This window comes from Hyperolius riggenbachi, chromosome 7 (assembly GCF_040937935.1).
Source record: "Hyperolius riggenbachi isolate aHypRig1 chromosome 7, aHypRig1.pri, whole genome shotgun sequence".
Lineage (NCBI taxonomy): Eukaryota > Metazoa > Chordata > Amphibia > Anura > Hyperoliidae > Hyperolius > Hyperolius riggenbachi.
Genome location: NC_090652.1, coordinates 98,880,702 through 99,457,417, shown reverse-complemented (window position 1 = coordinate 99,457,417; position 576,716 = coordinate 98,880,702). Strand labels below are relative to the sequence as shown.

General features: G+C 44.3%; 5 protein-coding genes across 13 annotated transcripts; 3 read left to right on the top strand and 2 right to left on the bottom strand.

The window, feature by feature from the left end:
* Positions 1-95,666: 95,666 nt before the first annotated feature.
* SCNN1B (sodium channel epithelial 1 subunit beta) lies at positions 95,667-222,608 on the top strand. The gene is made up of 14 exons (XM_068244448.1): positions 95,667-95,883; positions 105,156-105,229; positions 161,178-161,497; positions 163,683-163,986; positions 174,428-174,618; positions 180,467-180,573; positions 192,223-192,386; positions 194,329-194,439; positions 203,448-203,565; positions 206,071-206,146; positions 207,412-207,469; positions 208,768-208,829; positions 218,941-219,016; positions 219,488-222,608. The coding sequence occupies exons 2-14, from the start codon at positions 105,191-105,193 to the stop codon at positions 219,836-219,838; spliced, it is 1,977 nt and encodes a 658-aa protein (XP_068100549.1). The 5' UTR covers positions 95,667-95,883; positions 105,156-105,190; the 3' UTR covers positions 219,839-222,608.
* Positions 222,609-230,723: 8,115 nt separating this feature from the next.
* On the bottom strand, positions 230,724-319,474 carry COG7 (component of oligomeric golgi complex 7). 2 transcript variants are annotated; one of them, XM_068244445.1, is made up of 18 exons: positions 319,221-319,472; positions 309,910-310,092; positions 309,678-309,826; positions 306,367-306,483; positions 301,014-301,182; positions 299,114-299,196; positions 284,288-284,410; positions 271,866-272,064; positions 262,607-262,734; positions 261,084-261,238; positions 259,241-259,357; positions 254,247-254,312; positions 250,106-250,289; positions 245,942-246,082; positions 242,580-242,663; positions 238,604-238,718; positions 234,919-235,062; positions 230,724-232,761 (listed from the first exon to the last, which is right to left on the bottom strand). In XM_068244445.1, the coding sequence occupies exons 2-18, from the start codon at positions 310,073-310,075 to the stop codon at positions 232,595-232,597; spliced, it is 2,307 nt and encodes a 768-aa protein (XP_068100546.1). In that variant the 5' UTR covers positions 310,076-310,092; positions 319,221-319,472; the 3' UTR covers positions 230,724-232,594. The 2 variants fall into 2 exon arrangements, with proteins under 2 accessions (XP_068100546.1, XP_068100547.1); XM_068244446.1 differs by lacking the exons at positions 242,580-242,663; positions 245,942-246,082 and having other exon boundaries at positions 319,221-319,474.
* On the top strand, positions 319,330-390,067 carry TELO2 (telomere maintenance 2). 6 transcript variants are annotated; one of them, XM_068244442.1, is made up of 22 exons: positions 319,552-319,616; positions 320,489-320,707; positions 321,417-321,764; positions 325,214-325,494; positions 326,955-327,023; positions 329,242-329,389; positions 336,620-336,722; positions 336,830-336,898; positions 338,253-338,394; positions 338,477-338,613; positions 341,621-341,712; positions 341,812-341,889; positions 348,983-349,071; positions 349,166-349,254; positions 350,164-350,280; positions 350,419-350,490; positions 351,397-351,579; positions 361,546-361,637; positions 374,693-374,792; positions 383,822-383,886; positions 386,867-386,982; positions 389,807-390,067. In XM_068244442.1, exons 3-22 carry the CDS (start codon positions 321,436-321,438, stop codon positions 389,911-389,913), a joined length of 2,478 nt encoding a protein of 825 aa, XP_068100543.1. In that variant the 5' UTR covers positions 319,552-319,616; positions 320,489-320,707; positions 321,417-321,435; the 3' UTR covers positions 389,914-390,067. The 6 variants fall into 6 exon arrangements, with proteins under 6 accessions (XP_068100544.1, XP_068100540.1, XP_068100545.1 ...); XM_068244439.1 differs by lacking the exon at positions 320,489-320,707 and having other exon boundaries at positions 319,333-319,620; XM_068244440.1 differs by lacking the exon at positions 320,489-320,707 and having other exon boundaries at positions 319,530-319,616.
* Positions 390,068-494,903: 104,836 nt separating this feature from the next.
* Positions 494,904-536,062, bottom strand: EARS2 (glutamyl-tRNA synthetase 2, mitochondrial). Of its 3 annotated transcripts, none has more exons than XM_068244436.1 (9): positions 535,950-536,062; positions 527,573-527,728; positions 524,036-524,225; positions 522,656-523,128; positions 519,842-519,950; positions 516,855-516,993; positions 512,525-512,655; positions 501,575-501,710; positions 494,904-495,626 (listed from the first exon to the last, which is right to left on the bottom strand). In XM_068244436.1, exons 2-9 carry the CDS (start codon positions 527,586-527,588, stop codon positions 495,543-495,545), a joined length of 1,278 nt encoding a protein of 425 aa, XP_068100537.1. In that variant the 5' UTR covers positions 527,589-527,728; positions 535,950-536,062; the 3' UTR covers positions 494,904-495,542. The 3 variants fall into 3 exon arrangements, with proteins under 3 accessions (XP_068100537.1, XP_068100536.1, XP_068100535.1); XM_068244435.1 differs by lacking the exon at positions 535,950-536,062 and adding an exon at positions 533,729-533,828; XM_068244434.1 differs by lacking the exon at positions 535,950-536,062 and adding an exon at positions 531,250-531,701.
* On the top strand, positions 536,057-575,489 carry UBFD1 (ubiquitin family domain containing 1). The gene is made up of 7 exons (XM_068244438.1): positions 536,057-536,181; positions 540,608-540,859; positions 554,846-555,054; positions 558,228-558,293; positions 561,583-561,688; positions 569,830-569,912; positions 574,662-575,489. Exons 1-7 carry the CDS (start codon positions 536,166-536,168, stop codon positions 574,770-574,772), a joined length of 843 nt encoding a protein of 280 aa, XP_068100539.1. The 5' UTR covers positions 536,057-536,165; the 3' UTR covers positions 574,773-575,489.
* The last annotated feature ends 1,227 nt before the right edge of the window (positions 575,490-576,716 follow it).

Genomic DNA, 576,716 nt, shown 5'->3' with positions numbered 1-576,716 from the left:
AGTGCACGCACACGCAGGAGCTAGTAGCCTATGAACAGTGACAGTGAGTGTCCTAGTACAGTTACAGTATATAACTATTCAGAAGGAAATAGAGTGTGTGTACACTACAGTTCACAGACAGTGAGTGCACGCACACGCAGGAGCTAGTAGCCTATGAACAGTGTCAGTGAGTGAGTGTCCTAGTACAGTTACAGTATATAACTATTCAGAAGGAAATAGAGTGTGTGTACAGTACACAGACAGTGAGTGCACGCACACGCAGGAGCTAGTAGCCTATGAACAGTGACAGTGAGTGTCCTAGTACAGTTACAGTATATAACTATTCAGAAGGAAATAGAGTGTGTGTACAGTACACAGACAGTGAGTGCACGCACACGCAGGAGCTAGTAGCCTATGAACAGTGACAGTGAGTGTCCTAGTACAGTTACCGTATATAACTATTCAGAAGGAAATAGAGTGTGTGTACACTACAGTTCACAGACAGTGAGTGCACGCACACGCAGGAGCTAGTAGCCTATGAACAGTGTCAGTGAGTGAGTGTCCTAGTACAGTTACAGTATATAACTATTCAGAAGGAAATAGAGTGTGTGTACAGTACACAGACAGTGAGTGCACGCACACGCAGGAGCTAGTAGCCTATGAACAGTGACAGTGAGTGTCCTAGTACAGTTACAGTATATAACTATTCAGAAGGAAATAGAGTGTGTGTACAGTACACAGACAGTGAGTGCACGCACACGCAGGAGCTAGTAGCCTATGAACAGTGACAGTGAGTGTCCTAGTACAGTTACCGTATATAACTATTCAGAAGGAAATAGAATGTGTGTACACTACAGTTCACAGACAGTGAGTGCACGCACACGCAGGAGCTAGTAGCCTATGAACAGTGTCAGTGAGTGAGTGTCCTAGTACAGTTACAGTATATAACTATTCAGAAGGAAATAGAGTGTGTGTACACTACACAGACAGTGAGTGCACGCACACGCAGGAGCTAGTAGCCTATGAACAGTGACAGTGAGTGTCCTAGTACAGTTACAGTATATAACTATTCAGAAGGAAATAGAGTGTGTGTACAGTACACAGACAGTGAGTGCACGCACACGCAGGAGCTAGTAGCCTATGAACAGTGTCAGTGAGTGAGTGTCCTAGTACAGTTACAGTATATAACTATTCAGAAGGAAATAGAGTGTGTGTACAGTACACAGACAGTGAGTGCACGCACACGCAGGAGCTAGTAGCCTATGAACAGTGACAGTGAGTGTCCTAGTACAGTTACAGTATATAACTATTCAGAAGGAAATAGAGTGTGTGTACACTACAGTTCACAGACAGTGAGTGCACGCACACGCAGGAGCTAGTAGCCTGTGAACAGTGTCAGTGAGTGAGTGTCCTAGTACAGTTACAGTATATAACTATTCAGAAGGAAATAGAGTGTGTGTACACTACAGTACACAGACAGTGAGTGCACGCACACGCAGGAGCTAGTAGCCTATGAACAGTGAAAGTGAGTGTCCTAGTACAGTTACAGTATATAACTATTCAGAAGGAAATAGAGTGTGTGTACACTACAGTACACAGACAGTGAGTGCACGCACATGCAGGAGCTAGTAGCCTATGAACAGTGACAGTCAGTGAGTGTCCTAGTACAGTTACAGTATATAACTATTCAGAAGGAAATAGAGTGTGTGTACAGTACACAGACAGTGAGTGCACGCACACGCAGGAGCTAGTAGCCTATGAACAGTGACTGAGTGAGTGTCCTAGTACAGTTACAGTATATAACTACAATACAAAATACAATCAATGAGTACTAAAGGACAGCAGAAATACTGGTATAGATGAGAAATAAACAGAGGACAGGAGAGAACAGCTGCCCACACAGGCAAGGCCCTGAGGCCTAAAGCTGTAAGCCTGCAGCAGCTGTCTGAGTCTCTCTCTATGTAACACAAAAGCTACTAACTAAAATACAATGTCTATCTAACTAACAACAATATAGGTGTATATAGGAGGTGTATGTGAGCAAAAACGCTAGGTAAATGACCACAATAAAGCTCTTGCTAAGCCAACGCACAAAGGAGCAGATCTCTCTCTGTGCAAAGTCGGGCAAGGACGGAGAAACGGAACATGGCGGCTGCTATTTATAGGGTAGGGGCTGGCCAGGGTCCCCCTCAGTGATTGGCTGCCGTCAGAGGGCCTGGGAGCCCTCTGATTGGCTCTAAGGACATCAATCTGGGCTATGACGCTATTCGAGCTTGGTATTCGAGCTCGAATAGCGCTGTTAGCTCGAATAGCGCGAATAGTGAATGGGCTATTCGAGTTCACTCGAATAGCCCATTCGAATAGCTCCAGCTATTCGGAGCTCGAATACCGAGCTCGAATAACTGAAAAAGAGCTCGAATATTCGAGCTACTCGAATATTCGAGCTCTGCTGAGCACCACTGGTTACAAAGATACACAACAAGACAGGTTTCAGAAATAAAATGGGGATAAACGTTACCAGCATATAGATCTGAGCGTTGTTTGCGAGGAGAACGCAGTTCTGGTCAGGAACCAGGATAGTCCTAGCGTGTTACTATCTCCAAAGAACTACAACTCTAAGTCTTCCTAGCTGAGGTTTTATAGCCAGATTTGTGGCCTGGGGCCACGCAAATGTCCAGATCCACCAATAATCCAATTTCCTCAGGTGTGACTGGCTTGCTGGCTATGCAACTTCAAAGCTTTCCTGTCCCACCTTGATCTTTTGCAGAGATTTCCCATCTCCCCATAGATCTAATTTCCACGGTTAAAATTTGATTTACACACATCAAAAGCCTTTTTGAGTAAGGCTTCCAACGTCTTCAACATTCCAGCCAGCTGTCATATGTAAATTCCTAGTTTCTGTGCATCAAGGCACACTGCAGCCACTCCAGGTGACAATAGTACACATCTGAGACAGTATTTCATAGCAGATCAAACATAAAGACTTGACTGCTATTGGCATAATAAGCCATTTCCTGGCCAGAGGCTAGCAAGCCAAGTTAGCAGTTCCTGCTCTCCTATCCAGACCAAAGGGTAGCCGATCACCTGTATAGGCTTCAAAGTGGTTGGGCAACTGTCTGATTAAGTGTTTCCTAATTAGAAGCAGACAATGGTAGCGTTTCCTGCTGGCCACTGAATGCAGAGTTAATTTATATTTACATAAGGAACTCCATGAAGCCAGACTGGCATACATACACCTCTGAAAGATACACAGCAGATAGAAAAGTAAAAAAATATGGCCTCCACGAGATACAGCATGGCTGCTATGTTCTGCATATTACCATACATATCATCATCACCACATATATCCTCACACCCAGTCTTTCTCAGTGTACAGTTATCATGTCTGACTCATCTCCAGGACAGGTAATGACTTTTCATCTTTTCTTTGTCTCACTTTCAGCGCTGTCTGCCATGGGCATTGTACTTGGTTTACTGTTGTAATTTTTTCTAGAGGTCGTTCATCTAATCACTTTGCTCTGTCATCTAGCGCCGGTACAATACTTGATAATCTGTTATATTGTTTTCAGCACTGCATTATTTAGCAGTGGGACCATTTATATAGTCCGAGGTGACTTGCTTATCTGCTCACCTATGTACCCTTTTTACTGTCCACATACAGATGTATGTAGTGATGGTTTTACATCAGTGAGATTTATGATACAGTTGTCAGAACCCCCTGAGTGTCTTTTGTTCATTGTTAAGTGTTTTTATTGTTTGTTCTGGTGTATCAATAAAGATTTTTGTATTCAGCTTTATCTGGCTTCATATGGAATACTTATTATAGTCCTTAGGCAGATGCTTTCTTAAACCATGGATACACAATATCAAATGTAAGTGTATGCAGGGCCGGATTTAGGGCACCACAGGATCAAGGGCGGGTGGGCAGCAAGCTATACTAGGGGGAAGGGAAGGGTAATTTGGCTACCTATACTGGAGGGAGCGGGGTTATCGGGCTATATGGAAGGATCATTTTGTTTCCTATACTAGAGGGAAGAGGGGAGGGGTCATCAGGATACCTATACTAGAGGGAAAGGGGAGGGGTCATCAGGATACCTATTCTAGAGGGAAGGGGAGGGGTCATCTTCTGGATACCTATACTAGAGGGAAGGGGGAGGGGTCATCAGGCTATCTAAGCTGGAGGAGTGGGTGGGTTATCTGGCTACCTATACTGGAGGGAAGGGTCAACGGGCTACCAATACTGGAGGGATGGGAAAGGGTCATCTGGCTACCATTACTGAAAGGAGGTCATCTGGCTTCCTATACTGTAAGGGGGCGGCTGCTGATAGTGGCCTTGGGCGGTAAAGAGTACAAATCCGGCCCTGAGTGTATGTTACTATAAAAAATGTTTATAACACAATCACATGTATGAAAAGGCATTTCAATTCAATTCTGCAGAAAAAGTCTCTGAGAAGGTATCGGAGATGGAGCATTGAGTCATATTCCATGTAAAAGACAGTAAAGAGGGAGGAGGTAGGTATCAAATATTGCTTTTATTACTGACTAGCGGAAGACCCAGCATTGTACGGGTATGTATTTAGCTGTTGTTGGCTCTGCCCACTTTTTCTAACCTTAAAGTGAACCTCCAGACTGAAAATCTACTCAGCAGCACTGAAAAGGCTTGGTGTTTCTTTAACAGGTCACAGTATCAGAACTTTGTTTTTCATACCCAAGCCTAATTTTTAGCTGATCAGAAGCTAAGCTCCGCCCCATCAAAGAAAACTGCCTGGGTATTTTTCCCCTGATGCTGTGCAAAGCATGATGGGTTTTCTGATGTTCTCGTTGCTTAGCAACTGGAAGGGGTGATCAGGACACAGGACAGTTGGAACTGTGTCTCATGCTCCTTGTCACCTCTTTTCAACCAAAAAGATGTCTTCCCACATGAAATCAAAAACATATGCCTGTTCTTTTAAAACAGGGTGAGTAAGAGATTATATTACCTATCTATTTTAGTTAACATAACTAATGTAACTTAATGACAGTATGTTTGTTTAGGCTGAAGTTCCTCTTTAACACACAAACATTCAATGACCAAGTTTGTGAGCTTGTGGGTTCCTCTGCATCAATAATTTCAATTTTCCCATGGAAATAAAACTAATCTGATTGGCTGTTTGTGGCTGCACCCCTTTTATGAATTTTAACCCCAGTCATCTAATGACTGACTGTAGCAGGTTTGAGGCCTCTGCCATAAACAGTGTAAGAATAGCAACAATTTAAATATTCCCCTTGAAAATCAATAGGTGAATTTTGATTGACTGTTGTTGGCTCCACACACTTTCCTGAATATTAATGCCAGTCACCCAATGATCAACTGCTAAGTTTGTGAACAGTGTAAGAATGGCTGCAGTTTTATATGTTCCCTGTGAAATGTGTTTTTGGCTCCACTCTCTTTTTGTTACTTTGACACACAGTCCCTCAATGACCAAGTTTGTGAGCTTTTGGGTTCCTAGCATCAAAAATGTGTGCTTGGAAGCAGTTTATCCAGCAAAGAAATCTGATTGGCTGTTTGTGGCTCCGCTCCTTTTGTGTATTTGACCTTCAGTGATCCAGTGATCGATTGTACCAAGTCTAAAGCAGCCCATACACTCAGCCGATTTTCTGGCCGACCGATCGATCCCGATCGATCGATCGATCAATCGATTGCAAATCGGTTGGCCAATCGACCGATCGACGGCCGATTTCGATCGATTTCGATGGATTTCCATCGAACTTGCAGGGTGGAAAATTTAGGTCGATCTGATGAGATTGCTTATCAGTTTGCATTGGCCTTAATGGAAATCTGATGGCAAAAAAATGCCATCAGATCGAATTTCAATAGATTTCAAACTGAAATCTATTGGAATTCTATCCTGGTAAAAAATGTTCTAAAAACGCATCAGATAGATCATCAGATGCATTTCGTATCTATCTGCTGCCAATCTGACGAGTGTATGGGCACCTTAAGGCCTCTGCCATTAACAGCGTAAGAATGGCAGCAGTTTAAATTATTCCACTTGAAAATCAATGGGAGAATTTTGATTGGCTGTTTTAGGCTCCACCCACTTTCCTGAATATTAATTCCAGTCACCCAATGACCAAGTGTGGTAAGTTTGAAAACCCTGCCATTAACAGTCTAAGAATGGCTGCAGTTCGCATTGTGGTCTCTGGAGGAGCGTCCAGAGACCACACACAGAGAGTACGGGTTCACTACATTCAACAGGCCACGTTTGGGCTCATAAAAGTTAACAGTGTTCAGCGTGGGCTCACAATAGTCAGCTATGGTCTCTGGAGGAGCGCGTCCCAGTGCTGGCTCATGACAATCAGCAGGACTCGGAGAGGGCTCATAATGGTCAGCAGGGATCAGCACTGCTGTGGATCTGTGTATGGTCTCTGGAGGAACGCGTCCCAGGGTTGGCTGACAGCAATCAGCATAACTCAACACAGGCTTACAATGGTCAGCAGGGATCAGCGCGGGCTTAAAATAGATTGCATGACCCCGACATCTGCTGGCGATAGTGCATGCACAAAGCTGGCTGGCTGTTAGTAGCGGACAGCGGCACTCCTGCTGGTCATAGAAAGCTGTTGGGCTTGGAGGCAGATAATGGTTAAAATGGGCTTTATTTCGCAAATCGCATTTCATGTGGGACTCTCCCTGTTTCCTCGGACAATGGTTTATTAACAATTCTTTTGAAATCCATTGTGTGCTAATCACACATTTAAAAGTCTCCCCCCCCCCCCTCAAAATCATTGGTGGGTGGAATAGCTGGTCTCTGGCTTCCAATGTAAATGAGTTCCCGTTCCAAATGTTCTGATTGGTTTACAGGACAACTGTGCTTATATGATGGCAATAGATAAATTAGATATATTTTAAATTTTCCACTATTGAATACATCAGTCCTCTATGCTCTTTTTTGTCTACAGTGTGGTCAGCCCTGCATCCAGCAGAGCAGGATACAATTGATATATAAATAGAGAAATAGAAGTAATATAAGATATGACAATAAATTATATAATAGGAGTAATAAGAATATAAAAAAACTATTTGTACAATGACTTTGGCACTTCGGCAATTACTGTGGCAGCCGTTATTGAATGTGCTGAAATGTTCTGAGACATTATGGTTCGCCTCACCCTTTTTGATACTGATCTATGTTTATTTATTGTCTTTGGGAATGTTTATGTGGTTCGGCCCACATATTGTAGCCCATAGGGAAAATAGACAACCTAGTTGCTCTTACAGTTAGTGCAGTTAGTGTTTGAGATTATTGGCCATTTTTTCCATGTTGTATTTGATTGAAATTCAACGTTTGATGTTAGCGTGGTTTCTTTTCTGAAGATAATTGGTGGTTGTGTTGGCAGGACCTCTGTAAGGAGTGGGTCATTCAGTAGAAGGGGCCAATGTGGTGTTGTTGTTTTTTATCTCTCCACAATCCTTATGCTGTCCTGAAGAATGTATGAAGAAATGTGGAAATTTGTTGGAATGTTATTGAACTTTCTGTTCTTTTTGCTCTTCTATTTTTTGGATTTTCATCTCTTTTAATTTTCATTTCAGCTTTGGAACCTGGTGTTCTTGCTCCTCACCAGCTGGCTGTTTGATTTTAGGCACAAGGCATTTTTGGGGCGGGGGTGATCTTTTCGACATTCCTATATGCATCCTATGTCAGTTTGTTTGGATAATTCTTCTGTTTGAATCTAGTTTCAATTATTTTAGACTGATTAATGAACTCTTTCTTGTCAGAACAGTTTTTCCAGATGTATTTAAATTGACAGAATGGCACATTTTTGAGCCGGGGTGGATGATGTTGACTTCTAAAATCTAGATAGGTATTTAAGTCTGTTTGCTTAAAGTACGTCTTTGTTTGGACAAACAAACTAATGGAGGAAGCATACGGTATAGGAAGGTGGAAAATCTAACTCTAAAAAAATGCCTTGTACCAAAAATCCAACAGCCAGCTGGTGAAGAGTAAAAATAAAAATAAAAAATAATTAAAAAAAGAAAATAGACAAAATTAACAAAAACTATAAAATCCAAAAATAGAACAAAAATTAAAAACAAAAATAAAACAAAAACATTCAAACAAATTTCCACATTTCATCATTGATTTCTCAAGACAATCTAAGGAGTGAGGAAAAGAGATTTTGAAAAAAAACATTGGCCCATCCTACTCAATGACCCTCAAAGTGGTCCGGCCATTACAACCATCAATTATCTTCAGAAAAGGTAAATCAATCCAGAACATTATAGCTCCAAGTAGACTAAAGGCAAACACCACTAATAAAATTATCTATCCCAAAAAGATAAGTAAGTGTGGGTATTCTCCATGCAGATCAAAACGACGCCTTTGCTGTACCATTCTCACATCAAGAATTTAATTTCAATCAAATACAACACAGAAAAAATAACCATTGATCTCAAACACTGACTGCAAGAGCAACTAAGTTATCTTTTTCCCCTGCGGACTACAATATGTCGGCCGAACCACACAAACATTCCGGCAGAGAATAAATAAACATAGATTCAATATCAAAAAGGGTGTGGCCAACCATAATGTGTTGGAACATTTCAACACATTCAATAACCGTTGCCACCTTTTAAGTGCCAAAATCACTAAACAAATAGTTTTTTCTATTCTTATTACTCCTATCATAACAATTTATTGTCTTATCTTATTATTTTTACCCCTCTATTTATATATGAATTTTATCCTGCTGTTCTTGATGAAGAACTGACTGTACCGAATATAGACAAAAAAATGCATTGTAAGGAATCGCTCCTCTTGGCTGTACTATGGTCTGAGTCGGCGACAGAGGTAGAGTCAACTGACACTCAGGCAAGGGGTTTATGTAATAAATAATATATGTGGATGCTGACCCTGCCTGGAATTGAACCCTGGTCTCTCACATCAGAGGCAGTGCGCTTGACCACTGTGCTATGGCTAAGTGTGTCAGGAAGTTTTGCTGGTCAGTACTGGTTGGGTCAGCTGACCTGTAGTGGTCATCAGTGTGAGCTGATCTCGCTGTCAGCTGATTGATGTCTGCGTGCGTGTGATTGGCTGTTGTGTGCATGTGGCTGGCCACTGATTGGTTGCATGTAGTATTTAAACCTGCTGAAAGCTTTCTGTCATTGCCTGTGATAGCTTCTAGCTCTTGTTTGCTGGTTACTCTGTTTACTTGCTCTTGTTATTGGATTATCTGGATTTTGACCTCTGCTTGTTTACTGGATTGCCCTTGTCTGCTGCCTGAACCAACCAATTGCCTGGATTACTGCTGCCTGCCCTGATCTTGGCCTGTTGAGATACAAAAGTGACATGAATGTCTAATTGATTGATTGATTGATAAGAGTTTACTGTTCACAGTATATATGTTAGTTTCTTTTAGTATTGGATGCTCTATGATAGCTCATTACAACACTGGCAGTTATAATTCAAAATAACACATTTGTTCTTTCTCATCAAAAACTGGCTATGAGATATTTCTAACCATAACACTCTCATGGAAGATTGATCATGAGTGTTGCTATCTAACCATAACATTCTCATGGAAGATTGACCATGAGAATTTTGCTATCTACAACACTAGTCAAAATATGAGATGATGTGCAAGTTCTCACATAAGCAAAAATAGTCAGACGTGTTCTGTAACGCTTATAAAGCCTGTTGTGATCACGCAGTCATGTGTCTTGTCTGCACAGGCGCACTGATACAAGCACATGGTGATGACGCACCCTTATCTGCACAGGTGCATGGATGAAACATGCTCTACACCTGCGCAGACATTGAATTCTGTCTATATAAAGGAGGGAAAAATACTTTCGAGTTGAGACTCTTGAAGAACAAGCAGACATGCCGTCCGTTTGTGTTGCTAGCCAGGTATTTTCCCCTCCGAGGTCGCTGAGGTCCCCCGATCTTCTCTGGGTGATGTTACAATACTTGGTAAGAATATTGGTACTCACTAATTACTCAAATACAATTTAACTATGATTCTGCAAGCCTAGATGATTATTATAACAGGATTGTAGCTCAATAAATATTATTATTGAACCTTTCCTCATGTTTTGCTGCAATTCATTTTACCCACAACGGTGGTGGAGGCAAAACACCTGTCTGACCATGCATCTGTATTGACATTCAGCACCTTGATCACCTCAGCTCTATAGATTTCAGGTGACTATTACAAGTACAGGTAGTCCTCGGTTAACGAACGAGATAGGGACTGTCATTGTGATGATCCGCTCAGCTGGCTGCACAGGCAGACAGCTGTTTGTCCATTCCTCTAGTCTGTGGGCTGCAGGTCTCTGGAACAGAGACCTGTCTTTCCATTGCAAGTTTCTGGTCTGTTCTCTTGCTGGGGAATTTGCATACATTCGTTATGCAAATCCCCTACCTGCCTTCTTTGATGACTGGCACTATAAGAGCTTTATGTTTTCCAGAAGGCTTTGCTGGTCATTTCCTTTCCATGGTCTGTTCCTGATGGACACTGCTGGAGTGTCAGCCATTGCTATCTAGTATAGTTAATTCCTGGGGGTTGCTTTAGGCTCCCCTTCTAGCCCAGTCAGGTTGTATTATCTGTATTGCCTGTTCTGTCTTGTCTTGCCTGTTGCCATTGTCCTGCCCCAAAGGTGGTCGACAGGAAATGGTTCTGATCTCTGTTCTTGGAGTATAGCTGGTGCAGCGGTTGCTACCAGCTATCTCTTCTGTTCTGTCTCCTGGGATCGCGCTAGCTACTTTTCGCTAGCGCTGGGGATCCTTCTGTTCTGTCTTCTGGGATCGCGCTAGCTACTTTTCGCTAGCGCTGGGGATCCTTCTGTTCTGCTACTCTGTACCTGGATCGCGCTAGCCACTTTTCGCTAGTGCTGTGGATCCTATCTCTCGCTTGTCCCTGTTTTCGTGTGTCTGTCTTGTCTGCTACGCTTGCTGGAGGCTCAGTGAGGTAACCGTTAAGCAAGCGCTCGCGTCCTCTGTTTCATGTCTGTCTGTCGATGGTTAGTTAGGCGTGCTTGTCTCTATTGTGCTTATCACGTGGAGACCGCGCATAACCGCGTGCACTGTTGCGAATGAGTGCGGTGTTCGCGGTTAGCTAGCGTTTGTTATTTTCCGTATCTCCTTATTGTATTATTTGCTGTGCCTTTGCTACCCTCGTATTCTATTCTGATCTGCCTTGTGTCACGTCTGGCGATCGCACCTCTCGCGATCGCGTTCCTATTTCATATCTGCTGTTGTGTGTGTGCGCGGTCGCGGGGTGGCGACTGGATTGGCACACACACATACAACCTGTCCCTTTGCTCAATCTCATTCGCAATCGCCTCACTTGCGATTGCGTTCTGCGCTTCGTACAATTCCTGTCTGGCACTTGTGGAGGTACAGAGGATTGGTTCCTCTGCACTCCCCAGCGCCATCTGCCGACAGGAATTTCCCTCTACAGGTGCATAGCACCTTTTGCTGGGTGCCTGCAAATATACGCTTGTGGAGGATTTCCGCCGTGTCAGCGCACGCGTTGTGCGCTGATCACGGAGAAAGTTCCACAATCGTTACAGTCATCTCGTTCTTAACCTGAATCTGTCCTTAAGTCGAGACAGCATCGGATTGCGGCATTTTAAATGTTTTTAAGTACTTTTACATTGATCTAAAGACGCCATGTGTGTGTGGGGAGGTGAGCAGATACATACCACACACCTCCCGTGCCCTGGCGTCACCCTCCGCCTCTGAAAAACACCTCTGTATCATTACACAGATCTGCACACTCTGACCCGGATACTGTACATGCTTCGCATGCGCAGTATGCCAGGTCGCGTTCTGGCATGCGTCAGAGGGCGCCAATCTGTGTAATGATACGGAGGTGTTTTTTAGAGGCCGAGGGTGACACCAGGGTGCAGGATGTGTGCGGTATGTAGCTGCTCACCTCCCCACACACATATGGCGTCTTTAGATCAATGTAAAAGTACTTAAAAACATTTAAATCACGGCAATCCGGCGCTCGCGGTGACGTCATCGACGAGGCGGAGCTATCGGTGGGCCGTTCGTATCGGCGGGGTGTTCGTAAAGCGGGCGTACGTAACCCGAGGACGACCTGTATACTGTATTGCATCCATTGCTGCCTTGGTGTCTTGCGATTTGGCCAGGTTATATGTGACATCTACCTGCAGGGGTTTAGCTTTTTGTTAGGTAGGAGCTTTGTGCAGGTGTTAGGGCTGGATTAGATGCCAGTCATATGGGCATACGATCTGACCTATAGCTATTACCTGGCAAGCCTGACATGCAATTTTGATTAATAATTATGAAATCTGATATATTTAAACTATGTTGCTGTATTGAGTATCCTCTGTACTAATTTGCAGGCACAGACTGTCAGTCTGGTGAAGTTTGACTTTGGGCTCACGAAACGCATTGCCTTGTGCTATTAAACTGTTTGCCTGTACCATAGTGGTGCCGTTATTGAGGTAAGCCACTTTTAACCTCCTTAGTGGTTATCATCAGTCCAGCTCGGGTTGGAAAAAAACAAGCTAGGAGAGGTTATGCCGAGCTGAACTTGTGGTAGCCGCCAGGAGGTCCATGCAGAGCAATGCGCACAGCACAGCTTCTTCCTCTCCTCCAAAGCTCTGCTTCCCCCTGGTGAGGTCGCTGACTCTGGAGGACGGAGGGAGAACTGCAGAGCTGGATCCCAGGGAAGTTAGTGAGTGCTGGGGATGTTGCTGATCCCTCTGTGGTGTGATTTTATTTTTTTCAGGTTTTACAGTCTAACATGCTAAAAATTTGCACCGCTTTTAGCACTTTTTATACCCTAAAATCCGGAAAGAATCAGACCCCCAGGAGGGTTAAAGTTTTAAATATTTTATCTTTTTGGGTAGCCTCTTATACCTTGTTTTCCTCCAGAGACCACACACAAATCCACAGCAGTGCTGATAGCTGCTACCCTTTGTGAACCCCGGCTGAGTCCTGCTAAACATTGTGAACCCCAGCTGAGTCCTGCTGATTGCCATGAGCCCGTGCTGGAATGCACTCCCCCAGAGACCACATACAGATCCACAGCAGTGCTGATCCCTACTGACCACTGGGTTGCTAAGGCTGCAAAGAAAAGCAAGTGAAGCTCATTGTCTAATTTGTAATTTTAATGGATGGCTGCAGATTAAAACGAGGTGATCATTTTTTATTAAAGAGAAACTATTAGATATAATATGCTGCCCCCCCCCTCGACACCCCCCCTCAAAAAAACAACAACACATATGTAAGTAGATAAATACTTGCTCTACTTACATCAGAGATGTATTGTAGTGCCCACGTTTTTTAGTTCTGAAATTTTTATATATAGTGTCAAAAATTCTGTTGCTGGCAGGGACCATCTTGTGTTATATAGTGCCGACATCTTACGCAGCTCTGTGCAGAGTATATTGTCTTGTCACTAAATGTCCCTTGGAGGAGCTCACAATCTAATCCCTACCATAGTCATATGTCTATGTATGTATCATGTAGTGTATGTATGGGATGCAACCACAGGCGTCCCAGCCACCAGGCAAGGACAGGTGGTGGCCTGGAGCCCCGGGTGGGGGAGGGGCGCCGCCGCGGGGGGAAGTGCCCACCAAATTGTGCGTCCCCTGTGGTGAACTAGCCGTGGACGCCGCGCCAGTTTATCCCCGCAGCCTGCAGCTTCGCCTGCATAATCTTCCGGCAGGCAGAGCAGGGCTACGGCAAGATGGCATCCGAAGCCCTGTACTGGAGACACATTACGATTATTTCCTGGTGAACGCTGGCCACATTACGATTATTTCCTGGTGAACGCTGGCAACATTACGATTATTTCCTGGGGAACGCTGGCAACATTACGATTATTTCCTGGGGAACGCTGGCCACATTACGATTATTTCCTGGTGAACGCTGGCAACATTACGATTATTTCCTGGTGAACGCTGGCAACATTACGATTATTTCCTGGGGAACGCTGGCAACATTACGATTATTTCCTGGGGAACGCTGGCCACTTTATGATTATTTCCTGGGGAACGCTGGCCACATTATGATTATTTCCTGGGGAACGCTGGCCACTTTACGATTATTTCCTGGGGAACGCTGGCCACTTTACGATTATTTCCTGGGGAACGCTGGCCACTTTACGATTATTTCCTGGGGAACGCTGGCCACTTTAGGATTATTTCCTGGGGAACGCTGGCCACTTTACGATTATTTCCTGGGGAACGCTGGCCACTTTACGATTATTTCCTGGGGAACGCTGGCCACATTATGATTATTTCCTGGGGAACGCTGGCCACATTATGATTATTTCCTGGGGAACGCTGCCGCATTATGATTATTTCCTGGTGAACGCTGGCCACATTACGATTATTTGATGATGAAATCATTGCTGCGTTACGGTTATTTTATGGTAAAAGATTGCCGCATTACAATTATTTTAAGTGAATCATTGCTGCGTTATGATTATTTTCTGGTGAAAGATTGCCGCATTACTTTTATCTCATGGTGAAACATTGCTGCGTTACGATTATTTTCATCAGGGGGGCACTACACGGGGGGAGGTGGGGCACCACAGGTTTTCTCGCCTGGAGTGACAAAATGTCTAGAGAAGCCCCTAGATGCAACATACTGTGGCTGGCACTGTACTGCTTCTGTCTTCACCTCTCCTACCTGAGATAGGCTGGCTCAGTGGCACAAGCAGAAGCAGAGTACCCCTTCGGGCTCATTTGCATCACTCCCAGCGGGGGGCGGGGCTTGCAATCATATTCATTATACGGAATAGGATCTCAGGCTGAAGTGCCCCGAAATGCAGCAAACCATGCGTGGCGATTCAGCAGTGAATTGCCGCACATGAATGGAAACGGCAAAAAGTAGTCTATGTACTGTCTGCTGTCCCTGCGATCGCGTTTACATAAGGGCGCATGAAAACTCGCTATATGGAACTGAGCCCTTAGGCCACCCTATTAGGCTCCTCCCATCCACAGATGACACAATCCCTTAGCAGTCTTTGCAAAGACCTAAAACTGCAATGGCAGTTTTCCAGAAAGGGGGCGTCAACAAAACCTGGCTCGAGAGGTCAGTTTTTAGACATATTTTCAAGTCACTCTGTTATAACTTCTGCTGCCTGAGCTGATAGTGTTTTATTTTTTTAAACAATGTAGGGTAGGAGGCACCGGGATGGTCCAAATAATAAGGCGTGTGCCAATATAAATGTTTTATACTAACGACTCTATGGTAGTAATAAGTCAGTCTCACCTTAAATGAGTAGTCCTTTGATTAGAATACAAGAAAAACCTTTATTGTGCACTTTATAATGACAACGCGTTTTGCGGCATGAGCCTCTTCCTCAGGTTGAGTTATGTGAGAGACAAGTATGGCACTCTCAGGCAACTGTCTATCTTTCTATTGTTTTTTTTTTACACTGGAGGTTCAATTTAACAAAACTGGAATTTTCTATTATACTGTGTGAACTTTGAATAACACACACTTCTAGAACACAATCATGCTGTAAATTGAAAAGACCATGAATGCCGCTGTACAGGATTGTTTAACCACTTAACGACCGCCCCCAGCCGATGGGCGGCGGCAAAGTCCGGGCCCAAACGACCGCAATACGCCCATCGGCGGGGGCGGCTGCGGGAGTGGCTATGCGGCGATCGCGTCATTTGTGACGCGATCAGCCGCCGGGGACTGGCTCCGCCCACCGCTCGCTGTAACCCGCCGGCCGTTCGGAAGCGCCGGCGGGTTACTAGCTGCCCGATCGCCGCACGGAAAGTGTATAATAGGCTTTGTAATGTATACAAAGCCTATTATACTGGCTGCCTCCTGCCCTGGTGGTCCCAGTGTCCGAGGGACCACCAGGGCAGGCTGCAGCCACCCTAGTCTGCACCCAAGCATACTGATTCCCCCCCCCTGCCCCCTGATCGCCCACAGCACCCCTCAGACCCCCCCCCTGCCCACCCCCCAGACCACTGTTTGCACCCAATCACCCCCCTAATCACCCATCAATCACTCCCTGTCACTATCTGTCAACGCTATTTTTTTTTTAGTCCCTAATCTGCCCCCTACTCCCTCCTGATCACCCCCCCACCTCTCAGATTCTCCCCAGACCCCCCCCCCCCGTGTACTGTATGCATCTATCCCCCCTGATCACCTGTCAATCACCTGTCAATCACCTGTCAATCACCCGTCAATCACCCGTCAATCACCCCCTGTCACTGCCACCCATCAATCAGCCCCTAACCTGCCCCTTGCGGGCAATCTGATCACCCACCCACACCAATAGATCGCCCGCAGATCCGACATCAGATCACCTCCCAAATGCAGTGTTTACATCTCTTCTCTCCTCTAAACACCCACTAATTACCCATCAATCACCCATCAATCACCCCCTATCACCACCTGTCACTGTTACCCATCAGATTAGACCCTAATCTGCCCCTTGCGGGCACCCAATCACCCGCCCACACGCTCAGATTGCCCTTAGACCCCCCCTTATCAATTCGCCAGTGCAATATTTACATCTGTTATTCCCTGTAATAACCCACTGATCACCTGTCAATCACCCATCAATCACCCCCTGTCACTGCCACCCATCAATCACCCCCTGTCACTGCCACCCATCAATCAGCCCCTAACCTGCCCCTTGCGGGCAATCTGATCACCCACCCACACCAATAGATCGCCCGCAGATCCGACATCAGATCACCTCCCAAATGCAGTGTTTACATCTCTTCTCTCCTCTAAACACCCACTAATTACCCATCAATCACCCATCAATCACCCCCTATCACCACCTGTCACTGTTACCCATCAGATTAGACCCTAATCTGCCCCTAGGGCACCCAATCACCCGCCCACACCTCAGAACGCCCTCAGACCCCAGCCCTGATCACCTCGCCAGTGCATTGCTTGCATCTATTTCCCCCCTCTAATCACACCTTGAGACACCCATCAATCACCTCCTGTCACCCCCTAGCACACCTACCCATCAGATCAGGCCCTAATTTGCCCCGTGTGGGCTCCTGATCACTCGGCCAAACCCTCAGATTCCCCTCAGACCCCCTTCCGATCACCTCCCCAGTGCATTGATTGCATCTATTTTCCCCTCTAACCGCCCCCTGAGACACCCATCAATCACCTCCTGTCACCCCCCTAGCACTCCTATCCATCAGAACAGGCCCAATACATCCTGTCATCTAAGAGGCCACCCTGCTTATGACCGGTTCCACAAAATTTGCCCCCTCATAGACCACCTGTCATCAAAATTTGCAGATGCTTATACCCCTGAACAGTCATTTTGAGGCATTTGTTTTCTAGACTACTCCTCGCGGTTTAGGGCCCCTAAAATGCCAGGGCAGTATAGGAACCCCACAAGTGACCCCATTTTAGAAAGAAGACACCCCAAGGTATTCTGTTAGGTGTATGATGAGTTCATAGAAGATTTTATTTTTTGTCAAAAGTTAGCGGAAATTGGATTTTTATTGTTTTTTTCACAAAGTGTCATTTTTCACTAACTTGTGACAAAAAATAAAATCTTCTACGAACTCACCATACCCCTAACGGAATACCTTGGGGTGTCTTCTTTCTAAAATGGGGTCACTTGTGGGGTTCCTATACTGCCCTGGCATTTTAGGGGCCCTAAACCGTGAGAAGTAGTCTAGAAAACAAATGCCTCAAAATGACCTGTGAATAGGACGTTGGGCCCCTTAGCGCACCTAGGCTGCAAAAAAGTGTCACACATGTGGTATCGCCGTACTCAGAAGAAGTAGTATAATGTGTTTTGGGGTGTATTTTTATACATACCCATGCTGGGTGGGAGAAATCTCTCTGTAAATGGACAATTGTGTGTAAAAAAAATCAAATAATTGTCATTTACAGAGATATTTCTCCCACCCAGCATGGGTATGTGTAAAAATACACCCCAAAACACATTATAATACTTCTCCCGAGTACGGCGATACCACATGTGTGGCACTTTTTTGCACCCTAACTGCGCTAAGGGGCCCAAAGTCCAATGAGTACCTTTAGGATTTCACAGGTCATTTTGCGACATTTGGTTTCAAGACTACTCCTCACGGTTTAGGGCCCCTAAAATGCCAGGGCAGTATAGGAATCCCACAAATGACCCCATTTTAGAAAGAAGACACCCCAAGGTATTCCGTTAGGAGTACGGTGAGTTCATAGAAGATTTTATTTTTTGTCACAAGTTAGCGGAAAATGACACTTTGTGAAAAAAAAAATTAAAATCAATTTCTGCTAACTTGTGACAAAAAAAAAAAATCTTCTATGAACTCACCATACTCCTAACGGAATACCTTGGGGTGTCTTCTTTCTAAAATGGGGTAATTTGTGGGGTTCCTATACTGTCCTGGCATTTTAGGGGCCCTAAACCGTGAGGAGTAGTCTTGAAACCAAATTTCTCAAAATGACCTGTGAAATCCTAAAGGTACTCATTGGACTTTGGGCCCCTTAGCGCAGTTAGGGTGCAAAAAAGTGCCACACATGTGGTATCGCCGTACTCAGGAGAAGTAGTATAATGTGTTTTGGGGTGTATTTTTCCACATACCCATGCTGAGTGGGAGAAATATCTCTATAAATAGACAATTGTGTGTAAAAAAAAATAAAAAATTGTCATTTACGGAGATATTTCTCCCACCCAGCATGGGTATGTGTAAAAATACACCCCAAAACACATTATACTACTTCTCCTGAGTACGGCAATACCACATGTGTGGCACTTTTTTGAAGCCTAACTGCGCTAAGGGGCCCAAAGTCCAATGAGCATCTTTAGGCTTTACAGGGGTGCTTACAATTAGGCACCCCCCAAAATGCCAGGACAGTGAACACACCCCACAAATGACCCCATTTTGGAAAGTAGACACTTCAAGGTATTCAGAGAGGAGCATAGTGAGTCCGTGGCAGATTTCATTTTTTTTTGTCGCAAGTTAGAAGAAATGGAAACTTTTTTTTTTTTCTTTTTTGTCAGAAAGTGTCATTTTCCGCTAACTTGTGACAAAAAATAAAATCTTCTATGAACGCACCATGCCTCTCACTGAATACTTTGGGATGTCTTCTTTCCAAAATGGGGTCATTTGGGGGGTATTTGTACTTTCCTGGAATTTTAGCCCCTCATGAAACCTGACAGGTGCGCAGAAAAGTCAGAGATGCTTGAAAATGGGAAAATTCACTTTTGGCACCATAGTTTGTAAACGCTATAACTTTTACCCAATCCAATAAATATACACTGAATGGTTTTTTTTTTATCAAAGACATGTAGCAGAATAACTTTCGCGCTCAAATGTATAGGAAATTTTACTTTATTTGAAAAATGTCAGCACAGAAAGTTAAAAAAAATCATTTTTTGCCAAAATTCATGTCTTTTTTGCTGAATATAATAAAAAGTAAAAATCGCAGGAGCAATCAAATAGCACCAAAAGAAAGCTGTATTAGTGACAAGAAAAGGAGGTAAAATTTATTTAGGTGGTAGGTTGTATGAGCGAGCAATAAACCGTGAAAGCTGCAGTGGTCTGAATGGAGAAAAAGGCTCTGGTCCTTAAGGGGCGAAAAGACTGTGGTCCTGAAGTGGTTAAGGACAAAAGAAAGAAACCAATTTTGAGTAATAAACCAAGGTTTATTTATAGAAACGGCACTACAATAAGATACAGTTGTTCATAGCTGTGTCTTGTAATGTGAAGGGCTTTGTTAGGTGCAGACGCCGTATAGCCAGGTTGTAGAAACTCAAATTATCCTGGAGAGATTATCCCCAATTTTTACGTCGTGTGTGACTAAGCAACAGTTAATTACACGTAGCACAATGAATGCGGTATACTGCCAGGAATGTGACTCCTCAATTTATGGTCACAACAACAACACACAAAAAAACTCAATAAAAGGCAACAGGAAAATATCAAAATATTCAAAACTAACCCTCAGGCCCCTTTCACACTGGCGCGTTATGTTAACCTGTTTTGCCGCAGGGTAACGCTATGCCAATGAAAGTCTATCGGGCATTTCATACCTGGCGCGATGTGATGCTATCTGCCGGAAATTGCGAATTTGACACACGGGCAACAGCGCGTTGTTGAGCAACATGCTTGGCGACGTGCGGTGACTGGATATCATGTATGTCTATGGCAAAACAGGTTGTTGTTTTTTTTTCCATTAGTGTTGCGGCGCACATGCGTGGAAGCGTATTTTTTCAATACACTTCTGCGCAATTTAAAAATTCGTCCACAGGAAGTGAGCGCTAGAGAGCCTCATTTCCTGCTTGGCCTGCAGCCAGGAGGAAGATTACCGCGCATTGCCGTGGTAATTCCCAGAGGCTGTTTTTAGCATTGCAGTGCTATGTGATCGTTGCACCGCAATGCTGCTACAATGCAAGTTTCCAGTGTGAAATCAGCCTCAAGGTGCAGAGTATTACAGCAGCTTAAAGTGTAGATCCACTTCACTGAAACTGATATAGAGTATTAGGGTTAGTCACTGTAAAATGACTAAAATTGCCTTTTAATTTCAAATAGCACGCTGCCATGAATTTCACAACTTTACAGCAAGTTACACCTTCATTAAAACCACCACAATATGGCAGACCTTCACATTCTCATCTTCTGGCAGACAGTAGGTAATTAGCTGTACAACGCAGGAAGCCTTTCTTAATTCACTGCACACCTGAGACTAATCAGGTGATCACAGAAAATTTGACCTTCCCATATACTGTAGTATTTTCTCTAAGGACTCATGTTTTACCATTGTATGTGTTGCGTTTTAAAGAGACACTGAAGCAGAAAAAAAATTATGATATAATGATTTGTATGTGCAGTGCAGCTAAGAAATAAAAATTAGGAGCAGAGACATAGGTCTAACATTTGTTTCCAGTACAGGAAGAGTTAAGCTACACATGGGGGACCGTTGTAGCTTGTCGCTGGCACACCGGGCACGTGTGCACGACAGATCGGCGACAGCTCGTCGCCAGGTCCCTCTGTGCAGCAGCCGTACACACGGCGCACAGAGGGACACAGATGCGGCGGAAGCTGTCGCCGAAGGTTCCTCCACCCCCGCCGTGCTCCGGCTATGGGTTGCTGTCGCTAGTCCGCATACACACGCGGTATGCGTGGCGGACTAGCGACAGTTGCGACGAAGTTTGCGGCAACAGCTGTTGACGGCGATTGGCTGTGCAAATCGCCTGGCGACAGCTTTTACTAGCGACGGTTCGTGGCGCATTACTAGCGACGGTTCGTGGCGCATGCGTTGTACACACGGGGGACCTGTCGCCGCAACACGCGCGTGCCACGTGGTTGCGGCAACAGTTGTAACCCGTGTGTATGTACCTTTAACTCCAGTTGTTATCTATGCAAATTGCCAATGAGTTCTACAACTTTGAAAATTGTGGAGAGCTCTGACTTCTGATTAGGTTATCTCAGCTGTATTGAGTATTTCTTTTGCAGATAATAGTTCAGGACAGGTCAAAAGTTCACTGCCTGTTCTATAAAAACATTTAGAATGCTGAATAATGTGTAAATTGCACATATTAGAGAATGATGCAATGTTATAAAAAAAAGCTGTGTAACTGAAAATAAAAATATGAGAATATTTTTTTTTTGCTACCAATGTTCTAGTAATTATCCATACTACACAACCAATTCATGCGGGTCAGTGAAAAACAGCGCCAGGCAACGCTGTTAAAAAATGGCGCCCCATAGAGAAACACTATTGAACGATATTTATCGTTTTATTATGTTAAAAAATGGTGCCGACCTTGTGAACGTAATTTATCGTTTTAAAACCTACTTTTTTTTGTTCCCTGCCTGAACGATATTTATAGTTTTAAGCTCTGCTTTGCTGCCGTATGTAAAATGTCTGGCCGCCGACTTTAACGTTTAGTAGCAAAGCTCCCTTAAAAGCTAGAAACACCAAATTTGCAGGTTAAGAAGAAAATTAGGAACAAGAGGAAAACATTTTTTTTCAAAAAGACCTTATAGTTTTTGAGAAAATCGATTTTAAAGTTCTCTTTCTCACCGTGGGAAAATTAAACGCCCGCCGACTTTAGAGGTTAATAGCAAAGCCCCCTTAAATGCCAGAAATACCAAATTTGCAGGGAATGTTAAGAACAGTGGAAACAAGAGGACATTTTTTTTTCAAAAAGACCTTATACTTTTTGAGTACCATATATACTCGCAAGCAAGCTGACCCGCATGTAAGCCGACCCCCCAACTTTTACCTGAAAAACCAGGAAAAAATGATTGACCCCCATATAAGTCGGGGGTAGGAAATGCTGGCCACGTGATCCCCCCAGTGTGTCCCAGTATAGCTAGTATAGTGCCCAGTATAGCTAGTATAGTGCCCAGTATAGCTAGTAAAGTGCCCAGTATGGGTAGGCAGTCCCCCAGTATAGCTAGTAAAGTGCCCAGAATAGCTAGTATAGTGTCCCAGTATAGCTAGTATAGTGTCCAGCATGGGTAGGTAGCGACCCAATATAGCTAGTATAGTGCCCAGTATAGCTAGCAAAGTGCCCAGTATGGGTAGGTAGTCCCCCAGTATAGCTAGTAAAGTGCCCAGTATGGGTAGGTAGTCCCCCAGTATAGCTAGTAAAGTGCCCAGTATAGCTAGTATAGTGTCCCAGTATAGCTAGTATAGTGTCCCAGTATAGCTAGTATAGTGCCCAGTATGGCTAGGATAGTGCCCAGTATGGCTAGGATAGTGCCCAGTATGGCTAGGATAGTGCCCAGTATGGCTAGCATAGTGCCCGGTATGGCTAGCATAGTGCCCAGTATGGCTAGCATAGTGCCCAGTATGGCTAGCATAGTGCCCCAGTATGGCTAGTATAGTGCCCCAGTATAGCTAGCATAGTGCCCCAGTATAGCTAGAATAGTACCCAGTATGGCTAGCATAGTGCCCAGTATGGCTAGCATAGTGCCCAAGTATGGCTAGCATAGTGCCCAGTATAGCTAGTATAGTGCCCCAGTATAGCTAGCATAGTGCCCAGTATGGTAGTTAGTGCCCCTCCCCGCTCCCCCCACGGCCGCCGCTGCTATTACCTTAGGTGGCGCCGCTTCCTCTATCCCCGACCTGCTCCGGTAACTAATTCACAGCAGCGCGCCCCTCGGCGGCTGCTGTGATGACGGAGGAAACCATAGAGAGCGGCTTCCTGTAGGCTTCCTGTAGCGGCGATGCCGTTACTATGGGAACCGCTCTCTATGGTTTCCTCCGTCATCACAGCCGAGGCGCGCACTGCTGTGAATTAGTTACCGGAGCAGGACGGGGATAGAGGAAGCGGCGCCGCCTAAGGTAATAGCAGCGGCGGCCGCGGGGGGAGCGGGGGGGGGCACCACCTACCCATACTACCACATGACTCGCAAGCAGGCCGACCCCCCAACTTTTGGGCCACTTTTGGGGGGGGGGTGAAAAATTTGGCTTGCTTGCGAGTATATACGGTAAATTAATTTTAAAGTTTCAAAGCAAAAAAGATACATTTAAATCCATAAATGACACTTAGCTATCTTTTTTTGCTTTGAAACTTTAAAATCGATTTTCTCAAAAACTATAAGGTCTTGTTGAAAAAAAAAAATTCGTCTTGTTCCCACTGTTTTTCTTAACATTCCCTGCAAACTTGGTGTTTCTAGCTTTTAACCTCCCTTTTTTTTTCCAAATTGAAAAAATCCTTTTTTTTTTAAATTTTTTTTTTTTGTTTCATGTAAAGCTACCAGAGTGGTAGCTAAATGAAACACCACTAGAGGGCACATGTGGCCCTCTAGTCCGATCGTCGCCGGCATCTATAGCAAACAGGGGAACGCGTATATAACGCGTTCCCCTGTTTGGCTTCTCCTGTCGCCATGGCGACGATCGGGATGACGTCATGGACGTCAGCCGACGTCCTGACGTCAGGCACACCCGATCCAGCCCATAGCGCTGCCCAGAACTCATTGATCCGGGCAGCGCAGGGCTCTGGCGGGGGGGAGGGCCCTCTTCAGCCGCTGCGTGCGGCCGATCGCCGCAGAGCGGCGGCGATCAAGCTGTGCGCGCGGCTAGCAAAGTGCTGGCTGCGCGCACAGCACTTTACAGCATGTAAATCGCCCCACCAGGGGCTGAGATCTCCCCCTGCGCGGCATAGCCTGAGCTCAGCTCGGGCTTACCGCCAGGGAGGTTTTTAAGAGGGCTTTGCTAGTAAACGTTAAAGTCGCCGTGCAGAAATTTTCCAAACGGCAGCAAAGCAGAGCTTAAAATGAAAAATAACGTTCAGGCAGAACAAAAAAAAAAGCAGGTTTTAAAACGATAAATTACGTTCAAAAGGTCTGCGCCGTTAAAACCAGGGCTGTGGAGTCGGAGTGGTGGAGTCAAAGTCGGGGTAATTATGGGTGCCTGGAGTCGGAGTCGCGTAAAAATGCACCGACTCTGACTCCTAATGAATTTGTAACTGTAATTAAAATAGAAAATATGATAAAATGTTCTATTTCTCAGATTATAGTCATTAAAAATAATGTATACGGTATATACAGTATATATACAGTAATAGCTGTGCTTAGTCCACAAAAACGAAATAAACCAATCAAAATTAGTAACTTGTGCTGCTTCAATAAAGCAGTCCCCGTATTTTTAAGGCCAATTACACATATTTCATTGTGACTGTATATATGATGTGTACACAGGAATCTCTTATATATACTAAATAACATCTATGCTGTAAGAATAAAGCCTGATGTGTAGCTGTGTCACTAATAGAGATGGTCAATGAGATGGAAATAATTCTGCATTGATGCTGATTTATGCAAATGTATGCACTCCCTTTGCTCATGAAATCAAATAATTTGATATGTTGTTAAAATTTGGTTTGGTGACTACAAATTAAAGGGTACCTAAGACGGATGAAAAGTAAAGTTTTATACATACCTGGGGCTTCCTCCAGCCCCCTTCAGGCCAATCAGTCCCTCGCTGTCCTCCACCACCTGGATCTTCTGCTATGAGTCCTGGTAATTCAGTCAGTCAGCGCAGTCCAGCCACGTGCCGCTCCCACAGCCAGGTACATTCTTCACCTGCGCAATAGTGCTGCACAGGTGTAGTATGCTCCTGGCGGCGGAGTGTGTGCATGCGCACTACGCCCGACTGGCTCAAGTACCTGGACTCATAGCAGAAGATCCAGGTGGTGGAGGAGGACAACGAGGGACTGATTATCCTGAAGGAGGCTGGAGGAAGCCCCAGGTATGTATAAAACTTTAATTTCATCTGTCTCAGGTTTACTTTGTTACACAGTAGTACTATACTCTACATATACACTCTCCACAGAGCTGCAGGGAATCCACTGAGAATGTTGTGCACATTGAACACAGAGGTGTTGTCTGTCACCCACAAACCTTGTTCAGATTGTGCATGAAGAATGTGTAAAAGAGGAAGAATCTCCTCATTCCCCTGCAGAGTACCTGCACATCATTCTTACATGCACCCACACTTACATTGCCTAGGGCCTGATAGATGTTCTTTGTTCCAGTCTGTACCTTTTACAAGTACTCTTACCGAGGACTAGTTTTAGTCTAAAGGGAATAAATATAGTAGTCTACATATCCTTCTCACTTAAGTTGTCTTGTAAAATTCCTAAGCGTTAGCAGTTAGAGACGAATTTCACGTTACATACTTTTAATCAACAAAATTGTAATATGCAAATTAGAAGAGTCAGAGTCGAGGAGTCGGAGTCGGTGGAATCCTAAACTGAGGAGTCGGAGTTGGTGGATTTTTGGACCGACTCCACAGCCCTGATAAATATCGTTTGAAACAAATATCGGGCAGAAGGGGGCGCCATTATTTAACCGGCGCCATTTTTTACTGGACGCCAATTCATGATATCATACTTTTTTTTTTCACTTCAGTGTCTCTTTAAGCCCATAGTATAATAAAAAAAATGCCTTTAAGTGCATATGGGATAACATGTTTCACCATCATCTTCCTGCTGGAGGTAATAGCAGAACTAGGCACAAAAACAATAACATGTTTAAAGGACACCTGAAGTCAGAGGGATATGGAGGCTGCTATATTTATTTCCTCTTAAACAATGCAAATTGCCTGGTTTTTAGTGCCTTCTACTAATTTGTTTATCTACCTTGTCTTTCTTACTTTCTTGATTTGGACTCATACCCAACTAATGATGTCCTGTTCCTAATCCCTCTGCAAGTTACCTAAATGTTGGGGACAGCTACTGTATGTGACACGGGAGTTCCAGAGCTAGGCACATAAACCACAAAGCAGAGACAAACAAGAAGAGGTGCTTTCTGGATTGAGAAGGGATGTATTGTTGAGGGATTATCATTACAGATGTTGTTGTGTCCAGTACGTTGTGCTCCTGGAATGCAATAATAGTGGTATGAAAGACAAGGTATAGGAATCAAGAAATAATGATGCATCCTCTATAATAAAACCCCTGTGTCCATGCCTCCTGTCCCTGTATAGCGTTGTCCATGCTTTTGCCCACTCCGCATGTGCGCAGCACGGACCCAGAGACAGGAGGCCGGGGACAGGGCCAGGGAGTCCAGCGGCGGCGGGTGAGCGGGCGTGCACGTGTCCGGTGGCGGGCACACAGAACACAGACCTAGAGCCCGTTTTTAAATGGGCTTAGGTCTACTAGTAGTTAATAAAGACACAATGGCCTCAATTCACTAAGCTTATCTCCTGTCTTTAATAACTCTACTAGAGTTGTTACCATGGTGATAAGGCATGTAGTATTCAGGAAACATTTTACCTCAGGCAAACCTAAAGTTAACTCTTCTGTCTTTAAGTTAACTCTCCAATCCTTAAAATAACTCCAGAGTTAAAGACAGGCTGTTAATTAACTACGTGTGAAAATAACTACAGAGGAGGGAAATTAAATACAGAGGAGGTAAATTAACTACAGAGGAGGTAACGTAAGGAATGAAGAGATAAGATAACTCTTTCACTGTGTGAGGTAAGTTTTCTCTTGCCTTATTATCTCCAGCATGATCTTAGTGAATTGAGACCATTATGTCTTTTCTCATCATTACAGACCAGGCTCAGCATTCTCAGGTGAGTGATACAGGAAAGACCAACAACACACAAACCCAGGAAAGCAACATGGATGCCACTGCTCCCCTTTCCACTGAGTTGACAATTCTTTGACAATTCTTTAACTAGTGTGCATTGTACAAGTAACACAACTGGACAATCAAGGAGTAAAAACTACGTTATCAATCCTACACTACCTATATAGGAGATCCAGGGCTGCCATGTCTTCATAACAGCTTCCATAACATCATTAACCACATAAACGTCCAGTGTATTTGTGGAGAGTGCACCCCCAGTTTGTTACTAAATGAGGCATATGTGGTATGATTTTAACCCTGACCAGTTGTAGACTACATTATGGAATGGTAATATGTGTACAGTAGCATACAGAATGGATAATACATATCCAGAAATGTATTGGCATTGAGATTTTTTAAAAAATCACTGTTAGAAGCAAACACTATATAATTTTTCAAACAGTAACAGGGAACAGTATCTGTTGCTATATCTGGTAAATATTTCTGTATGGTTTGGTAGGATCATATTTAGTAATAAAGATTAATCAACAGGGTGGTTAATCAGTAACATGGCGCAGTTTCTTCTCCATGCTTATGTTTATTGTGGATTGAGCAATGATTTGCGGTAACGTAGGTGGTAACGGTGTATGCTAGTTGGATGCAATCAGGTGGCGGGTAACACGGAGTATCTGAGTAATTTCCAGTCTGTGAGGAGCTGGAATGTTGTCTAGTCCAACACGTAATATAGCAAGTTGATGGATTAGCTGGAAAGGCATTATGGTGGATGTTAAAGCTTGGACACACTTCACTTAAAAAATTTGTACAGAATAACTCAATCCAACATTAAAAAAAAGTCATTTTCAAAAAGTATGATCAAATTTGGGAACGTTTTAGCAAAACTACAAGAAACATATGTGGTAACCTAGAAAGTTTTAGAGTTAAGGCCCATGACTTATGTATTCTTTTTAGTCACAAACTGTATCAAATGCAATTACATTTTTGCATATTCTGTACCAAAATAAAAGACTTGTAAAATAAAAACAGACAGAATATGAAGGAAACAACATATATTATTACCTTGGCAGCTTTTTAAATATGTATGCCATGAGGGTTTATTACTATTATTTTTGCGAATAAGGTTTTATAGTCATTAATACTGTGCAATAAGAAAGCAAAAAACGAAAAACAGAAAAAAGACACCTTTATTTCCAAATACAATATTGGCCTCAATTCACTAAGCTTATCTCCTGTCTTTAATAACGTTTCTAGAGTGGTCACCATGGTGATGAGGCATGTCGTATTCAGGAAACATTTTACCTCAGGCAAACTTAAAGTTAACTCTTCTGTCTTTAAGTTAAATCTTCAATCCTTAAAATAACTCCAGAGTTAAAGACAGGCTGTTTATTAACTGCATGTGAAAATAACTACAGAGGAGGTAATTTAACCACTTAAGCCCACAGGGTTGAATTTTTTTTGCATCTGAGCAACTTTCACCTCCCATTCATTTGCTAATAACTTTATCACTACTCGGCACAATGAATGGATCTATATCTTGTTTTTTTCGCCACCAATTAGGCTTTCTTTGGGTGGTACATTTTGCTGAGAATTAATTTATTGTAAATCCATTTTAACAGGAATATTAAGAAAGAAATGGAAACAAATCATTATTCCTCAGCTTTTGGCCATTATAGTTTGAAATTAATACATGCTACCATAATTAAAACCTATGTACTTTATTTACCAATTTGTCCCGCTTATTACACCATTTAAATTATGTCCATATCACAATGTATGGCGCCGATATTCAATTTGGAAATAAAGGTGCATTTTTTCAATTTGCGTCCATCACTATTTAGAAGCCCATAATTTAATAAATCATATTGATATACTCCTTTGACATGCATATTTAAAAAGTTTAGACCCTTAGTTAACTATTTATGTTTTTTTTTTATTGTAATTTTTTTTATTTTTGTATTTAAACTTGTATGTGGGTATTTTTTGGTGTGGTAGGTAAACAGGGTTTTTTTAATGTATTAAAATTTATTTATTTAACACAAAGTGTGTTTTTGGTGTAATTTGCTATTTGGCCACAAGATGGCCACAGTCCAAAAAGTCCTGGGAGCGATCGATCTCGCTCCCAGGCAGAAGAAAGGAGACCAGAGCTCAGAAAAGCCGCAGCGTCTGAAGAGACGCTGTCGGCTTTTCTCCAGGGGGGTCTGATCAGCGAAAGGGATTGCTAATCCCTTTGACTGATCGGTGGGCTAACGGCCAGCAGCGGGGGCGCGCACGGGGGGGCCCGCAGGAGCGCGCGCGACCCGCAGGAGTGCACGCAGCCTAACTGGACGAAAATTTTCGTCCAGTTAGGCTGAAGTGGTTAAGGAATGAAGTAATAAGATAACTTACTCACTGTGTGTAGGTAATTTTCACTTGCCTTATTATCTCCAGCATGATCTTAGTGAATTGAGGCCATTGTCGCCAAATTGAGAAATACTGCTTTTTACCCCCCCCCCCCCCCTTCTTTTGCCTTTAAAATGCATTGAAAATAAGGTAATTTCTTAAAGGAGTTTTCAGTCTAAATTAAAAAAAAAAAGTGCTACTTACCCAGGGCTTCCTCCAGCCCCAAGCTCCCAGCATGTCCCTCGCTGCAGCTCTGCAGTAAGTAGCACTTAATTTTGTTATTTTAGCCTGATAACTCCTTTAACAAAATTATCACACACTAAAAGCCTAATTTGTAGTGGAAAAAAAAACAATACACAGGTCATTTACGTGTGATTAGTAGTAATAAAGTTATTGGCGACTGAATGGGAGCAGCACTGATATGTGAAAATTCGTTTGGTCCTGAAGTGGTAAATATCACCAACAGTTTCTCAGATATAAGATCGTCATTTATTGTGCTCTTGGTCATGTCAATAGGTTGTTGCCATTGCCTGGCAATGTGTAGCCTAGCAGCCTTGGAAATATGTTGGGTCAACTTATGTAGGGGAAATTTCCAACTCCCAGGCTTGTGACCCAGTAGTAGCATCAGGGGGTCTGGGGAGATAGTTCTCACAATGGCAGAGCTGATCAAGGCAGTGACCTCAACATGCCAATAATAAACCAAGCACTTGTAAATCTCTTACGTAGCACAATCTGCAAAAATAAATGTATTTGTGATCCAAACAGCAAAAGTTACTGAATTCGATACCTTCAACTGCAAATGTCAGCGAAGTTTGGAAATTTGTGTCTTTTTTGTTAGGCTTAGTGGTATCTTCTGTCATTTTCTCTGCAAACGTTTCCTTTTCAACAGCAGCACCTAATAATTTGTAACATTATTATACAAATCCCATTTGTATTAAAGCATATACATCAACAGTTCCTATATATTTTTCAATGGTTTTGGGAAATATACAGTATGTGTGACATTTTTCTGTATAGATATTGCTTAAAAATGTCATGATATCGATAAGTTTTCTTTACAGGTCATCATATATGTAAATTGTAGTCTGTCAATAGCATTAATGAGGCAAAAAAATAAGTCATGTATTATACAAAGCCTTTATTACAGCAAAGCCTTGAAATTGAGAAGCTTTTCAAAGTGCAATTTCTCACACACTGCACATGTCCACAAGCACACACATAAGGCCAATTTAGGAAAACCTAAACCAAAACTAAACTTATGAGATAATTAATTTATGTGTAGCAGCAATAGTATATAGAACCTCCCTGTAGTCTCATCTTCCTATTTTCAATTTTAAGTGATTAAATTTGAATTTCTGAAGTCTGCATATCAGCGATGCTAGCATGACATTCAATCTGGGTTATTTAACTGCAAACATAATCAAGGAACATTTAAGCTGGACCTGAACTCTTGCATAGGACACAAAGAAAACAGAGAGAAATGCACCCTCTGTGTTTTTAGAGAGAAGAGCCTGTCTAATTCTAAATCTGTAAGTAATCACAAGTGTAATTTAATCTCTCAGCTGTGTCAGCACAGTAACTCGGCGGTCTCAGCAGACACAGCTAATATGTAAACACAGGATGGTAACCCTTTGTCTACTTCCATGAAAGCAAGAAGTGGACATACTGCAGATTTATTGCAGGAGTTATGTAAGCTGTAGAAACAAATATTTTTTTTTAGGTTATTATGCTGTTTCTTATTTTTTTAGAGCAGAGTGGAGGTACTTTATTAGAGTCCCCTTTAAACCTTTCAGTTCTCTGTTGTTTTCAGGAGTGTTTACTTACTTACCACTTACCGTGGCTGCACTTAACTTGCTGTTCAACTGCCCGATTTGCATACACATTACACTACTCTGTTAACTCTTTAAGTGCAAAAAATAAAAATGGACACAGGTAGATTCTAAGTGGGCATAGTACTATATATACCCGTGTTCATCTCATATCACGTCAGTTCGAATACGCTTTTATATGGTATAAATGGGAAATATTTCTTTCAGCAATAAAACAAACAAAATAAATGCATGTACTTTAATGACAAGATTGATTATAACTGAAAGAAAAATGACACACAACAAAATGTATATTTTTAATTTTTAAAGGCCAAAATCAATTGATACTGTATACTTGACTGTTAGTTTTAAGTGTAGGACTTGTGTTTTTATTTTGTGATGAAAAATAACGGTGTAAACCTACAAATCAGCATTTATATTTTGGTCAGTGCTGGAAGCTGGAGATCCCTGTAATGCGATGTGGTTTGCTCAGGTGATTGCCATCATGCAGTGGTACAAAGGGTCATATGCATGACACTTTTTCTGCTGAGTTTTCTCCAAGAAGATCATTTTTCATCTTTTTAGCGCTCTGCAATGGAAAAAGTACCAAAAAGTTTATGAAAAAGTGCAGTCAAAATTATTTTGAGTATGTGTTTGCTTGCTGGTGGTTTAAAGAGGAGCTGTCATCCATACTGTCTCAGAAACACACACACACACACACACACACACTCTACACACACACACACACACACACACACACACACACACACACACACACACACACACACACACGTAGGTAAATACTTGCTCTACTTGCATAACATATATATGTCCACGTTCTTAGCATTTCCCATTTTAAGTGTGGCTGTTTTGAAGCCAATCCTGATGTAATTTCCTCCCTTACTCTCCTCTGCCTGATTTGCCCGCCCTTTACTATAGAAAGTGCATTGTCTCAGCATGATATATTGGCCAATCAGAGAGGAACAGAGGTGTGGGAGGAGAAAACCTATTACTTGTTTACTAGATAAAAATAAAGAATTGATTTTTTTTTTTATGCCTGACAGTTGCACTTTAAAGGGCATTTTATTTACAAGTTGTGAAAATATCACCTAGGAGAAATCTCAGGTGAAAAAGGGAATTGCATATGGGCCCAAGTCTCTTATTACACTTAGTTTATCAGAAGTTTAGCAAACTTTTATAGTCACATGCAGTACTTGTATTGTGTGCAAACTGCTGAAACACCATCTTCCGCTGAGTTATGCACCGTCACAAGGTATTAGTAGTCCCTTAAAACCACATTAGCTCTTTGAACAATTTTACTGAATATAGGGTGTGTTCAAATACTGGACGAGTGATTTATTTTCCTTTGAGTAGTAAAATAAAAACACGGAAAAAGTGACAACAGGAAGGAGTGATAAAGCGTGAAGGTTCTTATGATATTTTCAATAGATATGAAGTCTTGTCTGAGGTTTCCTCACTTTCAGCGGCCATTGTTTAGCTGGTTTTTTTTTCTTTTTACAAATATCAAAGTAACATGATGATGTTCAGGTTTTCGAAGAAGCATCATTGTTACGTGATTGCCTCTTTTTCCGCAGCAGGCAATGTTGCTTCTGACCTACATTATATGAACAGCCTGTCGTAAGTGGGCCAATTGACTGAAGACTTAACTAATGTTCAAAAAATACTCAAGGCACGTTTGATACCTGGGCAATCAAAAACAGTATGTAAATAGACACTGAGTAAAAAGTAAAAAAAAGGAAAAAGACAGGAGACAACAGAAGACAAATATGGTGTAGTATATTAATAGCTGAACAGTGGAGGGTAGAAATATATGAGTGCTACACTCACAAAGATAAGTTGCTAACTAGGCAACCACCCCAGCTGACCTTAAAGAGAACCCGAGGTGGGATTTACTTATGCTAGTGGGGCACAGAGGCTGGTTGTGCACACTAACACCAGCCTCTGTTGCCCCCAGGGACGGATCTAGGGGGGGGGCGAGCGGGTCTCTTGCCCCAGGCGCAGTTTGTTGAATTCTTAAAAAGGCGCCAAAACTGGATAGGGAAAGGCAGTTTAGGCGCCAAAACCTGACCTTTAGGCACCAAAACCTGACCTTTAGGCGCCAAAACTGGATGAGGAATGGCAGTTTAGGCGCCAAAACATGACCTTGCCCCAGGCACAATTTGGTCTAGATCCGTCCCTGGTTGCCCCATGGTGTGCCTCCAAGACCCCCCTGCGCGCCGCTATACCCCCCGCAGTGCTGGCGACACGCAGCGTGTCGCCAGCACAATGTTTACCTCTCGCCTGTCTGTTAGCGCCGCTCCCCCGCCTCCTCTGTATCGGCGCTACCCGCCCGTGTCCCTTCCCTCCCGCTGATTGGAGGGAAGTGACGCGGGCGGTGTCGCCAGCACTGCGGGGGGTATAACGGGGCGCAGGGGGGTCTTGGAGGCACACCATGGGGCAACAGAGGCTGGTGTTAGTGTGCACAACCAGCCTCTGTGCCCCACTAGCATAAGTAAATCCTACCTCGGGTTCTCTTTAATGTTCAGTGCCAGTCGCAGCTCACAACGAAAGAAGAGCATTATGTGTTTATGACATAAAATTCAGACCCCTCCCCCTCCCCTTCCCTAGTGAGGTCTTTGGTGCCAAAACCTGGAAGAAAGATGCAGGAAGTAAAATGCAATTAATGTCCCTCAAAATACTATCACACATCGCCAACCCTAAATAGTTTGCATGTGCTAACCACTTAGCACGTGCAAAGCATGTTAGCACATGCAAAGTGGCTTTTCACTGGCGTGCTAACACTTAGCACCCTTTTCTGAATCAAGCCCAAGATCTACTTACCTGGGGCTTCTCCCAGCCCCTGACAACCGATCTGTCCCTCACCGCAGCTCCAGAGCCCCTACTGCATCTAACAAGCATGCGCAGGCACAGAACGCTCCGTCCGCGGGAGCACGACCGCTGTGGATCGGCATCTGCAAAGGAGAAAACCTCGAAACATCGGAGCTGTGGCGAGGGACAGATCGACTGCCAGGAGCTGGAGAAAGCCCTAGGTAAGTAGATCTTGTTTTTTCCTTTTTCCTCGGACCTGTCCTTTAAAGGGACTCCGAGCAGTGCGGAAACTATGGAGAGATGCATATCATTTTAAAGCTCTCTTTCTCCTCTTTCCAATAATATATAAACCACCGCCCTACGCCTTTTAGTTTTCACGATTTTCGCGACTGAAATTGCTGCGGCCGCGATTTTAATCGCAAAAATAGAGAAAACTAAAAGGCGTAGGGCGGCGATTTAGGGGTCGCCAGAAAGAGGAGAAAGAGAGCTTTAAAATGATATCCATCTTTCCATAGTTACTTGTATTACACAGGACGACACTTTCCCCAGTGTCAGCAGCTCCATTCAGCAGAATGGAGCTGCTGACTTTAGGAAAAAGTCGCCCTGTGTAATACAATGTAACTATGGAAAGATGGATATCATTTTAAAGCTCTCTTTCTCCTCTTTCTGACGACCCCTAAATCGTCGCCATACGCCTTTTAGTTTTCTCTATTTTCGCCATTGAAATCGTGGTCGCGGCAATTTCAATCGCAAAAATCGTGAAAACTAAAAGGTGTAGGGTGGTGGTTTATATATCATTGGAAAGAGGAGAAAGAGAGCCTTAAAATGACATGCATCTTTCCATAGTTTCCGCACTGCTCGGAGTCCCTTTAAAGCAGTGGCAAAGTAGATTATCTTGGACAGTGTAACCTATACAGTAGGTTATGTATAGAGAGTGTTTGACTCCTTAAAGTGAGCCAAAGATGAAATTAATCTGATGAGATAAACAATTGTAACTGTCCTCCTGCTCCTAAAAATTTAATTTTAGATATCCTAGGGTTTTATTTTATGTTTCAACATTTACAAAGTAGATTTATTGTTTTATTGTCTCTGCTCTATGGTAGTCTATTAAGGGTCCCAGAGCTAAAATACATGAAATATTGACCTTTTTTATCTAATTTTGCTAATTTAAGGTGCTGCTTTTTTTTGATGGGTCCATTTATAGTATGCATACATTTGTATCAATTCAGATTTATTACAGTAGCATCTGTTTGACCTTTTTTAGTTTTTACCTTTAAAAGTAAATTGTCAAAGTAAACCAGAGCTAAGCGTGATATGGAGGCCAACACATATTCATTTCCATTTAAACAATAACAGTTGCCTGGCAGTCCTATTCATATTCTGGCATCAGCAGTGTCTGATTCACAACCCTGAAACAAGCATGTGGCTAAATCAGTCAGACTTCAGTCAACGCACCTGATCTACATGCTTGTTCAGGGTCTATGACTAAGAGTATAAGGGACACGAGATGGGGGGGGGGAGAAACTATATATCTGACACACATTGGCTGGTGCAAACTGACGGGGTCATTACCATAATAACACATATAACCCCATTATTCCCCCTATCATTTCTAATTATTCCATGCTGAAAGTCAACTTGAATTTTTGGATTTTAGCATCCTGACTATCTATAGTTGCTGACCTCCTCCCTGACTTTTGATAGCTGACAGCTGGAGTGCATCATCGCTCCCCATCACTAGCGTAACAATAGGGGATGCGACCCCTGACGTCGCGGTAGGGCCCGCTCGGGGACTTTTTGGGGGCAGGAGGGGTCGCAGCATAAGAGGAGAGCTGTGGCCGCAGATCGGTGGGGAGCGCTTCCCTCCTGCAATCCATCATTGGTGGCGCTTGTGGCAGCCGCGGCGGCGGCGGCAGGCAAGCTGAGCACGTACCTCCTTCTGGCCGGAGGTCTCCGATCTATGTGTCGAATTGCAGCCCCCGAGCCCCGCTAGTTCCCAAGGTAGGTTTGCTGCAATCAGTCTTGGGAACCAGCAGGGCTCGGTGGCTGCAATTCGGCACAGAGCTAGATCTGGGGGTCACCTCCCTCCCCTGAAAATTTCGGGAGTGTAAGTGGGGTGAAAGCGGAGATAATGGATTTAATGGGACACAGGCTCCTACTGCACATGCGGGGCTGCACTATCTGCTTGGCTGCCCATTCTGACACCACACCGGCCAGAAGGAGGTATGTGCTCAACTTGCCTGCCGCCACCGCCGCGGCTGCCACGAGCACCACCGAATTTACCCCCTCCCCACCGATCTGCGGCCACAGCTCTCCTCTTATGCTGCGACCCCTCCTGCCCCCAAAAAGTCCCTGAGCGAGCTCGGGGGGGGGGGGGGGGGGGGGGAAGGGTGTCTGGGGGACCGGAATTTTTTTTTGCAGGGGGGCCCGGGGCTTTCTAGGTACGCCCCTGCTCCCCATGTTTGCCACTTTATTGAGAAGAAAAAAGAAAGGACAAACAATGTCTAAGATACTCAGAATAGCCTGGACTGAAGTAAATGGGAATTTGAGTTGTCTTTGTACCTGGAGTTCACTGTGAAGCACAACAAAAGCTGCTGATATCTAAGAAACATGCTCAGTGATGGTACATTCTGTTTCCGAGCTTACAATATACTATAGTAGTTTCAGGTGTCATTATTTCTAACAAAAGATATTTCAGTAACTTTCCAGTAGGATGATGGAAAATCCACTACTTCACATATCCGGATCAAGCATGTGTGTTAGCCAGGATGGTTTGTAGGTTAAATTGCTCCCAGGGCGATGGTGTAAAAATTGTGCCCCCCCCCCCCCATGGCCTGTGGACTCACAAACCCATACTACACCCCCAGTATAGGTAGTCACGTTTGGGTGCAGCCAGTTTAGGTAGCCAGGCATAGGTGTCCCCAGTATAGGTAGCCAGCTGTAGGTGCCTCCAGTATAGATAGATAGCTATAGGTGCTCCTAGTATAGGTTAGATAGGTATAGGTGCCGCCAGTATAGGTTAGCTAGGTATAGGTGCCATGAGTATAGGTTAGCTAGGTATAAGTGCCTTCAGTATAGGGAGCTAGGTATAGGTGCAGCCAGTATAGGTTAGCTAGGCAGGGGCGTCGCTAGGGCCTTTGATCCAGGGCACCGGCCTGGAACCTGTTGCCATGGTGCCCCGGATCTATTGAGCGGCAGGAGGGGGCACTGGGCGGAGTGGTGGGGGGGAGCGGGCAGTTAAAAATTCACCTATCTTCAAATCTCCGCAGGCACAGCTTCCATGTGCTTCCGACTTCCTCCCTGCGGCGTCTGTCGCCTTGGTTACAGCGCCCCTGTGATGACGTGATGACATGTGATGACCAATGCGACATTAAATTCGCACCCCATGCGACCTTTTAGGCGCATTGGGTGCGCCATTTCCGGCGCACCGCGATGTGACGTTTCACGCGCACCACCCTGTGCGCGCGCAAAGTTTTGCGGGCGGGACTTTGCGTGCGATCAGATTTGCAAAACGGTGCTAACTCAGTTAGCACCCTAGTTATCACGCCCAATGTCTTTTAGGCTTGCTAACTGGGTTAGCACCGCTTTGTGAATCAAGCCCTAAGTGTGAACTAGCCCATTGATTAACATGAGTTCTCAGTTTTTCTGTGCAGAAAACACAAACGAAAACAGTCAAGTGTGTTCCCTGCCTCAAGAATAAACTAAGAGGAACTGTAGCAAAAAGGGGTAAAAAAAACAATACATTGCAAAGTGAGAAGTTAAAAATTAGATAAGAGATCAAGAAATGATTGCTATTCTGTGAGAGATCGCGGAAAAGCCGCCGCATGTGCTACTGAGGAGGCGGCTGACTCCGCGTCCAGTGCGGCGGTTTGCACGTGGAAGCGTGTGTCTGGTAGCGGGGCAGAACGCGGAAAAGCCGCCGCATGCAACAACAGTAAGGCGGCTGGTTCCGCGTCCAGCGCAGCGGTTTGCATGCGGCAGCGTGTGTCTGGTGTGGCTGAGTCTGTTAGTGCACAGATGCTTAGAAATACACGCGCGCGCGCTCAGAGGCAGAATTCTTATACTAAGCAGGAAGAGTCAGCTGACCACGCCGATCAGCTGACTCCAGAGCAGGATACTATTGGTTGAGCAATTAGGGGTGGTGCTGGAGAGCACTACTCCATATATAGTTCCTGCTGGTCACTTGCAAATTGTCTGCCGTTGCGATCACTACGTGGAAGCACTCAGACCTAGTCAGATCCTCAGTGTGTTTGAACCAGGTGGACCTGGGAATTCACACTTAGCCAGATTATTTGAATTGTTATTCTGTTTATGCTTAAGCTGGTCCCAGGGTGTAGAGACCAAGGATCTCACACCCAGCTTAGGGAACTGTGTTATCATCTGTGTTATACCTCAAGCTAGTTCCAGGGTGTAGAGACCAAGGACCTCACACCCAGCTTAGGGAACTGTGTTATCATCTGTGTTATACTTCAAGCTAGTTCCAGGGTGTAGAGACCAAGGACCTCACACCCAGCTTAGGGAACCGTACTACCATCTGTGTTATATTTCAGACTAGTTCCAGGGTGCTGAGACCACGGACCTCGCACTCAATCTAGGGAACTGTATTATCATCTGTGTATACTTCAGACTCGTTCCGGGGTGCTGAGACCAAGGACCTCACACCCAGAATAGGCATTGTTGATATATGTTATGACTTATAGCTTTTCTGACTACTCCTCTGTCTTCTGATTCGGTACCTCGCATATCTGATATTCCGTTGCCAGACCCTGCTTGCATTGGATACCGAATCAGCCTTCTGTCTTTGTGCCTTATCTGTCAGTGTGTTGCCGACCAGGCGAGGCCGACCTTGAGAGCTATCTCTCCTGTTAAGAGATAGTCTCCAGACCAGATAGTGACATCCACCGTCAGGTGTCACTCACTCTCTGGCCTTCCCTATCTTCAGCCTGACTCCTCCCCTTGAGGAGTCTCAGGCTGCTGGAAGGTTCCTGTGCTCTCAGAGCAGTGTCTCTTTACTGTCAATTATCACCTGCTCAGCAGGTGCGTTTACTCAAAGTACTACTGTTACACCAAACACTCACATACTTATAGGTGTCCAGAGGTTAGCAATATATCTGTATCGGTGTTTCTGCAGATCATCAATAATCAGGTATATATCTGCATTCTTGGTGATACTGCAGATCACCAATAATCAGATTCTCTCTGCGTGCTGACACCAATCGTTATAGAACGGCAGACCAAACCCAAATGGATTCCCCCCCGCAGCCGTCTCGATGTACTCACCACTATGGTGGAGAATTACAACCCAGTACTGGACAGTCACCAGACTCAACTCAACGCTTTGTCTGGGACTGTACAAGTTTATCAGACGGCTGTGGATACCGTGCGATCTCCTCTTAGCACAGACATTCGCATGCCTGTACCTGAAACTTTTTCTGGCCACAGATCTGACTTCTGGAATTTTAGAAACAGAGTGTTATCATACTTTGAGTTAAGACCTAATTCCTCAGGAACCATGGCCCAGAGAGTAACCTTCATTAAGACTCTATTGTCAGGGGATTCCCAGACTTGGGAGTATAACCTTCCCATGGGGGATAAGGCCCTAACCTCGGTAGAGGAATTTTTTAAAGCAATGGCTATAATTTACGATGACCCGGATATTGCCTCGACCGCTGAACGGAAACTCAAGTTATTGAGGCAAGGCAAAGGTCCAGTAGAAAACTATGCTGCGGAGTTTAGAAAGTGGGCAGTGTCAGCTCGATGGGACTCATTTGCTCTATTAGACTGTTTCTTATCAGGGTTGTCAGACGCAGTTTCTGATCTAATGTTGGGTCATCCTGAGCCCAAATCCATCGATGAGGCCATTTCATCGGCCATCAGAATTGATCATCGTTTACGATATCAAAGACAGACCCGGGGTAGGAACAATGTGAGGTACTTGTCCTACGCAGCGTCTCCTTCTGCTCCATCTCCACCTGATTCACCCCCACCGGAACCAATGCAGATTGGTCGGTCGAGATTATCTCAGGTGGAACGGAGACGCAGGGAAACAGAGCAGCTCTGTCTTTACTGTGCAGAAGGGGGTCATAAGGTACAGAATTGTCCCAAGAAGTCGGGAAACGCTGCCGCCTAGATGTAGTCGGAGGTAATACCCTAGGCATGCAGTTGTTACCTCTCAATGACAAACGTTTTCTTCTCCCTTGCACTATATCTTGGCAAGATAAGACAGAGACTACTGAGGCCTTCATTGATTCAGGCTCAGCAGCTAATTTTATGGATTATGAATTTGCTAAGAAATTGGGGATCCCGATCTCCCCACTAAAACAACAGATTCGGGTCACTGCAGTGGATGATTCCCCTCTGCAGAGTAATCACCCTCTTTCCCAGACCCCAGATTTGGGGGTCACTATTGGGGTCTTGCATAAAGAAAGTTTATCATTTTTTGTGTTACGAATGGCAACCTCCACGATCATCTTTGGCATGCCATGGTTACAAATTCACTCGCCTCAGATCAATTGGGCCACGGGTCAGCTAACAAGCTGGTCTGCCCACAGCTTTCATCATTGTCTTGCGAAAGTAACCTTTGGTAAAACCAAGATTTACATGGAGGGATTGCCAGATCAATATTCAGAATTTGCAGACGTGTTCTGTCCCAAGTCAGCAGATAAACTTCCTCCACACCGTCCCTTTGATTGCCCCATTGATCTGGTTGTATGCCCCCTAGAGGTCATCTCTATAATTTATCTGGGCCAGAGAAATTGGCCATGCAGGAATACATCCGAGAAAACGTAGCTAAAGGTTTTATTCGCCCTTCTCGATCTCCGGCCGGGGCAGGGTTCTTTTTTGTGAAAAAGGATGGTGGCCTACGCCCTTGCATTGACTATCGGGGCTTAAATAAAATTACAGTAAAGAATCGCTATCCTTTGCCGTTAATAGACGATTTGTTTACTCAAGTCACCAATGCTAAGTTTTTTCGAAATTGGATTTGAGGGGTGCTTACAACCTTGTGCGGATCAGGGACGATGATGAATGGAAGACGGCCTTTAATACACCTGACGGGCATTACGAGTACCTAGTGATGCCCTTCAGGTTGTGTAATACCCCGGCCGTCTTTCAAGAACTGATCAATGAGGTCTTTAGAGAGGTATTGGGCAAATTTGTCTTGGTATACTTAGACGACATACTAATTTTCTCGTCCAACCTATCAGAGCACAGAGACCATGTTAAGTTTGTGTTACGGAAGTTGAGGCAAAACATGCTGTACGCTAAGCTGGAGAAATGCATATTTGAAGTGACCTCTGTCGCCTTTCTGGGGTACATCATTTCAACCTCTGGCCTCTCTATGGACCATGGGAAAGTTTCAGCTGTATTAGAGTGGCCTCAACCTGTGGGATTGAAGGCTCTCCAGAGGTTCCTGGGGTTCGCTAACTACTACAGAAGGTTCATAAAGGGGTACTCTACGGTGATCTCACCTCTCACCAGTCTCACAAAGAAAGGGGCAGATGCTCACCACTGGTCCCCTGAGGCCCATGCTGCTTTCTCCACGCTAAAGAAATTGTTCTGTACTGCACCCATTTTGAGACATATTGACACCACCTTCCCCTTTATCGTGGAGGTAGATGCCTCAGAGGTAGGGGTAGGGGCTGTGCTGTCTCAGCGTTCTGGGTTGCAGGGAAAGTTACACCCCTGTGCCTATTTTTCACATAGGTTTTCGCCCGCAGAGAAAAACTACGATATAGGCAATAGGGAACTTCTAGCCATTAAGTTGGCCTTTGAGGAATGGCGACATTGGCTAGAGGGTGCAGAACATACCATTACTGTCTATACTGACCACAAGAATTTGGAGTACATTGAGGGCGCTAAGAGACTTAGCCCCCGACAGGCTCGGTGGTCATTGTTCTTCTCGAGATTCAGATTTGTAATCACGTATACCCCTGGTAGTAAAAACATCAAAGCTGATGCTTTGTCCAGATGTTTTGAGCCCGAAACAGCACAGCCCTCAGACCCAGAAACCATTCTGCCGCAGAAAGTGGTTCTGGCCGCCACTGAGACCTGGAGGGACTGGACTAAGACGTTGAGTCCGTTCCAACAGGATGTACCTGAGGGAAAGCCTGAAGGGGTCATGTTTGTACCACTGCCTTTTCGTCCACAGATACTGCAGTTGTTTCATTCTCACAAGAATGCTGGGCATCCTGGAGCCACCAGAACTCAGGACCTCGTAGCGAGATGTGCCCGGTGGCCTTCATTGGCAACTGACTGCAAAGAGTATGTAACAGAATGTGCAGTGTGTGCGAGAAGCAAACCCTCCCGTCAGGCACCTGTTGGGACCTTGCAACCACTGCCAGTCCCGAGGGAACCATGGACCCATCTGTCCATGGATTTTGTGGGCGAACTCCCCAGGTCTGAGGGCATGACGGTCATTTGGGTGGTAGTCGATCGTTTCAGCAAGATGGTCCATTTTGTCCCCCTGAAAGGACTCCCCTCGGCCCAGGAGTTGGCCGATCTCTTCATCCAACATATTTTCCGGCTGCATGGTATTCCGGAAAATATAGTGTCAGATCGGGGAGTCCAATTTGTTTCAAAGTTTTGGAGGGCATTCTACCATCAGTTAGACATGGAGTTATCTTTTTCATCAGGCTACCACCCACAGGCCAATGGCCAGACCGAGAGAACCAATCAGTCTCTGGAACAGTTTCTGAGATGTTATGTGGCAGATGTTCAAACTGACTGGGTCAAATTCCTGCCATTTGCAGAATTTGCACACAACAACTTGAAGAGCTCCTCCTCAGGTTTTTCTCCATTACAGGTAGTAACTGGGAGATCACCTAAGTTCACCCCATTGCCAGTGGCTGCCACCCCGTTTCCAGCCCTGGAGGATTGGCAGAGGTCCTTAAAGCAGACGTGGGGAATGGTAGAAAGAAACTTGAGGAGGGCTTTTCAGAGTCAGAAGAAACAGGCTGATAAAAGACGTTCCATAGAGTGGGAATTCCTTCCAGGTGACTTGGTCTGGGTGTCCACACGACATTTGTCCCTGAAGCAACTGTCTCCCAAGTTAGGTCCCAGATTTGTGGGTCCGTTTCCTGTGATCAGGAAGATCAATAATGTCACTTATGCCATTGATCTCCCCACCAGCATGCGAGGTGTGAGATCATTCCATGTGTCCTTGCTCAAGCCGGCAGTGCACGTGGATTCCGAACCTGAATATGAGATTGAGAAGATTCTTGACTCCCGACTTGTGCAAAACTCCGTGCAGTATTTAGTGCATTGGAAAGGGTATGGCATTGAGGAGAGAGCTTGGTTGCCAGAATGTCGCATGCACGCAGAGGACTTGAAAAGGGAGTTTCATAACTTGCATCCTGAGAAGCCGGGCAGGAGATGTCCGGAGTCCACTCCTCGGGTGGGGGGGGGGGGGTACTGTGAAAGATCTCGGAAAAGCCGCCGCATGTGCTACTGAGGAGGCGGCTGACTTCCGCGGTTTGCACGCGGATGTGTGTGTCTGGTAGCAGGGCAGAACGCGGAAAAGCCGTCGCATGCAACAACAGTAAGGCGGCTGGTTCCACGTCCAGCGCGGCGGTTTGCACGCGGCAGCGTGTGTCTGGTGTGGCTGAGTCTGTTAGTGCACATAGGCTTAGAAATACACGCGCGCACGCTGAGAGGCAGAATTCTTATACTAGGCAGGAAGAGTCAGCTGACCACGCCGATCAGCTGACTCCAGAGCAGGATACTATTGGTTGAGCAATTAGGGGTGGTGCTGGAGAGCACTACTCCATATATAGTTCCTGCTGGTCACTTGCAAGTTGTCTGCCGTTGCGATCACTACGTGAAAGCACTCAGACCTAGTCAGATCCTGACAGAACTGTGTTTTCATTTCTGTATACTTCAGACTAGTTCCAGGGTGCTGAGACCACAGACCTCGCACCCAGTCTAGGAAACTGTATTATCATCTGTGTATACTTCAGACTAGTTCCGGGTGCTGAGACCAAGGACCTCGCACCCAGAATAGGCATTGTTGACATATGTTATGACTTATAGCTTTTCTGACTACTCCTCTGTCTTCTGATTCGGTACCTCGCATTTCTGATATTCCGTTGCCAGACCCTGCTTGCCTTGGATACCGAATCAGCCTTCTGTCTTTGTACCTTATCTGTCAGTGTGTTGCCGACCAGGCGAGGCCGACCTTGAGAGCTATCTTTCCTGTTAAGAGATAGTCTCCAGACCAGATAGTGAAATCCACCGTCAGGTGTCACTCACTCTCTGGCCTTCCCTATCTTCAGCCTGACTCCTCCCCTTGAGGAGTCTCAGGCTGCTGGAAGGGTCCCGCGCTCTCAGAGCAGTGTCTCTCTACTGTCAATTATCACCTGCTCAGCAGGTGCGTTACTCAAAGTACTACTGTTACACCAAACACTCACATACTTATAGGTGTCCAGAGGTTAGCAATACAGTTGTATTATCGGTGATTCTGCAGATCATCAATAATCAGGTATATATCTGCATTCTTGGTGATACTGTAGATCACCAATAATCAGATTCTCTCTGCGTGCTGACACCAATCTTTACATATTCGTCATGTAATTTGTTAATGTTGTTTGATCTACAACCAGCCTGCATGTCATCATCTTTGCTACTGGCAGACATGAAAAAACTAGACAGCACCAACTGTCATTATTTATAACCACACCCACATCGTGATAGGCTAAAAGATTGTTTTGTTTTGTTTTTTTTAATATAGATGTACATATGCACAGAGGGGGATACTGCTTGCTTGGCAATTGAAAACAGCTGTTATTTCCCACGATGCAACAAGGATCAGGAAACTGTCGGTGACCTATGTCCTGACATCACACTGTGGGAGGGGTCTCACCACAATATCAGCCATACAGACCCCCCTGATGATCTATTCGATCAACGTAACATGAAGATTTCTTATGGGGAAGGGGGTATCAGCTACTAGTTAGGATGAAGTTCAATCCTTGGTTACAGTTCCTCTTTAACATTTTGAAAGCTTGCAATAAACCATGTACAGTTACTCGTTAAAGGTATTACCGGAATCTACATTTGTTGGTTTGATGTCAACATATTTGCTCCATGACCGACAACGGATCGTACTTTAATCACTTGAACAGAGCAACTAGAATGAGGTTTAATAATACACATTTATACAATATTACTTTCTGGAAATAAAGTCATGAGAATGACAGGATCACAGTAATTGTGGGCTTTTAGAAATGGAGTGCTTTCTTAAACAAACATTTCAGTTTACTACAACCCCAGAGAGCAATATATGAGATTGCCAAAATTACAACCTTGCCTTTCATGGTTCATTAAATGTAATGACAAGTAGCCATGACTAAATGTGGACAATGGATATAACCAGAATCCATGTCAGCAGCTATGGGAAAAATATGTCATCACCTAGGCACCTTCAGCTGTGGTGGGACTGTCCTCAGTAGTATAAAATCTAAATTTAAATGTTGTGCATTGTCAAACAATGTTGCCCAAATGAGACCCAGTATTACACAGTACATCTCCTCATGCTGCAATATTCACTTGTAAGTGATTCCCTTCAAATGTAGAGTATGGATCTTCTATACCAGGGGTGTCAAACTCAAATACAAAGTGGACCAAAATTGGAGACCAAGTCACGGGCCAACCTCAATGTCTACTGGCCACCTTCCTCCCTTATAAAGTTCCCTGGTGTCTAATGGCCCCCTTCAACTCCTATACAGTTTACTGGTGTCTAGTGTTCCTCCTCCATCCCCTAAACAGTTCCCCGGTGTCTAGTGGTCCTCCCTCCCCTAAACAGTTCCCTGGTGTTCTGGTGCCCCCCACCTTCCCCTATACAGTTCACTAGTATTAAGTGCTTTCCCCCTACCTCCCACAAATAGCTTCCCTGGTGATCTAGGGCTTCACCTCCAATATAGCTTCCCTGGTGGTCTAAAATGGGCCAAACATAATGCAAAGTGGGGAAATCACTTAAGGGCCAAATTTAATAGCTCAGAGGGTCAGATTTGGCCCACGGGTGAGAGTTTGACATGTATGTTCTATACAGTCTCATTCATGCAGCATATGACTTTATTGAAGATAAGGGTAGTTTAACCAATTCACAGTATTTTAGGACATGGAGGATTCTCTTCATAATATTTGCAAGTTGAAGGTACATCCCCTTTTCTGTCTGAACCATATTTATTATATTTTCACATGAGGTTCAGTATAACCATTCCCATCTTAGTACTTTCTTTTTACCCTTCTAAAACCCCACCAATGCTGACAAAAAGGTTGTCTATTTAGTTGATGCTTGACACCCTAGGAAAAAAACACAGAGGCAACCGGAGCACAAATAGCGTAGCATGTTATGGTTAGAAAGGGATAAATGTAAATGACAAAACAGGGGTGGACTGACAACTCATGGGGCCCCCGAGCAATAGGAGATTATGGGGCCCCCATACCAGTGTTTCCCACCTTTCACGTTATATTTTTACAGACTAAGATATAATCATTTATTGACAACAGTAAATATGTTATATTGAGATATTGTACACTGACAAAAATCCCGCCGAAAAACGAGTGTGGTCACGCAACAGAATGTGGGCGTGGTCATGGGTGGGGCAAAATATACATGACCTTAGCAGTGGTGTAAAAGGTCTGCCGGGGAAGTCTGAACTCTGCCATAGTGTTTCCCCCCAAAATACATGTAATCTGACAGCATTTCACCAAAAATCCATGCAATTTGGCAGAGGTTCCTCCAAAATACAGATAATATGGCAGTCGTTCCCCCAAAATAGACGTTATCTGGCAGCAGCGGTTCCCCCAAATACACATAATTTGGCAGCCGATCACCAAAAATACATGTAGCAGCAGTGGTTCCCCCAAAATACACAGAATCTGGAAGCAGCAGTTCCCCCATTATACACAATCTGGCAGCGGTTCCCCAAAAATACACATAATCTGGCAGCTGTTTCTCAAAATACACTTAATCTGGCAGCAGCAGTTCCCCAAAAATAGTTAATCTGGCAGCAGTTCCCCCCAAATAGGTGCCCCCAGTATAGGTAACCAGGTCAAAAGGTATCCCCAGTGGAAGTATCCAGGTCTATAGGTTTTCCCAGTGCAGGTATCCAGGTCTATAGGTGTCCCCAGTATAAGTAGCCTAATCTACAGGTGTCCCCAGAATAGATAACCAGGTCTATAGATGTCCCCATTTAAGATAGCCAGGTCTATAGATGTCCCCAGTTAAGATAGCCAGGTCTATAGGTGTCTCCTGTATAGATAGCCAGGTCTTTAGGTGTCCACAGTATATGTAGCCAGGTGTATAGGTGTCCCCAGTATATCCAGGTCTATAGGTGCCCCCAGTATATGCAGCCAGGTGTATAGGTGCCCCCAGTATATGCAGCCAGGTGTATAGGTGCCCCCAGTATATGCAGTCAGATGTATAGGTCTCCCCAGTATAGCCAGGTGTATAGGTCTCCCCAGTATATGCAGCCAGGTGTATAGGTGTCCCCAGTATAGCCAGGTTTATAGGTGCCCCCAGTATATGTAGCTAGGTCTATAAGTGCCCCCAGTATATGTAGTCAGGTGTATAAGTGCCCCCAGTATATGCAGCCAGGTGTATAGGTCTCCCCAGTATATGCAGCCAGGTGTATAGGTCTCCCCAGTATAGCCAGGTCTGTAAGTGCCCCCAGTATATGCAGCCAGGTGTATAGGTGTCCCCAGTATATGCAGCCAGGTGTATAGGTCTCCCCAGTATAGCCAGGTCTGTAAGTGCCCCCAGTATATGTAGCCAGGTGTATAGGTCTCCCCAGTATAGCCAGGTGTATAGGTCTCCCCAGTATATGCAGCCAGGTGTATAGGTGTCCCCAGTATAGCCAGGTTTATAGGTGCCCCCAGTATATGTAGCTAGGTCTATAAGTGCCCCCAGTATATGTAGTCAGGTGTATAAGTGCCCCCAGTATATGCAGCCAGGTGTATAGGTCTCCCCAGTATATGCAGCCAGGTGTATAGGTCTCCCCAGTATAGCCAGGTCTATAGGTGCCCCCAGTATATGTAGCTAGGTCTATAAGTGCCCCCAGTATATGTAGTCAGGTGTATAAGTGCCCCCAGTATATGCAGCCAGGTGTATAGGTCTCCCCAGTATATGCAGCCAGGTGTATAGGTCTCCCCAGTATAGCCAGGTCTATAGGTGCCCCCAGTATATGTAGCTAGGTCTATAAGTGCCCCCAGTATATGTAGTCAGGTGTATAGGTGCCCCCAGTATATGCAGCCAGATGTATAGGTCTCCCCAGTATATGCAGCCAGGTGTATAGGTCTCCCCAGTATATGCAGCCAGGTGTATAGGTCTCCCCAGTATAGCCAGGTCTATAGGTGCCCCCAGTATATGTAGCTAGGTCTATAAGTGCCCCCAGTATATGTAGTCAGGTGTATAGGTGCCCCCAGTATATGCAGCCAGATGTATAGGTCTCCCCAGTATATGCAGCCAGGTGTATAGGTCTCCCCAGTATAGCCAGGTCTGTAAGTGCCCCCAGTATATGCAGCCAGGCTTGTAGGTGTCTCCAGGAGGGGAGACAGCCAGTGAAGGAGGGCGATGGGCATAGCAGCGGAGAAGGGGGGACGTTCCCCCCCCCCTTCTCTCACCTTGGGGCCCCCCTTCCTGGCTCTCCCCTCCGTAATCTGTAATGTGTCGGACTCGGACAGCTGGAAGCGGCTGACAGCGGGCGGAGACTTACCGCTGTTCAGCCACCGGAGGCATCGCTGATCTGTGTGCAGCTAGTCTGGGCTTCTCAAGCCCACACTAGCTGCACACAGATCAGCGATCCCTCCGGTGGCTGAACAGCGTCTCCGGCCGCTGTCAGCCGCTTCCAGCTGTCCGAGTCCGACACCTTACAGATTACGGAGGGGAGAGCCAAGAAGGGGGGCCCCAAGGTGAGAGAAGGGGGGGGGGAACTTCCCCCCTTCTCCGCTGCTATGCCCATTGCCCTCCTTCACTGGCTGTCTCCCCTCCTACTCAGGGTTCTCTGGCGGCTGGCGGGCCCCCCCCTGACCACGGGCCCTCGGTCCGTGCCCGAGTGCCCTAATGGTTAGTCCGCCCCTGTGACAAAATAACTACTCACAAAGGTGGGTTGCAACAGGGGCAACCAACCACTTGAAGCAGGTGGGGACAATTAACCCAACTCCTTTCGGGGTGTCCAGCCTGGACTGGAGGTGGTCGCTCTCTCTGGTAAAAACACTGGCTTTCACAATGGTGCCCGCCATGTGAGGCGAAGGAGGACCCCTCCAACCTTAAAGAGAATCTGTACTGTCCGATTTGTACAATAAAAAACATACCAATCGAGACACTGATCTCCCGGATCCCTCTTTGCTGTTTTAGGCAGTATTTACAAATGAAAAACATGACCGCTAACCAGGAAGTGATGTGTGTGTGCATATATATATATATATATATATATATATATATATATATATATATATATGTATATATATATACACACACACACACACACACATATATATATATATATATATATATATATATATATATATATATATATATATATATATATATATATATATCATGATACAGTAGACTACAAGTTTTTATTACATAGTGAATTATCTGCACTCCAGTCTGGGGTTCCCACAGTTGCTCAGCATGTGACAGGCAGCTCCCTCCCCCTCAGCTTCACAAACTGCATTACATCACAGTAATAAACATAGCACAACACAGGAGTGAGCCTAGAGGGGGTGTGCATAATTTGTATTCATTACAACAGAGGCAGCCCATTCCTCCCTGGGTCAACAAAGCTTGACAAAGAAAAGAAGATTAAATACTATACAAGAATTTGAAAGGGGAAGTTTTAATACAGGCATCAGTGTACCCAGCTTGTTGTTTTGTAATGCACAATAAAGTATATATTTTGATAACCAATTGAAGACGCGGGTGATATATTTGAAAATTGCATAAATGAGAGGTTACTCACCCAGCTCTTGGCATTCCACTGACGAGATCTTCCTTCAGTCAGGGGCACCCTTAGCTACTCAATACTGAGGTTCCTCTGGCTACCTTTTTTTTTTTCATATAATTTATTAAGGAAAAATGAACATTCTAATCTTATATTCCAACAACAATATACAATGCTCCAATCCTTCTTTTTCAATTTATGTAAAACAAAACAACCATCCCCCTCCTCCCCTATCTCCCAAATCCACAGACAGAATCTTCATCATATCAATATCTCATTATAACATAAATTCGAAAACTCCATAAAATTCATACATTTCATAAATGTAATTCCTTCCTATAATTCCCTCTTATGTTTTCCAGAGAGCTCCTCCTCCTACATCCTCTGGCTACCTAATGCTAGGGGATACCTGTAGTTACCTATGTCAGCCAAGGGAAGTAAGGGAGAAGTGACAGCTGGGCCAGCCAGCACATTTACGGTGCAGTTTGGCGGGGCTTTGTAGGTTCATGGAGGGAGAAGTCTAGGGTGCCAGGCACATCTGTGCCTATAGGCTCCTGAGATGTAAATCTGGGCCTGCCCTCAGCCACTCCATTCCTCCTCAGGACAGCAGTACCACCTCCTCCCTTCTGCTGTGCAAGTCAAATGAAACCCTGCTGCTCTCCTGCCTCCCCCCTCCTCAGTCACTGTCAGACTTCCCACACAGCACAGCAAACTGCTTTTCCCCAATGATGCTCTCCTGCCTCCCCCTCCTCATTCACTGTCAGACTCCTCACACAGCACAACAAGCTGATTTTCCCCAATGATGACCTCTTCACCTCGTTCGCTCGGTTCTCACTTCTCCTACTCTGACTGCATGCTGTTAGTGTAAACCAAGCTTTCTCAACCAGAGTTCCCTGGAACCCCAGGGTTCCTTGAGCACTCTGCAGGGGTTCCTTGGCATCTTCCCCTATCGTGGGGGAAGTATAATAGAGCACACTATAATAGGTGGTACTGTAACAAGAAACACTAAATTGGGGGCTCAGGAGACAGTATAATGAGTGGCAGTGTAATAGGGAGTAGTGAAATAAACAGCTACACATACTTTTAAAGACCCTGCCACCTGCAAAATAAATGCAGGGGTTCCTCGAGATCCAAAAGTTGTTTGCAGGGTTCCTCCAGGGTAAAAATGTTGAGAAAGGCTGGTGTAAACACACAGTACAAGACGCCCCTGTAATCTCTGTGCTCTGTGCCTGTACCACGTGATTCGGTACACGTTGTCACAACATGCACCAGTGTCATAGGTAACAGTCCCTCACAGTGATGCCAGATGCTGAAGGAGGCCAGGAGTTACACCGGCGGATAGGTGAGCCTTTAACACTGCACACAGGCACAGGGAACACATATATACACTTAGGGGGACACCAGTCGGGGGTCCGTCAGGTCCATTGGTCATCGTGATATCAAACGCAATTACTGCTGCACACCCAACTGAGCTCTTGAGACTGAGATTTTTTTATGCAATTTCTGATTGATCCATTCAACCAGTTTTGCCCAGAAATCAATCGGGAGATAGATCGGGCAGCAATTTTGCTGCACCGATTGTGTTCTGATTTGATAAAATGATCTAATCGTAAAAGTCAATCAGCCAACAATATCGAGTAATGTCTGGGCACCCTTACTGTGCGTACACACATTAAATTTTGATTGACCAAGGTCTGGCCAATTTTGCCACCTACATGTAGTATGAGACAGTACCTAAACATTATTTTTATAGTCATGGCCGGATTTTAGGCAAGGCCCCAAAGGCAATGGCCTAGGGCACCAGGAAAGCAAGCAACGGGCTGTGGGCAACAGGGTGGCAATAGCAATTAGCCTGCTGTACATTCATCCTGCTACACAGAGTTTGCACATAGTGGTGGATCTGGCACTCGGAGGATGAAAGGTCAGCAGTCGGGCACTTACAGTGATCTCTGAGCTGCCTTACCAAATGTGCCGCCTACCAAGGAGCTCACAATCTAATCTCTGCCACCATGTCACTAACTGTCCTCAGAGGAGCCTACAATCTAACCCCTGCCGTATTGGGGGGAGAAGTTCCGGATTCTGTTGGTCTTGGGGCAGCTGGTGATAGTGGGCCTTGGGCGGTAAAAAGTACAAATCCAGCCCACTCTTCTTTACAGAAACTCTCTAAATCCTTATGCTAAAACTAAAAATTAAAAATCAAAATAAACATACACACGTCATACTTCCCTCCTGTGTAGTCTACTCCTCAATCTCTTTCTCTTCTCCTGCATCCTATTAATCTTGTCAGAACTTCAAGGAATCATTGTAAGAAGAAAACTGTGAACTTCCGAGAGGAACTGACGATGAGGTACATATGAAATATTCATTTGCAGGTTCTTCATGTGTTTATTTAAAAAAAAAATACTCCGTTCAGGTTCCCTTTAAAGTAAACTTGAACTGAAAATAAGAAGTCAAAATAAATCTTCCTGTTTGTCCACTATGATCAATGAAATTCTCTGTCCTCCATGGCCATTACCATACCATACTATACCATACAACACCTTCCTGGTCAGCACACTGTTAAACTGTAATATTAGCCACTTCAGTGATAGGGAAACATGGACATTACCTTGCTTATCAGTTGTCCATTCAGTTAAAACTGACATCAATTGATATTTAACTGACAGCAACTGATAATTTCAGTTCTGACAAAATATTGTCAATTAGATGTACAGAGGCGCCAAAAGGATAAAATATGCTAAAATGTTTAAAATATTCGGGTGGCGGCGGTGGACCGGCCACTCAGAAATAGACTTGATGCTGTCGCTTAAGATAAAGACAATTTATTCACATACTCCATGAACAGAACCGCAACGCGTTTCACGGGTATATTCCCGCTTCCTCAGGCAATAAACAGATAGGAGTACACAGTACAGTCTCAAGGTCACGAATAGCGCCTCTGTAACAGAGGCGCTATTCATGACCTTGAGACTGTACTGTGCACTCCTATCTGTTTATTGCCTGAGGAAGCGGGAATATACCCGTGAAAAGCGTTGCGGTTCTGTTCATGGAGTATGTGAATAAATTGTCTTTATCTTAAGCGACAGCATCGAGTCTATTTCTGAGTGGCCGGTCCACCGCCGCCACCCGAATATTTTAAACATTTTAGCATATTTTATCCTTTTGACGCCTCTGTACATCTACTTGTCAAGATATCCACCCTTGGTGGTTGGAAGGGTGACAAACCCTCCTTTCCTTCTTCAGAGAGCGACATCTTAATCCTGAGTGGGGACAGGTCTAATCTCCCCACCTGCCTATATAGTGGTTGCCTAAACGGTAACCCATGTTTGTAAGTATAATACTTACTCCACACTAATTCTCCCTGATCCATTACATACTACACTATATTGGGCTGGGCTCTCGGTTTCTCTGTTTTAAAATATTGTCAATGGAAGGGATCGTTCTAAGAAGAAAATGGTGAGCTTCTGGGAGGAACTGACGCCAAGATAAGTATGTAATATTCATTTGCAGGTAGAACATGTGTTTCTTTTAAAGAGACACTAAAGCGAAAAAAACTATAATATGGGCTTGATTCACAAAACGGTGTTAACTGTTAGCACACGGTACTCCCGCGAAAAACCTGTTGTCGCGCGGAAAATTTTGCATTCGTGCATTAATGCAAATTTTTAGCGCATTAACGGTTGCATTCGCATGAAAACACGAATTTATCGCACGAACCTGACCGGTAGCGCGCGGCCGTTAAAATTCGCATTAACGCGCGAATGCAAACTTTTGCACACGATAACCATTATTATGCGAAATTTTGCGTGAAGCACGTTTCACAGCGTGCTAACAGCACCGTTTTGTTAATCAAGCCCAATGATTTTTATGTGTAGTGCAGCTAAGAAATTAAACATTAGGAGCTGAGGCATAAGTCTAATATTGTTACCAGTTCAGGAAGAGTTAAGAAACTCCAATTGTTATCTATGCAAAAAAGCCATTGAGCACCACGATTTTCAAAGTCGCAAAGAGCTCTGTCTTCTGAAGCTTATTATCTCAAGTGTCTCTAACTGTAGTTTTTTTATTCTTCAGAGAACAGTTCAAAAGTTCACTGGCCTGCTCTGTAAAATCATTTAGAATGCTGAGGAGTGTGTAAACTGCAAATATTAGATAATGATGCAATGTTATAAAAAAACTATATAACTGAAAATAAATATATGAGAATATTTTCTTTGCTACTAATGTTCTAGTAATTATCCGTACTACACAACCAATTCATTATATCATATATTTTTTTCGTTTCAGTGTCTCTTCAAATAATTTTAAGGATTTTTGACTGTCACTTGGCAACTTCAATCTCCAGCACTCTCCCTAGATTGTTTCTTTGTAAGGTGATAAACTTGAAAATATAGCAAGAGATCGCATCATTATTTCTTATACTGTATATATAAATATCTGTGTGAGGTTTGCGTTTGTTAAGTGATGAACAGCTTACAGCCACCTTGTAAACTGTGGGTAGTTTGAGAAGGTTTCCATCTTAAAAAAAAACATGGGTTTATGATGATCATTAAAAATATTGGAAATGGTGAATAAATGTGTTTACTCTGTTTCACAAATATTTTTCTAGACAAAACTGTTTCCATGGAAACTGTGAAGAGGGAAAGAGAAGTGGCCTCTTACCAAGAGGTATAGGAGGAAGTTCTATAGGGGCATTTATTATGGTCTCATGTTTCCAAGCAAGAGCTCTTAGCATGTTATGTAACACACATTTTATTATGAGTGAGATGACAGTCTTAATTCACCTGAAGAAACAGCAGCGATTGGCTGATGAAGAAGAATGAACTATGTGAGCATGTTAACACAAGGTATGGGGAAGTCATTGAGAATGAACATACAATGCAAAAGTGTATGAGTATACATCAGACTAAAATTATACTCTAAGGCCTGGGACCCACAGGAGCAGAGCAGGATCATCCACCAGGCAACCTAGGCAGGTGCCTGGGGCCCAGTGGGTGTCAAGGGGCCCACCGCGTACGTTAAAAAGGGCGTCAGGAAAAAAGGGAGCAGGGTTTTAAACGATAAGCATGAATAACGTTTAAAAAAAATTGTGCTATATTTCGTTTCAAAATAATGTTTTATAAAGTTATAAATCATTAAATAATGTGTATGAAATCGGCAATTGTAAAAACTTTAATCTTCCCTGTTTAAAAAGGAAAATGTATAATAACGTTTTATAAAACATTAATAAGAATCTTACTAAAATTATACCTAACCCTACTCTCACACAGAACCCTCCCTGTACCTACCCCTAACCCCTAGACACCCTGGTGGTGCCTAAACCTAAGACCCCCCTGGTGGTGCCTAAACCTAAGACCCCCCTGGTGGTGCCTAAACCTAAGACCCCCCTGGTGGTGCCTAAACCTAAGACCCCCCTGTGATAAGCATTAATAATGTTTTAAAGAAATATTGTGCTGTTTTTCGTTTAAAAATGATGTTTTCAAAAATATTGTACAATTATAAATCATTAAATAATGTGTAATCATGAGAAGCAGTTATAAAACATTAAAAGTCTCCGGGCGCCGCTTGTAAAACGTTATTTTTCTCCGGCGTCCTTTTTTCCTGTTAGGGGCCCATTAAACGATATTTATTATGGGAGTGAATGGTGGCGCCCTTTTTGTCCACCTGCCTCATGCGCCCAAATTTCCTGCCTCCGGGCCCACCAGCCACCTTGTCGGACCTCTCTCTACTTCAGCTTACCAAAAAGACCACAAGGGGGCCCCAAATCTGCTACCTTATCTGGGGCCCCATTACATTTGAATCCATCTCTGCACCAGAGTTTTCATAAATCACAGTGATTTCCAAAAGCTCAAAGTGCTGCATTATCAGTGCAATTTCCCAGAATGATTGCGATTTTGCTGGTAACTGCTGGCTATGGATCACTCGTGGGCAAATTACTATATTGCTGCAGTACCCATGGTTATGATTTGAGGAAATCGCAGTGGAACTACCTGCATTGGCTAACATTAGCCTAGCGGTTTTTGATTCACTGGTGATAGAGCTGCAAGTGGGTCCCAGGCCTAAGACAGTTCAATAAAGGCAGAAACACCCAGTCCCATGCACGTCTCCAGGACTTCTCAAGAGCTGCTCCAAAACTATGGAACTCCCTACCTCCACCCATTAGAGCAGCCCCCCCTTCAACATCTCCAAGAAGGCCCTCAAAACTCACCTTTTCGTGCGCCACGTCAAAAAATGGGCATGGCCATGACCAGATGAGGGCGGAGCTATCTGCACCTGCCATATTTATTTCCTTTTAAACAATATTAGTTGCCTGGCAGCCCTGCTGAACTATTTGGCTGCAGTAGTAAACTGAATTACACCAGAAACAAGCATGCAGCTAATCTTGTCAGTTCTGACAATATTGTCAGAAACCCCTGACCTGCTGCATGCTTGTTCAGGGTCTATGGTTGAAAGAATTAGAGGCAGAGGACCAGCACGGCAGCCAGGCAACTGGTATTGCTTAAAAAGAGATAAATATGGCAGCCTCAATATTATTCTCACCTCGGGTTCCCTTTAAAAGTGCAACGCAAAGACAGTGGGCCCAAGTTTTGGTGACCCTTTCCCCAGAAAATTCACATAATTGTTCAGGTTTTCTCAAGAAAATACACGTAATGTGAGCAGATTTGCCCAGAAAATACGTTCAAGCATGTCGGCAGATTTGACCAAAAAACACGTTCAATCATGTGGCAGATTTGACCAGAAAATACGTTGAATTATGTCGGCAGATTTGACCAGAAAATACAAGCAATCATGTGGCAGACTTGACCAGAAAATACGTGCAATCATGTGGCAGATTTGACAAGAAAACACTTAAATCATGTCGGCAGATTTGACCAGAAAATACGTGCAATCATGTGGCAGATTTGACCAGAAAATATGTACAATCATGTGACAGACTTGACCAGAAAATATGTTCAATCACGTCGCAGATTTGACCAGAAAACACAATCATGTAGCAGACTTTACCAGAAAATACGTTCAATCATGTGGCAGACTTGCCCAGAAAACACTTCAATCATGTGGCAGACTTTATTTTTTTAACGAATACGTTTTATTGATTATTTTTCTTATCATAATAACAACAACATATAGCATATACTTACAATAACATTAAGACATAGATACATCCTCTGAAGATCCCTCGACATCCCACCCCACCCATTCTCAGCCCCCAAATCGCCCCCCCCCCCACCCCCCAGTCTTGCTTGCAAAGCCAAATACCACCAAACATTTCTAATGTAAAACACACTAATTCTGTGAATCATAATCAATACCTTGTTCCTTAAAGAGGAACTCCAGTGAAAATAATTTAATAAAAAAAGTGCTTCATTTTTACAATAATTATGTATAAATGATTTAGTCAGTGTTTGCTCATTGTAAAATCTTTCCTCTCCCAGATTCACATTCTGACATGTATTACATGGTGACATTGTTACTGTGGGCAAGTTATGTAGCTGTTTCTAGCTGCTCTGGCTGTTACAGACAGCTTTAAACAGCCATTTCCTGTCTGTGAACATTGTTACATTGTGGCAGTTTGCCCAGAGTACCGCGGTATTCAGAGCCTCTTGTGGGAGGGGTTTCAGCACAAAATTAGTCACACAGCGCCCCCTGATGGTCTGTTTGTGAAAATCATTCTATTTCTCATGTAAAAGGGGGTATCAGCTACTGATTGGGATAAAGTTCAATTCTTGGTTGGAGTTTCTCTTTAAGGTGTTCTATCCAGGGGATCCAAATACTCTCGAATTTAAGAGGACAATTTCTCTGAATGTACGTTACTCTATAGAATGGTAAAGCAGCATTTATCATTGTTATCCATTCTGCTATTGTTGGAGGACCCTGTCGGATCCAGTGAGTTATAATAGTTTTTCTGGCATAATAGCATAGGAGATCCCAAAGTATCAGCAATCTTCTATTAGGAGCTATATCACCTGCAACCCCCAATAGATGTGTTTTAGGATTAAGGCTAATTGGTCTTTCGAAGATTTTTTGGAGGAAAGTATTAATTTGATTCCAGTAGGTCTGTATATGAGGGCACGAGCAGACCATGTGGATGAAGTTTGCATAACCTTGGTCACATCTAGGGCACCTGTCAGATCTTCCTGGATACATTCGCGCCAAGCGGATAGGAGTAAAGTATATTCTATAAACAAATTTAAATTGAATGAGCCTGTCTTTTGTGGATATAAGATAGGACCCGGTATCTTCCAACATATCCCTCCACTCCGACTCCAAATCAGGTACATCATTTTGCCACTCTTGAAGTGCTTTAGTTACTCTGGGAGTAGAAGTGTCAATTATGGTGGAGTATATTACCGAGAGGGGAGACTCCAAATGTTTTTGCAGTAGGAGAGCTTCCAATGGGTCTGAATTTAGTACAATACTTCTAGGGAACTGTGCACTGGCTGCATGTCTTACCTGAATATATCTAAAAAACATCTTATTAGTTAGGGAAAATTCTTGTTTTAGAATATCAAAAGAGGACAGTTGCCCTTCTGTGAGGATATGTTTGAGCCATTTGATTCCAAATTTGGACCATTGAATAGGGTCAGGTATATATTGAAAATGAGTCAGATGAGGGTTACACCAGAGGGGAGTGAAGGGTGAATAGACATCGGGTTGCCCATATCTTTTCCTAGCAGTGTCCCAAACTTTGATGGTGAGAGTCATAGGGGTAGGTAGCTCAGCAAATGCTTTAGCCCCTCTAAATGGTAAAAGGGAAAGTCCCTCCGGTGATCCCACCACTGCCGCCTCTAGAATAGAAGCTGTGTTCCTGTGGTCTTGAACAAACCACCACCTGATAGTTACAAGTGTAGATGCCCAAAAATATAGTTTAAAATTAGGAAGGGCTATACCTCCAAGAGAGGTGGGAAGCTGCAAGGTGGTAAGAGAGATTCGCGGTATACCCCCTGCCTAAAGGAAGTTTATTAATATTTTGTCTATTTTTTTAAAAACTGAGTTAGAGATCCACACCGGGGTTTGTCGGAAGACATATGTGAAGCGTGGTAAGTATAACATCTTGATAAGATTAGATCTTTCCATTACAGTCAGTGGTAATTTAGCCCAAATATGGCAATGTTTGTCGAAAGAGTCAATAATTGGGTTAAGGTTAATTCTAAGATAGTCCTTTAGCGGGTATTTAATATGTATACCAAGATATTTAAATGTGGAAACCCACTGTAGGGGAGTAGTTGCAGCATTTTTCCGAGCATCTGGGTCTATTGGAAATAATGAGAACTTTCCACAGTTTATTTTCAGACCAGAATATTTACCAAATTTGTCTATAACAGCCAGGAGAGTTATCAGAGAATTGTTAGCATCCCCAAGAAAAAGGAGGAGGTCGTCTGCATACAGTGCAATTTTTTTCAGTCAGCTTACCAATCCGTAGCCCTTGAATATCCTCTGTTGCTCGTATTATAGATGCAAGTGGCTCAATGGCCAGTGCAAATAGAAAGGGGGATAGAGGGCAGCCTTGCCTTGTGCCCCTACTTAGGTTAAAAGATTGTGACATTATTCCATTGGTGTGAACTCTCGCTCTGGGAGTGGCGTATAGTAGCTGAACCCAATCATGTGGCAGACTTGCCCAGAAAACACTTCAATCATGTGGCAGACTTGCACAGAAAACACTTCAATCATGTGGCAGACTTGCCCAGAAAATACACCTGTTAATAAATTGAAAAAAAAAAATTTACTCACCTGAAGAAGATCTCCTGTCCCGGCCTCCGTCTGGCACGCAGCTCCCACTAACCTTTTTTTCTAAAATAGGTCCCTATATGTCCCTTAATTTTTTTTTTACCAGCTACTGTGTGTCTTTGCTGAACTGTGCTACAGAAACTTCCCATTTCAGATAAGATAAGGACACTGACCAGAAAGTAATTAAAACCCACATACCCCCCCCCCCTCCTTTTGAAGAGATTACACTGTAATTTTAACATCTGGAGTGGCAGCTGATCACTGAACAAGTTCATGTTGCGGCTCCTGGCCTTCCTCAGAGACTTTTTTGATTCATGAGCGATAAGTACAGTATATAGGATTTTATTGATAAATAATAGAGGCTATGTCAAGGTGTTTTGTAGTGAAATCCTCCATAAGTCCTTAGGAGATCACACTATTTTCAGGTGTATTCAAACATATTAATAACTCACAATCTGTTATTGTAATAAGTAGTTTTGATGGTTTAATCTCTGAGCAATCTAAATATGTGATGATTAGAATTCTCTGAGTGGCTTGGGCCCAGCTATGATGGGAAGAATAATTATCTATATTGGATGTGACGCGATTGAGATATCAAAGCTATAGATAAATTATATATGTGATATTGATAAGACTGATTGAAAGAAATCTTCTATTATTTAGGTTAGGGTAACAAGGCTGGAGTGGAAATTCTATAGACAATAGGTCTGTTCTCAAGAAGTCTTTGCTTTGAGAAGATTGGTCAAACAGATGTTTCTCATTAAGCCACTAGTCCAAAGCAGTACAATGAAGCTGTTAGAATACTGGTTTAAGCCAGAATGGAACGTGCTTTTCTCTGGGATAAATGAACAGTTAACTGAAATAGCTAGGTATGGAAGTCAGCAAATAGAAACCATAGCATTATTTAATTAGACCAATCCAGAGATAGGATCGTAATGCATTATGGGAGCCTCCTATTTCATTATGTAAGGAGTTTTAGGCAGGAATGAGCCATTCTTGTCCCTCCACTTACTCACATACACACATGCATACAGACATATCAATAGACATGCAGACATACAAACCAATACAATAAGTTCTTATTAATATACTTGCAGATTACTCAGCAATCAATTTGTTCATCTTTTGTAATCATTTATAATGTAACTAAGATTTGTACCTTTATTGATTTATTTTTGAATATTCATGGAAGATCAATAATGTTAAATAAACAACCACAAAAAAAAAACAAGGATTTACTCTGGTCTCTGAAAGACTTTGTGTTCAAGTTACAAATCCCGCATTTTAACATTTAACATTGGTGAGCCAGCCACTCGCAAAATAAGATTTACAAAGAACACAGCTAAATCGCAAATTCGTTTCAAAATCGGGGAACGAGCAAGAAAAGGAAGCGGAGCTGTCTTCTTGTGAAACTCTATTGCGTTGAATCTGAAGCAAGGGATGAGACCAGACCAGAGAGGAGATGATGGTCCTCCATAAGATGTGGGTGATACCAGAAGTCTGTCTGCATAAGGTGACTATGTTTTATTCCCTGTTGAATTAGCTAAAAGTTTTAAAAGTCAGATGAGTGCCCAAAGTTGTTAAAGAAATCAAGATTATTTGTTAGTTAATAAGGGAAATAGTTTTTAAAAAGTTCGCTAAAATGAATAGCAGGCAAAAGGAATGTTCTTCTCATTCCTATGTAAAATGCCTTATTGGTAGCAGACAGGATGCAGACTTCATTAATGGTGTTGTTTATTTAAAGATGCAGATATTCTTGATTACAAAGCTGCAAGCTAAACTTGGGAAAAAATGGTTTAAATTGAAGCTTTTGATAGTGTAATTGGATCATAGAAGCAAAACTTACCATAATGGCTTCTATAAGTAAAGTAAGGGTTTTTTGTATTTATGCTAATTGGCCACTTGTGTAAAAGAAAATGTATAGACCATGAATAAGTGACAGTTTATATAAAAAGGAAATATATCTGTAATAATGGTTTATTAGAAGCGCAGTAATCCTGAAAGCCAGGGAAAAATAAAACGTTTCTGGTTACCAAAATGACATGCATCAGCAGCAGCAGTAGCAACATGTATCATATGACAGCTAGTCTAGTAGGAGTGTAAAATCATTGCAGATGTCACATAAAAGTATTTGTATTGCAAGCTATATATGTTATGAAAGTTTCATTCAAATTTCAGAGTTGTTGTTCTAGTTTTCCATTTGAGTTGTGATAAAGAGTATAAAATATAGTCATTAATATAATAATTGATATTAAAAAAATATTAATTAATTAAAATGAGCTTGTTATAATGTTGCATAGGAGAATGAATCACCATAGTTTAATGATAGACATATTTGTTTCTGTATTAGTGGATTGATGAGGATATTGTGATAAGGGTCAGCATTCATAAGTAAGATGTGATTGCTTGGGTCCATAGATGACAGATATATATTTCGACAATCGATTTACACAAAAGTTGGTAAAATAAGTTTTTTTTAAGTTATAGGTTTAATCAGGAGGATATTCTTAGTGAGTTTATGGTGAAATAAAGAGATTTGGTTTAATTTTGATTAAATAAAGCTGAATTGTTGCAAATAACGATTGCATCAATTACATAAGAATTTGATCTGTAAGGTATAAATAAATTTGGTAGCTCATGACTATAGTTATTACATTTAGATGGTTTTGATACTTTACAATATATTTTAAAAGACAATATGTGTGTTCAGTCTAATGTGAGTGATGATTGGAAATATGATCAGAATATATGTGCTGAATGCTCAGTCCCATAAGTGATTGGTCATGAATAAGTATATCTTTATACTTATATATGCATTATTTTTGTAAAGATCGATTTTTCTTTACCGGAAGAGAAATGGAAATTTATAAAAATATAATTGAAGAATGGTGACAAATGTTTTCATATCTTTTCCGGTCAGAGGTGTGAAATCAGATGTACCAGTTCAAATTGTTGGTATACAAGGGACTTGGTGTTGGTGTATCAAATATCTGAAATAAAATTGTATACTTTGGTCATTGCTGTAGATTATTAATACAGTAATGTATGCACTGATATTTTAGACTGTACACAATATATTCAAATTCAAGGAAATTTAAAAATTAAACGTTTAAAGGACAACAGGTTAAAGCAGAACTCTGATAAAAGTTATTGGTTGTGAATTCTATATGTGTTTATGTAATAATATTTTTTTTATTTCCCTTTTATGATTTGGTGTACACATGTATTCTATCTCCTTAATTATTAAATTTTGTTTCCTGAGAAGTATGTGAAGAGAATCAGAGATGGTGGTGATTTCCTTCCTTTCTGTAAATTGATGAAAATTGAGGTACAATATTGATTGGGATATTGGATTTAAAAAGTAATTCGAGTATCAGTTATTTATAGGAAAGTGGATTTCATGTTTCCTTGAGTTTATTTTGGATACTAGCAATTGGTTACATCAGTTGCAATGTATTTTAGTAAGATGAGGTCATTTTAAATAAAAATTAAAGAAAAGTTTTCAAGTTAAGTTTTAGTGACATAGAAATGTTTTAGCAGAAGCGGTTTAGGAGGTGCCTTCGTCTGTCTCTATGAGAAACAGTGGCATCTATGTTAAGCGAGAGTAGGGTTAATTAAGAACAGCTGGAGTCCTGTAATCTGAAGCCATTTGCTGTCATTCAAACTGCATGAGTAAAGATACGTCAGAAGTTTTTATAAATAATGCATTGATCATTTTTAAGAAATTTAAAGGTATCATTTAGTTACTTGCAACTTGCACACACCCACACGGCAGGTAGACTAATAATGACATATACACATGAGATTAGCATGTTATGTAAACGCACACACACACATATTAACATGCTATTACACATTTACATAAGAGAATATAACTTTGATGTCCTCACAATAAGTTGTGTAGGAAGATGACGTTGTAGGTTTTTTTTTATTGTTGAGCTTTATTTTAGGTTTGTCTAAGGTTATGAAACTTATGTTTATTAGATAAACGAGATTTATTAAAGTTCATGGTTTGTGTCCTCATCAAAGGATTGCAATTTAGACAATGTCATATGAGTTTGTTTGTTCAAAGGGGGAACAAAAGTTTAAAGTTATTTTCTTGAAATAAGATCATTGATACCATATTTTTTAATTGTAGACGTATTTCTAAAGATTGATTGACGGAAAAAGGTCACATGCAGAGTTGGCGAAGATTACCAGGCTTTCACATGCTAATGAGCCTATTGGGACGAGATTCCATGCTTCCATTGATAAAGGGATGAAAGGAAGTTTACAGCCTAAAGACTTTGAAGAGCTTTTTTCCTCCTTCCTTTTTCATGAACTGAACTGAAAATCTAACTTCTTTACACACATAATTTAACACACATGAAAAAGACATTGACATTTTTGTTTTGATGTCTTAATGTTCAATTTATGTTTTGTTTGTTTGTTGGGTTATATGTGATGTTTTCATAAAGTAATGAAAAAGTTTAGGGAAAAATATTGATAAGAAAAGGTTCTCTTAGGAAAGTTTTTTTAATCCAATCACCTATAGATCCAATCATTTTTTGTAAAAATTAAGGTAAATTTTTGATTAATGTTTGGAAATTGATATTTTTGATAGAAAGGGGTTTCCATAATATATCTGGTATGCAAAGTTATTTTGAGAGTTTGATCAAAATATTAGAAAAGGAATTTTAGATGGTGCAAAAATCATTGATTATAATTAATGGGTTATATTAAGAAACTTGAAATCTGATTTAAGGATTATAAGGTTTTGTCAGAAAGCATAAGGCTAATTAGATAGCATAATAATATGTAAATCAGATGATGTTAAGGTATTATTATATACAGTGCATCAGTATCATGTCCTTAAATGATACATTTTTTGATTTAATATTTTTAATTTTTATTAATAATGGAAACCATATTTGATTAGGATATGTTTGAAAATTCAAACTGCATATATTTTATAGATATTTCCAAACAGTAATACAAACTTTTTAAGGAGGTATGACATAATTGAAGAATACAGGTATACATTAATTTATATTGATTTGGGATGGATAAGTGATATGAATTCCACCAAGATGAATGAATAATATTTTAATGATATTAGTAGTTGTAAGGCTATACATTTGATTATTATGTAACATTATTAGGTAATCCAGTTAATTATATACATTATTATGATTGTTTTATAAAAAAAAGGGTTTTATGATCATTTTAAAATGGAAGAAAAAGTAATGAAATTCAAAGTTTAGATTTGTCATCATGCTTGCATGTTTAGTTTAAGGGTGTTAGTTTAATTTTAAGAAGAATCTACCATTTTTGTCAAAGGTAAAATTTCCTATACAACAAAATGTGAAAGGGTTAACACACACTGTTTCAATTACACATGAGAGTACAAAAGAAGTTACTGTTAAAGTTAAGTCCAGCAAAGCAGAGGTTAAGAGGTTTTTTTTTTTTCCTTCTCAGAGTTCATTCACAGGGGATGTAAGAAGAGCATATACATGCAATTAGTTTAAATAAAAGTTATTAATTTGTCTAAAAATTTAGAGGTAGCAAAATTTGAAGGTAATTATTAATGAAAGATGAAAGAATATGACTGTTATATTTTAACAAAAATTTTGATAATGATTAAAATATACTAAATGTATTTATAGAAGTGAAAGTAATTTTAATATAAGATTTTACTTCTATAAAGGGGGAAATGTAATAAGTAGTTTTGATGGTTTAATCTCTGAGCAATCTAAATATGTGATGATTAGAATTCTCTGAGTGGCTTGGGCCCAGCTATGATGGGAAGAATAATTATCTATATTGGATGTGACGCGATTGAGATATCAAAGCTATAGATAAATTATATATGTGATATTGATAAGACTGATTGAAAGAAATCTTCTATTATTTAGGTTAGGGTAACAAGGCTGGAGTGGAAATTCTATAGACAATAGGTCTGTTCTCAAGAAGTCTTTGCTTTGAGAAGCAATGGTATGTATAGGATAACCATCCCCCCATAGTGGAATAAGAAGATTGGTCAAACAGATGTTTCTCATTAAGCCACTAGTCCAAAGCAGTACAATGAAGCTGTTAGAATACTGGTTTAAGCCAGAATGGAACGTGCTTTTCTCTGGGATAAATGAACAGTTAACTGAAATAGCTAGGTATGGAAGTCAGCAAATAGAAACCATAGCATTATTTAATTAGACCAATCCAGAGATAGGATCGTAATGCATTATGGGAGCCTCCTATTTCATTATGTAAGGAGTTTTAGGCGGGAATGAGCCATTCTTGTCCCTCCACTTACTCACATACACACATGCATACAGACATATCAATAGACATGCAGACATACAAACCAATACAATAAGTTTTTATTAATATACTTGCAGATTACTCAGCAATCAATTTGTTCATCTTTTGTAATCATTTATAATGTAACTAAGATTTGTACCTTTATTGATTTATTTTTGAATATTCATGGAAGATCAATAATGTTAAATAAACAACCACAAAAAAAAAAATAAGGATTTACTCTGGTCTCTGAAAGACTTTGTGTTCAAGTTACAAATCCCGCATTTTAACATTTAACAGTTATCAACTAGTTAGTTAACTTACAAAGAATTGCATACTAAAGCCAAGTAATTTAATAAATCTATATATATAAAATCGGATGTATGTATGTGTGTATGTGTGTATGTATGTGCCACGACCACGCGAAAACGCCTTGACCGATTTGAACGAAACTTGGTGTACAGATCCCTTACTACCTGGGATGATATGTTCTGGGGGTCTCGTGTCCCTCCTACACACCTGGGCGGAGCTACAAACAGCAAATCAGATTCCACCCATTCATGTCAATGGAAAAAATGTAAAAGGCTGCCATTCTCACAGTAATCAAACGAGTCCCCACACTTGGCACAGTTGGTCACTTGGTGACCGAGGTTACTAATCCAGGAAAAGTGGGCGGAGCATAAAACAGCCAATCAAATTTCAGCCATTCATTTTAAATGGGAAAATGTAAACTACAGCCATTCTTACACTGTTAATGGCAGGGTTTTCAAACTTGGCACACTCGGTCACTGGGTAAATGAAATTAAGATTCAGAAAAGTGGGTGGAGTCTTCAACAGCCAATCAAAATTCACCTATTGATTTTCAAGGGGAATATTGAAACTGCTGCCATTCTTAACTGTTAATGGCAGAGGCTTCAAACTTGCTACAGTCAGCCATAGGGTGACTGAGGTTCAAATTCACAAAAGGGGTGGAGCCACAAACAGCCATTCAGATTTCCTTGCTGGATAAACAGCTTCGATTCACACAATTTTGATGCCAGGAACCTGAAAGCTCACAAACTTGGTCATTGGGTGACTGTTCGTCAAGGTTACTAAAAGTGGGCGGAGCCAAAACCAAATTTCACTGGTCAAATATAAACTGCAGCCATTCTTACACTGTTAATGGCAGGGTTCTTAAACTATGCACAGTTGGTCACTGGGTGACTGGGATTAATATTCAGAAAGGGGGTGGAGCCACAAACAACCAATCAAATTTGCTTAATTTCAATGGAAATATACAAATTATCGATACCAAGGACCTCAAAGCTCATAAACTTAATAATTGAGTGAATGTATGTCAAGGTTAGAAAAAGTGGGCGGCGCCAAAAACTACATTTTTTACAAAGGAAAGTATACGCTGCAACCATTCTTAGACTGTTAATGGCAGGGTTCCCAAACTTGACACAGTTGGCCACTGGGTGACTGGGATTCATATTTAGAAAGTGGGAGGAGCCTACATCAGCCAATCAAAATGCACCTATTGATTTTTCAAAGGGAATATTTACATTGCTACCATTCTTACACTGTTAATGCCAGAGGCCTCAAACCTGATAAAGTCAGTCATTGGGTGACTGGGGCCCAAATTCACTAAAGGGGTGGAGCCACAAACAGCCAATCAGATTTGTTAGATTGATTTCAGCCATTCTGTCATTGGCAGGGTTCTCAAACTTGACACAGTCGGTCACTGGATGATTGGGATTAATATTCAGGAAACTGGGTGGAGCCTACAACAGCCAATCAAAATTCACCTATTGATTTTCAAGGGGAATATTTACATTGCTGCCGTTCTTACACTCTTAATGGCAGATGCCTCAATTCTGGTACAGTCAGCCACTGGGAGACTGGGAGTTACATTCTGTAAAGGGGGCGGGCCACAAACAACCAATCAGATTTGTTTAATTTCAATGGAAAAATGCAACTTATTGATGCCAACGACCCCAAAGCTCATAAACTTGGTCATTGAGTGACTGTATGTCAAGGTTACAAACAGTGGGCGGAGCCAAAAACAACTAACTTGTTTACATGGGAAAATATAAACTGCAGCCATTCTTACACTGTTAATGACAGGGTTCTCAAACTTGACACAGCTGGTCACTGGGTGACTGCCTGGGATTAATATTCATAAAAGCAGGCGGAGCATACAACAGCCAATCAAAATTCACCTACTGATTTTCAAGGCGAATATTGAAACTGCTGCCATTCTTACACTGTTAATGGCAGAGGCCTCAAACCTGGTACAGTCAGTCAATAAGTGACTGAGGTTCAAATTCACGAAATGGGCGGAAACACAAACAGCCAATAAGATTTCTTTGCTGAATAAACTGCTTCCATTCACACAATTTTGATGCCAGGAACCCGAAAGCTTACGAACTTGGCCATTGAGTGGCTGTGTGTTAAAGTTACAAAAACTGAGTGGAATCAAAAACAGATTTCCCTGGGAAAATGTAAACGACAGCCCTTCTTCATTGTTAATGGCAGGGTTCTCAAACTTTGCACAGTTGGTCACTGGGTGACTGGGATTAATATTCAGAAAAGTGGGTGGAGCCAAAAAAAGCCAATCAAAATTTGCCTGTTGATTTTCAAGAGGAATATTTAATTTGCTGCCATTCTTGCACTGTTAATGGCACAAGCCTCGAACTTGGTACAGTTGGTTATTGGGTCACTGGGGTTCAAATGCAGAAAATGTGGCAGAGCCACAAACAGCCAATCAGATTTGTTTTGTTTTTTACTGGAAAAATACAAATTATTGATGTCAGGAACCGCAAAGCTCACAGACTTGGTCATTGAGTTACTGTGTGTCCAGGTTACAAAAAGTGGGCGGAAGCAAAAACAAATTTCACTGTGAAAATATAAACTGCAAGCCTTCTTACGCTGTTAATGGTAGGGTTCTCAAACTTTGTCCAGATGGTCACTGGGTGACTGAGATTAATATTCAGGGAAGTGGGTGGAGCCTATATTTAAATTGCTGCCATTTTTACACTGTTAATAGCAGATGCCTCAAACCTGCTACAGTTGGTCATTGGGTGACTGGGGTTCAAATGCTGGAGAGGGGTGGAGTCAAAAACAGTGAATCTGATTTTATTAATTTCTATGAGTATATACAAATTATTGATGCCAAAATCTCCAAAGCTCACAAACTTGGTCATTGAGTAATTGTGTGTTAGGGTTAGAAAAAGTGGGCAGAGCCAACACCAGCCAAATACATACCCGGGCAACGCCGGGTCATCAGCTATTTAGGTATATAAACATCACATCATGCTGTGAAAGTATTAGTGCAACAGGATTATAAAGGAGATCTTTTTCTAATGGATTTCTTTAACGAGAACTGATTACAAAAATACCCAACATTATAACATAAATAAGTATATTAGGTACAGACCAGCCTGCACTGCCCAAATGCCAGTATTGCCACTTAAAGGGGTTCTTTGGAGGGGGTTAAAAAGACAAAATCTGACACTTACCTGGGGCTTCTATGAGCCCCCTGCAGCTGTCATGTCCTGCGCTGTCCTCCTCCTCCGATCCTCCATTCCCCGCTGCCAGTCCCGGTCTAATCTAGCGTCTACCTAGACTGCGACTGCGCGCATGCTCGCTCCTGCGCGCTTTACTGGGAGCAGTACAAGAAAACTTCGTACTGCGCCAGCGCAGTAAGCTCCCGATGATAATGATAATATTCATCACTATTTAGACGAATATTAGACCGGGCCCGGCGGCGGGGAACCAAGGATCGTAGGAGGACGGCGCGGGACATTACAGCTGCAGGGGGCCCCAGGTAAGTGTCGGATTTTGTCTTTTGAGCCCCTCCACAGAACCCCTTTAAGGTGCATACACACATATAATTTTGATTGGCTAAACATTGGCCAATTTTACCACTTCCATGTAGTATGAGGGTCAACAGATTTTGAATACTTTGTTTCAATAATTTTAATAAATGCTCTGTGTATTTCAGAAAAACAAACATGAATCATTGGTATACACATATTCAGCATGAATACTTTGAACAGATTGTGTAGATAAGATTTCATACTACATGGAAGCAGTAACATTGACCAATCAAAATTGGATGTATATCAGGCTTGATGGTACATACACACATCCACTCTTGATTGGCTAATGATTGGCCAATTTTACCACTTCCATTTAGTAATAGGGTCAAAAGATATGAAATACTATGAGCAGATTGTGTAGGTAAACCCTCATACTACATGGAGGTGGGAAAATTGGTCAGTGATTGACCAGTCATAGCTGAAAGTGTCTGCCAGGCTTTAGACGCTAGACGCTAGTTTTTATCTAGTTTATTTGGTGATTATTGTTTTGCTGTTCCATCTTATAATAATTTTGATTTGAGTTTTTAAATCAAATTACAGTTAAAAATGCCAATATAACATAACTGAAACTATAAAAAAAAGGCTGATGCTTTCTGATCTTTCCACCGATCGCCATGCAAGTACTAATTTTCATTATGAAAAACAACTTATAGTCTTCCGACCACCAGAGGACCTTCTTCTATTCTCCTGAACATAATGTTTCTCACTTTATAGAATCCTAGGTGGTTTACCAAGAAGAGTTCCCTCTGCTGGCTGGAAGATCACAGGGGGAGATTTATCAACGCATTACCGACAGTTTTTCTTTTTAATCTGTTGTAACCAGCAGGGAGAACAGTTCTGCATGCTAATAAGAACCTTCTTAAATCCTAGTAATAGTGGCAGTTTAGCATGAATTTCTAGAGCTGCACTACAGTTCAAAGAAGTGCAAATCCATCCCTAAACTGGCGCAGATTAAGAAGTGCTTGAAAGCAGTTCTACAGATGTAGAAATGCTGGCTAGACATGATTGCTGAGTGCAGGCTATACATGATTTGTGATGTGCTCCTCCCACCTGCTGAATTCCTCTTCAGAGCCTGCTGCTATCAATACAGCGGGTATGTTGGTTACCTCAGCAACAGCAATTCCCTCACACACTGCACTGTCTGAGAGACCTTCCTAACTCATCCTATTAAACAACAGTTTTAGAAGGAATCTGCACTATCTAATGATTTCTTAAGATGCCTGAGACAGTTCTGCATGGATTTCTAAAAACCTACTAATATTTTGTCTCAGACACTCTTGATAAATCTGGCCTACATGCTACGGCCAGAAAGTATCACAATTAGTGAGTACTGCCACTGGCCTTTTCATTCAGGAACACGGGAGTAGGGCAAGTGTTTGTAAAAATACTCTTGTTCTTTAAACTGAATAGCAGGCTTGTTATTTAGATTGTTGTGTACTATGTGTCTTTATAAGAACAACGTAAACTAAATGTACTAATCATCAGGTTGAAGCTGTATTCCAACCATCTATCTGGACTAATCTGCATCAATAGCCTACAATTACAGAGTAATACTCATAGACTGCTAGTGAAATTAGGTCACAAGATTCAAATACAGTACATAAACTTTCAACACAGCAAATGGGCTGAAACCCAGGCAGAGAATTGCACCTTAGAAGAGACCACCTGTAGCCTACTGGTGTCACCTTCACCAAGCACTTGTATAAAATAAATTGCTAAATGTAAACCTGTCCAATTAAAAAAAAATAGTGTTATTTGCATTTAATATGCTGGCACATTTTGGGGGTATTTGACAACACTAAGGGCTCTTTCACATCTGAGATGGCGTTAGTGAAGTGGTGAAGGGCCAATGCATACGTTTTGATGTATGTATTTTCGTGCATTTTTCGTGCGTTTTTGTGCGTTGCGTCTTACCGCAATGAGTATGCGTTTTCAATCCGTTACAGCACATAGGAAAATACAGGTGAAGTTATCATTTTTTTTATTTTTAACTGTAACTGTGTGCATTGAAACTTTTTAAAAATGCGTGCTCTTCTTGCAGCTTGTGTTTTGCAGTGGAACACATAACGCAAGCGTCGGATGATTAAAAGCTCCAGGGAGCGTCGAAACGCAGTGCACAAAAACACAGCGTTAGATGCGAAAGGTAAAATGACTATGGACTTTCATTTTACCTAGGGAAACACATTCTATCGTCGTTGCTTCAAAATGTGACACGGCTGTCCCCCTGGGAGGCAGGAGAGCGATCGGATGAAATAAATATTTGTAAAAAAATAAATAGCCCACCAACATAGAGGTCTGTTGGTGGGCAGAAAGGGCGAGGGGCAAATCACTTGTGTGCTGAGTTGTACGGCCCTGCAGCGAAGCCTTAAAGCGGCAGTGGCCTAAATAGTAAAAAGTAACCTGGTCACTAGCACCTGGGCCGTCATTTAACGCCTAAATAGTAAAAAATAACCTGGTCACTAGCACCTGGGCCGTCATTTAACGCCTTTTGAACTCCAGTGTGAACCAGTCCTTATGTGCATTCAGTCAGGTGAGAATTTAGCCAACATTTTTGTTCAATGGTTAGTATCCCTCTCTTTACAGAAGAACTAAAGTTTCCCAACAAGTTTGATCCACTGTTACAATCTGTCATCTGCTGTGAAAGCACACACATACATATTTTTCTTGCTGTTTAAAAACTTTATTTCAATGTAACATATGTGGCTAGGGGTGGGTTTATTTCCTTGTTTGCTGTTTTGGAAAGGCAGCGCTACACAGTGACAGGACTGAGGAAGGGGAAGACCCCGAATCATGTTGTGTATGTGGATAACATCATAAATACATTTTTTATTGTGATTTTATCCATTTAATTGATTTTATTCTAATAAAACGATGATATTACTTTTGGCATCACAGAGAAATAGTAAAGATGGAAACTAGCAAAAATATTTTTTTCTTTTTTCATATCATATTTGTCTTAAATCTGACAGAATAGGTAGGCAAAAGAAATCATTTCTTATTGGAGCATTTATTTTAATTGTTTCAGTTAATATGGAGTTACATCCCAAGTCATAGTGATCATCATTGTTTAACCACTTCAGGATAACTTACGCATAAGTACGCCCCTGAATCCTGAAGCGGTTTCCATGGAAATGGCCGTTCGTATGAGCAGCCGTTCCATGTCAGTTCACGGAGGGTGTCTCCGTGAACACCCTGCAAGCCTCCGATTGCAGCTCGCAGGGTAAATGTAAACACGCGGGGAACATCTTCCCCGCTGTTTACATACATACGGCGCTGCTGCGTAAAGGAGATCGGCGATCTCTGATTGGCCGGGGATCACCGGCATCTGATAGGCTGAAGCCTATCTGAGGCGGCGCAGGACGGATTTCCGTCCTGCGCAGCCCATAATGAAGAGGGGAGGGAGGTAAGGAGGCAGAGGGAGGAATAGCGCTGCGGAGGGGGGCTTTGAGGAGCCACCCCCTCCCCCCCCTCTAGGCACAGCAGCGCGGCGGCGATCAGACCCCCCCAGCAGGACATCCCCCTAGTGGGGAAAAAAGGGGGGGAAGTCTGATCGCCCTGCCTGCTATCTGATCTGTGCTGCGGGCTGAAGAGCCCCCGCAGCACAGATCATCCAAACCACCCGAAACCCGGAAGTGGTTAATATTATAGTGGTTGTGTTATACACTGTACAGTGCCTTTCTCCATTTGTGTATGTATTTTTGTATTTATGTATTTTTTGTGCACTATTAATGAACCGGAGGCCTCTTTTCACCCAGAGGGATATATGATCACTTCTCTCATCAAGGCCCCTCACTTCCTCCATTCCTGCAAGCCAGCCAGACTGGTTCTTCTACAGCTACAAGGTGACAGGAGCCATCGCTGAGTCACCTTCACATGTTCTAGTACATCAGCAGAGGTGAGAGTATTTTGCTCAGAGGGTTACACTGTGCATGCATGGAATGTGTCCTGCTATCAGTCACACAAGTCAATGACAAATAAAAGTCACAAAAGTCAAAAAGCAAGCAACAGGTGAATACAAAAATATCTCATGCAAGTCAAGACAAACAATTTATAATTGGCTCTTTCTAAGGAAATTGTGCGGGTACACTTACTCATCTCATGCTGATCTCTGATTAGTGATCCGCCTCAAAAGTAGTGATTACTGGTCTGCTATGACCCAGGTGAAGTTTCTAAACTTTTGCAACCTAATAGCAGACCTTTGAAAATAAATGTAAGTGTGGTTTGCAAAATAACTTGGATTTGCCAGTACTCTTCAGTGTCCTTGAGCAAGGCTTCCCAACCCTTCAGTGCATGTTTTGTGGCAGTCCAGAGAAGTAGATAATCAGCTCTACTGAGGCTCCAGTTACCTAACCTGTGAATGTTTGTCGGTTTTCTGCAAAACATGTACTGTTGGTGGTGCTTGAGGACAGGCTTGGGAAGCCCTGTTCTCCAGTCTTGCAGTACTATCATAAATCAGATCCAAACAATCTATGTGTAGGCAGAAACAGAAACTGTGATTTAATGTGAATTTGACACATCTTCATAGTAGCCACAAGCAGCAGGTAGGCAACCTTTATGTAGGAAGTGCCTGCCGAGCTGAAAATTGACCCCACTCCAATAAGTGGTTTAGCCAATCCTGGGACTTCCATGCTGGACCAATGCAAGTTAAGGATCATAACTTGGAATCTATGGTTGTTATGGAATAAGGCCTGGGACCCACTACAAAGCGCAAAGCGCTATTGCACTCGCTAGTGATTTGTGGTAGCACTTTGTAAGCGATTTTGGAAGCAATTTCCCTGCTCCTATACAATACCTTAGACAGGAAACGCTCCCAAAATGCTGCACGTCCTGCCATTGCGATTTCCCTAATCGAAATCGCTCCAGTGGGATCTGCTCCATCTAATTACATTGGCAAAGCGTTTTTGGATATCTCCAGCAATTGAAAGTTATCCCAAAATGCTGCCAAAAAGGCTCTAGTGGATCCCAGCCCTTAGGGGGATTGGACTCTCTCAGGGGAGACATGCGCTGTCTGCAGTCCCAACCACCGCTCCTTCTTCAGTGGCAGTCGTGTACAAGGGACCTACCATGTACGTCACGAAAGTTGCCCAGTCCTTACCACGGCGGCTGCCACTGCTGGGACCTGCTATATTGCATCAAAGCTCCTACGCCATCCACTGCCGCTGTGACCAACTGTTTACATACAGGATTATCCAATATCATCCAGCACTGATTAGTCTTCTCTTGGACGCCTGGACCCATATGCAATTCACTTTTTCTCCTGAGTTTTCTCCTAGGTGTTATTTTCACAACTTGTTATAAAATGTTTTGTAAGCCACCAGCAAGCAAGAAAATACTCAAAATAAATTTGACAGTACTTTTTCACCAACCCCTGGGAACTTTTTCAATTGTAAAATGGTAAAAATTTAGTTTAAAGAGAAGATGAAAATTATCTCCTTGGAGATATCTGAGGTGAAAAAATGAATTGCATATGGTCCCTGGTGTCTACAACTGTCTTTACAGTTCCCATGGCATGGGTGAGACTGTTCTAGGGTCACATGTTCTGTGACCCATCTGTTGCTACAGATTCGGCTATATGTGTGCCCGCTACCCGCTACAGACTCTTGCCATATATGTGCTTGAAACCTGTTTTTCTCTGGTCCCTTTCCTTGGCTTTGGCTAACTACAGAATTATGCATTACAACATATAATGTTATGAGAGTTAATCATGCATATTCTTTCTGGTACGTATGTCCTGCTATCAATTTGAATGATGTTGGAAGAGTATTCCCTGCTCCTATGCAATACCTCCCAAAATGCTGTATGTCCTGTGATTGCGTTTTCCCTAATTGCAATCGCTCAAGTGGGATCTGCTCCATCCACTTACATTGGCAAAGCATTTTGGGAAATCACTAGTGATTGAAAGAGATCCCAAAATACTGCCAACAATGATCTAGTGAGTCCCAGCCCTTAGCTCCTACTCTTCCCAGCAGTGTGGGCTATGTCCTTCGATGACCTTCTGAAAGAGTCACCTGCTTTTGGATCAGTTGGTGCCACGTGTGAGGTACCAGTCATTGCAGCCTTTAGTGGACTGCTTCTGTTTTTTCAGCACTCTGCAGTTGAAAAAACACCAAAAAGTAGGTGAAAGGGTGATGTCAAACGTATTCAGAATATTTTCTTGCTTGCTGGTGACTTAAAGGGCTGTTTATTGATGAGATGTGAAAACATCCCCTAGGAAAAAACTTAGGAGGAAAGGTGAACTGGATCTGGGGACAATGTTGGTAATAATAATGCCATCCTTATGGTTATAACACTGCACCCCACCTCCATTTTCTATTATGCAAGAAAAGAACTGCACTGGATTACCAGAGAACACCCAAGGCAATATGGATAGCTGCCATTATTTAGAAGACAACTCCTCCCAAGAGAAATATTTCAACCATTATCTAAAATCCATTGGAGATTCCTTACTGGTGAACTGTTCTATGCAATCCCATGCAATCAGGAACATTGGCATTTAGTGGAGCCAATGTTTAATAAAACATGCTCTCCAACTATATTATTACAAGAGTACATATTGTACAGATCATACTATACTTACACTCCTGATTACCTACAGTATATCACTAGGTCATACAGTGTATGTGTTGAGTATGCTGGGGATGCTGTAGTATAGCATCTGAATATACTTACAGTGACCAGATTTTTCTGGGCTCAACCTGGGACGGGGACGGGGGGTTCTGCGCCGCACCGAAAAATGGGTGTGGCCAAGACATTGTACGGGTGGAGCTAACATAGTGATGTAACAGCGAGGCATAAGAAAGCAGCGTTTCCGCCATAATGTGGTGAAATGAGGATTCGCATCATGGGTGTGCAGAAACTGTGTGATGCTATTTATTAGTATACCATAACCCCAAAGCAGCAAATATAGCCAACAATGCAGCAACAGTTATCCCAGACACCAGAAAATAAATGCAATGTGGGCAGCATTTCACCAGAAAATAAACGCAATGTTGGCAACATTTCAGCAGAAAATAAACGCAATGTGGGCAACATTTCAGCAGAAAATAAACGCAATGTGGGCAGCATGTCAGCAGGAAATAACACAATGTGGGCAACATTTCAGCAGAAAATAAACGCAACGTGGGCAACATTTCAGCAGAAAATAAACGCAATGTGGGCAACATTTCAGCAGAAAATAAACGCAAAGTGGGCAACATTTCAGCAGAAAATAAACGCAACATGGGCGACATTTCAGCAGAAAATAAACGCAATGTGGGCAACATTTCAGCAGAAAATAAATGCAACGTGAGCAACATTTCAGCAGAAAATAAACGCAACGTGGGCAACATTTTAGCAGAAAATAAACGCAAAGTGGGCAACATTTCAGCAGAAAATAAACACAACATGGGCGACATTTCAGCAGAAAATAAACGCAATGTGGGCAACATTTCAGCAGAAAATAGATGCAATGTGGGCAATATTTCAGCAGGAAATAATAGTACAGTAGTGGGCAACATTTCAGCAGAAAATAAACGCAATGTGGGCAGCATTTCACCTGCAAACAAAAGAATTTACTCACCTGACAGAAGTCCCCTCACCGGCCGGCCTCTGGTGTGCAGCTCCCCGGACGATCTTGCTCCTGCATATCTCCCGCGCTGAATGGAATAGCAGGGCTATGGGAACATGGCGCCCAAAGCCATGTACTGGAGACACAAATAGTCTCCAGTACAGGGCTTCGGACGCCATCTTACCGTAGCCCTGCTCTGCCTGCCGGAAGACTATGCAGGCTGGAGCGGGGCTGCGGGCTATGAACTGGCACAGCGTCTATTAGATGCCGCGGCCAGTTAAATGCAATCGGACGGTGGCCAGAGTCCCGAGGCCCGGACGTCCCGCGGCTAAAAGTGGGACATTTTCCGGGACGTGGCACAGCCTGGGACAGGGGACCCCGAATTCGGGACGTGTCTCGGCTAAAGCGGGACGTCTGGTCAACGTAATATACTGTATATAATACTGCAATGCATTACAGGGAACCAGTAGGGGGAAAAAGCACCTAATTTGGGTACTTACCTATCCAGAGGCTTCCCCTGTCCTGATCTTCCTTGCCGTTCCTTTGCTTTTCCCTCTGAAAATTCGCTTGTAGACCCTTGTCGATGGCTTGTGCATGTGCAGTAGCTCAGACTTGCGCAAAAGGTGGATCACTACATCCAGGAACTACAAACGCACCTTGAACCCAAACAGAAGCTCTGCATATACACCAAAAGCATGGCTGTTAAGTGGGAGCAGCTGACCAAAAACGAATTACATTAGTACATAGCAAGGAAATGAGCAGCGCTACTTAAAAACAGACTAGTGCCTACCTGCAAAAGAGTGCAAGCCCCACTTGTGGGATCGAATACACACCGAGCTTGGTGTGTATTCGACCCCACAAGTGGGGCTTGCACTCTTTTGCAGGTATGCACTAGTCTGTTTTTAAGTAGCGCTGCTCATTTCCTTGCTAAGTAGCTCAGACTTGCTCGGGTGTTGTCGTGTTTATCGGGTTCGTGCTACTGTGCATGCAAAAGCTGTTTGTGCTTGCGCAGTAGCATGGACCCAATCTAGCTTACCTTTTTTAGTTGAAGCCTGATCGGGTCCTTGCTACTGCGCAGATGCAGTGCGGCCACGGATCTATGTTTGTGTACGGCTTGGTGGAGGAAGACTGGGGAAGCCTATTAAAAATCCAGGGGCTTCCCTCTTCTGACGTAAGTATCTGTTGTTTCCCTCTCCGAACCTCACAGATATGATTTAAAGCATTATGATGACGTCATTATGAGAGGAACCATGGTGACCAGACACTAAGCGGCAGAGGAGAGCAGTGAGATCATGGACATGTGAGTTTCCACTACTTTCTGCAACTCGGAGCAGAAGGGAGAACATCCCTGCAGCCAGGCACAACACAGGCAGCCCAAAAAGGGCCTGCAACAGGTGAGGCTCCAAGCCGTTGCATGGGCTGCTTGTACCCTAACAGCGGTCCTGACCAAGGTAAAAGATGTATGGAGTCTGCCATATTTATTTCCTTTTAAACTATGTGCATTACCTGACTGCCGTGTAGCCCTGCTGATCCTCTCCCTCTAATACCTTTAGCCATAGACCCCGAACAAGCATGCAGATCATATGTTTCTGACTCAAGTCTGACTGTATTAGCTGCATGTTTGTTTCAGGTGTGTGATTCAGACACTACTGACCAGAAAGATGAACCGGACTGCCAGGCAACTGGTATTGTTTAAAAGATATATATATGGCCTTCATATGTCTCTCCCCTTGGGATCCTTTGAAATGAACATCGATTGATACAGTCATTGTTTTGTGGTGGATTTTAATATAATAATGTATATTAAATATATGGATTTTTTTTTCTCTTTCTGAAGACTGATTGCCCTTATTTCATCTTTCACACATAAAAACAGAACCCCACTGCTTAAAACCAATGCAGACATATTCTGCTGAGACCACTTTGCACATGTAGTCCCGTGTAGACACCTGGGAGATTCCACACTTCATGCTTAGCTTGCATGTTGAGGAACAAAAGTTTATCTTCAAATCTCTCTCTTGAACTTGTCCAACAAAGTAACTAATCAGCGCCTCTCCCATGCCAGAAATGTACGCAAGACTCACATCTGCCACAAGCCGGTTTGAAGTGGATATGTAGGCATCTCGTACATTTATGTTTAGTCACTACTCCCATAACAAACACATTTAAATACATGGCACAATGTTCTTCAGACAGACACAAACATTTTGTTAGCTGATAAGAGGCAGCACATGCAGTCCTTCGCACCACCCGCCTATGTCACTGTGTACATGTCAGGCAGTGCACTTGGATGGCTATCCTATCATTTCGCATGCTGACAGCTTCAATGCCAAAGCGTGACAACTATTTTGATAGGACACGCCTTGCAGGATTTTTGTGTCTTGGAAAAGGGTCAGCTAGCCTTTGGATCCTGTAGAGGTTCACACGTTCTCCTGGCCCCCACCCAGGGATGAAACTACAGGGTAGCAGCCCCTGCCCAGAGCTGTAAGGGAGCCCCCAACCACTACTTCACTCCCTCTGATGAAGGGGTCCATGCTTCGGATCAGGTGTTTTTGTGGCTACTCTTGTTAAACGGGTTTGAAGATAATGCTGTCCACACTTGTTTTATGGCCATTGCAAGATTGGTCCCAAGCCTGTGAGGCTCACAAGGGGTTAGAAAGGCAAAGGGTCAGGTGTGAACACTGGGGGTATCCATCCCAGCTTTGCTGGGGGGCCCCATGAGTTGTAGTTACACCACTGCCTCAACTGTTGCCATGCATGGACCCTCGGAACATATCCGACAGCAACAAGTACGTCGATGCCTGCACAGTAATCCGAAGCCAATCGCCCATGAGTGGCTCCGTACTACTACTAAGAATTTACGTAGGTTGATATTATTAAACCCCAGCTTTGGGGAAATGTTTACAAGGCCTGTGTTGTCACTCAGTAGCAGAGGTCAGTTTCTAAACTGCTTGATTAGCTAGTGACATCAATCACTTATTGCAGGTTCGGAGCTTCTTCAATTGCTAGAGCTGGAGGCTGTGAACTCAGCTAAGGTTTGTGCACGCTATGCAAGACTGGTGGCTCTGCATTTCACGTGAGGCACCTGCATCGACCTTCGCTTCAGCATTGAGCCTATTCAGTAATACTGAACGGGGCAGTGTGAAGCATTGCTGCAGAAAGCATATGTGGATATGTATTGTGTACTGTATCTACTTCAGCGCATCGTGTTGGAGGGTATGGGTCAGCAATGACTGGTGTACTTCACAGCCATTATGTAAAACAATGGAGTTTTCTGTCAAGACTTGGAAATCCTTCATATGTCGAAAAGTGGCAATTTATACATTTAGCCGAGCAATGTAAAAATAAAAAATCTACTTACCTGGGGCTTTCACCAGCCCCCTGCATCCCTCCTGTGCCCTTGCCGCAGCTTCAGTGGCTCCCGGTCCCCTCTGGTGGAGATGCCGGGTCGACTTCTCCTGCGCTCCAGCATGCGGCTCACCGGTCGCGCTGACCTCATCCGGACTGTACAGCGCAGGCACAGAACTACTGCGCCTGCGCAGTACAGTCCACATGATGTCAGTGCGACTCTGAGAGCCTCTTGCGCAGTTGCAGCGGACATGCTGCACTGGAGGGGACCCTGGGCCACCAGCGGTGAGCGGAGCTGCGGTGAGGGCACAGGATGGCTGACAGGGGCTGGAGGAAGCCCGAGGTAAGTGGATTTTTTTATTTTAATCAAGCTCGGATGTGTCCTTAAAATATCTACAGAAAACGTAGGAATGATTTAAAAAAAAAAAACAGCTCGCTGTGCCTAAAATTTTGTTTAGGAACTTTTGGAGTGGCATCTGTTAGTTGTTTTCTATTTTTTTTTTAGTATTGTTCTTTTGTTTTTTTCTTACTTCAGTGTTGGTATTTTGTAAATTAAAATAATAAGTGTTGAACTCACTAGTATTATAAATGCGAAAGTTTGGATGTCTGGATGCTTGTTACTCAATCACACAACAATTGCTGAACGGATTTGAATGAAATTTGGCACACACAGTACATTCCATGGAATAACATAGACAACATGGAGACAAATACAAATTTCACGGGGAAAATGTAAACTGCAGCCATTCTTACACTGTTTATGGTAGAGTTGTCAAACTTTGCACAGTTGGTCACTGGGTGACTGGGATTAATATTCAGAAAACTGGGTGGAGCCTACAAAAGCCAATAAAAATTCACCTATTGATTTTTAAAGGAAATATTTAATTGCTGCCATTCTTGCACTGTTAATGGCAGAAGCCTCAAAACTGGTACAGTTGGCCATTGGGTGACTGGGGTTTAAATTCAGAAAAGGGGGTGGGGTCACAAACAGCCAATCAGATTTGTTTCATTTCAATGCAAATTATTGATGCCAAAGACCACAAAGCTCACAAACTAGGTCATTGAGTGATTGGGTAATGGTGTGTTAGGGTTATAAAAAGTGAGCGGAGTCAACACCAGCCAAATACATTCCCGGGCAACGCCGAGCCATCAGCTAGTTATTATATAATTAAAAGAACAGATGGCTATAATTGTTCCATATGTAATGAGAACTTGTGTAATATTTATTCCCTAGCTTCAAGCACAAGCAGTGGCGTAGCTAAGGAGCTGTGGGCCCCGATGCAAGTTTTACAATGGGCCCCCCAAGTACTCCATACATAACAATTGATACGGCGCACCAAAACTTGCCAATGGCAACTACAGTGTCAGAGTTGCAAGAAGGTGATGGGGAACAGTTTGTTAATGATTACCACTATTCAAAGTATCTATAGAAGTGATTATTATGAGCACAGGACCAATAGAGAGCTAAAACTGTAGTTGAGGGAGGGCCCTTCGGGGCCCCTCTGGCACAAGGGCCCCGATGCGGTCACTACCTCTGCAACCCCTATTGCTACGCCCCTGAGCACAAGCCTAAGAAGAGAGGAAATATTAAAAGCAGAGAAAATAAGTTTTTTTAAGTTTAATTGACCTTCATATCCTACTCACTATATCACAATATGAAGCCTTACATCTGCTTATCACTGCATAAGGCCACAAAACACAGTGGCTCTGCGCTGCGCGTCACTCCCAGCGGAGGGTGGGGCTTGAAACCCCATTCATTATACTGAATGGGATCGCAAGCTGAAGCACCCCGAAATGCAGCAAACCATGCGCCGCGCATGAATGGAAAAGGCAGATCTTGCAGACAGTGCAGTATTCTGTCCCTGCGATCGCATTTCCATAAGCGAGCATGAAAGTGGCTATATGAAAACGAGCCCTGAAGAGGCAAGGTTATGGATCCTATTGAGCCTTCCCTGTCCCCCACCAACTGGTCGAATACACCTCTGTGACCCCTAGGATGGTTCCAGAAGCACTCGTGTCACCGAGTGCTCCCGAAGACAGGCTGCTCCGTACTGCAGATGCAGGAGTGCACGCATGCGCAGTACGGACCCGCCTTTCTTCAGGAGCACTCAGGGACACAAGTGCTTCTGAAGCCTTCTAAGAGCTCCCAAAGGCAGCATAAAGGCAGCATAAATTCACCAGGGGACAGCAGGGGAACAAGAACATCGAGAGGGGACAGGGAAAGCTCAATAGGACCCAGAGCCTTCCATCTCCATAGGTAAGTATCTGACTTTTTTTTTTTCCCTCACTTCCAGTCTCCTTTTAATAAAAAATCCTCAAAGGACCTAACCTCTTCCACAGGAGAGAAAGAAAACAGAGAAACCCACCCGGTTTATATTTAGAAATAACAGTCTGTTTAATTCTCCCTTATCTGCTAGTAATAAATCACTGTCATTTGACCTGTCAGATCTGTGCTGTGTTGTGCCATTCAGACAGGCTATATGTAAACACAGGAGGCAGGGGCGTAGCAATAGGGGGTGCAGAGGTAGTGACCGCATCGGGGCCCTTGTGCCAGAGGGGCCCCGAAGGGCCCTCCTTTAACTACAGTATTAGCTCTCTATTGGTCCTGTGCTCATAATAATCCCTTCTATAGATGCTTTGAATAGTGGGAATCATTAACAAACTGTCTCCCATCCCCTCCTTGCACCTCTGACACTGTAGTTGCCATTGGCAGGTTTTGGTGCGCAGTATCAATTGTTATGTATAGAGTGCATGGGGGGGCCCCATTGTAAAACTTGCATCGGGGCCCACAGCTTCTTCGCTATGCCACTGGAGGTTGCAGAGGTTGCGACCCTGGGGGCCCACCCTCAACCACAGTATTAGCTCTTTATTGGTCCTGTGCGTGTAATGATCAATTCTATAGATACTTTGAATGATAATAATCATTAACAGCTGTTCCCGATCCCCTTCTTGCACCTCTGACACTGTGTTTGTTCTTGATTGGTTTTGGTGTGTTTTATTAATTGTTATGTAGTGCTTTGGGGCCCCAATGTAAAACTTGCACTGGGGCCCACCGCTTCTTCGCTACGCCACTCTCAGGAGATTAACCCTGTATGTGCTTCCACGAAACCAGGAAGTAACTACACTGCAGCATCTCTAAGGAGCTCACTAGTCTCTAAGCAGTACAGGGCCGGATTTACAGCTCAGGAGCCTATAGGCACATAAGCTCTGGCGCCCTAAACTCCGCCCCTTAACACAGACCACACCCTCTAATGTCACGCCCCCTTTTCTTATGTAATAAAACCACACAATGTAATGTAGATATCCAGATAGGTAGGTGGGAGAGCCCAGTAGGTAGGTATAGAGGGCACAGAAAGAAGTCAGTGGGGGTAGGTAGGTGGGAAAATACAGTAGATAGGTATAGACAGCAGAGAGAACTCAGTGGGGATAGTTAGGTGCAGGGGCGTAACTAGAAATCACTGGGCTCCCCTGTGAAAATGTGGATGTCCTCCCCCCCAATAGGTGCCAAATAATCGTAATGGGGCAGCATTTCACTATAAAATAATTGTAATGGGGCAGCTTTTCACAATAAAATAATCATAATGCCGCAAGGTTTCACCGTAAAATAATCAATCATAATGTGTACAGAATGTCACCATAATCGTAATGCCGAAATGTTTCACCAGAAAATAATAATGTGTGCAGAATGTCACCATAAAATAATCGTAATGCCCAGAAAATAATTGCAATGAGGGCAGCATTTCACCAGAAAATAATCACAATGTGGGCAGCATTTCACCAGAAAATAATCGCAAGGGCTACAGGAAGCTGGCACCCTAAGCCCAGTACTGGAGACACAAATAGTCTTCAGTGCAGGGCTTCGGACGCCATCTTCCCGTAGCCCTGCTCTGCTTCCTGGAAGAGTCCCGCAGGCTGAGGCGAGCTGCGGGTAGCTGGGAGAAAACTGGTGCAGCGTCTAATAGACACCATGGCCAGTTCAACACTTTAGGGGTCCCTCAAACTGGCGGCAGTGCTTCCCCTGCAAATAGCGCTTTTGCTGCTGGTAAAGAGAGCACATGCAGAGACCAGTCAGTGGAAGGGTTAAAGCGGACCTGAACACAGAACTTCCGCTCTGCTCTAAAAGATACACAACAGCATCAGGGCTGTGAAGTTGGAGTCAGAGTCGAGGAGTCGGAGCAATTTTGGGTACCTGAAGTCAGAGGTTGTATAAACTGAGGAGTCGGAAGATTTTTGTACTAAATCCACAGTCCTGAATAGCATAATAACCTTTAAAGATCTGTTACAGCTGATACAAATCCTGCAATAAATCTGCATTGTGTCTACTTCCTTCTTTCATGGAAGCAGACATAGGCTTAACATCCTGTGCTTTCAAATGAGCTTAAAGGAGTCATCAAACAGATAATGCTACCCCCAGTACTACTTACCCAGGGCTTCCTCCAGCCCCTCACAGCTGCTATGTCCGTTGCCGCAGCTCCGCACTTTGCCGCTGGCTCCCGGTCCCTGACGGTGCCTTGCTAGTGTCCTCTACTGTGCCACTGTCAATCACCTCCACATGGTCCGGAGCATACTGTGCAGGAGCAAAACTACTGAGCCTGCGCGGTACACCCGGCACCACGTGGAGGTGAATGTCAGCGGCGCTCGCACAGGTGAGGTCTGGGAGCGGGGGCCAGCGACGGAGAGTGGAGCTGCAGCGAGGGACATAGCGGCTGTGAGGGGCTGGAGGAAGCCCTGGGTAAGTAATACTGGTGGTAGCATTATCTGTTTGACTTCTTTAAGTACAGTGGCAGTCAGGTGACCGGGGAAAAATAACAATTGTGATTAGACACAGATTTGCGGGAATTGGACTAAACTCTCTAATACATACGGTGCACTTCTACTTGTTTTCCTTCTGTCGTGTGCACGAATTCAGATACAGGCAGGCAGTCAGAGGGGGCGGAGCCTCAGGGGGCGGAGCCGCAGAAACTTCAAGTCCCTCTTCTCCCAAGTATGCCGCGCGGCTCCGGACAGCGGCTGAGGGGAACTTGGGGGTAGAAGAAGGCCATGCAGAGGAGAGCAAATGGGATCCGGAGGAGGGGCGGCCGCCCAAGTCTCCCCCTCGGCGGCCGGTAAGCGGGAACGATGCTCTCTCCTCCATGCGTTCCAGGCAGCTAACGTCACTCCTGAGCAGCGCCCCCTGCGTCCTCTCCATGGTTACACACAGCGTGACATGGAGAGGATGCAGGGGGCGCTGCTGAGGAGTGACATCAGCGCAGGGTCTGGAACGCAGGACATCATTTAAATGCGCCGTTCACCGAAGGATGGAGCCGCTGCCTGCTGCGCTGCCATATTTTTTTTTAACAACTACAGGGAGGGAGAAAGAGGCATAGTGGGTGGTGATCCGCCCGCCCCTCACAAACGGCTCCGCCCCTAGGCACGTGCCTACAGTGCCTAGTGGTAAATCCGGCCCTGAAGCAGTAACACATAATTTTTTTTCTGTAAATGTTATAATGCTGTTGCTTGTCTTTCAGGCCCCATTCACAACTGAAAACGAAAAAACGTTTCGCATTTTTGTGCGCTGTTTTTTTCCCCTCCCGGCGCTCCACTGCGCGCTGCGTTTTTCTAAGCAAGTCAGGAAGTGAATTCTTTGACTCGGAAAAGAATAAATGCAATGTATTTAATCTTAAAAACGATCACACAATCGATGTACAAAGCTATTTTGTTAGTGTTAATGCTCTTCCTATACCTTCCATTATACGAAAAACGCCCCAAAAATGGTACAGGCACCGCTTCCTGAATGCACAGTGGACGAAATGTGCTAATATTAGCCTTCTCATAGAAATTCATTGCACAAGCGTTTTGTGGGCGATTTTGAAAATCGCCTGCGCTTGAAAAAAGGCGGAAAACGTCCCTAGTGTGAATGGGCCGTCAGAGCAGAGAGGAAGTCCTGGGTTTACGTCCGCTTTAACTATTCATTAAACAAAGGTAGCGTTGAGATTTATATTGCAGTATTTGAAACAGACTTTTTCTTGTTGGTTGAGCTCTGTTTCTATAAAGCTACGTACACACATACGACAACAATCGTTCGTTGTGAACGACAAACGATCTTTTAATTGACGAAAGAATGACCTAGCCAAGGCTGGCCTTAGGTTTCAAAGCGCCCTGAGTGAAATCTGATTTTTGTGCCCTCCTTATCCTCTTCCCATGTGCACACACACGCACGCACGTATATACACACAGGCCCATATGCAATTCCCCTTTTCTCCTGAGATCTCCTAGAACAGTGGTTCCCAACCTTTTTGATGTCCACTCGTGACACATGCTAAATTTTCAGTTCTCCGTGATACATCACGTATGTATAATAGAAAAAATACTATTAATAACCACAAATGGATGGAAAGAGTGCATGTCTTGCCTTCTAGGAATGACCATTTCTTAACGATGTACTCTTTTTGCTAACTATCGTCGTTTAAAAAAATCCGCCAGGACAGATCTTTCGTTTTTAACGATCTAGCTCGTCCATCATTTGACTTAATAATTGTTGGCTGTTTTTTTTTAAATGATCATCGTTTGAAATGATTTGTGTATGCACCTTTAGTGTGAGATGTTCAAATAGTCATTTTTAGAGGGCATGTCTTTCCTCTAATGGTTGTGTTGGCATTCATTCCTGAGTTCTTTCAGGGCCTATTTTCACTAGCCGCAAATTGAGGCCATTTTCCACACGCTATTTTAGATGCGGAATTGCAGCCTATTGAAATCAATATGCTGGCGCTGCATCCAAATTGCGTGCGGAGAAAATTTAAAGAGACTCTGTAACAAAAATGTCATAATTTTTTCTACCATCCTACAAGTTCCTAAACCTATTGTAATGTGCTCTAGCTCAGGGGTCCCCAACCTTTTCCGGCTCGGGGACCGCTTTCTGACCAAATTTTTCTCTGGGGACCGGGGGGGGGTTGGGGGGGAGGGGTCGTCGGCGATGCGCGACCTAGTGGACAGTGTCATATGCAGTGGGTTGGGGGGGGGGGTTGTTGCCCCAGTATAGGGAGATAGGGAGTTTAGTTGCCCCAGTATGGCTAGTATAGTTGCCCCAGTATAGCCAGTATAGTGCCCCAGTATAGCCAGTATAGTGCCCCAGTATAGCCAGTATAGTGCCCCAGTATAGCCAGTATAGTGCCCCAGTATAGCCAGTATAGTGCTCCAGTATAGCCAGTATAGTGCTCCAGTATAGCCAGTATAGTGCCCCGTGTAGCCAGTATAGTGCCCCAGTATAGCTAGTATAGTGCCCCAGTATAGCTAGTATAGTGCCCCAGTATAGCCAGTATAGTGCTCCAGTATAGCCAGTATAGTGCCCCGTGTAGCCAGTATAGTGCCCCAGTATAGCTAGTATAGTGCCCCAGTATAGCTAGTATAGTGCCCAGTATAGTTAGTATAGTGCCCAGTACAGCCAGTATGGTGCCCCAGTATAGCTAGTATAGTGCCCAGTTCAGCCAGTATAGCTAGTATAGTGCCCAGTACAGCCAGTATAGTGCCCCAGTATAGCTAGTATAGTGCCCAGTACAGCGAGTATGGTGCCCAGTATAGTGCCCCAGTACAGCCAGTATAGTGCCCAGTACAGCCCATATAGTGCCCCAGTATAGCTAGTACAGTGCCCAGTACAGCCAGTATAGTGCCCCAGTATAGCTAGTACAGTGCCCAGTACAGCCAGTATAGTGCCCCAGTATAGCTAGTACAGTGCCCAGTACAGCCAGTATAGTGCCCCAGTATAGCTAGTATAGTGCCCAGTGCAGCCAGTATAGTGCCCCAGTATAGCTAGTATTTTGCCCCAGTATAGCGCCCCAGTATGGCTAGTATAGTTCCCCAGTATGGCGCCCCAGTATAGCTAGGTGAGTGCCCAGTGTAGCGCCCTAGTATGGGTGGGTGTGTAGGTAGTGCCCCTCTCCCCAAACGGCCGCGCGCCTGTTACCTTATGAGCGGCGGCCGCTTCCTTCCTTATAGTCCCCCAGGTGCCGCTCTCCTCTTATCGGCAGCATCTTACAGCAGCGCGTATTGCGACTGCTGTAAGGAGGGAAGGAAGCGCGTCAGCGGTTCCCATGGTAACGGCGATGCATATCGCCGCTACAGGAAGCCGCTGATGCGCTTCCTTTCCTTCCTTACAGCAGTCGCAATACGCGCTGCTGTAAGATGCTGCCGATAAGAGGAGAGCGGCGCCTGGGGGACTATAAGGAAGGAAGCGGCCGCCGCTCATAAGGTAACAGGAGCGGTGGCCGCGGGGGAAGGGGCGAGAGGCCAGACACGCCGCGGCCCGATAGGAGACTGCCAACGGACCGGCAGTGGGTCGCAGCCCGGTGGTTGGGGACCCCTGCTCTAGCTTACTGCAGCACTTTCTACTATCACCATCTCTGTAATAAATCAATGTATCTTTCCCCTGTCGGACTTGTCGCCCTGTGTCTGGAAGGCTGCCAACTCTTCCGTGCTGATCTGTTATGCACACCCCCCTCCAGGCCCCTCTATGCACACTCCGGTGTGTGTGTGTTATTTACATAAGCCAGCAGCCTCTCTGCTCTCTTATCAGTGAGATAAGAGAGCTGGATAAAAATCCTCCTCTGTTAAGGGGCCCATACACCTAACGATTTTCCCGCCGATATACTGCCGATTCGATCACAGTGATCGAATCGGCAGTGAAATCGCCGCGCATACCACTGACAGAACGATCGATTTCCATCCGAAATCGATCGTTCCCGTCGATTCCCGACGATCCATCCATGCGGAAGATTTTTCTCGATCGCCGGCGTTTCGGGAGTGCATTGATAGCGGCGTTCGAATGCCCGACGACCGACGCAATACAGCGGGTATACATTACCTGCTCCGCCGGCGCGAATCCCCGCTGTCACTGCTGTCTTCTCCGCTCTGGTCTGGTCTCCGGCATGCTTCACTTCCTGCCCGGCAGGAAGTTTAAACAGTAGAGGGCACTCCTGCATTCCTTTAGATGCACATGCATGCCACTAGAGGGGCATCTCCTGTGTAACACTGTATAGATCTGCACGTCTGAAGGGATACAGAAAAGGCGCTTTTAATGCCTCCTCCTGATTTTGTGTCTTTTTTTAATCTGTGATGTCCTAGCAGCACATCGGATCAAATGGGGTGAGTAGCAGAACTGTGTGGCTCTTTCTATTTGCTGTCTCCTATTCTATGTCCAGTTTACCGACTGCAATTTGCTAGTTACCAGCAGGTCCAGGCTGGTCTAAAGGTGGCCACACGCAATACAATTTTTTACATTTCTTTTTTAATTCAAGGATTACAATCAATTTTTCAGACTGATTGTAACATTTTAAAAATGTAACCAATGTACCACACACATTCCCCAGTTATGAAAAAAATGATTGAAAATGCTGATAAAATTGCTAGGGTGTATATATTAAGAAATTGTCCATCTACCCTTCACCATTCGAAAAAAAAGAACTCTCGTATAAAAAAAATACCTTTAGGTTTTTCAGGACAACCAATCGTTTTTATCAAATTGCCATAAAATTGAATCATTTTATTGAATCGTGTGTGACAATGTGTGTGCATCGTGGTAAGTATATGAGGGAGGAGAATATTATGCTTTCTTTAAGGTTACCCTGAAACGTGTGCTTGATTCCAGCTGTTAATTTACACTGCTGATTTGTGAGTGAACTAAGAAATATGATTGGTTGCTATGGGCAAGAAGCATAAATATGTGGCAGCCATGTGGCCCTTGGCTCTCACTGGAAAATGTGCTCTAGGTTGATTGAAGACCTGTGCTCCCGCATTCTATCACCAATATCACATCCTCCGATTCCTGTTCCCTTTATCACAGATTACCATTCAGTCCTCAGACATTCCTGCATTGGGCAATAAACTGAGCATACTCTAAAATTGTTCAAGTAGTGCATCGTCGACAATACCATCATTACCGCTATCAGTCAAATCGGGCGCATGCGGATCCTGGATAAATCGGGCGGCGCCGAATCGGAAATTCTGGCACACAACAGCGCCCGTCTTTACAGATATTGTGGGCATTTTCTTGACTTTTTTCCGCCAGCGCCAAAGCAGAAATTCGGTTGCAAGGGTTTTTTCTTTATTTTGCCATGTGTGGTGGGGAGTTTTAATGGTTAGGCGTCAGGACCTGTTTTTGTGCAGGGCTGTTAAGTGTTACGAGGGTTACGAGCTGGGTGTCAGGAAGGGTGTTTGTCCGGGGAAGGGGGTGGGTTGGGGTTGGGCAGTTTAAGGGGAGGGGTAGGATTTACCATTATTTTACTATGTAAAATTAACACTGTAAATAGTAGAATATTGGTAAATGTACTGATATTCTTCCTGCACCCGTTTTCCCCTGGCGTCCATAAAGCAACTACACCTTTATACCTGCTAGCACTATTTTCCCCGCCTCCCCCCTCCTTCCCCATTCCCTTTTTTTTATTTGAAGAAAGTAAAATATCTTGGTCACTATAGATAAGTCTAACTTAACCTTGATAGATTTGATGTGAATATTATGTTATGTCACTTTTTATCCTTTTAATTTTAAGTAGTTTATATACATTTGCATTATGACCATGACATAAGCTGATGTAATTTGATCTCTGGTTTCATATTTATAACCATACATAACTGAAGGTAGGAAACTTCTCTGTGCAAGGCTCTGCTCCCTCTAGTGTCCACTTTGTGAATTGTAACTGTTGCATCTATTATCAAAATTTCAATTTCTATCCAGCAATGGTCCATATAAGAGAATTTAGTGGTAAACACAGAAATGAAGAATGGCATGCACAGTTTAGCCATTGTCATTAAATTATGTCTTGGCAACCAACCACACAGTAGTCCTGCCTTTGTTTTTAATGCATAGGATAATTAAAAAAAAGGTATACCTTTTATGTTAAATGTAATGAAGGCACCTGGCTGACTGCATCCTGTAGCTTCTCTTCCAGTTGAGATAACAGTGCAGTTTTTCTAAAGGGAAAGTTGTCCATTATCTTTCCCCATCTCATTATCATCCATATGAAGTAGTCAGAAAGAAGCTGGGAGGAGGCAACAGCCAGTCTCAAATTATCTGCTTTTGCCTACCTCCTGCCTCTGCTGCTAAGAGATTTAACTTTTTGTGGACAACACTGCAGCTACAGCAGAGTCTTATAATAATAAAAATGGGGTGTAGCTGCAGTGCTGGCCACAAAAAGTTAAGCATGGGGAGAAGCCTTACAGTGAGAGCTGATTACTAGATAGGGAACACCCACTCCATGCTTATCGGAAGGGATCTCAATGTCATGTGACTGACTTTTCCAAAAGGAATTTCTCTGGAACAGATGCATAATTGTCTGAGTAATAGCATAAGTCACCTTCATGTTTACTAACAATTAAACATCCAGTAGAGTGGATTAAGGCTTTAAGTGCTTTTACAAATAACTCAGCTATGACATACTGATGCTGGTGCCCTGGGACTTATCACTGGGAGTTTTTGGTATGGGTACCAGTTTAGACATTTGACATCACTGCCAGGTAATGATACTTTCAATATGCAATACAAATAGGTATGCGCTCCTGGAAAAAGTAACAATAAATGATCAATATTGCAATGTCTATGGTGCGCTCTCCTCAACAATCTGGTGAAATTGGTAAGTTCATATGCAACAACTGGAGTAGCGCTCAAAGCCTAATTGTCCTCGTTACCACCAGTGCAAATGATGAAAAGATCGTCCAATATAATCTCTCTGATTCTTCACACTTATTGGTCCAACTTTCCAAGTGGCCAACACAGCATACGCAAGAAAAAAAAGAGAAACAGAATCCAATAGCGTAACTCTGTATGCAAGACCTGAACACCACCACCTTTCCTTGTGCCTCAGTTCTGTTCACTCTTAACACCCAGTGTGAGCCGGACACCCCCACACTGCCCGCACTCACCCAGCTGTCCTCCTGCAATATCCGGAGGTAAGAATAATAGCTTTGTGGGGGTAATGCATCCAGTGGAGATCTCAGACCACAACACTTCCGTCACTACAAAACTAAAACATAGCCTCCATACCGTGAAACCGTATGATTTCAATAAAAGAATGATTAAAATTTACACTCACAATCGAGCCTTTAAAACACTGTTCCCCACCCTTGTCCTCAAGGCCCACCAACACTGCTGGTTTTGTGGAAATCCACAGAGGTAGTTAATCAGCTCTGCTAAGACACTAATTACCTCACCTGTAAATGTTTGTGGTTTTCTGCAAAACATGTACTGTTGGTGGGCCCTGAGGACAGGGTTGGGGAACTCTGCTTTAAAAAGCGCATGTAACAGAGCGTGTCATCCCCCGCTAACCGCTCGTGTCAGTATCGCCTCAAGCTCTTGCAACTCCCACTGCTCCATCTTCCGTCCTCAAGTTGGTTATGTCTGGCGTAAATTTTAATCATTCTTTTATTAAAATTATATGGTTTTACTGTATGGAGGCTATGTTTTGGTGGTAGATGTGTTGGATGATGTAGGTAAGAGAGTAAGGTGACGGAAGGGTAGCAAGGTGATGAAGAACAGAAGTGATGGAGGTAGATGTGTTGGATGGTGTAGATATGAGAGTAAGAAGAAGGATGGGAAGCAAGTTGATGAAAGGAAGTGATGGAGGTAGGTGTGTTTGTCGACGTAGGTAAGAAAGTGAGGTGGCAGGAAAGGAGGAGGTGGGATAATGAGGAAAGGAAGTGATTGAGGTAGGTGTGTTTGTCGACGTAGGTAAGAAAGTGAGGTGGCAGGAAAGGAGGAGGTGGGATAATGAGGAAAGGAAGTGATGGAGGTAGGTGTGTTTGTCGACGTAGGTAAGAAAGTGAGGTGGCAGGAAAGGAGGAGGTGGGATAATGAGGAGAGGAAATGATTGAGGTAGATGTGAGGCAGTAAGAAAGTAAGGAGATGGGGGTAGAAAAAAAACTGAAAGCAGAAAATGAATGAAGAGGTAGATGACAGCAGAAGGAAATACTAGGAATAGGGTCTGCTTCTACTTGCACTTAAAATTGGATCAATTTAATGTGTTGCAGTAAACAGAAAGTCCCTACTTGCAGCATTTTTACAGCAACAGACTGCAAACATTGGAACAGACTCAATGGTAGCCTATGAGAATGGATGCCCATGAGAATGGGCAGTGTCCACTCTCACCAGGCTGGTTGCCACGTGTGAAAGGCAAAAACTCACCTGTCCCACGGATTGGTTCCACCGCTGCTGGCACCCGCCTCTTGGTCCACTGCATGGAGAAAAGCCAATGTACACAGACTGGAGCTGGCAGAAGCATGGGGCTTCTTAGTGGATTACAAAAGACCAATGGGAATCTCCCTAGCAAGACTCTAATTGGTTTATGGTGGACCAATGAAATTCCTCCCTGTTGCAGGGGAGGACTGGTCAATTGCAAATCAATGGGAAGCCCTATGCTTCTACCAGGCTCCGATTTGGGTATACTGGCTGTTCCCTTGCAGTGGACCAAGTAGGGATGCCAACAGTGGTGGCAGACATTGGCAGGTGAAGCAGCAGATGGGTGGTGACGCAAAAAGAGTGGATACGCAACAGCAGGTAATGTGAGCTATTCACTTTTATGGCGCCATTTTGCATTGCATCCACTCCAGTGTGAACCAAGTGTTAGAAATGTAACCCATTTTCTTCCTGGGGAATAAGGAAAACTCGATCAAATAGGAATAAAAACACCAAAAAATTACATTATTTACATTTTTAAAAACAAAGTGAAAGAATTAATAATTCCTTTCAACAATAACCAACACCAAAATGTCAGGAGTTGCAGGAAAAGGAGATCAGGAGATAGAATGAGAAATGTTTTTGGAGGAGGGAAAAAAAGTGGCTGAAAAATAATGAGATCATGAAGGAATGTGAGAAAGGTGAGGGAACAGTTGATGGAAGCAGAGAATATTAGGAGGCAAGGAAATAATGGAGATAAAGATAGAGTAAGCTGAAAGAGAACTGGGAAGATAGACAGAGCAATGACATGTAATAGGGAAAGGGGGGAGGGGGGGCAGGTAAGGTGATGGTGGCAGGACAAGGAAAGCAGAACGCTTTACATTGTGGGAGAGATGAGGTGACTAAAGCAGAGGTAATAAAATGAGAGACGTGATGGAAGTAGGTAGAGGATGGAGATACAAAAGCTGTGGTTGGTGATGGAGATAGGAGAGCGACCTTGGGAATAGGGTGAGAAAGGTGATGGATATTGGGGTGCCGGAGACAAGAATGAGACCATAAAGGTTTGAGAGTAATGGTGGCACTTGAATGAGAGTGAGAGAGTGAGAGAGAGGAAGGAAAAGAGTGCAAGATGGGAAAGAAAAGAGTTAGAGAGAGTACAAGATGAGGAAGAGGGGGGAGGAAAAAAGAATGAAATAGAGCGCAAGATGGCAGAGAGGAGAGAGGAAAAAGAGGAGAGAGAGAACAAAATGGGGAAGGGAAGAGGAAAAGAGAGGAGATAATGGGGAAGGGGAGAGAAAGAGAGAGAGAGAGAGAGAGAGAGAGAGAGAGAGAGAGAGAGAGAGAGAGAGAGAGAGAGAGAGAACAAAAGGGGAAAAAGGAGAGAGAGAGAGAACAAAAGGGGAAAGAAGAGAGAGAAATCAGGATGGGGAAGGGAAGAGGAGAGGGAGAGAGGTAACAATATAGGGAAGGGTGAGAAGAAAAAAAAGGGTAGAGAGAGAGAGGCTAATGGGGAAGGGAGAGGAAAAGAGAGAAGAGAGAATTATGTTTTAGCTGTCCTGTTTCACATGTCCATACAGACACTTGAGTGAGCTAGAGAGAGAGGAAAAGTGGAGTGACATTAGGCAATCAAGCAGCCAGGCTGAGACGGAGCATCAGCACCAGCCTCCATCCCCGGCAGCAAGTCAACTTATCTAAATAGCTGCTGTCTGACTGCTGTATTCATTGTTTACTCGCAGGTCCCTGCAAAGCTGGAGGACTCGGTCCCTGTAGCACCCATCACACAGTGATAGCAGCATCAAATCTCCCGACAGTGAGGAGGCTGTGTGCGGGTAGGAGAGGGGGCGGGGTGGCACATCTCAGCACAGCCAGCTCTGCCAGGACACCTCTGTGACAATCCTGTGCGCTGCAGTGCTGAGCCGCCCAGCCTGTCCTCATCCGGAGTCTGCCGACCTGATGCCAGCCTGAGCTCCTGTGCCAACCGCAAATCCTGCATACAGGGGAGCAGCCCTCATACCAGCCCGTACCCAGGTATGCCAGTCTTCATCTATATGAGCATATACACCATATGATATCCTGCAATTTCCCGATTGGCCGATTCCCTATATTCTCCTTGTGCATTCTTATATTATATGTAAACCTCACCATGGAAGTGTTTATTATGCTTGAAGCGTTGTTTGTTTTTTCGTTCGTTTGTTTCGTTCTTTTTTGTTCTTGTTTGCAGGCTGTTCTTTATTTGGGTATGTATTTGATTAATTTGACACTACACTGTAGTTAAAGTTACACTGTTCGGTGCCAGTTTTTAAAGAATACCCCTAGAAGTTAGAGATCACACAGGTAGTTGCTGAGATCACTGCCACTGGTTGTGTTGTGCGGTGAATCAGTAGTATGTCATTTTTTCCATCTCCTAACTGATGAATACTGAAACAGGTTTGTTATGGGAAAGTGTACATTTTTAATAGATTTTTATTTTTTTATAAATTATCATCAGACATGACACAATTGTTCAGTAATTATTCCTGGCACCTGCTGGGTATGCACTGCCACAGGAGATGGATTACACAGGTGGCAAATCCTATGTCAGTTTCTGTGGTTCCCTCTTAATAAGCTGGTGTACCTGCATACTCTATTACTCTTACTAGGCTTAAAACACAAGTGCTCAGACAGGTCAGGCATTCATGTTTATAGGAGGAACATAAATAAAGAGAATTAGTTGTAATTAAAATGTGCCTGTGAAGGGTTTGACGTAATTGAGTTTATGCTGACCTTTTTTGTATATTATATTGCCCAGAAAACGTGCACTGGGTTACCACACACTGATCTCCCTGAAATACTATCTCCTTGCATTTAGCCAGATTCAATAGCCCATCTCCAGGTATAAATCAAAACAGACTATCATCTGCATGGAGTTTGTATGTTCTCATCATGTTTGGGTGTGTTTCCTCCATGGACTCAGTCGTCCTCCCACATCCCAAAAACATACAGATAACAGTGGCGTAGCTATGGAGCTCGGGGCCCCGGTGCGAGTTTTACATTGGGCCCCCCCAAGCACTCTATACGTAACACTTGATACGGCGCAACAAAACCTGCCAAGGTCATCTACAGTATTAGAGGTGCAAGAAGGGGATGGGGAACTGTGTGTTAATGATTACTAACGTTCAAAGCATCTATAGAAGTGATTATTACCACCACAGGACCAATAAACAGCTTATACTTTGGTTTAGGAAAGGCCCCATGGGGCCCCTCTGCCTCAAGGGCCCCGATGCGGTTGCTACCTCTGCAACCCCTATTGCTACGCCCCTGACAGATAAGTTAATTGGCTTCCCCTAAATTGGCCCTAGTCTATGATACACACACTACACAATATATACATAGACATATGACTATGGCAGGGATTAGATTGTGAGCCCCTCTGATGGACAGTTAAGTGACAAGATACTCTGTACAGCGCTGCAGAAGATGTCGGCACTATATAAATACTAAATAATAATGTAGCTTAGGACTTAGGGTGCTCAAATGTCTTTTTTAGATGAAATTACACTTGCAGTTAAAAAAAACACCTAAAAATGTGTTCATGACACTAGAAGCAGCTGCGTTGGTGGGTAGTAAGGGGGGGCTCTAGAGTCTTAGATTGCATTATCCTAGTGTTTAGCAATAGGCAGCCACAGACTGAATCCCACTGAGAAGACTGCAGCACATATCAATGAAAGTATGTGGTACAAGATGTGGCCAGTCTCCTTAAAGGAACACTACAGTGAAAAAAGTAAGCAGTTAAAATCTGACAGAACTGACAGCTTCTGGACTAGTCCATCTCCTCATGGACAATTTGCAGGGTTTTCTTTATTTTCAAAAGCATTTCTTGAGTGGCAGTTTAACTGCCAAAACAGTAAGATACCAGCCATTCTCCATACTCAGTTGTACACTATTTTATCATCTAGACTTAGCAATTGCCATTCAGGAAATGCTTTTGACAACAAAGAAAATCTGAGGAAATGGACTAGTCCAAAACCTGTCAGTTCTGTCAGATTTTAACCGCTTACCTTTTTCATTGGAGTGTTCCTGTAACTGGGCTTCAAAGGTGTTTTAATTGAGCGTGAGCAAGACAAAGAGCTACACAGATAAAAACAAGCTTTATCAGTGACTGCCTACACAGGGGTAGAGACACATTTGGAGTAGGGTTGGAAGGTGGCCATCCATATAGCACTGCAATCAGCTTTAGCCCTCACTGATTCTACTTCCTGTAAAACTGGAATTTGCATATACAGTGCTGCCCATAATTATTCATACCCCTGGCAAATGTTGACAATAAGTTACTTTTATTCAACCAGCAAGTAATTTTTTGATGGAAATGACATAGGGGTCTCCCAAAAGATAATAAGACGATGTACAAGAGGCATTATTGTGGAAAAAAAAACATTTCTCAGCTTTTATTTACATTTGAACAAAAAGTGTCACAGTCCAAAATTATTCATACCCTTCACAAACTGTCGCAGTCTGTGGGAAAATCCAAATACCATTCCAGATAGTCCGAACTGTTCTAAAGCACCCTAATTACCTTGATTAATTGGGAACAACTGTCTTAATCAACTCAACAGTTGAAAAACAGCAGCTCTCTGCCAGGGCCAGGCCGAGGCATAGGCTGGAGAGGCTCCAGCCTCAGGGCGCAGTGTAGGAGGGGGCGCACAATTCATTCAGCTGCCATTCCTAATTGTGTTTGAAGCAGAAATAAATAAGAAAATGGGATGCATAGCAGTGACTGCAAGCCAGATAACTAGATATTAAGGTGTTGAGGAGGTTGTGGGCCCTGTGGCCCTCTTAGTCTAATAGCAATCAGTGTGTGACAGCTGGGGTGGGAGGGATGGAGGGGCGCACTTTGGTGTCTCAGCCTTGTGTGCTGGAGGACCTTGTCCCGCCTCTGCTCTCTGCAGTTGGTTTGTGGACAATCATGGCAATAACAAAGGAGCTCAGTGAGGACCTGCGGCTGCGCATTGTGACTGCTCACAAGTCAGGAAAGAACTACAAGGCCATTTCTAAATGTTTTCAAGTTCCAGTGGCTACAGTGCAAAGTATTATTAAAAAATACAAGATGTTCCACACTGTGGAAAATCTCGGAGGACGTGGTCAGAAGCCAAAAGTGACACTTGTGCTGGCCAGACGGATAGCCAGAGAGGTGAAAAAGAATCAAGGATCATCATCAACCCCATCCTGGTGAATCTGGGCTCTGCTGGCGACAATGTCTCAAGGCCGGCAATTCAATCAACAGACACTGCACACTGCTGGGTTCCACGGATGCAGACCAAGGAGGATGCCACTTCTCCAGATAAGGCACACAAAAGCTCACTTGGCATTTGCAAATGCTCATCTGGACAAAGAAGAAGACTTCTGGTCTTTTGTGTTATGGCCAGACAAAACAAAAATTGAATTGTTTGGTTACAATGATGTTTCCTTCATTTGGCGTAAAAAAATGAGACACCGTCCCCAATGTCAAACATGGTAGTGGGAGCCTAATGCTTTGGGGGTGTTTTTCAGCCAATGGACCAGGGAACCTAATCACAGTAAACGGCTAGAGAGGGCCCGAAACGGTTCGCCGGCGAATAGTTCCCGGTGAACTTTCAGGGGTTCGCGATCGCGGAGAACCGCAAACTTTTGCGGAAGTTCGGTTCGCCCCCATAATGCACCATTAGGGTCAACTTTGACCCTCTACATCACAGTCAGCAGGCACATTGTAGCCAATCAGTCTACACTCCCTCCTGGAGCCACTCCCCCCCCCCCTTATAAAAGGCAGGCATCGCCAGCCATTTTACTCACTCGTGTGCCTGCAGTAAATAGAGAAGGGACAGCTGCTGCTGCAGACTCTCATAGGGAAAGATTAGTAAGGCTCTTGTAGGCTTGTTAGCTTGCTCCTTGCTGATTCTTATTGCTAAAATAGCATCCCACAACAGCTCTTTTGAGAACTAATCTTGTTCTTGTGATCTATTTTTTTTGTATGTTTCCCACTGACACTTGTGTTGCATAGACAGCCTTGATAATTCATACTGTGTGTGTGCCACTGCCAGGCCCAGCACATTCAGTGATTACCTGTGTGTGTGACAGGTGCACATTGTAATACCCATTACTGCATATACATACCTACCTACCTGTTGTTCACAGTGCACCCACCCACCTACCTACGTGAGTTGAGCACACGCAGTGTCACTGTGCCTGTCCGCTACCTGTCTGTGTGTGACAGGTGCACATTGCAATACCCATTACTGCATATACCTACCTACCTGTTGTTCACAGTGCACCCACCTACCTACGTGAGTTGAGCCTGTCCGCTACCTGTCTGTGTGACAGGTGCACATTGTAATACCCATTACTGCATATACCTACCTACCTGTTGTTCACAGTGCACCCACCTACCTACGTGAGTTGAGCGCACGCAGTGTCACTGTGCCTGTCTGCTACCTGTCTGTGTGTGACAGGTGCACATTGTAATACCCATCACTGCACATACCTACCTACCTGTTGTTCATAGTGCACCCACCTACCTACATGAGTTGAGCGCACGCAGTGTCACTGTGCCTGTCCGGTACCTGTCTGTGTGTGACATGTGCACATTGTAATACCCATCACTGCATATACCTACCTGTTGTGTTCAGTGCACCCACCTACCTACGTGAGTGCACGCAGTGTGATATACTACTCCGTAGATACCTGTTAACTGCACCTGTGTGACTGCACATTGTATTAGTCAAGTCAGTGCATACCTTTCACTTCATCCCCCCCGATATGAACCAAACGGAGAAAACAGGCAGAGGCAGACCCAGCGGAAGGCCACCCGGCAGGTCTGTGCGAGGTCGTGTTGATGTGAATTCGTGCAGCCCTGGCCCAAAGTACAGTGCTCAGAAGAAGGCACGTCCCATCAACTCCCAAGATTGTCAGGACGTGGTTGACTATTTAACACAGAACCACCAGCGCTACTACAATCACCACATCCATCGCATTTGACAGTTCACATGAGTTAATTGGTGGGGAATTAACTGATTCACAGCCATTATTGTTACAACCAGATGAAGGCGCTAAGCAAGTTACACCATCTCATATGTCTGAGTTAGGCGGTGACACTATGGACTTAATGTGTGAGGAGGAGGATGATGAAGTACCTGCTGTTGGTGCAGTTTTGGAGGTGTCTGAGGAAAGCGAAGCTGGGCAGGATGATTATGATGATACGGATCCCACATGGGTTCCTACTAGACAAGATGACCAAGGGGACAGCTCAGAGGGGGAGTCAGAGAGGAGTAGGAGGAGGCGAGTTCATGAAAGAAGCAGGGGGAGCTCATCATCAGAAACAGCTGGTGGCAATGTCCGGCGCCATGAATTGCCAGCTAGTTCGGGCCATCTCTATAAACGGCACCATGAAAAAAGCAATACATGAGGATTCTCAACGACAACATCGGGCAGTCTGCAGAGAAACTTGGCCTTGGGCACCAGTGGACATTTCAGCATGACAATGACCCAAAACACAAAGCAAAAGTGGTGAAGAAATAGTTAGCAGTCAACATTAAAGTTTTGGAGTAGCCCAGCCAGAGTCCTGGCTTGAATCCAATTGAGAATCTGTGGAGGGAGCTAAAGATTGGGGTTATGGCAAGAAGACCTTCCAACATGATAGATTTAGAGCTAATTTCTTTTTATTTTTTTTTATTTTTTTTTCTCTTTTTTTTCTTCAGATTTAGAGCTAATTTCTAAAGATGAATGAGCAAAAATACTTGTGGATACATGCAAAAATCTGGTCTACAATTATAGGAAGCGTTTGATTGCTGTAATGCGTACATCAAAAAAGGGCGTCAGGAAAAAAGGGTGCGGGGTGTAAACTATTAGCGGTAATACCGTTTATAAAAATATTGTGTTGTATTTTGTTTACAAATAATGTTTTACAAATGTGGAAATCATGAAATAATGTGTATGAAATTGCCAATTATGAAAACGTTAATCTTCCCTGTTTCAAAAGTGTAACTTATAATAACGTTTGTTAAAAAAACGATAATTTATGTTTAATCGTTATAATTGTATATTATTGTGAATAACCTTCATTTATCGTTTCTTCTTATCATAAAATCTGAAAATATTGTTTATAAAAATGATATAAATATAACTACGTTCGTAATAAGTGTTGTAAAACATTATTAAGTATTACTAAAATTTTATTAAAACTAAACCTAATCCTGCTCTCACACAGAACCCTCCCTGTACCTATCCCTAACCCTAAGACCCCCATGGTGGTTCCTAACCCTAACCACCCCCCTGGTGGTGCCTAACTGTGAGGAAACACGGAAAAGCCGCCGCGTGTAATAACGGCAGGACGGCTGAGTCCTCGTCCAGCACAGCAGCTGGCATGCGGAGACGTGCGCCTGGCACCACGAGGGAATGCGGAAAAGCCGCCGCTGGTACTGATGGCGAGGTGGCTGTTTCCGCGTCCAACGCGGCGGTTTGTATGCGGCGGCGTGCGGTTGGTGTGGCTGGGGCTGTTGGTTCATATGGATGACATGGAGAGCTACACGCGCGCGGCCCAGATGTCAGGACCTTTATACAAGCAGAGGAAGTGTCAGCTGATCAGGAGGATCAGCTTATTCCTGCTGGACTCATGATTGGCTGAGTGGCTTGGGCGGGGCGGCAGACTCCAGCAGCTATATATACAGCTTGCTTGCCAGTTGCTGGTTGTCTGCCATTGCAAATGCTTTATGTGTTAGCACACAGACCTCAGTCAGATCCAACAGTGTGTTTGAACCAGGAAGGACCTGGGAATTCACACTGAGCTAGAATACTTTCTCATGTTATGCTATAGACTAGTTCCAGGGTGTTGTGACTACGGACCTCACACCCAAGCCTAGGAAACTGTGTCAATGCTATGTTATGCTATAGACTAGTTCCAGGGTGTTGTGACTACGGACCTCACACCCAAGCCTAGGAAACTGTGTCAATGCTATGTTATGCTATAGACTAGTTCCAGGGTGTTGTGACTACGGACCTCACACCCAAGCCTAGGAAACTGTGTCAATGCTATGTTATGCTATAGACTAGTTCCGGGGTGTTGTGACTACGGACCTCACACCCAAGCCTAGGAAACTGTGTCAATGCTATGTTATGCTATAGACTAGTTCCAGGGTGTTGTGACTACGGACCTCACACCCAAGCCTAGGAAACTGTGTCAATGCTATGTTATGCTATAGACTAGTTCCAGGGTGTTGTGACTACGGACCTCACACCCAAGCTTAGGAAACTGTGTCAATGCTATGTTATGCTATAGACTAGTTCCGGGGTGTTGTGACTACGGACCTCACACCCAAGTCTAGGCTACTGTATCATTCTATGTTATGAGATAGACTAGTTCCAGGGTGTTGTGACTACGGACCTCACACCCAAGACTAGCACTGTGTACCTGTATTACCTTTTTCCGCCACTAGGGTGTAGAGAGCTAGGATCTCACATCCAGTAAGGGCAAATCTGTTCATATTAGCAGCAGGGCATCCTGCAACCAAGCCTAGGCCCCTCTCCTAGGGAGCCTTTGGCCTAAGGGATTCACCCACAGTCTGGGGTGAAATCCCTTCTTCTTCTTACCTCCAGTTCCACTGGCGGTTCTCTCTCAAAGTACTACTGTTACACTGTACACTCATATCTCCGGTGTCCAGAGGTTAGACATACCTGGATTATTAGTGATTCTGCAGATCATTCATAATCTGGTGTATATCTGCATTGCTGGTGAATCTGCAGATCACCAATAATCAGATTCTCTCTGCGTGTTGACACCATTCGTTACACTAACCCTAACCACCCCCCTGGTGGTGTATATTGTACTGTAACTATAACTAAACCTACTCTCACACAGAACCCTTCCTGTACCTATCCCTAACCCCTAGACCCTCCTGGTGGTGCCTAACCCTAACCACCCCCCTGGTGGTGCCTAACCCTAACCACCCCCCTGGTGGCGCCTAACCCTAACCACCCCCCTGGTGGTGCCTAACGCTAAGACCCCCCTGGTGGTGCCTAACCCTAACCACCCCCTGGTGGTGCCTAATCCTAACCACTCCCTGGTGGTGCCTAACCCTAACCACCCCCCTTACTGATCGCTTTATTATGTGGATAATAATGTTTTACAAATAGTGACTGTAAAAATTATATTGCAATTTACGTTACGTACTAATCGCTTTATTTTGTGAATAATAATGGTTTACAAACATTAAGGGATAAAATTTTAAATAATTTTATTGTGTGGATAATAATGTTTTACAAATAGTGACTATAAAAAATATATTGCAATTTATGTTAAGTACTGATCAATTTATTTTGTGAATAATAATGTTTTACAAACAGTAAGGGATACAATTTTAAATAATGTTTTAGTTAAATAGTTAATATAAGTATTTTTATAAACATTATTCGTCACGGGCGCATTTTCTAAACTTAAATCATCACAAGCACAGTTATAAAACATTAAAAATCTCCAGGCGCCATTTGTAAAACGTTAATAATCTCTGGCGCCCTTTTTTCCTGTTCGGCGCCCATTAAACAATATTTATTATGGGAGTGAATGGCGGCGCCTTTTTTGTCCACTAGCTGCCGGCGCCCTTTTTTCCTGTTTCTGCTGTAATAGCCAATAAAGGCTTTTCTATTGATTATTGAGAAGATTTTGAATAAATTTGGACTGGATACTTTTTTGCTCAAATGTAAATAAAAGCTTAAAAAATGTTTTTGTTTTTTTCCACAATAATGCCTCTTGTACATTGTCTTATTATCTTGTGGGAGACACCAATGTAATTTCCTGTCAAAAAATTACTTGCTGGTTGAATAAAAGTAACTTTAAGTCAAATTTGCCAGGGGTATGAATAATTATGGGCAGCACTGTAAGTCAAACTTTCTGTTCAGTTCTATTTTTGAAGGTTTCAGCCTTCAGGGTTACTTTTATGCAGGGATTTGCTGAGGGTCTCTGGCACGTCTTCTGTATAATAAGATTCATTGGAGCCCTGTATATGTGTAGCCCCCGCCTCCTTGCAGAAAAGGCCATTTTCTGTGTCTGATGTAGGAAAGGCCATGGCCATTTTCTGCAAGGGGTGGAGCTGTGCATTGGAACCCAGCTGATATGGATATGGATAGTGAATTTTATTAAACAGACAATGTGTTGTGACGTTCTCATTTTTAAGCATTAGCGTACCTCTGTTCTTTTTATATAATATTATTATTTATTGTATTTATAAAGCGCCAACATATTACGCAGCGCTGGAGAATAAATATATAAAATCATATCTTTTCTGCTTTCTATTTTCCAGATTTACCTCTTATCACCCCACCACTGTAGACCACAATGACTATATCCAACACAATATCTCGTGTGACCCAGCAGGTAACTACTTTTGTTCCCCAGTTTTCTGTCATTATAACCTATTAAGATGGTGTCAAACTAAACTGAATGTAAACTTTGAACCGGTCCCAACCATATTCTATCAAATTAAACATTCTTTAGTAGCACTTTGTGCCATCTCGCCTTGCTGACCAGGCTGCAGAAGCTGCCGTGTCTGCATCATGGGGGTGGCCATCTTGCTTTTTGGAAATCTGAGAAATGATTACCTTTCGTGGAGAGCTCATGTTCCTGGGGAAGGTCTGACAACCGCTGCAAACATTAAGCAGTGAACTGTCTCAGTTGCTACACTGTCAGACATTTGCTTATGCTTAAAGCCAGGGCAGGATCATCATTCTGGCAGTGCTGTCCACTTCACAGAGACTCACAGAACAAACTGATCATGAAAGATATACACTTCCCCAGAAAGTAGCATAATCTATGAAAACAAAATAAATGTGTAGATAAGGCCAAATTTATACTTTGTTCGTCCTTTAGCTAACTTTCTCATTGTGGCCCTTCCATGTGCCCTAGCCACCCTTCTATTTCATGTGTATACCCCTCTTCCATGTGCAACATTCAGGTACAGAAGCCCCACTCCTTTGCTCCCCTTTTCAATGTGTTGCTTCCATTTTAGGTTTCTTTTTCTCTTTTGCCAGTGGCATAGCAATAGGGCAGTGATAGGCGAACTTGGCTCTCCAGCTGTTAAGGAACTACAAGTCCCACAATGCATTGCAGGAGTCTGACAGCCACAGTCATGATTCATAAAGGCAATTGCACTGTGGGAGTTTGCCTATCACTGCAATAGGTGATAACCCACCACAGTTGAGAGAGCATCCAAAGTGCAGAGAAGTGGTAGCGGAGCGTCATACTTTACCTTCTTACAGCAGAGCAACATGTCCTCACACTCCTCTCTTCACTGTATCTGCTGTAAAGCCTATCTCCTTGCTGCTCCGGCCTGTGCATGTCATGTGACATGCATCAGGAGTCACAAGGAGGCTGTATGGGAGCTGCAATGAGTAAAAGAGTGGGGGGTAGCAGGGGGAGCGCAGTCAGATGAGTTTTGCGGGGGACCCTGCTTTGTTCAAATTATGCCTCTCTGCCCTATAGTGTTGCCTGAGGGATCAGGTACCGATGCCCACCAGGCCACTTTAATGTTGCGTGTGTACATGCCTTTAAACTGCCTTCCTGCCCAATGCTGATAGAATATTTCATTAAATAACACTATTGGGCAGATCACTCACTTGCAACTTTTAACTATCATGCATTATCAAGATCTCTTCCAATTTCACTGAAATATTAGTGACCTCTAGCCCAGAGACGTTTCATTAAATCAGGTCCAAATACTGTGAAGAAGACACAACATGCCTCGTAGCCACAGATCATGTGATCTATCACCTAGCCTGTGGGTTAGATGACAGGTTTTGGGAGTTTGGGAGCTTGTTTTTTACAGTTTACCGTAAGGAAATGGCACCTTTTACTCATATTTCTTTGAAGTGTGATTAAGGGCAGGTCTACCTTAATTAACTATGTATCCTAAAATACTGTGACATCATCAATTATGACCTTTGTGTGCACAAATGCAAATTTTATACATTGTCTAAACTGGTTTTTCTGACTATAAGTGGCTGTTTCCTCAAAAAGAAGTTGGTAAATGAAAAGTGATGCTACATTCCTACATTTGGCTGCCTGACACCAAGGCTAAATAAATGTATGGCGGATCCAGTGGCGTAGGAATAGTGGGTGCAGAGGTTGTGACCGCATCGGGGCCCTTGGACCATAGGGGCCCTGAGGGGACCTGCCTCAAACGCAGTATTAGCTTGGTAGTAGTGATCAACACACTTTTTCCCATCCCCTGCTTGCACCTCTGACACTGTGGTTTTCCTTGATTGGTTTTGGTGCGCCGTAGCAATTGTTATGTGTAGAGTGCTTGGGGGGGGGGGGGGCAATGTAAAACTTGCATGGGGGCCCACAGCTTCTTAGCCACACTACTTGGTGGATCTTGTCACTCAGCTGTTAAAGTGCACCAGAGCTGAACAATTAAAAAGATTTTATACATACCTGGGGCTTCCTCCAGCCCCATCCGCGCCGATCGCTCCCACGCCGCGTCCTCCGCTGCCCACAGCTTCGGGAACCAGGTCCCCGCACTTCCGTCAGTCGGAGTCTAACGTAAGAGAAGTGTGCTGTTTGCGTATCTCTCCAGCAGCCACTGGAGAGATACGTAGAGGGCGCACTTCTCCTGCGTAGCTGGCCGTGACTGACGTCACTGACGGGACCCGGTTCCCGAAGATGTGGGCAGCGGAGAATTCGGCGTGGGAGCGATTGGAGTGGATGGGGCTGGAGGAAGCCCCAGTTATGTTTAACATATTTTTAAATGTTCAGCGCTAAGTCCCTTTAAAGGGAATCTTAAGTTAAAAAAATTCACTTAATAATGAATTGTATGTGTAGTACAGCTATGAAATAGAACATTAGTAGCACAGTCAGTTACAGTGTTGTTTTCTGAGGCACTATACTTCAAAGAAACAGGACAGGCAGCTTCATATAAAAATTTTACTGCAGGGAAGTTTAAAGGGTCATCAGCTCTGCTCTGTTTCATAGTTTAAAATACAGTGTGGTTTGTACATTGCAAATATGATAGAATGATGCAATGCTACCTGAAAATAAACACGAGACTAATTTCTATGCTACTAATGTTCTGTTAATTATTCGTACTACACATACAATTCATTATATACGTTTTTTTGTCACATTAATCGATTTGTCTGATTATTAGGCTGCCATACCCTGATCCACTGGAATGCTTGCAGTGTGCTTATCAGAAATCTGGGGTCCAATTGATCTAAAGTGTGGTTGAGCATGATGTATTATCTTGACAGATTGCAGCGGGATAAGGGTTTGTATTACACTGAGCAGCAGGAAAACAGCAGATTGGTAGATTTCTGTGTTACTGTATATTTTTTACTGCGTGATTTATCTAAAGAAGCCTACGTGTGAAATGTGATCTATACCTATATTTTGAACTTTGACACATTATTAAGGTAGTACAATTCCTTTTTAAATTACTTTAATCATTGTGAATCTAGGGATGCTATGGTATATTTTATACTTATGCATCTGTGATTTGGCCCCTATTTATACTGCCACTAACCACTCCTGGTTTTTCTCCTACATTTTCTTTGCATTTGTATTTGGGTTTTTTTGTTTTGTTTTTTTTTTTTGGGGGGGGGGGGGGTGTTGAGGTCACATACCTTGATTTGGGCTATTGAGGGTTGTCAATGAATTTAAAAACCTTGAGTTACCAATGCATATTTAGATATGTCAATTATATTTGAAATGGAGTACCAGAAGGCTTGGTTTTGGCACCTATTTCATTTCTGTTATAAATGATGGTGATGTTGAGAAACTATGTCTGCACATATGCAAAGTTTTGTGTACCTGTTACATGTATGCTTTGTATCTTCTCTTTCTTTCTCAATAAAAAATATAAAGTTGAAAAAAAAATTGATGATGATGATAAAGATGATGAATACTATCTGTGTATTTGCAGATGACACAATTCTTTGTCATAAAATACATTCCAGTTGTCTCCAGTTTAAAAGGTGACTAAAGCTATGGACAGGTGTTCACATTCTGTCACCCTTAGCAATCAATAAGCGATCGATAGGGTGAGTGATCATTATACAGACATGCTGCTATGCTGCAGCCAAGCAGCTTCATCTGTGTAGCAGTAAACAGAGGCGCCAGTCAGAGCCGGGACAAGGTCCTCCAGCACCCGAGGCTGAGACACCAAAGTGCGGCCCTCCATCCCTCCCACCCATCACACACACACAGTTATCTGGCTTGCAGTCACTGCCATGTATGCCCTTTTCTTATTTCTCTTTGCTTCAAACACAATAGGGGATTGACAGCTGAGTGAGTTGGGCGCCCCCTCCTACACTGCGCCCTGTGGCTGGAGCTTCTCTCGCCTCTGCCTTGGCCCGGCCCTGGCGGCAGTAGGACAAAAGTTATTAAAAGGTTTCAAAGTAGAGGATGCAGTGGTGGACTTAGCTCCTCCAAGTTGACACAAAAACAGTATTGATAAAATATCAATAAAGCAAATTTTATTTACATCCTCCTGGGTTCGACACATATTTCACAAGCATTACCCTGCTTCGTCAGGCAATAAGGATATAGCAATGTAGGTCTGAGCCAAGCGCCTCTGTCACGGTCCGGCTGCGGTACTAAAAAGTAGGTGATAAAGTACTGTCAGAATTATTCTGAATATTTTATTGCTTGCTGGTGGCTTAAAGGGCATTTTATTGATAATGTGTGAAAATATCAGCTAGGAGAAAACTTGTGAGATTTTTAGTTCTTTTGTTTTCAGTTGTACATTGCTAGAAAGTTATTTTGTAGACAACATGAAAATTGATCTCCTGGGAGAAAGCTAAAGAGAAAAGTTGCTTGAATTTGGGCCATAGACTTACTACTTCATGTGTATTTTTAGATGTTTGCCAGTGCGTGATGCATGCATGGGATTTCTTTACTTTCTCTGAGAATACTGTAGGTGTTTTGTGACTTGTAAGTTTATGGCTTTACAAGAATAAAGAGCTTTTTAGTGCCTTGCTATCTCTGCATCATTACTGCCTGGTAAACGCTCCGCGTATTGTCTAAATGTTTTCACAACATCGCATTTGCTACTGCAGTTTGTGGGAAACGTTCAGTAAAAAAAAAAGAAAACATTTCAGCTTATCTTTGAGTTTTGTCAACAGAGAGTCTCAGATTCTCATTTTTACTGCCACTACCTGGGTAGGTTTTCTCTGTCCCCTATGGCGGTATACTGAGGCTTTTACAGAACGTTGTGAAAAATCTAGAATAAATGGTTTGCACGCAGCAGGGTTCATTGCTTTATGAGTAATGTGGTGTTTACGAGTTCAGGAAACTGTACTATTCTGAGAATGTCTCTGTGTCATCAGGGGTGACCTAAGTGCCCTTCACCTATCAAAGCTGCTAGGTAGGTATAGTGCTTGTATCCAGGTGAGTGAAAACAGGGCTTACCGTACAAATCTGTTCGATGGAAAAGCCACTTCAAATTTAGTCACGTGAAAGGGAAATAAACCCCGTAGAAATTATTTGATTGGTTCAACATTTAGCAATTTAATCATATTTTGTAATCCATTCTTTATTTTTATTTCTTTGTTAACAGGGATATTTTATTACAAGTTTCGAAATATCATTATAAAAGTTCATTTTGTATTTTAAATAATCATCATAGACACATATGTTGCATGTGGAGAAAAAGTACCGGTAAATACACTCCTACATATATTAGTGCAAGTGATCATAAAAAATTCACATAGTATGCTAATATTCAAATACAGTTCAAATACAGTAGAGTTCCAGTTATCGGAAACTAAACTAACCAGCACAAATTGCCGGCAATACTCACTGTGGTGAAGGCCAACTTCTTAGATTGTTTGCGAACTTCTGTTGTGCTTTTCCCTTTAGCAGCCAATTTATTTACAGGCTTGCTAGTGTTCTAGGCCAATTGATTTTAGCACATTTTTGTTTCTTACTTGTTACATTACTTTGTTTCTAATTAGTACTGCTGTAATGTGTATTCATGGCCACTTGTCACTAGGGATAAAGAGTAGAGAAACCGAGAGCCCAATATAGTGTAGTATGTTAAGCATAAATGAAGTAAAGGTTATCGTGAGAAAATTATACTCACAAACATGGGTTACCACACAGGCAACCACTGTATAGGCAGGTGAGGAGATTAGACCTGTCCTCACTCAGGGATAAGAAGTCGCTCTCTGTAGATGCGAAAGGGGGTAGATCACCCCTCCACCAGGGGTGGACACGGTATAGCAGTAGGAGAACAGAGGCGCCAGCAGGATAAAAGTGGATAAAAACTTTAAAATTTGCTGGGAGGAAGTGGTGGACTTACCTCCATAAAGCAGACACGAAAGACTGTCTGAATAGTAGTCACATTTATTAATTAGTACCCCAAAACAGTGCAACGCGTTTCGCAGGCCCAGCCCGCTTCATCAGGCAATAAAAATGGGGACAAGACAGAATTTCAGCAATAGCAGGTGTAGCGCCTCCTAGGAAGCGGGCTGGGCCTGCGAAACGCGTTGCACTGTTTTGGGGTACTAATTAATAAATGTGACTACTATTCAGACAGTCTTTCGTGTCTGCTTTATGGAGGTAAGTCCACCACTTCCTCCCAGCAAATTTTAAAGTTTTTATCCACTTTTATCCTGCTGGCGCCTCTGTTCTCCTACTGCTATAACTTGTCACTAGGGGGCAGTGTGAGACAATAACAGAAGACTTCTGCTTTCAGTTCATTATTTTCTGCTAACAGAGAGAGATCAAAGCATTCCAAGAATTTACAGCACATGAGTTCTGCCAACTGAGCTCAAAAGCATGGCACTTGTCTCAAACGAGATAACTCTATGTAAGCTGATAATGGGTTAAAGACTGGGTTCCAACTGTGTTAAATTGTTCCTTTAATGTTTTAATAAAGGCTGTTTTAAAAAAAAGACTGGGTTCCACAGCTCTCTGCAGGTCAATATACTTTCAATAAAAGAAATACAAAGAGATAGCCATAGCAGCGACAGACGCTGTTTCGGACAAAGTCCTTCCTCAAGCTGTATCAGGCTCTCTCTGAAATACAATCCAATTGCTACTCCTATATATACTAGCTGTCAAAACGACATAACCAATCAGGATGCAGGGTATATGGAGGACCTGATGGGGAACTGCAAGAAAGCCAAGTAAGCTACACCCACTAAGATAAAGAGCCAATCGCTGTAAGACCCAAAAATTCAAATATTCCCTTACGTCCTCCTTCCAACTGACAAAAATGTAGAGGACCTGATGGGGAACTGCAGCTCACTCCCCGTGTGCCATGCCAAAACACTTCCTGGAACGTCATGGTAACATCATGACGTACGCATTGACGCATGCGTAAACGTAAATATACGCGTCAAAAAATCCGCATGATTACATGCGTACAAGTGTCTGCGCATGCGTAAAAATGTCCGCATGAATCCCAAAAGTGGGAAATAGAAAAAATGCAAAAAGGCACAATAAATATGTACACAAATATAGAGCGTACAATATGCAAAGTGATGATGGCATGACAATAGGGGATATCAAAAACATGCTAACCTACATTAGCCAAAGTATGTTCACCCATAAAAAATTAATGGATGAAAAGTGGGCCTATCTGTGAATATCAAAAGTCAAAATACAGGTTCCCCCATATCCTATCTGCATCCCGACCACATAAAAGAGACACACATTACAAATATTAGAGCCATAGATATAAACCAACAACCCCTTACACTAAAAAAGAAAGAGATTGTGGATCACAATATATCACAAGCATGCCACCCCCCAACCTCCACCCATAACCAAGCTAGACCAAGTATCGAAGACAACGGAGTTAGATACAAAAAGAGAGATCATAGTCCCTGTTAAGTCCACTATTACCCAGTGCTCCCAGGCGTTTAATCCAGAAAGCTTCCCTCCTGAGAAGATCCTTCGCTCTATCCCCCTAAAGTCGCTGGGAACCCCATCTATGACTTGAACTCTCAGTTGCGAGACCGTGTGGTGGCATACAGTAAAATGCTGAGAAACAGCTTGTTCCATATTAAGTGTTCTAATAGCAGATTTGTGAGAGGAGATACGTTCGCGCAGCCGTTGTGTGGTTTCACCCACGTACACCAACCCACAAGGGCATCTAAGCAAATATACAACATATGAAGAATCACAGGTGTAGAGGCCCCGTATAGAGAACCTCTCACACCTGGATGGATGCGCGAACGTATCTCCCCTCACAATGTGGCTGCATAAATGGCAGCCTAAACACGGGAAAGTGCCCCTTCTAGAGGTCACCGCAGGGATAACAGGCCTAGATTTAATTGTATCTCTTACTGTAGGGGCCCGCTTAAATGAAAAAAGGGGCGGATAGCGGAACTCCTCAATATGAGGAAAGGATTCTTTCAAGAGGCCCCAATGTTTCCTCACAATAGACCCCAGCTGATTGCTGCAGGTATTGTAACGGGAAACAAAGGGGAGTCTTGGCCCAGAAGAACGTTTCCTACGTGAAGGCAATTCATCTAAGGTATATTCAGGATAACCTCTACGCCTAAACTTATCCCTCATTTCCACAATACGGGTCTCCCTGACGGCAGGATTAGAGACAATCCTCCTGACTCTACCCAACTGGCCACCCGGAATATGTTCACGGGTAGACTTAGGATGAAAGCTGGTAAATTCCAGCGAAGAATTTCGGTCAGTTGGTTTGACAAATAGATCAGTTTGGAATGTCATTCCAGAACGGATTACCATAGTGTCCAAGAAGGCAACACGATCGGGGTGCACATGCGCCGTCAACCGAATACTCGGACAGCTCTCATGAAGATCATTAAGGAAGACCGCCAGGGCCTCCTGGGGCCCCCTCCATACGCAAAATATATCATCGATATATCGTAACCAGCACACAACATGCCTACGATAATATTCATGAGTGTAGACAAATGCCTCCTCAAAGAGGCCCATATAAAGGTTTGCGTAGGAGGGGGCCACATTTGATCCCATGGCGGTCCCTCTGCACTGTTGATAGTATACGCCCTCAAAGACAAAATAGTTTTCCTCCAATATAATCTTAAGTAGAGAAATAGCAAATTTTCTCTGCCCCTCAGAGAGATCCGATTGGGTAAGTAAGAACCAATCCACAGCCTCTACACCCCCATCGTGTGGGATGGAGGTGTAGAGGCTTTCTACATCAAGAGTTACCAAATAAAAATCAGAAGATCCGACATTCAACAACTTCAACTTATCAAGGAACATGGTTGTATCCTTGAGATATGAATCTAATAATACAACAAACGGTTGCAATAACTTGTCCAAAAATTTGGCCAAAGGGACAAAAATTGAACCTACCCCAGCCACAATGGGTCTCCCCGGTGGTTGGAGTAGGTTCTTATGGATTTTCGGTAGCGTATAGAATTGGGGGGTTGCAGGGTGGTCACATAGTAGAAACCTACGCATATCCTCATCTATTATATTACTAGAATAGGCCTGATCTAAGGCAGTCTGTATTCTTCTGCGTATATGGTGAATAGGATCACCAGTTAGTCTCTTATAGACATCAGATTGACTCAATTGAGAGGAAATGTCTTCCTTATAGTAGCTCGTATCTAGGACCACCACTGCTCCCCCCTTATCGGCCGCCCTAATAGTGATGTTAGAATTCGCCTGCAGTCTCTGAAGAGCAATCCTGTCAGATTGATTCATGTTGGACCTATATTGTAAATGTCCACTACGAAAATTGCGCTCCAGAGATTGTATATCTTCCAGAATTCTTGAAGCGAACATGTCAATTGCAGGGTTGCTTGGCGGAGAGAAAGAACTTTTATTTCTCAGGCCAAATTCTCTAGCTGAAAAAGTTCCCTCCTCAGGGGATCGAGGTCTAGACAAAAAGGAATTATTAGCGAAAAAAACTTTAAGTTTGACGTTGCGTAAAAAACGGAAACACTCTTGTTCAATGAGGAAAAAGTCAGGCGGATTGGTTGGACAAAATCCAAGGCCATGGTTCAATACTCGTAACTCCGTGTCATTCAGTTGATAACTGGATATATTTACAACTAACGGAGGGTCTGATTCTTTCGTTCTCTCAAGTTCATCCTGTTGGATGATGGCATGCGTACTCCGTCGTTGTTGTTTCCGCTTGAATCGCTTACCACCACGTCGTTTTTTCGTTGGGAGCCACTAGCAGCGCTATCATCAGACGACATCGGGGCATCAGTAGAATTATCACCTCCACCAGATCTAGGTGCCCGTTTAGATGTATGTCGAGGTTTCTTTGGTTTTGATACAGGAGGCCTTCTGCCCCTACCAAATGAGACTTTTTGCCACGCATACACAAAGCCAGACGTGTAGTCGTTACTGTCTCTCTGGAACTTCTCTCTTTTCTCCACCTCTGCCATCGATTGATAGATCTCTAGTTTCGATTTCAATTGCTCCTGGAAACCGGTAAATTCCTCCACGGACAGCAATGTTTTGAGGTCAGTACACATTTTGGCGATCTTATCATCCAAGGTGGACAACTCACGTTGTATTCTGATAACAAGATGTACCATGGCATCAAATGCCGCCTTGTTCCAGATATGCTCCCACCCGGTACAGAACTCGCCATCTTTTGGAAATAACACTGGAGGCACATTGACCCTCATCTGCCTTGGAATGCGTCCGACGCGGTGGTATTCCGCTAAAGTTTTGGCATGGATGTCATAATCAATGCGTCTGCGATTGAGTTGTTCCAATTCTCTTTTCAGAAAGAGATGGTCTGGTTGTTGTAGAAAGGACACTCCTCCGGCAGCTTCAGACATAACTCGGATAGCTTGGTCATTGGTGTAAGCCAAGGTAATAGCAGCAAGGCTTCCTTCTGTGTCACCCATGGTGCCAACGTCGTGGGCCATAGACATAGAAACTGGATAGACCAGCACCCGAATGGGGACAGACGTGTGCTAGAGTGGAAAGACCCAACAGCCCTCAGAGGGTCAGCAAAGTCCAACACGAGAAGTCCACAGCACCACGTCAGTAATGTATAGCTCTTTTATTAAAAGAAATACAAAGAGATAGCCAAAGCAGCGACAGACGCTGTTTCGGACAAAGTCCTTCCTCAAGCTGTATCAGGCTCTCTCTGAGTGCTGTGGACTTCTCGTGTTGGACTTTGCTGACCCTCTGAGGGCTATTGGGTCTTTCCACTCTAGCACACGTCTGTCCCCATTCGGGTGCTGGTCTATCCAGTTTCTAAATATACTTTCAATGACTGTATTTTAACAAGGAATACAGAGTTCAGTTTGTATTCAGAGTAGGGTATAGTAATGTGTGAGTTGGGCCTATTTTTAACATTGAGTCTCAAGCAACCAGAAAGCAGTGGCTAGATAGTGTAAAGGTTAAGGGCTCTGCCTCTGACACAGGAGACCTGGGTTCAAATCTCGGCTCTGCCTGTTCAGTAAGCCAGCACCTATATCAGTAAGGAGTTTCTTGGGCAAGTCTCCTTAACACTGCTACTGCCTACTGAGTGCGCTCTAGTGGCTGCCTCGCAAGCGCTTTGAGTCCAACAGGAGAAAGGCGCTATACAAATACTGTTATTATTATTATTATTATTATAAAGCACAACTAGCCGGTATCAGCCAATCCTCGTAATAATATTTATATTAATCGATCTATCAATATATAGTATAAAACCTACTTGCACGTTACGTCCCTAGAAATGACAGATGTCCCCCAATGCCTGCCAACTGCTCAACAGCAAAGAACCCACTGCTTGCCGGATAGGTGAACAGCATTTTAGGTTGCGTACACAGAAACAGGTACTGTCGCCTGCATGGATCGGGACCCGATCGCTTGGGTGACAGATTGGAGCCAAGTTCTCTACAAGCGATTTGCTAATAGCCTGCCATTCAGCTGTGGCCCAGGACACACAATATATATGTTCACATTTGTATATGCACACAAAAAAATCAGGTCGGTATTTTACAGTGTGCAGTGCATGTAAGTATGCCGTAACTCCTGATGCTCATTTCATGGCCGACTACTGTTGAGAACCACAAACTCTCCATAGCAGGATGTATCCTGTAAATGCCACTACACATGTGTTCCTGGGTATGAAAGTCAAATCGGACATCAAAATATGACTTTATTACAACGCATTCATTTCCAAACAAGCCAATAGCTATATATTGCTGTAAATTGGGATGGAACACCGCCCTCCCAATGATGCTTAGCCTAGGCTGTTTACCTATGCAACTTTCTCCTCCAAGAGCAATCTGGGAGACCAGGTATTTATTCTGCTGGCTTCAGAGCATTCAGTAAACAATCATTCTGCAGTGATGCACCTGCCACCAGTGATAAAGAAAGAGAGAAGCCGGCACCGTCAAGTATATTTATGCTCTTTAATCGAATAAAAACATGCGTACAGCCAATATGCGACGTTTCAAAGCAGACAGCCTCTTTCTCAAGCTAAGCTGTGCATGACCAAATACATAATAAACAAACAGACTTTTTATACCCACAACATGGACATAAGGCAGCCAATCAGCGTTACTAACGTCAACGTCAGCCAATGAAATCAGGTCCTACCTAGTGGACCTGATAGAAAACCACAGTGCTGCCTACCTGATAGGATCATTTGAAGTGGAGTCCCACCTCCTCCTCATACACGCTTGTCCCAAGTGAGGCAAACGGCTACTCTCTGCTGGGCTGACATGCGGAAGTACGTCTCCGCCAGGCCACGCCCCCGGCGGACCTGAGAGGAGACCCTCCGCACTACGTAAGGGAGAGGGCGGAAACAAGCCGTCCGCTCCCCTTCTGCCCAGCAACAAGTGACGTGAGCAGAGGAATCTCCGCTCATTCGTCACTATAGATGTAAATAGAGAGCCAAAATGTCCACCCCCATCGGGAAAGGAGAGCGTGTGCCTGTTGTCTAGCAGCGGCACCGCTCGTACACAGTGTGTCATTTGTATCATATATATATATATATATATATATATATATATATATATATATATATATATATATATATATATATATATGTATGTTACTACAAAAGCAGAATTTAAAAGAAGTTAGTGCAAAATAGCAGAGACGAATCAAAAAATTACTGTAGAGATGCGATATAATAGCAACCAGTCCATAGCATCAGAAGGATAAGAGAAATAGGAAAAAGGAAAAGGAGAAGTATATAGGATAAAAAGAAAGAAAAAGAGGAGGGGGAAAGAGAAAAACAAAGAAGGGCAGGGAGGGTGGAGAGGGGGCGGCATCTCGAAACGCCCAAGGACCTAACCTATAATAGAAAAATAACATAAAAATAAGATATAATCTATAATCCAAAAGGAGGCTGTACACCATGGAGGAGAGGGAAATCTCTCCTGTGATACATTTAACAGTATTAATTAGGGTGAGGAAAGATTTAACAGTGGGCAAACTTTGACTAAATAACTTATAAAGTAATCTTGTACAAAATAAGTGATTGTATTCAATAGGTTATTCTCAGAATAGTTTCTCTTTAAACAACCCAGCCAGGCATCAATCAGCACAGGCACCATACTGAACGTCCTTTTCTCCTCCGTAAGTATACTCACCATAGTTCATTAGGACATGCCTTGCCTCCTGGTTAGTTATTGGAAAGCGGCATCACATTGGATAGGGTCATCTTTTCAATCTGTTCTCCTGCAAGCAAGAACTTGATTGGCCCTCAGACAGCAACATGGCTCATGCTCCCACTCTCAGTGTGAGAGCTTACATGAGCTGTATTCAAAAGTATGCTTGACAGTTTATAAATAGCTACTTGAGTGAATTATTTGAAGATTTTTCCTACATAGTACACTAAGGTAAACTGGTGATGCTATTGGCTATTTAGTGGTGATGATTTCATAGCAGTGTCATATCTGATAAATAAACCATATTTCTGTGTGAAACATGTCACTTTGCTGTCAGATTCCATAACCGCCCACAAATACAATCAATTACTCTTTCTTCTAACACTGCTCATTTATATAATGAAACCACTCCCTTGGACCAGCCCAAAATCGTTCTTGGAAATCAAGTACTACCGGTTAGCGTGTAATTGTTCCACCTAGGCAAACAGATTTCTCTTCTGTAACAACATTGATAGAAGTATAAAGATTATATGGAGCTTTATTTACAAAGTGTTTCAAGTTCACAGAGGTTTTTTTTGCATTCTACAGAACAGTATTTTACTAATTATGCATAAATATGTTATGTCATATAAAAAATGCCATTTATGCAGAATAACAAAATACTCCCATAGATCTCCAGCAACCTCCTCATATAAATATGCTCATTCACCCTCCCCAGTCAGTCTTAAAGCGGACCTGACCTCTTGCACAGGACAGAAGGAAAACAGAGAAATGCACCCTGTATGTATTTTGAGAGTTTAGCCTGTCTAATGCCTCCTCATTTGTGCCTAATCACAACCTGATTGTGATTGTAATTTGATCGCTCCCCTGTGTCAACTGACTGCCACAGCAGATAAGGCAGATAAGCTCATTTGAAAGTACAGGATGTTAACAATATGTCTGCTTGATGAATCAGAAAGTAGAAACTTTGCAAATTTTAGGATTTGTTTCAGCTGTAACAAAAAAATGTTTTGTTTAACGGTTATTGTGCTGTTGCATATCTTTTACAGCAGAGAGGACACACTGAGTTCAGGTCCATTTTAAACTCAAACTACTAGAGACCTACAGTGGGATGCAAAAGTTTGGGCAACCTTGTTAATCGTCATGATTTTCTTGTATAAATCGTTGGTTGTTACGATAAAAAAATGTCAGTTAAATATATCATATAGGAGACACACACAGTGGTATTTGAGAAGTAAAATGACGTTTATTGGGTTTACAAAAAGTGTGCATTAATTGTTTAAATAAAATTAAGCATGTGTATAAATGTGGGCACTGTTGCTATTCTATTGATTCCAAAACCTTTAGAACTAATTATTGAAACTCAAATTGGCTTGGTAAGTGTAAGGATCTGCTGGGTTGCCCGTGCAGGCAGGCAGCCTTTTGACCACTGTTCAGGTCTGCATTCTGCAGGTCTCTGGAAGAGAGACCTTTTGTCAGTTGTGCAGCTTGCTGCTGAGGAATTTGCATACGTTTGTCATGCAGATTGCCTAACTTGTGACAAAAAATAAAATCTTCTATGAACTCACCGTACTACTAACAGAATACCTTGGGGTGTCTTCTTTCTAAAATGGAGTCATTTGTGGGGTTCCTATACTGTCCTGGCATTTTAGGGGCCCTAAACCGTGAGGAGTAGTCTTGAAACAAAATTTCTCAAAATGACCTGTGAAATCCTAAAGGTACTCATTGGATTTTGGGCCCCTTAGCGCAGTTAGGGTGCAAAAAAGTGCCACACATGTGGTATCTCCGTACTCGGGAGAAGTAGTACAATGTGTTTTGGGGTGTATTTTTACACATACCCATGCTGGGTGGGAGAAATAACTCTGTAAATGGACAATTGTGTGTAAAAAAAATCAAAAGATTGTCATTTACAGAGGTATTTCTCCCACCCAGCATGGGTATGTGTAAAAATACAACCCAAAACACATTATACTACTTCTCCCGAGTACGGCGATACCACATGATTGGCACCTTTTTGCAGCCTAACTGCGCTAAGGGGCCCAAAGTCCAATGAGTACCTTTAGGATTTCACAGGTCATTTTTGTTTCAAGACTACTCCTCGCGGTTTAGGGCCCCTAAAATGCTAGGGCAGTATAGGAACCCCACTAATGACCCCATTTTAGAAAGAAGACACCCCAAGGTATTCCTTTAGGAGTATGGTGAGTTCATAGAAGATTTTATTTTTTTGGCACAAGTTAGCAGAAATTGATTTTAATTGTTTTTTTCACAAAGTGTCATTTTCCGCTAACTTGTGACAAAAAATAAAATCTTCTATGAACTCACCATACTCCTAACGGAATACCTTTGGGTGTCTTCTTTCTAGAATGGGGTCATTTGTGGGGTTCCTATACTGCCCTGGCATTTTAGGGGCCCTAAACCGTGAGGAGTAGTCTTGAAACCAACAATGTCGCAAAATGACCTGTGAAATCCTAAAGGTACTCATTGGACTTTGGGCTCCTTAGCGTACTTAGGGTGTAAAAAAGTGCCACATATGTGGTATCGCCGTACTCAGGAGAAGTAGTTTAATGTGTTTTGGGGTGTATTTTTACACATACCCATGCTGGGTGGGAGAAATATCTCTGTAAATGACAATCTTTTGATTTTTTTACACACAATTGTCCATTTACAGAGAGATTTCTCCCACCCAGCATGGGTATGTGTAAAAATACACCCCAAAACACATTATACTACTTCTCCTGAGTACGGCGATACCACATGTGTGACACTTTTTTGCAGCCTAGGTGCGCTAAGGGGCCCAACGTCCTAATCACAGGTCATTTTGAGGCATTTGTTTTCTAGACTACTCCTCACGGTTTAGGGCCCCTAAAATGCCAGTGCAGTATAGGAACCCCACAAGTGACCCCATTTTAGAAAGAAGACACCCCAAGGTATTCCGTTAGGTGTATGGCGAGATCATAGAAGATTTTATTTTTTGTCACAAGTTAGTGAAAAATGACACTTTGTGAAAAAAAAAAAAAATCAATTTCCGCTAACTTTTGACAAAAAATAAAATCTTCTATGAACTCGTCATACACCTAACAGAATACATTGGGGTGTCTTTTTTCTAAAATGGGGTCAGTTTGTGGGGTTCCTATACCGCCCTGGCATTCTACGGGCCCAAAACCGTGAGTAGTCTGGAAACCAAATGTCTCAAAATGACTGTTCAGGGGTATAAGCATCTGAAAATTTTGATGACAGGTGGTCTATGAGGGGGCAAATTTTGTGGAACCGGTCATAAGCAGCGTGGCCTTTTAGATGACAGGTTGTATTGGGCCTGATCTGATGGATAGGAGTGCTAGGGGGTGACAGGAGGTGATTTATGGGTGTCTCAGGGGGTGGTTAGAGGGGAAAATAGATGCAATCAATGCACTGGGGAGGTGATCGGAAGGGGGTCTGAGGGGGATCTGAGGGTTTGGCCGAGTGATCAGGAGCCCACACGGGGCAAATTAGGGCCTGATCTGATGGGTAGGTGTGCTAGGGGGTGACAGGAGGTGATTGATGGGTGTCTCAAGGTGTGATTAGAGGGGGGAATAGATGCAAGCAATGCACTGGCGAGGTGATCAGGGCTGGGGTCTGAGGGCGTTCTGAGGGTATGGGCGGGTGATTGAGTGCCCCAGGGGCAGATAGGGGTCTAATCTGATGGGTAGCAGTGACAGGTGGTGATTGATGAGTAATTAGTGGGTGTTTGGAGGAGAGAACAGATGTAAACACTGCACTTGGGAGGTGATCTGATGTCGGATCTGCGGGCGATCTATTGGTGTGGGTGGGTGATCAGATTGCCCGCAAGGGGCAGGTTAGGGGCTGATTGATGTGTGGCAGTGACAGGGGGTAATTGATGGGTAATTGACAGGTGATTGATGGGTGATCAGTGGGTTATTACAGGGAAGCACAGATGTAAATATTGCACTGGCGAATTGATAAGGGGGGGTCTGAGGGCAATCTGAGCGTGTAGGCGGGAGATTGGGTGCCCGTAAAGGGGCAGCTTAGGGTCTGATCTGATGGGTAACAGTGACAGGTGGTGATAGGGGGTGATTGATGGGTAATTAGTGGGTGTTTAGAGGAGACAATAGATGTAAACACTGCGCTTGGGTGGTGATCTGATGTCGGATCTGCGGGCGACCTATTGGTGTGGGTGGGTGATCAGATTGCCCGCAAGGGGCAGGTTAGGGGCTGATTGATGGGTGGCAGTGACAGGGGGTGATTGATGGGTGGCAGTGACAGGGGGTGATTGATGGGTGATTGACAGGTGATTGACAGGTGATCAGTGGGTTATTACAGGGAAGCACAGATGTAAATATTGCACTGGCGAATTGATAAGGGGGGGTCTGAGGGCAATCTGAGTGTGTAGGCAGGTGATTGGGTGCCCGCAAGGGGCAGATTAGGGTCTGATCTGATGGGTAACAGTGACAGGTGGTGATAGGGGGTGATTGATGGGTGATTTATGGGTAATTAGTGGGTGTTTAGAGGAGAGAATAGATGTAAACACTGCGCTTGGGTGGTGATCTGATGTCGGATCTGCGGGCCATCTATTGCTGTGGGTGGGTGATCAGATTGCCCGCAAGGGGCAGGTTAGGGGCTGATTGATGGGTGGCAGTGACAGGGGGTGATTGATGGGTGGCAGTGACAGGAGGTGATTGATGGGTGATTGACAGGTGATTGACAGGTGATTGACAGGTGATCAGGGGGGATAAATGCATACAGTACACAGGGGGGGGGGGGTCTGGGGAGAATATGAGGGGTGGGGGGGTGATCAGGAGGGGGCAGGGGGCAGGGGGCAGGGGGGGGGTAAAAAAAATAGCGTTGACAGATAGTGACAGGGAGTGATTGATGGGTGATTAGGGGGGTGATTGGGTGTAAACATGGGTCTGGGAAGTGGGCAAGGGGGGTCCTGAGGGGTGCTGTGGGCGATCTGGGGCGGGGGGGGGGGAAATCAGTGTGCTTGGGTGCAGACTAGGGTGGCTGCAGCCTGCCCTGGTGGTCCCTCGGACACTGGGACCACCAGGGCAGGAGGCAGCCTGTATAATACACTTTGTAAACATTACAAAGTGTATTATACACTTTGTATGCGGCGATCGTCTATTTAACATCCCGCCGGCGCTTCCGTATGGCTGGCGGGATGTTGCGGCGGGTGAGCGGTGAGAGGCAGAGGCGGAGGATCGCATCACGGATGACGCGATCGCTCCGCCCATGCCCCTACAAGGACCGCCGCCATTTGTCTATACGGCGGTCCTTGCGGGGTCCACTTCCCGGCCGCCATTTGTCAATGCGGCGGTCGGGAAGTGGTTAAGGAGGTCAACTGTAAGTTTCCCTCCTCTTTTAATTTTCTCTGAAGAGTAGCAACATGGGGGGTCTCAAAACAACTCTCAAATGACCTGAAGACAAAGATTGTTCCCCATCATGGTTTAGGGGAAGGATACAGAAAGCTGTCTCAGAGATTTCAGCTGTCTGTTTCCACAGTTAGGATCATATTGAGGAAATGGAAAATCACAGACTCACAGTTCAATTTAAGGCTCGAAGTCTCAGACCAAAAAAAATCTTGGATAGACAGAAGCGATGAATGGTGAGAACAGTCAGAGTCAACCCACAGGCCAGCACCAAAGACCTACAACATCATCTTGCTGCAGATGGAGTCACTGTGCATCGTTCAACCACTCGGCGCACTTTACACAAGGAGATGCTATATGCGAGAGTGATGCAGAGGAAGCCTTTTCTCGGCCCACAGCATAAACACAGCCGCTTCAGGTATGCTAGAGCACATTTGGACAAGCCAGCTTCATTCTGGAATAAGGTGCTGTGGACTGATGAAACTAAAATTGAATTATTTGGGCATAACAAGGACATTATGCATGTGTGAGGAAACGCGGAAAGCCGCCGCGTGTGCCAAGAGCTAGGCGGCTGACTCCGCGTCCTACGCATTGGTTTGCACGCGTTTGGGTGTGTGGTGGAACGCGGAAAAGCCGCCGCATGTCCTGACAGCAAAGCGGCTGTTTGCATGCAGCAGCGTGTGCTTGGTGTGGCTGGGTCTGTTAGTGCACTTAGGCAGATGGAGAGCTATGCACGCGCGGGCCTGAATCCAGGACCTTTATACTAGCAGGGGAAGTGTCAGCTGATCAGGAAGGTCAGCTGATTCCTGCAGGACTCATGATTGGCTGAATGGTTCGGGGGGGCGGCAGTGTCCAGCAACTATATATTCTGCTGCTTGGTCAGTTGCTGGTTGCCTGTCGTTGTGATCACAATGTGGGAGCACGCAGACCCTTAGTCAGATCCTTAAGTGTGCCGGGACCAGCTGGAGCTGTAATCCTACACTTAGCTAGATTCTGTTGATAGCTTAAAGTACTAGTTTGATTGTGATTATCTGTTATGACTTTCTGCCTGTCTGACTACTCTCCTGATATCTGATTTTGCACCTTGCCTTTCTGATACTCCGTTGCCAACCTCCGCTAGCCCCTGACTCTGCCTCTGTCTTCTGATCCTGTACTTTGATTGTCTGTGTGTTGCCGACCTGGCCTTCCCGACCCTGAGAACTATCTCTATCACTAGGAGATAGTTCATGCCTTGTATGTGCTGGGCACCTGCTCCACAGGGCCAGCTCTGTATGTGCTGGGCACCTGCTTCACAGGGCCAGCTCTGTATGTGCTGGGCACCTGCTCCACAGGGCCAGCTCTGTATTCGCTGGGCACCTGCTCCCCAGGGCCTTCCCGACCCTGAGAACTATCTCTATCACTAGGAGATAGTTCATGCCTTGTATGTGCTGGGCACCTGCTCCACTGGGCCAGCTCTGTATTTGCTGGGCACCTGCTCCCCAGGGCCAGCTCTGTATTTGCTGGGCACCTGCCCCATAGGGCCAGCTCTGTATTTGTTGGGCACCTGCTCCACAGGGCCAACTCTGTATTTGCTGCCTCAGGGCCCATCCTGTATTCATTGGGAACTCGCTCCTCAGGTTCCCCAAGCTTGTTACTATTCTTCTGTATTCTGATCTTGTACCTTGTCATTCTGATACCCTGTTGCCGAACCTCGGCTCGCTCCTATACTCTGCATCTGATTCCTGATTCTGTACCCCGATATTTCTGATACCCTGTTGCCGAACCCTGCTTGTTTATTAGACTCCGCCTCTGCTTTCTTATCTGTACTGTATCTGTCCGTGTGTTGCGACCTGGCTTGCCCGACTTCGAGAACTGACCTTACTGTTAGAGGCAGTTCCCAGATCTGTTAGTGACACTCTCTCGTAGGTGTCACTCACGTTCTGTCCTTCCTACGCTCCGCCTGACTCCTCCCCCGGGAGAGTCCAGGCCTTCGGAAGGAATCTGTATTGCTGCAGTACTTCATACTGTATGGCACTTGTTTCTGAGGCTTAGTCCTCACGGTATTACTGTTGCACCAAGCACTCACACTACTCAGGTGTTCAGAGGTTAGCGTTATATCGGATTATCGGTGATACTGCAGATCATCAATAATCGGATATATATCTGTATTCCCAGTGATACTGCAGATCACCGAGAATCAGACCCTCTCTGCTACACCGATCGTGACAGAACGACAGGCCTAAAAAAACATGGTGACACTTGATGAACGGATCGATGTGTTAACTGCCACTCTTAAGGAGGTTAAGAAAACGGTTGATACATTGCAGACTCAGGTTAACCAACTGACTGAGTCAATTAAGTGTATTTTAAACTCTGTTGCACCAGTGTCACCCCCCTCTGTAATTCAATCTAGAGTACCCTCACCTGGGAAATTCGTAGGGCACCACTCTAGGTTATCTGAATCAGAGAGGACGCGAAGACGCCTAGAGGGTCTTTGCTTCTATTGCGGACAACATGGCCATTGGGTACGAAATTGCAGGAAAAAGTCAAGAAATTTTTTTGGGGGATGGTGAAAGGCCCGAGTTCTAAGGAGTCTGCTGCGCCATCCCCAGGAAATACGGGATCTGGTGCTAGTTCAAATCCCGGCCTCCAGAAACCCTGTGTTGGTGTAACTGAACTTATGGTGGGAAATCTGTCGCTCAAATATTGCCCCGATTTAGATACCTCCCGTTCGTCTGATAAATCCTTTCCATGTTCACAGTGTAAAGAGGATTTTGTATATTATGCGGATCTCCTCAATCATAGAAAGTCCCACGTACATCCTGCACAACCTATGATTCCTGAGAAATCGCGTTCTGGTGAGAACTCATATAGGGGAAGTATGACCTCACTGGGAGTGGAAAATAGTTTTGAAGAACAGATAGAGAGCTACTATGCGGATAACATTTCCGAACTTTATGAGAGTGATGGCTCTATCTATAGTCATGAATCTGCTGCGCAAGGGTCAAGCTTGCTTATTGCAGCAAATCGAGTTCAGGAGTCTGAAACCGTACAGTCTTCAGCTCCATCATCTGACCAGATTCTAAGTAACCAGAAACCACATTCATGTTCTGAGCAGAAATTAGATCTTGTTAATCATAGTAGGCCCCACTTTAAGGGATACATATATTCATGTTCTAAGTGTGGGGACTCTTTTGTACCTGAGGGACGACCTGTGACTAATGGGAAATCTCACACAGGTGAGAAATTATACGTGTGTCCTGTATGTGAGGAGAAACTTCTCAGTCATGGGAAGTCTCACACCAATGAGAAAACGTATTCATGTTTTGAGTGTGGGGTCCCTTTTGTACCCGAACTACCGCCTGTAGCCCATGGGAGATCTCACACCGGTGAGAAGCTGTACTGGTGTTCTGTATGTGAGGAAGAACTTCTCAGTCATGGGAAGTCTCACACTGATGAGAAATCACATTAATGTTCTGAGTGTGGGAAATGTTTGAAAACATAACATAAATCTTGTCAATCGTAGAAACTCACACTGCGGGAGACAGCTTTATTCGTCTTCTGAGTGTGTAACATGTTTTGTAAATAACACTGAACTTCTCAGTCATTGGAAGTCTCACACCGATGAAAAAACGTATTCATGTTCTGAGTGTGGGAAATGTTTTTCGCCTGATCCACCGGTTGTCACTCATGAGAAATCTCGCACCTGTGAAAGGTTGTATTTATGTTCTGAATGCGAGGAATTTAGTGACTATCACATTTATGCCTTGTTCCAAAATCCTGAATCTGACACAGGACGGTCCTCGACTTTGGTAGCTGACCTCGCTATCATTGTCTCCTGGGGATCTGTCTGGGGCGTGTCCGGAGTCCACGCCTCGGGGGGGTACTGTGAGGAAACGCGGAAAGCCGCCGCGTGTGCCAAGAGCTAGGTGGCTGACTCCGCGTCCTACGCGGCGGTTTGCACGCGCCTGGGTGTGTGGTGGAACGCGGAAAAGCCGCCGCATGTCCTGACAGCAAAGCGGCTGTTTGCATGCAGCAGCGTGTGCTTGGTGTGGCTGGGTCTGTTAGTGCACTTAGGCAGATGGAGAGCTATGCACGCGCGGGCCTGAATCCAGGACCTTTATACTAGCAGGGGAAGTGTCAGCTGATCAGGAAGGTCAGCTGATTCCTGCAAGACTCATGATTGGCTGAATGGTTCGGGCGGGGCGGCAATGTCCAGCAACTATATATTCTGCTGCTTGGTTAGTTGCTGGTTGCCTGTCGTTGCGATCACAATGTGGGAGCACGCAGACCCTTAGTCAGATCCTTAACCACTTGAGGACCTAGGGCTTTCTACCCCTTAAGGACCGGCCACTTTTTTTCCATTCAGACCACTGCAGCTTTCACGGTTTATTGCTCGCTCATACAACCTACCACCTAAATGAATTTTGGCTCCTTTTCTTGTCACTAATAAAGCTTTCTTTTGGTGCTATTTGATTGCTCCTGCGATTTTTACTTTTTATTATATTCATAAAAAAAGACATGAATTTTGGCAAAAAAATGATTTTTTTAACTTTCTGTGCTGACATTTTTCAAATAAAGTAAAATTTCTGTATACATGCAGCGCGAAAAATGTGGACAAACATGTTTTGGATTAAAAAAAACCCATTCAGTGTATATTTATTGGTTTGGGTAAAAGTTATAGCGTTTACAAACTATGGTGCAAAAAGTGAATTTTCCCATTTTCAAGCATCTATGACTTTTCTGACCCCCTGTCATGTTTCATGAGGGGCTAGAATTCCAGGATAGTATAAATACCCCCCAAATGACCCCATTTTGGAAAGAAGACATCCCAAAGTATTCACTGAGAGGCATAATGAGTTCATAGAAGATATTAATTTTTGTCACAAGTAAGCGGAAAATGACACTTTGTGACAAAAAAAAAAGAAAAAAAGAAAAAAGTTTCCATTTCTTCTAACTTGCGACAAAAAAAAAATGAAATCTGCCACGGACTCACCATGCCCCTCTCTGAATACCTTGAAGGGTCTACTTTCCAAAATGGGTCATTTGTGGGGTGTGTTTACTGTCCTGACATTTTGGGCAGTGCTAAATTGTAAGCACCCCTGTAAAGCCTAAAGGTGCTCATTGGACTTTGGACCCCTTAGCGCAGTTAGGCTGCAAAAAAGTGCCACACATGTGGTATTGCCATACTCAGGAGAAGTAGTATAATGTGTTTTGGGGTGTATTTTTACACATACCCATGCTGGGTGGGAGAAATATCTCTGTAAATGACAATTTTTTAATTTTTTTTACACACAATTGTCCATTTACAGAGATCTTTCTCCCACTCAGCATGGGTATGTGTAAAAATACACCCCAAAACACATTATACTACTTCTCCTGAGTACGGCGATACCACATGTGTGGCACTTTTTTGCACCCTAACTGCACTAAAGGGCCCAAAGTCCAATGAGTACCTTTAGGATTTCACAGGTCATTTTGAGAAATTTAGTTTCAAGACTACTCCTCACGGTTTAGGGCCCCTAAAATGCCAGGGCAGTATAGGAACCCCACAAATGACTCCATTTTAGAAAGAAGACACCCAAAGGTATTCCGTTAGGAGTATGGTGAGTTCATAGAAGATTTTATTTTTTGTCACAAGTTAGCAGAAAATGACACTTTTTGAAAAAACACAATTAAAATCAATTTCCGCTAACTTGTGACAAAAAATAAAATCTTCTATGAACTCACTATACTACTAACGGAATATCTTGGGGTGTCTTTTTTCTAAAATGGGGTCATTTGTGGGGTTCCTATACTGCCCTGGCATTTTAGGGGCCCTAAACCGTGAGGAGTAGTCTTGAAACGAAATTTCTCAAAATGAACTGTGAAATCCTAAAGGTACTCATTGGACTTTGGACCCTTTAGCGCAGTTAGGGTGCAAAAAAGTGCCACACATGTGGTATCGCCGTACTCGGGAGAAGTAGTACAATGTGTTTTGGGGTGTATTTTTACACATACCCATGCTGGGTGGGAGAAATACCTCTGTAAATGGACAATTGTGTGTAAAAAAATCAAAAGATTGTCATTTACAGAGGTATTTCTCCCACCCAGCATGGGTATGTGTAAAAATACACCCCAAAACACAGTATACTACTTCTCCCGAGTACGGTGATACCACATGTGTGGCACTTTTTTGCACCCTAACTGCACTAAGGGGCCCAAAGTCCAATGAGTACCTTTAGGATTTCACAGGTCATTTTTGTTTCAAGACTACTCCTCACGGTTTAGGGCCCCTAAAATGCCAGGGCAGTATAGGAACTCCACTAATGACCCCATTTTAGAAAGAAGACACCCCAAGGTATTCCGTTAGTAGTACGGTGAGTTCATAGAAGATTTTATTTTTTGTCACAAGTTAGTGAAAAATGACACTTTGTGAAAAAAAAACAATAAAAATCAATTTCCGCTAACTTTTGACAAAAAATAAAATCTTCTATGAACTCGTCATACACCTAACAGAATACCTTGGGGTGTCTTTTTTTCTAAAATGGGGTCACTTGTGGGGTTCCTATACCGCCCTGGCATTTTACGGGCCCAAAACCGTGAGTAGTCTGGAAACCAAATGTCTCAAAATGACTGTTCAGGGGTATAAGCATCTGCAAATTTTGATGACAGGTGGTCTATGAGGGGGCAAATTTTGTGGAACCGGTCATAAGCAGGGTGGCCTTTTAGATGACAGGTTGTATTGGGCCTGATCTGATGGATAGGAGTGCTAGGGGGGGTGACAGGAGGTGATTGATGGGTGTCTCAGGGGGTGGTTAGAGGGGAAAATAGATGCAATCAATGCACTGGGGAGGTGATCGGAAGGGGGTCTGAGGGGGATCTGAGGGTTTGGCCGAGTGATCAGGAGCCCACACGGGGCAAATTAGGGCCTGATCTGATGGGTAGGTGTGCTAGGGGGTGACAGGAGGTGATTGATGGGTGTCTCAAGGTGTGATTAGAGGGGGCAATAGATGCAAGCAATGCACTGGCGAGGTGATCAGGGCTGGGGTCTGAGGGCATTCTGAGGGTGTGGGCGGGTGATTGAGTGCCCTAGGGGCAGATAGGGGTTTAATCTGATAGGTAGCAGTGACAGGGGGTGATTGATGGGTAATTAGTGGGTGTTTAGGGTAGAGAACAGATGTAAACACTGCATTTGGGAGGTGATCGGACGTCGGATCTGCGGGCGATCTATTGGTGTGGGTGGGTGATCAGATTGCCCGCAAGGGGCAGGTTAGGGGCTGATTGATGGGTGGCAGTGACAGCGGGTGATTGATGGGTGGCAGTGACAGCGGGTGATTGATGGGTGGCAGTGACAGGGGGTGATTGATGGGTGGCAGTGACAGGGGATGATTGATGGGTGATTGATAGGTGATTGACAGGTAATCAGTGGGTTATTACAGGGGAGAACAGATGTAAATATTGCACTGGCGAATTGATAAGGGGGGGTCTGAGGGCAATCTGAGCGTGTAGGCGGGTGATTGGGTGCCCGCAAGGGGCAGATTAGGGTCTGATCTGATGGGTAACAGTGACAGGTGGAGATAGGGGGTGATTGATGGGTAATTAGTGGGTGTTTAGAGGAGAGAATAGATGGAAACACTGCGCTTGGGTGGTGATCTGATGTCGGATCTGCGGGCGATCTATTGGTGTGGGTGGGTGATCAGTTTGCCCGCAAGGGGCAGGTTAGGGGCTGATTGATGGGTGGCAGTGACAGGGGGTGATTGATGGGTGGCAGTGACAGGGGGTGATTGATGGGTGATTGACAGGTGATTGACAGGTGATCAGTGGGTTATTACAGGGAAGGACAGATGTAAATAATGCCCTGGCGAATTGATAAGGGGGGGTCTGAGGGCAATCTGAGCGTGTAGGCGGGTGATTGGGTGCCCGCAAAGGGGCAGATTAGGGTCTGATCTGATGGGTAACAGTGACAGGTGGTGATAGGGGGTGATTGATGGGTAATTAGTGGGTGTTTAGAGGAGAGAATAGATGTAAACGCTGCGCTTGGGTGGTGATCTGATGTCGGATCTGCGGGCGATCTATTGGTGTGGGTTGGTGATCAGATTGCCCGCAAGGGGCAGGTTAGGGGCTGATTGATGGGTGGCAGTGACAGGGGGTGATTGATGGGTGATAGGTGATTGGCAGGTGATTGACAGGTGATCAGTGGGTTATTACAGGGAAGGTCAGATGTAATTAATGCACTGGCGAATTGATAAGGGGGGGGGGGGGTCTGAGGGCAATCTGAGCGTGTGGGCGGGTGATTGGGTGCCCGCAAGGGGCAGATTAGGGTCTGATCTGATAGGTAACAGTGACAGGTGGTGATAGGGGGTGATTGATGGGTGATTGATGGGTAATTAGTGGGTGTTTAGAGAAGATAACAGATGTAAACAATACATTTGGGAGGTAATCTGACGGCGGGTTTGCGGGCGATCTAATGGTGTGGGTGGGTGATCAGATTGCCCGCAAGGGGCAGGTTAGGGGCTGATTGATGGGTGGCAGTGACAGGGGGTGATTGATGGGTGATAGGTGATTGGCAGGTGATTGACAGGTGATCAGTGGGTTATTACAGGGAAGAACAGATGTAATTATCGCACTGGTGAATTGATAAGGGGGGGTCAGAGGGCAATCTGAGCGTGTGGGCGGGTGATTGGGTGCCCGCAAGGGGCAGATTAGGGTCTGATCTGATAGGTAAAAGTGACAGGTGGTGATAGGGGGTGATTGATGGGTGATTGATGGGTAATTAGTGGGTGTTTAGAGGAGAGAATAGATGTAAACAATGGATTTGGGAGGTGATCTGATGTCGGATCTGCGGGCGATCTATTGGTGTGGGGGGGGTGATCAGATTGCCCGCAAGGGGCTGGTTAGGGGCTGATTGATGGGTGGCAGTGACAGGGGGTGATTGATGGGTGAGTGACAGGTGATTGACAGGTGATTGACAGGTGATTGACAGGTGATCAGGGGGGATAGATGCATACAGTACATGGGGGGGATGGTCTGGGGGGGGGGGTCTGGGGAGAATCTGAGGGGTGGGGGGGGTGATCAGGAGGGAGCAGGGGGCAGGGGGGGGGATAAAAAAAAATAGCGTTGACAGATAGTGACAGGGAGTGATTGATGGGTGATTTGGGGGGTGATTGGGTGCAAACAGGGGTCTGGGGGGTGGGCAGGGGGGGTCTGATGGGTGCTGTGGGCGATCTGGGGCAGGGGGGGGGGAAATCAGTGTGCTTGGTGCAGACTAGGGTGGCTGCAGCCTGCCCTGGTGGTCCCTCGGACACTGGGACCACCAGGGCAGGAGGCAGCCTGTATAATACACGTTGTAAACATTACAAAGTGTATTATACACTTTGTATGCGGCAATCGTCGGGTTAACATCCCGCCGGCGCTTCCGTATGGCTGGCGGGATGTTGCGGCGGGTGAGCGGCGCCAGGCGGAGGCGGAGGATCGCGTCACTGATGATGCGATCGCTCCGCCCATGCCCCTACAAGGACCTCCGCCATTTGTCTATACGGCGGTCCTTGCGGGGTGCACTTCCCGGACGCCAATTGTATATACGGCGGTCGGAAAGTGGTTAAGTGTGTCGGGACCAGCTGGAGCTGTAATCCTACACTTAGCTAGATTCTGTTGATAGCTTAAAGTACTAGTTTGATTGTGATTATTTGTTATGACTTTCTGCCTGTCTGACTACTATCCTGATATCTGATTTTGCACCTTGCCTTTCTGATACTCCGTTGCCAACCTCCGCTAGCCCCTGACTCTGCCTCTGTCTTCTGATCCTGTACTTTGTTTGTCTGTGAGTTGCCGACCTGGCCTTCCCGACCCTGAGAACTATCTCTATCGCTAGGAGATAGTTCATGCCTTGTATGTGCTGGGCACCTGCTCCAAAGGGCCAGCTCTGTATGTGCTGGGCACCTGCTTCACAGGGCCAGCTCTGTATGTGCTGGTCACCTGCTCCACAGGGCCAGCTCTGTATTCGCTGGGCACCTGCTCCCCAGGGCCTTCCCGACCCTGAGAACTATCTCTATCACTAGGAGATAGTTCATGCCTTGTATGTGCTGGGCACCTGCTCCACTGGGCCAGCCCAGTATTTGCTGGGCACCTGCTCCCCAGGGCCAGCTCTGTATTTGCTGGGCACCTGCCCCATAGGGCCAGCTCTGTATTTGTTGGGCACCTGCTCCACAGGGCCAGCTCTGTATTTGCTGCCTCAGGGCCCATCCTGTATTCATTGGGAACTCGCTCCTCAGGTTCCCCAAGCTTGTTACTATTCTTCTGTATTCTGATCTTGTACCTTGTCATTCTGATACCCTGTTGCCGAACCTCGGCTCGCTCTTAGACTCTGCATCTGATTCCTGATTCTGTACCCCGATATTTCTGATACCCTGTTGCCGAACCCTGCTTGTTTATTAGACTCCGCCTCTGCTTTCTTATCTGTACTGTATCTGTCCGTGTGTTGCGACCTGGCTTGCCCGACTTCGAGAACTGACCTTACTGTTAGAGGCAGTTCCCAGATCTGTTAGTGACACTCTCTCGTAGGTGTCACTCACGTTCTGTCCTTCCTACGCTCCGCCTGACTCCTCCCCCGGGAGAGTCCAGGCCTTCGGAAGGAATCTGTATTGCTGCAGTACTTCATACTGTATGGCACTTGTTTCTGAGGCTTAGTCCTCACGGTATTACTGTTGCACCAAGCACTCACACTACTCAGGTGTTCAGAGGTTAGCGTTATATCGGATTATCGGTGATACTGCAGATCATCAATAATCGGATATATATCTGTATTCCCAGTGATACTGCAGATCACCGAGAATCAGACCCTCTCTGCTACACCGATCGTGACAGCATGAAGGAAAAATAACACAAAAACACCTGCCACCTACAGTAAAATATGGCGGTGGTTCCATCGTGCTGTGGGGCTGTGTGGCCAGTGCAGGGACTGGGAATCTTGTCAAAGTTGAGGGACGGATGGATTCCACTCAGTATCAGCAGATTCTGAAGACCAATGTCCAGGAATCAGTGACAAAGCTGAAGCTGTGCCGGGGTTGGTTCTTTCAACAAGACAATGACCCTAAACACTGCTCAAAATCCACTAAGGCATTCATGCAGAGGAACAAGTACAACGTTCTGAAATGGCCGTCTCAGTCCCCAGACCTGAATATAATTGAAAATCTGTGGTGTGAGTTAAAGAGAGCTGTCCATGCTCGGAAGCCATCAAACCTGAATGAATTAGAGATTTTTTGTAAAGAGGAATGGTCCAAAATACATTTAACCAGAATCCAGACTCTCATTGGAACCTACAGGAAGCATTTAGAGGCTGTAATTTCTGCAAAAGGAAAATCTACTAAATATTGATTTAATTTCTTTTTTTGTGGTGCCCAAATTTATACACCTGCCTAATTTTGTATTTGCATCCCACTGTATGATAGGTTATCAGTCAGTACGCGAGCATGTCTTCTTCAGCCAATTACTCTCCCTCTTCTTGCCAATGTGACTGACAAGGATGTGTTTCAGACTGACAGGGAGAGTATGGATTAGTGAACTGGTTTAATAGGTACAATATTTATTTCCTTTTAGGCCTCTTTCACACCATGACGTTGCAATTTAGGGGACGATAAGGTCGCATAACGTGCCCCTAACGCAACGCCTGGTGATGTTGAAGGAGGACGCCAGAGTGAGCCGCGTTATGCAGCTCTTGGTGCGCAGTATAGACTGCAGAGACCACGTGATCGGAACACTCCGCATCACGTGGTACCGCCAGCCAATAAGCGGCCGCTCCAGGAAGAAAACACTGCAGTGCAGTGAATATTAATTAGTTATGTGGCTGCCGACAATAGCGGACTCTCCCCTCCTCCTCTCCTGCACAAAAAATATTTAAAAAAAAAACAAATTACTGAGCATGTGCAAACAGTCTAACGTGGCTAAAGCCGCTTAGAATGCACAGCATGCTGCACTTTCCAATAACGTCCAGCGTTACACTGTAACGCAACGTGGGCACTGTGAACAGCCCATTGATTTTTTATTACTGTGAGTTGGGCTGCGTTACAGGCTGCTCTAACGTGCGCTTGTAATGTCCCACTGTGAAAGCAGCCTAAAGCAATACCAGTTACCTGGCTGTCCTGCTGATCCTCTGCCTCTAATCCTTTTAGCCACAGATCCTGAACAAGCATGCACATCAGGTGTTTCTGACATTATTGTCACATCTGACAAGATTAGTTTCATGCTTATTTCTGGTGTGTTTCAAACACTACTGCAGCCAAATAGATCAGCAGGGCTGCTGCTGCTGGTATTGTTTAATAGGAAATAAATATGGCACCCTTCATATTCTTCTCACTTCAATTCTCCTTTAACTGTGTACCTAAATTAACATGTCTGCGTACAAAGCATACATTAACATACAGTAAATGTAAAGTTAGGTACAGTAAGAATACAGTTTAAGTAGGCATAGAGTTCATGGTCGGATTTCAGGCAAGGCCACAAAGGCCATGGCCTAGGGCACCAGGAAAGCAAGGGGAGGGCTGTGGGCAACAGGGTGGCAATAGCAATTAGCCTGCTAAACATTCATCCTGCTACACAGAGTTTGCACATAGCAGTGGGCGGCTACCAACAGCCGGATCTGACACTCGGAGGATGAAAGGGCAGCAATCGGGCACTTACAGTGATCTCTGAGCTGCCTTACCGAATGTGCCACTCACCAAGGAGCTCACAATCTAATCTCTGCCATCATGTCACTAACTGTCCTCAGCCTACAATCTAATCCCTGCCATGTTGGGGGGAGAAGTTTAGGATTCTGTTGGTCTGGGGCAGCTGGTGATAGTGGGCCTTGGGTGGTAAAAAGTACAAATCCGGCCCTGATAGAGTTGACAGAGTAGGTAGACAGTAGTTGAGCAGATAACAATGGTGCAGGATAAGGCACCGCCGTAGGTGGCAATAGTAAAAGACATGATAAGCAGCAATGAGCAATAATTATGCCAGAGGTAGGGTGGGACTAAGAGGGGAAAGGACTGGCTGCAGCTGCCATTCTTTGGCACCACTGGCTGCATTTCTGGCGTTGTCGGCTGTATTTCCGGGGTTGTCAGCTGCTATTTCCTTTTTGGGATCTTTGTGAGACTCAGGAATAACCATTAGTCCATTTGCACATGTTAAAACTTGCAATTTTATTATTTTTGTAAAATGTGGAGAATACACTTTGTCAGTCTGCAGATGCACTTAAGCTGTCAGTAACCTGCCGTGCACTAACAACACGTGCACATCCATCCATTTACGATGTTTGGTTAAACAGCAACAAGCACTGTTGAGAGATGGAAGTAATGTTCACACGTTGTTAATGTCAATGTTGTTAAAGTACGACAGGATACTGACTGACATCTTGCTGTCAGTACGGTAGATTGATACACTGGATTTGTTTTGGAGTCTTCTTTGTCTTTTTAATAATATATTATTTATATATTTAGGGGGTGTTAGCAGTTGAGGGCCCCCCCCCCACCTTTTGGGCTCCCTGCAGTCACAGGGGCTGCTTCCCCCTAGTTACGCCCCTACCTCTTATTATATCTGGAGACTGTAACGATCGGTGTCAGCACACAGAGAGAATCTGATTATTGGTGATCTGCAGTATCACCAAGAATACAGATATATACCCGATTATTGATGATCTGCAGAATCACCAATAATACAAGTATAACTAACCTCTGGACACCTATATAGTGTGAGTGTTTGGTGCAACAGTGATGACTTTGAGTGGGACCACCCGAGGAGCAGGTGGTCCTTGGCAGTATGAGAAATACCTCCCTTGAGAAATACCTCCCTCTGGGAAGTGCGAAGACCTTCCAACACCCTGAGACTTCCAAAGGGGTGGAGCCCCAGGCTGAATAGCAGGAAGGCCTTGTGGCTAAGTGACACTTAGAAGGTGGGCGTCACAAGCAGGACTGGAGACTAATCTCTCAATGGAGAGAGATAGCTCGCAAGGTCGGGCAGGCTAGGTCGGCAACACACGGGAAGATAAGGTACAGAGATAGAAGGCTGGTTCGGTAACCAGGGGCAGGCAGGGCTGGCAACAGGTAATCAGATATGCCTAGGTACCGAATCAGAAAGCAGAAGGATAGTCAGGAAAGCAATAGGTCATAACAGATATCAAACAATGCCTAGTCTTGGGTGTGAGGTTCGTGGTCTCAACACCCTGGAACTAGTCTGAAGTATAACCCAATGGTATCACAGTATCCCTAGTCTTGGGTGTAAGGTCCGTGGTCTCAACACCCTGGAACTAGTCTGAAGTATAACCCAATGGTAACACAGTATCCCTAGTCTCGGGTGTGAGGTCCGTGGTCTCAACACCCTGGAACTAGTCTGAAGTATAACACAATAGTAACACAGAAGTAATCTGGCTCAGTGTGAATTCCCAGGTCCTCCTGGTTCTAACACACTGTGGTGTGCTTTCACGTAAGTGCTCGCAACGGCAGACAACTTGAGACTGACCAGGAATAACTATATATAGAGCAGCGCTCCCCGGCACCACCCATCGCTGATCAACCAATAGTCACTCGTTCTGAGATCAGCTGACCAACCTGGTCAGCTGATCTCTCCTCGTTTGTCATAAAGGTTCTGCCTCTCAGCGCGCGCGCGCGTATTCCTCAATCTGTGTGCACTAACAGACCCAGCCACATCAGATGCACACTGCTGCGTGCAAACCGCCGAGCTGGACGCGGAACTAGCCGCCTCGCTGCCAGTCCGCGCGGCGGCTTTTCCGCAATCTATTACAGAGACATTTACACTTTAGAATGCTTGGTGGAGTTAGAGGGTGAGGTACCAATGGAGTCGAAGGACCTTCCAAAGGTGACAAAAAAACACAACAGGGACACCAGGAGCCCCTGATAGTGTAGCATGTCGAGGGGACACGGACAACGGTATGTGCAGAATACTCACAAGAACAGGTTGCAAGACCGGCAACCACAGTGGAACGGCTGGTGAGGAAAGTCCACCTTACTCGGGTTCTTTAGTCTTCGACAATGTAGGTCGCTCTCCAGGAAAAGAAAAGGGGGTGTAAGGGTTCCAAGGAACCAACATACACGGCCAACACCCCAAGCTGAGGGGGTTGATGTAAGGGAGGGAGAAGGCACCCCAAGATGTGATGTGTGGAATGGATAATGTTAGCTGGATAAAACATAAATAAATAGGCTTACCTTTAAAAAAAAGGGGCGTAGCCCAAATAAATTAATCCGATTTTTATTAGAAAGTAAACACTTGAATGATAACGGATTTCGCGGATCACAGTCCGCTTCCTCATAACAAAAAGTGTCTTAATACTAGCATTTTGCAAGCAGGGAGCACCTCTATGTATTTGGTGGAGTTGGTTGTGTTTGTGGATGTAGACAAATGTACTGCATGGCTCACAGATTGACTGAGACCTGCAGTCTAATTGCACAGAGGACCCCATTCAGCTACATTTTTTGGTTTAAAGTAATTAGAGAGATAAAATATAACATCACAGTTATAATCTACTAACTCATGGAGAAACCGTGAGGAGACACCTTTCATTGGTTTGAGGGAAGAAAGAATGCACCATGACAGCAGGCTTCTTGAGGAACAAAAAGTTTTATTTGTAATTTAGCCAATTAAACAGCTATTCTGATGAGACCAGTAACAACTGACAGAGACTGTGTGCATTGGCTGTACAGAGATACGACAGATTGGATGCGATACCTGATAAACACGATAAACATAGACAGATCTGATTTCATTAAGCAGCTGAAGGAGAAGAGAGAGGTTTAAGGTTGGGCCATGGTTCCATAAGAGCTCTGCTTTCTGCCAAGCAGGTGGTTGGTTGGAGCTACACAAGTTGCCAATTCGCTAAAAGCTCATTGGAAGCAGCATCGCACAACAGTCTACAGAGACTGCTTTGGTCAAAACTGATAAAGCTGACCCAGAGCAGGGCCATTTGTAAAGACCCCACAGCCTCTTAGGCTTGGTTCACATTAGCGTTAAACAGCGGACCGGAAGAGGAATGGATACTGGTATACTGTACAAACGGAATGGATGCGACCAGATCCAATGTTAACCAAAAGAGCTGTTCACAACAGTCCGCTGGGGCCAGAAACCGAAGCTAAAGTCCTGCACTTCCAATAACCGGGGCAATGGAACGTAAAGTTTCTTCACACTCGACCGTTCTAGGGCTAAAACAACTGGGGGTGGGGTTCTGGGGGGATGTGGGGACACTCCACTGGGGGTGGGGGGATGTTGCGATTGGGGATGCTAGACTCCTGAGTGGGTGAGGGAGGGAGGGAGAGAAAGAGGGAGGGTTTCTTACCCAGGCTTCCATCCCTTGCTCTTCACGTTGTGTCATGTGACCACGCTTCCTGGTAGTCACGTGACTCAAGGGGAAGAGACGGAAGCTTGGGTAAGAAACCCTCCCTCTCTCTCTCTCCCTCCCTCCCTCACCCTCACCTGCCCGCTCAGCAGACCGGAGTGGCAACGGAGTGAAAACGGATCCAATTGACCGTGATCAGATCCATTTTCACGGATCTGTTTGCCAGTGTGTCCCAAGCCATCCGGATCTGGTGAAGCTGAGACCGAATCCGCTTTGTTTGGCTCTAAAATACAGTGTGAACCGAGTCTTAATCTGCTCAGGTACAATCTTAGGTCCAGTGCACAAAAAAAATCTTTTGTCCTTAATATTTCATTACTGCTAAGAACGTTGAAGGCAGAATGTACTGTTGCATACTTGCTGTTCTATTCTTGCTGTGCTTTTTCTTTTTTGCACCCCACTGTGATCAGGGGCATAACTACGAACCATCTGGCCCCCCAGCAAAACTATGATGGGGCCACCAATGTTTACCCCCTTTGCTTTGCTTCCCCCTGGTGGCCAATGTTTACCCCCCTTTCCTTTGCTTCCCCCTGGTGGCTTTCACAGGCAGCCTGGGGTTCAACTTGCAAGGGTCATAAAACAAGTGTGGACATCATAATCTACTCACCCATAACAAATGTGGCCACAAAAAAAACAGAGGCCCGAAGGTGTCTCCTCCCCTAATTGTTGCTCCCCGGGGCCTCTGCAGGGTCTTTGGCAGAGTAGTGTCTCACGTGTGCTGGTGGGCAGATGAGATGCTACACCGCTAAAGCGCCCAGTAGGGAGATTTGGCTGCTACAATGGGCCCCTAATGCTGCTTTTTGGTCGGGGTGTCTGTCGGAGGGCCCCTGGGTTAAGTTTGCCCTGGGGCTCCACTGTTACTAGAACCAGCCCTGTGGTGCCCCCTTACAGCTCTGGGCCCCCCTGCGGTCACAGAGACTGCTCCCCTGTAGTTACGCCCCTGGCTGTGATTACATTCTCATTCACCTTTTCTGTGTGCGATTTTAAATTTTGGAAATGTGTGTTTAATGCGTTTTTATAAATTTTGGGAAAATACACTGTAAATGCCTGCAGCTTACAAAAACTACACATGCAGACAGTTCTTTAATGCGAAGCAGTGGTAAAAATAAAAACGCAGAACTATTGCAACATCTTCTGCAGACCATAGAAAGACATTGTAAGTATGGTGCTCTGTGTTTGACGTCACAGGAAAATGTCAGCAATAAGGCCTAGTGTGCTCCCAGCCTTGAAGTAATGCGTCAGCACAGAAGGTTTAGATGACTTGCAATTGCCTTGTACACCCTGAGGCATTGTCATACATAGGACTAAATGCTCAAAGAACGTGAAGTATTTATGCAACAACTTTGCATCAGTTTGGAAAAGCCTTAAAGCAAACCTGTGTCAAATATGATAAAGTGCTAGCTAGGGGTAAGGCATTATAGAGCCATGACAGGTCTCACTTCTACATTTGCCTGTTGGCCTTGTCACTGGGGTGGCCACTAATTCATAGTCATGTATATGGCCATATCCCTGTCCCCTTATATAAAGGTACCAGTGCAGAGGGTGGAGTGATTCTTGGTGGGAAAGAGGGAGTGTGGTTACAGAGGGTGGAGTGATTCTTGGTGGGACAGAGGGAGCGTGGTTACAGAGGGTGGAGTGATTCTTGGTGAGACAGAGGGAGCGTGGTTACAGAGGGTGGAGTGATTCTTGGTGGGACAGAGGGAGTGTGGTTACAGAGGGTGGAGTGATTCTTGGTGAGACAGAGGGAGCGTGGTTACAGAGGGTGGAGTGATTCTTGGTGGGACAGAGGGAGTGTGGTTACAGAGGGTGGAGTGATTCTTGGTGGGACAGAGGGAGTGTGGTTACAGAGGGTGGAGTGATTCTTGGTGGGACAGAGGGAGCATGGTTACAGAGGGTGGAGTGATTTTTGGTGGGACAGAGGAAGCATGATTGCAGAGCGTGGAGTGATTCTTGGTGGGACAGAGGGAGCGTGGTTACAGAGGGTGGAGTGATTCTTGGTGAGACAGAGGGAGCGTGGTTACAGAGGGTTGAGTGATTCTTGGTGGGAAAGAGGGAGTATGGTTACAGTTTCTGTAGCCCAGAAGCAGTAGTACCTGTCCTGTGAGGAGACAGTAGTACATCTGCTCCAAGGCCTCCAAGGCAGAGACAAGAGTATGGTCATCTGTGATGGAGTAGCTCTGACCAGGGCTAGCGCTTCCATAGAGGCAAAGGAGGCAATTGCCCCAGGGCCTGTAGGGGCCCCCAAGGTGAGTGCCCCCTTCCCTCCATGTATGGTGACCCCATACATGCCTGAAGGGAATGAGAAAGAGAAGCACAGTGGTGAGAAGTACAGGGTGTAGAGCTTGGTGCTTCCTCCTGTGTCCTGCCTGGATTAGGTAAGACCCCCAATGTGTGTATACGCTGGATTTGTAAGGGAAAGGAGGAGGGGAATAATGGGGAACCCGACAATGCTCTTGGGGACATATGAAGGACACCTAATGACTTGTGCGGCTGGAAGTGTGGTGGGATGGATCCTGGGAGTCAGCTTGGAGGCCGCGCAGGGGGGGGGGGTGTCAATGCTATGGGGGCCCAAGTTTATTTTGCCTCAGGGCCCAATTGTAGCTAGAACTGGCTCTGGCTATTGTTGGGCTATTATCCATACAGATGCAATGAACTTATTCTACAAAGATAGTTGTGATTCTGTGTAAAATGGAAGGAAGAATAGAATCCGATAAACTTTAGGGACCACTTACTGTAATTTGGAAAGAGAAACGTCGCCCAATTCATGCCTGACATAGGTTTTCAGCTGCTTAAAGGGATACTGTAGGGGGCAGGGCCGGCCCTAGACTTTTTGCCGCCTGAGGCAAATTTAGGAGAAGGAGAAGAATCGCCGTCCACTTACAATACAGTGGGCGGCGATGCAGGAAGTGACGTCAGTGGAGCGCTCGGTGGAACGCGGAAAAGGTGAGTCCTCCCCGCCCGTTGCCTCTTACGATCTGCAAGCGGCTGCTTCCTAATTACAGCCGGAGGGGAGCGCAGATCGGGGGACCCAGGCGAGGGAGGGGGGGCCCGACCCCCCTCCCCACCGCTAGGCCCAATACCCCCGACCTGCCCGCTATCCCTCCGGCTCGGCGGCCGGCCCCCCGGGCGGGTGCTGCCCCTAGAAGTTTGCCACCTGAGGCAAATGTTTCACCCCGCCTCATGAGCCCTGGTAGGGGGGGGGTCGGGGGAAAAGGAGTTGAAGTTACCCGGGGCTTCTAATGGTTCCCCGCAGGCATCCTGTGCCCGTGCAGCCACTCACCGATGCTCCGGCCCGCCTCCGGTTCGCTTCTGGAATTTTAGACTTTAAAGTCTGAAAACCACTGCGCCTGCGTTGCCGTGTCCTCGCTCCCACTGATGTCACCAGGAGTGTATATCTTGTGCCCAGTATGGTCTGGGCCTGCGCAGTACGCTCCTGGTGACATCAGCGGGAGCGAGGACGCGGCAACGCAGGCGCAGTGATTTTCAGACTTTTAAAGTCTGAAATTCCAGAAGTGAACCAGAGGCGGGGCCGGAGCATTGGGGAGTGGCTGCACGGGCACAGGATGTCTGTGGGGGGGCCATTAAAAGCCCCGGGTAACTTCAACTCATTTTCCCCCGACCCCCCTACAGTATCCCTTTAAAGGCAACCTGAAGTTGGAGGAATATGAAGGCTGCCATCTTCATTCCTATATAAACAATACCAGTTGCCTGGCTGTCATACTGAGCTTTAGTCTTTAGTTGGTTCTGAGTCACACACCTGAAACAAGCATGCAGCCAGTGGAGTCAGGCCAGAGCCAAAGCAACTCTCGTGCATGCTCACTCTGGGCCAGAGGAAGAGCATCAGCACAGAAGACAGGCAACTGGCATTGTTTGTTCGAGAATGAAGATGGCCGCCTCCGTACTCCTCTCACCTCAAGTTCCCTTTAAAAGATTTTATCAAATTCATCATTTGATATGTTGTATTTGTACTATCTTCAACTAAATACAGGAAATAAATGATCTGCGAATCAGTGCACTTTTTTAACTTATTACACACTTTTTGGGTAAATGTTCGTAAAAGTCTAAAATCAGGCAGACCAATCGGGCTTTCACAATCTTCATTTTTCCAAACGAATACAGCAGAGGGGGTATTGAGGCTGCATGGAAGGGAGTCTTTTGCGTTAGTAATTCGCTTACAGTCAAACAATAACATTTCATTTAAAGTGGGATAAAACTCTTACAAAACATTCAATAAAAATGTATTTTCCTACTTTTTATTACCCATACAGTTATCATATTTGCTTTTGTGCACAGGTAATATTGTCTGTTTACACATTACAAACAGTACAGTTTATCTGCTCTGAAAGCTGCCATTGCATTTTATTGCATATCTGCTGTATTTACATATTACAATTTAGTGATCACTTCTTAGCTCTTCCTGATTTTCAGCTCAGTACAGCTCTGTTTCGTCAGTTTGCTAATGTTTACTAAAAGTATCTGACAAAGGAAGGTAAAAAAACGATAATGTTATCACCTCTTTGGATGCAGCAAGAAGCTTTCCACTGAAGCAAGGAGTTTTCCCACTGAAGAACAAAGTGCTGGGTTTAACTGTTTGAATGCTGTTCTGCTACAATTTTTTTTGTGGCAGTAGATTTTATGCTGTTAATAATCTTTTTATATCAAAGAGAAAATGCTGAATTTCACACCACTTTAATTTCCCCTTCTCTGAGGTGGCTGTGAAGGGGTTAGAAGGTATGAAGCTGTTGTAAAGCAATTCCAAGCAGGTGCCGCAGGAGAAAGACCTCATGACCTCATGCAGAACACCTCCCTTTCTTTGTAAACTGTGCTCTAAGAGCTGTGTCACAAATAGAGCTGCCATTCATAGGCATTTCTGTAGTCATTAGATCTATCAGGAACATTTACGCAAGTGCTGGCAGGTCACACAATAATTTGCACAGGACAAGCCGTCTCCTCCTGTAAGACTGTGACGCGAAATATCCAGTTCAGCAAGTGTGGTGTGTACTCTCATTTCCATTTCCACGTAATGACCATCATTAAAATGAGTTTTTGAACCATGTGGATTTACTTACAGACACTTTTATTCAGGCCTGAACTCTAAAGCTACGTACAGACACCCAGCTACTGTAACCCACAAGAGTGCTCATTTTAGATGAAGGTTGTAAGAGTGATATCTGTACAGACACACTGTTCTGTGTCAATTGCAGTGCACTAGAGATTCTAATTTACCGCAGCAGACCCAGCAGCAAGTATTTGCTGTCTGACAGTACAGGTGAAAATCCAAAAATTAGAATATTGTGCACAAGTTCATTTATTTCAGAATTTCAACGTAAAAGTTGAGACTAATATGTGAAATAGACTCGTTATATGCAAAGCGAGATATTTCAAGCCTATATTTGTTATAATTTGGATAATTATGGCTTGCAGCTTATGAGAAAATCAAAATCTCAGACAATTGGAATATTGTGAAAAGGTTCAATATTCAAGCTCAAAGTGTCAGACTCTTTCAGCTAATTAATCCAAAACACCTGCAAAGGATTCCTATTTCATATATTAGTAATGGACTTTTGCACAATATTCTAATTTTTCATCTTTACTGACTCTCTTGTTGTTGTAATACGTTTGCTTAAAGTGGACCTGAACTCTTGCACAGGACTTAAGAAAAACATAGAGGAATGCACCCTGTATGTATTTAGAGAGTTTAGCCTGTTTAAAGAGAAACCGAGATGGGGATCTTAGAATGAAATCTATACACAGAGGCTGGATCTGGCTATAGTGCCCAGCCTCTGTTGCTATTTGAATTCCCCCTAAGTCCCCCCTGCGCTCCGTTCTAGCCCATAAATTACAGCCGCGCTGTCGGGCAATGTTTACCAAGCTAATGTCACTCACGTCGCTGCCCCCGCCTCCTGCAGAGCGCCGGTCCCCGCCCGCGTCCCTTCCCTCCAATCAGCGGCGAGGGAAGGGACGCGGGCGGGGACCGGCTCTCTGCAGGAGGCGGGGGAACAGCGTGAGTGACACTAGGGAGGTAAACATAGCCCGTTGTGATACGCTGCGTGTCGCCAGCGCGGCTGTAATTTATGGGGGAGAGCGGAGCGCAGGGGGGACTTAGGGGGGATTCAAATAGCAACAGAGGCTGGGCACTATAGCCAGACCCAGCCTCTGTGTATAGATTTCATTCTAAGATCCCCACCTCGGGTTCTCTTTAATTCCCTCTCATTTGTGTCTAATCACAAGTTGTAATATAATTTCTCCCATGTTTCACATGACTGCGGATGGCAGAGATGGCAGATAAGGCCATTTCACAGCACTGGATGTTAACAATATGTCTGCTTCCATGAAACATGAAGTAGAAACAGTGTAGGTTTAGTTTAGGGTTTGTATCAGGTGTAACAAAAAAAAATGTTTTGTTTAAAGGTTATTATGCTGTAGAGTATCTTTTAGAGCAGAGAGGACATTTTGAGTTCAGGTCCACTTTAAGAAATCTCCAAATGTAAAATCCATATGATTACACCTTGATTGCTGATTGTGAAGGAGGGGGTGTTATTCCACAGACGCACAATTGCCGGTATATATGCACTGTTCCTGTATACTTTTCATTATGTCTGTAAATGGCACTTTCGGGTAATTGGTATAACACATTCCTGTTATTTTACGTCAGATACAAGCAGGACTAGGATGAGACAATAACAGGCGAAGTGTTATGTCCCTAGAAAAACATGTGCTTATGTTGACCTACTCTAGGGGGGAAGGGAAGGGAAAGATACAGGCAGGATATCTTACTTGCAAAAGTTTAAGGTAGGTTCAGTTTAAACTGTGAACAGGGGCATAACTAGAGGGGAGCAGACCATGCAATCTCAGGGGGGCCCAGAGCTGTAAGGGGGCTCCAACTACTAACCTTCCCTTCCTCCGATACAGCAGACTATACATCAGATCAGGTGTTTTTGTGGCTACACTTGTTATGGGTGTGAAGATCATGGCCATTTTGTAATGGGCCAATGGAAACACATAAGGATGCACACCATATACAAGCTATATATCATAGAAAGTTATTGCATGGCACTTAATTGGGTGCTGTGTATTATTATTATTTTTGATTTATATAGTGCCAGGATCTTCCGTGGCGCTGTACAACAGCATAAAAGGTATAACAATACAGAGTATACAATACAACACTTGATACAAGACAAAAGGGTATAACAGCTAATGCAAGTGAACAAATTAACTACTGTTATGATCGCTTCTGCAGCGTTTACTGCTGACTGCAGTGGTATTGCAAACCAAGCAGTTCTAATGTCATTACATGCATTTGCTTGCATAGTTTGGTTTGCACTTAACCACTTGAGGACCTAGGGCTTTCTACCCCTTAAGGACCGGCCACTTTTTTTCCATTCAGACCACTGCAGCTTTCACGGTTTATTGCTCGCTCATACAACCTACCACCTAAATGAATTTTGGCTCCTTTTCTTGTCACTAATAAAGCTTTCTTTTGGTGCTATTTAATTGCTCCTGCGATTTTTACTTTTTATTATATTCAGCAAAAAAGACATGAATTTTGGCAAAAAAATGATTTTTTTAACTTTCTGTGCTGACAGTTTTCAAATAAAGTAAAATTTCTGTATACATGCAGCGCGAAAAATGTGGACAAACATGTTTTTGATAAAAAAAAACCCATTCAGCGTATATTTATTGGTTTGGGTAAAAGTTATAGCGTTTACAAACTATGGTGCAAAAAGTGAATTTTCCCATTTTCAAGCATCTATGACTTTTCTGACCCCCTGTCATGTTTCATGAGGGGCTAGAATTCCAGGATAGTATAAATACCCCCCAAATGACCCCATTTTGGAAAGAAGACATCCCAAAGTATTCACTGAGAGGCATAGTGAGTTCATAGAAGATATTATTTTTTGTCACAAGTAAGCGGAAAATGACACTTTGTGAGGAAAAAAAAAAAAAAAAAAGTTTCCATTTCTTCTAACTTGCACCAAAAAAAAATGAAATCTGCCACAGACTCACCATACCCCTCTCTGAATACCTTGAAGGGTCTACTTTCCAAAATGGGGTCATTTGTGGGGTGTGTTTACTGTCCTGACATTTTGGGGGGTGCTAAATTGTAAGCACCCCTGTAAAGCCTAAAGGTGCTCATTGGACTTTGGACCACTTAGCGCAGTTAGGGCGCAGTTAGGCTGCAAAAAAGTGCCACACATGTGGTATTGCCGTACTCAGGAGAAGTAGTGTAATGTGTTTTGGGGTGTATTTTTACACATACCCATGCTGGGTGGGAGAAATATCTCTGTAAATGACAATTTGTTAATTTTTTTACACACAATTGGTCCATTTACAGAGATATTTCTCCCACTCAGCATGGGTATGTGTAAAAATACACCACAAAACACATTATACTACTTCTCCTGAGTACGGCGATACCACATGTGTGGCACTTTTTTGCACCCTAACTGCGCTAAAGGGCCAAAGTCCAATGAGTACCTTAGGATTTCACAGGTCATTTTGAGAAATTTCGTTCAAGACTACTCCTCACGGTTTAGGCCCCTAAAATGCCAGGGCAGTATAGGAACCCCACAAATGACCCCATTTTAGAAAGAAGACACCCCAAGGTATTCCGTTAGGAGTATGGCGAGTTCATAGAAGATTTTATTTTTTGTCACAAGTTAGCGGAAAATGACACTTTGTGAAAAACACAATTAAAATCAATTTCGCTAACTTTTGACAAAAAATAAAATCTTCTATGAACTCACCATACTCCTAACGGAATACCTTGGGGTGTCTTCTTTCTAAAATGGGTCATTTGTGGGGTTCCTATACTGCCCTGGCATTTTAGGGGCCCTAAACCGTGAGGAGTAGTCTTAAAAACGAAATTTCTCAAAATGACCTGTGAAATCCTAAAGGTACTCATTGGACTTTGGGCCCTTTAGCGCAGTTAGGGTGCAAAAAGTGCCACACATGTGGTATCGCCATACTCGGGAGAAGTAGTACAATGTGTTTTGGGGTGTATTTTTACACATACCCATGCTGGTGGGAGAAATACCTCTGTAAATGGACAATTGTGTGTAAAAAAATCAAAAGATTGTCATTTACAGAGGTATTTCTCCCACCCAGCATGGGTATGTGTAAAAATACACCCAAAACACATTGTACTACTTCTCCCGAGTACGGCGATACCACATGTGTGGCACTTTTTTGCACCCTAACTGCACTAAGGGGCCCAAAGTCCAATGAGTACCTTTAGGATTTCACAGGTCATTTTTGTTTCAAGACTACTCTCACGGTTTAGGGCCCCTAAAATGCCAGGGCAGTATAGGAACCCCACTAATGACCCCATTTTAGAAAGAAGACACCCCAAGGTATTCCGTTAGGAGTATGGTGAGTTCATAGAAGTTTTTATTTTTTGTCACAAGTTAGCGGGAAATTGATTTTAATAGTTTTTTTCACAAGTGTCATTTTCCGCTAACTTGTGACAAAAAATAAAATCTTCTATGAACTCACCATACTCCGTACGGAATACCTTTGGGTGTCTTCTTTCTAGAATGGGGTCATTTGTGGGGTTCCTATACTGCCCTGGCATTTTTAGGGGCCCTAAACCGTGAGGAGTAGTCTTGAAACCAAATGTCGCAAAATGACCTGTGAAATCCTAAAGGTACTCATTGGACTTTGGGCCCCTTAGCGTACTTAGGGTGTAAAAAAGTGCCCACATGTGGTACCGCTGTACTCAGGAGAAGTAGTATAATGCGTTTTGGGGTGTATTTTTACACATACCCATGCTAAGTGGGAGAATTATCTCTGTAAATGACAATTGTTTGATTTTTTTACACACAATTGTCCATATACATAGAAATTTCTCCCACCCAGCATGGGTATTGTTGTAAAAAATACACCCAAAACACATTATACTACTTTTCCTGAGTACGGCGGTACCACATGTGTGACACTTTTTGCAGCCTAGGTGCGCTAAGGGGCCCAACGTCCTATTCACAGGTCATTTTGAAGCATTTGTTTTCTAGACTACTCCTCGCGGTTTAGGGCCCCTAAAATGCCAGGGCAGTATAGGAACCCCACAAGTGACCCCATTTTAGAAAGAGACACCCCAAGGTATTCCGTTAGGTATATGGCGAGTTCATAGAAGATTTTATTTTTTGTCACAAGTTAGTGAAAAATGACACTTTGTGAAAAAAAACAATAAAAATTAATTTCCGCTAACTTTTTTGACAAAAATAAAATCTTCTATAACTCGTCATACACCTAACATAATACCTTGGGGTGTCTTTTTTTTTTCTAAAATGGGGTCACTTGTGGGGTTCCTATACCGCCCTGGCATTTTACAGGCCCAAAAACCGTGAGTAGTCTGGAAACCAAATGTCTCAAAATGACTGTTCAGGGGTATAAGCATCTGCAAATTTTGATGACAGGTGGTCTATGAGGGGCGAATTTTGTGGAACCGGTCATAAGCAGGGGTGGCCTTTTAGATGACAGGTTGTATTGGGCCTGATCTGATGGATAGGAGTGCTAGGGGGGTGACAGGAGGTGATTGATGGGTGTCTCAGGGGGTGGTTAGAGGGAAAATAGATGCAATCCATGCACTGGGGAGGTGATCGGAAGGGGGTCTGAGGGTTTGGCCGAGTGATCAGGAGCCCACACGGGGCAAATTGGGGCCTGATCTGATGGGTAGGTGTGCTAGGGGTGACAGGAGGTGATTGATGGGTGTCTCAAGGTGTGATTAGAGGGGGGGAATAGATGCAAGCAATGCACTGGCGAGGTGATCAGGGCTGGGGTCTGAGGGCATTCTGAGGTGTGGGCGGGTGATTGAGTGCCCTAGGGGCAGATAGGGGTCTAATCTGATAGGTAGCAGTGACAGGGGTGATTGATGGGTAATTAGTGGGTGTTTAGGGTAGAGAATAGATGGAAACACTGCGCTTGGGTGGTGATCTGATGTCGGATCTGCGGGCGATCTATTGGTGTGGGTGGGTAATCAGTTTGCCCGCAAGGGGCAGGTTAGGGGCTGATTGATGGGTGGCAGTGACAGCGGGTGATTGATGGGTGGCAGTGACAGGGGGTGATTGATGGGTGGCAGTGACAGGGGTGATTGATAGGTGATTGACAGGTAATCAGTGGGTTATTACAGGGGAGAACAGATGTAAATATTGCACTGGCGAATTGATAAGGGGGGGTCTGAGGGCAATCTGAGCGTGTAGGCGGGCGATTGGGTGCCCGGCAAGGGCAGATTAGGGTCTGATCTGATAGGTAACAGTGACAGGTGGTGATAGGGAGTGATTGATGGGTGATTGATGGGTAATTAGTGGGTGTTTAGAGGAGAGAATAGATGGAAACACTGCGCTTGGGTGGTGATCTGATGTCGGATCTGCGGGCGATCTATTGGTGTGGGTGGGTGATCAGATTGCCCGCAAGGGGCAGGTTAGGGGCTGATTGATGGGTGGCAGTGACAGGGGGTGACAGGGGGTGATTGATGGGTGATAGGTGATTGGCAGGTGATTGACAGGTGATCAGTGGGTTATTACAGGGAAGGACAGATGTAATTAATGCACTGGCGAATTGATAAGGGGGGGGGGGGGGTCTGAGGGCAATCTGAGCGTGTGGGCGGGTGATTGGGTGCCCGCAAGGGGCAGATTAGGGTCTGATCTGATAGGTAACAGTAACAGGTGGTGATAGGGGGTGATTGATGGGTAATTAGTGGGTGTTTAGAGAAGATAACAGATGTAAACGATACATTTGGGAGGTAATCTGACGGCGGGTTTGCGGGCGATCTAATGGTGTGGGTGGGTGATCAGATTGCCCGCAAGGGGCAGGTTAGGGGCTGATTGATGGGTGGCAGTGACAGGGGGTGACAGGGGGTGATTGATGGGTGATAGGTGATTGGCAGGTGATTGACAGGTGATCAGTGGGTTATTACAGGGAAGGACAGATGTAATTAATGCACTGGCGAATTGATAAGGGGGGGGGGGGTCTGAGGGCAATCTGAGCGTGTGGGCGGGGTGATTGGGTGCCCGCAAGGGGCAGATTAGGGTCTGATCTGATAGGTAACAGTGACAGGTGGTGATAGGGGGTGATTGATGGGTGATTGATGGGTAATTAGTGGGTGTTTAGAGAAGATAACAGATGTAAACGATACATTTGGGAGGTAATCTGACGGCGGGTTTGCGGGCGATCTAATGGTGTGGGTGGGTGATCAGATTGCCCGCAAGGGGCAGGTTAGGGGCTGATTGATGGGTGGCAGTGACAGGGGGTGATTGATGGGTGATAGGTGATTGGCAGGTGATTGACAGGTGATCAGTGGGTTATTACAGGGAAGAACAGATGTAATTAATGCACTGGTGAATTGATAAGGGGGGGTCAGAGGGCAATCTGAGCGTGTGGGCGGGTGATTGGGTGCCCGCAAGGGGCAGATTAGGGTCTGATCTGATAGGTAAAAGTGACAGGTGGTGATAGGGGGTGATTGATGGGTGATTGATGGGTAATTAGTGGGTGTTTAGAGGAGAGAATAGATGTAAACAATGGATTTGGGAGGTGATCTGATGTCGGATCTGTGGGCGATCTATTGGTGTGGGGGGGTGATCAGATTGCCCGCAAGGGGCAGGTTAGGGGCTGATTGATGGGTGGCAGTGACAGGGGGTGATTGACGGGTGATTGATGGGTGATTGACGGGTGATTGACAGGTGATTGACAGGTGATCAGGGGGATAGATGCATACAGTAAACAGGGGGGGGGTGGTCTGGGGGGGGGGTCTGGGGAGAATCTGAGGGGTGGGGGGTGATCAGGAGGGGGCAGGGAGCAGGGGGGGGGATAAAAAAAAAATAGCGTTGACAGATAGTGACAGGGAGTGATTGATGGGTGATTAGGGGGGTGATTGGGTGCAAACAGGGGTCTGGGGGGTGGGCAGGGGGGGGGTCTGATGGGTGCTGTGGGCGATCTGGGGCAGGGGGGGGAGAAATCAGTGTGCTTGGGTGCAGACTAGGGTGGCTGCAGCCTGCCCTGGTGGTCCCTCGGACACTGGGACCACCAGGGCAGGAGGCAGCCTGTATAATACACTTTGTAAACATTACAAAGTGTATTATACACTTTGTATGCGGCGATCGCGGGGTTAACATCCCGCCGGCGCTTCCGTATAGCCGGCGGGATGTTGCGGCGAGCGAGCGGTGACAGGCGCCGGCGGAGGATCGCGTCACGGATGACGCGATCGCTCCGCCCATGCCCTTAAATGGACCGCCGCCTCTGTGGGTGAGGCCGTCCTGAAGGGCTCCACTTCCCCGCCGCCCCTGTGTAGTGGGCGGTCGGGAAGTGGTTAAACTAGTTGCTGATTCCATCTGCAGTCGCTCTGAAGTTAATGACAGTTTAATATGCTTTTGTGTAAACAAACATTGTCTGCTGCAGTGGAGGGGCGGTCCCTTTCCTGCAGGCTGCATATCAATGTCTGCCTTTTTCTGCTATCAGCCTGTGATTAATTACCATTCACTTGTGTGGGAATCTGCAGGTCTGCTCCCATTGGATGACCTCAGTATAAAGAACTGCTTCCTGCAATGCCTCATGGGCTACCATAGTCTCAGATTCTGTCTGTTACTCTGCTTGTGCCCCACCTCGTTCCTGGTCCGTGTGGACTGCGCTGACTCCTGCGAAGGGGTCAGCGAGTCCTCCTAGTTCTGCTCTTGTTCTAGAAGTTGTTACTTGCTTGTCTTGTGTCATATATTGGTTCATCGCCAAAATATACGCATACTTGCGCATTTTGTTATTTTCCTTGTATTCGTGTTACGTTGATACATCAGTGTCGCTGATATATACGTACACGAACTGTTTATATCCTGTGTTCAGTTAGTCAGCCTCCCAGCACGTTTTGGTAGTTTGCGCGTATCGTGAGCACCCGTGCTGAGCTAGTATCCTGCTCCTGGTCCTGTTTGTGGATTGCGTTCATCTCTGCGAGGAGATAACGAATCCTTCTGAATCCTGTTCCTGGTCCTGTTTGTGGATTGCGTTCATCTCTGCGAAGAGATAGCGAATCCTTCTGAGTCCTGTTCCCTGTATTACTCCAGTCTTAGTCAGAGTTCCTGCTTATGTCATATATCGGTTCCTTGCCGATATATACATATGTTAGTCAGACGTTACAAATAGTTTCATTGATAGCTGTAATTGTAATACGCTAGGAAATCATACTTGTTGTATATTTGTCTGTGTTACGTTCATCTATCTTGATCCTGCTATTTCCTGACTATCCTGTCCTGTCTTGGTGAGGCACGCCATTGCTGCAAACGCATTGGCTGCCTCATTCCAGTCTGTTTTATTGTGGATGCTTGCTGTCACTAAGTAGTGGCTAGTTAAGCAAGCGTTCATTCTGTCTACCTGTCCTGATCTCCTCAGTCCTGGTTTATGCGCTCAGCGCTACTTTGCGCTGAGACGTTATTCTGAAAGTGTTGTTTGTGGCTGTTCAGATCTGCACCGGCTCTGTGCACCACAATCTCCTATTGGAGTCAGTCCTCTCCTCCACTAAACTGGGGATATCCTGATTCCTTGTGCTGGTGTGTGTACTTCCTTCACGTCAGCTTATGTGTTGCATGCTGACTGTGGAGATTACACCTCCAAGCTTAACATTATGGTAGCCCCATTACCAATCCCCATTGTGGGGGGGGGGGGGGTTCCCAGCAAAAATGACACTGTTTGTTATGGTTCCTGTTCCTTTAAGAAATTTGAGAAACTTAATTCTGAAACAGAAAATGAGTTTTTTTCTGAATGTACCAGGTTCCTGGCCAATCCCGAGCTCCAGGCTACTCCTGTTTCAACGTGGGCCCCCCAGCTAGTTTATGTTTTATTTAAGGGAAGATTGTTTCAGTGGGCCTACGATGTCTTGGATCATACCAATTTAAAAGAGAGACCACTGGAATTTCTAGCGTTTGTGATCCATAACTGGCTGCGCAAAACCGATTTGCCTAGCCCTTTTGATAAGCTCCTGGCAGCTTGTCAATCAGTTGCTCCTTCTACTGCCTACAAAAATAATCAGCAAGCAGATAATTGTTCTGATAACTTTTCTTCTGCTAAGGCAGCAGGGTCTAAAGCCAAACGTAAACGCTCCAAAAGAAAAGCGTTACAATCAGCGGAGTCGTTGCCCTTGGCGACTGCGCATCAGATCTGTAATGAGACTCCGCCAGTAGCAGATAATGAAATTCAGTCACCATTCAGGGGAGTCAAATGGACCTATGAAACTACTAATGAACTTTCATTGCTAGCCAGGGAAAATAAAAGTTCTTGTTTAAATGAAGTATCTGAATATGATTATGAAGATATATTACAGAGTATTGAACAGATCAATTTATTCGTGCAGCAAGGGAACTTTGCATACACTACAGTTCAACACTTGCTACAGGTATTGGAGATCCTTAGGAATAAGAAATCGGCCAATCACCTGCTAAATAACCCAATGTATGTTTCTGCCACTAACACATTTGCAAACTATGATCAGCCGGAATGCTCAGCTGTTAAATATGCATGGGATCCTCCATTTGAGAAAGGAGAGATGGAAGCCCTGGTCTATGAATGGAAGAAAGATGCAAGTTCATTTTGTCAGTTTTACAGTGCAAAAAGTGAATTAGTATTGAATGCATGCATTAAGTCTGCCTATAACCTAATAAAAACTGGTGTGTGTGGGATGACTTTGTGGCTCCATTGATCGATGTGTGGAAGATGATTTTGGACGATTTTTATGCGATTCAATCAGTTGATACCAGGGAAGACACACTGTCAATTGGAGACTGTCCCACTTCTCCAGTTACTGAGTCCCTGCCATGTCTTGTGAATGTTCCTGTAACTCCACCCTGTACCATGGATAACTCAGTGTTACTTCCCAGTAAAACAGAAGCCACTGATACTTTCTTAACTTTATCCTGCACAAATTTCTCAGCAGAGAATCCAGAGGTCCTGCTGACTTCTGAGTCCAGCCTAGCCAGTACTCATGAGTCTTTGTTCAGTGAAACAGACATTAGAAAATCTTTGCCTGCCTCTGCAAACACTTCTGTAGAATTTACCTGTGTTAATAAAGTTCAACTCCTGTCTGATCCAGCAGATGCCAATAGATGCACTACATTAGTTTCTGAGTCCCAGCAATCCTGTCTAGAAACCTTAGAACCCCAGCATCTGAATTTTCCAATTTTACAATTGAATAGTGCTTCAGATGCACAAACTTTGTGTCTTGATCTTCCTGTCTCTACACCTCGCTCTAGTTTCGTGAATAGCTCAGAGCATCTGCTATGTGAACCTGAAATCGTAGAATTATTACCTTGTTCAGAAAATGTTCCAGTAAATTTGCCCTGTACCATGAATTGTGCAGTAGATCTCTCCAATGAAACTCAGGTCACAGAATCATTATGCGGTCCAGCAGGTGCTTCCATGGTTTTGCCCTGCAATATGGACTGTTCAGTGATCCTGTCCAGTGAAGCTGTGGTCGCAGAGTCTTATGCTTCACCCAGTACTTTGGATACTTCAAACCCTCTAGCAGAGGAGTCTGAGGCACTGCTTACCTCAGTTGGTGTTGCAGTAATATTCACTTGTCTAGCAGCTGTTTTGGAATTACAGTCTGCTCTAATAAAACTTGATGAATTTCTGCCCAGCAAAGCAGAAGCCATTGAAATATTGTCCTCGTCAGCAAGTGTGTTAGATACCTTGCCCTGTACACAGTCTGATTTAACCAATGTTGTTGAGTCCCTCTCCAGTGTTGTAACAGCCGAGGAACTCCAGCCCTGTCCTCTGAATGTTTCAGAAGTCTTGCCCTGTAACATGGATAATTCTGACTCGCTGGAAAAAATAATAGAAATCTCAGAATTTCAGTCCGGGTTAATGAGTGTTTCTGAAACCCAGCCCTGTATCCTGGAAAATTCTGGTTTTCTGCCCGGTGTGGCAGTAGTTCCAGAGTCCCCTTCCTGTCCAGTGAGTTTCTCAGTTTTGCCTAGTTCAGTGGGGATTGCTGCAATATTGACTTGTTTTGCAGCCCTTCATGAGCTCCAATCCAGTGTATTTGATGAGTCTCTGTCTAGTCCAGAAGAAGCTATGGGAACCCTGTCTAGTTCAGTGCATACATCAGAAGATTTGCCCTGTCTTGTAAATGCCCCTGAACATGATTTGTTAATAACCCTGCTGGAATCAGCGACATCTAAGTCTGATCCTGCAGTTTTTAGTGAGAATCCAGTAACTGTGAAGTCTAGTCATGATGAATTTTTTTTGCCCAGTTCTGGTTTCGGTCCTGTCTTGACTGACTTTGAGGTTCGCAGTTCCTTGACATGCCCAGAGGTTTCTCTTGTGCCGGTGTGCCCAGATGTGCTTCGTATGCCAGAGTGCCCAGATGTGTCTGTGTTAGCGTGCTCACGTGCTTCCCTAGTGGAGACATGTTCTGATGTTGCCGGTTGGCCTGCATGCCCGGAGATGGTTCTGGTCCCTAAAAGCCCTGATCTTGATGTTTGTCCTTGTGACCCTGACTCTGGAGTTGCCCTGGGTTCCATAGGGGTTCTTGATAGTTCTCCATGTGAGCCTAAGGGGCGTTCTGACCTGTGGGGATCTCTTTGGAGCTTCCAAGTGTTCTGGGAGATCTCTGAGGAAACTTGTCCTGGTACCTTGGACTGGTTCAACAGTGGGTTTTGTGTTGGTAAGGACAGTTCCGGTGGGCATTGCAAAGGCTTTGGCGTTTTTGGACAGTCCCTGGAAAGCGGTGGGTATCGCTCAGAGAGTTTCTTGGGGTTGTTTTCTGGAAGTCGTGGTTCTGATGGGTATCACACTGAGGCTTGTAGTGCTGACGGGCATGGTTCGGTAGGTTCCAATTGGTCTAGTTTTGGTGAGACTGATTCGGGAATTTGGTTTTGTCGGGCTGATCCGACCTTTATGAATTTTCAGTCAGATCAGTTTGCTGGATTTCCCACTTCTGATTTTTTGGTTTGGGTGGTTCAGGAGAAATATGTCCGTTTTTATAGGCGTCCAGAGGCCGCGTTTAAGGGAGGGGGTACTGTTATGATCGCTTCTGCAGCGTTTACTGCTGACTGCAGTGGTATTGCAAACCAAGCAGTTCTAATGTCATTACATGCATTTGCTTGCATAGTTTGGTTTGCACTTAAACTAGTTGCTGATTCCATCTGCAGTCGCTCTGAAGTTAATGACAGTTTAATATGCTTTTGTGTAAGCAAACATTGTCTGCTGCAATGGAGGGGCAATCCCTTTCCTGCAGGCTGCATATCATTGTCTGCCTTTTCCTGCTATCAGCCTGTGATTAATTACCATTCACTTGTGTGGGAATCTGCAGGTCTGCTCCCATTGGATGACCTCAGTATAAAGAACTGCTTCCTGCAATGCCTCATGGGCTACCATAGTCTCAGATTCTGTCTGTTACTCTGCTCGTGCCCCACCTCATTCCTGGTCCGTGTGGACTGCGCTGACTCCTGCGAAGGGGTCAGCGAGTCCTCCTAGTTCTGCTCTTGTTCTAGAAGTTGTTACTTGCTTGTCTTGTGTCATATATTGGTTCATCGCCAATATATACGCATACTTGCGCATTTTGTTATTTTCCTTGTATTCGTGTTACGTTGATACATCAGTGTCGCTGATATATACGTACACGAACTGTTTATTTCCTGTGTTCAGTTAGTCAGCCTCCCAGCACGTTTTGGTAGTTTGCGCGTATCGTGAGCACCCGTGCTGAGCTAGTATCCTGCTCCTGGTCCTGTTTGTGGATTGCGTTCATCTCTGCGAGGAGATAACGAATCCTTCTGAATCCTGTTCCTGGTCCTGTTTGTGGATTGCGTTCATCTCTGCGAAGAGATAGCGAATCCTTCTGAGTCCTGTTCCCTGTATTACTCCAGTCTTAGTCAGAGTTCCTGCTTATGTCATATATCGGTTCCTTGCCGATATATACATATGTTAGTCAGACGTTACAAATAGTTTCATTGATAGCTGTAATTGTAATACGCTAGGAAATCATACTTGTTGTATATTTGTCTGTGTTACGTTCATCTATCTTGATCCTGCTATTTCCTGACTATCCTGTCCTGTCTTGGTGAGGCACGCCATTGCTGCAAACGCATTGGCTGCCTCATTCCAGTCTGTTTTATTGTGGACGCTTGCTGTCACTAAGTAGTGGCTAGTTAAGCAAGCGTTCATTCTGTCTACCTGTCCTGATCTCCTCAGTCCTGGTTTATGCGCTCAGCGCTACTTTGCGCTGAGACGTTATTACGAAAGTGTTGTTTGTGGCTGTTCGGATCTGCACCGGCTCTGTGCACCACAATCTCCTATTGGAGTCAGTCCTCTCCTCCACTAAACTGGGGATATCCTGATTCCTTGTGCTGGTGTGTGTACCTCCTTCACGTCAGCTTATGTGTTGCATGCTGACTGTGGAGATTACACCTCCAAGCTTAACAACTACATATTTTACAAGAGGTGGGGGGTATGTACACTCATTACACAGCATTGTGAGACAAAGGGGGGGGAGAGCCCTGGCCTTACAGTCTAAACATTTAAGGTATAGGACAGTAGGTAAGGGAAGCTATGTGTGGAGTGGTAGAATGGTGGTTAGTGGGTAGGGTCCTAGGTAGGAGAGTATGCTTGTCTGAAGAGGTGAGTTTTCAGATTGCACCTAAAAATAGTAAGTTTGGGTGAGTGGCGGATGTGTTGAGGGAGAGTGTTCCAGAGGAGGGGAGAGGATCGAGAGAAATCTTGCAAGCGGGAGTGGGAAGATGTGATCAGGGAAGAAGACAGAAGGATATTGTCAGCATAGCGGAGATTGCGTGTAGGATGGTATCTGGAAATAAGTTTATTTAGATAGGAAGGAGCTATGTTGTGGAGAGCTTTGTAGGCGAGAGTAAGAATTTTAAATCGTATCCTTTGTGTAACTGGCAGCCAGTGGAGGCACTGGCAGAGGGGGATGGGGCTGTAGAAGCGGTAGGAGAGGTGTATAAGTCAAAATCTAGAAATATATATATATATAAATATATATATATATATATATATAAAACACGCACACCATGAAAATTCTAATGCAAAGAAAGTGTATTGAAAAAGTTTGAACTGACAAATCGGTCATAGAAGTGCAAATACAGTACATCAGGGAATATATACAATCTATCAGGGAATATATACAATCTATCAGCAACAACTGTGGGTACAACACAAAAATATGCAGTAAATGTACAGCAATGAGCGTTAGGGGTCATGAAATAGAGCCACTGTTGTACCAATGACAAGGAGTGCTGGCAAGTCAAACAGTAACTATACAAGGGATCGCACAACGTCCAGAGCAACAAAATAGAGCAAGAACGAGGCACAAGAACCACTGCATTACCCAGACGCAGCGTTTCGGAATATCATTCCTCAGTGTGGTTTTAAAACTGCAACTGTGACAGTATGATGCAATGTCATAAAAAAAAGTTTTATAACTGAAAATAAAAATATGAGACTCTTTTCTTTGCTACTAATGATCTATTAATTATCCACACATATAATTCATTACATTTATTTATTTATTTTCTTGCTTCGTGTTTGCTTGAAGGACTTATAACACTCCCCCTGTGAAAACTTATCGCTACATATTAATAAGGCAAGCTTCTCTAATGGTTCAATTTCTATCGAACAATCGGTCGAGCGATCAGATAATTCTGATTGGATGTGATCAGATTGGTTGTAAATAACCTCCGTTGATGGGCACATTCGATTATGAATGATTACAGTGGTCCGACTGGATTTTTGTTGAGCCAAAATTTGGATTTTCTTGCCGGTTGTGATAGACAGGAAGCAAAGATTGGTTCTTTGATGGTGTGGTGAAGTATTATATTTCACTTCCGATCACAATTATCTGATTGCTCTAACGATTTTTCGCTAGATATTGGATAGTTATTGGCCACCTTGAATCAAAAACTTAAAATACCTATCGATGTGTGGTGATAAGTTTTCACTTGCCTTATTATCACCAGCATGATCTTAGTGAATTGTAGGCAAAATCTTATTGATGTGACTTTTATAGGATGATGACCTTAGATCAATGTTTCCATTTTAGCTCTTTGTTTTTGTATTCTATACACTGACTTGTACTGATGATAGCATTCTGATGTCTGTCATTCTTGCAGGTGAAGATGAAGAGAATGAAGCGCTATGTTACAAGGGCTATACATCGCATACAAAAGGGCCCTGGCTACACCTACAAGGAGCTACTGGTCTGGTTTTGCAACAATACCAACACTCACGGTCCGAAACGTATTGTATGTGAAGGACCAAAGAAGAGGGTCATGTGGTTTATACTGACCCTTGTGTTTGCAAGCCTGGTATTCTGGCAGTGGGGCGTGGCCATTCAAACCTACCTGTCCTATGGCGTCAGCGTGTCTTTCTCTGTTGGCTTCAATAGGATGGAGTTCCCAGCTGTGACCGTCTGCAATGCCAATCCATTTAAGTAAGTGCCAAAAGGATAGCTTATATACATAAAGTTCCTAATGCACTGTAATTTATTAATGTTGGTTATCAGAGGAAATACGTGCAAGCTCCATAAAGATAATGTCCCTGGTGGAATTTATATCATGGACAGAGCCAGATTTGTATTTTTCATTGAACATGATTTGTATTTCCTGAGCCTAATGCCTGGTACACACCATGCAATTTCCCGTCAGATAGATGGGTTGAATCAATACTTCGATTACTTCTTTACAATTGCATTGGACCTCAAGTAAATAATCAGTTCGACCCACCTATCTGATGGTAAATTGCATGGCGTGTACCAGGTATAAGAAGTAAAGTAGCAGAGCAGCGTCTTTCATCTCCCTCTCTGTTCTCCTGTAATCTGAAACCTGTTACTCAGCTATCAAAAGGCAACAATTATCTGAGAAGAAAAGTGTAATCATATATATATCAGGGGGTTTGGGGTAGGGGGGATGGTTAGGCATGAATAGGGTGTCAGTTAAGGTTAAGCATGTGCACAGGTTCAGTTAGGATTGGACAATGTTGGATAGTCGGCTATGATTAGGCATCGGTAGGTGGCTCAGTTAGGATTAGGCATCGGTAAGGGGGGTCAGTTAGAATTAGGCATCAGTGTGGGGGAGCAGTTAGAATTATGCATTGGTGGGGTGGTCGAGTAGGGTTAGGCTGATGCCTAATGCTGGGTACACACTATGAGATTTTATGGTCGATTTACTGTCAGGTCGATTATTTCCAACATGTCCGATTTGCTTTCCGTTGATTTCCGAGCATTTTCCGATCGATTTCTGTTAACTTAAATAGGAAATCAATCGGAAAATGCTCGGAAATTGATCGAAAAGCAAATCGGACTTGTTGGAAATAATCGATCTGACAGTAAATCGACCATAAAATCTCATAGTGTGTACCCAGGATTAGGGAGGGCTAATAAAAAACTAGGGTAAGGTTTAGCGTTACTTTTTCCAATTATCACCGCCTAAAAGGACAATATCGGTAATTTTATCCATTTTCCATGATTGGCTATTTTTGGCACCCAGATTTCCCCAGCAACCTTTTGCATGTACACCTAGTGTGAACCCAGCCTTAGTAAACTGTGGATGATAGTTTATTTTATGTACACTCTTGTAAGAATATTAGCTGTATGTTTTCTATTGCACAGGCATAGTACTATAAAAACTAAGTAGAAACTATACTTACTATTATCTAATGTCTAAACATAACTCAAAAGGAAGGATTTTATCCATTTTCCATGATTGGCTATTTTTGGCACCCAGATTTCCCCAGCACCCTTTTGCATGTACACCTAGTGTGAACCCAGCCTTAGTAAACTGTGGATGATAGTTTATTTTATGTACACTCTTGTAAGAATATTAGCTGTATGTTTTCTATTGCACAGGCATAGTACTATAAAAACTAAGTAGAAACTATACTTACTATTATCTAATGTCTAAACATAACTCAAAAGGAATCTGAAGTGAAAAAAAACTTCTGATATAATGACTAGTATGTGTAGTACAGCTAAGAAATAGAACATAAGTAACACAGATATGAGTCTGATATTGTTTCCAATACAGGAAGAGTTAAGAAATGGCAGTTGTTATCTATGCAAAAGAGCTTCTCTGAGCTCTCCGACCCAACTTGGGTTATCTACGGTGCTGTTTTCTGAAGCACTTATCTCAACCTGTCTCTCACTGTTTCTTGTTTATGGCTTTACTGCCAGGAAGTTCAAAGGGTCATTAGCTTTGTTCTGTTTCATCATTTAAAATATAACGTGTAATTTGTAAACTGCAAATATGACAGAATGATGCAATGTTATAAAAAAAAAAAAGCTATATAACTGAAAATAAAAGTATGAGACTCTTTTCTTTGCTACTAATGTTCTATTAATTATCTGTACTGCACATATAATTCAATATATCATCATTTTTTTTTCACTTCAGTGTGACTTTAACGTCAGAGATGGTCAATAAACTGTTAATACTGTAATTCCACTTTGTATGTAGATTTTATGCAAATTGTATGGAGCTTGGATTTGACCAATGAAATGCTCTCCCTGGCGATGCTGATAGCATCTCATTGGCCATCAAATGCTGCTTAATGCGAATATTTCCTGAAGATCCTAACCAATCTGTTTACACTGAATATATAACTGTGAATCTCCATTACAGATATTCACTTGTGAAGCCCTACCTGCAAGGTTTGGATGAACTGGTGGAGACAGCGTTAGATCGCATCCAGATCTCAAGCCAACAAGGCTCCAATATCACATCTTTCAACAACACCAATCAGAACATGACCTTTGACCCAAGTCTGTGGAACCACATGCCCCTGGTGGTCATTGATGAGAATGATCCCAATAACCCCATCGTCTACAACATTTTCGACAGCAGCATTGATTACTCAAAGTTCAGTAACGTTACCAAAGGCAACCAGACATTTTATGCTGAGAGATACACAGTAGCCATACAGCTGGTAAGCATGGCCATCCTTTTTCATATACAGTAAAGTCATGTAACTTTTTACTAGTCTTTAGGAATAGACTTGCATTAGGAACAACTGTCACCAAACCCCGGTTGCTCCCTAGACTTGCTCGGCGACTTTTGTCTGTCAGTGTTTTGAGGAGCTTCATTATCTGCTCTTAATGCAAGTGGCTAATTACAATAAATAGGTATCACATGGGACATTGTCCCTTCTCAGCTGGTTTCGGCTTTCTTCACTTGGTGTATGTTGGCTAGAAAGTTACTGGAACATTAATGAGCACATCATGGAGGTAGGAGAGTCTTTCTTTGCAAGCCTGGTCACATTACTATAGTCCTGAAAAGAACAGTGATTTCTTTTCATAAGTCAACTTTTTAAAATATTTCTAGAAGTATTTTTGTTCTGTAAGTAGTTCCTGCAGATGCGTATCTACAGGGGTGCAGGTATTGCAGGTGCCATTGGTACCTCTTACTGTGGATGCTGCTCCATAGCATTCCTGGTGTTCTCCATATAGATTCTAGTTTTTATCTGGGGACATTCTGCTGCATATATATATATATATATATATATATATATATATATATATATATATATATATATATATATGTGTGTATGTATGTATGTATTTTTGGTGGGGAGGGCGAGCTTCCTTATTGTTGTCCCTTTCCATGGGCCAGATTTCAGTGTTAGCCATAGGCGCTGGTTTCCCTGGATATGCCTCTGAGTTTCTGGTCCTTGGTTAACCTCCTGAGCGTTACGCTGCTCAGGAGGTTATGTAACTTTGTGCCCCAGGGTGAATAAATGTGCTGTAATCAGGGCTGTGGAGTTGGAGTTGGAGTCGAGGAGTCGGGGCAATTTTGGGCAGCCGGAGTCGGAGTTGGAGTCGGGAGTTGTTCATTTCATAAACTGAGGAGTTGGAGTCGGAAGATTTTTGTCCCGACTCCACAGCCCTGGCTGTAATAGCTGCAAAACCTTCAGCTAGCACTAGGCTAGCTAGTAAAAGTGTCTGGCACCCCCCAATCCCCCGATTCAGCCAGTTTATACATTACCCATCCTGGCTCCAGCGATTGGCGCAGCCTCCCCGGACAGCTCCGGTCTTTACTATGGGGAAGATCGCACATGATGTCGCTGACATAACATCATACGCAAACCCGATCCTCCCCATAGAGAGACCGGAGCTGTGCGGGAAGGCTGCGCGATCGCTAGATCCAGGCAGGGTAATGTATAAACGGCGGGATCCGGGGGTGTCGGACACATTTACTAGCTAGCCTAGTGCTAGCTAAAGGTTTTGCAGCTATTACTGCAAATGTATTCATCCCGGGGCACTCCTGAGGACAGACAGCGGTATGCCCAACACAGTGTCGGGCATACTGCTAAGGAGGTTAAAGTGGACCCAAATTAAAAATACAAGATTTCAGAAATAAAATCTATTTTCTAAATTATAATAATAAATAGCAGCCTTTTTTCAGCTGCATGATGACAAATATAAAATATTTTATATTTATTGGAGGAACCCCTCCCTTCCTTTCATATTGCCAGGAAAAAACCTGGCAAACTGGTGGAGTAAATGGTGTCTGGCAATGGAGGAATTGCTAATGGTTGCCCCCAGTATAACCCTAGTTATGAAAAGAGAAGGGTGAAAAGCATGCACTGTCAGTGCAGCACTGAAATGCTCATAGGCTTGAAAGAGTGTTTATTTATCTTTGTATGTGTCAGAGTGGTGCAACTAAATATTTTTAATTAAAAAAAATTTTGGTTTGGGTCCGCTTTAAGGCTACCGTTGCATTCTGTGATTATAGCATGTCTTTAGGTTGCATAACATCTCCACCCTCTCTGTTCCCTGCCACACAGATTGGGGTTTTTCCTCATTTTAGTCCTTTTAGTTTGCAGCATCAGTAGCTCTCATCAAAACTGCTTTATTTGGTCAACCTGTTGATACTGCTGTTTTTGAATACATCCTTACCAGGGAGTGCTTTTGTTAAGAATAAAGGAAATACTGAGAATCCCCCCATAAGGAGATGGACTAGTCCAAATCCAGTCAGATTTGTCAGATTTTACTACTTAGTATAAGTGACAGCAACATAGGAAAAAAAAGTTATTTACAGTGCATTTCAGTTTGGGAGAAATATGTCACATATGTGTGTGTTAACATGGATTTTTAAAGTCTACCTAATACTGGGGAGCACCTCTGGCTGCCAACTCCCTGAAAACACTTCCTCCCCTACTTGGCAGAGTAGCGCAGCTGTACCTGCTCTAGTGTTGGGTTGGTTCACTCTGCTGTTCGGAGCCACTCTGCCTATAGTCTACACAACATACATCTGCTACATATGACTCCGGATGCATGTCACATGACATAAATTGGAAGCCACATAGCGTGAAAGGCTGCGTTTTATGTTATATTTTATGTTAATGTTGTGTGCATTTTTACTGCGTTTTTGGTGCGTTTTGCATGCGTTTTAATGCGGTTGCGGTTCACATATACCAAAAGCAAATGCTTTTTGTATGCATTTTCCGTGCACTTTTATATTTCCATTTATGCAAATCATTTAGAAGAATACAGGAATCAAAAATACAGCAAAAAAAATATTTGGGGGAAAAAAATGCATAGAAAACGCATGAAAACCGCATACCATTGCGTTCCCATTGACTTTCATTATGTGCGTTTTGGCAGCATTCCTGCATAATATGCAACAAACCATCGTTTTTAAAAACGCAGCTTTGAAAACGCATAGAAAAAACACATGCGTTTTTATATGCATTTTTTCCTGCAGCCCATAGATTTCCATTAGCGGCAAAAAGGCAGCGTTTTATGCAAGGCTAGCGTTTTTGCTGTATGTGCACCCAGCCTCAAGGTGTGCTGGACAGAGTGGCTGTGGTGAAAAGCAGAGTGGACCAATCTGACATTAGAGCAGGTAAAGCTCTGCTGTGCTATTCTGTCAGTTAAAGCGGAGCTGAACTCAGAATGTCCTCTCTGCTCTAAAAGCTATGCAACAGCATAATAACCTTTACACAAAAACATTTTTTTGTTACACCGGATACAAATCCTGAAATAAATCTGCAGTGTGTCTACTTCCTGATTCATGGAAGCAGACAATTGTTAACTTCCTATACTTTCCAAAGGCTTTATCTGTCATCTCTGCCGTAGGCAGTCATGTGACACAGGGGAGAGATCAGATTACAACTTGTGATTAGACACAAATGAAGGGAATTTCACAACTGAGGGGTTTTACCCCTGAAACACCGGCGCGATTTTTACCTTTCAGCGCTGCTTCCATTCCAGTATTTATGTACTATGATTGGTTATTGGGGACTGGAGTCCCCATAACCAATCATTGTACTGCAGAGCCGGGGTGTGTGTGCGCGCGCGCGGGTCGCGGGGGCACGCGATCGCGCGCTGCACGTTTGTTTATCTTACATTGTTTTGAATGAAGACGGCTTCTGTTTGAAGCCGTCTTCATTCTACTCGCAATTGGCGAGGCTAATTGGATTTAGGAACGCTTGTTCCTAACGTCCAATTAGTCACCTGCTGTGCGGGCTGGCTGGAGTGTGCACGAGAGTTCCCTGCCCACTCCCAGCCAGTAAACAAACAAGTGCGCCTTTCTCCGTCCCTGGGGGTGAAGCGGTGCGCAGAGGGACAGAGAAATTTAGCACTGGGGGGGGGTGAAGTGGTTAAACAGGCTAAAGCACTGGGGGGGGGGGGGGGGGGGTGAAGTGGTTAAACAGGCTAAACTTTCTAAATACATACAGAGTGCATTCCTCTATGTATTTCTTCATTCTTCATCTTTAAGGGGAGTAAGTGTGTGAGAGGAATGTGATTGGAAGGAAAGTTGCTACACTGCTCATACTTGCTATGGAGGAGAAGGATTTATGCAGCCCACAATTGTTTTGGGGGGCAAGAGCAGGGCTGGTACTAGACTTTCTGCTGTCTGATGCAAACTCTGGAGGATGTGCCCCGCCCCAGCAGATGTTACTGCTACTGATCAAGTGCAGTGATTGGCCCAATGATGGTGCTGTGGCTCCACCTGCAAGACCATCAGCACCAGTTAGCAAAAGGAGCAGCGGGCGCGTGTGATTGGCCAGTCTGGTGCCAGCATCCCCATCTGATTGCTTGCGTGCCAAAGCTTCCGTTTTGACTGGCCATGGTGATCTTTCGCCGGTGAAGGGGTTTTACTGTAACATACCTCGGTAAGAGGCATATATTGACAACTCAACTGCTTATGATGACATAGAAAAGGGCGGCAGGTGCCACCAGTCGAATGAGGACGGGGATGTGTGGATTAGGAGGGTAGTGTGTGTGCCAGGAAGGCAGGCAGGAGAGCGGAGAGGAGGCAGGCGCCAGGTGGCTCAAACTGTTTGTCCAAATCCCGCCCTCTAGATTTTGTCGCCTGAATCATGTTATGGGGGGCGGGGCAATAAGGTGGCAGCGTTTATTGTTATGGGGGAGGAGAAGGGTGTCTTGTACTTATGCCCCCATGGTTTGTAGTTCCACCCCCAACAGGTTCTCCTGATAAAGTACTCCAATAAGTAGATAATTCTGCTTTCTTTACATAGAGCCTGTGCCAAGCTACTGAGAGTGACCTCTAATCCCTTAATACCTCTAATATTGACTTTGCTATGTGGTATTACCGTGGTAAGAGTGGTACAAGCTAGACTCTGTAATCTCTGGATACTGTAACATCATGAGATGTAATGCAGGCAGTAGCTGAGGGAGACGTACCTGGTTTAACCCAGCTTGTGTTTTGCTGGCAACCATGAACTAACAAGAGTGTTTTCTCCTAAGACACAGAATGTGGTATTATAAAAACCTCCTTGGCACAGCAGTCTCTGTACATCTGCTGTGTGTCCCTCATTAACAGGAGACTTCACTTAGCTTTAGTTTAGAAACATGAAAGTGAATTGTTTGCAGTAGATGATGCCTTGTATTGGCTAGCTACATACTGTATATTTTCAGAAGCAAGTCTATCTTTGGCTGACATGGTGCCAAATGCTATGGTTGTTGTTTAAAAAGTTATCTCTGTACATCTACAGTAGTCACAAGACTAAAGATTTTACTTAACAGAAAAAAAAAAGTTTTCTTAATGGTACCCTGAACTGAGAAGAATATAGTGGCTGCCATATTTATTTCATTATAAACAATACCAGTTGCCTGGCAGTCCTGCTAACCTTTTATGCATCAGTAGAGTCTGAATCACACACCTGAAACAAGTTATGCAGCTAATCCAGTTAGATTTCAGTAAGAAACATCTGATTTGCATGCTGGTTCACGGTCTATGGCTAAAAGTACAGGAGGATCATTCAACTTTTTAGGCAGGTAATTATATTCAACTCTGACCCGTTTTTTGCTTTCTTCAGCAAAAAACAAAAAAACAGCTGAGTTGGATTTTGTGGGCTAATTTTGCCTCAGACAGCCAATTGCCAGGCAGTGCTGGATTTGTAAATAGGCCACATAGGACTGCGCCTTGGATGCTGGGGAAGCCGGGGCAGCTGCAGTGTGTCCCAGACTAGTATTGCTGACACATCCTGCTCACATGCATGTCACAGAGTTCCACTGACAGAGCAGTGATGTCTTTCCTGTATTTGTAGTATACGGTGTCATCACAGGTCACCGCTTGCCTCTCTAATCACTGCGGGCCACCACTGATCTGAGGTCTGAGTATGGCCAGCCGGGCAGCGCAGCAAGGGGATAGGGACCTTTGTGACACGTAGGAGGGGAGCAGGTGAGTCACTGCTGACTGCTCAGCTCTCCAGACTATGGGGGAGAAGGCCACCTAACTGCTAGCATGCAATCCTCCTACCCTGCCACCGCTTTTGAGGTTGACAATAGCGTGCAGCACCAGAGGCTGAAGCAGGAACTGTCCAAAAGGTTTATAGTGTATATACTCGAGTATAAACCTCATTTCTGGGCTAAAGAGAAAATGGCCCAAAAGTGGGGTTCTCGCTTATACTCGAGTCACAACTCTTTGAGTAACCCCCGACAGTGCCCGCACTATATGCACAGTGGTGCATCATCTGAAGGAAAACACACACATGACATTTCCATGAGAGGTCCCAGCTAACCTCATCTCGAGTTGTAGCCTTGAAAGGCATACAGGGACAGTGTCTACTGAGTGGTGAGAATCCTTGCATTCCTATATCAAGTTTTAGACAGTGCCTGTCGGATACCCCTTTTAAAAATCCGAATTGAATTAGGATCCGGGGATCCAGATATCCGGATCCTAATAGAATATCTGAATCCAAACTTTTTGGTATCCGAGTAAACTTGGATATCCGAACCCATTATCCTGGATATCCGGCCGGATTCGGATATCCGGATAGAAAACCGGAAGTGACCTGAAAATAGCTTAAAGAGACTCTGTAACATTCAAAAGATCCCCTGGGGGGTACTCACCTCGGGTGGGGGAAGCCTCCGGATCCTAATGAGGCTTCCCACGCCGTCCTCTGTCCCACGGGGGTCTCTCCGCAGCCCTCCGAACAGCCGGCGACTGTGCCGACTGTCATTTCAATATTTACCTTTGCTGGCTCCAGCGGGGGCGCTGTGGCGGCTTTCCATTCCGAACTACACGGAAATACCCGATCTCATTCGGGTCCGCTCTACTGCGCAGGCGCAGGAAACTTGCGCCTGCGCAGTAGAGCGGACCCGACGGCGATCGGGTATTTCCGTGTAGTTCGGAGCCGACAGCCGTCAGAGCGCCTGCGCAGGAGCCAGGAAGGTAAATATTGACGTCACTGCTGCCCGGACTCCACGGAGGGCTGCAGCGAGACCCCTGACGGATGGAGGACGGCGTGGGAAGCCTCATTAGGATCCGGAGGCTTCCCCCACCCGAGGTGAGTACCCCCCAGGGGATCTTTTTATGTTACAGTTCCTCTTTAAAATGCTTCCAAAAGTCTCTTCAAATGGCAAAAACCCCTTTCGGAGGTCTCTCTCTCAAAACTTCAAAGTTTGGATAGTGGAAAAAGGTTGGATTATCTGGGTAGTTTGGATATCCGAAATCTTGCTGAGCACCACTGCTTTTAGATACATGAATATGTAGCTCTGCATTCCTTGCTTTATCTTTATGCCAACTTAAACTTTGCAACAAGTTATTTGCATGTCCATCTCCATTGTAGGCCTATGTTATGGCTTATTATTGCAATCTGCTGAATTTATGTTGCTTCTCTAACATATGGTTGTGATCGGCCATGGCTGTGGGTGATGTTGTGGTTGTGACTTTTGCCACCCCGGCTTATACTCTGGTCAAACATATTTTCAAGTTTTTTTAAGGTAAAAGTTGCGTGTGTGTGTGGGGGGGGGGGGGGGGGGGCGGCTTATGCTCAAGTCGTCTTATACTCGAGTATATATGGTAACTACAACAGTGTATTGATCTGAGATGGCACTGCTCACACTATGCCAGTGTGGCAGCATATCTGTGTAGCAGCGATAAGGTGTACCACCCTGGAGGTCCACTGCAGGGTCTGCTTCTATCAGAAGGGGTGTGTGCTAGTCTGTCAGGCTAATTGCAATGCAATTAACTTCTAACTAAATAATGCAGGTCAGATTTTATGCAGTACGGGAACATAAAGGACAAACCCAGAACGGTGAAGACACACATGTGAAGGGGCCGATGCATTCCCATTGAAAAGAATGGGGTCTGTTTTGCTGCATGTCCATTTGTACTCTGCTGTGTACTCTGGGAAGTGGCCTGGTGGTGCAGATAATATATACACACAACCGAATAGGTCCAACCTGACTGTTGTCTTCAGGCTGCACATTGATGCTTGTAAAACCTGCACACTGGGCCAATCACAATGCACTATTCTATAGAGACAGGAAGTGAGATCATAAGGTCTTTTGCTGCAGGAGGTTACTGCTCATCTTTCTCCCCCAAGCGCCACTATCACACTGAGCGCCACCACTTGGTGGCACGTATATCATGTGGGAAGTTTATGGTGGGAGACTGCGGAGGAGACCGGGAGTCGCAGCAGCTGGACAGGTGAGGTTTGCCATGCACAGACCCCAGGTGAGGACACTTACATTTGGGGGGACAGCTGCCGGGGGTCCGTCCCATTAGTCAGTCATTGCAATATTGCTCACCGTTACTGCCATGCACACGGTTGACCAAATCAGACCAAGATCAGACCCAGATTTTCCACCTTGCTCAATTGATACATTCAACCAATTTTCATTGCTACTAATGTTCTATTAATTATCCATACTACACATACAACTCATTTTATGATGTTTTTTTTTTTCACTTCAGTGTCTCTTTAAACCCCGCTTTCACCTTTTGCCAAGTGAGGCCTTAGAAGCAGGTTGCTTGATTACTGGCCACAAGCTCCAGCCTTCCATGTGACCTCTGGCAGGGAGTACCAGTCTCATCACAGCCATGTCATGCTTGTAAAATCCTGTCTGCATAGTTTTAATAGGAGCTGTTAAACAAAGTATTGGAGCATAGAACATATACAACAAGATACAGTGTATCCATTCTCCAGCAATCAAAGCAGGTTCCAACCAGATGCTGCAGTCAGTTACATTTATAGAGAGGCACTTTGTTACAGAAATTGCAGGACATTGTGCCACTTCTTCTGCTGACACACGTCATCTGTATAAATAAGATGTGATTAACTCAATTGTGTAATGAAGCAACATTCATCTGTGTTCACTTAACATTCAGTCATCTTAAAGGGAAATGACACTGGATGTTTATAAGGTGGCAATTGTATATTAAAGAGGAACTGTAGTGAGAATAACATAATGCATATAATTGCTTTTTTGTGTACAATATTTATTTATAAAGTATCTAGTCAGTGTTTGCCAACTGTAAAATCTCTCCTCTCTGTCTGACTTTCTGAAATTGATCACGGGCGGCAGCATCTTTAGTACTGGCAGGTGATCTCTGAGGAATGTTTGTTTGCTGAGAGTTCTAAAGCCAGTACAAAACATACTTTTGAATACAGCTAATTATTCTCCTGTAGCCAGAGCTGGGACAAGGTTCTCCAGCACCCAAGGCTGAGACACCAAAGTGCGACCCCTCCATCCCTCCCACCCCAGCCATCACACTGATTGCTATTAGATTAAGAGGCAGCCCAGGGCCCCCAACACCTTAATCTCTATTTATCTGGCTTGCAGTCTCTGCCATGTATGTATCCCTTTTTTATTATTTCTCTGCTTCAAACACAATAGTGGAATGATAACTGAGTGAATTGTGCGCCTCCTCCTACACTGCGCCCTGAGGCTGGAGCCTCTCTCGCCTCTACCTCGGCCCGGCCCTGCCTGTAGCTAGCATCTACTCCTAGTGAAGCATATTCAGCATAGATCTAGGAAGTGTTTTTTTATGCTGAAACCATGGAAGTCGTCATAAAAGTGGGTATCCTGAATAATTTACTGCATTCTACTATATGTCACTATAGTGCCTCCTGAGATGACTTAAAAGAAGAAATTTATACATACCTTTGTCTTCCCCCCGCTGCCTTCAGGCTGATAGATCCCTCTCCATCCAGGGCCGGAGCTACCATAGGAAAAAAATGGGCAATTGCCCCAGGGCCCCAGAGCCTGTAGGGGCCCACAAGGTGTCCCTCCCCCATCTTAACTGTTGCTCTCTAGGGACTCTGCAGAGTCTGTTAAGTTGGGAGGTGATTGGGGGAGGGTCAGCAGCCAGCTAAGGGGCCCAGGAGGGAAATTTGGCTGCAACAAATGGCCTCTAATGATGCTTTTTGGGTGGGGGTATTTGTTGGGGGTCCCCCAGGCTAATTTTGCACTAGGGCCCAATTGTTACTTGAACCAGCTCGGTCTCCATCCTCCTATGCCACCTGGATCCTCCGCTATGGGTAATTCAGCCAGTCGGGGCGCAGTGCGCATGCGCAGCCAGGCCGTGCGCACCTCCATCGTTTTCCCATCACCTGGAGGCGCAGAACAGAGGGCCACAGAAGTGCGACAGGACTGCGCCGACTAGCACCAACTGACAGAATTACCGGGACCCATAGAGGGGTATATAGGTGGCAGAGGAGGACGGGAGGGACCGATCAGCCTGAAGGGGGCTGCAGGAAGCCCCGGTTATGTATAAATGTCATCTCAGGTTTACGTTAAGCCTTGTACTGTACACATGCTACACATTTCTAGGCAGCCGGGGCTAGCATGTGTAGCCTCGGTGCTTTGGCCAGCAATCAGCCTGGCAGACTGATGCAGCCAAGAACTGGCCGAGGGCATTGTTCTCTGCACTCACCCCCTCTGTGATTCAGCCCTCCATCGGCCCTCCTCCACCCTGCATAGCAGCAGTATGTATTGCTGCCTGGAGACTAGCAACGTGTCTGTTCATGCTCCACCCTGCATGTCCCAATCCCTCTCTGGCTACAGTCCTTCTACGTGTGTACAAGGCTTTAGTAAAACAGCCCCACTGTGACTAGTATTATGTGTAAAACAGAAATATTACATTGTCACCTTGTTCTTTTTCTCCTGCAGTGTACGAACAACGGTACCCAGTGTAACTACCGCAATTTCACCAGTGCTATTGAAGCCATACAAGAATGGTACCTCATGCAGTTTTCTGATATCTTTTCCCAAATACCAAAAGAAACGAGGATGAAACTGGGATTCCAGGCAGAAGAACTGATTCTCACCTGCATGTTTGCTGGACAAACCTGCAGCTACAGGTACAACCGTTAAGTCCGAGGGATCCAAGACACTGCTGTTTTGTTGTTAATAAAGATATTCTGGATTTGTATTGGCATAATGCAGTTGTGTAACTATGTTAAAGGACCCTAAGGGGAGCAGTCATGGTGGGTGGGGCGATTTGCTACTCTTCCTTCCTCTAATACAGATTACTCCCAGAGCAGGTGTTATGACCATATGATTGATGGGTGGGGGAAGGGGTGGTGGGCACACTTGTATGATCCCAGGAGAATACCATGACCATGGGGATCACCATGGGTTGTTGGGGAAAGTGGAATGAACATAAGGAGGTTCCATCAAAGTTTTGCTGCTGGCTCGAATATTTGTAGATACCCCCTTGCCCTCAGTTATGTTTTATATATGGTGGCTGGATAGTGTACTGGTTAATGGCTCTGCCTCTGATGTAGGAGACCTGGGTTCAAATCTTGGCTCTCCCTACTCAGTAAGGCAGCACCTATTCAGTAAGGAGTTATTTGGGCAAGACTCCCTAACACTGATACTGCCTACTGAGTGCTCTCTAGTAGCTGCTTCGCAAGTGCTTTGAGTCTGACAGGAGAAAAGCGCTATATAAAAAAAGGAATTATTATTTAGGGCACTTTTTGATCTCAGCATGGTGCCAGGAGAATTCCAGTATTAAGACCATAGTATTTACCATAGGTAAATGATGTCATCTTCAAGGGTTAGGAAGGTCAGCACTGGTAAGGGCTTGGTCTCGTCCTCCTTATTGGATGTCAGGGACAAGCCAGAATAGGGCAGTTTATAAGTATAGACAATCTAGGCAGCTGTTTAAGGCATTGTCTACTGGGGAGGATACCTCGGAACCATGCAAAGAGCACTGTTATTTAGGGATTTATTACACAAACCTGCTAAAAGGAATGGGGTGGTATTCTGTTATATGTATGATGCAAAAACAAGTTCACAGGGCTGTATCTCCTAGCCAGTCTAGTCATTTCTAAACATCTAAATGGCACTCCTATTAGCATAACACAGGTGGCCTGATTACCATACCAATATTGTGGCATGTAGTATTAGATTCAGATTTTATTGGCCATATAAATTACACGTAATGGGGAGTTTGATTTGGCAGTTTCTCAGATATCAAAGGCAATGTAATAACCAGTCAATGGTTAATAGTATGTTAAGAATTCATTTTACAAGAATACTTCCCTGTGGTGAACTGCTCCAAATACCAGCAGTTGCAGCCTCACTGTTAGTACTGGAAGGATTTCAAGCTGGGCTACCGCCCAGGTGAAGAGACTGTCATTGTGCCTAGATAGGTTTGTTCTATCATGTTAACATGAAATAAGAAGCCAGACAATGCAGAGGGCAGGGTGAGAGGGGTCAGTGGCAAAAATGTAGGCTCTATTTTTCCACCTGTAGCTTTAGAAGTCAGTGGACACACTGCAGATGTATTGCATGATTTGTATCAGTTGTAACAAAGAGAAGTTTTTTTAAAGGTTATTATGCTGTTGCTTATCTTTTAAAGCAGAGAGGGAGTTCAGAGTTCAGGTCCGCATTAAGGAGCACAAGCTGCAGCTTATTATGCTTTGTGCCGATCTTATAATGTGCTGAAGTCTCACCGTATCCTGTGCTGTGCATAATTCAATCCCTCTGTCATGAAAGATGTGAGGACTGACTAAATGAATGCTAATGCTAATAGTACAAAACTGTAGTACTAGCAACTGTGGTAGGTTGATTTTTTTTTTGGAACACCTAAGGTGGTGCGTCCTCAGCTGGGCTTTCTTGATGATGAGGCAGTGTTTATCTCTCATTTTCTTGGGACATTTGCACCCCAAGAATTTGAATTACTCTACCGACTAACGATTGATGCATTGATGATTGATTAGAGGGGTTGGTGGTTGTTTTTCTGAACTAGACTCTCATCTTCACAGTCTTGAGAACATTATGCTCCAAACTACTGCTGTCACACCAAGAGCAGAAATAACCCACCACCCATCTATAAACAGATTTATCCCCCTGCATGTGAGTCTGTTGTAATTTCGATGTGTCGTGAGTGAACTTCAACTTCTCAAAACTGCTGAGATCAGGGAAACTGGTCTGTAGGCAGGGAGGGGGGCAGGAAGCCTCTTCCCTCATGGACCACTCTCTTTCCTTTAAAGGGGCTATCTGCATTTGCTAATAGGGTCACACTGTTATTAATTCGGCCATCATGTCCATGTGGCCTCCTCCTTTCTGCTAAATAGCAACTCCAAAGAACACAACCTCCCCAGCTTGTCCTCCCTCTCAGTGACTACCAGGGGCATACCAATAGCCCCAGTGACTCCTGCTGACTGTTGCAGTGGGGGTGGGGGGGGGACTTCTGTTGGGAGATGCAGACAGTGCATATGTGTCATGCATTACCTGTTTTTAGCAGGACTACACATCCTCCTCCTTCACCTCACTTCAGTTGCTCTGCACAGTCTATCTATCTCCTTTCGGCTCCCGTTCCTGCATGTCATGTGATGTGCATCAGGCGCTGCTGTATGATGCGGCTGAAAAGAGAAGTGGGGAGAACTTGTAGCTCTGATGAAAAAAGGTGATGTACAGTATGAGGCTGCTGTGCTCTGCTGTGTCTTCGGGGGTTGGGGAGTAGGAGGGCTGGTAGTGCGGGGGGGGGGGGAGGGGGGGGCATGCACAACTCTGATCCTCTAGGGAGAGTTTGCTGGGTTCTCAGTATGCCCCTGGAGAGATAGAACTGTGAAGACTACATTCTCAGGAATTTCATCTTATAGGGAGGATGCCATGCAGGAGCGACTGCCAGGTGAGTGACAGTGCAGCTGGACTGTCCATATCAGAGCCCCTCAATCAGAATCAGAATCAGAATCAGAATCCTTTATTTCGCCAAGCATAACAGGGTTATACTCGGAATTGGATTTGGCACGATACATCGCTCAAAAAAAAAAGAAAAGAAAGAAGACATACATAAAGGGTACACAGCATGCAGGAACATCAGCAGAGGAACAACGATAACCATTTACAGTGTTCGTTCAGGACAGATCATCCTGTGGTTCCTGTCCGCCCTCAGGTCCTGTCTTACGTAGAGTTAGTCAGACTTGGGGGACGGACAGATCAGTTCAGCAGTGTCACAGCTCGGATCGTGATCCGTGATGGGGTTGTAGTGCTGATGGGAGTATTTGGAGGGAGTTTAGGAGGCTGACAGCCGAGGGGAAGAATGCATTCATGTGCCTCGCAGTCCTTGTTGAGATGGCCCGAAGCCTCCGGCCCAATGGGAGCAGGTTAAAGTAGCGGTTTCCTGGGTGGGAATGGTCGTTTGCGATCCTCAGTGCCCTAGATTGCAGCCTTGAGTTGTGAAGGTGGGCAAGTGAGGGGAGGGGTCTCCCAATAATCCTCTCCGCCACCCTGATGACCCTCTGCAGTTTGCACTTGTCGTTATCATTGGTGCCGTTATGCCAGACCAGGATGGAGGAGCAGAGAATCGATTCAATGGTGGCGGTGTAGAAGCTTGTTAGGACCTCCTGGGCCATGCCGAATTTCCGCAGTTGGCGTAGGAAGTAGAGCCTCTGCTGGGCTTTCCGCTGGATAGCAGTGATGTTGTCTCTCCAGCTGAGGTCATTGGAGATGGTGGTCCCCAAAAGACGAGCGCATGTTACTCTCGCAACTTCCATGCCGTCGATGAAGATGGGAGGTGGGGTGGAAGCAGCCTTCCTGAAGTCTATGATCAGCTCAACAGTTTTTGTTGTGTTTAGCACTAGACTGTTCATCTTACACCACTGGCAGATTCTCTCCACCTGCTGACAGTACTCCTGGACATTATCCTTGGTGACCAGGCCGACAATGGTGGTGTCATCGGCGAACTTTATGACTTTAACAGAGTCTGCCTCGGATCTGCAGTTGTTCGTGTAGAGGGAGAACAGCAGTGGTGACAGGACACAGCCCTGTGGTGCGCCAGTGTTTGTCGTCACTACCCCTGAGTGGATATTGCCCAACTTGACGACTTGTGTCCTGTTGGTGAGAAAGTCTGTGATCCACAGGCGTAGGCCGGGATGGACACCAAGTGCAGTTAGATCATCCTGGAGGATGCGTGGGCAGATGGTATTAAAAGCCGAGCTAAAGTCCAGGAGTAGTATTCTGGCATACACATCTGTTTTGTCAAGGTGATCATAGATGAGCTCCAGGCATATGTTTATGGCATCGTCCGTGGACCTGTTTGCCCTGTAGGCGAACTGGTAGGGGTCGAGGAGGGGCAGGGTGGAGAGTTTCAGGATGGATAGGACCACACGCTCCAGGGTTTTCATTATGACGGACGTCAGTGCCACAGGTCTGAAGTTGTTAAGGTCGGAAACACCCTGCTTCTTGGGGACCGGTATGATAGTGGACTTTTTGAAGCATGCGGGGACCTTGCCTTCCTTTAGTGACCTAGAAAAGATGGAGGAGAGGACGGGAGCAAGTTGCTGAGAGCAGGTTTTCAGGCAGACAGGGGACACGCCGTCGGGGCCAGAGGCTTTCCTGGTGTTAAGTGATGACAGAAGGCGCAGGACCTCGGTCTCTTCCACCACCAAGGGGGGGAGTTGGTCTGTGGCTTCGTTTGTAGGGCCCGGAGGGGGAGTGGTTGTTGCTAGGTGCTCCCCAGGTGTTGCCTGACCCTCAAACCTGCAGTAGAATTTACTAAGATCCTCCGCTAGTCCAGTGCTGGGTGGTGCCTGTTGGGGGGGAGGCTTGTAGTTTGTGGCAGCCTTTAGCCCTTTCCATACAGCCCGTGGGTCATTTGAGCACAGGTTGTGCCGCAACTTCTCAGCGTACTCCTTTTTGGCGGCTTTCAGTTCTCGCTTAAGGTCGTTCCTCGCCCTCCTGTAATCCTCTTGGTTGCCGGATCTGTGTGCCGCCTCTTTGTGCCTCCGCAGTTGCCGTAGTTTGTTGGAGAACCACGGCTTGTTATTCGGGTAGACCTTGACGGACCTGGATGGTACACAGGAGTCCTCACAGAACCTGATGTATGAGGCAACGTTATCTGCCCAATCGTCCAAGTTTGGCGCTTCCAGGGCCTTCCAGTCTGTGCAGTCAAAACAGGCCTGGAGTCGGAGCTTGGCCTCCCACCTTGGCTGGCCAACAGTCATAAGTGGCCCTTCAGTCCCTGTTAGCAATGATAGGTGTCTTCCAACATCAACCAGCAGTCACAAATGGACCCCAATATACCTGATTGAAGAAGGGAGATGTACTGAATCACCAATGGTGTAACTAAAACACACCATAATAATTTTTGGGTGGTTTTGCAAGGTTATTTATACATGCTTAATGTTTTATATACTTGGATACTGCAGGGAAAACACAGAGAGTCCTTTGTTTGCGGAAGTCAGGGCAGTCCACTTGCTTTCATTGAACCCAGCCAAGACATCACAGTGTTGGAAGACCTCAGAGAGAAGACAACAAAATAAACATTGGCATTTCCACACCGCATTTCGCAGGTCTGGCCCAATTTCTCAGGTATTTTGTCTATTTGGCTTGTCCTTACTATGGTATGAGGAAGTGAGCCATGAAATGCGTTGTTGAAGTGCCAAAAAAAAATTCTTAAAAGGAGATGAATTTGTAAGGTGCTACATTTATATATGTATTATCTTTTATGTGTTATATTTATAAGCACTACCTTTGGGCAGCTCCCAATACACACCTTGAATATTACAATGAATAGAGGAACTAATAGATTTCATTCCACAATAGGATCTAGTCTCTCCCTCCAAAAATGAGTGTTATTCTCCTTAAGATTCATTTATGTAGTGTGTGGTTTTTTTTTACAGATGTTAGACAAAGAAAAAAAGATTGGCTTTAGCAGTTTCTTATAATAATCAACGTGATATAAATATCTCCCTGCAGAAACTTCACCCAGATTTTTCACCAAGACTATGGAAACTGCTATATCTTCAACTGGGGACAAGAAGGTCAGGAGCTGCTGGAGTCTGTGAACCCCGGACCTGATTTTGGTAGGTCTGTGCTGTGATTGTCTGTGTATCAGAAAGTTGAAGGCCACGCTCAAGACTGAAATGAGTTGATAAAGCCACCACTATGTGTGATTCATATTCAGGAAGGAGATAACCTTGCTGTGCTGCTCCACAAGGCCAACCTGTTGAGAACGTCAAGAGCTTCAGAGGTGGCTACAGCCGCTATATTTCACCCAATTATAAGTGAGACATTTCCAAAACATGCAGCCAGAGTAGCCAATGGTTGCTTTAATTTGCAATTTATTTTTTAAACACTTTTATTGGCACAGCTTGCAAATAATCATACAACACACATTGAGGTCGCATTCACAGTGCCATGTTGCGGAGCTGCGTTATAAAGTCTTATAACGCAGCTTACATCACTGCAATGGTAATCCTGTGGGCTATTCACAGTGCGACGTTATCGTCGTGTTGAAAATGTTGCGTTGCGGTAACTCACTGCTTACAGTGTGTTACCTCATTAAAACGCAAAGCCCCACTGTGAATATGCCCTGAATTATATCTATGCTGGGACAACATACAAGGTATAGAAGTGGTGTGAAAGGGGAACTTCAGCCTAAACAAACATATTGTCATTAAGTTACATTAGTTATGTTATTTAAAATAGATGGGTAATATAATATCTTACGCACCCTGTTTTAAAAGAACATGCTTGTGATTTCATGGGGGCAACCATCTTTTTGGTTGAAAGGAGGTGACATGGAGCATGAGACACAGTTCCAACTGTCCTGTGTCCTGGTCAACCGTCGTAGCTGCACGCGCTAGGCTTCAAATCTCAAATTCAAAATGAATAAAAAAAAGTGAACTGAAACAGCAGAATGAGAAAAAACCATCAGAAATCCCATTATGCTTTGCACAGCATCAGGGGAAAAATGCCGGGGCAGTTTTCTTCTGTGCAGCTAAAACTGAGGCTTGGGTAAGAAAAACAGAGTTCTGATGCTGTGAAACTGTTCAAGAAACACAAAGCCTTTTCAGTGCTGCTGAGTAGATTTTTAGTCTGGAGGTTCACTTTAAGTATAATTAGCCAAAGGATGCTAGAATTGTCCGGTTATACCAAAGTCCATAGTAGTAGGTTTCACATATCCCAGTTTTGCAGGCTTATTTGCAATAGATGAAGCTTAAATAAACCTTCAATAATAGAATTTCAACAAGCAATAATAACATTAACTAAACATCTGTTTGTGAAATGAAGACTATACAGTAAAGGTCCATATGACTCAAAGAGAGATAATGATCCATTATGATAATAGCCAAACATTTATTACTGTCCTGAAATCAATATAGGTCGTTATGTAGTAACCGTTTAGGGTGAAGCTACCCACTTACCCCACACCTTGTTGAATTTGCCTGGGCATCCTCTATGCATGTACATCAACTTAATAAATGGAAGCACCTGCATGCATATAGTAGGGATTCCCGCAGTAAAGTACTTTCGAACTTAGAATAATGGTTCTCTTCAACTTGCAGTTTATTTATTTTTGTCTAACTGGATTCCATATCTTCCTTTCCCAGATCTAACCAGTGTTCAAACCCATACTCAGGTTCCACTTTTCACTCCTACTGACTTAGCTGAGAGGAATCTCTGGTGACCCAAATCTATAACTTTGCAGCATGTCAAGCATTGCTCTGCATGCCTACTGGCCTGGGGTTGGTTGGATGAACTTTGCACAAACACCCTATGAATCTAATGCTACTTTTAGATCAGCAAAACCACAAAAAAGCAATAGAGGCAATAGAGCAGAAAGAAGTTACAAGAAGAAGCAGATTGTAATTTTCTTAAAGTGTACCTGAGACAAAGGGACTAAAAGAATTGATACTTACCTGGGGCTTACTCCAGCCCCCTTCATGCCATGGGTTCCCCGGAACGCACCACAGGATTTCGAGGGGGGCGACCTGGCATCAGGGTGGGCAATGGCACGTAAGGGCAATGGAGAACAACTGAGCCAAGTTTGTGGGATAGCTAGTGGATGATCTGAGCAGCACAGGAAGATGGCGAGGGAACCCATGCCCTAAAGGGGGCTGGAGGAAGCCCCAGGTAACTATTAATTATTTTAGTCCTTTTGTCTCAGTTTTCCTTTAAAGCAGACCCAAACTCTTGCACAGCACACAATAAAAAGTCTTTAATCTACATATTGTTGCTGAAGAAATTCACTTCTCTGTGTTCTGTGTTTGTTTAGGCAGAAAAAGGTGTTTAATTAGTTCTCATCAGCAACTGTGAATAGACTGCAGGAGAGATTTTCTGAGGCAGCTCTCCATAGAGTAAACACTTAGGTTAACCCCTTTCAGTGCTTTGAAATCAAGTCAAACTGTTTTTTAAGGCTTTCCATAAACTCCACTTAAGAATTTTCCCTAAAGGTTATCATGCTGAGGCTAATTTTTTAGAGCTGAAAGGAGGTTCTGAGTTAAGTTCTACTTTACTTAGTTTTAATATGATGTTCTTAATGTGTTTAAGTCTGCTAGGGCAAAATATAGGAATATTAAAAGTCAGGATTACATATGAGCATTGATGTAAGTATTTTATGGTAAAGCAGAACTACTTATGCCTATTTTGTAATTCCGGAACATTGTGCACTCCATTCACAAAGATCTACAGTCAAATAATAAAGAGTGGTAAAAAAAAATTGATAGCATATTTAATAGGAATAACTTTGCTGCTGTCACTATTATGAACACAGCGCAGTAATAGAAGTAACAAAGCACGTTTGGTTAATAATAATAATGGTATGTAAACAATGATGACAACATCCCTAGCACTAGGGCTGGTGATAACTATCCTCAGACGTGGGGAGGCAGCGAATCACCAGGGTGTTCCCAGTTCCCAATCAAGAGTTCACCACCTGCGGAAGACTTACTCATAAGTTGTTGATTAGTCCTGAAGATAATGATACGCTGCTTGCTAAGTGTGTGCAGAGCTACAGGTAGAAACTGCAGCTACAGTGACAAGCTAAAGCAATTAATTGGTGCGTGTTTTAATTTCGCTTTTTATTTCAAAGTATCAATTATATTTTTCTTTATTGGAAAATATATTTAAACAAAAAGTTAAGCTGGGCTCACACGGCACTAAAAAAACATTCCCTTTAGCGGAACGAAACAGAACGAATCCCAATCAATACAAACAGATCCTAGGCAAAGAGAAGGATCTATTCACATAAGTCTATTTATTACAGATCCGTTTCGGCAAACAGAACGCAATTATGGGGAGTCATCAATAATTCAGAATCGAACGGATCTGTCTTATGCGCCATGGGTACACCGAGTGATTGGCGGCAGCTGGGTAACAGAACGCACGGAGGAAAAACTAATGCCTAATGTTAAAAAAAGAATCAGTTTGAAACTGAGACCTGATCAGTTTTTGATCCGTGCAGTGTGAACTGAGCCTTAAAGTGTAACTGTCGGGCATACAATCAAAAATCCATTCTTTTTTCTCTATTTCCCCTCAGACTTAACTAATGCAGCCTGATTGGCTGAAGCCTCTTTCCCTCCTATTTTCCCCTCCCACACCTCGGCTTCTCTCTGATTGGCCAATATTTCTCATGCTGAGACAATGCACTTTCTGTAGTGAATGGCAGGCAATGCATACACAATCAGGCAGACAAAAGTAAAGGAGGAAATGACATCAGGATTGGCTTCAAAATAGCCACAGTTAAAATGGGAAATGCTACAAATGATTTTCTCTTTTTTTACTGTAGAAAAATCACTAAAATCAAAACGTGGACAGTGCAATACATTTGTTATGTAAGTAGAGCAAGTATTTATCTACTTATATATGTTTTTTTCTGTGATAGTATGGCTGACAGCTCCTCTTTAAGGTGCATACGCCTATCCATTTTTGATTGGCCAATCAATGACCAATTTTACCATCTCCGTGTAGTATGAGGGACAACAGATTCTGAATACTATGAACAGATTGTGTAGGTAATTTCTCATACTACATGGAAGTGGTCAAATTGGCCAATCAAAATTGCTTGTGTGTTCCAGGCTTCAAAGGTCAAGTGTAACAGGAGGGATATGGAGGCTGCATATTTATTTCCTTTTAAGAAATACCAGTTGCCTGGCTGTCCTGTTGATCCTCTGCCTCTGATACGTTTAGCCATAGACCCTGAACAAGCAAGTAGCAGATCGGGTGTTTCTGACATTACTGTCAGATCTGACTGGATTAGCTGCATGCTTGTTTCTGCTGTGATTTAGATACTACTGCAGCCAAACAGATCAGCAGGACAGCCAGGCAACTGGTATTGTTCGAAAGTAAATAAATAGGCAGCCTCCATATCCCTCTCATTACAGTTGCCCTTTAAGCTTGGCACACACTTTCAATGATGATTGGCCAATTACTGACCCATTTTACAACCTCCATGTAGTATGAGGGTTTACTACACCATCTGCTCATAGTATTCAATATCTATTGACCCTCATACTACATGGAGGTGGTAAAATTGGTCAGTGATTGGCCAATAATCATTGAAAGTGTGTACCAGGCCTTAGTTATTAGTGACTGGTTGAAGTGTTTGGACAGTTTCCATAATGACACGCATTTCTGCTCCGGTAAGTCCGGTTTGTACATTGAAGCAATAACATTTTTTGGTTTTATTCCTTTAGCTGGGAACCTATTGCCACTTTTTAGGATTTACTGTATATATTTGAATATGAGTCTTGAAATGTAGGTCTGACTCAGTAAATCAAAGTATAGGGGTCGACTTATATGTGAGTCATGGGCAACACTGAGCACAGTGAGTAATGTGTGTACTATTAGTGACATTTTCCATTTGCAGCAATTGACACTTTCTTGATAAAGGAAATGCCAAGAAAACACAGGTCTGAAAGTTTTGGCCACAACAATTAACAAGGAAAGGGGCAGGGGGGAAATACTGAGGTGCAGGAGGGGGGAGTGAATAATTGTTGCACTTGGGGGCCTGGCTGCAATACTGTATGCAGTGCAGTCATTAACCCCTCCTGAGCCCCAAGTGCAGCTGTTAATTTTCCCTAATCCCCAAGTGCAGCCATTAACTTTGTTGGGTAGACTTATACTTGAGTCAATAAAAAAATCCCGCTTAAGAGGGTCAAATATTGGGGTCGACTAATACACAAGGTCGACTTGTAGTGGAGTATATACGGTATGTGAAAAAAAAACAGATTGTGTTTTAGGCCTTATGCTGAAAATTCCAACAGGATTACAAACTTTACCTAACTGAAGTATCTCTAGATTTCCCGAGCACAGGGGGAAAATGTGTTACATGTGGTATTTCTAGTTTACACAGTGAAATGTCTTTTTTGTTGCTGCTGCAATTGTGATAAATTACCACTGTGTTTATGTTTTATGTGGGGCACGCCTGCTGGCGACAGGCACGCCAAAGATTTAATAGTTTCTTTTGTTCCAAACATAAGCGGTGATTTACTGGAGGAGAAATGTTTGGAAGAGCAATGATGAGTTTGCTTTAATCATCCTGTCACGTACAGAGAGTCTTCTGTGTGATTTCCTCCTTGCATCTGATAGGCTGCTTGATGTTAAGACATCATTACATTATCTTCTTAAAAAGGATATTCATATGTAATCACTTCCTACTTGGAGGACATAGCCAGGGCACCCAGACCGGTTGGTATATTAGTATTAATTATATAGTGCTGACATCTTCTGCAGCACTTTATAGTATATAGCCTTGTCACCAACTGTCCCTCAGAGGAGCTCACAATCTAGTCAATACCATAGTCATAGGCAGTGGCGTAACTAGAAGTCATGCCCCCAGCCCCCATGTTCCCACCCCTTCCCTTACCTTCCTTCATGGCCTTGAGGACCGTCTCACAAGGGTCATATAACAAGTATGGCCATCATGATCTTCAGACCCATAACAAGTGTAGCCACAAAAACACCTGCTCTGAAGTATAGTTCCCTGTATCAGAGAAAGAGTAGGTTATTAGGTGGGGCCCCCACAGCTCTGGATCCCCTGTGATTACAGGGGCTGCGTCCTATAGTTACGCTCCTGGTCATAAGTCCATTATAGTCTATGGCCAATTTAGGGGAAGTCAATTAACTTATCTGTAGATTTTTGGGAAGTGAGAGGAAACAGGAGTGCCCCGGAGGAAAACCACGCAGACTCGGGAGAACATACAAACTATGTGCAGATAGTGCCCTGGCTGGGATTTAAACAGGGGATTTCAGCTCCTCTGGACTCAATGAATCTTTTCCCTCTCTTCAGCATCCATCTCTCCACTTCATCAGTGGTGCAAAATTATCTGCATAGAGTTCAACTTAACATTGTCAGCTGTAACTAAAGGGGAATCCTGGACAACTGAGTTCGGTTCCTTGTAGCCCAATAACAATAATTATATCATTACAGAAAGGCCCCGGTTGACTATTAAAAAAGTTATGTCTATCACAAGAACAAATGCTCCAAAGCCTCCCACTGCTGTATGTGGGGTTGTATCTTCTGTGGCCTACACAATTCGCCTGTTGACTGCTGTTTAACTGAAATGGAGCTGTTCTCACAGGTGGAAGTCGCGCCACAATCTTTTCACCTACAGTAGCTTCTATTCCCTTTCATTGGTCATTGGTCTTTGTATAGCAGTCACTTCCTGTGGGAAGCCCCCTGGATAAAAAAGGAAAGAATTAGAACTTCAGTGGGTGTTTTTATAGTAGCCTGTTGCCCTTTTGGGTAAAGTTCTTCATGTCATGTCCTGGTAACTGAAAAGCCTTGGCTGTCTCCAAGACAAGGAATCAGGGTCATTTTCTCCAACCCACATAAAGATGTTCTGACTCAAACGTACTCAAAACTAACAGAGAAAAAAAAAACAAAAAAACGTTTCTGACCAATTGGTTGGCTGGATGGTGCACTGGTTAAGGGCTCTGCCTCTGACACTGGAGACCAGGGTTTGAATCTTGGCTCTTCCTGTTCAGTAAAGCAGCACCTATTCAGTAAGGAGTCATTGGGAAAAATTCCCTAACACTAGAAAAAAAGAAGGGTAGTGGAGTTTCTGTTATTAAAGAATTATGGGCAAGCGAGTGAGTAATTAAGCCTATCATCAGCCGAACCGTTCTGACAGTAGTAATAGAGAGCCTTACATTGCAGGCTCTCTATTTTACACTGGAAGTACTGCCTGTGTTGACTTGCTAATACTAGTAAGACAATTATTTGCTTATTAGTTAGCAGGACCAGGGGCGGACTGACAACTCATGGGGCCCCCGGGCAGTAGGAGATTATGGGGCCCCCATACCAGTGTTTCCCACCTTTCACGTTATATTTTTACAGACTAAGATATAATCATTTATTGACAACAGTAAATATGTTATATTGAGATATTGTACACTGACAAAAAATGGGTGTGGTCACGCAACAGAATGTGGGCGTGGTCATGGGCGGGGCAAAATATACATGACCTTAGCAGTGGTGTAAAAGGTCTGCCGGGGAAGTCTGAACTCTGCCATAGTGTTTCCCCCCAAAATACATGTAATCTGACAGCATTTCACCAAAAATCCATGCAATTTGGCAGAGGTTTCTCCAAAATACAGATAATATGGCAGTCGTTCCCCCAAAATAGACGTTATCTGGCAGCAGCGGTTCCCCCAAATACACATAATTTAGCAGCGGATCACCAAAAATACATGTAGCAGCAGTGGTTCCCCCAAAATACACAGAATCTGGAAGCAGCAGTTCCCCCATTATACACAATCTGGCAGCGGTTCACCAAAAATACACATAATCTGGCAGCTGTTTCTCAAAATACACTTAATCTGAGAGCAGCAGTTCCCCAAAAATAGTTAATCTGGCAGCAGTTCCGCCAAAATAGGTGCCCCCAGTATAGGTAACCAGGTCATAAGGTATCCCCAGTGGAAGTATCCAGGTCTATAGGTTTTCCCAGTGCAGGTATCCAGGTCTATAGGTGTCCCCAGTCAGGGGCGGACTGACCATTAGGGCACTCGGGCACGGACCGAGGGCCCGTGGTCAGGGGGGGCCCGCCACCCGCCAGAGAAGCCTGACCAGGAGGGGAGACAGCCAGTGAAGGAGGGCAATGGGCATAGCAGCGGAGAAGGGGGGAAGTTCCCCCCCCCCCTTCTCTCACCTTGGGGCCCCCCTTCCTGGCTGTCCCCTCCGTAATCTGTAATGTGTCGGACAGCTGGAAGCGGCTGACAGCGGGCGGAGACGCTGTTCAGCCACCGGAGGGATCGCTGATCTGTGTGCAGCTAGTGTGGGCTTGAGAAGCCCAGACTAGCTGCACACAGATCAGCGATGCCTCCGGTGGCTGAACAGCGGTAAGTCTCCGCCTGCTGTCAGCCGCTTCCAGCTGTCCGACACATTACAGATTACGGAGGGGACAGCCAGGAAGGGGGGCCCCAAGGTGAGAGAAGGGGGGGAACTTCCCCCCTTCTCCGCTGCTATGCAAATCGCCCTCCTTCACTGGCTGTCTCCCCTCCTGGAGACACCTACAAGCCTGGCTGCTTATACTGGGGGCACTTATAGACCTAGCTACATATACTGATGGCACCTATAGACCTGGCTATACTGGGGAGACCTATACACCTGGCTGCATATACTGGGGGCACTTATACACCTGGCTACATATACTGGGGGCACTTATAGACCTATCTACATATACTGGGGGCACCTATAAACTTGGCTATACTGGTGACACCTATACACCTGGCTGCATATACTGGGGAGACCTATACACCTGGCTACATATACTGGGGGCACTTACAGACCTGGCTATACTGGGGAGACCTATACACCTGGCTGCATATACTGGGGAGACCTATACACCTGGCTATACTGGGGAGACCTATACACCTGGCTATACTGGGGAGACCTATACATCTGACTGCATATACTGGGGGCACCTATAGACCTGGCTATACTGGGGACACCTATACACCTGGCTACATATACTGGGGACACCTAAAGACCTGGCTATCTATACAGGAGACACCTATAGACCTGGCTATCTTAACTGGGGACATCTATAGACCTGGCTATCTTAAATGGGGACATCTATAGACCTGGCTATCTTAAATGGGGACATCTATAGACCTGGTTATCTATTCTGGGGACACCTGTAGATTAGGCTACTTATACTGGGGACACCTATAGACCTGGATACCTGCACTGGGAAAACCTATAGACCTGGATACTTCCACTGGGGATACCTTATGACCTGGTTACCTATACTGGGGGCACCTATTTTGGCGGAACTGCTGCCAGATTAACTATTTTTGGGGAACTGCTGCTCTCAGATTAAGTGTATTTTGAGAAACAGCTGCCAGATTATGTGTATTTTTGGTGAACCGCTGCCAGATTGTGTATAATGGGGGAACTGCTGCTTCCAGATTCTGTGTATTTTGGGGGAACCACTGCTGCTACATGTATTTTTGGTGATCCGCTGCTAAATTATGTGTATTTGGGGGAACCGCTGCTGCCAGATAACGTCTATTTTGGGGGAACGACTGCCATATTATCTGTATTTTGGAGAAACCTCTGCCAAATTGCATGGATTTTTGGTGAAATGCTGTCAGATTACATGTATTTTGGGGGGAAACACTATGGCAGAGTTCAGACTTCCCCGGCAGACCTTTTACACCACTGCTAAGGTCATGTATATTTTGCCCCGCCCATGACCACGCCCACATTCTGTTGCGTGACCACACCCATTTTTTGTCAGTGTACAATATCTCAATATAACATATTTACTGTTGTCAATAAATGATTATATCTTAGTCTGTAAAAATATAACGTGAAAGGTGGGAAACACTGGTATGGGGGCCCCATAATCTCCTACTGCCCGGGGGCCCCATGAGTTGTCAGTCCGCCCCTGTCCCCAGTATAAGTAGCCTAATCTACAGGTGTCCCCAGAATAGATAACCAGGTCTATAGATGTCCCCATTTAAGATAGCCAGGTCTATAGATGTCCCCAGTTAAGATAGCCAGGTCTATAGGTGTCTCCTGTATAGATAGCCAGGTCTTTAGGTGTCCCCAGTATATGTAGCCAGGTGTATAGGTGTCCCCAGTATAGCCAGGTCTTTAGGTGTCCCCAGTATATGTAGCCAGGTGTATAGGTGTCCCCAGTATAGCCAGGTCTATAGGTGCCCCCAGTATATGCAGTCAGATGTATAGGTCTCCCCAGTATAGCCAGGTGTATAGGTCTCCCCAGTATAGCCAGGTGTATAGGTCTCCCCAGTATATGCAGCCAGGTGTATAGGTCTCCCCAGTATAGCCAGGTCTGTAAGTGCCCCCAGTATATGTAGCCAGGTGTATAGGTCTCCCCAGTATATGCAGCCAGGTGTATAGGTGTCACCAGTATAGCCATGTTTATAGGTGCCCCCAGTATATGTAGCTAGGTCTATAAGTGCCCCCAGTATATGTAGCCAGGTGTATAAGTGCCCCCAGTATATGCAGCCAGGTGTATAGGTCTCCCCAGTATATGCAGCCAGGTGTATAGGTCTCCCCAGTATAGCCAGGTCTATAGGTGCCATCAGTATATGTAGCTAGGTCTATAAGTGCCCCCAGTATAAGCAGCCAGGCTTGTAGGTGTCTCCAGGAGGGGAGACAGCCAGTGAAGGAGGGCGATTTGCATAGCAGCGGAGAAGGGGGGAAGTTCCCCCCCTTCTCTCACCTTGGGGCCCCCCTTCCTGGCTGTCCCCTCCGTAATCTGTAATGTGTCGGACAGCTGGAAGCGGCTGACAGCAGGCGGAGACTTACCGCTGTTCAGCCACCGGAGGCATCGCTGATCTGTGTGCAGCTAGTCTGGGCTTCTCAAGCCCACACTAGCTGCACACAGATCAGCGATCCCTCCGGTGGCTGAACAGCGTCTCCGCCCGCTGTCAGCCGCTTCCAGCTGTCCGACACATTACAGATTACGGAGGGGACAGCCAGGAAGGGGGGCCCCAAGGTGAGAGAAGGGGGGGGGGGAACTTCCCCCCTTCTCCGCTGCTATGCCCATTGCCCTCCTTCACTGGCTGTCTCCCCTCCTGGTCAGGCTTCTCTGGCGGGTGGCGGGCCCCCCCTGACCACGGGCCCTCGGTCCGTGCCCGAGTGCCCTAATGGTCAGTCCGCCCCTGAGCAGGACTATACTTTGCAGTTGTGACTATGGCTGGAGAGTGCAATGGTTAAGGGTTCTGCTTCTGACACAGGAGGCCAGGGTTTCAATCTCAGCTCTTCCTGTTCCTCCCTAACACGGTTACTGCCTAAAGAGTGCACCCTAGTGGCTGCTGCTCTGGTGTGTTTGAATGGGACAGAAGAAAAGCACAATATAAATGTTCTGTCCAGGGTCCGCCCGCACTTCCCTCTGGGTATCGCATGGTGGTTTGGGGGCCCCAGCCAGTGAGAGAGACTGGGGCCCCTGGCTGTCGTGCGAACCACTGTTTGTGAATATAAATGTTCTGTGTCTTGTCTGAGTTGTACGCGGTGCTCAAACAACTGTCTTCATTTACCCCATAACCATATGAGTGACCAGCACCAACCTCTGTTAGATTTGACCGACATCATGAGTGGCCAAGTCTTACAGAGTTCAGTTCAGCCACAACCAAGAAAGCTAATTTTTCCCATAGCTAGCAAATGGTCGGAAAATGATGATCTGCTCACTGCAATGTGAGCTTGACTTTCTATGAGTGTTGTGGGGATTTCAGCAAACATCTTCTTTCTCCTCCAGGATTGAAAATGGTCCTGGACATTAACCAAGAGGAGTACATTCCATTCCTCCAGACCACAGCAGGAGGCAGAATCATTCTCCACCAGCAGAAAAGCTTCCCGTTCCTGAAGCACTTGGGGATTTATGCCATGCCCGGCACTGAGACCTCGGTGGCTGTCCTTGTGGTATGTTGCTCAGAAAGAACACATAGAACAATGCTATCTGATGGGATTCTAGCCAGCTCCTGGTTTAGCTGAAACTGGGTGAATCCAAATTGAGACAGCCCATAATTGTTTTTTTTTAAAACATGTTTATAGCTACTATTATAACAATGTTCACTTACTAAAGGTGGATGTTATCTCGTGGATTTATTTCCAAGTTCTAAAGCTCCCTGGCTTTTGATGGTAGGGGGTGATCTTGTGCTTTGTAATCATTTACCAACACGTGAAAGAACCACAATCCACTGTGGCAAGAGCTGCTGCATGGGCCAAGCTTGTGGTTTAAAGTCATCATAAAAGTAACTCGTGAAGAAATAAATTCTGTCTCACTTCTCTTCCTATGGCATGACTTTATAATGATTTGAATGTTTACTTAAAAAATTTAGACAGACCCGAGCAACTGCCAAAACTGGTATCCTGGGCCCGTCTGCGAGACCCTGACAACCACCCCACATTTGATCAATCCAGGTCCAGTGTAGTGTCTGATTGTGCTTCCTTAGAGCTGCCTTCAGCCCAATCTACACTATACGATTCTTTGTGCGATTCAATTACGATTCTATTTACGATCCGATTAAATCCGACATGTCCAATCAGGATTAGATTTGATTCAATTCGATTTGCCATTGTAAAGCAATGGCAAATCGAATTGAATCCCGATCGGACATGGCAGATTTAATCGGATCGTAAATAGAATCGTAATTGAATCGCACATAGAATCGTATTGTGTAGATGGGGCTTTCCAGTCTGAGTAATGCACATTATCAGTGCAAATTTAAACAAATTACATCAAATATCTCTGCAGCCATGCCTCCCACATTGCCCAAATTTTGAAGATATAGATGACCCCTCCAAACTACCGCTGTGCAAAATCTTGCAGAACAGGATCGTACTGCGCATGCAGCGTAAATTTCCAGGCATCACAATCGGACACAGCACCGGCATTTGTCCTATACGGCATCAGTACAACCCTGACATCCCCGATAGGGACCCGGCCTAGTTGGGGGGACACCGACATCCCCATGATCCCTTCCCAGGGCAATCCCCTCCCACCAGCATTTTTCTTGAACCCTCCCCTGGTGCCCCTCATCTTCTCATTCCATAGGAAAAGAAGGACACAGGTCTCTCATAGCTCTTCCTGGTACAGTTCCCACAAGCTACACACCTCATTAAATGTATGTTTATGTTTGTTATACAGTATAACCTGGCTGTCAACATTTCCATTTTCCATACTTCATGCATACATTTACACAAAACCATATACTTTGGGGCCATGACTTGCTTCCATTTACTTGCTATTACACATTGATTGACCGTTAGAATGTGGGAGACTAGCTCCTCCCCAACGTAATGTGGGTGATTAGTGATCGGCTGGACAGATATTTTTGCTTGATTGTTTTGTCACCACACACCTCCTGCCTCCCACCCCCCTTTCCAAAAAACAGTGCATGCTACCCAGGAGTCAGTAGAGTAAGGCTACGTTTCCACTGTAGCATTGTGTTTTCACATCAGCAAAATCGCATGCGATTTTTCTAAAGAATAAAAAAGCATAGTATTTTACATGCATTTTAGGCAAATTTTCGCATGTGCCCTAATTTACATGTTCTGCCTAGTAACAGCATGATAAGTTCCTTTTTCTGGTAAGAATATGAATTTGCATTTGAATGCGATTTTTCCCATTATATACGAAAAAAATCGTATATAGCCTATGAAAATATAGAACAGGCTGTCAGTTTTTTTTCATGCATACATCTTCATGCGGATATTTGCATGAAATTGAAACTAGCCCAAGTGGAAACCTATCCTTATTAGCATATAGTTAGTAAATAATACATTGTACATAGTTGATTCTGTATATTGGAATTTTGTAATGTGTCTATGTGATTGTACAAATCTGTGTTCTTCTTTTCAGGACCAAACAGAACATCTAGAGGCTCCTTATTCTTCATGTACAGTAGATGGCTCTGATATTCCTGTGGAGAATTTATATTATGAAGAGTATAACAGCTCCTATTCAATACAGGTACTGACCAAAGCTAAAATGCTTGTGTATGCTGCTACTTAAAGTGACAGTGAGCACAGAACAAATAACCAGTGAGTTGATTCCTGCAGGCTTATAAAGATAGTAGAATTGTGCTGCTGTCTGTTGTTTTTTAGACTTGTTTTTTGTCTACTGTGTGAAGGGCTGTGAAATCTCCCAAGAGGTCACTTAGCTTCTCCTCAACTTGGCCTTTCAGCTTCCTTTGCTTTTCCCTGTAACCCACCTTTACAACAAGCCCTGCTAACACATAGCTGCTCAGGCCTCACTCACACATTACATTCTGCTGTCTGTAATGTCACAGCCCATATAGACATGAATAATGGTAGTAGGACATTTATTGTTATAAACTATCAAGTAATGTTTATCTTTTGTTAAGCTACTCTGTGACAGTTTTAATGTTTTAGTTCAGTATTACTTCAAAGCACAACTTTTATTTTATTTAATATGGTTGCAATGGGGGCAGGTTAGAGAAGTGGATGCCTGGACATAAATTTGTTTCCCTTGGCAATTTCCTCATCTTCTTCCTCATAATATATTGGCTTCATTACTTCAACAGCCTTCTGTGGGGGTTACTTGTGAACTGACTAGCACCACTCCAGCAGTCCACTCTGAACTCAGCTGACTTATTCACCTATCTGCTGTTCCACTTGATGCCTTTCACATAAAAGTTTACAAATCAAGATTATCACTCTTATGTAAAAAGATTGCTACAGTTCTGTGACTAAACATATTTCCAGATATAATGGTGAAATGCAGCCTCTGCTCTGTTTATGACACTCTCATCTCAACCCTTTTAAGTAAGGTAATTTGTTCTCATTCTTGCCTATAGGACTTTCCACGTGTTTCTCCTCTCCTCTGGAACTCCCTCCCACAATCTGTTTGGCACTCTCCCACCTTTACTTTCTTTAAATGTAACCAAAAACGTACCTCTTCAAGCAAGCATATACATCTAACCTTGGAAAATGTTACACTGGGTCCCCCTTCCCCCTCCACCAACACTGTTGGTATTATATTCACATAATGCCAATTGCCAAACCAGGCTTTCCAGTGTGACAGATATGTAATAAGGAGAGGGAAACAGATTGTTTATAATAACCACTATTCAAAGCACACATATAGGTGCTCAGTGTCCTTATAGAACCAACGAAGAGCTAATCTGGTAGGTTGCAAACTCTGCATCCCCTGCTGCTAGCTTTAGTTATGTTACGTGGAAAATGACGAATAGTTGCAGCGTGCAGAATGAGTGTGCTTTATTCTGCGCTAATCAGATACCAAGAGGAGCACTCAGAACCATACTTCATGCCAAGGTCCAGAATCAACTGAGATTTTGTTTTTTTCCTAATTCCCTTTAATAGCCGACTTTATCATATTATGTAATCAGGCCTCCATTATGGCAGCACTATAGTGTTACAGAAGGAGTACACAGGGGATCGGTGCTCCAGGCTCCTGGCATTCATGGCTGACTGGTGTCCAGCAGAAATCAGAAGCATGAAATAGCGCTAAGCTAAGACGGGAAAGAACATCCTGAGCAGCTGGATAATCTCAGGGCACATCTCCTGCTACTGAACGTTCCTCCTGTGGTATTCCGCTTGTAGCTACACTGCTGATCTCAAAAATAAGAGGCCATACTCAAACAGACAGCGACAGTGTCCAAAACACTCCACTGCTAGAAACAAATAGGGCCTAAAGTGTCACTCCATCCAAAACTGTGATTCACTGGCTAATGTTAGTGAGCTGTGTCAGACACAGCGCCTTGTATGACCCCATCAGCAAGACCTCTCCCAAAGTAAATTGGTTCCTTCTAAGGAGTCTTAAAGCCCATACACACACTAGACTGCTTTCCATGGCCGTCAGGATAGTAAAAGACCCCTCCCACCATGGCAACCGCTACCTCAAACTTCTCTCCTCAGGGTGCCACTACCCATTAAGACCACTAGACACAGAAACTCATCCTTTCTCCAACCTGTTTAAATTCTCAATCTACTGAACTATTGTCACAACCCACATTGCCGCCCGTTACAACACTGACTGTATACGCTGTCTTTGCCCTTTGCATTACCACTATCTCCTTTTGTACCTCAACCGTATGTTTGTACTGCTGAGCTTGTCTGTGCCAAAAATAATTCCATGTACTATCCATTGTACTTGGTGAAATAAACCTGATTCTGAGATGGATGTCTTGAGAACCGTTTCCTCCGGCGATATTGCTGGGCTGAGGCTATACAGTTAGTCAGCAGTGCTAATGGCGCATTCTGTTACAATGGCATACCTCCCAACTTTTTGAGGTAAGAAAGAGGGACACTTAAGCCACACCCCTGCCATACTTCTAACCATGCCTCTGATACGCCCCTAGTCACGCATACCATAAAGATTTCATAAGACAAATGTGTTGTTTTTTTTAACTCAAACCACACTGGTCCTTCCTATCCTTGTTCATTATTCTTCATATTAAGATATGAAAATAACAAATATATCAGAAAGAGGGACAAACGAGCAAGAAAGAGGGACAGAGGAACATGGCTCCTAAAGAGGGACTGTCCCTTCAAAAGAGGGACAGTTGGGAGCTATGCAATGAGTGAAAACATACCTGGCAGAGAGACTGAGATGCCAGTCAGAATAAAAAGCAGATCGATCACCTGATTAATTAGCCACATGCTTCTCCAGGAATTCTCCTAGTACAAGACATTCTAGTAGGAGAATACATCTCTATTAATTGCTATGGAAGGAGGACAGGGTTGGGAACTCAGTTATGTAAATGACAGTAGCATAGCTATCATAACAGAATAAATACATGGAGAGTCAAGATGGAGCATCACCATCATATCAGCCTAAAGGATGGGGACTCAAACTACTCTTGGGGAATCTCAGCATTGGGGTGTCTTCCTGATAACTGCAATATGGCAGTAGGTGATGGTAGAGAATGTTAATGAATCTGCCAAGGACGTGCTCCAGCTGAGAACATGCTACTAGGAGGGAGAAAAAAAGCTGATGGGTAGCATAGGCTTGATGACAGCAGTTGTGTTTTGGGGAACAGTGAAGAAAAGCCTTTAAATATACAGCTAAGAGTACTGTTGTAAATTAGTGTTGTTCACCTTTCAAAAAAAGGTGGCGTTAAGCTGGCATGAGGATTAATGAGTGCATGATTACACCGAAGGGAGTTCCAGAGAAGTGGAGAAGAACCATGAGAAGTCCTAAGCAGAAACTGAGCAATGTAACAGAGGCAACAACGCAGTATAAAATATGTTAAAACCAGGAATAAAAGGAGGCAGTGGTGGACTTACCTCCAACAAGTCAGACTCGACTAGTCTGAAAATGAAACATCTTTTATTTTGAGAAGTCCTGGATGTTGTTTTTATTTTTTACCGTGTGTGGATGATTTATGAGGATAACAGTGAAGTTAATTTGTGTTATGCATTGAGTTATGCACAGAAAGCAATAACCATAGAAGCCTCCCTTACCATGTATGGGTGTTTGAAGTGTAAACAACTTTATTACCCTGCACTTCAAATATATAGAAGCCTCTCTTGTTTTGCAAAACTCTTCTAAAGTGTTGAGTCCCTCTTTGTGCTGTTTATTTGCCAGTCTATCACACAGCATTCTTTATTTCACATACCAACAATCTTGAGTACACCGCTTGCCAAATGCTGATCCAGTCACTCTACAATGTCGAGACGGGCACTCGAGTATGTACAATGGGGAAGAGCCAGGTCATTGAGAAACTGAGGAGCTCTTCATAGCTTTTCTTCTGTTCAGGAGGCTTTAATTAAAATAATGGTACATAGACGCTCTTGTCAAACCACAGGTGATCTGCATAAGAACACGGCGTACAATAATCCCGGAGCAAAACACAACTCAATCCAGTTAAAGCAAACATGAAGCGAAAATAATCTTATAAGATAATGAATTGTATGTGTAGTACGTCTAAGAAATAGAACATTAGTAGGTAAGAAAAGAGTCTTATATTGTTTCCCAGTACAGGAAGAAATACGAAAATTCAGTTGTTATCTATGCAAAAAAGATTCTCTAAGCTCTCCGGCCCAACTTGGTGTCTTGTTTTCTGAAGCATTTATACATCAAAGAAACAGTGAGAGACAGGTTGAGATACGATTTCACTGCAGGAAAGTTCAAAGGGTCATTAGCTATATAACTGTAAATAAAATATGAGACTCTTTCCTTTGCTACTAGTCTTCTATTCCTTAGGCTGATTTCACACTGCAAACTGGCGTTAGAAGTGCGTGGCTGCAGCACCGCATCACACTGCCAAATACAGGCCTTCAGGGAACACTGCATTAGTACATGGTGTTCCCTGTCTGGCATCTGTCCAAACAGGAAGTGATGCTTGCGGTTTACTTCCTGTTTTGGGTATGCGGAAGTGCACAAAAGCGTTTTGAAATACGATTCCGCGCATCTGCGCCGGCGATGTCGCAACGTGATTAAAGAACCCTGTGTCGCAATAGACTAACATGACTTCCAGGCCGACACAGAAGGCCGCAGGTCACCTGCAGGAGCTCAGCAGTAACGTAAGTATGTGCTAGAGGAAAATTGGGCAATGCCGGCTCAGCGTAACGCAACATGGGAAGTATGAACTTCCCCATAGACTTTAATTAGGCTGCAGTAGCAGTGCAGCAATTTGCCGCACTGCCACAGTGTGAAAGGGTCCTTAGCCGTACTGCACATACAATTCATTATATCATGTTTTGGAGTTTTTTATGCTTCATTTTCACTTTAAAGCGGAACTGTAAATTCTCTGAAACCAAACAGTTTCACTTATCTGGGCTATAGCGGGCGGAAACGCGAAGAAAGTGTCGCATTGCACGGGGTGCGCAGGCGCAGTTGCTGCCGACTTGTAAGTCGGCGGTAACTAAAGTAGCTTGCGCTGGAGAACGTAGGCTCGGGCAGGACCGGCGAGGGCACTGGACAGCTGCTGAGGGCTTGGGGAAGCCCCAGGTAAGTGAAACTGTTTGGTTTCAGCGAATTTACAGTTCCACTTTAAATATCTGTGCAAGGCTGGCGAACTGCTATGAGATATCAGTGCCTGAGCCAGAGGGACTCTGTGATCTCTCTGCCATTCCAGACAAATTATAGTGCTGCAAATTCTGGGGTAACCATTAAAAGGACACCGACCATTAATCATGGAAAGAATAGACTGACTATTGTGCTTGCAGATGTGTGTCACCACTATAATTCATCCACTATAATTCATGCCGGCAGAGTCAGTATAATAACTATGCACAATGGTCAGTAAGAAGCTTTTAATCTCTATATATTTATCTCGGGGCATTTAAATAAAGGTTCCAGGGGAAGATCTTTTTATTGACATAAAAAAAAAATGTCTTTTAGTCTAGACAGCACAGCATTGATTACCAGGCAGATCCTTACATCTCAGGCTGGGGGACTGTAGAACCAAGATAATTAAGCAGCTATTCCTAGCCTCTTCATCCTTAGGTTGTCCCAACACAGCCTCTGCTGTAATTGGACAAATGCTGCTCAACTTGAGTCAAATGTTCTTGTCTCTGGAGTCAGACAAATGTGTCGGACCTATAGCTACAAACACACCATAGATTTTCAGCATCCAAGATTATCGTTCATGATCAACTCAGGTGAAAATGTAGCATAATTACAGGCATCACATGTGCCACCTCCATGTTGAACTCGATGGACGTATGTCTTTTTTCAACCCAAATAACTATGTAACTATGTGCAACAGTCCCCTCATCAAAGCATCACTCTCCATGTGCAACAGTCCCCTCATCAAAGGATGACTCTTCATGTGCAACAGTCCTCCCATCAAAGCATCACTCTCCATGTGCAACAGTCCTCCCATCAAAGCATCACTCTCCATGTGCAACAGTCCTTTCATCAAATCATCACTCTCCATGTGCAACAGTCCCCTCATCAAAGCATCACTCTCCATGTGCAACAGTCCCCTCATCAAAGCATCACTCTCCATGTGCAACAGTCCCCTCATCAAAGCATCACTCTCCATGTGCAACAGTCCCCTCATCAAAGCATCACTCTCCATGTGCAACAGTCCCCTCATCAAAGCATCACTCTCCATGTGCAACAGTCCCCTCATCAAAGCATCACTCTCCATGTGCAACAGTCCCCTCATCAAAGCATCGCTCTCTATGTGCAGCAGTCCCCTCATCAAAGCATCACTCTCTATGTGCAACAGTCCCCTCATCAAAGCATCACTCTCCATGTGCAACAGTCCTCTCATCAAAGCATCACTCTCCATGTGCAACAGTCCTCTCATCAAAGCATCACTCTCCATGTGCAACAGTCCTCTCATCAAAGCATCACTCTCCATGTGCAACAGTCCTCTCATCAAAGCATCACTCTCCATGTGCAACAGTCCCCTCATCAAAGCATCACTCTCCATGTGCAACAGTCCCCTCATCAAAGCATCACTCTCTATGTGCAACAGTCCCCTCATCAAAGCATCGCTCTCCATGTGCAACAGTCCTCTCATCAAAGCATCACTCTCCATGTGCAACAGTCCCCTCATCAAAGCATCCCTCTCCATGTGCAACAGTCCCCTCATCAAAGCATCGCTCTCCATGTGCAACAGTCCTCTCATCAAAGCATCACTCTCCATGTGCAACAGTCCCCTCATCAAAGGATCATTCTCCATGTGCAACAGTCCCCTCATCAAAGCATCCCTCTCCATGTGCAACAGTCCCCTCATCAAAGCATCGCTCTCCATGTGCAACAGTCCCCTCATCAAAGCATCACTCTCCATGTGCAACAGTCCCCTCATCAAAGCATCCCTCTCCATGTGCAACAGTCCCCTCATCAAAGCATCACTCTCCATGTGCAACAGTCCCCTCATCAAAGCATCCCTCTCCATATGTAACAGTCCCCTCATCAAAGGATCATTCTCCATGTGCAACAGTCCCCTCATCAAAGCATCCCTCTCCATAGGCAAAAATGGGCGTGATCACAGTTGTAAAAGTGGGCGTGGCTATGATGTGGGCATAGCTAACTGTAATGTAACAGAAACTCAAAAGGGCCCAGAGGTTTTTTTTCAAAACACAGTTATGCAAAGTGACCCTAAAGGCGATTAGACAAAAACTTTTCCCTCCAAAAGCACACATACGGTATAAGGCAGCATTCCCTCCTGCAAAAGAAAATGCACATACCAAAAAAGTGTTTCCCTACTTACTGGAAATGCATAAAACAGAACACCACAGATTTGGATTGCATAAAAACAGAACACCACAGATTTGGATTGCATAGAACGTAACACAACAGATTTGGATTGCATAGAACAGAACACCACAGATTTGGATTGCATAGAACGGAACACCATAGATTTGGATTGCATAGAACGGAACACCATAGATTTGGATTGCATAGAATGGAACACCTTAAATTTGGATTGCATACAACGTAACACCACAGATTTGGAATGCATAAAACTTAACGCCACAAAGTTGGAATGCAGAAACCGTTAACAAAAATACACACACACACAGACACACACACACAGACACAGACACACACACACACACTCAGCAGTGCACTGTCCCATTGCACTTACTTTCTGAAGGATGAGGCACTGGGCTGGAAGCAGGCTGGTAGAGGTTATAGGCTTGTCTCCATGCCCAAAACCTGCTGGCAGGTGGTGGTGGGCCTGCTGGAGTTCCTGGGCCTGGAGGATGGAATCTGGCGGTGGCAGGGTGAATGGCTGCGTAGTACTGCCTCTCTGCAGCACAGCCACTGGCACCTGTGGGTGGTGGGTGACGGCAGGTGAGGCAGGGTGAGGTCTGTGGCAGCTGCAGGTTGGAGCAGGACCTGTTTTTGACCCAACGGCCACCATGTGCCATTGGGTCAGACGTTGTCACGCCGTGCAGAGGGCGGAGCTACTCACGCTCCACGGCTCTAGCCTCCTGCCTTTTCTGCGACACTACAAGCCCCCTGTCAGGTGCTCCGCTTTTTGATTGGGGCAAGGGGCGGAAGCGATCATGCCACAAAGGCTGTCGGAGGCCGGAAGATAATGGCAGCCGCCGTATCGAGCGAACGCCGGCCGCCGTGTTAACTGATATTCGGGGCACTTGTGTTGGGCACCCCAGTAAATATATTAGGGGCACCCTAAGGACACGTTTGGGGCACGGACCCCCCTAAAATAGCGCTAGCGACGCCGCTGCATCAAAGTGCCCTTCTCTATGTGTAATAGTCCTCTCATCAAAGCATCACTTTCGATGGGCAACAGTCCCCTCATCAAAGCATCACTCTCCACGTTTAACAGTCCTCTCATCAAAGCATCTGCATCTCTCTCCATGTGCAACAGTCCCCTCATCAAAGCATCACTCTCCTCATGTAACAGTCCCCTCATCAAAGCATCCCTCTCCATGTGCAACAGTCCCCTCATCAAAGCATCACTCCCCTCATGTAACAGTCCTCTCATCAAAGTGCCACTCTCTATGTGCAACAGTCTCCTTAATCATGTGGAGCTCTCCATCTGCATTAATCAACTCAACCATACAGAGCTTTCCATATGCAACAGTCCAGTCATCCATATGGAGCTCTACATATGCAGTAGTCCCCTCATTCATGTGGAGATCTCCATGCACAACAGTCCCCTTATCCATATAATGTTCTCCATATGCAACAGTTCCCTCATTCGTGTGGAGCTCTCCACACGCAACAGTCCAGTCATCCATGTGGAGCTCTCCATATACAACAGTTCCCTCCTCCATATGGAGCTCTTCATGCGCAACAGTCCCCACCTCCACATGGAACTCTCCTAATTCAGCTGTCCACTCATCCATCTATAGCTATTACTTTGCAACAGTCCTCTCATACACATGCAGCCTTTCTATATAATTTACAACTCCCTTTCTCCTTCTCCTATATACAGTCTTGTTACATTTGCAACATTTATTCTATGCTGTGGCACATCTGGCCTTTACAGAATGCTCTGGTTATCTAATGATTAATGTAATAATGGAGTGATCTTTAAAAAGTATTTTTTGTTTTAATTATAGTCTTGCCTTCGATCTTGTCTCCAAGAAATGATGGTTGAGTACTGCAACTGTGCCCATTATTTGTACCCCTTACCGAATGGTGCCCGCTATTGTAATAACAAGGAGGATCCAGATTGGGGTGAGTTAAAGCACAGCATTACAAATTCTAAGTGCCCTTATCTTGTCAGGTATTAGCCCACAGGTCAGGGCCGGGCCGAGGCATAGGCTGGAGAGGCTCCAGCCTCAGGGCGCAGTGTAGGAGGGGGCGCAGAATTCATTCAGCTGTCATTCCTAATTGTGTTTGAAGCAGAAAGAAATAAGAAAAGGGGATACATGGCAGTGACTGCAAGCCAGATAACTAGATATTAAGGTGTTGGGGAGGTTGTGGGCCCTGTGGCACCTCTTAGTCTAATAGCAATCAGTGTGTGACGGCTGGGGTGGGAGGGATGGAGGGGCGCACTATGGTGTCTCAGCCTTGGGTGCTGGAGGACCTTGTCCCGGCTCTGCCACAGGTCATGTTGTCCTTCAGTTTATTTTACGTCTCATTTATTTGCTTTACATCACTAAGTACTAATCAGTCAAGAACATGATCTCTATGGCAAGTGCCATTATATTTTTCATTGCAACCTGTGCAACTACATGGAGAACCAAAAGTAGCCCCGCACTGGCCATGCTCTGAAAAATATTAAAGTCCTAGGAAGTGTCCTGTAATGAAGGGAGAATTTAGACTGTCAGAAATGTTTAGGGGGATTAGATGAGGACCAATATATCCAGTGGTATAGCATTAGGATTGGTGACCGGCATGCTCAGTGGTATAGCAGTAGGATTGGTGACCGGCATGCTCCGTGGTATAGCAGTAGGATTGGTGACCGGCATGCTCAGTGGTATAGCAGTAGGATTGGTGACCGGCATGCTCAGTGGTATAGCAGTAGGATTGGTGACCGGCATGCTCCGTGGTATAGCAGTAGGATTGGTGACCGGCATGCTCAGTGGTATAGCAGTAGGATTGGTGACCGGCATGCTCAGTGGTATAGCAGTAGGATTGGTGACTGGTATGCAAAGTAGTATATAGGATTGGTGACCGGCATGCTCAGCGGTATAGCAGTAGGATTGGTGACTGGTATGACCAGTGGTATATAGGATTGGTGACCAGTATGCTCAGTGGTATAGCAGTAGGATTGGAGGCAGATGTGCCCAGTGGTATATAGGATTGGTGACCAGTATGCTCAGTGGTATAGCAGAAGGATTGGTGATCGGCATGCTCAGTGGTATAGCAGTAGGATTGGTGACTGGTATGCAAAGTGGTATATAGGATTGGTGACCGGCATGCTCAGCGGTATAGCAGTAGGATTGGTGACTGGTATGACCAGTGGTATTATAGGATTGGTGACCAGTATGCTCAGTGGTATAGCAGTAGGATTGGTGACTGGTATGACCAGTGGTATTATAGGATTGGTGACCAGTATGCTCAGTGGTATAGCAGTAGGATTGGAGACAGATGTGCCCAGTGGTATATAGGAATGGTGACCAGTATGCTCAGTGGTATAGCAGTAGGATTGGTGACTGGTATGACCAGTGGTATATAGGATTGGTGACCAGTATGCTCAGTGGGACAATAGTAGAATTGGTGACTGGTATGCCCAGTGGTATAACAGTAGGATTGGAGACAGATGTGCCCAGTGGTATATAGGATTGGTGACCGGTATGCCCAGTGGTATAGCAGTAGGATTGGAGACAGATGTGCCCAGTGGTATATAGGATTGGTGACCGGTATGCCCAGTGGTATAGCAGTAGGATTGGAGACAGACAGATGTGCCCAGTGGTATATAGGATTGGTGACCGGTATGCCCAGTGGTATAGCAGTAGGATTGGAGACAGATGTGCCCAGTGGTATATAGGAATGGTGACCAGTATGCTCAGTGGTATAGCAGTAGGATTGGTGACTGGTATGACCAGTGGTATATAGGATTGGTGACCAGTATGCTCAGTGGGACAATAGTAGAATTGGTGACTGGTATACCCAGTGGTATAACAGTAGGATTGGAGACAGATGTGCCCAGTGGTATATAGGATTGGTGACCGGTATGCCCAGTGGTATAGCAGTAGGATTGGAGACAGATGTGCCCAGTGGTATATAGGATTGGTGACCGGTATGCCCAGTGGTATAGCAGTAGGATTGGAGACAGATGTGCCCAGTGATATATAGGATTGGTGACCGGTATGCCCAGTGGGATAATAGTAGAATTTGTGACTGGTATGCCCAGTGGTATATCAGCAGGAATAGAGACCAGTATGCGCAGTAGTATAGCGGTAGGTAAGTTGTAAAAGCCCTGGTCCATTTACCACCAGGGACCATCATCACTGCTGGGCACAGCGTTCAGGAGGCTGCTCACTGACCCAGTGTTGGGGAGCAGAGTTTGCAGGCCTGGAGGTTCCTTACAGGCATCCAGGCAGTAGGTGGACAACCATTACAGAGGGCAGTTACCCCAGATGGGGAGGCAGACAGAAAAGAAGATCCTTTCTATACTTTTATCTTCTAGGAGTACCAGTTTAATCAGTTTGTCCCCAAAAATCTGTTGGATTTTGCAATCACACAACAAACAAGATGTCAGAGCAGTAATGCTTTATGTGCTTCTCTTTTCAGTATCCTGCTATTATGAGCTAAGGGACACTCTGATATACAGAGAGAGCTGCATCGGCCTCTGTAAGCAACCCTGCAAGTAAGTGTGTTAAATCTCCTTAACTCAATCTTTATTCTATACACAATCATTGCTCACAATAGATACTAGTTTATAGATAGGTTTAAAGGTATATATCCATACTACAAAGGAATATTTAGTGCTTAGCACTTGCTGCCAATAGATGGATGTCTTGAGCTTGGAGATAAGATAGCTCAGTTTACAGTCAGAGAAGCGGTCGTATCAGTAATTAAAAATTTCTAGAAAGCTGTCACTATGTAACACGTTTTCTCCGTACATCTGAAAAGATGGCAGCTATCACTCTGTAACACCCCTCCTCAAAGTGTATACTTACCTCGGGAGTGGGAAGCCTCTGGTTCCTAATGAGGCTTCCCCATCCTCCCAAGCGCTGTCTCCCCCGAAAAACAGCCAACAAGGATGTCGGTTGTGGGGCCGGCGCTGTAGTGCCTGCAATATTCACCTACTGCAGTTCTGCCTAAGCCCGATTGGAAAGCCGCTACTGTGCCTGCGCAGCACCGGGGTAGGTAAATATTTACCTCACCGGTGTTTGGGGGCTGCCAATGCTGGATCCCAGAGTGTGAAGAGAATGGGGAAGCCTTATTAGTATGCGGAGGCTTCTCCCTTCCGAGGTAAATATCCTCAAGGTAAATAGGAAGGGGGGGGGGGGGGGAGCAGTTGTTACTGATTTGGTACGCACTTTCAAATTTGATTGACTAATGATTGCCCAATTTTCACACTTCCATGTAATGTGAAAGTATAATGCTGAGAATATAGAATGAGATTTTTCAGTCGATTTACTTTCCGAACTTATTTTCTATTGATTTTCTTATCCATTTCCATTCACTTCTATGATAAATTGATCAGAAAAATGATCGAAAATAAGATCGGACTTGTTGGAAATTATCTATCGAGCCATCTATCTGCTGAAAAAACTTATGGTGTATACCCAGCATAAGAGCTTACTTATACAATCTGTTTATAGGATTCGAAGTCTGTCGACCCTCATACTACATGGAGGTGATAGAATTAGTAACTGATTGGCCAATCAAAATTAGACAAGACAAGACAAGACAAATAACATTTATATTGCGCTTTTCTCCTTGCGGACTCAAAGCGCCAGAGCAAAGCAGCAGCCACTAGGGCGCGCTCTATTGGCAGTAGCAGTGTAAGGGAGACTTGCCAAAGGTAGATGTGTGTATGCACTTTTAGAAAAACCAGTAGACAACCAAAGAATGTCTGTTATAACTTTGCAATTCTCTCTCTCTCTCTCTCTCTCTCTCTCGCAGCGACACCAACTACAAGCTCACCATCTCCATGGCTGACTGGCCATCTGCAGCTGCAGAGGTGAGTGGAACTGCTCATAAATGTCACATCTGAAGCTAAAAATCTTTGGTCTGGCATTTTTTCACTAATTCTTTTCTGATATGTCTTCTTTTGTCTGATATTACTCAGGTGAGCATTGCAAATTGTTGAAAGAATGTTTGTAACCACAGGCAACAGCATTTGACACGTGGTGCAGATACTGTCTGGTAAAAACTCTGCATGTCATGTCTAGTGGGTGACTGCCACTCATTCAGATGAACATGCATGAGACAGGTGCCAGTGCTGCATGCCTGCAGCCAGCTGTAACCACTCAGCAAATAAACAGGAGCAGCCAAATGGCACTTAAAGCAAACCTGTGAAGAAAAAAAATAAAGTTTGCCTGCCTAAGTAAAGGGAAGCCTTTGAATGATCCATAAGCTTCTCCAATCCTTCTTCACCCCACCACTGCTTGCCAGGACCTTCTTCTCCGTCTATGTACAAGTATGGCTGCACTGCGCAGGCGCAAATACTGCCTGCGCAGTAACACAAAGCTGCCGGTGCTTAGAGGAAAAAAAAACATACATGGACAGGAGCACGGCCGTGAGAATATTTTTAATAGCACTTGTTGAAAATGGGTCCCAGCGCTGGAACAGCGAGGTCGAGGAAGATGGGGAATATTCAGGCGAACATATTAGTACACTGCCGGTGAGCTGGGTGCAGGGTGAGCCGAATGAGGGCTCACACTGCTGCCACTCAAATCCCTATTAATACCTAGTTAAATACTATTCCCCCTCCAAGTCATAGCAACTCAGAGGGCGGAGTCATTTGGGGTTCGACAATCACCGGAACATTGAATTACCCTTAAGCACAATGCACAGTACAACATTACTGCTATGGCGGCGCCTAGTTTTGGTGCACCCAAACCACCTGCTTTGAGCCTCAGCACTATCCAACGAGTCAGGTAAAAAGGGCGAGGCCATTTGGGTGCCACCAAAGGCTATAATGTAAATTATGGCTATAGCGACATTCAATTACACTAAATTACGATAAAAACAGCGCAATTCGGCCACCAGCCATAGCTGGAAGTCATATTGCAGCTCACCCCACTGTAGGGTACCATGGAGGGGAAATAGTAATTAACACAACCAGTAAATTTGCCACAGCAGGGTGAGCCCTGTTTTTTGGCTTCACCCTGCGCCCAAATTTTCCAGCACCCTTTTTACATGTAAGCTTATCCAGAGGCTTCGTACTGAAATGAAGTCTTTCCATAATGATGCAGGAAGTAGGTTTAAACACCCCATCAGTCATCATTGATGTGTCTTCATTTTCTGTGCTTCTAGGACTGGATATTTCATGTCCTGTCTTATGAAAAAGATGCCAGCCGTGACATCACTGTAAACAGGTAAATTCATTTTTATGATATTTGTGTATAAAATGTACAGTGGGATACGAAAGTTTGGGCAACGTTGTTAATCGTCATGATGTTCCTGTATAAATCATTGGTTGTTACGATAAAAAATGTCAGTTAAGTATATCATATAGGAGACCAGGGCCGTGCAGAGGCTCCCTAAGTGTGTGTGTGTGTGTGTGTGTGTGGGGGGGGAGGGTGCTCAAATTTAAAAAAAGGGCCTGGCAATGCCTTCCTCCGCATGCCACCCCCCCCCCCTTCCTCGTTTCTGGCTAGGGGGGTATTGATTGTCATGCTGCTGAATGCAGATGCTGGGTGCCATGTGGGTTCTGGGTGTGAGTACAGAGTGCCATGTGGGTTCTGGCTATGGTTGGGTATAAAGTGTCATGCGGGTGTTGATTGCAAGAACTTAGTGCCATGTAAGATCTGGGTGCATGTACTGGATGCCATGTGGGTGCTGGGTGCAGGTACCGGGTGTGACATGGGTGCGAATACTTGGCGCCATGCCTGTACTGGGTGCTGGCTATGAGTGGGCTTTGGGCATCACATGGGTTTTGGTTGCAGGTAAGTGGATACTTGGTGCAGATAGTGGGTGCCATGTGGAAGCTGTGTGCAGGTGTGAGTACTGGGTGCAATTTTAGGCCTGGGTGCAGATACTCGGTGTCATGTGAGTGTGAGATCTGGGTGCCAGCTATGAGGGGAAGGGGTGGCAGGGGTGGCTGATGGGAAATGTAGAGGTCACTGTGGGTGCTGCAGGAAGGGGCAGGGCCATGCAGAGGATCCTCAAGGGTGTGGTGCTCAAATTTGAAATCGATAAATCGTGCTAAATTGTGTATGTAATACCCCCTCTCCAGAAAGCATAAGGCAGTCTTACCCCCCTCCCCCCCCCCCCCCCACACACACACACACACACCTTTATAGCAGTATCAGGCAGACTTTGTGTCCCCTTCCAACTCTTTTGGTGCTACCACCCTCAAATCAGCAGTGATAGGTGCTCACTATTCGTGGGTTAGAGTGGGCATAGTGAAGCCCACTGTGGATGCACAGACTCACCTTTCATTACTGGGACCTCTGTCCCTTTTGATCAGCACCCAAGCCAGGCAAAGAAGTGGTTACCAATATGCAGTGGTTGCTAAGCATTAGTAGATGCAAAACTGCAGTAAGTGCCAAGGTACAGTGGGTGCCCAGATGCAGGAGATGGTAAGACGCAAAGGTTCACTTTGTGGTAAGTTGCAGTGGGTGCCGAGATGCCAAAGTAAAAGTCTGTGTCAAGCTGCTTTGGGTACCAAGGTCCTGTTTGTATTGGGTGTTTATTTGCAGGGGGTGCTATGCAGTATTGGGTGCTGAGTGAGTAGCAGAGCGTGATAAACAATAGTGGGTGCCATGTGAGTGCTAATTGGTACAGGGAGCCATGTGAGTGTTGGACATGAGTGAGTAGGGAGTGCCATGTGTGGTCTGGATGTGTGCCATAGGAGAGTACTGTGTCTCATATGGTTTCGGACCAAGGATGGGTACTGGGTGCTATTTGGGTGCTGGCCATGGACAGGTACTAGGTGCATATAATGGTTTTGGAACTTGGTGACGTGTGAGTACTGTGCCATGTGGGTGTTGATTATGGGGGTATGTGGGTCTTAGGTGCAAATACTGAGTGCCAAGTGGGTACTGGGAGCGAGTACATGGTGGCATATGGGTGATGGGTGCTGGCTAGTGGGGTATTTGTTGTTATGTGGGTGCTAAAGGCAGATGCTGGGTGCCATGTGGGTTCTGGGTGCTGGCACAGGGTGTCATGTGGATTCTGGCTGTATGGGTGTGTATCAACCATCATGTAGGTGTTGATTGCAGGTACTTAGTCCCTTTTGAGTTCTGGGTGCAAGTACTGGATGTCATATGTGAGTGCTTGCTGTGGGTGCTGGGCACCAAGTGGAGGCTTAGTGCAACTGGAACTACTGCAGATGAAACATGTGGGTGTTGGGTGCAGGTACTGGGTATCACATAGGTGCAAATACTTGGTGCCATGCCTGCATTGGGTGCTAGCTCTGGGTGGGTGTTGTGTGTCACGTGGGTTCTGAGTGCAGGTACTTCGAGTGCTAGTACTGGTTATGTGAGTGGGTGCCATGTGGAGGCTGTGTGCAGGTGTGAGTAGTGAGTGACATGTCAGAGCTGGGTGCAAGTACTGTGCCATGTAGGTGTAAGTACTGGGTGCCAGCTATAGGGTGAAGGGGTGCAGGTATTGGGTGTCATGTGGCTGTTTGATGCAAGTACTAAGTGCCATATTGAGGCCGGATGTGAGTATTGGGTGCAGGGTGCTTGGTGCAAGTACTGGGTGCTTGCTATAGTGGGGGTTACTGGTTGAGTGTAATGTGGGTGCTGAATACTGGTGGGATGGCTGTTGGTGCAGGGGATGGGAGGTCACTGTGGGTACTGCTATGAAAGGCATAGTTGCTGCTAGGGGAGGTCGAGGTCAGTGTGGTTGATGGGATAAGGGTAGGTCACTGTGGGTGCTGGGGGGAGAAGTAACTGTGGGTGCTGTGGAAAGTAGAGGTCAGTATGGGTGCTGGAGGAAAGGGAGATCACTGTGGGTCTCGGGAGGTAGAGGTCATTGTGGGTGCAGGGGGTGGGAGGTCACTATGGGTGCTGCTATGAATGGCATAGTTGCTGCTAAGGGAGGTAGAGGTCAGTGTGGGTGCTGGGGGTAGGGTAGGCCACTGTGGGTGCTGGGAGAAGTCAGTGTGGTTACTGGAGGAGGGAGTGGATGCTGGGTGTTGGGAGAAGCCACTGTGGGTGCTGGCAATGGGAGAGGTCACTGTAGGTGCTGCTTTTGGGATGGGAGGTCCCTGTGGGTGCTGCAGGGGACAGGAGGGTAGCCACTGGGGGAGAGAAAAATCACTGTGGGTGCTGGGGGAGGGATAGGTCAGTGTGGGTGCTGGGATAGGCAGGATCACTGCTAGAGCTGGGGAGGGAGAGGTCACTGTGGGTGCTAGATGGAGGGAGAGGTCACTGTGGGTGCTGGGGGAGGGAGAGGTCACTGTGGGTCCTAGGTGGAGGGAGAGATCACTGTGGGTGCTAGGTGGAGGGAGAGATCACTGTGGGTGCTGGGGGAGGGAGAGGTCACTGTGGGTGCTGGGGGAGGTCACTGTGGGTGCTGGGGAGGGAGAGGTCACTATGGGTACAAGGTAGAGGGAGACGTCACTGTGGGTGCTAGGTGGAGTGAGAGGTCACTGTGGGTGCTAGATGGAGGGAGAGGTTACTGTGGGTGCTGGGTAAGAGAGAGATCTGGATGGTGGCTGGATGGTGTACTGGTTAAGGGCTCTGCCTCTGACACGGGAGACCAGGGTTCGAATCTTGGCTCTGCCTGTTCAGTAAGCCAGTAATTCAGTAAGGAGTTCATTGGGCAAGACTCCCTAACACTGCTACTGCCTACTGAGTGCGCTCTAGTGGCTGCCTCGCAAGCGCTTTGAGTCCGACAGGAGAAAGGCGCTATACAAATACTGCCATTATTATTATTATTATCACTGTGGGTGCTAGGTGGAGGGAGAGGTCACTGTGGGTGCTAGGTGGAGGGAGAGGTCACTATGGGTCCCAGGTGGAGGGAGAGGTCACTGTGGGTGCTAGGTGGAGGGAGAGGTCACTGTGGGTGCTGGGTAAGTGTAACAATCGGTGTAACACAGAGAGGGTCTGATTACCGGTGAACTGCAGTATCACCGAGAATACAGAATATACCCGATTATCAATGATCTGCAGTATCATCGATAATCAGATATATCTACTAACCTCTGGACACCTGAGATAACGAGTGAGTGTTAAGTGCAACAGCAATACTTTGAGTACTGCACAGAAGTATGTTCCTTCCGATGGCCTAGACTCTCCCGGGGGAGGAGCTAGGCTGAGAGTAGGAAGGACAGAGCGTGAGTGACACCAGAGAGAGGGTGTCACTAACAGGTCTGGGAACTGGGAACTGCCTCTAACAGTAAGGCTAATTCTCGAGGTCGGGCAAGCCAGGTCGTTAACACACAGACAGATAAGGTACAGATTCAGGAGACAGATACGGAATCTAATAAACAGGCAGGGTTTGGCAACGGAGTATCAGAATAGCAAGGTACAGAATCACTTCAAAGATAAAAACAAAAGACCGAGAGCCCAAATGGTGCAGTATATCAAAGAGTAAAAAGCAAAATAAATCAATGTGGATTTATACTCACAAACATAGGTTGCCCCTAGGCAACCACTCCATATGCAGGTGGGGAGAATTAGGACCTGACCCCACTCAGGGTCCAGGTACAGAATCAGGAGGCAGGTACAGAGTCCAGGAACGAGCAGAGTCTGGCAACAGGATATCAGCATTAACAAGGTACAGAATCAGAGTTCAGAGGGATAGTCAGGCAGGCAGAAGGTCATAACAAATAATACAGTTCAATATTCCTGACGCTAAGGTGTGAGTTCCTTGATCGTCAACACCTTTGGAAACGATGCTAGAACACAGATACAGACAAGGTCTGAGTGCTACCACGTAGTGATTGCAACGCCAGACACCAGAGAAATGACCAGCACCCAGTATATATACCACAGCGCTCTCCAGCGCCACCCCTAAGTGCTGGACCAATGGGGAATGGTGAAAATGTCAGCTGACCAGCTTGGTCAGCTGACTCTTCTCTGGCTGTCATATAAGCTCTGCCTCTCAGCGCGCGCGCGCGTCCTTCTGAACCTGTGTGGACTAGCAGTCCCAGCCACACCAGACATGCTTTGCAAAGTATCAGCTGATTCGGGCGCGGGAGCCGCCGCACCGCTTTCCAAGCAAGCGGCGGACTCCCTGTGTCCAAACACCATGTCAGGGGTATCGCTATGCGTACAAACCGCAGCGTCCAACGCGGACTCCACCGCTCTGCCTATGCGGCATGCGGCGGTTTCTTCGCGTTGTGCCACCATGTTGGACGCGGAAACAGCCGCCTCACCCTGAACACTTGCGGCGGCTTTTCCGCGTTTCTTCACAGTAAGAGAGAGGTCACTGTGGGTGCTAGGTGGAGGGAGAGGTCACTGTGGGTACTGGGTAGGGAGAGGTCAGTATGGGTCCTAGGTGGAGGGAGAGGTCACTGTGAGTGCTAGGGGAAGGAGTGGTCACTGGGTACTAGGTGGAGGGAGAGGTCACTATGGGTGCTGTGGGAGGTAGAGGTCAGTATGGGTCCTAGGTGGAGGGAGAGGTCAGTATGCCACACTAGGATTCCTGTCTGGGCCTCTTCACTTGAAAGTGTCCCAGGTGGGGGCGGATCTTCCCGCGGGTGGGCGGGGCTTATCACGGTCGAGGGCGGAGCTTATTTTGCGCGGCGAGAGGGGCCTTTTTTGAGGATTATAAAAAAGGGGGTGCCTGGGCACCCAGAGCATCCCCCTGTGCACATGCCTGTAGGAGACACACACAGTGATATTTGAGAAGTGAAGTTTATTGGATTTACAGAAAGTGTGCAATAATTGTTGAAATAAAATTAGGCAGGTGCATAAATTTGGGCAACACAAAAAGAAATGAAATCCATATTTAGTAGATCCTCCTTTTGCAGAAATTACAGCCTCTAAACACTTCCTGTAGGTTCCAATGAGAGTCTGGATTCTGGTTGAAGGTATTTTGGACCATTCCTCTTTACAAAACGTCTCTAGTTCATTCAGGTTTGATGGCTTCCGAGCGTGGACAGCTCTCTTCATTACTGTAATACCAGGTGGGGAGACAGACCCGAAATTTACATCAAAGAAGCCTATAGGCACAGATGTCCTGGCACCATAGAGTTCACCCTCCATGAACTTACAAACCCCCACCAAACCGCACTACCTGGGTGGCCCAGCTGTCAGTTCTCCCTTACTTCCCTTGCCTGTCACAACTTCAGGTGTCCCATAGCATTAGGTAGTTAGAGGTTCCCAAAGTATTAAGTACAGTAGCTAGTGGTGCCTCCAAGGGAGATCTGAGATAGTGGAATGCTGAGAGCTGTGTGTGTAACCTCTCATTTACGCTCTGCCTGGGACTCTGCATAGGGAAGGAGTGAGGGAAGCAGTAGGTGAGGGGAGTGAGCTGCCTTTACACCATCAGGCACCTGTAGGCACATGCCTACAGTGCCTTATGGTAAATCTGGCCCTGTGGGGAAATTAGACCGGACCGCACTCAAGAATAATAAGTCGCCCTCCGTAGATAAGGAAAAGGGGATGACACACCTCCAGCAAGGGTGGCCTTAGTACAACGTAGTATGGATACAGAGGTGACAAAAGAATAAAAATATCGAAAAACTTTAAAACTTGAGGAGGTAGTGGTGGACATACCTCCTCCAAGCAGACACAAGATATGCCAATGTTGACAATAAAATAAGTTTATTTACATACTTTAGAGGACAATGCAACGCGTTTCGCAAGTGTGACCCCGATTCTTCAGGCAATAGGTTGGAGTAAATATAATGCAGGTCTGTAGCTGAGCATAGCGCTTCTGTCTCTGCAGTAATAGGAATTGGTTCTTATTATAGCTTTCTGTAGTTTACTCAGTATAAAAAAATAGCTGTCTGTCATGCTGACCTTTGGCTTCAGTAGTTTGTCAGTCACAGGCCAGGAACAAGTACCGGTATGCAGTCAATGGATTCAGAACACCTGATCTGCAGTCAGGGGGCAAACACAGAATTTTCAAGGGTGGGGAGGGATTCCTGAAAGGTCTCTCTCAGCCATGCACAATATAATAATATGAGAATAGTCTAATAATAGAGGATGACTATGTTAGGAATTCAATTGTGAGCTCCTGTGAGAATAGTCAGTGACCTGACTATATACTTTGTAAAGCACTGCAGAAGATGTCAGTGCAATATAAATACATAATAATGTGGTAGGACATTAGACTATAGTAGAATTAAATTGTGTGCTCCTCTGAGGACAGTAAGTGATATGACTTAGTACTTTGTAATGTGCTATAGAAGATGATAATGCTATATAAATCGTAGTAATAATAATAATAATATAGTAGGATATTAGACTATGACAGGACATTAGACTATGGTAGGATTAGATTTCGAGCTTCTCTGAAGACAGTAAGGGACATGACTATTTATGTATTCTGTAAAGTACTGCGGAAGATGCCAGTGCTATATAAATACATAATAATATGGTAGAACATTAGACTATAATATAATTAGATGTGTGCTCCTCTGAGGACAGTCAGTGATATGACTATGTACTCTGCAATGTGCTGCAGAAGATGGTAGTGCTATATAAATAATAATGATAATAACAATAATATGGTAGGATTAGATTGTGAGCTCCTCTGAGGACAGTCAGTGATATGACTGTGTACTCTGTAATGTGCTGCAGAAGATGACAGTGCTATATACATAATATGAATATGGTAGGGTATTAGTCATAGTCTAATGCTAGGTACACACTATGAGATTTTCTGGAAGATTTTCTGTCAGATCTATTATTTCCAACATGTCCAATATGATTTCTGATTGAATTCAGAGCATTTTTCAGAATGCTTTCCAATAGAAGTGATCAGATAACAGTCAGAAATCGATCGGAAATCAGATCGGACATGTTGGAAATAATCGATCTGACAGTAAATCTCATAGTGTGTGCCTAGCATTAGACTATGACTATGGTAGGATTAGATTGTTAGTTTGATAAGAGTATGTACTCTGTAATGTGCTGCAGAAGAGGTCAGTACTATAACATGTCAGTATACATAACAGTAGTTCGAATGAGAGATTGTTTTTTTTTCTTTTTTTAAAGTGAACCTAAAGCAAGGCTTCCATGTTTATTTCCTTTTAAGCAATACCAATTGCCTGGTTATGCTGCTGATCTCTTTGGCTGCAATAGTTTCTGAATCACACCTGACACAAACATGCAGCTAAATCTAGTCAGACTTCAGTCAAAGCACCTGATCTGCATGCTTGTTCAGGGTCTATGGCTATAAGTATTAAAGGCAGAGAATCAGCAGAACAGCATTGTTTAAAAGGAAATAAATATGGCAGCCTCTATACCCTTTTCACTTTAGGTTCTCTTTAAGGGAAATAGAAGAGTGGGAGAGAGACAGTCACAGGAGAGATGGAGAAAGAGAGACATAGGATAGTCAAAGAATATAAAGGGGAAGAGACATGAGTGAGTGTTAGTGTCTCTGTGGGGAAGAAGAGAGTGGGAGGAAGAGACGAGAGGGGAAGAATGAGAGACAGAAATGGGGAAGACAGAGAGAGAGACACACACACACAGGACAGACTAGGATAGAGAGGTAGGGCAGAGGGAATGAGAGGCAACACAGAAACAGGTGAGAGATACCTGGAAAATTGCAATATTCTTTTTTGCTGGGCAGGCCCGGCCCTAGACTTTTTGCCACCTGAGGCAAGCTTTGAAGAAATCGCACCCCCCCCCCCCCCAAGCCGTGGGTGTGAGGGGCCGCCCGAGCTGGAGGGGATAGCGGCATGGGAGGGGTTATTGGGCCTAGCGGCGGGGAGCTACGCCTAGCTACGCCGCAGGAAGTGACGTCAGTGGAGCACACGCTGGAACAAGGAAGAGGTGAGTGATCCCCGCCCGCCTGTTGCCTCTTATAGCTGCAGCCAGCGACGTAACTGTTTAAAGCTGGAGGGGAGCGGAGGACGGGGGACCCAGGCGAGGGAGGGGGGGTCCGACCCCCCTCCCCGCCGCTAGGCCCAATACCCCCTTCCTGACCGCTATCCCCTCCAGCTCGGGCGGCCCCCCACACCCACGGACGGGAGGGTGCCGCCCCCCCCAGAAGTGCCGCCTGAGGCAAAAGTTTCACCCCACCTCATGGGCGGGCCGGCCCTGTTGCTGGGCCATACTGAGAAAATACAAGGACATACTGCACCATGGAAGAGTGATGGAGAGGTAAAGGGGATAGAGGATATACAAGGGAGATAGTGTGAGAAATACAGGAGAGCGAGACACACACTTCCATGAGAAATAGAGGTAATTAGAATTAAGAGGGCTATCACATGAGCAGCCTGAGACCAAGAAGTATTCAGCTGGCTTATCCATCCAGACCTCCCTCTGTGCTTCTTCTCCTATGACTACAAAAGTTGGCTGTATTTATCTACATTCACTGGCCTCTGCAGCATATTCAGTTTGGTGTTACAGGAGCCAGTGAATACAGATAATAATGAGGACATCTGACATCTATAATGAAGGGGAAGTGAAACCTTCTGCAAGGTCCTGACTTCCTTCTTCACTAGCTTACAGCAGGGGCACATAGCTGTACTCATACCTAGTTCTGTGCTCTGTCAAATTCCCCAGAGCTGCTCCATGCTCTGTACACACGCTGCTGCTACATCCAATGTCAACTGCACCCAGGAAGGAAAGGGAGGGGGTGGGGGGGCACATAATGCAGGCAGCAGCACAGTGCTGTGAGCTGCAGGATGCCTGTAGACATTCTGGTGTCTCATCTTGCCTATCCCCAGACACTGCATTGGTCCCAGTCTGAGGGGAATTCTGGGAAGAATTCTAGAAAGGAGGAGGCAGGAAGGAAGCAAGATAGGGAGACAGGAAAGGGTGAGGGGGTAGAAAGGGAAGTAAGAAGGTGGGGAGGGAAGTAGGAAGGGGAAGCATGAAGGTATAGAGATAGTATGGAGGTAGGGAGGTGGGAAGGGAAATGGGAAGTAGGACGGTGCATTGGTAGGAACAAAAGAAGGAAGAAAAAGTGCATATATTTCAACAAGCAAAAGATGATTTTTAAAGAAAATTACAGTAAGGATTAATTAGTGCTGTAAAAAAATATAAATATTGCAGAAAAAAATGTAATCACTTTATAAGAGCATATTTATAGTATAAAAATCTTTGCACATGATTATTGACATAATGAAATGCTGAAGTGAAAGCACTTCTTTATATAAAAAAAATAATAATAATTGATGGTAAATTAGCTTGAAATACTGTTTACTGGTGACCACTGCAACCGTCTCCTGTGGCGTACAGTCAGGTGAACAGTAAATAAACATGCAATGCACAGTCACATCTTGTACTGGATATTTCCTACATAGCAGCAGGCTGCTTGAGATCACGGCTTGCAATGTCTTCAATCAGGCCCATAGGTAATTTTGTAAAGTGTGGGCTAATATTTTGTTTATTTCTCCCCTCATGTTTACAGGGATGGCATCATGAGGGTGAATATCTACTTTCAAGAATTTAACTACCGCAGTATCTCGGAGTCTGCAACCACCAATGTGAGTAATCTACGAGGAGAATCCTTTTTTTTTTTTTTGTATTGAACTGATCTAAAAAGTTCCAAACCACATACATTGGGATGTATTTTTACCTCAGAAGGGATGTCCAATTTCCCCTGGGTCCCCCATTCCATGCCAGTGGATTCTCTAACAGGATCTCAGGTTCATGTACAACCACCTGTGAATTGGGCAAGTGCAAGCTCTCTACCACTCATGCCCAAAGACAGCAAGCACTGTACTAAACCATACATGCCAAATTCAGATGCTTGCTATAGAACAACGAGGGCGCTTCTGGTCAAGCAACAAGACAAGAGAAGCTGGACCAAGTGTAAGAGGTATATGTAGGTAAGAATACAAACTTGGTATATGTGGTTTGAAACTTTTCAGATCAGTTCAGGAGTGTCTGTACGTTGGCCAAGGCCAGCTTCCAGCCTGATATAATCACACTCATGTTTGCATCTCTTTCAACAGGTGGTGTGGCTGCTGTCAAACTTGGGGGGTCAGTTTGGATTCTGGATGGGAGGCTCAGTCTTGTGCATTATAGAGTTTGGAGAGATCATTATAGACTGCATCTGGATCACCATCCTCAAAATCCTTGCCTGGAACAAAGAAAGAAGGCAAAAGAAACGAAGACCACAGTTTGATGAACCTCCACCCACAGTGTCCGAGCTGGTGATGCCATACTGCAATCCTGCTTTCACACACGACGATCTGGATCGTGTAAACATGCCCATACCTGGCACTCCACCTCCAAACTATGACTCTTTACGCGTGTCAAACATGGATGCCATTGAAGTCATATCCAGCGAAGATGAATCCTAATATTTATAGGTGATTTGCTGTGTACAGTGAAGGAAAACTGTTCACTTCAGAGCGCAAGAATGTGCAGAGAACTCGGAGGATGGGATTTTTAAAATGTTCACAGCTTCATATTCATTTCACCTGTAGCAAATTTCCCCGTTTTACATTTACTAATCATTCATTTCTTAAGTGCTTACATTGAATCTATCATTTTTAATACGGTATAAGGTATCGAGATAAGCTGTTTGTAGGTCATTATGGTCACAACTATTATCAATTAATAGAACTGTTTACTAACTAAAGGGTGCTTAAAGACCTACATAAAACCCTTTTATCCAACATGTTTCGCTCAATTAACAGACTTCGTCAGGGGCATCGTGTAGGTAGTTTAATGTACTAAATAATTTACAAAAGCATTAAAATGAACAGCAGCCTAACACCAGCCCATGTCTGTAGGTCATTATGGCCAAGGACAATTTCATTATTGATGAGTTAGCTAGCCAAAATGATGATAAAGAGATTATTTCATTTAAAAACAAGAATTAAAATTAAAAAAGTACTAGATGAACTAATACTCAACACACTCACCAGCTGTGGGACGTGTAAGTTTGAAGTATTTCTTCTGTGAACAGTGATCCAATGAGTTTGCTTCTATGAGATTCCTGGCCTCCGTTGTGTCTAAGGGAGACCAGTTTTTGTTTTTGGCCATTCCTAATCACAATGGATGCACACATGTAAAGTTGCAAGAATAATTACTTATATAGAAAAGGGGGTGTTGCACATTCCAGCCAATCAGGTTCTGTGATTTTTATTGGTCTTTTTATAAGCTCCGATTGGTTGCCGAGGCTTATTGAATAGCATCATGGTATGCACTATATTACTGAAGGTGTCCAATTGTGTTTTTGTTAAAAGGTGGTTTCGATGCCACTATAGACTGAGATTACACTGCTATGGTTGTATGACATTTTGAATACAAACCAATGATTTATGTGCTGTCTCTTAATTCTGGGTTTCAAAAAAATACAAAATCTATTATGAGATTTTTACTGGCTACATTAGTACAATATACTCTATTTTCAAATGAAGATGATTGGACATTTTTTTTATTATCATTATTTTGTTATACTTGTCAGAGCAACAGATTTTTTGTAACACTGAGAATGCATGTTAAGGCATAACATCCTTTATCCCATGATCCTCTCTGCTCATTACTGAGATGTGCATCAAGTAATAGACTGCTGCAGCTAATATTAGTTTTATGGGTATAACCAGAACAGCCATTCTCTCCCAGCTCTGGACTGTTGTGTTCTGACAGTGCTTCACCAGGTCAGATATAGCACTTGCTCAGGGTCTGTGAGAGCTAATGGCACCATAAGCTAATTTACTGACTTTTCGGAAACCTGAGATTGATAGGAGTGGGAAATCCTGTCACAGCCAATGATCCCCACCCCCTTCCCTTTTCCCAGTGGAGGGCTGGAATAATTAGAGGATTTACAGGCAAATTCTTATTGCACAGTAATTTGCAAACTCATTTTAAACGGCTAAACTTGGTAACAATGTGTACTTTTTAAAGAAAAAAAAAATCCTGGTACACAACTTGCATTTTGATTGGCCAAATAGTTGTCCCATTTTTCCACCTCTATGTAGTAAGAGAGCCCACAGATTTGGATGACCATGAACAGATTCTGTAGGTACGTTCTCATACTATATGGAGGTGGTGAAATTGGCCACTCAAAACTGAAGGTGTGTACCAGGCTTAAAGTGGACTTGAACTCTCGCATGGGACAGAAGGAAAACATCGAGAAACGCACCCTGCTTGTATTTAGAGTTTAGCCTGTCTAATTCCCCCTCATCTGCAACTAATCACCACTATAATTTGATCTCTCAGCTGTGTCAGCTCAGGAATCTCATCTGCCATGGCAGAGCAGCTAATTTGTAAACACGGGATGTTAACCCTTTGCTTCCATGCAGGAAGCAGGAAGTAGACACTGCAGATTTATTGCAGGATTTGTATTAGCTGTAACCAAGAAATGTTATTCTTTAAAGGTTATTAACCTGTTGCTTATCTTTTAGAGCAAGGAAAGAGTTCTGAGTTCAGGACTGCTTTAAGGATGCGTACACACATCCAATTTTGATTGGCCAATTTTACCACTTCCATGCAGTATGAGAGCTTACCTACACAGACTATAGTATTAAGCTCAATCTACACGATACGATTCGTTGTACGATTCTATTTACGATTCCATTAAATCCGACATGTCCAATCAGGATTCGATTCGATGCAATTAGATTTGACATTGTTTTGCAATTGCAAATCGAACTGAATCAAATCGAATCCCCATCGGACATGTTGGATTTAATCCAATCGTAAATAGAATCGTAATCGAATCGTATCGTGTTGACTGGGCTTAAGAAATCTTTTGGCCCTCTACTACATGGAGGTTGTAAAGTTGGACAAACATTGGCCAACCAAAATTGTATGTGTGTACACACCCTGATATGATATTAAAGTCTATTGCACAATCGGCAAAACAAAGTCTATCGCACAATTAACGAAATTAAGAAAATAAAGATGATCAATGAGATGCCAATTTTCCTGACTTAATATAAATGCGATTGCATTTTGTATGCAGATTGGAATTGGACCAGTGACAATTTACAGCAGGTGAATTTGATATCTGCAATTTCAGTCCCTCTACAAACGGCAACAACATTTTCATCAAGTTAAAAATTCATTGGTCATCTCTGCAACTCAAGGAGTAATAAGTTACTTATGTATATACTTATGTATACTAAATAGAAATAAAAATATATATTTTGTGATGATCTGAAGCCTTGTGCCATGAATCTGTACTGTCACATCTGCTTTGTTTGTTGGTTGTGAATGATTAGGAAATGTAAGTAAATGAGAAGCTCAGTGCGGTGTTAGGGATTAGGTTGGTATCATGTGGCCATTAATGTGGGGATTAGTGTCAAAGCTAATTAGAATAGTTCTGTTGGTCATGGAGGTCTCAGCTCTGAAAACAAACATATAGCTCATTACAGGTGGGGAGGAGTTTCAGTGCCTACAGGATTGCCCTCTAGGGATGGTCAAGGATGCAATAAAGTGCCTGCTGAGGGGGGGACATGAAATTCTTTCAGCAAGGGTTTAAAGTTAGGGAAAATCACCGCTGGCAACAGAATTGTTGTATATGAGAATGCCAACGGCTTTTTAAAGTGATCCCGAGGTGAGAGTTATATTGAGGCTGCCATATTTACTTTTACTATTTTAAGCAATACCAATTGCCTGGCTGTCCTGCTGATCCTCTGCCCCTAAAACCGTCAACCACAGACCCTGAACAAACATGTATGCAGATCAAGCGTTTCTGACAAGATTGTCAAAACTGACAAGATTGTCAAAACTGACAAGATTAGCTGCATGCTTGTTTCTGGTGTACTTCAGACACTAATGCAGCCAAATAGATCAGCAGGGCTGCCAGGCAACTGGTGTGGTTTAAACGGAAACAAATTTAGCAGCCTCCATATCACTATCATTTCGGGTTCACTTTAAAAAGATGTAAAGTAGCAGGTAATATTAGATGTATTTATTCTTTGAAAGCAATCTTTGGGCATCCTCCAACATTTCGCCACTTGTCAAAATTGTCCAACAGAAATGACTGAGATCAGTTTCGTTAGAGGCGGAACTGTCCCGACATGTAAGGGCCACAGGCAGTGGCAGAGAAGGATAACTTACCCATTGCCACCTCTTGCCGCTGCACTGCACACTGCTTTCCAACTTCTCGACACTTCCTCCTTCACAGCTGGAAGTTCTGCTGTAAATGGGGATGTGTTAAGATGGAAAGCAGTGTGTAGCGCAGTATAAGTATTAAACTTAAGCTGAAGAAAGGAAGAGTTAAGAGCAGCAGATGGATTTTGGATTTCCAAGCTTCGTTCTTATAAATACAGTATATTGAGCAATTTATAAATAAAACTAAAGGCTGGTTCACACTAGGGGTGATTGCACTGTGCCAACAATTGGCAAAGCGCTAGTGCAGTATCACTCTATGAGGCGAACATCACAGCAGTGTTTTGATTGTTAGAAAATCAAACTCTTGCTGCATGTACCATTTTTTAGAGCTATTCCACTTAAAGGAATGACAAAAATGCACATTCCTTTAAAAATCGCTAGCGCTAAGTCATTGTGATTTGTAGTGTGAACTAAGCCCAAGTTGTGAAGCATGACAGCTCCTTAGCTTGCAATTAAAGGGTTATTTTACTTTAGTATCAAAAATCTGCAAAATATATCTCACCACTATACATTTTTTTAACCAAATACCATTAAGGTTTCTTTACCACGACCAGTTTAACCGTGCGTTCATTGGCAATTCAGAAGCCGAATGGCAGAGTTTGATAACCCCACATGTCATTGTTTGACACATGGTAGTGTTACTCGAAGGCAAAACAAAAGTCTCATGTTACGTGTGAGGAAGTCAACCCCAGAGCTCAGATGTAACTCCATTGGGGGTGGGGGTGGGGGGGGGGGAAGATTTTCTCTGCCTGGGTTGAGTGAGGAGAACATTGCTGGCAATCCTCCTACTTCCAAAAATGCCGACATGCGTAGGCTGCTGATGTGAGCACTGTCACTCCCATCTCTATAACAGCTGACAACAATGCAAGGCAACTTTCCCCATGAACTATATGGAGAGGTTCAGAAAAGTGGAATACAACTAAGAATTAGAAAGCCTTATAGATTTGCTGGTCTTTTCATGTGCACTTTGGTCATCCTGAAAGTAAAAGTTCATAACCCGGCCCTCTGAGTCAGCAGCAGGCAGACATGTAAAAGGCAGTAACTATAGCTTGGTGTGAATGGATTGTAAAGAGCTTATTCATTCTTCCACCTGTTAGTTTTAATGGAGAGTATGACAAGCTTGTAAAGAGTAGAAAGAATGTATAACTGGGTCTTTATTGCAAAACCTTATGTCACACTGTTTGCTTAGTTAAACCAAGGCTATTGCTTCAGTGATAGTTTATAGTGAACATTTAACCTTCACTCATAAATGCTGAAATTACAAAAAAAATCTGAATGCAGTTAAAGGAAAACTTCAATTTTATCACAACAGCCGTCCTATGGTTTCCAAATGTACTCCACTGTCTGATTCTGGTAACTGACAACAGTTTTATACCATATAATGGACGTATTAAACGGCCATTACAAGCTTCTTGTGACCTGTAGGTAGTGTTGATTATGGAATTCAGGTTTCCTTAATGCAGAAACCCGGATAATGCTGTCCAAAGCACTTCAAGCCCATTACTTGTGGAAAGAGCCACGTAGCCGTGTTCCACGTCACGCTTCATGTGACTCAGATGATTCCTTCTTATGGCTTCCTCCTTCAAAATTTTAAATTTTATACTGGAGAACATGCGAGAGAGCTAATTTCAACGCCGATGATTTGGGCACCACTATAGGCCGCAATGTGAATTACGGCTATGGCGGTGCTCAATTACTGATTTCGGTGCCAAATTAGAGACACACACACACACACACACACACACACACACACACACACACACACACACACACCTATAACTTGGAAGGGGAATAGCATTACCTTTCATCTTTCTGCTTCAGCCTACGCCGAAAATTTGGCTGCGGCGATTTTAAATCTTTACAGAACATGGGCAAAGAAAATCTTCTGTACCCTGAATTTTACTTTCTCAGCGGATGCAAGGAGGACTGCTGGTTACCCTAAAACAGCCTTTCTCAACCTTTTTACCTTGGAGGAACCCTGTAAATAACTTTTGGATCTCAAGGAACCCCTGCAAACATTTTTTTTGGTCTCGAGGAACCCCTGCATTTATTTTTCAGGAGGCATGGTCTTTAAGTAGGTTAGGCTGCTAATTTCACTATCTCCTATTACACTGCCACTCATTATACTGTCTCCTGACCCCCCAATTTAGTGCTTCTTGTTACAGTACCACCTATTACAGTGTGCTCTATTATACTTCCCCCACAATGTGGTAAAATGCCAAGGAACCCCTGCAGAGTCCTCAAGGAACCCTATTCCAGGGAACCCTGGTTGAGAAAGCTTGCCCTAAAATATCAGTCCTGCATCCAGCAGTCATTTTTGCTGTAGAAAAAAAAAGTAACTACTGTAGGCAACAAGCGATTCTACTTTTTTTGTAAATGAGATGTGGGTGGCCCGAACCTCCGATTTTCGGTTCGCGAACTTCGCGCAAGCTTTCGCGAACCGCAATAGACTTCAATGGGGAAGCGAACTTTGAATACTAGAAAAATGTATGCTGGCCACAAAAGTGATGAAAAAGATGTTTCAAGGGGGGCATGGCAGAGTGGGATAGATGCCAAAAGTCCCGGGGGAAAATCTGGATTGGACGCAAAACAGCATTTAAGGGCAGAAATCACATTGAATGCTAAATTGCAGGCCTTTAAAACATCTTGCATGTGTATACATCAATCAGGGAGTGTAATTAGAGTACTGCTTCACACTGACACACCAAACCCACTGTGTAACGCACCGCAAACTGCTGTTTGTGTTGTGACGGCTGTGCTGGACTGGTGCGCACCATTGTGAGAGTGCAGCCCGTGGCGGTTTTCAAGCCCATATGGTCGCTGGGCTGAGGTAGCTGAATGAAAGAACAGTGACCGTCCAGCTGATCAAATTTGGTCTGTCCACAATGCAGCCAGAAGAATTAGGCAGGCATGTACACGCGCCAGAAAAATTAGTATAGCGGATTACTGGCAGTGGTAAATTCAGGAATCCACCTGGAGTCCTGGACCCCGTTGGTGGTGGCGGAGAAGGCAGTCCAGCAGCCTGCGGGCAGAGGTGCTGTGTGGGGAGCGACTTAGTCTTGGGGCAGGCAGTCACACGGCGTGCAGGCAGAGATGCTGTGTGTGGGGACTGACTTAGTCTTGGGGCAGGCAGTAGGCCTCCGGGATCCATGCCTCATTCATTTTGATAAAGGTCAGGTACTGAACTCTTTTGTGACTTAGGCGACTTCTCTTCTCAGTGACAATGCTTCCAGCTGCGCTGAAGGTCCTTTCTGATAGGACGCTTGAGGCAGGGCAAGACAGACGTTGGATGGCAAATTGGGACAGCTCTGGCCACAGGTCAAGCCTGCGCACCCGGTAGTCCAAGGGTTCATCGCTGCTCACAGTGTCTACATCCACACTGAAGGCCAGGTAGGCGGCTACCTGCCGGTCCAGGCGTTGGTGGAGGGTGGATCCGGAGGCACTAAGGCAAGGCGTTGGACTAAAGAATGTCCGCAAGTCCGACATCACCATGAGATCGCTGGAGCGTCCTGTCCTTGCCTGCGTGGACATGGGAAAAGGATTACTGGCAGTGGTACCTTTATTCCGTTGTGCTGTGACATCACCCTTAAACGCACTGTAAAGCATAGTTGCCAGCTTGTTCTGCAAGTACTGCATCATTTCTGCCTTCAGGTGATTTGGTAACATGTCCGCCACTTTGTGCCTATTCCGAGAGTCTAGTAGCGTGGCCACCCAGTAGAGCTCATATCCTTGAGTTTTTTTATACGGGGGTCCCTCAACAGGCTGGACAGCATGAAAGACGCCATCTGCACAAAGTTGGATGAAGACGTGCTATCCATCTCCTCTTGCTCTTCCTCAGTGACGTCAGGTAAGTCCTCCTCCTCCCCCCAGCCACAAACAATACCACGGGAACGTTGAGCAGCACAAGCCCCCTGTGACGCCTGCTGCAGTTATTCTTCTGCCGCTGCCTCCTCCTCCTAAGAAACACCTTCCTTATCATCCGAGTCTGACTCCTCTTCCCCACATGACTCTTCCTCCTCCTCCCCCCTCTGTGCTGCTGCAGGTGTTGAGGAAACATCTGGTTCTGATGAAAATTGCTCCTACAACTGTTCCTCCCATAACTGTTCCTCTTCACGCCCCTCCACAGCTTGCTCCATCACTCTATGCACGGCACGCTCCAGGAAGTAATCGTACGGGATCAAGTCGCTGATGGTGCCTTCACTGCGACTCACCAGGTTGGTCACCTCCTCAAACGGCCGCATGAGCCTGCATGCATTTCGCATGAGTGTCCAGTTGTTGGGGCAGAACATCCCCATCTCCCCAGATTGTTTCCTTCTATTGAAATTGTAGAGGTACTGGGTGACGGCTTTCTCCTGTTCTAGCAGGCGAGAGAACATAAGGAGGGTCGAATTCCAGCGAGTCACGCTATCGCAAATGAGGCGTCTCACCAGCAACTTGTTTCTCCGCTGAATCTCGGCAAAGTGTGCCATGGCTGTATAAGCCCGCCTGAAATGCCCACACAACTTCCTGGCCTGCTTCAGGACGTCCTCTAAGCCTGGGTACTTTGACACAAATCTTTGAATGACTAGATTCAGCACATGTGCCATGCAGGGTACATGTGTCAGCTTTCCCAAACTCAACACTACGCTGCCGATCTACAGCTAGTGCGGGGTCAGCCACTGATCCACCTGTTTGTTAAGAGCAGCCAGGAGAGCTGATCCAGTGTGACTCTCCGCTTTGAGGCAAGACATGTCTAAGATGGCGTGACACCGTCGTACCTGGCCTGCAGCATAGGCCCTGGGGAGCTAGGGCTGTGAAGCTGGAGAGGAGATTGCAGCACCAGTAGAGTTGAACAGCCACTCAGCCAAGGAGGAGGAGGAGGAGGATGATGACAGCAGGAAATAAGATGTAGCAGGAAGCCTGCCTGCAAGCCGTGGAGGTGTCACAAGTTGGTCTGCTGCACAGCCACGTACTCCCTGCTTCCCATCGGTCACCAGGTTGACCCAATGGGCTGTGTAAGTAATGTACCTGCCCTGACCGTGCTTGGCAGACCAGGCATCCGTGGTCAGGTGGACCCTTGACTCAACGCTGTGTGCCAGAGATGACACCACTTGCCTCTCAACTTCACGGTACAGTTTGGGTAGCGCCTTTTTAGAGAAATAATTGCGGCCTGGCATCTTCCACTGCGGTGTCCCAATGGTCACAAATTTACAGAAGGCCTCAGAGTCCACCAGCTGGTATGGTAACAGCTGGCGAGCTAACAGTTCCGCCAAGCCAGCTGTCAGACACTGGGCAAGGGGGTGACCGGCAGAAATTGGCTACTTCAGCTCAAAGATTTCCTTCACAGACACCTGGCTGCTGTGGGCAGAGGAGCAGGAACCACTCAAGGTCAGAGGCGGAGTGGAGGAGGGTGGCTGTGAAGGTGCAAGGGAGAAAGCAGCTGAAGATGATGCACCTGAAGGAGAAAGAGTAGAAGGAGGGTGGATTTTCTTTTGTGTGCTGCTTTTGCTCAGGTGCTCTTCCCATTGCAGTTTGTGCCTTTTCTCCATGTGCCTTCATAAGGCACTTGTCCCTATGTGGGTGAGCCCCCCTGTGGTGATGGCACTATGGTGGCATCAGCAGCTGACGTTGAAGGGCATGTTGGCTGGCTGTACATAGGTGGTAATACATGGCGCCGGACACTGCCACCAACTGTTTCTGATGACGAGCTCCCCCTGCTTCTTTTAGGAACTAGTCTCCTCCTACTCCTCTCTGACTCCCCCTTTGAATTGTCTGTTCATCTCCTCTATTGGGAACATACGTGGGATCCGTATCATCGTCATCATCATAATCTGGTGGCTGCAGAAGATGAGGTGTTCTGTGTTATATAGTCAACCACGTCCTGACAATCTTGGGAGTTGATGGGACGTGCCTTCTTCTGAGCACTGTACTTTGATGCAGGGCCGCACGAAATCAAATCACCACGACCTCGCACAGACCTGCCAGGTGGCCTTCCTCTGGGTCTGCCTGTACCTGTTTTGTCCATATCAGGGGGGGGGGGTGAAGTGAAAGGTATGCCCTGACTTGAGTAATACAATGTGCAGTCACACAGGTGCAGTTAACAGGTATGCACGGAGTGGTATATCACACTGCGTGCACTCACGTAGGTGGGTGGGTGCACTGAAGTGAACAACAGGTAGTAGTAGGTATATGCAGTGATCGGTATTACAATGTGCACTTGTCACACACAGATAGGTACCGGAAAGGCACAGTGACACTGCGTGCGCTCACGTAGGTGGGTGGGTGCACAGTGAACAACAGGTAGGTACATGCAGTGGGTATTACAATGTGCACCTGTCACACACAAACAGGTACCGGACAGGCATAGTGATACTGCGTGCACTCACGTAGGTGGGTGGGTGCACAGTAAACAACAGGTAGGTATATGCAGTGGGTATTACAATGTGCACCTGTCACACACACAGGTAGTAGTCACTGAATGTGCTGGGCCTAGCAGTGGCACACACAGTAGGAATTACCAAGGCTGTCTATGCAACACAAGTGTCTGTTGGACACACAGTAAAAAAAAAAAAAAAAAAAAAAAAAAAAAAAAAAGATCACAAGAACAAGATTAGCTCTCAAAAGAGCTGTTGAGGGGTGCTTTTTTTAGAAGTAAGAATCAGCAAGGAGCAAGCTAAGAAGCCTACAAGAGCCTAACTAAGCTTTCCCTATGAGCGTCTGCAGCAGCTATCCCTTCACTAATTACTGCAGGCACACGAGTGAGTGAAAAGCCTGACGCTGTCTGCCTTTTATAAGGGGAGGTGGGGCTCCAGGAGGGAGTGTAGCCTAATTGGCTACAATGTGCCTGCTGACTGTGATGTAGAGGGTCAAAGTTGACCCTCATGATGCAGTATGGGGGCGAACCGAACGTCCGGAAAAGTTTGCGGTTCTCCGCAATTGAGAACCCCGGAAGGTCGCCGGGAACCGTTCGCCAGCGAACCATTCGGGACATCTCTAGTGGGTTACAGTTTTATTTCTCTCTCTCAACATTACAAAAGCCTGAGGATTTTCATAAACAGCAAGTTCTTGAAAGATTAGCTTCTGGGAATGTGGTATTTCCTCTGTCAGATCGATACAGATAGAAATAAAACAGCATGCCGGTCATAATAAAAAGGTTATTTATTACAGTAAAATTTACAGTATTTTAGATCTGTGGATTAGACAGTCTTTAATATATACAAAGTATAGTCAGGCCCTGATTCCTGGTGACAATTTTTTTTCCATGTGCAAGATATTGTGGTTAACGTGATCCCCGACATCTTAAAAATGGTCCAATCCACCTGACCTGATCCTTTCATATTACCTTACCCCAACACTAGCCGTGCCTCCTGCCCTCTCCCTTGCATGAACTACCCTGAGGGCCCCTTTCCACCATTAGCATTTCACAATCCAATTCCAATCACTTGCGTAAAACGCTAAGAACTTTGTTAACTAATGGAAACTGCAGGGAATGTTTCTATCAGGGTGTTGCATTTGCAACACGATTTTTCCCAAATCCCAATCGTCATGTCTACTTGTGGTCCTATACTATGTAGCACAGATAAATCGCATAGCATTTGTACCGCTATGCGGTTTTCCCACGATGTGGCAATTATATGTTCAACCCTAACCCCCCCATTTTTTCCCTTAGCGCAGATTGCAAACGCACAGCAATCACGCCATCCACCCGACAAATCGTGGCGGAATACCATTAGTGGAAAATAGAAAGAGACGTGATCACATTGCAATTAAGTATCTTAGTGTTATCACAACGTTAGGGCCCTTTTCCACTATCACACTCTTCTCTTCTAGCCAACACTAACCTTAACCATACACACTAAGGGTCCTTTTACACTTAATCAGTTGGTATGCGTTAGTACGCGTTTTTTCCATACCAGTGCATTGGGAAGATTTCAGTTAAAACACGTTAAGTGTAAAAGAGGCCATAGGAAAACATGGGCATTACTTTGAAAATCAGTTTTCTTTCAGTTATAACTGAGAGCAACTGATTAAGGGCCCATTTCCAATAGGAGCGGTGCGATGCGGCTACATAGCCGCATCGTACAGCAGGTGTGCTGAAACACATGCACGGCAATGGAAGAGTTTCCACTGCGTGCATGTTGTGCGGAGCGATCCAAGAATCTGCAGCATGCTGCAGATTCTCGCAAGGCCGCATCCACCTGCAGCCGCGTCCCATCTCCTCAATTGACTTCCGCATCGGGAGATGCGGCCGGCGGCGGAAGTGATGCGGCTAGGTAGCCGCATTTGCATCATTTTGTAGTGGAAACGGGCCCTTAGTGTAAAAGGACCCTAACTGTGACCTCTCTGAGAATACTAATCTGAAGCTTGTACATGTGATAGTTCATGCTTATGAAACATTAAGGACACGTTCACAGTGGAATGTGTGCGTTGTGTTCCCTGTATAACAGGAATACAATGGAATGGACGTTACGGCCGTGTTGCGTCGCATACAGTAAATGAAAATTATGCTTCACTGTATCTGTAGTAACACACTGCATGCAGTACGTTACCATACCGTACACCGTTGTACCACACTGTGAATGTCGCTATAGGTAGTGCATCGCCGTGTGACAAGCCACTTTACAGAGGCCGTTACTCCGCACTGCAGCACACCACTGTGAGCGAGGCATTACACTAATTAAGCCCTTTAACTTGAAAACTCATATTAATCTTAAACCTTTAAACTACCAAACAAAGACTCAGCACCTGAACTATCCCTAATGTTAACCTACCCCAATACCATCCCCTAACCTTAACCGGCCCAGTGCTTCCTTTCTCCTAATCCTGTGATACTAACCTATCAGGGTGAGGTGTCCCAAGACAATCAGATTGATAACAATGGTTGTGGAATATAGTCCAAGATGTGTTGTATTTATTTGCATAAGCCAAGAATAAATTATGACTTGTCTGATGGGGCAGATAGAGAAACCCTGATTCCTGAGTTCAGTGTCTTGTGATTGGGAGCAGTTGTGTCAGTACTCAATGCTTCTCATGGCTGCAATGGATGAGGAGAGCTTTCTGGGTAAGGCCTTGGCAGTCTGTCTGTACTCCTCTGGTTTGGCCTTCAGCAGGGTCACAATGTTCTGCAGGGTCCGGGTGGGCTGTAAGCCCAGTGCATCCATCACATTGATAAGGTAATCTATCGAAAAGGGTGCAGATAGCATTATTAGCATCACAGTACTATGCTTTGTTCATATATTATAGAGCAAAACAGCATTCTTTCTTATATTTAAGAAGAACTCCATGAAGAATCATTGGATTGTGCATTCAACAGGCATAACATTTGCAATTTATATCTCCTAGAAATGTTTTCTCATTCATGTAAACATCAGCTACACAAGCATTATAAACACACTCTCTAGCCATCTGAATGAATTTAGGAGGTAGCTGGAGAGACCGATTATTTGCCTAACAGCTTCAAGGACCAAAGAAAGTAAAGGTGATCATACATCTATCAACTTAGCGGCTGATCAACCATCCGATTCAATAATTATCGAATCTGATGAAAATCGGTGCAGCCAAGAGCACACCTAACTCAATTCCGACTCCACAGTCCTGATCCTAGGCATAAAGTTCAGCACTATGTTTGCAATAACACTCCAGGGGCACAGCACATATGAGATTCCTAATGTGGGGACCTAATTATGGGTTTAATAATGCTGATAGGACATTAAGGGCCTCCCTTCCCACAAACAGTTCTATGCTTCTTCCTCCACAATACGTTCACACATAACTCACTGCCCTTTAATCTTAGGATACCAAGCAGCCTCATATAATGTAGAACCATAAAAACTCTAATTTCTTAAAAACAAAAACCCCTTAAGATTATAGTTACAAAAGCCAATCTCAAGTAGTAGAAGGAGGCAAAGTTTCCATAAAATCCCTTTCATTTCCAGTTTTCTCGCTTCGTCGGAGGTGTGCTGCCCCTGACGAAGCGAAAAAACTCACAAAACAGCTGTCAGGCCACTTTCTGATCCTCCCTTGCTGAAACAACTGTATCGCATGCCCAGTTGAGAGTTAAATTGTTTTTTTGTAACCAGTCTCCTTGCTTCCCATATCAGCTGTTCCACTCCCTGCAAGCATCTGACACCAGACTCTGTCTTCATCTCCTGAGAGTTACAAAAGCCATGGGTAAAATGAGCATATAATATGGGTCCTCCCTTGTAATCTATCCGCCACACTGCAGTCCCGAGCCATCTCTTTGCCCTACTGCCAACTAATCTCCACCCACTTACTTCCTACTACATGATCACTGTGTCAGGTGCACCCCATAACCAAAAGTGTCGTGTAATTACAGTGAGTCCCCCACATAAGAGTGAAGTGGAGGATACTAACGTGTTGTGCACCTGAAGCATCACTGTGGTATTAAAAACCTTACACTCAGGATTAGTGATTGCTCTCAATGTCTATTATTTAAACATTTGATCATGTGATTGGACACATTTTACGCTGATGTCAAAAGACCAGCACGACAGCCAGGAATTTTGCGTATTTTTTTATTTTTATTTTTAAGAAGGGAACAAAAATATGTCTGCCCCCATATTCCTCTAAGTTTCCTTTAAAGGGAACCTGAACGGAGTAAAATTATTTAAAATAAACACATGAGGTAGCTGCAAATGAATATTACATAGTTAGCTCGCCATCAATTCCTCTCAGAGGCTCACCATTTTCTTCTTACAGTGATCCTTTCCAGTGATCCTTTCCAGTTCTGACAATATTCTATTATAAACTATAAAACAAAGCAGAGCTAATGGGCCTTTGAACTCCCCTACAGTAAGCTCTCTCTCTGTTTCTTTGATAAATAAGTGCTTCAGAAAACAAGATTGTCTTAGCTCAGAGAAGCTCTTTTGCACAGTTAAAAACTGAAGTTTCTTAACTCTTCCTGTATTGGAAAACAATATGAGACTATTTTCTTTGCTACTTATGTTCTATTTCTTAGCTGTACTACACATACAATTCATTATATAATAACTTTTTCCGCTTCAGTGGCACTTTAAGGATGGAAATTAAATGTATTTGAAAATAGCTATCATCTAGAACTAAACTAAATGCCAGCAAGAAAGATTATCCTAGATTCACGTGAGTGAAGTATGCCAGGCACCTGTGCTGCTACACTCAACAACTTATTTAGGATGTTTGATGTTCAAATATCACACCTGCTTTGATTACTGTAAAGAACTCTGTTATTTGGTTGTGTAAAACAAGGTTATCAGCTATCCGCAGCTGACACAGCTGACTCACTGTATAATGTCCTCTGCTAGCTGAATGGCACAGGGTGATTTCTGCTACCTCTTACCTATATCTGTGGCCAGCTGTTTGCTGGAGTGTGGTGTGAGGGCTGGGATCTGCAGGATGATGTCACAGTAGGTCTGCATGGTGGCCCTTGCCAGGGATCCCAGCCAGTAATCTGCCATGTTGTCCAGTTCTGGGGTCTCTTCTCCTGCAATACACACGACATGAAACATCTTCTAACATACCGGTAATTCCTCGACAAGTTCATGTTTTATTGCAGTGAAATACAAACTCATGTATAGGTTACAGGACAAAGTAACAGAAATTTGCCTTCTTAAAACAGAAGGTATTTGTCATTATTCAGGTTGGAGTGAGTATATGAGGTGTCCCACAGTTTACAGGACATGCAAAGGAAAGATTTTCACATCATCACTCCCTTGATAGAAAGTGAGTAATGTGATTTTAGCCCTTTTTGGAACTATATGGATGGATATAGGAGAGCCAATAAGGTAATCACAAATGTGACTGACAATGTTTACTGACCAATGGGAAACCTGACTGGGGGTGGTCCCTATGCTAATGAGACCCACCTCTTCCCACAGAGTATATAAGGAAGCCAGTTACAGAGCCTCAGTTGGCTGCTGCTAGAGCAGAAAAGCATGTCGCTCTGATTGACTGTATTAGAGAAAAGTATAATTGAATGCTGTGTTTGCACAATGTACTTGCACTTTTTGCACTGCACACTTTTCCTCTGATGAAGGCTCCAATTAAAGGGATACTGTAGGGGGGTCGGGGGAAAATGAGCTGAACTTACCCGGGGCTTCGAATGGTCCCCCGCAGACATCCTGTGCCCGCGCAGCCACTCACCGATGCTCCGGCCCCGCCTCTGGTTCACTTCTGGAATTTCTGACTTTAAAGTCAGAAAACCACTGCGCCTGCGTTGCCGTGTCCTCAATCCCGCTGATATCATCAAGAGCGCACAGCGCAGGCCCAGTATGGTCTGTGTCTGCGCAGTACACTCCTGGTGACATCAGTGGGAGCGAGGACACGGCAACGCAGGCGCAGTGGTTTTCTGACTTTAAAGTCAGAAATTCCAGAAGTGAACTGGAGGCGGGGCCGGTGCATTGGGGAGTGGCTGCGCCAACACAGGATGTCTGCGGGGGACCATTAGAAGCCCTGGGTAAGTTCAGCTCATTTTCCCCCGACCCCCCTACAGTATCCCTTTAAGGGGGGTGAAACATGTTAGGTTGTTGGGGGGTCTGTTGTAGATAATAGCTTTCTCTCTATTCAAGGGCTGAGGGTTGTCCCTTATACAAATAACTAATACAGAAAAGGGACTCTATCGTTATTGTGAACCCTACCCTTAATATGCTTTACAGGCAAATTGCAGCTTATTATGTAGCTTGCTTTAATGATTTTAATAAAAAGGTTATATTTTAATCTGATCGCTATCCTCTTAGGGTTACTTATGTGTTTACATTGAAGTTCAGAAATTGTAATTTGTTTGTATACCATTCTGGACCCTGTCAGGTCCAGTGACTTTGTAGAACAAGATCCCCGCACTTTGATTGGCCCAATAAGCTGCCTGTCACTTGACAGGCAGCCTATTGGGACAAAGTGCAGGGATCTCGTCCTACAAAATGAATCAACCCCCAAGTCAGCTAGTTAATTGTACAAGCCGTGAGTTGGTATTTCTCCTGCCTGGCTCTTGGGGAAATTGCTGATGTTGCTGAAACCCAAGAGAAGCCGAAGATGTGCTTGACACTTCTGCTGCCCGGTGGATCAACTGTATACACATCACCATGGCAACGGTGGGACATGAGCCCTATTGTCCTAGTTTGAAATATATTTTATGGCTCTCACGGAATTAAATTTTAAAATATGTGACGTTTAATTTAAGGCCCTCTCAGACAAAAAGGTTCATGACCCCTGCTCTATAGTGTACAGCCTAACCACCTCTACAAAGTCACTTACAGGAGAACCATAATGACATATTGTAGAGTGTAGTAAATTATTCAGAATACCCAATTTTATGTTAAATATCCTGGGTTTGGTATCAGAAACACTTCCTATAGCTATATATTGCTGTATATTGGTGTGTTAGCCAAGCCTATTTATTATGTCGAATTCTCCCCCCAGAGTAATCTGGGAGATCTTTTCTACTGGCTTTAGAACTCTCAGTAAATGAACAGTCTGCAGAGATCACATGCCAGTACTAAAGATGTTGCCGCCTGAGATACAGGTCAGAAAGTAAATCAGGGAGAAGAAGGATTTTAATTGGGCAAACACTGGCTAAATAATGTATGAATTAACATTGTAAAAAATATATATATATCCATTATGTTATTTTGACTACAGGACATTTGCCACTGTTGTCAGAGCTATCTGTAATGTAATTAGAGTGAGGAAAAGGAAAAGGTTTAGCTAAATTTTTATCACGCTCACTTATGCTGATTTAAGAGAAAATCCTATAGAAATATTAGTCTATCACCACTGCACTCCATCCTGCCAGACTAAACAAACAGCACAATGGAGGTATGCTTCAGCAGACGGGTCAGGTGTAGTGTGAGAAGTGTTAATATTTGGACAGGCTGTGCATATTTGCTGGGTGTATGTGTGTGATTAATGGACAATGCTTCAAGCACCCTGTCAGCCAGCGGAAACTGGACACAACAAGGCACCAATGGCATTAAAGCGCGACTCCAACCAAGTTTTTTTTTTTCTGTTTTGGTTACTAAGGAAAAGGAATATAATGGTCAGGTTTTTACTGCCATCTATGTCCCCTTTGTTGGAAGTTACTCATGTTTCTTCTTATATTCCTCAGACAAGGAGCAAAACTAGCCATGCACAGGTTTAATGGTGGGAGCAAGTATGGTTTAGGTGACCCAACAAGAAAGACAAAGGGAAATTCCACTAATGTGATTGGGTGGACAGCAACCTCTCGAAAATCTAGGTTTTGGATAGGTTGTAGTAATAATATGTCCAACACTATTCAGCCAATTAGAATGCTTCACGTTGTAGACATTGCTGTGATTTGAGAACTGTTTCTTATGGACTTTCTCAATGGGTCACCTCAACCATACTAGGTCCAAAAGCTACCCAATCCAACACGTTATCAACTACTTCCCCACCAGGAATCTTGTGGGTAGTAGTGATTAATGAATAGGCATGATCAATAAGATGCAAATATTTCATGCAGGATTATATTTTTTTATGCAAATATAAGACCAATCCGTTTAATCCTGGGTGGGACTTGATTGGTTCATTTTCCAGCTGTGTATATTTGCATAAAAATTTACATAATCCTGCATGAACTCCGAAATATTTGCATCTCATTTAACTCCCATGTTAATGGTACCACCTTCTTCATTCAGTATGGACCAGATATAGTAAGCTGAATGGATAAACTTTGCTAAAGTCGCTACAAGAAGTGGTTAGCGACTGCATTTTGTGATTTCTAGCTGGTACCAGCCCTAAGCCTCCTCCTTTCTCCACAGACCAAAACAGTCTAAATGGCAGAGAGCCAAGAACTAGGCAGTGCATCAATCAGGAATAAATGGTCACCTGAAATAATCACAAGAGTTTCTGGCAACTTCTATCTCAAATGTGTACGTAGCTTTAATGCTATTGCCCTGTTGTGCCTTTATATTAGTGATATGTGCTATGCACACACTGCTGCAAATCTGCACTGAAGTAAAGTTCCTTATGGATTTGGCTGCTGCTGTCTTTTTCAACAAATGTGAACTTACCTTGTTCAGGAGGATACGGCAGCTTCCCAGCATGCAATGCGAGCTCCAAGGTAGAGTCTTCTGGGGCTACAAACGGCTCCAGATGCAGGGGGAGGGACATGAGATACTGGCCAATCTACAATTAAGATGCATCATGACAATCAGAGAAGTCCAGAAACAGAAAATGTATTGCTTATAAAAAATAATCATATTCACCAACAGTAGTTGTGGTTGATCTACCTAGTGGTGTGAGAATTGGGGGCTACCTGCTCTGCCCCTTGTGGTGAAACATGCAGGTGGTGGTCCCAAGCAGTGGTAGCACTTGGCACTCCCTCTCCCTGTACTGCTCATTTCTGATGGTTAAACAATTGTATAGACAGAAACGGGCACAATTCAATTCAATGTGATAGGTGACAATGGCCCCGATTCACTATACAGATACTGCACAGCAATTTTACCAGCATTTACACAAGTATTGTAGAGTGCGTTGTGCACATAGAGCCACTTGCGTATACAAGTTCACAAGTTAATTTCATCATGCCACGTCACTTCAGGTGCCCTTTAATAGCTGACGAATTTTGGCTAGATTTTAATAAGTTGTGTTTACTTACACTACACAGGATGATGGTTACTGAGTAGTTACCGAGTAGTGGGTGGTTCCTTATGAACCAGAGCTCAGCACCTCAGCCTGAAAGCCCTACCCATACCCATGCGAAGAATCAGGGCTGCTTGTTGGCCGCACGAGCAGTCCCTCCTCTTAAATGTGCATAATTTAAATTAGGAAAATTGGCCATTGCAGCTTTGAGAAAGGAGCTATGCTACAAAACTGCACTGTCAGCCGCTGGCTTTGCTGATATCTCAGCTTTATGCTGAGGAAAAGCTCCCGTACACTCAAGTCTACTGATGCACTAGATGGCGGGAGATGCCAGATCGCTCATTGAGATGTATTTGCTCTTTTCAGAAGATTTGAAGAAAACTGGATCTTATCACGTTGCTCTGAAAATTTAATCTTTGGAAGAAATATCTTAAGTTTGCCTAACAAGGGACTGGGACATGAGTGCTGCATGTTCCCGCTGAGTGCGGTCCGAAAGCAAACTGGCTTGTTATTTAAATTAAACCTGAAGGGAAAAAAACAAAACAAAACAGATTTAACTACTTATGCCGGGAAAGGGACGCCTCTGGATCTTCCAGAAGCTTCCCCTGTCACCCTTCTCCTCACAGTTTAGCACTGAGACTCCTATAAGCCCTCGGCAAGAGGTGAATGGGTTTGGATTTTTCCAACAAGCCTGAGTGGGAGCTCTGTGCCTGCTCGGTGTGGGTGAGGGTAAAAAAAAAAAAAAAAAAGGAGAAAATTTGTTGGGCACTCGGCTACCAGAGAGATTGTGTCACACCTTTGCAAACATCTGCGTAAAATCCACAAAAGCACGCTGCTGGCTATGGCTGAATATGCACAGAGACGTGCTCACGGTGAGGCAAACCCATGAAAAAAGTCCCAAAAGTAGCAGCAAAACAAAACAAACAACCAGGCACTGTCCTGTATTGAGCATTTATTGCCAAACTTGCAGCCAGATAAACATCACAGTCCAATGATAAGTTACATCAAACCTGTATTGGAAGACTTGCGTCTGGCATGTCTCACTGCGTGGCTTGTGGAAGGAGGTGCAGTGACCAGGGGATGGATGAACGGGCACAAGAGCCGCTTCGCGCTCCTACAGCGCTTGCTCACGTGCCTGTTCGGGCCCAAACAGGCACGTGAGCAAGCGCTGTAGGAGCGCAAAATGGCAGTTGTTATCATTGGACTGTGATGTTTATCTGGCTGCAAGTTTGGCAATAAATGCTCAATACAGGACAGTGCCCGGTCTGTTTGTTTTGTTTTGCTGCAAATAAGTGTGGGTGAGCACTGGAATTGAGGGACGGGGGAAGTCTTAGTAGAATCCAGAGGCTTCCCTCTCCTGAGGTAAGCTTTTTTTTTTATTTCTTTAAAATCTCCCAGATTTGCTTTAAAGAGGAACTCCAGTGAAAACAATGTAATAAAAAAATAATTATGTATAAGTAATTTAGTCAGCGTTTGCGTTTGCCCATTGTACAATCTTTCTTCTCCCTGATTTACATTCTGACATTTATCACATGGTGACATTTTTACTGCTGGCAGGTGATGTAGCTGCTGCTTGCTTTTTTGGCTTTTGGAAACAGCTGTAAACAGCTATTTCCCACAATGCAACAAGGTTTACAGACTGGAAACTGCCAGGAGTACCATGGTCCTCAGAGTTCCTTGTGGGAGGGGTTTCACCACAACATCAGCCATACAGAGCCCCCTGATGATCCGCTTGTGAAAAGGAATAGATTTCTCATGTAAAAGGGGGTATTAGCTACTGATTGGGATGAAGTTAAATTTTTGGTCGACATGTGACATGATGAGATAGACATGTGTATGTACAGTGCCTAGCACACAAATAACTATGCTGTGTTCCTTTTTTTCTTTCTCTGCCTGAAAGAGTTAAATATCAGGTATGTAAGTGGCTGACTCAGTCCAGACTCAGACAGGAAGTGACTACAGTGTGACCCTCACTGATAAGAAATTCCCCTTTTTATGCTCTCAGAGGCCATTTTCTGTTAGGAAAGTTGTTTTATAGTTGGAATTTCCAAATGTATTATTATTAACTAGTTGAAGCCACTGGACATAATAATCTTATACACATAAGCCCACTCACCAATAGGTCAAAAACTGACTGACCCCCACTAAGCAGCATACAAATGGTTTAATAAACTGTATAAACATACAAACAAATATTAAAATTTGATGGATGGCCACCATCATAGGTTTTAACTCCATTTCCAAATCCTAACCTAGATCATGGGGAGCGCTGAACAGAATTAAGATATTCTGGAGGGTGGGAGGGGGGGGGGGGGGTGGCATCACTTGTGTGCTGAGTTGTATGGCTCTGCAGCAAGCCCTTACAGCTAAGTGGCCCATTTTGTAAAAAATGGCCTGGTCACTAGGGGAGTTTAAGACCGCGGTCCTCAAAAAGACTGTCAATACATGTCGATTTCCAATGAATAGATAGTAGGCTTTTTGCGGCATTTAGAATATGTGGGACCACCGATTTATTATAATGCTTAATTTCAGACAGATGCAAAAGAGCACTCCATGGGCCATATCTTCACACCTTCCTGCTTATACCTCCTCCCAAAAGCTCTTCATTTAGGACAATCTCACAACACGTAACAAAGTACCCCGGGTCCCACAGACTCTCCAGCACCTGTCATTTTCTGAGCCATAAATGACTGCCAGCCTATCCAGAGTCCTAAACCATCTGGACAAGCCCTTAAAATTCCCTTCCTGTACCCGGGTACCAATGAAGGAGGTATGGTCATAATTAAGAATAATGCCTCTTCGACATTTGTCCAATGAAGATCCAATCTCTCTCTCACACAAGTCCTCAGTACCTTTAATATCCTTTGGAGATGGATGACCCTTTGCTGCTGCTGTATAGGATCCATCCCATTGCCTGAAGAAGCGGGGTCATTCCTGCAAAACGTGTTGTATGATCTTTTTGGAATATATAAATAGATTGCTTTATTGATAATACCACAGCATTATCTTGTGTCTGCTTGGAGGGGGTAAGTCCACCACTGCCTCCTCTATTTTTAAACGTTTTAGAGATTTTTATTCTTGTGGTGCCTCTGTACACCTACATTATTATACAAGTCCACCCTTGGTGGAGGGGTGTTATCCCCTTTTTTCTGATCTACAGAGAGCGACTTCTTAATCCTGAGTGGGGGCAGGTCTAATCTCCCTACCTGCATTTACAGTGGTGGCCTATGAGGTAACCCTGAGTTGTGAGTATACTGCACTTACTCTTTCATATCCTCCTCTACTATCAGTACATACTACACCATATTGGGCTCTCGGTGTCCCTCTCTTTTTTGTTTTGTTTCTGCTGATAGCATCAGTCAGAGGCAGGGAACCTGAACATTTCTGTTTGTCCGCACTTACGTTGCTAATATACTCTAATGGAGTAAGGCTGAATGTTGGCAAGTCTTCTGTCAGCGTTTCTCCCGATTCCTCAAAGCCCCAGCTCTGAAAAAAAAAAAAAAAATTAGCAACGGGTCTCGTTACCTGTAAGTGATGTGCAATGTTACAAACTTCAAAGAAATTGATGAAGAAGTCACATCAAGCATCCTCCTTCACGTCCGCCTAACTACCTGTGACCTGGATCCTGGCCCAACACAGTTCATGTTGAACTGCCCCGACCTGTTCGTACCGGTATTCCTCAAAATTGTTAACTGTTCCTTACAATCAGGGATATTTCCTGCTTTACTGAAGGAAGCAATCATCAGGCCTCTCCTCAAAAAACCCTCCCTGGACCCAGATGCAATGACCAGCTACAGACCTGTCTCTAACCTCCCCTTTCTGGGAAAGCTAATTGAAAAAGCTGTATACCTCCAGCTAGAAGCCAGAATCCTACAAAATAACAGTTATGACCCATTCCAGTCTGGCTTCAGGAAACACCACAGCACTGAAACTGCCCTCATCCAAATATGCAACCACCTGCTCATGGCAAGAGACAGAGGAGAGTGCTCGATCCTCATACTGCTAGACCTTTCTGCAGCCTTTGACACAGTTGACCATGACATCTTGATAAACAGGCTACAGGAATACTGCGGCATTGATGGCATAGTACTTCAGTGGTTCCAATCCTTCTTGAGTGGCAGAACCCACAAAGTGTCTATGGGGCCCTTCCTGTCCACCCCTGTAACACTTAAGTATGGGGTGCCCCAGGGCTCAATCCTCTCTGCCCTGCTTTTCACGATTTACATGTTACCGCTGGGAAAACGAATCCAAAAACATGGCCTGACATACCACTGCTATGCAGACGACACCCAACTATATCTTTCCTTCAAGCCTGGTGTGACAGACCCAACTCTAACTATAAACGCCTGCTTACGTGAACTACAGCAATGGATGAATGACAACTGGCTGAAACTAAATGCAGACAAAACTGAAGTCCTTCTGATTGGAGGGCAGAGCATGATAACAAAACAACTTAACTTGCAGTCTTCACCACTGGGAATAGGAGGCATGGATCTACGCAGCTCTGATCATGTGCGTAACCTGGGAGTTCTAATTGATGGGGATTTAAACTTCAGAACTCAAATCTCTGCTGTGGTGAAATCATCCTATTTTCACCTGAAGAACATTGCAAAAATCAAGCACCTCATACCCCCAGAAGATCTGCCAACCTTAGTCCACGCCTTCATCACATCCCGACTGGACTACTGCAATGCTCTCTACACTGGCCTTCCAAAAAAGGCCTTGTACCGCCTACAGCTGATACAGAATACTGCTGCCAGACTGCTAACCAACCAACCCCGTCACTGCCACATAACGCCAGTCCTGCATTCCCTTCACTGGCTACCTATAGAATGGAGGGTCCTATTCAAGATCGGCCTACTGACATTTAAATCCCTGAATAATCTGGGCCCTGGATACATGAAAGATATGTTACAGCTGCGAAGCAATCCCCGCATTCTCAGATCCACAGGTTCTAATAATCTAGTCATACCCAGAGTCCACTTAGAAACTTTTGGTCCCAGAGCCTTCTGTCATGCTGCCCCTACGTTTTGGAACTCCTTACCTCAACAGATCAGGACAGCCCCATCCCTGGACGTGTTTAAATCCAGACTGAAAACCCACCTGTTCAGTCTGGCATTTGCAGAAATATAACTTTTGTTGTGTGAATACTTCATCCTACTAATTACTGAATCTGAGAGAGCCTAAGCGCTTTGAGTCCTATGGGAGAAAAGCGCTATAGAAATGTTATTGTATTGTATTGTATTGTACATTCACCATACTGCCTCTCCAGGCAAGTAAAGAGACAGCGTTGTTCATGGATGGAGGACAGCTTGGCAACAAGAAAACCTGCACTACCCTACTTACATGAAGGGAGTTCTAACATATATGAAAAAGCCCCAGGGATAAGCGCTAGTAGAAGATCGATAAAATTACTGCTATACTACCAGTTAATCCCGATAGTAAAATATTGGCAATCTTTACTGATATTTTACTATAGCCTGCCCTTATTCTAACACTAGCTTCTAACAGTAGCCCTCCCTCGTGATACCAATCCCCCTGGGGGTGACCTAACCCTAAAACCCCCTGGTGGTGCGTAATACAAAAGGGCCCTAAAACCCTCTGATGGTGCCCAACACTAAGGATCCTAAAACCCACTGGTGGTGCTTAACACCAAGGACCCCTTGGCTCTGCCTAACCCTAAAACACCACCTTACACTAAGGACATCCTCTCCCCCCCCCCCCCCCCCCACCCACATAACTATAAATACCCCACCGCCTAACTCTATCTACCAATATGTTCCACTGCTAATTGCCACTATTAGCTGTGATTTGGGCGCGGGAATGTACCCGAGAAAATTTCAGGCACTGGGGCCACCTGCTATTCAAACTGCGGCTACAAATAGCTGCACCGTTTTTACCAAGGGCTCCTACGGCACCATTTTTACCTGCTTCGGTTCTATCGTATTAGCGCTGCACAGCTTGAAAGTGTTACACAGATAAACAAATGTTTACACACACTTATTAATACTTAAATCCATATGATCTACGCAAAGCCAAAATAGGTTGCCTATAACTGTTCATTTTTAATTTCTGCAATGTGGGTGACCATCTTCAGGAGAACGTCACACATCACACGCTCAGTTTAGTCGTGAGATCCCTGCTACAAGCATATCCGGAAGCTTATGGTTCATCAGGTCATGTGCTCTGAACCTCCGTTTTTATGATCTTTGAAGTTCATCTGTACAGTCACCAACCTTTGTTACAATGCACAGAAAGTAGCACAAACAGAAACATACTGCTATGCCAAGTCACAGGAAGTGCAATGAAACCAATGCCAACCAGAATAAAAAAAAAAATAGTGTAACTGAGTGATCACTGAAGAGTAAAGAGAACAAGAATCGTCACATTAAAGTAAACCAGAGACGGATGAGGTCCAAGAATCATCACATTAAAGTAAACCAGAGATGGATGAGATCCACGCATACGCAGAAGACCTCGACTGTCGTGACTGAGCCAGTTACCGGGGCTGATTGCGGGCTGAACGGAGGACTGTGTGAGGACGGCGAGGGACTCAGACGTGCTTATGGGGTTGGAGGAAGCCTCGGATAAGTACCAAATCTTTAGTTTAATCCGTCTCTAGTACACTTAAAGGTGTCACAAAAGACTATAACATGAAAAAACATAGAAATTAAAGCCTACTGTCATGGTAAAAAATGACTGGATCAGGAGCCTTCCTCATTGGATGAGCCCATGCGTCTTACACGAGTTAAGGCAGTGCTTACCTCCATCTTGGGCACCAGTAGAAGTTGTTGCTTTATCCTCAGGAAGACCGAGTCAAACGCCAGCTGATGGGCTACTTGGTTTTGGCGGGTAAGGGCGGAGCGGGCTGCGGAAAGCAGACCAGCATTGACTGCTCCTTTCTCCTGGAAGATGTTCACACAAAGGTTTGGTAAAAAGTTTTATAAATTCATTATCAAAACCAGAGGTGTAGGATTTCCTTATCAGTGCGGGTTAAGCTACAGCCTGACCAGGTCCTGGCGGAGCAGAAACTATCACTTGCATACCGAATATTTAACTCTTTCAGGCACAGAAATAAAAATAGGACTATGTACTCTGTACAGCACTGCAAAAGAGGTTGGCGCTATATAAATACTAAATAATAATACTATACACATCTCTCTCATCAAGTCACATATCACCTCGGTATTCCTTTAACAAGTTAATCTGCATAAGGTCTGTACATTTTCCCATAGTGTTTTTTGTTATGGGTGCTCTGATCTATAATCTTTTTTATGGACATAATACAGAGATCCTTCAGGGACAAGGACACATGGGAACAACTATTCTTCATAAAGCACAGGGGAAACACGTGTCAGCATTACATAACCAAGCACAATAAAGAAGTATCAAATATACAAATCATTTTTGATTCAGCCTGAAGCTGGTGATCCATCAGTTGACACAACATAATTTTTTAAATCTTGGTGTGTTATGATTGGATTGCCGCCACGGTCCTGTCAGCTGTAACACCAGGCAGCAGCTGTGTATTACCTACATCTCCCATAATCATTTCAGTTTTCAGGATAATCCTTTCGTTACACACACAAGCCCATGGTAAGCTGCTCTGAAGGACAATGCTGAGTGATGATGAAGGCATCTTGGTACTGTTCCCCAGAGAATAGAGAAGATACACTGGCATGGACACAACTGAAACATGGCATGGAAACCGGTGTGCCAGGGTGAGGCAGGGAATGGCGGTTATTGCACAGCTACAGATGCCCTGATGAGAACATGCTGTCCCTACACTGGAAGCTGGCAGCAGCCCCTCATACCACGTGGCCCAGGCTTATGTGGGAACAGATTTGCTATCAATTAACACATTGGTGAAATAACAGGGTCATGGGAACCTGAGGCTTATTTGTCGGCCGGGCTTCTGGAAAGGCCACAAAGGCCAGGGCCTTGTGAGGCTGCAGCTCAAGGGGGCACCTAGACATGAAATGGGGGTGGTTACATATGAAAATGAAGGCTGCAAATGGGGAGCAACATCTGAAAATGGAAGCTGACCCCCATGGGAGCTGTACATGAAAGAGAGGGTCTGCAGCATGTGGATGTTACACATGGAAGAGGGGTCTGCACATGGAATAGGAGGGAAGCTTCTGTACATGGAAGGGGTGCTACAACATACTTGGGCGAGGGGTATACATTTCTGCCTTGTTCGTCGTGTGTGGGAAGCAAATGCTAGTCTGTCTTTCTTGATCCCACAGAAGTGCTACTGAAGCATTGCTGAAGAACTGAATACTGGCCATGAAAGGAAGGTGTCAAAGCACACAACACAACCTTTGTGATGTACTGACGCAAATCTGTTAAGAGTGCTTTCTCTGACCCTTGTCAACCACTGAAAGGGCCAACAATGGGTATATGATCATCAGAAACTGAGCAATACAAAAATATAGCCCGATTTGACAAAAATCAGGTTTTGTTGGCTTTAAAATTCTCCAGACTGTGATCCAATGTAAATCTGTAAGATGGACTGGAAAAACAAGTCTGACCCATGAAGGCTCCAGCTCTCAACTAATAGGACTTAAAAGCTTCTGCTGATAATGATTTGTCGCCAGATGCCATAAAACCATCTGAGGTCTTGTGATGACCATGCCTCAGTAAGTCAGATATGTTGCTATGTGTTCAAAGATATAGGGATCCCAGTTCACAGTGGACATGCTGTAAATGTCTCCTCCAGTAGGGACACAGCCCCTCTTCCTCTCTATTAGTAGACCGATACTCACTCAGGCCTAGTTCACACTACATAACGCAATGGCTAAGCACTTAGCGATTGCTATTTTGCAAAACGATTTTTAAAGGAATGTGCATTTTTGCACATTGATTCCTTTAAGAAAAATTGCTCCAAAATAGTACAGGCAGTTTAATTTCGATTTTCTCAAGATCAAAACGCTGCATTGCATGGGGGACCAGGGGAGGACCAGGGGAGGACAGGAGGGGACACGGGGACTGGGAAAAGGCCCAGGGGTACCAGGAGGAGACACAGGGGGACCTAGGAGGAGACACAGGGGGACCTAGGAGGAGACACAGGGGGACCTAGGAGGAGACACAGGTGGGCCATGACAAGTCATGGGACACAGGGGGACCAGGATGGGACAAAGTGGGACCAGGAGAGGACATTAGGGGGCAAAGGAGGACACAGTGGGACACACTGGGGACCGAAGGGGACACACAGGTAGAGCAATGGAGGCTAGAAGGGTACACAGGAGGACACTGATTGGGGCAGAACAACTACAAGACGCTCCTGGAACATGGACACACCAGGTTTAGTATATATTTTTTTTTCCCCTGGCTTCTGCCCTCTAAAACTAGGTGCATCTTACATTCCGGAGCATCCTATATTCCGAAAAATACGGTATATAAAGATCTTAAAGAGGAACTGTAGTGAAAATAACTTACTGAATAAAATTGTGTATTATTTGACAAATATTTATAGATGATTTAGTCCGCGTTTGTCCCGTGTAAAATCTTTCCTCTACTTGATTTATATTCAGAAATGTATCACTGCTGGGGACATCTTTAATTCTGCCAGGTGACCTGTATGGAATGTTCGTTACTGAGAGTTTTATGCACAGAGTTGATATTGCTTGCCAGTTGAAAAAAGGCGTTATTTCCCACAATGCAACAAGGTTCACAGACAGCAAACTGTCAGGACGATAGTCAATGCATCACACTGAGGGAGGGATTTCACCAAAATATCAGTCATACAGACCCCCCTGACGATCTATTTGAGAAAAAGTAAAGATTTCTTGTAGAAAAGGGGGTATCATCTACTGATTGGGATGACGTCTGAAACGATCACTCAAAATCTGTTTGGGTACCTTTTCCCAATGTGTACAGGAGGAGTCCGGTGATAACTGCTGACTGCTAGTTAGTGAGCCTGAGAGCCATTACATACCACCACAGGTGCTGGCAACGCACTCCCCCACATTATCTCCCCTCTCCATACAGCAGAACACACTGATTGGCTAAGACCCAAACAGAATATCTGCACCGGGAAAGGCTGTCCAAAACTGTAGAGGACAACCATTATTCCAAGTGTTTACATGCATTAAACATGCCAGCTAACTTACCAGTATTTTGTGGTTTGTACCACAATACCCCCTCAAGTATGTGGAGAACTCCGTGCATATAGCAACCTGGCTAGGTTTTAAGGTTCGTACACATGTGCAACTTTTCCGTGTGTGAACACATGACAAAGGACTAAATGAGCGACTGGTAACAGAAGGGTTTGCCTGATCCAACAGGCGGTTTAACTTATATGACTTTTGGGCTGATATCATGTAGTTGGCCGCGTGTGTACAGCGTCGTTTGAACGGCCTGTACTTGTTTGAATGCAGCCATATCGTGCAGTCCGTTGTTCCGCTTGTGTGTGCAGTATGCAAATTAGTTGGTTGTTCAGTTGATTGATGCGCGGGGAATACAAGTCGTGCCAGCGCTTGGTCATGTCGTCAGTCGGACGTGCAGAACAGTTGCACGTGTGTACAAGCCTTTATGCAGAGGGCCCTATAGCTGCAAGCCAAGTGTACTAACTATTTAGCCATCATGGCCTCCATAATGCTATTTAATTGTACATTTGTGCTGTAACCACTGTTTTCTCTTCCACATTTTAAAGTCTGAGGCTCATACATCACCCTTCACCATTTACGGAAATATCAATGATTAGGAAATATAGATTACCTGGCAGAGAATATACCATGAATGGGAGAGCTTAATGCAAGATGATATGGCAAAAGAACAGAAGTGTACCATGACAGTTCCCATTATGTAACAAAAGCTCAGCGATCAGTGTGATTAGGAGAACATTGTCTTCATTATTCTGTTTCCTGTCATCTGTAAGTAAACAGCAATCAGCAGCCACTGACAGGGCAGTGCAGGACACGGCTCACCTTCAGCATGTACAAGGTCTCCATCAAGCTGCCGTACTCTGCTGGGTTGCCCTTCTGGAGGTAGTTGTACTCCTGCCAAGGGTTTTTGCTGGTCTTGCGCTCGGTGTTGCTTGCGTCTTGCATGCCGGTGAGACTGCGAGGACTGTAGGATTCAGATAGGTGCTTACCAGCCGTAGATAGGATCCTAAAACATACAAATCATGGAAAGCCCTGATGTTATAAAACATGTGCTAATTCTTCAATAGGACCCACTGCTGGGCTACTTTCAATATTATACAGTAGAGTCTTGCAGGTGCAGAATGCTCTCAGCAATGGGAGCACGGCTGGGCATCTGCAGAGCGGCCCGACTCGCACAACTGAAGCCCTATTACCGGGGGCTATTACAGAGGAACCGAGCCACCAGGAAGGACTGCGAGGGAGGCAATAGAATGCATGGGGCTGGAGGAAGACCCAGGTAAGTATGGATTCTTTGCTTTACTCCTCTCAGGTACAGGTACAAAGAGGAACTGTACTGAAAATAGCGTAATTAATAGAACTGCTTATTTTTTCAATATTAATTTATAAAGGATTTAGTCAGTGTTTGCCATTCATAAAATCTTTCTTCACCCTTTACCCACAATGATTTACATACTGACATTTATCTTTAACATGAGTAGTGAGATCTTTAGTGTCAGGTGCAGCTCTGCAGAATATTTGTATACTCTACGTTCCAAAGTAAGTAGAAATAACACATGGGGCTCGATTCAGTAAACCGTGCTAAGCGTTAGCACGCCTGTGAAAAGCCCTATATCATGCCTAAAGTTAGTTTAGGCATGATAAATTCACATCTAAAGACTTTAGGCGTGATAACTAGGGTGCTAATTGGGTTAGCACACTTTACTAAATTCACATCGCGCGCACAGTCCCGTGCGCAAAACTATGCGCGCGCACCGCGAAAACAGTGCACCCGATGCGCCTATAAGGTCGCATTGGGTGTGACCTTAACGTCGCACCATGTGACGTTAAAGTCGCACCCAATGCGACCTTATAGGCGCATCAATGCACCGTTTTCGTCGCACCGCAATGCAACATTTCGCACACACCGCGCTGTGCGCACGCAAAGTTTTCAGTGTGGGACTTTGCGCGCGCTGTAAATTTAGTAAACGGTGCTAACCCGGTTAGCACCCTAGTTATCACGCCCAAAGTCTTTAGGCGTGCTAACTGGGTTAGCACCGTTTACTGAATCAAGCCCATGGGGCTCGATTCACAAAGCGGTGCTAACCCAGTTAGCACGCCTAAAAGACTTAAGGCGTGATAACCATTGCACCACGCTGGTGAAAAGCCAGTTTAGGTGTGATAAGTTTAGGCAAGTTTAGATCGCGCAAAGTCCTGCATGCAAAGCAGCGCCATTACACTCTATGCGAAGTGCATCAGACTTTGCTAGCGCAAAACTTTTGATCAGCTGTGCACTGCGGTGCTAACCCAGTTGGTGCTTAAACTTATCACGCCTAAACTGAGTTTAGGCGTGATAAAGGGCTTTTCACCAGCGTGCTGTTAGCACCGCTTTGTGAATCAAGCCCAAGGTCTCCCAGAATGCTCTAGGAAGAAAATTCCGCAGTGCTAAACAGCCTAGGCTGAGACATCACCGGGAGGGCAGGGCTACATACCAATACACAGATATATATATATATAGATATAGGAAGTGCTTATGATGCTGAAACCAGCTTAGTTAATGCAAAAGTTTAAACGTTATTATGCTGAATAATTTACTACATTCTACTATATTTCACTATGGTGTCTCTGTAAAGTTGCTGGATTGTTGAAGGAGGCTGCAGCCTCCACCTCCTATAGAAATACTACAGTTCAGGGGGAAACTAAAGATATGGGTAGTGCTAAAATAGTCAGAATTTGTTCAATGGTGTTTCGCTTAATGCTTATCACCATGTCGTCGTTGTGCGCGCTCCTGTGTGCGTTCTCTCTCCCATTAGTATACAGTTCAGAGAAATAAAACACAGTTCCCGTGAAATGATGGTGGTCATTGACAAAAGTGATAGTAAAGCATACCCGAGTTACTTCCTGTAACGCTTGTATAAAGTAAAGCGTACACACTAGGAATAAAGTGGATGTGTGTATATGAGGGGGGACATCTAGTGGCCAATCGTTTTGTTCTGATAGTTTCTAGAGCATTCTGGGAGACCAGGTGTTGTTTCTACTTACTTTGGAACACTGCATATACAAATATTCTGGAGAGCTGCAACCTGAGCATGAAAAGGTGAAATTTGCTCTGGCCCATAATGGGAAAAAAACCCTTAGTGGTGAACTGGTTGATATATGCATGTTATTAGCACATTCATCCTTTCTATTGGGCTTACACTTTTAAATGAGACCTAGATCTGCAAGAGATCAGAGGTTTCCAAAAAATAAAACACCCAACAGCCATCTTAAAAAAAAAGGGATTAGCTTCAACAATGGTGTCTGACTGAGGACAAATAAAGGAACAAAAAACGCAAACACACAGTGTGGATACACCACACACTGACAGAATAGCGCAGGGACGTCAAGACTGTTCCCAGATACTCAAGAAAATATTGACTAAACAAAACCGCATTGTGATACAGATATAACTGGAAACACGGCTGCCAGGACAGATTGTGTATGCTCCTCTATGAAAGCTGCAGGTGGGAAACCTGTTGTGCAGTTGTTGCTGTGGAAACATGAGTCTTTGCAGCTCAGATGGGTACACAATGATACTTAATATGGAAATCTGCCATAAGCAAGGAGAAATCAGTGACCTACAAGTAAGAGTTTTAGAAGTTTCAAAGGTGCCTCTATGGCGATTGGCCCTCCCAGTCACTAATGATGAGGATGTCATCAAGCCGTGACCCGTACCTGTAGATGCTAGAGCCCGGCACCAGTAGTGAGAGGGAGAGGTGATCAACGCAGGAATCAGTAGGGGTGAGTTATAAGCTGCATACACACTTTATACTAGGCGGGGCTGGCGGGGAGGGTCACAGCCACCATACGCCATTGGAGCAAAGGTGGGTGGGGTGGAGAAGGATCCCACAAAGGGTTCCACTAGAGTAGACCACCAAGGAATGTGGAAGAGTGGGTACCAGTAGACCACCAGGGAAAATGGGGAGACTACCACAGAGTATTTAAAGAGGAAAACGCAAGGGCCACTAGACACTAGGGAATGCCTTAAAGGGGTAGAGAGGAGGACTGCTACACTACCAGGGAAAGCTACTGTGGGGGAGTTGGGGCACTAGACTATCAGGGAGAGCTGTGGGAAAGAGGGGGGGGGGAGCACTACATTACCAGGGAATGCATTAAAGGAGAAGAGGGACCACTAGGGAATTACTTAACGTGAAAGGGGAGAACTACTAGACTACTCCAAAAGTATTCTAGGGGGAAGGGGGCCATTAGTCCCCAGGGAAAGCTGCAGTAATGTCTGAATTACACACCCAAAACTAACATGCAGCTAATATGATGGACGTATGTCTTTTCAACCCAAATAACTATGTAACTATGGGTGGATACTCCTTATCTCAGCTTATTACCTGCATAAAGTGAAGACACTTGGGAGCCTGAAATATTGCTGGTTGATAGACAATGAAATACTTATTTAAACTTATTACAATGCACATCAATCTCTGACTTTGGGGCACTGCGTTTTGAGGCTTCCTTTTTTGTTATTGTGTCTCTCAAAGCTACAGTAAACTTACCATTACAATTACATACCCATCCTGAGGACTCAGTCAACAATTCTTAATCCTAGGTCTTCTGAGAGCACCTTTGTGTGAGGCATTATTCACATCAGACAATGCTTCTTAGGAAAAGCAAACCCAAAACTGCGGTGTGCTTTTTTTTTTTATAGAGCAAGACAGCTGTAACCAACACCTCCAATCTCATCTCATTGATTGGACTTCAACTGGCTGACACCTCACTCCAATTAGCTCTTGGAGATGCCATTAGTCTAGGGGTTCACACAGCTTTTTCACCTGCATTATGAATGTTTACATGGTGTATTCAATAAAAACATGTAAACATTTAATTATTTGTGTGGTATTAGTGGTTCCTGAGTTGTATATTATTATTTTTTATCTCTGGTAGTTGAGACTTAGAGATAGTTTCACTCTAAAGGGACATAAAAATGTATGCTTACCGACTTGCCAGCTGCTGCTCAAAGTCACCACACTGTCGCAATAGCTCTCCGCAAGTAGCAATGATCCTATAGGGAAGCACAAGAATCAATGTGAAAGTGGCAGACAACAAGCACCTTTTAGTTTAGCTTTATTTCGGGCATTTTTTTGTGTTTTAGCCTATTGAAGAAAGGCTTTAAATTCTGCCAAAGTTGTTAAGCCATTTATATTATCAAGCATTTACAGTACTGACATGAGTGCTCCTCCTCCTATGAGGAGGAGCTAACAACCCAGTCTCTATCATAGTCATGTTTTTATGTCCTTACTATAGTTTAAGGCCAATCTTGGGGTGGGGCTACCAATTAACTTAGTAGTACACTTTTTGGATAGTGAGAGAAAAGCAGAGTACATGGAGGAAACCCATGCAGATGCATTTTACTATGTTCCTGTCACTTACAGTAGACAGCAGAAATGTGACAGATCTTGGACTAATCCATCTCCTCACAGGGGATTCTCAGGAATTCTTTTCTTTTCAAAAGCACTCCCTGGATGAAAATGGCACACCCAAGCTGCTAGAATAGTGTGCACAGGAGGAGCACCAAAGTCCTTTTCAGGGAGTGCTTTTGAAAAAAAAAAAACTTAAAATTCCCATAAGAGATAGGCAAGTCCAAAATCTGCCAGATTCTACTAGCTACTGTAAGTGACAGCAACATAGGAGAAAATACATTTATAGCGCATCTTACTCTGGGACAAATGTGCAACTAATACACATGTATTTAAAATTTTACAAAGTTTAGTAATAGTTGTCCTTTGAGGTTCGATTAGGCCTAGTACTAAAATCGTGATGGTTTTCGTTTTCACATAACTTCAATGCATTTACTGAGGAACATAGGAAAAAAAAGAGTATGTATACTCGGTCCTTTGGTATGGCTTGCTGAAACGTATGCAAATTAAGATTGCAATTCTATTCAGAAGCATGGCCGGATTTGTGGGCAGGCCATGTAGGCCGTGTTCTAGGGCGGGGCTTGAGTTACAGTGACGTTGCAGCTGACAGCAAATCAACTGTTTTATAATTACCCTGTACGCGGTGCTTCACTTGCCTTATAGCTGGCCCGTCTGCACCTAGTCAGTGATATGAAGCCTTGCTTGCCTCTCTTTCACATCTCCCCTTGCTCACTGCACTGCATACACGTGGTGGCTCACTACGATGAGAGAGCGAGTGGGGCCCACTTCCTGTATATGGCTGCCGTCCCTGTGCACCGCTCACTCGAATGACTGTGGGCAACCACGCTGCTGGTGATCTGCAGCTCTGCAGCGAGTGAGGGGAAGTTAGTGAAGGAGAGGCGCCTCGGTTAGAAGGGCTGTATATCACTCGCTGATTGTGTGGAGGAGACAGCAGTCAGGCAGCGAAACAAGAACAGATAGTATGTGACAGATGAAAGACCATTCACACCGACCTGTAACGCAGTCCGGTAGCTGCAATATACCAGGATAAGCTGACTTGCCAGCTGCCCCTGGCTTGTTGACTGCTGGCACAGGGCGGTAAAAAGTACAAATCCATCCCGTTCAGAAGTGGAACATGCCTTTAAAATAAAAGTCTGCTTGAAAGTAACAGTGTGTGCCATACTGCAGACAACGCCTGGTCTTGGCGAGGGTGCTTGGGATACACTGCGTTCCACAACAGGTGAGGTTATCTGTGTGGACACAAGAAGGTCCATGCGATATCCTACTGATCCAAGTCACTATTTATACAAGAACAAAACTTGTCTGACATCACACTGTAGGTGAAGTGAAGCACTCACAAGGGCCATTTTAGATTACGAAACAAAAACAGATGAATAGTTTGGTTGTGGGAATCGGGGGAAGAGGTTGTCTGCCAATCCCATGGTGCATTGCTGGAATCTATAGTAAATGCTACAACATTGCTGCTGAGAATCTGAAAAGTAATAGTACAAAAAAAGTTTAGAAACGTGCTCTTAAAGCAGGAGGATTAGCCATACTATGCCAGGGAAAAAACCCACATATATAAGTAGATAAATAATTGATCTACTTACACAACAGATGTATTGTACTGTCCACGTTTGATTTCAGTGAATTTTTATATAGTAAATGAAGAGTATTCTGTTCCTGGTGGGGACCATTTCTTTGTCCCACAGTTTAAAGCGAAATCCTGATGTAATTTCTTCCCTTAACTTTTTTCTCTTCACCTCCAATCGCTGAGTTACCTCAGCCTTGCTTGTAAACAAGAGTGAGCAGAGAATCATGTTTCAGCTAGGCAGCTTCACACTGCAGTCTGCTCAGCCAATCAGCGAGAAGCAGGAAGGTGGGAGGGTAGATGACAAGCCTCCCCTCTCTCACTGTCCTTGGCAATGGCACAGAAAAGAGCCTGGGGGACTGAGAAAATATGATAACAGCAGAGAGATTCATGAATGGATTGGAGAGCTTGTGCTGCAGGGTGAGATTGCTGGCAGCATTTTAAACACACTGCAGTGTTTAACCTCCTGAGCATTACACCGCTCAGGAGGTTTTGTCACTTTTTGCCCGATTTTAATATAAATGTTCCTAATGGCTGTAAATCCTCTAACTAGCAATAGGCTAGCTAGAACAAGTCTCCGGCACCCTTTGATCGCTGCCGCTCCCCCGTTTATACATTACCCAGCCTGGATCCAGCAATTGGCACAGCCTCCTGGGACAGCTCCGGTCTTCCTTATGGGGAGGATCGCACATGATGTCATGACGTCATGCGCAAACCCGATCCTCCCCACAGAGAGACTGGAGCTGTGCAGGGAGGCTATGTGATCGCTGGATCCAGGGGGGTAATGTATAAATGGGGGGGGGATCACGGGGGATCGGCCGGGATCCAGGGGTGCCGGAGACTCTTACTAGCTAGCCTAGTGCTAGCTAGAGGATTTACAGCCATTAGGCACAATTATTTATGGGGGACTCCTGCGGACAGCCGGCAGTATGCCTGACAGTGTCGAGCATACCGCTAAGGAGGTTAATTAAAGTAGGCCTTACATAATTAAACTAGTGTCCTTTCCCATGATATTAAACCAGATCTCCAGCTTAAAATTAAAATAGAGCAGCCTCTCTGTAAAATAAGGGTAGTGTGTGGAGGGATCTGATCAGATCAATCCCTCTCTGATCAGATAATAATTGGAGAGGGATCTAACGGTTGGCCATATCAACCAGGTTACGGCTATCTTAAAATGAACCCGAGGTGAACTGATGAGATAAACAATTGTATTTATCCTCCTACTCCTAAAACTGACTTTTTCTTTTCGCTTCTCCCCTTGTAGTCTTCACCAGGTCTCAATCCACAGATTGGAGAGATTCCCCGGCTGCTGGGGCTACTAGCGAGCACACTAAGCTAAATCTCTTGCCAGCTAGCCAAGTTACGGAGCGCTCCAGTTCAGCGTTGACACACAGTTGAAGCTTGCAAGAGGCGGGCGCAACGTGTAGGTGGGCGGGCCCTCAACCCGCGCTGAACTGGAGCGCTCCGCAAATTGGCTAGCCGGCGAGAGACTTGAAGCTTAGCGTGCACACTAGTAGCCCCAGCATCCGGGGAATCTCTCCAATCTGTGGATTGAGACCCGGTGAAGACGACAAGGGGAGAAGCACTCGTTACCAGCAGCACCTAGAGGGCGGTAAGACTGTCAATTGGTGAGTCCTGCTTGTGCAGGTGAAGATTACCTTTACATGCACACCGCTGATACCTCTTTTATGCTCAGTCTCCAGTTACATGGAATAGCAAGCCAGGACTTTCACAGCCACTTGTGACATATCTCCACTCCTTCTCCACTCAACCTAGGAAGTCAGTCAGCTTGGTACCGGTACCCGTGTATGGGTGGTGTTGGGTGTGAGTGATTCAGAGTGGCTGTGTTTTTGGAGCGCTCCATTTTTAAGTGTTTTTACCCTGGTCATCAATTTTGTGCCTTTTGTAGACTAAAAAAGATTGCTATTATACATTATACCCTGCTGAGTGATGGCACTATTTCCTATTGTTGTTGTATATTGCATTTAAGTGATGTCATTCCTGCCTAGGCAGCTTACAGGGCATACAACGTGGTTGAGCATGTGCATGTTTTGTTGTTGGTTGAAAAAAAATGCAACCCTTTTTTTTCCAATTCGACTGAAAAATCCACATGGATTTCCAGTTTTATTTTTATTGATCTAGAATGCTGGAAATTTTTCTTCAATTTTTCTAAAGATTGTATGGTGTGTGTTAGATTGTCAATTTATTAATATACACACCCTAGCAATTTTCTCACAGTTTCCAACCATTTTTATCATAATAGAGGAAAAATTTAACATAAGTGTGTGGTACATTGGTCATATTTTTGAAATGTTACAATCAGTCAGAAAAATTTATTGTAATTCTTAAATTGAACAGATGTTTAAAAAATTGCATGGTGTGTGGCCAGGGTTCACAAATAACAGGGGTACATTTCCAGTCTAGTCCAGAGAGTTTTTCATGGCTTGGTTCCCACATAAATCTGTACATTTCCAGTCCGGTCCTGTTAGTTTTTTTTCTGTTTCCTATGGATGTGTTCACACATAAAAGGTGTAGAGTACCAATCTGAAAAACTGATAGAAAACTGATAGGAAAGGACTCCACAGGAAATGTAAAGGTTTATGTGTGACCGAAGCCTAAGCTCCACTGACTGTAATAAGAGGGGAAAAAAAAAAAAGTTAGGTGTGAGCCATAATGTTTAAAAGAGCCCTGACTACCTAGCTATATGTCCACTGTTGGATCAAGCAATACTCTTCTCATGTGTACGGACAACCTAAGGACAACACATGCAGGAGATGGAAAATGACAGTCTTCTATCCTTAGTCCGATGTGTATCCATGAATGGGTTAATAGCACTTTATTACCTCATGCATCCTTTCTCTTTTCTCCTCATAGCACTATGCTATCTTTGATTGGTGCTTGAATGTAAGAATATATGGTAATCCAGAAGAAGAATGTCATTTTCCCACCAAGCACTCCAGCCTGTGCCCTGGGGCTCATTACCTGACAGAGTTCTGAAAAGCGGCCCAGTCTTCCAGGAACAGGGAATCAGAGGGCACATTGTCCAGCCTGTACTTCTTCCTTATTGACTGGAGTGTGTTTGTGAAATCGGACACATATCTGGGAAATAAAGCACAAAACAAGTCAGAAGCGATGGAGCGCAGCGGTGGAGTGACAGCTCCTGCGCACCTGTGTGTCAAACGGCACCAGGAGCTGCCAGACCGCCGGCCACAAAAGCAAGCAAATCTGCCTTCTGTCTTCGTCTGACAACAGCGATGCCAGTAAATGTTAATGATATCCACAAACTTTCCTCACATAAATCAGACACAGGTGAGTTCTCCTGGCACCCTGCCTGCTTTGGGAGAGTGCCAAGTACTACAGATCCGGGGACAACGGCAATGATGTATAAATCTGATTTGGCTGACAAGCATTTTGATTAAGACAACAGCAGATATAACAGACACGATTAGAGAGGGTACATTACATGCATACATGTAAAAAGGGCACTGCGGTAATTTGGGCGCCAGAGATAGCCTCTAGTAGAATATCTGTAAAATTACAGCTATTTCAATATTAGATTCCATGTAATTAAATATATCGATCAGAAAAAATGATTAACATTTTACTATTGCCTAACCTGACCTCATTCTTACTTGAACCCTCTCTCTATCGATGCCTAACCCTAACCGACCTCCCCCCAACCAACCACCCCCACCCAACCAATGCCTAGTCCTAACCAACCAACCCCCCCCCCCTCCCCAAATGATGACTAACCTTAACCAACTCCCCAACCAATGCCTAACCTCTAACTGGCTGACCAACCTTCCAACCCACCCAACCACCCACCCCCCAACAAAAGTCTAATCCTAACCACCCCCACCACAATCCTTGCGGATATTCTGACAGCCTTCGTCGCTATTTTTACATGACCCGGCGCATGCTATTTTAATCGGGCCCCAGGGAACTTTAGGCGCCCATGTTAAAGTAAATCTAAAGCTATAAACTTATGAAATAATGAATTACATGTGTAGTATGGATAATAAACAGAACATTAGTAGCTAAAGAAACTCAGGGAGACTAAGAGAGCACCAAGAGCGCCAATAATGTAGTATTTCTGGGAAATGTAAAAAAACAACAACTACTTACAAACGTGGGTTGCTATGGGTTCAGGGGGCATATGGAGAAGGACTGTTTCCTTACGATTGTGATGACTCAGTCGAGTCAACGTTCAACACTTCAGAAAAAACAAAGGACCACTGGATGTAGTCGCAGAGATAAGCCCAGGCACAGGGGAGGAGACAACAAGATGGGAGGAGGCGCCCCAATTGTGATACAATATGTAGTGAGAGGAGGTTATCATAGGAACAGTCTTACCTCGTGATGAGAGGTTAAGATTTTTAGTGTTCGACACCAATAAATAGACATTCCATGGGACCTGCCCGCTTCCTCAGGTAAATACGAGACAGTGTCTGAGCTGTGTATCTCTGTTTCAGAGCGCCAAAATCAAACAATTAAAATCTTAACCTCTTATCATGAGGTAAGACTGTTTTATTACTTACCTTCACTCACTACATATTGTAACTCAATTGGACCCCTCCTCCCATCTGTAATTGCAGTCACACAGTTTAATGTCCCATGCCGTAGTTGCAGCTCCTGTTAAATTGGTAATTTCAAAGCCAAAGTGAAGATAAATGAAGACACTACTAAACTTAAGTTCTCCAAGGGCCACCAGTACTAAAATAAGGTCCATATTGTTACACAGGTGACAGATCTGTTAGCAAAGTGAAGATCATCGATTTATAGCAACTGTAAAACAGAGCGTAATTAAAAGTTAACCCATACTCACTTTTTAAATAATGCTTGTAGGGCCTGAAGCAGACCACAGACTCCAAGACCATCTGTCAGTTTAATACAACGTTCAACAGCCCCAGAAGCCAGGCTGAACAGTCGAGACACAGAGTGAGAGAGTTCCTGGACACAGTCTAGAACCTCTCCATGCTCCTAAAGCACAAAACAGAAAAACCTGAGTATCTACCTGACTTACACTTATTGATTTTTCTCATTTGATTCCTTACAGATCGATCGATCTTCAGGGAACTACTTCCTCCAAAAGGTCAGTTCGATCGACTTTTGGTCAAGTTTGGATAAAAACAGATTGAAAGTATCAGATGGACAGGATGGAAGCTGTAGGTCGATTGGGGTACACAGAAGCGGTTGTAGAAAGACAGTCTATAGCATTGCACTGCATCCAACAGTGCAACGTTGCAGTTCAATCGATTTACAATAAATTCCCTGCTGGAATCTATTGAAAATCAATGTACAGTGTGTGATAGGAATCGACTCCTTTCTGTATATATTCCTTTCAGACAAGGTTTGATAATTTACCACATCATCAACAACACAACTGTAAACCGCTAGGACCAAAATAGCATAGGTTTGTCTCAGATCAACACATAGCGGTTTGTAATGAGTTTAAGGGGAAAACGTTATATGATCATAAATGCTGGGATGAACAGGTGGCTTTTCAGTTTTAATTTAGATGCCTCCAGGTTTGAAGCTATCTTGATTGGGTGGTAGCAAGGCACTCCAAATAGTAGAGGCAGCATGACAGAAGACTCTGGCTCCAAAAGTTTTGAGTGGACTCTGGGAGTGGTAACGATTATTAGATCATGTTGATCTGAGGTTATGAAAGGTGTTACACAGATGCAAAAAGTCCTATAGGTATCTGGGCCCTAGATCGTGTAGAGATTTGAAGGTTAGCATGACAATTTTGAAGAGGGTTCCTCCTTTTATGGGTAGCCAGTCGAATAAGCAAAGGATTGGTTTTATGTGGCAATGGCGGTGTTGCCAGCTTCTGTCAGAAGATCATATGAAGGCATGAGGTGCTTAACTTTTGCAATATTCCTTAGATGAAAAAAAAGGAATGTTTTGCAACAGCTGAAATTTGATTCCTGGAGTTTAATTCCCCATCAGTCACTAGACCCAAGCTGGACACAGAGTCAGAGTTAACAAGGTCTGCATTTCCTATCCTCAGTAGTGTTGACCAAGTCTGGAACTGCTTTGCTGCTAAGCAATGACCTCCAATGACAATAACCTCAGTTTTGTGAGCATTTAGTTTCCACCAGTTGTCATTTATGAACTCCTGAAGCTCGGCTAAGCACAAGTTTATTTTTGGAATGGACATCAGGCTGTAATCTATGTGTATGGCCAATTTAAGACTGCAAAATCCCAATAGAGGGTGCCTTGGTCATGCCTGGGTTCAGTTTTTAAAGGGAAATAAATATGGCAGCCTCCATACCCCCTTCACTATGGAGTGACTTTAATGTTCATAACATCAATTAGCCTCTCAAATAGATCTGAGGATCTTACCAGTGGAATGGCACTGATCTGTATGAGAAGATGAGATTCCTCCAGGTCACCGTACTGCAGCTGGAAAGGTTTATAGGCTCCATACACAGCTTCCACCAGCTCGGTCACCTTCACCAGATTGTGGTCACCTGACACAGAAAACAGCACAGAGACAACACATGTGTAAAAGTCTTGCTGATCTGTTAATTCAACAGGTATACATATACAGTAAGTCTTTATCTTCTGTAATCAGTAAATGTGCATTATCCAATTAGCTGTGGTTTGAAAAGATTTCATTTTTCTAGAAGCTTTAAGTTGCGGGTCACAATATTTCAAACGAAACGCTCTACCTCATCGCCTCAAGGGATTGTGGGAGAAGCAACACGCCTAAGGCTCCTAACACACGTTAAGCATTTGTTGCCAAAATTTACTTTAAAGATAATTTTGGGCAGCAGATTTGGAACATGTACTATATAAATACAAAGCTTGGCTCCAGGATCAATGGGGGAATGTGCGAGTACAGATACTCAGTTTGGCTGCAGGCAGAATAGAGGCAGGGCCGGTGCTTCCATAGAGGCAAAGGGGGCTATTGCCCAAGGGCCCCAGTGCCTGCTGTGGGGGCCTCCAAAGGTGCCCCTCCTCCCCTCCAGCTATGGTGACTCATGACAGTGGGTATGCTCTGTGTTTACTCTGTATAGGAAAAGGAGGTGAATAATGGGAACCTCAAAATTGCTTTTTAGGGGGCACATGATGGACACCTAATGATATTGTGTGACCGGGGGGGTGGGGGGGGGGCCTGGAGGTGATTTGGTTGGAAGGGGGCCCCGAAGTAACTGTTGCACTAGGGGCCCACTATAGCTAGAACCAGCCCTGAATAAGAAGGGTTGGGGATGTATAAGCATGTTCTGTGGCGCAAGCTATAATAAATTGGCCTATACAGGCCCAAATCCAAGGTGGGAACCCAGTCTTTCCTTTCTTTGATGTGAGAGCATCCCCCGATGCAGGAACTTTCTATGAAGCTCCCACAAAGACAATGTCCATCGGGCAAGAGTGGTCCAACCCACAGATCATGGAAGTGATAGGCAGTAAATGTCTGGAGACACTTGTACCTGCTTAAAGCTGGGTCTACACGTGCCGATCTTACTTATCAATCGAGCAATAAGATCCGACAGGTCCGATCTCGCCGCGGTCGATTCCCTGCTCGACCCACGCGAGCGGACAATAGCAGGGAATCGAGCGGAAGATAAGCGGCGCCGGCGGGGACGAGTGGGTATCGAATCCGACGCACGCGTGGAAGGAGCAGGGACGCGGCGGGTACACGGCGGGATGCGGAAAAGTCGATCCGGCGGCTATTCGAGCCGCCGGATCGCTCCGTCTAGATGGGGCTTTAGGTTTTCAGTCAAATTGATCAGGAATGATTGTTTTGGCTTAAGGAAATCTAAAGCAAGTAGTTTACGTCTTCGGAAGGGGACCCATTTTAGCGAAGCCGGCGTTTTTTGGCACACTGGCACCTGTCACATTTTTGCTATCCAAATACCACAATATAAGTTTGCGTCTATGGGGAGCCAGGGACCTAAGTTTTGGTGCAGGACAGCAGAGCTCTGCTAAGAGATAGCTGAGCTCTTGGTTATGTAGCTGATTTGAAATTTAGAACAGCTGCTCAGCTATGATATAGCCAAGTGCTTGGAGCAGAGGTCCCCAAACGGTTTCGGGCAAGGGCCGGGTCAACATACTTCAGACTGCTGGGGGGCATAAAATGATGTTGAAAAACATTTAATTGAATCTAGGTTTTGATTCCCCCCAATTATACCCAGAGGAGAACTCCCAGCAGCAGCCATTCAGTCATGTGGAGCCCAAAGAACATCTTTGTGCAATAGACAGTGCAGCATACCCAGGTGACAACCTGCCCTCCAGTTGGAGCAGTGTCACCTGATGCAGAATTGGATTGGAAGCCAGCGAATTACTGCTCACTGGCTTCAACAGTATGTGGATGGATGGGGCCAGCACTGCTATTCTATATGCGAGCTGCCAATATTTAAAGATGCAGCTGGTCACATCTATAAGTTATACATTTTGTGTTTGGGGGGCCAATGAAAAAGCCTCGGCGGGCTGTATTCGGCCCACGGGCCTTAGTTTGAGGACCACTGGCTTGGAGCCTTGAGGGACAGCACTCTGTTCAGTACTTTGCTGGCTACGTTGTAGCCAATATCATCTACAGGTAATGGCGAGGGGTAGGGTTAGTGTTAGAAGTGGAATAAGGGGAGGGTAGTGTTAAGGAGAGTAGAGAGGAATGTCAGTGTTAGGAGTTGAGAAGGGAGGGTTAGGACTGGAGTGAGAAACTGAAAGGGAAAAGGAGGGGGGGGGGGGGAGGTCAGTGAGAGAAAAGGAGACTAAAGAAGGAATATGAGGAGATATTGCAGGAAAATAAGTTCTGCAATATTACACACCAAAACAAAAAACACAACAATAAAGCACGTACACGCCTTATGCCACATACACACATCAGACCATAGTCTTTGGAAAATGAAAGATCACAGACCAATTTCCATGTAGTATGAGAGCCATACCTACACAGTCTATTCTATGGAGCTGAACTCCCCATCAGATAGAAAGCTTTGCAAGATGCTGCACACAAAGATGCTGTACACATTCAACAGATCAGTATCTGCAAAAGATCTGTTCCTGCAAAAAATCCGTTCCTGCAAAATGCATTCATAGTCTATGAGATCTGCAGATCCAAATACACACCTTGTTTAACTGACATTCATCTGCAGATCAGATCCACCAGGATGGATTTTCAGATCTGCAGATGAATGTCCATTAAGGTGTGTATGATGATCTGAAGATCTCATAGACTATGAATGCAATTTGCAGGAACGGATCTTTGGCAGGAACAGATCTTTTGCAGATACTGATCTTTTGTGTCTGTACAGCATCTGTGTGTGCAGCATCTTGCAAAGATTTTTTTTCTGATGGGGAGTTCAGCTCCATAGAATAGACTGTGTAGAGTATGGCTCTCATACTACATGAAGGGTGGTAAGATTGGTCTGTGATCTTTCATTTTCAAAAGACTATAGTCTGATGTGTGTATGTGGCCTTAGATCTCCAAGGTGCCAGACCTGGCTTTCCGTACAAGCCAAACGAGGAGCACAGGAGCAGTCAGGTGACAGCAGTTTTTAAGAAAATGTATGAAGGGCTCATTCACATCAAATTGCGTAGAAAAGCACATGCATCTTTGAGGCGTTTTTCTGTGTATTTTATGTATATTTGTGCTTGCTTTTCATTGGTTGACCTTCAATTGAATTTAACTACACATAATTCTGCACAAAAATGTGTACAGCAGAGGGTCTGACAAATAGAAGGCACACAAATGCATTAGTGAGAACATTCAAAAATAAAACACCAAATGTAACATTGCTTTTCAAAGGACTGATCTAGCACTGGTCTATTTTCCTGAAATGGAACCTTAACTGCTTCGCAGACAACAACATTTCTGAAAAAAGGGCTCAGTATTGGCGCGGCACGTACTTCTGCAAAGACAAGTTAACTTTAGAGTAGAAGACTGTCCATGCTGGCCCTTTTTCATGCATGAATAGGTGCAGACATTAGGGCTATGTTATCTAACACATCAGGTTCTTGTGAAGTTTATATTCCTTTTCTTTTGAAGTTGTATTACAGATACCTATGTAATCTGCTACAGGTAATGCAGAGCTGCTGAAAAATTGACCCTCGTAAACTCATTCACCTAACCTGAACCTGTGCACAGCTTAAACTCACATGAAACTACAGTACTAAATTACAGAATACACCCCAAGATGCAACATCCGGCACTCTGTGCCTACAATGCAGCCTTGAGGCCCCCCAAAGTAACAAATCCAGGGATTCTGAAAGCCAGTATTTACAAAGATATGGCCAAGCTTTTTGTCTTCTAAATTACAATTTCCAGGCCTGCTTAGTAATATAGATGGAATGTCAACTTATAGGGCCTGATTCACAAAGCGATGCAAAGTGTTTGCACGTCTGTGAAAAGCCCTTTATCACGCCTAAACTCAGTTTATGCGTGATAAAATGAAACTTGCGCGCAAAGTTTGCGCGGCGCACGGTGCAGTGCGCGTGATGCGCCCATTAAACCCTATGGGCGCTGCGCACGGAATTGCGCGCAGGACTTTGCGCGCGATAACCAGCACAAAGCGGTGCTAACTCAGCGGTGCAAAGGATATCACGCCTAAAGTCTTTTAGGCGTGATAACTGAGTTATCACCGCTTTGTGAATCAGGCCCATAGTGTTCTTTTCTACAGAGAAACTAAATAAGCCAATGACAGAAAAAGGCAAAAGTACTCAAACATAAAACAACAGTTCCGTGATCTGGCTAGGTGCTCTTCAGAAACCACTAGCAGGCCATGTAAAAGGGAAAAAAAAACGTTCCCATCAACCATGGTACGATGAGCTGGATATGGCTGGCTGATGTCTACTGTATCTTTCTAACATGCCACACCACTTCCAGCTTTCACAATGGATGCTTCAAAACCATGCTACATGCTAAACAAGATCAATATGAATAACCCTTTCAAATGTGATCAATGTACTGTACTTCCCTTAAAAACTAATAATCCTAACATTTGTATAGCGCTTTTCTCCTGTTGGACTCAACAAGCACTCGAGAGATGCAGCAACTAAGGGTGGTCTCAAAAACTCACCCTGCAGTATTAGGGAGTCTAGCCTAAGGACTCCTTACTGAATAGGTACTGACTTTAGCCAGGATTTGAACCCTGGTCTCCCATGTCAAAGGCATAGCCCTTAACCAGTACACTATTCAGCCACTAGATCTGTCAAAAACAATAAAGGGAAGTGAGAGAGATATTGGAGGCTGCCATATATATTTCCCTGTAAACAATGCCAGTTGCCTGGCAGTCCTGTTGATCTTCTGGCGTAGTGTGGTGTCGGAGTCAAAATCCTGGAACAAGCATATGGCTAATCTAGTCAGCTAAGTCAGAGTACCGGATCTGCTGCATGCTTGTTCAGGGTCAATGGCTAAAAGTATTAGCGATATAGGATCAAGAGGAAAGCCAGGCAACTGATACGGTTTAAAAGGAAATAAAAATGGCAGTCTGCATATCACTCTCACCTTGGGTTCCCTTTAACTTTTCAAAATTAAAACCACGTTTACATGGCTCCTTTTAAACACAAGTTTGACCTTGCATGACACTGATCTTGAGGTCACAGCACAGATGGATAAATCAGCTGTAGATTTAGCGCCTTGCATGGAACGGAATGGAACTGAGTAGTGGCAGAATAATTGTAGAGGGCCTTTTTACACCATGGACTCCAGCCAGTAAGGCAGGCCAATTTCCTATGCTTATGTCAGAAAGCCAAGAACAAGGTGCTTAAAGGGGAAACAGACCATGAATCCAACTGAACAAGGACTAATTGCGGTTGTGCAATGCTCATTTTAACTAGCTGAATGAAGAACTGTATGGAGGTATGTGAGAGTTTACTCAGTCGGGAAGGAATGAGTCACTCAAAAGGACCTTCAGGATGTGTGGGATTATTAAACAATTTTATGTGAAGTTTGCTTATGCTCTTAACAGCTGCTCTTTACTGCTGTTCTTTCAGATGCATTACTGGAAGGAAGGGATTGCTACAATACATTTGGCCAGAGGTTGGTTGTTTACTATCTGTATTCAGAGCTAGATGATCGGCACTAAATGCTTGGCTAATAGATATAGCTGTATACCACTTTCCCACGGGTGTGTTCTCATTTAGACATTGGTAACACAGTACAGGCATACCAGACAGAGAATAGGCAGAGTTACCGGCCTTACAGCCATTTTGCGGTCTTACCGCTTCTTCAGAGACCAAAAGTGTATTTGGTCTCTGAGAAAGCGGTAATACCGCAAAATGGCTGTAATGGTGGCCATACATGGTACAATTTTTTCATACAATCTTACCATTTCTATGTAGTATAAGGGTAAATTAAGTGAATATACTGAAAGGATAATTTAGGCAGTTCCCTTATATTACATAGAAATGGTAAGATTCTATGAAAAAATTGTACCATGTATGGCCAGCATTAGGCTGGTAGCTCTGCCTATACTCTGTCTGGTATGCCTTTTATTTATTTTATTCAAAGGGGCACTATAGCGAAAAATTGTAAAATGTAAAATATGTGCAAATATAGACAAATAAGAAGTATGATTTTTCCAGAGTAAAATGAGCCATCAATTAATTTTCTCCTATGTTGCTGTCACTTACAGTAGGTAGTAGAAATCGGACAGAACTGGTTTTGGACTAGTCCATCTCTTCATAGGGGATTCTCAGCAAGGCTTTTATTCTTTATATATTCCCTAAAAAGGATTTCAAGGGGAACTGAAGTTAGAGGAATATGGAGGCTGCCATATTTATCTCCTTTTAAACAATACCAGTTGCCTGGCTGTCCTGCTGATGCATTTGGCTACAATATTGTCTGGATCACACCAGAAACAAGCATGCAGCTAATCTTGTCATATCTGACAATAATGTCAGAAATACCTGATCTGCTGCATGCTTGTTCAGGGGCTATGGCAAAAAGTATTAGCGGCAGAGGATCAGCAGGACAGCCAGGCAACTGGTATTGCTTAAAAGGAAATAAATATGGCAGCCTCCACACCTCTCTCACTTCAGTTGCCCTTTAAAGAATGATGCTGGCCAGCTTCCCTGCTCGCTACACAGTTTTTTGGCAGTTGGACAGAGCAACTGCTATTCACTAAGTGCTTTTAAAAATAAATAAATCCCTGAGAATCCCGCATGAAGAGATGGACTAGTCCAAAACCTGTCGGTTCTGTCAGATTTCTACTACCTACTGTAAGTGACAGCAACATAGGAGAAAAGTAATTTATGGCTCAATTTACTGGAAAAAAACATAGTTCTTATTTGTATATGTTTGCACATTATTTAAATTTTAATATTTTTTGCCATAACACCCCTTTAAGTATTTATATAGCGCCGACATATTACGCAGCGCCAGTACAGAGTATATATTGTCTTGTCACTGTCTCTCAGGGGCTCACAATCTAGTCCCTACCATAGTCATAAGTCTATGTATGTTTCGTGTAGTGTATGTATCGCAGTCTAGGGCCAATTTAGGGGGAAGCCAATTAACTTATCTGTATGTTTTTGGGATGTAGGGGAAAACGGAGTGCACGGAGGAAACCCACACAGACACAGGGAGAACATACAAACTCCTTGCAGATGTTGACCTGGCTGGGATTCAAACCAGGGACGCAGCCTTTGCTGTTTTACCACTAATAAACTCTAATAGAGCAAGGAATGGTGCACCCTCTCCTATGTACTGCAATACGCTGTCTGTTTACTGTAGTTTGAAATACTCTCCTTCTCCAACCATCCATACGCCGGGCAGTAATGTATAGCCCATTCACTATTGAGGATGGACAATGAGACACTAATATTTCCAAGTGGATGTAAAACTTTTAGCTATATCATGCAGCTGCTGCCTTTCAGTCAGCAGTCAGCTCATGCTGGCGCAGCAGCAGGGAGCCAAACGGGCTCGGCTTTTTCCAGCGAACCAGAAAGGCGTCTCTATACTGCTGTGCAGGCATGAGCCGTCCTGTGCCTGTGCAGTGCAGCCGGTCACATACCCGTGTGCCGCCACAAGCTTCTGGATTTAATTCAGTTATGAAACTTCTTTGCTTATTTGCTTCAGGTAAAGCATCTGCACAAATGGTACGTTTGGATGACCTAACCAAAATATTCTGGGTTAGCTGGTTGTATATAAAGGATGGAGCGAGCTGCAGTGTTCACATCCATTTTCATATGGAGTGTCAAAAATGCTATTCACTTAAAGAGATAATGGGATTTTAACTTTATTTTTGTCTTATCAATAAAGCGGATCCGAGATGAAAAACTAACTATAACAAGTAACTTGTCTATATATCTTATCTAAAGTTTAGATAGTTTACACAGCAAATCTAGCTGCAAACAGCTTCAATAGAATATGATTATTTCTTCCTGTGATACAATGAGAGCAGCCATGTTGTTTGTAAGCATTACACACAGGCAAGCTTATCTGCATCTTCAGCACTCAGCCTGTGAGGGAAACTCTGGCTAGTAATACCTCCCCCTCCTCCTGCCCACACTGAGCACCCATGAGCCCTTGCTACTGTCTGAAAATGCCAAGGCTCTCTTAAAAGCTGTGGACGAGGCTTGTTTAGTTTATAGGGAATTGGAGTATTAAAGCAAAAACAAAAAAGTATTTGACTTGAGGAATGCCCTATAAACAATAGGAAAGGAACACAATTATGCAATGAGTAAAAGTTCATGTCGGATCCACTTTAAGGCCCACAGCATTACCCATAAACTATGAAAGAGACACTGAAGTGAAAAAAAAAAAAAAGGATGATGATATAATGATTTGTATGTGTGGTACAGCAAAGAAATAAAACATTAGGAGCAGAGACTTAAGTCTAATATTGTTTCCAGTACAGGAAGAGTTAAGAAACTCGTTATCTATGCAAAAGAGCCATTGAGCTCCACGACTTTCAAAGTCGCAGAGAGCTCTGTCTTCTGAAGCTTGTTATCTCAACTGTCAGTCACTGTATTTTCTTTTTCTCTCCAGAGGACAGGTGAATAGTTCACTAGGCTGCTCTGTAAAATCATTTAGGATGCTGAGTAGTGTGTAAAGTGCAAATATTAGAGAATGATGCAATGTTATAAAAATCACTATATAACTGAAAATAAAAATATGAGAATGGTTTCTTTGCTACTAATGTTCTAGTAATTATCCATACTACACAATCAATTCATTATATCAATTTTTTTTCTTTTTGCTTCAGTGTCTTTAACTGTTCAAACATGAGGTTTACGATTTGCTCACAGCGGAATGGTCCACTGCAGTTAGAGGTGCAATTACAAAGCATGAAACCCCCCCCCAAACTTTGATTTGACAGAATTACTGCCAGATCAGCTATTTCCAACATGTCCGATCGATTTTCCATAAACGTGACCGGAGAATCGATGGAAAAAGTGATCGGAAATCGGATCAGACCTGTTGAAAATAGTCGATCTGATAGTAAATCTGTCAGAAAATTGAATTGTGTGTACCTAGCATAAGAAGCTGACCCCCCACAGTCCCAGGCCCTCTTGCAGCTGCAGGAGCAGCTCCCCCTATTACACATCTGCAGTGACAGCTGCTTGTACTTGGCTGAAGAGCGGTCTGTAGCTCATTCACTATTATTAGGAGCCATGTGAATAACAGTTACAGAAGCACTGTATAGGAAAGTCTTACCAATGCTGGGCAGTATGGCAGCCTCCAGAGACTTAGCAAAGTGACCTGTGGCTTCATAGAGCTCCAGCAACGTGCTGAGCTTGTGCTCAGGACTGGATCTCTCCATGGCTGTGCTCAGACACACTGGAATGGACGGAACCATCGCAGCCAGAGTCTGGATCATCAGAACCGTCACCACCTCATGAGGCTTCTTGAATACCTGTGGCAACAGTAAAGTCATGTGATATACAGCTCACAAGGGACAATAATACATGTACAAGAACATTCAATACACAGAAAGGTCTAAAGTGAGCAAACCTATAAAACAAATCACCACCAACATTGGTGAAATGGGAAACTTCAACAACTACAGTAGTCTTGGTTATCTGACACTGACGCTTCCCCCTGAATAAATGAAAGCAGAAGCAGCGCGTCTCACTTAATCCACCGGAGCCTGCGACAGGATCAAGTGAGCGACAGTAAAATGAGCCATAAATTACTTTTCTCCTATGTTGCTGTCACTTACAGTAGGTAGTAGACATCTGACAGAACCGACAGGTTTTGGAGTAGTCCATCTCTTCATGGGGATTCTCAGCAAAGCTTTTATTCTTTATAAAGATATTCCCTAAAAAGCATTTAAACAATGATGCTGGCCAGCTTCCCTGCTCGCGACAGTTTGGCAGTTGGACAGAGCAACTGCCATTCACTAAGTGCTTTGGAAAATATACAAAACCCTGAAAATCCCCCATGAGGAGATGGGATAGTCCAAAACCTGTCGGTTCTGTCAGATTTCTAATACCGTATATTCCGGCGTATAAGACGACTGGGCATATAAGACGACCCCCCAACTTTTCCAGTTAAAATATTGAGTTTGGGATATACTCGCCGTATAAGACTACCCCTCTTCCAACGCACACCAAATTAAAATAAAAATTAAAAAATCCTGTACTGGTGCTGTGTATGAACAGATACTGGTGCTGTACTGTATGTGTTACCCAGTATATAACAGTACATAATCAATTGACTTGTTGATCTGCGCATGGAGGAAAAACGTTTTAGCCATTTATTTAGGAAAGGGTTCTTTACAGTAAGAGTGATTAAGATGTGGAATGCATTGCCACAGGAAGTAGTTATGGCAAATTCTATACCTGCATTTAAAGGGGGCTTAGAGGCTTTCCTTGCATTGAAAGACATCCATGGCTACAATTACTAGTTAATGCCTAATGATGTTGATCCAGGGATTTTATCTGATTGCCATCTGGAGTCGGGAAGGAATTTTTCCCTTTAGGGGCTAATTGGACCATGCCTTGTAAGGGTTTTTTCACCTTCCTCTGGATCAACAGGGATATGTGAGGGAGCAGGCTGGTGTTGTACTTTATGCTGGTTGAACTCGATGGACGTATGTCTTTTTTCAACCAAAATAACTATGTAACTATGCATTGGTCAACTCTCCTTAAAGCAGTATCGTCACCATAAAAATCAAATTTCAACAGCAACTGGTCTGAGTGTATTAAGTGATAAAGATGCTAAGCCTGCATTCAAAACTTACAAAACCTTTTCTGCTGTTATGATTTGGAGTTATCACATACTTAAGGAGCACTGGCCCTTTAGTAGTCGTGCCAAAGAATTGCATGCTGGGGGTTCTTTATCTATAATCTATTCCTCCTCTTCCCTTTATTTCCCTGCCAGCTTCTTATCTGAAACCTAATCCCCTACTCACTTGTGTTTACAAGCAAGGCTGAGGTGACTCAGAGATTGGAGGAGACAAGAAAAAAAGTAAAGGACAGAAATGACATCACGAGTTAGCCTTAACTGTGGGCGAAAGACATGGCCCCCACCAGGAACAGAATTCTCGTAATTTACTATATAACATTCACTGAAATCAAAACGTGGATAGCACAATACATCTGTTATGTAAGTAGATCAAGTATTTATCTACTTATATATGTGTTTTTTTCCCTGGCATTGTATGGCTGATCCTACTGCTTTAAGTAGACTGGTCAGCTCTCCTTGTCTACCTGTTTATCAGAGCAGTATTGAAGAATAGATTGCGCTCAGCAGGGAGATCTGAGAGGCGGTAAAAGGATAGGGCGTAACACCCCGCATCGATGACACCCGGCGTATAAGACGACCCCCAACTTTTCAGAAGATTTTCAAGGGGTTAAAAAGTAGTCTTATACGCAGGAATATACAGTACCTACTGTAAGTGTCAGCAACACAGGAGAAAAGTAATTTATGGCTCATTTTACTCTGGAAAAAAAGTTCTTATTTGTATGGGTTTGCAAATATTTTAAATTTTACAATTTTTCGCTATAGTGCCCCTTTAACTGCAGTCACAGGAATGAGGAAAGTAATACCATCTCTAGCAAGTCGATTCTGATCACATTTCTGTTGAATACTGATAGCAGTTGAGGCAGCTGTGAAATGCATTAATTCTTGATTAGCAATCTGATCTTGATCAACTCAATAGGCTATAATAGCAAAGAGATACTGCATGTAACGATTGTGGAACTTTCTCCGTGATCAGCGCACAACGCGTGCGCTGACACGGCGGAAATCCTCCACAAGCGTATATTTGCAGGCACCCAGCAAAAGGTGCTACGCACCTGTAGAGGGAAATTCCTGTCGGCAGATGGCGCTGGGGAGTGCAGAGGAACCAATCCTCTGTACCTCCACAAGTGCCAGACAGGAATTGTACGAAGCGCAGAACGCAATCGCAAGAGAGGCGATTGCGAATGAGATTGAGCAAAGGGATTGGTTGTATGTGTGTGCGCCAATCCAGTCGCCACCCCGCGACCGCGCACACACAACAGCAGATACGAAATAGGAACGCGAGAGGTGCGATCGCCAGACGTGACACAAGGCAGATCAGAATAGAATACGAGGGTAGCAAAGGCACAGCAAATACAATAAAGAGATACGGAAAATAACAAACGCTAGCTAACCGTGAACACCGCACTCATTCGCAACAGTGCACGCGGTTATGCGCGACCTCCACGTGATAAGCACAATAGAGACAAGCACGCCTAACTAACCATTAACAGACAAACATGAAACAGAGGACGCGAGCGCTTGCTTAACGGTTACCTCACCGAGCCTGCAGCAAGCGTAGCGGACAAGACAGACACACGAAAACAGGGACAAACGAGAGATAGGATCCACAGCACTAGCGAAAAGTGGCTAGCGTGATCCAGGTACAGAGTAGCAGAACAGAAGGATCCCCAGCGCTAGCGAAAAGTAGCTAGCGCGATCCCAGAAGACAGAACAGAAGGATCCCCAGCGCTAGCGAAAAGTAGCTAGCGCGATCCCAGGAGACAGAACAGAAGAGATAGCTGGTAGCAACCGCTGCACCAGCTATACTCCAAGAACAGAGATCAGAACCATTTCCTGTCGACCACCATTGGGGCAGGACAATGGCAACAGGCAAGACAAGACAGAACAGGCAATACAGATAATACAACCTGACTGGGCTAGAAGGGGAGCCTAAAGCAACCCCCAGGAATTAACTATACTAGATAGCAATGGCTGACACTCCAGCAGTGTCCATCAGGAACAGAGCATGGAAAGGAAATGACCAGCAAAGCCTTCTGGGAAACATAAAGCTCTTATAGTGCCAGTCATCAAAGAAGGCAGGTAGGGGATTTGCATAACGAATGTATGCAAATTCCCCAGCAAGAGAACAGACCAGAAACTTGCAATGGAAAGACAGGTCTCTGTTCCAGAGACCTGCAGCCCACAGACTAGAGGAATGGACAAACAGCTGTCTGCCTGTGCAGCCAGCTGAGCGGATCATCACACTGCATACAATGGGAGCTGACCTCCAGACTTCCTTCATTGGTCAGTAAAGTTGTCCTTCAACCTTGCATTCTTATTGGTTTACTGTGTGAACGGGAGGGTGGGACTTCTTCCTGACACTCTGGTCAACAGCATTAATGTGGATATTAATCATTTGGGTATATATCAGAAATAGTGAACTCTTCTGTTCTACAGCTTTTACTGTAGTTCTGTTCTGGTCACAGATTCTACCATCATGTTACACTTACAATGCTCAGGTTTACTGCAGGATCACTTTAAAAAAGGGACTGTAGTGAAAATAACATAATGAATAAAATTGCTTATTTTTTACAATATTCACCTATAAATAATTGAGTCAGTGTTCGGCCATTGTAAACTCCTTTCTCTTCCCGATTTACATTCTGAAATTTATCACTGGTGTTCTGCCAGGTTATCTGTAAGGAATGTTCATTACTGCGTGTTCTATGCACAGAGGGAGATACTGCTTGCTTAGCAGTTGGAAAAAGCAGTTATTTCCCACAATGCAATGACGTTCACAGACCGCAAACTGTCAGGACCATGGTCATGACATCACACTGTGGGAGGAGTTTCACCACAATATCGGCCATACAGACCCCCCCATATGATCTATTCGAGGAAAAGTGGTATAAGCTACTGATTGGAATGAAGTTCAATCCTTGGATAAAGCTCCTCTGCATTCCTCTAATGGTGGCCATACACTGGTTGATTTGCCATCAGATCCGACCAACAGATCGAATCTGATCAGAGAGAGAGCGTATGGCTGCCTTTACTGCAAACAGATTGTGAATCGATTTCAGCCTGAAACCGATCACAATCTGTGGTGGTGCTGCCGCCGGTCGTCGGGCATTCGAACGCCGCTATCGACACACTCCCGACCCGCTGGCGATCGAGAAAAATCTTCCGCACGGATGGCTCGACGGGAACGATTGATTTCGGACGGAAATCAATCGTTTGCGCAGCGTTTTCACAGCAGATTCGATCACAGTGATCGAATCTGCTGTATATCGGCAGGAAAATCGTTAGGTGTATGGGCCCCTTAAGTCAGTAAAATACTTGTTCATAATGAAATGTGCCTGCAACTTGTAGAATGGTGGTAGAAACTGAAGTGTGAAGGGCAAAAGAGATGTATATCTCCTTTACATTCTTGCAATGCAGATAGCAATCTTCAGGCCCAAACTCATTAAAAGTGAACAAAAAAAGGAAGTGCATTTAAGTATGAAAGGACAGAGCTATAAACCTGAGGAGGTCTGGAGGGTTAACAGCTAAATGACAGCTTTCTTCTTTAATAATGAATGCTAAATATAGGTTAGCTAAAGGTGGGTTTTAATAAACCATTAGACTATGAAGTGTATGTGCTCTCTACATACTGTATGTACCAGAAGCCGCTGTGTGGGCAACAGCAATAAGAAGCTGACTCGTGCCACAGTGGTATCACTGATTCCTAGTCAAAGCCCGCGTTTTAGGCCCTGTTCACACTGACTATAGCAAAATGCTAGTGATTATCGCTAACATTTTGACGTGGTGATTTTTAGCACTAAAGGCAAAAAAAAATTAATAAAAATCACTGTACATTTTCATGATTTCTTAGTGATCGTAATTTGCGGTTTAAATACATTGCAATCACGATCGCCCTAAAATGCAGAAAAAAAAATTGCATGTAGCATGTTTTCGTTCACTGTGAATCGCGACATTGAGCTCACTGCCATATAGTTTATATTGCACCAGCGCTTTAAAAAAAGAGCTAGTGATCGCGGGCGATCAGCGGTAAATGCCCGCTAATCGCCCCAGTGTGAATGGGCCCTTAGGCCTCTAGACAAATCCATACATATTGCTGTCTTCATAGATGTAGCAGTTTACGGACACCACCAAGTCACTGTAAACGGTTTCTATTTGTACGCGACTCTGAAATACACATTAGGTGGTCATTAATGTTCCAATTTTACCAAATGGTCAACCTTACAATCTCAGTGTAATCCTCCGCGCTATATCTGGTCCTCAGTGATAAAATGATGGTATCTGCAGTCACCCCGCACTCAGACAGAACAGGTGACCACCACCAAAGTAAAAAGCCAAACCTCCGTTACCCATTTTCAAGTACCACAGCATTTATTGCTAAAAACAACATTAAAAAAAAAACTGTACACAAGGTACTCACATTGAGGGACCTTATGACAGGGACACTTCAGTAAATATACAGCATATAGCACATCCAGTGGATATACAAATCAAATAGGGTCATCGGATAATGCCCAGCCTCCACAGCTTGACTAGTTTCGGCGTTTCGCCGTCGTCAGGAGCCAGGCGATGTGGCGGGAGGAGCTGTGGAGGCTGGTAGAACTAAAGAGGTCACCACTAGTGAATATAAATCAGGGCGAGGAAAGTTTTTTTTTTTTAGTTTTTTTTTCTGTAAATGAATATTGCAAAAAAAAATAAAAACATAATAATAATTGTATTATGTTATTTTCACTACAGTTCCTCTTTAAAGGACACCTGAAACGGGATGGATATGTAGGCTGCCATATTTATTACATTTTAAACAATACCAGTTGCCTGGCTGTCCTATTGATCTTTCATGAACCAGTAGTTTCTGAATCACACACCTGAAGCAAGAATGCAGATAATGCAGTCAAAATATCTTTCTGCATGCTTGTTCAGTGTCTATGACTAAAAGTATTAGAGGCAGAGAATCTGCAGAACAGCCAGGTAATTTGCATTGTTTAAAAGGAAATAAATATGGCAGCCTCCACTTCTCAGTTATGTTGTCCTTTGCTCCTGATTTTTGGGTTAAGCTGAGATGCGATGCTTCTGCGGCATCCTACCACAATGCAAAAAAAATGACAAAAATATTACTCTATGGCAGAGTGCGCCAACAGGGTCATATGCATAGTACCGCCCCCTGCTCAGTGACCTCCCCCCTTCCCTGCTGGGCAGGAAGTACGTCACTGGGATGCCTGTCGTTCTACTCCGCACTCTGTCATTAACACTACGTGTGTCACCCATAGACTTCCATTACCCAAGCACTGTGCTTGTGGTAACGCACTGTTGCCCTCTTATCGGATACTTACGGCGCACCTCATATCAATAATGAAATCGGTTCCTGACCGACTCACGGATCTCTACTGTCATAGCAACGGTAGAGTGTGTGGGCTGCAGCGATGGGAGAGTGGGGCAAACGGCGAGAGCAACGGGTCCGTGTGGAGTGACGTCAGTGAGCACCCTTTTTGTACCAGGAAGTCACTGGTCCTTAACCTCCCTAGCGTTCTGGATGAGCTGAGCTCGTCCAGAGACGCCGGAGGTAACCGCTCAGGCCCTGCTGGGCCGATTTGAATAATTTTGTTTTTCAAACACGCAGCTAGCACTTTGCTAGCTGCGTGTTTGCTGCGATCGCCGCCGATCCGCCGCGAAAGAGGGCCCTCCCCCCGCAGACCCCGTGTGCAGCCTGGTCAATCAGTGCCAGGCAGCGCTGAGGGGTGGATCGGGACTCCCTATGACGTCAATGACGTAATTCCGTTCGTCGCCATGGCGACGGGGAAAGCCCTGAAGGAAACGAGATTTCCTGACGGGCATAGGCGCCGGCGGCGATCGGAAGGGTGGGTGGGAATCAGAAAGGATGGGGTATCATGTAGCTAGCGCTAGGCTAGCTACATGATTAAAAAAAAAAAATTAGGTTGAAAAAACCTGCGCATAATCGAAACGCCAGGGAGGTTAAGGGGCCAGAGACTGCTGGTACTTAAAGAGGAACTCCAGTGAAAATAATGTAATAAAAAAGTGCTTCATTTTTACAAGAATTATGTATAAATAATTTAATCAGTGTTTGCCCATTGTAAAATCTTTTAAATCCCTGATTTACATTCTAACATTACATGGTGACATTTTTACTGTTGGCAGGTGATGTAGCTGCTGCTTGCTGTTTTAGCAGTTGGAAACAGCTGTAGACAGCTATCTCCCACAATGCAACAGGGTTCACAGACAGGAAACTGCCAAGAGTACATACTCAGAATTTGTTTGTGGGAGGGGTTTCACCACAATATCAGCCATACAGCGCCCCCTGATGGTCTGTTTGTAAAAAGGAATACATTTCTCATGTAAAAGGGGGTATCAGCTACTGATTAGGATAAAGTTCAAAGCTTGGTCGGAGTTTCTCTTTAAGTGGTTAACATACAAAGTTTGTTCACAAAAAAATGCTGTTTGCACTGAGTATGATGGACAATTACACATTAAGTGCCAAGAAAAGAGAGAGAGGAACTAGGTTATGGGAAGGTGCACTTACATCAGATAAGGGAAAAAAAGATCAATTAAAAACATGAAGTTCAAACCACAAGTGCCTAGAGGAGAGGTCATAAAAACATATCAATTGGTTACATCAAGGTTGTTGGAGTTTGCGACCAGTGAAGCAAGACTCAGGACCGGCCAAGTCCCATTTGCATCACAGCCTACATTTTCCACTCCACTTAGGACTAACAAGATGTCCAAGCCGAAAACTTTATTAGATGCAATAACATTTTGTGACTTTGCTTTATAGAAATACCATTTTGGAAAACATCAAATGACTTCAAGCAGGTTGGGTGCTCAAATCAGTAACACCCAAGTATAGTTTCAGGGCTTGTTTCCACTGTTGCGACGCGATTTCGCCGGCATTCCGACGCTTGTAAAAACGCATGCGGATGCGTTTCCGCATGCGTTTTTACCCGCGATTTCGCGTGCGATTTCGCATGGCAGGGTGCCATGCGAAATTAACCATGACACTGCCAGGGCAAAATAAAATTGAAAAAGGTGCGAAATCGCGGGTAAAAACGCATGTAACAAACGCATGGGTTTTTACTATTAAATACATTAGCGGCGATTCGCATGCATTCCACTCGCAGGCGAATTCGTTGGCTCTTTTGTGCGTTTTTTTACCGCTGAAAAAAACGCACCTCAACAACGCTACAGTGGAAACAGGCCCATCCACTTGCATTACATGTGCGAATCTGCATGCGTTGGACGCATGCAGATTCGCGATAGTGGAAACGAGCCCTAATTCTCTGACCTCAATTAAACCAGTAAAGAGAAGCTGGAATGATCTGGAATAGCAGGGCTTGGTCTCACTACTAAGAAGAAATTACTTCCAGTGAAATGAAATCACCTAGACTAGGAGGACGGAATTTAAAACATTCAGCCCGCAATTATCGAGGAACCTAAAGGAGGGGTTGTTACATAATGTAACTCTAAAAAAGGGAGATATAAAAAGAAGCAATGCCAAGATTCATGTGAATCAATATACCGTATATTACGTGGAAGAAGAGAAAGTGCGGAGAAAGCCGGCACTGCTAAAATGGTCACAAAGACAAAATTGCGGTGTGAACATACCAAATCGAGGCTGCTCCGTAGATGCGCAGATATGCGCAAAACGGCTGTCAGGCTTAAAGAGGAATTCCAGCCTAAACAAACATACGGTAATTAAGTTACATTAGTTATGTTAATTGAAATTGATAGGTAATATAATCTCTTACCCACACGGTTTTAAAAGAACAGGCAAATGTTTGATTTCATGATGGCAGCCATATTTTTGGTTGAAAGGAGGTGACAGGGAGCATGAGACACAGTTCCAACTGTCCTGTGTCCTGAGCACCTCTCCCAGTTGCTAGGCAATGTGAATAACAACATAGGAAATCCCATCATGCTCTGCACAGCATCAGGGAAAAAAAAGCCTGGGCTTTTTTTCTTTGATGGGTGGAGCTTAGATAAAAATGCAGCTAAAAATGATGCTTTGGTAAGAAAAACAAAGTTCTGATGCTGTGCAACTGTTAAAGAAACAGTTGTTTGTGACCATTTGAACATGATGTATGCACTTTATCTTTTGATACAATAAAATCAGCATTTTAGCAGTGCCGGATTTCTCCGCACTTTCTCTTCTTCCACATTGTATGAACTGTATACCAGAGCACGCTAAAGCTGATCATGGGCTACTAATGAGGCAAACAGAAGCACAGCCCACTGTCTGACCTAACATAGTGCCAACCCGCTATCCTCTGTACACTGTATCAATATGTATTACCTTTGTTAGCATAATTTTATTTTACAAAAAGACACATGACCCCTCCTGTGAATAAAAAAGGCAATAAAATATATGCATCAAAGTATATTTTACAAATGTGTGCAAAACCTAGCAAAACGCTTACCGCCACACTGGCCATTAAATGTAATAGCCTGCCCAGAAATGACGCTTTGTATTCAAATTTTTTATGTAATTTTAAATCCACTTTCTGCTTTTTCCTGCATGGTGCACACATTCCCTATTGCAACGTATTTTACTGCAATCCTGAAAATAGTGAACAAACATGGAAAATCACAGGTGGGAAACGCAAATAGTAAAGCAAGCTCGGAGTCCTGGAAACCCCCCAAAATCGCCCATGAAAATAGTGGAACAAGTGTGCTCCCTGCCTATCTGTCTGTAATACCTATACAGCAGCTATAATGTTAGGGCTGCAGTAATATGAATACTCATAAGGCTAACAACGAAAAATCCCAAATAAATACAATTAGGCCACATCCACTGCATACAAAGCAAAGCCGCGTCCAGTTAATGCAGCAGCAAAATGAAGTGAGTAATCAAAATGACAATACTACAGTAGAATTACTGTAGACAGCAAAGGCTCAAAGTACAGTACACATCAAAAACATTTGTGCGGCACTGATGCATCTTTATAGCAAAAAAAAACCAAACATTTTATATTATAAGCGTTTCCTGGTTTAGACTGTAAATGGTTGCTGAGGACTACACTTCCTCCTGGGTCCAAGGAGCATACAGCCTGTACATAGGATTTTTGTGGCATGGTCTTAAACTCAACATGGATATGAATCTTCCTGAGGCAGGATTAAAATATTAACAGACAACAATGTGACGATTTTGATTTACAAATGTTTTGCCTAAAAGCCCCTTTCTGTCAAAAATGCAGAAGCAGCAGGTTTGGGTTGGTCTAGGTGTAAGGCCCGGTTCACATTAGCGTTCGCTATCAGGATTTTCCGCATCGGATCCGTAACGCATACTGTACAAACGGAACGTACGTTCCGCATAGCAATGTAATGTCTATGCGGACGTTCACACGCGTCCGTTCCGTACGTACCGGAGCCGGATCGGATCCGGACTCTTTTCCAACATGCGCTATTTTTTGGGTCCGGATCTCCGGCCCACGCATCCTGACCGGAGCCGGACCTGAGCCTGACAGCACCATCAGGAACACAGAAACCAATGGGGAACGGAAGGCACAGAACACACTGCCTACAGAAACCTGACGTTCTACCCCACTTCCTATGCGTATCCAAGCGGCCATTTCGGATGGGGACACATGGGCCAAGCATGTCTGGAGTGGAGCAGAAGTGACAGACGTGCTGGAGCTGTTTTGGCAGAATGTCGGAGGTGGAGGTGAGGCCTACAGCGGAGGACCTGATTCTACAGGTGCACCAGGTGCACCTTCTGCTGACCCCAACATTTTTTTATTTAATTTCGCTATTTTTTGCCCACGGATCCGGATGGCAGCCTGATGCATGCCTGATGCAAACGGACCGGATCCTGATCGGATCCTGATCGGAACCGTACGGTTCCGATCAGGATCAGGTCCTGATCCGATCAGGTTCCGGTCCGTTTGCAAGGCAAAACGCAAGTGTGAATGGGGCCTAAGATACTGTCCCACCAAACACCGTCAGTCATCTCCCGTCCTCCTGCATCAGCCTCTACCTTTATAGACCACTTCTCCAATTCCTCTCCACTGATATACCTTCTATCATTACCGGTGACTTTTTGCGCTCTTCCAAATATGACTAGACTGTTTCTAATAATATAGCTCTATATTGTCCTCATAGATGCCGCAATGACACTAAATTTCTCACACTCACCACCTCGTACAACCTCTCCCAGTGGTCCTCTACCTCCACCCACAAAGATGGCCACACTCTGGACTAGTCTTTACTCGGCTCTGCTTAAACCTTTAATAATACTCAATTTCCCCTCTCAGATCACAACCTTATAACTTTCACAATCTGTCCCTCCGTCTCCTGCTTTCCCAGAACTGCACCCCACTCACTTATGCAGGGAGGTAGTATTGTGCAGAACGCTCCTGGTGATGTGAACGTGACAAGTGCACGGCACCGGGCATGCGCAGAGCAGCCCCACTGACGCGACTAAACAAAGATTACCGGAGCCGATGGCAGGCAAATGGAGTCACCCAGGAGGACGGCAAAGGGAAGCAATGGTGTTCATGGGGCTGGAGGAAGCCCCAGGTAAGTATCAGTCCTTTTACCCCCTTCATCTCAGGTTCTCTGTAAGCCTGGTACATACATACAATTTTACTACTGCAATGTAGTATGAGCTTACCTATACAATCTGTTCATAGTATTCAAAATCAGTGGCTCTGATACTACATGGAGATGGTAGAAAGAATTGACTGATCAAAATTGGATGAGCTTATCAGGCTTTAGGGACCAAGTTCAATCAGATTCAGGAGCTGCTGAATCTCCCTGGCCCAATTCTGAGCTGCATACAGCATGCATGAAATCTGCATGCAAATCGGGATTATTTGCTCCTTGCTGACAACCTCCACTGTTAAGTAAGAGTCTTGGTAGTTTGTAGAAAGAAGAACTGATATTACCGGAGAGACCCACTGCAGTTGTGTGTGCCACGCACTCAGCAAGGTTTCGTAGAACTCTGCCAGCTGTCGATCCAAAGCCATTTCACTCTGGCACAACTCTTGCCACATAGATACCAGCTGTACCTAAAAAAAAAAAAAAAAAAAAAAAAAGGATTAGAAAGACTAGTAGAGAAATCAAGTAACAGAGTAAACAGTAATGGAACAGTTGCGTGTGGTCCGGTATTAGTTATAGAGAGAATCCAAAGACATAACAAAAGTTGTTTAGGTGATACCTTTAATGACTAACTGTACAAGAGTTATTTGCAAGCTTTCAAAACTTTAAAGGGACTCCGAGCAGTGCAGAAACTGTGGAAAGATGCTTATCATTTTAAAGCTCTCTTTCGCCTCTTTCCAATGATATATAAACCGCCGCCCTACGCCTTTTAGTTTTCGCTATTTCCGCGATCGAAATTGCCGCGGCCGTGATTTCGATCACAAAAATAGAGAAAACTAAAAGGCGTAGGGCGACGATTTATGTGTCATCAGAAAGAGAGCTTTAAAATGATATCCATCTTTCCATAGTTACATTGTATTACACAGGGCAACTTTTTCCTAAAGTCAGCAGCTCCATTCTGCTGAATGGAGCTGCTGACTTTGAGAAAGTCAGAACCATGTTAGTTGAAGAAACTTAAAGTTTCGAAAGCTTGCAAAGAAATCTCGTACAGTCATTAAATGTACCACCTAAACAACTTATATGTTGTTATGTCTTCAGTAATGGAACAGACATCTTAAATAGTCCATTTGGATTACTGCTCTTGTCTTAAAGTGTAACTGTCGGGCATAAAATAAAAAATCAATTCTTTATTTTTATCTGGTAAAAAAGTAATAAGGATGCTAGCTAGGCAATCCAAACCTTAAAATCACTATTACTTTTCTTGATGATAAATGATCATTCCCGGGTTTACCTGACTTATTTGGTACACACAAAATTTGGTACACAATAAGGAAGTTGCAGGGCATGCTGGGTTGTCCATTTTTTCTTCTCTATTTCCCCTCAGACTTAATGAATGCAGCCTGAATGGTGGAAGCATCTTTCCCTCCTGTTTTGCCCTCCCACACTCTCTGATTGGCCAATATTTCTCATGCTGAGACTATAGTGATCAGGCAGAGGAGAGTAAGGGAGAAAATGACATCAGGATTGGCTTCAAAATAGCCACACTCCAAATGGTAAATGCCAAGAAGGATTTTCTGTTTTTTTACTGTAGAAAAAAATCACTAAAATAAAAACGTGGACAGTGCAACACATATGTTATGTAAGTAGAGCAAGTATTTATCTACTTATATATGTGGGTTTTTTTTCTGAGATAGTAAGGCGGACAGCTCCTCTTTAAGACTAGTGCCTAGGCGCCAAACCATGAATTACAACTACTGTTCAACGCTATAGTTGGGAAGAGATCTATTCGGGGGAAAACAGATGCTCTGAGTGGCCAGGTTACTTAACTTTCAATAGGGATGCTTATTCTGATTGCATGGAAATTACATTTCACATTTCTGATCGTAACTTGGAAAACGGATTTCTATGTAAATACCACATTACTGCAACTTTTAGCCATAATTTTAGCCCAATCACAGAACTTGGAAGCATTGCACCAATCAGAGAATGCAGAGTTAACTCGGAAGTATTTGGCCAATCAGAGAATGCAAAAAGTGACCAAAAACAGACTCCTCAGAAACCAGAAATATGTCATATGGTAATAAGCACTGGTGGAAATTGGAATTTCTGCGGAATCAGATATCGGCATTTCCGATCATCCCTAACTTTCATAAAAGATGCTAAAGATGCTCAGGCTGCCGGCAGCTTCACAAACACAAGTGACTGGCTCGGCTCTCCTGCCATTGCTATGCAGAGAGGAGGGGGTGCCATGAGAAGTACTATTGGTAGCTGCTAATTTGGAGGGAAGAGCAGCTGTTAGTCAAGGATTTCCTACATCTCAGATTGCTATTCTCCACCTCTGCACTTGGCCAGTAATGTCTGTATTAAGAATGGAAGAATGTTTAGTCTGAAGAAGCTGGATTCAATGCCAGGTCATCGTAGGAATAGATTACGGAGTTTCCCCATAATGATAAATCTGGATTGCTAGCACCAGTGGTGGAAGGGCAGGGCAAGACGATTAGGATCTGAGCCAGTGTTCTGGGTCAGATTAGGTGATAAATTGTCTCTTAATATCAACAGGTCACATGATAGGTTAGAGTTAGGTATAATCAAAGAGGTTAAGGCTAGACAAAGGTGAATGGTAAAGCTTAGTGCTAAACTTTCAGTAATAAAATTGTCAAAGTTAGGTGGAAGGTTTGTGATAAGACTATGGGGAGGGTAGAGGTCAGCAAGGGGCTAGGCTTACCATCAGGTATAGCCCAGGGCCAGGATAAGGCTAAATTTGGGATTAAAAATCTGGACATGATAAGATTCATATCTAGACATCAGTGTATCATGCCAAAAAGACCCAGCTCTAAAAAGATGCATGCCGGCCTTTGTAATGGTCTGTATATTTTCAAGCAATTTTTGAATCTCTTTAACCCATTAGCAACTTAAATAGTTATCTTGTTTGAGATAAATGCACTGCTTTTAACCTCAGTCTGCAAAATTCGTTGTGCTGTAAATTATTGGAATGCTTTGATCTCTCTCTACTAGCAGAAAATATAGAAACTGAAAGCATAAGTCCTCTGTTGTCTCACACTGCCTCCTAGTGACAGTGAGTCATAAATACTCATTATAGCAGTAATTATTAGAAGCAGGGAAATGTAACAAATAAGAAATAAGAAAAAAGTGCTAAAATAAATTGGCCTGAAGCACTTGCAAGCCTCTAAATACATTAGCTGCTAAAGGGTTAATAAAACACAGACGACAGAGTACTGGAAGTAGCGCACACATTAAGCAGTGAAAATCTTTTAAGTGTGTGATGCTGTTGGATCTATGTGTGGTCCTTGAAAAGTGTCTGGTTTTAGGAAGCATCACTGGATATGGCAAGGGCAACTTTTCAGGGTTCACCATTAATATTGGGGTTACCTATATGTTAGGAGTTAATTAAATGACTGATAATATTGGAGTTTGCTATATGTTCGGAGTCAATTAATCAATGAGTTACTGTGAGGTCGGACTGTGCTTTTGTAACGATTACCGTAATTACAGGTTAGTATAAAGGAAGGGTTATATAAACATTACATTAGCAAATACAAGACATTTTAGTGACTTTCTATACATTCACATATGGAGCTACAAAAACATGCATGATTGACTTTTACAGATTAATGGTAAAGATAAGGACAAGGGCTCCTGTCTGCAAAACAATCTAGAAACAAGCAAATGGATCTTTGGAAAAGTAAACTTTTTGTGCCCTTTCAAGTATGACAAGACTGTTTCCAATAATATAGCTCTTTACTGCCCCCTAATGGCTGCACTGTTTCAAGGCCACAATAGTGTACAATTTATCTACTTATTTTAATACTGTAACTATTTCCAGTTCTGCAAAATGGTTTTAATTATACCTGAATTTATTTTACAATCACAACTTAGCCCCATCAATGTTTTCTGCCCACAATGTGCATGCAAGTATTATACTGTGAATACAGTACAGAAGGGGAGGACTGGGACCTTTTGGCCTGGAGGGAAAACACAAACTAGAGGCCCGTTATCACCGCAGCCCAAGCCAAAATGACATCACACACTTGCCCCTCGTGCTATATGCCAGTAGTCACATGGGAAATACAGTAAGAACACTTGAGGGACAGTGTGACAGGTAAAGTATAATCCACCGGCACCGGCGGGTACATAATACATTTTGAGTTACAACGGCCGGGGTTTCCGTCGCGTTCAGAATTTATCATCAGAATTCACCTGCAAGCAGCCCTTCTGGAGTCTAGGGACTGTTAAAAACTTTTCAACCTAGACAATACCCTATGTAGCTGTGCACATGCAGTCTTTTTAACAATGGTGAGAGACTAGACAGATTTTTTTCCCATAGACCCTGCAGGCAAGCCTCTGCTCTACATCATACTGTGTATATTTACCAGCTTGCCCGCCCTCTAATTGCTCTGTAATTGGGCTTTTATTTCTCTCATCCAGCCCAGTGGTTCACATTACCTTATACAAAAACATGAAAGCGCCAGGCACTGTACCAGCCCTAAATCATTAAGTTAGATGCAGCCTGGGGGGAAATCTCCCCCCTTCCCCCCTGGCCAGTCCTCCCATGAGTACAGTCGTCCTATGCACACACACATACACACAAAAATCAGAGCAGATAACTACCATATATGCACAGACTCTCCCCTTTTTTTCTACGTCTCCTTATACAACCCCCACCCCCCCTATCCTTCTCCATATCAATGAACATACAATTTGAAAGCAATTTTTTACATCTGCTACGCCTGTGGCCATCCACAATATGAGTGTTACTTGCCCCTATATAACTACTGCTTTTATACATCCAATTTCAATATTATTATACACGGTTCAATTGCAAATTTGCAGGCTTCTCACTCACTTAAGATTGTAGACTTCGGACACTCCTATCTCCATACTTTCTAACAGATATTATTTCATAGTGCCCAAAGGTCCAACTTGTTACATACACCTGATAAATATTTGCAACATTATTGACTATTATGCCTAGTTTTAATGATTTTTTTTTGTATTTGTATCCTATTATGATCAATTACCGTATATTACTATGGTTTCCCAATACTGTTTATCAAGAACACCTGAAGGTATTCATTTACCGTACATACTCGAATACAAGGTGACCCAGTGTATAAGTCGACTCCAATATTCAACCCTCGTAGACTGGAATTTTTTATTGACTCAAGTATAAGTCTACCCAGCAAAGTTGATGGCTGCACTTGTGGCTCAGGAGGGGTTAATGACTGCACTGCATACAGTATTGCAGCCATTAACCCCCTCCTGTCCCTAAGTGCAGCCAATACCTCCTTTAAGTCTCCAAGTGCAGCACTTATTCACTCCCTTTTATGCAGCCCAGTATTTCCCCCCTGCCCCTTTCTTTGTTAATTGTTGTGGCCAGGACATTCAGACCTGTGTTTTCTTGGCATTTCCTTTCCTCATAGTATCATTTACCACAAGATAATTGCTGCAAATGGGAATGTCACTATTAGTACACACATTACTCCGTGTGCTCAGTGCTGCCCATGACTCGTGTATAAGTGGACCCCTATACTTTTATGAAGTGAATCAGACCTAAATTTCTAGTCTTATACTCAAGTATATACAGTATTCTTACTTTGGGACATAAAATATGAATTGTAATACTATATAAAAATCTAATTAGATCTTGGATTGCTTTTACATATTTTATTATACTTTAATTGTGTAGCTAGATAGATGGATAGATAATGTTGCTAACCCTCTCTAGGCATATAGCTTAAAGAAGTGGGCAATGCCCTATGAGATACTTTGTACATGTACCAATAAATAACCTTAAACATATCGCCCATCTCCAGACTTTTGTGATGCAAGTAGAATACTTACCCATCTGTTGTATCAATATAATGTATACTAGTCTTATTGCAATCTGATCTGCTTCACCTGGGCGCCTCCATATTGCTAATCTTAACCCTTAGACCGCTGGACGTCTAAAGGCATTTCTAGGTTTCCATATCCATACACCACGGATGTCTAAAGTTGTTATAGTACAAAACTACTTCCACTTGCCGTGAATGTCTATAGGAGAGATTCTGTAAGGAAAAAAAAGTGCCCATATGGGGTAATTACCTTCGGAAGGTGAAGCCTCTGAATCCTAATAAGGCTTGTCCCGTTCTCGTCATCCTCGGGGCTCCAGCGATGTCAGCCCCTAAAAATTCACTGACAAGCTTGAGGGCGCAGGCAGTAGGGGCTTCAGCGTGCGGTAAGATTTACCTCTCTGTTCAGTAGAGAGGACCCAATCGGGCTCGGCTATCTCCACAGGAGCCCGATTGGGGAAGCTTAGACTGCAGCTGTGCAGGACCAAGGATAGGTACGTATTGCCGCATGCTGCTTGGGGGCTGCCACTGCTGGATCCCTGAGGCTGGAGAAGATGGACAGGAAGTCTCATTAGGATCCAGAGCTCCCCCCCCCCCCCCCAGGGGTTTTCTTTAATAATAATTAGTTCAATTCTATATCATAACAATTGGTATAATTCACAATCATCTCAAATGTATTTGCCCCTCAGTGACAAACCCTACTGACTAACGTGGGCTTTGGTATGTGTAGATTTGTGCAACACTTAATAAATATATGCAGTTTGGAAACAGACCAAGCAAATTCCACCTCCACAGGATTTGATTAGTCCATTTTCACACTGCTTAAATTTGCAAACAAAATGTTGCATAACTCTGCATCATCAATTCAGAACTACCTGCATCTCATTTGCCATTCCTAATCATGAGTGCGGTTACTCAGTATAATGCACAGTGTGTCAATCCCCGTTTGAAAAATCAGTTTCTAAAATGTTCCTTTCTCTTTATTTCACTCCTCTTGCTGTAAGTGGTCTCTGTACACAGTGCAGATTCTAGGCTAAAATGCAGCCAGGGCGAAGGTGTAAAAATTGCGCCCCCCCCCCCCCAAGCAAGGTATGGGTGCCCGCAGTATAGGTTAGCCAGGTCAAGTTGCACTTAGTATAGGTCCCCCCAGTATAGGTAGCCAAGAATAGGTACCCCAGTATAGGTAGCCAGGCATAGGTGAGCCAGTATAGTTGCCTCCGGTATAGGTTAGCCAGGTAGGTGTCTCCAGTATAGGTAGCCAGTATAGTTGCCCCCAGTATAGGTTAGATAGGCAGGCGCCCCCGGTAAAAGTTAGATAGGTAGGTGCCCCAGTACAGGTTAGCTAGGTGGATGCCTCTAATATAGGTAGCCAGAATAGTTGCCCCCAGCATAGGTTAGATAGGTAGGTGCCCCCAGTATAGGTTATTTAGGTAGGTGCCTGCAATATAGGTAGCCAGTATAGTTGCCACCTGTATAGGCTAGCTAGGGAGGTAGGTGCCCCCAATACAGGTTAGATAAGTGCCCCCAGTATAGGTTAGATAGGTAGCTGCCCCCCCCCCCGGTATAGGTTAGATAGGTAGCTGCCCCCCAGTATAGGTTAGATAGGTAGGTGCCCCCCAGTATAGGTTAGATTAGGTAGCTGCCCCCCCCCCCCAGTATAGGTTAAGTAGGTGCCCCCCAGTATAGGTTAGATTAGGTAGCTGCCCCCCAGTATAGGTTAGATTAGGTAGCTGCCCCCCAGTATAGGTTAGATTAGGTAGCTGCCCCCAGTGTAGGTTAGATTAGGTAGCTGCCCCCCCAGTGTAGGTTAGATTAGGTAGCTGCCCCCCCAGTGTAGGTTAGATTAGGCAGCTGCCCCCCCAGTGTAGGTTAGATTAGGTAGCTGCCCCCCAGTGTAGGTTAGATTAGGTAGCTGCCCCCCAGTGTAGGTTAGATTAGGTAGCTGCTCCCCAGTGTAGGTTAGATTAGGTAGCTGCCCCCCAGTGTAGGTTAGATTAGGTAGCTGCCCCCCAGTATACCTTAGATAGGTAGCTGCCCCCCAGTGTAGGTTAGATAGGTAGCTGCCCCCCAGTATAGGTTAGATAGGTAGCTGTCCCCTATAATGGAGGTGGGAGCCAGAGCCACGGGGAGGGCAGTCCGACCTCTCCCTCCCTCTCCCGGGCCGCCTCCGTGCTCCCCCCTCAGATGCAGAGCGAGCAGCCAGGAAGCGCTGTTTACAACTCACCTCCCTGGCTCCAATCGCTGCTCTCTTGCCGCCGGTCTTCTCCTATCTGCCTACACGCTGATACACACGCTGCTTCCGGCTAAACAGGAAGCAGCGTGTGTATTAGCATGTATACAGAGAGGAGACAGGCGGCGAGAGAGCAGCGCTTGGAGCCAGGGAGGTGAGTTGTAAACAGCGCTTCCTGGCTGCTCGCTCTGCATCTGAGGGGGGAGCACGGAGGGCGGCCCGGGAGAGGGAGGGCTGCCCTGCCCACGGCGCCGGCTCCCTCCTCCATTACAGCGCCCCGCTCCCAACAGCGCCCCGGGTGGCACACCCCACATGGCCCTAGAAACGGGCCTGTCTGTACACAGTTTGTATGATCGTGTGCAGATTTTAAATCGATGCTTCAACAAACAATGCATATAGGAACAAAGCCATTTCTTACGGCCAACAATGGGGGTGACATGCCAGCGTCTTACAGCAGGGGTAAAATAAATAAAGCAAGTAAATTGCATTATTGATCAAAGCCTCATTCATGTGTGAATGGCAGGTAGCGTAATGCAGTGCACACTTTATACGATTATGTAGTCGGAGCAGTTTTTTGGTACCTGGAATCAGTGGTTTCATAAACTGAGGAGTTAGATGATTTTTGCACCAACTCCACAGCCCAAGTAAGTATTAGACTATAGAGTCAGAGCAATTTTAAGTACCTGGAGTCGGAGTTGGTGGTTTCATAAACTGAGTCGGATGAGTCCTGCTTCATAATAGCGAGGAAAAGCCCTTAGTTTTGTAACGCTTTATGCAATACTATCTACCCTACTTCAGTGGACTACAACCAGTACTGTGACTTCAGTCACCTTTATCAATCTCAATCAGAAGTTTATCAATGGTCCACAACATATGACTGGGACTCTGCTGGAAGTATTAACGCGTATCTGTCCTCCTTTAGATTGTATGGTGGATTGGACAGCTTATCTCCTCCTGTGCCATAGTTAGCACTCATCCATATAGGTTTGTCATTTATCATCTATTATTTATTTACACCTGTGCTTTATGAATGAAAAATAATAATAACAACAGCAATTATACTATTTAATTCTCCAAAGCCAATATAGGATTATTAAACCATGTTCTTAACACATGGCAGGAAAATTACCGAGTAAACTTGGACTTGTAGATTTTAGATAAGAAGTTCAGAATAAGGAATGAGAACAGCATGAGCTTGCAGTAAAAGACCCCACCCTCAGTGCTGGCAGTAAACGGGTCACCATTACAGTAAACACCTGGCACAGAGCAGGGTCCCCGATACTACGGAATGTACTGTCCTTAAGTGTTACCTCCAGCAGACTGGGCCCCTTTCCTAGTAGAACAAGAGGGCATTGTGCCATTGTTTATAAACCTCTAAGCCCGTACCAGAACACAAGAGCAAGTCATCAATCTCTGCTGTGGTTTGTCAAATTATGATGTAACTTTCAAGAAACCACAATGTTTGTTTCCTCTTTTTAAAGCAAACCTTTACTTAAGCTGTACTTCAAACAAATGTGACATTTATAAGGGTTTGAAAGTAACAGACAAGTGTAGCAGAGTATGCTTGCACTGTTACTTCTTTCTCATATACAATATATGCTGCCACTTTACTGCTGAAACAGCAACTTCTGTAATGTCAGTATAGATAAAGACGCTATCTAAATTCACAATTGAAGTATTTCTTCCCTTCCTCCTAGTCACCACTGCTCTAGGACTTCTTCCCTCCCTCCTGGTCACCACTGCTCTAGGACTTCTTCCCTTCCTCTGCTCTAGGACTTCTTCCCTTTCTCCTGGTCACCACTGCTCTAGGACTTCACTCATGTGGTTTTATTTTCTAGAATGCCTTTCCATGTGTTTGCAGGAATTCACCAATTCTGCTCCTCCACTTCCTTCATTCCCCTCTCTAAACCTCATCATACACTTAATATTATTAATATTACTACTTAGTATTTATATAGCGCCTACATCTTCCACAGATAGATAGAACAAAGCATTGGCACTGCAACTGGACCTTTCAGGAGCAGCAGGCTCATTAAGAATCCATACTGCAAGCAACTTGATTTATTTGTGAAAATGTGACCCGAAGTGACACGATGAGACAGACGTGTATGTACAGTGCCTAGCACACAAATAATTATGCTGTGTTCCTTTTTTTCTTTCTCTGCCTAAAAGAGTTAAATATCAGGTATGTAGGTGGCTGACTCAGTCCTGACTCAGACAGGAAGTGACTACAGTGTGACCCTCACTGATAAGAAGTTCCCTTTTTATCTCTTTCTTGCTCTCAGAAGCCATTTTTTGCTAGGAAAGTGTTTTATAGTTGGAATTTCTTATCAGCGAGGGTCACACTGTAGTCACTTCCTGTCTGAGTCAGTACTGAGTCAGCCACCTACATACATGATATTCAACTCTTTCAGGCAGAGAAAGAAAAAAAGGAACACAGCATAGTTATTTGTGTGCTAGGCACTGTACATACACATGTCTATCTCACATCACTTCGGGTATCCTTTAAACTGGATCGAACAGTGCAACACTGCAATTTGATAGATTTTTAATAGATTTCATTCTGAAAACTACTGAAAAATCTCTTCCTAGTGTGTGTGTATGGCAGATATCATAAACACCCCTGTCAGATTTGATCTGACAGGAATCTATCCGAAGGTTGAATCTGCTATAATCTATAAGCAGGACTGTGGAGTCGGTACAAAAATCATCCAATCGTTTACTCCTCTAATTTGCATATGACAATCTAGTTAATTTACAGTATATAACATAAAAGGCATTTCCTCCCTGCAAAAGCTTATGAATTTTAAAGCTGTACTAAGATGGCATCTGCTTTTAGGAACAAAATCGAAGCTCCTGGGAGTCTGTGCATTTTTTACGACTCCGACATCAAGCACCCAAAAACTATTTCAGTTCAGGATTGGTTAAGGAAGGGTTCATATATTTCATCGTGAAATACTGAATGTTTTTTCAAACTTTTTCGTCTCTTACGTTAAAATGTGCTTTTGTGTGCGGGGGTTTTACCGCAGGTAGTAAAAGTCAATGGGAATTTGCATGTGATGTGCGAATTTATGCTGCAAGTAGTACTTATTTTCCACGCATGTGAAAAAGCATGAGTGAATTTTAGCAGATGTGCGACTCTTCATTGACTTTCATTAAAAGTGTAGCAAACGCGTTTATGCACATTCGCAAATGCCATGAAGGCAGAAACAGAATACAGAGGATATGCCATATAACATAAAAGATAGGTGGGCATCCTTTTTAGAAGGTACCGCATCATCTTCCACTCCCCCTTTCTCTATCCCCACCCCCACCCATAACAATATGTAGCTCCTAATCATCGTTTTAAACATCCCACTGACTCAGGGTTTGAATTATGGAATGTAAGAGTGATGGGGCAGCTGCTATTGATGCTAGAGGCTACTAGCTGCATGTACCTACTTTTTCTATTATTTTGTTTTGTATACCTCACATAAGCATGACAACGATATAAGAGGCAGAGCTATAGGGATGCTGTAAAGTTACTAAGCACTTATGTTGACATGATGTCATTTACTTGTGTATTTCCTTTCTCTCTCTCTTTTGGTTTCTTGTTTTTTTTTTTGTGTGTGTGTGTGTGTGTTGTTTTTTTTTTAAATCTAAAAATATTGATTTTGAAGAATAAAGTATAAGCAAACAATGATGCAATCTCTTTTGCCTGATACTGAGAACTTACTGATGAAGCATAAACTTGCAGTCGGGCCTCTGGCACCTAGTGGGAATTTGCATGGGATATGCACATTTATGCACATCGCATGTACTTTTTTTTTCACGCATGTGAAAACGCAAATTTTAGCAGATGTGTGACTCTTCACTGATTAAAAGCGCAGCAAATGTGTTTAAGCACATTCGCAAAGGGGGCACACATTTTAATGAAGAAACTTATTACCCTGTCAAAGGCTTGGGACATGGACACATGGACATTTTGTATGTGGTCACTTCTGTCCATTGACCAATTCTCCTCTCTCAGCAATGGGCTCAGGAGGTAGCAACTGTGGCTGTGTAAAGCTTCCCACTTCCCAGTTTATCTCCTCTCCAATGAAAACATTACATTTCAGCTCAAGGGATGTTGGCAGGCTTACACGCCCGCCGCGTCATACATCCTGACGAAGCTCGTAGGGGGCGGCAACGCGTCGATGGGAATGGTTTCCACATGCGTCTGAGCGCTCCTACTAGCCGGCCGTGCTGCAGCGAGAAGGCCCTGTGTCTCCACTCCTCTCCCCATAGGCGATAATACCTTTTGGGTCGAAAAAAAACGGAAGTGGTGGAGGGTTGAGCAGACATGCAAGGCTGACACACAACCAGCGTTGACGATGGGACAAGGCGACAACTAAGCTGTGCCTGGTCATCGGGTGGTAAGAGACTGTTGCCAAAAAGACTGTCCGAGGCTCTGCTGGGGAATTGCATGCAGCTTGAAGCTTAGCATACGGCATACTATACCAAAATCAGCAACCACTTATTCTCCGCACTCTGTTGATATGTAAAGGGAAGGTACCGGTACCAGAGTGGGTGGAGTGGGTGTTAATATGCTGAGGTTGTGGTGTGGTGGAGCGCTCCGCAGTATTTTAAAATTGTTTTTAGGGTGAGTTAGTGGTTTTGTACTTGCAATACAATAAAGGTTGTTTAAATTGTCCAAATCCTGAGCGGCAGCAAATTTGTTCTTTAAGCTAATCCTAACCTTTGTATTATGCAGTTGCTCCTGTTTTCAAAACAGTTATGGCTGACAGTAATTGGTGAGTGAGATAGACAGGTTGTTTGGTAGTCAAGGCAGGCTTAAAGGGAACCTTAACTGAGAGGGATATGGATGTTTCCTTTTAAACAATACCAGTTGCCTGGCAGTACTTCTGATCTCTATGGCTGCATTAGTGGCTGAATCACACAACTGAAACAAGAATGCAGCTAATCAAGTCTGACTTCAGTCAGAGCACCTGATCTGCTTGTTCAGGGGCTGCGGCTAAATGTATTAAAGACACAGGATTAGTAGAAAAGGCAGGCAACTGGTATTATTTTAAAAAGGAAAAAAAAAAAACGATATCCTCCTCAGTTTAGGTTCCCTTTATGGGATGTTGGGCAAGAAGATGAGAAATGGAATCCTGCCTACAAGGAAAATCTGGTAATGTTCTGGGCAGTGTTGTAGTAAGATAATGGGTTATGCGGTAAGGGAAAATCTCTATCAAATTATAAACAACCAGAAATTAAAATATGTACCGGTAATTGATATTGCAGCCAAATACCATAGAAAAATGATACAAAGCCATTTGAAATTACAAGAGTGCATTGACTGAGGCCTACCACCAGGTGGGGCTAGTAGCAAAGCAGATAGACGTTTATCTCCATAGATTCAATATACCATATAGGTCGTATGGGTTGGTCGATTTGCTCCACTTTAGGAACAAATCTGGGAGGTTGTTTGCCAATTTAGCTGGAGGTCGGTACCAGGTATAACATCTTAGATCAAGGATCCAAAAAAAAGACAGATGAAAACAATCTATGCAGCACGTTACGGAAATAGTGCAACTCACGTTATGCACGCGATGCCTACATTATGGTGTGAAAAAAAAAAAACAGTCTGTATCTTGTCTGTCTTAAAGAGAACCTGAGATGAGAAGCTTCTCAGGTTCCATACTTACCTGGGGCTTCCTTAAACCCCCTTAAGGCCACTTGTCCCTTGCCGTCTCCCCAGGTGGCTCCTGTCCTCCACAGACTTACTTCCTGCTCTGTACAGACCTGTACAGCCCCATAAACCGAGGAGACAAAAAAAAAGGTGCAAATTCTGGGTATCTTTAAATGGCAAGACTAGGGCTGGTCAATGTGATGCAAATAATTCTGAGTTGATGCAGGCTTCTGTAAATTATGTATGCAAATGTAAGCAGCTTGAAGATGGACCAATCAAATCCTGCCAAAGTGGAATTCGATTGGTCCATTTTCAAGATGCATAAATTTGCATACAGAATTTGTATAATCCTGCTTCAACTTTGAAGCAGGATATCTAGCCAAGATATGTGGGGTTGCCATTGTTTCCCCCACCAAAAAAAAATTGTAATGTCCTTCAGTAACAAAAGGAGTTGTATATCAATAACATATACTGTATATTCTGGTGTATAAGGTTTTAACCCTCTCAAATGTCAGGGGTCGTCTTATATGCCAGGTGTCATCTTATAGGGCAGGTGCTGAAACTTCCGAGCTGGATTGGAGAATCTGCAGTGGTTGCATACGGTGGGGGGAGCTTAAAAACGTCCGCGGCCGCATCCCCACGGTGTGAAAGCAGCAAGGGCAGTGCTGTACAAGTATGGTAGAAGAAAATCCACTCACCAGGATTCCTGGAAAGAAGTGACTTAACATGGTCCCAATGACGAGGTTAGTGGGCACCTCACTGGGAAGGTGTGAGTGAAGTGTGGACCAAGCTGCAGGCATCCGGGACTCCCGGGGTATAAAAAAAAAAAAAAAAAAGGTGGCGCTGTGCCCAGAAAAACACCCCTCTTTCACTGGTTTCACCTTCCCTTGTATCCGTTTACCGTACCTCCTTCTCTGCCTCTCAGATCTCACTCCTGAGGACTGCATTGAAGCGGGTCAGGCGCGCGCATGTGCCAGAACTGAGAAGCAGAGAAGGAGGTAATAGTATACAAGGGCGGGCCAGGCAGGCGAAAGAGGCTCTGATAGTCTTGGAGACTGGCATAACTGACCAATCCAAGCAGGCTTTGTATATAACAACCAGCCGTAGTACCAGTAGATACAGAATACAGTACAGTATACAAATGTCCAACAGTCAAAGGTGTAGTCTTACACGGCGACTATGCTAAAATGTATATTTCAACTGGAAAATTTGGGGGTCATCTTATACACCCAGTCGTCTTATATGCCGGAATATACTGTAATAACAAACTCTGAATTAAAGTGGAGTAGCCCTTTAAAAACAAGACAACTTCTACAGCTGATAATACAAGAGATGTAGCCCCAATGCAAGTAATCCCATTTGTATTGTTACATACTGTATGTCTGGGATGGGAGACAAGCTAGTGAAGATTATGGGCTATGGACATTGGCATTCCTACCTTGTGACACTTGTAATAATACGCCAGTAACTGCGGCATCCTGTCAATCTCGCTGAACACCTTCACAAACATCTTGGCCTGGTCTGGAAGAAACAGTAACATTGCACTTCCTTCATCACACATCAACAAAGTAAAGAGAAAAAAACACAACATAAAAAGTGAAGGAAAAAAAGAAGGACGCATTATACTTTGATTAGTTGGTGGTTGGGGCAGCACCCATAAAAACGGACAGTCAGCATATGCGCAGATCTGCCATGTGCACCAATGAGGTCGACAATAAAGAAGAGGATACTTGATCAGTGCCACATCTCCATAAAACATGTAACTTTATTGCAAAACAAGTTAAAAGCACATGCTGTAAGGCAGCTACAGCCCACTGCCTCAGGTGTACCCCCCCCCCAGCATGTGCCTTTAACTTGTTTTGCAATAAAGTTACATGTTCCATGGAGACATGATGCGGGTCAAGTATCCTCTATTGATACTTGACTGATTAACAGACGGAAGTTTTTTCTTCTATCTAAAGCAGGGGTCTCAAACTCGCGGCCCGCGGGCCATTTGCGGCCCGCGATACAATATTTTGTGGCCCCAAGGCCCCAGAGCTTGTAGGGGCCCCCAGTGGCTACAAGAGGAAAAAAAAATTTTTCAAATCGGCCTTATAGTTTTTGAGAAAATCGATTTTAAAGTTGCAAAGGAAAAAAATACACATTTAAAAACCCGCCGACTTTAATGGTTAATAGCAAATCCACCTTAAATGCTAGAAACCCTAAATTTGCAGGATATGTTAAGGAGATCATTAGGAATAAGAGGAAAAAACAATTTTTCAAAAAGACCTTATAGTTTTTGAGAAAATCGATTTTAAAGTTTCGAAGGAAAATAGTATACTTTTAAATGCGGTAAATGTCACTTTTAGTAGCAAGCCTAACGGTAGTGTAATTTTACATGTATCAAAAGAAAGAGCAATACATTTCCTGACAGAGTTTCCAGGGGGTCCATACGCAGCCGCAGCGCTTTGGCCAGGTATCGCTATACAGCCGTAATATGGCTGTATGAAGATTCCTGGCATTTTTTCCTATTTTCCCAATTTTTTTTTTTATGTTTAGAGTGGGCGGGCAGAGGCGGCGATCCGCCGCGATTGACGTCAGGAGGGGCAGAGCTGAAGCTGAAAGCTCTGCCCCTTCCAGGAAATGCCGGCGGATTGCCCCCGGGGCAATTTGGGGGCTCTGCAGCCCTCGTTTTGCGGCGGGGACACGTGAACTCCCTTATGCGGCCCAGCCTCATCCTGACTTTGCCTCCTGCGGCCCCCGGGTAAATTGAGTTTGAGACCCCTGATCTAAAGCTTGTTGCAATGCATTTTCAAGTCTAAGCATAATTTCGGCAATACAATAGCGCTCCCTACTGTGTGAAAATGGAAGTGGATTTTTAGATTTAGCACTCCGTATATTTCACCATACAAACACTCCACCTGCCATATAAAGCTGACATACTGAAAATGCAGAAAATATATTTTTCATGTTTTACCCTTTTCCACATAAGTGCCACTGCTATAAAATACTAATATTGAGCACAATATTGAGCACTGTTATGTGAACATGTATCTTTCTCGAGCTTGTTGTGAATTAAAACCTGAAACAAGAGAGGACCATGCACTTCCGTGGAAGTGTTAAGAAAAGGACGTGGACTGAAGAAACGTTTTACACCAGGTGAGTGAGCCTCCATTATTTTAACATAACACTGCTCCCTTCAACACTGTTGCTCATTTCTAGAAATAGGATCAGGACGTTAAACATATGGTCCTTAATTAAAGTCATGGTCCATAAATGTAATTACTGATGATGGAAGGCAAATACAGAAAAAAATAATTTCAAAACTAACCACTGTGGCTGGCATTCTTTTTTCTTACCGATAGACTGGCTGTTAAAAGCGGCCACAATCTGAGGACTGCACATGGCTTCTAGGCGGTTCTTCAGAGCCTCCAGGTACACACATTTCTCAGAGTAATCCGGAGTGTCCACCAGCATCCCCAGGCTCACCTGCATGCTGGTCAGCTTCTCAGAGATCACAGTGATGTTCTGCAGGAGAGACAAGCAGTGCATGGAGCAGCAATGTCACAACCTAAACTCCTTTACTAACACATCTACCTCTCCAACATTTCTACTGCTGCCTCAATTTCTTCTCAATTTGGCCACCTTCACATCTAAAATCATAATCGCAAACGTTTTGCGATTTTGTGCAGCGTTGTCCCTGCCCCTGGTGCTACACTGCACGCTTCGTTTTTGGTAAAAGCGCTTTTAAGCGCTTTTCCAGAGCGGTTTTGTCTTTCACTCCCTGACGCAAGTCGGGAAGTGAACTCTTTGACCCGGAAAAGAATAAATACAATGAATTTATTCTAAAAACGCGAATGCAGTCGCCGCATAAAGCAGTTTTGTGAGCAATTCAGCCTCCGCGACAACTCTGAGGGGTAATAGCATTTTACGCCACTCAGGAGTTTACCTGCAGCAGGGTGAGCCATCTTTTAGCTTCAGTCTGCACCGATAATTTGGCTGTGGCCATTTCAAATGTATACTGCTGTCAGGCTGTTTACCGAACATCTTGAAACACCCAAGGATTTGGGTGACAAAGGAATAATAAGTCTTATGTGTTTAGTTTAACTAGCTTCATACAGTAACAGTAACAGTAATCACAGACTAACCAGCAAGCTCATGGCGAACCAGAACTCATTGGAGTGTGTGAGGGGCTACAATGGTCCAAAAAGCCCCCTTATTAAAAATTTTATGGAAAACAAAAAAGTTTGCTTTTTTTAAAACAGAAAGAATTTGCGAGGTTGAGGTTGGAATGGGCTCCGAGATGTCTCCCAGATTGCCGGCAATCAGCAAAGCGCTGTTGCTTATGTATCCCTATGGGATCATTCTCACTGCAGCGTTTGCGACTTGCATAAATCGCAAACGTGCTGCATGCAGCGCTTTGAGGGCATTCGTAATTTATGCAAATCGCAAACGATGCAGTGAGAATAATCCCATGGGGATACATTAGTCACAGCGCTTTTCTGATCTATGGCCCGGTAAGCGGAGGCGCTAGGACTATTTCCAGCAGATTTCAGATTTTTTGCTGGAATCTATTGGAAATCTGCAGTGTGTGGACAGGTAATAGATCCCTCTCTGATCAGGGTCAATTAGGGATGGATCTATCTGGTGGTTGATCTGATGGCCATCACTTAATGTATGACCACCTTTAGAGTTTCAAGTCAAGAGTGCTATCTAATATGTCACCTTGCTGCCCCTCCCACAATAAGTTAGTGGCTGCTGTCAGCCTGCACCCCTCTATAGACACAAATCTATATGGTCATCCAGATGAACTTACAAGTCTAGGAGCCATGGGGAAGGGAAGGAGAAAGATCAAACCTTTTTGGAGAAACTAGTAAAAAATTCAGATAACACAGAAAAAAAATCTTTTGGTTTTAACAAATGTAACTATAAGTTTACCTTCTAGATTACGCTTTTATGGCAGGCACTTGTATTCTGCATATTTTGTTTTTGGGCTCTTTTCCTCAGCTCCCTTTCTTCCCTCCGCTATCTATCTATCTATCTATCTATCTATCTATCTAATTTTTTTTTTAATTTTCACACATATACTGGGTTCCCTTTGTCACTGGCGATACATATTTTTTATTGCACTATATCAGCCATGAATCTGACCAAACCGTTTTATCAGCCGTGAGTCTGACATACACTCATTTTATGTACTCTGTATGGCACATCCTATATCTCTCAGACCTCTTTCTTGGCTTCATTGCAATTTTTCTTCACTACTTCACTTTAGCAGCCAGCCGTAAGTCTGACTCCTACACACTCTGATTTTACACAGCGAATTCTCTGGCTTTTTCTGTATATTGCACCCCTATTACTTGAGTGAGGAAGAGATCTCAGACATCCTCCGTCGCCCCTGCCAGACAACCTGCGACCTGGACCCTGGACCAACTAAACATATGCTGAAATGCCCTGACCAGCTGGGTCCAGCATTTCACAAAATAGTAAATTGCTCTCTGCAAGCAGGGAGGTTTCCTACCTCTCTAAAAAAAAGGAATCATCAAGACCCTTCTTAAAAAAACCTTCCATGGATCCAGATGCTATGAGCAGCTACATACCTGTCTCCAACCTCCCCTTCTTAGGTAAAGTTATTGAAAAGGCTGTCTATCGGCAACTTGAAACCAGGCTGTCAGTAAACAACATCCTGGACCCTCTACAATTTTAAGAAACACCACAGCTGTGAAACAGCCCTCATCCAAGTCTGCAACGACCTGCTCATGGCAAGGGACAGAGGGGAATGCTCCATCCTAATCCTGTTGGATCTCTCAGCGGCTTTTGATACAGTTGACCATGAAATCCTGCTTAACAGACTGCAGGAGTACTGTGGCATCAGTGGATCAGTCCTCCAGTGGTTTAGATCATTCCTGACTGACAGAACACAGAGAGTATCCCTAGGTCCTATAACGTCCAAACCTGCACCTCTAAAATTCGGAGTGCCACAAGGATCAATCCTATCCCCTCTGCTGTTTGCAATCTACATGTTGCCACTCGGTACACTTATCCTACGCCATGGCCTGACGTACCACTGCTACGCCGATGACACACAGCTATATCTGTCCTTCAAACCTGGTGGAACAGACCCTACCCCAAAAATAAACTATTGCTTAGCTGAGCTACAGGCATGGATAAATGATAACTGGTTGAAACTGAATGCTGACAAAACTGAGGTCCTGTTTGTCCAAAGCCAGCACTCGCCATCAAAACAGCTCTATCCTAAAGCAACACCAATCAGGATTGGGAATTCAGACATAAACAGCTCCAACCTTGTGCGCAGCCTTGGAGTACTAAACGATGGGGAATTGAGTTTCAGAAACCAAATTTCATCTGTAGTTAAATCTTCCTTCTTTCATCTGAAGAACATTGCAAAGATTAAACATCTGATTCCCCCAGAGGATCTTCCAACCCTAGTCCACGCCTTCATCACATCACGGCTGGACTACTGCAATGCCCTTTATGCTGGCCTCCCCAAAAAGGACCTGCGTCGCCTGCAATTAGTGCAGAATGCTGCTGCCAGATTGCTAACAAACCAGCCTCGCCACTGTCACATTACACCGATCCTTCGCTCACTGCACTGGCTACCAGTAGAATGGAGAATACTCTTCAAGATTGGACTGCTGACATTCAAATCCCTGCACAATCTGGGCCCTAGATACATGAAGGACCTGCTGAAGCTGCACCACACCTCTCACAACCTCAGATCAGCAAGTTCTATAAACTTGGTAACTCCCAGAGTGCACCTCAAAAAATCTGGAGATAGAGCCTTCTGTCATGCTGCCCCTACTCTTTGAAACTCCCTGCCACACCCAGTAAAGACAGCACCATCCCTGGAGCTATTCAAATCCAGACTGAAAAGCCACCTGTTTAGCCTGGCATTTCCAGACTTTTTAAATTCTTGCTCTGCACCACGATGGTCGGAGCCATGCTTATGCGCTTTGAGTCCCATGGGAGAAAAGCGCTTTACAAATGTTACTTGTTGTTGTTGTTATTACTTCATCATAACAGCCAGCTGTAAGTCTGACTCCTAATATATTTTTGCACATCACTCATTTGTTCTTATTTTTCAACCATTGCTTACCCGCCCTCTATCACGCATTCTTCCATTCAATATTTGTGCATCTGGATGATTTCTTCTGTTTTCCTTGGGAATTACTATCATTATTGTGATCTTTTTGCATTCTAGGATTTCTCCACAAGATGGCAGTATTCTCTGCTTACAACAATGAAAGCTACAGCATACAGATTAAGCATTGTTATTGAACCTCTTATACTTTGTTTAACCCTAATAATTATTATTTCCTTATTCACTTTGATTAAACTTATTGTTATTTGTATAATTTACACTACCCTGTTGGACATTATTCTGTTCCCCTTTTATTAAAACGTCCAGCTTTTATCGCTTCTCCACTTCCTAGTAACCTGCCCTGTGTTTATTTCCCCTTGACATGGTGCTGCACGCGTTGCTATAGCAACATGGCGCTGCTCTGTCAAATAAGCTGCGTGGCCACGCAGCACTGCCCTTCTCCTCCGTGATTACGGTCAGGGCGAAGCTATGCGTATAATCCGGATGTGAGCGATGCAGGGGCCGTGGTCTCTGAGGAAGCCGGTGTTGTCTGATTACGCTGCCTGTGGATTTGCGCTGCCCCGCATGCGCAGTAGGAGACTGTGCAGCCACATTTCCTATTGAATGATGCTGCTGGTGGTAAAATACTAAATATCTCCGCTCCCACACCTCTTACACTCCCCAAATTTTCAGGGTAGGGAGGGAACCCCCAGAACGACTTCTATGCCAAATTGCAGCCCCCGAGACCCACTGGTTCCTGAGATAGATTACAGAAACCTATCTCCTGAACCAGCGGGGCTCGGGGGCTGCAATTTGGTATAGAGGTAGTTCAGGGGGTCCTCTCCCTACCCTAAAAATTTGGGGAGTGTAAGAGGTGTGCAAGTGAAGATAATTAGTATTTTACCTCCAGCAGCATCATTAACTTCACACTGAGCATGCGTGCTACTCAGTGTGGAAGGAAGCTTCTGGGCAGCGCAATCAGACATTACACCGGCATTCGGCCGGCGACACACGTGTCAGACCCTTTTCTAGGGTGGCTGCGGCGCACCGGCGATTGGGGTTATTCACAGGTATCTGGGGCAGCCTGATGCCCTTGCATCCCTCATTATTCTTGCGCTGCTTATTCCTGTGTCTTTTCTACTTTTTAGGACTGGGCTTGATTTGCACTTTAGTGACCAAATTGTGGTCACCTGCTCATTTGCACGATATATATGAATTGTTGGGATATATGTACCATTCTTTATACAGGATTTGTCACTGCACTATTTACCTTTGTACTATGTACCATTATTGATATTTATATATATTTTTTATAGATCTTTATTGCATACATGTTGTATATGCGGGCACCGCCTACCTATATATATTTTTACTATTCTCTGTTTTTTGCCAGCCCTTTATCTATTATATAAAACCGCAGCCACCCCACCCTTATTATAGGGTGTTTTTACCTTTTCATTGTATGTCTCCCCTACCTAGTGTTGTTACAGTACTGTCATATGTGGTTTTATTATATTCATCAGGAATGGTTGATTTATAATAAAGTGAATTATTGTTGGTAATCTGGTGCGTTGTGAGATCTTTCCTTGCTTACCCATTTATAAGTTTACCTGTGTCTTAAAGGTTTCCTCAATGTCAGCGCTAAGTGTGCTCCACTTGTCAGCCTCCTGCAGAGACTCTGCAGCTAACTGCATGCGTGACTTCACTTTATCCATCTCCACCAGCACCTGCACAGAGAACATGCATATCACCATAACAATGAATGCAGTGACTTCCATAAACAAACAGTCATCCTCTCAAACTTGGTGTAATATTACACCCCTAAATTACAGCTGAGTCAGATTTTTTTGTTTGTTTCAAACAAGGGAAGCGGGGACTTGTTGGGTACATGTACACTCTCCTGAATCAGTACTGGTGGAACTATCTTTATGTGCAAACTCAGATATGAATCTTTCAGAGTAGCTCTGTGCACACACTAGAATGTTGCTGCCGGAGACTATTATTATTGATACTCTAGGAAAGGGGTGTAAAAATCAATCACGTAAGGGGCCAAAATCTAAAGTCTAAGTTGTGGACCATATATTTTTTATCAGAATTTAACATTATTAAACAGTCTCAAACTAAGTGGCGTAACTATATCGACCGTGGGGGCCTGCTCCTCCCCATTCTGCAGAGTAGAGCAGTGGAGCAGTTTAACATTTACCTGCTCCAGTGCTGCTTCAGGTCTCCTCTGGTCTTCCTGACAGCCACACACACACACTATGCTGCATACCTCAGGCTGAGCCATGTCACGTGATTGGGAAAAGGAGGTATGCAGCTTAGAGCGTGTGACTTCCAGGAAGAACAGAAGAGACAACGCATTGCTGGAGCAGGTTAATATTACAATGCTCTGCTGCACTACCCTGCTATTTGGGGTGATGGTGTTGGGGGGGGGGGGGGTGGAGGAGGAGATGTGGTTTACCAGTCGCATTGGCGGTTGAGAGGTAGGAAGAGTGGGCTCCATGCCCGTTGGGGGCGGGGGAATGGGGATGGGCTCATGAGGAATTGCTGCAGCCCAGCTCAAACTGGCAATGTTTCAGCCTGAAGCCCCGAGGCAGTGTGCTATTCTTTTACTGCTTACAATGATGCACATTTGAGACTCTCGAGGGCCACATCAAATGGCAATGAGGGCAGCATTCGGCCTGCAGGCCTTGTGTTTCACACTGTGCTCAAGGATGAAAAAATAGCACAACGATAGAGGCCTACTCTGTGATGCAGTGCAGGGGCATAACTACAAATCATGGGGCTCCCCAGCAAAAAAACTTTGATGGGGCCCCTTAATGTCCACAACTTTTTATTTGCCTCTTCTTGGTGGCCCTCATAGCCTGGGGCCCATCTTACAAGGCTCATAAAACAAGTGTGGACATCAGGACCGTCATGCCCATAACAAGTGTAGCCACAAAAAACACCGGATCTGGAGTATCAGAGGTTAGTAGTTGGACTGCAGGGCGTCTCTCACTAATATTCTTAAAGGATACCAGAAGTGACATGTGACATGATGAGATAGACATGGGTATGTACAGTGCCTAGCACACATAACTATGCTGTGCTCCTTTTTTTCTTTCTCTGCCTGGAAGAGTTAAATATCAGGTATGTAAGTGGCTGACTCAGTCCTGACTCAGACAGGAAGTGACTACAATGTGACCCTCACTGATAAGAAATTCCAACTATAAAACACTTTCCTAGCAGAAAATGTCTTGTGAGAGCAAGAAAGAGGTAACAAAGGGGAATTTCTTATTAGTGAGGGTCACACTGTAGTCACTTCCTGTTTGAGTCAGGACTGAGTCAGCCACTTACATACCAGATATTTAACTCTTTCAGGCAGAGAAAGAAAAAAAAGGAACACAGCATAGTTATTTGTGTGCTAGGCACTGTGCATACACATGTCTATTTCATCATGTCACATGTCACTTTGGGTATCCTTTAATAAAAGAACAGTCTGACTGTTTAGCTGTCGTGCCTAAATTGTTCTTGTACAACTGAGTGAACCAGGAGGACAGCGAAGGACCTCAGATACCATGGGGAGGCAGGTAAGTAGCCCCCCCCCCCCCCACGTAAACGGAACCTGAGGTGTGAGACTTACAGAAGCTGACATATTTATTTCCTTTTAAACAGTGCAAGTGGCCTGGCAGTCCTGTTGATCTTACTGGTCAGTAGGGTGTAACTCACACACCCAAAACAAGCATGCAGCTAATCTTTCTAGATTTGTCACAGACATTTGATCTGCATGCTTGTTCAGGGTCTATGGCTTAAGTATAAAAGTCAGAGGATCAGCAGGACAGCCAGGCAATCTGCATTATTTAAAAAAAGAAATAAACATGTCAGTTTCCACATCACTCTCACCCCGGGTTGACTTTAAAGGACCACTAGCGTGAAAAAAGTAGGCAGTTAAAATCTGACAGAACCGACATGTTTTGGGCCAGTCCATCTCATGGGGGATTCTCAGGTTTTTATTTGTTTTCAACAGCATTTCCAGAACAGCAGTTGAAGTGCCAAAATAGTAAGACACCAGCCAGCCTCCCTACTCACTTGCTCACTATTTTGTCCGACTTTGCAACTGCTGTTCAAGAAGTGCTGTTGAAAACAAAGTAAACCCTGAAAATCCCCCATGAAGACTGGCCCAAAACCTGTCGGTTCTGTCAGATTTTAACTGCCTACTTTTTTCGCGATAGTGGTCCTTTAAAGGATACCAGAGCCCAAATAAAAATGAGAAACGTGGGGGAGCAGGCATGCTGTCCTGGTGCTCACCGCTCCCCCAAATCTCCTTTCTGCCTCCTCTCCTGAACCTGTAATTGCACTCCGGCCCCGTCTTCCGCTCGGGCATCAGTGCACCTGCACTGGCCACGATGCACGTGTACTACAGTATGCAACCGCAGCAGGGAGCGCGCGCGTCGTAACATCACGTGCATGTGCAGAGCGCTCCCGGCCACAGGAAAGAAAAGCTTTAAAAGAAAACAACCCCTCTGGAGGATGCCTACCATGGGAGGGAGAAGCCTCTGGATCCTAATGAGGCTTCCCCCATCCTCCTAAACCTCAAGGATCCAGAACTGGCTCCCCTGAAACCTCAGCCAACAAGGATGTCGGTTGTGGGTCTCTGCTCAGGCGGAAATAGCCAAGTCCAATCTGGTCCGCTCTACTGCGCCTGCACGGTACAGCAGACCCGATAGGGCTCGGGTATTTCTGCTGGAGCCCAAGCAGAGAGCCGATACTGCGCAGTAGGTGAATATTTACCTCGCTGACATTCAGGGGCTTCCTGCGCTGAATCGACGAGGCTTAGGAGGACGGGGGAAGCCTCATTGGAACCCTGAGGCTTCCCCCTCCCAAGGTAAGTATCACCCAGAGGGTTTTTTTTTTCCTTAAATATTATTTTGTCAGTACTCACCTGCATGGACTGCGCAGTATCCTGCTCAAACTTTTTAATGTCTTCTTTAACAAGAATCATTTGTTCCTTCAGAAAAGCAGCCTCCTGTCGTAGGGCTTCCACATCCCGCAGCACCCTAGGCATGTTCTGCAGGGCCTGATGACTGCTTTCTGCAAGTAGAAAAAAAAATGTTGGCATTAGAACTTCATCCTCAAAATAAAGCAGACATATACAAAGTAACTTCCTTCAATACCTTCCACTGAGTTGTTGACCTCCTGTATGAAGAGTTGCAGTTTCATCACTAATGTAGCAGCGTGACCATCCACTTTCCCCGGAGCATCCTTCTGGACAGACTTAAAAGCCGCATTCACCCACTCCTTCACCTCAAAATCATCTGCTAAGAATCTGGAGAAATCCATGGTGCAGTGTGTGGAGTCTGGGGCAAGACAAAAATAAAAGCATATGATCCAAGTCATGAATTCCAATCCATTTTCTTCAAATCAGTAATTTTGTACTGTAGTAAGAACCAAAAATAAACGGTGTCGAGAAGCAAATACAATCACTGTCGATATCATCAAACAAAGCTGACTTAGCACAGTCACCGCACACCACTGGAGAACAAGGTTCATATCCCACTTGGACACTATTTTGTATAGTGTGTTCCAGGGCTGTGGAGTCGGTCCAAAAATCATCCGACTACTCAGTTTATGAAACCACCACCTCCAGGTACCCATGATTCCTCTGACCCCAGACCCCTTGCATGGCTATGGAGTGGGTACAAAAATCAGCCGACTCAGTTTATGAAACCACAGACTCCGACTTCAGGTACCCAAATATTGCTCCAACTCCACAGCCCTGGTATGTTCTACCCATGATTGTGTGAGTTTTCTCTCACACCCAGAAAACAGGGCTGTGGAGTCAGAGTTGGAGTCGGAGTCCGGAGCAATTTTGGGTACCCGGAGTTGGAGATTTCACAAACTGAGGAGTCGGAGTCGGATAATTTTGTACAAAATCCACAGCCCTGGTAAGTGTTAGACTAGGGAGTAGGAGTCGGAGCCATTTTGGGTACCGGGAGTCGGAGGTTTCATAAACTAAGGAGTCGGAGTTGGAAGATTTTTGTACCGACTCCACAGCCCTGCCAGAAACACACTGATAGATTCAGAATGCCAGAACTACAACACAGGCATAATTTAACAAATAATCATTAAAATGTGCACATTATTTTCATAGCATGAACAACTGCTACATAACAAGGTACAGTATAGCATTCAATACATTACAACGCAGTGCTGTGTACATGCCTATGCAACCATATGGGCAAAGATTTTGCATGTTGAAATACAGAGCAATACAACCGGCATAGTGTGAACGGACATAAATTTGTGTAAGGACGACAGTTTCAGACACTTAAAGAGACACTGAAGTGTCAGAAAAATCATCTTTTTATTTAAAAAATGTGTTTAACATGATAGCCCTACCTAAACCACCGCATCCCCGCCGCTGAAATCTAACTAAATCCCCCCTAACTCCCCCCTCCCTCTCCCCCGCAAAATCCACAACTTTCTTGGTCGTGGATTTTGCTGCTATAGCAGGCAGAGCTATGAGCCGCAGCTCTGCCTCTCAGCGCGTCAATCAGCGGTGGATCTCCGCCTCTCCCCCGCCCCTCTCAGTGAAGGAAGACTGAGGGGCGGGGGATAGGCGGCGATTCGGGCTGACAGACGCGCTGAGAGGCAGAGCTGCGGCTTATATCTCTGCCTCTCACGGAAGCACTGCCCGGATTGCCCCCCAGAGAGTTGGGGGGGATTTAGTTAGATTACAGCCGCAGGAATGCGGAAGTTTAGATAGGGCTAGCATATTAAACACATTTTTTTAAATAAAAAGATGATTTTCTTGAGACTTCAGAGTCTCTTTAAAAGGACAACTGGTCACAAGTGAGAGGTATATGGAGGCTGCCATATTTATCTCGTGTTAAACAATACCAGTTGCCTGGCAGCCCTGCTGATCTATTTGGCTGCAGTAGTGTCTGAATCACACCAGAAACAACCATGCAGGTAATCCAGTCAGTTCTGACAAGAACGTCAGAAACACCAGATATGCTGCATGCTTGTTCGGGTCTATGGCTAAAAGTATTAAAGGCAGAGGATCTGCAGGATAGCCAGGTACTGCTTAAAAGAAAATAAATATGGCAGCCTCCATATCCCTCTCTTTACATTTGCCCTTTTAAGCCTCATCTACACGTGTAGATGAGGCGGCGATCCGGCGGCTCGATTAGCCGTCGGATCGCCCCTTCCGCGTCCCCGCTCGCCGGATTCGATTCCCCGCTTATCTTCCGCTCGATTCCCTGCTATTGTCCCCTCGCGGGGAGCGAGCAGGAAATCGGCGGTGGGGAGATCCGTCCAGTTGGATCTTATCAATCGAGCCGCTGATGCGGATCGATTGATAAGGAACATCGCCGCCTTAGACTTAGAACTGTGGTGAACACAGGATGATGCTGGCCAGCCTCCCTACTCGCTGCACAGTTTTTTGGCAGTTGGAAAGAGCAACTGCCATTCTTTAAGTGCTTTTGAAAATAAATTGCTGAGAGTCCCTTCTGTCAGATTTCTACTACCTACTGTAAGTGACAGCAACATAGAAAAGTCATTTATGGCTCATTTTACTCTGGAAAAAAAACATACTTATTTGTTTATGTTTGCACAGATTTTTAAAATTTTTCGCCATAATGCCCCTTTAACAATTATGTGTCAAAGTAAAAAAACACAGCAGCGCTTAGTGCAGGTGGGTACCAGGGGAATGCACAGCCTCACCTACCTGCACTAAGTGCTGGTATGTTATTTTCACTTTGACACATAATTGTTGAACAATCGTTGTCTGCAATTACAAATGCTGTTTGAGCCCAAGCAGTATCTGCAACACTAATGCTGCGTACACACTGGCGACTATGGTCGTTTGAAACAGCTCATTAACGATCGTTCCGCCGACAATCGGGGAAAGAACTTTACCCAACGATCATTAACACGAACGGCAAAAGAACGACATCGGGAAGATGGAAATATCCAACCTGACGGATCATATCTACCGACAATCGTTGGAAAACTATAGTGTGTACAGACATCGGCCGAGAACGATCGTTACAAGCAGGGCTGTGGAGTCGGAGTCGTGGAGTTGGAGTCGTGGAGTCGGGCAATTTTGGGTGCCCGGAGTCGGAGTCGGGAAAAAATGCACCGACTCCGACTCCTAATGAATTTGTAACTGTAATTAAAATAGAAAATATGATAAAATGTTCTATTTCTCAGATAATAGTCATTAAAAATAATGTATATATACAGTATATATACAGGTATAGCTGTGCTTAGTCCACAAAAATGAAATAAACCAATCAAAATGAGTTACTTGTGCTGCTTCAATAAAGCAGTCCCCGTATTTTTAAGGTCAGATATACATATCTGATTGTGACTGTATATATGATGTGTACACAGGAATCTCTTATATATACTAAATAACATCTATGCTGTAAGAATAAAGCCTGATGTGTAGCTGTGTCACTAATAGAGATGGTCAACGAGATGGAAATAATTCTGCATTGATGCCGATTTATGCAAATGTATGCACTCCCTTTGCTGATGAAATCAAATAATTTGATATGTTGTTAAAATTTGGTTTGGTGACTACAAATTAAAGGGTACCTGAGACGGATGAAAAGTAAAGTTTTATACATACCTGGGGCTTCCTCCAGCCCCCTTCAGGCTAATCAGTCCCTCGCTGTCCTTTACCACCCGGATCTTCTGCTATGAGTCCTGGTAATTCAGCCAGTCAGTGCTGTCCGGCCGCATGCCGCTCCCACAGCCAGGAACATTCTGCACCTGCGCAATAGTGCTGCACAGGTGTAGTATGCTCCTGGCGGCGGAGTGTGTGCATGCGCACTACGCCTGACTGGCTCAATTACCTGGACTCATAGCAGAAGATCCAGGTGGCGGAGGAGGACAACGAGGGACTGATTATCCTGAAGGCGGCTGGAGGAAGCCCCAGGTATGTATAAAACTTTATTAATTTCATCTGTCTCAGGTTTACTTTGTTACACAGTAGTACTATACTCTACATATGCACTCCCCACAGAGCTGCAGGGAATCCACTGAGAATGCTGTGCACATTGAACACAGAGGTGTTGTCTGTTTACAATCTCCTCATTCCCCTGCAGAGTACCTGCACATCATTCTTACATGTACCCACACTTACATTGCCTAGGGCCTGATAGATGTTCTTTGTTCCGGTTTGTACCTTTTACAAGTACTCTTACCAAGGACTAGTTTTAGTCTAAAGGGAATAAATATAGTAGTCTACATATCCTTCTCACTTCAGTTGTCTTGTAAAATTCCTAAGCGTTGGCAGTTAAGAGACGAATTTCATGTTACATACTTTTAATCAACAAAATTGTAATATGCAAATTAGAGGAGTCGGAGTCGTGGAGTCGGAGTCGGTGGAATCCTAAACTGAGGAGTCGGAGTCGGTGGATTTTTGGACCGACTCCACAGCCCTGGTTACAAGGGCCAATGCGCCTGCGTTGGATTCTGCCCAGCTTCAGTACTTCCTTTGTAGCGCAGCCGTAAAGATTGTTCCATTGCCCATTTCAATTAAACTTTGTTTTCAAGTTTAACAATCATATATTTGTATCTATTGTAACTCCGTGTTAGTGTTTTTTTTTTAATTTTATATAAATATGTACGCAACATTTCCTTCTGATCGTTCTTTTCTGCGAGAACGATCGTTACAATGTGTATAATCGCTGCATCCCATCGTTGCATTCCAATCTTTCCAATATCGTTTGTCTGGTAACTATCGTTCCTTGCAAACGATAGTTATCGCAAGTGTGTACGTACCATAAGGCCTGGAACCCATTACCATAGTAGCGCTTTTCTAAGTGCTTGTTATATGAAAAGCTTTTGCTAATGTAATGCCATGTGTGTGATCCTACTTGAGGGGTGTGATTTTTTTTAACCACTTCAGTCCACAGGATTTTTTTAACCTCTAGGACAGAAGCAATTCCTCCGTCAGTGCTCCTTCCATTCATTTGCCAATAACTTTATTACTACTTATCACAACAAAACGATCTATATCTTGTTTTTTCGCCACCAGTTAGGGTTTCTTTAGGTTGTACATTTTGCTAAGAGCTATTTTGTTCTAAATGGATTTTAAACGGGAATATTAAGAAAAGTTTTTCGGCCATTATATAGTTTTAAAATAAAACATTCTACAGTGCAAAAAACCCACACATTTTATTTGCTCATTTGTCCCGGTTATTGCAACATTTAAAATATTTCCCTAGTACAATGTATGGTGCCAATATTTTATTTGGAAATAAAGGTGCATTTTTTCAGTTTTGCATCCATCAATAATTTCAAGCCCATATAGGCAAAAGATAACAGTAATATACCCTCACAACATACATATTTAAAAAGTTTAGTCCCAAAGGTAATTATTTATGTATTTTCTTTTTAACCTGCTGAGCGGTCTGGACGAGCTCAGCTCGTCCAGTACCGCCGGAGCCTGCCGCTCAGGCCCTGCTGGGCCGATTTGGCTCAAATAAAAAGCAGCACACGCAGCCGGCACTTTGCCAGCCGCGTGTGCTACCTGATCGCCGCTACAGCGCGGCGATCCGCCGCATGCAGCGGCGAAAGAGGGTCCCCCCAGCCGCCTGAGCCCAGCGTAGCCGGAACAAAAAGTTCCGGCCAGCGCTAAGGGCTGGATCGGAGGCGGCTGACGTCAGGACGTCGGCTGACGTCCATGACGTCACTCCGCTCGTCGCCATGGCGACGAGGTAAGCGAAACACGGAAGGTCGCTCATTGCGGCCTTCCGTGTTACTTCTGGCCGCCGGAGGCGATCAGAAGAACGCATCCGGAGCGCCCTCTAGTGGGCTTTCATGCAGCCAACTTTAAGTTGGCTGCATGAAATAGTTTTTTTTATTAAAACCCCCCCCGCAGCCTCCCTGGCGATCTTAATAGAACGCCAGGGAGGTTAAACTGACTTTTTTTTTTTTTTTTTTTTTTTTTAGCTACGGGGAGGGTGGGGGGGTTAATCAGGCTTTATTAAATGTGTAATATGGGCTGGTGCAAACCAGAGCGGTTCTGGGGCGTTTTTTAAAACACTTGCAGGGGGAAACCCACTTGACTAATTAAAGTGAATGGGATGGTGCACACCAGAGCAGTTCATTTTTTACACAAAAGCAAACTCGGGGGCTGCAGCATTTTTTAGATATCTGAGGCATTTCTGCCTCAATGTTAAAGTATAGAAAAGTGGAAAACCGCTCTGAAAAACGCTAGATCAGAGCGGTTTTCCAGGCGTTTTTGTTACAGAAGCTGTTCAGTAACAGCTTTTACTGTAACAATATTTGTAATCTACTACACAAAAACGCTAGGCATGATTAGAAAACCTCTCTAAGGGCCCGTTCACACTTATAATCGCAAAACGCTGGCTTGCGGGAGTGATTTTCCCGCGATTAATGCAGAAAAATCACTGGACACTGCGGCAGTTTTGGAGCGATCACGATTAGAGTGCTTTGCACGCTAATCACGATCGCGAATCGCAAATCGCTGCAGGCAGCGCGTTTGCGGTTATCGCTAACCGCAAACGTGGAAATAAGACCACTGCCGATGGCTACAATGTGTAGCGGTTTTTGCAAAACCGCTAGCGGTTTGCGCTGAACGGGAATCGCGCGATTCCCGCTCAGGTGAGAACGGGCCCTTAACATGCCTAGAATCGCACTGAAATCTGCTTCAAAAACCTCTGGCGTTTTGCAGATCTGTTAGAGCTTTTTGGTGTGCACTGGGCTTGTGTTGGGTTTTTTCTACTTTAATTTTAGTTTTTGGCCACTAGGTGGCACTACGCACTCTCCTGGAAGATAACAGGAAGTGCTATATCTTTTTTTTTTTTTCCCTAAAGGCTCGTACACACGCTTGATTTTATGGGACGGGTCCGTCAGACCCTCCCACTGGGCAGGCGTTCCAGCGACAGTCCAGCGTGTGTACAGTCTGCCTGCAGACTGATAAGGCTGTTTCTGAACGATCCGCACAGCGGATCGTTCAGAAACAGCCTTATCAGTCTGCCTGACAGACTGTACACACGCTGGACTGTCACTGGAACGCCCGCCCAGCGGGAGGGTCTGACGGACCCGTCGTTCCATAAAATCAAGCGTGTGTACGAGCCTTAACATAGCGTGACAATCTGTTTTCACAAATCAAGATGCCTCCTGATTGGAGTTGTCTTGATTCAGTCAAAGGAGATCAATTGCCTTGGGGGAACACTCATTTCGGGGAATGAGCCGCCTGCACACTGACATGCACGCGCAACACCACTGAACAAATATATTTGTCCAGATTGCCTCTGACTGAGGCCTTCTGGACAAATATATTTGTCCAGTTAGGCATAACTCCTGGGGTACCCTCTGTAGCAGCCGAGGCCAGGTCGGGGGCCTCAGCGCATGCGTGCGGTCGCGCTCCCATAGCTGGGAGCGTTCTGTGCAGGTGCTGTAGTTCTACAGCTGCCCAGAACGCGACCATACACTTGCGCAGAGGCCGACCGATTATGCCAGGTCGGAGGCTGCTGTGGAGGGGACCACAGGAGACTACCTGAGAGTGCAGCTGCAGCAAGGGACACAAAGGCTTTCAAGGGCTGGAGGAAAACCCAGGTAAGGAATTTTTTTTTTTTTTTTGTAATGCCAGATGTAGTAGGATTAGCCATACTATGCCAGGGGAAAAAAACACTAAATACTTGATCTACTTGCATAACATGTATTGTACTGTCCAAGATTTGATTTCAGTGAATTTTATATATTAAATGAAGAGAATTCTGCTCCTGGTGGGGGCCATGTCTTTTGCCCACAGTTTGAGGCTAAATCCTGATGTCATTTCTTCCCTTAAAGCGGATCTGAGGTGAAACACTAACTATAACAAGTAACTTGTCTATATATCTTATCTAAAGTTTAGATTGTTTGTCACATTACACATAGGCTAGCTCAGTGATGGCTAACCTTGGCACTCCAGCTGTGACAAAACTACAAATCCCATCCTGCCTCTGTTTTCCCGAGTTATGCTTAGAGCTGTCAGAGTATTGCAATGCCTCATGGGACTTGTAGTTCCACCACAGCTGGAGTGCCAAGGTTAGCCATCACTGGGCTAGCTGATCTGTATCTCCCACTCCCCTCTCCTACTCCCCCCTCCCCTCTGCCTCTGAAATCTCTGGCTAGTAACCCCCTCCTGCCCAGACTGAGCTCCCATAAGCACTTGCTACTAAGGCTGAGAGTGCCAAGGCTCTCTAAAAAAAAGCTGTGGGCGAGGCTTGTTCAGTTTATAGGGAATTAAGAGTATTAAAACAAAACAAAAAAGTATTTGGCTTGAGGAATGCCCTATAAACTATATGAATGGGACACAATTATGCAATGAATAAAAGTTTATCTCGGAACCACTTTAATTTTTTTTCTTTTCTCCTCCAATCGCTGAGTCACCTCAGCCTTGCGTGTAAACAAAAATGAGCAGAGGATTATGTTTAAGCTAGGCAGGGAAATAAAAGGAAGATGAGGAATATATAATAGATAAAAAGAACACCCAGCATGCAACTGTTTGGCACTAACTATTAAAGGGCCAGGGCGCCTAAAGTATGTGATAACTCCAAACCATAACAGCAGAAAAAGTTTTGAAAGTCCTGCAGGTTTGGCATCTTTATTACTTAATACACTCAGACCAGTGGCTGTTGAAGTTTGATTTTTATGGTGACAATCCCGCTTTAAAGCTATGTTCACAGTGTGGTTTGCGTTACGTTCCCTTTAAAAATAGATAATTTTTTATCCATTTCACTGCAAAATACAGAATCATTACAATGGCAAAGCAGGCTTTCAGCACCTTACAAAGTAGAACAAGTTAGGGGATATGGGGAGGGTAATCAGTATTTAAAGAGACTCCGTAACAAAAATTGCATCCTGTTTTTTATCATCCTACAAGTTCCAAAAGCTATTCTAATGTGTTCTGGCTTACTGCAGCACTTTGTACTATCACAGTCTCTGTAATAAATCAATGTATCTTTCCCTTGTCAGACTTGTCAGCCTGTGTCTGGAAGGCTGCCAAGTTCTTCAGTGTTGTGGTTCTGCTATGCACTCCCCCCTCAGGGGGGAAAGAAACACACAAATGATCTCTTGAGATTCAAAAGGAAGGCTGTATACAGCCTGCTTGTGTATGGATGTATTTTCTATGTGTGGACATACTGTACATCAACCTACTTCCTGTTTTGGTGGCCATTTTGTTTGTTTATAAACAAACTTTTTAAAGCTGTTTTTAACCACTTTTAATGCGGCGGGGAGCGGCGAAATTGTGACAGAGGGGAATAGGAGATGTCCCCTAACGCACTGGTATGTTTACTTTTGTGCGATTTTAACAATACAGATTCTCTTTAAGTAGAAGAGGAAAAAAAGACACCACACACCAATATTGTGGGGGGACTACAAGGGCCAGCACACACCGGAAGCTGGAGAGATGCAGATACACGTGACAGGTGCCCTTACAGCACATGCAGATACCCACCTGCAGCACTGCACCCCTGGACACGTGAACCCTCTAGCTGTCTCCGGTGATTGTCCCCGGCATCCTGGTGCAGCTACAAACCCGGAAAAACTACAGTAGCCAGAGTGGCAGATCCTGTAACGTCACTTCCTGCTGATGCTCTGTGTTTGGAGTGGTGAAACACCACGTGTGTGAGAAGGGAAGGGTGGCTGTCACTCATAACCGTATACGCATAAATACTGCTGCACAGTATTTGTCAATGTTTCTGCCTGCCTCCACCCCCTGCTAGTGTCATCAGGATATCTGCCCACCTCTGTAGTGCACTGCTAGGGGGTACCAAGATGGCTACTAGCGACTTCCGGAAGGAGAAGGAAGATGGCTGCGCCCGGGCATTAACCTGTCGTACTAAGTGGAAGGGTTGGTGAGAAGCAGATATCAACATCTCATGTCATATGTTTAATCATGGTACAAATGACTGTAAAGTTAGCACGGGCAACAGTATTGGCCGATGCTAAATGCAGTAGCCAAAGTTAATGAGTTTATAAACATTTCACAGGAAGCTTACAGCAGCTTTCCAATATGTTGTAGTCTTCTAAATGCTTTTAATTAAAACATTATTCTAAGTACATATAGTCTGTGTGTGTCAAGTCCAGCCTCTAAATTATTGTGCTGCTTATCTCAGGATGTGGACTGCTTTCCTTTGTTTTTTGTTAGTTTTATGAATGGCATCACCACTGTTAAAATGTTATAGATGTTTATAGGAACATCTATAACTCTTGTCATGTGCATAGTCTGTTTGTGTCCTTTGTCTAAATATTTCTGTGATAGACTGCATCCCAGTTCCCAATCTTGCTGAATGAAGAATGATGTGCACAAAAGTAAATAACTATATCCACTAATTGCTGTTTAACCTGCTAGATGCAGCTCTGCGATGATGTTATTAGTATTTATATAGTGCCATCTTTCACAGCACTGTACAGAGTAAATAGTCTTAATGCTATCTGTCCCTCAGAGGGGCTCACAATTTAATCTCTACCATAGTCATATGTCCATTGTAGTGTAGGGCCAATTAATTTACCTATCTGTTGTGGGAGAAAAACAAATGAATTCCACACAGATATGGGGAGCACATACAAACTCCTTGCAGATAGTGCCCTGGCTGGGATTCGAGTCAGGAACCCAGTGCTGCAAAGCGTGAGTGCCACCGTGTAATTACTGCAGTTCAGCTCTATATATTTCAGGGGTAAAATCTTATGTCAGCTTGTTCACTTTATTTTTTTTATGTGCAGATACAGAGTACTGTTGACATCAGGGCTGTGGAGTCAGTACAAAAATCTTCCGACTCCTCAGCATATGAAACCTCTGATTCTGTCTCCAGATACCCAAAATTGTTCCGGCTCCTTGACTCCGACTCCTTAGCCTAATTTTTACGAAAGCTGTGGCTTTGGTTCAAAAATCATCCGACTCCTCACTTTATTGAAACCACCGACTCTTGACTCTGAATCCAGGTACTCCACAGCCCTGGTTGACATGGTTGTGGAGAAGTGCAATCTGCTTTGACAATTCTGCCACTTTTGGAAACTTAACTGGCTACAATTGGAAAGATCATTTTTTACTAACCTCAAATTACAAAAGGACTTGTGCCGCACCAATGAAGGAAGAACAGTATAATAATCTGTTTTCGTATGTAGTCTTGTTATTTCTGTAATTTTACTGTTTACAGTGGCTGTTGGGTTCCTTGTGACAGCAAGAATGCAATGCAGTAGAGTGATGATGCAGTGCTACATGTTATGCTTGCATTGGGAACAGTGTAGCATACAGCCAATGAAAAGTATGCTTCACTGTTTCTGTTAACAAGTGCGTTTAACGGTAATGCAGTGCATGATGATGCCACAGCTTATTATACTGCAACGCACCCGCCGCACTGTCAACGGTGCACTGCAGCATGGTGAGCTGTTACAAAGCGGCTGTTACACTTCACTGCATCACTGTGAACATTGCCTTAATAATGTATCCACTCCTGGGAACTGTAGCAGTCTACATTTTCTAAAAGGTGAAAAATAGATGTCTTAGGTTACATTGTTTTGCAACACTTTTTATTGATCTTTAAATTAGTGAATACAATAAGTAATTTGGTTTGTTTCTGTATAATTTGTACCTTTGGAAAAACGTTTCTGTTGACTCCACCAATTTTGTTATGTTGCTGTTGTGTTGCAGGTTCAAGAGGTCATACACCATGGATAAGGACTCTCTGACCGTTCGTGTTGCAGTGCACAAAGCCATCACTGACTTAACCGACACAAGTGATGGAGGCAAGCTGGTGGAGGTTCTGAGCAGCACCAGACGTTACCTTGGACAGGGCACGAACCCTGCTTCTGCACAGGAGATTGCCGAATTCAACAAAATTCATTACATAACGTTCCTTAGGTTTTTGGTGGCCCAGATGGGTCCCCGGTGGATGGACTTTCTGTCTCCAGATCATTTGGATCTCTGGGAAAGCTTCTTCCTGGAGGGTCCTGCAGATCAGGCCTTCCTAGTGCTGAGTGAAAGCCTGGGGCAAACTGGGTAAATTTATTTTGCATTTCAGAGTTGTGTATTTTATCTTATTTGGCCTCTGGGGTATGTTAATTAAACAAACATGTTATTAAATTTGATGTGCTTCTGGTCTTCAAGCTACTACTGGTGTGAAATATATACCTTAAAGGGATACTGTAGGGGATCGGGGGAAAGTGAGTTGAAGTTACCCGGGGCTTCTAATGGTCCTCCGCAGGAATCCTGTGCCTGCGCAGCCCCGCCTCCGGTTCACTTCTGGAATTTCAGACTTTAAAGTCTGAAAACCACTGCGCCTGCATTGCCGTGTCCTCACTCGTGCTGATGTCACCAGGAGTGCACGGCACAGGCACAGACCATACTGGGCCTGCGGAGTACGCTCCTGGTGACATCGGCGAGAGTGAGGACATGGCAACGCAGGCGCAGTGGTTTTCAGACTTTAAAGTCGAAAATTCCAGAAGTGAACCAGAGGCGGGGCCGGAGCATCGGTGAGTGGCTGCGCGGGCACAGGATGTCTGCGGGGGACCATTAGAAGCCCCGGGTAACTTCAACTCATTTTCCCCTGAACCCCCCCCCCCCCCCCCTTACGGTGTCCCTTTAAGTTTCCAACCAATGATGCCTGGTCCCAGCCTCTCCTTTGTTTCTGATAGCACCCCTTACTCACACCCTTCCACAGGAGGAGTCTCTGCATTGGCACAGGGGGGTGCAGCAGATGTGACTGACAACATGTAGGGGCTGCATTCAACCATCATTATTATTTAGTATTTATATAGCGCCAACATCTTCCGCAGCACTGTACAGCGTATATCGTCTCGTCACTAACTGTCCCTCAGAGGAGCTCACAATCTAGTTCCCTACCATAGTCCTATGTCTATATTGTGGGAGTGTATGTCTTGCAGTCTAAGGGTGCGTACAGACATGCGACTATAGTCGTTTAAAACGATCGTTACCGACGGCATTGCCCGACGATCGTTCGTAAAAAGTGCACAAACGATCATTAAAACGACCGACCAACGAGATATGTCGTTGGTAAAGAACGATCCATTCTGCCAGATCTTTTCCAACGACCATCGTTCAAAAAGTAATGTCTGTACAACGATCGGTCGTTGATCGTTCGTTCTCAAAGCTTTGCACATGCTCAAACAGTTCTTTTTGACACTTGTGTTTGAAATTAGTTTATACATCATGTTGCGCACGCAACGCTCGTTCCAAGATCGTTCGTACACGAACGATGTTCAAAGTAGCCTTTCTTCAAACGATCATCGGCCGATACCTCCTTTAACATCGTTCGTCGTTCAGAACGAACGATCGTTATCGTATGTCTGTACGTACCCTAAGGCCAATTTAGGGGGAGCCAATTAACCTATCCATATGTTTTTGGAATGTGGGAGGAAACCCATGCAGACACGGGGAGAACATACAAACTCCTTGCAAATGTTGACCTGGCTGGGTTTCGAACCAGGGACCCAGCGCTGCAAGGCGAGAGCGCTAACCAGTACGCCACCGTGCTAACCATGCTTTTTTCCCCTTAATGCTTTTAGCCATAGACCCTGAACAAGCATGCAGCAGACCAGGCGTTCTGACATTTTCAGATCTGACAAGAATACCTGCGTGTTCGTTTGTAGTGTGATTCACCACTGCAGCCAAATAGATCAGCAAGGCTGCCAGGCAACTGGGATTGTTTAAATGGAAATAAATATGGCAGCCTATTCTTCTCAATACAGTTGTCCTTTTTAAGGCCATATTTACACATAATTTGCCAGATTTGATGCAAAGCATCTCCATGTGAATCCAGCCCAAAAGCCAGATGCTGGCCAGTTCATCCCTGTGTGCCTCTTACCAGAGCCGGGACAAGGTCCTCCCGCACCCAAGGCTGAGACACCAAAGTGCGCTCCTCCATCACTCCACCCAAGCCGTCACACACTGATTGCTATTAGACTAAGAGGGCCACAGGGCCCCCAACACCTTAGTCTCTAGTTATCTGGCTTGTAGTCACTTCCATGTATCTCCTTTTCTTATTTCTTTCTGCTTCAAACACAATTAGGAATGACAGCTGAATGAATTGTGCGCCCCCTCCTACACTGCGCCCTGAGGCTGGAGCCTCTCCAGCCTATGCCTCGGCCCGGCCCTGCCTCTTACTTGTTCTGTGTGTTTGTTAGGGAGGATCAATGAGATCTCCTATCATTCAAATTTCATGTAAATTACAGTGGAGGAAATAATAATTTGACCCCTCACTGATTTTTGTAAGTTTGTCCAATGACAAAGAAATGAAAAGTCTCAGAACAGTATCATTTCAATGGTAGGTTTATTTTAACAGTGGCAGATGGCACATCAAAAGGAAAATCGAAAAAATAACCTTAAATAAAAGATAGCAACTGATTTGCATTTCATTGAGTGAAATAAGTTTTTGAACCCTCTAACAATAAAAGACTTAATACTTAGTGGAAAAAACCTTGTTTGCAAGCACAGAGGTCAAACGTTTCTTGTAATTGATGACCAAGTTTGCACACATTTTAGGAGGAATGTTGGTCCACTCCTCTTTGCAGATCATCTCTAAATCCCTAAGGTTTCAAGGCTGTCTCTGCAACTCTGAGCTTGAGCTCCCTCCATAGGTTTTCTATTGGATTAAGGTCCGGAGACTGACTAGGCCACTCCATGACCTTAATGTGCTTCTTCTTGAGCCACTCCTTTGTTGCCTTTGCTGTATGTTTTGGGTCATTGTCGTGCTGGAACACCCATCCACGACCCATTTTCAGTTTCCTGGCAGAGGGAAGGAGGTTGTCGTTCAGGATTTCACAATACATGAATTTACTGCAGTATGGGTAACACTCTCATATGGCAGCCTATAGCAAAATCACATTGGTAACAATAAACAATATTTTTGCCTTGTCGGTTCAGTTAAATAATATTGGCGTATTGCATATAATTACCGTCTTATCTATTACTGTGTGTCTACATTGGTGTTAAAGAGGAACTGCAGTGAAAATTAACGTAATAAAAAAAGTGCTTCATTTTCACAATAATTATTTATGAATGATTTAGTCAGTGTTTTCCCATTGTAAAATCTTTTCTCTCTCTGATTTACATTCCGAAATGTTATCACAGGAGACATCTTTACTGCTGGCAAGTGATGTCTATGAAAGGAGATGCTGCTTTTTTGGCAATTGAAACCGGTTGTTTCCCACAATGCAACAAAGCTCCCACAGTGTGATGTCAGTATCTAGGTGCTAACATTACACTGTGGGAGGGGTTTCACCACAATTTCAGCCATACCGAGTCCCCTGCTGATCCGTTTGAGAAAAGGAAAAGATTTCTTGTGGGAAAGGGAGTATCGGATACTGATTGGGATGAAGTTCAATCCTTGGTTACTGCTCCTCTTTAAACTCGAGTGTGGGCACTGCACTGCTGGCATTTTTCATGTCACATGTTTGAATCACTTGCAATTTTGCTTTCATCTGTTCCAGGCCCAGCATCCGCCAGGATCAGCTCTCCCATGCCCTGGAGAGGTTCCTGCAGCGTGGAGGCTTGACTGAGGTCATCTGGGTGGTCTGCCAGCAACAGCTGGAAACTACTCCAACTCCCTTCATGCATGAAACCATCTTGGCCAAGATCTGCAGCTTGCCGGACCATGTGGCCAACTGTATGCAAAAACACAAAAAGTCTATTTTCTATCCAGCAAACTACTACCCTCTTGTAGGAAATGCTATACTGAAAGTTCTGCAGAAGGTCTCTGTCTCCTTAAGAGGTAACCTGAAATCCAGGGTCTGTGTGGTTTTCATAAGCTCACTGTGACTTTTCATCTAAAAGTGACCTTGCAATGATTAAGGCACCTTTTCACTGCAAGAGGCATCTAAATCACTGAAAGTCTATGGAGACTTTCTAATGCTAGAAAACGTGCTGCAATAGAAGTCCTTAAATCACCACTCACCAGCTGCAAAGTCATCTGTGCTTTACTGCATGATCCATGCCAACCACACGGATTATGCAGTATTGCAAATCAGTGGTGACTCAGTGAGTGGAACCGTCGGATCGCGGTGCAGCACGGACTGACAGGAATCCCAAATGACATACTTCCTGTTCAGCGGGGCAGGCTTATGGACATGATCCCGTCAGCGCACTCTGTTGCAGGGTCATATAAAAGGGGCTTTGGTGCCATGCGATTCTTCTGTGGCAGCTTCTCTCGCTGCGGGAAAATCTCTCCGCACAAGTATGAAACCAGCCTCAAAGACATGAAAGCTAGCATTTATTTTGACAGGAAGTGGAAATAGTCATCAGTGACCCATTGACGACCTTATTTTCCTGGCTGGTTTGCAGAGCCTCTAAACACCGCATTTGCTGTCATGTAAGACACACTTTTTCTCCCCCAAAAATGAGGAGAAAAAGTCCCTGCCCCTTATACGGCGAATGCAGGGAATCCCCAATTTATGAACGCCTGCTGATACGAACTGGCGACCTGCCGCCATGTCAGGGATTCCCTGCATAGTCCCCCTTCTGTCTCGTGTCTCCGCTTCCTCTGTATATATGAAGCGAAGTGTGGTGGCATGTCTTGCCTAATCCATGGTATCCGCGAGGATCAGAGACCTCTTCACTTCTGCGCGGGTCCCCCAGTGAATGTCTTTTTTGCTCACGTCATGACTAGAGCAAACCGTACGGTGGGGAGGTCAGCGATCCCCATGGGCTCCATGGATTAGGTCACATGGATTACAACTTAAAGTGGACCCAAATTAAAAATACAAGATTTCAGAAATAAAATCTATTTTCTAAATTTTAATAATAAATAGCAGCCTTTTTTCAGCTGCATGATGACAAATATAAAATATTTTACATTTATTGGAGGAATCCCTCCCTTCCTTTCATATTGCCGGACAGACTCCGGCAAACTGGTGGAGTAGATGGTGTCTGGCAAAGAAGGAATTGCTAATGGCTGCCACCTGTATAACTCTAGTTATGGAAAGAGAAGGGTGAAAAGCATGCACTGAAATGCTCATAGGCTTGAAGGAATGTTTATTTATCTTTGTATGTGTCAGAGTGGTGCAACTAAATATTGTGAATTTAAAAAAAATGTTTGGTTTGGGTCTGCTTTAATCCTCACCTCTCGTACACAGCAGTTCACTTATTTTGTTTTTGTTTTTTCGGTTAGCTTAACATTCGAAATGATTTTATATATTGCATCTAACACTTTTTTTTTTCTCCTGTCTTTCACAGAAGGGAAAGGCTGCTCCATCAATTTTGTGTCTCAGGTGCTGGGCAAAGTCTGCATGCAAGGCCGGCCAAGTGAGTAGAATCTGTACAATGCAAACAGTGGAAAACAGAGCTGGACACAGGCAAAGGCTGACCTAACATTATCTTATTTTGTTTCCTTTATAGACTGTTGAGTTATTATTTGAGTAGTGGCTTTCTGTAAAAGAAGTTAGTGATGTTTTGGTTTATGGGTGAATAGTCATCATTCGTGGTTAAACTGAAGAGAACCTGCTCAGCAATAACAATCGGACAAAGTTTCCTTCTCTTTTAGTAGATGCTATAGGATAGGAAGTGGTGCAGAATCCTCCTGTACATGAGTGCTGTAGTATCAGCGCAGGAGATTTGGGCGTTACCAAAGACCGCAATAGGAATCACGGCTATAGCGGCGTACAGTGAGTAACTTTAGCACCGTCACAAGCCGGAGCTTAAGTTACATTTAAAACACTGTAATTCCCTACCATCCACATGGACCTGGAGGGGGAATAGTAATTAACGCTGCCTGGACTTGTGCAAGAGCAGGGTAAGCCGTATATCGACTGTATCCTGCGCTCAAGTCTCCCAGCAGTTATTTCATAGGTACACCCAGTGCTCACACACCTCAACATTGATGACTGTTACCAAATACTGTATAATGGCAACCCTCATTAGTGTCCAGGAATGTCGTCAAAAAGCAATTTATCCCACATATGGCATAAAAACAGAAACTTACATTGTGGGTCCTGTACAACAGGGACCCATTCCAATTAAAAACACCTTTAAGCACTTGCAGTGCTAAAACAACAGATAAGTTACACCTGGAGATGCCCACTCTAGTTTCTCTGACTAGATTCGCCGAGAGCCAAAACCTGTCAGACTAGCTAGAAAATGGACATCTCCAGGGTTAACTTATTTGTTGAACAGTGGGTGTTTACAGGAAGATTCTGCACGGCTTCCTATAGCAACTTCTAAATGAGAAGGAAGCTTTGATGGTTAGTGCTGAGGAGATTTAAACCATCGCTCTATCTATGGACTAGAGCAGAGCTTTTCAACCTGTGGTCCAGGTACCACCTGTGGTACTTTGCCATTGGTCAGATGGTACACACCGGGTTTGCATGACGCTTAATTCCACGCCAGCTGCCTGCTCACCCTCCAGCACTACTTGTCCTGGTCCCGTCTTGCACTGCCACTCCTCCACAAAGTTCAGCTCCCCCTCGCTCGCTTCTCGATGTGCTGACATGTGGCATACTTCAGACTACAGATCGGTGAAGAGACAGCTAGGCAAACGGTGCACAGTGATGGCGCATATACAGGAAGTGACATCACTGCTCACTTCCTGTATTTGAAGATGCCGTCACTGTGCACCCTCTGCCTGGCTATCTCTTCATTGCAACCGGGTTACCGCTGATCTGAGGTCTGAACTATTCCGCAGGGCAACACAGTGGGGAGCGAGTGAGGGGGAGCCGAACTGTGTGGTGGAGTGAGGCTACCTATATTGTTGCCGGTGGAGAGGGAGGTACTGAAAAGGCTACCTATGATGGCAATCTGTAGACTAGCAATCTTATTTGAACCCTTTCCCCCACTAATGCCTCCTGCTTTTCCGCTCCCATATGCTCCCCTTTTCTTGAAGAGTCGTACAAAGTAGCAGAATTTATACTTAACTGGGACTTCCTCCAGCCCAAGGTACTCGGTGGGCTCCCTTGCCGTCCTGCCAGACAGCTCCATTCTTCTGTAGTGATGGGAAAACATTGCAAACGATCATCTGCAGTCGTTTCGCAAACCTTTATTTGCCGCCACTAAAGTCAATGCATCTGCCTGGTGGACCTTGAAAAATTCCATGCAATAAAAATACCTTGAATAGAGTACCTTGTCTGTTACTTTATTATCTGCTTGTACTGACATTCTCTACTGATATCGGTCTTCCTGTAAGGCCCCATTCACATTTAGAAACGCAAAACGCCGGAGATTTTTTTTTTCCATGATTTCACGCGGAAAAATCACTGAACACTGCGGCTTTTTTTTTTTTTTTTTTTTTTTGCCGCGATCGTGTTTAGCGCTTCAATAGCACTGAAGCGCAATTGGGGGGAAATTGCCTGAAAATGGTGCAGGTGACGCGTTTGCGTTTCGCGTTTTTGCCCGTTTTTTTGGGGGCTTCTCTCAGGGACATTTAGGGCCTTTACTATACTTGTATAAAGTACTGGGGAACATGTTAGCGCTATATGAATAAACAAAAAAAATAATAATAAATCAGTGACTTTTTCTCGTCTTTCCTCAGAGGAGCTGTTCTCAGTTCTTGTGCCACGCCTGACTTCTCTTGTCAATGCAGACTGCATCTGGCAGAGGATCTGCTGGAGATTGGTCGAGTCTGTTCCTGACAGATGGATAGAGCCTGTAGTGACTGGGCTGGTGTTTATGGCACCAGGGTAAATACTATTTCCAGTATCTTGTCTTGTGCTCAACCGGTATTGTTGTGTTAATATACTGTGTATGTCACATTTAGCATTGCACATATCTAATATTAGCTATCCACTTTTCAGTGCTCCTAGAGCGTACAAATCTCTCCCCGAGGTCAGCTGCCTCCTGTTCAGTGATAGACTGAGGTGGGAAATGGCTGGCTGATGCTATTGTCTACACAGCATGGTAGATTTCGTCAGCCCTTCCTCCCTCCTTCCCTCTCTGTAGAACAAAGCATGATACTCAGCCAGGAGCTTATCAGCCTGTCTGTACAGCAGGCAAGGATAAACATTCACCTGAAACGGCCAGGAAAGCCCACTTGGGGCTATAGAAATGTTTGTTGTTTGTTTATATTGTGAATTTAAAGTTCACCTGAACTGAAAGGGATATGGAGGCTGCCATATTTATTTCCTTTTTACCAGTACCAGTTACCCAGCAGTCCTGTCCTGCTAATCTCTTTGGCTGCAGGCAGTAGTGTCTGACTCGCTCACCTGAAACAAGCATGCAGCTAATCTAGTCAGACATCAGTCAGAAACATCTGATCTGCATACTAGTTCGGGGTCTATGGCTATATTAGAGGCAGATGATCAGCAGGACAGCCAGGCAATCTGCAGTGTTTAAAAGGAAATAAATATGTCAGCCTTCATATCCCCCTCATTTCAGTTGTGTTTTAAGGTGTTTTTTTTTTTTTTGTTTTTTGTCTCTGATCATTGTCCTTTTCTTCATGATACTAGCTGGTAGAGATGTTTGTTCATTAACCAGTACTAGGAATGGTCAGTGAGGTACAAGTAAGTTTGAGTTGTGGCAGGATAATTCAAATTCTGTATGCAAATTTATACAACTTAAAAACAGACCAATCGAATCCTGGGAAGGTGGCATTCGATTATGCAGTTTGAAAACGGACTAAATTTGCATGAACTTGGAACACATGAAAACAAAACTGGATAATATAAAAATGTAAATGCCACATAGTGCATGGTCAAGCTTTAAAAAGGGAATCTGATGTAATGAATGCCAGTTTCCTGGCTGTCATGCTGAGCTTTTGGTGTTGGGATCCTTTTACACTACAAGCGTTGCAGTAAAATTGCAACGCAACGTTGGTGAAAAATTGCATTGCCCATTAGAAATGGAGTGAGTCGCATATAGTGAAGCATTACACTACATTGAAAGTATGATTAATTGTCACTGTAAACAGTTGGCAGGTACCTGCACATTGGCAGGTAAAAGCTCAGCATGCTGTGAGTTACGACAGAACACATACGGTACATTCCTAGCTGTGCTGAAAATGAGCTCTCTCTGTTTTAGAAACAGAGCTGAGAAGTGATCACTAGGTAGCTTTTAATATATAAATACAGCACCTATGCAAGAAATCCAATGGGAGCCTTCAGAGCAGATAAACTGTACTTTGGGAACTTGTAGTTTGTAAACCAAGAATATGACTTGTGCACAAAAGCACATATGGTAACTGTATGGGTATTAAAAAGAAGGAAAACACATTTTTATTGAATGTTATGTCAGAGTTTTATCTCACTTTAAGCACTAAACAGACAACACATTTCTCCGGATTGCGGCCACTTCTTCAGGCCTATATTAGAACCGTGCCCGTGAGCTTGAGCCAATAGATGCAAGCACCTCTTTACTACTGGCTCTGAAATTGTGCTTGTATCCTATATTACAATTCTGTTGGGAGGTTGTAGTTGATTTTTAGTTGGCCTAGAAAACGACTTAGTAGTGTGTGACCATTCAGTTCCTGTATCGCAGCCCCTGGAAAACCCAAGCAGGGTTGGGCATGTGCCTGTAGGCGTTGATGGTGGTTGCAATTTCTGCAACTTGCCTTCTGTGAGCATAAAATTACATTATCTATCCTAACCCTGATATCCAGACATTCTATTTGGCTCCTGGTTTCTCTAGGGTTTCCCAGTGTTTCTGTGAGGTTTTGGAAGCACCGGGAAACACCATCTCTCAATTTACTTTATTTTTTTGGACCATAAAAGTCACTTTCTCCCCCAAAAGTGTGTGTGTGTGTGTGGGGGGGGGGGGGGGGGGGGGGGGGGGGAGTGTCACTAAAAGTCACTGTGTCTTACAGTCCAAATGCAGGGAGTTCCTGACTTGTGAACACCTGGCAATACGAACCTCCAACCTGCCGCAATGTCAGGGACTCCATGTACTGTGCCTGTGCAGAGGAGGACACTGGGACAAGCGGGGGACCCAAAGGGGCATAGAGGACAACACAAAGGGGCATAGAGGAGGACACAGGGGAGACAAGGTGGCATGAGGTATAAAGGAGGCATAATACACAAGATGCCTCTTCACCATGGATGCGCCAGGTTTAGCATATAATTTTTATCCTGGTTTTTGTCTTCTAAACCTAGGTGCGTCTTATAGTCCAAAAAATACGCAATAGATTTCTGTACAAATATGGCAGGCAGAGAAAACCTAAACAAATTGGTCAAACCAGGGTAACTCGCTTCAGATAAGGCATAAAGGTAAAAGAGCAGGTACAGAAGTAAGGACTAGGGATGGTCAATGAAATGCAAAGAATTCAAAGCTGAAGCAGGATTATGTAAATATATGTATATGCAACTTGAAAATGGACCAGTCGAATTCTGCCAAGCTGCATAATTCTGCATCAGTTAGTCATTATTTGCGTCTTATTGAACATCCCTAATAAGGTCAAGAGCTCGGCAATAGAGGCTCTAGCCACTGAATCTATTTAGGGGTAAAAGGGGTCCATATTAAAGCAATCATCAGGTGTTGCATGAGTAATCCTCAGATCAATACGTATCACCTGCTTTAGGGAAGTGGGAATCTCTTGCAGTTAGTCAATAAGGCCCGTTTCAAACCTGCGTTAAAAAACTGTCTGTCCCCAGATCTGAACGGATACTGTACAAACGGGACGGATGCGAATGGATCCAATGTTCACCTATGAAAGCGTTCAGATTTGTCCGTTCATACGGATCCGTTGCATATGTTCCACTGAACGGACCACAAGTTTGCTGCAGCACCTATTTTTCCAGACTGCTGAGCCCAGCAGACCAGAAACGGGAGATGACGCCCTGCATTGGGGGCAATGAGAGAAAGGAACGTTTCTTCACACTAGTGAAGAAATGGACTGTTAAGGGAAAAATCCACTGGGTGTGAGGGCCTGGGGGCGATCTGGGGATGCAAACCGGGCCGTACCTGAGCGGGAGGGTTAAAACTTACCCAGGCTTCCATCTTCTTCATTGCAGCCGGGCAGTAGGGAGGGTTTCCTCCAGGCTTCCATCTTCTTCTGCATAGTATTGCGTTCCACGTCGCGTCATGTGACTACACTTCTTCCTTTTACCTGAAAGGAGAACGAGTGGTCACATAATGTGAGGTGGGACGCCATACAAAGCAGAAGAAGACGGAAGCCAGGAAAAAAACCATCCCTACCGTTCGGCTGCAATGAAGAAGACGGAAGCATGGGTAAGTTCTAACCCTCCCTCACCCGCCCAGCTGCTGCACCTTCTCTCACGCGCCCAGCTGCTATGGCAACAGAGTGAAAAGAGATCTGATCAACTGGTGATCAGATCCGTTTGGCTGAAAATGCCAGTGTGAAACGGCCCTTAGGGTGCATACCAGGGTCATATTTACCATAAGGCACTGTAGGCACGTGCCTACAGGCACCTGGTGATGAAAAAGCGTCTCACTCGCCTCCCCTAGTATTTCCCTCCCTCCTTCCCTATGCAGAGTCCTGAGCAGAACGTAAATGAGAGGTTACTCACCCAGCTCTCGGCACTCCACTGACCAGATCTCCCTTCAGTCAGGGGCGCCTCTAGCTACCTCATACTGAGGGTACCTCTGGCTATCTAATGCTAAGGGACACCTGAAGATACCTTTTGACAGGCAAGGGTGAAGTGACAGCTGGGCCAGCCAGCACACTTGCAAAGTCTAGGGTGCCAGGACACCTGTGCCTGTAGGATCCAGTGATGTAAATCCGGGCCTGGTGCATACACACAGCCAGTTTTGATTGGCCAATTGCTGACCACTTTTACCACCTCCATGTGGTACGCTCATGAATACTAAGGTAAGCTCTTCTAGTACATGGAGGTGGTAAAATTGGTCAATGAAAATTGGATGTGTGTACCATACTTTATTGTATTATTCCTATATTGCTCTTGATGAAGGAAAAAAAAAAAAGACTGGAATTTTTTTTTTTTTTTCCCCCATTGATTTAAAGAGAACCCGAGGTGGGTTTGAAGAATATTATCTGCATACAGAGGCTGGATCTGCCTATACAGCCCAGCCTCTGTTGCAATCCCTCATAAATCACAGCCAAGCTGCTGACAAACAGCTTGTCAGAGCTGGCTGTGTTTATCTCTATAGTGTCAGTCTGCTGCTCTCCCCGCCTCCTGCAGAACTCCAGTCCCCGCCTGCATCCCTTCCCTCCCTGCTGATTGGAGGGAAGGGACGGGGGCAGGGACCGGAGCTATGCAGGAGGCGGGGGAGCAGCTGAGACTGACACTACAGATGTAAACACAGCCTCACAGCACGGCTGTGATTTATGAGGGATTGCAGAGTGCAGGGGGACCTTAGTGGGGTTTGGGATGGCAACAGAGGCTGGGCTGTATAGGCAGATCCAGCCTCTGTATGCAGATAACATTCTTTAAACACACCTCGGGTTCTCTTTAAAGCGGCACAATACAGTTACAAAATATACAAATTAGCTCAAGTGTAATACAAAATTGTGAAAAATGTGCCACGATGGCTTCACAGGTAATGTTAGAAAGAAAGGTTATTAGATGTAATCACATATATTAATGTATACATCAAATCCATTGCAGCACTGTAAATGGGTATGGGGAAGGGGTGGTAGGTATGGTTTATGGGGAGGCAGGGGGTAACAAGAAGGGACTGAAGGGAGGGTAAGAGGTGGTAACTAGTAATACACATAAGGTCAACCATTTATATAAATTGCAGAGCATAAAACAGAAAACTAGTTCATTGTTGTCATCCCTTTAATTTAATAGCTATGTGCAGTTGGAAACCTAATCGTAATAAGTCTATGATTGTGTTGGGTTGTAATCAGTATGGGGAGGCATGAATCATTTTAGTACAAATCTGGTGATAGGTATTACAAGCCCGTTAAATGTAAGAGGACTTGGAGTTAAGAAGGCTAGGCTTCCTCTGGTGTAGCAGTTGTGCATTAGCTATTGTATCATGTCTTGCAACTGTTATGAATCCCTGAAGTCTATCCAAACTGCCCAGGTTGAGACAAACATATGTTGTTCTGTGCTGAAAGATTGAGGTCATCCATGTATATGTTAGAGAGCCCGAGGTGGGCTCATATAATTTAAAAAAACCTAGGCTACCTGAATCGGGGGGGCTGTGCGGATCAGGTAGCCACCATCCACTCTCCGCCGCTCCTAAGGTCCGCACTGGCCCACTTTCACTTTCGTGATCTCTCTCTCCCAGCGCGCAGGGAGGTAGGGGCGCGGCCAGGGGGAGAGAGCTGCCCAATGGCAGCTCTGGAAAGCCTGCAGGAATGCCCCTAGTGGGCGTTTTGAGCAGGGAATTCCTCTCTTCCAGTTGCTCTCCAAGATGGTGACAAATATAGTCGCTAATTTCGGGGGGCTAAAGCATGGTGGGGGGCAGAGAGTGACTGTGGGGGATACACAGAGGTATGTCATGAGGCAGAGAACATGCCTCTGTGTCCCATTGATCTGTCTGCATGACCACCAAATGTGTCAATTTCTGTTGGCCTCACCGATCCTCCAACATGAACCGGCGCCGCTTGGGTCAAACTTATTACATCTAACTGGGTCACGGAACCATCTGGTGAAATATCTTGAAATTGTGTTCTCTGGATGCTGGAGATGGGGACCTTTTGTGTGAAAGGATGACTGTTTTATCCCAATCTTCGGCCAGAGAGGTACCTATATCCTTTCTTGATTAGACTTTCTATGTGGGCATCACTAATGGCATTAATTAGAATGGAGCATAACTTGGATAAAGTGTGTTGTGGATGTGTGGAAGAAATAGTAGTTCAAAGCTACAGTGGGATGCAAAAGTTTGAGCAACCTTGTTAATCGTCATGATTTTCCTGTATAAATCGTTGGTTGTTACAATAAAAAATGTCAGCTAAAGCTGTATGCGAGAGTGATGCAGAGGAAGCCTTTTCTCCGCCCACAACACAAACGGAGCCACTTGAGGTATGCTAAAGCACATTTGGACAAGCCAGCTTCATTTTGGAATAAGGTGCTGTGGACTGATGAAACTAAAATTGAGTTATTTGGGCATAACAGGGGGCGTTGTGCATGGAGGAAAAACAGCATTCCAAGAAAACCGCCTGCTACCTACAGTAAAATATGGAGGTGGTTTCAGCATGCTGTGCGGCAAGTGCAAGGACTGGGAATCTTGTCAAAGTTGAGGGACGCATGGATTCCACTCAGTATCAGCAGATTCTGGAGATCAATGTCCAGGAATCGGTGACAAAGCTGAAGCTGCGCCGGGGCTGGACTGCTCAAAATCCACTAAGGCATTCAGACAAACAAGTACAATGTTCTGGAATGGCCATCTCAGTCCCCAGACTTGAATATCATTGAAAATCTGTGGTGTGAGTTAGAGAGCTGTCCATGCTTGGAAGCCATCAAACCTGAATGAACTAGAGCTGTTTTGTAAAGAGGAATGGTCCAAAATACCTTCAACCAGAATCCAGATTCTCATTTGGAAACTACAGGAAGCATTTAGAGGCTGTAATTTCTGCAAAAGGAGGAACTACTAAATATTGATTTCATTTCTATTTTTTTGTGGTGCCCCTGCCTAATTTAGTTTAAACAATTATTGCACACTTTCTGTAAATCAAACATCATTTCACTTCTCAAATATCACTGTGTGTGTCTCCTATATGATATATTTAAATTACATTTTTTTTTATCGTAACAACCAACGATTTATACAGGAAAATCATGACTATTATTAAGGTTGCCCAAACTTTCGCATCCCACTGTAGTGAAGTCTCTGGATCATGGTGAGTGGTGATATGGATTTGTAGAATCCCTTGAACTGAATTTGTTTAAACCAATTTGGTAGACCTTCATGTCCGGTGGCCAGCCAATTTTTCTGGTGGGAGGAGGTTGTTTGAGCCAATGAAATGTCTGATTTGGGGACATTTCGCTCTAGACCAACCTAGGAATTATTTCAGCCCTTTTTTAATGCATTTGTTATGCTATTCTCAGACCTGCTGCTCTGTCCCAACTGCTTGGAGATCTGGTTTTGAAGAATAAAAAGACCCTTTACGTTCTCACTCAGAAGCTGATCTTCCTCCATTACAGCCACAAGGTAAATATTTGCCTCTTCTGCTGGCTTCTGTTCTGAATGGCAGAGCGTAACAGTTGCACTGATCGGGATCTGCTGCATATAAAATGATTACTCCTTGTCTTGTGCAGGCAGAGATGCTGCAGAACATATTTGGATATCTATCATTGAATGCAGAACGTAGGAGAATATTGGTTAAGGTGGGTAAAGAAACACCGTGCTTTGAAACTATATTTACAGACCAATACAAGCATAAGTATTACTGATTTTGATGCCATTGCTTAGTCTATTCAACACATACCCAGGAAAGTTACAGCCCTTAGTGCTCATTTAGCTGTATGTACCAAGGCTCTCCCTCAGTATCCTGTATGTATTTCAATTTAGGCAGCCATGTCAACTGTGGTAAACTGGCAGGATGCTGGATGCCTCTATTCAACTGACTACAAAGAATTGCGAGTAACCCAGCTGAAACTCCTAATAAAAGAACACTTTGTAATTGCAATTATTTATAAGACCCCATCTTCTGCAGTGCTGTACTTTTGGAGGCAGAGGTGTAGTATAGATTGGTAAGCAGGGGTGGGGAGACAGAGATGCAGTATAGATTGATAAGCAGGGGAGGGGTAGAGGCAGAGGTACAGTATAGATTGGTAAGCAGGGGAGGGTGGAGGCAGAGGTACAGCATAGATTGTCAAGCAATGCTGGGGTTTGGAGGCAGAGGTGTAGAATAGATTGGTAAGCAGTGCTGGAGTGTGGCAGCAGAGGTGCAGTATAGACTGGTAAGCAGGGCTGGGGCATGAAGGCAGAGGTGCTGTATAGACTGATAAGCAGGTTTGGTGTGTGGAGGCAGAGGATCAGTATAGATTGGTAAGCAGTGCTGGGGTTTGGAGACAGAGGTTTATTATAGATTGGTAAGGTTGGGTGGGGTGGAGGCAGAGGTTTAGTATAGATTGGTAAGCAGAGGTGGAGGCAGAGGTTTAGTATAGATTGGTAAGCAGGGGTGGAGGCAGAGGTTTAGTATAGACTGGTAAGCAGGGGTGGAGGCAGAGGTGCAGTATAGACTGGTAAGCAGGGGAGGGGTGTGGAGGCAGAGGTGCAGTATAGACTGGTAAGCAGGGGTGGGGTGGAGGCAGAGGTGCAGTATACTGTTAAGCAGGGGAGGGGTGTGGAGGCAGAGGTGCAGTATAGACTGGTAAGCAGGGGTGGGGTGGAGGCAGAGGTGCAGTATAGACTGGTAAGCAGGGGAGGGGTGTGGAGGCAGAGGTGCAGTATAGACTGGTAAGCAGGGGAGGGGTGTGGAGGCAGAGGTGCAGTATAGACTGGTAAGCAGGGGAGGGGTGTGGAGGCAGAGGTGCAGTATAGACTGGTAAGCAGGGGAGGGGTGTGGAGGCAGAGGTGCTGTATAGACTGGTAAGCAGGGGAGGGGCATGAAGGCAGAGGTGCTGTAGACTGATAAGCAGGGCTGGTGCGTGGAGGCAGAGGATCAGTATAGACTGCTAAGCACGTGCACCTCATGGAGACAGAGGTGCAGTGAAGATTACTGTTCTTTTCTGACAGGTACTGCAGGAGGTTCTGCAGGTTTGGTCGTCAAGCTGCATGGTGAAGAACTCCCCTTACCCCCAGATGCTGCATCTCAGTCGCTGCATCTTCATTTGCATTAGCCTTCTGAACAAACAGGAAATAGAGGAATGCTATCCTGGTAAGAAATGATAAAATAGGGGGCAATTCTTTTTGTAAATTAGTTTGTATTGTTGAATCTGCCATTTTCTCTCCCCCCCCAGACTTGATCTATTCCATGACCAAAGGGACTGGCCTGTATCTGGACAGTACGCTTCCTCCAGTCAGATGTCTGGGAATGGTGGTGGCTGAATTCCTGAGCACCAAATTGGATCCTGATTTGTGTAAACTTCAATTCACGGTAATTATCGCTCTCCTTTTTAATGCAATGAAGTATTTTCTGTTTCTATAGTAATGCATGTTCTGAACACCAGGAAGGGTTCTTTGTCACAAGGTAGACCTAAATATAAGGTTTGTTTTTTTTTTTTCCCTTAAAGGAAACTAGAGACTATTACCAATAAAAGTTTTTTTTTTTTTATTTTTATTTTTTTTTATACATAGCTGGGGCTTCCTCCAGCCCCATACACATGAATCTCTTCTCACGCTGCCATCCTCGGCCTTCTCCGTCCTTTGTACAGGGTCCTGCAACTGCAGCCAGTCGCGGCCAGTCTGTGCAAGAGAAGTACACCCTCTCTATGTATCTCTCTGTGACTGGCTGAAGTTACGGGACCCAGGAAAGAAGACTGAGGACGGCGGCGTGGGAGTGATCCGTGTGGATGGGGCTGATGAAAGCCCCAGGTATGTATAAAACTGTTATTGGAAATCATCTCTAGTAGACTTCAAAAACCAGAGCAATTTTCACATTTCAGCGCGGTGTCCATTCATCTGCCAATAACTTGATCAGTACTTATTATCACACTGAAATGATCTATAGCTTGTTTTTTTTTTTTTTTTGGTTTTTTTTTTTTTACCACCAATTAGCCTTTTTGTGGGTGGCACTTTTTGCTAAGAATTATTTTATTGTAACTGCATTTTAATGAAAATAATAAAAAAAGAGGAAAAACAACATTTTTCAGTTTAGGCCATTATAGTTTTGAAATAAAACATTCTACTGTGGACAAAGCCCATACATTTTTATTTGCCCTGGTTACTGCAATGTTGGAAATAAAGGTGCGTTTTTTTTTTTTTCAGTTTCACGTCTACCACTAATTACAAGCCCATAGTTTAAAAAAAAAAAAAATAACAGTAAAATACCCTCTTGACATGCATATATAAGAAAAGTTCAGTCCTTAAGGGAACTATTTATGTATTTTTTTAATTAGTAATTTTTTTTTTTTGTATGCAAAAGTTTTATTTGAGTATTTATGGGAGAGTGTGGGAGGTATGGAGTTAATGTTACATTATGTGTAGGTCTTTTTATTGAAACCAGTGTATATAAGTGTAATTTTACTATTTGGCCAGAAGATATCCTCACACATTTTCTTCCTGCCGCGTACTAAAAGTACATGAACAGCAAGCAATGTGTGTAAGTTTAACTCCATTTATACTGGTCATCATTGACATGGAGACTTAGAGCAATGGATGGGAACTGGATTCCCATTCATTGATCTCCCCTCTAACGATCGTTGGTGGAAGTGCGCGGCGGCAAGGGACTAGTATCTATGTCCCTACGAGGTGTAGTGATGTTTTGCAGGGATGTAGATACTCGTCTCAGGGATTGGGAAGTGGTTAAAGTGTACCTGTGAGGAATATTAAAAAAAAAAAAATAAAAAAAAAAAAACCTAGATCCTTGCCTCAGTAGAGGGAAGCATCTAGATAACCGTTATCAAACACTAGGCCCGTGGGCTGAATGTGGCCCTCTTTTGCCATTTTATGTGGCCCTTGAGAGCTTCATATGTGCATCAACAGTACACTGCTTTCCCATTCAAAGAATGACAGTGTCTCTGGTTAAAACATTAATTTGAGCCTGGATGCAGCAATATCCCCCTGCCAAATTAGCATTTGGCCCCTTCCTTGGATCCAAATCTCCACACCACAGGTTTACTTTAATGAGCTAAACAGTGATTATGTTTGGATGTTGGTTCTCCTGCATAGGGGCAGCCTAGTATTGATCCATGTTTTCACTCGTGCTCATTGATAGGAAATCCAATTTTGTAATCTATTTAGAAGTACTGTTGGCCACCACTAAGGCTTCATTCATAAGTGTCTGGTTTCCTCTACATAATATACAGCCCATGTTAATCAGTGTTCACATCTAATGAACCTGCTTTATTGCAATAAAATTGCATTTGTTGTGCATTTTTCCATCAGAAAAGCAGCAGTAGGTGTTAGCAAGGCCTTCGCATAGACATTTCATTTTTGGAAATGCACCTTTCAGTTAATTCATGATCTGCTTAATACTTTATCTATTTTCTTTTTGCACATTATCTGTGGCAGTTTAGGGGATTAGTGTGGTTCATTAAGGCTATTTTCACACTACATGCGGCACATCCAGTCGCGGTACTCTTCCCCCAGCTGCAGATGTTTGCGAAGGCAATGTAAGTCTATTGAGACTTACACACTATTGCGATGTGTTACGGCGGAAGTAGCGTAATCACCCCAAGCTTGCTGCAAACTCAACAGTGCCATGCCGCGTGATCCATGCCTACTGCACGGATTATGCAGCAATACAAGTCTATGGTGAGTGTAAAGGATGGCTTACAGTAGCGGCACGCATGCGCAGAGCAATGGTAATCCTATGGTCTACTTCCTGTTAAGCATGGAGTACGCCACTGAGTGGGGGTAGGGCTACGCATATTAACCCGTTGTCGCACTCTGCTGCAGGGTAATAGGGATGGGAACATGGTGGAGTGTGATTTGTCCTGCCCCGGGTTCAGCTTAAAGTGTAAAAACCAACATTAGTTATCAATATTTTTGTCTGTTTGTTTTTTGTTTTTTAAACTGCAAAAATGTTATCATACATTTAGCCCCATTTATATCCTCTTAAAAGGTTCGGCACTAAACAGGAGTAAAACGGTTTCTATAATGTAAAACTTAAATGTAGTATGTCTGCTTCAGGGTGCCTTCCCAGGAGAATGAAGAGGGTTGGGGTCTTGACATTCTATGGTGATCTTCACGAGCTTTATAAGAGGCATATCAGAGACCAGGCTTGAGGTACATAAGTCTGCTAAAAAGATCAGTCTACTTGCTGCAGGGAGACCTCTGCCGTCCAAGGACTATGCTCTTTGCTCAGTTATGCAAAAGCTCCTGGGGTATTTTATTTATTTTTATGTGGAGGTTAGCTTTAATGACAATGGTGTGTGGAGTGTGTGGAAAGTTAAATGTAGTTGTCTGTCTGTTTTATCTTATAAGCTCTATGCCTCTTGCAGTATGAAGAAGATGAGGACATCAAAGAACTAAAGTCCCTCGTGAAGCCTCCATGTAGGTGTCAGTCAGAGCCTGTGAAAGCTTCCTCTGAAAAGTAAGTAGATTTATGGCACGTCCAATGCTCCTGCATATCATCATCTGATCAGTAAGATAGAATGTTGCAATGGTTAATATGTTCTGTTTTTTGTGTCAGAGTTCCAGTTGCTAATACAGATAAAAAACCTGAGGAGCAACCGAATGGTGACGCTGGGTCAGACTCTGAACTGGACAGGTGAGGTGTGTGTGTGTGTGCGCACATGCAGTTTTATTACAGTGGTTCTCATGTTGGAGGGTGTAGGTATCTTTGGAATGTGAGGTGTGAGGCCTATGGAAGCTGCCATATTTATTTCCTTTTAAATAATGCCAGTTACCTGGCGGTCCTGCTGATCTTTCTGGTCACTAGGGTCTAAATGACACACCTGAAACAAGCATGCAGCTAATCTTTGCATACTTATTCAGAGTCTACGGTTTAAAGTAGTATTCTGGGCATACATGGTGCGTTTCTGCGGCTCGATTATGCTGCCGGATCGTCTCCTGCTCGCCCCCGCGCGTGCCTGGATCGATTTCCGCTCGTCCCCGTGGGCGCTTCTCTTATCTTCTGCTCATTTTCCCACCCGCGGAATCGATCCGGCGGGTGATCGGACACGTCGGAAATTATCAATCGAGCCATCTAATGGCTCGATTCAGCCGTAGAAACACACCGTGTATGCCTAGCATTAGAAGCAGGGTATCAGCAGGACAACCAGGCAATGTGCGTTATTTAACCATTTAAGCTGCCTGGATGTGATTGTCACGTCCAAGCGGCTGCTGCTGTGCTTCTGCGCGCTCCCCTGTGCTGCCCCCTGGAAGCCTGGAGATCAGTAAATGGGAACATAGTTCCCTTTCATTGATCTAAGTCCTGGCAGAAAAACCGACTGCTTCTTATCAAAGGCCGTGGTTTTTCTGACAAAGTTTCCCGTCCTCCTTATGCTAAGTGCTCGCTTTCAGGGCTTAAAAAATCACTGGCCATCTTGTAGCCAAATGGTAAAACTACATCTACATACACTTTTTTTTTATTTTATTTTTTAAAAAAAAAACACATTACCGTCTTTCCCCTAAAATAAAGCATCCTCCAAAAGTAAGACCTGTCTTATATTTCAAGCATGCTTGAAATATAAGACGTCCTCCGAATATAAAACCTAGCTGCTGGCATATAATAACATCCCCCTTCCCCGCGCAACTCCCCCCCCCACCGTGCTGCTGCACCCCCGCTGCTGCTAATTTACCTCCCTGCTGCTGAACCCCCTCCTCCAGCAATCGGATCCCCCTTCGTTTTCGCTGTATATAAGTCAGATCTCAGATCAGCGGGGAAAGGTAGCTAAAGTTGTATAGTAACAGTGCTGCCGTATACAGGAAGTAAACAGAGATCACTTCCTGTATGTGGCGGCATTGATACTATACAAGTTTAGCTGCCTTTCCCGGCTGATCTGAAATTTAAATTATGCACTGCGTAAGCTGGAGGGGGATCCGACTTTCTGGAGGAGGGGGGCCAGCCGCAAAGGAGGTAAATTGGCAACGGTGGCGGCACAGGGAGTGGGGGTATTTACAGTGTCATCAGCAGCAGGATACCCCATTCACTGTGTGTGAACCCTCCCCCCCCCCCCATTCAGAGCTATAGAGGAGAGTTGAGTTATTCTAACTCACGGTTGGTGTTGGTGTAGTGAAGGTTTATAAAAATCAAGTGGACAAGTGTCTGAAAGACATTTCTTTGCTGTACTTTTCATGTACTTGAATTGTCATTTGAACTTTATGACTTTAAACACTGATTGCAGTCAGGTGTATGCACACACTTTGAGGACAATATACTTGTCCTGCATTTATATTTCACAAAATATAATACCTTCCCAAAAATAAGCCCTAGCACATATTTTTAAGGAAAAATTAATGTAAGACAGTGTCTTATTTTCGGGGAAATACGATATTACACATTTAAACTGTTTACTTCCAAGACCAAAAATTACCCAAATACATTTTTTTATGAAAAAAAAAAGAAATTACAATTAAAGAGGGTATATTGCAAACTTTTTTTTTTTTTTTATTTATAAGCTTGTAAATAGTGATGGATGCAAAACTGAAAAAATGCACCTTTTTATTTCCAAATAAAATATTGGTGCCATACATTGTGATAGGGACATAATGTAAATGGTGTAATAACCGGAACAAATGGGCAAATAAAATACATAGGTTTTAATTATGGTAGCATGTATTATATTAAAGCTATAATAGCAGAAAACTGAGAATGAATGCATTTTTAACAGGAATAATAAGAAAAAACAAAAAATAAAAAAAAATTTATTTAGAAAAAAATAATTCTTAGCAAAATGTACCACCCAAAGAAAGCCTAATTGGAGGCGGAAAAAACAAGATCTAGATCAACTCATTGTGATAATTAGTGATAAAGTTATTGGCGAATGAATGGGAGGTGAAAATTGCTCTGATGCATAAGGTGAAAAATACCCGGGGACTGAAATGGTTAAAAGGAAACAAACATGTGAGCCTCTATATCCGTCTCTCCTTGTGTTCCCGTTTATGCCTTTTTTTAATAAGGTAAATGTCTTTTTATTTTTGATTGGGCTGTGAACAGTGGTGTCCCCACCTCCCCTGTAGAGACAAGTAGTTGTTTTACTTTGCATACAGAGCATCAAACCTGGGTACCATAATGTGTGTGTGTGTGTGTGTGTGTTTTTTTTTTTTGTTTTTTTTTTTTTTTTATTTATTTTTTTACCCTTTCCCAACATCTTTCATGGAAGCTCTGAATATGGAAATATCCATGGATCTCACCAATATTCACATCGTGTATCCTGTATTGCCAGTCTCTGAGCTTCTCTTCCATTGTTGTGTATCTGGCACCTGAGGGGGGAGGACTCAAAATGAAAATGGCACCCGAGAAGTAAATTAACCACTTCAGCCCTCAGTCGTGTTTCACTTTATGCATCCAAGCAATTTTCACCTCCCATTCATTTGCCTATAACTTTATCACTACTTATCACAATGAACTGATCTATATTTTGTTTTTTCCGCCACCAATTAGGCTTTCTTTGGGTGGTACATTTTGCGAAGAGCTACTTTACTGTAAATGCATTTTAACAAGGATAAGAAAAAAATCATTATTTCTTAGTTTTCAGCCATTATAGTTTTAAAATATTGCATGCCTCCATAATTAAAACCCATGTATTGTATTTGCCTAATAGTCCCGGGTATTACACCGGTTAATTCATGTCCCTATCACAATGTATGGCGACAATATTTGGAAATAAAAGTGCATTTTTTCCGTTTTGCATCCATCACTATTTACAAGCTGCTAATAATAATAATAATAAAACTATTTCATCTTAACATGGATATTTAAAAAGTTTAGACCCTTAGGTAAATATTTACTTTTTTTTTTTTGTATGTAGATGTAGTTTTACTATTTGGCCACAAGATGGCAATGATGAGTTTGTTTACATTACGTCACTCTAAGCATAACATGTACGCTTAAAGAGGAACTGAACCCAAAAAAGTCACTAAATTGAGCCTCCTTATCCCTTTGAAATTAATGATTAGACACAAAACACTTGTGAAGGGCAATATAAAAGTAGATATATTTGTGCAATATAACTAAAAATAAGAGAATGGCAGGCTCCATCTTGAAGCTCTGTCCCTCCATCTTGCAGGTCTCACTCCATGGGAGGTGCAGAGTCTGATTCTGTGGGCGGTGTTACAGTTGGAGTTAGACATGCCCATTCATGCCCACAGAATGAGATTTACAGCCCGGTGTCATGAGGTCATCATCGGTCGCCCTGTTAAAGGAAAGTGACAGCTGTGGTTTCTGCTGCTGCCCTGCACTGGCACACACCTTGATAAAGTATTATTATTTTTTCTCAACTATGCCTCATGCAGTGTGAGATCATGTGCTGTCATCCTGCAGCTCTCCCCATTCGTCTCGTGTCAGATCCCATATCATGTCCTGTAATCATGCAGCTCTCCCCTTTCGTATCCTGTCCAGCAGAGGTGGGGGGGGGGGTAACGCTGCAGAGGGAATCCGCTCTTATGTCAAACACCCCCCCCCCCCTTCTCCTCCTCATCGGTGTCACGCAGGGGGAATCCTCTCTTACATCATCCAGCCGCCCTTGTCCTTCCCCGTAGGTATTTTGACAGAGGGAATCTTATGTCACCACCCCCTGCAAGCCCCCTTTCTCTTACCATTACATAGCGCATGGGCTAATTAAGCTTTATTTGAATTATTCGTGATTCAGGTCGGTGATTATCCCAGCGCTCATACACACTGAGAGGTTTGGCGCTTCACAGTGTAAGACTGAACAGGTTAAGTTCCCCCAAAAAATCATAAATATATATATGCTTCACTGTTAATGCTTCACTCTTTATAAAACTGACCAAATGTCAACTAAAAAAAAAATGACAGGCACTCATATGCTTCACTGATATTACTTCACTCTTGCTAATGTCAGGAAAAACTATTTTTTTTGCCAAAAAACAACCCTTTTAGATACAAGATCGCCCCCCTCTTGTTATCTATTCACATACACACTGAGAGGTTTGGCGCTTCACAGTGTAAAAAAGACTGAACCGGTTTTTCAAAAAAAAAAAAATATATATAAATATATGCTTTACTGTTAATGCTTCGCTCTTTATAAAACTGACCTAATGTCTAATAAAAAAATATGACAGTACCCATATGCTTCACTGATATTACTTCACTCTAAATTTTTACGCATTGAACCACTAACGCGTAAAATTGTATGTTAATGTTCCTGCACTAGCGGGAATGCGTAAAAATGTACGCAAGCGGCCCGCCGACCTCCAAGGTCGGCAAGCTGCCAGCGGGGGACTAGAGCAGCAGTGAGTGACTAAGAGGGCACAGGATGGCTGCATGGGGCTGGTAGAAGCCCCAGGTAAGTAAAACTCTTTTTTTTTTTATTATTATTATTTTGCTTGGACCTTCCCTTTAAGGTGGCCATACACTCATTAGATTAGCAGCAGATTAGGAACTTTTATTTATTTTTATTTTTTTTTTTTTTTACTAGGAACAGATTTCAAATAGATTTCAGTATGAAATCTATTGAAAATCAGTCTGATGGCATTTGTTTGCCATCAGATTTCCATTAGGTCCAATGCAAAATGATAAGCCACCTCAACAGATCCATCTAGATTTTCCATCATGTCAGATCGATTGGAATCGGCCGCAAATCGATTTGGAGTGTATGGGCCCCTTTAGAGGGATGTAGGGGAGGTGTAAGAGGCAGAAAGAGCGAGGCTTCCGAGAGAAGCCATTGCTTTTTCTGCCGGAGAAAGGGATGAATGATCAGGCACCATGTCCCGATTCATTGTTTCCCTGGCTAACGAACCGCGGCATGGGAGCAAGTGCGCGATCGGTTGCGGGAGCGCACATGCTGCCTTTTGGACGTATATTATACGTCCAAAAGGCCAAAGTAGTTAGAGACCCTGTAACAGAAAAAAAAACCCGGGGGGTATGGGAAAGCCTCAGGGTTCCAGTGAGGCTTCCCTCTCCTCTGTAGCTTGGGGGAATCCAGTGCTGGTTCCCCCAAAACCTCCTCAACAATTCCTGACAAGTGGTGCCCCTGCGTGACCAATATTTACCTACCACAAAACCGCACAGGCTCAGTAGCGCCTCTTTGTTTGGGCTAAGGTGAAAATAGCCTAGCCCGATCGTATCCGCTGTACTGTGGACTCGTGCCTGCGCAGTAGAGCGGATACCATTGGGCTCAGCTATTTCCACCTTAGCCCAAACCTAGAGCTGCTCCTGCACTGGATTGCGGTAGGTAAATATTTACCACGCTGCTGTTCGGGGGTCGCAACGCTGGATTGCCGGGATGGAGGAGGACTAGGGAAGCCTCATTAGGATCCAGAGGCTTCCCCCTCCCGTGGTAAGTATCTCCCAGAGGGGTTTTTTTTCTTTATTTAGTTACAGGTTTTCTTTATGCACCTCTCTTCTCATGAGTGCCACAGCACATGCTGTGGCTAAAGGTCTGTCCCTGCTGTTGCAGTGTGTCTTCATTAAACTGCCTGGTATCATGTACATGGGTAAATGTGCTGAGGGAAGAACAAATGAAGTTGGCGTTAGGAGGTGCACAGGCAAATTACTGACTACCGCAGATCAAATGTTTGTGGCTACACATGTTATGGGTCTGAAAAACAGGATGGCTAAACTAATCTGAACCCTGCAGGAAGAGCTGTTGAAGGCCACCAAGGGAATGTGTATGAACATTGGAGGTCCCCATAAGTTTTTTGCTGGGAATTCCCATGATTTGTAGTTACACTTTTGCACCTACTGGTAGATGGTGAAGGTTATTTGCTGTCCAGGAGCGTACTGCCACCAGCAGGTGAGGTGAGACACTGCAGGGTTCCTGACAGTCGGCCAGGAAATGTTTTTGGCGGACCTGAACTCAGAACTTACACTCTGCTATAAAAAATACATAACAGCATAATAACCTTTAAAGAAAAACATTTCTTTGTTATAGCTGATACAAATCCTAATATAAATCTCCAGTGTTTCTACTTCCTGCTATCAATGGAAGCAGACATACTGTCAACACCTTGTGCTTTCAAATGAGCTTCTATGCCATGGCAGTCGGCTGACACAGGGAGAGATCAAATTACAACTTGTGATTAGACACAGAAGAAGAGGAATTAGACAGGCTACACCCTCTAAATACATACCTGGTGCATTCCTCTGTTTTCCTTCTGTCTTGTACAAGAGTCCAGGTCCACTTTACTGTAAACCGGAAGCTACATTCTATACAAAGGAGAGGCTCTGGATCCTATAGTCTTTCCTGTCTTCTCTTCAGCGCTGTCCCCCGTTCACATGTGCTTCCTCGGGGAGCCCTCTTAAACGATTGTGTCCTCTGCTTGGCCAAATTGATCCGGCTGGTAGATTGCTGGCCAAACAGTGGTTGAGAGCTGTGGTACACATGCTGGATTATTGACTGAGACAGTCATTATTGGCCACCTCAACCGACTTTAATCTAGCATGTGTACGGGGCTTAAAGAACAACTATCAAAGAAACTGTTCTGTATCTGCAAAACTGTTTGAGGCTTTTTATGCTGCTTAAGGCCTGGAACCCAGGAGCGCTTTTCTGGGCGCTTTGTGATTTGAAAAGCTAATGCAATGCTATGGGTGTGATCCCACTTGAGCGATGCAATTTTATAAAAATCACCCATAGCATTGCATTAGCAAGAACTTTTTCTAATCAATAGGGGTTAGAAAAGACTTCTAGTGAGTGTCCTTCCTCTTAATAATCTGCCATTGCTTGTGCATTTATCAGTGATGATGACCTGACGCCGTATGACATGAGTGCTGACACTGAGTTGAAGAAAAGCAAAGCTCCTGCCTACATTCGGGATAGTATGGAAGGTAAGATGAAAGCTCATTTTGAATTTTTGGAATATTGATCCAGTTAGACGAGTACATTACATGTTGTAATGAAGTCTCCCTTCTATGTTCCCAGTGCTGTTGTCAGATGACGTGGAAAAGCTGGAGGTAACAATGACTTCTTTGGCCACGCTGATCCGATCCAACCCATCTGCCACCAAAGAGGTACAGAGTGGTGCCAACACACACACACTCACACTGTCTGTCTGTCTCTTACTCACTCACTAGAATGTGATTAAAGGACAACTGAAGTGAGAGATATATGGAGGCTGCCATATTTATTTCATTTTAAACAATACCAGTTGCTTGGCTGGACTAGTGTCTGACTCTCACCAGAATCAAGCATGAAGCTAATCTTGTCAGATCTGACAATGTCAGAAACACCTGATCTGCTGCATGCTTGTTCAGGGTCTATGGCTAAAAGTATTAGAGGCAGAGGATCAGCGGGGCAGCCAGGCAACTGGTATTGCTTAAAAGGAAATAAATATGGCAGCTTCCATATCCCTCTCACTTCAGTTGTCCTTTAATTAAAAAAAAAAAAAAAAAAGCATGTAGTTTTTTTTTTTTTAGTTTCCTTTAAGGTAATCTAGGGAGGTCAGAAGTGTGAAATATATTGTGACTTGTGGAGGAGAGAAGGAGATAGGAGAAGCTGACATGAACAAGAGAGCATACTACAGGCCAGAAAACTAGCTGTCAAAAGACATTGCATATTTCTAGCAGAGCCTTAGCTTATCTGAGCCTGTGCTGTCTCTTTTGCATTAATTTCAGTTCTTTTGTGAATGTAGGGATGGAGTACCTGCGGGGAGGGACTTTACGTCAGCCAACCAGGATGAAGTGACCAGTTTTGTTCACAAAAATAAATTATAAAAAAACACATGAAAGATCGTGGGGAAATAGAGGATGTCTAAGCACCCAGGTGACTGCGGTATATCCTTCCTGTTGGATTTCCTATAGGGATCTATGGAGAGGGCATTGTAGAGTAGGGAGAGGAGGAAATCCATGAGGGGGTATTTATCTGTAATCTCATGTTACCTGTGCATTTCTTATATCTGCATAACCTATCTTGCCATACAGGTCAGCGCAGAGCTTGCCAAAATCCTCCTACATCTTGACGACCGCTCAGGTGTGGAGAGCTTTTTATTGCTGAGGTTTGCTGCTCTGGTTGCTGTCACAGTGATTGATCCTGTTGCGGTAAGGCTACATTTCACCAACATTAATAACCATATGATAACTAAGAGACAAACAGTTTGCAGCCAGTTATTTCACGAGTCGCCCTGGAACTGAATTGGAGTGAAAGATAAACATCCATCTCCCTCTCTCTTAATGCAGGTGTCTCAATATCTTACTGGTGAATTCTACTCCTTAAACTACAATTTGCGACAGAGGATGGATATATTAGATGTAAGTACGCTTCAGCATTGCATGATGACATTATGAGTTTAGTATTGGCAACCTGCACCATTCTATTGTGACAGCCAGTGGCGTAGCAATAGGGGATGCAGAGGTTCCGACCACACTGGGGTTCCTGGACCAGACGGACCCACTTAAGGCCCTCCTTCATCCATCTTATTAGCTTTTTACTCTAAATACACCATCTGATACTTCAGCTGTCCTTGGTAGGTTTGGTTCTCCATATCAATTGAGTTCCTGGGACCCCATGTACAATTTGCATCTGGGCCCCAAGCTCCTTAGTTACGCCACTGGTGGCAGCAGTTCATCAGCATAGACAGTACTACACAATCCTTTTTGTTATGTTTTTTTTAATGTTCTCATTAGGGAATTGGAAGCTAAGCGTAACTGTAAAAGCTGTATTGTTTATATGATCAGTTATGGAACACCTTCTAATACAATCAATTCACATCATCCTACAAGGCAGGGTCCTTGGTGGTGAACAGCTTGTTTTTGTACAAGGCTTTACTAATACCAATCTTTTGTCACATCCTGCCAGACTATCTGAAAGATCAAGTAGAAATCAAAGGGGCAGAACTACGTGGGAGTGACTTAACGTGATGGGCGGAGTAAGTGGGGAGAACCATTTCCTTAGCCAAAGTGCACTGCGCGGCGGAACACTGGCCGAGATTGGTCGGTGGCTGCTGTACACTTGCTGGATTCTCTGCACAGGCAGTTATCAGCTGCCTCGGCCGAGTTTCATGTAGTGTAAGTACAGAGTATTACACTCTAGTTTATGTGACCACTGTTTCGGAGCACTGATAGAGTGCAGGTAACGCACACAGACAGACGGCTGGCTCATGTCTTCTGACTTGTGTGATCTGATTCTGAAGTCTTGCCCCTTTCCAATCTTCTCAGGTTTTGGCAACCGCTGCTCAGGAGCTTTCCGAGTCGCCGGCCACAGATAAGCCTGCAGCACCTAAAAAACAGGCGGCAGAATCCAGCTGTCATTCTGTAGAGGCCTGCCAGGACCATTGTGCTGTGGACTGGAGGAAAATTGTGGAGGAGAGGATAGCAAGCAAGACCAAGCGCTTTGCTAAGGTATATGTATGGAGTTATTATTATTATTGATTTACATAGCGCCAGCATCTTCCGTGGCGCTGTACAACAGCATACAGGGTATAACAATACAAAATAAACAATACAACAGTTGATACAAGACGAGTGGATAACAGCTAATGCAGTGAACAAATTAACTACAGATTTATGCACAGGGGTGGGAGGTATGAACACCCATTGCACAGCATTGTGAGACAAAAGGGGAGAGAGCCCTGGCCAAAAGGCCTTACAGTCTAAAGGTTTAAGGGATACGACAGTAGGTAAAGGGAAACTGTGTATGGGGTGGTAGAAATGGTGGTCAGTGGGCAAAGTGTCCTACGTAGGAGTAGTCACTAAAATAAAGTCACATGAAGACACAGTGCCTTAAAGGAAATCTAAAGAGAAAAAAAATCAGTTTAACTTACCTGGGGTTTTTTTGCAGCCTCCCGGAGTCATCATGCGCACTGTCCTTTCCGAGACCCTCCGGCCAGCAGCGGTGACCCCCCCCCCCCTCAAAACTGCACGGCCTCACCGTGTTACCATGCATGGCAGTGTTCTGCGCAGGCGCAGTCTTGGAAAATTGCTACTGCACATGCGCACAACACTACTGCCAACTGGAACACTATCAGGGTGCGTGCTCGGGGTTGCGCATGCGCTGTAGCCTCCAACTGGCCAGCTTTAAGGGGTCAGCGTGGGCTCAGGATGACTCCAGGGGGCTTTATTGTGACTCCAGGGGGCTCTATATTTACTATATTGTGATTCTAGTGGGCTGCAAGAAGCCCCTGGTAAGTTAAAGAGAATCTGTATTGTTAAAATCGCACAAAAGTAAACATACCAGTGCATTAGGGGACATCTCCTATTACCCTCTGTCACAATTTCGCCGCTCCTCGCCGCATTAAAAGTGGTTAAAAACAGGTTTAAAAAGTTTGTTTATAAACAAACAAAATGGCCACCAAAACAGGAAGTAGGTTGATGTACAGTATGTCCACACATAGAAAATACATCCATACACAAGCAGGCTGTATACACCCTTCCTTTTGAATCTCAAGAGATCATTTGTGTGTTTCTTTTCCCCCATCCACTGAAGTTTCAGGCTGCTCGTTTCTTCCTGCAAACAGCTTTGCCTTTGTCTGTAATTCCTCAGTATGTGAAAGCCCAGCCAGCTCAGAGGATGATTTATCCAGCTTGTAAAAGATAAGAGAGAAGCGAGAAGCTTCCCTAATCTAAATAATACACAGGCAGTGTGCATAGAGGGGCCTGGAAGGGGGAGTTCATAGCAGAACCACAACCCTGAAGAACTTGGCAGCCTTCCAGACACAGGCCGACAAGTCTGACAGGGGAAAGATACATTGATTTATTACAGAGACTGTTATAGTAGAAAGTGCTGCAGTAAGCCAGAACACATTAGAATAGCTTTTGGAACTTGTAGGATGATAAAAAAACAGGATGCAATTTTTGTTACGGAGTCTCTTTAAACTGATTTTTGTTTCAGCTTAAAGGAAATCGGAGACCAATTTAAAAAAAAAAAAAAGTTTTAGACATACCTGGGGCTTTCTCCAGTCCCAATGCACACGGATCGCTCACATGCCGTCCTCCGCTGCCTGAAGCTCCAGTATCGGGTCTCGTTAGTTCTGCAGTTGCTGCCAGTCTGCGCAAGAGTAGTGCGCCCTCTACGTATCTCTCCGGTGTTCACGGATGGAGAGATGCATAGAGGGCACACTTCTCTTGGGCAGACTGGCAGAACTAATGGGACCCGATACCGGAGCTGCAGGAAGCGGAGGACGGCGGCATGGGAGCGGTCCGTGCGCATAGGGCTAGAGGAAGCCCCAGGTATGTATAGAACTTTTCCCAGAACGTCATTTCGGACAGCACCCCTGGATGAGACTTGTCTCCCTCCCCACTGTGGACAGGAAACTGTTAAAAGAAGAATTTGCATAAGCAATAGGCAGCCACATATAAGATACTACACCTGCCACAGTACCTCAGTTTAGTTTCCTGTCCCGGACGGGATGCATGGGAGAGGTCTCCAGGAGTGCCATCCATGTCAGGCGGCAGGGGCAGCGTTTTCCAGGGCTCCAAGCAGCACTGTTCAGTGAACAGTCGGAGCCCTGCAGCGTGGAGGAGGCTTCTCCATTGGAGGCAGCAACTTTATGCGCGCAGGTGCGTGCATTGGAGAGAGTTCACTTCCGGTTGAACCGGAGGTAGTCACGCGCTGGCGTCCCGCGTGATCTGAAGTCTGAGCCGGGCGGCAGGGGCCGCGGCGGTGATTAGGAATCGGCATACAGCTGATTCCTTAAGGTAAGAAGCTGATTAAGCATATGTTTAGACGGCGGGGGCCGCATGCATAATTGGATCAGCTGCATCAAATCAGCAGCACAGGTATAAGTTTGTAGAGTCCATGATGCACTCTGGTTTGTGGCTGGGATCATGGAGGACGCCTCTGGGTCAGCTCCTGCACAATCTGCTGAATCTGCCCAGGATCCCTCTCTGGCAAGTAGATGTGATTATGTTTCTTCTGCTTGGCTGGATGTATGTTATGTATAGAGGGATTTGTCTAATGGCTGGCTATCGTTTATTATGTTTTATACCCCAAAAGACATAAGACTGAGAAGGTTGAAAAGTCTGAAAAATCTTCTACTCAGTCCAGTCAGCATGGATTGGCAACTCTGAATGGAAATTGTGCCAGTATTGTACAGAGAAGGTCCACAGCAATAGGAAATTAAAGATTCTGCTATTGCTTCTACCGCCTCAGCTGCTTCAGATGGGCCTGGGACTAGTACTGCTATGGCTTATCTACCTGTTATAGCTAATCCATCATCTCCTATGTTGTCTGCACCTCTAACTATGCCTCCTGCTTCCAAGAGACATAGGCCTCTATTTATTGAGCATTCCTGCATGCGGTAATGCTCAAAACAGCTGACTTTACCCACCATTTAGTAAAGTGTGCATTCATAAAACCTGTGTCCGCATGAAAATTTATAATTCCTGAGCAGGTGCGGGAAATTAACACCTTGTGCGGAGATTATCACAACACAGGTCACTGAAGGCTAATTCATAAAAATTAAAGCAGGCAAATGTGAGCAGAGAAACCCTGGCTGTTTAGAGAAGGCGATAAGCCAGCCATAACAGGCAAGCTAATGGAGAGACAGACCTCCCAGGCAGCTGCAGTGAGAGCAGAACAAACTGCATCCCAGAATACCCAGGCTGTGTTTTTAACCCCTTGGGTACCTGTTTTCAGATAACTTTCACATCAGAAAGCCTGCATGTGTAACATTCTTGAAGTTCTTCTAAGCTGCAGCAATTAAATAGATTGTTTAACCCCCCTGGCGGTTTGCAAAAAATCCGCCAGGGGGCAGCAAATCTTTTTTTTTAATTTTTTTTTTTTTTTTTTTTTCATGTAGCGAGACAGTCTCGCTACATGATAGCCGCTGCTCAGCGGCATCCCCCCAGCCCCTCCGATCGCCTCCGGCGATCGGAGATCAGGAGATCCCGTTCAAAGAACGGGATCTCCTGGAGGGCTTCCCCCGTCGCCATGGCGACGGGCGGGATGACGTCACCGACGTCGTGACGTCAGAGGGGACTCCGATCTGCCCCATAGCACTGATTGGTCAGGCAGCGCACGGGGTCTGGGGGGGGGGGCGGCCGCGGCGAGAGGAATTGCGGCGGATCGGCGGGTAGCGGCGGCGATCAGATGCTACACGCAGCTAGCAAAGTGCTAGCTGCGTGTAGCAAAAAAAAAATTATGCAAATCGGCCCAGCGGGGCCTGAGCGGTGCCTCCCGGCGGCATAGCCCGTGCTCAGCACGGGCTTACCGCCAGGGAGGTTAAAAGAACTAGACAGATTCAGGGCAAGGAGAGGCAATTTAAACAAAAATGCACATGTAAAGGAATGCTGGGGCTGCCTCATTTATAGTAACTCTCTCTGCACAGAGAAAATGTATCAAACTAGGAGGAAGATTTGAGTAAAACTGACTAAGGGCCTTTTTTTCATTACTCTGCGAGTTACGATTTGATTCTGATCACGAGGTACGTTAAACTAATGGAAACTGCAGCAGCAATTTCCATTAGTGCAATCTGATTGCGATGCGATTTGGACAAAGCACAATCGTCATCCTCCTGCATTGTATGCAGTTGAGCTGTACTATAAGTATAGTAGCGCAATCGCATAGTGGAAATTGAAGTGCGATTGGGATCGCAAATGCGGTTGCGATCGCATTTCATAGTAGAAAAGAGCCCTAACCGCAATGTTTTTTTCCTGAATTAATGAAAGACTTACTAATAGGTATTAAGTCTGAGCAGAAATCTTTGACACCTTTGGATCAAATGTATGAGAGTTTGGCGGATCCTCATTCTCTGCTTATTCCAGTCCATTCTACTCTTAAGATTAGTATTAAGGAGTGGGATAATCTAGGAAAAGTTTTTTTTTTTTTGGCCCAGATCATTATCTAAATGTTGTTTTTCTCCTGAAGATCAGGGTTTTGGGGAACCCCGCCTAAATTAGATCCATATTTTTCAAGGGTATCAAACAAAACTGACCTACTTTTTTGAGGATTTCTGGGAAATTTTGAATGATTTCCCTAAAGTTTGGAATGCTTCCAATTATCTAGTGGACGCTTCAGATGATACGGTTAAACTTATGGCCAGAACTACGGCATTAGTTAATTCAGCCAGATGAGGTGTATGGGTAAAAACTTGGAATGATGACAATTCTTCAAAATCAAGTTATGTGGTGTACCTTGTGAAGGGGGTCTGCTGTTTGAGTCAGTTAGACAACCCTCTAGACAGAACGGCAGACACACATTAAAAGTATTCCTGTTAAAGGAATTCTATCGATTCACATATTTTCAATTGACACAGGAATTGTTTGGGAAGTGTTGCTAAGTACTGGTGTATACATTTTAGTAGCAACCTCTTTGTTTACTGTTATCAAAATGCTTTCAAACTTTACTGACAAAACTGACTCTGAGCCATGAGGAGAGGGGAAATTCCCCTCACACTTGATCAGATAACTCTGTGACAGAGAGAACAGCTGCAGCTTCTGTGTCCTGTTTCGGACTGAAGTGTCTGTGGAGAGCAGAGGAAATGTAACTAATTGTTACAGCTTTTCATACTGTTTTTTGCTTTCAGAGTTTGTTTGATATTTGCTTTCTGTAGTCCGATATGCAACTCTGGCTGTGCATTGAAGTAGACACCCCTTCTGCAATTGATTTGTCCCAATATAGCTAATCCTACCCTCAGTAAATTACAGCTTTTGCCTCTGATATTTAACATGAAAGGTAGGAAAATGTTTACACAGCAACTTAGACATTATTTGTACATTGTCATTTTAGAACACTTGGGTATCGATAGTATTCCTTTAAGAAAGGACCTTTTCAAAGTAAACGGTCCTTTCGTCCCTCCTTCTAAGAATAAGTCAGATCCCTAGTCCTCTAAGGGCAGGAGATGGGCTCTCTACAAGTCACAGAAGCCTAAGGGCCTGTTCAGACTGCACACGTTTCCAGCTGCGTTTTGGAAACGCGTGCAGAAGGCCAACACGCACGACATCAGACAGTGCATAGAGTGCACTGTCTGATGTTCACACTGCATGCGTTCCGGACCTGTGCGGTCCGGGAACGCATGCTGCACGCAGATTTAGCAAAAAACGCGCGGCTGTCCCATTCACTTTTCAGTGATGGGCTCAGCCACGCAACGCATGCAAACGCGGATGGCGTGCGTTCGTACGCGTTGCGTTCCGCATGCGTGGCCGTCCGCGTTTGTAATGTGAACCAGCCCTAAGTCCAACTTCACTTTTACCAAGAAGTCAGATAAGCAATGACGCTAGTATTCCAGTGAGATGGAGAATTGCAAATTTCAAAACATGGCAACTACAGTGCACAAAATATTGGTTATTTAGGCTTCTTTCACAGTGGGACGTTACAGGCGCAGGTTAGAGCAGCTTGTAACGCAGCCCAGCTCACAGTAATGAAAAATCAATGGGCTGTTCACAGTGCCCACGTTGTGTACACTCTAACGCTGGACGTTTAAAGAAAGTGCATCATGCTGTGCGTTATACACGGTTTTAGCCGCATTAGACTGTTTGCATATGCTCAATAATGTGTGTTTTTTGTTTTTTCTTGCAGGAGAGGAGGGGAGAGTCCGCTGTTGTGGCCAGCCACATGACTAATTAATATGCACTGCAGTGTTAACTTCCTGGAGCGGCCGCTTATTAACTGGCAGGACCACGTGATGCGGAGTTTTCCGATCACGTGCTCTCCACAGTCTTTTGCCGCATGCGACGTTTTCGTCCGATAGTAAGCGTCAAAAAGTACGCATTACAGACCCATCAGGAGACGCATAACGTGGCTCTAAATAGCATCCAACTTCAAAGCTCACATGCGTTGCGTTGGGGGCACGTTATGTGACCTTAGCGTCGCATCTAACGCAACGTCTTAGTGGGAAAGAGCCTTTAAGGTGTTTTTTGTTGGAGGGATACAGAATAGAGTTCAGCCAGCCTCCTTTTAAGAGCTTTTGCATTACTCCCCGTTTGCAGGACCAAATAAAGTTTTCAGCCCTACAATCGAAAGTCCTTTCCTTGTTTAGAAAAAAAGGGTAATTCGAGAAGTACCGAAATGTCAGAGGACAGGGATTCTATTGCCCTGTGTTTTGTCTAGTAAAGGAGCTACAGGGAAATTATCAATTCATACTAAATTTAAAGAGTCTAAACCAGAAGGTAAAATACAGAAAATTCAGGATGGATTTGATCTATTATTCATCTCTTACAGAAGGACGATTTCCTAGCCTTTCTAGACTGAAAAGATGCGTATCTTCAATTACCGATACATCTGACTTCTCAATAATGCTTAAGGTTTGCCATCCAGATGGAGGAAGAGGTAAGAATGTATCAGTTTAATGCTTGGCCCTTTGGATTATCCTCAGCTCCAGGGTTGTTTATGAAGGTAATGTCTGGGGTTCTAGCTACACTTAGACAGAGAAAGGTTAACATTTTGGGTTACCTTGATTTTCTGTTTTGGGGGACATCTCCCAATTCGGTAAGAGATCAGATTGTTACGACAATAGTCTTACTACAAGATCTAGGTTGGATCATTAATTGGGAGAAATCTTCCTTAATTAAATCCTACACAGATTATACATTTGTTTGGGCTATTTCATTAGCATATCAGACACAGGGGGAGCAATTCAATTCTATCATGGCTCATTCCACAAGAGGAATTTCGAGTTCTTGGGCAGAGGGGGCAGGGGCCTCTATAGATCAGATTTGCAGAGCTGCGACCTGGTCAAGTCACAATAAGTTTGTAAAGCACTATCGCCTTAATGTATCTGTCTCTGCAGGTTATCCTTCAGAAGGAAAGTTTTGCAAGCTGTGGTCCCACCCTAAGGTTTTAACTCTTGTATATCGTCTCATCCAGGGGTGCTGTCCGAAATGACGTTCTGGGAAAGACCACTTTACTTACGGTAGTCTTTTCCAGTAGTCATGAGGACAGCACCCCTGCAACCCGCCCTTATTTGGGTAGGAAAGAGAAATAAGTTTGTGTAAGCATCATTAAATGTCCGTGTCATCTTTTTATTAACTGAGGTACTGTGGCAGGTGTAGTATCTTATATGTGGCTGCCTATTGCTTATGCAAATTCTTCTTTTAACAGTTTCCTGTCCACAGTGGGGAGGGAGACAAGTCTCATCCAGGGGTGCTGTCCTCATGACTACTGGAAAAGACTTTACCGTAAGTAAAGTGGTCTTTTTTTTTTTTTTTTTTTTTCATTGGTCTCTGGTACACTTTAAATAACCCTTTATGCTTCCCATCAATGATACAGTTGTGATTGTACAATCATACTCCATCTACGTAGTAGGACAGACTAAGTAAATATACTGTGAATGGATACCTTAAGTCAGGGGCCTCAAACTCCATTTACCTGGGGGCCGCAGCAGGCAAAGTCAGGATGAGGCATAAGGAATTAAACAATCGCGGCTCATCGCCGCCTCTGCCCGCCCCTCTCACTCTTCCTTCAGAGAGGTGCGGGCAGAGGCGACGATCCGTGTGGCGATTGAAGTCAGGAGGGGCAGAGCTGAAGCTGAAAGCTCTGCCCCTTCCAGGAAATGCCGGCGGATTGCCCCCCGGGCGATTTGGGGGCTCTGCAGCCCTCGTTTAGCGGTGGGGATGCGGCAGATTACTTGGGAGCACTGAAGCGAACTATAAGGAAGCTTTTGCCGGCGAGGGCCACAAAATATTGTATCGAGGGCCGCAAATGGCCCGCGGGCCGCGAGTTTGAGACCCCTGCCTTAAGTAGTCCCTCATATTACATACAGTTGTGTTCAAAATTATTCAACTGAAATTGAGTGTTTTGGCCAGTTTGACATTGATTTTGATCATTTCGGTCATCTTGTTTACAATTAAATCAAAGAGGCGCTTGTAAGTCAGACAAATATAACATAACATTTATAATGAAATAACCACAAATGTCTTTTCTGTGTTTACATCATTTTCAGTTTTATTCAACCCCCAAGTGACATTCATTCTTAGTACAACATATTTTTCCAGTTCTAACAGCTTTTAAACATGAAGCATAGCTTGACACAAGTGTCTTGCAGCGATCTACAGGTATCTTAGCCCATTCTTCATGGGCAAAAGCCTCCAGTTCAGTCACATTCTTAGGCTTGCGCACTGCAACTGCTTTCTTTAAGTCCCACCAGAGGTTCTCAATTGGATTTAAGTCTGGTGACAGCGATGGTCACTCCAAAATGTTCCAGACTTTCATCTGCAACCATGCTCTAGTGGACTTGGAGGTATGCTTGGGATCATTGTCCTGTTGAAAGGTCCAACATCTCCCAAGTCTCAGGTTTGTGACAGACTGCATCACATTTTCATTCAATATCTCCTGGTACTGAAGAGAATTCATGGTACCTTGCACACGCTGAAGCTTCCCTGTACCTGCAGAAGCAAAACAGCCCCAAAGCATGATTGACCCCCTCCCATGCTTCTTAGTAGGCAAGGTGTTCTTTTCTTCATAGGCCTTGTTCCTCCTCCTCCAAACATAGCGTTGATCCATGGGCCCAAACAGTTCTAATTTTGTTTCATCAGTCCAGAGAACACTATCACAAAACATTTGTGGTTTGTCCACATGACTTTTGACATACTGCAGTCGACTCTTCTTATTCTTTGGAGACAGCAAGGGGGTGCGCCTGGGAGTTCTGGCATGGAGGCCTTCATTACGCAGTGTGCGCCTTATTGTCTGAGCTGAAACTTCAGTACCCGCATCTGACAAATCTTTTTTCAGTTCCTCAGCAATCACACAGGGACTTTTCTCCACTATGCGCTTCAGGTAGCGCACAGCAGTCGAAGTCAGCATCTTCTTTCTGCCATGACCAGGTAGCGTTTCAACAGTGCCCTTTGCCTTGAATTTGCGAATGATGCTTCCTATCGTGGTATGTTTAACATATTTGCACTCTTATTATAGCCATTGCCCTTCCTGTGAATAGAAATCGCCTCTTCTCTTGGACCATTCTCTTGAGTTCACCATGTTTGTAAACACACCAGTAAATGTCTAGAAGGAGCTGAGTATCAGTCATTTTAAATCTGACTAATTGGTGCTTATTATGCTTTATTGCTGCTCGTTAACATCCACGGGTGTTTTCAATACCTGATCGAAAACACTTGAATGAACCTGAGTGGTATTCTTTAAGGGGTTGAATAATTTTGTCAATGAAGAAATCACAAAAAAAATATTTAATACTGTATTACAAAAACAATTGATGTCATTTTAGTTGCATTTGGTTCCTTAAAAAGTCCTTGTAAGATTTCATTCTGATCTGAACACAATTACAAATGTACACTAGATTTCCTAAAACCATTGACAGCATTGGGGGTTGAATAATTTTGAAAACTGTAGATGTGGTTAGATTGTACATTCAAGATTGTATCATTAATGGGCACCGTTACACATGCACAGTGACCTAACTGTTCATTTACTATCTGCAGGAACAACCAAAACCCACCCCGACCCCCGCCCCGAACAGATTCCACGCTGTTGCCGGCCACTTTTTCTTCCCACTTATGCAGAACTTTGACAGGTGAGATCACTGTTTATATTTATAGAGGTGATGGGATCTAAAGATGTCCATAAAGCATTTAGCTGTATAGACACTTGTTTTTATTGATGTTTAATTAAAAGAGCTTTATACATTTGGGAGTGCCAGCCTCCATCTTTTGTACATAAACCATTTAGAAACATCCAAGAGAAGCCTGAAAAATGCATTGTTGAAGTCAATATTTTTATTTCACTTTAGTTTTTTGTTTTTTTAGAGACTCAGAGCTTAAAAATTAAATATTCTATACATACCTGGGGCTTCCTCCAGCCCCATCCACTCCGATCGTTCCCACGCCGCCGTCCTCCGATGTCCGCATGTAACGATTGGTGTTAGCAAGTACAACGTTCTGATTTATTTGGTGATCTGCAGTATCACCAAATAAAGCAGACACTATATCTGATTTATATGGTGATCTGCAGAATCACCAATAATACAAATATAGCAACACTAAGGCATACCGTGACCTTAGTCACACTTTATTGTACTGAGTGTAGTGATTGGTGCAAACAGTAAGTACTGACAGATTTGGCAATACCTCACCAGAGGAGCTGGTGGCCCCTGTCAGTACAGTGTACACCTCACCAGTGACAAGGGCTCACTGGTGAGTAGAATGGTCGGACTAATCGAGTAGGCAACAAACAGGCAGATACAGTATAGAATCGGAAGGCAGAGAGGAAACGGTTAACAGGCAGAGTCGGCAACAATATCAGATGGGCTAAAGTACAGAATCACTGAGCAGAGGGATGTAACGATATTCAGGCAGGGTTGGCAACAAGATCAGATGGGCAAAGGAACAGAATCGCTGAGAGTAAGAATAGTCAGAACAAGGCAGAGTCATACACAGATAATAAACAGTATAATGCACAAATCCTATCACTGTGTGAAATCCCCAGTTTTCTCCCGGATCAAAGCACACCGGATCTAACTAAGGTCTGAGCGCTAGCACGAAGTGATCGCAACAGCAGACAAGTTGCCACTGAATCCGCCGTGCTTAAAGAGAATCTGTATTGTTAAAATCGCACAAAAGTAAACATACCAGTGTGTTAGGGGACATCTCCTATTACCCTCTGTCACAATTTCGCCGCTCCTTGCCGCATTAAAAGTGGTTAAAAACAGTTTTAAAAAGTTTGTTTATAAACAAACAAAATGGCCACCAAAACAGGAAGTAGGTTGATGTACAGCATGTCCACACATAGAAAAATACATCCATACACAAGCAGGCTGTATACAGCCTTCCTTTTGAATCTCAAGAGATCATTTGTGTGTTTCTTTCCCCTTGTTCTCATGCACTGAAGTTTCAGGCTGCTCTTTTCTTCCTGCAAACAGCTTTGCCCTTGTCTATAATTCTTCAGTATGTGAAAGCCCAGCCAGCTCAGAGGACGATTTATCCAGCTTGTAAAAGATAAGAGATAAGAGAGAAGCTGCCCTAATCTAAATAATACACAGGCAGTGTGCATAGAGGGGCCTGGAAGGGGGAGTTCATAGCAGAACCACAACACTGAAGAACTTGGCAGCCTTCCAGACACAGGCTGACAAGTCTGACAAGAGAGAGAGAAGTTGATTTATTACAGAGATGGTGATAGTAGAACCTGCTGCAGTAAGCCAGAACACATTAGAATAGCTTTTGGAACTTGTAGGATGATAAAAAACAGGATGCAATTTTTGTTACGGAGTCTCTTTAAGAAGCGGAGGAGACCCCCGAGGCACGCCCACCGCACTCAACCAATCAGAAGCGGTGAGCGTGCCCTCTGACGTCAGCTGACGCGTCTCCTCCTGGCATAAAGATCCTGACTGTGAGCGCACGCGCTAATGCAACCCTGTGAGCAGCAGAGACACCTGTCCTTGGCGTGCTAGACGCCCGAGGTGCGGGGAGACTGGCAGGCAGAGAACCAGAAGCAGCCGCGGTGGTAACGCCAACTGATGGAAGTGCAGGGACCCTGTACCGGCGCTGCAGACATCTGAGGACGGCGGCGTGGGAACGATCGGAGCAGATGGGGCTAGAGGAAGCCCCAGGTATGCATAAAATCTTTTTAATTTTTAAGCTCCGAGTCTCTTAAGTTCAACCCCGGTGTTCATATTTGTATACTTGATTTGAATTTTTTTTTTGTTGGTTTCTTGAAAATCTGGTTGTTTCTAACTAGTATTGCATATGATTTGTGTGCCCTGGGTAGTATTTTATTAGTTGCCCACCTAGGTGGGACAATACGTAATTGTGACTACCTGGGACCATTAATGATAGAGGGTGGCCTGTTTAGCCATCATCTCCCAAAGACCAATAAACGGTTGCCCAATATTGGTCCACTTGAGTGATATCTGAATTATATCATCCCCATGAAGAGATCAGGCGCCCCAGGGGCCATCTGTCCATTTGCTTCTGTTTCCATAGCCGTTTAGAAGCGCTGTTTGCATAACACTTATGAGCAAAGTGTGCTAAATAAAAGTATCCCTCTCGTATCAGTAGTTGTGCATATGTATTGGTACGCTGCCGGTGAGATGGGTGCAGGGTGAGCCGAATGACTACTCACCCTTCTGCCACTTCAATCTCCAGGCGGCGTTAAATACCGTATTTTTCGGACTATAAGACGCACTTTTTCTCCCCCAAAAGTGGGGAGAAAAAGTTCCTGCGTCTTATAGTCCAAATGCAGGGAATCCCAGACTTAAAACCACTGACAAACAGCTGACCCGCCGCATGTCGGGATTCCCTGCACTCCTGTGGTCTTGGATCCTCCTCGATGTCACCCTCAATGTTTGCCAGCATGTCCTTTGTGTTGCCTCTTTGCCCCTCGCTGCACCATCGTCATATAATTAGCGGCAGAAGCCGCTCGTATCAAACAGCAGACTGTCCCCATTGTATACATTATCAGTCTGCCTGTTTGCCCCTCGCTGCGCTGTGTTATGTAAATCAGCGGCAGAAGCCGCTCGTATTAAAGGGCAGACTGTCCCCTGTATACATATTCCGTACACCTGATTGCCCCTCGCTGCGCTATGTGTAATGTAAATCAGCGGCAGAAGCCGCTAGTGTCACTCACCGGACATAGCGTGCCTGTGGCGAACACTGACTCCTCTCTCACTCACTCCTTTCCCCAAGTGCCGGTACTTCATAGTCGCGTCATTACACACGTGGTCACGCGCGACCACGTGTGTAATGACGCGACTATGAAGTACCGGCACTTGGGGGAAGGAGTGAGCGAGAGAGGAGTCCGTGTTCGCCGCAGGCACGCTATGTCCGGTGAGTGATACTAGCGGCTTCTGCCGCTGATTTACATTACACATAGCGCAGCGAGGGGCAATCAGGTGTACGGAATATGTATACAGGGGACAGTCTGCCCTTTAATACGAGCGGCTTCTGCCGCTGATTTACATAACACCGCGCAGCGAGGAGCAAACAGGCGGACTGATAATGTATACAATGGGGACAGTCTGCTGTTTGATACGAGCGGCTTCTGCCGCTAAGTACATGACAATGGCGCAGCGAGGGGCACACAGGCAGACAATATATGTATACAATGGGGACAGTCTGCTGTTTAATACGATCGGCTTCTGCCGCTGATTTACATGACAATGGCGCAGCGAGGGGCAAACAGGCAGACACAAAATGTATACACTGGGGCCAATCTGCAGTTTAAAACTTGGGACAGCATGAGGATACTGGGGAGAGGAGGCATAAACTTGGGGGCAGCATGAGGACACTGAGGAACAAAAGGAGGTCACTGGGGGGCAGAAGAAGGAAACTGGGGGGCAGCATGAGGACACTGGAGAACAGGAGGAGGACATTGGGGCAAAGAGGAAAACACAAGGATGACAGGAACAGGACAGTAATTGGGAGAACATCTACAAGATGCTCCTGGACCATAGACGTACCAGGTTTCGTATATATACATATATATTTTTTTTTTTCCTGGTTTTTACCCTCTAATCCTAGGTGCGTCTTATAGTCTGAAAAATACGGTACTATTCCCCCCTCAGAGTCGTAGCAACTCTGAGGGAGATGTCACCCCAGACTTCTCTTACGTGCCGCACACACTATAGCATTGCTGCCAGGGCCGGATTTGGACTTCCCAGTGCCCTAGGCACACACACACACACACACACACACACACACACACACACACACACACACACACACACACACACACACACACACACACACACACACACACACACACACACACACACACACACACACACACACACACACACACACACACACACACACACACACACACCCTTTGGTAAATGAAAGATCACAGACCAATTTTACCCCCTTCCATGTAGCATGAGAGCCATACCTACACAGTCTATTCTATGGAGCTGAACTCCCCATCAGACAGAAATCTTTGCAAGATGCTTCACACAAAGATGCTGTACAGACACAAAAGATCTGTTACTGCCAAAGATCCATTCCTGCAAATTGCATTCATAGTCTGAGATCTGCAGATCATCATACACACCTTGTTTAACTGACATTCATCTGCAGATCAATCATCTGCAGATCTGAAAATCCATCCTGGTGGATCTGATCTGCAGATGAATGTCTGTTAAACAAGGTGTGTATGAGGATCTGCAGATATCATAGACTAAGAATGCATTTTGCAGGAACGGATCTTTTGCAGATACTGATCTTTTGAATGTGTACAGCATCTGTGTGTGCAGCATCTTGCAAAGATTTCTGTCTGATGGGGAGTTCAGCTCCATAGAATAGACTGTGTAGGTATGTCTCTCATACTACATGGAAGGGGGTAAAATTGGTCTGTGATCTTTCATTTTCCTAAAGGCTCATACACACATCAGACCATAGTCTTTTTTTTAAAAAAATGAAAGATCACAGACTATGAAAGATCTCATAGACTATGAATGCAATTTGCAGGAACGGATCATTGGCAGGAACAGATCTTTTGCAGATACTGCTCTTTTGTGTGGCTGTACAGCATCTGTGTGTGCAACATATTGCAAAGATTTTTTTTCTGATGTGGAGTTCAGCTCCATAGAATAGACTGTGTAAAGTATGGCTCTTATACTACATGAAGGGTGGTAAGATTGGTCTGTGATCTTTCATTTTCCAAAGACTATAGTCTGATGTGTGTATGAGCCTTAACGATCACTTGTTTGCAGGAGGAAATGCCTGTTTTAGTGACTTGTGTATACCTATGAATGTTTTCTCTCTGAAAAATGATAAATGATTGTTTTTCCTGTTAGAGCAGTGAGTCCCTAATGCCTGGTACGCACCAGATAGATGGGTTGAATCGATTTTCTGATCACTTATACAAAGTCGATTAGAAAAATGATCAGAAATCAGATTAGACCTGTCAGAAATAATCAATTCGAACTCATCTATCTGATGGAAGCACGGTGGCGTAGTGGTTAGCTTTCTCGCCTTGCAGCGCTGGGTCCCTGGTTCGAATCCCAGCCAGGGCACTATCTGCAAAGAGTTTGTATGTTCTCTCCGTGTCTGCGTGGGTTTCCTCCGGGCACTCCGGTTTCCTCCCACATTCCAAAAACATACGGATAAGTTAATTGGCTCCCCCTAAAATTGGCCCTAGACTACAGTACTTACACTACATAATATAGACATATGGCAATGGTAGGGATTAGATTGTATAAGCTCCTTTGAGGGACAGTTAGTGATAGAGATATATATATATATATATATATATATTTACTCTGTACAGCGCTGCGTAATATGTCGGCGCTATATAAATACTTAATAATAATAATGGCAAATTGCATGGTGTGTACCAGGCATGAAGTAGCAGAGCGGCGTTCATCTCCCTCTCTGCTCTTCTGTAATCACAGATCTGTTGCATCTATTTTATAGTATTTATTGTACTGATTCTTTCACAGGTGTTTTTTTTTACTGTTTGCCAACACTGTACAAATAAATATATATATATACATACATACATACATACATATATATATATATATACACACACACACACACACACACACACACACACACACACACACACACACACACACACACACACACACACACACACACACACACACACACACACACACACACACACACACACACACACACACACACACACACACACACACACACACACACACACACACACACACACACACACACACACACACACACACACACATATACATATACAGTGTTCTCCCCAGGATCAATCAAGTGGGGGCGCCGCCCGGGTAAAATCAATTACCGCCCGGCTGCCTGCGGTCCCATCAGCACGTGGCCGGGTATCGCACTGGGTTAAGTAGCAAAAACCAGCGCTGCTCCCGAATGTGCACAGAGCAGCGCTGCAGAGTAGCATAGTCGTCATCCGTAGCGTGTCCGTCCCCCTCCTGCACATACAGGCTCTAGCAGAGAAGTTTTCACTCACTGCTCCTCGCCGTTCGGGTTATCCTGCTTGCCTGTCACCGGCTCATATGTATGATGCCCTCTGGTGGCGAGGCGCCACAGCATAGCGACATAGATGTGAGCCGATGACAGGCAAAGCAGGGGAATGACAGGCAAAGCAGGGGAACCCGAACGGCGAGGAGCGGTGAGTGAAAACTTCTCTGCTAATAGAGCCCGTATGTGCAGGAGGGGGATGGACACGCTGCTGATAAGGACTACATTCTGTCTGCTACTCTGCTCTGCCGGAGGATGTTTGAAAACTCGGGGGGGAGGGGACATTAACACATCAACTCACTGAGCTGAGATTGTGTTAGCACGATTCTGCCCGGCATTTGGCTGAGGGGGCAATCGGGGGTCAGGGTTGCACTACAAATATGTCTGGGTCACTCGGGGGGGGGGGGGTCCAGGCTGCTATGGATCTCATGGCTGGAGCAGCAGATGAGTCAGTGGAGCTGTGAGAAGCTACATGCACAGCTTGATGATACTCCTGACACTGACATGCTGTTGTAGCAATGTGTTCAAAATAAGAAAGATGTCATCAATGCTGTGTGCATACCTGAACCACAGATATACCAATGCAGTGTTCTCCCCAGGATCAAACAGGTGGGCGGCCCTGGTAAAATCAATTACTGCCCGGCGGGCGGGCTGCGTTCCCAGCTGCCATCACCGGCCAGCTATCGCGCACGATGCTCCTGAATCTGCACAGCTCTGTGCACGAGATCTCGCGCTTCCCGGCGAACTCGAGCACTAAGTCTCAGCGGTAGTAAGAGGCGGGACCAGCGCCCGAGGCTAAGCCGACAGTCTGTCATCGTACACGGACACTACTGTCAAGCCTGTAAGTATCCGCATCCGCCACCTACCCCCCTAATGTGCAATGTGCCGCCGCCCCTATACTTTACCTGTCCGTGTGCACCGCTAGCTCCAGGCTGCGTCCATCATCCATACACATGCCCCACGTGGCTGCCAGCCTGCATATGGGCGCATGTGTGGGACATAATTAGAGCATATTTTATTTTCCACACCACCAAATTTCCCCGTGCCGCCCCACCCGGCTACTTTTTCATGCCACCCGGCTGGAAAAAAATCCTGGGGAGAACACTGTATATATATATATATATATATATATATATATATATATATATATATATATATATATATATATATATATATATATATATATATATATATATATATATATATATATACACATATACATATATACATATATATATATATATATATATACACATATACATATATACATATATATATATATATATATATATATATATACACACACACACACACACACACACACACACACACACACACACACACACACACACACACACACACACACACACACACACACACACACACACACACACACACACACACACACACACACACACACACACACACACACACACACACACACACACACACACACACACACACACACACACACACACACACACACACACACACACACACACACACACACACACACACACACACACACACACACACACACACACACACACACACACACACACACACACACACACACACACACACACACACACACACACACACACACACACACACACACACACACACACACACACACACACACACACACACACACACACACACACACACACACACACACACACACACACACACACACACACACACATATATATATATATATACACACGCACACACATATATATATGTATATATACATATATTTTTTTTTAATTTTTAGTGTATGTTATTACTTTTGGTATACAAAACAGAATGTAACAATACAAAAGTATACAACAGTACATTTGCAATTATAATTATAGAGAAGTTGTCTATCTCATACTACTGCAGACAGTACTGCTGCCTTTAAATGAGCCAGCAAGGGGTTTTTAGCTTAGAAGGGGCTGTCATAAATCTCTCTAAGGAAAAAAAAAACACCTTATCTTTCTGTTTAAGATTTACAATCCAGGGGGAGAGAGGAGAAGGAATGGCTCAAGTCATTAACAGAGTCTGACCAGTCCAGCAATACATTGTTTAGCCCAGCTTGAGTTGTAAAGTGGAAATAATTCTGTTACCTACTGGATCAGAAATTTTGTCTACATTGTGATCCATGTTTCTCTCACCCCTGGCAATAAACTGAAGCTTGTATCATCGCACACCAGCACACCACGAAGTAAGGAAAATACACAGAGCTCTGGAATTCTGACTGTGTGTGCAGCAAAGCCGGGGCGGCTTCGGAGCAGGAGAAATGATTTATTTTGACATGCAGCCTCTTATCTCTCTCAGATCCTGCCGCCCTTTAATCCTTTGGATTTTTTTCCGCCCTAGGCCGTGGCCTCTGTGGCCTTTGCAGAAATCCGGCCCTGATTGCTGCTATAGCGGTGCCTAGTTTCAGCACTGAGCGCAATGTACCCACTTCAGTAGCTGTAACTGATTTTTCATATGCTGTTTTTTCCCTAGGAAAAAGATAAGCCATACCTAGCACAGCTGTCCCACAAAGTCGAGGAGGGAGGAAGTTCTACACGATGTCTATAGCAAACATTTTTAAACTTTATTGACTCAGGTTAAACCCCATACAGCCATGATTAAAGAGACACTGAAGCGAAAAAAAAACTATGATATTATGATTTGTATGTGTAGTACAGCTAAGAAATAAAACATTAAGATCAGATACATCAGTCTAATTGTTTCCAGTACAGGGAGAGTTAAGAAACTCCAGTTATCTCTATGCAAAATAGCCATTATCTCTACGACTTTCAAAGTCGTGGAGAGGGCTGTTTTCTGACTTTTATTATCTCAACTGTTAGTTAACTATTTACTTTTCCTCTGGCAGAGGAGAGGTCATTAGTTCACAGACTGCTCTGAAAGAATCATTTTGAATGCTGAGTGTTGTGTAATCTGCACATATTAGAGAATGATGCAATGTTAGAAAAAACACTATATACCTGAAAATAAAAATATGAGCATATTTTCTTTGCTGCTAATCTTCTAGTAATTATTCATAGTACACAACCAATTCATTTATATCATATATTTTTTTTCGCTTCAGTGTCTCTTTAACCAGTTCCTGTCCCAACTACAGTATAATCACATCATTGCAAGTGGCTTGTGAAAGCCACATGACGTGATTATATGTTTTCCCCTTTATATGAGCACAGCGTGCGTGCTAGCACGCACCTGGGCTCATCAACCCCCCCTCCCTCTAACTTCACTAATAAGGGATCCCCTCCCAGGTGTCCGATCACCCCACGCCCGATCCCCTGTAATTACAACCCCCCCCCCCCTCCATGCTGCGATCGGGCAGCATGGGGAATTTGCTAAGAAAGCTTTCACCTAATCTTGATGCTGCAGCGGCGATCGGCTCCCCTCCATTCAGTACCGCTAACAGCCTCTATGTGCAGAATGGATCGGGTCCCGGCTTACTGAATGGAGGGGAGCCGATCGCCGCTGCAGCATCAAGATTAGGTGAAAGTTTTCTTAGCTTCCCTGTGCTGCCGATCTCTGGGGGGGGGATCAGTTAAAAAAAAAAAAAAAAAAAAAACACGGCTGCTCGGGGGGGGGGGGGGGGGAGGGGTTGGGGGGGTGCTGGGGATTGGTGTAAGTTTGTGATCAGTAAAAAAAAAAAAAACGCTGCTGGGGGGGGGGGGCTCTAGGGGGCGGGGGTTGAGGCAGTGCACAGGGAGCAACACAGGGTCAACAAGGGGAGGGAGGGGGTAAAGGGGCACACACGCACCTGGCTATGGAGGGGGGGGGTGAATAGACACAACCAGACAGCTTGGGGGGGGGGGGGGAGGGGAGGGGTACTAAGGCCTGGTTGGGGGGGGGGGGGGGATCAGTAAAAAAAAACACAGCTGCTCGGGGGGGGATCAGTAAATAAAACACCGCTGCTGGGGGGGTTAGGGGGGGCACGGGGAGCAACACAGGATCAACAAGGGGGGGTAAAGGGGCGCACACACACACCTGGCTATGGAGGGGGGGGGGTGAATAGACACAACCAGACAGCTTGGGGGGGGGGGGAATAGATAAATATCCACATCTGGCTAGCTGGGGGGGGGAGGGGTACTAAGGCCTGGCTGGGGAGGGTATCCAGAGGCACATCTGACCAACTGTGGGGGAGGGAGGCGTATGTAGGTGCACATCTGGCTAACTGGGGGGAGGATCGAACTATAAAGTAGGAAAAAAATAACTAAATAAAAATCAGACACAAAATGAAAAAATTCATTTTATTTCCAAATAATTTATTGTCATCATACATTGTACTAGGATTGAATTTTAAATGGTGAAATAACCACATCGCATGGAAAAATAAAATGTGTGGGTTTAACTTACAGCAGCAACTTTTATTTTCAAACTATAATGGCTGAAAACTGGGAAATATTGACTTTTTTTCATTTTTTACCCCTTGTTCCCTTTAAAATGCATAGAAAATAATTTAATTCTTAGCAAAAAGTACCACCCAAAGAAAGCCTAATTGGTGGCAGAAAAAACAAGGTATAGACCATTTATGTATGATAAGTAGTGATAAAGATATTGGCAAATGAATGAGAGGAGTGTGAGATGTAGAAAATTGCTCTGGTTTTTTAGGGGGAAAACCCCAGGGACGCGAAGTGGTTAAAGGACCACTATCTCGAAAATCTTTACAATAAATGTAAACACACACAAATAAGAAGTATGTTTCTTGAAGAGTAAAATGAGCCATAAATTACTTTTCTCCTATGTTGCTGTCGCTTACAGTAGATAGTAGAAATCTGACAGAACCGACAGGTTTTGGACTAGCCCATCTCCTCGCGGGGGATTCTCAGGGTTTTGTTTATTTTCAAATGCTTTTAGTGAATGGCAGTTGCTCTATCAAACTGCCAAAACAGTGGGCATGGAAACAGGCCAGCATCATTTGTATAAATCTTTTTCAGGGAATGCTTTTGTAAAGAATGTAGGCCTCGCTGAGAATCCCCATGAAGAGATGGACTAGTCTAAAACCTGTCAGTTCTGTCTGATTTCTAGTACCTACTGTAAGTGACAGCAACATTGGAGAAAAGTGTTTTATGGCTCATTTTACTCAAGAAGGACATACTTCTTATTTGTATATGTTTATGTATATTTTAAATTTTAATGTTTTTCAATAGTGGTCCTGTTAAGGACCAGTGTATTCAAAACATGTCAGTTATCTGGCTGTATGGGTTTTAACCTGGCTCAATACAGTTTGAACATTTTTGCTATAGACTTTGTGCGGAACATTTTCATTCTTATGGGTCCAAGTCGCCTGGTTCCTGTACTGTCTTTGCAGTGGAGGTAGAGCGGAATTCACCTTATCTCTACGTGTCCCACAAAGTCATTTTGCAGCATGCCAGATTGCTAAATGAGCAGTGATCAACAAGAATTATTATTCAGCACTTCCTGCCTCTTCATTCCTCTCCTCCATAGAAGAGAGGAATGCTGTACATGAACAGTGTGTCGGTACAACACTTGCTCCAAAAACTAACAATAGTTTAGGGATACAGAAGTAATTTCTACAAGTCTAGCAGGGTAGTCTAGCGATTCGATTTAGATAGCTACAGAAATTTGATCAACTGGCTAATTATATAACCTGGCTGCTATTGACTTGTGTATAGTCACTGTGCAGTGTATAAACTATTGATTTTGATGGAAAATGGAAGTCAAGTACAATTGCATGTAAAAACAGGGAACACCAAGAGCCCCAATAGTGTAATTCGTACTGGACAAGGTGGCAATAAGTTTGTATTGCTAAATACTCACAAGTCAGGGTCACCAGCAGGCAACCACTGTAAAGGCAGGTGGGGAGATTGTCCTGACCCCACTCAGGATTAGTAAGTCACTCTCTGTAGACAGGAAGAAAGGGTAGCAACCCTCCACCAAGGGTGGACTCAAAATTGTATACAATGAACAGAGGCGCTAAAAGTATAAGATTAGATTAAATGAGCTTAAAAACCAACTTAAATGGCAAAATTGAAGGAGGAAGTGGTGGTCTTACCTCCCTCAAGCAGACACGACAACGACTGCGATTCAGACAGTCAAACACATTTATTAGGAAGTCCAAAAAGAAATGCAACGCGTTTCGCAGGTTCAACCCCGCTTCATCAGGCAATATAGGGAGGAGTATCAAACAATCTGCACAAGGATTCAAATTACAATGACAGAGGCGCTTAATTTGAATCCTTGTGCAGATTGTTTGATACTCCTCCCTATATTGCCTGATGAAGCGGGGTTGAACCTGCGAAACGCGTTGCATTTCTTTTTGGAGTTCCTAATAAATGTGTTTGACTGTCTGAATCGCAGTCGTTGTCGTGTCTGCTTGAGGGAGGTAAGACCACCACTTCCTCCTTCAATTTTGCCATTTAAGTTGGTTTTTAAGCTCATTTAATCTAATCTTATACTTTTGGCGCCTCTGTTCATTGTATACAATTGCATGTAAAGGCACAAAGGATTGAATAGAACCTAAAAGCCGCATCTACACGAGTAGATGCGGCCGCGATGCTCCTTATCAATCGAGCCGCTGATAAGAGCAAAAAGATGGATGACTTTAGCTTACATCCTACAATAATGCTGTGATGAGAAACAGATCTAGAATATTGACATTTGATGTAACTTTATTCCTCTCCTTAACCTGAAGACCTGTGAACACCTTCAACCTCCTGGGTGATGACCATCTCGTCCTTGGAAGACTGGTACACACACTGGGCATATTCATGCACCTGGCACTGCATGCTACGGTAATGTATAGCTAAAGGGAAAAGGCTACTCATAGCCAGTTGTATGGATTTGAATTAGTTCCTTGTAAAGCAGCCAGTGGCGGCTCCAATTTTCAAATTGGGGGGGCGGGGGGGGGACACGATCGCTGGCTGGTGGGGCCCATTTGGGTGATCAAAATAGATGTTTGTATGGCGAGCTTAAGAAATCTTATGACTAATTCAGGTGATAACATTAAGGCCAACTAGTTCAGCAATAATGGGAACCAAATGCAAACCTCACAAACATAACTCAGGCCCAGTGCACACCAAAACCGCTAGCAGATCCACAAAACGCTAGCGGTTTTTGGTGCGGATGTCAGAGATTTGGCCCAGTGCACACCGAGCGGGTTTGGATGCGATCCGCCGGCCGCATCCGCCTGTAAATCCGCATTGTTATTGTATTTCAATGGGCTGGTGCACACCGGCGGTTTGAGGCTTTTAGCAAACGGCAAACGTTCTTCTTGCTGCACGTTTGTGGTTTGCTAAAAACCTCAAAACTCCCTGTTCAAATTTGGCACCCTCAGAAGGCTTCAGAAGCACTCTCATCTTCTTGCTTCAATTGCTTCTGAAGATGGGTGCATCCGTACTGCACAGACATGGACACGCACATCCACAGTATGGATCAGCTTGTTTTCAGAAGTATTCAGGGACACAGGTACTTCCAAAGGCTGCCTGAAGAGGGCCAAAGACCCATTCAAATTGCAATTCAAATAATTTCGCCAGGGGACAGCGCTTTAACCACTTGAGGACCTAGGGCTTTCTACCCCTTAAGGACCGGCCACTTTTTTTCCATTCAGACCACTGCAGCTTTCACGGTTTATTGCTCGCTCATACAACCTACCACCTAAATGAATTTTGGCTCCTTTTCTTGTCACTAATAAAGCTTTCTTTTGGTGCTATTTGATTGCTCCTGCGATTTTTACTTTTTATTATATTCAGCAAAAAAGACATGAATTTTGGCAAAAAAATGATTTTTTTTTTAACTTTCTGTGCTGACAGTTTTCAAATAAAGTAAAATTTCTGTATACATGCAGCGCGAAAAATGTGGACAAACATGTTTTTGATAAAAAAAACCCCATTCAGTGTATATTTATTGGTTTGGGTAAAAGTTATAGCGTTTACAAACTATGGTGCAAAAAGTGAATTTTCCCATTTTCAAGCATCTCTGACTTTTCTGACCCTCTGTCATGTTTCATGAGGGGCTAGAATTCCAGGATAGTATAAATACCCCCCAAATGACCCCATTTTGGAAAGAAGACATCCCAAAGTATTCACTGAGAGGCATAGTGAGTTCATAGAAGATATTATTTTTTGTCACAAGTAAGCGGAAAATGACACTTTGTGAAAAAAAAAAAAAAAAGTTTCCATTTCTTCTAACTTGCGACAAAAAAAAATGAAATCTGCCACGGACTCACCATGCCCCTCTCTGAATACCTTGAAGTGTCTACTTTCCAAAATGGGGTCATTTGTGGGGTGTGTTTACTGTCCTGACATTTTGGGGGGTGCTAAATTGTAAGCACCCCTGTAAAGCCTAAAGGTGCTCATTGGACTTTGGACCCCTTAGCGCAGTTAGGCTGCAAAAAAGTGCCACACATGTGGTATTGCCGTACTCAGGAGAAGTAGTATAATGTGTTTTGGGGTGTATTTTTACACATACCCATGCTGGGTGGGAGCAATATCTCTGTAAATGACAATTTGTTAATTTTTTTTACACACAATTGTCCATTTACAGAGATCTTTCTCCCACTCAGCATGGGTATGTGTAAAAATACACCACAAAACACATTATACTACTTCTCCTGAGTACGGCGATACCACATGTGTGGCACTTTTTTGCACCCTAACTGCGCTAAAGGGCCCAAAGTCCAATGAGTACTTTTAGAATTTCACAGGTCATTTTGAGAAATTTCGTTTCAAGACTACTCCTCACGGTTTAGGGCCCCTAAATGCCAGGGCAGTATAGGAACCCCACAAATGACCCCATTTTAGAAAGAAGACACCCCAAGGTATTCCGTTAGGAGTATGGTGAGTTCATAGAAGATTTTATTTTTTGTCAAAAGTTAGCGGAAAATGACACTTTGTGAAAAAACACAATTAAAATCAATTTCCGTTAACTTTTGACAAAAAATAAAATCTTCTATGAACTCACCATACTCCTAACGGAATACCTTGGGGTGTCTTCTTTCTAAAATGGGGTCATTTGTGGGGTTCCTATACTGCCCTGGCATTTTAGGGGCCCTAAACCGTGAGGAGTAGTCTTGAAACGAAATTTCTCAAAATGACCTGTGAAATTCTAAAGGTACTCATTGGACTTTGGGCCCTTTAGCGCAGTTAGGGTGCAAAAAAGTGCCACACATGTGGTATCGCCATACTCGGGAGAAGTAGTACAATGTGTTTTGGGGTGTATTTTTACACATACCCATGCTGGGTGGGAGAAATACCTCTGTAAATGGACAATTGTGTGTAAAAAAAATCAAAAGATTGTCATTTACAGAGGTATTTCTCCCACCCAGCATGGGTATGTGTAAAAATACACCCCAAAACACATTATACTACTTCTCCCGAGTACGGCGATACCACATGTGTGGCACTTTTTTGCACCCTAACTGCACTAAGGGGCCCAAAGTCCAATGAGTACCTTTAGGATTTCACAGGTCATTTTTGTTTCAAGACTACTCCTCACGGTTTAGGGCCCCTAAAATGCCAGGGCAGTATAGGAACCCCACTAATGACCCCATTTTAGAAAGAAGACACCCCAAGGTATTCCGTTAGGAGTATGGTGAGTTCATAGAAGTTTTTATTTTTTTGTCACAAGTTAGCGGAAATTGATTTTAATAGTTTTTTTTCACAAAGTGTCATTTTCCGCTAACTTGTGACAAAAAATAAAATCTTCTATGAACTCACCATACTCCGTACGGAATACCTTTGGGTGTCTTCTTTCTAGAATGGGGTCATTTGTGGGGTTCCTATACTGCCCTGGCATTTTAGGGGCCCTAAACCGTGAGGAGTAGTCTTGAAACCAAATGTCGCAAAATGACCTGTGAAATCCTAAAGGTACTCATTGGACTTTGGGCCCCTTAGCGTACTTAGGGTGTAAAAAAGTGCCACACATGTGGTACCGCCGTACTCAGGAGAAGTAGTATAATGCGTTTTGGGGTGTATTTTTACACATACCCATGGTAAGTGGGAGAAATATCTCTGTAAATGACAATTGTTTGATTTTTTCACACAATTGTCCATTTACATAGAAATTTCTCCCATCCAGCATGGGTATGTGTAAAAATACACCCCAAAACACATTATACTACTTCTCCTGAGTACGGCGGTACCACATGTGTGACAATTTTTTGCAGCCTAGGTGCACGAAGGGGCCCAACGTCCTATTCACAGGTCATTTTGAAGCATTTGTTTTCTAGACTACTCCTCGCGGTTTAGGGCCCCTAAAATGCCAGGGCAGTATAGGAACCCCACAAGTGACCCCATTTTAGAAAGAAGACACCCCAAGGTATTCCGTTAGGTGTATGGCGAGTTCATAGAATTTATTTTGTCACAAGTTAGTGAAAAATGACACTTTGTGAAAAAAAACCAATAAAAATTAATTTCCGCTAACTTTTGACAAAAAATAAAATCTTCTATGAACTCGTCATACACCTAACAGAATACCTTGGGGTGTCTTTTTTTTTCTAAAATGGGGTCACTTGTGGGGTTCCTATACCGCCCTGGCATTTTACAGGCCCAAAACCGTGAGTAGTCTGGAAACCAAATGTCTCAAAATGACTGTTCAGGGGTATAAGCATCTGCAAATTTTGATGACAGGTGGTCTATGAGGGGGCGAATTTTGTGGAACCGGTCATAAGCAGGGTGGCCTTTTAGATGACAGGTTGTATTGGGCCTGATCTGATGGATAGGAGTGCTAGGGGGGTGACAGGAGGTGATTGATGGGTGTCTCAGGGGGTGGTTAGAGGGGAAAATAGATGCAATCAATGCACTGGGGAGGTGATCGGAAGGGGGTCTGAGGGGGATCTGAGGGATTGGCCGAGTGATCAGGAGCCCACACGGGGCAAATTGGGGCCTGATCTGATGGGTAGGTGTGCTAGGGGGTGACAGGAGGTGATTGATGGGTGTCTCAAGGTGTGATTAGAGGGGGGAATAGATGCAAGCAATGCACTGGCGAGGTGATCAGGGCTGGGGTCTGAGGGCATTCTGAGGGTGTGGGCGGGTGATTGAGTGCCCTAGGGGCAGATAGGGGTCTAATCTGATAGGTAGCAGTGACAGGGGGTGATTGATGGGTAATTAGTGGGTGTTTAGGGTAGAGAATAGATGGAAACACTGCGCTTGGGTGGTGATCTGTCGGATCTGCGGGCGATCTATTGGTGTGGGTGGGTGATCAGTTTGCCCGCAAGGGGCAGGTTAGGGGCTGATTGATGGGTGGCAGTGACAGGGGGTGATTGATGGGTGGCAGTGACAGGGGGTGATTGATGGGTGGCAGTGACAGGGGGTGATTGATAGGTGATTGACAGGTAATCAGTGGGTTATTACAGGGGAGAACAGATGTAAATATTGCACTGGCGAATTGATAAGGGGGGGTCTGAGGGCAATCTGAGCGTGTAGGCGGGCGATTGGGTGCCCGCAAGGGGCAGATTAGGGTCTGATCTGATGGGTAACAGTGACAGGTGGTGATAGGTGGTGATAGGGGGTGATTGATGGGTAATTAGTGGGTGTTTAGAGGAGAGAATAGATGTAAACGCTGCGCTTGGGTGGTGATCTGATGTCGGATCTGCGGGCGATCTATTGGTGTGGGTGGGTGATCAGATTGCCCGCAAGGGGCAGGTTAGGGGCTGATTGTTGGGTGGCAGTGACAGGGGGTGATTGATGGGTGATAGGTGATTGACAGGTGATTGACAGGTGATCAGTGGGTTATTACAGGGAAGGACAGATGTAATTAATGCACTGGCGAATTGATAAGGGGGGGGGGGGGGGTCTGAGGGCAATCTGAGCGTGTGGGCGGGTGATTGGGTGCCCGCAAGGGGCAGATTAGGGTCTGATCTGATAGGTAACAGTGACAGGTGGTGATAGGGGGTGATTGATGGGTGATTGATGGGTAATTAGTGGGTGTTTAGAGAAGATAACAGATGTAAACAATACATTTGGGAGGTAATCTGACGGCGGGTTTGCGGGCGATCTAATGGTGTGGGTGGGTGATCAGATTGCCCGCAAGGGGCAGGTTAGGGGCTGATTGATGGGTGGCAGTGACAGGGGGTGATTGATGGGTGATAGGTGATTGGCAGGTGATTGACAGGTGATCAGTGGGTTATTACAGGGAAGAACAGATGTAATTAATGCACTGGTGAATTGATAAGGGGGGGTCAGAGGGCAATCTGAGCGTGTGGGCGGGTGATTGGGTGCCCGCAAGGGGCAGATTAGGGTCTGATCTGATAGGTAAAAGTGACAGGTGGTGATAGGGGGTGATTGATGGGTGATTGATGGGTAATTAGTGGGTGTTTAGAGGAGAGAATAGATGTAAACAATGGATTTGGGAAGTGATCTGATGTCGGATCTGCGGGCGATCTATTGGTGTGGGGGGGTGATCAGATTGCCCGCAAGGGGCAGGTTAGGGGTTGGCTGATGGGTGGCAGTGACAGGGGGTGATTGACGGGTGATTGACGGGTGATTGACAGGTGATCAGGGGGATAGATGCATACAGTAAACGGGGGGTGGTCTGGGGGGGGGGGATTTGGGAAGAATCTGAGGGGTGGGGGTGATCAGGAGGGGGCAGGGAGCAGGGTGGGGGATAAAAAAAAAAATAGCGTTGACAGATAGTGACAGGGAGTGATTGATGGGCGAATAGGGGGGTGATTGGGTGCAAACAGGGGTCTGGGGGGTGGGCAGGGGGGGGTCTGATGGGTGCTGTGGGCGATCTGGGGCAGGGGGGGGGGAAAAATCAGTGTGCTTGGTGCAGACTAGGGTGGCTGCAGCCTGCCCTGGTGGTCCCTCGGACACTGGGACCACCAGGGCAGGAGACAGCCTGTATAATACACTTTGTAAACATTACAAAGTGTATTATACACTTTGTATGTGGCGATCGCGGGGTTAACATCCCGCCGGCGCTTCCGTATGGCCGGTGGGATGTTGCGGCGGGTGAGCGGCGCCAGGCGGAGGCGGAGGATCGCGTCACTGATGATGCGATCGCTCCGCCCATGCCCCTACAAGGACCGCCGCCAATTGTCAATACGGCGGTCCTTGCGGGGTGCACTTCCCGGCCGCCAATTGTACATACGGCGGTCGGGAAGTGGTTAACAAGTACGTTTAAACACCCCGAAGTGAAAAACTTGCATAAAGTGTTTTTCTAATTGTGGCTCCTCTAAAGGCTCATACACACATCAGACTATAGTCTTTGGAAAATGAAAGATCACAGACCAATCTTACCATCCTTCATGTAGTATGAGAGCTATATCTTCACAGTCTTTTCTATGGAGCTGAACTCCCCATCAGAAAAAAAATCTTTGCAAGATGCTGCACATACAGATGCTGTACAGAGACAAAAGATTAGTATCTGCAAAAGATCTGTTCCTGCCAAAGATCCGTTCCTGCAAATTGCATTCATAGTCTATAATCTGCAGATCATCATACACACCTTGTTTAACAGACATTCATCTGCAGATCAGATCCACCAGGATGGATTTTCAGATCTGCAGAGGATTGTCTGATCTGCAGATGAATGTCAGTTAAACAAGGTGTGTATGATGATCTGCAGATCTCATAGACCATGAATGCAAATTGCAGGAACGGATCTTTGGCAGGAACGGATCTTTGGCAGGAACGGATCTTTGGCAGGAACGGATCTTTGGCAGGAACGGATCTTTGGCAGGAACGGATCTTTGGCAGGAACGGATCTTTGGCAGGAACGGATCTTTGGCAGGAACTGATCTTTGGCAGGAACGGATCTTTGGCAGGAACGGATCTTTGGCAGGAACGGATCTTTTGTGTCTGTACAGCATCGGTGTGTGCAGCATCTTGCAAAGATTTCTGTCTGATGGGGAGTTCAGCTCCATAGAAAAGACTGTGAAGGTATGGCTCTCATACTACATAGAAGGGGGTAAAATTGGTCTGTGATCTTTCATTTTCAAAAGACTATGGTCTGATGTGTGTATGTGGCCTAACACTTCATCACCATGGACACCACTCTGCCTGCACTGGTGTGCTAACACCAATATACCCCCCCCCCCCCCTTCCATGTATATCATGGCTCTGCTGATATCAGTACTGAGTGATGTAGGCCAGTGGAATAAATAGAGCACAAGTGGGACGAGTGAAAAAAAATATTTTAAACATTTAGATTTACCTCTCCTCCCTTTGCCAATCTTCCCTCACCCAGCCTGATTTGAAGAGAGCCTGAGGTAAAATATATATGGAAGCTGCCATATTTATTCCCTTTTAAGCAATACTAGTTACCTGGCTATCCTGCTGATAATCTGCCTCTAATACTTTTAGCCATAGACCCTGAACTAGTGTACACAGATCAGGTGTTACTGACCGATCTGACAAGGTTTGCTGCACGCTTGTTTCTGGTGTAATTTAGACACTACTGCAATCAAATAGACTGCCAGGTATTATTTAACAGTAAATAAATATGGTAGCCTCCATATCACTCATCTCGGGTTCACTTTAACCACTTTACCCCCGCGCGTACGGATTTCTCCGCCCCTTTTTCCATCCTTTCACCCCCAGGGACGGAGAAATCCGTACTCTGCGCACTCCCGCCGCTGTCCGCGTTCCCGCTCGTAAACACGCCGCCCGCCGCTAGTAAACACGCCGCCGCCCGCTCGCCCAGAGATCAACGAATGGGAAAATCCATTCCCGTTCGTTGATCTAAGCCCCGCAATGACCTGCTGCCGCTCGGCTGAGCAGCGCGATTATTGTGAAAAAATAACAAAGTCCCAGCCTCTTTCTACTTCCTGCAAGAGTCCGGAAGGATGCTTGCAGGTAGCATGAAACAAATTAGTAATGTTGCCATCTTGTGGCCAAATAGTAAAACTACACCCTAACCATTTTCTACACACAAATAAACTTGTTTTACACAAAAAATTAACTCCTTACCTCCCACACTCCCCAATTTTTTTTTTTTGTAATTAAAAAAAAAATAAAAAATTTACAATAAAAAAAAAAACAAATAGTTACCTTAGGGACTGAACTTTTTAAATATTTATGTCAAGAGGGTATAACACTGTTACTTTATAAACTATGGGCTTATAATTAGGGATGGACGCAAAACTGAAAAAAATGCACCTTTATTTCCAACTAAAATATTGGCGGCCAACATTGTGATAGGGACATAATTTAAACGGTTTTATAACCGGGATAAATAGGCATATACATTTAATGGGTTTTAATTACAGTAGCATGCATTATTTAAAAACTATAAAGGGCGAAAACTGAAAAATAATAATTTTTTTCCCACATTTTTTCCTATTTTCCCATTAAAACACATTTAGAATAAAATTATTCTTGGCATAATGTCCCACCTAAAGAAAGCCTAATTGGTGGCGAAAAAAACAAGATATAGTTCATTTCATTGCGATAAGTAATGATAAAATTATAGACGAATGAATGGAAGGAGCGCTGAAAGGTGAAAATTGCTCTGGTGGTCAGGGGGTAAAACCCCTCAGTTGGGAAGTGGTTAAAGCAGGCCTTAATTTAAACTTTGGCACACCTTAAACGGACAGCAAGGCTGGGGTCTCCTTAGATGGTTTTAATCTCCAGTGGATTCCCGATGTCTAGTTAGATGCCAACTTCAATTTTGACCTAAAGCTTACTCCCTCCTCATGTGCCCACTGCCTGGCCGTTCAATAGAATGCTTCTTGGCTAGTTTTATGGAAGAAAAGCAAAATTGCAGGGGGTATTCTCTAGAAGTGAGTAGAGTGCTGTTTGGGAGGTTTACCACAATGTTACACAATATCCCTCTTATCTATAAATCAATCATTTTAGACTGTAGTTTTCCCTTTCTTTTGCAGGTGGTGTCCCAAATGGGGAAGTCTCTACTGGAGTTTGTATGGGTTCTCCGCTATCATACTGACCAGTGAGTGTATCATCTTTAATTTCCATAAACCGCCCATCTACAAAACATTGTTTTAAGTAATATACCCCCAGTGTCACACAATTAATCTAACAGATCTTAAAGTGAAACTCCGGACTAAACATCTACTCAGCAGAACTGAAAAGGCTTGGTGTTTAACAGTTTCACAGCATCAGAACTGTTTTTCTTACCAAAGCATCATTTTTAGCTAAGCTCCACCCATCAAAGTAAACTGCATGGGCTTTTTTCTCCCCGATGCTGTACAAAGCATGATGGGATTTCCTATGTTGTTCAGGTTGCCTAGCAACTGGGAGGGGTGATCAGCACACAAGACAGTTGGAACTGTGTCTCATGCTCCCTGTCACCTCCTTTCAACCAAAAAGATGGCTGCCCTCATGAAATCAAACATTTGCCTGTTCTTTTAAAACAGAGTGGGTAAGAGATTATATTACCTATCTATTTTAATTAACATAATTAGTGTAACTTAATGACAGTATGTTTGTTTAGGCTGAAGTTCCTCTTTAAGTGCACATACCGTATTTTTCGGACCATAAGACACTTTTTCTGCCCCAAAAGTGAGGGGGGGGAAAGTCCGTGTGTCTTATGGTCCGAATATACGCCTGGTGCCCCCCACGTAGAAATGCCCGTGGCTGGTTGCTTAAGTGCCGGTAATCCTCACTCGCACCACTGAATCATTAAATCCAAATAAACAGACCTGCGTCTGCTGCATAGAAATCCTGGCGCATCTAAATCACCAGTAATCCACACTTGCACACCTGAACCTGAAAATCCCAATAGACAGCTTGGTGCCTCCCGCTGCTAAAATATCGGTAATCCAAACTTGCACAAATGAACCTTACGTCCCACTTAACAGCCCGGCATCTACCACATACAAAGCCCTGCAGCTCGCAGCAGAAGTGCTGGTAATCACGGCAACTGCACCGCAAGTGCAGAGAAAGCCCTTACCCAAATAGCGGGACGCTCCAAGTCCTCCGCTTCATGTGTGTTCTTGCTTGTATCGTTGCTAGCCGCCATTGTGACCCCGGCAGGACACACGTGCGCATACGTGCCATAGACCCTGAACAAGCATGCAGAGCAGGTGCTCTGACTGAAAGAACCTGAGGCGGATTTTTTTTATTTTTTTTATCTTAATAGGCAGGGCCAGCCCTAGAATTTTTGCCGCCTGAGGCAAATTTTGAAAAAATTGGGGGTCAGACCCCCCCCTCCCTCGCCTGGGTCCCCTGATCTGCGCTTCCCTCCAGCCTTAAATGTAGAGTAAGCAGCCGACAGACAGTAAGAGGCACGGGCGGTTGATCACTCACCTCTTCCAACGTGCGCTCCACTGACGTCACTTCCTACAACGCCGACCACGTACAATACAGTGGGCGGCGTTGCAGGAAGTGATGTCAGTGGAGCGCACGCTGGAACGAGGGAGAGGTGTGATCCCCCGCCCGTGCCTCTTAATGTCTGTCGGCTGCTTACTCTACATTTAAAGCTGGAGGGGAGCGCAGATCGGGGGACCCAGGCGAGGGAGGTGGGGTCCGACCCCCCCCCCTCCACCGCTAGGCCCAATACCCCCGTCCTGACAGCTACCCCTCCAGCCTGGCGGCCAGCCCCGACCCACGGACGGGCGGATGCCGCCCCTAGAACTTTGCCACCTGAGGCAAAAGTTTCACCCGCCTCATGAGCGGGCTGGCCCTGTTAATAGGACACAAAGCCATGTTCTGTGCACAATGACATGCCTCTGTGTCCCTCTGCTGCCGCTGCCAGTCAAACACCCCCCCCCCCCCTCTGTTGTCCCCCTGATAAATAGCGCCAGGCTAGCAACAATCTGATTGACAAGCTGCAGGTAAACAGACGGCTATAGAGACAAGCAGTTTCCCAGCATTGCCTCCTCCATTACGTGCCGCTACCTTCCTCCAATCTGAAGCTAAGCCGCGACCCACGAAGTACTCCTGGGTCACGGCTAGCGACAAGCAGATTGTCCTAGCCTTTCGCTATTTATTCGAGTGACAGCAGAGTCCGGGGGACTGGTGGCAGTAGCAGAAGGACACAGAGGAATGTCATTGTGCACAGAAGCCTCTGTGTCTTATTAAGATTTTAAAAATCCGCCTCGGGTTCCCTTGAAGTCTGACTAGATACGTTGCATGCGTGTTTCAGGTGTATGATCCAGATACTGCAGCTAAAGAGATCAGCAGGACTGCTAGACAACTCGTATTGATTAAAGGGGAAAAAAAATATGGCTGTTTCCATATCCCTCTCAGTGCAGGTGTCCTTTACAAGCCTTTGAAAAGACAAATTACAACATCTATGGCTTTCCCAAGATCTATATTTTGCATTCACCACTTCATTAAAAGCTGAGCATTTTGGTAAACCCGTGTTGAGCTGAAATGGGGTTATTCTGATCCACTAAAACGCTTTTTGAGCAATTTTTTTTTTGGGATCTCTGACAATCCCCGGCGCTTTCATAAATGTCTTGCTAATATAAGTCTATGGTAAGCCCACTGGAGCGATTGTGATTTTGGAAAACGTAATGACAGGACATGTAGCATTACATGTAAGCGTTTGGGCACAATACAATACCTAAATCGCTGGGAAACACACCTTAAAACGCTTACACAAAGCGCTAGTGACTGTGATTAGCATTTTGCGATTTGTAATGGGTCCCTGGCCTAAGAATACCTTCAGTTTACACACAACTAATGTTAAGCTTACAAGTCTGTAGTTTCATAGTTATGATCTTTTTCCTAAAAGGGAAAAACATCAGCTGTATGCCAGCCATAGGGAACGGGCCTGTTTGGGCCATTTTATCTTATTTTCTGCAATTCTCTTTCAATCGATAACTGAACTCCACTCCCTTAATACTCTGGGGCGGATGCCATCTGGGCCAGGTATCTTATCTTTCTTGATGTCTGTACATGTAAATTCCAAATTATCTCAAAATTCAACAAGCCATGTGATAATTGTCATGTGTTCTGCACAGCTTCGTCAGACAAGGGCTCCTGTTCTGTGTCTCCACTATTCTGCTGAGTGTTCCCTGGGAGAGGCTGATGACTGATATGGCAGAAGAAGTCCTGGAAATGAAGTGCTGGCTAGAAGGTTGGGTCATCATTCCTAAAGGTTCTACTGTATGTAATGCCAAGAATTCAAATGAGGTGTTTTGACAGCACCCACCAGTTGCCACAGGGATTGCTGTATTACTGTAGAGTACTCAGCAGAAGTATCACCTATCCAGCTGGCGCAGTCTTAACTCCTCCATCTTGTGTCTTCTTACGGCTTGATGGAGGACCCGACTGGAGACGTGAGGATTTGTACTCTACCGCCCAAGGCCATTGTCACCAGCCGCTCCCTTCAGTATAGGTAGCGAGAAGATCCCTCCCCCCCAGTATAGGTAGACCGATGACCCCCTTCCCTCCGGTATAGGTATCAAGATGACATGCTTAGTCCCCCCCCACCCACTTCAGTATAGGTAGCCAACTTGCCTTCACACTGCAGCAGCCATCAGTATCACTCATTTCTCTGCTCCTCTCCAGTGCAGAAGCTTCCTCTTCCTTTCCGTCTCCAATGCTGCCCAAGTCCATTGCCACCGGCCACAATGCAAACGTGCACAGAGAGCAAGGTGGCTGCTGCACAGGCAGCTAGCAGCATAGTACCACGTTCAGGCACTCGCCTGACCTCCCTGCATTGCAGAATTTGCAAGCTTGCAAATGCTGCACCAGTTTAGCCTGCTGCTTTGGTGCCCTAGGCCATGGCCTAAATCCAGCCTTGAACGGAATACTGGCACCAATGTTATTACATCGGCTGGCGATCTGTGCTGAGGCCCCGGGGAACAGCAGCCTAGAAATAACTTAGTGTGAAAAGCTCCACAAGACGCATCTGCACTATGGATGCACCAGGTTTTTTTTTCCTTACCTGGTTTTTGCCCCTCTAAACCTAGGTGCATCTTATGGTCAGGTGCATCGTATGGTGTAAAAAAAATCTATTCTTTAGTTTTTAAAAAGTTAAACCTTCTGAGGTTCCTCTTCGGGAACTATTTTTTTTGTAGACTATATCTGTGTTTTCATAAAAGCTCCCCCAGAAATATTAAAGGCACTCTAAGCTGGACCCAAAAATGCCAAAATGAACTTACCTGTGGCGTCCTCTTAGTCTGAGAGGTTCCTCTGCATTCTCTGGGCTCCCTCAGTTCTTCCGCTGACGGCTCTGTTAGCCGCACTACTTAGCATGTACTGCCCCTCCGCACACACGTCGCTGTGAGCATTCTACGCACACCGGGTTCATTCTTTCGAGAACTGCGTGTGCACAGAACGCTCATAGCGACAGACACGGAGGGGCAGTGCATGCGCCATTGTGTACAACTCCTGGCGAAATTGCATGGCTAATGGAGCTGCCAGCGGAAGAACGGAGGGAGCCCAGAGGATGCAGAGGGACCTTACGGACAACGAGGGGCTGGGGGGAAGCCCCACTTGAGTTCATTATGGCATTTTTGGGTCCGGTTCAGGGTCCCTTTTTGAATACAACATATGTTGTTTTGCAACAAATCTTCTCCAATCAAATTGTCACATTAGAAAAATAACAACCTTATTAACCTATTGGCAAAGTGGACGATGCTCGGTTCACTTGCAGCAAAGCTTCTTTAGATTTTTCATGTTTGCCTGCACTAGAGCTGCTATTGTAATCTACAGATGCTACAATTAGATCACATAGCAGCTCTAATAGCTCAGCACATTTCTCAGACTATGGAAAGAAAAAACAAAATCCATAGAGTCTCTGTTATCCGGCACAGGTAGGGATTGGCTGATTTCAGTCCGGATAAATGTGCCTTCTGGTTGCTCGAGACTGAAGTTAGGGAACCTAAACTGAGAGTGATATGAATGTTTCCTTTTTATTACCAGTTGCCTGGCAGTCCTGCTGATCTCTTTGCTGCAGTAGTGGCTGAGTCAGACACCTGAAACAAGCATGTGGCTAATCCAGTCTGACTTCAGTCAGAGCATCTGATATGCCTGCTTGTTCAGGAGCTGTGGCTAAAAGTATTAGACACAGGATCAGCAGGAGAGTCGGGCAACTGGTATTATTTTAAAAAGAAAAATGTCCTCAGTTTAGGTTTCCTTTAAGAATAAGCCTAGCTAATACAGTACTATATCCCACTCTATATACATATCTTGAACTCTGCATTAAACGTTAAGCTAAAGTAATTGAAACTATATTAACCTTGGGGTAGCCGAGGAACCCAGTCTTCAAAGGGTACCTGAGGTAGAGGGGAAAAAAAATTATACATACCTGGGGCTTCATCCAGCCCCCTCCAGGCTGATTGTTCCCTCACTGTCCTTCTGCGCCGCCTGGATTGTCAGCAATTAGCCCTGGAAAGTCCTCCAGTCGGCTCAGATGCAGTCTGGCTGTGCTTACTCCCATTACCCGGAGTGTTCTTCATCTGAGCAGTAGTACTGTGTGGGTGCAGAGCGATGGTGTGATACACACGGCCGAGCCATGCATGCGCAGTACGCCCTGGACTGGAGGACTTTCCAGAGCCAAAGGGAGGATCCAGGCAGCGCAGAAGGATGGTGAGGGAGCGATCAGCCTGGGGGGGGGGGGCTGGAGGAAGCCCCAGGTATGTTTATTCCCCCCCCCCCATCTCAGGTTTACTTTAAGCACAACAGAGCCCACAAACAGCCTAAGAAGTTTGCCTTCATCGCTGTGAGTATTGCCTGCAATTTGTGCTGTTTTCTATTGTATATGCTGCTTTAAATGATAATTGTAATGTTGGGTCATGTGACACAACACGGACACTGGAAAGCTGCTAGGAGCTGCAGCATGTCACTTTTGTGGAAAGCAACCCCCCCCCCCCCCCTCTTCCTCTATACAGCTTAAACAAACAATATATTTTTTTCTTTTATATGTAGTCATCCTTTGATATTTTGTGTTGCAGATGTGGCTGAGAAAGACACAGATGATGACTGTCGCCGTGTGGCTGTGAATGGCCTGATCTTAATGGACAAACTAAAGAATAATCTCCAGCCAGCCCCTATTGAATGAGCTCCAGCTGGAAACCATCAGATGTAGAATAATCCAGAACTCTCTGAATTGCACAAGCTCCCTTTCATGAGCAGTCGGGACCTCTTGTATATGAAACATCATGTAACAGCCAGTGCATTCCCTTGTAATAAAGCACCTTTTTACAGTTTGCATATCTGTGGATGCGTATGTCTCCATTTCTCATTCATCTCTTGAAGCCACTGCCAGCCGAAACAAGTAACTTTGGTGGCTGGTAAAATGGGCGCTCTATAAACCGCAGTGTTAATGGAGGCTATAGCATCGCGCAGTTTCTAGTTTGCAAAGTCGAAGGAGGGATCCACACACAGACTTGTAAGGAACAGTGTACCTTCATTGTCCCATCACACACGTACAATCATCTGACCATGCAGTTTATAGTTTGGGCGTCGGACTTCAGTATTGCGCAGTCTGCTATATTTGCCGGGGGGAGGGGGGTAATGTAAGGAATAGGCAGATGTTGGGTCAGTGTAAGAAGAGGGTTAGGTAAAGTAATGATAGACTACCATTAAAATTGCTGATCTTTTACTATCAGTATTTGCCAGTGCCCTTTTATACTACTAGCATCTTTACCTTGTGCACAAATTACCATTTGTGCATACGCTGGCCAGAAGCTGTGTTCCAATCCTGAATCATGGATCAGTAGTGTGGTGATTACTGATGCCTCTGTCCCATTTGAGGGAATTTTATTCACTTTCTGTTTTGGGGACATAAGAAGATATCTGTTTCTGCAATAAAAAGAGGTTCAAACCCAAGTGAAGAGACTTTTCCTTGAAATTGTATCAAAAATGATCAGCTTGATTTAAAGCGGATCTGAGATGAAAAACGTACTATAGCAAGTAACTTGTCTATATAGCTTCTCTAAGGTTTAGATGTTTTACACAGTAAATCTAGCTGCAAACAGCATCAACAGTATGATTATTTCTTCCTGTGATAAAATGAGAGCAGCCATAGTCTGCTTGTCATCATTACACAGGCAAGCAGCTCTGCATCTCCACCCCTCAGCCTATGAAAACTCCCCTTTCCTCCACTCTGCCCACTTGCCTCTGAAATCTAGTGCATGCTTTAGCAAAAGCCTCCTCATCCCCAGGCTGAGCTTCCACGAGCACTTGCAGCATGGGACTCAGAATGCCTAGGCCAGGCATGGGCAAACTCAGCCCTCCAGCTGTTACAGAACTACAAGTCCTCCAATGCATTTGCCTTTATGAGTCATGACTGTGGCTGTCAGACTCCTGCAATGCATAGTAGGTCTTGTTGTTCCTCAACAGCTGGGGAGCCAATTTTGCCCATGCCTGGCCTAGGTGCTGGAGGAGCTGGGGCTGTGGATACATTCATTTACATACAATTGGGTAATAAATAAAATATTTGGGGGGAATAATGCCCAATAAACTATATGTAAGGGGCAGCAAAAGTTTGTCTCCGATCCACTTTAACCAGTTGTACATCAAAAGAAGAAAGCACCACTATGATATCTGCAATATAAATTGGCTTTATTAAATCATGTTACAATATATTGAAAACCATATAAAAGCACAATGCATCTATGCAGGGGTACATATTAGTACAATAACAAATTGCCACAATATGTATTTTGGTCCATGTAGGAACAAAATAAAAACATCGTCAAAAATACACTCCATCTAAGTAGTCACGCAAGACAGGTAAGTAGTGGAAACCAAGCTGAAAAAGGGCATCAGTGGAAAATGGAGAAAGTGTGAAAAGCTGGGATACACACACCCTCACCAATGAGAAATACAAATGTGAGTGAACAATGCTGAAAGGTGAACTGGGGTAGGAGTTAATGGTAGCAAACCGCCGCTGAAAAGAAGGGTGCACAAAAGCGCTGGGTGAAAAAGGTTATAGCTGTAAAAAGTGCTAAGGCTTACCGGGGCTTGGGGAGGCAGATGGAGGACAGAAGAGGGAGGTGTGGCCCCTGCAAACAAGCTGGGTCTTCTGGCTTGTTTGCAGAGGCCATGCTCCCCTCTCTTTTCTACCAATATTTTTATTGTGCAGAAGACCCAGATTAATGCGACTGAAGCAGTTACTGGGGCTGATCACAGCTGAATGGGAGGATGGTGAGGGACTCGCACGTGTTTATGGGGCTGGAGGAAGCTGCAAGTCGGTATCGATTCTTTGACTTTACAGTTCTCTGGTTTACTTTAAAGACACTGTAACATCAAAAAGTTCCCCTGGGGGGTACTCGCCTCGGGAGGGGGAAGCCTCAGGGTCCCAATGAGGCTTTCCACGCCGTCCTCTGTCCCACGGGGGTCTCGCTGCAGCCCTCCGAACAGTGGCCCGACAGATCCGACACCTTGTTCAATGTTTACCTTTCCAGGCTCCAACGGGGGCGCTATTGCGGTTTTCAGCTCCGAAGTAGACGGAAATAACTGATCTCAGTCGGGTCCACTCTACTGCGCAGGCACTGGAGACTTGCGCCTGTGCAGTAGAGCAGACCCGAAAGCGATCAGGTATTTCTGCCTATTTCGTAGCCGAGAGCCGCCACAGCGCCTGTGCAGGAGGCGGGAAGGTAAATATTTACATTGCCGCTGTTCGCAGGGCTGCAGCGAGACCCGAGGGACGAAGGACGGCTTGGGAAGTCTCGCAGCAGGATGAATTCAGAAGTGTTTTGGGCAATATTATCTGCTCATATTCAGCCAAATGCTTCAGAACTCATTGGATGGCACTTCACAGTGCAGCTGGACAATGACACAAAGCATATTGCAAAAGCAACCAAAGGGATTTTGAAGTGAAGGAAGTGGAAGTGTTATGCAATGGCCCAGTCATTCACCTGACCTGAATCTGATTCAGCATGCATTTCACTTGCTGAAGACAAAACTGAAGGGAAAATGCCCCAAGAACAAGCAGGAACTAAAGACATTTGCAGTAGAGGCCTGGCAGTGCATCACCATTGATGAAACCCAGCGTCTGGTGATGTCTATGCGTTCCAGACTTCAGGCTGTGATTGACTTCAAAGGATTTGCAACCAAGTATTAAAAAGTGAAAGTTTGATTTATGATTTTTCTGTCCCAGGGCCTAGGAAAGGAGCCAGGACGCCGCCGTGGGACCTCCCGACCAGCACTGGGCTGGAGAAAACCCCAGCTGAGTACTATTTTGCTTTTTTGGTTGAGCTCGGAGTCGCTTTAAAGGAGAACTGTAGTAAGAGGTATATGGAGGCTGCCATATTTATTTCCTTTTTAAGCAATACCAGTTGCCTGGCAGCCCTGCTGGTCTATTTGGCTGAAGAAGTGTCTGAATCACACCAGAAACAAGCATGCAGCTAATCTTGTCATATCTGCCAAAAATTGTCAAACATCTGATCTGCTGCATGCTTGTTCAGGGCCTATGGCTGAAAGTATTAGAGGCAGAGGATTAGCAGGATAGCTGGGCAACTGGTATTGCTTAAATAGAAACAAATATGTCAGCCTCCATATACCTCTCACTACAGTTCTCCTTTAAACATCAGATATGTAAGTGGCAGCTCCTGTCTGACTACAGTGTGTCCCTCACTGATGAGAAATTACAACTATAATACACTTTCCTAGGAGAAAATAGCTTCTGAGAGCAGGAAGGAGATAAAAAGGATCAATAGTTCATAGATTTTTAGCTCTGGCATACTTCAATGAATGTGTCATTGAGCAAAAACAATAAAAAAAAAACTTTAAAAGTAGATTTAAAAATAAAATAGTGGAATATCTTAAAGAAAACCTGAACTGAAATTAAAAATAAGCATACACAAGTCATACTTACCTTCCATGTAGTCTACTCCTCAGTGTCTTTCTCCTCTCCTGTGTCCTGTTTGTTCACTGTGATCAAGGGAATTCTCCGTCCTCCATTTTGAAAATGGCCATTACCCACAACAGCTTTCTGGTCAGCACACTGTTTAACTGTAACATCGCCCACTTGAGCCATAGGGAAACATGGACATTTACCTGGTACATCAGTTTTCCTCTGAGCTATAACTGACAGCAACTGCTATTTTACTGACAGCAACTGATATATTTCAGATCTGACAAAATATTGTCAGAACTGGAAGGGATTAATGTCAGAAGAAAATGGTGAGCTTCTGAGAGGAACTGATGGCAAGGGAACTATGTAATGTTCATTTCAAGTTACCTCATGTGTTTATTTTAAATATTTTTACTCAGTACAGGTTCTCTTTAAGTCATTTTTGGGAGAAGGATAGATACAATAGTTTATTTTATTCATTTATTTTCACCTTAGCTGTCCTTTAGGGCTCAGCCACACTATAAGCGCTTTTCTGAACTGTCCTTCATGATAAATCTGTTCAGCAGGGGTCACTGGGGGAATTGCACTAGAGTTTCAAGAATACCAAATCGCACCATATGTGACAGGCCACATTAAAGGATACCCGAAGTGATATGTGACATGAGTTAGACGTGTGTGTACCAATAAGAAATTCCCCTTATCTCTTTCTTGCTCTCAGAAGCCATTTTCTGCTAGGAAAGTGTTTTATAGTTGGAATTTATTATCAGTGAGGGTCACACTGTAGTCACTTCCTGTCTAAGTCAGGTCTGAGTCAGCCACTTACATACCTGATGTTTAACTCTTTCAGGCAGAGAAAGAAAAAAAAGGAACACAGCATAGTTATTTGTGTGCTAGGCGCTGTACGTACACATGTCTATCTCATCATGTCACCTCAGGTATACTTTAACTTTTGGGTTGGGTCACATGACTACAGTTCCTGCATGCTGGTAAAAAAAAAAAAAAAAAAAAAAAAACTTTGCCTGCCATGATTGTTTAGTGTTACACTTAAGCGAAAAAAAAACCCCGCAAAACTTATGAGCAGGGCCGAGGCAGGATAGGCTCAGGCCTCAGGGCACAGTGTAGGAGGGGGCGCACAATTCACTCACCTATCATTCCCCTATTGTGTTTGAGGCAGAGAGAAATAAGAAAATGTGATACCTGGCGGTAACTGCAAGCCAGGTAACTTGAGATTAAGGGGTTAGGGGTCCTGAGGCGCCTCTTAAGGCCCATACACACGTCGGATTTGCGCGAACGACGGGTCGTTTGAACGTTCAGTCGTTCGCACGTTTCCGCATGAAATCCGGCGTGTGTACAGACTATCGTTCGGGAGATAAGACTGGTTACCAGCGATCCGCCCGGCGGATCGTTGGTGACCAGTCTTATCTCCCGAACGATAGTCTGTACACACGCCGGATTTCATGCGGAAACGTGCGAACGACGGAACGTTCAAACGACCCGTCGTTCGCGCAAATCCGACGTGTGTATGGGCCTTTAGTCTAATAGCAATCAGAGTGTGACGGCTGGGGTGGGAGGAATGGAGGGAGGGGCGCACTTCGGTGTCACAGCCTTGGGTGCTGGAGGACCTTGTCCCACCTCTGCTTATGAGATAATGAATTGTATGTGTAGTACAGCTAAGAAATAGAACATTAGTAGCAGATATGAGTCTCCTATTTTCAGTTATATAGCTGTTTTTCTATAACATTGCATCATTATCTAATATTTGCAGTTTACAAATTACACTCTGTATTCAGTGGCATAGCTAAGAAGCCGTGGGCCCCAGTGCAAGTTTAGCATTGGGGCATGCTATAGATAACAATTGATACAAAACACCAAAACCAATCAAGGATAACCACAGTGTCAGGTGCAAGAGCTAATACTATGTTTGCGGGGTGGGCCCTTCTAGCCCAAGGGCCGCAATGCGGTCACTACCTCTGCACCCCCTATTGCTACGCCACTGTCTGTATTTTAAATGATGAAACAGAGCAGAGCTTATGGCCCTTTGAACTTCCTAGCAGAAAAACCTTAAAGGACCTCTGTCGCGAAAATCTTAAAATGTAAAATATATGTAAACATATACAATTGAGAAGTACGTTTCTTCCAGAGTAAAATGAGCCATAAATTACTTTTCTCCTTTGTTGCTGTCACTTACAGTAGGTAGTAGAAATCTGACAGGTTTTGGACTAGTCCATCTCCTCATGGGGGGGTTCACAGGGAGTTTTTTATTTTCAAAATGCACTTAGTGAATGGCAGTTGCTCTTTCCAACTGGCAAAAAATTGTATGGTGAGCAGGGAGGCTGGCCAGTCTTTGTATAAATCCTTTTCAGGGAGCGTCTTTATAAAGGTCATGCTGAGAATCCCCTATGGAGAGATGGACTAGCCCAGAACCTGTCAGTAATGTCAGATTTCTACTACTTACTGTAAATGCCAGCAACATAGGAGAGAAGTAATTTATGGCTCATTATACTCAGGAAGAAATTTACTTATTTGTATGCGTTTTAAATGTTAAGATTTTCGCAACAGTTCCTCTTTAAATAAACAAGAAACCGTGAGAGACAGGTTAGTCAAAGAGCTATTTTCTGAAGCACTTATCTCAAATTAGTCAGAGAGCTCTGAAAAGCTTACTCAAGCCTGAGGGCCCGTTTCCACTACAGCGAATCTGCATGCGTTTCCTGCATGCAGATTCGCATAGCCAATACAAGTGGATGGGACTGTTTCCACTTGTCAGAATTTGAGCGTTTTTCTGTGCAGAAAAAATCTGCACGGCAGAGCCCTCAGAATTTGCATACCGCACACCGCTATGCGAATCGCTTACAATGTATTTGGAAAAACGCATGCGGTTTTGGCATACGATTTTTACCGCGATTTCGCATGAAAACCATGTAAAAATCACATATACACTAAACTATGCGAAATCGCAATTAAAATCGCATGCGATTTCATCAGCGGGCATTCCGCAGCGATTCCGCACCACACAAGTGGAAACGGGCCCTGAAGGTGGCTGGAGGAAGCCCCAGGTATGTATAAAATTTTCCCTTACTTATCTCAGGTTTACTGGAAAGAAAACATCAGGGGATTTAAAGAACATGATCTCTTACCTGGGACTTCCTCTAACCCCTGGAAGGCTATGTGTTCCTCGACCACAGCTCTGCTCCAAGCTGGTCTCCCGGGGTCACCTCTGTAGCAGCCAGGTCGGCATCTACAGCGCATGTGCAAGTGCCGGGAGTGTTCTGCACCCTTCTCCCATCGAGCAGCAGCAGCACACTCGCACATCTGCAGTAGCCGCCGACCTCGCTGGCTGCTACGGAAGGGTGACCGGCTTGGAGTGGAGCTGTGGTGAGGGACACATAGCCCTTTAGGGGTTAGAGAAGCCTCAGGTTAGTAGATCTCATGTTCTTTAAATCACCTGGTGTTTCCATTAAACACATTTGAGTAGAGAAATACACACACACACACGGAGTGCAGAATTATTAGGCAAATGAGTATTTTGACCACATCATCCTCTTTATGCATGTTGTCTTACTCCAAGCTGTATAGGCTCGAAAGCCTACTACCAATTAAGCATATTAGGTGATGTGCATCTCTGTAATGAGAAGGGGTGTGGGCTAATGACATCAACACCCTATATCAGGTGTGCATAATTATTAGGCAACTTCCTTTCCTTTGGCAAAATGGGTAAAAAGAAGGACTTGACAGGCTCAGAAAAGTAAAAAATAGTGAGATATCTTGCAGAGGGATGCAGCACTCTTAAAATTGCAAAGCTTCTGGTGCGTGATCATCGAACAATCAAGCGTTTCATTCAAAATAGTCAACAGGGTCGCAAGAAGCGCGTGGAAAAACCAAGGTGCAAAATAACTGCCCATGAACTGAGAAAAGTCAAGCGTGCAGCTGCCAAGATGCCACTTGCCACCAGTTTGGCCATATTTCAGAGCTGCAACATCAATGGAGTGCCCAAAAGCACAAGGTGTGCAATACTCAGATACATGGCCAAGGTAAGAAAGGCTGAAAGACGACCACCACTGAACAAGACACAAAAGCTGAAACGTCAAGACTGGGCCAAGAAATATCTCAAGACTGATTTTTCTAAGGTTTTATGGACTGATGAAATGAGAGTGAGTCTTGATGGGCCAGATGGATGGGCCCGTGGCTGGATTGGTAAAGGGCAGAGAGCTCCAGTCCGACTCAGACGCCAGCAAGGTGGAGGTGGAGTACTGGTTTGGGCTGGTATCATCAAAGATGAGCTTGTGGGGCCTTTTCGGGTGGAGGATGGAGTCAAGCTCAACTCCCAGTCCTACTGCCGGTTTCTGGAAGACACCTTCTTCAAGCAGTGGTACAGGAAGAAGTCTGCATCCTTCAAGAAAAACATGATTTTCATGCAGGACAATGTTCCATCACACGCGTCCAAGTACTCCACAGCGTGGCTGGCAAGAAAGGGTATAAAAGAAGAAAAACTAATGACATGGCCTCCTTGTTCACCTGATCTGAACCCCATTGAGAACCTGTGGTCCATCATAAAATGTGAGATTTACAAGGAGGGAAAACAGTACACCTCTCTGAACAGTGTCTGGGAGGCTGTGGTTGCTGCTGTACGCAATGTTGATGGTGAACAGATCAAAACACTGACAGAATCCATGGTTGGCAGGCTTTTGAGTGTCCTACAGAATCAGAATCAAGTTTATTCGCCAAGTACGGCAGTTGTCGTACCCGGAATTGGTTGTGGTACACATGGCATCTTTACATGGCAGACAGAACAAGAACAACAGGAATTACAATGAGACAAATATATAAACATGCAGATACTGGTGAACATTCATGGGAGCTCTGGCAGATACTAGGGAACACTCATGGGAGCACTAGCAGCTAGAGTGTGGGCCAGTACTGCCCAGAGTGGAGAGAGTTCAGAGATCGGGGTGCTGGCTAGGAGATAGAGTTCAGGTGGAGAACCGCTTGAGGGAAGAATGTGTTCCTGCGCCTGGTGGTTCTGGCGTAGATGGTCCTGTAACATCGGCCCGTTGGCATGAGCTCGAAGTGGTGATTCCCCGGGTGGGAGGGGTCACCAGAGATCTTGGAAGCCCTCGACCCAAGTCTCGCCATGTGGAGGAGGTCTAGTGGAGGCAAGGGTGATCCTATGATTTTCTCCGCAGTGTCGATTACCCTTTGAAGTTTGTGCTTGTCCTTGGCGGATGCTCCAGTGTACCATACTATGACAGAGGAACAGAGTATGGATTCCGTGGTAGCGGTATAGAAGCTGGTCAACAGTTTGCGCGGCATGCCGAATCTCTTTAGTTGACACAAGAAGAATAGCCTCTGCTGGGCCTTCTTCTGTATGTAGTAGATAAGGTCGCTCAACCTCTGTTACCCAAAGCAAGGTGCTGGAAGCCAATGCGGCAAATCAGGATACAGGAGGAATAGAATCCGCACACCCGCAGGTAGAATCCAAGGGTTTTTATTTAATCCAATTCACAAAGGCAGTAAAATGGCTGACATGTTTCGGATCATATCCTTACTCATAGCCTGAACATACTGACAACAATCTGTAGTCTATGTGGTCACATGTACTATCTGCAGCCTTCAATATGTGGGCTGCACTACGCGTTGCTTGAGACAAAGGATCTCTGAGCATTTTAATGCGGCCTCCTGGAAGACAGATAACATTAGCAATGTTGCGAGACATTACAGGGAGAAACATGGTTGCAATATGGAGGGCTTCTCATTTCAGGGGATTGAGAGGGTTACTGCCCCCTTTAGACGATGTGATCTTTATAAGAAATTACGTACACGGGAGGCATTTTGGATCCTGCAGATGGGTACTAGGGAACCAAACGGTCTCAATGCTAGGTGGGATATTAATTTTATATACTGATATCGTTTTAACTTCTGATTCTTGTACATTTGCACTTTTGTATTTTTCTACTTTTGTATTTTTGTACTTTGTCTTTTTATTACCGTTTTCTGTGTATATAGGATTTTTGTGATGGTGGTTTCTCCATATATATATATATATACACCCTTGCAGGTTTCAGTCCTGCGTCTTTAAGTTCTCCTGGTCCCATGTGTGTATACACCTAGGGGCAGAGCCGTGGTAGTATATATGGACCACCTAGTTGTCAGTATGTTCAGGCTATGAGTAAGGATATGATCCGAAACATGTCAGCCATTTTACTGCCTTTGTGAATTGGATTAAATAAAAACCCTTGTATTCTACCTGCGGGTGTGCGGATTCTATTCCTCCTGTAGCCTTTTTCTGTATCTTGGAGGTGTTTTGCTCCCACCTAAGGTTCTTGGTTATGGTTGTGCCAAGGAATCGTACATCGGACACGCTGGAGACCGCAGTATCATCAATGAGGACAGGGGAGAGCACAGGGGGGGTGCTTCCTGAAGTCTATAGTGAGCTCCACAGTTTTTGTTGCATTGAGAACGAGCTTGTTCTCCTTGCACCAACTGCTAATCCTCTCGATCTCGCTGCGGCAGGTGTGCTCCCCTTTGTTGTCAATAAGGCCTATGATTGTTGTGTCGTCTGCGAATTTAATGACCTTAACAGAGTCCGGAGATGTGGTGCAGTTCTTCGTATACAGAGAAGAGTAGAGGAGACAGTATTGCACCCTTGCGGAGCGCCTACGTTGGTGGTTCTTTCGTGGGAGAAGCAGTTGCCAAGCTTAACTCGCTGTGTTCTGTTGGAGAGGAAGTCCCTGACCCATGCACTCAGAATGGGATCTACTCCTAGCTGCCTGAGGTTGTCGCGCAGGATGACCGGGCAGATGGTATTGAAAGCGGAGCTGAAATCCAGGAACAGGATCCTGGCGTAAGAGTCCGGTTGGTCGAGGTGCTCTGTGATGTAAGCCCAATTGACATTTATGGCATCCTCCACAGATCTGTTTGCCCTATACGCGAATTGGTGTGGGTCAAGGAGGGTGTCAGTGGAGTGCTTCAGGAGGGTGAGAACGACGCGTTCGAGGACCTTCGCAATGACAGGAGTAAGGGCTACAGGCCTGAAGTTGTTGAGATCTGTATTCCCTGGCTTTTTGGGAACTGGGATAATCAGAGACCTTTTGAGGCAGGATGGTACCTTTCCTTCTGCTAGGGACCTGTTGAAGATGGGTGTCAGGGCAGGGGCTAGTTGGTCTGCACAGGATCTCAGACAGGCCAATGACACCCCGTCTGGACCAGAGGCCTTCCTGGGATTAATCCTTCGAAGCAGACTCAGTACGTCCGCTTCCTGAATGACGACTGGCGCAGGGGGATCATGACCCAGCGGTAGGATTGGGACGGAAGAAGCCTCCTTTGGTATAGGTGTGGGGGAGCTGTGCTGCGCGGGTTGGTGCTCGAATCTGCAGTAAAACTCATTGAGCTCCGCCGCCAGTTGAGCGCTGGCGGTCGCGTGATGTGCAGGTGCTTTAAAGTTCGTCACTGCCCTGAAGCCTTTCCACACCTCCCGTGGGTTGTTGGACTGGAGACTAAGACCCAGTTTGTCGGAGTAGGCCCTTTTTGAAGCCCTTAGCTCTCGGTTTAGGGAGTTCCTAGCTGCCCTGAACTCTTCTGGGGTGCCGGACTTGTGCGCCTCCTCCTTGAGTTTCCGCAGGCGGCGTAGTTTGCTGTTGAACCAAGGCTGTTGTTTGGGAAGACCCTGAAGGATTTGGTTGGGATGCACGATTCCTCGCAGAAGCTGATATAGGAGGTGACATTATCTGGTCACTCCTCCAGGGTTGGTGCCTCCAGGGCCGACCAGTCAGTACAGTCGAAACATGCCTGTAGCTCAAGCTTTGCCTCCTCCGACCATTTTCTGACAGTCCTGGTGGTAGGCTTCGAGGAACCTTCTGTAGGAAGGGATCAGGTGGATAAGGTTGTGGTCAGAGTTCCCTAGGGCAGCGCCCTGAGCAGCTTTGTAAGCGTTCTTTAGGACAGTGTAGCAATGGTCCTTGCAAAGAAAGGTGGCTATATTGGTAACGGATTTGTTTTTGTTTTGTTTTTGAATGTCAGAAATGTATATTTGTGAATGTTGAGATGTTATATTGGGTTCACTGGTAAAAATAATTGAAATGGTTATATATTTGTTTTTTGTTAAGATGCCTAATAATTATGCACAGTAATAGTCACCTGCACACACAGATATCCCCCTAAAATAGCTAAAACTAAAAACTACTTTCAAAAATATTCAGCTTTGATATTAAGTTTTTGGGGTTCATTGAGACCATGGTTGTTCAATAATAAAATTATTCCTCAAATACAATTTGCCTAATAATTCTGCACTCCCTGTATCTATATTTACAGAGCTATACATCAGACCTGAAAGAGGGACAAATGAGGAAGAAAGAGGGACAGTTGGGAGCTAGGCTTATTACCGCTGGTTAATGGCTTAGAGGGAACACACCACGTAAATAGCAGGGATCAGCGACCTCTATTTGCATAGTGCAGAGATGATCTCATGTGACTAGTAAAATACAGTGTAATGACAGCTTGTGTTGTGCCGCTCCATTGCTAGTGCGCATGCGCCTTTAGAACATGCGTGCTGCGTCATCCCCCATTGACTATATTTACACATTGCAGCATATGTTTTTGTGCTGCTCCCCAGCCCTCGCCAGCGACTAGGCTCTGCCCTTGACAGTGACATCACTAGGCTCACTAGGCTCTGCCCCTCACCGCCAGCATATACAAAAATACATTATTTTTAAAAAAAAAAAATTTACATTGCAAAAATTTGAACAAAACACTCGCCACTGCTAGGCTCTGCCCCCCGCTTCTGCTCTCATTCACTGGGCTTTTTCAGCAAAAAGTGTTGGAAAAGAATTGCATGGTTATTAACTAGCAGGTGTGGAGGATATCAGGGACAGCAGTGGGCAGATGTCCTGATGACATTGGCGGGGGAGAGGGGCGGAGGCAGGCAGAGATTGATATAATTCAGCTTCCAGCGATTGCTGGAGGCCGAATTATTGTGTTTTTTTAAGCAACTTCGGCTCCGTCTTCTGACGCGCTGATGTTACTCACTGAGAGGCACTATAGATGTGATTCCTATGAAAGTCTATAGTGGCGCTGGCTGCGCCCAAATCTAGCAGCGCTGAAAAGTACTGCTCCGGTCCCTAGTCTCTATTGTAGTCATTCAGACCCACAGTGGGCAACACCTGAAAATCTGACGGGGCACCAGTAGCCTGGTGCTGGATCCCTGAACACAATTCACTAAGTATTGCTGCATGTGGTAAAGCAGAAAACAGCGGATTTTAACAAACATTTTGTGAAATGTTAATTCACTAAAGCTGCGTACCCAACTGGCGATTTTCCCGACGACCGGGGATTTTCAAATGACATCGCAAGGTGTGTACAGGAGCACGTGTGCAAACATGCCTAGCGTTGCGCCGGTGACAACGGACCGACATGGCGGATTGGATCTCTGAGATCCCTTACGACACCATGCAAAGTGCTGCGATCGCAAGAAGTCTTGCTCGCACCGCCATGTACGTCGCGTGACCTCACACTTTAACCCGCTGACAGGAAGAGGCGTCACTGAAGGGGGCGTCGCGGGAGCAGTCGGGCGGTGAGTACGAAGCTTTAGCTCGTTACTGAATGGAAAACTGCCGACCATTACCAGCAAGTCTGTGCAAGGACTTGTGGACAGAGGAGCAACAGATGATGGAAGGCAGATAAGAAACCACCCAATTACACTTAGGCCTCTTTTCCACGAACTGTTTCTAGGCAGTGAAATGCCTCTCAAACTCTCACTGCTGCCTGGTAACTGCTCACTGCTGCCTGGCAACTGCTTGCTGAGCACACAGCTCAACAGTTCCTGGAAAAGAGGCCTTAATTGACCACAAACAAACCCTGAGTCTTTCCCCACTGTACTTCAAAGAGAAAACAGTCACACTTGAAGAATTTCACACCTAGCCTGGAAAATGGCAGTGTACAGATAGCAGGGGGGTGAATGTCTCAAACATGATAGCCCTTTCAGCTATTTGAAAGCCCAATCTACTCGATACGATTCTTTATACGATTCTATTTACGATCCGATTAAATCCAACATGTCCGATAGGGATTTGATTCAATTCGATTTGCCATTGCAAAACAATGGCAAATCGAATTGAATCCCGATCGGACATGTCGGATTTAATCGGATCGTAATCAAATCATACAAAGAATCGTATCGTGTTGATGGGGCTGAAGCCAGGAGCTACTTAGATCCCTTTAAACCTGCAGAGCTAATACATTTCAGCATCTGCTAGATAATTATCCTGCAGATTTGTAAATAGGGATTGTCAATAAGATGCAAATAATTCTGAGTCGATGAAGAATTATGCAAATTTATGTAGCTTGAAAATAGACCAATTGAATTCTAGCCCAGCAGGATCCAATTGATCTATTTTCAAGCTGCACAAATTTGCATGAAAAATGTACACAATCCTGCATCAGCTCCGAATAATTTGCATCTCAGTGATCATCCCTGTTGATTAAATATTAGCAACTCCTGAATACCTCTTGCAAAGTTTAGGGCACTAGTCTACTGTAGGGTACCCAGCAAGAAACCTTATGGGAAATTCTGCTAAAGTGATTGCGTAGACAGCACCCTCTCAAACGGCTAGGTTTCCAATAGATTGTAGTAAACTATGCCTCAACTGTTCAGCCAATCACAACGCTTTGTGCTGTGAGGGCTCGTTCACACTAGCGGTGCATGGGCCATTTTTGAGGCGATGCCGCCTCAATGGAAGGTATAGGAAAAATGCAAAACGCTCACAAAATCGCTTTGTGCAGTGATTGCGTGAGCGTTAAGAATAAATATACTGTATTTATTATTTTCCGGATCAAAGAGTTCACTTCCTGACTAACGTCAGGAAGTGAAAAAACGCAATTGCTACGCAAAAGCGCTTAATATAAACGTCCAATGCACAGAAATTTAAAAAAGGGTTCAAAAACCGTACAATGTGAACGGACGCGCAATGGGAACAAGGCCTTAGGGCCTATTCACACTTGAAAGCGCAAAACATTTTGCATGTGATTTTTCAGCAGGAAAAAAAAAAAATCTCTGAACACTGCAACGATTTTTCAGCAATCGCGTTTAGCGCTTCTATAGCACTGAAACGCGATCGCCCGAAAATCGCCTGAAAAAGGTGCAGGCGACGCCTTTGCGTTTCGCGATTTGCGGCGATTAGCGCAAATCACCCAAGTAAGAACGGGCCCATAGGGTTTTATTACACTAGCGCTTTTAAAAAGCGCTAGCGTTTGAGCGTTTTGCCGAAATCACGGCAAAACGATCTAGTGTGAATAGGCCCTCAGAGGGTGCTGTGATTGGAGAACTGTTCCCTATGAGGTTTCCTGCTGGGTCTCCTAAACTAGAGTAGCGCCGAGTTACATTCCAGCCTTTTGAACCGGAAATTTGGTTGGGGCAAAATTTCTGATCACTGTCACTAGATCACCTTTAAATCTTTCTGATCTGTTTTAAAGAGCCCCCGAGGGGGAAGCCTCTGGATCCTAATGAGGCTTATCCTGTCTCCCTCCGCCAATCCAATCTAGCGCTAGCAGCCCCGAATGGAGAGCCACAATAATATTTACATTGACTGCCTTGCGCAGGAGCACTAGTGGCTCTCCGATTGGGCTCTGGTGGAAATAGGCGAGCCTGATCGGGTCCACTCTATTGCACAGACGGCTCGCGCCTGCACAGTGGAGCGGACCTGATCAGGCTTGCCCATTTCTGCAGGATAGTGATGTAGGCGAGCTGTTCTCTGTGAATAGCTATGGGCAGCCTGACCCTGTACTATTTCTGGGTCGCAGTGTCCCGCAGTAGTACCCATGCCTTTGTCTGCACGCGTCCATTACTATGCATGCCCTGGCCCGGCGGTGCGCATCCTTGACTGTGTGGCTGTGGCCGGGCATGCTTTGCACAAGTGCGTGACGTCACGGGCCACAGGCGAGCAATCAAGGACTCGCACCGCTGTGCCAGGGCATGCATAGTAATGGGTGTGAGCAGACAAGGACACGCGTACTACTGCAGGACATTGCGACCCGGAAGTAGTACAGGGGCAGGCTGCCCATAGCTATTCGCTGGCGAGCTGTTCGCCAGCGTCACTCCTGCAGGGGAGTAAGTGGAGAGCTGCTAGTGCGCAAGGCTCCCAACAAGCAGCAACCAGCGGATCTTCAGGAGTCCAAGCGCTGGATCCTATCTGCTGATGTGGAAGCCTCTTTAGGATCCAGAGGCTTTCACCTTTGCGATAAATACCAGGGCTGTGGAGTCGGAGTCGTGGAGTCGGAGCAATTTTGGGTGCCTGGAGTCGGAGTCGGGAAAAAAATGCACCGACTCCGACTCCTAATGAATTTGTAACTAATTAAAATAGAAAATATGATAAAATGTTATATTTCTCAGATAATAGTCATTAAAAATAATGTATATATACAGTATATATACAGTAATAGCTGTGCTTAGTCCACAAAAATGAAATAAACTAATCAAAATTAGTTACTTGCGCTGCTTCAATAAAGCAGTCCCCGTATTTTTAAAGTTAAAAATATAGTATATATAGTATATTTTTAAATATAAAAATCTGATTGTGACTGTACAGTATATATGATGTGTACACAGGAATCTCATATATATGTTACGGACAGAACCCGAAGTTTGGCCACTTCTAGTTCTGGCCGGCCACTTCGGGTTCTGGCCGGCCAATGCGCGAAGTGGCCGCTGCGCTGCGGCCAATGTTAGAAATGGAATGATTCCTCTGAGGTTAATGTATCTTCTGGCCGCAGCGCAGCGGCCAAACGTATAACAACTTAGTGAATTTATTGCAATTCAGCCGGCGGCAATGTAACAATTCAAGCCGCCGGCTTTTTTTTTTTCTGCCTCTCTCTCTCTCCTCTTATGGGCAGTCGGCGGGGACATGTGTGTCCCCGGGAGTCGTTCGTCGCAGCAGGGGCAGCAGAGCGGGGAGGCTGCAGACATTGCTTCTGCCAGCACCCGCTCTGCAAGAACAGCAGGATCCCCCTGCCGCGACGAACGACTCCGGGGGGACACGCGTGTCCCCGCCGGCGGCCCATAGGAGAGCGAGAGAGGCGGGGGGGGGGGGGGAGGAGAGAGAGGCAGAAAAAAAAAAAGCCGGCGGCTTGAATTGTTACATTGCCGCCGGCTGAATTGCAATAAATTCACTAAGTTGTTATACGTTTGGCCGCTGCGCTGCGGCCAGAAGATACATTAACCTCAGAGGAATCATTCCATTTCTAACATTGGCCGCAGCGCAGCGGCCACTTCGCGCATTGGCCGGCCAGAACCCGAAGTGGCCGGCCAGAACTAGAAGTGGCCAAACTTCGGGTTCTGGCCGTAACATATATATGAAATAACATCTATGCTGCAAGTATAAAGCCTGATGTGTAGCTGTGTCACTAATAGAGATAGTCAATGAGATGGAAATAATTCTGCATTGATGCTGATTTATGCAAATGTAGGCACTCTCTTTGCTCATGAAATCAAATAATTTCATATGTTGTTAAAATTTGGTTTGGTGACTATGAATTAAAAAAAGGTACCTGAGGCGAATTAAAAGAAAAGCTTTATACATACCTGGGGCTTCCTCCAGCCCCCTTCAGGCCATTCAGTCCCTCGCTGTCCTCCTCTGCCACCTGGATCTTCTGCTATGTGTCCAGGTAATTCAGCCAGTCAGCGCTGTCCGGCCGCATGCCGCTTCCACAGCCAGGAGCGTTCTGCACCTGCACAATAGTGCTGCGCAGGTGTAGTATGCTCCCGGCGGCGGAGTGCGCGCATGCGTACAACACCAGACTGGCTCAAGTACCTGGACTAATAGCAGAAGATCCAGGTGGCGGAGGAGGACAGCGAGGGACTGATTAGCCTGAAGGGGGATGGAGGATGTCTCAGGTTTCCTTTGTTACACAGTAGTACTATACTCTACATATGCACTCCCCACAGAGCTGCAGGGAATCCACTGAGTATGTTGTGCACATAGACAACACCTCTGTGTTCAATCACCCATACACCTTGTTCAGATTGTGCATGAAGAATGTGTAATAGAGGAAGAATCTCCTCATTCCCCTGCAGAGTACCTGCACATCATTCTTACATGTACCCACAGTTATTTAGTTTTAGTTTTACATTGCCTAGGGCCTGATAGATGTTCTTTGTTCCGGTCTGTACCTTTTACAAGTACTCTTACCAAGGACTAGTTTTAGTCTAAGGCTAGTTACACACCGGGACGTTGCGTTATAGTGGACGTTATGGTCGCATAAAGTCCCCTAACGCAACGCCTGCCGGTGTTGGTAGAGGACGTTGAGTGAGCCGCGTTAAGCGGCTCTTTCCGCATTAGGGCAGTGAGAGTGGCGCTGATTGGCCAGCGGGACCACATAATGCGGAGTGAAACACTCCGCATCACGTGGTACTGCCAGCCAATCAGCGGCCACCAGTGCAGTGCATATTGAGTAGCCATGTGCGCGGCAACGTAGCGGCCTCTCCCCGCCTCCTCTCCACCCCAACACTGAGCATGTGCAAACAGTCTAACGCGGCTTAAGCTGCTGGAACGCTATAGTATGCTGCACAAACTGAAGAACGTGCAGCGTTACAAATCAGAAAGTGCCACCAAACCATTGACTTTACAGAAAACCTGTAACTAAAAAAAGTTCCACTGGGGGGTACTCACCTCGGAAGGGGGAAGCCTCCGGATCCTATCAAGGCTTCCCCCGTCCTCCTCTGTCCCACGGCGGTCTGGCTGTGCCCCTCTGAACAGCGGGGATGTAAATATTTACCTTCCTGGCTCCAGCGCAGGATCGGCTCTCCGCTCGGAGATAGCCAATCGCTGTCGGTCCGCTTTACTGCGCAGTTGTAAGTCTCCTCCGCTTGCGTAGTAGAGCGAACCTGACGGAAATCGTCTATTACCGCCTATTTCCATGCTGAGAGCCGCAGGGAAGGTAAATATATCAGGCATATCAAGCCAGGATTGTGGGACGCTTCGGGAGAGCCAGCGCTGGATTGCCTGCAGCTACAGGGGTGGGGGAAGCCTCACTGGGACCCTGAGGTTTCCCCCTCCTGATGTAAGTACACCCCAGGGTTCTTTTTTTTCAGCACAGAGTCTCTTTAATGTATTAGTGTGAGAAAATGCAACTTAACCTAACCCTATTCTCATACAGAACCCGCCTCTGGCGGGCAACTAATAACCCCCCCCCCCCCCCCCCCCGGAGGGAATTAATAACACCTCCTTTGCGGGAAACTAATAACCCTCCACTTGGCAGGCAACTAAGAATACACCCTGGAGGGCAACTAATACCCCCCTTAGCGGGCAACTAGAAACCCCCCACTGGAGTGAACTAATAACCCCCTCCCTTGTTGAGCTACTAATAGCCCCCCTTCCCGAGGGAAATAAACACCGGAGGTTGCAAAATCTTACTGCCGGGATACGGGAAAGATGCGCTGCACATGCACTGTACAGGAATTTACTGTACAGGAAGTTGCAAAATGTTATGAGTTGCAAAATCTTTCCTCACGCTGCATTGGCACTACTATAGTTGGTCTGTCTAATGTACTTTTACAGCAGCAAACATTGTCATAAGCTTTCATAGATATAAACACCGTATAGTCAAGTAACAGCCACAGCGTGAGCAAACAGAGGACCAGTTGTGGTCTTCCCCTCCCCATCAGCGCACTGTGGTGGGCTCCTCATTACTTGCTCCTGAATCTAGGCACTGGGACAGTGATGAGGTGAGGACTGTGGCCACTGCACAGGAAGAAGTTGTCCAATAGTGATGGGATCACAAGTACATTACTAGCCAAATTCATGATTCTAATGAGGCTTAATAGCCTCAGGTGTGCAGCTGGGAGAGAGGGGGTTAATTACCCAGATGTCTGGTGCTTCTAATACGCATAGAAGCGCCGGACATCTGGGTGATTAACCCCCTCTCTCCAGTCCGTACACCTGAGGTTATTAACCACTTGAGGACCGCAGTGTTAAACCCCCCTAAAGACCAAGCCATTTTCTGTAAATTGACCACTGCAGCTTTAAGGGCTCTCTGCAGGGCCGCACAACTCAGCACACAAGTGATTACCCCTTTTTCTCCCCAGTAACAGAGCTCTCTGTTGGTGGGGTCTGATCGCTCCCCCATTTATTTATTTTTTGATTATTTGGTTAATAAATTTCTCAATTTTTTTTACTTTTTTGTCTCCAGCCCTCCCTCCCCCCGCCAGCCAATCAGCGTGATCGGCTGTCATAGGCTTCAGCCTATGACAGCCAATCACTTCCCTGCCTCTGGAGGTGACAGCTGTGTTACACGGCTGTCGCCAGTACAGCAATAAAAGACGGCAGTGTCGCAGTCTAACAATCTCCAAGCGGCAATCGCCGATAGGAGACTGAAGGCGGAGCTCCGCCATCAGACCGGGAATGTGCATCAGCGTGCGCGATCGTCTGCAAACCACACCCCAAGAACCTTACGCCAATCGGCGTTAGGCCGTCCTACACGGCTTATACTGGTACTTTGTTAATCTAACCCAGGGGTCAGGAACCTTTTTGGCTGAAAGAGCCATAAACACCACATATTTTAAAATGCATTTCCGTGAGAGCCATACAATATGTTTCAAACTGGGACAGTAGGGCTCACGTCCCTGTTGCCATGGAGATGTGTATACAGTTGATCCTCTAGGCAACGGAAGTGTCAGACACGTCTTCAGCCTCTCTTGGGTTTCAGCAACATCAGCGATTTCCCAAAGAGCCAGACAGGAGAAATACCGACTAACAGCTTGTACAATTAGCTAGCTGACTTGGGGGTTGATTCACTTTGTAGGACGAGATCCCCACACTTTGGCCCAATAGGCTACCTTTCAAGTGACAGGCAGCCAGTGTTGCCAACTTAGTGACTTTGTCGCTATATTTAGCGACTTTTCAAATCCCTCTAGCGACAATTTTTTTTTTAAAGTGACTAGCGACAAATCTGCCGACTTTTTCTTGTGTTACTGACTCTGATGTGTCTGTACTGACTCTTCTCAACTTGCCATAGCAGCTGCCGCTGCCGGCCCCTCCCCCGTCCCAAAGCACTCACAGACAGGCCCGTCCTCTCACAGGAGTCTCCTCCCCCTCTCTCCCCCCCCCCCCCCAGCTGCAGTTACAGCAGGAGATGCTAACTCCTACGAGCCATATGACAGAATTGTCTCTTACTTTCGGTTTCTGAATTTGCAAATAACTTGCATGTGCAGCGTGCATTATTCAAATTACGTGATGACGTCATCTAGCAACTTCTACGACAGCCAATAGCTACTTTCCTTACTGACGAGTTGGCAACACTGCAGGCAGCCTATTGGGCCAATCAAAGTGCGGGGATCTCGTCCTACAGTCACTGGACCTGACAGGGTACATGGTGGGACAATTGGAGCAGCTGTTAGTTTTTGGGTAACGCGAGTAAGTTAGTAGTGCATGCTACAGCAGTAGAGTGCCTACTTTTAAAATGTTATTTGCGCTGCCACACTAAGCTGTGCTGCTTGAGCAGTGTAGCTTAGTGAATCAACCCCTACTGATTAGTATGAGCCAGATGTAGCCATCAAAAGAGCCACATCTGGCTCCCAAGCCATAGGTTCCCTACCCCTGATCTAACCTATCCTATGCGAACATAATGCATGTGGCAGTGCAGAAAATGAAAGTAGAAATGCTGCCCATTGCAACTGCGTCAGTTACATCAGTCAGTGCAGAGGAAAGCATGAAAGTGGAACTACTTTCAACATCAATTTTTAACAATAGTCGTTTATTTGCACAGAGTGTAAAAGCAACACACTAATCATCAGAAACAATATCTGCTGCAGCTGAAGCAGAAATGACAGGCCAGGCCATGCAGATATGACAGGTGCTCTTATGTGTGAGCGGAATGTGCAGGTAGCTGGAGGTGGCAGAGGTACAGAAATCAATTTAGCCACATCTAGGTAAATAACAAGTATATGTGAGGTAAACCTCCCGCGTGTCCCCCACATCACCTCCCGCAGTCATGCCAACGTCTCCGGCACCGTCACCTGATTGTCTCCCGCTCTGCAGGAAGCGTGCCATTTGGGTTGCGTGGTAAGCATCACGTGCGGACACACTAGCGGCGGTACAACCAGCAGAAGCGGACATATCTCCGGACTCTCCCCGACATACATCCCTGTGTAACAAGAGCCGCCTACTTACTACAAGCATCTCACAGAGGACCGATGGATCAGCAGTGCGCAACTGCGCATGTCAGACAACTTCCTGTACGGAGCGCCACCGTGTGGCCGTCAGTAAGGTGACCATTAGTCTATAGGAAACCTGTCTAGCGAGGCAGCAGCATACAGATCACTCCTCCCCCTTGTTCTCCTTCTCCCAGCGAGCAGATAATCAGGGCACATACACTGTCACATCCAGCTGGGGGAGACGGAGAGGTGATAAACCCCCGAGCACCGCACTGGAAGCAGCAGAGGAGACGGCAGCGAGAGAGAGACAGGCTGTAACATGCAGCTTGTGTCTCCTGCTCGCCTCTGTATGATCCTATGTGCACTCCTCTCCCTCCTCCTACTACAGCCACAATAAGCACCAGCAGCCATAACTATACATGGCCAATGTGATCAACTGTGCAGCCCCCTTTTTTATATAGATATATATGTCTAGCCATGCACTTCCTATCTACCTCTGCTATGAATATTTACTCCTCGGTAGCTAAACAGTAATGATGATCTAGTTGTAGAAATGACAATAGACGCTCTATCTAGTATTACTATCCAGTAATATATGTTATATGAACATTAAGCCATGTTATATATGGTATATACTGTATTATATAAAGTACTTTGGCCAGACGTGCTCGTGTCACAGGCTCGAGCATCCACAACATGACATCACTTGTCACAACAGCTGCTGCTCCGCGGAAACACGAGCAATGGACGGGCTAGGGAGTCTCCGCTGCACGAGAGTCACAGGTCTCTGCTGTACACAAGCTGACACCAGATGGGGAGCTCGCTACCCACTAGAGGCATCAACACGGAGCAGCCAGGAACCAGAAGACCATACACCAGCCCAGAGGAGAGCATTAGTAGTGTGCGGAGCTCCCCCTTGTGGCCGTTATAAAGCAATCTCACTGTGAAAGTGTCCCTATTGAAATTTTTTGAAGATGAAAATAAAAAGCGTTAGAAGCCAATTCGATCAGAGGAAGAGAGTGTATTCAGAGACGGATTTCTGCATGTGAGAATTACTGTATGTAAGGCTGCTGAACAGTAAGGAATATAGGGCAGCTGTAAGAGCGGCGGCTGCTTACAGAGCTGCAGGTGATCAGGGGCGCTGCTGCTGCAAATGACATTCTACTTAGGTAAATAAATGTGTCCTGCATACAATGAGGGGTTTAATCAGAAAAAATGTGACTGTTGGGTAACACAGTAACTGCGGGGTAGAGACGAGGGAATGTTTGAGGGCTCGTTTCCACTTGTCTGGCGTGATTCCGGATTGCGGAAAACGTGTGAACGAATGCGCATGCAGTTGCGGATTAGTTTGCGTTTCCATGCGTTTTTTCACGTGAAAACGCATGCAGTTTGCGGTATGCAATTTTAACTATGTCAATGCCAGTAAGCATTGACATAGGTTTTTGAATGAAAACGTATGGAAAATTGCAAGAGTAAAACACTTGCGATTTTACAATAAGTTACATTAGCGGTGAAACGCGTGCGGGCGTGCGGCGAGGGAATTCTGATGGTTCTGCTGTGCAGATTTTTTCTGCACAACAAACTGCACAGATTTTTTGGCTAGTGGAAACAAGCCCATTTAGTTGCATTATTTATGCGAATCTGCATGCAGAAAACGCATGCAGATTCGCTGTAGTGGAAACGGGCCCTGAAAGAAATACTACTAAATTGAATTTAGACTTAATCTCTATAGAAACGCTGAAATAGAATTAAGTCAGGTACGTTGCTAGGCGGTTTTATCTGGGACACCGCCCACGAACCTGTTGCCATGGTGCCCCGGATATTGTCGGGTTCCCCATGAGCGTCCCTCCCCCCGTAGTGTGCAGACTCCCCGCTCCTGCCATGATAAGACCTCAGATCGTGGCGACTAGGGAAGCGTAACTTTTTGAGATGAGAAAGATGGTCACTTAAGCCACACCACTGATCACGCCCCCGTCACAGTGCTTGTCACGAATACCATAAAAATTTCATAGGAAAAATATGTTGTTTTATAATTCAAACCACACTGGTCCTTTCTATTATAGTGCATTTTACTTCATATTAATATTTTAAAATTAGTAATGTATCAATTTAAAGGATGGGAATAATGTTTAGAGTCAATCAAGCACACTTTTTAGTAGATAAATATATTTACATAGAAAGAGGGACAACGTCCTGAAAGAGGGACAAATGAGGAGGACAGAGGGACGAGGCTCCCAAAGAGGGACTATCCCTCCAAAAGAGGGACAGTTGGGAGCTATGGGAACGGCAGAGCAGGACGCACTTCAAATGCGGAAGTGAGGTCACTAGTCACTTCCTGTATGTGTGTCCAGCTCTGCCTTCTCCAGTCGCCGTGATCTGAGGTCTGTAGCGCTGCAGCCAGCCCTCCAAAGCCCTAGACCAGCAAAGCCCCAGGGCCCAACAAAGCAAAGCCCCCAGCCTAGCAAAGCCCCCTTCAAAGCAAAGACCCTGGGCCCTAGATCAGCAAAGCAAAGCCCCTAACCCAGAAATGCCCCCAGTCCAGCCTAGCAAAGCCCCCAGGCCCAGCAAAGCCAAGACCCCAGGGCCCAGCCTAGCAAAGCCCCCGGACCCCAGACCAGCAAAGCCCCCAGCCCAGAAAAGCACCCAGTCCAGTCTAGCAAAGCCCCCAGCAAAGCAGAGCCCTGGGGCCCCAGCAAAGCCCCAGACCAGCAAAGCCCCTTTGCCAAAGCAAAGCCCCCAGACCAGCAAAGCCCCTAGGCCCAAGCAAAGCAAAGCCCAAAGCAAAGCTCCCGGGCCCCAGCTCAGAAAAGTGTACATCCAAGCAAAGCCCCAGCTCAGCAAAGTCATCCAAAAATGCCCCCAGCCCAGTGAAGCCCTCACCCCAGCAAAGCCCCAAACAAATTGCCCAGCCCAGCAAAGACAGGCCGGCTCAGCATCACCGCCAGCCAGGCCAGCAATGCCAGCCCATCATCACCACCAGCAAGCCCAGCATAACCGCCAGCCGAGTACAGCACACAGGCCAGCCAGCTGAAGACAAAACAGAAGACAGGTGAGGGGATTATTTTTGTGAAATAGTGCCTATTTAATAATCTGTTACACTACTGCTATGTACATTTGGCCCCACCTTTGACCACGCCCACTTTCCTGTGACATGACCAAGCCTATTTTTTGCCGCTTGTAGTGGCCCGGGGTGCCTGGATCTCCCAGGAACCTAGCAACATCCCTGAATTAACCACTTCAGGACCACAGGCTCTTCCCCCTCCCCCCAGTGACCAGGCGATTTTTTACAATTAAGTCCTCTGCAGCTTCAGAGCCATATGATGCAGCACAGATATGAACCCCCCCTTTTCTGCCCACAAACAGAGCTTTCTGTTGGTGGCCTCTGATTCCTGCTGCCGGAGTTTTTTTTATTCATTTATATGTTATTTAATTTTGAATAAAAATGTGTATTTTTTATTTATTGTTCCCTCCCCCGACAGCCAATCACAGCGATCAGCTCTCATAAGCATCAGCCTATGAGAGCTGATCATTCCCTGAGCCTCCCCAGGGGGCAGCCGAGTGACACGGCTGTCCCCAGTACAGCGCTGCTGTAGATCGCAGTGCTGTACAATGTAACAATGTAAATAGATGGCTGTTTCACCATCTAACAGTCTTGATAGCAGCGATCGCCCCTGGCAGACTGTTGACGGAGCGGAGCTTTCTGTTGGTGGGCTCTGATCGCTGCTGCTGGTTTTGTTTATTATTAATTCATATGTTATTTGATTTTGAATAAAAATGTGTATTTTTTATTTCATTTTCCCTCCCCCCAACAGCATATCACAGCGATCAGCTTTCATAGGCATCAGCTTATGAGAGCCGATCGCTCTCTGAGTCTCCCCAAGGGACAGCCGAGTGACACGGCAGTCCCCAGTACAGCGCTGCTGTAGATCGCAGCACTGTACAATGTAAATAGACTGCGGTTTAGCCGTCTGATAGTCGCTGGCAGACTCCGCTCCATCATTCAAGTGGGGATGTGCACACGATCTCCTGAAATTCACTCCCCCAGGACTTGACGCCAATTGGCATTACGCAATAGATTTTGGGTTCTTATCAAAGCAAAATTGATATGAAACAATTTGCAAATCTACACACGATGCAATTTCTTATTAGATATATTTAATAGACCTGTCTAACTGATGGAAAATTGTACCGTGTAGATGAGGGTTAAAGAAAACCTGTAACGAAAAAACACTCCCCTGGGGGGTACTCACCTCGGGTGGGGGAAGCCTCCAGATCCTATCAAGGCTTCCCCCGTCCTCCTCAGTCCCAGGGCGGTGGCGAAAATCCTCCGGCGGGGATGTTAATATTTACCTTCCCGGCTCCAGTGTAGACGCAGTTTTGACTCTCCGTTCGGAGATAGGTGGAAATAGCCGATCACTGTCAGGCCGCTCTACTGCGCAGGTGCAAGTCTCCTGCACCTGCACAGTAGAGCAGACCCGACAAATTGGCTATTTTCACCTATCTCTGTGCGGAGAACCACAACCGTGCCACCCACTGGAGCCAGGGAAGGTAAATATATCAGCACTTGTCAGGCTTTTCAAGGGAGGATTCCGGGACCCTTCGGGGGAGCCAGCGCTGGACTGCCTATTTCAGGTTCTCTTTAACAATTATGGAAAATTGGATGTGTGTAACAGGCTTTAGATCAGGTTTACACTGAATAATTGTCAGCAAGGGGCAACTCATGTGCAGCACAGGCAAAGGAGCTTTCTGTGTTTCCCTCCAGCTATGCTCACAGAGGTGTGTTGGGATAGAGTGAAATGACCACATTGTAACATCACTTTCCGCACTGTAAATATATTTTATTGGCTGTATACTGTATATATACTATATATATATATATATATATATATATATATATATATATATATATATATATATATATATATATATATATAAATTACCAAGGGGTGAGCAGCACAAACCAATTTTTTTTATGCAATTGCATAAAAAAAATTGGTTTGTGCTGCTCACCCCTTGGTAATTTATTTATAATTTTCCCCTGTGAGCCTGCATGACCACGCCCACCTCTAGCACAGTTAAGTATATAAATGAGTGCTTTGCACATGTTAAGAGAGTTCGTTTGGTAGCTAGGTGAAGGGTGAGGTGTTTTTAATTTCCTTTTTTCCCATCTAGTTGACATTTTAGGGTTTTTGGTTTAGTTCCCACTAGACTGCTTATAAAAACTGGCATTTTGCATGGTAGAGTAGGACTCACCAGATTGGGGACACTTTGGCGCAGTTGGTGAGCTTAAGCGCGTTAAAGCGTAACCAAGAGCCCCTGTCACTGTTTTCCTGTTGTGTGCTGCAGCCCCTCTGTACTTATATATATATATATATATATATATATATATATATATATACTATATATCACTGTATGCAGCAACTTTCTTTCCCATTGTGCGCAGTGTGAACCTTGCCCTATGGCTGAGTTGACACTGGCAGCTGATAACAATTGACATGTTTTAACTGATCAGTTGTTCTCTCCAAGATGCTGTGCATTTCCGTGCACTTTAGTATGTGTTACAAGCAATCTTACAATATAAAGGAATGGGGAAAAGACATACAACCTATTGAACCATGTTATTTGTGGACATGCTGGCTAGATATGGTATTGTGGGTCATGCAGCCTTATTAATTTGCTATTTGGGAATATACTGCTTTTTAAATGTTATTTGGGGACATCATGCTGCCTAATTCTGTCATTTGAGGACATGTTACTGAATTATAGTATTTGTGGTCATGGTAATAGCTGTTTAATAATAAGATTTGAAGGACATACTGATGTTATTTGGTAGACATGCTACTTGTTATGTGAGGGGGATGATTATTATTGGTTAATAAATCAACATCTTATTCTGTGGTGCCACCTATGCTTACTAGGGCTGGTTCATACTGAGGATTTCAGTGAGTTAAATTTAAGTGTAATGACAGAAGACAGCACAGGTGAGTCCGAGATAAATAAAGTGTGCATTTCAGTGTTTCGTTTCAGGAAAGGTGACAGAAGATGAGGCGGAAAACTGGAAAAAAGAAGACGGTGATGGAAACCAGCACAGGTAAGTCCGAGATAAATAAAGTGTGCATTTCAGTGTTTCGTTTCAGGAAAGGTGACAGAAGATGAGTTGGAAGACTGGAAAAAAGAAGACGGTGATAGAAGACAGCATAGGTGAGTCTGTTATAAATAAAGTATGCATTTCAGTGTTTTGTTTAAGGAAAGATGACAGAAGATGAGGCGGAAGACTGTCAAAAAAAAAGACGGTGATAGAAGACAGCACAGGAGAGTCCGAGATAAATAAAGTGTGCATTTCAGTGTTTCGTTTCAGGAAAGGTGACAGAAGATGAGGCGGAAAACTGGGGAAAAAAAGACAGTGATATCAGACAGCACAGGTGAGTTCAAGATAAATAAAGTGTGCATTTTAGTGTTTCGTTTCAGGAAAGGTGACTGAAGATGAGGCAGAAGACTGGAAAAAAGAAGACGGTAATAGAAGACAGCACAGGTGAGTGAAACAAATAAAGTGTGCATTTCAGTGTTTCGTTTCAGGAAAGGTGACAGAAGATGAGGCGGAAGACTAAAAAAAAGAGGACGGTGATGGAAGACAGCACAGGTGAGTCCGAGATAAATAACGTGTATATCTCAGTGTTTTGTTTCAGGAAAGGTGACAGAAGATGAGGCGGAAGACTGGAAAATCAAACACAGTGATAGAAGCCAGCACAGGTGAGTCAGAGATAAATAAAGTGTGCATTTCAATGTTTCATTTCAGGAAAGGTGACAGAAGATGAGGCGGAAGACTGGAAAAAAAGAAGACAAGGATAGAAGACAGCACAGGTGAGTCCGAAATAAATGAAGTGTGCATTTCAGTGTTTCGTTTTAGGAAAGGTGACAGAAGATGAGGCGGAAGACTGGAGGAAGACAGGAAAAAAGAAGACGGTGATAGTAGACAGCACAGGTGAGTCCGAGATAAATAAAGTGTGCATTTCAGTGTTTCGTTTCTGGAAAAGAGACAGAAGATGAGGCGGAAGACTGGAAAAAAGAAGATGGTGATAAAAGACAGCACAGGTTAGTCCGAGATAAATAAAGTGTGCATTTCAGTGTTTCGTTTCAGGAAAGGTGAAAGAAGAAGAGGCGGAAGACTGGAAAAAAGAAGACAGTGATAGAAGACAGCACAGGTGAGTCCGACATAAATAAAGTGTGCATTTCAGTGTTTCGTTTCAGGAAAAGCGACAGAAGATGTGATTGAAGAGTGGAAAAAAGAAGACGGTGATAGAAGACAGCACAGGTGAGTCCGAGATAAATAAAGTGTGCATTTCAGTGTTTCATTTCAGGAAAGGCAACAGAAGATGAGGCGCAAGAGTGGGGGGAAAAAAAGACGGTGATAGAAGACAGCACAGGTGAGTCCGAGATAAATAAAGTGTGCATTTCAGTGTTTCGTTTCAGGAAAGGTGACAGAAGATGAGGCGGAAGACTGGAAAAAAGAAGACAGTAATAGAAGACAGCACAGGTGAGTCCAAAATAAATAAAGTGTGCATTTCAGTGTTTCGTTTCAGGAAAAGTGCCAGAAGATGAGGCGGAAGACTGGAAAAACGAAGACGGTGATAGAAGACAGCACAGGTGAGTCCGAGACAAATAAAGTGTGCATTTCAGTGTTTCGTTTCAGGAGAGGCGACAGAAGATGAGGCGGAAAACTGGAAAAAGAAGACGGTGATAGAAGACAGCACAGGTGAGTCCGAGATAAATAAAGTGTGCATTTTAGTGTTTCATTTCAGGAAAGGTGACAGAAGAGGAGGCGGAAGACTGGAGGAAGACAGGAAACAAGAAGATGGTGATAGTAGACAGCACAGGTGAGTCAGAGATAAATAAAGTGTGCATTTCAGTGTTTCGTTTCAGGAAAGGTGACAGAAGATGAGGCGGAAGACTGGAAAAAAGAAGACGGTGATAGAAGACAGCACAGGTGAGTCCGAAATAAATAAAGTGTGCATTTCAGTGTTTCGTTTCAGGAAAGGTGACAGAAGATGAGGGGGAACACTGGAAAAAAAGAAGACGGTGATAAAAGTCAGCACAGGTGAGTGAGACGAATAAAGTGTGCATTTCAGTGTTTCGTTTCAGGAAAGGTGACAGAAAATGAGGCGTAAGACTGGAAAAAAGAAAACGGTGATATTAGACAGCACAGGTGAGTGAGACGAATAAAGTGTGCATTTCAGTGTTCCGTTTCAGGAAAGGTGACAGAAGATGGGGCGTAAGACTGGAAAAAAGAAGACAGTGATCGAAGACAGCAAAGGTGAGTGAGACGAATAAAGTGTGCATTTCAGTGTTTCGTTTCAGGAAAGATGACATAAGATGAGGCGGAAAACTGAGAAAAAAAAGACGGTGATATAAGACAGCACAGGTGAGTTTGAGATAAATAAAGTGTGCATTTCAGTGTTTCGTTTCAGGAAAGGTGACAGAAGATGAGGCGGAAGACTAAAAAAAAGATGACGGTGATGGAAGACAGCACAGGTGAGTCCGAGATAAATAACGTGTGCATTTTAGTGTTTCGCTTCAGGAAAGATGACAGAAGATGAGGCGGAAGACTGGAAAAAAAAGACGGTCATGGAAGACAGCACAAGTGAGTCCGAGATAAATAGCGTGTGTATTTCAGTGTTTTCTTTCAGGAAAGGTGACAGAAGGTGAGGCGGAAGACAGGAAAAACAAACACAGTGATAGAAGCCAGCACAGGTGAGTCCGAGATAAATAAAGTGTGCATTTCAGTGTTTCGTTTCAGGAAAGGTGACAGAAGATGAGGCGGAAACCTGGAAAAACGAAGACTGTGATAGAAGACAGCACAGGTAAGTCCGAGATAAATAAAGTGTGCATTTCAGTGTTTCGTTTCAGGAAAGGTGACAGAAGATGAGGCGGAAGACTGGAAAAACGAAGACGATGATAGAAGACAGCACAGGTGAGTCCGAAAGTGTGCATTTCAGTGTTTCGTTTTAGGAAAGGTGACAGAAGATGAGGCGGAAGACTGGAGGAAGATAGGAAAAAAAAAAAAAGACGGTGATAGAAAACAGCACAGGTGAGTCCGAGATAAATAAAGTGTGCATTTCAGTGTTTCGTTTCAGGAAAAGTGCCAGAAGATGAGGCGGAAAACTGGAAAAAAGAAGACGGTGATAGAAGACAACACAGGTGAGTCCGAGATAAATAAAGAGTGCATTTCAGTGTTTCATTTCAGGAAAGGTGACAGAAGAGGAGGCGGAAGACTGGAGGAAGACAGGAAAAAAGAAGATGGTGATAGTAGACAGCACAGGTGAGTCCGAGATAAATAAAGTGTGCATTTCAGTGTTTTGTTTCTGGAAAGGTGACAGAAGATGGGGCGTAAGACTGGAAAAAAGAAGATGGTGATAAAAGACAGCACAGGTGAGTCCGACATAAATAAAGTGTGCATTTCAGTGTTTCGTTTCAGGAAAGGCGACAGAAGATGTGATTGAAGAGTGGAAAAAAGAAGACGTGATAGAAGACAGCACAGGTGAGTCAGAGATAAATAAAGTGTGCATTTCAATGTTTCGTTTCAGGAAAGGTGACAGAAGATGAGGCGGAAGACTGGAAAAAAGAAGACAGTGATAGAAGACAGCACAGGTGAGTCCAAAATAAATAAAGTGTGCATTTCAGTGTTTCGTTTCAGGAAAGGTGACACAAGATGAGGCGGAAGTCTGGAAAAAAAAGAAGACAGTGATCGAAGACAGCAAAGGTGAGTGAAACAAATAAAGTGTGCATTTCAGAGTTTCGTTTCAGGAAAGATGACAGAAGATGAGGCGGAAGACTGGAAAAAAAAAGACTGTGATAGAAGACAGCACAGGTGAGTCCGAGATAAATAAAGTGTGCATTTCAGTGTTTCATTTCAGGAGAGGTGACAGAAGATGAGGCGGAAGACTGGAAAAAAAAAAGACGGTGATAGAAGACAGCACAGGTGAGCCAGAGAGAAATAAAGTGTGCATTTCAGTGTTTTGTTTCAGGAAAGGTGACAGAAGATGGGGCTTAAGACTGGAAAAAAGAAGACAGTGATCGAAGACAGCAAAGGTGAGTGAAACAAATAAAGTGTGCATTTCAGTTTTTCGTTTCAGGAAAGGTGCCAGAAGATGAGACGGAAGACTGGAAAAAAGAAGACGGTGATAGAAGACAGCATAGGTGAGTCTGAGATAAAGTGTGCATTTCAGTGTTTCATTTCAGGAAAGGTGACAGAAGATGAGGTGGAAGACAGGAAAAAAGAAGGCGGTGATAGAAGACAGCACAGGTGAGTCTGATATAAATAAAGTGTGCATTTCAGTGTTTCGTTTCAGGAAAGGTGACAGAAGATGAGGCGGAAGACAAGAAAGACGAACACAGTGATAGAAAACAGCACAGGTAAGTCCGAGATAAATAAAGTGTGCATTTCAGTGTTTCGTTTCAGGAAAGGTGACAGAAGATGAGGCGGAAGACAGGAAAAAAGAAGATGGTGATAAAAGACAGCACAGGTTAGTCCGAGATAAATAAAGTGTGCATTTCAGTGTTTCGTTTCAGGAAAGGTGACAGAAGATGAGGTGGAAGACAGGAAAAAAAAAAAGAAGACGGTGATAGAAGACAGCACAGGTGAGTCCGAGATAAATAAAGTGTGCATTTCAGTGTTTCGTTTCAGGAAAGGTGACAGAAGATGAGGCGGAAGACTGGAAAAAAGAAGACAGTGATAGAAGACAGCACAGGTGAGTCCGAGATAAATAATGTGTGTATTTCAGTGTTTCATTTTAGGAAAGGTGACAGAAGATGAGGCGGAAGACTGGAAAAAAAAAAAAAAAGAAGACGGTGATAGAAGACAGCACAGGTGAGTCCGAGATAAATAAAGTGTGCATTTAAGTGTTTAGTTTCAGGAAAGTTGACAGAAGAAGAGGTGGAATAGTGGAAAAAAAAGTAGATGGTGATAGAAGGCAGCACAGGTGAGTCCGAGATAAATAAAGAGTGCATTTCAGTGTTTTGTTTCAGGAAAGGTGACAGAAGATGAGGTGTAAGACTGGAAAAAAAAGAAGAAGATGGTGATAGAAGGCAGCACAGGTGAGTCCGAGATAAATAGAGTGTGCATTTCAGTGTTCTTTCAGGAAACGTGACAGAAGATGAGGTGGAAGACTGGAAAAAAAGAAGATGGTGATAGAAGACAGCACATGTGAGTCCGAGATAAATAAAGTGTGCATTTCAGTGTTTCGTTTCAAGAAAGGTGACAGAAGATAAGGCGGAAGACTGGAAAAAACGAAGGCTGTGATAGAAGACAGCATAGGTGAGTCCGACATAAATAAAGTGTGCATTTCAGTGTTTCGTTTCAGGAAAGGCGACAGAAGATGTGATTGAAGAGTGGAAAAAAGAAGACGGTGATAGAAGACAGCACAGGTGAGTCAGAGATAAATAAAGTGTGCATTTCAGTGTTTAGTTTCAGGAAAGGTGACAGAAGATGGGGCTTAAGACTGGAAAAAAGAAGACAGTGATCGAAGACAGCAAAGGTGAGTGAAACAAATAAAGTGTGCATTTCAGTGTTTCGTTTCAGGAAAGGTGACAGAAGATGAGGCGGAAGACTGGAAAAAAGAAGACGGTGATAGAAGACAGCACAGGTGAGTCCGAGATAAATAATGTGTGCATTTTAGTGTTTCGTTTCAGGAAAGATAACAGAAGATGAGGCGGAAGACTGGAAAAAAAAGACGGTCATGGAAGACAGCACAGGTAAGTCCGAGATAAATAAAGTGTGCATTGCAGTGTTTCGTTTCAGGAAAGGTGACAGAAGATGAGGCGGAAGACTGGAAAAACGAAGACGTTGATAGAAGACGGCACAGGTGAGTCAGAGATAAATAAAGTGTGCATTTCAGTGTTTCGTTTCAGGGGAGGTGACAGAAGATGAGGTGGAAGACTGGAAGAAAAAAAAAGACGGTGATAGAAGACAGCACAGGTGAGTCCGAGATAAATAAAGTGTGCATTTCAGTGTTTCGTTTCAAGAAAGGTGACAGAAGATAAGGCGGAAGACTGGAAAAAAGAAGACGGTGATAGAAGACAGCACAGGTGAGTCTGACATAAATTAAGTGTGCATTTCCGTGTTTCGTTTTAGGAAAGGTGACAGAAGATGAGGCAGGAAACTGGAAAAACGAAGACTGTGATAGAAGACAGCACAAGTGAGTCCGAGATAAATAAAGTGTGCATTTCAGTGTTTCGTTTCAGGAGAGGCGACAGAAAATGAGGCAAGAAACTGGAATAAAGAAAACGGTGATAGAAGACAGCACAGGTGAGTCCGAGATAAATAAAGTGTGCATTTCAGTGTTTCGTTTCAGGAAAGGTGACAGAAGATGAGGCGGAAGACTGGAAAAAAGAAGAAGACGGTGATAGAAGACAGCACTGGTGAGTCAGAGATAAATAAAGTGTGCATTTCAATGTTTCGTTTCAGGAAAGGTGACAGAAGATGAGGCGGAAGACTGGAAAAAAGAAGAAGACGGTGATAGAAGACAGCACAGGTGAGTCTGAGATAAATAAAGTGTGCATTTCAGTGTTTCGTTTCAGGAAAGGTGCCAGAAGATGAGGCGGAAGACTGGAAAAATGAAGACGGTGATAGAAGACAGCACAGGTGAGTGAGACAAATAAAGTGTGCATTTCAGTGTTTCGTTTCAGGAAAGGTGACAGAAGATGAGGCGGAAAACTGAAAAAAGATGGTGGTGATAGAAGACAGCACAGGGTAATGAGACCGAGATAAATAAAGTGTGCATTTCAGTGTTTCGTTTCAGGAAAGGTGACAGAAGATGAGGCGGAAGACTAAAAAAAAGAAGACGGTGATGGAAGACAGCACACGTGAGTCCGAGATAAATAACGTGTGCATTTTAGTGTTTCGCTTCAGGAAAGATGACAGAAGATGAGGCGGAAGACTGGAAAAAAAAGACGGTCATGGAAGACAGCACAGGTGAGTCCGAGATAAATAGCGTGTGTATCTCAGGGTTTTGTTTCAGGAAAGGTGACAGAAGATGAGGCGGAAGACTGGAAAAAAGAAGAAGACGGTGATAGAAGACAGCACAGGTGAGTCTGAGATAAATAAAGTGTGCATTTCAGTGTTTTGTTTCAGGAAAGGTGACAGAAGATGAGGCATAAGACAGGGAAAAAAAACACGGTGATAGAAGCCAGCACAGGTGAGTCCGAGATAAATAAAGTGTGTATTTCAGTGTTTCGTTTCAGGAAAGGTGATAGAAGATGAGGCGGAAGACAGGAAAAAAGAAGATGGTGATAAAAGACAGCACAGGTTAGTCCGAGATAAATAAAGTGTGCATTTCAGTGTTTCGTTTCAGGAAAGGTGACAGAAGATGAGGTGGAAGACAGGAAAAAAAAAAGAAGACGGTGATAGAAGACAGCACAGGTGAGTCCGAGATAAATAAAGTGTGCATTTCAGTGTTTCGTTTCAGGAAAGGTGACAGAAGATGAGGCGGAAGACTGGAAAAAAGAAGACAGTGATAGAAGACAGCACAGGTGAGTCCGAGATAAATAATGTGTGTATTTCAGTGTTTCGTTTCAGGAAAGGTGACAGAACATGAGGCGGAAGACTGGAAAAAAAAAAAAAAGAAGACGGTGATAGAAGACAGCACAGGTGAGTCCGAGATAAATAAAGTGTGCATTTAAGTGTTTAGTTTCAGGAAAGTTGACAGAAGAAGAGGTGGAATAGTGGAAAAAAAAGTAGATGGTGATAGAAGGCAGCACAGGTGAGTCCGAGATAAATAAAGAGTGCATTTCAGTGTTTTGTTTCAGGAAAGGTGACAGAAGATGAGGTGTAAGACTGGAAAAAAAAGAAGAAGATGGTGATAGAAGGCAGCACAGGTGAGTCCGAGATAAATAGAGTGTGCATTTCAGTGTTCTTTCAGGAAACGTGACAGAAGATGAGGTGGAAGACTGGAAAAAAAGAAGAAGATGGTGATAGAAGACAGCACATGTGAGTCCGAGATAAATAAAGTGTGCATTTCAGTGTTTCGTTTCAGGAAAGGCGACAGAAGATGTGATTGAAGAGTGGAAAAAAGAAGACGGTGATAGAAGACAGCACAGGTGAGTCTGAGATAAATAATGTGTGCATTTTAGTGTTTCGTTTCAGGAAAGATGACAGAAGATGAGGCGGAAGACTGGAAAAAAAAGACGGTCATGGAAGACAGCACAGGTAAGTCCGAGATAAATAAAGTGTGCATTGCAGTGTTTCGTTTCAGGAAAGGTGACAGAAGATGAGGCGGAAGACTGGAAAAACGAAGACGGTGATAGAAGACGGCACAGGTGAGTCAGAGATAAATAAAGTCTGCATTTCAGTGTTTCGTTTCAGGAAAGGTGACAGAAGATGAGGCGTAAGACTGGAAAAAAAGAAGACAGTGATAGAAGACAGCACAGGTGAGTCCGAGATAAATAAAGTGTGCATTTCAGTGTTTTGTTTCTGGAAAGGTGACAGAAGATGGGGCGTAAGACTGGAAAAAAGAAGATGGTGATAAAAGACAGCACAGGTGAGTCCGAGATAAATAAAGTGTGCATTTCAGTGTTTCGTTTCAAGAAAGGTGACAGAAGATAAGGCGGAAGACTGGAAAAAAGAAGACGGTGATAGAAGACAGCACAGGTGAGTCTGACATAAATTAAGTGTGCATTTCCGTGTTTCGTTTTAGGAAAGGTGACCGAAGATGAGGCAGGAAACTGGAAAAACGAAGACTGTGATAGAAGACAGCACAAGTGAGTCCGAGATAAATAAAGTGTGCATTTCAGTGTTTCGTTTCAGGAGAGGCGACAGAAAATGAGGCAAGAAACTGGAATAAAGAAAACGGTATAGAAGACAGCACAGGTGAGTCCGAGATAAATAAAGTGTGCATTTCAGTGTTTCGTTTCAGGAAAGGTGACAGAAGATGAGGCGGAAGACTGGAAAAAAGAAGAAGATGGTGATAGAAGACAGCACTGGTGAGTCAGAGATAAATAAAGTGTGCATTTCAATGTTTCGTTTCAGGAAAGGTGACAGAAGATGAGGCGGAAGACTGGAAAAAAAAAGGCTGTGATAGAAGACAGCACAGGTGAGTCCGAGATAAATAAAGTGTGCATTTCAGTGTTTCATTTCAGGAGAGGTGACAGAAGATGAGGCGGAAGACTGGAAAAAAAAAAAAAGACGGTGATAGAAGACAGCACAGGTGAGCCAGAGAGAAATAAAGTGTGCATTTCAGTGTTTTGTTTCAGGAAAGGTGACAGAAGATGGGGCTTAAGACTGGAAAAAAGAAGACAGTGATCGAAGACAGCAAAGGTGAGTGAAACAAATAAAGTGTGCATTTCAGTTTTTCGTTTCAGGAAAGGTGCCAGAAGATGAGACGGAAGACTGGAAAAAAGAAGACGGTGATAGAAGACAGCATAGGTGAGTCTGAGATAAAGTGTGCATTTCAGTGTTTCATTTCAGGAAAGGTGACAGAAGATGAGGTGGAAGACAGGAAAAAAGAAGGCGGTGATAGAAGACAGCACAGGTGAGTCTGATATAAATAAAGTGTGCATTTCAGTGTTTCGTTTCAGGAAAGGTGACAGAAGATGAGGCGGAAGACAAGAAAGACGAACACAGTGATAGAAAACAGCACAGGTAAGTCCGAGATAAATAAAGTGTGCATTTCAGTGTTTCGTTTCAGGAAAGGTGACAGAAGATGAGGTGGAAGACAGGAAAAAAGAAGATGGTGATAAAAGACAGCACAGGTGAGTCCGAGATAAATAAAGTGTGCATTTCAGTGTTTCGTTTCAGGAAAGGTGACAGAAGATGAGGCGGAAGACTGGAAAAAAGAAGACAGTGATAGAAGACAGCACAGGTGAGTCCGAGATAAATAATGTGTGTATTTCAGTGTTTCATTTTAGGAAAGGTGACAGAAGATGAGGCGGAAGACTGGAAAAAAAAAAAAAAGAAGACGGTGATAGAAGACAGCACAGGTGAGTCCGAGATAAATAAAGTGTGCATTTAAGTGTTTAGTTTCAGGAAAGTTGACAGAAGAAGAGGTGGAATAGTGGAAAAAAGTAGATGGTGATAGAAGGCAGCACAGGTGAGTCCGAGATAAATAAAGAGTGCATTTCAGTGTTTTGTTTCAGGAAAGGTGACAGAAGATGAGGTGTAAGACTGGAAAAAAAAGAAGAAGATGGTGATAGAAGGCAGCACAGGTGAGTCCGAGATAAATAGAGTGTGCATTTCAGTGTTCTTTCAGGAAACGTGACAGAAGATGAGGTGGAAGACTGGAAAAAAAGAAGAAGATGGTGATAGAAGACAGCACATGTGAGTCCGAGATAAATAAAGTGTGCATTTCAGTGTTTCGTTTCAAGAAAGGTGACAGAAGATAAGGCGGAAGACTGGAAAAAACGAAGGCTGTGATAGAAGACAGCATAGGTGAGTCCGACATAAATAAAGTGTGCATTTCAGTGTTTCGTTTCAGGAAAGGCGACAGAAGATGTGATTGAAGAGTGGAAAAAAGAAGACGGTGATAGAAGACAGCACAGGTGAGTCAGAGATAAATAAAGTGTGCATTTCAGTGTTTAGTTTCAGGAAAGGTGACAGAAGATGAGGCGTAAGACGGGAAAAAAGAAGACAGTGATCGAAGACAGCAAAGGTGAGTGAAACAAATAAAGTGTGCATTTCAGTGTTTCGTTTCAGGAAAGGTGACAGAAGATGAGGCGGAAGACTGGAAAAAAGAAGACGGTGATAGAAGACAGCACAGGTGAGTCCGAGATAAATAATGTGTGCATTTTAGTGTTTCGTTTCAGGAAAGATGACAGAAGATGAGGCGGAAGACTGGAAAAAAAAGACGGTCATGGAAGACAGCACAGGTAAGTCCGAGATAAATAAAGTGTGCATTGCAGTGTTTCGTTTCAGGAAAGGTGACAGAAGATGAGGCGGAAGACTGGAAAAACGAAGACGGTGATAGAAGACGGCACAGGTGAGTCAGAGATAAATAAAGTGTGCATTTCAGTGTTTCGTTTCAGGGGAGGTGACAGAAGATGAGGTGGAAGACTGGAAGAAAAAAAAGACGGTGATAGAAGACAGCACAGGTGAGTCCGAGATAAATAAAGTGTGCATTTCAGTGTTTCTTTTCAAGAAAGGTGACAGAAGATAAGGCGGAAGACTGGAAAAAAGAAGACGGTGATAGAAGACAGCACAGGTGAGTCTGACATAAATTAAGTGTGCATTTCCGTGTTTCGTTTTAGGAAAGGTGACAGAAGATGAGGCAGGAAACTGGAAAAACGAAGACTGTGATAGAAGACAGCACAAGTGAGTCCGAGATAAATAAAGTGTGCATTTCAGTGTTTCGTTTCAGGAGAGGCGACAGAAAATGAGGCAAGAAACTGGAATAAAGAAAACGGTGATAGAAGACAGCACAGGTGAGTCCGAGATAAATAAAGTGTGCATTTCAGTGTTTCGTTTCAGGAAAGGTGACAGAAGATGAGGCGGAAGACTGGAAAAAAGAAGAAGACGGTGATAGAAGACAGCACTGGTGAGTCAGAGATAAATAAAGTGTGCATTTCAGTGTTTCGTTTCAGGAAAGGTGACAGAAGATGAGGGGGAACACTGGAAAAAAAGAAGACGGTGATAAAAGTCAGCACAGGTGAGTGAGACGAATAAAGTGTGCATTTCAGTGTTTCGTTTCAGGAAAGGTGACAGAAAATGAGGCGTAAGACTGGAAAAAAGAAAACGGTGATATTAGACAGCACAGGTGAGTGAGACGAATAAAGTGTGCATTTCAGTGTTCCGTTTCAGGAAAGGTGACAGAAGATGGGGCGTAAGACTGGAAAAAAGAAGACAGTGATCGAAGACAGCAAAGGTGAGTGAGACGAATAAAGTGTGCATTTCAGTGTTTCGTTTCAGGAAAGATGACATAAGATGAGGCGGAAAACTGAGAAAAAAAAGACGGTGATATAAGACAGCACAGGTGAGTTTGAGATAAATAAAGTGTGCATTTCAGTGTTTCGTTTCAGGAAAGGTGACAGAAGATGAGGCGGAAGACTAAAAAAAAGATGACGGTGATGGAAGACAGCACAGGTGAGTCCGAGATAAATAACGTGTGCATTTTAGTGTTTCGCTTCAGGAAAGATGACAGAAGATGAGGCAGAAGACTGGAAAAAAAAGACGGTCATGGAAGACAGCACAAGTGAGTCCGAGATAAATAGCGTGTGTATTTCAGTGTTTTCTTTCAGGAAAGGTGACAGAAGGTGAGGCGGAAGACAGGAAAAACAAACACAGTGATAGAAGCCAGCACAGGTGAGTCCGAGATAAATAAAGTGTGCATTTCAGTGTTTCGTTTCAGGAAAGGTGACAGAAGATGAGGCGGAAACCTGGAAAAACGAAGACTGTGATAGAAGACAGCACAGGTAAGTCCGAGATAAATAAAGTGTGCATTTCAGTGTTTCGTTTCAGGAAAGGTGACAGAAGATGAGGCGGAAGACTGGAAAAACGAAGACGATGATAGAAGACAGCACAGGTGAGTCCGAAAGTGTGCATTTCAGTGTTTCGTTTTAGGAAAGGTGACAGAAGATGAGGCGGAAGACTGGAGGAAGATAGGAAAAAAAAAAAAAGACGGTGATAGAAAACAGCACAGGTGAGTCCGAGATAAATAAAGTGTGCATTTCAGTGTTTCGTTTCAGGAAAAGTGCCAGAAGATGAGGCGGAAAACTGGAAAAAAGAAGACGGTGATAGAAGACAACACAGGTGAGTCCGAGATAAATAAAGAGTGCATTTCAGTGTTTCATTTCAGGAAAGGTGACAGAAGAGGAGGCGGAAGACTGGAGGAAGACAGGAAAAAAGAAGATGGTGATAGTAGACAGCACAGGTGAGTCCGAGATAAATAAAGTGTGCATTTCAGTGTTTTGTTTCTGGAAAGGTGACAGAAGATGGGGCGTAAGACTGGAAAAAAGAAGATGGTGATAAAAGACAGCACAGGTGAGTCCGACATAAATAAAGTGTGCATTTCAGTGTTTCGTTTCAGGAAAGGCGACAGAAGATGTGATTGAAGAGTGGAAAAAAGAAGACGTGATAGAAGACAGCACAGGTGAGTCAGAGATAAATAAAGTGTGCATTTCAATGTTTCGTTTCAGGAAAGGTGACAGAAGATGAGGCGGAAGACTGGAAAAAAGAAGACAGTGATAGAAGACAGCACAGGTGAGTCCAAAATAAATAAAGTGTGCATTTCAGTGTTTCGTTTCAGGAAAGGTGACACAAGATGAGGCGGAAGTCTGGAAAAAAAAGAAGACAGTGATCGAAGACAGCAAAGGTGAGTGAAACAAATAAAGTGTGCATTTCAGAGTTTCGTTTCAGGAAAGATGACAGAAGATGAGGCGGAAGACTGGAAAAAAAAAGACTGTGATAGAAGACAGCACAGGTGAGTCCGAGATAAATAAAGTGTGCATTTCAGTGTTTCATTTCAGGAGAGGTGACAGAAGATGAGGCGGAAGACTGGAAAAAAAAAAGACGGTGATAGAAGACAGCACAGGTGAGCCAGAGAGAAATAAAGTGTGCATTTCAGTGTTTTGTTTCAGGAAAGGTGACAGAAGATGGGGCTTAAGACTGGAAAAAAGAAGACAGTGATCGAAGACAGCAAAGGTGAGTGAAACAAATAAAGTGTGCATTTCAGTTTTTCGTTTCAGGAAAGGTGCCAGAAGATGAGACGGAAGACTGGAAAAAAGAAGACGGTGATAGAAGACAGCATAGGTGAGTCTGAGATAAAGTGTGCATTTCAGTGTTTCATTTCAGGAAAGGTGACAGAAGATGAGGTGGAAGACAGGAAAAAAGAAGGCGGTGATAGAAGACAGCACAGGTGAGTCTGATATAAATAAAGTGTGCATTTCAGTGTTTCGTTTCAGGAAAGGTGACAGAAGATGAGGCGGAAGACAAGAAAGACGAACACAGTGATAGAAAACAGCACAGGTAAGTCCGAGATAAATAAAGTGTGCATTTCAGTGTTTCGTTTCAGGAAAGGTGACAGAAGATGAGGCGGAAGACAGGAAAAAAGAAGATGGTGATAAAAGACAGCACAGGTTAGTCCGAGATAAATAAAGTGTGCATTTCAGTGTTTCGTTTCAGGAAAGGTGACAGAAGATGAGGTGGAAGACAGGAAAAAAAAAAAGAAGACGGTGATAGAAGACAGCACAGGTGAGTCCGAGATAAATAAAGTGTGCATTTCAGTGTTTCGTTTCAGGAAAGGTGACAGAAGATGAGGCGGAAGACTGGAAAAAAGAAGACAGTGATAGAAGACAGCACAGGTGAGTCCGAGATAAATAATGTGTGTATTTCAGTGTTTCATTTTAGGAAAGGTGACAGAAGATGAGGCGGAAGACTGGAAAAAAAAAAAAAAGAAGACGGTGATAGAAGACAGCACAGGTGAGTCCGAGATAAATAAAGTGTGCATTTAAGTGTTTAGTTTCAGGAAAGTTGACAGAAGAAGAGGTGGAATAGTGGAAAAAAAAGTAGATGGTGATAGAAGGCAGCACAGGTGAGTCCGAGATAAATAAAGAGTGCATTTCAGTGTTTTGTTTCAGGAAAGGTGACAGAAGATGAGGTGTAAGACTGGAAAAAAAGAAGAAGATGGTGATAGAAGGCAGCACAGGTGAGTCCGAGATAAATAGAGTGTGCATTTCAGTGTTCTTTCAGGAAACGTGACAGAAGATGAGGTTGAAGACTGGAAAAAAAGAAGATGGTGATAGAAGACAGCACATGTGAGTCCGAGATAAATAAAGTGTGCATTTCAGTGTTTCGTTTCAAGAAAGGTGACAGAAGATAAGGCGGAAGACTGGAAAAAACGAAGGCTGTGATAGAAGACAGCATAGGTGAGTCCGACATAAATAAAGTGTGCATTTCAGTGTTTCGTTTCAGGAAAGGCGACAGAAGATGTGATTGAAGAGTGGAAAAAAGAAGACGGTGATAGAAGACAGCACAGGTGAGTCAGAGATAAATAAAGTGTGCATTTCAGTGTTTAGTTTCAGGAAAGGTGACAGAAGATGGGGCTTAAGACTGGAAAAAAGAAGACAGTGATCGAAGACAGCAAAGGTGAGTGAAACAAATAAAGTGTGCATTTCAGTGTTTCGTTTCAGGAAAGGTGACAGAAGATGAGGCGGAAGACTGGAAAAAAGAAGACGGTGATAGAAGACAGCACAGGTGAGTCCGAGATAAATAATGTGTGCATTTTAGTGTTTCGTTTCAGGAAAGATAACAGAAGATGAGGCGGAAGACTGGAAAAAAAAGACGGTCATGGAAGACAGCACAGGTAAGTCCGAGATAAATAAAGTGTGCATTGCAGTGTTTCGTTTCAGGAAAGGTGACAGAAGATGAGGCGGAAGACTGGAAAAACGAAGACGTTGATAGAAGACGGCACAGGTGAGTCAGAGATAAATAAAGTGTGCATTTCAGTGTTTCGTTTCAGGGGAGGTGACAGAAGATGAGGTGGAAGACTGGAAGAAAAAAAAGACGGTGATAGAAGACAGCACAGGTGAGTCCGAGATAAATAAAGTGTGCATTTCAGTGTTTCGTTTCAAGAAAGGTGACAGAAGATAAGGCGGAAGACTGGAAAAAAGAAGACGGTGATAGAAGACAGCACAGGTGAGTCTGACATAAATTAAGTGTGCATTTCCGTGTTTCGTTTTAGGAAAGGTGACAGAAGATGAGGCAGGAAACTGGAAAAACGAAGACTGTGATAGAAGACAGCACAAGTGAGTCCGAGATAAATAAAGTGTGCATTTCAGTGTTTCGTTTCAGGAGAGGCGACAGAAAATGAGGCAAGAAACTGGAATAAAGAAAACGGTGATAGAAGACAGCACAGGTGAGTCCGAGATAAATAAAGTGTGCATTTCAGTGTTTCGTTTCAGGAAAGGTGACAGAAGATGAGGCGGAAGACTGGAAAAAAGAAGAAGACGGTGATAGAAGACAGCACTGGTGAGTCAGAGATAAATAAAGTGTGCATTTCAATGTTTCGTTTCAGGAAAGGTGACAGAAGATGAGGCGGAAGACTGGAAAAAAGAAGAAGACGGTGATAGAAGACAGCACAGGTGAGTCTGAGATAAATAAAGTGTGCATTTCAGTGTTTCGTTTCAGGAAAGGTGCCAGAAGATGAGGCGGAAGACTGGAAAAATGAAGACGGTGATAGAAGACAGCACAGGTGAGTGAGACAAATAAAGTGTGCATTTCAGTGTTTCGTTTCAGGAAAGGTGACAGAAGATGAGGCGGAAAACTGAAAAAAGATGGTGGTGATAGAAGACAGCACAGGGTAATGAGACCGAGATAAATAAAGTGTGCATTTCAGTGTTTCGTTTCAGGAAAGGTGACAGAAGATGAGGCGGAAGACTAAAAAAAAGAAGACGGTGATGGAAGACAGCACACGTGAGTCCGAGATAAATAACGTGTGCATTTTAGTGTTTCGCTTCAGGAAAGATGACAGAAGATGAGGCGGAAGACTGGAAAAAAAAGACGGTCATGGAAGACAGCACAGGTGAGTCCGAGATAAATAGCGTGTGTATCTCAGGGTTTTGTTTCAGGAAAGGTGACAGAAGATGAGGCGGAAGACTGGAAAAAAGAAGAAGACGGTGATAGAAGACAGCACAGGTGAGTCTGAGATAAATAAAGTGTGCATTTCAGTGTTTTGTTTCAGGAAAGGTGACAGAAGATGAGGCATAAGACAGGGAAAAAAAACACGGTGATAGAAGCCAGCACAGGTGAGTCCGAGATAAATAAAGTGTGTATTTCAGTGTTTCGTTTCAGGAAAGGTGATAGAAGATGAGGCGGAAGACAGGAAAAAAGAAGATGGTGATAAAAGACAGCACAGGTTAGTCCGAGATAAATAAAGTGTGCATTTCAGTGTTTCGTTTCAGGAAAGGTGACAGAAGATGAGGTGGAAGACAGGAAAAAAAAAAGAAGACGGTGATAGAAGACAGCACAGGTGAGTCCGAGATAAATAAAGTGTGCATTTCAGTGTTTCGTTTCAGGAAAGGTGACAGAAGATGAGGCGGAAGACTGGAAAAAAGAAGACAGTGATAGAAGACAGCACAGGTGAGTCCGAGATAAATAATGTGTGTATTTCAGTGTTTCGTTTCAGGAAAGGTGACAGAACATGAGGCGGAAGACTGGAAAAAAAAAAAAAAAGAAGACGGTGATAGAAGACAGCACAGGTGAGTCCGAGATAAATAAAGTGTGCATTTAAGTGTTTAGTTTCAGGAAAGTTGACAGAAGAAGAGGTGGAATAGTGGAAAAAAAAGTAGATGGTGATAGAAGGCAGCACAGGTGAGTCCGAGATAAATAAAGAGTGCATTTCAGTGTTTTGTTTCAGGAAAGGTGACAGAAGATGAGGTGTAAAACTTGAAAAAAAAGAAGAAGATGGTGATAGAAGGCAGCACAGGTGAGTCCGAGATAAATAGAGTGTGCATTTCAGTGTTCTTTCAGGAAACGTGACAGAAGATGAGGTGGAAGAATGGAAAAAAAGAAGAAGATGGTGATAGAAGACAGCACATGTGAGTCCGAGATAAATAAAGTGTGCATTTCAGTGTTTCGTTTCAGGAAAGGCGACAGAAGATGTGATTGAAGAGTGGAAAAAAGAAGACGGTGATAGAAGACAGCACAGGTGAGTCTGAGATAAATAATGTGTGCATTTTAGTGTTTCGTTTCAGGAAAGATGACAGAAGATGAGGCGGAAGACTGGAAAAAAAAGACGGTCATGGAAGACAGCACAGGTAAGTACGAGATAAATAAAGTGTGCATTGCAGTGTTTCGTTTCAGGAAAGGTGACAGAAGATGAGGCGGAAGACTGGAAAAACGAAGACGGTGATAGAAGACGGCACAGGTGAGTCAGAGATAAATAAAGTGTGCATTTCAGTGTTTCGTTTCAAGAAAGGTGACAGAAGATAAGGCGGAAGACTGGAAAAAAGAAGACGGTGATAGAAGACAGCACAGGTGAGTCTGACATAAATTAAGTGTGCATTTCCGTGTTTCGTTTTAGGAAAGGTGACAGAAGATGAGGCAGGAAACTGGAAAAACGAAGACTGTGATAGAAGACAGCACAAGTGAGTCCGAGATAAATAAAGTGTGCATTTCAGTGTTTCGTTTCAGGAGAGGCGACAGAAAATGAGGCAAGAAACTGGAATAAAGAAAACGGTATAGAAGACAGCACAGGTGAGTCCGAGATAAATAAAGTGTGCATTTCAGTGTTTCGTTTCAGGAAAGGTGACAGAAGATGAGGCGGAAGACTGGAAAAAAGAAGAAGATGGTGATAGAAGACAGCACTGGTGAGTCAGAGATAAATAAAGTGTGCATTTCAATGTTTCGTTTCAGGAAAGGTGACAGAAGATGAGGCGGAAGACTGGAAAAAAAAAGACTGTGATAGAAGACAGCACAGGTGAGTCCGAGATAAATAAAGTGTGCATTTCAGTGTTTCATTTCAGGAGAGGTGACAGAAGATGAGGCGGAAGACTGGAAAAAAAAAAAAAGACGGTGATAGAAGACAGCACAGGTGAGCCAGAGAGAAATAAAGTGTGCATTTCAGTGTTTTGTTTCAGGAAAGGTGACAGAAGATGGGGCTTAAGACTGGAAAAAAGAAGACAGTGATCGAAGACAGCAAAGGTGAGTGAAACAAATAAAGTGTGCATTTCAGTTTTTCGTTTCAGGAAAGGTGCCAGAAGATGAGACGGAAGACTGGAAAAAAGAAGACGGTGATAGAAGACAGCATAGGTGAGTCTGATATAAATAAAGTGTGCATTTCAGTGTTTCGTTTCAGGAAAGGTGACAGAAGATGAGGTGGAAGACAGGAAAAAAGAAGGCGGTGATAGAAGACAGCACAGGTGAGTCTGATATAAATAAAGTGTGCATTTCAGTGTTTCGTTTCAGGAAAGGTGACAGAAGATGAGGCGGAAGACAAGAAAGACGAACACAGTGATAGAAAACAGCACAGGTAAGTCCGAGATAAATAAAGTGTGCATTTCAGTGTTTCGTTTCAGGAAAGGTGACAGAAGATGAGGTGGAAGACAGGAAAAAAGAAGATGGTGATAAAAGACAGCACAGGTGAGTCCGAGATAAATAAAGTGTGCATTTCAGTGTTTCGTTTCAGGAAAGGTGACAGAAGATGAGGCGGAAGACTGGAAAAAAGAAGACAGTGATAGAAGACAGCACAGGTGAGTCCGAGATAAATAATGTGTGTATTTCAGTGTTTCATTTTAGGAAAGGTGACAGAAGATGAGGCGGAAGACTGGAAAAAAAAAAAAAAGAAGACGGTGATAGAAGACAGCACAGGTGAGTCCGAGATAAATAAAGTGTGCATTTAAGTGTTTAGTTTCAGGAAAGTTGACAGAAGAAGAGGTGGAATAGTGGAAAAAAGTAGATGGTGATAGAAGGCAGCACAGGTGAGTCCGAGATAAATAAAGAGTGCATTTCAGTGTTTTGTTTCAGGAAAGGTGACAGAAGATGAGGTGTAAGACTGGAAAAAAAAGAAGAAGATGGTGATAGAAGGCAGCACAGGTGAGTCCGAGATAAATAGAGTGTGCATTTCAGTGTTCTTTCAGGAAACGTGACAGAAGATGAGGTGGAAGACTGGAAAAAAAGAAGAAGATGGTGATAGAAGACAGCACATGTGAGTCCGAGATAAATAAAGTGTGCATTTCAGTGTTTCGTTTCAAGAAAGGTGACAGAAGATAAGGCGGAAGACTGGAAAAAACGAAGGCTGTGATAGAAGACAGCATAGGTGAGTCCGACATAAATAAAGTGTGCATTTCAGTGTTTCGTTTCAGGAAAGGCGACAGAAGATGTGATTGAAGAGTGGAAAAAAGAAGACGGTGATAGAAGACAGCACAGGTGAGTCAGAGATAAATAAAGTGTGCATTTCAGTGTTTAGTTTCAGGAAAGGTGACAGAAGATGAGGCGTAAGACGGGAAAAAAGAAGACAGTGATCGAAGACAGCAAAGGTGAGTGAAACAAATAAAGTGTGCATTTCAGTGTTTCGTTTCAGGAAAGGTGACAGAAGATGAGGCGGAAGACTGGAAAAAAGAAGACGGTGATAGAAGACAGCACAGGTGAGTCCGAGATAAATAATGTGTGCATTTTAGTGTTTCGTTTCAGGAAAGATGACAGAAGATGAGGCGGAAGACTGGAAAAAAAAGACGGTCATGGAAGACAGCACAGGTAAGTCCGAGATAAATAAAGTGTGCATTGCAGTGTTTCGTTTCAGGAAAGGTGACAGAAGATGAGGCGGAAGACTGGAAAAACGAAGACGGTGATAGAAGACGGCACAGGTGAGTCAGAGATAAATAAAGTGTGCATTTCAGTGTTTCGTTTCAGGGGAGGTGACAGAAGATGAGGTGGAAGACTGGAAGAAAAAAAAGACGGTGATAGAAGACAGCACGGGTGAGTCCGAGATAAATAAAGTGTGCATTTCAGTGTTTCGTTTCAAGAAAGGTGACAGAAGATAAGGCGGAAGACTGGAAAAAAGAAGACGGTGATAGAAGACAGCACAGGTGAGTCTGACATAAATTAAGTGTGCATTTCCGTGTTTCGTTTTAGGAAAGGTGACAGAAGATGAGGCAGGAAACTGGAAAAACGAAGACTGTGATAGAAGACAGCACAAGTGAGTCCGAGATAAATAAAGTGTGCATTTCAGTGTTTCGTTTCAGGAGAGGCGACAGAAAATGAGGCAAGAAACTGGAATAAAGAAAACGGTGATAGAAGACAGCACAGGTGAGTCCGAGATAAATAAAGTGTGCATTTCAGTGTTTCGTTTCAGGAAAGGTGACAGAAGATGAGGCGGAAGACTGGAAAAAAGAAGAAGACGGTGATAGAAGACAGCACTGGTGAGTCAGAGATAAATAAAGTGTGCATTTCAGTGTTTCGTTTCAGGAAAGGTGACAGAAGATGAGGGGGAACACTGGAAAAAAAGAAGACGGTGATAAAAGTCAGCACAGGTGAGTGAGACGAATAAAGTGTGCATTTCAGTGTTTCGTTTCAGGAAAGGTGACAGAAAATGAGGCGTAAGACTGGAAAAAAGAAAACGGTGATATTAGACAGCACAGGTGAGTGAGACGAATAAAGTGTGCATTTCAGTGTTCCGTTTCAGGAAAGGTGACAGAAGATGGGGCGTAAGACTGGAAAAAAGAAGACAGTGATCGAAGACAGCAAAGGTGAGTGAGACGAATAAAGTGTGCATTTCAGTGTTTCGTTTCAGGAAAGATGACATAAGATGAGGCGGAAAACTGAGAAAAAAAAGACGGTGATATAAGACAGCACAGGTGAGTTTGAGATAAATAAAGTGTGCATTTCAGTGTTTCGTTTCAGGAAAGGTGACAGAAGATGAGGCGGAAGACTAAAAAAAAGATGACGGTGATGGAAGACAGCACAGGTGAGTCCGAGATAAATAACGTGTGCATTTTAGTGTTTCGCTTCAGGAAAGATGACAGAAGATGAGGCGGAAGACTGGAAAAAAAAGACGGTCATGGAAGACAGCACAAGTGAGTCCGAGATAAATAGCGTGTGTATTTCAGTGTTTTCTTTCAGGAAAGGTGACAGAAGGTGAGGCGGAAGACAGGAAAAACAAACACAGTGATAGAAGCCAGCACAGGTGAGTCCGAGATAAATAAAGTGTGCATTTCAGTGTTTCGTTTCAGGAAAGGTGACAGAAGATGAGGCGGAAACCTGGAAAAACGAAGACTGTGATAGAAGACAGCACAGGTAAGTCCGAGATAAATAAAGTGTGCATTTCAGTGTTTCGTTTCAGGAAAGGTGACAGAAGATGAGGCGGAAGACTGGAAAAACGAAGACGATGATAGAAGACAGCACAGGTGAGTCCGAAAGTGTGCATTTCAGTGTTTCGTTTTAGGAAAGGTGACAGAAGATGAGGCGGAAGACTGGAGGAAGATAGGAAAAAAAAAAAAAGACGGTGATAGAAAACAGCACAGGTGAGTCCGAGATAAATAAAGTGTGCATTTCAGTGTTTCGTTTCAGGAAAAGTGCCAGAAGATGAGGCGGAAAACTGGAAAAAAGAAGACGGTGATAGAAGACAACACAGGTGAGTCCGAGATAAATAAAGAGTGCATTTCAGTGTTTCATTTCAGGAAAGGTGACAGAAGAGGAGGCGGAAGACTGGAGGAAGACAGGAAAAAAGAAGATGGTGATAGTAGACAGCACAGGTGAGTCCGAGATAAATAAAGTGTGCATTTCAGTGTTTTGTTTCTGGAAAGGTGACAGAAGATGGGGCGTAAGACTGGAAAAAAGAAGATGGTGATAAAAGACAGCACAGGTGAGTCCGACATAAATAAAGTGTGCATTTCAGTGTTTCGTTTCAGGAAAGGCGACAGAAGATGTGATTGAAGAGTGGAAAAAAGAAGACGTGATAGAAGACAGCACAGGTGAGTCAGAGATAAATAAAGTGTGCATTTCAATGTTTCGTTTCAGGAAAGGTGACAGAAGATGAGGCGGAAGACTGGAAAAAAGAAGACAGTGATAGAAGACAGCACAGGTGAGTCCAAAATAAATAAAGTGTGCATTTCAGTGTTTCGTTTCAGGAAAGGTGACACAAGATGAGGCGGAAGTCTGGAAAAAAAAGAAGACAGTGATCGAAGACAGCAAAGGTGAGTGAAACAAATAAAGTGTGCATTTCAGAGTTTCGTTTCAGGAAAGATGACAGAAGATGAGGCGGAAGACTGGAAAAAAAAAGACTGTGATAGAAGACAGCACAGGTGAGTCCGAGATAAATAAAGTGTGCATTTCAGTGTTTCATTTCAGGAGAGGTGACAGAAGATGAGGCGGAAGACTGGAAAAAAAAAAGACGGTGATAGAAGACAGCACAGGTGAGCCAGAGAGAAATAAAGTGTGCATTTCAGTGTTTTGTTTCAGGAAAGGTGACAGAAGATGGGGCTTAAGACTGGAAAAAAGAAGACAGTGATCGAAGACAGCAAAGGTGAGTGAAACAAATAAAGTGTGCATTTCAGTTTTTCGTTTCAGGAAAGGTGCCAGAAGATGAGACGGAAGACTGGAAAAAAGAAGACGGTGATAGAAGACAGCATAGGTGAGTCTGAGATAAAGTGTGCATTTCAGTGTTTCATTTCAGGAAAGGTGACAGAAGATGAGGTGGAAGACAGGAAAAAAGAAGGCGGTGATAGAAGACAGCACAGGTGAGTCTGATATAAATAAAGTGTGCATTTCAGTGTTTCGTTTCAGGAAAGGTGACAGAAGATGAGGCGGAAGACAAGAAAGACGAACACAGTGATAGAAAACAGCACAGGTAAGTCCGAGATAAATAAAGTGTGCATTTCAGTGTTTCGTTTCAGGAAAGGTGACAGAAGATGAGGCGGAAGACAGGAAAAAAGAAGATGGTGATAAAAGACAGCACAGGTTAGTCCGAGATAAATAAAGTGTGCATTTCAGTGTTTCGTTTCAGGAAAGGTGACAGAAGATGAGGTGGAAGACAGGAAAAAAAAAAAGAAGACGGTGATAGAAGACAGCACAGGTGAGTCCGAGATAAATAAAGTGTGCATTTCAGTGTTTCGTTTCAGGAAAGGTGACAGAAGATGAGGCGGAAGACTGGAAAAAAGAAGACAGTGATAGAAGACAGCACAGGTGAGTCCGAGATAAATAATGTGTGTATTTCAGTGTTTCATTTTAGGAAAGGTGACAGAAGATGAGGCGGAAGACTGGAAAAAAAAAAAAAAGAAGACGGTGATAGAAGACAGCACAGGTGAGTCCGAGATAAATAAAGTGTGCATTTAAGTGTTTAGTTTCAGGAAAGTTGACAGAAGAAGAGGTGGAATAGTGGAAAAAAAAGTAGATGGTGATAGAAGGCAGCACAGGTGAGTCCGAGATAAATAAAGAGTGCATTTCAGTGTTTTGTTTCAGGAAAGGTGACAGAAGATGAGGTGTAAGACTGGAAAAAAAGAAGAAGATGGTGATAGAAGGCAGCACAGGTGAGTCCGAGATAAATAGAGTGTGCATTTCAGTGTTCTTTCAGGAAACGTGACAGAAGATGAGGTTGAAGACTGGAAAAAAAGAAGATGGTGATAGAAGACAGCACATGTGAGTCCGAGATAAATAAAGTGTGCATTTCAGTGTTTCGTTTCAAGAAAGGTGACAGAAGATAAGGCGGAAGACTGGAAAAAACGAAGGCTGTGATAGAAGACAGCATAGGTGAGTCCGACATAAATAAAGTGTGCATTTCAGTGTTTCGTTTCAGGAAAGGCGACAGAAGATGTGATTGAAGAGTGGAAAAAAGAAGACGGTGATAGAAGACAGCACAGGTGAGTCAGAGATAAATAAAGTGTGCATTTCAGTGTTTAGTTTCAGGAAAGGTGACAGAAGATGGGGCTTAAGACTGGAAAAAAGAAGACAGTGATCGAAGACAGCAAAGGTGAGTGAAACAAATAAAGTGTGCATTTCAGTGTTTCGTTTCAGGAAAGGTGACAGAAGATGAGGCGGAAGACTGGAAAAAAGAAGACGGTGATAGAAGACAGCACAGGTGAGTCCGAGATAAATAATGTGTGCATTTTAGTGTTTCGTTTCAGGAAAGATAACAGAAGATGAGGCGGAAGACTGGAAAAAAAAGACGGTCATGGAAGACAGCACAGGTAAGTCCGAGATAAATAAAGTGTGCATTGCAGTGTTTCGTTTCAGGAAAGGTGACAGAAGATGAGGCGGAAGACTGGAAAAACGAAGACGTTGATAGAAGACGGCACAGGTGAGTCAGAGATAAATAAAGTGTGCATTTCAGTGTTTCGTTTCAGGGGAGGTGACAGAAGATGAGGTGGAAGACTGGAAGAAAAAAAAGACGGTGATAGAAGACAGCACAGGTGAGTCCGAGATAAATAAAGTGTGCATTTCAGTGTTTCGTTTCAAGAAAGGTGACAGAAGATAAGGCGGAAGACTGGAAAAAAGAAGACGGTGATAGAAGACAGCACAGGTGAGTCTGACATAAATTAAGTGTGCATTTCCGTGTTTCGTTTTAGGAAAGGTGACAGAAGATGAGGCAGGAAACTGGAAAAACGAAGACTGTGATAGAAGACAGCACAAGTGAGTCCGAGATAAATAAAGTGTGCATTTCAGTGTTTCGTTTCAGGAGAGGCGACAGAAAATGAGGCAAGAAACTGGAATAAAGAAAACGGTGATAGAAGACAGCACAGGTGAGTCCGAGATAAATAAAGTGTGCATTTCAGTGTTTCGTTTCAGGAAAGGTGACAGAAGATGAGGCGGAAGACTGGAAAAAAGAAGAAGACGGTGATAGAAGACAGCACTGGTGAGTCAGAGATAAATAAAGTGTGCATTTCAATGTTTCGTTTCAGGAAAGGTGACAGAAGATGAGGCGGAAGACTGGAAAAAAGAAGAAGACGGTGATAGAAGACAGCACAGGTGAGTCTGAGATAAATAAAGTGTGCATTTCAGTGTTTCGTTTCAGGAAAGGTGCCAGAAGATGAGGCGGAAGACTGGAAAAATGAAGACGGTGATAGAAGACAGCACAGGTGAGTGAGACAAATAAAGTGTGCATTTCAGTGTTTCGTTTCAGGAAAGGTGACAGAAGATGAGGCGGAAAACTGAAAAAAGATGGTGGTGATAGAAGACAGCACAGGGTAATGAGACCGAGATAAATAAAGTGTGCATTTCAGTGTTTCGTTTCAGGAAAGGTGACAGAAGATGAGGCGGAAGACTAAAAAAAAGAAGACGGTGATGGAAGACAGCACACGTGAGTCCGAGATAAATAACGTGTGCATTTTAGTGTTTCGCTTCAGGAAAGATGACAGAAGATGAGGCGGAAGACTGGAAAAAAAAGACGGTCATGGAAGACAGCACAGGTGAGTCCGAGATAAATAGCGTGTGTATCTCAGGGTTTTGTTTCAGGAAAGGTGACAGAAGATGAGGCGGAAGACTGGAAAAAAGAAGAAGACGGTGATAGAAGACAGCACAGGTGAGTCTGAGATAAATAAAGTGTGCATTTCAGTGTTTTGTTTCAGGAAAGGTGACAGAAGATGAGGCATAAGACAGGGAAAAAAAACACGGTGATAGAAGCCAGCACAGGTGAGTCCGAGATAAATAAAGTGTGTATTTCAGTGTTTCGTTTCAGGAAAGGTGATAGAAGATGAGGCGGAAGACAGGAAAAAAGAAGATGGTGATAAAAGACAGCACAGGTTAGTCCGAGATAAATAAAGTGTGCATTTCAGTGTTTCGTTTCAGGAAAGGTGACAGAAGATGAGGTGGAAGACAGGAAAAAAAAAAGAAGACGGTGATAGAAGACAGCACAGGTGAGTCCGAGATAAATAAAGTGTGCATTTCAGTGTTTCGTTTCAGGAAAGGTGACAGAAGATGAGGCGGAAGACTGGAAAAAAGAAGACAGTGATAGAAGACAGCACAGGTGAGTCCGAGATAAATAATGTGTGTATTTCAGTGTTTCGTTTCAGGAAAGGTGACAGAACATGAGGCGGAAGACTGGAAAAAAAAAAAAAAAGAAGACGGTGATAGAAGACAGCACAGGTGAGTCCGAGATAAATAAAGTGTGCATTTAAGTGTTTAGTTTCAGGAAAGTTGACAGAAGAAGAGGTGGAATAGTGGAAAAAAAAGTAGATGGTGATAGAAGGCAGCACAGGTGAGTCCGAGATAAATAAAGAGTGCATTTCAGTGTTTTGTTTCAGGAAAGGTGACAGAAGATGAGGTGTAAAACTTGAAAAAAAAGAAGAAGATGGTGATAGAAGGCAGCACAGGTGAGTCCGAGATAAATAGAGTGTGCATTTCAGTGTTCTTTCAGGAAACGTGACAGAAGATGAGGTGGAAGAATGGAAAAAAAGAAGAAGATGGTGATAGAAGACAGCACATGTGAGTCCGAGATAAATAAAGTGTGCATTTCAGTGTTTCGTTTCAGGAAAGGCGACAGAAGATGTGATTGAAGAGTGGAAAAAAGAAGACGGTGATAGAAGACAGCACAGGTGAGTCTGAGATAAATAATGTGTGCATTTTAGTGTTTCGTTTCAGGAAAGATGACAGAAGATGAGGCGGAAGACTGGAAAAAAAAGACGGTCATGGAAGACAGCACAGGTAAGTACGAGATAAATAAAGTGTGCATTGCAGTGTTTCGTTTCAGGAAAGGTGACAGAAGATGAGGCGGAAGACTGGAAAAACGAAGACGGTGATAGAAGACGGCACAGGTGAGTCAGAGATAAATAAAGTGTGCATTTCAGTGTTTCGTTTCAAGAAAGGTGACAGAAGATAAGGCGGAAGACTGGAAAAAAGAAGACGGTGATAGAAGACAGCACAGGTGAGTCTGACATAAATTAAGTGTGCATTTCCGTGTTTCGTTTTAGGAAAGGTGACAGAAGATGAGGCAGGAAACTGGAAAAACGAAGACTGTGATAGAAGACAGCACAAGTGAGTCCGAGATAAATAAAGTGTGCATTTCAGTGTTTCGTTTCAGGAGAGGCGACAGAAAATGAGGCAAGAAACTGGAATAAAGAAAACGGTATAGAAGACAGCACAGGTGAGTCCGAGATAAATAAAGTGTGCATTTCAGTGTTTCGTTTCAGGAAAGGTGACAGAAGATGAGGCGGAAGACTGGAAAAAAGAAGAAGATGGTGATAGAAGACAGCACTGGTGAGTCAGAGATAAATAAAGTGTGCATTTCAATGTTTCGTTTCAGGAAAGGTGACAGAAGATGAGGCGGAAGACTGGAAAAAAAAAGACTGTGATAGAAGACAGCACAGGTGAGTCCGAGATAAATAAAGTGTGCATTTCAGTGTTTCATTTCAGGAGAGGTGACAGAAGATGAGGCGGAAGACTGGAAAAAAAAAAAAAGACGGTGATAGAAGACAGCACAGGTGAGCCAGAGAGAAATAAAGTGTGCATTTCAGTGTTTTGTTTCAGGAAAGGTGACAGAAGATGGGGCTTAAGACTGGAAAAAAGAAGACAGTGATCGAAGACAGCAAAGGTGAGTGAAACAAATAAAGTGTGCATTTCAGTTTTTCGTTTCAGGAAAGGTGCCAGAAGATGAGACGGAAGACTGGAAAAAAGAAGACGGTGATAGAAGACAGCATAGGTGAGTCTGATATAAATAAAGTGTGCATTTCAGTGTTTCGTTTCAGGAAAGGTGACAGAAGATGAGGTGGAAGACAGGAAAAAAGAAGGCGGTGATAGAAGACAGCACAGGTGAGTCTGATATAAATAAAGTGTGCATTTCAGTGTTTCGTTTCAGGAAAGGTGACAGAAGATGAGGCGGAAGACAAGAAAGACGAACACAGTGATAGAAAACAGCACAGGTAAGTCCGAGATAAATAAAGTGTGCATTTCAGTGTTTCGTTTCAGGAAAGGTGACAGAAGATGAGGTGGAAGACAGGAAAAAAGAAGATGGTGATAAAAGACAGCACAGGTGAGTCCGAGATAAATAAAGTGTGCATTTCAGTGTTTCGTTTCAGGAAAGGTGACAGAAGATGAGGCGGAAGACTGGAAAAAAGAAGACAGTGATAGAAGACAGCACAGGTGAGTCCGAGATAAATAATGTGTGTATTTCAGTGTTTCATTTTAGGAAAGGTGACAGAAGATGAGGCGGAAGACTGGAAAAAAAAAAAAAGAAGACGGTGATAGAAGACAGCACAGGTGAGTCCGAGATAAATAAAGTGTGCATTTAAGTGTTTAGTTTCAGGAAAGTTGACAGAAGAAGAGGTGGAATAGTGGAAAAAAAAGTAGATGGTGATAGAAGGCAGCACAGGTGAGTCCGAGATAAATAAAGAGTGCATTTCAGTGTTTTGTTTCAGGAAAGGTGACAGAAGATGAGGTGTAAGACTGGAAAAAAAAGAAGAAGATGGTGATAGAAGGCAGCACAGGTGAGTCCGAGATAAATAGAGTGTGCATTTCAGTGTTCTTTCAGGAAACGTGACAGAAGATGAGGTGGAAGACTGGAAAAAAAGAAGAAGATGGTGATAGAAGACAGCACATGTGAGTCCGAGATAAATAAAGTGTGCATTTCAGTGTTTCGTTTCAAGAAAGGTGACAGAAGATAAGGCGGAAGACTGGAAAAAACGAAGGCTGTGATAGAAGACAGCATAGGTGAGTCCGACATAAATAAAGTGTGCATTTCAGTGTTTCGTTTCAGGAAAGGCGACAGAAGATGTGATTGAAGAGTGGAAAAAAGAAGACGGTGATAGAAGACAGCACAGGTGAGTCAGAGATAAATAAAGTGTGCATTTCAGTGTTTAGTTTCAGGAAAGGTGACAGAAGATGAGGCGTAAGACGGGAAAAAAGAAGACAGTGATCGAAGACAGCAAAGGTGAGTGAAACAAATAAAGTGTGCATTTCAGTGTTTCGTTTCAGGAAAGGTGACAGAAGATGAGGCGGAAGACTGGAAAAAAGAAGACGGTGATAGAAGACAGCACAGGTGAGTCCGAGATAAATAATGTGTGCATTTTAGTGTTTCGTTTCAGGAAAGATGACAGAAGATGAGGCGGAAGACTGGAAAAAAAAGACGGTCATGGAAGACAGCACAGGTAAGTCCGAGATAAATAAAGTGTGCATTGCAGTGTTTCGTTTCAGGAAAGGTGACAGAAGATGAGGCGGAAGACTGGAAAAACGAAGACGGTGATAGAAGACGGCACAGGTGAGTCAGAGATAAATAAAGTGTGCATTTCAGTGTTTCGTTTCAGGGGAGGTGACAGAAGATGAGGTGGAAGACTGGAAGAAAAAAAAGACGGTGATAGAAGACAGCACGGGTGAGTCCGAGATAAATAAAGTGTGCATTTCAGTGTTTCGTTTCAAGAAAGGTGACAGAAGATAAGGCGGAAGACTGGAAAAAAGAAGACGGTGATAGAAGACAGCACAGGTGAGTCTGACATAAATTAAGTGTGCATTTCCGTGTTTCGTTTTAGGAAAGGTGACAGAAGATGAGGCAGGAAACTGGAAAAACGAAGACTGTGATAGAAGACAGCACAAGTGAGTCCGAGATAAATAAAGTGTGCATTTCAGTGTTTCGTTTCAGGAGAGGCGACAGAAAATGAGGCAAGAAACTGGAATAAAGAAAACGGTGATAGAAGACAGCACAGGTGAGTCCGAGATAAATAAAGTGTGCATTTCAGTGTTTCGTTTCAGGAAAGGTGACAGAAGATGAGGCGGAAGACTGGAAAAAAGAAGAAGACGGTGATAGAAGACAGCACTGGTGAGTCAGAGATAAATAAAGTGTGCATTTCAGTGTTTCGTTTCAGGAAAGGTGACAGAAGATGAGGGGGAACACTGGAAAAAAAGAAGACGGTGATAAAAGTCAGCACAGGTGAGTGAGACGAATAAAGTGTGCATTTCAGTGTTTCGTTTCAGGAAAGGTGACAGAAAATGAGGCGTAAGACTGGAAAAAAGAAAACGGTGATATTAGACAGCACAGGTGAGTGAGACGAATAAAGTGTGCATTTCAGTGTTCCGTTTCAGGAAAGGTGACAGAAGATGGGGCGTAAGACTGGAAAAAAGAAGACAGTGATCGAAGACAGCAAAGGTGAGTGAGACGAATAAAGTGTGCATTTCAGTGTTTCGTTTCAGGAAAGATGACATAAGATGAGGCGGAAAACTGAGAAAAAAAAGACGGTGATATAAGACAGCACAGGTGAGTTTGAGATAAATAAAGTGTGCATTTCAGTGTTTCGTTTCAGGAAAGGTGACAGAAGATGAGGCGGAAGACTAAAAAAAAGATGACGGTGATGGAAGACAGCACAGGTGAGTCCGAGATAAATAACGTGTGCATTTTAGTGTTTCGCTTCAGGAAAGATGACAGAAGATGAGGCGGAAGACTGGAAAAAAAAGACGGTCATGGAAGACAGCACAAGTGAGTCCGAGATAAATAGCGTGTGTATTTCAGTGTTTTCTTTCAGGAAAGGTGACAGAAGGTGAGGCGGAAGACAGGAAAAACAAACACAGTGATAGAAGCCAGCACAGGTGAGTCCGAGATAAATAAAGTGTGCATTTCAGTGTTTCGTTTCAGGAAAGGTGACAGAAGATGAGGCGGAAACCTGGAAAAACGAAGACTGTGATAGAAGACAGCACAGGTAAGTCCGAGATAAATAAAGTGTGCATTTCAGTGTTTCGTTTCAGGAAAGGTGACAGAAGATGAGGCGGAAGACTGGAAAAACGAAGACGATGATAGAAGACAGCACAGGTGAGTCCGAAAGTGTGCATTTCAGTGTTTCGTTTTAGGAAAGGTGACAGAAGATGAGGCGGAAGACTGGAGGAAGATAGGAAAAAAAAAAAAAGACGGTGATAGAAAACAGCACAGGTGAGTCCGAGATAAATAAAGTGTGCATTTCAGTGTTTCGTTTCAGGAAAAGTGCCAGAAGATGAGGCGGAAAACTGGAAAAAAGAAGACGGTGATAGAAGACAACACAGGTGAGTCCGAGATAAATAAAGAGTGCATTTCAGTGTTTCATTTCAGGAAAGGTGACAGAAGAGGAGGCGGAAGACTGGAGGAAGACAGGAAAAAAGAAGATGGTGATAGTAGACAGCACAGGTGAGTCCGAGATAAATAAAGTGTGCATTTCAGTGTTTTGTTTCTGGAAAGGTGACAGAAGATGGGGCGTAAGACTGGAAAAAAGAAGATGGTGATAAAAGACAGCACAGGTGAGTCCGACATAAATAAAGTGTGCATTTCAGTGTTTCGTTTCAGGAAAGGCGACAGAAGATGTGATTGAAGAGTGGAAAAAAGAAGACGTGATAGAAGACAGCACAGGTGAGTCAGAGATAAATAAAGTGTGCATTTCAATGTTTCGTTTCAGGAAAGGTGACAGAAGATGAGGCGGAAGACTGGAAAAAAGAAGACAGTGATAGAAGACAGCACAGGTGAGTCCAAAATAAATAAAGTGTGCATTTCAGTGTTTCGTTTCAGGAAAGGTGACACAAGATGAGGCGGAAGTCTGGAAAAAAAAGAAGACAGTGATCGAAGACAGCAAAGGTGAGTGAAACAAATAAAGTGTGCATTTCAGAGTTTCGTTTCAGGAAAGATGACAGAAGATGAGGCGGAAGACTGGAAAAAAAAAGACTGTGATAGAAGACAGCACAGGTGAGTCCGAGATAAATAAAGTGTGCATTTCAGTGTTTCATTTCAGGAGAGGTGACAGAAGATGAGGCGGAAGACTGGAAAAAAAAAAGACGGTGATAGAAGACAGCACAGGTGAGCCAGAGAGAAATAAAGTGTGCATTTCAGTGTTTTGTTTCAGGAAAGGTGACAGAAGATGGGGCTTAAGACTGGAAAAAAGAAGACAGTGATCGAAGACAGCAAAGGTGAGTGAAACAAATAAAGTGTGCATTTCAGTTTTTCGTTTCAGGAAAGGTGCCAGAAGATGAGACGGAAGACTGGAAAAAAGAAGACGGTGATAGAAGACAGCATAGGTGAGTCTGAGATAAAGTGTGCATTTCAGTGTTTCATTTCAGGAAAGGTGACAGAAGATGAGGTGGAAGACAGGAAAAAAGAAGGCGGTGATAGAAGACAGCACAGGTGAGTCTGATATAAATAAAGTGTGCATTTCAGTGTTTCGTTTCAGGAAAGGTGACACAAGATGAGGCGGAAGTCTGGAAAAAAAAGAAGACAGTGATCGAAGACAGCAAAGGTGAGTGAAACAAATAAAGTGTGCATTTCAGAGTTTCGTTTCAGGAAAGATGACAGAAGATGAGGCGGAAGACTGGAAAAAAAAAGACTGTGATAGAAGACAGCACAGGTGAGTCCGAGATAAATAAAGTGTGCATTTCAGTGTTTCATTTCAGGAGAGGTGACAGAAGATGAGGCGGAAGACTGGAAAAAAAAAAGACGGTGATAGAAGACAGCACAGGTGAGCCAGAGAGAAATAAAGTGTGCATTTCAGTGTTTTGTTTCAGGAAAGGTGACAGAAGATGGGGCTTAAGACTGGAAAAAAGAAGACAGTGATCGAAGACAGCAAAGGTGAGTGAAACAAATAAAGTGTGCATTTCAGTTTTTCGTTTCAGGAAAGGTGCCAGAAGATGAGACGGAAGACTGGAAAAAAGAAGACGGTGATAGAAGACAGCATAGGTGAGTCTGAGATAAAGTGTGCATTTCAGTGTTTCATTTCAGGAAAGGTGACAGAAGATGAGGTGGAAGACAGGAAAAAAGAAGGCGGTGATAGAAGACAGCACAGGTGAGTCTGATATAAATAAAGTGTGCATTTCAGTGTTTCGTTTCAGGAAAGGTGACAGAAGATGAGGCGGAAGACAGGAAAAAAGAAGATGGTGATAAAAGACAGCACAGGTTAGTCCGAGATAAATAAAGTGTGCATTTCAGTGTTTCGTTTCAGGAAAGGTGACAGAAGATGAGGTGGAAGACAGGAAAAAAAAAAAGAAGACGGTGATAGAAGACAGCACAGGTGAGTCCGAGATAAATAAAGTGTGCATTTCAGTGTTTCGTTTCAGGAAAGGTGACAGAAGATGAGGCGGAAGACTGGAAAAAAGAAGACAGTGATAGAAGACAGCACAGGTGAGTCCGAGATAAATAATGTGTGTATTTCAGTGTTTCATTTTAGGAAAGGTGACAGAAGATGAGGCGGAAGACTGGAAAAAAAAAAAAAAAAGAAGACGGTGATAGAAGACAGCACAGGTGAGTCCGAGATAAATAAAGTGTGCATTTAAGTGTTTAGTTTCAGGAAAGTTGACAGAAGAAGAGGTGGAATAGTGGAAAAAAAAGTAGATGGTGATAGAAGGCAGCACAGGTGAGTCCGAGATAAATAAAGAGTGCATTTCAGTGTTTTGTTTCAGGAAAGGTGACAGAAGATGAGGTGTAAGACTGGAAAAAAAAGAAGAAGATGGTGATAGAAGGCAGCACAGGTGAGTCCGAGATAAATAGAGTGTGCATTTCAGTGTTCTTTCAGGAAACGTGACAGAAGATGAGGTGGAAGACTGGAAAAAAAGAAGATGGTGATAGAAGACAGCACATGTGAGTCCGAGATAAATAAAGTGTGCATTTCAGTGTTTCGTTTCAAGAAAGGTGACAGAAGATAAGGCGGAAGACTGGAAAAAACGAAGGCTGTGATAGAAGACAGCATAGGTGAGTCCGACATAAATAAAGTGTGCATTTCAGTGTTTCGTTTCAGGAAAGGCGACAGAAGATGTGATTGAAGAGTGGAAAAAAGAAGACGGTGATAGAAGACAGCACAGGTGAGTCAGAGATAAATAAAGTGTGCATTTCAGTGTTTAGTTTCAGGAAAGGTGACAGAAGATGGGGCTTAAGACTGGAAAAAAGAAGACAGTGATCGAAGACAGCAAAGGTGAGTGAAACAAATAAAGTGTGCATTTCAGTGTTTCGTTTCAGGAAAGGTGACAGAAGATGAGGCGGAAGACTGGAAAAAAGAAGACGGTGATAGAAGACAGCACAGGTGAGTCCGAGATAAATAATGTGTGCATTTTAGTGTTTCGTTTCAGGAAAGATAACAGAAGATGAGGCGGAAGACTGGAAAAAAAAGACGGTCATGGAAGACAGCACAGGTAAGTCCGAGATAAATAAAGTGTGCATTGCAGTGTTTCGTTTCAGGAAAGGTGACAGAAGATGAGGCGGAAGACTGGAAAAACGAAGACGTTGATAGAAGACGGCACAGGTGAGTCAGAGATAAATAAAGTGTGCATTTCAGTGTTTCGTTTCAGGGGAGGTGACAGAAGATGAGGTGGAAGACTGGAAGAAAAAAAAGACGGTGATAGAAGACAGCACAGGTGAGTCCGAGATAAATAAAGTGTGCATTTCAGTGTTTCGTTTCAAGAAAGGTGACAGAAGATAAGGCGGAAGACTGGAAAAAAGAAGACGGTGATAGAAGACAGCACAGGTGAGTCTGACATAAATTAAGTGTGCATTTCCGTGTTTCGTTTTAGGAAAGGTGACAGAAGATGAGGCAGGAAACTGGAAAAACGAAGACTGTGATAGAAGACAGCACAAGTGAGTCCGAGATAAATAAAGTGTGCATTTCAGTGTTTCGTTTCAGGAGAGGCGACAGAAAATGAGGCAAGAAACTGGAATAAAGAAAACGGTGATAGAAGACAGCACAGGTGAGTCCGAGATAAATAAAGTGTGCATTTCAGTGTTTCGTTTCAGGAAAGGTGACAGAAGATGAGGCGGAAGACTGGAAAAAAGAAGAAGACGGTGATAGAAGACAGCACTGGTGAGTCAGAGATAAATAAAGTGTGCATTTCAATGTTTCGTTTCAGGAAAGGTGACAGAAGATGAGGCGGAAGACTGGAAAAAAGAAGAAGACGGTGATAGAAGACAGCACAGGTGAGTCTGAGATAAATAAAGTGTGCATTTCAGTGTTTCGTTTCAGGAAAGGTGCCAGAAGATGAGGCGGAAGACTGGAAAAATGAAGACGGTGATAGAAGACAGCACAGGTGAGTGAGACAAATAAAGTGTGCATTTCAGTGTTTCGTTTCAGGAAAGGTGACAGAAGATGAGGCGGAAAACTGAAAAAAGATGGTGGTGATAGAAGACAGCACAGGGTAATGAGACCGAGATAAATAAAGTGTGCATTTCAGTGTTTCGTTTCAGGAAAGGTGACAGAAGATGAGGCGGAAGACTAAAAAAAAGAAGACGGTGATGGAAGACAGCACACGTGAGTCCGAGATAAATAACGTGTGCATTTTAGTGTTTCGCTTCAGGAAAGATGACAGAAGATGAGGCGGAAGACTGGAAAAAAAAGACGGTCATGGAAGACAGCACAGGTGAGTCCGAGATAAATAGCGTGTGTATCTCAGGGTTTTGTTTCAGGAAAGGTGACAGAAGATGAGGCGGAAGACTGGAAAAAAGAAGAAGACGGTGATAGAAGACAGCACAGGTGAGTCTGAGATAAATAAAGTGTGCATTTCAGTGTTTTGTTTCAGGAAAGGTGACAGAAGATGAGGCATAAGACAGGGAAAAAAAACACGGTGATAGAAGCCAGCACAGGTGAGTCCGAGATAAATAAAGTGTGTATTTCAGTGTTTCGTTTCAGGAAAGGTGATAGAAGATGAGGCGGAAGACAGGAAAAAAGAAGATGGTGATAAAAGACAGCACAGGTTAGTCCGAGATAAATAAAGTGTGCATTTCAGTGTTTCGTTTCAGGAAAGGTGACAGAAGATGAGGTGGAAGACAGGGAAAAAAAAAGAAGACGGTGATAGAAGACAGCACAGGTGAGTCCGAGATAAATAAAGTGTGCATTTCAGTGTTTCGTTTCAGGAAAGGTGACAGAAGATGAGGCGGAAGACTGGAAAAAAGAAGACAGTGATAGAAGACAGCACAGGTGAGTCCGAGATAAATAATGTGTGTATTTCAGTGTTTCGTTTCAGGAAAGGTGACAGAACATGAGGCGGAAGACTGGAAAAAAAAAAAAAAGAAGACGGTGATAGAAGACAGCACAGGTGAGTCCGAGATAAATAAAGTGTGCATTTAAGTGTTTAGTTTCAGGAAAGTTGACAGAAGAAGAGGTGGAATAGTGGAAAAAAAAGTAGATGGTGATAGAAGGCAGCACAGGTGAGTCCGAGATAAATAAAGAGTGCATTTCAGTGTTTTGTTTCAGGAAAGGTGACAGAAGATGAGGTGTAAGACTGGAAAAAAAAGAAGAAGATGGTGATAGAAGGCAGCACAGGTGAGTCCGAGATAAATAGAGTGTGCATTTCAGTGTTCTTTCAGGAAACGTGACAGAAGATGAGGTGGAAGACTGGAAAAAAAGAAGAAGATGGTGATAGAAGACAGCACATGTGAGTCCGAGATAAATAAAGTGTGCATTTCAGTGTTTCGTTTCAGGAAAGGCGACAGAAGATGTGATTGAAGAGTGGAAAAAAGAAGACGGTGATAGAAGACAGCACAGGTGAGTCTGAGATAAATAATGTGTGCATTTTAGTGTTTCGTTTCAGGAAAGATGACAGAAGATGAGGCGGAAGACTGGAAAAAAAAGACGGTCATGGAAGACAGCACAGGTAAGTCCGAGATAAATAAAGTGTGCATTGCAGTGTTTCGTTTCAGGAAAGGTGACAGAAGATGAGGCGGAAGACTGGAAAAACGAAGACGGTGATAGAAGACGGCACAGGTGAGTCAGAGATAAATAAAGTGTGCATTTCAGTGTTTCGTTTCAGGGGAGGTGACAGAAGATGAGGTGGAAGACTGGAAGAAAAAAAAGACGGTGATAGAAGACAGCACAGGTGAGTCCGAGATAAATAAAGTGTGCATTTCAGTGTTTCGTTTCAAGAAAGGTGACAGAAGATAAGGCGGAAGACTGGAAAAAAGAAGACGGTGATAGAAGACAGCACAGGTGAGTCTGACATAAATTAAGTGTGCATTTCCGTGTTTCGTTTTAGGAAAGGTGACAGAAGATGAGGCAGGAAACTGGAAAAACGAAGACTGTGATAGAAGACAGCACAAGTGAGTCCGAGATAAATAAAGTGTGCATTTCAGTGTTTCGTTTCAGGAGAGGCGACAGAAAATGAGGCAAGAAACTGGAATAAAGAAAACGGTATAGAAGACAGCACAGGTGAGTCCGAGATAAATAAAGTGTGCATTTCAGTGTTTCGTTTCAGGAAAGGTGACAGAAGATGAGGCGGAAGACTGGAAAAAAGAAGAAGATGGTGATAGAAGACAGCACTGGTGAGTCAGAGATAAATAAAGTGTGCATTTCAATGTTTCGTTTCAGGAAAGGTGACAGAAGATGAGGCGGAAGACTGGAAAAAAAAAGACTGTGATAGAAGACAGCACAGGTGAGTCCGAGATAAATAAAGTGTGCATTTCAGTGTTTCATTTCAGGAGAGGTGACAGAAGATGAGGCGGAAGACTGGAAAAAAAAAAAAAAGACGGTGATAGAAGACAGCACAGGTGAGCCAGAGAGAAATAAAGTGTGCATTTCAGTGTTTTGTTTCAGGAAAGGTGACAGAAGATGGGGCTTAAGACTGGAAAAAAGAAGACAGTGATCGAAGACAGCAAAGGTGAGTGAAACAAATAAAGTGTGCATTTCAGTTTTTCGTTTCAGGAAAGGTGCCAGAAGATGAGACGGAAGACTGGAAAAAAGAAGACGGTGATAGAAGACAGCATAGGTGAGTCTGAGATAAAGTGTGCATTTCAGTGTTTCATTTCAGGAAAGGTGACAGAAGATGAGGTGGAAGACAGGAAAAAAGAAGGCGGTGATAGAAGACAGCACAGGTGAGTCTGATATAAATAAAGTGTGCATTTCAGTGTTTCGTTTCAGGAAAGGTGACAGAAGATGAGGCGGAAGACAAGAAAGACGAACACAGTGATAGAAAACAGCACAGGTAAGTCCGAGATAAATAAAGTGTGCATTTCAGTGTTTCGTTTCAGGAAAGGTGACAGAAGATGAGGTGGAAGACAGGAAAAAAGAAGATGGTGATAAAAGACAGCACAGGTGAGTCCGAGATAAATAAAGTGTGCATTTCAGTGTTTCGTTTCAGGAAAGGTGACAGAAGATGAGGCGGAAGACTGGAAAAAAGAAGACAGTGATAGAAGACAGCACAGGTGAGTCCGAGATAAATAATGTGTGTATTTCACTGTTTCATTTTAGGAAAGGTGACAGAAGATGAGGCGGAAGACTGGAAAAAAAAAAAAAAGAAGACGGTGATAGAAGACAGCACAGGTGAGTCCGAGATAAATAAAGTGTGCATTTAAGTGTTTAGTTTCAGGAAAGTTGACAGAAGAAGAGGTGGAATAGTGGAAAAAAGTAGATGGTGATAGAAGGCAGCACAGGTGAGTCCGAGATAAATAAAGAGTGCATTTCAGTGTTTTGTTTCAGGAAAGGTGACAGAAGATGAGGTGTAAGACTGGAAAAAAAAGAAGAAGATGGTGATAGAAGGCAGCACAGGTGAGTCCGAGATAAATAGAGTGTGCATTTCAGTGTTCTTTCAGGAAACGTGACAGAAGATGAGGTGGAAGACTGGAAAAAAAGAAGAAGATGGTGATAGAAGACAGCACATGTGAGTCCGAGATAAATAAAGTGTGCATTTCAGTGTTTCGTTTCAAGAAAGGTGACAGAAGATAAGGCGGAAGACTGGAAAAAACGAAGGCTGTGATAGAAGACAGCATAGGTGAGTCCGACATAAATAAAGTGTGCATTTCAGTGTTTCGTTTCAGGAAAGGCGACAGAAGATGTGATTGAAGAGTGGAAAAAAGAAGACGGTGATAGAAGACAGCACAGGTGAGTCAGAGATAAATAAAGTGTGCATTTCAGTGTTTAGTTTCAGGAAAGGTGACAGAAGATGAGGCGTAAGACGGGAAAAAAGAAGACAGTGATCGAAGACAGCAAAGGTGAGTGAAACAAATAAAGTGTGCATTTCAGTGTTTCGTTTCAGGAAAGGTGACAGAAGATGAGGCGGAAGACTGGAAAAAAGAAGACGTGATAGAAGACAGCACAGGTGAGTCCGAGATAAATAATGTGTGCATTTTAGTGTTTCGTTTCAGGAAAGATGACAGAAGATGAGGCGGAAGACTGGAAAAAAAAGACGGTCATGGAAGACAGCACAGGTAAGTCCGAGATAAATAAAGTGTGCATTGCAGTGTTTCGTTTCAGGAAAGGTGACAGAAGATGAGGCGGAAGACTGGAAAAACGAAGACGGTGATAGAAGACGGCACAGGTGAGTCAGAGATAAATAAAGTGTGCATTTCAGTGTTTCGTTTCAGGGGAGGTGACAGAAGATGAGGTGGAAGACTGGAAGAAAAAAAAGACGGTGATAGAAGACAGCACAGGTGAGTCCGAGATAAATAAAGTGTGCATTTCAGTGTTTCGTTTCAAGAAAGGTGACAGAAGATAAGGCGGAAGACTGGAAAAAAGAAGACGGTGATAGAAGACAGCACAGGTGAGTCCGAGATAAATAAAGTGTGCATTTCCGTGTTTCGTTTTAGGAAAGGTGACAGAAGATGAGGCAGGAAACTGGAAAAACGAAGACTGTGATAGAAGACAGCACAAGTGAGTCCGAGATAAATAAAGTGTGCATTTCAGTGTTTCGTTTCAGGAGAGGCGACAGAAAATGAGGCAAGAAACTGGAATAAAGAAAACGGTGATAGAAGACAGCACAGGTGAGTCCGAGATAAATAAAGTGTGCATTTCAGTGTTTCGTTTCAGGAAAGGTGACAGAAGATGAGGCGGAAGACTGGAAAAAAGAAGAAGACGGTGATAGAAGACAGCACTGGTGAGTCAGAGATAAATAAAGTGTGCATTTCAATGTTTCGTTTCAGGAAAGGTGACAGAAGATGAGGCGGAAGACTGGAAAAAAGAAGAAGACGGTGATAGAAGACAGCACAGGTGAGTCTGAGATAAATAAAGTGTGCATTTCAGTGTTTCGTTTCAGGAAAGGTGACAGAAGATGAGGCGGAAAACTGAAAAAAGATGGTGGTGATAGAAGACAGCACAGGGTAATGAGACCGAGATAAATAAAGTGTGCATTTCAGTGTTTCGTTTCAGGAAAGGTGACAGAAGATGAGGCGGAAGACTGGAAAAAAAAGACGGTCATGGAAGACAGCACAGGTGAGTCCGAGATAAATAGCGTGTGTATCTCAGGGTTTTGTTTCAGGAAAGGTGACAGAAGATGAGGCGGAAGACTGGAAAAAAGAAGAAGACGGTGATAGAAGACAGCACAGGTGAGTCTGAGATAAATAAAGTGTGCATTTCAGTGTTTCGTTTCAGGAAAGGTGACAGAAGATGAGGCGGAAAACTGAAAAAAGATGGTGGTGATAGAAGACAGCACAGGGTAATGAGACCGAGATAAATAAAGTGTGCATTTCAGTGTTTCGTTTCAGGAAAGGTGACAGAAGATGAGGCGGAAGACTAAAAAAAAGAAGACGGTGATGGAAGACAGCACACGTGAGTCCGAGATAAATAACGTGTGCATTTTAGTGTTTCGCTTCAGGAAAGATGACAGAAGATGAGGCGGAAGACTGGAAAAAAAAGACGGTCGTGGAAGACAGCACAGGTGAGTCCGAGATAAATAGCGTGTGTATCTCAGGGTTTTGTTTCAGGAAAGGTGACAGAAGATGAGGCGGAAGACTGGAAAAAAGAAGAAGACGGTGATAGAAGACAGCACAGGTGAGTCTGAGATAAATAAAGTGTGCATTTCAGTGTTTTGTTTCAGGAAAGGTGACAGAAGATGAGGCATAAGACAGGGAAAAAAAACAAGGTGATAGAAGCAAGCACAGGTGAGTCCGAGATAAATAAAGTGTGCATTTCAGTGTTTCGTTTCAGGAAAGGTGATAGAAGATGAGGCGGAAGACTGGAAAAACGAAGACGGTGATAGAAGACAACACAGGTGAGTCCGAGATAAATAAAGTGTGCATTTCAATGTTTCATTTCAGGAAAGGTGACAGAAGATGAGGCGAAAGACTGGAAAAAAGAAGACAGTGATAGAAGACAGCACAGGTGAGTCCGAAATAAATAAAACTGTGCATTTCAGTGTTTTGTTTCAGGAAAAGTGCCAGAAGATGAGGCGGAAGACTGTAAAAACGAAGACGTTGATAGAAGACAGCACAGGTGAGTCCGACATAAATGAAGTGTGCATTTCAGTGTTGCGTTTTAGGAAAGGTGACAGAAGATGAGGCGGAAGACTGGAGGAAGACAGGAAAAAAGAAGACGGTGATAGTAGACAGCACAGGTTAGTCCAAGATAAATAAAGTGTGCATTTCAGTGTTTCGTTTCAGGAAAGGTGACAGAAGAAGAGGCGGAAGACTGTAAAAACGAAGACGTTGATAGAAGACAGCACAGGTGAGTCCGACATAAATGAAGTGTGCATTTCAGTGTTGCGCTTTAGGAAAGGTGACAGAAGATGAGGCGGAAGACTGGAGGAAGACAGGAAAAAAGAAGACGGTGATAGTAGACAGCACAGGTGAGTCCGAGATAAATAAAGTGTGCATTTCAGTGTTTCATTTCAGGAAAAGCGACAGAAGATGTGATTGAAGAGTGGAAAAAAGAAGACAGTGAGAGAAGACAGCACAGATGAGTCCGAGATAAATAAAGTGTGCATTTCAGTGTTTCATTTCAGGAAAGGCAACAGAAGATGAGGCGCAAGAGTGGGGGGAAAAAAGACGGTGATAGAAGACAGCACAGGTGAGTCCGAGATAAATAAAGTGTGCATTTCAGTGTTTCATTTCAGGAAAGGTGACAGAAGAGGAGGCGGTAGACTGGAGGAAGACAGGAAAATAGAAGATGGTGATAGTAGACAGCACAGGTGAGTCAGAGATAAATAAAGTGTGCATTTCAGTGTTTCGTTTCAGGAAAGGTGACAGAAGATGAGGGGGAACACTGGAAAAAAGAAGACGGTGATAGAAGTCAGCACAGGTGAGTGAGACGAATAAAGTGTGCATTTCAGTGTTTCGTTTCAGGAAAGGTGACAGAAAATGAGGCGTAAGACTGGAAAAAAGAAGACGGTGATAGAAGTCAGCACAGGTGAGTGAGACAAATAAAGTGTGCATTTCAGTGTTTCGTTTCAGGAAAGGTGACAGAAGATGAGGGGGAACACTGGAAAAAAGAAGACGGTGATAGAAGTCAGCACAGGTGAGTGAGACGAATAAAGTGTGCATTTCAGTGTTTCGTTTCAGGAAAGATGACAGAAAATGAGGCGTAAGACTGGAAAAAAGAAGATGGTGATATTAGACAGCACAGGTGAGTGAGACAAATAAAGTGTGCATTTCAGTGTTTCGTTTCAGGAAAGGTGACAGAAGATGGGGCGTAAGACTGGAAAAAAGAAGACAGTGATCGAAGACAGCAAAGGTGAGTGAGACAAATAAAGTGTGCATTTCAGTGTTTCATTTCAGGAAAGGTGACAGAAGATGAGGCGGAAGACTGGAAAAAAAGAAGACAGTGATAGAAGACAGCACAGGTGAGTCCGAGATAAATAAAGTGTGCATTTCAGTGTTTTGTTTCTGGAAAGGTGACAGAAGATGGGGCGTAAGACTGGAAAAAAGAAGATGGTGATAAAAGACAGCACAGGTGAGTCCGAGATAAATAAAGTGTGCATTTCAGAGTTTCATTTCAGGAATGGTGACAGAAGATGAGGCGGAAGACTGGAAAAAAGAAGACAGTGATAGAAGACAGCATAGGTGAGTCCGACATAAATAAAGTGTGCATTTCAGTGTTTCGTTTCAGGAAAGGTGACACAAGATGAGGCGGAAGTCTGGAAAAAAGAAGAAGACGGTGATAGAAGACAGCACAGGTGAGTGAGACAAATAAAGTGTGCATTTCAGTGTTTCGATTCAGGAAAGGTGACAGAAGATGGGGGTTAAGACTGGAAAAAAGAAGACAGTGATCGAAGACAGCAAAGGTGAGTGAAACAAATAAAGTGTGCATTTCAGTTTCTCGTTTCAGGAAAGGTGCCAGAAGATGAGTCGGAAGACTGGAAAAAAGAAGACGGTGATAAAAGACAGCACAGGTGAGTGAGACAAATAAAGTGTGCATTTCAGTGCTTCATTTCAGGAAAGGTGACTGAAGATGAGGCGGAAGACTGGAAAAAAAAAAGACGGTGATAGAAGACAGCACAGGTGAGTGAGACAAATAAAGTGTGCATTTCAGTGTTTCGTTTCAGGAAAGGTGACAGAAGATGGGGCGTAAGACTGGAAAAAAGAAGACAGTGATCGAAGACAGCAAAGGTGAGTGAGACAAACAAAGTGTACATTTCAGTGTTTCATTTCAGGAAAGGTGCCAGAAGATGAGTCGGAAGACTGGAAAAAAGAAGATGGTGATAGAAGACAGCATAGGTGAGTCTGTGATAAAGTGTGCATTTCAGTGTTTCGTTTCAGGAAAGGTGACAGAAGATGAGGTGAAAGACAGGAAAAAAGAAGGCGGTGATAGAAGACAGCACAGGTGAGTCTGATATAAATAAAGTATGCACTTCATTGTTTCGTTACAGGAAAGGTGACAGAAGATGAGGCGGAAGACTGGAAAAAAGAAGATGGTGATAAAAGACAGCACAGGTTAGTCCGAGATAAATAAAGTGTGCATTTCAGTGTTTCGTTTCAGGAAAGGTGACAGAAGATGAGGCGGAAGTCTGGAAAAAAGAAGTCGGTGATAGAAGACAGCACAGGTGAGTGAGACACATAAAGTGTGCATTTCAGTGTTTCGTTTCAGGAAAGGTGACAGAAGATGGGGCTTAAGACTGGAAAAAAGAAGACAGTGATCGAAGACAGCAAAGGTGAGTGAAACAAATAAAGTGTGCATTTCAGTGTTTCGTTTCAGGAGAGGCGACAGAAAATGAGGCAAGAAACTGGAATAAATAAAACGGTGATAGAAGACAGCACAGGTGAGTCCGAGATAAACAAAGTGTGCATTTCAGTGTTTCGTTTCAGGAAAGGTGACAGAAGATGAGGCGGAAGACAAGAAAGACGAACACAGTGATAGAAGACAGCACTGGTGAGTCAGAGATAAATAAAGTGTGCATTTCAATGTTTCGTTTCAGGAAAGGTGACAGAAGATGAGGCGGAAGACTGGAAAAAAGAAGAAGACGGTGATAGGAGACAACACAGGTGAGTCTGAGATAAATAAAGTGTGCATTTCAGTGTTTCGTTTCAGGAAAGGTGACAGAAGATGAGGCGGAAGACTGGAAAAAAAAGACGGTGATAGAAGACAGCACAGGTGAGTCCGAGACAAATAAAGTGTGCATTTCAGTGTTTCGTTTCAGGAGAGGTGACAGAAGATGAGGCGGAAGACTGGGAAAAAAAAAAAGACGGTGATAGAAGACAGCACAGGTGAGTGAGACAAATAAAGTGTGCATTTCAGTGTTTCGTTTCAGGAAAGATGACAGAAGATGAGGCGGAAGACTGGAAAAACGAAGACGGTGATAGAAGACAGCACAGGTGAGTCCGAGATAAATAAAGTGTGCATTTCAGTGTTTCGTTTCAGGAAAGGTGACAGAAGATGAGGCGGAAGACAAGAAAGACGAACACAGTGATAGAAAACAGCACAGGTAAGTCCGAGATAAATAAAGTGTGCATTTCAGTGTTTCGTTTCAGGAAAGGTGACAGAAGATGAGGCAGAAAACTGGAAAAAAGAAGATGGTGATAGAAGACAGCACAGGTGAGTCTGAGATAAATAATGTGTGCATTCAGTGTTTCGTTTCTGCAAAGGAGACAGAAGATTAGGCGGAAGACTGGAAAAAAGAAGATGGTGATAAAAGACAGCACAGGTTAGTCCGAGATAAATAAAGTGTGCATTTTAGTGTTTCGTTTCAGGAAAGGTGACAGAACATGAGGTGGAAGACAGGAAAAAAAAAAGAAGACGGTGATAGAAGACAGCACAGGTGAGTCCGAGACATATAAAGTGTGCATTTCAGTGTTTCGTTTCAGGAGAGGCGACAGAAGATGAGGCGGAAAACTGGAAAAAAGAAGACGGTGATAGAAGACAGCACAGGTGAGTCCGAGATAAATAAAGTGTGCATTTCAGTGTTTCGTTTCAGGAAAGGTGATAGAAGAGGAGGCGGAAGACTGGAGGAAGACAGGAAAAAAGAAGATGGTGATAGTAGACAGCACAGGTGAGTGCGAGATAAATAAAGTGTGCATTTCAGTGTTTTGTTTCAGGAAAGGTGACAGAAGATGAGGCGGAAGACTGGAAAAAAGAAGACGGTGATAGAAGTCAGCACAGGTGAGTCCGAAATAAATAAAGTGTGCATTTCAGTGTTTCGTTTCAGGAAAGGTGACAGAAGATGAGGCGGAAGACTGGAAAAAAGAAGACGGTGATAGAAGTCAGCACAGGTGAGTGAGACGAATAAAGTGTGCATTTCAGTGTTTCGTTTCAGGAAAGGTGACAGAAAATGAGGCGTAAGACTGGAAAAAAGAAGACGGTGATATTAGACAGCACAGGTGAGTGAGACTAATAAAGTGTGCATTTCAGTGTTTCGTTTCAGGAAAGGTGACAGAAGATGGGGCGTAAGACTGGAAAAAAGAAGACGGTGATAGAAGACAGCGCAGGTGAGTCTGATATAAATAAAGTATGCATTTTAGTGTTTAGTTTCAGGAAAGATGACAGAGGATGAGGCGGAAGACTGGAAAAAAAAGACGGTCATGGAAGACAGCACAGGTGAGTCCGAGATAAATAGCGTGTGTATCTCAGGGTTTTGTTTCAGGAAAGGTGACAGAAGATGAGGCGGAATCTGGAAAAAAGAAGAAGACGGTGATAGAAGACAGCACAGGTGAGTCTGAGATAAATAAAGTGTGCATTTCAGTGTTTTGTTTCAGGAAAGGTGACAGAAGATGAGGCATAAGACAGGGAAAAAAAACATGGTGATAGAAGCCAGCACAGGTGAGTCCGAGATAAATAGCGTGTGTATCTCAGTGTTTTGTTTCAGGAAAGGTGACAGAAGATGAGGCATAAGACAGGGAAATAAAACACAGTGGTAGAAGCCAGCACAGGTGAGTCCGAGATAAATAAAGTGTGCATTTCAGTGTTTTGTTTCAGGAAAGGTGACAGAAGATGAGGCGGAAGACTGGAAAAACGAAGACGGTGATAGAAGACAGCACAGGTGAGTCCGAGATAAATAAAGTGTGCATTTCAATGTTTCATTTCAGGAAAAGTGACAGAAGATGAGGCGGAAGACTGGAAAAAAGAAGACAGTGATAGAAGACAGCACAGGTGAGTCCGAAATAAATAAAACTGTGCATTTCAGTGTTTCGTTTCAGGAAAAGTGCCAGAAGATGAGGCGGAAGACTGGAAAAAAAGACGTTGATAGAAGACAGCACAGGTGAGTCCGACATAAATGAAGTGTGCATTTCAGTGTTGCGTTTTAGGAAAGGTGACAGAAGATGAGACGGAAGACTGGAGGAAGACAGGAAAAAAGAAGACGGTGATAGTAGACAGCACAGGTTAGTCCGAGATAAATAAAGTGTGCATATCAGTGTTTCGTTTCAGGAAAGGTGACAGAAGAAGAGGCGGAAGACTGGAAAAAAGAAGACAGTGATAGAAGACAGCACAGGTGAGTCCGACATAAATAAAGTGTGCATTTCAGTGTTTCGTTTCAGGAAAAGCGACAGAAGATGTGATTGAAGTGTGGAAAAAAGAAGACAGTGATAGAAGACAGCACAGGTGAGTCCGAGATAAATAAATAAAGTGTGCATTTCAGTGATTCGTTTCAGGAAAGGTGACAGAAGGAGAGGCGGAAGACTGGAAAAAAAAAGACGGTGATAGAAGACAGCACAGGTGAGTCCGAGATAAATAAAGTGTGCATTTCAGTGTTTCATTTCAGGAAAGGTGACAGAAGAGGAGGCGGAAGACTGGAGGAAGACTGGAAAAAAGAAGACGGTGATAGAAGTCAGCACAGGTGAGTGAGACGAATAAAGTGTGCATTTCAGTGTTTCGTTTCAGGAAAGGTGACAGAAAATGAGGCGTAAGACTGGAAAAAAGAAGACGGTGATATTAGACAGCACAGGTGAGTGAGACAAATAAAGTGTGCATTTCAGTGTTTCGTTTCAGGAAAGGTGACAGAAGATGGGGCGTAAGACTGGAAAAAAGAAGACAGTGATCGAAGACAGCAAAGGTGAGTGAGACCAATAAAGTGTGCATTTCAGTGTTTCATTTCAGGAAAGGTGACAGAAGATGAGGTGGAAGACAGGAAAAAAGAAGGCGGTGATAAAAGACAGCGCAGGTGAGTCTGATATAAATAAAGTATGCATTTTAGTGTTTCGTTTCAGGAAAGATGACAGAAGATGAGGCGGAAGACTGGAAAAAAAAAAAAAAAAGACGGTGATAGAAGACAGCACAGGTGAGTCCGAGATAAATAAAGTGTGCATTTCAGTGTTTCGTTTCAGGAAAGGTGACAGAAGATGAGGCGGAAAACTGGGAAAAAAAGACGGTGATATAAGACAGCACAGGTGAGTCCGAGATAAATAAAGTGTGCATTTTAGTGTTTCGTTTCAGGAAAGGTGACTGAAGATGAGGCGGAAGACTGGAAAAAAGGAGACGGTAATAGAAGACAGCGCAGGTGAGTGAGACAAATAAAGTCTGCATTTCAGTGTTTCGTTTCAGGAAAGGTGACAGAAGATGAGGCGTAAGACTGGAAAAAAAGAAGACAGTGATAGAAGACAGCACAGGTGAGTCCGAGATAAATAAAGTGTGCATTTCAGTGTTTTGTTTCTGGAAAGGTGACAGAAGATGGGGCGTAAGACTGGAAAAAAGAAGATGGTGATAAAAGACAGCACAGGTGAGTCCGAGATAAATAAAGTGTGCATTTCAGTGTTTCATTTCAGGAATGGTGACAGAAGATGAGGCGGAAGACTGGAAAAAAGAAGACAGTGATAGAAGACAGCACAGGTGAGTCAGATATAAATAAAGTGTGCATTTCAATGTTTCGTTTCAGGAAAGGTGACAGAAGATGAGGCGGAAGACTGGAAAAAAGAAGACAGTGATAGAAGACAGCACAGGTGAGTCCAAAATAAATAAAGTGTGCATTTCAGTGTTTCGTTTCAGGAAAGGTGACACAAGATGAGGCGGAAGTCTGGAAAAAAGAAGAAGACGGTGATAGAAGACAGCACAGGTTAGTCTGAGATAAATAAAGTGTGCATTTCAGTTTTTCGTTTCAGGAAAGGTGACTGAAGATGAGGCGGAAGACTGGAAAAAAGAAGACGTGATCAAAGACAGCAAAGGTGAGTGAAACAAATAAAGTGTGCATTTCAGTGTTTCGTTTCAGGAAAGATGACAGAAGATGAGGCGGAAGACTGGAAAAAAGAAGACGGTGATAGAAGACAGCACAGGTGAGTGAGACAAATAAAGTGTGCATTTCAGTGCTTCATTTCAGGAAAGGTGACTGAAGATGAGGCGGAAGACTGGAAAAAAGAAGACGGTGATAGAAGACAGCACAGGTGAGTCCGAGACAAATAAAGTGTGCATTTCAGTGCTTCGTTTCAGGAAAGGTGACAGAAGATGGGGCGTAAGACTGGAAAAAAGAAGACAGTGATCGAAGACAGCACAGGTAAGTCCGAGATAAATAAAGTGTGCATTTCAGTGTTTCGTTTCAGGAAAGGTGACAGAAGATGAGGTGGAAGACAGGAAAAAAAAAGAAGACGGTGATAGAAGACAGCACAGGTGAGTCCGAGATAAATAAAGTGTGCATTTCAGTGTTTCGTTTCAGGAAAGGTGACAGAAGATGAGGTGGAAGACTGGAAAAAAAAAGAAGACGGTGATAGAAGACAGCACAGGTGAGTCCGAGATAAATAAAGTGTGCATTTAAGTGTTTAGTTTCAGGAAAGTTGACAGAAGAAGAGGTGGAATAGTGGAAAAAAAGTAGATGGTGATAGAAGGCAGCACAGGTGAGTCCGAGATAAATAGAGTGTGCATTTCAGTGTTCTTTCAGGAAACGTGACAGAAGATGAGGTGGAAGACTGGAAAAAAAGAAGAAGATGGGGATAGAAGGCAGCACAGGTGAGTCCAAAATAAATAAAGTGTGCATTTCAGTGTTTCGTTTCAGGAAAGGTGACACAAGATGAGGCGGAAGACTGGAAAAAAAAGACGGTCATGGAAGACAGCACAGGTAAGTCCGAGATAAATAAAGTGTGCATTGCAGTGTTTCGTTTCAGGAAAGGTGACAGAAGATGAGGCGGAAGACTGGAAAAAAAAGACGGTCATGGAAGACAGCACAGATAAGTCCGAGATAAATAAAGTGTGCATTGCAGTGTTTCGTTTCAGGAAAGATGACAGAAGATGTGATTGAAGAGTGGAAAAAAGAAGACGGTGATAGAAGACTGCACAGGTGAGTGAGAAAAATAAAGTGTGCATTTCAGTGTTTTGTTTCAGGAAAGATGACAGAAGATGTGATTGAAGAGTGGAAAAAAGAAGACGGTGATAGAAGACAGCACAGGTGAGTCCGAGATAAATAATGTGTGCATTTTAGTGTTTCGTTTCAGGAAAAATGACAGAAGATGAGGCGGAAGACTGGAAAAAAAAGACGGTCATGGAAGACAGCACAGGTAAGTCCGAGATAAATAAAGTGTGCATTGCAGTGTTTCGTTTCAGGAAAGGTGACAGAAGATGAGGCGGAAGACTGGAAAAACGAAGACTGTGATAGAAGACAGCACAAGTGAGTCTGAGATAAATAAAGTGTGCATTTCAGTGTTTCGTTTCAGGAGAGGCGACAGAAAATGAGGCAAGAAACTGGAATAAAGAAAACGGTGATAGAAGACAGCACAGGTGAGTCCGAGATAAATAAAGTGTGCATTTCAGTGTTTCGTTTCAGGAAAGGTGACACAAGATGAGGCGGAAGACTGGAAAAAAAAGACGTCATGGAAGACAGCACAGGTAAGTCCGAGATAAATAAAGTGTGCATTGCAGTGTTTCGTTTCAGGTAAGGTGACAGAAGATGAGGCGGAAGAGTGGAAAAAAAAGACGGTCATGGAAGACAGCACAGGTAAGTCCGAGATAAATAAAGTGTGCATTGCAGTGTTTCGTTTCAGGAAAGATGACAGAAGATGTGATTGAAGAGTGGAAAAAAGAAGACGGTGATAGAAGACAGCACAGGTGAGTCCGAGATAAATAATGTGTGCATTTTAGTGTTTCGTTTCAGGAAAGATGACAGAAGATGAGGCGGAAGACTGGAAAAAAAAGACGGTCATGGAAGACAGCACAGGTAAGTCCGAGATAAATAAAGTGTGCATTGCAGTGTTTCGTTTCAGGAAAGGTGACAGAAGATGAGGCGGAAGACTGGAAAAACGAAGACGGTGATAGAAGACAGCACAGGTGAGTCCGAGATAAATAAAGTGAGCATTTCAGTTTTTCGTTTCAGGAAAGGTGACTGAAGATGATGCGGAACACTGGAAAAAAGAAGACGGTGATAGAAGACAGCACAGGTGAGTCTGAGATAAATGAAGTGTGCATTTCCGTGTTTCGTTTTAGGAAAGGTGACAGAAGATGAGGCGGAAAACTGGAAAAACGAAGACTGTGATAGAAGACAGCACAGGTGAGTCCGAGATAAACAAAGTGTGCATTTCAGTGTTTCGTTTCAGGAAAGGTGACAGAAGATGAGGCGGAAGACTGGAAAAAAGAAGGCGGTGATAGAAGACAGCACAGGTGAGTGAGACAAATAAAGTGTGCATTTCAGTGTTTCGTTTCAGGAAAGGTGACAGAAGATGGGGCTTAAGACTGGAAAAAAGAAGACAGTGATCGAAGACAGCAAAGGTGAGTGAAACAAATAAAGTGTGCATTTCAGTGTTTCGTTTCAGGAAAGATGACAGGAGATGAGGCGGAAGACTGGAAAAAAAAGACGGTCATGGAAGACAGCACAGGTAAGTCCGAGATAAATAAAGTGTGCATTGCAGTGTTTCGTTTCAGGAAAGGTGACAGAAGATGAGGCGGAAGACTGGAAAAACGAAGACGGTGATAGAAGACAGCACAGGTGAGTCCGAGATAAATAAAGTGTGCATTTCAGTGTTTCGTTTCAGGAAAGGTGAAAGAAGATGAGGCGGAAGACAAGAAAGACGAACACAGTAATAGAAAACAGCACAGGTAAGTCCGAGATCAATAAAGTGTGCATTTCAGTGTTTCGTTTCAGGAAAGGTGACAGAAGATGAGGCAGAAAACGGGAAAAAAGAAGATGGTGATAGAAGACAGCACAGGTGAGTCTGAGATAAATAATGTGTGCATTCAGTGTTTCGTTTCTGCAAAGGAGACAGAAGATGAGGCGGAAGACTGGGAAAAAGAAGATGGTGATAAAAGACAGCACAGGTTAGTCCGAGATAAATAAAGTGTGCATTTTAGTGTTTCGCTTCAGGAAAGGTGACAGAACATGAGGTGGAAGACAGGAAAAAAAAAAGAAGACGGTGATAGAAGACAGCACAGGTGAGTCCGAGATAAATAAAGTGTGCATTTCAGTGTTTCGTTTCAGGAAAGGTGATAGAAGAGGAGGCGGAAGACTGGAGGAAGACAGGAAAAAAGAAGATGGTGATAGTAGACAGCACAGGTGAGTCCGAGATAAATAAAGTGTGCATTTCAGTGTTTCGTTTCAGGAAAGGTGACAGAAGATGAGGGGGAACACTGGAAAAAAGAAGACGGTGATAGAAGTCAGCACAGGTGAGTGAGACGAATAAAGTGTGCATTTCAGTGTTTCGTTTCAGGAAAGGTGACAGAAAATGAGGCGTAAGACTGGAAAAAAGAAGACGGTGATATTAGACAGCACAGGTGAGTGAGACAAATAAAGTGTGCATTTCAGTGTTTCGTTTCAGGAAAGGTGATAGAAGATGAGGCAGAAAACTGGAAAAAAGAAGATGGTGATAGAAGACAGCACAGGTGAGTCTGAGATAAATAAAGTGTGCATTTTAGTGTTTCATTTCAGGAAAGGTGCCAGAAGATGAGTCGGAAGACTGGAAAAAAGAAGACGGTGATAGAAGACAGCACAGGTGAGTCCGATATAAATAAAGTATGCATTTCAGTGTTTCGTTTCAGGAAAGATGACAGAAGATGAGGCGGAAAACTGAAAAAAGATGGTGGTAATAGAAGACAGCACAGGGTAATGAGACCGAGATAAATAAAGTGTGCATTTCAGTGTTTCGTTTCAGGAGAGGCGACAGAAGATGAGGCGGAAGACTAAAAAAAAGAAGACGGTGATGGAAGACAGCACAGGTGAGTCCGAGATAAATAACGTGTGCATTTTAGTGTTTCGCTTCAGGAAAGATGACAGAAGATGAGGCGGAAGACTGGAAAAAAAAAAGACGGTCATGGAAGACAGCACAGGTGAGTCCGAGATAAATAGCTTGTGTATCTCAGTGTTTTGTTTCAGGAAAGGTGACAGAAGATGAGGCATAAGACAGGAAAAAAAACCACAGTGATAGAAGCCAGCACAGGTGAGTCCGAGATAAATAAAGTGTGCATTTCAGTGTTTCGTTTCAGGAAAGGTGACAGAAGATGAGGCGGAAGACTGGAAAAACGAAGACGGTGATAGAAGACAGCACAGTTGAGTCCGAGATAAATAAAGTGTGCATTTCAATGTTTCATTTCAAGAAAGGTGACAGAAGATGAGGCGGAAGACTGGAAAAAGGAAGACAGTGATAGAAGACAGCACAGGTGAGTCCGAAATAAATAAAACTGTGCATTTCAGTGTTTCGTTTCAGGAAAAGTGCCAGAAGATGAGGTGGAAGACTGGAAAAAAAAGACGTTGATAGAAGACAGCACAGGTGAGTCCGACATAAATGAAGTGTGCATTTCAGTGTTGCGTTTTAGGAAAGGTGACAGAAGATGAGGCGGAAGACTGGAGGAAGACAGGAAAAAAGAAGACGGTGATAGTAGACAGCACAGGTGAGTCCGACATAAATAAAGTGTGCATTTCAGTGTTTCATTTCAGGAAAGGCAACAGAAGATGAGGCGCAAGAGTGGGGGGGAAAAAAGACGGTGATAGAAGACAGCACAGGTGAGTCCGAAATAAATAATGTGTGCATTTCAGTGTTTCATTTCAGGAAAGGTGACAGAAGATGAGGCGGAAGACTGGAAAAAAGAATACGGTGATAGAAGACAGCACAGGTGAGTCCGAAATAAATAAAGTGTACATTTCAGTGTTTCGTTTCAGGAAAGGTGACAGAAGATGAGGGGGAACACTGGAAAAAAGAAGACGGTGATAGAAGTCAGCACAGGTGAGTGAGACGAATAAAGTGTGCATTTCAGTGTTTCGTTTCAGGAAAGGTGACAGAAAATGAGGCGTAAGACTGGAAAAAAGAAGACGGTGATAGAAGACAGCACAGGTGAGTCCAATATAAATAAAGTATGCATTTCAGTGTTTCGTTTCAGGAAAGATGACAGAAGATGAGGCGGAAGACTGGAAAAAAAAAGACAGTGATAGAAGACAGCGCAGGTGAGTCCGAGATAAATAAAGTGTGCATTTCAGTGTTTCGTTTCAGGAAAGGTGACTGAAGATGAGGCGGAAGACTGGAAAAAAGAAGACGGTAATAGAAGACAGCACAGGTGAGTGAGACAAATAAAGTGTGCATTTCTGTGTTTCATTTCAGGAAAGGTGACAGAAGATGAGGTGGAAGACTGGGAAAAAAAAAGACGGTGATAGAAGACAGCACAGGTGAGTCTGAGATAAATAAAGTGTGCATTTCAGTGTTTCGTTTCAGGAAAGGTGTACAAGATGAGGCGGAAAACTGAAAAAAGATGGTGGTGATAGAAGACAGCACAGAGTAATGAGACCGAGATAAATAAAGTGTGCATTTCAGTGTTTCGTTTCAGGAAAGGTGACAGAAGATGAGGCGGAAGACTAAAAAAAAGAAGACGGTGATGGAAGACAGCACAGGTGAGTCCGAGATAAATAACGTGTGCATTTTAGTGTTTCATTTCAGGAAAGGTGACAGAAGATGAGGTGGAAGACAGGAAAAAAGAAGGCGGTGATAAAAGACAGCGCAGGTGAGTCTGATATAAATAAAGTATGCATTTTAGTGTTTAGTTTCAGGAAAGATGACAGAAGATGAGGCGGAAGACTGGAAAAAAAAGACGGTCATGGAAAACAGCACAGGTGAGTCCGAGATAAATAGCGTGTGTATCTCAGGGTTTTGTTTCAGGAAAGGTGACAGAAGATGAGGCGGAAGACTGGAAAAAAGAAGAAGACGGTGATAGAAGACAGCACAGGTGAGTCTGAGATAAATAAAGTGTGCATTTCAGTGTTTTGTTTCAGGAAAGGTGACAGAAGATGAGGCATAAGACAGGGAAAAAAACACGGTGATAGAAGCCAGCACAGGTGAGTCCGAGATAAATAGCGTGTGTATCTCAGTGTTTTGTTTCAGGAAAGGTGACAGAAGATGAGGCATAAGACAGGGAAAAAAAACACAGTGATAGAAGCCAGCACAGGTGAGTCCGAGATAAATAAAGTGTGCATTTCAGTGTTTTGTTTCAGGAAAGGTGACAGAAGATGAGGCGGAAGACTGGAAAAAAGAAGACAGTGATAGAAGACAGCACAGGTGAGTCCGAAATAAATAAAACTGTGCATTTCAGTGTTTCGTTTCAGGAAAAGTGTCAGAAGATGAGGCGGAAGACTGGAAAAAAAGACGTTGATAGAAGACAGCACAGGTGAGTCCGACATAAATGAAGTGTGCATTTCAGTGTTGCGTTTTAGGAAAGGTGACAGAAGATGAGGCGGAAGACTGGAGGAAGACAGGAAAAAAGAAGACGGTGATAATAGACAGCACAGGTTAGTTCGAGATAAATAAAGTGTGCATTTCAGTGTTTCGTTTCAGGAAAGGTGACAGAAGAAGAGGCGGAAGACTGGAAAAAAGAAGACAGTGATAGAAGACAGCACAGGTGAGTCCGACATAAATAAAGTGTGCATTTCAGTGTTTCGTTTCAGGAAAAGCGACAGAAGATGTGATTGAAGTGTGGAAAAAAGAAGACAGTGATAGAAGACAGCACAGGTGAGTCCGAGATAAATAAATAAAGTGTGCATTTCAGTGATTCGTTTCAGGAAAGGTGACAGAAGGAGAGGCGGAAGACTGGAAAAAAAAAAGACGGTGATAGAAGACAGCACAGGTGAGTCCGAGATAAATAAAGTGTGCATTTCAGTGTTTCATTTCAGGAAAGGTGACAGAAGAGGAGGCGGAAGACTGGAGGAAGACTGGAAAAAAGAAGACGGTGATAGAAGTCAGCACAGGTGAGTGAGACGAATAAAGTGTGCATTTCAGTGTTTCGTTTCAGGAAAGGTGACAGAAAATGAGGCGTAAGACTGGAAAAAAGAAGACGGTGATATTAGACAGCACAGGTGAGTGAGACAAATAAAGTGTGCATTTCAGTGTTTCGTTTCAGGAAAGGTGACAGAAGATGGGGCGTAAGACTGGAAAAAAGAAGACAGTGATCGAAGACAGCAAAGGTGAGTGAGACCAATAAAGTGTGCATTTCAGTGTTTCATTTCAGGAAAGGTGACAGAAGATGAGGTGGAAGACAGGAAAAAAGAAGGCGGTGATAAAAGACAGCGCAGGTGAGTCTGATATAAATAAAGTATGCATTTTAGTGTTTCGTTTCAGGAAAGATGACAGAAGATGAGGCGGAAGACTGGAAAAAAAAAAAGACGGTGATAGAAGACAGCACAGGTGAGTCCGAGATAAATAAAGTGTGCATTTCAGTGTTTCGTTTCAGGAAAGGTGACAGAAGATGAGGCGGAAAACTGGGAAAAAAAGACGGTGATATAAGACAGCACAGGTGAGTCCGAGATAAATAAAGTGTGCATTTTAGTGTTTCGTTTCTGGAAAGGTGACTGAAGATGAGGCGGAAGACTGGAAAAAAGAAGACGGTAATAGAAGACAGCGCAGGTGAGTGAGACAAATAAAGTCTGCATTTCAGTGTTTCGTTTCAGGAAAGGTGACAGAAGATGAGGCGTAAGACTGGAAAAAAAGAAGACAGTGATAGAAGACAGCACAGGTGAGTCCGAGATAAATAAAGTGTGCATTTCAGTGTTTTGTTTCTGGAAAGGTGACAGAAGATGGGGCGTAAGACTGGAAAAAAGAAGATGGTGATAAAAGACAGCACAGGTGAGTCCGAGATAAATAAAGTGTGCATTTCAGTGTTTCATTTCAGGAATGGTGACAAAAGATGAGGCGGAAGACTGGAAAAAAGAAGACAGTGATAGAAGACAGCACAGGTGAGTCAGAGATAAATAAAGTGTGCATTTCAATGTTTCCTTTCAGGAAAGGTGACAGAAGATGAGGCGGAAGACTGGAAAAAAGAAGACAGTGATAGAAGACAGCACAGGTGAGTCCAAAATTAATAAAGTGTGCATTTCAGTGTTTCGTTTCAGGAAAGGTGACACAAGATGAGGCGGAAGTCTGGAAAAAAGAAGAAGACGGTGATAGAAGACAGCACAGGTTAGTCTGAGATAAATAAAGAGTGCATTTCAGTTTTTCGTTTCAGGAAAGATGACAGAAGATGAGGCGGAAGACTGGAAAAAAGAAGACGGTGATAGAAGACAGCACAGGTGAGTGAGACAAATAAAGTGTGCATTTCAGTGCTTCATTTCAGGAAAGGTGACTGAAGATGAGGCGGAAGACTGGAAAAAAGAAGACGGTGATAGAAGACAGCACAGGTAAGTCCGAGACAAATAAAGTGTGCATTTCAGTGTTTCGTTTCAGGAAAGGTGACAGAAGATGGGGCGTAAGACTGGAAAAAAGAAGACAGTGATCGAAGACAGCACAGGTGAGTCTGATATAAATAAAGTATGCATTTCAGTGTTTCGTTTCAGGAAAGGTGACAGAAGATGAGGCGGAAGACAAGAAAGACGAACACAGTGATAGAAAACAGCACAGGTAAGTCCGAGATAAATAAAGTGTGCATTTCAGTGTTTCGTTTCAGGAAAGTTGACAGAAGAAGAGGTGGAATAGTGGAAAAAAAAGTAGATGGTGATAGAAGGCAGCACAGGTGAGTCCGAGATAAATAGAGTGTGCATTTCAGTGTTCTTTCAGGAAACGTGACAGAAGATGAGGTGGAAGACTGGAAAAAAAGAAGAAGATGGGGATAGAAGGCAGCACAGGTGAGTCCAAAATAAATAAAGTGTGCATTTCAGTGTTTCGTTTCAGGAAAGGTGACACAAGATGAGGCGGAAGACTGGAAAAAAAAGACGGTCATGGAAGACAGCACAGGTAAGTCCGAGATAAATAAAGTGTGCATTGCAGTGTTTCGTTTCAGGAAAGGTGACAGAAGATGAGGCGGAAGACTGGAAAAAAAAGACGGTCATGGAAGACAGCACAGGTAAGTCCGAGATAAATAAAGTGTGCATTGCAGTGTTTCGTTTCAGGAAAGATGACAGAAGATGTGATTGAAGAGTGGAAAAAAGAAGACGGTGATAGAAGACTGCACAGGTGAGTGAGATAAATAAAGTGTGCATTTCAGTGTTTTGTTTCAGGAAAGATGACAGAAGATGTGATTGAAGAGTGGAAAAAAGAAGACGGTGATAGAAGGCAGCACAGGTGAGTCCGAGATAAATAAAGTGTGCATTTTAGTGTTTCGTTTCTGGAAAGGTGACTGAAGATGAGGCGGAAGACTGGAAAAAAGAAGACGGTAATAGAAGACAGCGCAGGTGAGTGAGACAAATAAAGTCTGCATTTCAGTGTTTCGTTTCAGGAAAGGTGACAGAAGATGAGGCGTAAGACTGGAAAAAAAGAAGACAGTGATAGAAGACAGCACAGGTGAGTCCGAGATAAATAAAGTGTGCATTTCAGTGTTTTGTTTCTGGAAAGGTGACAGAAGATGGGGCGTAAGACTGGAAAAAAGAAGATGGTGATAAAAGACAGCACAGGTGAGTCCGAGATAAATAAAGTGTGCATTTCAGTGTTTCATTTCAGGAATGGTGACAAAAGATGAGGCGGAAGACTGGAAAAAAGAAGACAGTGATAGAAGACAGCACAGGTGAGTCAGAGATAAATAAAGTGTGCATTTCAATGTTTCCTTTCAGGAAAGGTGACAGAAGATGAGGCGGAAGACTGGAAAAAAGAAGACAGTGATAGAAGACAGCACAGGTGAGTCAGAGATAAATAAAGTGTGCATTGCAGTGTTTCGTTTCAGGAAAGGTGACAGAAGATGAGGCGGAAGACTGGAAAAAAAAGACGGTCATGGAAGACAGCACAGGTAAGTCCGAGATAAATAAAGTGTGCATTGCAGTGTTTCGTTTCAGGAAAGATGACAGAAGATGTGATTGAAGAGTGGAAAAAAGAAGACGGTGATAGAAGACTGCACAGGTGAGTGAGATAAATAAAGTGTGCATTTCAGTGTTTTGTTTCAGGAAAGATGACAGAAGATGTGATTGAAGAGTGGAAAAAAGAAGATGGTGATAGAAGACAGCACAGGTGAGTCCGAGATAAATAATGTGTGCATTTTAGTGTTTCGTTTTAGGAAAGATGACAGAAGATGAGGCGGAAGACTGGAAAAAAAAGACGGTCATGGAAGACAGCACAGGTAAGTCCGAGATAAATAAAGTGTGCATTGCAGTGTTTCGTTTCAGGAAAGGTGACAGAAGATGAGGCGGAAGACGGTGATAGAAGACAGCACAGGTGAGTCCGAGATAAATAAAGTGTGCATTTCAGTGTTTCGTTTCAGGAGAGGTGACAGAAGATGAGGTGGAAGACTGGAAAAAAAAAAAGACGGTGATAGAAGACAGCACAGGTGAGTCAGAGATAAATAAAGTGAGCATTTCAGTTTTTCGTTTCAGGAATGGTGACTGAAGATGATGCGGAACACTGGAAAAAAGAAGACGGTGATAGAAGACAGCACAGGTGAGTCTGAGATAAATGAAGTGTGCATTTCCGTGTTTCGTTTTAGGAAAGGTGACAGAAGATGAGGCGGAAAACTGGAAAAACGAAGACTGTGATAGAAGACAGCACAAGTGAGTCCGAGATAAATAAAGTGTGCATTTCAGTGTTTCGTTTCAGGAGAGGCGACAGAAAATGAGGCAAGAAACTGGAATAAAGAAAACGGTGATAGAAGACAGCACAGGTGAGTCCGAGATAAACAAAGTGTGCATTTCAGTGTTTCGTTTCAGGAAAGGTGACAGAAGATGAGGCGGAAGACTGGAAAAAAGAAGGCGGTGATAGAAGACAGCACAGGTGAGTGAGATAAATAAAGTGTGCATTTCAGTGTTTCGTTTCAGCAAAGGTGACAGAAGATGAGGCAGAAGACTGGAAAAAAGAAGAAGACGGTGATATAAGACAGCACAGGTGAGTCTGAGATAAATAAAGTGTGCATTTCAGTGTTTCGTTTCAGGAAAGGTGCCAGAAGATGAGGCGGAAGACTGGAAAAATGAAGACGGTGATAGAAGACAGCACAGGTGAGTGAGACAAATAAAGTGTGCATTTCAGTGTTTCGTTTCAGGAAAGATGACAGAAGATGAGGCGGAAGACTGGAAAAACGAAGACGGTGATAGAAGACAGCACAGGTGAGTCCGAGATAAATAAAGTGTGCATTTCAGTGTTTCGTTTCAGGAAAGGTGACAGAAGATGAGGCGGAAGACAAGAAAGACGAACACAGTGATAGAAAACAGCACAGGTAAGTCCGAGATCAATAAAGTGTGCATTTCAGTGTTTCGTTTCAGGAAAGGTGACAGAAGATGAGGCAGAAAACTGGAAAAAAGAAGATGGTGATAGAAGACAGCACAGGTGAGTCTGAGATAAATAATGTGTGCATTCAGTGTTTCGTTTCAGGAAAGGTGACAGAAGATGAGGCGGAAGACAAGAAAGACGAACACAGTGATAGAAAACAGCACAGGTAAGTCCGAGATCAATAAAGTGTGCATTTTAGTGTTTCATTTCAGGAAAGGTGCCAGAAGATGAGTCGGAAGACTGGAAAAAAGAAGACGGTGATAGAAGACAGCACAGGTGAGTCCGATATAAATAAAGTATGCATTTCAGTGTTTCGTTTCAGGAAAGATGACAGAAGATGAGGCGGAAGACTGGAAAAAAAAAAGACAGTGATTGAAGACAGCACGGGTGAGTCCGAGATAAATAAAGTGTGCATTTCAGTGTTTCGTTTCAGGAAAGGTGACAGAAGATGAGGCGGAAAACTGAAAAAAGATGGTGGTAATAGAAGACAGCACAGGGTAATGAGACCGAGATAAATAAAGTGTGCATTTCAGTGTTTCGTTTCAGGAGAGGCGACAGAAGATGAGGCGGAAGACTAAAAAAAAGAAGACGGTGATGGAAGACAGCACAGGTGAGTCCGAGATAAATAACGTGTGCATTTTAGTGTTTCGCTTCAGGAAAGATGACAGAAGATGAGGCGGAAGACTGGAAAAAAAAAAAGACGGTCATGGAAGACAGCACAGGTGAGTCCGAGATAAATAGCTTGTGTATCTCAGTGTTTTGTTTCAGGAAAGGTGACAGAAGATGAGGCATAAGACAGGAAAAAAAAACACAGTGATAGAAGCCAGCACAGGTGAGTCCGAGATAAATAAAGTGTGCATTTCAGTGTTTCGTTTCAGGAAAGGTGACAGAAGATGAGGCGGAAGACTGGAAAAACGAAGACGGTGATAGAAGACAGCACAGGTGAGTCCGAGATAAATAAAGTGTGCATTTCAATGTTTCATTTCAAGAAAGGTGACAGAAGATGAGGCGGAAGACTGGAAAAAGGAAGACAGTGATAGAAGACAGCACAGGTGAGTCCGAAATAAATAAAACTGTGCATTTCAGTGTTTCGTTTCAGGAAAAGTGCCAGAAGATGAGGCGGAAGACTGGAAAAAAAAGACGTTGATAGAAGACAGCACAGGTGAGTCCGACATAAATGAAGTGTGCATTCAGTGTTGCGTTTTAGGAAAGGTGACAGAAGATGAGGCGGAAGACTGGAGGAAGACAGGAAAAAAGAAGACGGTGATAGTAGACAGCACAGGTGAGTCCGAAATAAATAAAGTGTGCATTTCAGTGTTTCATTTCAGGAAAGGCAACAGAAGATGAGGCGCAAGAGTGGGGGGAAAAAAAGACGGTGATAGAAGACAGCACAGGTGAGTCCGAAATAAATAATGTGTGCATTTCAGTGTTTCATTTCAGGAAAGGTGACAGAAGATGAGGCGGAAGACTGGAAAAAAGAATACGGTGATAGAAGACAGCACAGGTGAGTCCGAAATAAATAAAGTGTACATTTCAGTGTTTCGTTTCAGGAAAGGTGACAGAAGATGAGGGGGAACACTGGAAAAAAGAAGACGGTGATATTAGACAGCACAGGTGAGTGAGACAAATAAAGTGTGCATTTCAGTGTTTCGTTTCAGGAAAGGTGACAGAAGATGGGGCGTTAGACTGAAAAAAAGAAGACAGTGATCGAAGACAGCAAAGGTGAGTGAGACAAATAAAGTGTGCATTTCAGTGTTTCATTTCAGGAAAGGTGACAGAAGATGAGGTGGAAGACAGGAAAAAAGGAGGCGGTGATAAAAGACAGCGCAGGTGAGTCTGATATAAATAAAGTATGCATTTTAGTGTTTCGTTTTAGGAAAGATGACGCGGAAGACTGGAAAAAAAAAAAGAGGGTGATAGAAGACAGCACAGGTGAGTCCGAGATAAATAAAGTGTGCATTTCAGTGTTTCGTTTCAGGAAAGGTGACAGAAGATGAGGCGGAAAACTGGGAAAAAAAGACGGTGATATAAGACAGCACAGGTGAGTCCGAGATAAATAAAGTGTGCATTTTAGTGTTTCGTTTCAGGAAAGGTGACTGAAGATGAGGCGGAAGACTGGAAAAAAGAAGACGGTAATAGAAGACAGCGCAGGTGAGTGAGACAAATAAAGTCTGCATTTCAGTGTTTCGTTTCAGGAAAGGTGACAGAAGATGAGGCGTAAGACTGGAAAAAAAGAAGACAGTGATAGAAGACAGCACAGGTGAGTCCAAGATAAATAAAGTGTGCATTTCAGTGTTTCGTTTCAGGAAAGGTGACAGAAGATGAGGGGAAACACTGGAAAAAAAGAAGACGGTGATAGAAGTCAGCACAGGTGAGTGAGACGAATAAAGTGTGCATTTCAGTGTTTCGTTTCAGGAAAGGTGACAGAAAATGAGGCGTAAGACTGGAAAAAAGAAGACGGTGATATTAGACAGCACAGGTGAGTCTGAGATAAATAAAGTGTGCATTTCACTGTTTCGTTTCAGGAAAGATGACAGAAGATGAGGCGGAAGACTGGAAAAAAAAAAAAGACGGTGATAGAAGACAGCACAGGTGAGTCCGAGATAAATAAAGTGTGCATTTCAGTGTTTCGTTTCAGGAAAGGTGACAGAAGATGAGGCGGAAGACTGGAAAAAAAGAAGAAGATGGTGATAGAAGGCAGCACAGGTGAGTCCGAGATAAATAAAGTGTGCATTTCAGTGTTTCGTTTCAGGAAAGGTGACAGAAGTTGAGGTGGAAGAATGGAAAAACAGGAAAACTGTATACTCACCTATGGGTAGTTTTCCTTTCCTAGTGTTTGTCCATGTCAGTATACTAATGGGTAAAGCCCTGCCTCCTTTGCCCTAACAGGACGTCCTACAGAGATAAAAGGTGCACACTGACCTATACTGTCATTCCATGTAACTAGAACGAGCCGACAGCATAGGGTGGGCCCGTATACTGACATGGACAAACACTAGGAAAGGAAAACTACCCATAGGTGAGTATACAGTTTTCCTGTTTCCCCAGTGTTTGTCATGTCAGTATACTAATGGGCACTAACTAGATAAGAAGAAAAAGGGTGGGAAATGCTGCATAAACACATATTTTAATCCAAAATAAGAGAGTCCAATAATAATAAGTCCAATAATAATAAGTCCAATTAGCGGCTTTGCACACAATCGATACTAACACTTTACTCATTGCTGCCCACGAAGAAGATATGCTTCTAGTCGAGTGAGCATTGATGTCCTGCGGAGGCTCTAAGTTACTTGACTTGTAAGCCTTTTGTATCAAATTTACAATCCAGCTGGCCAAAGTTCTTGCTGAAGCAGACTTTCCCTTTCTATAGCCTGCCGGGATAACAAATAGGCGATCTGAGTCCCTTATATCTTTTGTTGCTTCTACATAAGCTTTAATCGTGGATGGAATATCCAAGCTGTGAGGAATAGCAGGATCATTCTGAGATTTAAGACTTGGAAGTGTCCATTCTTGATTGAAATGAGCAAACGAGGAACACTTCGGGAGAAATGACTGAACTGGAAACAGGACTACATTATCTTGATAAAATACAAGATAAGGTTCTTTATAAGATAATGCCTGTAGTTCTGAGATCCTCCTCCCTGAGGTTATAGCGATTAGAAATAGTGCTTTCCAAGACAGATATTGAAGTGTGGCCGAATCATTTTGGAAATTTTTGGAAGAAGCTAGAAAGTTCAACACCAAGGGTAATTCCCACTTTGGGAACCTAGGTTTAATCGGTGGCTTTAATTTGATTGCTGCCTTGAAGAATTGTTTTATTAAGGGGTGAGAGGACCATAATACACCAGACACTGAAGATATTGCAGATATATACCTACCAGGGGAGGACTGGGACCTTTTGGCCTGGGGGGGAAAACACAACCTAGAGGCCCTTTCACGGCAGTCCCAGCCCCAATCCATATCTTTCTTGAGCCCAAATGTATATAGTGCTCATACACTAATTGATTTTCCACAGCAGATTTGATCACTGTGATCACATCTGCTGGAGACTGATGCTCCATCATTGCAGCCGCTCAATCATATTTTAAATCGATTTCCAGTGAAATCAGTTATAGATCGGTCCCCAGAGCCAATGATGGGTCCTCCAAATCCCCCCCCCCCCCCCCCCAATATCTTTTTCCCTACTATTCCACCCCTGCAGAATGCTGGCAGCAGAGCGCACTCACCTGTCTGGCCAGCATGCTCCCTCCTGTGTGCTCTTGTTTTTTTCTCCAGTGTCTGTTCTCAGTGACTCCAGGGAAAGTGCGTATCGTATATGCCACCAGGTCATTGAAAACTGGCACTGGGGAGATTACAGCAGGGAGACTGATGAGTGTGCGCTTCACTGCCAGTACTCTGCAGGAGTCCTGGGGGAGTAATATTAATTACGGGAGACCTGGGGGGCCTGTCAGCCAAATTTGGGACTACAGTGGGAACAAAGGGGTCAGTGGCCGCAGTCCTATCGATTTTTAATAGATTTTATGCTGTTTTCAGTGAGTGACAGTATATGATCCCTCTCTGATCAGAGAGCAGTGTATGCCACCAGAAATGGGCTCACGAGTAATCACGAGTGCTTACTTGTGATTCAAATGAGCCTTAATTGGCACAGCTGAGCGGCTGGATTACAAAGGGTTATTTACCCGTAATTCCACCGTCTGCCCTGAGTTCCAAAAAGCTTGCACGCCTCCTATTGGTCGCGTTGCAACCCTCACCACGGCGCATTTCCTCCCTCAAGCCGGAAGTGCACTGTGGTGAGGCTTGCAATGCAACAAATAGGACACGTGCAAGCTTTTTGGAACGCAGGGCGGACGGCAGAATTACGGGTAAATAACTCCTAGTAATCCAGCCGCTCAGCTGCGCCAATTAAGGCTCATTTGAATCACGAATAAGCACTCGTGATTACTCATGAGCCCATGCCTGTATGCCACCTTTTAGTCAGTGAAACAAATATTTATATTAAACTTATGTCCTGCTTACTTTTCAAAAGCTGCAGTGTCAGCAGTAAGGGCTGGAACCCACAGGAGCGCTTTTGGCAGCGTTTTGGCAGCACTGCGATACGCTAGCAGTTTGCCAAAACGCTGGGCTAATGTTAATGGATGGGGCAACTTCCACAGGAGCGTTTGCGTTTCTCAGAAACGCAAACGCAGGACATGCAGCATTTTGGGAGCGTTAGCGCTTCAATGTAAAGTATTGAACCGCTAGCGGAAACGCTCAGCAAAACCTAAACTGAGCGGTTTTGCTAGCGTTTTGCGGTTCAGCACACTGTAACAAAATGAAAAATAATTCACAGGACCAATCATGATAAAAAAGCAAAACGCTACGCACCCGCTGGGGAAAAAAATACAATGTTGCAAAACACGACCAAAAACGCGCATGAATCCGCTTGCAAACCGCTCAGACAAAACGCTAGCGGTTGCGTTTTTCAGTGGGTTCCAGGCCTCAGACTGTGCTGTTACTTACTGGTGATGAGCCAGGTCAGATCCATATCACCTGTGCTGGGGGAGGGGTGCCTGGAAGTGTGCAGTGATTCCCCTGGCTGTCATCCTGTCCAGCACTGAGTGACAATATTGTGCAGCCTCCAGTGTAGATGATTTCCCTGTCTGTCGCCTCCATTCTGCATGTCTCTGCACTTCTATCAATGCTGGGCTGATCCTCTCAAAGCAATGAACAACATCCTCTGTGCTGCTGGTCTGCCCTCAGCTGCAAATTGCAGCCTGCAATATCATCAGAGCACACAGTGCCTGCTCCTCAGGCCACAGGATGCTTCTTCAGCAGAGAACTCAGCCCAGCATTTAATTCTTTCCTCTTCTTCTCAGTCCTTAGTGTTACTGCCTCGCAGCCATCAGATGACTGCTGAGGCGGCTGCTGATTGGCTGTTGTGCTCTGAGGATAATGGGGAGGTGGAGCTCCATGAGACGAACAGGAGTTGCGAGGTGACAGTTCTATCTTTCATTCTGTGCCCCTAAAATGCATTTCTGTGGCACAACAACATATGATTCAGCTCGGTTAATCAAGGGGCTCCTGTGCTGCAACACAGCCTTATCCCTCCACTGAACTGAGCGGCAGCCAGAGTGCCCAGGTTGGTTCACTGCGGGAGGCGGGGCTTAACAGTATATCGAGCGGCTATGGAGAACTGACTTGGCTGGCAGCTGTGATGACTAATGCTGCCCCACCGGCCCTCCTTGTGTGAGCAGGCACCGGCCCGGGGGGGCAAACGCCCCCCATCCCCCCAGGCCAGTCCGCCTATGATACCTACGCAAAGTTGAGAAGGATAAACTGAGGTTCAAACCTCTTTCTAAGAAAGATAATAAATCACATGCCTTGATGTTAGCCACTGGAAAATCACTCTCCAAGGCGAAATCACAAAATGCTTTCCAAACTCTATTGTAAGATGCTGTAGTTGTCGGTTTTTTTGCTTTTAGTAAAGTATCAACTACTTCTTCAGAGCATCCAGTCGATATTAACCTAGCCCTTTCAAATTCCAGGCCATCAGATGTAACTGTTCTGGATTTTCGTGTGTCACAGGGCCCTGGGTCAACAGATCTTTGAACATCGGTAGCAATATCGGCTCCTCCACAGCCATTTGCAGAATCAGAGAAAACCACGGCCTGGCTGGCCAAAACGGAAGAATCGTGATCACCGACATCCTGTGGTAACTTAGTTTCTGAAGGAATCTGAAAATTAGAGGTACTGGAGGGAAAGCGTATGCTGTCCTGAACCACCATCTTTAGGACAAAGGGTCCACTGCTAGACAGTGACGATCCGGAAATCTTGAAAAGTATAGGGGAGTTTTGTGATTTCTCTCCGATGCAAATAAGTCTATCTGGGGCACTTCCTGACTAATTGTTGAAATACTGTCAGATGTAACGACCATTCGTTGTTGTTGAGTAGGTGTCGGGACAGGTAATCCGCCTGATAGTTTTGATCTCCTGAAAGATATATTGCTGAAATATCTTTGAAATGACTTTCTGCTAGTGTCATGATTGGATGAACCTCTCTCATCAAGGACTTGCTGTGTGTCCCACCTTGTTTTTTACATAGGATACTGCGGCCACGTTGTCCATCCTCAACAGTATTGCCTCTCCCTTCAACATTGGTAGAAAATGACATAGAGCTCGATATGCTGCCTTGAGCTCCAATGCATTCGAGACTAATGTTTGTCCTTGAAGGTTCTATGAGCCCTGTGCTGAACAATCCTCTAGGACTGCTCCCCAACCTACATGACTGGCATCTGTAGTTACTACTTTCAATGGCAAGGGAAACAGGATTTTGCAATTTTTTAGATTGCGAGTTTTTAGCCACCATGCAAGAGAATTTTTTACTGATACTGGGATCTTTATGAGTTGGTTCATACTTATCTTGTCCCATTGGCTCAGGAAATGTAGTTAAAATGGCCTCAAATGCCAGTGGGCCCATGGTACCATTTGGATCGTTGATGACAATAGGCCTATAAGTCTTAAGCACATCCTTGCAGAGACTCTGCCCATCTGCTTTACAGTCTGAACTAATTGTTGAATTTTCAGCATCTTTTCTTGCGGCAGAGAAATTGATCATTCTACCGTGTCTAGAATTGCCCCTAGAAAAGTCATTCTCTGAGAAGGCTGAAGCTGACTTTTCGTGTAACTTACAATCCAACCAAAATCCACTAGAGTTTTCAACAGTATTGTCTGGTGCTGTAACAGCAGCTGCTTTGATGCGGTCAGGAGAATGATGTCGTCCAGATAATGAAGGACACGCACTCCCTGAAGTCTTACAAACGCAATCACCGCAAGCAAAACTTTTGAGAAGGTTCGCGGAGAAGTGGCGAGCCCGAATGGCAAGCAGACGAACTGTAAATGAAGATGGCCTACCGCAAAACGAAGGAATTTTTGAAAGTCTTGGTGCACCGGAACGTGGAAGTACGCATCCTTCAGATCTATGGACGACATCCAATCCCCTGGCCGCATTGACATGGTAACTGAGGAAAGGGTCTCCATCTTGAATTTTGGAATGCATATGTATCTGTTTAATTTTTTCAAATCTAGAACCGGTCTGAGATCTCCTGATTTCTTTTTCACTAGAAATATTGGAGAGTAAAAGCCTGTATTTTCTTCTGATGTAGGCACTAAGCGAACGGCTTTTTGTTTCAACAATTGGGAAACGTAATCCACTAACACCAGCCTTTTCTCCTTTATTCTTGGAATCTTTGTTCTTACAAAGTTGTTTTTTGGTGGACGACCTCTGAAAGACCACTTGTGACCCAGAGAAACTGTCTTTATTATCCAGCTGTTCTTTATGTTTCCCGCCCAGACATTCCTGAATTGTAACAATCTTGCCCCCACCGGAATATCTTGGACGGGCCTCATTTCAAAAAGGTTTGACAGATTCTGAGGTGGTATTCGCGGCCCTAGATCTATTACTTTTTGGAAAAGTTTGTGATGACTTCCAGTTTCTTCTGTACTCTCTTCCCGGCCTATATAATTTTGACTCGGAGAATTTATTAAACACCTGCTTTCTATATTGGGGAAATCTTTGTTTTCTAAATTTCCTATCTTGAGGGAGAAGGCCAGATTCCTCCCCCCCCCCCCCCGTTACCCTTGAAATTGCTGCGTCCATCTTGGAGCCAAACAAGTATTTCCCATCAAATGCAATTCTCGCCCATGACTGCTTGGACGTGGGATCTGCTGCCCATGGCTTCAAATATAAACATCTTCTTGCCATTATCGCGTATAACATGTATCTACTAATAGACCTCACCAAGTCTACGCTTGCGGCTCCTACAAATTCTGACACCAACGACAACTCTTGAAAGGCAAACGAGATCCTGTCTACATCATCCTTCCTTTTTATAGACCTCTGCAAATCCTCAATCCATACTTTGGCCGCTTTTGCTACTGAAGTCAAAGAGACTGCAATCCTAGCTGACTCCCCAGAAGAAAGATAAGATCTTTTGAGTTCCTGATCGATCTGACGATCTAACACATCCCTAAACACATTGGAATCTTCAATCGGCAGTGTAATGTTCCTAATTATCCTCATTAATGAAGCATCTACCATTGGATTAGAATCAAGCAAAGATTCATCTTCTTCTGATAAGGGATACATCTTTTGAAAACGATTTTTTAATGAAGGTTTTTTAACAGTTTTATGCCATTCTTCCTGAATAAGATCTTTAATTTCATCCATTAACCATCTTAGCGGTATGGACGAGCTCAGCTCGTCCATCACCGCCGATGGCTGCCGCTCAGGCCCTGCTGGGCCGATTTTGTTCAAATAAAGAGCAGCACACGCAGCCGGCACTTTGCCAGCCGCGTGTGCTGCCCGATCGCCGCCGCTCTGCGGCGATTCGCCGCGAGCAGCGGCGAAAGAGGGTCCCCCCAGCCGCCTGAGCCCAGCGTAGCCGGAACAAAAAGTTCCGGCCAGCGCTAAGGGCTGGATCGGAGGCGGCTGACGTCAGGACGTCGGCTGACGTCCATGACGTCACTCCGCTCGTCGCTATGGCGACGATCTAAACAAAACAAGGAAGGCCGCTCATTGCGGCCTTCCTTGTTTATTCTGGGCGCCGGAGGCGATCGGAAGAACGCCTCCGGAGCGCCCTCTAGTGGGCTTTCATGCAGCCAACTTTCAGTTGGCTGCATGAAATAGTTTTTTTTACATTTAAAAAAAACCCTCCCGCAGCCGCCCTGGCGATCTTAATAGAACGCCAGGGTGGTTAAAGGAAAAGCTACTCTTTCTTTGTTAAGGTATTTGTAATACTTTCTCCTTTTAGATTTGGGGGATGATATCCCCTCCTCCCAGTTAATAGCTTGCTTGACCCAGGAGACAAATGGGGGAATTAATGAAAAATCAAACGCTATGTCCTCTTCCTCAGGTTTTGAGTCAGATGTACATCTTTCTGGGGAAGAATAATAATAAGATGAACCTTGTCGGGAAGATTCTTTGGAAGGACCCGGTTGTGGTGACCCCCTAGCAGACCCTGAGCGAGGTGATTTCTTATGCACAGTAAGCTCTGATACAGTATCTTTAACAACCTGTCTAATTAGAGACGACACTTCCCTGTCTTCTCTTGCAATGTCCAAATGACATAAATCACAAACTTTCTTCTTTGGTAAAGAAACTCTGCCACAGATCCAACAAGTATCTGTAGGAGGTAAACGTGATGTCTGCTGATCTACAGTACTTGGTATCTCTCGATAATTTCCTGAAAAAGATCGATCACTTGAAGAAGATCTTATTGTAATCTTCTCTTTTTGGGGACTCTTGGATTGAGATTTAGGACGGAGCTCTCTATCCTTCTCCTTAGAATGACTTCTATAGTCAGAACTTGTACTAGGTATAGGATCCTTTGGTTTATCTGTAACCCGACTACCAGAAACATCCCTTGAGTCTTCCCGTTGGGAACTCTCTTTCCGCTCAGGATCGGGATGGGGCCTGTGAAAACACATGACGAAGAAATCGTCAGAGTCTTCAATGACAATCTTCAGCTCACAAACAACAAATACTTACCCCCCTTACCTATTTGTTTTTGATTTAGACTTAGATTTTGAATGTGGGTACACTCCAGAATGTTTTCCCATGATAGCAGCTGAAAAAAAATTAAAAAAAGGACCAAAATTGGCACCTTTAAATTGTAATAAATTTATAATAAAATTATAATAAATGAGGGACATATGAACCTAACCTATTAATATATGCGGAAGGATGGACTCTGACTACCCACATACATGCACATATAATATACACACACATAATATATATATATATATATATATATATACATATATATATACATACATACATACATACACACACACCTAATGTGTGCACCTACATATACACATCCAAACCTAGACCTACACTAATGCATAAAACTACATATCCCAATGTCTGCTATTGAGTGGACCTGGAAAGAAAACAAAATAAAGCTTAGATTTCTATTACCTTGTCCAGATGATCGATAGGTTTGCCCGTCTAGAGGCCGACCGGGATCCCAGCGCACGAGGAGCAGCGTCCAACAAGCTGAACAGCCTTCTCAGGACGCCGCTACCTCTTCCTGTCTATTTAAATATGTCCGCCGGAAGGCCTAGCCCGGAACAGCGCATCTGCCCAAAAGAAAGATAGCCGCCGATGCACTTCCGCCCATCTCCGGCAAACTTCCGCCCAGCCGTAAAGGATAGGAAACTCTTGCGCGCCTGCGCGAGAACAGGATCCAGCTAAGCCAAAGAAGCCAGACATGCCGATATGACGGGAACACAGGTAAAAACAAAAATATACAAAGCTGCTGGGAAGCCACAACTTCGTTTAGGAGTCCAGAGTGGACGCAGGTTTTTTTGAAAATTGTCCCGGAGAGTACCAGAGGGGACTCCATATCTCATAGGAGCATTTAGCTACCTAAGATATGGACTACAGCAAGGGAGCCAACTTGCTGGAACGCAAAGCGGAGGTAAGGGATAGGAGTCCTGCTGGAGGCGAGGATTTAAAAAGGAATGACAGTATAGGTCAGTGTGCACCTTTTATCTCTGTAGGACGTCCTGTTAGGGCAAAGGAGGCGGGGCTTTGCCCATTAGTATACTGACATGACAAACACTCGGGAAATTACTTGCATCACAGTGACTGTCCCTAGGCATACATATGAAATGGGCGGTGGTAGACTTGGGCGCAGGATACAGCCGGTATATGGCTGATCCTGCTTCTGCACAAGTCCGGGCCGTGTTAATTACTATTCCCCCTCCAGGCTGCAATGGATAGTGGGGAAGTTAACAAATACTGTGAAGCAGCAGAAAATCTGGGATATGCAGTTATTTGTTAACAGCTGATGACGTGGATGACCGAGGCTACAGCACAGAGATGACGTTTTGCCTGAGCGTGCTGCATTCTGGCAGCACAAGTTGTCATTAAACCAGTCTGGGAGCTTACAGAACAGACATGGCCTGTGACGTCAGAGGAATGCCACAGCACAGAATGTACTTCTACGGTGTAATTGCATCAGCGGCTGCGCAGTGATCTCCTCTGGCAGAATGATCAGCTGCACTACTGGTCGCCGCACTGTGGAAATAACGTTAAATTAACATAAAAGAAAGGTTTGCTAAAGCTAAACAATTACTTTTAAAGAGACACTGAAGCGAAAAAAAATGATGATATTATGATTTGTATGTGTAGCACAGCTAAGAAATAAAACATTAAGATCAGATACATCAGTGCAATTGTTTCCAGTACAGGAAGAATTGAGAAACTCCAGTTGTTATCTCTATGCAAACAAGCCATTAAGCTCTCCGACTAAAGGCAGCCATACACTGGTCGATGTGCCATCAGATCGACCAGCTGACAGATCCCTATCTGATCGAATCTGATCAGATAGGGATCGTATGGCTGCCTTTACTGCAAACAGATTTCAGCCTGAAACCGATCACAATCTGTTCAGCTGCTCCTGCCGCCTGTCCCCCCCCCGTATACATTACCTGATGCGGGCTCCCGGGCGTCTTCTCTGCATCTTCTCAGCGCTGCACCCGCTCCATCCCGGCGCTTCCTGTGTCACTCCGTGACCAGGAAGTTCAAATAGAGCGCCCTCTATTTGAACTTCCTGGGTCACTGCAGTGACCCAGGAAGCGCCGGGATGGAGCGGGTGCAGCGCTGAGAAGATGCAGAGAAGACGCCCGGGAGCCCGCATCAGGTAATGTATTTTTCATCGGATCGGCCGCCGCTAGCGACGCGCACTTAACCGCGGGCGATCGAGGGTAATTTCCAGCACGGCGCGATCGACGGACCGATCCGATTTCGGGAGGAAATCGGATCGTCGGCGGCGTTTACCGCGAACGATTGGCAGCAGATTCGATCCCAGGATCGAATCTGCTGTCGAAACGGCCGGGAATCGGGCCAGTGTATGGCCACCTTAAGTTGGAGAGGGCTGTTATCTGACTTTTATTATCTCAACTGTTCCTGGACTATTTACTTTTCCTCTGCTAGAGGAGAGGTCATTACTTCACAGACTGCTCTGAAAGACTCATTTTGAATGCGGAGTGTTGTGTAATGTGCACATATTATAATGATGCAATGTTAGAAAAAACACTATATATCTGAAAATAAAAGTATGAGAATATTTTCTTTGCTACTAATCTTCTAGTAATTATTCATAGTACACAACCAATTCACTATATCATATTTATTTTTTTTGCTTCAGTGTCTCTTTAACTATACTATTATATTCATGCTATTTGGAAGGAATAAATAAAAGGGCAAGTGAATGGACCATGTAGCATGCTGCAAGAGAGAACTATAAAGGGGTAATCGTGCGCTCCTCACTTTACAACCAGCGTGGTGACAGACCCACCCCAGTTTTCTTTAAAACACCAAAATATTATTCTGGATCGCTTACTGCAAAAAAAGTATGTGCTACACCCATAGATATTAAATTTGATAACCTAGCAGAGCGCTCAACAGATCAAGATATCACTAAAACTTTAGCTAGAAAAATACATATAGGATACACATCATTTAATGTCCCTCTATCAACTGTATGGGGTTTTGACCTAAAAAAAAAGTCCATCAATGATTCCAGTAGATTTCCTCCACTCAGTGTTATCTTCTACATATAATCTTCATAAACTTGCATGAGGTTAAAATATATAGTAACACCATATGCTCACTGGATGAAGGGGCCAACCCTTTCAGATCAGCAAACAACGTTTTTGGCCTTGCCAGTAGTTTTCCTGCATGCGTCCCAACAAGCTCCTCAGATATCCATGCATATAAAAAGGGGAAACAAACGGACAGCAATAGTGTGATGCCGCCTTATCAGTGGAGGAAATCTGCTGGAATCATTGGTGGACTTTTTGGGGGGTCAAAACCCCATATAGTTGATAGAGGGACATTAAATGATAATGTGTATCCTATATGTATTTTTCTAGCTAAAGTTTTAGTAATATCTTGATCTGTTGAGTGCTCTGCTAGGTTATCAAATGTAATTGCTGCAAGAGATAACTGCCCAGTAGTATGCCATCAATAAGCATGAAGTTAACATACCTGGGTATTGGTGGCCATGCGCAGTAGAGCGGATCCGATCGGGATTGGCCATTTTCCGCCGAACCCCAAGCGGAGAGCTGCTACTGCACCGGAGTCAGTGAAGGTAAATATTTACATGGCCGCTGTGTGAGGACCGCTAGAGCTGCCACAGTGGGACTGAGTAGGACAGGGGGAGACTCAATAGGATCCAGAGGCTTCTACCTCCCAAGGAAAGTACCCCCCCGGGGTTTTTAAAGTTACAGGTCCTCTTTGTTGTACCTATAACTGACAGTGGCGTAGCTGAGGAGGTTTGGGAGCAAGTTTTATATTGGACCCTCCCAAGCATTCTATGCATAACATAATTCTCATGATGCACCAAGACCTGCCAAGGACATCCACAGTATGAGAGGTGCAAGCAGGGGATGGGGAACAGTGCGTGAATGATAACCACTATTCATATATAGAAGTGATAATTACAGCACAGGACCAATAAAAAGCTAATGCTGCGGTTGAGGGAGGGCCCCTCTGGCCCAAGGGACCCGGTATGGTCGCAACTTCTGCATCTCTTATTACTACGCCACTGTACTGTGATCTGTATGTTCCTTCCTTGAATATGTCATTTTGTCTATATATGGGTTGGGAGTTGGAAAGTTCTCCCCATACAGGTGAGTTAACCCTTTCCAACGGTTAACAGTTAGAAAGGTTAACTGCTGCAGTGTGGTATTAAAGTTAGTTTTAACTTAAAGTACCCCTGAACTGAAAGGGGATTTGATTAATAAAGTTGCTGTAGTGTGAATGGTGCTGCAATATATGTCACAGCACCAGTCTCTTAGTTCAGTGCCCCCAGGATTCCCCATGCAAGTCAGTTGAAGATTTCGGCTGACTAGAAGATTGAATATGGACAGGGAGGATATGGCAGTTATCCTCCCCGATCACGCCCCCTTCTGCCATCATGCTTTAAAGACCTGGAAAAAAAAGCACCGCCGCACAACCCACCTACTCCTGGATCCGAGTGCTGCCTTTTGCGCCTTGTCAGCTCTCCTGTTCTGCCGCCGTGTCCTCTTGTATCTGCCTTCATCTTCACTGGTATGAAGCTGACCCGGAAGTACTTTCAGGTTACTCCTGGGTCAGCGCCATTGTGGTGAAGATGCCGGCAGAACATGAGAGCTGACAAGCTGCAAAAGGCAACAATTGGATCCTGAGTAGGGGAGTTGTGCAGCAGTGCTTTTTTTCAGGTCTAAAACTAAAAGAGTACTTAAAGGGATACTGTAGGGGGGGGGGTCAGGGGAAAATGAGTTGAAGTTACCCGGGGCTTCTAATGGTCCCCCACAGACACCCTGTGCCTGCGCAGCCACTCCCCAATGCTCCGGTCCCGCATCTGGTTCACTAATAGAATTTCAAACTTTAAAGTCTGAAAACCACTCCGCCTGCATTGCCGTGTCCTCGCTCCCACTGATGGCACCAGGAGCGTACTGCGCAGGCCCAGTATGGTCTGTACAGCGAGGAGAACGCCAGCGCATACCACTAAGGCTGCATCTGAAATGACCACCAGCTCAGTGTGTAGCACTTATATAGACTTCCTACACACTTCGCATTCAACTCAGATGCAAATCATATGCAAATCTGCTACTACTTATCGTGCAAACAGGAAACTCAGGAGGAGGGGCTGGAAGCAGCTAACCTGACAGTTACATAGTTACAAAGTTACAAAGTTAAGGAAAGGTGGGGGGGGGGGGAGGCTGCGCATCCCTAAACACATGCTACAATTGAATGGTTAATCGCACAGGCATACACCGCCTCTGCCAGACTGAAAAATGCATGCCCTGCATCCAAGACAAGTGCTAACATTTATTAAGCTAGGAGGTACTTTAGCTTCCAATATGGTTTGCATGCAAAGTATATTATACTAGACACTAGACACGTTGAGGCAGACCTCCGGGCAAGTGACCTAACCTAAATTTAAAACCTCAGGAGCAGCTAAGCAGAAAAAAATGTGTAACTTACATTTGGTAGAACAGCGAGGAGAACGCCAGCGCATACCACTAAGGCTGCATCTGAAATGACCACCAGCTCAGTGTGTAGCACCTATATAGACTTTCTACACACTTCGCATTCAATTCAGATGCAAATCATATGCAAATCTGCTACTACTTATCATGCAAACAGGAAACTCAGGAGAAGGGGCTGGGAGCAGGTAACCTACCAGTTACATAGTTACAAAGTTAAGGATGCAGCCTTAGTGGTATGTGCTGGCGTTCTCCTCGCTGTTCTACCAAATGTAAGTTACACATTTTTTTCTGCTTAGCTGCTCCCGAGGTTTTAAATTTAGGTTAGGTCACTTGCCCGGAGGTCTTCCTCACCGTGGCGCAAGTGTCTAGTATAATATACTTTGCATGCAAACCATATTGGAAGCTAAAGTCCCTCCTAGTTTAATAAATGTTAGCACTTGTCTTGGATGCAGGGCATGCATTTTTCAGACCGGCAGAGGCGGTGTATGCCTGTGCGATTAACCATTCAATTGCAGCATGTGTTTAGGGATGCGCAGCCTTCCCCCCCACTTTTCCAGTATGGTCTGTGCCTGCGCAGTGTGCTCCTGGTGACATCAGCCGGGAGTGAGAACACGGCAACGCAGGCGCAGTAGTTTTCAGACTTTAAAGTCTGAAATTCCATTAGTGAACCAGAGGGGGGACTGGGGAGTGGCTGCACGGGCACAGGATGCCTGCGGGGGACCATTAGAAGCCCCAGGTAACTTCAACTCATTTTCCCCCGACCCCCCTACAGTATCCCTTTAAACACTTACATTTTCATCTTCTCTAAAAAAAATGTAACAAAAAACAAAAAAACAAACAACTTTTTGCACTTAGCAACTGAAAAAGTACTATCCAACTTGTTTTGAGTATTTTCTTGCTTGCTCGTGGTTAAAGGTATCTTATTAATGAGGTGTGGAAATATCTCCTGGGAGAAAAATTAAGAGAAGTTAAGTTAATTGAATGTGGGCCTATGAGCTGTTTCAGATCACCTACAGACCCCTAAGCAGGCCTTCCAACCAAGGTACACTGGAATAGAAGGGGTTCCTCATCATGTCTACCTTCTGTGGCATTCCACTGTACTCAGAAAAATGGTCAAACAAAATACAAACAAAACACCAATTTGCATTTTTAAACATTTTATAAAAAGTTTCTTCTGTATTTTAAATTAGACTATAAATGGAAATAAGTCATGATTTATTATAATAATGGTACAATATGTACGATACAGGGTAATAACATCAGATATATCTGCGTGCTGCACAAGTCTCAGCAGATATTTCAATGGCACTAAGGCCCAGCGCACACCAAAAACCTCTAGCAGATCTGCAAAACGCTAGAGATTTTTGAAGCAGATTTTCAGAGCGATTCTAGGCATGTTTAGAGAGGTTTTCTAAACATGCCTACCATTTTTTTTGAGCGTTTTTGTCTAGCAGATTACAAATATTGTTACAGTAAAAGCTGTTACTGAACAGCTGCTGTAGCAAAAACGCCAGGAAAACCGCTCTGATCTAGAGTTTTTCAGAGCAGTTTTCCACTTTCCTATACTTTAACATTGAGGCAGAAACGCCTCAGAAATATAAAAAATGCTGCGGCCCCCAAGTTTGCATTTGTGGAAAAAACGAGCCGCTCTGTTGTGCACCATCCCATTCCCTTTCATTAGCCAAGTAGTTTCCCCCCTGCAAGCGTTTAAGAAAATGCTTCAGAACCGCTCTTGTTTGCACCAGCCCTTAGAATAAAGTCCATCCACACGTCCAGTCTTCAGCTAGACAGAGCATTCTGTATCCGTGCAATAGATTCCTGGGGTCCCAGGGACAGCAGCATCTCGGCTACACTGGGGCCACTCTGCAGAAAACATTAATTCTTTTTAGTGTAAAAAAAATACAATTTTGCAAATTATTGATATTTCGACCTTACTCCCTAAATGATGTTACATTTCAAGCAGAACCTGCAATTAGTGCAGCAATGCGCAGTTATCTAGCATCCTTCTGTACATTTCTCACACATTCCCGGTCTTTCAAGCTGTAACAGCATCTGCATGGGAGCAGCCATCTTGGAAAGGTGACAGGACTGTGCTTTCTACTAATATAATACAAAAAGTCAGTCTGCACCTGACTGGAGGGACACAGGATGATAGAGTTGTGAAGACTGGGAAGTACTAGCAGTTCAAAGGATCAAGATGTAGGGTGTGCTGCATGGTACTCAAACTGTACAATTAATCAAAGATAACCTGTAAGAAAAAAAAAAAAAAAAAAAGAGCCCCCAGGAGGTACTTACCTCTGGAGGGGGGCCTCTGGATGGTAATTAGGCTTCCCCGCTTCCTCCTGTGCTGCTGGAACCCTGGACAGCAGCAGAAGGCAATATTTACCTTTGGGATGCAGGGTAGGCACAGAAATAGCCAAGCCTGATTGGATGCGCTGTACCCCATAGGAGTCTTGCACCTGTGCAGTAGAGCAGACCCGATCTGGCTCAGCTATTTACGGCGGAGCCTGAGGGGGCAGGTGTTACTGCGTTTGCGCCGGATCCCAAAGGTGAATATCGCCGTGTGCTGCAGGCCCTGCTGCACCTGAGCGCATCTCAGTGGATTTTCGGGGTAGCCAGCGCTGGATCGGGACTACATAGGATGGGGGAAACTTCATTAGGATTCAGAGGCTTCCCACTCCCGAGGTAAGTACCCCCCAGGGGCTCTTTTTTTCTTACAGATTCTTTTTAAAAAACAAACTTCGACACACACAAGCAATAGAACCCAGCAATACATGCATGCAGCTACATTTAAGTCATCAGCAGGTGCTCGTCAGCCAATCAGGATGCACTGTCATACACCCTTTACCTGCCATACCACATCTAGCAGCCATTAGCATTCAGGTGGGAGGCTTCAGTTGGACGCAAATCGCAAGATTGCGTCGCTAGCAGGACCGCCCCGTGCAGGCATTCCTCCCACAGGGGTCCCTCCCTAACGGCTCACCTGTCTTTTTTTCAGCTCTAGGACATGGCAGACAGGTGAGCGGTTAGGGAGGGACCCCTGTGGGAGGAATGCCTGCACGGGGCGGTCCTGCTAGCGACGCAATCTTGCGATTTGCGTCCAACTGAAGCCTCCCACCTGAATGCCAATGGCTGCTAGATGTGGTATGGCAGGTAAAGGGTGTATGACAGTGCATCCTGATTGGCTGACGAGCACCTGCTGACGACTTAAATGTAGCTGCATGCATGTATTGCTGGGTTCTATTGCTTGTGTGTGTCGAATTTAGCATTCAGTATGGAGGCAGTGTTGGTGGGTTTTCTGGATGTGAGAGGTCCAGAGCCTGGGTGTGAGAGGTCCAGGCCCACCTGCACTCCCCTCCAGGTATCGCGCATTGGCCTTGGGGCCCCGGCCAGTGAGAGAGGTCCGGGGCCCCTGGCCATCGTGCGAACCAATCGTGTGTTTTTAAAAAACAAACTTGTAAGTAAATTTTAGGAAACAAAATGGATTTCAAGCACTCCTAATTACAGTAGATACATGTGAAGGCTGCCATCTTTATTCCCCTATAAACAATGCCAGTTGCCCGGCTGTCATGCTGAGCTTGAGGCTCAAGTTGGTTTTGAGTCACACACCTGCAGCAAGCATGCAGCCAGTGGAGTCACAGCATCTGATCTGCATGCTCACTCTGGGCCAATGTGACTAAAGGTGCCTACTAATGATACAATCTTTTCTGTCCAATATTACCATTTCTATGTAATATGAGGGACTACTGAAATTATCAATTCAAAGTTTACCCTTTTACTACATAGATTTGGTAAGATTGGACAGAAAAAGATTGTATCGTTAGTGGGCACCTTTAAGCCTGCTACACACTTTCAAGTATGATTGGCCAATCATTGAACCAATTTTACCACCTCCATATAGTATGAGGGTTTACCTACACAGTCTGTATTCAATACCTGTTGACCCTCATACTACATGAAGGTGGTAAAGTTGGGCAGTGATTGACCAATCACAATTGAAAGTGTGTACCAGGCTTAAGGGTTCATTCAAATATCCAATTTAGCGCTCTCCCTTCTCCCACAGTTATCATCAATCACTAAAAGCAGAATGCAGAACCCCTTGTGGGTACAGACTCACCAGATCCAAGGGTCTAAATGACCAAGTCTCGCATCCGGCGCAATGATTTTAATCTATGCAGCGGCGGCGTGGAGAGTGGTAGTGGATGGTTAGAGGTGGCCACCCGGGAGCTAAGTCCTCATGCTTGCCATATCACCGTATCCTTATAGCCGCACAGCCTCTCTTGCTGCTAATCTGTTTTTAAGATGATTTTTAAAATAAACAAAGTAATGCACAATTAGAGGCGGCTCCTCTTTGTTTTTTATATACCCCCATCGATTAAACTAACCAGAGGAAAGGCGATATTGAAAGGAAGCAGACGCCAGACGACACCTGAGAGCCAGAGAGGTGATGGGGGGGGGGCTCACCCCTGGATGCGAGACTTGGTCGTTTAGACCCTTGGATCGGATCTGGTGAGTCTGTACCCGCAAGGGGTTCTGCATTCTGCTTTTAGTGATTGAGGATTACTGTGGGAGAAGGGAGAACGCAGAGATTCTTTCTGTTTGGACTTTAACCAGAGTAACCTGGCATACCCTAAAGCACGGAGCAGTGCTTTTCAGCGCTGCTAGATTTTGGCGCAGCCGGCGCCTCCATAGTCTACAATGGGAATCACTCCTATTGCAGCGCTCAGTGAGTAACGTCGGCTCCGTCAGAAGACGGAGCCGAGGTTGCTTAAAAACATAATTCGGCCACCAGCAATGGCTGGAAGCAGAATTATTTCATTCCCCCACTATCCATGGCGGCCTGGAGGGGGAATAGTAATTAAATCGGCCCGGACTTGTGCAGAAGCAGGATCAGCCATTTAAGCTGTATCCTGCGCCCAAGTCTACCGGCGCCAATTTCAAATGTACTCCCTACAGCACCGCTATAAGATCTATTGACTTGTGGACTGTGAATTGGTTTAAGCAACTCTATGGAATAGTGCAATTAAAGCGGACCCAAACCAAAAATGTTTTTAATTCAAAATATTTAGTTGCACCACTCTGACACATACAAAGATAAATAAACACTCCTTGAAGCCTATGAGCATTTCAGTGCATGCTTTTCTCTTTTTATAACTAGGGTTATACAGGTGGCACCCATTAGCAATTCCTCATTCGCCAGACACCTCCTACTCCACCAGTCTGCAGGATTCTGTCCCGGCAATATAAAAGTAAGGGAGGGGTTCCTCCAATAAATGTAAAATATTTTATATTTGTCATCATGCAGCTGAAAAAAGGCTGTTGTTTATTATTATAATTTAGAAAATAGATTTTATTTCTGAAATCTTGTACCGTATTTTTCGGAATATAAGACGCTCTGGACTATAAGACGCACCTAGGTTTAGAGGGCAAAAAGCAGGGGAAAAAAAAAAATACTAAACCTGGTGCATCTATAGTCCAAGGGTGTCTTGCAGATGTTCTCCCCCCAATTATTTTGTCCCCATGGGCATCCTTCTCCAGTCCCCCTTGCTGTGCACCTCCTGCCCCCCCCCCTTGTGGCCTCCTCTTGCCCCCCCCCCCCCCTGTGGCCTCCTCCTTTCACCATTGTGTCCTCCTTCTTTGCCCCCTTCTGGCCCACCCCTGCCCCCCTTGGTGTCCACCTCCTGTTTAGCCTTGTGGCCTCCTCAAGTCCCCCTTGTATACTCCTCTGTTTACCCTTGTGGTCTCATCCTGCCCCCATTGTGGCCTCATCCTGCCCCCTTTGTGGCTTCCTCCTGTTGCTATTGTGTCCGCCTCTTGTGTCCTGCCCGTGTCCCTTTTTTGGCCTACCCCATCCCCCTTGGTGTTCCCCTCCAGTCTCCCCTTGTGGCCTCCTCAAGTCCCCTTTTGTGGCTTTCCCCGGGCACAGTTGTTATCACGTACCTGACCTGATGCCCGTGGTTATCAGCAGCTGTTCTGGTATCCTTTGTGTCCCTGGCGTCCGCTCCCCCCGCAAAGTGACTACCGGTAAGTGGTGGCAGCAGCTGCGGGCATCCCTCACCTCATCGTCGGAGCCCGCGAGATCAGCCGCACGTCTCTCTCTCTCTTTCCCTCAAGTGCCGGTCGCGTCATTGGTTGCATCTGTAATGACGCGACCAGGAAGTACCGGCACTTGAGGGAAAGAGAGAGAGAGAGACGTGCGGCTGATCTCGCGGGCTCCGAGGATGAGGTGAGGGATGCCCGCAGCTGCTGCCACCACTTACCGGTAGTTACTTTGGGGGGGGAGCGGACGCCAGGGACACAAAGGATACCGGAACAGCTGCTGATCACCGTGGGTTCCAAGGTTGAGGTGAAGTATGTTCACTACTGCTACCGCCACCGCTGCCTACTTTGCGGGGAAAGTGTGGACCACACACGCAGCAGTCACACTGGCTGCCCTCAGTGCCCGATGCTGATCGCATCATGCAGCTCTGCAAGCTGACAGGCTGCCAACGCTGCTTCCGCCAAGATCGACCAGTCACGCAGGTGACATTTTTGGGCAATTTTTTTTATTCTTTGGAATATAAGACGCACTGATTTTTCCCACCCCCTCTTTTGGGGGAGAAAAAGTGCGTCTTATATTCCGAAAAATACAGTATTTTTAATTTGGGTCCACTTTAAGAGGACTGGTACTGATTAGCACATAGAGGTGCGAGCTTTACCTCATTGGCATCCGAGTGTACTTATTAGCACATAGAGGTGTGAACTTTTCTGCATTGGCACCTGAGTGTGTCTATTATTGCTGTGAGCGCTCAATATACTTTTTATTTTAGACAAATATCCAATTTCGCCACCTCCATGTAGTATGAAAGCTTACCAACTCAATCTGTTCATAGTATGAGGGCCAACTGATTTTGAATACTATGTGGAAGTGATAAGATTGGCCAGTCAAAGTTGTAAGTGTGTACCAGGCTTTAAAATATTAGAGGCAGAGCATAAGCACAGAAGTCAGGCAAGTGGGCACTGTTTATTAGAGAATCAAGATGGCAGCTTCTGTACTCCTCTCACTTTAGGTTACCGTAAAGCAGACCTGAACTCAGAACTTCCGCTCTACTCTAAAAGATACGCAACAGCATAATACCCTTTAAGGGGAAAAAAATATTTGTTACAGCTGATACAAATCCACAAATAATTCTGCACTGTTTCTACTTCCTGCTGTCATGGAAGCAGACATATTGTTAACATCCTGTGCTTTCAAATTAGCTTAACTGCCTTATTTGCTGTAGCCATCAGGTGACACGGGGAGAGATCAAATTACAACTTGTCACTAGACCCAAATGAGGGGGAATGAGACAGGCTAAACTCTCTAAATACATGCAGGGCGCATTTCAGCTTCTGTACCTGCTCAAGCAATTTTGGAAGCTTAAAGGAAACCAGAGATCAACTTCTGGCAAAATCGATACTTACCCAGGGCTTCCTCCTGCCCCATAAACACGCACGAGTCCCACGACGTCTTCCTGCAGTCTGCAGTCTAGCCGCAATCAGCCCCGGTAACTTGCTCGGTGACGTCAGTCCGGGTCTACTGCGCATAAGACCCAGACTGGACGTGACTGAGCAATATACCGGGGCTGACTGTGGCGGAACGGCAGATAGCGTGGGACTCGCACGTGTTTATGGGGTGGGAGGAAGTAAGCCCTAGGTAAGTATCGATTTTTGATAGAAGTTGATCTCTGATACACCTTAAGTGACTTTATTAGCGAATAGTAAAGGTAGTTGTACAACGACCCTTTCCCTTTTTTTTCTTTCCTCCTCATTATGAATATTATCATAAGTACCTCCAGGCCACTTATAATCTTTCGAAGAAGCTTCATTGAAACGCTGTACTTTGTGTCTTTCAGCTGCTGTAGATGATTTCTGAGCTCCTTATTCAGCATTTCTGCACTTATTTCATTGTGGCTGTCCTGTAAAAGCCTGGGAACAGAACAAAGCAAGTGAGAGATCATTTCAGCAATGCACTGTAAAGCAGAAATGTGCCTTCTTAAAGCGGTATTGTCACCATAAAAATCAAATTTCAACAGCAACTGGTCTGAGTGTATTAAGTGATAAAGATGCTAATCCTGCATTCAAAACTTTTTTCTTCTGTTATGGTTTGGAGTTATTACATACTATAGGAGCACTGGCCCTAGTGCCAAAAAGTTGAATGCTGGGAGTTCTTTTTATCTATAATATATTCCTCCTCTTCCATTTATTTCCCTGCCTAGCTGATGACTTGTGTTTACAAGCAAGGCTGAGGTGACTCAGTGATTGGATGTGTAAATAAAAAAAAGGGAGCGAGTTTCTCCTCTTGTGTGTTTGGTAAATAAAAAAAAGGCTCTGGGAGGAGGGCAGCTAATGAATACACAATGAGCAAGAGAAGGGAGGGGGGAAAACTAGAGTCAGGAAGGATATGATGTCAGCATTAGCTTGGCAAGATAGCCGCTGCCTAGAATAGGATTTTCTGCTTTTCCTTTGTAAAATTCACAAGAATCATTTCGTGGATAGCACAATACATCTGTTATGCGAGTAGAGGTAGTGTTTATCTACTTATATATGTGTTTTTTATTTCTAGGTTAGCATGGGTGTCACTTGTTCTTTAAAGCAGTAGGATCAGCCATACAATGCCAGGGGGAAAAAAAACATATATAAGTAGATAAATACTTGATCTACTTACATAACATGTATTGTACTGTCCACGTTTTGATTTCAGTGAATGTTATATAATGAATGAAGAGAATTCTGTTCCTGGTGGGAACCATGTTTTTTCTTTTCTCCTCCAATCGCTGAGTCATCTCAGCCTTGCTTGTAAACACAAGTGAGCAGGGGATCTTGTTTCAGATAGGCAGCCAGAAAGGGAAATAAATGGAAGAGGAGGAATATATTATAGATAAAAATAACCCCCAGCATGCAACTTTTTGGCACTGACTACTAAAGGGCCAGTGCTCCTAAAGTATGTGATAACTCCAAATCATAACAGCAGAAAAGGTTTTTAAAGCTTTGAATGCAGGATTAGCATCTTTATCACTTAGTACACTCAGAACAGTTGCTGTTGAAATTTGATTTTTATGGTGACAAGCCTGCTTTAAAACAGAAGGTACGTGCAATTTTTCAGGTTGTAGTGAGCACACGAGGTGTCCCACAATGCATCACCACTGAATATGTAAATCATCCTTTGTTGTCCCTGTAAGCTGAGCACAAATCCAGAACCACTGTAATGCAATGATGTGTCAGCTTGTTAACTGCACAGAGCCACAATAATCCAATGCATACAGACGGTTTCGGACTGGTTAGTCCTCACCAGTGCTTCATGGATTAATGTGGCTCTATGGGGTAGGATGTGAAACACCCAGAGTTAGATTACCCAACAAGAAAAAGCCCTATTACTAAAATGCTATGCAAAACACAAGGTACTTGTGATTCTTCAGGTTGGTGTGTGCATATGAGGTGTCCCACAATGCACCACTGCTGCAATCCTTCAGGTTGGAGTGTACATCTCAGGTGTCCCACATTGCACCACTGCTGCGATCCTTCAGGTTGGAGTGAACATCTGAGGTGTCCCACAGTGCACCACTGCTGCGATCCTTCAGGTTGGAGTGTACATCTGAGGTGTCCCACAATGCACCACTGCGATCCTTCAGGTTGGAGTGAACATCTGAGGTGTCCCACAGTGCACCACTGCTGCGATCCTTCAGGTGGGAGTGTACATCTAAGGTGTCCCACAATGCACCACTGCGATCCTTCAGGTTGGAGTGTACATATGAGGTGTCCCACAATGTACCACTGCTGCGATCCTTCAGGTAGGAGTGTACATCTGAGGTGTCCCACAGTGCACCACTGCTGCGATCCTTCAGGTTGGAGTGTACATCTGAGGTGTCCCACAGTGCACCACTGCTGCGATCCTTCAGGTTGGAGTGTACATCTGAGGTGTCCCACAGTGCACCACTGCTGCGATCCTTCAGGTTGGAGTGTACGTCTGAGGTGTCCCACAGTGCACCACTGCTGCGATCCTTCAGGTTGGAGTGTACATCTGAGGTGTCCCACAATGCACCACTGCTGCGATCCTTCAGGTTGGAGTGTACATCTGAGGTGTCTCACAATGCACCAGTGCTGCGATCCTTCAGGTTGGAGTGTACGTCTGAGGTGTCCCACAATGCACCACTGCTGTGATTATGTGACGTGTGTGAAACACACTGTCCAGGACAGTGCATGGATTTCAAATGGAATACTAATGAATCTTTTTGTGTGGTAAGCACATTAGGGAATACTATACATTTCTCTCACCATAACACAAGCAGGTTAAAAAAGAAAACATACAGGAGAAATAATGTGCAGCCAGAGCAGAGACTTTCAAACCAGTTACATATCATTTTTGACAATACACCACATGTATTTATTTCTTCACTACCTGCATTATAAACAGCAAGCCATGATCCTCTTCACCACTTTGGGTCCCATCTCACGGTCTCCATGCTGCTGCTTCTAAAACCTAACTTGTGCTGTATCCCCCCCGCCCCATTACATCACTTAAAGAGAACCTGAACTGAAAATAAAAAGTCAAAATAACCATACACAGGTCATACTTACCTCCTGTGTAGTCTACTCCTCAATCTCTTTCTCCTCTCCTGTGTCCTGTTTGTCCACTGTGATCAAAGGAATTCTCCGTCCTCCATTTTAAAAATGGCCATTACCCCCTAACAGCCTGGTCAGCACACTTATGCCCCGTTCACACTTGCGTTTCTGTGCCAAACGGACCGGATGACCGGATCCGGTATCAGGTATGTATAAGGCTGCGATCCGGATCCGTTTGGTAAAAGAGATAAATAAACTATTTTACTTGTTGGGGTCTGGGAGGTCAGCAGAAGGTGCATCTGTAGAATCAGGTCCTCCGCTGGGCCCATGTGTCCCCATCCAAAATGGCCGCTAGAAACCGCATAGGAAGTGGGGTAGAACGTCAGTTTTTTTTTATGGCCAGTGTGTTCCGTGCTTTCCGTTTCCCATTGGTTTCTATTTCCGGATGGTACAGTCAGGCTCCGGTCCGGGTGCGTGGGCTGGATGATCCGGATCCGAAAAATAGAGCATGTTGGAAAAGTGTCCGGATCTGATCCGGCTCCGTTCTGTACGGAATGGACGCATGTGAACGTCCGCATAGACTTTGCATTGCTATGCGGAATGTACGTTCCGTTTGTACAGTATACGGTCCAGATCCGATCAGGCGAATCCGGACAGCGAACGCTAATGTGAACCAGGCCTTACACTGTAATATCTCCCACTTAAGCCATAAGGAAACATGGACATTACCTTGCACATTCAGTTGTAACTGACAGCAGCTGCTATATAACTGACAGCAACTGGTGTATTTCAGTTCTGACAAAATATTGTCAGAACTGGAAGGGATCACTGTAAGAAGAAAATAGTGGGCTTCTGAGAGGAACTGACAGTGAGGTTAGTATGTTATATTCATTTGCAGCTACGTCATGTGTTTATTTTAAATAATTTTACTCGCTTCATGTTCCCTTTAATGTGAAAATAAACGTATGGTATAATAATTTGTATGTGTAGTGCAGCTAAGAAATAAAATATTAGCAGCGCTGATATTGTTTCCAGTACCGTGAGTCTGGTATACACAATGAGGGATTTACTGCCAGATCGATTATTTCCAACATGTTCGATCTGATTTCCAATCGATTTTCTGTTCACTTCTGTGGAAAAATCGATCAGAAATCATATTGGACATGTTGGAAATAATCGATCTTGCAGTAAATCTGCCAGAAAATCTCTTTGTGTGTACCAGGTGTTAAAAGTGGATCTGAGATAAACTTTTATTCATTGCATAATTGCGTTCCTTTCATATAGTTTATAGGGCATTCCACAAGCCAAATGGCACTCTAAGCCTAAGTAGCAAGGGCTTATGGGAGCTCAGCCTGGGCAGGAGGAGGTTACTAGCCAAAGATTTCAGAGGCAGAAGGGAGTAGGAGAGGAGAGTGAAGTTTTTACAGGCTGATGGCTGGAGATACAGATCAGCTTGCCTATGTGTAATGTGACAAACAGAACATGGCTGCTGTCATTGTATCACAGGAATAAATAATCATAAACGTTTGAAGCTGTTTGCAGCTAGATTTGCTGTGTAAACTATCTAAACTTTAGATAAGATATATAGACAAGTTACTTGTTATAGTTAGTTTTTCATCTCGGATCCGCTTTAAGAAACTTCAGTTATCTATGCAAAAGAGTTATCAATGGCTGCTCCATTCTTCCGTTATCACCTCCGCTGAGCTCCCACTGTGGCTGCTTTCTGGAGCATTTATACATCAAAGAAACAGTCAGATTTAGCTAACATTATCACTGCAGGGAAGTTGAAAGGGTCATTAGATCTGCTTGTGTTATAGTTTAAAATACAGAGTGTGGCTTGTTCTTTGCAAATAGGACAGCATTATGTAATGTTATAAAAAAAAAAAAAAAGCTATATATCTAAAAATTAATCATTTTCAATCATTTCATATATTAAAAATTATCATCATTATAGCCAAGCAATTTACATTGTTTAAAGGGTAATAAATACATCAGCCTTGAGTTTGAAACAAAACCCAGGTTTATATTGGGGTGGGAAGCGGATTTGGACATTAGCTTAATAGTCGCTAGGTGGCTCATTGTTGCTCCCCCCTTACAAGGGAGAGCCTGTATTATTCTATGTTGGAGACTTTTCTTCCCTCTGTTGCACCGTACTTACATGACTCCCTTGAGAATGCACCAGAAAAATCCAGCCAACTCTGCTTTATGTTCCCGAGGGTGTAATCATGTTGGAAATATCTGGCACATTTGGTGGGTGTGCACTGAAGCACATACATTTTGGCTTGCAATTCATTCACATCTAGGGGCCACTATCCCATATACGTTCCCCTTTGATCACACCCTTTATCTACTGGGAAACAGGTTAGAGGAAAATCTCCAACCATGCCCATAAATTTGTTCAACTGGTGGCTGCTATAGACAGATGTCACATAGCGAAGCACTGGAAGTCGTCATATTTTTCTTCTAAAGACATGTTTGACTTTGTTACAAACACTATAGTATCTGAATTTGTCCTAGCTAAAGCAAGTGACAGATTGGATTCCTTTCATAATATAGGGTCACACTGGTCATTAGTTGGCTGATGGTGTAATGGTTAAGGGCTCTGCCTCTGACACAGGAGACCAGGGTTCGAATCTCGGCTCTGCCTGTTCAGTAAGCCAGCACTAATTCAGTAGGAGACCTTTGGCAAGTCTCCCTTACACTGCTACTGCCAATAGAGCGCGCCCTAGTGGCTGCTGCTCTGCTCTGGCGCTTTGAGTCCGCAAGGAGAAAAGCGCAATATAAATGTTATTTGTCTTGTCTTGTCTTGTCATTAAAACTCAAAAACTTGGGCTTACGACCTTTATTGCAATCACATTTACCTTGCTATTAGTTCATGATTTGTTAAGGCTTTTGAGGGCCAAGACAGCTCAGTTTGACGTTTGATTTTTTTTCTCTAATTTTGTGATGCTTTTTCTACAGTGTAAAAATGCCACTATAAAAACTATAATTTGCTATGGCCAGGGGCGTCGCTAGCCCTGTTTTAGGGGGGCACGTGCCCCCAATCTTTCCTGGGGTGCCACGGATCTCCGCCCGGCCGCCCCCTCTGTCAAGACTCAGCGGCTCCCTCCAGCCGCCGCGTCACTGACAGTCTCAGACCTCAGGATCAGGCGGCGAGCCGGCGACCAATCGTGCGGGCGCTAGGACCCAGCGCCCGCACTGATATGCGGAAGTGACATCACTTCCGCATATCGAGCGGGTGCGTCCAGCGCTCGCTCGTACATCTGGTCGGGTCGCCGCTGATCCTGAGGTCTGCTGAGAGGTAGGGGGGGAGCGGCGGCGGCGGCTAGAGGGGGGGCCTCCCTGTCACTCACTCACTCACTCCCTAAAGGGGCTCCCTGGCACGCACTCACTCCCTAAAGGGGCTCCCTGGCACGCACTCACTCCCTAAAGGGGCTCCCTGTCACTCACTCACTGCCTAAAGGGGCTCCCTGTCACTCACTCACTCCCTAAAGGGGCTACCTGTCACTCACTCACTCCCTAAAGGGGCTCCCTGTCACTCACTCACTCCCTAAAGGGGCTCCCCTGGCACTCACTCACTCCCTAAAGGGGCTCCCTGGCACGCACTCACTCCCTAAAGGGGCTCCCTGGCACGCACTCACTCCCTAAAGGGGCTCCCTGGCACTCACTCACTCCCTAAAGGGGCTCCCTGGCACTCACTCACTCCCTAAAGGGGCTCCCTGGCACTCACTCACTCCCTAAAGGGGCTACCTGTCACTCACTCACTCACTCCCTAAAGGGGCTCCCTGTCACTCACTCACTCCCTAAAGGGGCTCCCCTGGCACTCACTCACTCCCTAAAGGGGCTCCCTGGCACTCACTCACTCACTCCCTAAAGGGGCTCCCTGGCACGCACTCACTCCCTAAAGGGGCTCCCTGGCACTCACTCACTCCCTAAAGGGGCTCCCTGGCACTCACTCACTCCCTAAAGGGGCTCCCTGGCACGCACCCACTCCCTAAAGGGGCTCCCTGGCACGCACTCACTCCCTAAAGGGGCTCCCTGTCACTCACTCACTCCCTAAAGGGGCTCCCTGTCACTCACTCACTCCCTAAAGGGGCTCCCTGGCATGCACCCACTCCCTAAAGGGGCTCCCTGGCACGCACCCACTCCCTAAAGGGGCTCCCTGGCACGCACTCACTCCCTAAAGGGGCTCCCTGTCACTCACTCACTGCCTAAAGGGGCTCCCTGTCACTCACTCACTCCCTAAAGGGGCTCCCTGTCACTCACTCACTCCCTAAAGGGGCTCCCTGTCACTCACTCACTGCCTAAAGGGGCTCCCTGTCACTCACTCACTCCCTAAAGGGGCTACCTGTCACTCACTCACTCCCTAAAGGGGCTCCCCTGGCACTCACTCACTCCCTAAAGGGGCTCCCTGGCACTCACTCCCTAAAGGGGCTCCCTGGCACTCACTCACTCACTCCCTAAAGGGGCTCCCTGGCACGCACTCACTCCCTAAAGGGGCTCCCTGTCACTTACTCCCTAAAGGGGCTCCCTGTCACGCACCCACTCCCTAAAGGGGCTCCCTGGCACGCACTCACTCCCTAAAGGGGCTCCCTGTCACTCACTCCCTAAAGGGGCCCCCTGGCACTCACTCACTTCCTAAAGGGGCTCCCTGGCACTCACTCACTCCCTAAAGGGCCTCCCTGTCACTCAATCACTCCATAAAAGGGGCTCCCTGTCACTCACTCCCTAAAGGGCCTCCCTGTCACTCACTCACTTCCTAAAGGGGCTCCCTGGCACGCACTCACTCACTAAAGGGGCTCCCTGGCACTCACTCACTTCCTAAAGGGGCTCCCTGGCACTCACTCACTTCCTAAAGGGGCTCCCTGGCACTCACTCACTCCCTAAAGGGCCTCCCTGTCACTCACTCACTAAAGGGGCTCCCTGTCACTCACTCACTAAAGGGGCTCCCTGTCACTCACTCCCTAAAGGGGCTCCCTGTCACTCACTCACTGCCTAAAGGGGCTCCCTGTCACTCACTCCCTAAAGGGGCTCCCTGTCACTCACTCACTGCCTAAAGGGGCTTCCTGTCACTCACTCACTGCCTAAAGGGGCTCCCTGGCACTCACTCACTGCCTAAAGGGGCTTCCTGTCACTCACTCACTGCCTAAAGGTGCTCCCTGTCACTCACTATCGGGGTCCCTGTCACTCACTACCTAACTGGAGGCGCCTGTCACTCACTAGCTAACCTGGGGGTCCCTGTCACTCACTACCTAACTTGGGGGGCTACCATATTAAGGGGGCATTCTGCCTATTTATGTGAAATGCTGTCTATTTATGTGCCTCATGACTGCTGAATGTGTCTTGTTGGGAGCCTTATGATTTGTTGGGGGCCTCATGATTGCTGAATTTCTTATTGGGGGCCTCATGATTTGTTGGGGGCCTCATGATTGCTGAATTTGTCTTGTTGGGGGCCTCATGATTGCTGAATTTGTCTTGTTGGGGGCCTCCTGATTTGTTGGGGGCCTCATGATTGCTGAATATGTCTTGTTGGGGGTCACATGATTGCCAACTGCGAGACTATGGGAAAAGCTGAATCCTTATCATATGAGACAATAGCATTAAACCTACTTTTTTAGCGTTTTAAAACAGAAAATAAAACTGGGAGGTTCTAAAAAATTGAATACATTTTTCAGGAGTAGGATGGATGAAATTGTTTATCTTCACAGTTTATTTTCAACTTGGATTTTCCATAATGTTCATGTATGAGTTAAAACGTTTGTACAGTATTTAGTTTAAATTGCTGTTGCCACTTTGCGATAGATACCGGTAAGTGACTTTTGGGTTGCAGTTTGGGCACTCGGCCTCCAAAAGGTTCGCCACCACTGTCCTAATCTGATGTCCCACCATTGCTAGGTTCATGTAAATTTGTCTCCACCCGTTACCACACCTATATTCTGGTCCATGGCCCACCCATTTTTTGGTGCGGCGCGATAAGCACGCCGCACAACGTGATCGTCATATTTTTGGCACGCTAGCTGCAGTGTGCTGAATTCTGCTGCCTACAGTATGTACAGTATACGCTGTTCTCTAGTGCTTGCACTGTGTGCTGATTTACCTCCAGTGTGTACAGTGTAAGGTGTTACTCTGTGCCTTTATTGATTGTAAACCAGCTGTATTGTATGCTGATCCCTGCTACTTTCAGTATGTACAGTATTAGCTGTAAAACCTGGTACACACATACAATTTTGATTAGCCAATTTTAGCTCTGTTCATAAAATTCATTGTCTGTTGGCCCACTTACTGCACGGGGGTGGGAAATTGGGGGTCAGTGATTGACCAATCAAAATTGTATGTGCGTATACATCTTTGATCTATGCCTATACTGATTGTAAATGATCGAAATAAAGGACAGGGGGCTCCGTCCAATATTTCGATGGGCAGGCCCGTTATCCGTAGCTTACACCGCTGCTAAGTTCATGTACATTTGGCCCCACCCATGGCCACGCCCACTCACCGCACGGCCACGCCCATTTTTTGCCCCGCCTGGTGCCCACAGGTGCCACTGATCTTCCAAGGACCCTAGAAACGCCCCTGGCTATGGCCCCTGCGAGCGCTACTAGCTGCCATAGTAAAGCTATGTATTGTATTCCATTGTGTGTTTAACACAAATAAAAACCTTTTGAAACTAAATATCAGCTTCCATTTAGCTCTCACATCAGGTGTACTTAAAGTGTACCAGAGATCAAATCAATTAAAGACTTGATACTTACCTCGGGCGAACTTCCCCCCCCCCCCCCCCCCCCCAACTGGACACGACTGAGCTGTTACTGGGGCTGATCACGGCTAAATGGCAGACCAGCGTGAGACTCAGATGAGCTTATAGGGCTGGAAGAAGCCCCGGGTAAGTATAAAATCTTTAATTGATTTAATCTTTGGTTCATTAAGTGCATGAGAGGAGTAATAAAAAAAACCCCACAAAAAAACAAAAACACAAGCTTTAAAGTGTACCTGAAATGGCAGGTACTGCAGCATTTACACTTGCCTGGGGTTTCCTTCAGGCCCATGTGGTCCATGGGCTCCCTCGCCATCCTCCATGGCTGCTCCATTCTCCCGTTATCACCTCCGCTAATGTGACTAGTCGTGCTCTTCTGCACATGTGGAGACGCGACTGGCCAAATTAGCATAAGTGATAATGGGAGAATGGAGCGGACGTGGAGGACGGCAAGGGAGCCCACAGACCACATCTCAGGTTTCCTTTTAAGATATTTGACCAAGTCTACCATTTTTTTTTGTCAAAAGATCCCAATCCCATTACATGCCTAAAAAAATCCCTCAGCACTTCTCTCCCTATGTTTAAAACTAGAAGAGGTAGCTTCTCCTTACTATAAAAGGAGTGAGGTCATTCCAGTGAAAGGATTTAACAACTTAATCCACCACTAAAGTATATCTACGTCCTCTGTGACTTCATCTAAGCCACGAGGATGTAGATATAAGTCATGTAGCTGAAGCACAGCTGTGCATGATTGGGCATTGCTCCTGTGCACACCTCTAGCACCATCTGCTGCAGCACTAATTGATGAAAGGGAATATATGTTCCCTGAGCCACTAAGATGTTCATAGTGAAAAATACACACTGTAGCAATATTTCAGCATCAAATATCCTAACCATGAATTGTAACAGGAACATAATCTAAGTTTTGTGATAAACGGTAGAAATAGGTAGCCAAACAAAATCTGTGTTTTTTCTCTATAGTAGAACGGTTTTATTTTTAAACTGGAGTTGATGAAACTGAGAAATAATGTTTTTTTTCAATTGTTTCCTCTTTTTCCCATTAAAATGCATAGAAAAAATAGTTTAAGGGAAAAAATGCCATCCAATTAAAGCCTAGTTTGTCTGGAAAAATCCTATATACTGTATATATGTCATTTAGGTGTCTTAAGTAGGGATAAAGTTATTGCTGATTAAATAGGGACATAGCTAAAATGTCAAAACTGCTCTGGTCCATGAGGGGGAAAAAAGATCTGGATGCAAATTGCAATTGCAACAGACCATTTTTCCTCAGTCAGGTGTCTACGGTCTCCTTCCAGCATTGTATAACGGCAGTAATTGTAAAATTGCAGTTGTTCAGCAACCTGAAATGCGTTGATAGCACATTTATCTTTTATATAAACTCCTGTGTACTAAAAAAAATTCATACCGCACAACTAGACTTCCAATCTCAGCCACCTCGCTTGTCAGTTTATGCAGCTCTTCCCGGTGTACAGAGGGCCGAATCCACAGATAGGAGTAATCCGGAGACAGGAGATCTGTGAGCTTGCACAGGTGGCCCTGAAATAGAAAACGTAATATAGTGAAATGTAGATCACATGAATGGAGAGCAAATAAGCACATTAAAACCATAGCCAGGCCTGGGTAGAAAAAGGCAATAGAAGGAAAGGACACCGCTCTACCTTCCCCCACTCAGCTGGGTTGAAAACACTACATATGAAGGATGTTTCAAAAGCATTTTTTTTTAAATGACAGTCAAAACTGGACAATTTTCATCACCCTAGTACTGTAGTTATAAATCTGAAGAGAGACCTGCAGATCTTATTACTCTTTAGCACTCGCAGACTGTAAAGAGATGTGCCTGATCATAAAGTGATTCTGATCCAAAGAATATATAAAGTCAGCGCAGGTCTATAGTAATACAGCTTTCGTCATTTTCTGGTATACAGGATCTTCGAACAAAAACGTAAAGAAGCAAGGCTTACCAGATTCCAACAACCCACATTATAAGGTTGTAAACGAGTTTGATAGATGGTCCGCAGAACTTTCAAATGGTGTAGTTTCACCAGCGATGTTGCACACCACAGATTCCTCCGGAATATATTAGATATCCTGAGGTTGCAGAGACTCGCCAAAGAGGAGTCCAGTAGGATAGTGACATGAAAGAGATGTACGGCACATCTAAGTGTAAACCGTCTTTATTACATAACAAGTAAAACAATTTAAAAACAAGGATAAAAGAAACTCACATACGGGGCCCGTGCACTGGGAACCCCGAAAAAGTAGCGCGCATAAAATGGTCAATAGAAGACCTCAAATAAAATGGTGCCGCCTGTCGCCTTCCCGACCGGGTTTCGCAATCTTGCGTCATCAGGGGAGAGTATGTGAGTTTCTTTTATCCTCGTTTTTAAATTGTTTTACTTGTGCCGTACATCTCTTTCATGTCACTATCCTACTGGACTCCTCTTTGGCGAGTCTCTGCAACCTCAGGATATCTAATATATTCCGGAGGAATCTGTGGTGTGCAACATCGCTGGTGAAACTACACCATTTGAAAGTTCTGCGGACCATCTATCAAACTCGTTTACAACCTTATAATGTGGGTTGTTGGAATCTGGTAAGCCTTGCTTCTTTACCTTTTTGTTCGAAGATCCTGTATACCAGAAAATGACGAAAGCTGTATTACTATAGACCTGCGCTGACTTTATATATTCATTGCTTGTGTGGACTTTTGGACATTGTCCTTCTCGGCTGCGGTCGCCTTCTGCCTTGGCGCTGACACTTGTTGTTGATTCTGATCCAAAGCCCAGGATCAAAATCAAATACTCATTTAGCATGGCAACATAAGCCCGCTCATTAGCAGTAGCAGCTACTGTGCAGCCATGCTATAGGAAAAGGAGCTGCTTGCTAATGGCTTAAAAGGCATTTTATTTTTAAAGGGACTCCGAGCTCAAGTAAAAAAAGAAAGTTGTACTCACCCGGGGCTTTTTCCAGCCCAGTGCTGGTCGGGAGGTCCCACAACGGCGTCCTGGCTCCTCTCCTAGTCCCCGCTCCGGAATGGCTGACCGGCCGCAGCCCGGGCGACACTCTGCTGAGTGTCGGGCTGTTCCTTCCGCGTATGACGCGGCCAACGTCACACGCCGGCCGCCTCGCGTCATCACGGCGGCCGGCGTGTGACGTCAGCCGCGTCATACGCAGAAGGAACAGCCCGACACTCAGCAGAGTGTCGCCCGGGCTGCGGCCGGTCAGCCATTCCGGAGCGGGGACTAGGAGAGGAGCCAGGACGCCGTCGTGGGACCTCCCGACCAGCACTGGGCTGGAAAAAGCCCCGGGTGAGTACAACTTTTTTTTTTTACTTGAGCTCGGAGTCCCTTTAAGGTGTGAAAATATATTTTCTCCTACCTAGGTGATATTTTTACACCTTATTAATAAAATCCTTTTTAACCATTTCAGCCCATCGGTATTTTTCACCTTATGCATCAGAGCAATTTTCACCTCCCATTCAGTTGCCAATAACTTTATCACTAATTATCACAAAGAATTGATATCTACATCGTTTTTTTACGCCACCAATTAGGCTTTCTTTGGGTGGTACATTTTGCTACGAATTATTTTCTAAATACATTTTAATAGGTATATTAAGAAGAAAATGGAAAACATTCATTATTTCTCAGTCTTCTTCCATTATAGATTTAAAATAATACATGCTACCTTAATTAAAACCTATGTATTTTATTTGCCCATTTGTCCCAGTTATTACACCATTTAAATTATGTCCCTATCACAACGTATGGCGCCAATATTTTATTTGGAAATAAAGGTGCATTTTTTTTGCAGTTTTGCGTCCATCACTATTTACAAGCTTATATTTTAAAAAATGCTCGTAATATACCCTCTTCACATGCATTTTAAGTTCAGACCCTTAGGTAACTATTTATGTTTTTGTTTTTATTGTATTTTTTTTTTCATTAAAAATTTTATTTGGGAAATTTTTGGTGTGGGAGGTAAAAAGTTAATTTTAAATGTAATGATGTGCGTTTATTTTATTAAAAATTGTATGTAGATAGTTTTACTATTTGGCCACAGTAATATTTTCTTTTTTTTTTTAGTCCTGGAAGCGAGTTCTCTCACTTCCAGGAAGTATTAGAACGGGAACATTTTTTTTTTTCTCAAAAAGACTCCGGCTTCTGAAAAGAAGCCATCGGTCTTTCTACCGGTGACTTAGATCAATGAATGGGAACTATGTTCTCATTCATTGATCTCTGGGCTAATGGGGGGCGGCACGGGAGCGCGTGGGTAGCAGCACAGCAGCAGCCGCCGGGACGTGACAATCACGTCCAGGTAGCATAAATGGTTAAGCCAGCAGCAAGCATGAAAATACTCAGAATAATTTTGACAGTACTGTTTCCCCTACTTTTTGGTACTTTTTCTATTGCAGAGTGCTGAAAAAGTTATTTTAAACAGATGAAGAAAAATTATCTCCTTGGAGAAAACTTAGGAGAAAAAGTGAATTGAATAACCATGATGTCTTATCTAAGGGCCGATTCACATTGGCACTTTCTGGGATTTCCGGTGCATTTTCTAGCCAGTGTGTTTAAAGGACCCATTACCCACAATGCAGTGCTTCAGCCTCTGTTTCTGTCTTGCAGGGCTCAGCGGTCCCTAAAAATTGCTGCAGCACCAAACTTGTGGAGTGTGCGGAATGGATCCGTTCAAACGGACCAATGCGAACGGATCAATAGGTTAACATTGGATCTGTTCACATCCGTTCCTTTACGATCCGCGAATGGACCATTTTTTACTGCCAATGTGAACTGGGATTAATATCTACTGTTGCAACATGGTAAACCAGGTATATGACTGACATCTAGAAGATATTGATTGTTTACCTGATCGACCATTAAATATTTTGTATATGCCTAGCCTTACTTAGGACCTGTTTCCACTAGCGTGAATTTTCATGCATTTTCTGCATGCAGATTTGCATGACAATACAAGTCAATGGGCCCGTTTCCACTATAAACAGGATATGCCCGTAGGCTTGTGCAGAAAAATTTTGCACAGCAGAGCCATCAGAATTCGCACACCGCACGCATAGTGTGCGATTCGCATGTAATGTAATTTATAGGAAAATCGCATGCATTTTCGCCATGCGAATTTGCAAACATTTTTCGGTAAAATTTCATGAAAAAGTACACAGACACTGACGTGGTTAAAATTGCATAGTTATAAAAATAGCAATCCTTGCGTATGCGTATTTCGCATACATACGCATATGAATTTGCATCTGCATGCAAATTCATTTACGCGTTTTCCGCAATGGAATCGCAACTACTACTAGTGGAAAAGTAGCTTTACAGACCATTGCTCTTTGTATTCTGTGAAGTGGTGATATACGTTATTTGAATGGATTTATGCTGAAAGGGAAAAAGAGATGAGAGGCCTTTTATATATTTAGGAAGTTCAGAAGCTTCCAATGCAAGTCCACAAAGAACAAACAATTATACCCTCCTATTTTTGGGGGGGTCTATAGTCTCAATTAACATTCAGAATCCAGCCATTTGCTGATAAGCAAGGATGTAATAATAATTAATAAAGGTTATGGTTTTTTTTTATCCCTCTCATATTGGTATACTTTAGTTTTCTTGCAAATCAGATATATTGTGTAACTCTGTATTACACATGATACTCTCTAATACAATTAACAGTGGGATTGGCTAGTAATTTCAATGTTGTGTCTGTAATGCTCTTTGCCTTACCTTCCTCAGCATTAGTATCCTTTCAATGTAGTCTTGATTAAATGTCACATCTTTGTATTTCTCCTGCAGTAGTGTTTGGAGTTGTTTGACCATCTCTCTCCGAGTTTCAGTGCCATAAATCCGCCTGGCCAGATGAATCCTGTGAACGAGGAGTTAGAATTTACTAACGTACACATCACAGATAAAGCTGGGTATGGTTCTTATATTCAAACATTTATGGTTTGTAAATTAAAGAGTACAACTTGCAGAGCCGGGACAAGGTCCTCCAGCGCCCAAGGCTGAGACACCAAAGTGTGCCCCCCCCCCCCCACTGTCACACACTGATTGCTATTAGACAGGGTCCCCAACCCCCCCCCCCCCCCACCACCTTAATCTCTAGTTATCTGGCTTGTAGTCACTGCCATGTATCCCCTTTTCTTATTTCTCTCTGGTTCATACTCAATAGGGAATTGATAGCTGAGTGAGTTGTGCGCCCCCTCCTACACTGCGCCCTGAGGCTGGAGCCTCTCTCGCCTCTGCCTCGGCCCTTTGTACAAGCTTCATTAGCCAATCACTTTGCCCAAGCCAGTGTACACAGTGTATTATGGCAATTCACAAAATGTAGATATACCCTGTGGATACAAGATCCACAAAACCTCTCACCAGCCATAATGCCACGTATGGGAAGCCCACTCTCCATCCACAGCACAGGTCTCCCTTAAAAGTAAACTGAAGTGAGAGGGATATGGAGGCTGCCATATTTATTTCCTTCTAAGCAATACCAGTTGCCTTGCTGTCCTGCTGATCTAATTCGCAGCCGTAGTGTCTGAATCACACACCTGAAACAAGCATTCCGCTTATCCAGTCCATGCTTGTTCAGGGTCTATGGTTAAAAGTATTAGAGGCAAGGGATAAGCAGGACAGCCAGGCAATTGGCATTGTGTAAAAGGGAACAAATATGGCAGCCTCCATATCCCTCTCACTTCAGGTTCCCTTTAACATGCTCCCTGGCTTCCACGTTGTGAATGTGGAAGCAATGCAGAACTGAACTAGTAAGAAAGCCAAATACCCCATTGCTAGTTCACAGATAGGGCTGGTGTGGGTATACTCTCAATGTAATATACAGGTTATAACAATTATCGGAGCGCATACTGTTAATGCCATACAACTGCTGTTTAAGTTTTCCTTTACAAATCATATTGAATATATGTGCGGTTTTACTGGAAACATTGGTTACCCTATAACTAATGTTTCCAGTATAACCGCATATAAATTCAATATGATAAAGTAACGCAACAAAACTTTATAAGATAATCCGCCTTCACGGCTGTGACCGCACCTACATTTCCTTGCGGCTTTTTCTCTGGAACGGCTACAGGTTATCCAGTCACATTATGGAAAGGTGGATCAATCACATATAAATGAGTAAAGCCCAATCTACACGACACGATTCAATTACGATTCTATTTACGATTCGATTAAATCCGACATGTCCGATCTGGGTTCGATTCAATTCAGTTCGATTTGCAATTGCAAAACAATGGTAAATCGAATTGCATCGAATCCCGATCGGACATGTTGGATTTAATCGAATCGTAATCTAATCGTGCAAAGAATCGTATCGTGTAGATTGGGCTTTAAAGAGAACCTGAACTGAAAATAAACATACACAGGTCATACTTACCTCCCATGTAGTCTGCTCATCAATCTTTTTCTCCTCTCCTGCATCCTGTTTGTCCACTGTGATCGATGGAATTCTCTGTCCTACATTTTGAAAATGGCCATTACCCCATAACAGCTTCTTGGTCAGCATACTGTTAAACTGCTATATCGCCCACTTGAGCCATAGGGAAACATGGACATTACCTTGCACATTCAGTTGTAACTGAAAGCAACTGATATATAACTGACAGCAACTGGTATATTTCAGTTCTGACAAAATCTTGTCAGAACTGGAAGGGATCACTGTAAGAAGAAAATGGTGAGCTTCTGAGAGGAACTGATGGCAAGGTAAGTATGTAATGTTCATTTGAAGTTACATCATATGGGGGGGGGGGGGGGGGAGGAGTCCTCACTACAGTTAAAAATCCACTTCTGCGGCATTTTTACTTACAGTACAAATATGGAGAATGATCCAATGATCCATCCATGATCTGTACAGATTGAGCTCATGGAAGACTAAATGTTGTCACATATTTATTGGTTTTCCATTGTGATTCCTGACAGATCAATCAAAATTATTGATCGGACAGGATCAGAAAATAGTGCAATACCGGGGTCTGAAATGAAGTGAAATCTACTGAAAATCTATGTGCAGTGCGTGGAAGGAATCATTTCCTTTCTGATCAGAGTGGGATCGATTGTTTTGCCACATTGGGTGGCACTCTTCTAATGTGTGGCTAGTTTCACACGTTATCTTGGAATTTCTTTTAGGATGGAGATGCAATGTTTTTATGTAATGTACATATACTAATACTAAGGTTTAATAAAATATCACTGATGAGCCATCCTTGTTTTCTTTCGGGCCCCCTTTACACTTGGGAACTTTTTTGCGATGTGTTACCCTTTCTGCACGCACGGTAATGCAACAGCAAAAGAAAGTGACATACTTCCTTTCCAGCAGGGAGTATGTCTCTGGGCAAGGGGCAGCGACAGGCAACTAAGGGCATGCGGGGAGCATGTGAGCAGCGTGCAGGAGGGGGGGGGGGCGCTATGCATATGACCTTGTCGGCACACTGGGCTGCATGGTCATAGGAATCAATTTTGGCACTATTTGTTGCCAATAGAGTTCATGCAAAACTCTATTGGAAATCTCTGTGCAATGTGTGGGCAGATAACCGATCCCAGTCTGATCCCAGAGAGGAATCTATCAGATGGTTGATCTGGTGGTCATCAAGTAGTTTATTCAGGTTCCTGTGTAGCAAGAAAATATCCCAAAACTGACTTCTAATCCCAAATCTTATGTTCAGAGGTGTCTCCTGAAATACTACACAGAACAGCATGTTTACCTATTGAAATCCAAGAGACTGTCCAGGTCTATGAGTGCAGAGTGACTGATAATTCTCTCCAGGTCAAATTGCTCTAGGAGTTCAGTGAGAGTGCGGCCCATCTGATGTCCTACATTGAGGAGGAAACACAATAGGTAAGAAATTAGATGCCTGTTTGATATGTACTTGTCACCAACACTGAATAATAAAGCTGAACCAGTCCATGCGCTAGAACTTAAAGTGGACCTGAACTCTTGCACAGGAGACAAGGAGAACACAGAGAAATCCACCCTGTGTGTGTTTATAGAGAACAGCCTCTCTAATTCTCCCTTCTCAGCAAGTAATGAGCTAGTGTAATTAGAGCTGTCCGCTGTCTGCCAACTTTGCAACATTCTGAGCTAATATGTAAACACAGGAGGTTAACCCTTTCTGTGTTCCCATGATACCAGGAAGTAACCACTCTGCAGAATCTCAGTAGGAGTTCTATTACCTGTAACAAGGAAATGGTTATTATGCTGTTGCTCATCTTTTAGAGCAGAAAGGAAGTTGTGAGTTCAGGTCTGCTTTAAAGCTAATGTTAAGCCACTGTTTTTATAATATGCATTTAAAGCACACCTGAAGTGAAAAGGATACATAGACTGTCATAAGTATTTCATTTTAAACAAAGCAAATTGCCTGGCTGTCCTGCTGATTCTTTGCCTGTAATACTTTTAGCCATAGGCCCTGAACAAGCATGCAGATCAGGTGCTCTGAGCATGGCTGGATTTGCTTTAAGCTTGTTTCAGGTATGTGATTGAAACACTACATCAGCAGGACTGCCAGGTAACTGGTATTGCTTAAAAGGAAATAAATATGGCAGCCCCCATATGCTTCTTACCTCAAGTTCCCTTTAACAAAATACCTTAAATTATGTACAAAAAAATGTTTTGTAAAAAAGGTTGCATTTTCTGCAGCACAAAATGTAACAATCCTCATATCCTCCTCAGCAACTTCTAGCTGACTGCCACACTCCCCACCTCAGTCAGGAGCCCTGCCTCCCAAGAGACACCGACAGCTATGATCAGCTGGTAGTCAGTGGCCTCAGCTAACATTGCAATCACTCCCACCCTGTATGCCTGTGTGACTAAAAGGGACTTCAGATGGAGTGGGAATGAGCAGACAGCTGTAGGTTGCAAAATATCTATGTATTGGTGCAGGAGGCATTTTCCTAGTTTCCAAAAACTACCTTTTTTTTATCCAAACAGGTTTAGGCACAGTTAATTTCAAAATAACAGTCTAGTAAAAGCATATTCAAACTGTTCCTGGACTGGGGATTTAATAATTACTGAGCTACAAAGTTTTGTTAGTGTAGACTAGGGATGATCAATGCAAAACATGAAAAATGTCCAAGTTCATGCAGATGTAAGTAAATATATGCACTGGCCCGGATTTACCTCACAGGAGCCTATGGGCACAGATCCTGGCACCTAGACTTTGCCCTCTATGAACCTACAAATCTCCACCAAACTGCACCGCAAGTGTGCTGGCTGCCCCAGCTGTCACTTCTCTCTTACTTCCCTTGCCCATCATAGGTAGCCACAGGCAGGGCTGTGGAGTCGGTACAAAAATCTTCCAACTCCGACTCCTCAGTTTATGAAACCACAACTCCGACTCCGGTGCCCAAAATTGCCCCAACTCAGACTCCTCGACTCCAACTCCACAGCCCTGGTCACAGGTGTCCCTTAGTATTAGCTAGCCAGAAGTACTCTCAATAATAAGTAGCTAGAGGGGCTCCGAGTATTAGTAATCTAGAGGAACCTTAATATTAAAGCAGCTAGGGGAACCTCAGCAGTAAGTAGGTAGAGGTGCCCCCAAGTATGACAGCTGATCTCCAGGATTGGCGGGCTGGGGGGAGGGAGGGGTTTGAGAAAAAATAAATAGTAAGAAATAATAAAAAAAAATGACAAATATTTATAAAAAAAAAAAGAAAAAAAAATTAACACTACGGGGGCGATCAGACCCCACCAACAGAGAGCTCTGTTCGTGGGGAGAAAGAGGGGGAATCACTTGTGTGCTGTGTTGCGCGGCCCTGCAACTTGGCCTTAAAGTTGCAGTGGCCTATTTTGTGAAAATTGGCCTAGTCTTTTTAAGCCCGGAGTCCTTAAGAGGTTAAGTAGCTAGAAGAGTCGATGACTGAAGGGAGATCTCGTCAGTGGAATGCTGAGAGGCAGGAGAGAAACTTCTCATTTATACTATCATTAGGACTCTGCATAGGAAAGGAAGGGGAGCGAGCCGCCTTTTCATCATCAAGCGCCTGTAAGCATGTGCCTAACAGTGCCTTATGGTAATTCTGGCCCTGCATATGCAGCTTGAAACTAAATAAATCAATTTAAACCCGGGTGGGATTTGATTGGTCCATTTTCAAGCTGCATATATTTGCATAAATATTGACATAGTCCTGAATGAACTCAGAAAAATGTGCATCTCACTGATCATCCCTAGTGTAGACCCTTTTGTCATAATCATATACTGCTACAAGAGCAATCCAGGGCAGTATTCAGTATCATGATAATCATGCAGTTTATGTCATCACCGCTGTCGTCTTCTCTCCGACAGATATGATATTTGGGAGCAAAAACATGACCGCTGTGGCCTACAAGACATTACACTTAATCCATCCTAATCTGTGTCCTGACTGTGCAGCTGTACATATGAACAAACACTGGATCTCGCCTATGAGTTTGTCCTGTTGAATATTCTGCTTATCGTTCTCATACACTTCTATTCACCCTCTGCCAAGCCTGGCTCTGTGCCCCTGTCCTGCTAAAAGGAACAGCTTGTGCTTGCCACAGTTACCCAGAAATCCTGATCCGCAGTGTGTAATAACGTCCAGCAGAGCTTCTGGCAAGTATCCACTGTTGGCAAAGTACTGGATAAATATGTCTCCCTGGCGTTTGGAGAGCTTGCTGCCGTCTTTGTTGAGGAGGAGTGGGAGGTGGGCATATAACGGAGGCTGCCAGTTCAGTGCACGGTACAGGAGCAGATGTTTGGCGGTGGACACTAGCCACTCCTCTCCTCTGAGCACATGACTCACAGCCATCATGTGATCATCCACCACATTGGCCAGATGGTAGGTGGGGAAACCATCTCCTTTCAGGATCACGGGATCTCCCTCCACACTAGCCACATTGTGATGGTTCCAGCCAAAAACCAAGTCTTTAAAAGATTGAGGCCCCTCCAAGAGCCGTAAGCGCACCACATACGGCAACTTCTTCGACAGCTTCTCATCGATCTGCTTTGTGGTCAAATGTCTGCAACGATTGTCATACCTACAGGGGAGGAAAAAAAAATGTTTTGTTATCTTATGTAATCCCCACTGAGCAGAATTGCATGTTACAACAATCTAATCATTCACACCATTCTTCATATATAGAGCACAGAGTATAGAATCGCACACCACTATCGAGGTGCTGAACCAATATCGTAATCCACATCAAATTCCAGAAGGTCCGCACACTCTTAATCCCAAGTCCTGTTTATTTCAAACACGTGACATGACAAAGGGGACCCGGGGGGGGTCCCCTTTGTCAAGGCAACCATTCTGTACTATTGCCTTGACAAAGGGGACCTCCCGGGGCCCCGAAACGATTTGTTTGTTCTTGGAATGGTTGTGTCATGTGTTTGAAATAAACAGTTCTTCATATATAGGGCTGGTTCAGTATCTTGTCGACATCCCGTTTGCATGCCATAGTTTTTGCGAATGCAAACACCAGTCGTCTTTGGTGAAGTCGTTAAGAGGTCATTCAACAGCATTTTGTTTGAAAACATTTCATTTGCTGGGTATTTGAGGGCTTCATCAAGGTTCTTATTCCTGTTCACCTCCACCAAACGACATTTGTGGCATCATGACTTCTAGACGCTACATGTAGTAACCGAGACAAGATGAGTTGAAGAGATCCACCATGATGTTTACATACATGTACATCAACTGTTGTCGTTTAAAAAAAAAACAAAAACACTTCCATTTATTTGAATGGAAAGGTGGTAGATCACTTTTAAATAATCATTTTGTTGCCCTGTGAAAGGTCCTTTCCTTTACTCTACCAATTCAATGACAATAAGTTTATCAGGCAGATCACATGATACCCAACTGATCATGCATAAGTCCGGCAGTGTACCGCACTTAAATGTTTTATACAACATTAATAATGCATAACAATACAAAAAATGTCATACCGGGGAGTCTCTCTGTTTCTCAGAGCCTCTTTTTTAAGCAGTTCCAGTCTCTGCGGGGTGCAGAAACAGTGGTACGCCGCCCCATTTTCCAGAAGAGTCTGCACAGCGTCTTGGTAAAAAGGTAGACGTTTGGACTGTTCATAAGGGCCAAATAAACCCCCTTTTCTTGGGCTCTCATCTGGTGGGATCCCTAGAAGAGAAGATACAGCGCATTAAATCAGTTAGTTGTGTCCCTAGCAAAGTATTTAGCTCAGTTCCCACTTGAAGGTGCACTATGGCGAAAATTAGGCTACTGGGATAACCCTAGTAGCATGTATCTAATATTTGGAGGATCAGATATTTAGTAGTTTTTTTTAAATGTCTGCTTGAAAGGTTTTAGGCAGCATATGCATAGATCCTGCATGTCCTCCCTCTCTGCTGCACTGAAACAGCTCTCCCAGTTGAATCAGTACAGGACATTGGAATGCAGGCTGAGGCTACTCAGCGAGTGCTGGGGAAGATCGTAAATAATGAAATAAGCAAGATAAATTACTTGTTTACACTGGGCTCGGCTCCATCTGCTCCCAGTGTTATGATCTTTCCCAGCACTTGATAAACAGCCTGCATCTCCCATACAGCCTGTGCAAGATGAAATACTGTGAAGCCCTGTTCACACTGGTGATCACAAAACGCTAGGAATTGTCGCTAGTGTTTTGCTGCAACAAATTGATAGCGATAAACGGTAAAAAAAAAAAAAATCAGTGTACATTTTCATGATTTTTGAGCGATTGCAATTGAGATACATTGCGACTGCTCTAAAATCGAAAAAGTACTGCATGCAGCACATTTGCATTTACCACAAATTGTAGCACTGAGATCACTGCCATATAATTTACATTCCATTTACTTTAAAAAGTGCTAGCGATCGCCAGCGATTAACGGTAAATGCCCGCTAATCATCCCAGTGATAATGGGCCCAGCATGGATGAGACAGATGAGACAGCAGAGAGAGGAGGACACGTCGCACAGTTTGAAATGTGACAGGCAGGATTTCTGCATATGCTCTCTAACCTATCAAGCAGACATTTAGCAAATACAAACTGCTTAGTATCTGATGCTCCTTATATAAGGTACATGCTACCAGGGTTATCCCAGTAGCCTAGTTTTCGTCATAGTGCCCCTTTAACCTCCCCGGCGTTCTATTGAGATCGCCAGGGAGACTGCGGGAGGAGTTTTTTTTAATTAAAAAAAAACTATTTCATGCAGCCAACTGAAAGTTGGCTGCATGAAAGCCCACTAGAGGGCGCTCCGGAGGCGTTCTTCTGATCGCCTCCGGCGCCCAGAATAAACAAGGAAGGCCGCAATGAGCAGCCTTCCTTGTTTGGCTTTCCTCATCGCCATGGCGACGAGCGGAGTGACGTCATGGACGTCAGCCGACGTCCTGACGTCAGCCGCCTCCGATCCAGCCCTTAGCGTTGGCCGGAACTGATTGGTCCGGCTGCGCAGGGCTCGGGCGGCTGGGGGGACCCTCTTTCGCCGCTGCTCGCGGCGGATCGCCGCAGAGCGGCGGCGATCAGGCAGCACACGCGGCTGGCAAAGTGCCGGCTGCGTGTGCTGCTTTTTATTTGAGGAAAATCGGCCCAGCAGGGCCTGAGCGGCAGCCTCCGGCGGTGATGGACGAGCTGAGCTCGTCCATACCGCTCAGGAGGTTAAAGGGAACCTAAACTGAGAGGGATATGGATGTTTCCTTTTAAACAATACCAGTTGCCTGGCACCCTGTAGATCTCTTTGGCTGCAGTAGGGGCTGTATCACACACCTGAAACAATCCAGTCTGACTTCAGTCAGAGCACCTGATCTGCATGCTGGTTGAGGGGCTGTGGCTAAAAGTATTAGAGACACAGGATCAGCAAGAGTCAGGCAACTGGTATTATTTTAAAAGGAAACATCCATATCCTTCTCAGTTTAGGTTCCCTTTAAACTGACACAACTGGAGCAACAGTGTATCCTGTCCTCATTGGGGAGACAAAAGTCTCCAGGGTTCCTTGGCACAACCATATCTAAAATGGAGCAAAACACCACTAAAATTCATCAGAAGATGGCGCAGCAGAGGTTATTCTTTTTTGCATTGAATGAAAAAATTTGGAATCCCACATGAACTGCTTATCAGCTTTTACACTGCTACCCGTGGAATCCATCCTCGCCCCTCCCTCATCATCTGGTACACTGAGGCATCTGCTAGCATCAAGTACAAACTCCATAGAGTAATCAGTGCGGCAGAAAAGATCATGGGGAGAGTGACCCTTATACACGTGGAACAATACTGGCAGGGGTATGTCGGTATCGGGGTATCGAACGGCATTAGGCCGGGTCCACACTACAAGCGGTTTTGTAAGAGTTTGCGTTTCATTTGTGCTTACTGAGCACTGGTTAAGAAAATCGATCCCATTCACTTTCATGAACATCACGGTAAAAATCGCAATCGCATACGTTTTTTCACATACCCGATTGTGCCAATTTTTACCATAATTTTCATGTAAGTGAATGTGATTGATTTTTTAACAAGTGTTCAGCAAGAGCTAATTAAATGCAAATGCTCACAAAAGCGCTTATAGGGTGGACCCGGCTTTACTGCCATGCACCCAACTGAACTCTTGCAATTGTTGTAATAAGTAAGTCTTGCTTATCGTCTTGAATAGTTATGATTCTATCAAAAAACCAGGGTTGTGGAGTCGGGACAAAAATCTTCCAACTCCGACTCCTCAGTTTATGAAACCAAGACTCCGACTCCGGGTACCCAAAATGTCTCCGACTCCTCGACTCAGACTCCTTAGTCTAATACTTAACAGGGCTGTGGATTTTGTACAAAAATCATCTGACTCCGGGTGCCCAAAATTGCCCTGACACCGACTCCAACTCTGACTCCACAGCCCTGCAAAAAACATAGTGTGACTTAAAGTGAACCAGAGACGAAGCACCCTCATGTATTTTACCATATATATCAGTGGGGACATTAGAGAAAACACCTACTGAAACCTCTGTTTCATTCTTCACTGCTCAGCCTGCTTCTAATCAGCCCTGATAAAATCCCCCACTGAGCATTCAGTCTGGCTTTGCTCAAAAATCATTAAAGCTGAGTCTGTCTTCTCTGATGTCTTTTCAAGCCCAAGCCTGCCCTCTTCTGGCTCTGCTGTAATGACTCAGCTATAATGATTCCTGAGCAAAGCCAGACTGAATGCTCAGTCCGGGATTTTATCCGGGCTGAGTAGAAGCAGGCTGAGCAGAGAAGAATGAAACAGAGAGCAGGGTAGGCGTTTTCTCTAATGTTCCCATTGATATATATGGTAAAATACAGGAGAGTGCTTCGTCTCTGGTTCACTTTAACCTAGCTTTGAATTGGTAGATGCTAAGGGAGCTCTTCTTCCAGGAGGCTGCAATGACCTGTCTGGAAGCCGTGGGAATGTGTGTAAGCAGCTGAAACTGCCGACTGACTAATTGAGATGGTTTAATTCCCAGGATCGTAACCACCAGGGGGGTTTAGGAACCTCGAACCAATGTACCTGCCCACTCTAACATATCTTCTATACTGTCAGCTGCTCCGGGAACCAGGCGACTCCTGTCTGTGTCCTCCAGACGCAGGATGAAAGATCCGCCATGCTTCTTAACAAACAGATAGTTGTACAGCGCAGTGCGCAGGCCACCCAAGTGAAGAAATCCTGAAAAGGAAGGATACGAATGGTCAAACAAACTGCAAAATGATTACCTCCCACATATAAAAAGCCTGTTCTATAAAAAGAAAAAAAAAAAAAAAAAAAAGGCCAACCGATCCAACCTGAACATCCAATAGAGAAGCTCGCTGTAAACACAAGCACGAGAATTAGTTGCCTTGTCCTAATTCCATACCCAGAGAAGATGAAGATAAGAGGAAGGAAGGACCAGAGTCAAGTTTAAAGGACAACTGAAGCAAGAGTGATATGAAGGCTGCCATATTTACTTCCTTTTAAGCAATATCAGTTGCCTGGCTAACCTGCTGAACATCTGCCTCTAATACTTACAGACACTGACTAGGTGTTTCTGACATTATTGTCAAATCTGACAAGATTAGCTGCATGTTTGTTTCTGGTGTTATAGAGGCACTACTGCAGCCAAATAGATCAGCAGGGCTGCTAGGCAACCAGGGCGGTGGAGTCAGAGTCTAAGCAATTTTGGGTCGCTACAGTCAGAGTCGGTGGTTTTAATAAACTGAGGCATCAGACAGGGCTGTGGAGTCGGTATGAAAATCATCTGACTCCCGACTCCTCAGTTTAGAAACCACCGATTCCGACTCCAGGTACCCAAAATTGCTCCGACTCCGACTACACAGCCCTGGTTTCAGAGTCGGATGATTTTTGTACCAAATCCATAGCCTTGGTAAGAATTAGACTAAGAAGTCAGAGTCGAGGAGTCAGAGCAATTTTGGGTACCTGGAATTGGAGGTGGTGGTTTCATAAACTGAGGATTCAGAGTTTGGAGTCGGATGATTTTTGTCCCGACCTCACAGCCCTGCAGGCATCTGGTATTGTTTAAAAGGAAAAAAAATGTGGCAGCCTCCACATTCTTCTCACTTCAGTTGTCCTTTAAAGAAAACCTGAGGCGGGTATTTTAAATCTTAAGAGCACAGAGAGGCTAAGCCGCGACCTGGGAGGTACTTCCTGGGTCGCGGCGTGGCTTCCGATTGGAGGAAGCTCACGGAAGCGGGCAGCAACGGGGACAGAGGCGGGGGAGCACTGACTAATTGACAGGCTGTAGGTAAATACAAGGCTAGCGACAAGCAGATTGTCGCTAGCCTGGCGCTTTTTACAGGGGGCACAGCATTCCCCAGGGGGGACTAGAGGCGGCAAAAGCGAGACACAGGCATGTCTTTGTGCAAAGGACATGCCTCTGTGTGCTCTTAAGATTTAACATACCCGCCTTGGGTCTCTTTAAAGTAATCCTGGACAGGGAAAAATGTGCAGAGCATCCCTGGACAACTCCAGTCACCTAAGAAAACAAAATCTAAAACACAGTCTAAGTAGCGGGCTAAATTGTTTAGTAATATTTAACATCAAACTAAGTGGTGTAACTATATAGACTGTTGGGGAGGGGAGGCAATCTTCCCCCTTCTGCAGAGTAGCGCAGTGGAGTAAATTAATACAGGGCTGTGGAGTCGGAGTTGAGTCAGAGTAATTTTGGGCACCCGGAGTCGGAGTCGTGGTTTCAGAAACTGAGGAGTCGGAGTCGCATGATTTTTGTACAAAATCTACAATATTAGACTAAGGAGTCAGAGTCGAGGAGTCGGAGTCTGAGCAATTTTGGGTACCCGGAGTCGGAGTCGTGGTTTCAGAAACTGAGGTGTCGGAGTTGGATGATTTTAGTACAGACTCCACAGCCCTGGATTAATATTTACCTGCTCCAGCGCTTCTTTGGATCTCCTCTGATATTCCAGGAACTGCCAGGAAGAACAGAATGGGTCTCATCGCTGGAGCAGGTAAATATTACATCTCTCTGCTGTGCTATTCCGCTTTTTGGGAAGGAGAACCACTAGGGGGACTGGGATCCCAGGAGGGGACCGCATGCTAATTTCAATGGTGGGTGGGTCATGTGGGTTATTGCTGCCCCCTGCTCAAACTGACAGCTTTAATCAGAAACACTGTCATCAGTATGCTCCTCTGATCATGAAGGCAGTGTGCTGTCATTATTTTACTACATACAGTAATGAGTTATCAGGATCCGCACCATCTAAAATCTTTTTATTTTAGCGCATTAAAAGTATCATACAAGGCATAAAATGTGTGTATCACACCGCCATGACACACGGCGTTTCAGAATAGCTCTTTCCTCAGATGGCGTCAGATACACACTCAGTGACCTAAAATAAAAAAGATTTTAGATGGTGCGGATCCTGATAACTTATTTGCTTGGATATCCCTGTGCACTCCAGGGGCGATCACTGCACATCAACATTATCCATTGGTGCTGATCCACTTGAAACATTAACTACATACAGTGATGGACATTTGAAGCTCTTGAGGACCACATAAGATTGCAAGGAGGGCTGCATTTGGCCTTGAGTTTGACAGCTGGGCTCTAGATGGTCCAGAGGTTTTGCAGGTCCTTGTAGAGCCCACCATCCCAACACAGGGTTCTCCTTCATCAACTAGCCATGCTCCTGGGCCGTGGATGAGTGTATACAGACTAGACATGGACGAGTGAGGTCTGTACATGCCTAATAGAGCACAGCCTCTCATGCACAGCTTTTTTTTTCTGCTTCCACAAGTGCATCATTATACTTAGCATGTGTGGACCTTACCTACACATGGCCAGTCTGGATGCGATCGTCCACATCCGGGAACAAGGCTAGATGAAACCTGGTGATATGAAGAGCAAAATTCTCCTATTTTTGTGACTGGAGAAACACTTTGCGGTACTTATCCGTTAGCCGGGCGCATCCTCTAGGTGGCGACAAAACTCCACCAGAGTTACATCTTTCCCTACTATCCATGTCGGCCTGAAGGGGGAATAGTAATTAGCGCCACCTACCGGATGCGCCCGGCTAACGGATAAGTACCCACTTTGTCCAGAATTAGCAGCTATGATTTTCTGAAATTGACAGCAGTTTGAAGCCGCAAATCCTTGCAAGCCAGGTATCTGTATTCTCCTTAGACAATGGAGTGCTCAGAAATTCCCTACCTCCACAACGTATAATTAGGTACAAAGAGCATGATCGCTTGTAACAAAGGCTAATTTCAGATGGGTAAAAACAGGAATGCAACCGAAGGGAAAAGTCACATTGCATGTTATGTGTGTATTGTGTTGCATACAGTAAAGCATAGTCATTAAAAATTATGGTTTACTGCAACTGTTAATGCATGCATTGTGCTGTAATACACTGCATGCTCTGCGCTGGGACACCGAAGTCCGTTGATTCATATTGCATCAGATGAATGTCGCATAGACTAACAACTACAATGCGATACTGCATATTAATTGCCTACTTCATTTCAGCACCACTTTTCATCCAATTCAATTATTATTGAATCGTATGGTCGATTGACCGCCAAGTCGATAAATGTATGGCCACATTACAAATAAAAATGATTGACCTCTTGCTGGATTGGGACATTATCAGCCAGTAACTGTCAGGAAAGTTCCTCTCAAGTAAAGCTAAACTGAAAGCATTGCTTATTTAGCAATAAACCACGTGTGTGCATAAGAATACCTGTGGGGCTGGGAGCAAAGCGAAGCCTGACCTCCCCTTGTGTCCCCCCAGAACAGCACCGTGTCCTAGGGGGCGCAGCTGAGCGCAGGGCACGCAGCCAGAAGAGCCTCATGTCCCCAATCCAGTGCCCTGTCCTCCCCGGCTTCCTGAAGGGGAGGCGGATGTGGAAAATCTGTCATGTGATCACCAAGTCATGTGATCCCGCTGTAGTTGGGACTCGGGAGTATGTTGAATACAGAAGTGCAGACAACATGACAGAGCTTTTTGCGCCCTTATTAGATCTGAAATCTGGTGCTGTACCCCGGTAGCTTGTTCGTATTTATGATGGGAAGACAGGAGGAGGGGGGGGATCTGCTGTTTATTCAAAGTGGCTGAGGGGCTGCCTGTACCGTCATGTGTAGAGTTGCAAACATTCAATAAATGAGACGGATCTACGAAGAGTTGCTACAAATAGCTTGCTGCTTTCTCTTACCTGTTAGTTACCGGGGGCCACATTTGCAGAGTTTTTCTATTCACCATGCTAATTCATGTAGGGAAAACAAACTGGAATCTGTAAAGTCTCTGAAGCACACACTGCCTAGAGATGTTCATCTTCCTAAAGTAGTAATTAGCTGCACAAATCAGGGGCCTTTGTTGATGTAAACACCCTAGGCTAATCCACTGATTGACTGCTGTCTTTGACAATTTTATCAGAAAGTTACTGTTTGGATGCATATTCTGAAAGGAGCAACACAGTGTTTTGTATGCTGATATAATCATCCTTGTATATAGATCTGAACTGATGGGATTTATTTTAGGTACACAAATAGAATTACAATTTCTCTAATCTCAGGCTTAAAGTGAACCTAAAATGAAGAATCACTGAATGATCCTTTGGTTCCCCCTGCAGCTCCCTTGTTTCCTTTCCTGATCGTGCTTCCGTGCACAGAAGTGTGATCGAGAACGCACATGGCCGCGCAGTGGCCTGTCGACTCGCCAGCCGGAAGAGGGTCGCTGCGGGGGACTGTAGGAACACTTAGTGACTGTGCGAGCACAGGGTGGTTGCAGTGGGAGAAGCCCCAGGTAAGGTAAAGTCTTTCCAGTTTAGGTTTCCTTTAAGGCTACTTTCGGGGCTCGTTCACACTAGACAAGACAAGACAAATAACATTTATATCGCGCTTTTCTCCTGGCGGACTCAAAGCGCCAGAGCAGCAGCCACTAGGGCCCGCTCTATAGGCAGTAGCAGTGTTAGGGAGACTTGCCAAAGGTCTCCTACTGAATAGGTGCTGGCTTACTGAACAGGCAGAGCCGGGGTTTGAACCCTGGTCTCCTGCGTCAGAGGCAGAGCCCTTAACCATTACACCATCCAGCCACCACTAGGGGTGTTTTCAGCCTTTTTTCAAGCGCAGGCGATTCTTAAAATCGCCTACAAACGCTTAAAATCACCCACAAAATGCTTCAAGTTGATGCTGCACAAGGACCCTGAAGTACAACAGTGAGGATCTGGGCTTACACTTTGAAGATTGGGCTTGGTGTGAGTGCTCCTGGACGCACGTTTTTGTTTTTTTTTGTGTCACAAAACGCTTGTGCAATGAATCTCTGTGAGAAGGTACATATCAGCGTGGTTCGTGCGCTGTGCGTGCAGCAAAGCAGTGCCTGTACCATTTTTGGGGCGATTTTGCCTCAATGGCAGGTATAGGAAAAACGCAAACTTTCACAAAATCGCTTTGTGCATCGATTGCGTTTTTAAGAATAAATACATTGTATTTATTCTTTTCTGGTCCACTTCCTGACTGGCGTCAGGGAGTGAATTAAAAAACGCTCAGGAAAAGAGCTTAGAAAAGCGCTTTTCACAAAAATGCAACGCCCACCCAAGCGCCGGGAATAAAAAAAAATAAATTGCTTCAAAAAAATCCAAATGTGAACGAGGCCTCACGCCGCATCCATTGCATTTTATCACAATAGTCAAAATAGCACTGCCATACAATCTTTGTCGATGTGATTTTTCACATCAGCAGTGCAGCTGTTTCCATTGGAATACTGTGCAGAATGCTTTGCATTAACTGGACAACATGTATGCTTACAGTGCGTCACGCATACATTAATGCCCTGCTTTTGCACTCCTAATGAGTGATGTGACTTTTTCATCGCTATTGCAATATGCTTATTGTGTAAGCTGCTTAAAGTCAACCTGTGATGTATTGGGCGCAAAAAATCGAATCACTCGAGATGGTAGCCTCCTGATCCTCCAGAGGTTTCTCCCGTACTCCTCTGCCAGGCCATTACAGCACCGAGACACGCTCGAAACATGCAGCCTCACTGTGCAGTAGCACGGACACGTTAGGGCGTTGGCAGAAAAGGCCAAGCCTGATAGGGTCTGTGCTACTGCGCAGGTGAGCTGTGCAATAGCATGGACTGGCTCTAGGTTTGGCGAAAAAATGATGAATGTGGCTGTTCACATTAAAGGGCTCACAAGGTGAAAAAGGTTTGCAATCTTTACCTGGGGCTTCTTCCAGCCCCTATATGACTTCTGAGTCCCTCGCCGCAGCTTCGGTGCTCACCGCTGGCCGCCCGTAAAGCTTGGCGACCTGTTGGCAGGTCAGCTCTTGTACGCATGTGTAGGCATGCAATGGCCAGCCGCCCGCACGTGTCATCGGCATGTATTGCACCTGCGCAGTATGTGACCGATAATGTACCGGGCCCACATATGCTCAGCAGAGCCGACCCACCGACGTGTTGCCGAGCTGAGTTTTCTCTGATCATTCATGTCTTTAGCGCAAGGCAAGGAAAAAAAAGTTATCTGAACTTGAACACTGTCACGCAGAGATGCCCACACTTTTTCTGCTTGTTGTGAGCTACTTTAAAAATTAGCAAGTCAAAATGATCTACACATGTACAGTTTTAGGAGCACAATTGTATATACAGAATGGAAAATGTAGTGCAGTCTGGATCTACCATGAAGTCCTTCGCGATTTACCCAGTGGGCACTCCTGTTGATACGCATAGGGTAATAAACAGTGCTATTTAGCTGCATGTTATTGCAGCTGTTCGCGGCTGGGAGGCTGAACTGCCTGGCAAGTGAGCAGTCCAACCTCCCATGTGAAAGAGGCCTTAGCATCAGAGCTGCTCTTATATTCGCCCTTGTCGGTAATCTTTGGTATAAGGGGGGGGGGGTCTGTGCTTGGTTGTGGGGAGCCCAAATAGGATTCACAGGCTTCCTTTTTATTAGATATTTAACGTGTACCTGAGATGGGGGCCCCTTTAAAAATGTATACATATCTAAGGGTTTCTTCCAGCCCCCTCTGGCCTGATCGCTCCCTCGTCGTCCTCACTCGCTTTGCCCGCAACTGGCCCCGGAAAATCCTAGTCGGTGCAGGCGCAGTTCAGCCAGGCGTGCTCCCGTCTTCCGACGTTGGGAGTGTTTTGAATCCTCCAGGCGAAATGAACACAGCGGGAGCGTGCGTGCAGCCAGGCTGCGCATGCACAGTTAGGCTTGGACCAGAGGACTTTCTGAGGCCAATTACGAACGAAAGGGGAGTCAAAAGAGGATGGTGTGGGATCAATTAGGCCAGAGGAAGCCCCAGGTATGTATATTTTTTGTTTATTTGCCCATCTCAGGTTCCCTTTAACATCTTTGGTAGAGGTAGCCTGAGCAGGCAGCACATTTGCTGGGCATGTGCGCGTTTTGCTGCAAAATGCGCACAGCTGCACAGACTATTGAAGTCAATACCCTCGCTCGGGAAACGCACATCATTACCATTTATTGGCGTTTTGCATTTTTAAATCGTACAGCTTCCTTTTTCCTGCACGATGCATGTTCACAATTACAGCATATTCCGCAAACAAAAAATCACGGAGCAAACACAGCAAAACATTAGCAGAAATAGCGATTGCAAACGCTAACACATTATAAATGGGCTCTATTCACAAAACGTCTCATAAATGACTTATTTATTAACTACAGGGGCGTAGCAATAGCATAGCTCCCAACTGTCCCTCTTACGGAGGGACAGTCCCTCTTTCCTCCTCATTTGTCACTCTGTCAGGACTTTGTCCCTCTATGTAAATATATATATTTCTCTACTAAAAATGTGTTTGACTCTAAACTTTATTCCCATCCTTTCAATTGATTTATTACTAATTTTAAAATGTTAATATGAAGGAAAATGAACCAGGATAGAGAGGACCAGTGTTTGAATTATAAAACAACATATTTTTCTTATGAAATCTTTATGGTATGCGTGACTAGGGTTGTGTCAGGGGCGGGATTAGGGGTGTGGCTTAAATGTCTCTTTCTCAACTCAAAAAGTTGGGAGGTATGCATATGCAATAGCCATAACAGCTGCTATGGGGCCCTGGAGCAGAGGGGGACCAGGTGGTACTTAATGTAGTCACCATTAACTTTTGTTTTTCCAACTTCAGATTTTGTACAGAGCCCATGAACTATATGCATTGTTGATTGCATGACTCATATCCATAGGGTAGGGACAGGTGGCATTGCTGAAGAGTGCCTACATCCCTGCAAGTGTGTTCCCTTCCCTGCCTAAAGAACATGGCTAATGCATTTTGTACCAACATATATTTCCAGTACAGGTGACACTTTTTGGGATGACTTTCTCTGCCCGCTCTTGCACTGTCATAATATGATGACAGTGATTATAAAGATTATTAGGATACAGACACAAGAAGGCATTTGAACACTTCTATAAACTACAGCATGCCGCTTTCTGAGCCAGCAGGACGCGCTCCCGTTACAAGCTCGCCATTCTGTTACGTCTAGAGGTCGCGCTTGCCGCTCTTCTATTCTCTATCACACTTTAGTCCTCCAAAACGTTCTCTTCCGGTTCTAGTTAGTTCTACTGCTGCCGGTTGGGTCCAAAACGGCAGATTGTGAGTTTCCCGGCAGCCCTCGCGCTGGAGACTTGTACACAATCATCATGGCGTCCCAGGACGGTGGGTACCGGGTCCCTCGAGGGCTGAGCTCATGGGTGACCCTTCTTGGGGGGAGGCAGAAGGAAGCTGAATGATGACCTGTCACTGTCTATGACCTGCCAGATGACAGAAATCAGATACCTCCTGACAGTAACTGCCTGTCCTCACTTCCAATCTGAGCCCGCCTGTCTCTTCTGCCTGCCACCCCTCCCGTGTGCTAGTGTGACTTTCTGCCCTTTCTGTGTGCACATCTCCCATGACAGCCCTATGTGCTAGTCTGTTCTCTCTGCCTGTCATCCTCCCTCAGCCATGTGCTAGACTATCCTCTCTGCCTGTCATCCTCCCTCATCTATGTGCTAGTCTGTCCTCTCTGCCTGTCATCCTCTCTCACCTATGTGCTAGTCTGTCCCCTCTGCCTGTCATCCTCCCTCACTATGTGCTAGTCTATCCTCACTGCCTGTCATCCTCCCTCACCTATGTGCTAGTCTATCCTCTCTGCCTGTCATCCTCCCTCACCTATGTGCTAGTCTATCCTCTCTGCCTGTCATCCTCCCTCACCTATGTGCTAGTCTATCCTCTCTGCCTGTCATCCTCCCTCACCTATGTGCTAGTCTGTCCTCTCTGCCTGTCATCCTCCCTCACCTATGTAGTAGTCTATCCTCTCTGCCTGTTATCCTCCCTCACCTATGTGCTAGTCTATCCTCTCTGCCTGCCATCCTCCCTTACCTGTGTGCTAGTCTATCCTCTCTGCCTGTCATCCTCCCTCACCTATGTGCTAGTCTATCCTCTCTGGCTGTCATCCTCCCTCACCTATGTGCTAGTCTGTCCTCTCTGCCTGCCATCCTCCCTCACCTGTGTGCTAGTCTATCCTCTCTGCCTGTTATCCTCCCTCACCTATGTGCTAGTCTGTCCTCTCTGCCTGTCATCCTCCCTCACCTATGTGCTAGTCTATCCTCTCTGCCTATCATCCTCCCTCACCTATGTGCTAGTCTATCCTCTCTGCCTATCATCCTCTCTCACCTATGTGCTAGTCTATCCTCTCTGCCTATCATCCTCTCTCACCTATGTGCTAGTCTATCCTCTCTGCCTGCCATCCTCCCTCACCTGTGTGCTAGTCTATCCTCTCTGCCTGTTATCCTCCCTCACCTATGTGCTAGTCTATCCTCTCTGCCTGTCATCCTCCCTCACCTGTGTGCTAGTCTATCCTCTCTGCCTGCCATCCTCCCTCACCTATGTGCTAGTCTATCCTCTCTGCCTGCCATCCTCCCTCACCTGTGTGCTAGTCTATCCTCTCTGCCTGTCATCCTCCCTCACCTGTGTGCTAGTCTATCCTCTCTGCCTGCCATCCTCCCTCACCTATGTGCTAGTCTATCCTCTCTGCCTGCCATCCTCCCTCACCTGTGTGCTAGTCTATCCTCTCTGCCTGTCACCCTCCCTCACCTATGTGCTAGTCTGTCCTCTCTGCCTGTCATCCTCCCTCACCTATGTGCTAGTCTATCCTCTCTGCCTGCCATCCTCCCTCACCTATGTGCTAGTCTATCCTCTCTGCCTGCCATCCTCCCTCACCTGTGTGCTAGTCTATCCTCTCTGCCTGTCACCCTCCCTCACCTATGTGCTAGTCTGTCCTCTCTGCCTGTCATCCTCCCTCACCTATGTGCTAGTCTATCCTCTCTGCCTGTCATCCTCCCTCACCTATGTGCTAGTCTGTCCTCTCTGCCTGTCATCCTCCCTCATCTATGTGCTAGTCTGTCCTCTCTGCCTGTCATCCTCCCTCATCTATGTGCTAGTCTGTCCTCTCTGCCTGTCATCCTCCCTCATCTATGTGCTAGTCTGTCCTCTCTGCCTGTCATCCTCCCTCACCTATGTGCTAGTCTATCCTCTCTGCCTGCCATCCTCCCTCACCAATGTGCTAGTCTGTCCACTCTCCCTGGCACCCTCCCCCTTATGTGCCCTCCTATCTATCTGCCTGCACTCTTGTGTACCTTTATTTTTATATTTTTTGCCTATCCTGTCGCCTCTGTGGTCTCATCGTCTTCCATTTCTGCCTGCTGCTCCATTTTCTTCTTTGCTCTTCTGTATGCCATTCTCCCCTTTCTGTTTGCCACCCCATCCACCTTTTTTAATTCTCTTTGATATTCTCCACTTTCTGTTTTTCATCTTTTCCCCCTCAATGCTCTGCCATGTCCCACTTCCCCCTCCCCTTCTGTGCTTTCCTGTGTACAGTTTTATCTTCTCTGCTTGCAACCTCCTATTCCCTCCTCTTCCGTTCCCTCCTGTTTTTCAGGTACCCCGTTTTGGTTTCCACTCCCTCGTGTTTTCCTCTCCTTCTTGCCACATGTCTTGCCTGAGGCCATCTCCCTCCCCCTTCCTTCCTCTGCCATCTGTCACCTGTTGCTGTTCCAGGCCGATATGTTGCAAAAAGTTTGTGACCTTTTATTTGTTCTTTGTAGCTGCTGTAATTTGCTCTGCCCCTGTGCTTGGCATGTGTGCCCTCTGCAAGACACCACTGTAGATTCTACGGCTGCCATAACTACCTCTTGGAATTTCCTTTTGTTGAGTTTAGTGTTCGATGTCTACTGTATGGTTATTTTTTAAAATTTCCTTCTTGTGGTGTTTATTTCTTGTCAAGTGTTTTTTTTTTTAAATATATGTAGTTTGCTTAGCAGGTTTAGTGTTTTTATTTCATTTCCATTTTTTCAATAATAGTGAATATATTAGGTAGCAATTCACAGAATGGCAAGTGCCATTTTATTGATATTAATATTCTGCGAATCAGGAAATGGCGCAGGAGCCCTTACGGCTAAAAAGGGTGCCGCCATAGGTACCTGTTGTAAAAGCCGCTATCTGTGGCTAAGGAGGGAAAATTGGGCACATGGTTGGCAGCGCCGCTATCGGACGCTTCCAGGCATTCAAATTTACCTTATTTGTTGCAAAATGCAGCTTTTATTATGGCCGCGATTTGCGGCAAAGAAGCTACATTTCTGAACCCAGAGGTGCTCAATTTCCAGCAAAGAAGCTAAATTTCGGTGCCCGGAGGCACCCGATAGAATTATGGGCGCTGAGGCATGTGGATATCCAGATTGCGGCACTTATTTGATGCTAACTGTGGCTTTGCGGTGGTGCCTCAGGGCACCAAAGTTTATTTTCTTTGCCAAAAATATGGGGCCACCAGCAGGGGGGGTATTAGGGTTAGGCACCACCGGGGGGTGTCTCAGGGTTAGGCACCACCAGGGGAGGGTCTTAGGGTTAGGGACCATGGGGGGTGGGGTCTTATGCCTAGTACACACCATACAATGTTCTGTAAGATTTTCTGTAAGGGCCCATTTCCACTTGTGCCGCACGCGGCAGAGAGACAAACGGCGGCACTTCCAGGTGTGCGGGATCGCAGGCAAATCCCAGAAGCCGTGCCATGCAGGGCTATGGGATTCGCAGCCTCCCGTGCAAAATCTGCAGGCAGTGTCGGCCGGCGGCTAGGGTAAGCGATTTGGCCGGTGGTGCCGTAGTTTCCTATGGCAGTTTTCCCAGCGCGATTTGCCTGCGAGGAAACTCTGCGAATTCGGAGCAGTTTCCGCTCCAGTGGAAACGGGCCCTAATGCTGGGCATAGACGGTAAGATAGTTGCGTCGGATCGAGCCGCTGGCTTGATCCCGGCGCATCCCCGCTTGTCCCCGCGGGCGCTCCCTATCTTCCACTCGATTCCCCGCGGGGATCGAGCAGGGAATAAATCCGGTGGGTCATTGGACCTGTCGGATATTATCAATCGAGCCATCAGCGGCTCGATTGATAAGGAGGAAACGAATAGTGTATGCCCAGCATAATGCTGGGCATACACAGGGTCGAGGCAGGCTTATCAATCGACTGTTTGAACTTTTTGGCGTCCGTTGTGTGATGTCTCATGTTCCCACGGGCAGGGAGATGGATCAGGGAACCTCGTCATTGAGAGGCGTCACTGTAAGGTTCCTGGATCCATCAGGTGAGTATTCAGTTAATCAGTATAAAGTTTTAAGGTATAGGACAATAGGTGAAAGAAATCTGTGTATGAGGTGGTTACATACATACACTTTCTTTAAATCCACCTTGTACCTGTTAAATGTTTGCTATAATGATTTTCTTATGTATCTTTAAATACTAACAGATTTGCATTTATTCAACACTGCAGTGCCAAGAACATTGATGCAATGCATAGTAACCTGTAAGAACCAGTCAGTGTTTATTGTAGTCGGGGGAGTAAAAGAAGAACTCCGATTGGATACAATTGGTTACTGCATTTTGCACGTGGCCCTGATAGGCATGATGCTCTGCTCATAGCTTGAGCTATATGTTGGGATGTAATGACAGAGTAAAGTCCTGTCACCCTGATTCTGCTGACACCATTGATCAGCCTGTGTGGAATGATCTGCTTTGTATGTGGCTGACCTGACCAGCTCTCATGCTTTCCCCCCCTGCAGAAGTGGAAGAGCTGGGGATGGAGGCAGATGGACAGAAGGAACAGAGCTGTGTGGAGCATGGAGACTCAAGTTCTCAGGACAGCGCATTGGCACAGCCGGAGCTAGACAGTACTGTCAGCAATGGAGGGGACTCTGATGCAGAGAAGGAGCATGTGGAGTTTAAGATTATCTGGAATAAGAATAAGTATGATGTGAAACTCCCTTTGGACAGCACCGGAGCAAGCCTTAAACAGAAGATTCACACACTCACAGGTGCGTAACCCAGAAACTATGGCCTACCTTTTACACCTCCTCAGTTGTGCCTCTAAAAGGGAGTTAGGCCTCTAAAAAGGAGTTGGGCCCTTCCATACTGCATGCACTTCTGTCCGATTTTCTAATCCCAGTACGGATAATAGCCCAGTATAGAAAATAGGGACCCGGGTCTGTGATGATAAAGCGTTATTAAAGGGCTTAAGGTGCGTACACACATGCGACTATAGTCGTTTGAAACGATCGTTCCCCGATCGTTTCAAACGACGATCATTTTAAAAAAAAGCAACCAACGTTCATTAAGTCTAACGACGGACGAGCTAGATCGTTAAAAACGAACGATCTAGCTTGGCGATCGTTTGCAAAAGTAGTACATCGTTGGAAACGGTCGTTCGTTCTAGGCTTGACATGCGCATTTTGCTATTTCTCCATGAAACTTCTCATTTTTATGCGCAAGCACAATAGTTGCTTTACATGATGTAACGTTCGTTCTAACTATCAGATCGTTACACACATTTAAAAACTAACTTTACTTAGGTTGTTCTTTCATCAATCAAAAGTTCGTGCGTCGTTCTCAACGAACGATCGTTGTCGCATGTGTGTACGTAGCATAAGAGTTATTGTGCAAAGCCCCAATGGGTAGACAGTGTGCAAATCATATAACAGAAGGTTCAGATATGCACATGAACAATTCAATAGAACGTGCATGTGATGAACAACACATATAAGAGCAGGCAATGCAAACAAATCACATGGTGTACATGCATGTTCAAGGGCAGGGTCCTCAATGTGTATGGATGAGTGGCAGCTAAGTAGTAAGGCCAGGGGTACATGCATGTTCCAGGGCAGGGTCCTCAATGTGTATGGATGAGTGGCAGCTAAGTAGTAAGGCCAGGGGTACATGCATGTTCCAGGGCAGGGTCCTCAATGTGTATGGATGAGTGGCAGCTAAGTAGTAAGGCCAGGGGTACATGCATGTTCCAGGGCAGGGTCCTCAATGTTTATGGATTAGTGGCAGCTAAGTAGTAAGGCCAGGGGGGAGGCTCTGGCGCTTTGAGTCCGCCAGGAGAAAAGCGCCATATTAGTGTTCTTTGTTCGTTTTATTATACGATTAGCACACTGTCTACCCATTGGGGCTTTGCACTATAACTCTTAGCACTTTATTAACCCTTTATCAACACAGACCCTGATACCTATTTTCCATACTGGGTTTAATTACTGAACCAAGGTGATTAATCGTGCAGCTTACAGGGTTAGTCACAATTAGTAGGTGAGGCACTTGTTATAACTGGTATTTCCCACACATAATCGTGTTACGGAATGTGTCTTTTTGTGCATAGCACATCATTTTAAATCATTTTATACTGTGTCTCAAAGAGGAACTCCAGTAAAAATAATGTAATAAAAAAGTGCTTAATTTTACAATAATTGTGTATAAATTATTTAGTCAATGTTTGCCCATTGTAATATCTTTCCTCTTCCTGATTTACATTCTGACATTTATGACATTTTTACTGCTGGCAGGTTATGTCAGTGGAAGGAGATGCTGCTTGCTTTTTTGGCAGTTAGAAACAGCTGATATTTCCCACAATGCAACAAGGCTCCCACAGTGTGATGTCAGAACCCTGTTCCTAACATCACACTGTGGGAGGGGTTGCAACACAATATCAGCCATACAGAGCCCCGATGATCTGCTTGAGAAAAGGAAAAGAGTTCTCATGGGAAAGGGGGTATTGCCTACTGATTGGGATGAAGTTCAATCCTTGGTCGCGGTTTCTTTCTTTTTTTTTTTTTCTTTTTTTTTTTTTCCAATTTAAAGTTTTATTGAAGATTTTGTTATAAACGGCACAACATGCAAAAAAAATCGTCAGAAATCAGTTGTATTTAACAGCTGTATGAAATGCATGAAATACGTTAAGTTTAGACCTTTTTAGTATGAAACTAAAGCTAGGATAAAACAGGCAAGTATTGTGTATATACATCATCCTTAGATATATTATTTCTAAAAAGCTTTGGGTAGATATTATTGTGCATCTGATGAGCATGGCCAACAGACAATGGATAGCACACACTGTACTGTATATTATGTCTACAGGATGTAAGATTGTAGTTATTGGGACAAGCTCTAATTTCAAAATTCTTCCATATGGAGAGCGTTTGCAGTGCCAGGAGGGCGTGATCCTCAAAGGAGAATGGGCCATTTGTTCCATGTCTATAGGATGATAATGTATTTTTAATTTCCATAGGGCATCTAAACTTTAGACTAGGTTTGTAGAGTAAATGACTGTATATCACTTAGATCAAGTAAAAAAAAACAAAAACAAATAAGAACATCTGGAAAAAAAACTAGTCTGCAAAATAAAACGGGGCGACAGGTGCTATCTTTTAAAACCTACCGGTGGCTGTGCTGATCTTTTAGCGACAGTAGATTAGGACACACAGAACAAGCGTGCAACCAGCAATGCCAAATTATATGTACGAACACCACCTTTGCATAGTAGTACTTATCAGATGTTTTCAAAGTATTTGAAGCAAAGGATCAGCACAGAAGACCGGCAGCTGGTATTTTTGATGAATAAAAGTTATTGTTGGCCCACTCCTCTACTTTGTCTTTTATAACTCTGTCTTGCGTACTAAAAGATTACTGCTTCCTCCTCAATCTGAAAAGACTTGCTGTCTACAACATAGTGCAACTTTTCTTGTTTCTGTGAATACTGGTACATGTTTATAATTGTGCTATATGTTTATCGCAATAAACAGGGTGTGCTGAGGTAAAAAGTGGTGGTTGCCTGTTTAGGTGGCCACTACTAGTCCAATTTCTAGCGAAAAATCATTTGAGCGATCAGAAGATCTGATCGGAAGAAAAATCGTTCACTACGCCATCAACAAACCAATTTTTGCTTCCTATCTATCACAACCAATCATGAAGATCCAAATGTTGGTTTGACAAAAATCCAGTTGGACGATTTTTTTTTTTATAATTGATTGTGCCCATCAACTGCGATTAATTTTAACGAATCCGATCAGAATTTCTGCTAGAAATTGGACCATTAGTGGCCACCTTTAGTGTAGTTTTTCACTAAAGGATGCAAGTATAATTTTGGAGTTTTTGTATAACAGCAGTGCCATTAGAAATTCCTTTCTTACAGTGCTTTGCAAAAGTATTCGGCCCCCTTGAAGTTTTCCACATTTTGTCATATTACTGCCACAAACATGAATCAATTTTATTGGAATTCCACGTGAAAGACCAATACAAAGTGGTGTACATGTGAGAAGTGGAACGAAAATCATACATCATTTCAAACCTTTTAAAAAAAAAAATTATTCAGCCCCCTGAGTCAATATTTTGTAGAACCACCATTTGCTGCAATTACAGCTGCCAGTCTTTTTGGGTATGTCTCTACTAGCTTTGCACATCTAGAGACTGAAATCCTTGCCCATTCTTCTTTGCAAAACAGCTCCAGCTCAGTCAGATTAGATGGACAGCGTTTGTGAACAGCAGTTTTCAGATCTTGCCACAGATTCTCAATTGGATTTAGTTCTGGACTTTGACTTGGCCATTCTAACACATGGATATGTTTTGTTTTAAACTTTTCCATTGTTGCCCTGGCATTATGTTTAGGGTTGTTGTCCTGGAAGGTGAACCTCCGCCCCAGTCTCAAGTCTTTTGCAGACTCCAAGAGGTTTTCTTCCAAGATTGCCCTGTATTTGGCTCCATCCATCTTCCCATCAACTCTGACCAGCTTCCCTGTCCCTGCTGTCCCTGGCCAAAAAGTTCCATTTTGATCTGATCTGAACAGAGCACCTTCTTCCACATGTTTGCTGTGTCCCCTGTTTCTTCTTGCCACTCTTCCATAAAGGCCAACTTTGTGCAGTGCACGACGAATTATCTATGGACACGACTAATTTTCCTATGGACAGATTCCCCCACCTGAGCTATAGATCTCTGCAGCTCGTCCAGAGTCGCCATGGGCCTCTTGACTGCATTTCTGATCAGCGCTCTCCTTGTTCAGCCTGTGAGTTTAGGTGGACGGCCTTGTCTTGGTAGGTTTACATTTGTGCCATACTCGTTCCATTTCTGAATGATCACTTGAACAGTGCTCCGTGGGATGTTCAAGGCTTTGGAAATCTTTTTGTAGCCTAAGCCTGCTTTACATTTCTCAATAACTTGATCCCTGACCTGTCTGGTGTGTTCTTTGGACTTGGTGGTGTTGTTGCTCCCAATATTCTCTTAGTCAACCCTCTGAGGCTGTCACAGAGCAGCTGTATTTGTACTGACATTAGATTACACACACACACACGTGCACTCTATTTAGTCATTAGCACTCATCAGGCAATGTCTATGGGCAACTGACTGCACTCAGACCAAAGGGGGCTGAATAATTATGCACACCCCACTTTGTAGTTATTTGTTTGTAAAAATGTTTGGAATCATGTATGATTTTCATACCATTTCTCACGTGTATACCTCTTTGTATTGGTCTTTCACGTGGAATTCCAATAAAATTGATTCATGTTTGTGGCGGAAAACTTCAAGGGGGCAGAATACTTTTGCAAACCACTGTAGTTGGTTGCTTCTAGGTGTATCTTGAAAAAATGCTTCTTGCCTTGTTTGCCAGTCCTTTTTTCTCTCTGTATCTCCCTTGTCTGTCTGCCTCTCTGTATCGTGACCTGAGAAACCAGTGCAGAACATGCTCTTTTCCTGAAGGACTTGGCAGGCATAGCTATAAGAGGCACAGGGTTCGTTTCTGTTTTAGACTGAGGCGATTGGTGAGTAGCTGAGCTTAGGGAGGGGGTAAGGGTTACTGCGGTTTAGACAAAAGCTGGCTTTTCACTTCTGGAGGTCTGAACTACCAGGGGCACTAGTCTAGGGGAACCAGCAAGAAACTCGCAGGGAACAGTTCTCCAATCACAGCACCCTCTTACAGCACAGTGTTGTGATTGGCTGAAGGCTGTGAGTGTAGTTTACTACAACCTATTGGAAACCTAGCAGTTTGAGAGGGTGCTGTCCACTCAATCATGTTAGCAGAATTTCTCTATGAGGTTTCCTGCTGGGTCCCCTAATGTAGACAAGCGACCTACCAGGATATTCGGCATCTGATCTGATCATCCCTTCATGTGACTGATGCTACCAGGTTTTATACTACTACCTGACTGTAGGAACTTTACATAAGTTAGAAGGTGCCAAAAAAAAAAGTGAATATAATAAAATGATATAAAATGCAGTGTGGTTGGTATTTGACAACTAATAATGGCCAGTTATTTTTTATTAAAGCCATTGCATCAACAGCAAAATGTGTCATAGATCACACCACTTCATCTGGTGAAAAGTGCTGCAAGGCCAATGTGGTGTGCAATGATGTACTCCCAAATGGTTCCACATTGACCTTAACACCTGATGAAGTGGAGGGACCCACTAAAAGTTTGGTGGAGGAGGGAGGTGGGCTGACGGCATGGCACTCTGACGGGAGTGCGGTGCCCTGAGCTCAGATGGTCTGCCAGAAAAACTACTCAGAATCCACACTCCTCGCCTCGAGCTAGGACATTTAAATATTTTAATATGTAATAGGGAGGTGCTAGAGGACATGTTGCAAAAAAACTGCAAGGTCAATTAACCCTCTGCACACTTGCATGCAAATTCTTTCACACAGTTCATGCAGGAACCAACACTATTCCAACAGCGAAATTAAAAGACTGGGTCTTCGTTACAAGACTAAAATCTTGTGTGTATTGACATATGTTTGCATAGAGGTCCCCCGTGTTAGTATGTGTCCTAACTCTGCTCCTGTAACACGCATAGTACAAACCTACAAGCATTCCATGCGTCAAGCCTTTTCTGGGACAGATCAAACGAACCCCTCGACGAAGCTACCAAAATACATTCATATGTACCATGCGTGCACACACCATCATAAGCTGTGTGTGCTGGCATTGGACACTGACAGGGGAAAAGAGGGAGAGATCCTAGCCACAAGGATCAAATACAAGAAAAAACACAGAATCTAGGCTCCTCACCTCGGGCTAAGATATTTAAATATTGTAATATGTAATAAAAAGATGGTAGAGGTGGTGTGGCAAATAAAGCAGCAAAGTCAATTATAATGTCAGTCAGAAATGATCTGCCAGCCTGAACTTTCACTAACACATCAAGGAGAGTAGGACGGAAAAAGGCGTCGGGTAATTCAGGTGCTGGGTGAAGTTGCCAGTAGAATTTCGCCAATACCTCTACCCAGAGGCTTCCCACAACCTCCTCCTGTCCATTGTTGGATGCCTGGATGCTTTGCTTTTGTCTGTGAATGAGCACAGGATGCCTACGCAGTGGCACAGAGCTTCAACTTGACTGAAAAAGCCAAGCCTGATAGGCTTTATGCTACTGCATAGGCATGAGGCATCCTGCAGTGCACCTGCGCTTGTTCACGGACAGAAGCCCAGCTGTGTGCGCTCTTTGACAAGCCCTTGTTGAGGAGGTTTGGAGGGGGTCCCGCCCTGAATTAGAGGAGTTGAGAGGGATGAAGAAAGCTTATGGATTCTCCATCAGCTACCTCTACTGAGGTAAGTACTCCTTCAGGTACACTTTTACACTTTGAGGCCTCTTGCACACTGCATGCGATTCCGATTCAGATTCCGCTTTTTAATTTGTTTTTACATCCGATTCAGATTCCGATTTGCAGTGTGCAGGGAACAAACTGCAAATCTGAATCGGAAGTAAAAACTGATTAAAAAGCGGAATCTGAATCTGAATCGCGTGCAGTGTGCAAGAGGCCTAATGCAGGTGCTATTTACACTTTTATCAGTTTATGCAAATATATGCAGCTTTAAAAGGGACCAATCAAATCCTTAATTTAATTCCATTGGACCATTTTCAAGCTGCCTAAATTTGTATCAAAATCAGGGCCAGTTCTAGTAACAATGGGGACCCTGGGCAAAATGAACCCAGGGGCCCCAACAAATTCCCCCACCAAAAAGTGGCATTAGGGGTCCTTTTGTTGCAGCCAAATTTCCCCCAGTGCCCCTGAGCTTGCTGCTATTAGTCTGTAGTTCCATGCATTCCCTGACTTCATCCTCACGGGGGGTGCCTCTTCTCCATGACGCGTTGAATGTTATTACATAATAATATGCTGTGGGTCACAGAGAAGATGTGGCCAGCTGTGGATAAAGACTGGAGCGCTCAGAGCCACAGACTGACAGAGGCGTGCACCCGCCAGCACAGGTGAGCCGCTACTCTGCCAAAGGCCCCAGGGAGAAATAATTAAGGGGGGGAGGAGACACCTTGGGGGCCCCTACATGCTCTGGGGCCCTGGGACAATTGCTCTTTTTGTCTCTATGGTAGCGCCGGCCCTGATCAAAATTAGCCTAAATTCTGCATCAGCTCAATATTATTTGTATCTTGTTGACTAACCCTAATACCACAATACTCAGTATAGAACTAAACCGAGACGGCCAGTTGGGAATACAGCTGCCCCATTATGTTGCCAAAAGATCTGGAGTGCCAGATCATCTCATGCCAGCTTACTGTTTGTCAGGAACTGGCCCTGCGGCACGCCTGCATATACGGTTCCCGGCTGCGGGTTTGACCGGATCAAGCGGGGAGCAGCCCTATTCAAGCTAAAAACAAGGCTGGGATCCCTCAAACACTTCTCACTGCCACCACTAGCTGTTGCGAGACATGTCCACTCTGCTGTCGAGTGCTCAGCACGCAATCCGCATTTTCGTACTCTGGTCAGCTTTGCGCTCTGGGCCGAATACGAGAAACGCACACACGCACACACACACACTTGCAATCTTACACTATAGTGAAGCAAAACTACTAACAGTCGTTCCGAACGATACTGTTAGACCTCCCACTCTGCTGTCGAGCGCAGAAGTGCCCCATACACACAATGCAATTAAAATCTTATATGATAGTATTGCTCAGTCATACAATCAGGCATAATAAAGCAGAGGGACACCAAGAGCCCCAATAGTGTAATTCGTCTTGGCGACAACAAAATAAATGAGAAGTTAAAATTATACTTACAAACCAGGGTTACCAATAGGCAACCACTGTATAGGCAGGTGGGGAGAACAATCCTGACCCCACTCAGGAATAAAAAGTCGCTCTCTGTAGACAGGAAAATAGGGTAACAACCCTCCACCCAGGGTGGACTCAATGTAGTGTACAAGATACAGAGGCGCCAAAAGAATAAAAGGTAATTAAATGAACTTAAAAAACCAACTGGTTAAACAGAGGAGGCAGCGGTGGTCTTACCCCCTCCAAACAGACACAGGCAAGGACTGCGATTCAGACAGTCAACAATTTATTATTTGGAGTTGTCTGAATCGCAGTCCTTGCCTGTGTCTGTTTGGAGGGGGTAAGACCACCGCTGCCTCCTCTGTTTAACCAGTTGGTTTTTTAAGTTCATTTAATTACCTTTTATTCTTTTGGCGCCTCTGTATCTTGTACAATACAATCAGGCATGGACTTATACACAGTTACACTTAAGTCTCTTCTAGGCTATGAGTGTTAGTTTAGTACAGCAGAAGTCAAACTTATTAAATAACGATTTAACCACTTCCCGACTGCCTAAAGCACAGAGGCGGCCGGGAAGTGTAGCCCTGAAGGACCGGCTCACCCACAGAGGCGGCGGTCCTTCTAAGGGCATGGGCGGAGCGATCGCGTCATCCGTGACGCGATCCTCCGCCGGCGCCTGTCACCGTTCGCCCGCCGCAACATCCCGCCGGCTATACGGAAGCGCCGGCGGGATGTTAACCCCGCGATCGCCGCATACAAAGTGTATAATACACTTTGTAATGTTTACAAAGTGTATTATACAGGCTGCCTCCTGCCCTGGTGGTCCCAGTGTCCGAGGGACCACCAGGGCAGGCTGCAGCCACCCTAGTCTGCACCCAAGCACACTGATTTCTCCCCCCCCCCCTGCCCCAGATCGCCCACAGCACCCATCAGACCCCCCCCTGCCCACCCCCCAGACCCCTGTTTGCACCCAATCACCCCCCTAATCACCCATCAATCACTCCCTGTCACTATCTGTCAACGCTATTTTTTTTTGATCACCCCCCCACCCCTCAGATTCTCCCCAGACCCCCCCCCCCCCCCTGTGTACTGTATGCATCTATCCCCCCCTGATCACCTGTCAATCACCTGTCAATCACCCATCAATCACCCCCTGTCACTGCCACTCATCAATCAGCCCTTAACCTGCCCCTTGCGGGCAATCTGATCACCCACCCACACCAATAGATCGCCTGCAGATCCGACATCAGATCACCACCCAAACGCAGTGTTTACATCTATTCTCTCCTCTAAACACCCACTAATTACCCATCAATCACCCATCAATCACCCCCTATCACCACCTGTCACTGTTACCCATCAGATCAGACCCTAATCTGCCCCTTGCGGGCACCCAATCACCCGCCTACACGCTCAGATTGCCCTCAGACCCCCCCCTTATCAATTCGCCAGGGCATTATTTACATCTGTCCTTCCCTGTAATAACCCACTGATCACCTGTCAATCACCCATCAATCACCCCCTGTCACTGCCACCCATCAATCACCCCCTGGCACTGCCACCCATCAATCACCCCCTGTCCACTGCCACTCATCAATCAGCCCCTAACCTGCCCCTTGCGGGCAATCTGATCACCCACCCACACCAATAGTTCGCCCGCAGATCCGACGTCAGATCACCTCCCAAGGGCAGTGTTTATATCTGTTCTCTACCCTAAACACCCACTAATTACCCATCAATCACCCCCTGTCACTGCTACCTATCAGATTAGACCCCTATCTGCCCCTAGGGCACTCAATCACCCGCCCACACCCTCAGAATGCCCTCAGGCCCCAGCCCTGATCACCTCGCCAGTGCATTGCTTGCATCTATTCCCCCCTCTAATCACACCTTGAGACACCCATCAATCACCTCCTGTCACCCCCTAGCACACCTACCCATCAGATCAGGCCCTAATTTGCCCCGTGTGGGCTCCTGATCACTCGGCCAAACCCTCGGATCCCCCTCAGACCCCCTTCCGATCACCTCCCCAGTGCATTGATTGCATCTATTTTCCCCTCTAACCACCCCCTGAGACACCCATCAATCACCTCCCGTCACCCCCCTAGCACTCCTATCCATCAGATCAGGCCCAATACAACCTGTCATCTAAAAGGCCACCCTGCATATGACCGGTTCCACAAAATTCGCCCCCTCATAGACCACCTGTCATCAAAATTTGCAGATGCTTATACCCCTGAACAGTCATTTTGAGACATTTGGTTTCCAGACTACTCACGGTTTTGGGCCCGTAAAATGCCAGGGCGGTATAGGAACCCCAGAAACGGACCCCATTTTAGAAAAAAAGACACCCCAATGTTTTCTGTTAGGTGTATGACGAGTTCATAGAAGATTTTATTTTTTGTCAAAAGTTAGCGGAAATTGATTTTTTTTTTTTTTTTCACAAAGTGTCATTTTTCACTAACTTGTGACAAAAAAATAAAATCTTCTATGAACTCGCCATACACCTAGCGGAATACCTTGGGGTGTCTTCTTTCTAAAATGGGGTCACTTGTGGGGTTCCTATACTGCCCTGGCATTTTAGGGGCCCTAAACCGTGAGGAGTAGTCTAGAAAACAAATGCCTCAAAATGACCTGTGATTAGGACGTTGGGCCCCTTAGCGCACCTAGGCTGCAAAAGTAGTATAATGTGTTTTGGGGTGTATTTTTACACATACCCATGCTGGGTGGGAGAAATCTCTCTGTAAATGGACAATTGTGTGTAAAAAAAATCAAACAATTGTCATTTACAGAGGTATTTCTCCCACCCAGCATGGGTATGTGTAAAAATACACCCCAAAACACATTGTACTACTTCTCCCAAGTACTGTGATACCACATGTGTGGCACTTTTTTGCACCCTAACTGCGCTAAAGGGCCCAAAGTCCAATGAGTACCTTTAGGATTTCACAGGTCATTTTGAGGCATTTGTTTTCTAGACTACTCCTCACGGTTTAGGGCCCCTAAAATGCCAGGGCAGTATAGGAACCCCACAAATGACCCCATTTTAGAAAGAAGACACCCCAAGGTATTCCGTTAGTAGTATGGCGAGTTCATAGAAGATTTTATTTTTTGTCACAAGTTAGCGGAAATTGATTTTAATTGTGTTTTTTCACAAAGTGTCATTTTCCGCTAACTTGTGACAAAAAATAAAATCTTCTATGAACTCACCATACTCCTAACGGAATACCTTGGGGTGTCTTCTTTCTAAAATGGGGTAATTTGTGGGGTTCCTATACTGCCCTGGCATTTTAGGGGCCCTAAACCGTGAGGAGTAGTCTTGAAACGAAATTTCTCAAAATGACCTGTGAAATCCTAAAGGTACTCATTGGACTTTGGGCCCCTTAGCACAGTTAGGGTGCAAAAAAGTGCCACACATGTGGTACCGCCGTACTCAGGAGAAGTAGTATAATGTGTTTTGGGGTGTATTTTTACACATACCCATGCTGAGTGGGAGAAAGATCTCTGTAAATGGACAATTGTGTGTAAAAAAAAAATTAACAAATTGTCATTTACAGAGATATTTCTCCCACCCAGCATGGGTATGTGTAAAAATACACCCTAAAACACATTATACTACTTCTCCTGAGTACGGCAATACCACATGTGTGGCACTTTTTTGCAGCCTAACTGCGCTAAGGGGTCCAAAGTCCAATGAGCACCTTTAGGCTTTACAGGGGTGCTTACAATTTAGCACCCCCCAAAATGTCAGCACAGTAAACACACCCCACAAATGACCCCATTTTGGAAAGTAGACCCTTCAAGGTATTCAGAGAGGGGCATGGTGAGTCCGTGGCAGATTTCATTTTTTTTTTTGTCGCAAGTTAGAAGAAATGTAAACTTTTTTTTTTTTTTTCTTCACAGTGTCATTTTCCGCTTACGTGTGACAAAAAATAATATCTTCTATGAACTCACTATGCCTCTCAGTGAATACTTTGGGATGTCTTCTTTCCAAAATGGGGTCATTTGGGGGGTATTTATACTATCCTGGAATTCTAGCCCCTCATGAAACATGACAGGGGGTCAGAAAAGTCATAGATGCTTGAAAATGGGAAAATTCACTTTTTGCACCATAGTTTGTAAACGCTATAACTTTTACCCAAACCAATAAATATACACTGAATGGGTTTTTTTTTTTATCAAAAACATGTTTGTCCACATTTTTCGCGCTGCATGTATACAGAAATTTTACTTTATTTGAAAAATGTCAGCACAGAAAGTTAAAAAAATAATTTTTTTGCCAAAATTCATGTCTTTTTTGATGAATATAATAAAAAGTAAAAATCGCAGGAGCAATCAAATAGCACCAAAAGAAAGCTTTATTAGTGACAAGAAAAGGAGCCAAAATTCATTTAGGTGGTAGGTTGTATGAGCGAGCAATAAACCGTGAAAGCTGCAGTGGTCTGAATGGAAAAAAAGTGGCCGGTCCTTAAGGGGTAGAAAGCACTAGGTCCTCAAGTGGTTAATATTCCAGGAAAAAAGTGGAACAATGCAGAAAATAATATATACACAAGATTTACAAAAACAAAGTAAAAAGTTACAAAATAAAAGTTTCAACGATAAAAGTTACAAAGATACACACAAGGCTATTTGCTTACCAAAATAAACAGGGATCAAGATAGAAGAACCTTGGACTTGGTTTTTGTGGACGGACACAGTTCTGGTTGGAGTCCATCCATCTTCAGCTACCGTCAGGAGCGGACTGATTTTAGGTATCTGTCCCTGCTTTTTTATGCTGGGAGGAAAATTGTATTGTAGCACACACAACAAAAGACTTCCCTATTCCAGGTTACAAGTGACAACACATTGGTGACATTATTCCCTAGCAGATCAAAGGTAAGGATCTGACTGGCTATTGACTAATTAGCCATCTCCTTGCCAGAGGCTAGCAAATCCCTTTAGCATTCCCTGCTCTTAAAGGTCCGTACACACGCCGGACTGGAGGCAACGACGAGTCCGTCGTCACCTCCCGCTGGGTGGGCGTTCCAACGACAGTCCGGCGTGTGTACGCACTGTCGGCGGACTGATACGGCTGTTTCTGAGCAATCTGCCGGGCGGATCGCTCAGAAGCAGCCGTATCAGTCCACCGACAGTGCGTACACACGCCGGACTGTCGTTGGAACGCCCACTCAGCGGGAGGTGACGACGGACCCGTCCTTGCCTCCAGTCCGGCGTGTGTACGGACCTTTAGTGTTTCCTAATTAGAAGCAGACAATGATAGTTAATTTACATGTACATACAGGATCCCCATGAAGCCAGCTGGCAGACTGGCATATCTACACCTTTGACATAATACACAGCAGATAGAAAAAAGGAAAATATACTCCTGTATTATCCCAACATAACTAGCTGCTATATTCCTGACACTGTTCCCCTCCCTTCATTGCTTCATCGTGTGCTGTACCATTGTCTCTCCATTCACATACTTGTGCTGGGTACGCACTATGAGATTTTCTGGCCGATTTACTGTCAGATCGATTATTTCCAACATGTCAGATTTGCTTTCCGATCGATTTCCATTCACTTTAATAGGAAGTCGATTGGAAAATGCTCGGATATCGATCGGAAAGCAAATAGAACATGTTGGAAATAATCGATCTGACAGTAAATCTAACCAGAAAATCTCAGTGTGTACCCAGCATTAGACAGGACATGCAGCTGCGTGTTGCCCTCAGTGCTGATGGATGAAGCTAATTAAGGGTGTGTACGTAATTAGTGTCTCCTGGAATTTTGTTTCCCCTTAGAGTTCTCTGGACCGACCTTTGACCTTCTTTTGCCTGAAGGTTCATGTGGAAGCACTATGCTGTGGGCAACATGTTTTTGTGTAGCTTATCTGTCCCCAGAATGTTGTAATAAGGCATCCTGCGCCCAGTGCCTCTGATAAAGCAAAAGTGAAATCTGATCCGTTGGTATTGACATTTATTGTATTCTTATTGCAGGTCTTCCACCAGCTATGCAGAAAGTTATGTTTAAGGGACTACTTCCAGAGGACAAAACACTAAGAGAAATTAAAGTCACCAACGGAGCAAAAGTTATGGTGGTGGGATCCACCATCAATGACGTCCTGGCTGTTACCACCCCCAAAGAAACCATCCAACAGGAAGTGAAGGAAGAGGAGAACAAGAAGGAGCCTCTGTGCAAGCAGAAGGTACCCTTCAGCCACACCTATGCTTTCATCATTTATGTTATGAGTCTGAGATTCAGAAACAAACCTCTGGATTATGTGGGGGAAATGGCTGATGTGAATTCTGTATATGGAGCCTGATGCTTGTTTTCTGCTTCAGTACTGGATACTAGATAACAGCCTAGATATAGAATTATGGGTTTGCGCTGACGTCCTACAGTCAGTCATTCAGTATATTCATAATATAGCTTTATCACAATGGAGCACTCACCCAATGGCCTATACTCAGTTCACCTTTTCTCCTAAAGATGGCCATACAGCTATCGAATTGGCAGGCAATCGACCATCCGATTCGATAATCATCTAATCGGATGAAAATCAGTTTGACATGCTGCAAGATGTCGGGCTGTCGTGGTCGATAGGGTGCGCGGTGGTGACAGCGAGCGATATCGGGACGGGAAAACTCCGGCTGCTGTCCCTACTAATGTCAGATATGCCAGGTGACCTATACTTTACCTGTCCATGCCTGCTGCTTGCTCCATCTGCAATCCGCATAGACGTGCCCAGGGCTGTGGAGTCGGTACAAAAATCATCCGACTCCTCAGTTTATGAAACCTCCAACTCCAGGTACCCAAAATTGCTCCGACTCCTTAGTCTAATTTTTACAAAGGCTATGGATTTGGTTCAAAAATACTCCGATTCAGTTTATTGAAACCACCAACTCCAGGTACCCAAAATTACTCCTCAGCCCTGCAGACACACCCCATGTGTTAACCAGAGTAACATGGGCGCATGTGTCATTACGCATGTGCCCATGTATACGCTGGCAGCCACGTGGGGCGTGTATGCTGATTGCAGACGGAGCCAGCGCTAAACATGGTAAAGCACGCCGGACGCCCCTTTTCCACCGGCATACTTCTGGTTTTGACCTGATGCACTGCATTCTGTATTTTTTTGTGTATTTGGTCATTAATAGTTTTTCAATACCCAATGAAAATCATGGCAAAAACCAAACTTGTTTTAATAATTGAAGAAAATCGCAGTGCGTTTGCAGAGTTGGTTTTCAGTGGAAGAGACCTAAGGCTTATTGACACAATGTTTATTTTAGTGTATTTCTGTAACCACTTGCATGCAAACACATAGTTTATATCTTGAATGAGAACTCATGAATCTGCATTATTGTGCTTAAAATGTGATTAGAATTGCATCAGGCTTGCTGTTGATTTTTCTGAACCGCCTGTTTTGTGTCGGTGCTCTTGAAGTTCATTCGTGGTTGCTTTAAGCTCAGCGGGAGGCTATGTGAAACCAGATGCAGTGCAAACAATCTGCAGTGACGTTGTGTAGGAATAAATGCAGGTGTACACAAAGCCAAACTCTTTCCTGGTTGGCAGTCATCCCACTTCCAGCTTCACTATTTCTTCCTCCCCTAAGTGTAGAAGGTTTTCTCTACGGATGATACTAATTGGCATCAGTTCCCTATTTCAGTTTCTTTACTGTATTTAAAGTGGACCTTAAAGGGCACCTTAACTGAGAGGGATGTGGATGTTTCCTTTTAACCACCCTGGCGTTCTGATTAAATCGCCAGGGTGGCTGCGGGAGGGTTTTTTTTAAATAAAAAAAAAACTATTTCATGCAGCCAACTGAAAGTTGGCTGCATGAAAGCCCACTAGAGGGCGCTCCGGAGGCGATCTTCCGATCGCCTCCGGCGCCCAGAATAAACAAGGAAGGCCGCAATGAGCGGCCTTCCTTGTTTTGCTTATATCGTCGCCATAGCGACGAGCGGAGTGACGTCATCGACGTCAGCCGACGTCCTGACGTCAGCCGCCTCCGATCCAGCCCTTAGCACTGGCCGGAACTTTTTGTTCCGGCTACGCTGGGCTCAGGCGGCTGGGGGGGACCCTCTTTCGCCGCTGCTCGCGGCGAATCGCCGCAGAGCGGCGGCGATCAGGCAGCACACGCGGCTGGCAAAGTGCCGGCTGCGTGTGCTGCTTTTTATTTCATTAAAATCGGCCCAGCAGGGCCTGAGCGGCAGCCGCTGGCGGTGTTGGACGAGCTGAGCTCGTCCAGACCGCTCAGCTGGTTAATCAATACCAGTTGGTTGGCAGTCCTGCTGATCTTTGGCTGCTGTAGTGGCTGAATCACACACCTGAAAAAAGCATGCAGCTAAACCAGTCTGACTTCAGTCAGAGCTCCTGATATGCATGCTTTTTGAGGGGCTGTGGCTAATAGTATTAGTGACACAGGATCAGCAGGAGAGTCAGGCAACTGGTATTATTTTAAAAGGAAAAATCCAGTTTATGTTCCCTTTAACTCAGAACATCCTCTCGGCTCTATAATAGCCTTTAAAGAGAAACATTTCTTTGTTATTCTTTGTTACGGCTGATGCAAATCCTGCAATAAATCTGCAGTGTGTGTACTTCCTGCTTTCATGGAAGCAGACAAATTAACATCCTGTGTTTACGAATTAGCTCTCTGACACAGCTAAAGAGATCAAATTACGGTTGTGATTAGTCACAAATGATGGGGAACTAGACAGGCTAAACTAAATACATACAGGGTCCACTTTAAATACTATAGATTATGACAAAATACATCTATTGTGGTCCTAATCTGCGAATGATTTTTGCACTAGCTTAGAGGGCTTCTAGTAGGGAAAGGAGTGGTAGAAGTGCTGACAATGGGAGAAGGGCCTATACATGACATGTGAGGCTGGGCATGAAGGGGTGTGGGTGTGTGTGTGTGGGGGGGGGGTGATTACTGTATGTTATGTGATTGGAGGGTTTCTATAACTAAAATGGGGCCTATATAATGAAGGTTGTAGGGGAGGGGGCAGTAAAGTAGAAAAAAAATTATAAATATAGGATACCCAATTTTTTTTTTTTTATTTATTTATTTTTTTTGATTTTTTTTTTTTTGTAATGGAGTAGACTCCTTTTATAGTAAACTCCAGGGGACCTGACCAATTAGTTTACTATATCAGAAGTTTACTGTATCAGAATTAATAATACATTGTATAGTCATACAGGTGCATGGTCGGAGACCTGGGTATTGAATTTTCAATAGCCAAAGATTTGCTATATCAGAGTTTACTATAACAAGCTTCTACTGTATATTGATTTAATATGGAAATGTTGTGTTGTATTTTTCCTCCCCTCACTCCTGCTGAACTTACATTGTTTAATGTTGTTCTGTTTTAGCAACACAGAAAAGTCCTGGATAAGGGGAAACCCGATGATGTCATGACCTCTATAAAAGGAGTACAGGTGCAAAAGTCCTTCTGTTTACTGTGGAAACCAGCAGAAATCTATTTCTACTTCTTATCTAAACACAGCAATTACTTTTTATAGCTGATAATTCTTCTAAGTAATGTTGTCTGCCCTTTCACCAGAAGTACGAGTGAGGTTTTCACTTTCTGAATGGCTGAGTCCTGAATGTCACATCTTACTACTGTACTGATCACCTATATACTGCATGCTATTGCTGGCTCTAAATAGATGAATAAGAAGTAATTGAGGTTTAGTTTTAAAGTAAACCTGAGATAAAGAACTAGAAAAAAAAATTATACGTACCTGGTGCTTCCTCCATCCCTCTTCAGGCCAATCTGTCCCTCGCCATCCTCCTCCGCCACCACCTAGATTGTCCAGTAGAAGCCCCGTTCTCTTCGCCAGTCAGGGCGTACTGCACATGCACGGCCTGGCTGTACTCCCGTCACTGGTAGCGTTTTACACCTGCACAGTATTACTGCACAGAATGCTCCCAGCCGTGGTCTCAAAGCATTAGAGCTGCAGCCACTATGGCATGCTCTATAGGCAGAAGCAATGTTAAAGAGAACATGAACTGAAAATAAAAAGTAAAAATAACCATACACAGGTCATACTTGCCTCCTGTGTAGTCTACTCCTCAATCTCTTTCTTCTCTTCTGCGTCCCAGCTTCCTGATCAGCACACTGTTAAACTGTAATATCACCCACTTGAGCCATAAGGAAACATAGACATTACCTTGCACATTCAATTGTGACTGACAGCTGCTGATATATAACTGACAGCAACTGGTATATTTCAGTTTTGACAAAATATTGTCAAAATTGGAAGGGATCGCTGTAAGAAGAAAATGGTGATCTTTTGAAAAGAACTGACGGTGAGGTTAGTATCTAATATTCATTTGCAGCTACGTCATGTGGTTATTTTAAATAATTTTCCTCGCTTCAGGTTCCCTTTAAGGAGTTTTGTCCAAGGTCTCCTCACTTAATAAGTGCTGGCTTACCAAACAGGAAGATCTGAGATCCGCACCCTGGCCTCCTGTGTCTGGTTGGATAGTGTAATGGATAAGTGCTCTGCCTCTGACACAGGAGACCTGGGTTCGAATGTTGCCCCTTTCTGTTCAGTAAGCCTGCATTCAGTGATGAGACCTTGGGCAATACTCCCTAACTCTTCAGCTTTAAATCTGCCAGGAGAAAAGCGAGATATACAGTTGTGTTCAAAATTATTCAACCCCCACTGAAATTGAGTGTTTTGGCCAGTTTGACATTGTTTTTGATCATTTCAGTCATCTTGTTTACAATTAAATCAGAGGCACTTGTAAGTCAGACAAATATAACATAACATTTATAATGAAATTACCACAAATATCTTTTCTGTGTTCACATCATTATCAGTTTTATTCAACCCCCAAGTGACATTCATTTTTGGTACAACATCCTTTTCTAGTTATAACAGCTTTCAAATGTGAAGCATAGCTTGACACAAGTGTCTTGCAGCGATCTACGGGTATCTTAGCCCATTCTTCTTCATGGGCAAAAAGCCTCCAGTTCAGTCACATTCTTAGGCTTGTGCGCTGCAACTGCTTTCTTTAAGTCCCACCAGAGGTTCTCAATCGGATTTAAGTCTGGTGACTGCGATGGCCACTCCAAAATGTTCCAGCCTTTAAACTGCAACCATGCTCTAGTGGTCTTGGAGGTATGCTTGGGATCATTGTCCTGTTGAAAGGTCCAACGTCTCCAAAGCCTCAGGTTTGTGACGGACTGCATCACATTTTCATCCAATATCTCCTGGTACTGAAGAGAATTCGTGGTACCTTGCACATGCTGAAGCTTCCCTGTACCTGCAAAAGCAAAACAGCCCCAAAGCATGATTGACACCCCCCCCCCCCCCCCCGCCATGCTTCACAGTAGGCAAGGTGTTCTTTTTTTCATAGGCCTTGTTCTTCCTACTTCAAACATAGTGTTGATCCATGGGTCCAAACAGTTTAAATTTTGTTTAATCAGTCCACAGAACACTATCCCAAAACGTTTTTGGTTTGTCCACATGACTTTTGACATACTGCAGTCGACTCTTCTTATTCTTTGGAGACAGCAAGGGGGTGCGCCTGGGAGTTCTGGCATGGAGGCCTTCATTACGCAGTGTGTGCGCCTTATTGTCTGAGCTGAAACTTCAGTACCCGCATCTGACAAATCTTTTTCAGTTCCTCAGCAGTCACACGGGGACTTTTCTCCACTTTGCGCTTCAGGTAGCGCACAGCAGTCGAAGTCAGCATCTGCCTTCTGCCACGACCATGTAGCGTTTCAACAGTGCCCTTTGCCTTGAATTTGCAAATGATGCTTCCTATGGTGTCTCTTGAGATGTTTAACATCTTTGCAATCTTCTTATAGCCATTGCCCTTCCTGTGAAGTGAAATCGCCTCTTCTCTTGTCTTCATGGACCATTCTCTTGACTTCACCATGTTTGTAAACACACCAGTAAATGTCTAGAAGGAGCTGAGTATCACAGTCATTTTAAATCTGCCTAATTGGTGCTTATTATGCTTTATTGCTGCTCGTTAACATCCACAGGTGTTTTCAATACATAATCGAAAACGCTTGAATGAACCTCTGTTCTTAAGACTGGTAGTCTTTAAGGGGTTGAATAATAGTGTCAATGAAGAAATAACAAAAAAAAACATTTAATACTGTATTACAAAAACAATTGATGTCATTTTACTTGCATTTGGTTCTTTAAAAAGTCCTTGTAAGATTTTATTCTGAACACCATTACAAACGTACACTAAATTCCCTAAAACCCTTTACAGCATTGGGGGTTGAATAATTTTGAACACAACTGTAAATGTTTTGTGTTTAGTATGAACAACAGTTTACTTATGCAGGGAGTAAGGACTCTCGTCTGTCTGTCTGTCTGTCTGTTTGTCTGAATTGTGCATTGAAAATCTGTTTTGACAGTTGTACATGCCTGATTGGAGCCAGCAGCTCTGTCAATTAATTGATAGAATCCTTAGGAACTGCTGCGGGTGAAGTTCTTGTTTTACTACATGTATATGGATGGGTGGATAGTGTACTGGTTCAAGATGCCACCTTAGGCAAGACTTCCTAAAGTCTAAACACTCCAGGGTGGCCTACAGAACGCACCCTCAGTGGCTGAAGCTCTCAAGCCCTTTGAGTCCAACAGGAGTAAAGCATCGTAAAAATGTTAACATTATTATATAAGCCAGATTTAAAAAGAAACTTGCAGTGAGCTCTAGAGGTTTATTGACGTGAATGAATAGTTATAATTTGTGTTACAGGAGCGGCTTCCAACCACCCCCATATCTGGTATGTACAATAAGTCCGGTGGGAAAGTAAGACTGACATTTAAATTGGAGCAGGACCAGCTATGGATTGGTACAAAAGGTGAGTGTTGAAAATCATACGTAATTGCGGTTTTAACATTTTAGATGGTATATTTTAAAGAAATAGATGAATTTCTGCTGTAATACGAGTCTGTCAGCTAAATGGCACATCACTTAACCTCCTTAGTGGTATCCCCGACACTGTGCCGGGCATACCGCTCTCTGTCCTCATGAGTCCTCCAGAATTAATTAATTTGCTCTCATGGCAGTAAAAGCTTTAGCGAGCCCTAGGCTAGCTAGTAAAGGTGTCCGGCACCCAGCGATCGCCTGGGATCCCCCCGTTTATACATTAACCAGTCTGGATCCAGCGATCGCGCAGCCTCCCTGCACAGCTCCAGTCTCTATGGGGAGGATTTCGGCGAGGTCATGACATCATGTGCGATACTCCCCATAGTGAAGACCGAAGCCGTGCGGGGATGCTGCGCCGATTGCTGGATCCAGGCTAGGTAATGTATAAACTGGCTGGATCGGGGGGTGCCGGACACCTTTACTAGCTAGCCTAGTGCTAGTTAAAGCTTTTACTGCCATGAGAGCAAATTATTTAATCTTGTGGGGCAAAAACTAACAAAACCTCCTGAGCGGCGTAATGCTCTATTGTGTTGCCCCTGTTACATGCCCCCATTCCATGTGTCTCCCGTTTAGCGCTCCCATTATAGTTCCCCCAGTGTAGCTCGCCTCTATTTAATGACCCTCTTCTGTCTCCTTTATAACCCCTTCAGTTTATAAAGCTCGCTATAAACCATAGTTACCCCTTTATAGTGCCTGGTACCTGATCCCCCAAAATGTATCAGGTCCTTTCAGATGCCCCCATCCTCATCACCTCCCCTTCCCCTATTATAGTGCCTCTTTTAGTGTGCATTCCAAATAGGGGCTCATTCTAGTGGGTGAAGTCTCATATGGCATAAGTGTACTGCATTTAGAAGAGAACTAGTCAAGCTGTGTTTGGTTAAAGTATGATCCAGAGGCTTCCCAGACCCTCTTCAAGCCCTCCGTCTGCATGCGATCCTCCTCTTCTTGTTAGCGTGCTCCCAGCCACTTATGAGCGCATCTGTTCTGGGCTTGTCAAGTGAACTCCATGCATGCCAATTAGAATGAAGCCACTCGTGCATGCCCTGTCCAGACTATTTTATTCACGGTGGGAGAGCAACCACAAGAAATCTATTTAACAAGGTCTTGTTGAATAGATGTACCTGTGGAGGGACCCAGTGCTAGAATGGTGGGCTGCAAGAGGATCGGGGATGCCAATGGACTATCTAGAGCAGCCTTTTTCAACCTTTTTACCCTCTAGGAACCCTGAAAATAACATTTGGATCTCGAGGAACCCCTGAAAAAAAATGTTTTAACTCGAGGAACCCATGCATATTTATTTTGCATGGTCTTTAGAAATTGGTGAGGCTGTTTATTTCACTACCCTCATTACACTGACACTCATAATACTGTCTCCTTATCCTAGTGCTTTTTATAAATGTGCTCATAGTGCCCCAATTTGCTGCGCCTTGTTTCAGTAATCCAGTGGTCCTCAAACTAAGGCCCATGGGCCGAATGTGGCACACACACACACACACACACACACACACACACACACACACACACACACACACACACACACACACACACACACACACACACACACACACACACACACACACACACACACACACACACACACACACACACACACACACACACACACACACACACACACACACACACACACACACACACACACACACACACACACACACTGTATTACTTATAGATTTGGTCAGCTACATCTTTAAATATTGGTGGTCCGCGTATAGAATAGCAGTGCTGGCACCACCCATCCACATGGAAGCCAGAACGCAGTAATTTTGCTAGTTTCCAATCAAATTCCACATCAGATGACACTACTGTCCAATTGGACTTCAGGTTGTCACCTGGGTATGCTTCACTGTCTGGCCCGCAAAGACATAATTTTATGTATACTCCGGCCCCCCAGCAGTCTGAAGTATGTTTTTTTTTTTTCAAATTCTTTATTTTAGTAAATTTCATACCAGATATTTATCACATTCAGTAAACAACAAACATAAATCACAATAGGGTGTACATGTTGAGACAACCCCTCGACAATAGATTTATCAGCCTCCTTTTCCTATTTATTCAATTCACCTGATAACCTTTTCCACTTGGGTGTCTACCCTCTTTTTTTCTTTCATCTCATAAAACCCATAATTACACCTCTTCTTGTGCCTTCCACTCATTCATTCATTTCCCATCTAATCCTCACCACCCATTCTCACAGGCTTCCTTTTCCTTTCTCTCCTTTTTTTTTTTTCCCCTCCCAATTTATCCACCGTCCTGGATCCATGCCCCCTTTACCTTCAACCTCTTATTTACTTTTAGTCCCCTCCGCCCATGCTCAGAGATACCCCATCACTTGTCTGTATTCTGAAGTCTCATTGAATCTATCCCATTTTTCCCATGTCAGTTTGAACTTCTTCTCTTTCTTATTTATTGAGTGGGTCAGGCCCTCCATACGTTGTATATAATGTATCTCTTGGAACCACTCTGCGATCCGAGGAGTCAAACAGGACTTCCAATGTCTCCCAATTAAAATTCTAGCCGCATTTATCAGCTGGCAGCATAAAGTTTGCCTATATTTACCAACACTAACCTCACTATAATGTAATAAAAAAAGAGCTGGATCATCTGTAGGTTTCATATCTGTTAATTTACTTATATAATATTTAACATCCGTCCAGAATCCTCTTATCTTTGAGCAGTTCCAAAAAATATGTAAAAATGTACCTTCACTCTCACCACACCTCCAACACATCCCATCCAAATCCACGTACATCTTCTTTAACTTATCCGGCGTAAGGTACCACCTTGTAAGTATTTTATATCCTGATTCATGAATCCTTGCTGAGATCGATGTACTATATGACAATTTTATTATCTTCCCCCATTGCTCATCTGTGAAGGAATACTTTAAATCCTCCTGCCATTTCAGCTTTAATTGATTGGTTGGGTCTTCCCCCTCCAACAATTCCCCATAGATTTTTGCTAAGATTCTCCTAGTTCCCTGTGCGGAGTCACACATCCGCTCAAACCTTGATAGGTCTCGGCCGAAATCCTCCTTCCTTCCCTTTGATATTACAAAATGTTGGAATTGCATTAGGTTCCACCATTTAATATTTGAGCCTCTAAACTCTTCTTCCAACTCTTTCACGGACTTCCAATCCTCCCCCTTCAATAACGCTCTAGTTCTTATTCCCTTCCCAATTCTAAGCTCTCCATTCTCTTTTCTATTACATCCCAACATGAACTCTGGATTATCCAGAATTGGCATGAGGGGGGGATGGGGTTGGGGCGAGAGATTTTTTTATCTCTAAATTTTTTAAATATCTTAAGTGTCTGGTTTATCAGTATACTTGCTGGGTGTCTACTCTTGTAGGATCCTGAAAACCATAGGACGTTATGTAATGGGAATTCCACCATATTCTGTTCAATGTCTACCCATAGCTTCACCTCGCTTCCTCTATGCCAGTCCACGGCCCTAGTCAGGACCGCCGCACTATAATACAGGTATGGGTCCGGGACCGCTAGCCCCCCCTTATTCTTTGGTTGTGTTATTGTAGTAAATTTTTGTCGCGGGGGTTTATCTTTCCATATAAAGCGAGTAAATTCCCTTCTGAGTTCTCTAAAGTACTTCATGGGTACTGGAATTGGTACAGTTTGGAATATATATAAAAGTCTAGGCATTGCATTCATCTTTAGGATATTAATCCTTCCTATCATTGAGACCTTGATCTTTCTCCATTTTAATAAATCTCTTTTTAGATTGGCCAGGATTGGGCAGTAATTTAACTGATAAGTTTTTTGAATATCCCCAGATATGTTTATTCCCAAGTACATAATCGCCTCTACTACCCAACGGAACTTGAAATTCGTTTTTATCTTTTCCCTCTCCGTTTTAGACATATTAATCCCCATTGCCTGACACTTATCCCAATTGATTCTAAAATTTGTCAGGTCTCCATATTTCACAAATTCGTTCATTAGATTTGGTAAAGAGATGTGTGGACTCCGCACATAAAACAATAGCTCGTCAGCAAATGCTGCAACTCGATGCTCTCTCTGTCCAATCTTAACACCCAGGATATCGAGGTTATTTCTGACGGAACACAGGAATGGTTCTAATATCAGTGCAAATAGCATTGGTGACAGTGGGCATCCCTGGCGTGTGCCATTATGTATCTCCAGAGAGTCAGAGAGTGTACCGTTGACCCTCACCCTAGCCGTCAGATTCCCATACAGGGCAAGGATCCACGTCCTCATATTCTCTCCCAGGCCAATATGATGTAATACAGCTTCTATAAACTCCCAGCCGACCCTGTCAAATGCCTTCTCAGCATCCGTCGATAACAGCATGACAGGATCGGCTGAGGTCCCCGCCCACTGTATCAGGTCCAGTGTCCTCATAGTGTTATCCCGTGCCTCCCTAGTAGGGACAAACCCCACTTGATCTGGATGTATTATTTCCTGTATCCATGGCAGCATTCTGTTTGCTAATATTTTTGCGTATATCTTAAGGTCTACGTTTAATAACGATATTGGCCTGTAGTTTGCACACTGAGATGGATCCTTGCCCTGCTTGTGTATGACCGCTATATGTGACTCTAAGGAATCCCTACCCCATCCTTTTTGATCCCCCTTCCTATCTACCAGGGCATTTAACGTTGACACCCAGTGGGGTTCTAAATTTTGGAAGAATTTCTCAAAGTACTCTATCCCAAAGCCATCAGGGCCAGGGGCTTTCCCTCTAGCCATACTTTGCATGGCTTTTTTCAATTCCAGCCCCGTAATTGGTGCTTCCATCTGTTCTATTTCTGCTTTCGTTATTTTCCCCAATCCACAGTTTTCTAGATATTGCATGAGCTCGTTTTCCTTTAGTTTTGTTTTCCTTAAATTATATAATTTTTCATAGTACGACTTGAATAATTCCGCCTGCTCTTCATTTTTATAATGTTTAGTCCCACTGGGGTCACAAATATATGTGATAAAGTTTGCTATCTGTTGCTCTCTTAGGGCTCTGGCCAGCATCTTTCCTGCTTTATCTCCATATTGATAATAATGTCTTTTACATCTATGGGCCGCATATTGTGCCTTTGTAAACATCATCGATTTTAATTTCTCCCTCTCAGCCACCAGTTCCCCTTTTATTCCATGTAATAGGGTTTTCTTGTGTATCTTTTCTAGATTAGTTATTCTTTGTATACACTCCATCATTTCTTTTTCTCTTTCTTTTTTAATTCTACTCCCCTCCTGGATCAAAATTCCCCGAATCACACACTTGTGTGCTTCCCATATGCTTACAGGCGACACATCAGTGGTAGTATTAATTTCAAAGTATTCCTTTAGTTCCTCAGTTATTCTTTTATCAATATCTTCCCTACCCAGCAAGGAGACATTCATTTTCCAATTATACTGTTTATTACTCCGATCTCTTAGTCCCAACTCCAGGAAAATTGGAGCATGATCTGCCAGCGTTACCACCCCTATATCTGTATTTATTCTCTCAGAGAGAAGACTATGCGAGACCAGAAAATAATCCAATCTAGAATATTTATCATGTGGATTTGAATAAAAGGTATAGTCTCTCTCCTTTGGGTGCTGTATTCGCCAAACATCAATCAGTTGTGATTTAACCAATCTTTGTTTACATCTTCTTATTACCCCCTGAGAGAGACTAGACCCTCCCGTGGATGAATCTAGGTCCGGGTCCAAGACAAAATTGAGGTCTCCCGCTATAACTCTCGGGCCATCCGCAAATCCATCCAATGCGTCCAAGGCCTTGTCCATAAATGCCCCCTGAGCCGCATTCGGGGCATACACTGTGCCCAAAGTTAATTTTTGTGAGTTAAAAGTTCCCTTAATATATAATAATCTACCTTCATTATCTAAATATTTCTCTATGTTTTCTACCTTGACCTCTTTTGAGATTATTATTGCCACCCCTTTGGTTTTAGTATCCCGGGAGTTGCTATAATAAGCGTATGGAAATCTTTTATCCGTTAATTTTGGGTGTATTGCTCCCTTCAAATGAGTCTCTTGAATAAAAGCTATATGCACATGGGACCTATGGAGAAACTGCAACAGCATTGTCCTTTTTTCCAGGATATTTAAGCCACAGACGTTTAGGGACAAAAATTTAAGTTGGCTCATTAATCCTATGATTTTCTTTCTCAGCTAAGGATGGCATCCAGGACAAGGTCTTGACAAAAACATTTTCAAAATAGAACTCAGAGAAGAAAGCCCTTCCATTCATCCACACATTCTCTACACCACCTAACACATACAAAACCCACCATCTTAGTGGATTTAATCCACTATACCCCCTAAGGGGTTTCTTGGGAACATGTCTCTTTCTGGGGAGACATTCACTGCTCCCTTCTGGACCTTTTTCCATGGTCCCTGGGCTAAGAACACCGCCACAACCTGCCGCACACCCCCCCCCCCGACCCCCCCCTCCTCTGCTATCCCCCCCCTCCTCTGCTATCCCCCCCCCACCGGAGCCGGCCGCCGGCCCCCGGCGGCGCGCGCCCGTCCGGTGCCAGACCAACTTTGCTAAGCACCCCCCAGGCGCAGAGCCGCCCCGGGCCAACCGCCCCCAAACCACCGCCCCCAAACCAGGGCGCAGGTCGGGGAGGGGGGGGGGGAGACACACCTCCATCTCTCATCACTCGTCCTCGCCCTCACATTCCCCTTTCTGTCATTACAGCAACCAAGGGCACACCCCCGTAGCCAAACGGGGTAGGAGGGGGGGGCAGCAACCCCCCCGGGGCCCCCGCCCGGAGCCGCCCCCCCCCCACAGGGGGGACGGGGGCAGGGAGCCATCCAAGCACACACCCCCCCCCCCCCCGCGTCGGGACCTCCCAGACCACCACACCAAACCAGAAAATATACAAATCAAAACATTGACCAGAGTAGGTCTCTCCCTCTCCTCCCCCCCCCCGCCGTGACCCCATGGCCTTTGTGCTTATCGACCACCATATTTCCTCTCAATTCAAGTTTTTATCCTCCTAAATTTCCCTCATTATTTTATTACCTATAAACCCGCATTTCATTTATGCCTCACTACTATGCAAGAGGGGAGTGAGGAAGAGAGAGAGAGACCAACAAACAAAAAAAACCCCCAAAACACAACACAAATCAACCAATATTGTGCTCACATTATACATTCCCCCCCTCACGTTATTTTAGTTAAATTACCCTTTTATATTTCAATGCAACTTCTTTATAGTTTCAATACAATCTATTCTCAAGTCCATTGTGTGCCTCCTTAATAAGACCTCGAAAAGTGAGGATTAAAACCTATATTCCCATATTAATTTCTGTGTTCCCACTCCCTTTTAAAGTGCAGTCCATCTTCATTTCCATCTTCAAACACAGAAACACTTATCTTCTACCTTTATTCACCTCTCTGTTCTCCCACTGTCTATTCTATCCCCAATTTCCTTTTAAAAATGCGGATTGCCTTGCAGCCCTGCTGATCCTCTGGCTTTAATAATTTTAGCCATATACTCTGAACTAGCAATGCAGATCAGAGGTTTCTGACTGACGTCTGACTGGATTACCTGCCTATATGTTTCTGGTGTAATTCAGACTCTACTGCAGCCAAATAGATCAGCAGGGCTGTTGGGCAACTGGTATTGTTTAAAGGAAAATAAACATGGAAGGCTCCATATTCTTCTCACTTCAGTTGCCATTTCTTCACATGATAATGTGGGCAGAGGTCTTCCCTCCACCCCCTGCTATTTACTGCAACTCTTTTCCACATAATACCATTTTAACATAAATGTACCTGTCTAAATGGAGTACACTTATTAAGATTGATGCAAAGAAAATGGGAACAAAAGTTAAACACTTGCACAGGGTGACCAATCAAATTCCAGTTGTGAAATAAAAGGAAGGTTGTGCTCGCTTGCTTTTTGGTAACTGCTCCACTCTTAATCAAGTAGTCTATGCTCAGAAGAGAAAACAAGTCACATCAGGGAGGGTGGCTTAGGACAAGGAAGGTTGTACTTGTTGTTTGAAATGGGAAATATACTGTCATATGCTACTGCAGTCTGATATCTTAATGTGTTCTATTTTCAGAGAGAACAGAGAAAATTCCCATGGGTTCTATTAAAAATGTTATCTCCGAGCCAATTGAAGAACATGATGACTATCATATGATGGTAAGAACTGTACATCTCATAGAAACAAAATAAAGCTTTTCTTTTTTAGCCTCCATTCAGTGGTGCACAGCGGTGCAATGTAACGGCCGCATTGTCACACTGATCGCTGCAATGCACCCAGGGCTGTGGAGTCGGATTTTGAGTCTGAGCAATATTTGGTACCTGAAGTCAATCAGTGGTTTCATAAACTGAGGGATCGGAGTTGGGAGTCGATTGATTTTTGTACCAAATCCACAGCCCTGGTAAGTATTAGACAAAGGAGTCGGAGTTGAGGAGTCAGACTTTGAGTCCTATTGGGTACCTGGAGTCAGAGTTTGAGTCGGTGGTTTCATAAAATGAGGAGTCGGATGATTTTTGGTCCGATTCCGCAGCCCTGAATGCACCACCACTGCGACTATCACAGTGCAGCTGGTGCAGTTAAACGGCATGACGTATCCCAACGCAGTGCGTTAACACAGAAGGCGCATGTTGACAGTGAAGCATACTTTTCATTACTGCATGCAATGCGGATAACATGCATCGTGACTTTCCCATTCTGTTGCGGTCCTGCTTTTACGTAACATCCACTGTGAACCTTGCCTAACTGGTACAATAATCATCAGGGTTTTTAGAGTCAATTGTGTGGCAGTTTTCAGTTATTCTATTATTCCCTTAAACTGGATCAATAATGGCTGTTTACGCTCTGACTAAAACACTGAAGCAAACGGAAAAACCCCCCAAAAAAGTCAGATACTCACCTGGAGAGGGAATGCTCTCATAGAATCTCATAGAGCCTTCCTCGTCCTCCCTTGTTGTCCTCATTCCAGCGCTGTCTTTCCCAATGAAGTTATTCAACCAACTGGTGGAATATGTCTTTGGGGAACCTCAGAAAACACTGGTGCTTACAAAGATGGTTAGTTCTGAGCCACCTGCTTTTGGAAGAACTCCGTGACCCGAGCGCTTCCAAATCCTTCCAAGGTGACAAATTTGAACAGGGAACAATGCTGGAGCGAGGACACTGAGAGATGACCAGAAAGGCTACAGAGCCTTCCCTCTCCATTGGTGAGTATCTGACTTTTTTCACAGTTGCTTCACATTTGCTTTAATTCCCTGTTCTCCCTGTGGCATAGAAACAGCTAATTTTTACATTTTACAGATTGCAAATTCTGATTCAGCAGGAATTGGAATGTTGAGGCTGATTAAGAACTTTGCAGGGACTATTTAGGTTTTGGAGCTGCTGATAATTATCCAGCAACTGATTTATAAATAAAACTACTGATTACCAGTAATTGTCAACTCTAAAATCTGATTAGCCCCTTTTGAACCAGTATTTGTGTATTGAACTTTCTGCCCATCTTCAGTGGTCACATGAATGTACAGGAAGCTGCTGACTAAGGGTGCATATACACGTCCAACTTTACGCCTGATTGTCGTTTAAACTGGTCGTTTGAAGGACTTGAAGTGCAAACAACAAGTTGTTCAAACGTCCTGTACAGACTGACCAACAAATGGGCTGATATCCTAATTGTCATTTAACCAACTTGATAATGGACAATGGACTGGACAGACCAATGGACTAGATTATACGACTGATCAAACAACTGTATTTTTGAACGTCTATAAGTTGGACAAACGACTAGAAGACGTTTGTACACCCGTACAAAATTCACAGTCGTTTGAACGACAGTTGGTCCAACTGATCTGCCAAGCGGATCGGGCAAACCTGCTGTTATCAGTTGCTCGACTGCGCATACACATGCCCAACTTGTCATTAAAATGACAAGTTGGGCGGAAAATCAGGATGTGTGTACGTAACTTTAGGTTCATTCTCTATTAAAGCCCCAATAAACTGCCAGAGTTTGGCCACCAGAAACTGCATGTAGTAAAGCAGGTCCATGATGGTAAATGGCTTCCTTTATGTTCGTTAAAGTGTAACTGTCGGGCATAAAATCAAAAATCAATTCTTTATTTTTATCTGGTAAACAAATAATACGGATGCAAACCAGGCAATCCAAAAGTTAAAATCTCTATTACTTTTCTAGTTTATAAATAATTCCCCAGTTTACCAGACTCTTATTTGGTACGTTGCCACACAAAGGAAGTTGCAGGGCATGCTGGGTTGTCTTTTTTTGCTTCTTTATTTCCCCTCAGACTTAAAGGGGAACTTCAGCCTAAACAAACATACTGTCATTAAGTTACATTAGTTATGTCAATTAGAATAGATGGGTAATATCATTTTTTACCCACCCTGTTTTAAAAGAACAGGCAAATGTTTGTGATTCATGGGTGCTGCCATCTTTGTCATGGGGGCAGCCATCTTTTTGGTTGAAAGGAGGTGACAGGGAGCATAAGACACAGTTCCAACTGTCCTGTGTCCTGATAACCCCTCCCAGCTGCATGTGCTAGGATTCAAATGTCAAATTCAAAATGTAAAAAAAAAAAAAAATTGCACCAAAACAGCAGAACGAGAACAACAACATCAGCAATCCCATCATGCTTTGTACAGCATAAGGGGAAAACTGCCCGGGCAGTTTTCTTGTGTGCAGCTAAAAATGAGGCTTGTATAAGAGAAACAAAGTTCTGATGCTGTGAAACCGTTAGGCCTTGTTTCCATCTGTCCGCTTCTATCCGCTTTTTATCAGCACATCAATGTTACAGATTGATACATGTTGCTGAAAAGCGGACAGAAGCGCACAGATGAAAACAAGGCCTTAAACACCAAGCCTTTTCAGTGCTGCTGAGTCGATTTTTAGTCTGGAGGTTCACTTTAACTAATGTACAGAAGCAAAAAAGGACAACCAAGCATGCCCTGCAACTTCCTTTTTGCGGCAACGTACCAAATAAGTAAACTGGGGAATGATCATTTATAAACAAGAAAACTAATAGAGATTTTAACTTTTGTATTGCCTGGTTAGCATCCTTATTACTTGTTTACCAGATAAAAATAAAGAATTGATTTTATGCCTGACAGGTACTTTAAAAAGATACACTTTTTAAAAAGGTCATAATGCAGGGCGGCCAACAGGGAATTGAATTTTCAGAAAGAACTGCTACATTGAGAGCCATTTGTAACCAGATCACTGCAGACCAGCTCCCATTCAGTTGCATTAAGATTATTTGTTATTATTATTATTATTATAGTAAAGGACACCTGTAAGTAACTGTAGTGGTAATATAAAAAAAAAAGCCAGATACAGTACTTTCTTACCTATGGAATGGGAAGACTATGGGTCCTATAGTCCTCCCTTGTACCCTTTGTTCCAGCGTTGTCAACCCTGTTTAAATTTGCCTCAGGAGGCTTCGGAAGCACTGGTGTCTCGTGCTTCTGAAGACTGGAGGCTCCCTACTGTGCATGTGCTGTACAGAGCTACCCATCATTAGAAGGACCAGTGCATTAGAGACACCAGTGCTTTCGAAGCCTCCCAATGGCTCATGGATGTGTATTCCACCAATTGGTTGAGTACACACCAGCGGGGTGACAATGCTGGAAGGAGGGGGGAGCAAGAGAAGACAAGGAAGCCTCTACAGGATCCAGAGCCTTCCCTGGCCATAGACTAGTATCTGGCTTGCTTTTTTTTTTTTTTTTAATTTTACTTTAAGTGAGAGGGATATATGGATGCCATATATATTGCTTTTTAACTGGTTGCCGACTGCGTCACGCCACTGGGCGTGGCCGCGGCGGCAGCCCCAGCACCGCCTAACGCCGATCGGCGTAAAGTCCTGGGGCTGTTTTTTTTGCAGGTGATCGCGCTTGGTAGGCAGAGCTCCGCCCCGCCTTCAGTCTCCCACCGCCGATCGCGCTCTGTTAGATGGCAAAACCGCCGTCTGTAAACACAGTACATCGCTGTGATCTACAGCAGCACTGTACTGGGGACAGCCGTGTGACAGCCGTCCCCCCTGGATGGCAAGGCAGCGATCCGCTGTCATAGGCTGAAGTCTATGACAGCAGATCGCTATGATTGGTTGGCTCTGGGACGGAGGGAGGGGGGAGTTTAAAAATACAAAAACAAATATTTGTAAAAAAAAAAAAAATTATAAACAACTGGGTGGCGATCGGACCCCACCAACAGAGAGCTCTGTTGGTGGGGAGAAAAGGGGGGAGGGTACTGCGCAGCTCCCAGCCGCTGGCGCGCATGCAGCCAGACTTTACCTGCACCAACTGGCCAAATTACCAGGACCTGTAGTGGAAGATCCAGCAGGCGGAGAAGGAAAGTGAGGGAATGATGAGCCTGGAGGGGGCTTGGAGGAAGCCTCAGGTATGTATAATTTACCCCCTTCGCCTCCGGTACTCTGAGCTTACAGATTTAGTGTTCAGAAAGTTTTATTACATATTCAAAGTGACAAACGTGAATGGTAAATGGAGGGGACACTTTAGTCTACAGGGCCGCTCTTTTCTTTTGCGAGAACAGCTGCGCAGTACGCCAGAGCCGTGGCTCAGTGCTATTGCGTAGGCACGGTTGTGTTCGCGCGGGTGCAGCACAGCCACACTGGTGCTTAAAGAAGAGAGCAGCCCAGATCTTCTGGCAAACGGTGGAAGGAGCAAGGAGGACCAGGGAATCCTCTATTATTCCTGTTCTTGGGTATTTTGTGACCCGAGCTTCACTTTAAATGCAAAATAAGAATTTAGGATTCCAGAAAAGTCCTATTTATTATTGTTTATCTCATTGGTTCTCGATTTTTATGTTTGCTTTAAGAAATTCTATGTAAGACCAGTATACTTGCTCCATGTTCTCCGTGTTTACAGTTGTTTTTTTCTTACTGTGTTGGCAGGCTTTCCAGCTGGGTCCTACTGAAGCTTCTTACTACTGGGTATACTGGGTACCAGCGCAATATGTGGACGCCATCAAGGACACAGTGTTAGGGAAATGGCAATATTTTTGAAGTTACGTTCACCTCTGGCACAGGACACAAGACGCTGGGAGGAGCCAACAACCCACCACCGCCTTTTCCCTTCCTGCACCCAAGACACCCTTTCCCCCATCCCACCACGAGCCCCCATATCCCAGTGCTCCACAGAAACCTTACAGGGGTGGAACTTTTTGCCATTGCAAAGTATCCTGTGGGGCACAGAAGGCTTATTCTATAGGAGCCAGAGGTGACCGATCGTTCCTAGTTTACATTTTTAACATTTTGCCAGTTGTGGGATCCTGACTGCAGCTGCATCAGCCATAACACCCAAGTGAAAGAGCAAAAACCCTCTACTTCTTTTTAAACATTCTAGTTGCCAGAGAAACCAATAGAGATTACCTTCAGCACCCTCTGCTGGTCTCCCTGAGCCATCATGACAAGTATTGGATCTCTTGATGCTGACGAAGAGCTTCCTGGGGACGCAACGTGCATAGCCACACCCTCCACAGCATGCAGGGCTCCCTGTAGTACATGCTGATGACCCCCAGCGACCCCTCATCCTGAGATTGTTGTGACTATACTGTGACAGCAAGGCAGGTCTTTTCAAGATGATTAGTGTGTGCCACGCCCACAATGGAGGGATGTACACCTGCTTCATTAATTTGTACTTTTTTCTTGTTTTGGATTATTAATTTAGAAAACAGAATAATTAAACGGGTGCAGGAAAGGCTGCACTGCATACATTTGTCACGGTCTGTGTGTGTGTTGTTTATTTTGTACACAGCAACCAATACATAGGGCATTTTTGTTCCAATAGTGTGTTCGGCTATGTTCATGGTTGGGGTTTTTTGGTGCCTGAAGTGATTATACATGTCGGGTGAAAATATAGTGTGAGTAGAGGACTGTTCTGATGTCAGCAGCCTCTGCTCACTATGCAGAGTTTAAAGCAAACCTGCGACATTAAAGGATACCTGGAGTGACATGATGAGATAGACGTGTATGTACAGTGCCTAGCACACAAATAACTATGCTTTTTTTCTTTCTCTGTCTGAAATAGTTAAATACTAGGTATGTAAGTGGCTGACTCAGTCCTTACTCAGACAGGAAAGGACTACAGTGTGACCCTCACTGATAAAAAAAATTCCAACTATAAAACACTTTCCTAGCAGAAAATGGCTTCTGAGAGCAAGAAAGAGATAAAAAGGGGAATTTGGCCCACAAGTGGTTTCTCCACCTTGCATTATGTTTGGCCCACTCTAGACCATCAGGGAAGCTATATTGGAGTTGAAGCCCTGGAACACCTTGGAAGGGGAGGTAGGGAGAACAGCACTAAATGCTAGGGAACTGTATAGGGGGAGGGTGGGGGCCTCTAGACACCAAGGAACTGTATAGGTGAGGGAGGAGGACCTCTAGACCACTAGGAACTGTGTAGGTGTTGGAGGGAGCCTTTAGACACCAGGGAACTTTTATAAGGGAGGAAGGTGGCCAGTAGACGCTAAGGTTGGCCCGCGACTAGGTCCCAGTGTTCAGTTTCGGCCCAGTTTGTATTTAAGTTTGAAACCCATGCTCTACTTTGATAAAATCCTAAATTGGGCACATTTTCCCCTTCAGGTACATTTTAAAAATCCTTAGCCAGTAGTTAATGTAGTACCCTCTGCGACCTGCAGGGGGCACTTTCTGCTTGTTTTTATCCCTTTCTCCGTAAGAGGAGCAGAGTGAAGCACATATATTAACTGGGGAAAACATTACCTGCAGCGCTCAGGATAGATGGCTTTGTACAGAATGGGCTTGCGTAAAGTGACCTTGAAGTAAATCTGTAAATAGCACCGGAGCATATGGACCATAAGGTTCATAATTGGAAATTACCTTCAATGAAAACTGAGTAACAAAATGTATTTTTCGTTCTAGAGAGGTACAGACTAACCAGCAAGCTCATGGTGACCCAGAACTCATTGGAGTGTGTAAGGGACTACAATG

Bases quoted from the DNA above. Each gene is read 5' to 3' on its own strand.
- EARS2 (XM_068244434.1), bottom strand. From the start codon at position 531,361: ATGAGGCTCTTCTGGCTGCGTGCCCTGCGCTCAGCTGCGCCCCCTAGG. The intron at 519,951-522,655 runs GTAACTGTGGCA...TCCTCAATGTAG, and splicing joins CTGCGGATCAGGATTTCTGG to GACATCAGATGGGCCGCACT. The intron at 516,994-519,841 runs GTAAACATGCTG...CCTCGTTCACAG, and splicing joins AGTCTCTTGGATTTCAATAG to GATTCATCTGGCCAGGCGGA.
- TELO2 (XM_068244439.1), top strand. From the start codon at position 319,541: ATGGCTACTAGCGACTTCCGGAAGGAGAAGGAAGATGGCTGCGCCCGG. The intron at 321,765-325,213 runs GTAAATTTATTT...CATCTGTTCCAG, and splicing joins GAAAGCCTGGGGCAAACTGG to GCCCAGCATCCGCCAGGATC. The intron at 374,793-383,821 runs GTAATGTATAGC...TTTCTTTTGCAG, and splicing joins ACCTGGCACTGCATGCTACG to GTGGTGTCCCAAATGGGGAA.
- UBFD1 (XM_068244438.1), top strand. The intron at 555,055-558,227 runs GTACCCTTCAGC...GTTCTGTTTTAG, and splicing joins AGCCTCTGTGCAAGCAGAAG to CAACACAGAAAAGTCCTGGA. The intron at 569,913-574,661 runs GTAAGAACTGTA...CTGTGTTGGCAG, and splicing joins ATGATGACTATCATATGATG to GCTTTCCAGCTGGGTCCTAC.
- COG7 (XM_068244445.1), bottom strand. From the start codon at position 310,075: ATGGATTTCTCCAGATTCTTAGCAGATGATTTTGAGGTGAAGGAGTGG. The intron at 309,827-309,909 runs GTATTGAAGGAA...TTCTACTTGCAG, and splicing joins GGTCAACAACTCAGTGGAAG to AAAGCAGTCATCAGGCCCTG. The intron at 306,484-309,677 runs GTGAGTACTGAC...TTCTCTGTGCAG, and splicing joins ATACTGCGCAGTCCATGCAG to GTGCTGGTGGAGATGGATAA.
- SCNN1B (XM_068244448.1), top strand. From the start codon at position 105,191: ATGACTATATCCAACACAATATCTCGTGTGACCCAGCAG. The intron at 174,619-180,466 runs GTACAACCGTTA...ATCTCCCTGCAG, and splicing joins GGACAAACCTGCAGCTACAG to AAACTTCACCCAGATTTTTC. The intron at 207,470-208,767 runs GTGAGTGGAACT...CTGTGCTTCTAG, and splicing joins GGCCATCTGCAGCTGCAGAG to GACTGGATATTTCATGTCCT.